General features: G+C 40.6%; 15 protein-coding genes across 29 annotated transcripts in view; 7 read left to right on the top strand and 8 right to left on the bottom strand.

Moving 5' to 3' along the window:
- Positions 1-1,293: 1,293 nt before the first annotated feature.
- trpm4a (transient receptor potential cation channel, subfamily M, member 4a) lies at positions 1,294-51,204 on the bottom strand. The gene is made up of 28 exons (XM_026325359.1): positions 50,868-51,204; positions 39,335-39,396; positions 34,528-34,705; positions 30,583-30,760; positions 23,965-24,134; positions 23,524-23,701; positions 22,882-22,946; positions 22,431-22,664; positions 20,422-20,524; positions 19,609-19,727; positions 18,674-18,979; positions 17,142-17,243; positions 16,792-16,920; positions 16,372-16,501; positions 14,283-14,428; positions 13,639-13,751; positions 12,894-12,980; positions 12,752-12,795; positions 12,201-12,433; positions 11,606-11,718; positions 11,240-11,372; positions 7,689-7,863; positions 5,326-5,491; positions 4,979-5,160; positions 3,563-3,695; positions 3,072-3,144; positions 2,574-2,662; positions 1,294-2,305 (listed from the first exon to the last, which is right to left on the bottom strand). Exons 1-28 carry the CDS (start codon positions 50,943-50,945, stop codon positions 2,272-2,274), a joined length of 3,753 nt encoding a protein of 1,250 aa, XP_026181144.1. The 5' UTR covers positions 50,946-51,204; the 3' UTR covers positions 1,294-2,271.
- Positions 51,205-58,628: 7,424 nt separating this feature from the next.
- On the bottom strand, positions 58,629-65,293 carry prmt1 (protein arginine methyltransferase 1). Its single transcript, XM_026326000.1, has 10 exons — positions 65,222-65,293; positions 63,259-63,354; positions 63,010-63,165; positions 62,773-62,836; positions 62,541-62,683; positions 61,970-62,057; positions 61,674-61,789; positions 61,414-61,564; positions 60,241-60,362; positions 58,629-60,100 (listed from the first exon to the last, which is right to left on the bottom strand). The coding sequence occupies exons 1-10, from the start codon at positions 65,246-65,248 to the stop codon at positions 60,017-60,019; spliced, it is 1,047 nt and encodes a 348-aa protein (XP_026181785.1). The 5' UTR covers positions 65,249-65,293; the 3' UTR covers positions 58,629-60,016.
- A 16,790-nt stretch (positions 65,294-82,083) lies between these two features.
- On the top strand, positions 82,084-141,637 carry ap2a1 (adaptor related protein complex 2 subunit alpha 1). 5 transcript variants are annotated; one of them, XM_026326102.1, is made up of 23 exons: positions 82,084-82,831; positions 92,689-92,774; positions 95,411-95,622; positions 103,729-103,922; positions 104,088-104,217; positions 105,351-105,452; positions 106,591-106,850; positions 106,996-107,164; positions 107,294-107,431; positions 107,695-107,877; positions 108,939-109,036; positions 109,122-109,353; positions 115,899-116,087; positions 116,205-116,359; positions 117,783-117,845; positions 120,069-120,131; positions 124,380-124,462; positions 132,933-133,022; positions 133,135-133,258; positions 133,556-133,672; positions 134,311-134,380; positions 138,150-138,284; positions 139,490-141,637. In XM_026326102.1, exons 2-23 carry the CDS (start codon positions 92,741-92,743, stop codon positions 139,565-139,567), a joined length of 2,919 nt encoding a protein of 972 aa, XP_026181887.1. In that variant the 5' UTR covers positions 82,084-82,831; positions 92,689-92,740; the 3' UTR covers positions 139,568-141,637. The 5 variants fall into 5 exon arrangements, with proteins under 5 accessions (XP_026181887.1, XP_026181886.1, XP_026181888.1 ...); XM_026326101.1 differs by lacking the exon at positions 92,689-92,774; XM_026326103.1 differs by lacking the exons at positions 92,689-92,774; positions 117,783-117,845.
- Positions 141,638-141,821: 184 nt separating this feature from the next.
- LOC113141593 (probable dual specificity protein phosphatase DDB_G0281963) lies at positions 141,822-145,250 on the top strand. 3 transcript variants are annotated; one of them, XM_026326109.2, is made up of 5 exons: positions 141,822-142,413; positions 142,638-142,732; positions 143,294-143,453; positions 143,688-143,811; positions 144,129-145,250. In XM_026326109.2, the coding sequence occupies exons 2-5, from the start codon at positions 142,640-142,642 to the stop codon at positions 144,958-144,960; spliced, it is 1,209 nt and encodes a 402-aa protein (XP_026181894.1). In that variant the 5' UTR covers positions 141,822-142,413; positions 142,638-142,639; the 3' UTR covers positions 144,961-145,250. The 3 variants fall into 3 exon arrangements, with proteins under 3 accessions (XP_026181894.1, XP_026181893.1, XP_026181891.1); XM_026326108.2 differs by having other exon boundaries at positions 142,524-142,732; XM_026326106.2 differs by having other exon boundaries at positions 142,502-142,732.
- A 1,586-nt stretch (positions 145,251-146,836) lies between these two features.
- On the top strand, positions 146,837-158,425 carry rras (RAS related). Its single transcript, XM_026325113.2, has 6 exons — positions 146,837-147,725; positions 149,150-149,237; positions 153,869-153,971; positions 154,769-154,877; positions 156,064-156,182; positions 156,720-158,425. The coding sequence occupies exons 1-6, from the start codon at positions 147,639-147,641 to the stop codon at positions 156,805-156,807; spliced, it is 594 nt and encodes a 197-aa protein (XP_026180898.1). The 5' UTR covers positions 146,837-147,638; the 3' UTR covers positions 156,808-158,425.
- A 4,249-nt stretch (positions 158,426-162,674) lies between these two features.
- On the top strand, positions 162,675-167,189 carry prrg2 (proline rich Gla (G-carboxyglutamic acid) 2). Its single transcript, XM_026325522.1, has 6 exons — positions 162,675-163,040; positions 163,971-164,143; positions 164,395-164,428; positions 164,818-164,950; positions 165,508-165,651; positions 166,821-167,189. Exons 1-6 carry the CDS (start codon positions 162,959-162,961, stop codon positions 166,861-166,863), a joined length of 609 nt encoding a protein of 202 aa, XP_026181307.1. The 5' UTR covers positions 162,675-162,958; the 3' UTR covers positions 166,864-167,189.
- A 308-nt stretch (positions 167,190-167,497) lies between these two features.
- On the top strand, positions 167,498-267,143 carry prr12b (proline rich 12b). Its single transcript, XM_026326087.1, has 16 exons — positions 167,498-167,911; positions 183,737-183,894; positions 188,894-189,055; positions 189,286-193,661; positions 194,289-194,507; positions 196,967-197,756; positions 199,160-199,743; positions 199,828-199,944; positions 201,197-201,330; positions 201,427-202,155; positions 202,285-202,421; positions 202,535-202,654; positions 206,166-206,263; positions 206,495-206,626; positions 209,143-209,238; positions 266,345-267,143. Exons 1-16 carry the CDS (start codon positions 167,829-167,831, stop codon positions 266,477-266,479), a joined length of 8,070 nt encoding a protein of 2,689 aa, XP_026181872.1. The 5' UTR covers positions 167,498-167,828; the 3' UTR covers positions 266,480-267,143.
- A 1,711-nt stretch (positions 267,144-268,854) lies between these two features.
- Positions 268,855-290,346, top strand: tspan4b (tetraspanin 4b). Of its 2 annotated transcripts, none has more exons than XM_026324592.2 (8): positions 268,855-269,131; positions 270,947-271,016; positions 271,415-271,606; positions 271,850-271,924; positions 272,654-272,749; positions 273,061-273,174; positions 287,639-287,722; positions 288,397-290,346. In XM_026324592.2, the coding sequence occupies exons 2-8, from the start codon at positions 270,948-270,950 to the stop codon at positions 288,463-288,465; spliced, it is 699 nt and encodes a 232-aa protein (XP_026180377.1). In that variant the 5' UTR covers positions 268,855-269,131; position 270,947; the 3' UTR covers positions 288,466-290,346. The 2 variants fall into 2 exon arrangements, with proteins under 2 accessions (XP_026180377.1, XP_026180378.1); XM_026324593.1 differs by having other exon boundaries at positions 273,061-273,187; positions 288,397-288,434.
- Positions 284,388-311,403, bottom strand: bcl2l12 (BCL2 like 12). Of its 4 annotated transcripts, none has more exons than XM_026324590.2 (10): positions 308,435-308,532; positions 308,125-308,249; positions 303,656-303,836; positions 297,654-297,858; positions 296,906-297,113; positions 296,450-296,557; positions 294,134-294,210; positions 293,583-293,846; positions 292,251-292,308; positions 284,388-284,450 (listed from the first exon to the last, which is right to left on the bottom strand). In XM_026324590.2, exons 3-9 carry the CDS (start codon positions 303,832-303,834, stop codon positions 292,267-292,269), a joined length of 1,083 nt encoding a protein of 360 aa, XP_026180375.1. In that variant the 5' UTR covers positions 303,835-303,836; positions 308,125-308,249; positions 308,435-308,532; the 3' UTR covers positions 284,388-284,450; positions 292,251-292,266. The 4 variants fall into 4 exon arrangements, with proteins under 4 accessions (XP_026180375.1, XP_026180373.1, XP_026180372.1 ...); XM_026324588.2 differs by lacking the exon at positions 284,388-284,450 and adding an exon at positions 288,944-290,684; XM_026324587.2 differs by lacking the exon at positions 284,388-284,450 and having other exon boundaries at positions 288,944-292,308.
- A 4,733-nt stretch (positions 311,404-316,136) lies between these two features.
- On the top strand, positions 316,137-324,520 carry nosip (nitric oxide synthase interacting protein). 2 transcript variants are annotated; one of them, XM_026324802.2, is made up of 10 exons: positions 316,137-316,277; positions 316,487-316,597; positions 320,250-320,355; positions 320,470-320,551; positions 322,378-322,513; positions 322,641-322,789; positions 323,087-323,203; positions 323,693-323,763; positions 323,887-323,995; positions 324,142-324,520. In XM_026324802.2, exons 2-10 carry the CDS (start codon positions 316,528-316,530, stop codon positions 324,211-324,213), a joined length of 912 nt encoding a protein of 303 aa, XP_026180587.1. In that variant the 5' UTR covers positions 316,137-316,277; positions 316,487-316,527; the 3' UTR covers positions 324,214-324,520. The 2 variants fall into 2 exon arrangements, with proteins under 2 accessions (XP_026180587.1, XP_026180588.1); XM_026324803.2 differs by having other exon boundaries at positions 316,233-316,272.
- On the bottom strand, positions 324,514-333,028 carry rcn3 (reticulocalbin 3, EF-hand calcium binding domain). Of its 2 annotated transcripts, none has more exons than XM_026324801.1 (8): positions 332,925-333,028; positions 332,118-332,341; positions 331,694-331,887; positions 331,415-331,587; positions 328,975-329,035; positions 328,796-328,887; positions 328,105-328,212; positions 324,514-324,850 (listed from the first exon to the last, which is right to left on the bottom strand). In XM_026324801.1, exons 2-8 carry the CDS (start codon positions 332,333-332,335, stop codon positions 324,743-324,745), a joined length of 954 nt encoding a protein of 317 aa, XP_026180586.1. In that variant the 5' UTR covers positions 332,336-332,341; positions 332,925-333,028; the 3' UTR covers positions 324,514-324,742. The 2 variants fall into 2 exon arrangements, with proteins under 2 accessions (XP_026180586.1, XP_026180585.1); XM_026324800.1 differs by lacking the exon at positions 324,514-324,850 and adding an exon at positions 325,984-326,705 and having other exon boundaries at positions 332,925-333,027.
- A 14,245-nt stretch (positions 333,029-347,273) lies between these two features.
- On the bottom strand, positions 347,274-410,783 carry abat (4-aminobutyrate aminotransferase). The gene is made up of 16 exons (XM_026324619.2): positions 410,687-410,783; positions 377,564-377,700; positions 371,909-372,006; positions 371,773-371,802; positions 371,095-371,212; positions 365,727-365,776; positions 363,477-363,557; positions 363,169-363,261; positions 362,800-362,862; positions 362,591-362,654; positions 362,230-362,378; positions 361,849-361,986; positions 352,274-352,441; positions 351,615-351,761; positions 351,175-351,286; positions 347,274-348,238 (listed from the first exon to the last, which is right to left on the bottom strand). Exons 2-16 carry the CDS (start codon positions 377,631-377,633, stop codon positions 348,117-348,119), a joined length of 1,503 nt encoding a protein of 500 aa, XP_026180404.1. The 5' UTR covers positions 377,634-377,700; positions 410,687-410,783; the 3' UTR covers positions 347,274-348,116.
- Positions 410,784-424,329: 13,546 nt separating this feature from the next.
- Positions 424,330-445,738, bottom strand: mettl22 (methyltransferase 22, Kin17 lysine). 2 transcript variants are annotated; one of them, XM_026325625.1, is made up of 12 exons: positions 445,500-445,736; positions 444,918-445,053; positions 444,444-444,627; positions 439,437-439,576; positions 438,930-438,970; positions 438,093-438,237; positions 437,805-437,876; positions 435,777-435,830; positions 435,008-435,088; positions 433,764-433,866; positions 432,801-432,969; positions 424,330-424,912 (listed from the first exon to the last, which is right to left on the bottom strand). In XM_026325625.1, exons 2-12 carry the CDS (start codon positions 445,021-445,023, stop codon positions 424,844-424,846), a joined length of 1,164 nt encoding a protein of 387 aa, XP_026181410.1. In that variant the 5' UTR covers positions 445,024-445,053; positions 445,500-445,736; the 3' UTR covers positions 424,330-424,843. The 2 variants fall into 2 exon arrangements, with proteins under 2 accessions (XP_026181410.1, XP_026181411.1); XM_026325626.1 differs by lacking the exon at positions 424,330-424,912 and adding an exon at positions 428,847-430,367 and having other exon boundaries at positions 445,500-445,738.
- A 2,751-nt stretch (positions 445,739-448,489) lies between these two features.
- On the bottom strand, positions 448,490-473,781 carry hao1 (hydroxyacid oxidase (glycolate oxidase) 1). Its single transcript, XM_026326022.2, has 8 exons — positions 473,563-473,781; positions 460,879-461,030; positions 453,901-454,171; positions 453,586-453,758; positions 453,262-453,353; positions 449,411-449,569; positions 448,936-449,005; positions 448,490-448,778 (listed from the first exon to the last, which is right to left on the bottom strand). The coding sequence occupies exons 1-8, from the start codon at positions 473,694-473,696 to the stop codon at positions 448,711-448,713; spliced, it is 1,119 nt and encodes a 372-aa protein (XP_026181807.1). The 5' UTR covers positions 473,697-473,781; the 3' UTR covers positions 448,490-448,710.
- Positions 473,782-474,145: 364 nt separating this feature from the next.
- Positions 474,146-543,822, bottom strand: part of smg1 (SMG1 nonsense mediated mRNA decay associated PI3K related kinase) — a 104,930-nt gene continuing 35,253 nt past the window's right edge. The window contains exons 19-64 of one of the 2 annotated variants that reach the window (XM_026325610.1): positions 543,305-543,445; positions 542,475-542,692; positions 539,552-539,751; positions 539,209-539,370; positions 537,902-538,056; positions 537,474-537,607; positions 536,982-537,293; positions 536,643-536,784; positions 534,699-534,849; positions 529,593-529,713; positions 518,466-518,708; positions 518,187-518,338; positions 513,338-513,470; positions 510,426-510,570; positions 510,117-510,255; positions 509,270-509,488; positions 508,989-509,169; positions 507,635-507,796; positions 507,169-507,383; positions 505,335-505,489; positions 503,855-504,077; positions 503,043-503,292; positions 501,869-502,098; positions 496,713-496,958; positions 495,331-495,469; positions 495,062-495,171; positions 494,620-494,838; positions 492,592-492,785; positions 490,418-490,590; positions 490,034-490,313; positions 489,330-489,602; positions 488,779-489,013; positions 488,389-488,600; positions 488,144-488,300; positions 485,352-485,541; positions 484,830-485,110; positions 483,579-483,788; positions 483,224-483,361; positions 481,475-481,627; positions 481,168-481,347; positions 480,463-480,690; positions 479,678-479,889; positions 477,862-477,962; positions 477,413-477,589; positions 476,481-476,587; positions 474,146-475,424 (exon numbers count right to left, since the gene is read on the bottom strand). In XM_026325610.1, the coding sequence (XP_026181395.1) occupies positions 475,347-475,424; positions 476,481-476,587; positions 477,413-477,589; positions 477,862-477,962; positions 479,678-479,889; positions 480,463-480,690; positions 481,168-481,347; positions 481,475-481,627; positions 483,224-483,361; positions 483,579-483,788; positions 484,830-485,110; positions 485,352-485,541; positions 488,144-488,300; positions 488,389-488,600; positions 488,779-489,013; positions 489,330-489,602; positions 490,034-490,313; positions 490,418-490,590; positions 492,592-492,785; positions 494,620-494,838; positions 495,062-495,171; positions 495,331-495,469; positions 496,713-496,958; positions 501,869-502,098; positions 503,043-503,292; positions 503,855-504,077; positions 505,335-505,489; positions 507,169-507,383; positions 507,635-507,796; positions 508,989-509,169; positions 509,270-509,488; positions 510,117-510,255; positions 510,426-510,570; positions 513,338-513,470; positions 518,187-518,338; positions 518,466-518,708; positions 529,593-529,713; positions 534,699-534,849; positions 536,643-536,784; positions 536,982-537,293; positions 537,474-537,607; positions 537,902-538,056; positions 539,209-539,370; positions 539,552-539,751; positions 542,475-542,692; positions 543,305-543,445 (8,476 nt within the window). In that variant the 3' untranslated portion in view covers positions 474,146-475,346. The remainder of the gene's footprint in view (positions 475,425-476,480; positions 476,588-477,412; positions 477,590-477,861; positions 477,963-479,677; positions 479,890-480,462; positions 480,691-481,167; positions 481,348-481,474; positions 481,628-483,223; positions 483,362-483,578; positions 483,789-484,829; positions 485,111-485,351; positions 485,542-488,143; positions 488,301-488,388; positions 488,601-488,778; positions 489,014-489,329; positions 489,603-490,033; positions 490,314-490,417; positions 490,591-492,591; positions 492,786-494,619; positions 494,839-495,061; positions 495,172-495,330; positions 495,470-496,712; positions 496,959-501,868; positions 502,099-503,042; positions 503,293-503,854; positions 504,078-505,334; positions 505,490-507,168; positions 507,384-507,634; positions 507,797-508,988; positions 509,170-509,269; positions 509,489-510,116; positions 510,256-510,425; positions 510,571-513,337; positions 513,471-518,186; positions 518,339-518,465; positions 518,709-529,592; positions 529,714-534,698; positions 534,850-536,642; positions 536,785-536,981; positions 537,294-537,473; positions 537,608-537,901; positions 538,057-539,208; positions 539,371-539,551; positions 539,752-542,474; positions 542,693-543,304; positions 543,446-543,822) is intronic. The other variant, XM_026325613.1, reaches the window with a different exon arrangement.

Raw genomic sequence — 543,822 nt, 5'->3', positions numbered from 1 at the left:
TGAGCAACGCTAACACAGGACCTTATTTAACTCAGACTTATTTGGGCAAAAAGAAAAAATAAATTTAAAAGAATGAAGGTTATTTAAGCTCTTAAGGTGTTGTGGGGTGAAGAGATGACAGCAAGGGTACTGCAATGGCCCATTCATCAACCACATCTGACATTCCTTAGCAGATTTTGTTTGCCTGCCTGAATCTAATCCAGTGCCACATACAACCCAAGCTCATTCCATATATGGACTGTCTAAAGTGGGAAATCACTTTCCATGATAAAGTTACCTAAGTAGAGTAGGGTGTGTGTGCATGTGTGCGCATGCGTGAAGGGGAGTGAAAAGATGAGTCAAGTTAAATAAAACCACTGCAGCTCTAGATTTTGGGAGAATAATACTATTGTTATACTTCCGTTCAATATTGGCATATCATGACAGTGTACACTTCACTGCCTGAAAGGTGTACAACACAAAACACTGAAACTACTTGATGCATCTAGAGATCAGATCCAGGCACACCAAGGCAATGTAACACCAATTTGCTGACATGACTCTATTTTCTACTGATGTGAATAAACTACATAGGAATGTATAGTATTTATATGGTGATGAATACTTTAATTACTTAGGCAATCTGCACAAATATGAAAAATGAGAAAGAAATAAAATGTTTAAATGAAAACATTTCAAAAGCTGAGGTATCTCAAAAGTTTATAACAGCAAATGTGTTTTGTAATGTTAAAGTGGTTGAGCTATAAGCTAAAGTGGATTAAGAGGTGGTTGCAAAAGAATGAATTTAAAAAGTAAACTCTTAGCACAAAATCAAGTTGTGCTGTATGCAATATGCAATAAGTTTAGGCTTAGAGGACTTGCAAAATTATGGTGGCTGACAAGGGCAAATGCACCGTAACAGCCAAAACACATGCAAGAGAGTGTCACTGCAATGGAAGAGCGCCAGGCCTGTAGAGGGACCCTGAACTGAGGAATGCTGTGAACAAAGTTTGGCTAAGTTTTAGAGACACATGTAGTGATATAAGCCGAGTCTCATTTCGGAGGCTGTGCAATAGTAAGTTTTGAATTGCAACAGAGTGAGCATCCTGGTTAATATTTTGATTTGTACTGATACTGGTACAAATGATGATTACACAAATGAACATATGTGTGATGTTCTTATGATTACGTTTAAAGGACTACTAATTAAAAAAAAAAGTTAAAAATGCTATTTTAATTAAACTGACATAAATTTCTAAAATCAAACAAATACCTAAGTATAACAAATTTAAATAAGCCCAACTGTGACAGGAGTTTACACATCATGGAATATTTAATGAAGATAATATTTGGTTGTTTCATTTTAAGACACTCCACATATTTTACAGTGTATCTTTCTAGATTGAGTCATGATAAAATAAAAACAGAGGTACAAATTAGTTTACAAAGAAAAAGCTAAAATATACAAACCACAACACCCATTGGAAAAATCTCACACTGTTAAACAATTAACAGATGTTTACTATAAAAGGTGTCAGTGCATGTCACTTTTCCATGAGATTCCCACTTCCCCTGAGGATTTTTCCACATGACTACACAGATGGCAGAATCCGAGTGATGTTTCTAGACATTTAATTCACTGACTGTTGCAACCTTTTTCTAAAGTTACATCCTGTGTTTTCCTTATGAACTGCTGTTAACACAGACCATTAGCCGATTATCTAACAATGAGCGGCACGGACATTACAGACACTGATCTTTAAGATGGTAAATGTTCTGTAAAGCTGAGGAAAACCGAAGAGTTGGTCATTCTTTGTCACCATGTGTCCCATTCACAATGTAGTTATAATAATACATAATACATAAAGTACACTTCCCTAAACAGATTTTAAATAGCATTTTATCTCATAAACAGGAATAATTGTCTTAATCAGTTAACTAACATTTTAACAAGGCAGTCTCTGAATATCAAAGGTGTATAGGTCTGTTTAATGCCCAGACCTTTAAAGTACCTATAAAGTTTGAGCATTTCTTTGGTGTCTTCTGTTCATAGGATAATCAAGGCACTATAGCAGAGAACAGTGCATCACAGCACTACTATAAAATGTATAGATGTACTTCGATCATGACATATTACTTCTCCTTGATAAAATATAAAATACACTTCAAATAGCACACGAAGTAAAACTACTTAAATGATTTACAGAATAGTCAGCAAGGTGCTCTTAGATTTAGTAACCCAGAGTAAACTGTCTGTGTACACTTATGTGTGTGTGTGTGTAATCCTGAATTTCAAGGAGTCATCTTGGAGACTGTGCAGTCCGATCTACAACACACACACACAAAACAAAAGGAATATTAAATATGTCCTTCAAGAATATTCTCTATCATTGTATCACAGCAGTGAACACTAAAATGAAACACTTCACCTCTGGAAGATTAACATATGTCTACATCTAATTATTAATATTATTGTCATTATGACTTCATTAGTAATATTATATTTTTATTTCATTAGGATGCAAATAATTAGTCATCCAAAAACAACAAAATTTTGCTTTAAATGGTGGAGGTTAGGTGTCTGCTAACTTCACCTGTTAGGAGGGGGGCAGTCAGCCTTTATCAGATCACTCTGAGATAGAGCATCTGTCATCCAGCTAAGTGCTTTGCAGCAGTACTCCAGCTGGGAGAGACATACAGACATGAAAGATTAGTGAGTGCTAAATTGGCATAGCTGACAGCTGCAGAGAAACTGGACACACTTTCTGCATACACACAACTGGACATAGCAAAACTAAGCATACCTAATTTGTTAAACTACCTAGACTTCTTATTTGAGCTGGAGGAAACCAGATGGAAAATTTGTCAAATATTCATTCAGGCTAAAGAAGCACCACAAGGTTTTCATAGAGATAGATTTGCTTCAAAGACAATGGACAGTATAAAAAATAATTGATAAAACACCACCTGCTTCACCATCTATGGTTCTTTAAAAAAAGCATGGATTATGAAACTAGGGTGCAACATAACTTATGATGACTGGTACAGTTCAGGCTCACTATGCCTTTCATATTCATTAAGCAATTGCTGACCTCTGTCTCCAGCAGCCGCAGCCGTCGATCATGGCCACGGATCTCTGTCATTTGCTTAAGAAGACTGTCTACCCTGAAGAAAAAGAACACACACACACGGTAAACTTGTCAGTGTATCTAAGCTTATTAGTAATTAGTTTACATATATACCAATACCATCATCCATCCATCCATCCATCCATCCATCATCTATACCCGCTTATTCCTAACCAGGGTCACAGGGATCTGTTGGAGCCTATCCCAGCTCTCTTTGGGTGAAAGGCAGGGGTACACCCTGGACAGGTCACCAGTCCATCACAGGGCCATACCAAAACCAAATATATGTAAACATTTAATCTTGATGTACTGCCTCTCGTTTATAATTCACATTTGTTGTTTCTAGTGTACATTTGTTTTTGCCAGTCAGATTTAATACTATATAAAATGAATAGTCAGCTCTAACCTTGAGAATAAAATGGCTCTTACACATACAGTATAGAAAAGCAACTTACTTGATAGATGCATGTTTAAGTCGAGCTGTGTCAGTGTCCCTCTGATACTTATTCTGAGCTGACAGGAGTGTTTCTTTCTGGATAGCTTCCCATGCATTGAGGCCACTGGCTTTTTTTGCTGGCAGCTCCAGAACTGAAGACAGTGGACATTATTAAAAGAACAGCATCGAAGGCAAAAATTGAAAAGTGCACATACAATGCCACCCATGTTTAGGAAAACATGGACAGAAATATAGAGACTAGCCTGAATGGAACCCTGTGGTAAGCCACAAAACAGAGCATGAAGTATATAAACAAGCAACCAGAGTTCTTTAAAAAAGCACAGATGACTACTTCAGAATGATAGCAAAAGAAAAGTATGGAGGAGAGATCGAACTGCCCAAGAGTCATGGTGGTGGGCATGCTATAACTTGGGCATGTATAGCTGGCAGACCTCAAGCTGTATGCATGGGATATACCACAAAGCACTAAAAACTAAAAACTACTTTAATTTTACATAATATGCCCCAAACATTATATTCTCCTTAAATGGGGGAGACTGCTTTAATTTCCATCTAACCAATTTCTATACCCACTTATTCCTAACCAGGGTCCCAGGGATCTGCTGGAGCCTATCCCAGCTCTCTTTGGGTGAAAGGCAGGGGTACACCCTGGACAGGTCACCAGTCCATCAAAGGGCCACATAGAGACAAACAACCTCACACACTCACACTCAGTCCTATGGGCAATTTAGAGTCACCAATCAACCTGACATACATGTTTTTGGACTGTGGGAGGAAACCAGAGTACCTGGAAAAAACCCACGCAATCTGCCCTGTGCTTTTATTTCTATAAAAAAACTTACAAAAACTTACTCTTCCTTACCTATGTCATAACATTTTTTTAAAAATTTATAAACTCAAATGCTGGGTCTTTGTCAAAAACATTGCATAGGTCACTATAGAAGCATGTGTACATGGTTATCTGGAAATCCTCCACCAGTTGGCATCCAGAAAAAGAACACAGATGCTATCCTTGGAGGTACCATAAATATGCATCGGTCATATGCCCACACCATCTAATCTGGATCCTTTCAGCATAAAGAGGTTAATGCTGCAGTTCCTCCTAGTTCCTGACTCAGTAAGCTCACTAAGTTGTTGGGTTATGTTAAAGTGTACCTATTGTCGAACATCAGAATAAATAAAGTCAGAAATTTGTGTCAAGTGTCGTCCAACAAAACTGAGCTAGTGGAACTGAGCAAATGCAGACATTGTGTAAATTAAACACATTTCCAATTTCTGTCTTTCTATTTTGTAGTCCATGCTTCCTTTTAGCGTTTCCCTTTGTTTTGTTTGCTGCTCCTTCCTTCTCCTGCTAACTGCTAGTCTTCCTCTCACTAATATCACCAGTCTTCATGCTCTACTCGCTACTTCTCACCAAAGTGTTTGCTCTTGACTGAGGGGATGCGGCGGATACATCTCTTGATGAAAAGATGAAGATGTGAGATGATGATGAAAGGTGGTGCTAGGCTGGGCCTTGAGTGGTACTCCACTATCAGGTTGTAACGCTGAAACTTCCAGTAGATGTCACTGTGCCCCTGTACTTTAGAGAAGGTGTAACTGTAGACAGTAGATAAATATTTCATTATTCATATAGAGAGATGATATTCCTTCTATTACTGGGTTTCTATGTTTAGGAACAGAGTAGAATTTAACCACTTTGAAGTCAATATTATAATCAACCGAACACCATTAGAACTTAAACAATTCATTCTGCCAGTGTACCTGAACATAGCGATGAGAAGGTTGAGCAGTACTATGTTGGTAAACAGCAGGTAGATGACAAGAAGAATGATAACTAGCCAGTTGGCGTTGGTGTTCACACAGGGCTCCTCCCCAGCTTCAATTCGTGTGATATTGTCTGTACAGCTTATCGCCGCCAATTTATCAGCTAGATGGAAGATGAAAGACAAAAGCCTGAAGAAGCATGTGAGGATCTACAGTGGGTACGGAAAGTATTCAGACCCCTTTAAATTTTTCACTCTTTGTGTCATTGCAGCCATTTGCCAAAATCAAAAAAGTTCATTTTATTTCTCATTAATGTACACTCAGCACCCCATCTTGACAGAAAAAAACAGAAATGTAGAAATTTTTGCAAATTTATTAAAAAAGAAAAACTGAAATATCACATGGTCATAAGTATTCAGACCCTTTGCAGTGACACTCATATTTAACTCACATGCTGTCCATTTCTTCTGATCCTCCTTGAGATGGTTCTGCCCCTTCATTGGAGTCCTGCTGTGTTTAATTACACTGATTGGACTTGATTAGGAAAGGCACACACCTGTCTATATAAGACCTTACAGCTCACAGTGCATGTCAGAGCAAATGAGAATCATGAGGTCGAAGGAACTGCCCAAGGAGCTCAGAGACAGAATTGTGGCAAGGCACAGATCTGGCCAAGGTTACAAAAGAATTTCTGCAGCACTCAAGGTTCCTAAGAGCACAGTGGCCTCCATAATCCTCAAATGGAAAAAGTTTGGGACGACCAGAACTCTTCCTAGACCTGGCCGTCCAGCCAAACTGAGCAATCGTGGGAGAAGAGCCTTGGTGAGAGAGGTAAAGAAGAACCCAAAGATCACTGTGGCTGAGCTCCAGAGATGCAGTAGGGAGATGGGAGAAAGTTCCACAAAGTCAACTATCACTGCAGCCCTCCACCAGTCGGGGCTTTATGGCAGAGTGGCCCGACGGAAGCCTCTCCTCAGTGCAAGACACATGAAAGCCCGCATAGAGTTTGCCAAAAAACACATGAAGGACTCCCAGACTATGAGAAATAAGATTCTCTGGTCTGATGAGCCCAAGATTGAACTTTTTGGCGTTAATTCTAAGCGGTATGTGTGGAGAAAACCAGGCACTGCTCATCACCTGCCCAATACAATCCCTACAGTGAAACATGGTGGTGGGAGCATCATGTTGTGGGGGTGTTTTTCAGCTGCAGGGACAGGACAACTGGTTGCAATTGAAGGAAAGATGAATGCGGCCAAGTACAGAGATATCCTGGAAGAAAACCTCTTCCAGAGTGCTCAGGACCTCAGACTGGGCCAAAGGTTCACCTTTCAACAGGACAATGACCCTAAGCACACAGCTAAAATAACAAAAGAGTGGCTTCGGAACAACTCTGTGACCGTTCTTGACTGGCCCAGCCAGAGCCCTGACCTAAACCCAATTGAGCATCTCTGGAGAGACCTGAAAATGGCTGTCCACCAACGTTGACCATCCAACCTGACAGAACTGGAGAGGATCTGCAAGGAAGAATGGCAGAGGATTCCCAAATCCAGGTGTGAAAAACTTGTTGCATCATTCCCAAGAAGACTCATGGCTGTACTAGCTCAAAAGGGTGCTTCTACTCAATACTGAGCACAGGGTCTGAATACTTATGACCATGTGATATTTCAGTTTTTCTTTTGTAATAAATTTGCAAAAATTTCTACATTTCTGTTTTTTTCTGTCAAGATGGGGTGCTGAGTGTACATTAATGAGAAATAAAATGAACTTTTTTGATTTTGGCAAATGGCTGCAATGACACAAAGAGTGAAACATTTAAAGGGGTCTGAATACTTTCCGTACCCACTGTATACTACATATTTACAAGCACCTTAAAGAGAAACATCCATTAAACCACCAATTTTTTAGACCTAATTATATTTTATGTGCAGTGATCATGTGATCCATCCATCCCTTATTTAGCACTTTCACAGTTATTTGCAATTTAGAGACATCAATTAGCTTAACCCCAATCTCCACGTCTTGGACTTTGGAAGGAATGAGCCAAAACAACAGCTGTGAACTAAATCCTGTTTGTTAAGCTTACAATATGCTGTTTTAGGTGAGACTATGTGTTCTTTATTGTTTATTGTCATCATTTTGACATAAACAATTAATAATAATAAAAGAAAAGAAATTAAAGCTTTAGAAAATTCTTACAAGTGTGATTTCCGAGCTTTGAGTTTGAGTTAGTCAGCTTTCAGCTGACTAAACTGATTGGCTAAAGTTTCTCTTCTAATTCATACAAATGGGAAACTGAGAAACCAAAATGTCTTCTGCGGGACAGAAATAGAGAAAAGCAAAACTCAGACTGAGCTTCTTACCATCTATTTCATGCATGGCTATTTGCCCAAAAATCTGCATGTATGGTCTGTAGAACACTCGGCGGAATATCCAAAGTGGGCGAGGATCATATGTGTAGAGGAGTGTCTGATTGGCCACTCCATAGGCCACAAGCCACACAGCCAGAAAAAAAAGGAAGAAGAAAACATCTTTCACCTGACGGAGGCAAAGAGAGATCAGACAAGTGATGACGTGGGATCTGGACTGATATGAAGTCAGGATTTTGTCATTTCAATTATATCTTTAATTGTACTACACTGAAGTATACTGCTCAATGACTGTTGTATGTATATCATTATTATTTGGTTTCTGTGTCACAGATGAGTCTGATGATAAATTACTTTATTAAAATTCACATGAAGACTTGGAAAATATAGGCAGCATTGCAGGACTAGCTATGGTTTGGTTGTAAGTTTTATAAGGCTGGGCACACACAATTTGCCCCCTGCAGTGATCATGGAGGCGTGGCCCGATTCCAGGTTTGTCGTGACCGATTATCTGTGTAAAAACCCCTCAAGTGTTTGGTGTCAACACGATTATTATGCGCACACAGTCGTGAGTTTTTGTTTGATGTCAGCAGAACCACATTCACACAGTTAAACTCTGTGAATGTGTGAATGAACTGTACCAGCAGGTCAGTAAACAGCAGACAGCCCACCCTGATGCTTTTCTCATCTTGGTTGGGGATTTACAAAGCAGACCTAAAGAGTGTGTTTCCCAAAATACATCAACACATAGACCTTCCAACACAGAGAAACAACACACTGGACCTAGTTTACATCACCCAGCTTACAAGGCCCTAACCCGCCCCCACCTTGGTGCCCCGGACTACACCACTGTTATGATAATGCCAGCATACAGACCACTGGTTAAAGTCGCAAAACCAGTTCGGAAGCAGGAACAAGTGTGGCCGGAAGGGTCTTCAGAAGCACTTCAGGACTGTTTTAACACCACAGACTAGAGCATGTTTAAACAGGCTGCCACCTACAACACCATAGACCTCCAGGAGTACACAGAGGCTGTCACTGCCTACATCACCAAGTGCATTGATAATATAACGGATACCAAGACCATCACTGTCTGGGCCAACCAGAAGCCATGACTGACAGAGGTCTACAGGTCCCTGAAGGCCTGGAACGCTGCCTTTGTAATTTTAACATTGCACTATTTAGTGTTTAGAGTTTATCTGTACAGTGGGTACGGAAAGTATTCAGACCCCTTTAAATTTTTCACTCTTTGTGTCATTGCAGCCATTTGCCAAAATCAAAAAAGTTCATTTTATTTCTCATTAATGTACACTCAGCACCCCATCTTGACAGAAAAAAACAGAAATGTAGAAATTTTTGCAAATTTATTACAAAAGAAAAACTGAAATATCACATGGTCATAAGTATTCAGACCCTGTGCTCAGTATTGAGTAGAAGCACCCTTTGGAGCTAGTACAGCCATGAGTCTTCTTGGGAATGATGCAACAAGTTTTTCACACCTGGATTTGGGGATCCTCTGCCATTCTTCCTTGCAGATCCTCTCCAGTTCTGTCAGGTTGGATGGTGACCGTTGGTGGACAGTCATTTTTAGGTCTCTCCAGAGATGCTCAATTGGGTTTAGGTCAGGGCTCTGGCTGGGCCAGTCAAGAACGGTCACAGAGTTGTTCCGAAGCCACTCCTTTGTTATTTTAGCTGTGTGCTTAGGGTCATTGTCCTGCTGAAAGGTGAACCTTCGGCCCAGTCTGAGGTCCTGAGCACTCTGGAAGAGGTTTTCTTCCAGGATATCTCTGTACTTGGCCACATTCATCTTTCCTTCAATTGCAACCAGTCGTCCTGTCCCTGCAGCTGAAAAACACCCCGACAACATGATGCTCCCACCACCATGTTTCACTGTAGGGATTGAATTGGACAGGGGATGAGCAGTGCCTGGTTTTCTCCACACATACCGCTTAGAATTAACGCCAAAAAGTTCAATCTTGGTCTCATCAGACCAGAGAATCTTATTTCTCATGGTCTGGGAGTCCTTCATGTGTTTTTTGGCAAACTCTATGCGGGCTTTCATGTGTCTTGCACTGAGGAGAGGCTTCCGTCTGCCCCGACTGGTGGAGGGCTGCAGTGATAGTTGACTTTGTGGAATTTTCTCCCATCTCCCTACTGCATCTCTGGAGCTCAGCCACAGTGATCTTTGGGTTCTTCTTTACCTCTCTCACCAAGGCTCTTCTCCCACAATTGCTCAGTTTGGCTGGACGGCCAGGTCTAGGAAGAGTTCTGGTCGTCCCAAACTTTTTCCATTTGAGGATTATGGAGGCCACTGTGCTCTTAGGAACCTTGAGTGCTGCAGAAATTCTTTTGTAACCTTGGCCAGATCTGTGCCTTGCCACAATTCTGTCTCTGAGCTCCTTGGGCAGTTCCTTCGACCTCATGATTCTCATTTGCTCTGACATGCACTGTGAGCTGTAAGGTCTTATATAGACAGGTGTGTGCCTTTCCTAATCAAGTCCAATCAGTGTAATTAAACACAGCAGGACTCCAATGAAGGGGCAGAACCATCTCAAGGAGGATCAGAAGAAATGGACAGCATGTGAGTTAAATATGAGTGTCACTGCAAAGGGTCTGAATACTTATGACCATGTGATATTTCAGTTTTTCTTTTTTAATAAATTTGCAAAAATTTCTACATTTCTGTTTTTTTCTGTCAAGATGGGGTGCTGAGTGTACATTAATGAGAAATAAAATGAACTTTTTTGATTTTGGCAAATGGCTGCAATGACACAAAGAGTGAAAAATTTAAAGGGGTCTGAATACTTTCCGTACCCACTGTATGTACCAAAGGTCTGAGATTAACGAAATTTTGATTCTCTGTATGTCCTCTGCATGTGGCAGAATAAAACAGACTTTGGCTAATCAAAATACTTTGACTACTGTGATTGCATCATAATTAAAACAGTCTCTTAAAGCACTGGTACAACATTCATTAGGGATGTCCTGATCTTTTTTTTTCTTCCTAATTTTTATCCAGGTCTTTTAATAGTGGATATCTGCTGATACCAAGACTGATACAATATTCATATTCATATTCATCTAATAACAATTGTAGCTACTGAATCTGATACATCTTATTTAATCCAGATAATGAATTACTTACTGGTCCTGATTCAGAACAGTTATGTTTTTCAGTTTAACTTATTCATATACTATGACAAAGTTTATTTGGGAGATATGACTCTTGAAATCCACATAATACAATCCACTGCGCTTTGAAGTTTCTTCAGTAAAATGAGCTTTGACGTGGTACAACTGGACATAAACTAGTCGACTAACAATCAAGTTTGCCTGCTTGAGGCTGCTAAACCCCTCTCACTGAGAAAGGCATGTGGCTGACTATTATTTACTCACTCTAAGTCAATTGTGTGCTCTGGGAAATGCTAAACAAATTTGTGTCCATCTATTTAGAAAGCATTTTGATCTTGGTCCTTGTGAAGAAATATGAATCATATTTCCAAAGATTGAGGTCAAAACAGAGTTTAGAGTTTGTGTGCACTCACCATTTTGCCAACAATGATAATTTTGGGCCCAAGCTGTTTGTGGACAGCAAAAATATGGATCAGACGTAGTGTGAAGACCAGAAAATCTATGGCCATCACTTGTCTGCCAAAATCAAATGACCATGGAAACATTCTGGAAAACAAAACAGTTGTGAATCACGAGTCACATGTCACTCATGGCACTGTGGTGCACATATTCAACATTGTAACTGGACTTCTAATTTTTTGGTTGAAACGTTTCACTCCTCATCCAAGCAGCTTCATCAGTGTAGACTCATGAAGCTGCTTGGATGAGTGCTAAATACTGAGGTTGCGAACTGTGTTGGTACTCTTTGGTGCCACAGTGTAAATACTGAAGAGAATCACCTGCAGCACAGGCCCAAAGTGAAGAGAGAGATGGCTGTGAAGTCACACTTGTTCCAATCATCCTGAATGTAATTCTTGATCCTCTGCACAAAGGTACTACCAACAAAGAAGCTCTGTCAACCAGAGAGAGAAGAGTCAAGCTATTGCATGGATGGATGGTACACAAGTGGCCTATGTTACGGTCAGCATTAATAGATGTTTTCTGATGTCTCTGTACAATTACACTGCCAAAACACTAGTTGTTGGTGAGGTGTCAAATTCAGGTTGAGTTTCTTTGCTACCGTCTTGTTGTGGTCTAGGAATAATGGCAAGTGAAATTGAGCAAATTTGTCACTTCTTGTGGTTTAAACTGAACTGAATGGGATACAGAGAAAATATGCAAAAAGATTGTTGGTAGTGAATTGGGACATGACTATGGTCAAATGAGAACTCCAGCCATTTTGGAATCTAGTAGCTGGTAGCTTCTACAAGCTACTGTGATCCTGCCTAACTGTTGCTGACTGTACACTTGGCTGTGAAGCAAAAAAAAAAAAAAAAGAGCAATAATTGGCTTTGCTATCACAGAAATGTATCTTTGAAAACCATAATGACCAACCTGACGAATCTCTTCACAGACTAAGGTGAAAACCCAAAAGTAAAGCACATACTCCAGAGTGGCAGGACCATCTGGGGGTGGAGGCTTGAAATTCACCAACAGAACATAGGCATAAAGGCAGAGGAAGAGGAAGTACATCATCACATTGCCAAGGAATGCTGTGACAGGGGCAAACCAGAACTTTCTCCACCGTGACACGATAGATGGTCTCTTTGTCTTGGATGGCAAAGAGTCTGAAGCAAAGAGAAGTAACACATAATAGGAATAGGAATCATTCAAATGCATCAACAACTAGTCCCACAAAGTATAGTACAAAATATACTAATGCTATTTATTTCTCCAGAACCATCAGATTAGAAAAAAGTACAAAGAACCATGTTTCTAAACTATGTTACTATATAGTAACATGTATCCAACGTGGAGCTACTCTTGAAAGATTTGAAAATGCAATCAGATTTTTATGGTGCTGAAGGTACAGTAGTTAGGACAAGAAGCACATAAAAGAATATCCAGTGCAATTATCAATAGCAGAGTAGTAATCCAAAACCCACCTTTCACCTTCCCTTTAAGAGCGCTGGACTCTTCAACTTCTTCACTGTGACACCAAACAAAAATCAGGAATTTTTATGTAAACAGAAAAGGGAATACCATCATGCAACCCCAGCCAGATTTTTTTTGTATACTTGTATTTACCTTGGTACAGTGTCAGTAAGAGAGAACTCAGTGACATCATTTCCTTCCGGAATGTCAGTGTCTTTGCTGTACTGCTCTTCGTATTTTCTGTAACATAAACAAACACAACCTGACAACATTTCTCTACGGTTTCAGGTTTCACCTATACTCTAGATTTGAATGTTTTGCATGCTCTGTTATAGACCGAGTATGGACTAGCCAGCCTACTACCTGGTATTTGTATTTGTTGCAAGCATGTATTTTGTATTTGTTGTAACACCATATTATGCAAAAATATCAGTGCAAACTTTCGTTATACACAGTTTTATAAATCAGCTCAGTGGTCTGGTGCATTATGAAAGGCCTGTATTTCAGAAAATCTTTTCATGGTAAAATTCTACCTACTATAGATTAGAAATCAAGAAATCTTAATTAAATTAAAGTACACTCACAGGACACATCTTTGTATGATTTAAAAACTGCTAATTCACCTTTGTAAAGGATAAAAGAAGTAATGCCTTTACATAAACCATGTGACAGCAAGAAGGTAATTTTCTTTGGATCAGGTTTATCCATATATTTCAATTCAATTTTTGAGTGGACTTTATTATCCCATGCACCTAAAACTAGTTGTTTCCTCCTTCCTTTGTACTTTACATTAAGAATAGGAGGTATCATATATTGTAGACCCAAAATGAGGCCTAAAACCTGAATTGAACCACAATTGATCACCATGAGCAAAAATACACAATAGCACAATACTGACCTGAAGCTGATAAGGTCTGTGTAGATGAGGGGGGGCAGAAAGAAGGTAAGAACAAGTTTCCAGGCCTTAGTGTTCCTTTTCATGTCCCCCCACCAGATCTGTGACAGCAGAGACTACAGTCCAGAAGAGAACAGCACTGTTATCACAACATCTCCCAATGAATATGACACCTCCATTCCATTTACAGCATCAGCATCAATGTCATTTGTCATTATCTTACATATTACATTATCTTACATACATAACTCTTGATATGTTAAAAAAATATTTTAAAATAAATTTGGTTAGTGATTGAAAATCTTGAAATGATTATAAATTTACTTTTAACTTTCATTTAAAATGTGGTTTTCCCAATTATTGTAGCTTATAAAAACAATGATTTAAGTGTACTGTATATGACAGCTTTATTTAATAATCAGAGTTCTGTTTTCTTACTTTCCTGTTTGTACTACATTTCTTAATGCAGTCAAATAGGTCATTTTTAAAAATTTGATGGCAATGGTTGGTTTCTCATGGACATTTTTTATGTTACCAAGGTGGGAAGAGCTTTACTGTTTAAAGCCTGGTTTGAACTTGTCATTTTTACCAGAAGTGTTAAATGCTACTGTTATATGATACTCTTGGCAGAAGGACAGCATCTATACCTGAACGCCATCATGGCTGAAGAACCGGCGGGCATCAGCCACACTAGCCATCTGCAGACATGTAGCCCCGCCCCACACTGGAGACTTTGCTATAAGGAGTTTGAAGGCGCGACTCTCGCTGTTCTGGTAACATTCACCGAACACATCTGAACCCACAAACAGCACACAACATAGAGAATGATATAATCATTATTTCTTCTTGATTGCTGAGGCTTTTGAGGTTGAAACATGGCTTTTCCACATTGCAAGCAGAGTTTCAGTTTTTTCAAGTATTTTCTGGGGCATTTTATGTCTTAACCCTCCTGTTGTCTTCAGGTCAATTTGACCCATTTTTAAAAGTTAATATGTGATAACTTTGTTTTCTTCCATATAACTAACTAAAAATGACATGGATGGTTCCCTACTATAAGTGTAAAATATATGTTATGTTATGTAAATATATGTTGGAAACAAGTTCACTAAAAACGTGAAACAAAAAAATTGGTGATCATTTTATATGCCAGTTTATGGGATGGGGTGGGGCAAATGCATCATCTCAATTGTGATGGCATGACTGTTTCATTTATACTATATATATTTACTGTTTACAGTATGTTATATATTTCCAGGCATGCTTTCATTTTGGTGTACTTTTTTCAGTGTACTCATGTGTATGTGTACCCTCTTTACTTCCAGACCCAGTAACACCTCCTTTTGTCCCTGCTCCTGCCAGTGTCTCATCTCCTCCTTCCATACTGTATTTACGCTTATTTTAGTGAGCCTTCTACGAGACATATTTATTCATGGACATTGTTCCGTGTAAGTACTTACAAAAGGATTCTTAACTCTTCTTCTGCCTCCTCCTGGTGTTCAGCATATGTGTTTAGAAGAAACTTGACCCAACTTTCTGACAATATAGGCTAATTCTCACCCTTCCTCTCTATTTTTCTTCTCATTTCTGCTTTTTTTTTTAAACATTCCAATTTTTCTGAAGCCTTTCCCCTCTCTTTGTACTAAAGGGAGGCATACATACATCAAACTCTCATGATACATCGTAACCCATGTTGCCTTAAAGCAAGAACCACATCAGTCATGCAGCAGTATCAGCATCTCATAAAAGGACTGTCTGGTGTCACCAGTAGAATGGATGGATGAATGCAGGTATATATGAGCAAATTAGTGAGTGGATCGACAGCATATAAACATGTATGACACTGTTTTCTTACATATTGGGGATACAAAGAAATGTACATTTGCACAGTGAGGTAAAAAAGGAGGAAAAAAACTACAATAGTCATAATTATTGACAACTGATAAATACGCTAGTCAGCCCAGTGCTAGTCAGCCTATCCATTAGGCAGTCGTGGCCTAATGCACAGACTTGTAACCCCAAAGTTGCGGGTTCGAGTCTCAGGACCGGCAGGAATTGTCAGTGGGGCAGAGTGAATACCCAGAGCTCTCTCCACCTTCAATACCACGACTGAGGTGAAACCCTTGAGCAAGGCACCGAGCCCCCCACAGTGTGTGTGTGTGTTCACTGCTGTGTGTGTGCACTTCGGGTCGGTTAAATGCAGTGCACAATTTCGAGTATGGGTCACCATACTTGAAATATAGTCACTTTTATGCTATACTTATAACTTCAACTTTGCTTGTAACTAATGCACAATGCCAAATTAGAAGAACATATACTGTACAGACCAGTCACAAATGAATGGAAAAAACATCATAAAGTTTAAAAGTTAAGTTAAATTTAAAAGTTAGTAAGGTGTTGAACCACCACATGCCTCCAAAACATCTTCAAAAACCTTGGTATTGATTCTACAAATCTGTGGGGATGGAACACCATTCTTCCAAAATATAATCCCTTATTTCGGATTTTGATGATGACAGTGGAGAACTCCATCTGATACATCAGTCTAAAATCCTCCATAGGTGTTCAGTGAAGTTGAATGTGAAAGGCACAGTATATGATTCACATCATTTTCATATTCATCAAAACATCCAGTGACCCCTTATGTGGGCACATTATTGTCCTTGAAGAGACCAGTCCCACAAGGATAAAACTGTGCCTAGGATAATTGTGTAAACATCAGCTAGATGACTGTCTCACCATGTGCCAGGTTCTCAAACGTCCGTGCCAGTTCCTTCATAGCTAGCTTGGTCTCAGTCTCACTCTCAAGCTTAGAAAGTTCCCTCAGTATTTTACAGCCGCCCAGAGCACTCAGCACTGATTCTCCAGCCTGATAAGCAATAACAGAAAAATAGAGGTTACCTATTAAAGCAAACTCAAATTGAAGCTAATGTTTGAAAAACAGCACATTTGTGACCTGTAAAACTGTACTGTGCAGATGATGATGAGGACAGCCTGTTTCTCACACCACCTTAAATATTATTGCCTAAAATTGGTTTAAACTATGTAACCTAACCTTGACAGTATCATATGAACACAGACAATTCATAACATAACATAACATAAATTGATGGAAAAACGTCATCACTGCGGTTGTACAATGTTATGCATGAGTCTCACCATCTCCCAGAAATAAACGGCCATTTCTTTGCGGTTCTGCAGAATTGACCAGATGAAGAGGGCGACCCAGGGTGAGTCACAGGCCTTGTTCCGGTACGTACACTCTCCTGACAGCATCTTGTTGATATGCTGAAGAGAACATAAGACTCAAGACACCAATAAGGGAGTCAGGGCTCACACACTTCCATTCTTTTATTTTTCACATATGCAGCAGTCATGTTTGGTGCTTTGAACTATTAGTGAAGAACTTTTTAACACTTGTTTTGAAAGCTGTTACATTTTTAAAGCTTTACTTAACTACTCCCCAAGGACCGGTAAATATAATGTGTAGAATTTCCCCATGCACTGACCTTCAGAGTCTTTCTGCTGCTGTTGCTGTGTTTCAGACCCAGAGGTTTATGATAGAAAGGCTGACAGACATCTCCCAACAGGTCAGATAGCAGGTGGGATACCTGCAGCATCAGCACACACTTCACTACAACTGCATATGAAGCAGGGATGCTTTCAAGTAATGACAGCTGACATAAAGCAAAGCTAGTTTAATTAAATAGCACATATTTTATTCCGTTTACCTAAAAATCATACAAGTGATTGAGGGAAGGGAAACAGGTGCAAATTATAGTCAGTCAGGCTTTACTGCAATATTCAGAGTTCTCAAATCACTCTAGTGACTTTGTTTCTCAAAAGTGCAAAGTTCAATATTACCTGCAGATAAAGTTGGGCGGCCGGCAGGTACAGGTTGATATGCGACACCCAAACAAAACACACAACATTTTGATTGTATGTCCATAATGCAGATACAGATGCAATAAAAAACAATATAATTTATTTGTTTTGGGCTGAGTGGATGAAAACATCCACTAAAATAAACTGCTCTAAAATTATATCAGATAAATATTTTTTTCAACTTTTTACCATAAATCTGTTAGTCAACTTCAGTTCTGATCAAAACTACTAAATGTTAATGTCGTTATAATGGCAGACAATGGAGCAAAAACATTCATGAACAGTAAATTAGTCTGAAAAAATTCAAATCTGATGCTGCACAAAAACTAACAATGCATCAAAATCATTGTTGTTACTAATCTTATATCCAAGAAAAGGTAAAAAAAAAATCCAGTCCGCAATCACTTTTTATATTGAAAATAAGTCATTTAGTGTTTTTTTCCCCAAATCCATGACATCACTTATAAAATTAGGATTTAAAGAGTTAAAATCCTGGAATTTGTTTTGGTCAGAACTGAAGTTGATTAACAGATTTATGCAAAAATAGTTTAAAAAAAAAAAAAAATAAATATATATATATATAAAAATATATAAAAATAAATAAAAAGAATATTTATCTGATATGTTTTTACAGCAGTTTATTTTAGTGAATGTTTTCATCTGAACATAATGAAAGGGTAGTGAGTTTGCCCACAGTGTATTATTGACCTATGGAAAGTTTGTCACCAAAAATCATTCCATTTGCTGAAATACAGTGAAAGTTCTGGCCAAATGAAGAGTGAAAAATGACCCTTGGTGGATGAAAACATCCTGAACGGTACATGAGAGTTAAACAACTAATTTTTAATGACGGGATCTCATGCCACAAGATCATCCCATGCGATCTCATCACATCCCTTAAATATGTGACGATATTTATCATCGAGTTGAAATCCTGTCTGGCGACATTAGTAGGCTATAACATTGCTGCGCCAGTTAATTGCTTCAGCAGCTTTTTGAGTGTGTATGCTCTGTAGGACTGGTGTAAAAAAATTTTTTCCTTCAGGAAAATAGTATTAGGTTATTAATGTTATATTATTACTGTAATATTATTATTTAGGAATAATTATATGTGTTTTCCTTCTATATTGGACAGTGTTTGTAAACCTTTTCTCACCTCATAAAGGCTAAGCTCCATTGCAGAGGCAGGTTCAGTTAATGAACTCTTGGAACTCTTCAGAGGTACTAGTGCAGTCCCATCCAGACTGGGCAGGGACCCCACAGGCAAGCCCTGTCTCTCTCTCAGACACCTCTGGAGCAGAATGTAGGCTAGCGAGCTGTCTGACAACGAGCGGTATAAGCTTTCCAAGCGCCGGTATGTCAGGTAGTCCAGAATATTCAGACCATTCTTACAGAAGAGACGCACAAACTGGGACTTGTTATTGATCAGTGCATCTGTCATAGAGTCTTCAAGATCTTCATACTGTATATTTAAATATAAATATAAATAGAACCTTATTAGCAATGTGTGATTGAAGAAGACGGATTAATTTCTTACAGTACCACTTTCTGTAACATAATCTCTAGTATGACACCTAGTAAAGTAAAAACAAAAAAAACAGGGTCCTGTTCACATATACAGTAGCTGACAAGAAAGAAAGCAACTGGCTATAGCTTCCAGTATAATGCCCGCTCTCTCACTCTCACCTTGTCATTGTCTTGTGTTTTGGGACTTCCTGTGGGACTTTTATTTTGGTTTTGGTTTTCCTGTTTTGCCTAGTGAAGTTCTAGGTAGTTTTATGTTTCATTATCTTGATTAGTTTCACCTATGTTCAATTAGCTTTTTGTTATCTGTGTATATATACCTCCCATTGTCCTTTGTTGGAGGATTACATATGTTTGTGAAGGATCGCTCATGTTTGTGTTTTGTTTCCATGCCAAGTGGCGGAGTTGTCTTGAAGGCTGTTACTGTGTATAGTGTTCCTGAGAGTTTTCTCATATGTACCTGAGGCTATGGAGTTTTAGCATTCCTTCTTTAGCCTTTGTGATATCCCCAAATCAGAGGCATGGATTACACTAGAATAGCACTTCTCATTCAGTTTGAAACCTGACCTTCCAATGTATGTTTCCATTGAAGAGTTCAGTTTTTGCAATGTCCACTCGATTCCAGGCCACGGCCAGTTTCAGCTCTTCAGTATATTCACTGGCTTCCCTGGAAACATGTTTACTAGCTTTACACACACACACACACACACACACACACACACACACACACACACACACACACACAGAGAGAGAGAATGCAATATTTCTTGTGCTGAAAACAAGAATGAACACAGTTTTTCAATGAGTACTGCTGTTAACTTATCACTTATATCTAAAAGATCCAACAGGCTGAGGAGTTTTTAAAGGTTACAGCTAAAATAGTCAGATATATTTCAGACTTCAGTCTGCTTTTGGAGGCTAAAACTAATAAGTCACTCACACAAACTCTAAAGTTACATTGAGCACTGAAAAAAACATCAACAAAAACTGCACTGTGAACCTATTGTAATTACCTTTTATATAATTCTCTTTGGGCAGTCACTTAACAGGTTTCTATTGTTTTTCAAATAATATTTTGTTGTATATCTCATTTAACCTCAAAATATAGCAAAATGTCCATAACTGCCTTAACACCATAAAAAGTTGGATGACAGATAATTTGTGTGCTAACAGTGTGCTACACAAAGTCTTAGGGTTAGGAAATATCTTGGTTATGTCAGTTGCTAATGCTAATCATCGTTGATTCTCATTGCCTCCAGTTGGTGTAGTAGGCTCCTACTGACCTATATAAATAGGACTGATGTATGCTGATAATGCTTATTCAATAGTAAGACAACAATTAAATTGGCTGATACGAATAAGATTTTTTTACTTACATACCTCTAACAAGGGCTTTGAGGAGAACTGTATCAAAATCATCACAACCCTCCTGCTCCCTATTGAAAACAGTGATGAGCACTCTGTTGTGATAGATACTCAGGACCTAGACACACAGAAGTTGTGAAACTAAATCAACAAAGCATTGTTTGGAAAAAAAGTGCATTTCACAGGTCACAAAAGTTCACATAAGCACACAGACTCCCCAGAGACTCTTTAATCTCTGGGGAGATTAAAGCAAACAGAGACCCTCTACTAACAATCAAGTGTTGTAAATCAGCAGGAATAAATTTCTTGCCCATCACTCCAGAAACTCAGGGTTTGATCCTGGTAATATAGAACAGTTTATGAAGAGGTCCTCCCAAATACAAACAGCATATTAATTGTCCCACTGCTTGCTTACTGCTATGATCCACGTGCTGCTCTAGGGCTCTTTGATCACTGTCAGCTTCATCTCATCTCAACCTACAGGCAAAGGTTAGTCCTCTAAGCCTGTGGTAAGGACCCGTTAAGGACTGTGAGGAAATGGACAGCCAAGTCAAAGCTAGAGTTACAGGCCCACTTTGACTGCACTGATTGGAGTGTTTTTGAAGCTGCAGCCACAGACCTCAATGAACTCACTGACACTGTGACATCTTACAACAGTTTTTGTAAGGACGTGTGTGTGTGTGCAGACCAAGATCTTCTGTGTATACAACAACAAACCATGGTTCACACCCAACCTCAGGAAACTGCACCAGGCCAAGGAGGAGGCCTGCAGAAATGGGGAGCTAAGATCAGGGTAGCTAAGAAGAGCTATAAAACAGCTTCTCAGCTGGAGACTGTCAGTTAGGAGAGGCCTGCAGCCCATTACCAACTACAGGAGACCATCCCCCCACCCTGAGGAAAACCTTAGACTGGCCGATGAGCTGAACACCTTCTATTGCAGGTTTGAAAAGACACCCATCTTCACACGAATCTTCAACTGATCTCTGGAACTGTGTGAAATACCCTCCTGCTTCAAACATGCCACGATCATTCCAGTCCCTAAGAAGCCATCATCACAGGATTAAATGAATTCAGGCCTGTCTCCCTGATGTCTGTGGTCATTAAATCCTTTGAAAGATTGGTGTAGAGCCACCTGCAGCCATCACAGGTCCCCTGTTGGACCCCCAATGGGCAAACTGCTCGACGGATGATGCTGTCAATATAGGACAGCAACACACATTACATCCTGCATCACCTCCACTCTCCAGTGTCGTATGTGAGGATCCTGTTTGTGGACTTCAGCTTGGCATTCAACACCATCATGACTGAAATCGTCCACCTGAAGCTCACCAAGCACACATGTGCCCAGCTTCACCAATCAGTGGATCACCAGCTTAATGACTGACAGGAGGCAGCAAGTTAGGCTGGAGAGCATCTCTGCAGACCCCTCACACCCTTGACACAAACTGTTCTGACTCCTTCCCTCTGGTAGGTGCCACAGAGCACTGTATGCCAGTTACTCTTTTGTTATTTCTTTTGTTTTCTTTTTTAACCTCCTATCTTCCTTTAAAGAAAAAGTTTAATATTACATGTATTTTAATTCTTGTACATAGAGAGAGCTTATTGAACCCGAGTCAAATTCCTTGTTTGTGTGCACAAACTTTGCCAATAAAGCTCATTCTGATTACTGTATGAGTTAGTATTCCAAACTAGGAGGAAATGGGGGCAAAAATCCTAAAAATAAACAGAATCAGAAATCAGAATCAGAAATCAACTATGACTTCAAAATGAGCATTGTTACAAAACATAAATCTTCAAATGCCATATGCCAGTTTAACATGACTAAATAATGTTATTATAGTATAAGAACAAAGGCCGCGGTCTAAGCCAGATTCCTCTGACTACCTACAGTTGTGATGTAGCCCCTTCTCTCCTATGTGTCTCATTTGTCACAATTCTCCCAACAACCCCCCTCGACCACCCCACCCCCCACACACACACACACCCACATACACGTACACGTACACAAATGCTGTCTGACTTACCCTGTCCACTAGTTTCTCCAGTTCAACTTCAGCTGGGAAATGTTTCTTGACCTTGTCACGGACCCAGTTGCGATGCTCTGTGCTGAGACCCTGAGCAACCTCTAACTGTGGTCCTGGAGAGGGGAGACTAATGGAGCAGAAATTCTCCAGGGTGTCACTGAGAAGGTCTGCAGCTGAACCAGAACCCGCAAGAATCAGCCAGGGTATATTTTTCTTGAGAGACGTATCAATCCTCTGAGCCAGGGTATATGTACATAAAATAAATGACAACATTTACATTTGTCTTGCATTTGAATCTCAGTGAATAGATATCTCTGCGTTGAAAACCATCCAGATAGCTGACAATTTTAATTAAGTCACACATTCAGAAACCTTACTTGCTTTTGTATTCTATGGTAAAACTCTACACAGTGCATGTGTAGAGTAAGAATGTATCTGATTATTTCCTCACCTCCAACATACAGGCATCTCCTGAGATGAGCATGCACAGCACTGGTATTTCAATATTGCCACTACCTGTTGTTGGCCCAAGAAAAAAAGTGAGAAAAAAATACAGCTTCCCTCCAGATGGTCTTTAACCTTCCAGTATTAATTGTATTGTTTTTTATTTATTCTGAGTAATTTTGCTTGATACAGAGGAACACTCTGCCCTGCTTTCACACAGCTGGACACATCACTTAAATACTATCTATTTAACAGTCATTGATTTGGATTGGGTATTGCTACAAATAATTCATGAGAAAATAGACAAGAAATCAAGCAATGAAAAAATAATGCAAAATATATATATATTTTAATTTAATGACTGAGGCTGTCTGTGACACAGTTGAGAGAATGTCTCTTTATTCATTGTTTGTCTCAGGTGCTGCCACTGTGGCAAAGAGAAGAAAATGCACTTAGAATTCCCTATATTGGTGAAGTGTTTGCCAGATGAAAACTATGTAAACACCAATGTTCTGTCTGTAATAGTCTTGTCAACTGCTCGAAAATGAAACCTATACCTTTGTTGATAGGCATTAATAGAAAAACCAGCAAAATAACAAATTCCTTTTTTGAAAGGGGCTGCTTTTTTCATAATGTACATCTGTCTTACCCCGAATGCCAGTGCGCTGATGAGAAATGTAGTCCTCCAGATTACCACAAAAGGCTGCCAATCCCTGCCGGCAGTCAACACTCCCATCATCTACCAGGAGGAAAGCCTGATAATTGTTGTCCAGGCAGGGGGAGTCCTGTGATGGATTCTGAACGTAATAACGAGCAGGGAAGCTCCCCTTCAAACAGACCAATACAAGAGTGAGTATCAGTGAGTTAATTCCTTGAATCTAGTCTAAACTGATCTCATCAACTTTAGTTTACAGGTCATACTGTTTTACTATGGTTCACATGATAATAGGAACAAGTACCTGATTTTTAATTTGTATCTGTTCAAGATGCAGGATTAAGACAGCAGAAGCTCATGACAAGGAAAAAGTGTGAGCTGTGAATTATACGTCCTCAGGACAAGCTCATGGATTGGTTAGTGTATGATGAATACCTGGACATTGACAAGCTGCTGTTTGTTGTGCACTTGTCCCCAGGGTGTCAGTCCCACAGCAATCACTTTGCTATGGGAGAGAACTGGAGCGGCAGCCCCGTGGTCCCTCACTGCCTCACCCACACAGCGAGACACACCCTCCCTGAGACCCCCTGTCAAGATCCAAGCACCTATGCAAGAATATGGAGAAAAGTGCGGTAGGACTCACAAGATGAGCTTTTCAGAAGGTCAGTATCCATGTCCAGTCTTTTACTAACATATTAAATCTGATGAAAGCAATCATTACTTTTATTAAGATCCATTCCAGTCACAGCTCAACAGATATAATCCCCAAGGTTTTTTATTATCAGTAGGAACATCAGTAGGAATTGTCCTGTATCATTATCAGCAGCTTAACACTGATCAAAAATTTGTGCAAGATTTATGCAAACTGGATCAACAACTGCTGCTGTATGTAAGAATCAGTCATCTTTTTATTTTTACAGTGAATATCCATGTGAAAATAAAGGAATTGTTTCCCTCCAATTTCTCTACTTTTGTTTTTCTTTCCCTGTTTCTTTAAGAAACAGTCCAGTTCTCTCTCCAATGCATTCCTTGAAGTTCCACCTCAAAGATGATATGGATTTTTGGCATCTGGACCTGCAATTTCTGGGTGTTCTATATCTTGTGTATATCTACTAACACACTGCTTTCAAAATTCTTGAGCACTTTAATTAATTTGTGTTGCAAATAAAAGATCTCCAACTAATGCTAAAAAAAAACATGATGGAAATCTGGCATTTTTGTTACCTTCATGTTATTTGAGGAATGCTAAAACTTACTCATTGCTCCAGACAGATCTGTTTGGGTGTATTTTCGGGCAATTCAATACGCAATTCACTATGAATTATTTTGGTTAAAATTTTAAATCAAAACTCAATCAATTGCATGTCATATTACCATGGGTCTTTGGTCTCTTTTTTTCAATTTGCAGTTCATTTTACAATTGGCAATTTCATTGGTCATTTTAACATGCAATTTGAAATGCATTTTGCAATTCAGTGTGCAAAGTGGCAATGCTATATTCAATTCACTTTTGAATTATTTTGGTTAAAATTTTAAATGGAAGCAGAATCAATTGCATCTCACATTGCTATCTGTTTTTGGTCACTTTATTCAAGTGTGAAACAGTGACACCCCCCTCCCCCGATTGCATTTCCATTTTATTGTTGCCATGCTCTTTCGGTAATAAAAATTCAGTCTGCTCACTCAGTCATCAAGGCAGATCTATGTCTGCATCTGCTATTATCCGCCTCTGATTGGCTAATTCAAATCGTAAGCTTGACCAATCAAGGCAACAAGCCCTAGGCTGTGAGAAGACAAAGCCTTTCGAGCCTTTGTTTACAAAGAGTAACATTAACACTAGGGCTAAGTCAGCAGCAGCAGCTCTACCCATCAGCTACAAAAGAACAGAAGAGAAGCTGTAACATTACACCACCATCTCGAGACTCACAGGAGTATGTTGGGTACTGGCACAACAACCCATAGCTGTATGACTGTAGCCAACCTCCTTAGACGTGGCTGCAAGAGGAAAATTGATTAAGGAGATGAATAATATGAATGGTAATGAAAGAGCCCTGAACAACTTCCAAGGAGATTAGAGGTGAACTCCAAGGTCAAGGTACATCAGTGTCAGATCGCTGTTTGAGCCAAAGTGGACTTAATGGAAGACGACCGAGGAGGACTCCACTGTTGAAAGCAAATCATAAAAAAGCGAGACTGGAATTTGTCAAAATGAATATTGACAAGATACAAACCTTCTGGGAGAATATCCCTTGGACCGATGAGACACAGCTGGAGCTTTCCAGCAAGGCCCATCAGCTATACAGACGCAAAAATAACCCATACAAAGAAAAGATCACTGTACCTCCTGTGAAACATGGAGGATGTGCTGCCCAGTGTAAGAAAGCTTGGTCTCAGTTGTAGGTCATGGGTCCTCGAACAGGATAATGACCCAAAACACACAGCTAAAAACAAGGTATTGGAAGAGCCAATTCCTTTATTTTTGCTGCAGACTGAAAACATTTGGGTATGACATCAAAAGATGAATATGAGAAAAGAGATAAACATTTCAGCTTTAATTTCCAGGTACTTACATCTGGATCTGATACACCACTTAGAATATTGCACTTTTTATTTGAACCCACCCATTTTTCATGTGAGTAAAAGTATTGGAACATGTGACGGACAAGTGTATCTTTGTCCAGGTGTGTCATATTACATTGACTGTTTAAACAATAGTGCTGAATGTATATGCTCAGTTTCAGATTTGGGTTTTGCCTCTTGTTAGAGGTGTAACCAACATGAAAACCACAGAGCTGTCTATGTGTGAAAAACGAGCAATTGTGAAGCTGAAAGAATATGGAAAATCAATCAGAGCCATTGCACAAACATTGGACTAAGTAACAATCTTTGAATGGGTAGACCAAGGAAAACAGCAGCTGTTGACAACAGAAACTCTGTGAGACCTGTACAGAACGACCTTAAAACAACTGTTAGTGACATCAGCAACAACCGCAGGAGTGAAGATATCACAATCCACTGTTCACAATGGACCAAAAGTACAGAGGCTACACCAGGAGATGCAAACCACTCATCAGCAAGAAAAATAAGGAGGGCAAGCTGTAATTTGAGAAAAATTACAGACGAGCCTAAAAAATTCTGAGCCAAAGTTTTATGGACTGATGAGACAAAGACTAACCTTTATCAAAGTGATGGAAAGGCTAAAGTTTGGAGAAAAAAAAGATTTGCTCACGATCCCAAACATACAAGCTCATCTGTGAAACAGTGGAGGTAATGTCACGGCTTGGGCTTGCATGGCTTCTTCTGGGACAGGCTCATTAACCTTCATTGATGATATAACATGATGGCAGCAGCAAAATGAACCAGACTTAAACCCTATAGAGCAGCATTTTACCTGCTAAAAAGGAGATTAAGGGGAGTAACCCCCAAAACAAACAACTGATAGAGGCTGCGATGAAAGCCTGGGAAAGTATCATAAAAGAAGACTGCAAAAGTTCGGTGATGTTAATGGGTCACAGGATTAATGCAGTTGTTAGCAAAGGATTTTCAACTAAATCTTAAGTTTCACTTTATTCACTTTAATCTATTTTAAGTCTATCTGTTCCAATATTTTTGCTGACACAACAATTTGGTGTTCCATTAAAAATAATGCAGTTGTGTATCAGATCCAGATGTAAGTACCTGGAAATAAAAGCTGAAATGTTGATCTCTTGTCTCATATTCACTTTTTGATGTCAAACCGAAATGTTTTCAGGTTACAGCAAAAATAAAGGAATTGGCCTCACTGTTCTAATACTTTTGGAGGGGAGTGTAACATCAATGTGAACATCAATGGAAAGAGCTGAAACATTCAGTCTGAAGAAGGCACCCTTCAAACCAGTTGGAGCAGTTTGCTCACAAGGAGTAGGCCAAAATACCTTTCAAGAGGTGCACGAGTCTAATTGAGAGTTACAGAAATTGTTTGATTGCCTCAAATAGTTGTGCAACAAAATAGTAAGTTAAGGGTACAATAATTTTTGTCCAGAACAGTTTCATATGTTTTATTTTAATGCTTCTGCTGAATCACAATTCAAAAGCAATGTCTGATTTTCATTAGTAAATTTTCAGTAAATGTTTATTTATTATTTATTATTTTGTCAGTTTCAAGTTATTTGTGTGCCATGAGCTCTCAAGTCTATGGAAAATGATGTGGACAGAGCCAATACCTTCAACCTCTCCAGCTACTCCTTCCACCTGCACCTCCACCTCTGTAGCTCCTCACTACACCTCATCCTCAACATGAACTCCACTCCATATATAATGATATATTTACATGTAATACTGCATATGTACATGACTTAAATGACTAAAATAAAGACATCATTGCTATTTTAACATTGTACCTAACTGATGTATTGCCCATCATTTCAAAGATTTTCTGCTGCTTTATCTGTGTCACCGGGGCTGTGGTCTAAACAGAGATGCCCAGACTTTGCCCTAGACACTTCCTCCAGCTCTTCCAGGGGTAAACTGAAGCGTTCCCAGCCCAGCCGAGAGACATACAGTAGTTCCTCCAGCATGTCTTTGGTCGTTCCCAGGGCCTCCTCTCAGTGGGGTATGCCCAGGAACACCTCCCCAGGGAGGCGTCCATGGGTAAATCAAGAGCTTCGCTTTTCACCTCAGCTCCTTCTTCACCACAACAGACCGGTACATCGACCACATTGCTGCTGCCGCTGCACCAATCCGTCTGTCAATCTCCCGTTCCATTCTTCCCTCACTCGTGAACAAGAACCCGAGATATTTAAACTCCTCCACTTGAGATAGGATCTCTCCTCTGACCCAGAGAGTGCAAGCCACCCCTTTCCGGTTCAGAACTATGGCCTCAGACTTGGAGGTGCTGATTCTCATCCCAGCTGCTTGACACTCGGCTGCAAACTGCCCCAGTGTATGCTACAGGTCTTGGCTCGATGAAGACAACAGGACATCATCATCTGTAAAAAGCAGAGATGAAATTGTGGTCCCCAAACTGGACTCTCTCTGGCCTCTGGCTGCGGCTAAAAATTCCATAAAAACAATGAACAGAACCGGTGACAAAGGCCAGCCCTGCTGGAGTCCAACATGCACTGCGAACAGGTCTGACTTACTGCCGGCAATGCGAACCAAGGTCCTGCTCAGTTCACACAGAGACCGGACAGCCCTGAGTAGAAGGCCCCGGGTCCAATACTCCCAGAGTATCTCCCACAGGATGTCACAAGGGACATTGTCGAATGCCTTCTTCAAGTCCACAAAGCACAGCTTTGACTGGTTGGGCAAACTCCCAGGAACCCTCAAGCACCCTAGAGAAGGTATAGAGCTGGTCCAGCGTTCCACAAACAGGACAAAAACCCTATTGTTCCTCCTGGATCTGAGGTTCTACTATCAGTTGAATTCTACTCTCTAGTACCTCCACCTCTACAGACAATGTAGGGCCATCCTCCTGTGGACCCACCACCCGTCGGAGGAGCTTTAAGGATCCAGTGCATTGTGTATCGCGTGGTGGTCGAAGGCCTTGACGACCCGATCCCTGGATAATGATGCATTGCTGTAGTTTTATGTTTCAGTGCGTCCACTCAGTCTAAAATTCCCTGTCACATTAAACTATGAGGTTTTGTATTATAGTGCTTTAAATATAATTTCTTTTAATCAGTTTACACATTTTGATATATACCTACATAAGGGGATGATTTAGAGGCAGATGTTAGCTGGCTGCTTAATTCTTGTTTTAATTTCATCCTTGTTATTTTAAACCCCTACTGTTTGTCACAAGGTTTTGCTGTGTAACGGAGTTTGAAGAAAAAATATCTATACTACGTTTCAATATACTAGCCAGCATAGTTTGCTAGATTTACCACAAGTTACAATGACTATTGGGTTTAATAAGTCATTCTTAAATCATGATTAACAGTTGGAATGGGACCCACATTTACCCAGAATTCCAAGCAGCATGCTGTCGAAGTCAGAGTGATATCTTTTAACGTAATCAAAGCATCAATATTGATTCCTGCACATTTTTTTTTTTCATGTGGTCAAGCAACAAGTGGTTTTCGTAATGAATCGGCCCAATATTTTCCTTTAGTTTTTGTTCAGACAAAAATGAATGTTTCAGCAGACTGCTTTGCTATATTTGAAAATATAAGGAGAAATGCAGTTGATATAGAGACAGTGTGGTCAGAATGTTTATTTCCTTGTTGTCAACAATGGGTCCTGAAAAGCCACACCCACAAAATGTCTGTCTCACATACGTGAATATCACCGCTTATCCTGACCACACTCTTTGTAAACAAAGGCTCAAAGATTCACTCATCTTCTCTCCAGGGACATGTTGCCTTGATTGATCAGGTTTATTATTTGAGTTAGCCAGAGGCAGGATAGGGACGGCTCATTACAGATGCAGGCAGGGACCTGCCTTGATGAATAATTGACAGTTTGAATTGTGTATTGAATTTTGACACAGAAAGAGTACGGTGGCAATAAAATGAAACTGCAACACATGGGGTGCGCTGTTTCACTGCTGCATTTTAATAAAGAGACCAAAAACCCATGATAATGTCACATGCAATTGATTCTGCTTCCATTAAAAATTTTAATCAAAATAATTCAAAGTGAATTGCATATTGAATTGCCGCTTTGCACATTGAATTACAAATTGAATAAAGAGGCCAGAAAACTTTCATAATCTCGGAGCTACATGTTGTAAAAGCTCAGTCACCTCTTCTTTTGAGTCTAGTGCATAGGATGATCAATAGATGTAAATCCCCTTACTGCTGCTTACTGTATAATTGAATTGAACTGAATTGTAACTTACTGAAAAGTGTGAGTCTGCAAGGGATAAGACATCCTTTCCTTCAATCCATCATCTGAAGTCTCCAATCACTAACTAATTTACAATAAGGGGGTGTGTTGGACCATAACAGACTTCAACAAAAGATGCTCTTTTGTTTTTTTGCTAATGTCTCCTCATTTATCATTTATTAAGGTGGTCCAAGTTGTCTTCTCAATAATTTTTATTCATCTTAGTGATAACTAGGAGTTGTTTACCTGTGCTCTGTGCAGCCTTAACCAGACCATTTCTCAGGACATCTCTGACCCATGTTTTGATCCCATGGCCTTCACCTCCCACCACTGAGACCACCAAGTTTGGTGATGGCAGGCCCCAGTTTAGTGTCATCAGTCGGTAGACGCTCTGAGGCGATGTGTCATATGATAGCCGCAAAAACTAGACAGGACAATAAGAGAAAATAATCTGACACATACACAGAAAAAATGCATTTGTTTATTCAGACAAGTTCAAATTTGCTCTGTCCCCCCTTGAGGTCATGACCAAGCTCCAAGCTCCAAGCTGCATCCCTACTTCCAGGGCCTGAGGGTTTTTTTTTTTGGTTTTTTTTTGGGCATTTCTGCCTTTATTGATAGGATGGTGGAGAGAGAGACAGGAAATCAGGGAGAGAAGACATGCGGGTCATTTGTGACAGCTGGCTTGGGAGTTGAACCAGCGTCCCCTGCGTTTGTGGATGGGCACGCTAGCGCTACACCACAAGCGAATAAGGGCCATGACAAAAACACCAGCGTTTCCTCCTGAGAACTCTTATTTTGTAATTAGTTTCTGTTTTCCCTGTTGTTTTCTTCAGTTGATCAGTTTAATCTTTTCTGCCCCTTTGTCTCTGCAGTCTATGTTAGCTACATAGTTTGTTTTAGCTCTGCCTAGCTAACATACACAAAGCCTACTCAGAACCTAGTTAAATGTAATTCCAATAATGTCATCCAATATTTTATACACAATTTTATAGGTTTTAATATAAAAATAACTCACTTAATTGATATTAATTTATCATAGAAATTACGAAGATAGATGGATAGACAGAATCTGTCATTGCACAAGTGCAGCGAAATTGAAAATGCTATCCTTAAATACTTATAAAAACAATAAAAACACAAATTTAAAAAAAAAAAAAAAACACCCCAAATGAGCAGCATTTAACATAGTATATTGCACACTTTAGTTATTCAGTCCATCTGGCAGCATTCAAGGCAGTAATGGCTCTGTGATAAAAACTGTTTAATTGGTTTGTCCTTGTGTTGAGCATCCTGTATCTCCTGCCCAATGGCAGCAGCTCAAACAGAGGATGGCCAGGGTGTGAAGGATCTTCCAGTATATTCTTGGCTTTCTTGAGGCAGCGGGAACTGTATAGTTCTTCGAATCAGGGGAGAGGACAGCTGATTATCATCTGAGCATTGATGATGACTCCCTGATGCACTTTTCTCTCTGCAGCTGTGCAGCTGGCAAACCAAACACACACAGAGTATGTCAAGATGCTCTCTACGGAGCAGTGGTAGAAGGCTACCAGCAGCTTCTCAGAGAGATGTTGTTTCTTGATGAGTCTGAGGAAATATAGTATCTGCTGGGCCTTCTTTACCAATGCTTTAATGTTTGTGCTCCAGTTAAGGTCCTCCTCAATGGTAACACCCAGAAACTTAAAGTCAGTCAATACCCGCTAATAAACAGAGGCTGTTTTGTTTTTCCTGTAATCCACTATGACCTCTGTGGTCTTGGTGATGTTGAGGACCAGGTTGCTTTCCCCACACCACTCAGCCAGCCTCTCCACCTCGTCCTGGTATGCAGACTCATACAAGGTGAAGAGCAGGGGGCTCAGCCTCAGCCGGTGCTGCTGCTGATGTTTCGCTTTTTGAGCAGAGGAACTATCATGGATTTCAGTCAGGGGGGAACACTTACTAGAGTAGGGACCTATTAAATATGTTGGTGAAGACCCAGGCAAGCTGGTTTGCACAGTTCTAAAGCACCTGTCCCGCAACACCATTGGGTACAGCAGCCTTCTTTGGGTTCACCAACTTCAGTGTGCACCGCACCTCGTGCTCCGCCACCATGATGGAGGGGCGGCCCTGAGCAGACAACTGTAGTGTAGGTGCATTTCGTGGTTCCACCTCGAATCGAGCAAAGAAGTGGTTTAGTTCAGCTCCTCCCTTCATTGGTGACCGCGAAATTAGGTCTATAGTTGGTAATGTCCTGGACCCCCCGCCACACTTGCCTAATGTTGTTACTCCTGAGGTGGTCTTTCGTCTTCCTTTTGTAGTCCAATGCAACAGGCACTGCAACAGGCACCGCAACAGGCACCGCACCTCTCTGGTCATCCAGGGTTTCTGGTTAGGATAAACCTATATGCTTTTGTCCACAGTAACAGTATCTGTGCAGTGTTTGACATAGCCCAGAACCGCTGCCATGTACTCCTCCAGGTCTGGGTGCTCAAAGATATCCCATTTAGTTCTTTCCTACAGCTCTTTATGGGCACCTTTAGGCCAAATTTTAACAGTCCTTGTAGTAATCAAAGCCTGTTTCCTGAGTGGGGTGTATGCTGGTGCGACAAGCAGGAACATGTGGTCTGACTGGCCCAGATGTGGTAGCTGAATTGCCCTGTAACTTATCTGACACCTCCTGCTTAAAACCCAAAACGTCAGAAGGATCATGAGGCCCCACTTTCACGGTCTGTATTTATACTGAAAATCAAGATCAAGCGAGCTTTTGCCCTTCTGCTCCCTTCTTGATGTTGGAATACACCTTGTCCAACGTATTTGCTCCTCTAGCAGCACATTTCACATGCTGATGTAATTTAGGGAGCACAGTTTTTAGGTCAACATGGTTGAAGTCCCCAGCAATAAAATGCAGAACTTCAGGATACCTGCTTGCTACTAATATAATTGCTACTACTACTACTAATAATAATAATGAAGATAACGATGTAAGGGAAATTTTCATATATATAAAGTGCCACCTTTTGTTCCACCAAACAGCCTTTGTGAACTCAACAAGGACCTATGATGTGTAGCTCCTCTCCTGTGGAACCAGCTCCCAGTCTGGATTTAGGAGGCAGAAACTCTCTGTACTTTTAAAGCTCGACTTAAAACCTTCCTTTTTGACAAAGCCTATAGTTAGGGCTGGCTTCAGGTAACCCTGAACCATCCCTTAGTTATGCTGCTACAGGCCTAGACTGCCCGAGGACCATATGTGCACCGAGCTCCCCTAACCCTCCTCTCCCCTCCCTTCCCCTCTCTTCCTCTCCTCCCCCCTCACATGTATATTCCACCATTCAATGTTACTAACCTTGTGCTCTCTCTCTCCCCTAGTTTGTGCTCCCTCCCTCTCTCTCTCTGTTCTCTCTGTACCTTCTGCAGGTGTCCCTGGTCCTGGAGCTGTATATCGCTGATGTGCAGTTACTGGCCCCACCAACCTGCAGTGTCTATTTGTTGTTTATTGTTGTTCGTTTATCTCTCCTCTATCCACTCACCCCACTCGAGGCAGATGGCCGCCCAAACTGAGCCTGGTTCTGCTGGAGGTTTTTTGTTCCATTAAAGGGAGTTTTTCCTCTCCACTGTCACCAAGTGCTTGCTCATAAGGGAATTGTTGGGTTTTTTTTGTTTTTGTAAAGTGCCTTGAGATGATTTGACATCTATTGTGATTGTGATTTGGTGCTATACAAATAAAATTGAATTGAATTGAATTGAATAGTTCTGCAGTGGGCTGCAGGAAGAAGGAAGACGCAGCTAGATACACAGACTTGCTAACTACATTGCTGACCATTCATCTGTATACATGCGTGAGCATATTTTAGATGTTGTGTAACTCAATTGCTCAGTGGTTATAAAGACTTGTAGACTTGGCCCCGTCCTGGGCATTCTGCTCATGTTTCTGCTGCTTGTCTAGTATTCTATCTGTTCTTACATTTTTGCCATGACAAACAATAATGTGATTCACAGTAATAATAAAGAATTGTTGAACCTGAGAAGAACATATCTTGGGGTTGCTTACACAGCAATCGCAACAAATATTCTGAGAATGAAGCCAAAAGACCATGAGAAAAAAATTTTGTTTTGTAATCTGAGGTAATCCATTCATCAATCTTAATGGTTCACAAATTGTATGTTAGTATATGTGTGATTGTATGTGTGAGTTTGTTTAGCAATTCCACTTACATGACTGCGTTTGCGTCCCTGGCCAGCAAACTCCAGCTCGCCAAAGGCATCAGTGGGATACTCTGAAGTGTGCTGCCTGCTGTCCCACTGGGTGATAATAGATGATCCAAAGTAATCCACTGTTGCCACAGATTCATGCATCTCCTGCCCACCACCACACTGGCACAACGTTCCATTACTGACACACAACACACAAGCCAACAAAGATGTTAAAGATGCATCATCCATTTTCAACCCCCTGTCTTGTGCTGTCCTAATGGTGTTTTTTAACCTGAATTAGACAGCCAGCCAAACTCCCTAAGTAACCAACATGAGAGTCAGGATGTAACTTTTTTTTCTGCATTAATTTGTCATAAAATGTGATCTGATCTTCATCTAAGCCAAGAGTATTGACAATATACTGTGCCTAAAAAACACAAAAAATTCATATCTTTCATGTCTTTATTGAGAACAACCATAAAAACCTCAAAAGTAAGTGAATCCTTGAGTGAATCCTCAGAAACACTAATTGGAGTCAGGTTATAGCATACCTGGATCTTGTTAAGAAAATGAGTTTGGAGGTGTGGATTAGAGCTACTTTGACTGATAAAAACCACTCAAGCTTTTTGAGTCTGCTCCACACAATAAGAATAAGCTTCTGTGATTCATGCCTCACCAAAAAGAGCTTTCAGAGGATCTACGATCAAGAATGGTTGATTGACATAAAGCTGGAAAGGGTTACAAATTGATTTCAATGATTTCAAAGACTAGAAATTCACCAGAATACAGTTAGACAAACGGACTACAAACACAGGCACTTTGGGACAGTGGCTACTCTATAATGAAGTGGGCACCCAGTCAAAATGGCTTCAAGAGCACAATGAAGACTCATCAATGAGGTAAATAAACAACCCAACCCAAAGTATCATTGGAACTGGCTGACATCTGTGTTCAGTCTAGAGTATCTAAAACGTTGAACAACCACTCAACATGCTCTTCATAAACTCAATCATAAATGAAAACCCATTTATCACAAGTAAGTTAAAATATTAGCAAATAAAGTTGCTGATTGTTCTAATAAATAATGTCAAACGGGCAAAGACTCCTATAATGATGATTACAACACAGAGATACCCTGCCCGGAGGGACACCAGGGCCCCACCCTGGAGACAGGCCAGGGGGAGGGGCTCACCGGTGAGTGCCTGGTGGCCGGGTCTCTGCCTGCAGGGCCTGGTTGGGCTCAGCCCAAAGGAGGTACATGGGTCCCCCTGCCGTAGACTTTCCACTCGCAGGAGGGGTGATGTGGGGCCAGTGCTTTGTGGTTTGGGTGGCAGTCGAAGGCAGATGCCTCAACATCTCAAACCCCAGACGGTGACACTGGCTATTGGGACATGGAACGTCCACTGGTGGGGAAGGAGCCTGAACTTGTACGGGAGGTTGAGAGATACTCACTAGAAATAGTTGGATTTGTCTCTATGCACAGCTTGGGTTCCAGAACCAAACTCCATGAGACAGGCTGTTGGGGTAGGGGCCCCATGTCAACATGGATAGTCAACATGACGGCTTGGATGACGATCATCTCCAAGTCTGAGGCCATGGTTCCCTCACCTATGGTCATGAGCTTTGGGTCATGACTGAAAGAACAAGATCCCGGATGGATCTTGGAAACAGTCGATCTTGAAATGAGTTTCCTCCACACAGTGGCTGGGTACTCCCTTAGAGATAGGGTGAGGAGCTCTGCTATCTGGGAAGAACCAGGCTTGTCTCACTGGGGTAAGGCCCCAGGGCAGACCCAGGACACGCTGTAGAGATTATATCTCTCGGCTGGCCTGGGAACACCTCGGTATTCCTCCCGAAGAGCTGGTGGAGGTGTCTGGGAAGAGGGAGGTTTGGGCGTCATTGCTTAGATTGCTGCCCCTGTGACCCAACTACAGATAAGCACAAGAGAATGGATGGATAGATGGGTCAAACTGACTTAGAAAACTTCTGCTTGCACACTTACCATGTAGCTTGACAGTTAGTGGTGCACTTCATTAATTTAAAGTGGAGATTAAATAGCAATATATAATGCTCTAGGGGCAGCATGTGGCTGAGTGGTTAGCAAGAAGGTCGTGGGTTCGCATCCCGGCCTTTCTGTGTGGAGTTTGCATGTTCTCCCTGTGCTTGCATGGGTTTACTCCGGGTACTCTGGTTTCCTCCCACAGTCCAAAAACATGTATGTCAGGTTGATTGGTGACTCTAAAATTACCCGTAGGAGTGAGTGTGAGTGTGTGAGGTTGTCTGTCTTTGTGTGTCTATATGTGGCCCTGTGATGGACTGGTGACCTGTCCAGGGTGTACCCCTGCCTTCCACCCGAGAGAGAGCTGGGATAGGCTCCAGCAGATCCCCGTGACCCTGAGCCAGGAAAAGCGGGTATAGAAAATGGATGGATGGATATAATGCTCTAAAGCATTACAATTATGCACATTATTCCTTATTAACAACTTGTTTAATAGTTGTGCTACAGGCCAAAGCTATGCAATCTAAAGTACCTATATTGTTAGATAAGTTATTTCTAAGGTTTTTAGGCCAAAATGCAATAACTTCTGTTTTCTCTAAATTTAAAAGTAGAAGTTACTGTTCATCCAGTCCTTCATATGCTTGAGGTCTAGCTAACCAGTTTGTTTCGTCAGGTTTTCGTGGATAGATTTACCTGAGTGTTATCTGCAAAGCAATGGTAACTAGAATGGGCAGTTCCTGAGGAAAATGTGTGTGATTGTTGAAAGCTGCTTTCAGCTGTTGTAGCAGAAACATTTAACATACTGAACAATATTTAAGGGGAAGCAAGTTCAAGCTTTCCATGTGAGAAATGTATGAATTTTAAAAAACTGTGACCTTTTACATGGCTACATGATGGTGCTGTAGAGATCATATTGCATCATTTGAAGCACTTTATTAAGACATAGCTGTTTACCAAATTTGGTATGGCTATGTTGAATTTCCATGTTGACTCCCCTACCCTAACACTAACACATTCTAAAGTGATAACTTGTGAATTAAACTTTCAGACCTGAAAGATGCATGTGCAAAGAGTAGTGAGCATCAGAGGTGCTACCAAGGATAAAATAGCAAAGATCCATGAGCACATCAAGAAGAAGGCTTTAGGTGGTAATGTGATTAGTGAAAAACTCAGACAGCAGAAACGTGATGAGGTCGAAAAGGAAGACCAAGAACTACTGAGGAAGGACACGTGCATGGTATGTACCACAAGCTGACAGAAAAAGTGTCTGATATCCAGTACATAGAAGCTGGGGTCTCTCAAACAAGGAGCCCAGATGCAGACTGTGCAAAGAGGCCGCTAAGACAATCCAGCATATAACAGCAGATTGTAAGATGCTAGCAGGCAGGGTGTACATGGAATGTGATAAACAAGATTGCCTCCTTCTAGTTGACAGAAAGGAAATGGTACTGGATTTTTGAAGGTCTGTCCCCTCCTTATCCAGTCGACATCTGTGGTGCAGACACTGAAGTGGTGCCAGCCTACAAATAACTGGGTGTAAACCCAGACAATAAGTTGGACTGGTCACTGAACACAGAAGTACCATATAAAAAAGGGCAGTGATGACTTTTCTTTCTGAATCGGTAGAAAGCGGTGCAGAAACCAGGTACAGTGACTGGAACTACACTAACCTACAGGCTGAGTACAATAGTGGTTCAATTAAGTTTTTTAAATCTGTGAAGTGATTAGAGATTAGATCCTCCCATTTTTGCAATTATGTTGCATATGTATACACTTCGTGATAAATCAGTCACCAAGAATAAATACTGTTATTTTTCCAGAGGCAATATCATTTGGATTTTTACTGAAAACAAAAATGTAGTGACATATTCAGCAAATCTGTGTATAGCAGCTGGGTTTGCTATGCAGAAAAGTACAAAGCGTTAATGTAAGCCACAGTAAGATCACACGAGGAGATTTTCATGATCAATGAAGTTAACCACTTCTGTGCCACATAAATTGCACAAAGTTCCTCTTACCGTACAGAGACACAAGTTGTTGTTATGTCATGGTCACAGTGATTTTATAGTCAAAAAAAAGTTACGTTCTATATTCATCTGGTCAGCGCCAAGGTCTAAAAAACTTCAGTAATGTTAGAAAGATATTTACACTCACAGATCATGTTACATTTTGTTTATGGTCCTCTGCCCCTTGTCACACAGCTGCACATCACCACCAGTGTTATTTTTTCTCCTTAGAAATAATGCGTTTTGATGAAACTTAGGCTGTAGCTCATTGTCTACCTTTCTACAGTTGGAAAGCTCCATAGTCTGTGTCATAACAATGCTGCACATGTGACTTATTGAACTCCAAATCTTGACACTCCTTCCAACTACTGTATGTGTCTGAAAGCACTTGTTCCCAACACTATGATCGTGAAGGGGTGGAGCTGATCAGGGTGTTGTTTGAATGTTAGTAAGTGGGCTACATACACCTCAGACAAATTACAAATATATCACAGGCCTGACATATGGTCAAACAATCGAAAGGGACATAGGACAAAGCTTTGAGCTCCATAGCTCAAAGGGGATGTAGATTTATTTATTTACTATCATTTAATTATTAACTATTAATTATTAAGAATAATGTTAAATAGTTTGAGAGGTAGGAGATAAAGAGCAATTTCATAGAGCAATGACAATTATGATACTGTGATCAGCTGTATTACATGCAGCGTTAAAGTTCAGTAAAAAAAGGTTATGATCAGAAAAAACAGCAGTATTGATTCCTTAATTTTACCAACCAAACAACATTTTTGCATTTAATAACAGACTGACGAAGAGAGATTACCTGAGAGAGTCTTCAACAAAAGTGGTGCACACTCTTTTCTTGATCACCTTAGGAATCCAGCTCTATAAGGAAGAAACACTGTTAGTACCTTAAGTACACACACCTGTCTATATTAACCAATTATGTATACAAAGTACAAAATTTTTTTTTTTTTTTGCAGTGTGTGTACACACAGCACAAACATTTTGGCCACAAAAATTCTGAACATCATGTAATCTTACAGGAGTTACATGTCTGTGGAGATTCTCAGTCGTCCAGGTGAAATTATCTAGAGGTTGAGTCATGGCAACTGGACTTCTATGTTTTAGGTTGAAACATTTCACTACTCATCTGAGTAGCTTCATCAGTCTAAGAGTCTAAGTTTCAACTTTATCCTTCAGGTTGGTTTCACTCCACCCTAGCCCTAATAGGCTCATTAGGTGAGCTATGTAAATGGGGTGAGAGTTGTTAGACCCACACTGCTGAGTTGGTTTCACTTCACATCTGGCCTGAATAGGATGGTTAGGTAAACAATAGAAGTTAGCTCAGTTGAGGGTAATTAGGATTTAATGGTAGACTCATGTGGCCCCTCTGATTCACCAACTGGCTGCAGAGTGTGTCTTCTCTTAAAAACATTTGATGTGTTCCTTAATTTCCTGGGAACAGATGTGTGAATGACACCTGGGTGAAAATCAAGACCCAGGAAGTTCAAGCCTTCACAGATCACATCAATGCAATAGACACAAACATCAAATTCACCAGAGGACACCGAAGAAAACAGGCTAGTCTATTTATGCTAGGAGTGGAGTGAAACTAACCTGAAAGATAATTTGGAGTTTCCATACCAGTTTTCTCTTTGACTGATGAAACTATGCGTAGTGAAACGTTTCAAACTAAAGTCCAGGTGCCATAACTCAACCTCTAGATAACAAGAGTTACGTGACCAACTTTGTGCAAGTAACATGTCATACAGCTGCACATCACCACCAATGTCATTTTTCCTCCTTAGGAACAATGTGTTTTGATGAAAGTTAGGCTGTAGCTCATTGTCTACCTTTTTACAGTTGGAAAGCTGTATAGTGAGCTTTCTCTTTGGCTGATGAAACTATGAGTAGTGAAACGTTTTGACCTAAAAGTCCAGTTGCCATGACTCAACCTCTAGATAACGGTTATGTGACCAACTTTGTGCAAGCAACATGTCTTCCTGACTTGTGATCAGTTGAACATTGTGAATTATTCTGACATAATCCACATAAAAAAGGGTATTGGATTATAGATAAATTTCCTTCATTTGTTTTGTGCACTATATATTTCCTGTTAAGTTCTAATTCATGCATTAAAGCATGTTGATTTAAAACTGAAACAGAGAAAGGAGACTATGGATATTAATAACCCCTCCTTCAACCGCCACCTTATCGTGGTGGAGGGGTTTGAGTGCCCGTATGATCCTAGGAGCTATGTTGTCTGGGGTTACATGTCCCTGGCAGGTTCTCCCACGACAAACAGGTCCTAGGTGACGGACCAGACTAAGAGCGGTTCAGTGACCTTTTATGGAACGACAAACGAGGACCGTGACGTCGCCCGGCATGGCGAAGCTGGGGCCCCACCCTGGAGCCAGGCCTGGGGTTCGGGCCCGTAGGCGAGCGCCTGGTGGCTGGGTCTCCCCCCATGGGGCCCTGCCGGGCAAAGCCCAAAAGAGCGATGTGGGGCCGCCCTTCTGTGGACCCACCACCCGCAGGAAGATCCATAAGGGGCCGGTGCATAGTGGATCGGGCAGTGGTCGAGGACGGGGACCTCGGCGACCCGATCCCTGGATGCTGAAACTGGCTCTAGGGACATGGAATGTCACCTCACTGGGGGGGGGAGGAGCCTGAGCTTGTGCGGGAGGTCGAGCGGTACCGACTAGAGATAGTCGGGCTCACCTCCATGCACAGCCTGGGCTCTGGAACCCAGCTTCTCGAGAGGGGCTGGACTCTCTTCTACTCTGGAGTTGCTCGCGGTGAGCGGCGGCGAGCTGGTGTGGGCTTGCTCATAGCTCCCCAGCTCAGCCGCCACGTGTTGGAGTTTTCCCCCCAGAGTGAAAGGGTCGTTTCCCTGAGCCTTCGGGTCGGGGATAGGTTTCTCACTGTTGAGAGGCCTCTATGGACCGAACAGCAGTGCAGAATACCCGGCCTTTTTGGAGTGTCTTCGGGGGGTGCTGAAAGGTGCTCCTACCGGGGACTCCATAATTCTGTTGGGGGACTTCAACGCTCACGTGGGCAGCGACAGTAAAACCTGAAGGGGCGTGATTGGGAGGAACGGCCTCCCTGATACGAACCCGAGTGGTGTTCTGTTGCTGCCCACGTGTTATTGTTGCTACTTCTGTGCTAGTCACAGTTTGTCCATAACAAACACCATGTTCAAGCATAAGGGTGTCCATCAGTGCACATGGCACCAGGACACCCTAGGCCAGAGGTCAATGATCAACTTTGTAGTCGTGTCATCTGACCTTCGGCCGTATGTCTTGGACACTCAGGTGAAGAGAGGGGCAGAGCTGTCAACTGATCACCACCTGGTGGTGAGTTGGATCCGCTGGCGGAGGAGAAAGCGGGACAGACTTGGCAGGCCCAAACGTACTGTGAGGGTCTGTTGGGAATGTTTGGCCGAACCCACTGTCAGAGGGGTCTTTAACTCACACCTCCGAGAGAGCTTCTAACTGATCCTGGGGGAGGCTGGGGACATTGAGTCCGAATGGACCATGTTTTTCCACCTCCATTGTCGACGCGGCGGCTAGGAGCTGTGGCCGTAAGGTTCGGGTGCCTGTCGTGGCGGCAATCCCCGAACCCAGTGGTGGACACCAGAGGTAAGGGATGCCGTCAAGCTGAAGAAGGAGTCCTACCAAGCTTGGTTGGCTTGTGGGACTTCCGAAGCAGCTGACAAGTACTGCAGGGCCAAGCGTGCTGCAGCCCAGGCGGTGATGGAGGCAAAAACTCGGGTATGGGAGGAGTTCGGTGAGGCCATGGAGAAGGACTACCTGTCGGCCCCGAAGAAATTCTGGCCAACCGTCCGGCGCCTCGGGAGGGGGAAGCAGTGCTCTACCAACACTGTTTACAGTGGAAGAGGGGAGCTGCTGACCTCGACTGGAGATATTGTCGGACGGTGGAAGGAATACTTCGAGGATCTCCTCAATCCTGTCAACACGTCTTCCATAAGGGAAGCAGGGGCTGGGGATTTGGAGGCTGATCCATCCATCACCCAAGCCGAAGTCACTGAGGTAGTTCGGCAGCTCCTCAGTGGCAAAGCACCGGGGGTGGATGAGATCCATCCCGAGTACCTCAAGTCTCTGGATGTTGTTGGGCTGTCATGGCTGACACGCCTGTGCAACATCGCGTGGCATTCGGGGACAGTACCCCTGGATTGGCAGACCGGGGTGGTGGTTCCTCTTTTTAAGAAGGGGGACCGGAGGGTGTGTTCCACCTACAGAGGGATCACACTCCTCAGCCTCCCGGGGAAGGTCTATGCCAGGGTGCTGGAGAGGAGGATCCGGCCGGTGGTCAAACCTCGGATCCAGGAGGAACAATGCGGTTTCCGTCCTGGGCGTGGAACACTGCAGCAGCTCTACACACTCTCAAGGGTGCTCGAGGGTTCATGGGAGTTTGCCCAACCAGTCCACATTGGGGCATCGGCAGCAGTAATGCAGTCGATGTACCGGTCCGTTGTGGTGAAGAAGGAGCTGAGCCGGAAGGCGAAGCTCCCGATTTACCGGTCAATCTACGTTCCTACTCTCACCTATGGTCATGAGCTCTGGGTCATGACCGAAAGAACGAGATCGCGGATACAAGCGGCTGAACTTTTCAATACTTTTCAATATTGACACAAAAGCATGAGATAGTGGAAAAAAGTTGGAGGAACAGTTTCTCTGCTGAAAGAATTGCTACTGGCGCTTTCACCGTAATCCTTTCATCATGATTAGTTAATGAGCCTGGTATTTAAACAGTCAGTGATTGGCTTTGTTGCATGACACCAAGTTTAGATAATGTTTTGTCTGAAGCTGTTATGTAACATTTTGCATCCCTATGTCACCAGAATTTAGCCACTGGTTAATATTGTTTGTGTATAGTGTGCATTTTCCCCCTCAAGATCCAGATATTTTGGGATTGGGAATGAAAGTCTTCTGCCACAAGACCTTCAGAGCCTGAGTATTAATGTTATTCTGATATAAATACAATTAATGGATAATACAGTGCTGCTTGAAAGTTTGTGAACCCCTTGAGCTGTTCAGTTTTCTGTTTTACCATGATTTTATTTTATCATCACCTGCTTTTTATAAATTAAATGTCAGATGTATGTTGATCAATTGCATATGTTTGTTTAGAGAGAATTTTGTGAGTAGCCAAAAAACTACATGAAAGATTGAATTACTGTATGTGCATAAGTAAAGAAAAGAAAAGAAACTCAACAGTGAAGCATGGTAGTGTAAATGTGAAGGTATGGGGCTGCTTTTCTGCCTCTGAGCCAGGGCGTCTCCATATCATTCAGAGAAACTTGATTTCTCGACCTACCAACAAATTCTTAAAAAGAATCTCATCAGTCAGAAAGCTGAAGCTGGGCCAGAAATGGGCAACGACCCTAAGCATTCAAGCAAATCCACCAAGGAATGGCTTAACACTCAACGACAAATGCGCCGGCACGTTTTGTGGCATCTTCTCCTGATAATGCTGAAAACAAACTTTAATTACTCTGTCAGTTGTGACAGTTTTTTTTACGATTTTTACCCACTCCTTGCAGAACTCAGTCAGTTGAGAGATGTTGGAAGGACATCTGGCATGTACCACCCGCCATAACATTTCAATTGAATTGAGATCCAGACTTTGACTAGGCCAGTCAAGAATGTGAACCTTCTTTCTTTTAATCCTCTGGGGTCTGAGCGTGTTTTGGGGCCCTGTACAAGTTTTGACATGCCCTGACATTTGTGCTTTTTCAGTTGCTTTTAAACATATTAATGGCTAAAGTCTGATAACACTGTAATAAGCACAAACTGGGCTACATTAATATGTGAGCAGCAAGTTTATACATGATTGTGTTTTTGAGAAAACACTGTTTATGCATGGTTAGTGAAAAACAAAAAAATTAAGTCACCGAAATAAGTCCATAAAACACAAAAAGAACAAAATGATGTGAAAATCATCTTGCTCACTCATTCACAGAAAACAATACACTGATTTATATAGGGAATATATAGGGACACTGATTTTTTTTTAATTTTTTCTAAGACACTTTTTATTTTTAGTAGAAAGACATATGCAAGGTGTGCCTATAGAATGGCACTCTAGAATTACTACTCTAATTATTACTCTAGATTACTTGCCATTCTAGAATGGCGCCTTTTAGATGGCAGCCAGTTACAGCAGCTCCTGTTTGTTTTTTGCAAGTTTTTTCTGAATTATCTGTTAATCCAAGTCAAGTCAAGATCTATGCTTTCTCTCTGATAACAGATGAAAGTGGATGAGTTGGGATCTTCTAATTCCAGTGGAGAGACATATTGAGATTATGGAAACTGCATCAGTTTCATTAATTTTCTATACCCGCTTTTTCCTGAATCAGGGTCACGGGGATCTGCTGGAGCCTATCCCAGCTCTCTCTCGGGTGGAAGGCAGGGGTACACCCTGGACAGGTCACCAGTCCATCGCAGAGATCTCAAGATTCATTCAAGTAATAAGAATCAACTGTTTTCTGTATATTGTGCCATTAAGTATTTCTTTAAGGACCTTTTAAAACTAATTTTACTAATTGAAAGATATATAATATCCGAAGGCAGATCATTCCATATTTTTGAAACAGGAAGTAAAAAACATCCTTTTGATGCATGCCTCTTTCCATGACTGTTACAGTATTTTCTATCTGTTTAGACCACTTCAGCCTGCTGTCTAGTATAACGCCAAGAAGTCTAGTTTCCTCTACTTGTTCAATAGGTACACTCTTTACAGATAGATTTAACTGTGGTTTAAATTTGAGTTTAAAATTTGATCCAAATACAATACTTTTGGCTTTTGTCAAATTTAGAACTAACTTATGGTTCCATGCCCATTTTACAACCAGTTGTAATTCCTCATCCAAGGAAGTAGACAGTTCCTCAATTGACATTGCTGGTAAATATAATGTTAGTTCATCTGCATACATGACTATTTTAGCATGTTTTAATACAAAAGGTGAGGCACACCACACTGTAACTCTTTCACATTTGAATAACTTCCATTATAAAATACACAGTCTCCTATTAGACAGATAACTGTTAAACCAATGTACAGTGTGAGATTTAAGTTTATCCAGCAATAATTTATGATCCAATACATCAAAAGCTGCGCTAAAATCTAACATTACTGCACCTACTAAATTATCATCAATTAGTTTTAAGCAGTCATCTGTCATCTGTGTTAAAGCTGTTCCTGTTGAATATCCCTCTCGGTATGCATGCTGAAAATCAGAAAATAAATTATGTTCTTTAAAAAGGGCTTGTATTTGCTTGCTACCTATCTTTTCTAATACTTTACTAAGAATTGGTAACAAACTTATTGGTCGACTGTTAGCACCACTGAAACCCAGAGCAGCATTTTTCTGTAGAGGAATAACCTTTGCTTCTTTCCATGCTAAAGGAAAAACCCCTTTTTCAATACTGATGTTAAAGATGTGGCAAACTGGTCAAAAGCTTTCCATCTATGTGATCCATCCCCACTGGTTTATCTATGTTTATAGTTGATAACATTTGTTCCACTTGTTTTACATTTATCCTGTTCAATTCAAAACACAGAGCTGGCTTATCACTCATAATTTTTTCAATTAAACTTTCATGTGATATGACGTTATCAACATGTCATGAAAGTGTTTGAGAGACTGGTCCTGCAACACCTAAGGTCTCAAGTGTCTGAATTTCTGGACCCCTGCAGTTTGCATATCAGGAACACATCAGAGTGGAAGATGCCATCATCGTCTTAATGCACAGAGCATACTCCCATATGGAGAGGCAGGGCAACACTGTGAGAGTCATGTTCTTTGACTTTTCAAGTGCTTTCAACACTATTCAGCCCCACCTGCTAAGTGCAAAGATGCAGGACATGGAAGTTCCAGCAGACATGGTGGAATGGATCAAAGACTACCTCACTGGGCAGCCACAGTTTGTTCGCCTAGATGGCTGCATATCTGATGTGGTGATGAGCAGCACCGGTGCACCCCAAGGAACTGTACTGGCACCATTCCTGTTTACACACTACACTTCAGACTTCCGCTACAACTTGTGAACCTGTCACCTCCAGAAGTCCTCTGATGACTCTTCAATCATTGGATGCATCAGTAATGATAACAATGAAGAATACAGACACTGTTGTACCACTGCTGTAACAACAACTGTCTAAAGTTCAATATCATGAAAACCACAGAACTGGTGGTGGACTTTCGGAGGAGCAGGAAGACCCCAGTCCCTGTCTCCATCCTTGGAGACGAAGTAGAGATTGTGGACTCCTACAAATACCTTGGAGTCCACATTAACAACAAAACTGGACTGGTCAAACAATACACATACCACATACACACACACAAACCCCCAAAAATAAATAATTACTTCATTAATTACTATTAATTTATATAATTTAAATAATGCTAAATTTAATATTTTTAAATTAGAGTAACTGCTGTAGCAATTGAATTTCCCCTTGGGGATTAATAAAGTACTTCTTCTTCTTCTAATCATGAATAATCATGTGATTTACCTGAGAAGACAAAGACCCGCACAATGAACCTTTCAGTCAGTAATGTAGCTGGGAGCGAATTATTGCAAGGTGGGATCACATTAACTATAATGAGGTGAGACAGGAGAAACTGTGCTGCTCCTTACTTTCGTATGGATTACATAAAGAGATTATTTGTTTTCGACTTGAATTGTTTCATTTAAAAGAAGATATTTCAAACTTTGTATGTATATATTTCTCATGTCTTTGAGTCAAGTATTCGCTGAGATTCAGGTTGTTTTATTTATATGTCTGTGAAGAGAGGTGACAGAGACAGAAAAGACAGAGAGCGCACTCTGTCTTTATTTTATGAAAGCACAGCATTTTGTTGTTATTATAAGTGTATACAAATAAAACTAGACCCTTTACAGATTCGAATGATATATTGCTCTTATCTGTACAATCAAAATTGACGGAGTAATTTAAGTTTGTTTCTGCATTATCAGGAGAAGATGCCACAAAACACACCGGCGCATTTGTCAACCCCTGACGGTTATTTGGCATGAAGGTGGATAATGACAGGATTTTCATTTAAAGTGAATTATTTCTTTGAGGTTGCTTGATGAAATGGTGAAGAATGAAATGCTACTTTTTAAGGATTTTTCACTAACTTTTTTCTTGGTTTTAATTTTACTGAAGAATACACTGTACAGGTTTGATACAAAATTAAGACAGTAATCCATTTTCACAAATATTGAAACTGTAATGCACAGAGCCCCCAGAGGATAGGAGAATTTTGCATTTACAGTGTAAAACTGAACTGGAAAAGAAAAGCACGCACAATACAATAGCACATTTGTTGCTTTCTCTACCTGTGTCAAAGTTGAACATGATGTCATGATAGTAATGCTAACAAACTAGATGGAGACATGGAAAAAAGGCCATTTTTAGTTTAGTTCTCACTGGGGAGCTCTGTTGTTGACATTGTTAATATACATCTGAATACATTAAATTAAATGATTTTAGAATCAGTAATGGTGTGTCATTTGTGAGTATCAAGTTTTATACTCCACTTTACTTGAAGCAGTCTATTTTGTGTTTTTAACCCTCTGGGGTCTAAAGGTGTTTGGGGTCCTGGACAAATTTTGATATGTCCTGACATTTGTGCTTTTTTCAGTTGCTTTTAAACATATTAATGGATAAAGTCTGATAACACTGTAATCAGCACAAACTGGGCTATATGAGCAGCAAGTTTATACATGATTGTGTTTTTGAGAAAACAGCATTTATGCATGGTTAGTGAAAAACTACAATTTTTAAGTCACTGAAATAAAAATTAAAAATTTCTAAGACACTTTTTGTTAAGAAAGGGCATATGCAGGAAGGTTTGTCTGAGAATAAAATAGTCATGTGATTTACCTGATAAGACAAAGACCTGCATAATGAGACTTTCAGTCAGGAATGTGGCTGAGAGGGAATTACTGCAACGCAATGCAGACGCAAATGTTTGTCATCTGAGTCGCGTTTTTACTCTGAAGACAAAGTGAACTATTTGTCTCTGTCTGGAACATACAAAACGCTTCTTCACCTGTGTAATGTGCCATCATCCAAACGCACAGAAAAAGTGAGTAAATTCTGTGATGAAGTTTGACATTTTGTGTCATTTCCCTGGGGCGTGCACATAATTACCTGGTTCACCTCAGATTATTTCCATATGAACAGTGCGCTCAGTGTGAGATGGAATCAAATTAGCTGTAATGAGATGAGACAGGAGAAAACGTACCACTCCTTACGTTTATACGGATTAAATAAAAAGTGATGATTTGTTTTTTGACTTGAATTGTTTCAAGCTTTCTATACATATATTTCTTATTTTTATGAAGCAAGTATTCATTGAGATTCTGGTTGTTTTACCTCTCAAACTGGTTGGTAAATAATGTGAACACGTGCATGCATTCAATCATATATCATGAATTTGCTGGTATATCATGCAAGCACTATGAACTTCCCATACAGCACATCAAGCATTTCTTTTCTAACATCCTCAAACCTATTATATTTGTTGCTACATGAGGAAGCACATTAAAATGAATGATAATATTTCAGCTCTTTGATCAAGAACTGGTTCAACCTGTCTGCCTCTTTTCAACTATGAGGCTATTTGCTGTCAAGTGGGAGTGGTTATACATGTTGGTTTCTACTTTCCACGTTCATGCACTACATACAATTCTTTGCTGTAAGCTCTGCTGTTACCTCTGCTAACCTGTGACTGCAGAATTTATTTGTGGTGTTTTATTAATGTATTCCTCACCATCTCCAGTGTGCTTCATTGTCCACAATGACCTGTACCCCAGACTTATATAGCTTATATATCTGTGATTCATCTGTTCAAGAAAACATAAAATCACTCATATTCTCATTTGTCCTAATTTGGGCAGAAAATATGTTGGCTAAGCTACAGGTGAAAAACAAAGAATATATCCAAACTATCAAAAGGTACAAATGCATGGTCATGTACAATGGTGGCGATTGAAGAAGAAACTGGTATTTTTGCATCTTCCTCTCCAGTACAGCAATAAACTGTTTAGATCCAAAAAGTAGTTTTTTGCATCTGGTTACCTGTGATGCTATCTTGTTAGCTGCCCAGCACCTGTCTGTCTTAACCTACTTTTGTTATAAGATAAGAAAACCTTTATTTGGCCCACAACGGGGGAATTGCATTGTGGCAACTTCACTGTTGTTCAGGAGAGCAACAAGTTTTGTTCTGTGCACAGTGAAGATTTTATGAATGAGAGTTAATCTGGAATCATTCAGTGGTGAAGGTGGGTTTTGTGCCTTGTCATTCCAGTCTGTCGAGTAAAAATGTCAGAGGTTGATGTCACACCCACAGGTGTGATTCATGTAATGTTTCTAACCTGAAGGTGACATATGGTTTTAACCTTTGATATTAGCTTTTGTTTAGCAATTTTATCATCATGTCATTATAATGCAATTCAAATATACAAGTCGTTTAAAACAAACAAACAAACAAACTAACAAACAAACAAACAAACAAACTAACAAACAAACAAAACAGCAGATTGGGTTACCACTTTGGTGGGAAGGACTTGTCATAACTTGCATGAGAGTTGACGTTCGTTAGAACACCTACGCCCTGTTTTTGTGTTTAAAGTCCACAGAGCAAAAAAAAAAAAAAAAAGTTCAAGTACTGCAGAACAGAGACAGGTACTCTGTTTAAGCTCTTTGTGCACGCTGGAGTGTGGCGCATGCTAGAAGCATTAACTGATACAGTTTCAGTATTTGGTGAAATGATCACTCCCAACGCTTAGACTACTTGGTACTGTGAGTACCTTTAATCACGTTATTTATATGTAGGCCCTACCTAGTTGAGATATTTCGACATCTGGACTTCAGTTAGTTAGAGCCCAAAAATTGCCAAGCCTCTGTCACTGTGATTTGAATGCTGTTCACCCACACACCCGTCACCGTGTTTTGTAGCAACCACCCTTAACTGTTCTCCCACACACCTGAGGCCGGAAGCACATAATTCTGAAGATTCATCGCTAAAACTGTGGGCGCACAAACACAAAAACACTGATATGCAGTACTATCACTGTCATATTTATAAAGCCACTGGAAAGTCTCCAAAACAAACGCGTAACCTACCCAAATAATGTTTAACCGCCTTATTAACCTCCTTTATCATTTCACCTGTATTTATCTTTAGTGTGAAGTCTACGTGAGGTGCATGTCGCCTTCACCTTTAATTTATTTATATTATTTATAATTCATGGTTAATTTGTCTCATCTCATCTGCTCCTGTTATTTACAAAGTCGTTATTGTGCGCACATACCTGATCCTTTTTTTTCTTACTCCCAGCTTTCCTCCCTTCGTCCCTCTCTTTCTCGAGCTCCTTCATCCTGCTCTGCATCCGTGTATTCTGGTCAGAAAGCACTGAGCCAACTGTGCATCGTGCAGCTCCGCCCTCGGCCCCCGTAACTACGTCCACGGAAAAAGGCTGCCCCAGTAGTCAGTGCTAATTCCACAGGTCTAAATAGTAATCCATTACCTAAATACTCCATCACCAAAACCAATGAAGCAATATTACCAGCAAAATATACTTTTGAAGTATGAGAAGTAATTAATATCCAGGGGACTTTAAGAGGGGTCAAGGAATCTGTCTATGTCCAGTGAAGTGAAACAGGGGTGAGGTCTAACGACTCTCACCTAGTGAGCCTATGGGTCTAGGGGTGGAGTGAAACCAACCTATGAGATAAATTGGAGAATCAATTCCAGCTTTTTTCTTAGACTGATGAAGCCACCTAGATGGGTGGCAAAACGTTTCAGCCTTAAAACTGAGAGTCCAGCTGCAATCAGTCAACCTTTATATAATATTACATTAATATATGCATTGATAGAGTATTAGTATACCAGTGTGTATGTAACTATTTTACATACAGACATAGGTCGCCATAAGGCCTCAGGACATGATTCTTGGCAGAGGTAGTTATATACCTGTGAATTGTTAGCAACATCTGAAACATAACAGCCACACCCAACAATAAACAGTTCAGTAACCAAAAATGTTTGGATTGCTAGTGTTGTATTCTATATGCGTATCATAGTTGTTTATATGTAGAATAATCTTAAATGTAATCAGTAATTATTGTAGTGGGAAAATCTACTTTATGAACAATGTACGTTTGGGGTAGCTATTTAATAATTAATAATTTCTGATGTTATTATTTCATTGGTTGGGGCAGTCTACAGCCATCCCTCAAACTTCTTAACACGCAGCCTTAGATCGCCTTTACAAAAGCACAAATCGTTAAAACTAATAGATAAATTCTGTCTTTCACTAAATTCTAATTGGGTTGGCAAGACTGATGTTTGGGTGGGCTAAACCCACCCCTGCCCATGCCTAGATCCGGCCCGGCTGTTCCCTGACAGGGACAAAGACTGGCCCTCAGCAGTTGTACCTATCCTGATACTGTATAAAACTCACTGTGCCTTTTTCTCTGTCAGTCTTTGGCAGACTGCTACAGCAGTCTGTCATGACATGACATAAAGATATTTATGCAGAATGCTAATTGTGTAATGTAACTGAGGTAAGCTACTTCGAATTAGCATAGCATCACATATGGACTGGCGAGAAAATGTGTGAACCTTTTGGAATTTAATGGTTTTCTATAATAATTTGTCATAAAATGTGATGTGATCTTCATCTAGATCAAGAGTATTGACAAATATAATGCGCCTAAAATAACCCAAAAAACATTTGATCTATCATGTCTTTATTGAGAACAACCATAAAAACCTCATAGTGCTAGTAGAAAAAGTAAGTAAATCCTTGAGTTAATGATCTCAGTAAAGCTAATTGTAGTCAGGTGTTAGCAGACCTGGAGTCTTGTTTAGAAAATGAGTTTGGAAGTGTGGACTAGAGCTAATTAGACTGATAAAAACCACTCAAACTTTTTTAGTTTGCTCCGCACAAAAAGAATATGCTTATGTTAGCAGAAAACAGCCAAAAAGAGCTTGTTGATTTACATAAAGCTGGAAAGGGTTACAAAGTGATTTCAAAGACTTTAGAAATTCTTCAGTCCACAGTCTTTCCAACTGGTAAAACCACACGAGGTAAAAACGACATGTGTCTCGTTAGCAACACCAAACTTAGTGTACAGTCAGGCAAATGATCTAGCTACAAATGGAGACACTTTGGGACTGCGGCTCCTGTGGGAAAGCCCAGGAGGATGACATCATCAAGAGGCGACACCCCCTCACGCCACATAATTTTTCCCGTCTTTGCTGGTGAATTCCATTGTCTCTCAGGACTCTTAACTTTTGTGCTGTGCATTAATGTAGAAAGTAAGTTACAATGTTTATCACTGTCATACTGTTTGTGATGGGGTCCTTGTTGTAAGAACTAATTGGCAGAGACCGTAGCTTGGTTTTAGAACTTTGAGATTCTCTCCAGAAACAGTATTCTGGAGAGTAACATAACAGTATTCTCAGAGTGGAGAGCACTGTTGCCTCACAGCAAGAAGGTCGTGGGTTCGCAACCCGGCCTTTCTGTGTGGAGTTTGCATGTTCTCCCTGTGCTTGCGTGGGTTTACTCCGGGTACTTTCCTCCCACAGTCCAAAAACATGTATGTCAGGTTGATTGGTGACTCTAAATTGCCCATAGGAGTGAGTGTGAGTGTGTGTGGTTGTTTGTCTCTATGTGGCCCTGTGATGGACTGGTGACCTGTCCAGGGTGTACCCCTGCCTTTCACCCAGAGAGAGCTGGGATAGGCTCCAGCAGATCCCCGTGACCCTGGCTTTCAGGAAAAAGCAGGTACAGAAAATGGATGGATGGTTCCACAACTATGTACAATATTTCTGTGTGAAAAACAACACACAAAAAAATACAGTCCTTCAATGATCTCTCTTAATTATGTTGTTTGGGTTGGAACCCAGGACTCGTGAATGGAGTGAGGTGAGTGTTGTGAGGAAAATCTTTGTGAATGCTTATCATAATTATGGCTATAATTGTGTAGATAGAGCAGCAAGTGTGCACCCTCAATGCCCTATAATGGATGTTTGTGACCGAGAGGTGAGTTATACTGGCATCGTTTATGTTAAGTTATTTACCCTTATTAGTCCCACTATGCGGAAATTGCATTGTATTGAAGGTGGAGAGAGCACTGCCTATTCACTCCACTCCACCATGGGTCCTGCTGATCATGAGACCCGGGTTACAAACAAGGCCAACTCTCTATCCATTAGGCCATGACTGTATGCTGTTGTAAGTATGTGTGTCAGTTTGCGCGGTGACTACCAGCGCACTTTCTTAATGGCTGGGATATGGGCTATGCGTCTGGTCTATGACTATGCTTGTGGAATTAGTGATAGTCTGCTCCGTCACACTGTTAGAATGTAATTGTTTATCCATGTCATGTTTATATACCTTTAGAGCTTAAAACTATGTTCAGTCCTACCTAATCACAGTGACATTTAACATTTCTAATGTCACTGTGATTAATGTTGCATTTCCAAGGGCCTTGAAAATTGCTGTCATCAAACCTCTCATGAAGAACAGCAATCCTGATGCCACAGTACTGAACAACTATTGGCCCATATTGAACCTGGCGTTTTTAGGCAAAATCCACTGGCTTCCTGTTTCTCAGATAATAGACTTTAAAACAGCCCTGCTTGTGTATAAGTCTCTTCATGGCTCAGAACCACATTACATCTCTGACATGTTGATGCCATATGAACCATCTCGAACTCTGAGAACATCAGGGACAGGCCTTCTGCTTGTGCCCGGAGTCAGGACTAAACAGGGAGAAGCAGTGTTGTAGTTTTATGCAGCTAAAACCTGGAATAGTCTTCCTGATGATGTTAGACAAGCCTCAAATGACAATGTTTCAGTTCAAGCTAAAAACCTTTCTTTTTAGCTCTGCATATGACAACTGAAAGTGTTAATGCTTCTGCACTCATTCTCCTTTAATCTTATGTCAAGTTCATTTTCTACTATTTGCTGTTTCTTATTATTTTGATTTTGCATATGTACTTTTAACTTGTCTTTTATTTCTGTAAAGCACTTTGAATTACTCTGTGTATGAATCGTGCTATATAAATAAACCTGCCTTGCCTAGTTGGTAGGATAGCTACTAAACTTGACTGTTGGCTAATTTCAGTTCTAATAGTTCTCTGATAAGCCTCTGTTAATTGGGTTGGCTATACACTAAACCTGTTATGTTTATAGTCCTAAAGAAGGTAGCAATTATAGTTTAATTATAAGATGATTGTATTGTGATTTGGCGTTATACAAATAAAATTGAATTGAATTATCAAGATTCTAAGCTCACTATTGTACTAGCATCCACTTCATTTGTAATATGTCACCACCATCTAGTGGCCATTAACAGTAATGTCAGAAATGTTCTGTGAATTTATTTTAATGCTGTTGATGGCTGTTCTAGTAATACTTGTTTAGATCTTAAATTCTTTCCAGAACCACAATATTCAGAGATATGCTCTCACATCAGTGAACAACTAGTCTCCAATGTAAAGTCTGTGAAGATTAAAAAGGAAAGCAACTGTTAATCTGTGTCCCTGGATTCTCTGACCGGAACCATTAGCCCATATCTGCCACTCAGTCTGAACCTCTTCACCTGGAGTGCCTCATTCCGCCACAGCTACTCTACCAAGAATTGGGCGCCCAGTCAAAATGACTCCAAGAGCACAATGAAGACTCATCAATGAGGTAAATAAACAACCCAACCCAAAGCGTCATTGGAACTGGCTGACATCTGTGTTCATGAGTCTACAGTACGTAAAACATTGAACACACACAACACAGAGGAAGCTGTTTACTAAAAAGAACATTGCTGTGCACCTGATTGTGAAAGAACACATTGACACGCCACAGCAGTATTTGCAAAATGTTTTGTGGACTGATGACACTATGATTGAACTATTGGAAAGAACATGCAGCACTATCTGGCATAAAGAGGGCACTGCATATCATCATGAAAACATCATCCCAACCGTAAAGTATGGTGGAGGAAACATCATGATTTGGGCCTGGTTTGCTGCTTCAGGGCCTAGCCAGCTTGCACTCATTGAGGGGAAGATGAATTCCCAAGTGTATCAAAAAATTCTTCAGTATAATCTGAGAATGTCTGTATGTCAGTTGAAACTCTTTAGAATTTGGTTGATGCAGCAGGACAATGACCAAAAACACCAGAGCTATGGCTTCAGAAAAACTAAATCCGCCTTTCAGAGCCCAGACCTCAACCTAATAGAGGTGCCATGGAATGACTTGAAGAGAGCCATACACGAGACGTCCAAAGAATATGACGTTTGGTAAAGCAGTTCTGCCAGGATGAATGGGCTAAAATTCCTCCTGAACGATGTGCAGGTCTGATCCACAGCTACAGAAGCGCCTGGTTGAGGTTATTGCTGCCAAGGGGGGGTCAACCAGTTATTAATTCGAAGGGTTCACCTACTTTTTCCACTACCATTTTGAATATGTTCTATAAAGACATGAAAGATCTGAATTTATATTTGTTTTATTATTTTAGGCACATTCTATTTGTCAATACCCTTGACTTAGATGAAGATCAGATCACATTTTATGACAAACTAATGCAGAAAACCATGAAATTCCAAAAGGCTCAAATACTTTTTCTTGCCACTGTAAGTTGTACTGTGGCTGGCTGTTCTGTAATGGCTGTGTGTAACAGGCCACTGAACTTGATTTTATATCTGATTAATGAATAAAATACTCATTTCGGTCACTAACATCTAAGATGTCAATGTTTTGGCTATGGCCATAAGTCATTGGTCATAGTTAAGCAGCTATTTTCACAATTTTTGGCCTTTCTTTAGCCGGTAAATGCAATTTTAAATAGTAGTAGTCTTATTACTTTTGATGGTGGTTGTAATTCCTTAATTTTTTTTTTTTTTTTAAATGGGCTCATTTCAGTTTGACATAGCCAATTGTACTTTTTAATCACATCAACCATTTTCTCTTCAATTTAAGGTTTCTCATCTGGCATTAGTTGGAGGGACCAACTCAGACAACATGATCTGGCAAATGCTATCTGCAACCCTAACAGTCTGGCCTGCATTTTCAACTGGAAGGGAAAGAGACAGAACAGGCCCTTCAAGGACACCTTGGTGCAGGACTGCATGTTTGGTGAGCCTGCATCTAAAGATACTTGGTTTACTTCAGGGTGTGCACCAAGTGATGAAGAAAAATCGCAGAAATCTCACCCTGCATATTCAGTATAAAACCACATACAAACCATGGATGCTTTACATTCAACCTAGATTGTAAGGCCAGCTGAAAATCTAATAGAAGACACAGGAAGGTGGCATAAAAAGGAAAGAAACATCAAAGAACAATTACTTTTTTTTTTTTTTTGGTCACTTTAGTTTGAAAGTTTGAGCCATAGCTTATGAGCAGAGTTATCAAGTAAGGAATGCATTTTTCTGACTTTGTTGTGTGTCTGTTTCCTCCTAAATTGTGTTTAGACCTAGGACTCAAGCACAGAACACAAATTAATTTCAAGATTTCTTTTCCACCACTGCAAACAACTTACTGTTAGACTTATGTTTTATTCATTCATTCAGCTACTTTCTCAGATCAGTTCTCCCTTCATTTACTCCTATGCTAATAGCATGTAGATATATTGTAAATAGCTGAATAAATCTCTAGGTGTTCCGGGCATGGCCCACCGGGAGGATGCCTCGAGGATGGATGGATGGTTCCTGTTGGGGCCTTGTGAAAGCTTTTCATTATTCAGTTTTAGCATTACGACTCAACTCGGCTTTGGTTATTTTCCCTTACGCCCTCAATGTGGGCGGACGGCAGAGCATGGTGGCGCGAAACTGCCATGACGTCTTTTAAACGCGACGCAAACACGTGCATACGCACCTCTTTCTAGGACGACAATGTTGTTTTGCGAGTAACGTCAGCCATTTGCCTCACTAAAGACTATAAAAATGGAAAACAAATGGTCGCTCTTGTTTGTTTTTTTTTTAAAAAATAGCAGGTTTGATTCTTGTGTCGGACGTTGCATTCATGACTGTGAAATCACTCCCTGACCAATCGGTAGCCCACAGTCTGCTGACATCACATCGGCTTGGCTCGCTTGGAACCTCGGCCGAGGAGGTACTACAAAAGTACCTGGTACCAGGTACTGTACCCTAATAGAAAAAAAAAGGTCTAGTAGATCAGAGGACACTGATGGTCTCAGTGTACTGTAACTGATACTGTAGTATCAGCTTTAGCACATCAGTGTCTACAAAGTAGGGTTGAGTCTAAGATCATTTTGGTGCTTATGGGCCAGTATATTTGTCATTTTAACCATGCACATGGTTTTGTTAGTGTCATGGCAAAAATGTAGGAACAAAGCAAAGCTTGACTGGACTTCCTGGTCTAACATCGATTATATCCAAGAGGTTACTACCCCATGAACATTGACTAAACCTGAGAATAAACCTGCTCCTGCACAGGTTTAAAATTGGAGATATGTCAGGACAACAATCTCACCTTGATTTTGAAAGAACCGACAGATCCAGGATAATGTCAAATCAACAAAATTATCCGGCTAACCTGTTGAATACGAAGAGGAGCCGCTGAACTGCAGTGTGTGCTCACTGTATGTCAGAAGTCTTTGCATGTTTGAAATAGAAAATAAGATAGATGGAAATACTAACCTTCATGCCAACCTCATCTTATGAACCCAGGAGCAAGAAAATTAAAATTTGCAGTTAAGACCCTGTGCAGTATTGTCTTGTCCTCTCCTCCAATGGGTTTTTAAGCTTAGGGTTTAGGCAGTTACCCTGTAAAGTATTTAGCACAGGTTAATGTAATTTGTTTATTGATAAATTGAGACAGTCACCATGGTGAGGCTCTGCAAATGGCTTGTTCTATATTGACATCTAGTAGCCATGGTCATCAGGTAGCTACATTGGACTATCTGTCAAAATCTGTTATTAGGTTGGTTAGGCAACCCAGTGAGTTAATGAAAAACTGTGGCGAGCCTTAAAGATATTGGGAAAATACCACACTGGTCTCACTCTCTCACACACACACACACACAAAATGTTAGTTTATTTGTTTATTTTTAAAGACAGCAAAGAAAAACACAAATACAAAACAGCAGTCTCTGCAGTGTCAGCATGGTTACCACTTTTCACAATGACTCAAGCAGCCTCAGACACTGTATCCCAACCACCAGCTGGAATCAGGCCTCAGGATCTGGTCCCATCAGAAAGTTACATCTCAAGATTCACAAGTGTGTATGTGTCCAAAAGGGAATGACCTGATCCAAATCAAATAATAAAAGATACTGGTGCACAACAGATGCTGCAATCCACACGATTTAGGCCTAGTAAGAAAGAGGTTCAGCAGGCCACTTCTGGTTTTGGTTAGGATTGGCAAGAGTGTCTGCTGCATCTCTGGTGCTTATGCCCGAAACCCACATTACGTACTGTTTGTACAGAGGTATTCTGTATATATTTTTTACACTGAGGGGGGGGGGGAGTGACAAAAAAAAAAAAAAGTATATCCAAAACCAGACAGCATGCATGCTCAGTGTAGTCATTTTTAAACTGAGTTGTTGGTGCACACAATGAAATGGAAAAAGATTTAAAAATTAATAAATACACTGTGTGGACAGTGCAATGTATTAAAATTCTAGATACATTTTTTTGCCTAATTATACTAATTTGTTTTCTATTTATGATTAACTGGTTGCAGCTCTGCAAAGCTGATATACTAGACCTTTGAGTGTTAGTTTTTCCAGTTTGGGTTTACTTCCAAAATGATGCAGAATTAACTTTTACTATATTTTTTACCTTAGAAGCACTGAGATGTTGCTGTGGTAACTGTACAGAGTAGGACCTGCTTTAATTTGCCTTGGAGTATTGATTGATGATCCTGGTTTGTAATTCTCCAGTCACTGGAACCTTGAGCACCGAATTCACACACAGACCCTGTGTATTATTTTTAATAGATGGTTATTTTGGGGCTAAACAGGTGCATCATTGTCAGTTTTAATTAACTGCAGGAGGTGGAGTTTCTTGAGTTTACAGGAAAACAAGAAGCTACACACCTACAGCTTCAACAGAATCCAAACAAAGGGGATAGCGGTAGCTGAGTCATGTAATACCTACACAAAGGGCAAAAGTGAATAAGCAGTAATATTATGCCCACATATAGGCATATCAGCAGGGTTCTTGTCATTTGTAGACACAAATGACAAGAACCCTAAAATACCAGGCGCATGTCTCAAACACGTTTTGTGTACTTACTACAGCACAAGGAATCACTACATCTGTGCAGTTTACTCCAAAGATGTGAAAACCTTTTAAATACTGTTAGTTTGAACAAGAAAATGACAAAAAAAAAAAAAATGCAGGGGTGCATCAAACTACTGTACAGACTCCAAGTGAAACCGTATCATCTGTCCTTTACTAAAAACTAACCACAGGTAAAAGAGATTTCTAACGCATCCTGTACTCCGATGTCTTTGACATCTCACACAGTTGACCCTTGAAGTCAATATCTATGGTGAAGTCCAGGTCTCTCTGCAAACAACAACAAAAAAAGTCAGACAAGATGCAAACAACCACATAGAATGATGAAGTGGCATGCAAATCTAATCTTTCAAAGTGCACCAGACAGGAAATGACTTAACTGCTACTCCATATGCTAAAACATTGCTTACATTGTTCTTGACATTTGGCTTCATGCTGATGGTACCAAAGATCTCTTCACCAGTTTTGACAGTCAAGTAATCATCCAGATAGAAGACAGTCTGCTTCCAGTGGGTGTAAGGAGACTCTGGGCCTATGAGGGGGAAAATGCATAGGCTGCTGTTAAAGCAGAATTTATTAAGTACAAGTTTGACACATGCTTATTTCAACCAAGTCAAGGTTCAAAGTAGGGCTGGGCGATAAACCGATTTTATTCGATTAACTCGAATGTGTAGTTTACATCGACTTGTTTGAATGAAAATCGTTTTTCTCTTTAACATCCGCCGACGTTCCCCTCTGGGCTCAGCCCCTCCCCACACACATTAGCCATATTAGAGATACACAAACAACATGGCAGCGAGCAGGGAAGAACTTGTTCCCAAGAAGGGCACATTGTCATCCGTAATTTGGAATTGGTTCAGTTATGCGGCGTCAGACATAGAACAAACAACACCCGCTGCAAAGTGTGTTTGAAGTCCGTTAGCAAAGGTAGCAGTACGACCAATTTACTGCAGCACCTCAAACAGGCATGCTGCCGAGTGGGAGAGATGTTGCGTCCTATGGAATGAATAAGACCGCGGCAGCACAAGCACACTTGCCAGGGCAGGGAGCAACCCCCCCCGGTATTTGTTAAAGCTTTGATTCATGCAGTTATGCAGAGTCAGATAGACATGACTGAATGTTGCTCTTATCTAGTCACTAGAATGACAAATAAACTACACAAAATTAGAAAAGGTTATACTACACTGTGATCAATATGGACAAGTTATTGAAAGCACCTGAGCAGCAAATCTTATAGGTCTTGAATATCTCACTCTTTCAACATATTATTGGAAACTACTGTCCTATTTTGCTTAATCTCATCAATATTGCTGTGGGGAGAAGAATCTATACATGAGATGACCTCTTGGTACTACAATGGAGCAAATCTGGAGTATATCACAAAATTCCAGAAGAAGTCTCTCTCTGGATATTGGGCTAGTGTTAAAGCCATCCATCATTATGGTGAATGTCAACTCTACAATTAGATTTTTTATTTGAATTATTGATTTTTCGATATATATGGGTTAACCTTTAGACCCCTCTATTATAATGTCTGAATCGGTATTACACTAAGTGCACTGTGTGTTACAAAGCAGACTGACTGGTGGAGAAGCCGGTCCTCTTGTGACAACGGGTGAACTCGATGTTGAAGTAGGTGACCAGGGCATGGATGTAGTCATTTCTCTTCACCTGCAGGCAGAACGGTGAGGTGAAGGTCAGGTCCTCTGCCTTCACTGTGTAGATGTCCACCTCCTACATTAACAAACACCCGCAACATATGAAGTTTCACACAGATAAGAAAACAAGAAAACTTCAGTAGAGGACAAATACATTTCTGTCCCAATGCCATGCCAGAACCTACCTTAATGAGACAGGCACTACTGACCAACTGCTTGGGGTCCACCACATCAACCAGGGGTTCTTTAATGGCCACCTCCTTGATGCATGACATATCAAACCCATACACGTTTTCCCACCCTGACAGAGGCACAAATACAGGTCCAAACAGTCAGTTCACTGAAAACAGCCAAACTACCAGAGCCAAACACTACTGGACTACTGCATGTCTCCTGAAACCCCAGTGTCACATATGAACATCTACCTATGGGAACCTCTGTCCTCATAGGCTTAGGCTGGGTGAGCCAAAAGACTACTCACAGTGGATTTTGTAGTCCTTGTACTGCCTGTCCTCAATGGCTGTGACATAAAGGGTTGCCCTGTCTGGGAAAATGAGTCCATCTGGCTTCTGTTGGTGGGGGGAGAGACTTTTAGTCATGTTAGAAAAAAAACCTGACAATACCAATTGCAGAGACCTAAAGAATTATCATATGCACACGAAAAGTATGTTTTAGCAAAAAACATTAAATCACAGATGTTCAAACTTTACCAAGGTCAAATTGAAAGTAACGACAAAATCTTGCAGGAAAGCCACTTGTAGATTTTAGCTGTTTTTGATGAATTTACCAACTATGGTGTAGTATTTTTTTTTTTCTGAAACAATACTGAATTTGTTAAAGCTAATACCACGAGTCATACCACTGACTATTTGTTTCCCCTCATTTTAGTGAAAACTAGAACCATCCTACATACATTGAACTGAATTGGTTCACCTTAGTTTTAACAAGGTTGAATTAATTCCAATTTTTTATGAAATGGAGCAGGTAAAATATCAGTGTAGTTTTGTGTCATTTCAGATGTAAAGCAGGGAATGACACACACACATACATACCAGCCATTTGTCCCTGGCATAGATGACTGTATTGAGCATGGACTCATAGAAGAGGCAGTAGCCCATCCACTCCGATATGATGATGTCTACTCCCTCCACAGGCAGCTCCACCTCCTCTACCTTCCCCTTTATGATGGTCACAACTGGAGATACATGAAGAGATCATGAGGTACATCAACATTTTCATCCCCTCACTCCCATGTGTTACCATGTGAACAGATAATTTTCTCACCATCATCCAGCTTGTTGGCTTTGACGATTTTCACAGCATAGTCAGATATGCTGCTGCACTCTATCTATCAAGACAGAGCCAAAGAACCTTTGAATTTCAGCATTCCCTACTGATGCACCCACTATAAAGAGGCTTAACACTGATTAAACCTTGTTAACTTGGGATGCAATTACATTGTGCAGTCAGTCTAAAAAGAACACACAAACTACATTAGTTCTTATTTAACCTAACACATACCCCTATAACCTTTTTGGCTCCAGCTTTGGCAGCAAACATGCAGAGTATGCCTGTCCCGCTGCCCACATCCAGCACCACTTTGTCCTTAAACAGATGCTTGTTGTGGAACATGGAATTGCGGTAGGTCAGAGTGCGAACCTCATCTTTCAGCATCTCCTACAGCGCCAGAAAAAAAGTCAACCTCTGGCAAAAAATGGTTTGATCATTTGAATCTGAGGGGACAGCATTTTGCTCAACTTTAAGAAGTACCTCATGGATGCCGAAGTGGGCGTATGAGTCAAAGTAGTAGTCCTTTGACGTCATATCTTCAGCTGCAGGCTTGGCTGAACTCTCTCCCTGAGAAACCTTAAAGACAAACATTTACAGTCTGATGTGAAATTTGTTTTATCGGATAAACTTCTTATTAATAAAACAAAGTCAGCTTGCAAGATGTGTAAAAATTTCATTCTCAACTCAGAAATGCAATAAACAACAGTCCACTAATCCACTCTAACACATTGTACCCAATCAAACGTTCTGGGATCAGTTTACATAAACACAACATAATGACCAGTTTAAAAAAACAAAACAATACATTTTGAAAAGCCCATGTGCAACATGTCTGTTCCAACACATAGTATTAAAGGCAAACTCCACTCACCACCTTGAACAAATCAACAAGTCTTAAACAAGATGTCTCCAAGTTTGACCAAAAGTAAAAGAAGACAGAATGGCCATTTCAGGTACTGCATCCCACAGAGATATAAATAATTGAAAGGGGACAATAATCAAACAGGTTTGTAAAGTTCTGTTGAGTTACTAGAGAGAGAAAGTGTGTGTTACATAGTGAGTCATCTATGATAACAGCAGGGCCTTTATCCCTTCATTTACTGCTGAGAACCACTGGCCACAGACGACTTCACAGCACATTCACACATGGGTATGAAGCAGATGGCTATACCTGGTCTCATCAGTTTGTAGTTCTGAGGGCATGTCTTATTGAGCATGTAACTTACATGCCCTTCTCTATATTGTTTAAAATTAATTTACATAGCGGCATGCAGCAGTGAACAACTCTGTTCTTCAGTTTCTGTTGGAATTGTGGAGATTGTGATACAGCAGTTTTCAGGTTAGATGTGAATATATCGGTGAGTGATTTACAAACTAGGAGTAGTACTTTACAAGCTATTCTGTAGGTAGCTAGTAGCCAGTATAAAGATTTAATTACATGAGTCTCAATGCTCTTACAACAAAATCTCTCAAATCTGTCTTCACAATGAGCGCCAACTCGACAAAACCAAGATTTGTTTGAAAAAAAAAAAAAATCAACATATTAAGCAACGGCAAAAAAATAAATAAATCAACTACACAATATAACGTTACATATTATAAACGCAAGGTGTGCGACAGTTTCAACGTTAACAGTTTGCTGTGTGTAGGACCAGCACAAAAAAGGACCATGTGGCCGGCAGTAAGCTAACTACTGTGACTGAGCTTGGCCTTCCTCGAGAATTGTTACGAGCCATTTCTAAACCCACACAGGCAGTAAGTGTCACTTTTGATTTACCATGACATACCATGCCTCTACACCCAGAAGAGCCAACTTATAAGGAACTGTTGGTTTTAATATGGCTAACTTAACGTTACCTACAAGCATGTTAGTTTTTAAGACCATGCTAGTAATTAACATCGACCTTTTGCTTTCGTCGGCTAAGAAGGAGGTAGTAAAATGTATGTGATGCCGATAACGTAACCAAAATACTAAAAGGACACAACTGGTGTGCGGCCAAAACGAGTTAACAGTTTAACAGAACAGATAAAAACAGATGCAGCATCCACACCTGAAGTAGCACTAATGTTAGCTCCGAGGCTAACACGTACCCACGCGGTCCCATTGCCAACTGACTAGACAAACTAAAATAATGTTTTGTCTCACATCTCTTTGCTAGCATTCACCTTCAGCTGAAACAGAAATGTGGAATGATTACAGTACTTCAATGAATTGTGACGCTAAACGAATTAATGATAACGACAGATGTTTCAGCAAAATAACGTTAGCTAACGTTAAGATGGATGCACCACTACTCATGGCGTATATAGTGAAAAAACCTGTGTGCTAAGACTGCATAACAATTTGGAACATATTTCACGAAATACTGGAACCGTGATAAAAGAAGATCAATAGAAAGAAAAGTTAGATGACTTTAGCGCATTTCCCATTGAACGACCTTACCTCCATCCTCTCTGCTAGCGTCGCCATTTTGATCTTCTTTCTAGCTCGTCTTGTTCTGATGTTTATTGGCGGCTGTGGAATAACGGCGCCTACTGGACTGGAGAGCAAAATATACTACGTGCAAACATACTAGAACAAAAAACGCCACGCTTGAAAGAAGGAGATGCTTCCGCCCATAGTCTGTAGATTACAGTAATGCCTGTCCAACTCTTTCTATTAATTTTCTACTTTATTAATTTCGATTTAAAGAATATTTAGGTGCATTTTTAGGTTGTATAATGAATCATGGATGGCCTGTTATCTGATGAGATGTTCCACTCTTATTTTTTCCCTCAATTCTCCATGCACAAACACATCTTTGTGTTATATAAATGTCTAAGGGTTTTATTATTATCCATGCCATACTGTTTGTCCACTTCTTAATATAGAATTTAGCTTCAGCTTGATGGAACTTGAAGATGTCTTGTTAGTTCAAAGAGTTTGTTTAGCAGGAATGTCCAGCTGCTCATTGCTCATTTCCCATGGTTGTTTGTCTCTATGTGGCCCTGTGATGGACTGTTGACCTGTCTAGTGTGTCCCCCTGACTTTCACCCAAAATAGAGCTGGGATAGGCTCCAGCAGACCCCTGTGACCCTGGTTAGGAATAAGGATAATGGATGGATGGATGAATTATTTAAAATGTTTAGCTAACTAAATTAATGTTTTTAAATGCATATTGATCAATGAGTACTCAAAAACATTCAGAACAAATTGTATTTGTTGAACTCTTATTAGATTTACAAGGACATAGTCTCCTTCAGTATAACTTGAGTTTTCCAAATAAACACATTGTTTACTGGCTGCTGTAATGGTCAATATTTTTTATCCTACGACCATCTCTTTGGAGTTGTAGTGAAGTCTATGGAAAAGAGACAATCTGACATTAGGTTGGGCTGTGGCTCAGGAGGTAGAGCAGGTTGAACATGAGCCAGAGGGCTGGAGGTTTGATCCTTGGCTTCCCTGGTCCACAGGCCAAAAGTGTCTCTGGGCAAGACACTGAACCCCAAGTTGCCCCTGGTGCCTGCTCCACCAGTGTATGAATGTATGAATGTTTGTGTGAGCGAGTGGCTGAATGGACAAATAGTGTAAAAGTACTTTGAGTACACTTGAGTGTAAACAAGTGCTATAAGACCATTTACCACTGGTGTGCAGTGTGAATATATCAACCAGTTGATTCTTGTTAAAGATTATTTTAGCCCACAAATGACATCACAAATCGGTAGCAATGCTGATGTCTGTGTACATGAGGCCCCTGGCCAACTGGGCAGGAGGGTACTTAGTCTGTGAATTTTCAGGGACATCTTTGTCCCATCAAGTGCCATCAGGACTTTCTGTACGAACTCAAAAGTGAATCCAGGTTTTTTGGGATATTTGAGGTTGAGTGCATTTGTCAACCTGAAGAACATGGCAAAAGCTGTTCTAACTGAGGGCAACTCATTTAGTACTGTTGTTCCCTCAATGACGATCTTGATGTCTTTGGTTTGATGAACCTGATCCTCTTTGTGATGAAGATAGACATGATTGCCTGTTCCAGTTTGTGATGGTCTGTTTTGGCCATCCTCTAAATGACTTAGGTATTGTTTCATTTGTATTATTTTCACTTAGAGTGCACCCTTAAGAATGAGTTACAGATGAGTTACAAAACATATATATGATTTCTTTTGTTAGCATACACAATTGATCAATAGAGCATGCACATTTGATTAATTTTGTAGTTGCCAAATGTTAAGTGTGTTGGTTAAAAGTTGTGGTAATATAAGTTTCTTTCTTTTGAGTTATTGTACTGCTTATCCCGGGGTGTCAGCAATTTGCAGCAAAAGATTGGACTGAAGCCATGGGGATATTTAATTACTTTCTGCCTCATTTGGACTATATCAATAGCTGCCCCAGGAGCAGGGGGGAATTATGAGGGAGATGTTTAGTTTGATTCATGTAATTACTTTGGAGTATTATCTGTTACATCAACTTTGTTTCTTCATTAATAGGAGTTACATTAGTTTGGAAATTGTTTTAGTGTTTATTTGTAGATTATTTAGTAGTTGTCTTGTGTCTGTTCCCTTGTGTGTCTTACACTGGTTTGGCCACCCGGTATATATGTTCCCCAGTGTGTCAGTTTAAGTTAGGAGATTTTTGGTTTGTGCTAGTTTGCTCTCTGTTAAGATTGTTTGGGTTATATTTTTTCTGAGTTCCCCCCTAGGGGGCAAATAAAGTTTTTAATTGATCGATTGATTGATTGATCCTTTATTGACCTTATTTAGAATGCTTTAGTTGATAATTGATCATTTTTTGTATTTTTGTAAACATTTTTTCAAGGGTGAATAAACCCTCATTGTTTCAAATTTATTCTTTGTGTCCTGTGTCTAACTGCTCAGTCCCTGACACAGTTCTTTAGCCTCATTTTCATGCATATCCTGCAAAAAAAGTAGAACATTAGGACAACTCAAAGAATGCACATTAAGATTAAGGTTAAGATTAAGAACTACTTTTATTGATCCCAAACCGGGAAATTCCCCTCTGCATTTTAACCCACCCAAGTGCACACACACAGCAGTGAACACACACAACGTGAACACACACCCGGGGCAGTGGGCAGCCATTGCTGTGGCGCCCGGGGAGAAGATGGGGGTTCGGTACCTTCCTCAAGGGAATCACCTCAGTCATGGTATTGAGGGTTATCCAATAGACCACTTTGCTCTCAGAGTGCAGGCCTACTTGTGGTTCCCAGAGTTTCCAAAAGCAGAATGGGAGGCAGAGCCTTTAGCTATCAAGCTGCTGGTTCCTGTGGAACCAGCTCCCAGTCTGGGTTCAGGAGGCAGACACTCTCTGTACTTTTAAGGCTGGACTTAAAACCTTCCTCTTTGACAAGGCATATAGTTAGGGCTGGCTTCAGGTAACCCTGAACCATCCCTCAGTTATGCTGCTCTCCCTCTCTCTCTGTTCTCTCTCTCTCTGTACTTTCTGCAGGTGTCCCTGGTCCTGGAGCTGTATATTGCTGATGTGCAGTTACTGGTCCCACCAACCTGCAGTGTCTATTTGTTGTTTATTGTTGCTGTTCTTTTCTCTCTGCTCTATCCACTCACCCCAACCGGTCGAGGCAGGTGGCCGCCCAAACTGAGCCCGGTTCTGCTGGAGGTTTTTTCTTCTGTTCAAGGGAGTTTTTCCTCTTGCCAAGGAAAAACTTGGCCAAGTCGCCAAGTGCTTGCTCATAAGGGATTTGTTGTTTTTATCTTAATTTATCTCTGGTAACAGGCTATGTACCTCAGATTGTAGTAATCAAACTGTTTCTCAAAAGCCTAGTCTTGATCCAGGAGTCCTAGCTAACTATAGACCATTATCCAACCTATACTTTATTTCTAAAATTGTTGAAAAAGCTGTTGCTATGTGACCACTTACTAGGGCTGTGCAATTAATGAAATTTTGATTTCGATTTTGGGTTGGCTACACCATGTACACTCTGACAAATTTCACCAGAAGAAGAAGAGCGTGGTTTGGCTAGCAGTCAAGATGGAGGAAAAATGCAGAAAAATATCAAAAACGTATAACTTTCATTCTGAATGGGAACATGATTTTTTTGTTCATTTTAGTGAAAGACAAGCCTGTTTTCCTAATTTGTCATCAAGCTGCTGCTCTCGCAAAAAAAGGCAACTTGGAGCACCATCACATCACAAGTCACCCCAAGTTCAGCGAGAACTACCCACCTAAAAGCGCCCTGCAGACCAGCAAAATCAGTGAGCTGAAGTCTGCACTGAAGGCCCAGCAGCTACTTTTTAGCAAGCCACTGGACAAAAACAAGGCAGCAACTGAGGCCTTGTTTCGTTTCAGTCACCTTTTGGCTAAACACAAGCAACCCTTTACCGATGGAGAGCTGTTTAAGGAGGCGATAACTGCACCTTATTCATTTTAAAAACAAAGATTATATCAAGCATGCAATTGCAAGTGTGCCACTTGGTCCAGGGCACACTCATAAGTTAGTGGCTGTAACAACAGATGGGGCACCAGCTATGTTGGGCACACACTCTGGATTTATTGCACTATACTGTAAAGATCCAGATTTTCCGCATTTTTTCAATTACAATTGTGTTATCCAGCAGCAAATGCCTGTTAGTAAAACTGTGGGCTTTTCTCATGTAATGGCACTGGTGACAAGGATTGTGAATTTCATCAGGATGAAGGGACTTCAGCACTGTTTATTTAAGTCATTGCTCAACGAGGTTGAAACTGTTTACGGTGATTTGATTCTGCATGCTGACATGCGCTGGCTACGTCGTGGCAAAGTGCTGCAGCGGTTCATTGACCTGTTGCCTGAGATCTGCTTCTTCCTGGAGTCACGTAATGAGAATCATAAAGAACTGTTGGATAATGTGTGGCTACTTGACCTGGGATTCCTCAGAGACCTGACAGCCAAAATGAGTGAGCTCAGTGCAGTTGTAAGGTAAAGACAGAGATGTGACGCACATGACTGGCGCTGTTTAAGGCCAAACTCCGTCTGTGTATTTCTCAGTTGAAAAACTGAAAACATTTCCCAAACATGAAGAGACTTTCACACAATGTCATGCCATCTGGATAATCTGAGGGCTGAATTTGACAGGTGTTTTCATGAAATGCATAAAATGGAGGACATTGTGTGATTCATCAGAAACCCATTCATGCCATCTGACACAGAGCCAGTCGCTGTTAAGTTTCAGGAGGTGTTTTCCTTGCCAAATGGTGTGGACATGGAAATTATTGAACTGCAAAATAACACTGAATTACAAGCAAGGGCTAACGACAGTCACTTTTGGGGTCTTGTGAACAGAGAGAAGTTTCTTGTTCTCTCCTCCTGTGCTGTAAAGATCAAAGCATATTTTTTGGCTCCACATATCTAGATGAAAATAATAAAATCAAAGCACAGGACCTGTCTGACTGACAAGCACCTTTCTGATTGTATGAGACTCTGTGTCTCTAATTATGAACCTAACTACAGTGCATTATGTGATGCTGCAGGCACAACCATCACACAGTGTGATGGTTGTCAGTGTGATGAAGTGATTCTTCTCTGTATTGTCAATTGGACATGATGCTTTAGTTTTTGTTGATGGCCAATATAAACTGCAGTAAATAATATTTGTATATAGGTTTTCAGTATTGTGTTATATATTTGTACATCAGCTGTCACATTTGTCATCAAAATGTTTTAATAGTAAAAGGTAAACCATTCTTCCACAATTGATCTTCTGTATGGGATTTTATTTTTTAAACTTCTAAAAGATATGGTAGATCTTTGCTTTTGTCTGACATGAAAAGTGATCTTGGCTTTGAAAAGATGACCACTGGCCTACACTGCTGGCGAAACAAGTCACGCATGTGGTATCTGGCGGCATTTAAAAATCAGCGCAAGTGAAGACGGCAGAAAGAGAGCAACCACAGACGTTTTTGGTCAACAAAAGAGGTAGAAACAATTCCGTTATTGGATCAAAAACATATTATGTGCAAGATTTGCTATGTGGTGGTGTCGGCACCGCTTGGTAACACCACAAATCTTTTCAACCATCTAAAATTTAAACACAGACTGACATATGACTAACCAATAAAAAAAGAAACAGAAAGAACAATGAACAACCCCACACCTTCACTATAGGCACATACATGAGCAAGCTTATTTCTGTCTAATTTATTTATTATGATCTGATATTTGTATTTTATTTGCTTGTTTTTAAGAGATTGTGGAAGTGCACTAAACGGTTGATCTTATTTGTCTTTATTTTTTATGCTATTTATACATTTGAATATACTTTATATTATTTAAGTAGAATTTATTTTGTTCAATAAATGCAACATATTTCCAAAGCAAATGAGTAATCATGTAAAATAATCGTGATTTCAAAAATGACCAAAATAATTGTGATTATGATTTTTTTTCCATACTCTAGCATATGTTACATGCAATATTAATATTAAGAGGTATTAATTACCATTGCTATCCAATAATTACCACTGCTATGCAGATGACACTCAGCTGTGTGTATCTGTAAAATGTGATGAAACAAACCTGTTAGCCAGACTTCAAGCATGTCTTGAAGAGGCCTGGATGGCCTTTTGACTTCTAAATTCAGAGAAAACAGAAGTTATTGTATTTGGGTCTACAAACCTCAGAAATAGCTTTTCTAACAATATAGCTACTTTAGATGGCATAGCCCTGCCTCCAGCACTACTGTGAGAAACCTTGGGAGTTATTTTTGACCAAGATATAGCATGTCCTTTAAACAGTTACCTACCCTCCTTTTGCATACCCAAATTAAACTAGCTGTTGCACTTACATTTTAAGGGTTATATTGATAAGCAGGTATCATTGGAAAGGACACCCTTTCTAGTTTATTGTGACTATTCAAATTTGGCCGACGATTTTTGGTAATACATCTGGAAACACAGTTTCTACAGCCTTGGGCAGGACTACTTGTGGTTCCCAGAGTTTCCAAAAGTAGAAAGCTATCAAGCTCCTCTTCTGTGGAACCAGCTCCTGGTCTGGGTTCAGGAGGCAGATACTCCCTGTACTTTTAAGGCTAGACTTAAAACCTTCCTCTTTAACAAAGCGTGTAGTTAGGGCTGGCTTCAGGTAACCCTGAACCATCCCTTAGTTATGCTGCTATAGGCCTAGACTGCCCGAGGACTTTGCATAAGTGTACTGAGATCCCCTACCGTACCGTAACCCCTCCCTCCCCTTCTCTCTTCCCACCTGTCATGGTTCACCTCTGGGACTTCCTGCCGGGGACCCTTACTCTGAAGGCAAGGCAAGGCAAGTTTATTTATATAGCACAATTCATACACAGAGTAATTCAAAGTGCTTTACAGAAATAAAAGACAGGTTAAAAATAAAAAGGCATGCCACCGCTTTGTCACCATATTTGCCCCTTATGATATCGACTATCGGACCACGCTGACCCATATTTGAGGGTCCCCTACTTTCAGTTTGTCCCATCCCTGATGGACTAAAAGTACCTCAACACAGACTATCTGCGGAGACGATCCTGAGTCCCGGACTCTTACGTCTAGGATCGAGTAGACTACAGCTGGAGGTTCCAAACCCCTTATTTAAGTCTACAGCTCTTTAGACCCGTATTCTAAGGATAACACTAAAGCGCCTGGGTTCCTAATCCCTGAGTCCCTGACCCAATTGGCTTTAGATCGAAGGTTCCTAACCTAATCAACTTACGAGTACTGACCGTGAGTCCGATTGTCTCCCCCAACTGGACAAAAGTAGTGACAAGACAGTTTTAAAAAAAGAAAAAATACATAATAATAAAAAGTTAAAAATTAATATTAGAGGAAACTGAGTGCAGATAGATCGGTTTGGATAAAACACTGTCAGGGATAGTCTGGTCATATGTTATATGCCACACTAAAAAGAAAGGTTTTTAGCTTGGACTTAAACATTGCCAGAGATGAGGCTTGTCTAACATCATCAGGAAGACTATTCCAGGTTTTAGCTGAAACGACTTCCTCTTTCCCCTTGCACTGGTCCCAGCAGCGTAACACTCACAGTTAATGGAATTCATCAGTTTCAACCTGTTGTCTGTTATGTTTTGTGTTCTCCCTATATATACTTCCCTGTTCCCTTTGTTTATGCGTAAGCATTGCCTAGTGCGTGTATGAACATAGATTGTGTAAGTGCTACCACTTTATTAACCCTTGCCACCGTTTCATTCGGCTCTTCTTTGTGTTTCTTTTTCTATAGGCCTACCCTGATGATCCCAGGAGGTAAAGATTAAACTTGTTGGGTTCTGCATTTGGGTCCTACTGCCTCTCCTTTTCTCCAACACATATCAGAATGCTTACACCAACAATGGATGCAGCGGACACCGCCAGGCAGGACCGGCTGATCTCCGGTCTCCTGGACATATTGGATAACATTGTCTGGAATGCCCAAGGATACGGAGAGATTTTGGACTTTTGCGGCATGCTGGAAAGGGGGTTTGCAGATCCACCTGGCTTTGTGACTGAGCAAAGGGCAGACCAGATGCTAGCCCCCATTGCTTCGGTCCACTCAGTGTTGGGAGACTGCCAGTATCCTGTCGAGGCAGCTGAGGGGCTGTGCTACCTCTATACGGCTCCCCTGGCTTCACCACCGCTGGTTCTCCTGGTTTCCTCGGACCAAGACGTCGCTCGATTAAACTTCTTGTGTTCTGCATTTGGGTCCTACCGCCTCTCCTCCTCTCCAACACATAACACCACCTCATATTCCACCATTGAATATCACTAACTTTGTGCTCTTTCCCCTAGTTTGTGCTCTCTCCCTCTCTCTCTGTTCTCTCTCTCTCTGTACCTTCTGCAGGTGTCCCTGGTCCTGCAGCTGTATATTACTGATGTTCAGTTACTGGCCCCACCAACCTGTAGTGTCTATTTGTTTCTTCTTTGTTTCTTCCGTTAAAGGGAGTCTTTCCTCTCCACTGTCACCAAGTGCTTACTCATAAGGCATTTGTTTTTGTTTGTTTTTTGTGAAGTGCCTTGAGGTTAATGTATTACAAATAAATGAACTGAACTGAATTGAACATTGGGCACAAGCAGGGGTATAGTCTGCTGGACGAGCTGTGAAGAGTCCACTGACAGGCTCTTTTGAGCCTTCTTTGAGGTCTGAGATGACCTGGTAGCCAGAGGATAAAGTGAAGGATAAAATATACATCATTTCTTCCTTCACATGCAGACAGGAAAAACATTTTCAGCATAGTGTGGCTTTGATGTGTGTGAGTGCATGTTAGTCTATAGTGTGCATAAATGAAAATTTTGTAAGCTCTTGTATACGTCAAATCATATATAAATTATGTAGTGTGTATTTCCTCTGTCAGAAATTCATTTCTGTTTAAAAAGATACAAATATGAACTGCAATTTTATGCAATTTCTTCAACCGTACTCTACTGTCAAAAAGACATCACGGGGTCACAGGCATGTATTAAGAAGAAGACACATTGATTACACTGACTGTTCATGCGTTCAAGGCGCGTTCAACTTCATGGCGCCAAAATGTCAGACGAAGAAAATAACACGAACTTGGAACAAATTGAGGTAGTGTATTTCCATCATATTGTTGTGGTTTTCTTCCTACGTTGGTATTGGGAACCAATGCAAAGTGCATTTCTATTGTGTGTCGGCGAGAGTAACAACTTAGACAATGTGTTTTAGATTAAGCGGGTCGGGGTTTCTTGGTGAGTTTAATCGATGCCAGACTAATCTACCTGGCATACATCTGAGTGTTTACCTTTCTTTGAAACGCATGGAAGGTTACATGGTGACATGAAAAGCTTGAAAGTTTAATGTGAAAGCAGATATCAAACCATTTATTAGGAAAGCTACTTGAATGATAATAGTCTGAGTGATCTGATATTTACAGGAATCACTGCTGACAATTAATGAGACGTGTTGCATCAAGAATAAGTGAGGTTGTAGGTCAGCCACATTTGGATGCGGACAATTTCCAGTATATTGTGAATCAGGAGGTGTTTATTTTGACCTCTTCATTGACTTGTTCTTGTTCCAAGGCAAACTTGACATAGCCCTTTCTTAAGATGGACCCCATTCTCTCATAACAGTAGTGAGCAGTGGCCTCTGAAGATCTGCTGGCCCATCTGATTGACATGCCCTTACCAATTTCTTGTACTGCACACCTGCTGAGAGTCAGCGAATCTACTATATTCAGGCACATGCTTGGGTACATTGTCAGAAGGATATGGTGTGTACAGCATCTTTTGTCCTTAGTAGACGTGGGCACAAATCATCAGGTAAGTGAATATTACTGGAGCTTTAATTGAAAATGAAGGTTTTGTTGAACATTTGTTTTCTTCCTAGGTACAACATTGTCTTATTTGGGGCAATAGGGGAGTTCTCCAGAAAGGTGTATCATTGCTCATTACTAAGATATCTTGTGAGATTTTTTTAATGTTATTTTGAACCTAATGTGTTGCAAACATTAGTGTTTGTCTGTGTGTGCAGATCATGTACCAGATGGAGACTTTCCTCTACTTTAGAGAGTCAGGGGTCATGAAGGGGTTGAAAATGTGGCAATAGCTGAAACCATATTCAGTGTGAAAAGGACTGGAAGAAGCAGCTTCATCACTGGGAAAAGTCTACACAATCAAAGGTTATCATCATTATATGTAAAAAAAAAATGGCAAGAAACTGTCATTTGAGACATCTTTAACAGTCAGAAAGAATCCCAACTCAGGCATGAACTAACCACATTGCAGAATACAAAAGAAATCTTTATAAGCTATCAGCTATTTTGAAATAGACCTAGGAGAAAATATGAACAGTAACTGCATTGTTTAGTAATAAATAGTAAAGCTAACAGGGAAAAATAAATTGGTTATTAATTAAGTAATTAAATGTGTTAATGCTTTCCTGTTGGCATGGGTAAATTTTGTCTGATTTAGGATTGAGCGTCTGGCGAGATGTCTGGACCAGTGTAACCCAGCTTTACTATGAGGTGCTTCACAGCCTTGAGAAAGATGGCCTTCTGGATTTTTATGACACTGTGCGTATGTTTTATACACATTGTGTTCCTCCCTTGGCTGGCAGAAGCAATTCACACCTTTACAGACAATCATCCTTTGAAATCTGAAGGTGGACTCACCCCTAACCAGTTCTGGGTTTTGGGACACATGCAGAATCCTGCTGATGAAACTGAAGAAGACATGCAGGTTTGTTTAATAATCTACACTTAAAACGAACCTTTGTAGAACCCAGAGTTGTTTGGTACTGACTGGGAGACATTTGATGGTGTCACTGAAGAAGTTCAAGTCCCAGAAAATGGGTGTCCTCTGTCTCCAGTTGCAATGGAAACTGTGAAGTCCATCATCAATCCCCCTGCACCATTTGAATCATATGGCAGACTTCTATGTATCAATGGTTCAGTACATTGAAAGTCTCTGGGTAAAGTCACAGTATTTGAGTATTTTACAAAAATATGACAAATTGCTGTATCCCACAATGTTAGCAAATTGAATTTAAAAAATGTTGGATCCACATTTATTTTGAAATGTGACATAGGAAATGATCATTTTTACCATCTATCTGCCTTTTGTAGTGTGTAATGTGCCTGCACAACTATTTATCTGCGCTATGATTGCATAGTATCTGTGTGTCCAACTTCTTCCTATGGTTCATATAGTGAATGCATTATAATTCCAGTTAAATTTAGGGATTTTTACATTGTTAAAATAATAAATTTGAACATGTTGAACATTTAAAAGTAGACAACACACACACAAACCAGTTTAGCTTTAAGAGTATTTGTAACAGCCCATTCATTTTAATACTAAACATGGTAAAACATCAGAAAAATAACCACAAAACAGACATCAAAATAAGTGAACATGAATATCCCCTGAAATTCCATCAAGAATGGTCAAATAGCTCACACCCTATAAAAGGACTGCTCATGAAATATGGCTGTTTCTATAATGTTCTTGAATTCAATGAATGCTATCAGATGATCAACTGGAAACGTAATTGTGCAACTACACGTGCTTACTGTTGGAAAACAAATTGTATGATCAGAAGTCCTGCTTCTCACTTAGCAGAACAGGCTAATGTGCCTGTCCTGTCTGCCACTGCATGATTCTGCCAACTATCAGTTGCTGTGGAACTCATCACTCCGACTATCTTCTTCTAAAATGAGAGATGGGTGTTAGTATGAACTAAAAAAAAAAAAAAAGATTAACAGATCAGTAACTGTGTACCAGCTCAAACATGCTACAATCCTCAATTTCTTGTAGGAAGTCTTAGAAAAAATTCATGATGTTTATTTCTCTACAGTATTTCAGAGAGCCCGTCTCACTGAAATCAGGTTGGGACTTTTCCAGGATGAAGGCCACATCCACCTACAAAAACAATAAACCACAAAGGGTGCAGCTCTACAACACTATTTCTTATACTAAACAAAATTTAATGGGAACAACCAATCAAAGACAAATGTATATACCCTATCATCTTCCCCTGGAACAAACAGTGGCAAAGGTCCAGGTGTGTCTTCATAACCTTGAGCAGGTCATACAGTTGCAGGCCTTTTCTCAGCTGGTCAAGTATGGGGACAACTCTCATGGCTGAGTGCAGTACAATAGCCCTGAAATACAATCACAAGGTTTATAAATAATATTCAGATATTAATTTGTGTAATTCGCACAAGGACACCTGAGCGTTTCTCTCTTATGCGGGGCCTCACTTTGTTACGTGCCTCCTTGATCTAAATAGCCAGTAAATCTGTGGAAGAAGCCAAGTAGCCAGAAAATTCAGAAATAAGTCCTCAGGGGGAGTAGCTCTGATGTTCATGAGCTCTTCTTGGAATCTGAGCTGCCAGAACTGTGGCAGACAACTGCCCCCCCCCCCCCCCCCCCCCCCCCCCTGTTCTCTCTCTCTGTACTTTCTGCAGGTGTCTCCTTGTTGTTTACTGTTGCTGTTCTTTTCTCTCCCCTCCATCCACTAAAATGGAAAGATGAGTTTCAATGATTGATTATTCTTACTGATTATTATTTTTATTGTTTCTTACTATATTCTTGGTTTTTCAGGTTTCACAGTTTTTCATTTACAGGTTGACTCACAGAGTTCACCAAGGAGCTCCTAGGTGTGAGGAAGGGACAAGTATAACAGAGCATGCCTAGGATGGAGGGTTAACTGTCGAATGAGAATATAGAGTTTTAGAATATAGCCTTATTAGGGAATCACTTTGTAAAACAATAGTGAAGTACAGACTTAATTATCTGATTATGTGAATGATTATTTGCATTTACTTTGCATGCCTCAGCGTAATAGGAGCTGAGCAACAACGAAGCACTGGGGAAGACTGTGACTCTGTCTGACTGATTGTGTTCTATTCTGTTTTGCTCCTTTCTTGCAAGAAATACATTCAGAAAAAGACAGTCTGTCTGCACTCTCCTTATTGCTCATCCAATGATTTTGCCACAACACTCACCTTGGCACTATACAAATAAAAACTGAATTAAATTGAATGTTTTCTTTGGTATGTTTGACTGAATATGAAGGGTTATATTTCTTGATTAACCTTTTATTCCTTTTGGCTAAGTTTCACATCCACAAATGCAAATTACAGTAGGTACAAACATTATTTTCTATCTTTATGATTAATTTTAATAACTAGACAAATTCATTTCCTGCAGAAAATGTGTGTGAATGCTGAAAGCTGAAATGAATTGCTGAAAATTGCTGAAATGCATTGCAGAATAATCCTGGAAGCTGACATGTGAAACTGGAGTTGGATGCTTAAGTTGTTTAGCTAAAAAACTATTGAACATTGCTGAAAAGGGTGGAAAGAGAATGATATGATAAAGTAGAAATAAATTGTATTTGAATTGCTAAAGAAGGAAGTGTTACACTAATATACAAGAAGACACTGTAATGTAGGAACTTTGTAGTAGGATAGAAGTGAAGGAAGGAAGAACTGAAGGAATTAAATGTGGGTTAAAAAGTAAAAAGGGAATAGACAGAAAGAATGTGTAGTTTAAAAATTGTTTAAATATTGCTGAAAAATACAGAAGGTTAATGATGTGTAACCAAACCAGAAATATTTGAAGGAAGGTTTTCTTAAAGAAAGTATAGAAGAAAGAAGGAAAGACTGAAAAATGGGAAGAACTTAAGGAATGAAGCAGTATGTATAAAGAATAAACTGATTTGCATTGCTAAAAAGGCTGGAAGGGAAAAAATGTGGTGGAAATGAGCAAATATTACCATTTCTTTGCTTTTATTTTGAAACCATGAAATAAAAAGGCTTTTATTTTGAAAAGGCAATGTGCTGCAGGAGACTCATGTTACCTTGAGTTAAGATCTGAACTTAAATTTTGAATATTTGTTATGCTTTGGAACACTGCAGTAACTTCCTGTAGATACCCGTAGACCTTTATTGTGTGAGTACAAATATTTCTGGCTGGGAGAAGACAACAAGGTTTTCATTTAAAATGGCGTCAGATGGTGCCTAAACCTGTATCTCAATAGACAGTCAATTTTAAGCATATATTAGAGTTTGTTGGCTTTTATTTTGAAATAATGTAATAAAAAGGCTTTTATTTTGAAAGATGGGCATGTTGCAGGAGACTCATGCAACCTTGAGTTAAGATCTTAACATTAATTATTAATATCATAGTTTAGAAAGGTCCATTAACTTCCTGCAAATAACTGTAGACTTTTATTGTGAAAGTCTATGTCTTCCTGAAAAAGACACCATGCCTGACATTTAAAATGGCCACAGTTGGTGCCTGAAGCTGTTTGTCAATTACAAAACGATTTTAAGGTCATGTTGATGTTACAGGACTTTTTGAAATAATGCTATTAAAAAGGCTTTTATTATGAAAGGACAAAGTTCTGCAATGATGTGAAAGTCATCTTGTTCACTCATTCACAGAAAACAATACATTGATTTAAATTTTCTAAGACACTTTTTGTTTAGAAAGGGCATATGCAGGAAGGTGTGTCTGACCATGAATAGTCACGTGATTTACCCGAGACAAAGACCCACACAAAGACCTGCACAAAGACCTGCACAAAGACCCGCATAATGAGCCTTTCAGTCAATGTGGGAAGGGGAATTAGTGCAATACAATACAATACAATGCAGATCCAAACGTTTGCCATTGAGTCGTGTTTTTCCTCTAAGGACAAATTAAACTCTTCGTCTCTGTCTGGAACATATGAAGCGCTTCTTCATCCACGTAGTGCGCCATCATCCAAAAGCACATAAAAAGTGAGATAATTCTATGATGAAGTTTGACGTTTCATGTAATTTCTCGGGTGTGTACATAATTACCTGGTTCACCTCAGATTACTTCCATATGAACAGTGCGCTCAGCACGAGGCGGGATCAAATTAGCTGTAATGAGGTGAGACAGGAGAAAACGTACTTCTCCTTACGTTCATACCGATTAAATAAAAAGTGATGAATTGTTTTCGACTTGAATTGCTTCATTTAAAAGAAGACATTTCATGCTTTCTAGCCATATATTTATTATTTTTATGAGGCAAGTATCTGCTGAGATTCTGGTTGTTTTACTTACGTGTCTGTGAAGAGAGATGACAGAGACAGAGAAGACAGAGAGCGCACCCTGTCTGCACCCTTTACAGATTCGAGTGATATATTGCTTTTATACCTGTCCAGGGTGTACCCCTGCCTTCCACCCGAAAGAGAGCTGGGATAGGCTCCAGCAGATCCCTGTGACCCTAGTTAGGAATAAGCGGGTATAGAAAATGGATGAATGGATATTGCTTTTATCTGTATGATCAAAACTGACGGAGTAATGTTTGTTTTGGCGTTATCAGGAGAAGATGCCACAAAACGTGCCGGCACGTTTGTCGACCCCTGAGGGTTAAGCAAGCACAGTACAGGAGAAGCTGAGAAAACTTCACCTCACAAAATGGAGGACTACAGAAAAACTATAAGACCTATCAAAATAATTCCTGAACTAACAGAGCCAGGAGGCCTCAACGAAGAGACTGATCCATTTTTTATGAATATATATTCCAAAAAAATGAAGGATTGCTGGCACGTTAGAAACAGCCCTGTTTTCACCAGAACTCCTGGACCTCTTTTATAATGGGAGTGAATGAGAGATTGAGCGGTCACTCTCTGTGGGTTTGGCTACCTGGTGTAAAAACCGTAGGTCCTATCAAAATGAGAATAGTATTACCTGAAAGAAGACAAAAATCTCTACTACTTTTGAGAAAATGGTGTATCAAGAGACAAACAATGTAAACTGTGGCCCTTTTTAGTACTTTTGTGACCTCATAAGACTATGGCTGTGTGAGTCCTTTGAAGGACTGTTGTAACCTAATGTGAAGGACTTGCGTATCTTCAAAAGACTACTGCTGAAGGACTTACATGACCTCAAAGATCTAAAGAACAATTTTTACTGTACCCCGATACATTGTTTGTGTGTATTTGTCTTGGGTGTTTTATGTCTAATAAAGGTCTTAAAAAACGAAGAAACCACAACCGTAAAATTGCAGTTCATATTCGTAATTTTTTAAACTTGTAATGCTTTGAATCATATTCTGACAGACAAAATACACACCACATTTTATATATGATTTGACTTATACAAGAGTTTACAAAATGTTCATTTACGCACAACTATAGACTAACATGCACACATGTTTACTCGTACACACACGTCTTATTTGGCAGCTTCCTTACCCCATACTTACAGTCTAGTGATATCCTTTGGAGACGTTCTGGGAAACAGAAGACAGAAGGACTAACTCCATCCCTGATACTGACTGTCTGACCTGACCTGTCCTGTCCAAATCCTCTGGTTTGACATGCTCACTGCAGAGCATGTCTAGCAAAAAACCTTACCCTTCGGAGAGCTGTTTCCGGGCCCTTTATCTTTGGTACACCTACATATTATGTTTATACTAACTAACAACTATCAGAGTAGTTAGTTACTTAGAGGTAATTAAGATTAAAAAAATGACTTCTTCGTTGTTTGGAGGCTGGTTTCACTGCGGGACTTCATAGTACTACGGGAATTCTGTTCTCAAAATGATGTTATAATGACCAAATACAATCAAAGGAAATAGTTCAGTCCTACCTGTGTAAAGTGGCATGGGATGTGGTTTCTGCTGTAAAATGGTTGGAACATCCCCAAGCAGCACATGAATGAGGTATCTTCCCGCTCGTCCGATCTCTCCAGTTTGCCACATCCAATATTGCTGCGACGTACGACTCAGCGCTCAATACGGCTTCTACGTATATATGTCTATGGCTGTCCAACCCTTCCACAGTCACTGGCTAAGACGCGGCAGAAGGAAATGAGCGTACGCGTGCACGGTTGCGTCGTGCGGTCACGAGCTGGTTGTGCGGTCACGAGCCTTATCCGAGTGGAGAAGTGGAAGCTGGAGAAGCGGACATCAATTGTACCGGACATCTTCTTTACCACCTTTAGAGCGTGAAAATAAGAGCGAAGCGAGCATTTCATATCTTTGGTTGGCAGTTAATGCTCTCTGCTGAGTTAATTTGGTCAACCGGTGATGTATTCCAGTATTTGAGCGACATTACTAGCCAGTTAGCTAGCTAGCTTAATAGCTAGCTTACGGTGCGTGACTCGAAGTAACTAACCTTATATTCTCCGACATTATTTTCATTTGCATATCTCACCGCTTTCATCTTAAAAACGTACATATAGGGGGTGGTTTTAACTTTGGTGATTTATTGCTGTCGCTTCTGATCTTAGATAGAGACGGATTGAATGAAATAACGTTAGCACGGCATAGCGAGCGGAAACGAGCCAGTTAACAGGGATAACGTTAACTTGTCCTGCTGCTGGTTGATCCACCATCATCTAGCTAATCTAGCAAATGCTATCAGAGCTAGCCACCCACAAGAATACAGTGAGATTGATAGGTAATAGTAAATCATAAAGTTGTATTAAACGTCTGGACCTGTGAAGAAGCTATCTACTACTAAAGTTGGACTTCAGTGCTGAGTGCACATTTTTACGGATAAGGCCGGAGTGAGGAGAGACCTGCAAAAATGCCGGCTGTGTCTAAAGGAGATGGAATGCGCGGATTAGCTGTTTTCATTTCGGACATTAGAAACTGTAAGTTACATTTACTTTCATTCTATTTTCAAATTCTTGTCATTTAAAGTTAGTATTGCCAGCTCGTGTTGTTTCTGATTGCAGCGGTTTTACATTATATAGTTAAATTACGAGGGGGTAATGAGAGAGTGGTAATCGCCTGTACTCGTCAGTTTTTTTTCTTTACTTGCAGTTAACTACTCCACAATTTCATAAAAAGTACTTGTCAGTATGTTGCTTGTAACATTAACACAACAGAACCCACGGCCGATGCTTGGATGCGGAAAACAAGGCCTTTATTTTTTTATTGTTGGCTGTCGTGTTCTTCAGACTAACATAGATTAACAGATGATCCAAGTGTCTAAAAGGAAAGTGGAAACATTGCTCATTTTATTATTAATTTCATTATTTAAGGATGACAGTGTGAGAAGCTACACAGTACACGTTCTACTAACATTGACTATATGGAGGGCACCTTTCTGTCCAATGAACAGCAGAATTTCAGTTAAAATTTTTGATCCAGGTAATTGGACCTTTTTATGTAAAAAGCATATCCGATACCAATTATTATTTAGAGGAGAGGTTTTTTATATGTCCTCAAACATGCTTTGAGCTGGTCTTTGTTTGAAATTTGATATGTTTGTGTACACATTTACAGTATTGTTTAGATTAATTTTGTGGTTTCGATTTAAACCGTCTTGACCAGACCTATACCTATTTGCTGTAGATGGACCACCTGGTTTACAACTATTACAAACTATTATTCTGGTAAAATAATGTGCATAATGTGTAGCTGAGATATTCTACTTTCCAAAACTGATGTAATTCAATGAGCAGGTATTCAAATAGGGAATATTCTTCACTGTAAGATGTACATAAAATCATTAATCAATCAAAAGTAAACGCTTTCATAGGGAGCCCCCTGCATCAGGAGGCGGCCACCTCCCCCAGCAACCTGAGCCAATGGCATGACAGCAAGAACAATGGCCGCCCCCAGTGCAGAGGGCTTCCACCAAGAAAACATTGGAGCTAGTAAAAGAGGTAAATGGATAAGAAATGAGAAATGTAAGACAAACCTGATACACATTAAAATAAGTTAAAATGAATAAAATGAGCTAAAAAGTAATACCAATAGTAGATTAAATTAGATAAAATTGATAAGTAACTTACTGAATTCATTAACAGAATAACATCAGTAGAGTTAAGAGAATAATTAAAAGGACACGAGGTAAAAGCCAAGTTAAAAAGGTGGGTCTTGAGCCTACTTTTAAGTGTCGACATTCTCTGTGGCCCTGAGGGTCTCTAGCAGGCTGTTCCATGGACCTGGGGCGTTTATGGGGACGATATGTTTAATATGAGGAATAAAACTGACCTCAGAGTCGAAAATAACGTCCAGGCTTTTTAAAAAATTTATTTGATGGTTTTAATAAAAGTGCTTGTAATTTGGACAAGTGTTTCTCTCTCTTGTCTTCAGGATTGATGACTAAAATCTATCACTGTATCCCACACTTCACTACTGTTGCTGGTTGTAAATATCCAGAGGCATAGTCAGCACAAACAAATAAAGGATGGTCACTAACAGTAGACAAAAAGAAAACATGGAGTTAGATGGAGTTAACTGCACCTCTTTTGAGTTTGTATTTCCTGGAGAAATTAGTTACAAATATAAGCAAAATAAAATCCTGTCAGAATGTCATTTCTTCATTAGACCTTAATTGACTTATAAGTACATGTAAGATCAAGAATTTTCATTAGAAATTCTCAGTTGTTTCCAAAGAAAGTCTTGAGTCATGTTCGTCTAGTCTCACAGTCTATATGACCACCAAACCCTGTACAAAACAATGAGGATAATCAAAGATGCTACAAGTGATCATTAACTTAGGAAATCATTTTTTTCCCAATGTTAAATCCTCTTAATTTTTAATCTATAAACAGTTTCTACTACATCAACAGTGGCAGCGGTTCCATAATAATAAGCGGTCATAATTTCTCACTGTTAAATATGTGGTGCCTTGGTGGTGGTGTTGTGACAGGACTGGATTGGTTTTAACCCTCCACCAGGCTCAGTCATCTATTAGCCTGTCTGTGGATGTACAAAACTCATATGTAATGCTGGATGAATATTTAAAATCTGTTGCACCAGAGGCTCATTCTTCATACGTGGATTAACAGATCCAAGATCAAATGAGTTATGCTTAATGTTCTAATTGTGGACCAGGGTATCAGGTTTTGTCGGTTCTTTAAACACACCTGAGAGGCAGATTACAAAAGATGGATTAAATCATCTGCGATAACTGAGCACTCTCTTGATTCTTGACAAATCCATATATATCAAGAATCGAAACCATGATCAGCTGGATACCGAGTGGCTACAATGTCGAAGGAGAAAGCAAATTTTTTCAACGCAGCAGAAGAATTGCTGCCAGATGCTATGAAGAATTTAAAATTCATATGTTAAAACTGCTAAAATGTAGCCAGATTATTTAACTTTTCTTTAGAACTAAAGTAAATAGGAGGAAGGCAGACAGAAATTGACATGTACCTGCTGGTTGTTTTTATAGTGGGTAAAATAAGTATTGAACACGACTCAATAAATATATTTCTAAGGTGCTATTGACATGAAATTTCTAGCAGATCTTGGTAACAACCCATGCAATCCACACATGCAAAAAAATCAAACCTAGATGTCCCGTAAAATGGCTGAAAATATTGAATACATTTACTTAAATTTATTTAATACTTTGTACAAAAACCTTTGTTGGTAATGACAGCTTCAAGACGCCTCCTGTATGGAGACACTAGTCACATGCATTGCTCAGGTGGTGATTTTGGCCCATTCTTGGGAAAACAGTCTTCAAATCTTGAAGGTTCTATGGGCCTTTTCTATGAACTCTGATCTTTAGTTCTTTCTATAGATTTTCAGTTGGATTTAAGTCAGGTGATTGGCTGTGCCATTGTAGCAGCTTTATTTTCTTTCTCTGAAACCAATTGGAAGTTTCCTTGGCTATGTGTTAGCAATGTTTTACTAGTGTGACATACTTATGCAGTAACATCACATTAACACTGTGAATGTGTTTTGCATCTATAAAGACATTTTACTCTAATGCCATTGAACCAAAATCCAACAAGTCAAAAGTTCCTTTTGACAACTGCATTTAAATGTGAATGAAAGCCACCACACTAATTTCTGACACAATCTCATAACAATTATTCCACAGTCAGCAAGTGCCAGTCTTACATTTTGAATTTACTACTTAACTGTTTATTTTTAGTTTGCGTGCTGTTGCAATGCACAAGCACACTGTATATTATGATTTTTAGTGGCATTTAGTGTTACCATAGTGACGTAAATGGCAAAAAATGCAGAACTAATTTTTTTCAGAAATAGCAGGAAAGCATGGAGAATACTGATCCAAAGTCCCAATCACTGCAATTATATATTTTGCTATGAAGCTCATATCAACATCATACCTGAAGGCCATTTGTAAATTGTGACTGCAGCTGTTCCTTCACAGTAGGTATGCAAAAAGCATATCTGCAATTTGTTGAACACTTTTTTTTAAACATGTTGCGGCCATCAATCTCAAAATTATTAGGTCATTGTAAATTAATGTGAAAATTACTTAATACTTAATTACTATTACTTAATAATAGACTACATAGACACGGACATGTTACATGCTAAGACATCGTCTTTTGATAAAGTTTTAGTCTTAACAAAAATTGATAATCCAAACATGTTTTCAGAGAAGTTTTTATTATGGTTTAGTTACTGTCTATTGGAAGGTTGATTGCACATGCTGCAAAAAATTATTTACTCCAGGTTAGGTAATACATTCATTTGTTGATTAAAGTTACACATCTTCTCCCAGACCAATGGCAGACACACACCACACACTTACTCTGACTTGAAGTGTCTTTAAATGGATCTCCATTAGTAGGGGTGTGAGATATTGGCAAAAACGTATATCTCAATATTTTTTTAGGATTTTGATGATAATGATATGTAGACCATATATTGCAATCTACAAAAATGTATTTATAAAAGTCCCTGAATTATCTGTCTTGCCAACAAGATATTAACTGCTACCTAAATACTGGAACGGAAACTACATATTTAAAGGATGCGGGTCCTATTTATGTACTTAAAGTTAAAGCATTCCATGTCCCTAGAGCCAGAAAGATGAAGCTCTCGAGTCAAATCTACATTCCTACCCTCACCCATGGTCACGAGCTCTGGGTCAAGGACAAGATCTCAGATACAAGTGGCTGAAATGAGTTTCTTCCGCAGGGTAGCTGGATGCTCCTTTAGAGATAGGGTCGGGGGCTCAGTCACCCGGGAAGAGCTCGGAGTCGAACCGCTGCTCCTCCACATCGAGAGGATCTAGCTTAGGTGGCTCAGGCATCTGTTCCAAATGCCCCCTGGATGCTTCCAAATCATCCCTGAATCCTAACTTCACCCAGGCAACGGTCAGATGACCACTTTTCACCACTTGGTGACTTAACCCATACAGTATCTGCATTATATTTGCTCAGGTTATACAGTGGCTGGCCCAACTGGCTAGGCATTTTTTATCTGAGAGCATTACCATCATATCATAAACATCAAACACCACTATTTAGATGTCACTGTAACAAGAACACTGAGCTGTATAATCCACTAGCATGTTACTTTGTTTCAGGATTACTACATCCAACACCAAAAGGGACAATAAGCAGCTGACTGCTGGCATGGAAAGACCTGCTTAGTATTTTCACCAGTACATTATGCTAAAATTAAGTTTAGTCTAGAGCAGTAGTCTGGAGGGTGCAGATCCCATTTCCATCCAAAAATCAAAAAAAAGTCCCAAACCAAAAACAAAATCTGACCAGACAACATTATACACAACACACTTTGATTAATGTATAAATTGAAAAATCACACTATTCCCCATAAATCTGGGAGCATGGCACTTCATCCACATACTCAAAGCTGATTTTTTTTTTTTTTTTTATATATATGAGTGCTTCCTTATAACATTGCTCAAGGGAATCAAGCATAAGGTGAAGTGAATCGGTCCTAGCACAGAACCTTGAGGAACTTCATAACAAAATTTTGTGTGAAAGGTTAACCATGAACATGAACAAATTGGTCTCTGTCTGATAAATAAGATTGAAATCAATTTAGCGACGTTCCTTTAATCCCAATCACATGCTCCAGTCTCTATAATAAGATGTGGTGGTCATTGGTGTCATATGCAGCACTAAGGTCTAACAGGAGTACAAGTACAGAGACAAGTCCTTTGTCTGAGGCTAAGACAGTGTTTCTCAAACTGGGGGTGCAGAGGCTTGACAGGGGGAGTGCGACATCACTCCTGGGTGTTTCTTTTCCCTTTCATGTCAGAACATGTAGCAGGTAGAACTGTTGTTTTGGGTCTGAGCACCCTAAGTCCATTTTAGGGACGTACAACAACAAATCCACTGCCATGGTGATTTCTCACCGGTCTCTGTTTCTAACTGAATAGACACGTCTAGGTTTGAACAAAAGACCAGTTACCAGTTGAGTAATTGTTTGAGTACTTCAGTCTTAAAAGCCTGCGGTACGTTGCGTTTTATTAGAGATAAATTGACCAGGCCGGTCACTCTCACGTCTTGCCGATTCCGAGCCCTTTTATTGCCAGTGATGGCAATGATGTCACAGCCACTCTCACAGTTGTGTGTAAACATGTCGTTGGTGTGGAAGTTCTTTTCTGAGTGAAGATGACGCAAAGATCACAGTTTGCAACATTTGTAAGGCCAAAATACAACGTGGGGAAACCATTTTTGTTAGTAAGCCTACTTTGTTAGTTATATTTTACTTCTAACTTTTTCAAGGGGCCGAGCACTTTATTTTGTTGTTAAAGTTATTTTGTTATGAGAAGATCCTGTATCCATTATTAATTCCTTTTGTTATAAAATTTTTCATTGAGGAAAAGATTCTTGTTACTATAACTCTGTTAGTTACAGGAACTCATTTTATACATTACAGGCACAAAGCTCTTTTTGTTGTGAGAAGATCCTGTAATGTTTAATCATTTCTTTTATTTTAAAATAAAACATTTCATTGAAGAAAATATTTCTGTATCTGCTTTCATTACAGTTCTTCAATCACAAGTGGCAAAAATCGGAATCAGCCAAGAAAATTGCAATCGGTGCATCTCTAATAAAGATTAGTGGCAGAATGTCTTTAAGCGCTTTAGTCTGTATGGGGTATAGGAGACATGTTGATGATTGAGATGAAGCAATTGTTGAAGTTACTTCAGAGATCTATGAAAAAAAAACAATGTAAACATAACTGTGGTCTTACAGATGATTCAAGGGCTGCTGTAGTAGATTGATCGGTGGCAGCTGTAGGAGAGATCTGATGAATATTTTCAAATTTATTTGTAAAGATATTATAGTCATTACTGCATAGGGCTAAGGGAATACTTGTGTCAACAGAGCTGTGACTTTTTGTCAGCCTGGCTACAGAGCTGTAACGAAACCTGGGATTGTTATTTTCCTCTATTTGAGCTAAATAGTATGCAGCTCTGGCTTTATGGAGAGCTTTTTGACATGTTATTAGACTTTTTCCAGGCTAGGTATAATTCTTCCAAGGCCAGGGGCACACTACACAATTTTCAAATCTTCACTGATTTTATAAACATGGGAGGTCAACATACATTGAGAGTTTCAATGGATTTTTAATATAATCCCCTGAACACATACATTAGATGATACAACAAGATCGGGAGACCACACACCTGCAGTTTGTAGATTTCATGTCACTTTGTGACCCACAGCCTTTAATTGTTGGCTCTGTTGTGGTATGTCTTGCACATGGACAATACATAAAAAAGATACTTGCGCTGTTGGCATAATTGTACAAGCATGTCTTCTTTATCAATGCTCATTTTGTTTTGATGCATTACCATGTTTGTGAGGAGTAAAAGTATGCAACATCCAATTGGTGACGTTTTCTGGGCTCGCTCTCATTGACCGATGAGTGTGGATAAAACAGTGAGTGGGTTTATTTTCATTTTGAGAGAAACCAACTGAATCTAGTTTGGAGAAATTTAGTCAAAAGAGATCTGATGTTTAATAATTCACAATTAACTGTTCTGTTTTTCTGTTCAGTAAAAGGATTAGTCTTTATTAGCTTGTCTTTTTAATTCGGTCATATTTGTAGAAATGACCTGCACTTTGCAAAGTGGGGTGAATGCCATCCCTCGCTGTCAAGATGGAGTCTGGTCACCCAATCCAAATAAGTAACTAGCTGCATTACTGGAAGTTTGTACAGAACATACTTCATAGCAAATAAAACTCTTTCACAGCTGAAAATGTATGGGTAAAATACAGTGGTGTGAAAAGTGTTGGCCCCCTTCCTGATTTCTTATTTTGTTGCATGTTTGTCACACTTTGTTTCAGATCATCAAACAAATTTAAATATTAGTCAAAGATAAAACAAGTAAACACATCATGCAGTTTTTAAATGAAGGTTTTTGTTATTAAGAGAAAACAAAATCCGAAACTACTTGGCCCTGTGTGAGAAAGTGTTTGCCCTCTAAACCTCATAACTGGTTGGGCCACCCTTAGCAGCAACAACTGCAATCAAGCGTTTGCGATAACTAGCAATGAGTCTGTTACAGCGCTGTGGAGGAATTTTGGCGCACTCATCTTTACAGAAATGTTGTAATTCAGCCACATTGGAGGGTGTTCGAGCATGAACCGCCTTTTTAAGGTCATGCCACAGTGTCTCAATTGGATTCAGGTCAGGACTTTGACTAGGCCACTACAAAGTGTGTTTTAATTCAGCCATTCAGAGGTGGACTTGTGACCCAAAAGTTGCGGGTTCGAGTCTCAGGATCGGCAGGAATTGTCAGTGGGGAGGAGTGAATAGCCAGCGCTCTCTCCACCTTCAATACCATGACTCAGGTGAGACCCTTGAGCAAGGCACCGAACCTCCAACTGCTCCCCAGAAGCCGCAGCAATGGCTGCCCACTGCTTCGGGTGTGTGTGCATGGTGTGTGTTTACTGCTGTGTGTGTGCACTTTGGGTGGGTTAAAATGCAGAGTGGAATTACCCAGTTTGGGATCAATGAAGTAAATTCTTAATCTTAATATCTGTACTCGAAAGTACTCACACTTGCAAGGACACATCAACAGCAGCCCTGGAAACTCCAATGAGCTTTTCAAAACTGTAAGCCATCTTCTTAGTGCCCATACACCATTTATTTATTGATTTCAAAAAATGAGCCGATCTGAATGGCAGCAAGTCTGAGTAGTTCCGTTTTTGTTTTTTAGTTTTTTCATATGTTTTGTCTTACAGTGTGCACTGGCTCAAGTAGAATAGTGTACACTAGGGAGGAACTGTTGGCCTTGTCAAAGATTGGACACAGGGAAAAACACCCAATTTCGACTATGCTGAGGAGACCATTTCATGGATGTAGAGCCGGACCTACGTTAAACAATAAAATGAACAGTAGAAGGTGGTGATACAGGCCATTTCTGCCCTCTGTGCTCATGGGGAACGTCACGAAAGGTGGGGGATTTATCCTATTTTTGAACCAGAATCAGATAGAGGATCTGCTGTCTGGACATTGAATTGGTCTCAGTTGGTTTCCACCCATACTATGTGCCAAGGGAGATTCCATATATAGAATTACCATTGTTGTTTACATTCCACCTAAGGTGACGCCTGCAACGGCGTGTGACATCATCCATGATGCTGTTGCTAGGACCCAGCATACCATTACAGGGGATTTCTATCACGTCTCTCTGTCCTGGCTGACTGACTTTATACAGTATGTAGACTGTCCAACACATAGAGAAAGGACATTAGATCTGTTCTATGCTAACGTGAAAGAAGCTTACAGGGCTGTACCTCTTCCACCACTGGGTAGATCTGATCACAGCATTGTCTATCTTCAGCCCAAATACTGACCCTGTGTGCAGAAGCTTCCTGTTACCACCAGGTCTTTCAGGAAATGGTCACAAGAGGCAAGCACAAACTGGGATGTACTGTTGGAGGAGCAGGAAATGGACACCGACTTGGACAGGAGAGTCATCATCACTGACTACATTTATTTCTGTAGAAACACAGTACTCCCAGTTAGGGCAATACGGTGCTATCCTAACATTAAACCATGGATCACCAGTGACATGAAAGACCTCCTGAACCAGAAGAAGAGGGCATTGCAGGTCAGGGACAAGGAGAAGCTAAGGAGTATACATCGGGAGCGCAAAAAAACACTGAGACAAGTTAAGGTGGAGTACAAGAAAAAGTTGGAAAAACAGCTGGAGAACAATAATACCAGGGAGGTGGGGAGGGGGTTAAGGATCATCACTGGCTACAAACTGAAGAACTCTGTCTTTGTATGGTGATGTGGATAAAGCCAATACCTTCAACCAGTAGTACATCAGGTTTGACAGTGTGGCTACTTCTACCTGTGTCTCTGCAGCTACTCCCTCCACCACCAGCCCAGCGGTTGCTCCCTCCACCTCTGAAGCTCCTCAATACACCTCATTGTCTGACTGCTCCCTCCATCTTTACCTCTGCTGCTGCTCCCCGTACCTCCATCTCTACTACTGCTCTGTCCACCATTATTACCTCTACAGATGTTCCCTCCACCATTATTACATCTTAGGCTGCCCCCTCCACATATTCAGCTGTCTCCTCTACCTCTGCAGCTGCTCCCTCCATCTCCAACATGGCAGATGCTCCCTCTACCACCACATTTGCATCTTCTCCCTCCTCCTCCACTGCTGCAGCTCCTTACAACACCACATCCTCTATGACTGCTACCTTCATCTCCACCTCTGCAGTTGCTCCCTGTGTCCCCACCATCCAATCTGAACAGCTCCTCTTGTCTCTAACAACAGAAGGATTGGAGCTGACTCATGAGACTTCGGCCAGGGAAGACAGTAGGACCAGATGGAGTGTGTCCAAGACATGGTGGCCGGTAGAGGTGAATAACTATAGATTGGTGCTTTGACATCCCACATCATGAAGACCTTGGACCGGCATAGCATGAGGTTGCAGGTTGAGGAGGATCTTGATCCCCTTCAGTTTGCCAATCAGAAACACATGGGAGTGGATGATGCTGTAATGTACGTGCTGCACCGGGCATATGCCTATCTGGATGTGTCTAATTCACATATGAGGATTATGTTCTTTGAAATCTCAGCACTATACGGCCTCCCATGCTGAGAGACAAGCTTCTATGTATGGGGTGGCCCCCTCCACTCCTGAGGTTTTTAGGCCCAAATAAATAATTTGTGTGCGTGAAAGGTTCATCATAAACATGAACAAATTGGAATCTGTCAGATAAATAGGATTGGAACCATTTTAACGCTGTTCGTTTGATTCCAATCACATGCTCCAGTCTGTAATAAGATGCTGTTGTCCTGTATTTGTCTACAGGACAAATAGAGAGATGAGTAGGGCTGTTCAATTAATTGAATTTAGATTTCAATTTGGGTCTCAATGTTCTTAATGACGCGCATGTGCACTTTCACCCCGGAAACCCTCTGACTATAATGTTGGTGAAACAAAAATCAGCGTGAGTGAAGATGGCGGAGAGAGAGCAGCCACAGAAGTCTTTCGTCAACAGAAGAGGTAGAAGCAATTTCGTTGTTTGGATTTGAAGCGGCCGTGGATCAAAAACATTGTGTCTTAGATTTGCTACACACTGGTGTCGGCACCGTTTGCTAACACCACAAATCTTTTCAACCATTTAAAATTTAAACACAGACTGACATATGATAAAATAAAGAATAAAATAAAATAAATACATATAATAAAAAAGAAACAGAAAGAACAGCGAACAACCCCCACAACGTCCTTCACTACACAGTCATCAATTAGTTTAAGGCACATATGTGAACAAGCTTTTTTCTGTCTGCAGTACGTAGCCTGTTACTAGAGATACATTTACCAAGTCCAGTAAAGAAGAGCCAACTAATGGCAGGGTGTCTTTGAGCAGTCTAGTCGGGATGGGGTATAAGAGACATAATGATTTAGATGAAGCAACTGCTGATGTGAATTCAGAGATCTGTAGAAGAGTCTAAACATGACTGAGGTCTTACAGATGATTCAAGAGCTACTGTAGTAGAAGATTCATTTATGGCAGCTATAGGAAGCATCTGATGGATTTTATCTATTAATAGTTATTTCATTTTTAAATAAACTGAAAGTCATCACTGCTGAGAGCTAAGGGAACACTGGGCTCAACAGAGCGGTGACTTTTTGTCAGCCTGGTGCTGAAAAAAATCCTGAGAATGTTCTTATTTTCCTCTATTAGTGATGAATAGTATGCAGTTCTGGCTTTACGGAGAGCTTTTTTTATATGTTAATAGACTGTTTTTCCAGGCTAGATAAAATTCCGCCAAATTTGTGGAACGCCACTTCCTTTCCAGTCATTGTGATGCCGGCTTTAACCCTCGGGGGTCGACGAACACACCGGCACGTTTTGTGGCATGTTCTCCTGACAACGCCGAAGCAAACTTAAATTACTCCGGTACTTTGGTTTTGATCATACAGAGCAATATATCATTCAAATCTGTAAAGGGTCAAGTTTTATTTGTATACCCTCATAATAACAACAAAGAGCTGTGATTTTGTAAAATAAAGAAAGCAAACAGGGTGCACTCCGTCATCTCTCTTCACACATACGTAAATAAAACAACCAGAATCTCAGCGTTATCGGCGTTATCAGGAGGAAATGCCTCAAAATGCACCGGTGCGTTCGTCTACCCCTGATGATTAATCAGGCCCTATTCCTGACGTACTGGCTTACACAGCGACAGCAGCCCAAACATTAGCATGTGAGCTGCTGCTGGCTGCTCTTCCATACTTTGTCCTGTGTGCGTCAATGTAACTGATGTGCTCTAACAATTCGCCATGTGGATGGAATGAGTTGTTAGAGCAAAGTTATGGTGCAAGTGGGTGGTAACCATAAACACGTGCTAACCTTGTGCCTTGCTGCTCTGTTTTTTTTTTTTTTTCTGCTGCGTGATTAGCTGGAAGACCTGTCCTATCGAATAAAAAATGGCTTATAATTGAGATTGACCTTAATCTTATCACCATGCAACATAAAATTTGATATTTGACACAGCCCTACATGCAGTTCATGTGATGTGCAGCAGTTCATGTGATCTGCAGCCAGCTATGTTCAACATTGTATTGGGCTGAAAAGGGAGAGCCGGCAGTCTTGTGTTTTGTACAATGCTCTTTGCTAATAAGGAGTGAGGGAGAGAACAATTCCTTGCTTTTGGTGTTTATGGAATGCAGGTATTTTGCCAACATAGGTGTCAGAACTCACTCATACTGGGGAATCTAACTTATTTTTTTATGTTACTGCACACTATTGGAATTTGAGGAAATTTGGCATTTTATGGAGCTATAATAAAATTGACAAATAAGGTAGATATTGTCCCACAGTATCTGGAAGATGATAAAATAAGAGTCCTATAAGCATCTGTTTTTTTTTTTTCTTTTTTTCATTTGATTCTTAAACTTCTAAAATATGAAGTCTTTTATACTCAGGTCTAACATGTCCATAGTTTCAATGCTGACATTGTATTTCTTCCTTCCCCATGTCAGGTAAGAGCAAGGAAGCTGAGATCAAACGGATCAATAAAGAGTTGGCCAATATCCGCTCTAAGTTCAAGGGGGACAAGGCTCTGGATGGCTATAGCAAGAAGAAATATGTCTGCAAGCTACTCTTCATCTTCCTTCTTGGCCATGACATCGACTTTGGGCACATGGAGGCAGTCAACCTGCTGAGCTCCAACAAGTACACAGAGAAACAGATTGTAAGTCCTCTATCGACAGTGTTGTGCGTGTTTAAAGCATTGATTGATGGTGTTTAACCTGAAACAGAATTTTTGAGTTTTCAGGTTTACATGAAATATTTGACATTTAGAATTTTGCCATGTCTTTAATATTGCTTGTTTTGTATTTATATATTCTTATTCATTATTATAAATACACAATTTCATCGTTATTCGTTATACACCTTTAACATTCATGAAGATTTATTATTCACTCCATTCTATAATTACAGTACAGTCCAGTGAACCTCCAGAACAGCTACCCCAAAGTAACTTTAGAGTCATGTTGTTTAGAGTCAGTTGGAGAGGAGAGCAGAATCTGTCTTCTGGGAGCACTTGTGGGCTGCTTTGTAATGTCACAATTAGTCAGGTGTGTACCCAAATACAGAGAAACCAGAGAAACTATATTGTATGGATTTATTGCAGGGGCATGAAGTGCAAATAGGCAAGGAAGACTTATGCAGGAGTGAAACGCAGACCGAACTATCACCAACCGGGTACATGAATCAGAGTCCATCAGAGTCTGCATTTTAAATGTTTCTGTTTTCTCATATAAGCTTTAGACAGTGTCATGAGAATCATGTCCCAGCAATATGCAGCCCACAGCAGGAGATTGTCTATTGGGGCTTTTCCACTAGCACTACTTTGCTCTACCCGACGAGACTTGACACTGGTTGTTTTTTTCTTTAAGGGGTTGTACTTGGTAGCAGTTACATTTTTAGTACTTCTCCAACCAAGGTCCCAAGCAAGCTGAGCTGATACTAAAATGTGACGTCAACTGACCACTGATTGGCCAGGGAGTGACGTCACTAGAGGAGTCTTGAGCGCACTGTCTGATTGCGTCTGACACAAGCATCAAACCCACCATTTTTAAAAACTGACAAAAAGGATCGTTTGATTTTCCACTTTTATAGTCTTTAAAATATAACTGTTACTCGGAAAGTAACACCGTGGTCTTGTGAGGAGGTGTGAACATTTCTGTATTTGGTTGCATCACGGCAGTTTTGCACCACCGTGTTATGACAGCCCCACCCATGTTGAGGTGGTACTCAATTGTAATGGAAAATGATTAAAACCGGCATCCATGGAGAGACCTCTTTAGAGCAGCTGGAATTAGGGCTGCAGCTATCGATTATTTGAGGAGTCAAGTATTCCACTGAATATTTCAGTGATTACTCAAGTAATCGGATAAAATAGACTTTTGCATTTTTAAACAACAATACTATTGCGTAATGCATGACAGAAATGACAGGTTACATTGAAATGACGTTACTTTGTGTTGGCTCTGCTGGGTGAGCCTGTCTGGCTCACAAATGGATGCTTTCTTGTCAGATGTTGAAGCATTGACGAAGTGCTGTTGTGGTGCGTGAGTTCTACTTTATAATACACACATTGCACCATGTTGTCATCTTCTTTAACCCTCAGGGGTTGATGAACACGCTGGCATGTTTAGTAGCATAACACCGAAAAGAACTTAAATTACTCTGTCAGTTTTGATCGTACAGATAAGAGCAATACATCATTCAAATCTGGGGTCTGCTTTTATTTTTTTTTACACTTATAACCACAACTCTGCTTTTGTAAAACAAAGAAAGCAGACCGAGTGCGCTCTGTGTCTTCTGTGTGTCACCTTTCTTCAGACAAATAACTAAAACAACCTGTATCTCAGTGAATACTTGCCTCAAAGACACTTTTTTCATTGTACCTTAGAGAATGGCAGCAGGACACCAGTAGCTCCTGCGTTTGTCAACACTTTTGTTTCTTAGTGTGTTCTTAGGTTTAGGTTTACCCTAGACTCAGTTTTGCCCACTTTTCATCAGTTTGTTCACTGTACAATCCGGGACAATAAAACTCTGGATCTGCTGTATGCTAGTACAAAGGACGCATACACTGCCACTGCCCTGCCCCCTCCGGGAAAGTCTGATCACAACCTGGTGCTGTTAACACCTAGTATATCCTGCAGTGAAGAGGCAGCCTGTCTCCACCAGGACTGTGAGGAGGTGGAGTAAGGAGGCCACTGAGGCTCTGCAAGACTGCTTTGAGACCACAGACTGGAGTATGCTTTGCCAGCCCCACAGGAATGACATTGACAGACTGCATCACGGATTATATTAACTTCTGTGAGGATACAGCTGTCCCAACAAGGACTGTCCGGTGTTATCCAAATAACAATCCCTGGATCACCAGCCAAGTGAAGGAACTGCTGAACCAGAAGAAGCGGGCCTTCAGATCTGGAGATAAGGACGAGTTGAAGAGCATACAGTGGCAACTCAAGGTGAAATTGGGAGAGTGTAAGGACACCTACAGGAGGAAGCTGGAGGATAGGCTCCAGCAGAACAACACACGGGACGTGTGGAAGTGCATGAAGGAGATCACTGGCTTTAACACCAAATGCCCGGGAGCTGGAGGCTGACCCAGACAGAGCTAACGAGCTGAATGCTTTCTTCAATAGATTCAGCTCTGGACCCCCTGCTGGCCCTTCCCCTACCACTCCAGTCCTTACACCTCCCAAGACAGCCAATCCACAACATTCCAACAACCCCTTCCTGTCGGACACCTCTAAAGCGCCCCCCCCCCCCCCCCCCCCCCCCCCAATCTAGAGAGAGTCTACCAAGGCAAGGCAGCAGGCCCGGACCGTGTCAACCCCCGGGTCCTGAAAACCTGTGCTGCACAGCTGTCTGCGATCCTGCACCTCATTTTCAACCTGAGTCTGAAGCTGGAAAGGATACTGGTGCTATGGAAAACATCCTGCGTAGTGCCAGTGCCCAAGAGGCCCATCCCATCTGGCCTCAACGACTTCAGACCGGTTGCCCTGACATCACACGTGATGAAGGTCCTGGAGAGACTCGTCTTGGCCCAACTCAGACCCCTTGTGGCCTCTGCCTTGGACCCTCTTCATTTTGTGTATCAGCCTCATGTTGGTGTGGATGATGCTGTCATCTACCTGCTGCAGCATCCTCACTTTCACCTGGATGGTGGGAAGGTCACTGTGAGGATCATGTTCATTGATATCTCCAGTGCCTTTAACATGATTACTTGTCTGACAAACCCCACTCTGTGCGGCAGGGGAGCTCCCCGTCTGACACTGTGATCAGTAATGTGGGGGCACCACAGGGGACTGTCCTGTCTCCCTTTCTGTTCACCCTATACATCTCAGACTTCCAGTACAGCTCTGGGTCCTGCCACCTGCAGAAGTTCTCAGATGACTGTGCAGTGGTTGGGTGTATATGGGATGGGCAAGAGGCGGAGTACAGAACACTGATCGGAAACATCTTGGCATGGTCCCAGGCCAACCACTTGCTCCTTAATGTGGACAAGACCAAGGAGCTGGTGGTGGACTTCAGGAGGAAGAGGATTCCAGTGGAGGGCCTGGAGGTGGAAGTTGTGGATCACTACAAATACCTGGGGGTTCACTTGAACAGCAGGCTGGGCTGGAGGGACAATAGTGATGCTGTGTACAAGAGGGGCATAAGTAGACACTGCTTCCTGACGAAGCTTAGGTCCTTTAATGTATGCGGCAGGAGCCTGGAGCTCTTCTACCAGTCTTTGGTTGCAAGTGCTCTCTACTTTGCTGTGGCCAGTTGGGGGAGCAGCACCACCAAGAGGGACATCAATCGGATCTACAAACTGGTCCGGAAAGCAGGACCCATTATTGGCAGGACATGGAGACGTTCGAGTCAGTGAGGTACAGGAGGACACTGGACAAACTGCTCTCCATCATGGACAATCCTTCACACCCACTTCAACAGATCATAGAGGGTCAGAGGAGCTCGTTCTGCAACAGACTCATCCAGCTCCGCTGTTACAGTGAAATGGTACAGGACAGGACTTCATTAATACTGTTCTCCATCCTTCTGTTAAATAACTCCCCCCTTTGCAGCAGATGACTCCACCATCCTCCACCACAGTCTCTTCTGTGGTGTTGACTATTTATTTTTGTATATAGTGTATATTTACTTCTATCTGTGTGTATATTGTAGATATTCAAATGTTGTATTTTCTGCTTGTCTTTTTATGTTGTATTTTTATTTTTATTTAATAGTTTTTTTTTTTTTGTTTTGTTTTTTTTTCAGTGTCTGTATGTAAACTGAACTACTGTGACAAAGGAATTTCCCTGGGAAAAGGCTGGCTGGCTGGCTGGGTGGACATGAGGAATATATGTATAGAAAACTTGAAATGTGTACTTATAAATGAAACAATTCAAATTGAAAATTTGAAACATTTTGAAGAGCGACTGGACCCAGCAGAGGATATAATTCCTGACAAGTAATTTCGTCTCAGCCTATCTACATAATTAGAGTAATCTGCAATTGGTTAATTTAAATAGTATAAACATTCAAAATGTTTTCAGAGTGTAACATTCTTTATTTACACCAAAATGGGGGGAAAAAAAACCCACAAAAAATATATATTTTGTACAGATTTTCTTCATAACTAATTCTGACATGGCTCAGCCACTTGATAAAATATTTAATACTGGATCTGTGTGACTTTTGGAAGACAGGGTTTTGCTGATGCACAAGGCAGCTTTTGCACTACAAGATTAAGAAAACATGTTGTAGGTGTTTACAATGATTACTATTTTTAGACTATTTCCTTGTTTTTTTAATAACAGTAACTTTTTATTTGCATTATTTAAATCCGTAAAAGATAACTTTTGTATTTTCAATTTACAGTTCTGGCATATTTGCATATTTTTTGCACTTTCCTTTTGCCCCTCTGAATATGACAATATTGATGTGTAATCCTCCAAAGTAATAAATGTTGCTATTTTTTAATAATAAATACTTGTTACATTCAGTTTTCACTGGTTTGGCAATTCACTGCCCCTTCCTTGCCTTGGGAAGTGTGGTCTGCTGTCCAATACATCACAGTTCATCTCTGAGATTACTTCCAACCTCTTCATAATTCCTAGGATGAGTTTATAATTATATATAAAGCATTTACCCCCTAAAGAGCAATCTCCTAGCATGACTAATATACATCAAATATGTCATTTTACAATTATTATAATAATAACATGAATTTACTGTCATTGGATGACATTATTAGAATTGCATTCTAACACCTTATTAAGCAAATATCCAGTATTTTGGGCTCCACCTGTGTTCGCACACAATGAAAAACCACTGTCTGCCTGATGGTAAGTCACATCCAAACAGGATTCTGCTTTTACAGTGATAGACTCCTGGTTATATCAGCAAACCAACAAATTGTATAATATGTCCCCTTTAAATTGAATTAAATTGTCCATATAGGAAGTACAAGAGATTATGAATCAGTTTCACCTGCCTTGTTGCAAATGAAAGTGACAATGGGTGCAGTGTGCTCTCCAGCTTCATCCTCTTGGTGCCGGAGCCAGTGTCCAATAATGGCAGACAGCGGAGTTCTGCTGAAATTTTCTGTGGGCGGTGTTCGGGCAGAGCCAGAGGCGGGACTTGCCTCTTGTATACATATACAAGAGAAGGAACAGACAGCCATATAAATGTACCAAATGGGGCCAAAAAGTCAATTTTGCATTATAGGGGACCTTAAATTCAGATCAGTTCAATTTATTTGTATAGCAAGGTACTTTACAAAAATAAAACGAAACACAAACAAAACCCAGTGATTGAATGCACAAGCAAACCTCCTGATTGGCTGAACACACCTGGGGCCTGTTTCAGAAAGCAGGTCCAACAAACTCTGAAGTTAACCCTTAACTCTGGGTTGACTGACCCTGACATGGGAATCTCTGAGTTTCCGGTTTAAGAAAACCAGATTAGAATTAGTTCAGTCAACCTGGAGTTAACTTACCCTGAGTAAAAGCTCGTGCCTGACAACATATAAAAACCCACATCATTAGAACACGAATACAATGATTCACCATGGCAACGGAGAAGAAGGCACGTTCCGCATATTTTGTTTTAATTGTTGCGTATGCTGACGCCGCACCAAATGAATGTGAGCTGGCGTGGCAGAAAATTGCTGACCACGTCAATGCATTTTTTTCTTTTTGTATTGAAAGTATTTTTTTGTTAACTTTTTTTTAACACTTTAAACCCCTCGTGTTACAACATTTATGTGCTCCTCTGAGCGTGTTCAATGTCCATGCAGGTGCAAACGAAAGTGGCAGCAAATTAAAATGAAATATAAAAATCTCCTTCAAAGAGGTAGATATTATTATTGAATTATTTTTCATTACATATCACAGAGCAATGCTGAATGTGGTAATGAAAGGAGCCATCCATCCATCCATCCATCCATCGCCCAACTAGCCACTGCAAGATTCTGTCGTCTGAATAATGACTTGCAATAACACTAAGTGGCTATGGCACTATGAACATCATTCTTTTTGTGTTCTTCTAGCTCCCAGTGAAACAACTGTATGCAGTACACTTGGAACACAAGTTAACGGTGGATAAGGTGATATGGAGCTGGTTGATGATGGTTTTAACAACATAAAATGACCATCTATTGCATCTGTACTTGCAGGAAATAAAGACTTGATACATATATGTTCTCTTTATTTTATTATGCAAAAATTGATCTGCCATCTGGCACATCTAGAGGGTAGTCAAGATGGACTGTTTCACTTTCTGTTGGTGCAGGACATTGCTCTCTTCACATTGTTTCTATGTTGTGGAGAACCGCACATACCACAATGATGTCACAGGCCCTGTCTGGGGTGACCCTGATGCTGCGAAGGCACTGGAATCAGGCCTTGACTATGCCTGTGGTCATTTTGTGGCCTGCTGTGGGCTAAAATGAAATTGTACTGTTGACCAGGAGGTGTTAAAAGATGTGGCTGGCAGGGGTATCCTCTTACCAAGGAGGTAACCATCACATTCTCCTATAAATCGGAGAGCATGCCGTTTAACGTTTTAATATACGTATAGAGATACATGGCTAATGGAACATAGAGAGGTGTATGTTGGTACTAATCACGGGAAAATCTGTGGCTTAGTGCACACACATGAAAAATTTGTGAGTCATGCACAGATCCAGGCAACTTTGCTTCCATGTTCGTTATCATGCGATGACCTTAAGGACACAGGACAAAAAAATCTGCATTAGCTATGATGGAATTATATTTCATAATGAATGCTAAAGGCCTCTATTTAACTGTACATTAACGCTGTGGAAGGACTTCCTATTGACATAATCATCTTCATTCACAGGGATGACAGGGATATGAGTCCCATCTATGCAGCCGATCACACCTGGAAACCCTAAAATATACAAATTGATTTGTGCATAAAGTGTCAAAGCTACAGGCTGAATGTGCTAATTGTTGCTAGTAGTGATGCCTACAGTTTTGTAGAATTCCTCTTTGATGTGACGCAAAATTTTCTGCATCACCAATGTTATAAAGGAAATGTCTACTTGCAAAAAGAGCCACTGAAAGAATTTGTTCTGATTTTACAGCGTGTCCACAAGAAGTCATATGGGATATGGAAGGGCTGAGGATATCATAAGGATAATGAAGTGAACTGGCAGGAAATGGTATCACTTAGGAAAGAAAAAGATGTCCAGACGGGGTTTGATTACCCTCTCGAATTCTGCGAAGCAAAAGGGCACGCCATGTCTCCTCCCTCTTCAGTCTGAATGCCAACTGGCTCAGAAACGACTCAGGGTTTATAAAACCTGCCAGTGAGCAGGTTTGGTTCACAGAGTAAGTTACCGCTGTAACTGACTCAGAGTCTATCTGAAGCCACTTTGTGAAACCGAAAACCCTAAGTATCCCTCATCTCAGGGTTACAAGCTTTGGGTTTTCAGTAAACCTGCTTTCTGAAACAGGCCCCTGATCCAGGTAATCAGCAGTAGGTAGGGTAGGTATTAGAGAACAAGCAGGGCTGTAGCTCTTGAGGACCAGGGTTGCCTACCCCTGGCATAGGCTCATGATGTGGGGATTGTAGTCAGGGGGCCAGGTGTGGTAAGGCTGCTCTATTAATACAGCAAAGTCATTCACCTTTTCCCTATTGTGGGAAAAATAAAGGTTCTTCTCATCTTAAAACAGTTCCAACAAGAACTAAACTGTAGAACCAGTGTTATTAATGCCTCCTCGCTATTAAAATTTCATGGTTTCCTTTCTTCATGTTACTCCAGGGCTACCTGTTCATCTCAGTCCTGGTAAACAGCAACAGTGAGCTGATTCGCCTGATCAACAATGCCATCAAGAATGATCTGTCCAGCCGCAACCCCACCTTCATGTGCCTGGCACTTCACTGTATTGCAAATGTGGGAAGCCGCGAGATGGCTGAAGCCTTTGCCAGTGAGATTCCTCGGATCCTGGTTGCTGGGTGAGGTTGACTTATGTTAAGGAGTGATTTAATAAAAATCATCTTCAGTTGGTTTGTTTTTTTTATTCATATGTGTTGCGGTAGGTAATGAAGCTAAAGACTGTTTTTTTGCATGTTACTGTGGCGTTACTTAACTTCTGATAATGTGACCATAATGCACCACAGTGATACAATGGACAGTGTGAAACAGTCAGCTGCTCTGTGTCTGCTGCGACTCTACAAGACTTCTCCTGACTTGGTGCTGATGGGTGAGTGGACGTCACGCGTGGTGCACCTGCTCAACGACCAACACATGGTGAGAGCACAGTCCAGAACCTTAGACATAAGAAACAGGAATGTTGTTACGTGATCAGGGCTGTTTTTAGGCATAGATTAGGTAGGCAGTCACCTTGGGTGCCAGCAGTTAGAGGTATACCAAAGAGTAAATAATTTCAGCTTCTCTTTCTGATTTTTAGAAATGCTACTCTGCCACCCTAGATGTTCATTAGATACCCAAAGTAAAAACCCCACTTCTTACTTCGCAGTAAATGCAGAGAAATTTGCCAACACACACTCTAGAGTGTGTGTTGGCAAATTACAAAAATACTGTATTGGGGGCACTGGAGCTCACTCACATATTGTTAAGCTGCTGGCTGCCTTTTTTGTGGCCCTGTGGTTCATTCGCTCACAACGGTGTGCAAACATTGCGTATGAGTTACCAGATTCCCTGTTCCATGCAATGTTCTGCACTTCAGAGAAGACTCAGAACCAGGATACATACTATGTGTGCAGGCGCACCATCAACTCTAGTCAGTAAGTGAATCGGTTTAACAAAAACTGGCTTAGAATTGTATACAATTTGTATACCCTGAAATGAAAAAAAAGATGTCCTGAATACAAGATTAAAAATCTTGAGACTAGTGCAGGTATTTTATTAATAGGCTGTGAGACCTACTAATATTAGAATGATGTGAGTTTAAACAACTTAATGTTCCTAATCAATATGGTAAAAACCGGAATAAATCACAACAGGGATGACTATTCATGTTTTTCCAGATATTAATGACATGACATTGCTCTGAAATGTTATATGGAAAACATCAGCCCTCTGAGGAGCACCAATAGATGTGTCTCATAGGGAATTGAAATCTCCAGAAATGGCCCTGTACATGTGGGTTTGTTGTGTCTGTATGTGTATCTTAAGAGGTTTTATGCAAGAGATCGAATAGTTTCTTTTAAAAGACTGACATAGATTAGTCAACATATTAGTAATTACTTTAATTATTTTACATGCACATTATTTTAAGGTTAAAACTTTTGATGTCAAGTCAAAATATGTAGTAACATGATTTTGAATTGATGGTATCAGATCCAGCACTCGTAACCACTGGACTGTCATAAACCTTGGCGATTATTCATTTTTATTGTGGTTGTGGGTCTGGGGTTTAGGGTGTGGTGACAGCAGCCATTTCGCTCATCACATGTCTGAGCCAAAAGAATCCAGATGAGTTCAAGACCTGTGTTTCCCTGGCTGTTTCCCGACTCAGCAGGGTGAGTGTGCATGTGTTTTTGTATTGTGTGTTATGAACAATCAGTTGAAAACAGAATTTTAAATAATTCTTGTAGAAATACTGCAGAATCCAGTAGTTTGTCTAATCATATAATCTCCTCGCCAAATTTTGCTCTGGTCTTCTATATCATTTTTCTAGTCTCACAAAATTGCATTGTGGAGATTGTATGACCCAACTCTGGCATACTATCTTCCTTTAATTTTAAGATACTTTCTAAAGAAATATGACCTTTGGTCTCATTTTTGTCAGAGGTTCATAGAAAACAGTGCTGCTTCTGCTAGGCTTTCCAGGTAGATGTGTAGACAGTTGATAAGCCTAAGTCTTTGCACATCATTGTACATTACTGTGAGGCAAAAAACAGAAAACACCATTTTAACATCTTTCAAGTCAAATGCAGCTAAAGTCTGTGTAGTGGCAACAATCCTTTAATGAAGGGTGAGTAATAAAGAGAGTGGCAGACAGACTGTCTGTTTCTTGCAAGAAAGGAGCAGAACAGAATTGAACAAGAGGCTGCTACTTATACAGACATGCAAAGCAAATGCAAACAATCACTCACATATTCAGATAATTGCCTTTTACTTCCCTATTCTACTACAAAGTCATTCCCTAATAAGGCTATATTCCAAAACCCTATATTTTCAATCGATAGTTAACACTCCATCTTAGATGTGCTTTCTCACGTCCTTCATCTCTGAGGAGCATTTCTCCCAGATGCTCTCCACTAACAACCTTGGGAACACTGTGCCCCTTTGGTTAAACAGTGTCCTGCTTTGCACATACTGTGTGATACAGGGTCAGGGAGAGCATAAAGAATAAGATATGAACGTGAAAAACACAAGACATCTGTTATGTCCTCAGTGAACTCTGTGAATGAACCCGTAAATGTAAACTACAAGTGAAAATAATAAAAATCATAATCTGTGAGAATAATAAAGATCATAATTAGTTGGAATAATAAATCATTAAAAATATTTTGTCCATTACACTCTGCTAAACATTTTAACCATGACTGGACTGATACATATTAAATTGCACTTTCCTGAGACTTTAATAACATTAATGCATTCAGTTTTGACTGACCATAATAAATATAATGAAAAATTCCCTTGGCTTTTCAGATTGTGTCGTCTGCTTCCACTGACCTGCAAGATTACACCTACTACTTTGTGCCAGCACCTTGGCTTTCTTGCAAGCTTTTGCGTCTGCTACAATGCTACCCTCCACCGGAAGATGGTGCTGTCAAAGGCCGTCTGGTTGAGTGTCTGGAGACCATCCTCAATAAGGCTCAGGAGCCACCCAAGTCCAAGAAGGTGCAGCACTCCAATGCCAAGAATGCAATCTTGTTTGAGGCTATCTCACTTATTATCCACTATGACAGGTGGGCATTCTGAGCAACAGTATTTGATATTGTTAATTCAGTATATCAAACATGGACACAATTCCCCTTATTAATTCATTTTCTAAATCTTTTCACCAGTTTATTTAATTATTCTTTTAAGTAAGTTTTGATTTCTGTTTGGTAGTGAGCCAAACCTTCTGGTGCGAGCCTGTAATCAACTGGGTCAGTTCCTGCAGCACAGAGAGACTAACCTGCGCTACCTGGCTCTGGAGAGCATGTGTACTCTGGCCAGCTCTGAGTTTTCCCATGAAGCAGTCAAGACACACATTGAGACAGTCATCAATGCCCTCAAGGTGGTTCCTCACCCCAGTAACTAAAGCCAGTTCCTCGGGAGATATACCTTTGAACAATACTGAATGATGAAATGTGTCAGTTTGGTCACCTTTCAGTAGTACTGTTTCACCCTCTCTGTGTCTCTGTAGACTGAGAGGGATGTAAGTGTTCGACAGAGGGCAGCTGATCTGCTGTATGCCATGTGTGATCGCAGCAATGCCAAGCAGATTGTCGCTGAGATGCTCAGCTATCTTGAGACAGCAGACTACTCCATTAGAGAGGAGATGGTGAGTGTGAAATTGTGTTAAGAAAGATTTTGTGGCATTGACTGAATAGCTATATTCCTCTCTAAATGTAGATCACTTGATTGCATAGGCTGCTTCTTGCATTTATCAACAATAAAAAAATAAAAAATAAAAAAAAAAGCAACTCAGCAGGTTTCAGGAGACAGTGATGTCCAAAATTATTCACATTGGATTTATTTAACTCAGTTTTCCATAATTACATATCAAGTAATTAAATTGTGATTCATTGTACCTTCCTCATTCAGGTGTTGAAAGTGGCCATACTTGCAGAGAAGTATGCTGTGGATTACTCCTGGTACGTGGATACCATTCTTAACCTCATCCGCATTGCTGGCGACTATGTCAGTGAAGAGGTGTGGTATCGTGTCATACAGATTGTCATCAACCGAGACGATGTGCAGGGCTATGCTGCCAAGACAGTCTTTGAGGTATAACAGTGTAAAATATTAAAATGGAGTTTTTGTAGCACACGTAGAATCATTTGTCTTTGAGCGGTAGTTCCTTATTTGAATCAGTCGTTTGCAAATTTCAGGCTATAATTTATATTTACTTCCCAGAACTAGTGTTGTTTTTGTATAGGGTAATTTATAAACTGTTACAAAAGTATAAATAAAATATAAATATAATATAAACAATTTCTTTCTCACATAATGCCTCAATCTTTGAGTTGCTGTTCTGCCACTTTTTGTCTCTTTCAATGACATTGTTGCACTTTTCTTTTGGGTAGTTTGTGTTCACAGGGTAACAGCCCCAAGCGGTCCAAAGTTGTAAACAATTGCAAGCACGAACCAGCTGTTCTCTCATTGGTCACAAATCTTACTTCAGAAGCAGGAAGAGTTTACCTGGGAATCCATTCAGACCATTTCAGAAGGTGGCCGTAATGCACTATACGTTGGTTGCCAACCGCCATATAAATAATAATAATAAGACGCAGTTGTTCACCTGGGAAAAACAAACATGGTGCATCAGCAGCATGTGTGGCTAGTTTGTGTAGTTGTGTTTCTCTGGATAATGTAGAAATACAATCCTGTTTGCTAAACAAACAAAACAACAACAACAAAAAAACTTTCTTCTAGTTCTTCGATTTCTCCTTTTGTTTTGGTTGACGGTTGGCAACTGGGTGCATTACTGCCCCCTCTGTTGGAGTGTGAATCACAGTTATGAGTCTGTTGTCTCGGTTGCTGTGTCAATAACATTCACTCTCCCAAAAAAACGCTACAGGGCTCGAATGGAAGTGGGCTGAGAGCACCCTTTCTTGGCGATCTCGGCCTGCTTCTTTTATTCACAAACAATTGAACAATTGCTGTGTTCACATCTGCCCAAACGAACTGATCTTTGGGGTTAAACACCCTCTGTTTCGGGACAATTTCTCTGGTGTGAATACATCCTAATTCAGACATTACATTTCTTTAAAAAAAAGAGTAGATTAAATGTGTCTTCAGCTCTCTGGCAAATAGAAAACATTAACTTGAGTCAATGTGTTCTCCAGGCACTGCAGGCTCCTGCCTGTCATGAGAACATGGTGAAAGTTGGAGGCTATATTTTGGGAGAGTTTGGTAACCTAATTGCAGGTGACCCACGTTCCAGGTATGTTGGTTTTGTCTGCCAAGACACTAATTTGACAATTGACCACTGAAATTGTTAATAGTAACTTTCCTATTCCATCATCCAGCCCCTTGGTCCAGTTCAATCTTCTCCACTCCAAGTTTCATCTGTGCTCTGTGCCAACTCGTGCCCTTCTACTGTCAGCCTACATCAAATTTATCAACCTGTTCCCAGAGACCAAGGCAACCATCCAAGAGGTTCTGCGTTGCGACAGCCAGATTCGCAACTCAGACGTGGAGCTTCAGCAGCGTGCTGTCGAGTATCTTAAGCTTTCTTCCATCGCTAGCACTGATGTCCTGGTTAGTTATAATTCCTTTTAGATCAAATGAAGCTCAATTGTATGAATCATTGGTACATTTTTTTTTTTTTTAGGATTGCACCAATGCAAGTACCACATTTTCCAGACAGTAAGATGCACAGAGTGTAAGTTACTTTTAGCAAAAACAGCTTTGTTGGACAGAAAAAAAACAAAAAGGGGGTTTTCCACCAGCACTACTCAACTCTCAGGCATAGTACCTGGTACCAGGTACTTTTTAGTACCTCTTTGGCTGAGGTTCCAAGCGAGCCGAGACGGTACTAAAATGACGGCAACAGACTGCAGGCCACTGACTGGCCAGGGGGGTGATGTCACTTGAAGAGTCATGCACAAACAGCAAAAACTGGCAACAATTACTGTTTGTTCAATTTTAAAAGTCTTTAGAGAGGCAAATGGCAAACGCTACTCACAAAACAACACTGTGGTTCTACGAGGAGGTGCGGACATTTCAGTTTCATGCCGCCGTGCTATGATGACCCCACCTCCTCATGACCAGCCTCTAGAAGCTCTTCATGATGGTCAGCGTGCCAATGGACTCCATCAGGATAGGGCCTTTGGTGTTTACTAACAATGCTGTGTAAGTAGCTGAAAGTGCTGATGTTAGTGTTGGGTAGAATGTAAACAGAAATAATAACAGCTGCTGATAGCTCTTGTGACAGATAAAAGATATGTGTGTCACTGTCAGAGTCTCTAATTCTATTCAATTCAATTTTCAATTTTATTTGTATCGCGCCAAATCACAATACAAATCATCTCAAGGCACTTTACAAAAACTAAAAATAAAAACCCAACAATTCCCTTATGAGCAAGCACTTGGCGACAGTGGAGAGGAAAAACTTTCTTTAACGGAAGAAAAAACCTCCAGCAGAATCGGGCTCAGTTTGGGCGGCCATCTGCCTCGACCGGTTGGGGTGAGTGGATAGAGCAGAGAGAAAAGAACAGCAACAATAGGGTAGGGGGGTTAGGGTAAGGGAGCTCAGTGCACCGATGGTCCTCGGGCAGTCTAGGCCTATAGCAGCATAACTAAGGGATGGTTCAGGGTTGCCTGAAGCCAGCTCTAACTATATGCTTTGTCAAAGAGGAAGGTTTTAAGTCTAGCCTTAAAAGTACAGAGAGTGTCTGCCTCCTGAACCCAGACTGGGAGCAGGTTCCACAGGAGAGGAGCTTGATAACTAAAGGCTCTGCCTCCCATTCTACTTTTGGAAACTCTGGGAACCACAAGTAGACCTGCACTCTGAGAGCGAAGTGCTCTATTGGGATAATATGGTACTATGAGGTCTTTAAGGTATGAAGGAGCTTGATTATGAAGGGATTTGTATGTGAGAAGAAGGATTTAAAATTCTATTCTATATTTTACAGGGAGCCAATGAAGAGAAGCCAATATAAGAGAAATATGATCTCTCTTGCTAGTTCCTGTCAGGACTCTGGCTGCGGCATTCTGGATTAATTGAATTGAGGCTTTTTATGGCGATATTGGGACATCCAGATAGTAATGAGTTGGTAATTTAGCCTTGAGGTAACAAATGCATGGACTAGTTTTTCTGCATCATTTTGAGACAGGATGTTCCTAATTTTGGAAATGTTGCGCAGGTGAAAGAATGCAGTTCTAGAGATTTGTTTTATGTGTGAGTTAAAGGACATGTCCTGGTCAAAAATAACTCTTTTTTACAGTAGTGCTGGAGGCCAGGGTTATGCCATCTAGAGTAGCTATAATTTTTGAAATGTTATTTCTGAGATTTTTTGGCCCAAATATAATGACTTCTGTTTTCTCTGAGTTTAAAAGTAAAAAGTTACTGGTCATCCAGGCCTTTATGTCAGTTAGACAGGCTTGAAGTCTGGTTAACTGGTTTGTGTTAACAGGTTTAATAGATAGATTATAACTGAGTGTCATCTGCATAGCAGTGGTAATTAATAGAGTGCTTCCTAATGACATATCCTAAAGGAAGCATGTTCAGGGTGAACAGAATTGGTCCTAGCACAGAGCCTTGTGGAACTCCATAACTAACTTTTGTGCGTGTGGAAGGGTCATCATGGACATGAACAAACTAGAATCTGTATGATAAATAGGATTGGAACCATTTTAACGCTGTTCCTATGATACCAATCACATGCTCCAGTCTCTGTAATAAGATGTTGTGGTCAATGGTGTCGAATGCAGCACTAAGGTCTAGGAGGACAAGTATTGAAACAAGTCCATTACCTGAGGCTAAGAGAAGATCGTTGGTAACTTTTAACAGTGCTGTTTCTGTACTATGATGTGCTCTAAATCCTGATTGAAAATCTTCAAATAGTTCATTCCTGCGTAAGTGGTCTGATAGCTGCTTAGCAACAGCTGTTTCTAGGATTTTAGAAATAAATGGCAGGTTGGATATTGGTCTATAATTAGCCAAGACTCCTGGATCAAGACTAGGCTTTTTGAGTAAAGGTTTGATTACTGCAGTCTTAAAGGCCTGTGGTACGTAGCCTGATACTAGAGATAAATTTACCAAGTCCAATAAAGATGAGTTCATTAATGGCAGGGTGCCTTTAAGCAGTCTAGTCGGGATGGGGTCCAAGAGACACGTTGATGATTTCGATGAAGCAACTACTGATGTAAATTCAGAGAGATCTATGGGAGAGAAGCAGTCTAAACATAACTGAGGTCCTTCAGATGATTCAAGAGCTACTGTAGGAGAAGATTCATTTATTGCGGTATAGGAAGCATCTGCTGAATTTTATCTCTAGTAGTTGTGATTTTATTTGTAAAGAAACTCATAAATTCATCACTGCTGAGAGCTAAGGGAACACTGGGCTCAACAGAGCTGTGACTTTTTGTCAGCCTGGCTACAGTGCTGAAAAGAAACCTGGGATTGTTCTTATTTTCCTCTATTAGTGATGAATAGTATGCAGTTCTGGCTTTACGGAGAGCTTTTTCATATGTTAGTAGACTGTTTTTCCAGGCTAGAAAAATTTCCTCTAAGTTTGTGGAACGCCACTTCCTTTCCAGCCTTCGTGATGCCTGCTTTAAGGTACGAATATGTAAATTATACCATGGGGCTAGTCCTCTCTGATTCACTAACTTCTTTTTCAGAGGGGCTACAGAATCAAGCATTTCACGCAGTGAGGTTACAGCGCTGTCAACAACATGATCAATTTGGTAGGGAGTGGGATTGAAGCAGCTGCCCTCCACTATGTTTATACTTGGCATAGATGTAAATAAAGATGGAATAATTTTCTTAAATTTATTAATAGCGTTGTCGGATAAACATCTGCCGTAGTGGAATTTTCTTCCAAACGCTGCATGATCCATCATTTTAAATTCAAAAGTTATTAAAGAATGATCTGACAAAACAGGATTTGGGTGAAAAACTATTAGATGTTCAATTTCGATGCCATAAGTTTTTATGAATAATCTTCTGTTAACTTCTGATTTATTTGATTTATATGTTCGAGGGGCAGACACAGTCTCTATGTGGTTTGAGGGGGGCGGTGGCTCTAAGGAAACTGCAGAGAGGCGTTTTAGACTGAGTCTCTGCATCCCGGTCCCCACCCTGGATTGTCAGGCTTTAGGTCGGCTAATAAACTCGGCCAAATTTCTAGAGATGAGAGCTGCACCATCCAAAGTGGGATGGATGCCGTCTCTCGCTACCAGACTGGGTTTTCCCCAGAAAGTGGCCCAATTGTCTATGAAGCCCACATCGTTTGCTGGACACCACCTAGACAGCCAGCGACGGAACGACGACATGCGGCTAAACATGTCATCGCTGGTCAGATTGGGGAGGGGTCCAGAGAAAACTACGGAGTCCGACATTAATTTAGCAAAATTACACACCGACTCAACATTAATTTTAGTGACCTCCGATTGGCGTAATCGGGTGTCATTGCTGCCGACGTGAATAGCAATTTTCCCATATTTACGATTAGCCTTAGCCAGCAGCTTCAGATTTGACTCGATGTCGCCCGCTCTGGCCCCAGGAAACATTTGACTATGGTCGCTGGTGTCTCTAATTTCACGTTCCTGACTATGGAATCGCCAATTATCAGAGTCGGTTTCTCAGCGGGTGTGTCGCTTAGCGGGGAAAATCTATTAGAAACGTGAACAGGCAGGTGATGAGCCGTGGGCTTCTGCTTAGGAGTACGTTTCCATCGGACTGTCGCCCAGGCTAATTCTCCGGGCTGCTCCGGAGCTGCCCTTGGACCGCTAACAGACCCTGAGCTCGGTGGCTCCACACCAGCTAACGGGGCTAGGCTAGCTGGCTTTTGTTCGAAGGTGCAGAGCCGCGCTTCCAAATCAGTGATCCTCGCCTCCAAGGCTAACAGAACCTTACACTTATTACAGGTATCATTATCGCTAAAGGAGGCAGAGGAATAACTAAACATGTGGCACACCGAGCAAGAAAGAGAGAGAGGGAGAGGCCATGTTAGCTAAGCTAACTAGCTAGCTAAGCTAACCGGTAGGCTAACAAGCGCTAAGTCAGGAAATAGTAATAAATACCGGTCAAAATAGAAAGGTACTTGACTAGTACCGGAATGTAGCAGTTAATGAATTGTTTAGAGTTTAGTTAGTTTTTAGGTGTGTTAAACTATAGCTAGTCTGTTGCTAGTCTGTAGACGAACTATACAACACACCATCTAATCAGGTGAATATTGGCTCTCTATGATGTGACTTTGTGAGGACCAGTCATTGTGTACATACATGCAAAGTCCTCCACTTCTGCTCTTACAGGACCCTCTGGTCTGATCCCTGCAGTGTAATTTGCGGCCTGCTAGCTGTAGAGCAGCGTTGGAGATCCCTGGGTGTAGCAAGGTCTCTATTGTTAAAAAATACTCGCCATGCATGTTCTTAATCTTAGTTTCAGCTTTTGAAGTAAATAAACTGTTAACTTCACTTGCACTTCTACGTGTCTGTCAGTTATTTCTGTGTTTGGATTCTCTGTCTTTGCTTGTTGTTTTGCAAATACACTTGGTTAATTGCACATGGATGAGGGTTAGGGTTAATGGCCAATGGCAAATAGTTTCCTAAATTCCAATGTCGTTGCTGTATATCCCGGTGGTGTGAACCAGTGAATCGATGTGTCGCTCACTCCTGGCGTACAGCTTGCTGTCATCCATGTACAGGAGGTGACTGATGGTTGCTCTATTTCGTAGTTGGTATCTGAAGCCGGTCTTTGTGATGACCTGGCTGAGGGGGTTCAGGCCTATGCAGAACAAGAGTGGGGACAGAGCATCTCCTTAGTAGATGCTGCACTTGATGGAGACTTGTGCAATTGGCTTGAGTTTGGCCACTAGGGTTGTTTTCCACAGTCCCATTGAGTTCCTTATGAAGGTTCTTAGAGTCCTATTCATGTTGTATAGCTCCAAGCATTCCAGGATCCATGTATGAGGCATTGAGTCGGCTTTCTTGTAGTCAATCCAGGCAATGCACAGGTTGGTCTGTCTGGTCTTACAGTCTGGAGTGACTGCTTTATCTGCCAGTAGTTGATGTTTTGCTGCCCTGGTGTTCTTACCCATTGTTTTCGGCGCCCCGCTCATGTATTAAGGCTTGTGCTCTATGATGCCTGACAGGAGCTTCCATGTCGTGCAGAGACAGGTTAGTGGGCAGTAGTTGAATGGGACTGCTCCCTTTTTGGGGTCCTTCAGTATCAGGAAATATTTTATATATATATTTTATGTATATATATATATATATATATATATATATATATATATATATATATATATACATACACACACATATATATGTGTGTGTCAATCGATTCAAATATTTAATTGTGATTAATCGCATGATTGTCATGAGTTAACTCATGATTAATCGCAACTTCTGTTTGAAATATACCTTAAATTAATACTTTTCAGGTTTTAATAGTCTAATCAACATGGGCATGGACAAACATGGATGCTTTATGAAAATGTAAGGTTATTATTAGTGAAACTATCCTAAACATACAGCATAAAGAACACAGACATGTTTCAAAGACGATAGATATGTTTTTCAAAGAACTTGTTCATGTCTATTAAACACATGGGAAAAAAAGAACAGAGAAAAAACACAAGTTCCCATTATTTCTCTTTCTTTGCACTGAGCCAGTTGCTCAAACAGACAAGCCTGTTTACATTTTCAGATGACAGGACAACTCACCTTTTCTGAACAACATGCCTTGACAGTGAAAACAATCTTTCACAAGGTATGGATGTGGCAGGTGTTGCGAAGTATCTGCAGACATTGTTTTGTAAATGAATTTACCATTTCTGTTTGCTGCTGCAGTCTTTACTGTCTATGGCTGCATTTTTGACTTCTCCTACTACGGGCTAGGCCACGGGTCAAACAGGAAATCGCTGTGTTAATCACGCGTTAATTAAGTTAGTGCTGTGAAAATGAGTTTGTGTTAATGCATTCATTTTAACAGCCCTGATACACACACACAGTAGATATAATTTAATCACCACCTGAAAGTAAACTAAATCTTATGAAAATAAACTGTATCTGTATCTAAAGCTCTTTCAGTTCAACCCCACAGCATAACACCTGTTCCCTCTCTGTTCCCCTAGGCCACTGTCTTGGAGGAGATGCCTCCGTTCCCGGAGAGGGAGTCATCAATCCTGGCTAAATTAAAGAAGAAAAAGGGGCCTGGTGCTGTGTCTGTGACAGAGCTGGAAGACAGCAAAAGGGAGGGAGGGGAATTGAATGGAGGGAGCGACCGAGGGCCAGACACAGCTGCAATGGCTGCCTCAAATGCTGTAAGCAAACTCTCTGTTGAGTTTATTCACAAATAAGCAGAACTGCTAGGTTGTTTACAACTGTCATCATAAATACCAGCAGCTGTAACAAAAATAGTACATTTTCTTGTTTTTCAGTCAACCCCTTCACCATCAGCAGATCTCCTCGGGATCCGTTCTGCTCCTCCCGTAGGTGCTGCTTCAACCAGTGCTGGCAGCTTATTGGTGGATGTGTTCTCTGAGGCAGGACCTACTATCCCTCCTGCTGCTGTGAATGATGACGGTTTCCTAAGGTGAAAGTTCTTCTCTTGATAAGCAGATGTAGAATCCACTGTAAGCCAAAGTCCAGTATGAGTTGCAGCAGCAAAGCTTGCTGATAATGATTTCTAGCTGCCATTGGAAAAGGATAAAGAAATGAATTTGATCAATCTTAGGTGATATCTATCCATTATGATTGGCAAAGGTCAGCCAAGAGACTGATCCTTAAGAATGGCTTGGGATATCACTGATTTCTACTGTATTTCTGCCTTCGTTTGGTGTGTTTACAAGTTTCAGTTGTACTTTGTATGGGCTTATTTTAAATATGCATCCATCAGTCGGCTGTTACTTTGCCTGTCTGCAGTCATTTGTCATACACACGCACGTGTTTAAAAACAAATTACAAACTCAGGAAATCCACTTACTGTAGAATGCAATGTATGTTAGGTAACTATGACCCAGTTACCTAAGTACAAATAAACACCCTGACTATTTAGTGTTTCTCATACTGGACTGGGCCATTCTAGTATTTTTAAGGAGGACCCTGAATTTGTCATGTACTGTTGTTTCCATGTAATGTTACTGTAAATATTTGTGGTGTCTGTGCATTTAGTCTACTGTGCAACTAGTTGTGTCTGTGCTGATTGTTGTTCTGTTGGCTCTGTCATTCTTTGCTCAATCTTTTTTCCAATATGGACCTCTCAACCTGGAGACATTCATAGGCAGATAATATATGCTGATTTTACTTTTCAAAAATACTAACCTTCAGAAATCTCTATCAGCCAATCAGGATTCCTACTCTGCTGCTGCTGTTGGTTGTTTTTTCATACAGAGATATGTGCTGGCAACGGTCAGACTAGTTCTAAACTCATATTTAAGATTGGTATGTACTTTTGTACTTGAAATCTCTGATTTATAATCAGGGAAATGTGGGAGTAGCTTAATGTCGGTTCTTGTGTTAAAGGTAATATCTACACAACCTAATTATTAATGTGCATAAAAGTGTTTCCATTATTCCAAAAATAGTTAGTAACACTTAATTATACAATACCAACCAAGAAGCAGCTGAAACACTAAGGCAGGGTTGGGAAGTAACAAGTCACAGTAATACGATGACTGCTTAGCAGTGTATGAGGACCACTTAAAATTTGGTGATGGTGACAAATTGGTATTATGTTTTGGCTCTTCACTGTCCAGTTCCGCAGCAGTCTGAAGGGTCAACTATGACAGAAGCAGGTGCTGGTGTAGATTTTTCTCGATGATTGGCAGGTCTACTACACATGTCTGTACTCTTTTTATCTTGCTGTGTATGTGACTGTCTTTCGTCTTTTTCTCTCTTTCCCTTCTCTCCATTTCCTTGTGTGTGTGTGTGTGTGTGTGTGTGTGCGTGTGTGCGCGTGTGTGTGCATTGATTTGAATGTGTGTCTCCTGTCCTCTACTGTGATTGGACATTGACAGAGATCTGGAACAGCCCACCGAGACCTCTGATTCCCTATTGGTGGAGGGTTCTGGTGACTCGGAGTAAGGGCCCAGCAGTAAACTGCAGAATTAGCTAGAAACTTACATATATGGCACATTGTCTTTCTAGGAACTTGACATACTATTGCAACTTGAATTGGACATACTATTGCTAATATTCACTATACTGAGTGGAAAGGGTCTTGCACACAAGACATTAAAGGTTCACATAAATGCAAGTGACTTGATCAACGTATGCACTGATGCCTTTTAGAATTTTTAGACCTTAACTAACAACAAAATTGGCTCTTCTGCCTTGCATTATCATCAAAGTAACTGAATTAACTAGAAAAGATCAGATCTACCAACAGTCAGTAGCTCTGTCCTTTATGCCATCTAGCTTAGTGCTGTGGTTATCTGGATTCAGTTCTCGCTCTCATCACTCTCATTTCTAGTAGCAGCATCTCATTTCTAGTAGCAGCATTTCTAGTGTACCTGTTTTCAATGACTAAGTTTTACTGGCCACGGACATTATAGGCACTACCAAATTGCTAACTCAGTGCTAACCAAGAAACTAAACATGAAACCTGTACAAGATGGTCTAAGCTTAGTTATGATTATATTGGTATTCTTTGTTTAGTTACAGTGCCGTCTATCATTACAACATTATCAGTGCATCGTTTGCAGAAGCAGAGACCTGTTTTGAGAAAACAAAAGAGAGAATAAGATTGAGTTTGTCCAATGTAGATCAAAATTGTTTAACAAGAAAAAAAATGTATACCAAATGTACATATAATGACAGTGTTACTTTATATTATCATATTGGTGTGAGTAATAGGTGTGGCATTTAGAAATGGCCATAGTGTGAACATGTTATTTCCTTAAAGAATAGAAAAATAATTTTAAGAAATCTCACAAAAAAACGCTAGTATTGGCGCAACCTACGATTAGTGAGGGATGTAGATCAGTGAGCCCACTCATCAAAGGCTGCCACAATGGGGTTTAGCTGTAGTATAAAAAAAGCTACCATGTGTACCTAATTTTTGTGTCACATGGTGTGTGACACGTAAAATATGTTTCCATCCATTTATGTGGCAGATTTTAAATTATTTTTCAGTGGATCAAAACAAATGTGTGTTTTGATCCACTGTTGTTATGTAAATAAAATAATGGTGCTGATCTTCCTGCCGGTACCATTAAACCTCTGAGGAAGGAAAGGGCACAAAAGATGACTTAATGTAAGAACTATAGAAAACATAATGGGAACATGACATTTTTGTTCAGCCCTCCCTCACTCCACACAGTTCTGATGTGATGGATGAAACTGAAGTACTTCACTGCATTTCACATTTGATTTATTTACTTGGTTTCCAGAACTTTGTTACATTTTGCTTTTTATTGACCCACTAACCTTTACACCTCAGTTAAGCCTTTTTTCTGCATTTACACTTCTACTTTAAATTCAGATGAAAACGGATGGATGGAGACACACCTATTGACTAACAACTCTATTTATAAAACATTATACATATTGTGGTTCTATCTAAGTACTTTGTAGCTGTTCATTAAATTGAATATAAATGACTACAAACATACCTTTTAACAATCTCTGTGCTATACAGCAGCTTTTGTGAAGCAGGGCAAATGCTGTGCACACATATTTTTCAAACTTAAATTTGTGTAGACTCCTTTTTTTTTTTTTTTTTTAATGCAAACAGTGTCTGAAATGAGATGCAGTTTGTATGTGTTTCACAGTGAGTTTTCTGTCTTTTGGTTCTGTTCTTTTCTAGTACACAGGACTGAACCACTAGGGTTAAAGTACTCACTTTCAGCCTAAGGTTTTCTTTAAGGGTAGCATTTCATTAAGTCTCAATATAAATATTGTTGAATCAAGAGTGAAAGCTTGAATGTTCCCCATAGCTATTTATTTATTTTATTTCTATTTTAATCTACTTGAGTATACAAACAAAACAGCAGAATTTATCCAATTACATACAGATTGATCTGTATGACCATTTGTTTTACTGTGTTAACCGCCCAACAGATATTTTCTATTACATAATATTATGTTTATGTAAACTGCTTTAACTAACCACCTCTGCATTTCATTCTTTCTGTTTATTTTAACCAAACTTTGTCACACTGCCATTGTTTGGTGTGTTGAATGTATGACCTTTTAACCTGCCATTCACTCATTCTTCATTTGTCCTGTTGCCTGTCTATATCTATCCCTCCTCTGTCCTGTGGGCTGTTTCTTCATCTCTATGCTGTCCTGTGATCTTTCAGCTCTGCTCCTCCTTCTGAGGATCCTGCTCCTCCTCTGTCTGAGGCAGACGAACTTCTTAACAAGTAAGGGTTTTCTTTGTGTGCAGGTTTTATCATGTGTTATCGTAACTGCAGCTCTGTATAGTTGCTTTATGATGGGTTTCACTTGTCCAAGTGAGATAAGCAGTTAAAATAAAGTTAACTGTGAATAGGCCATAAGCCACTGGTATGAGGTTTGGTGAACTACAGCCACGTGACCAACATAGCTTAATAATGTGAAATAATAGCTTGGTCAGTGGTCAGGTACTGATTGCTGATGTCTAGGTATTTTAAAGAAAACTGACATTAAGAACCCATATGTGTTGTTGTATAACTAGGACATCCCAGTTTGTTGGTTGGTTCCAACAGCTGACTATTTATTTATTTATTTTAAAAAAATAACTATTTGGGCAGTTTTTGCCTTGATTTGATAGGACAGTGGAGAGAGACAGGAAATTAGGGGAGAGAGCAAGGGAAGACATGCAGGTTATGTGACAGCTGGCTTGGGAGTCGAGCCAGCGTCCGCTGTGTATATGGACGGACGCACTACCGCTACACCAGCACTGGTCCCCTGCAATAGCTGACTGTTGATAGTTTTTATTTATTTATTTATATATTTTTTTTGCTAGACTTTTCTTTAGTTAGATCAGGCACAGATCTCCATTGTTTACGGTAGGGATTCGCTGTTAGCATTGCGTAAACAGAAACAGGAATGTCGTGCCGCTGCTCTATGTCATGCCAGGAGGAGATAGTACAGACCTATTCTTCTCTCCCTCATTATGGGGAACGTAAGATCTCTCCCTAATAAGATGGACAGGCTTACGTCAAACCTCAAAACGCATTGCAGAATCCTGGTGTTCACAGAAACATTGCTACACTAACTCCAGACACAGACCTGCACTCACCTCTGAACAGGCTGCCGACACAGTACCCACAGGCCCTCCCACTTATCTCTGGGGAGTTCAAACGTGTCTTTGTCCTCCACTCTCTACATTCACCCTGTATTTGACCTGCCACACCAGGGACTATAAGTTATTGGATCTATCAACACCTATTTTATACCAACTCATCTCCCCTCCCCCCTCTTGGAAGGTCAAATCACAACCTGGTTCATCTCCTGCCTGTTTACAATCCCCTTGTACATGGAAAACCAGCTGTTACCTGTACAGTTCTGTAAAGGAAGAGGGAGGAACAGCTGCAGCAGAATAACATCAATGGAGTGTGGAAATGTCTCAAAACCTCTTGGGCCACAGAAAGTACCACAGGCTGTGGGGGACCAGAGGTGGTTGAATGATCTCAATTTGTTTTTCAACAGATTGGAGCATTCTGTTCCATCCCCCTCCCCCTACCTAGACTGTATGAACAGAGCACAACAATTAAGTAAAACAAACTAACTATAAATATTGCCTAATAAAGCTAACTAGATGAAAAGCTAGAGTGGAAAGTAACAGAAAATAAACCATTTTAAGTTGTGATTTGAATAGGGATAAAGAATAGGTGTTACGAATGTTGTCAGGGAGAGTTCCAGAGATGGGAAGCAGTGCGAAAGCTGCTCGTCCGGATGGCATCAGCTCCAGGCTCCTCAAGTCCTGTACAGACCAGCTATGTGGGATAATTATGCACTTGTTCAACCTGAGCCTGGGAATGGGAAAGGTGTGTGGAAAACATCTTGTGTGGTAGCAGTACCAAAGACATTACCCAAAGAACCTCAACCGCTACAGGCCGGCATTATGAAAACACTGGAGAGTCTGGTCCTTGTCCATCTCTGCCCTCATCTATGGACCCACTTCAGTTTGTCTACTAGCCTGGCACTGGGGTGGATGATGCCATTATCTACCTCCTAGACAGAGCTTTTTGTCACCTGGAGAAGCCTGGGAGCACTGTGAGGATCATGACTACCCTCATGCTTTTAACACCATACGGCTGAAGCTTCTGAGGAACAACCAGGAGCACATGGGGCTGGACTTCTATCTATCAGACTGGATGTTGGATTACCTTATAAACCATCCACCGTACATGAGGGTACGGGACTGTGTGTTTGACATAGTAGCCTGCAGTACCGGGAACAGTCTTGGCACTGTTTCTCTTCACCCTGTATACTGCAGACTTCATGTACAGTTCACTGAACTGTTTCTTGAAAAGGTTTTCTGATGACTTGATGATCATCGGCCTCATCTCAGACGAGGATGATGGGGCATACAGAGGACTGATCCAGGACTTTGTGGACTGGTGTCTGTGGAACCATCTCCAGATCAATGCAGGGAAGACCAAGGAGCTGGTGGTGAACTTCCACAGGCGCAGACACCCCTTGCCAACACTAGGAAATGGACATTGAGAGACCGGACTCTGTTCACATCATCAATAAACTGAACTGGTCAAATAACACAAATGCCCTATAAGAAAGGCAAGAGCAGGCTCTACATGCTGAGGAGACTGAGGTCTTTTCGAGACCTTTTTTGACACAGTGACACAGCTGGGGCAGCAGCATCTTGACTGTGGGCACGAAGAGCCTGGAAGTCCCCTAGACCTAGTACAGGTGGTGGGAGACAGGAGGATGTTGGCTAAGCTAAAATCTCTGCTGGAAAATGATTCTCACCCTGTTTATGAGGCTGGGCAGTTCTGATGTTGCGCTGGGCAGTTCTGTCAGTGACAGACTTTGGTCACACATCAAATTGTGTGATGGACCGCTACAGCAGGTCCTTCCTGCTGCTATCAGACTGTACAACCAGCACTGCTTCTAGTAGCTCCTCCAGCTGATCCCAACACCTATAGACTGTAAAAATTTGTAAATATACCATATACCAGAGTGCAGTGTCATATCTTACTTTTATATTTTTTGTATTTTTCATATATTTTTTGTTGTAAATACCTTGTTTAATTTTTCTATTCTGCTCCTTTTTTTGTTTTACCTTACTTGCTGCGTATGTGAATTTCCCCACTGTTGGAGAAATAAAGGTTCTTATCTTATGAGGGCAGATTTGTATTTACCTGTTAATGCTGTAATAGTTTTAACTGACCATTGAATTAGACAGGATTATTCATATTTGCCTTGTTGTGTGTGTTAACTTATTAAGTGCTTTTGACACTTGAAGTCTCCTGGAGCCCAGGTAGCTGCAGTAATAAATGACCCCTCTTCCCTGACCTACTAGTAGGGGTGGGAATCATTAGGCATTCCATGATTTGATTCAGTTTCGATTTGGAGGCCCACAATTCGATTCAAAAATGATGCATCATTTTTCAATCAATTCAAATGTTTCTATACATGTTTTATTCATATGAAATACTTTTAAAACATCTACAAGAATCGATGATGAGAATCAAATATTTTTTACTATTCGTTTATTAAAGTGGCACTCTGTTTCACAAATACAATCAAGTGCCAGTAACAGCATCCTTGTATCAAACTTTTCAAACTTTGACATGATTCTTTGCAGCAATAACAGCTGCTCTTAGTCACAAAATACATAAATGTGGACCTTTCTCTAAACAAAAACTTTTATGGTCAAAGGAAACCCAAACCAAACTTATTGTCAAAACAAACAGCAAAACAGCTACATATAATTTAGGAGTAGCTCTAAAGTAAACATTCTTGTGCTACAATAAAACAAGAAATAATAGATAATATGCCAAGCCAAGTTGCTTAGCTGGTAGATTGAAATGCAACATGAAGCCGGTGTTGTTTGTTTGTGCAAACGAAACAAAATTTGACTGACATATTTAGTAAGAGATTTGTTTGGCCATGAAGCTTAGCGAATTGTTTTACAAACGTGAAACCAAATCCAAAAAAGAACTGACTGACACATTCAGCACAACTGTCTTCACTTTTGGTCTATATTTGGTGGACTAACAAAAAAACTCTTAAGACTCATTTGTGAGCATACAACTGCGTTACAGACTCATAGCAGAATATGGATTAAGCTATGTACAGGTAATTTGAGGTTATGCAGCCTAACTGAAATGTGTGGGTATAGAAAATCTTTCGCCTAATGGTCTCTATTAATGTGTTTGATGTGATTGTCTTGTTGATAAGATCCTTTATTTCTCAAAGATGAACAACACATTTCCACTTTCTGTGCACACATGCAAAAAGGAATTGAAATAGTTTTTATTCTTATCCTGAGCACTTGGTTTCCAAACTCATGGAGGTATAATGTTTGTGCAAGATTTTGTTGTGTTCCCTACAAGCGTTGTCGTGTTGTATAATCGCTTATATAGTGGAAACACTAAAAATCCTGCTGCTGACAAAGTGACATTACAGTATTTACTAATCCTACAAATGCTTTCATCTTACAGGTTTGTGTGCAAGAACAACGGGGTTCTCTTTGAGAATCAGCTGCTCCAGATTGGCATAAAGTCAGAGTATCGTCAGAATTTGGGTGAGTTACCACAGAAAAGCATTACCATAACCACAATTTATTATTGCAAACACAATGATAAAGGTTATTTTAACTCGAGCCCTGATCTTTGTCTAATCCTAACAATGTTGCTTTGTGCCTACATGTAATAAAGCGGGATGTTGTGGGGATGTGGTAAAAAAAAACAAAAAAAAAGCAATTTCTCATGTCTTCGAGGCAAGTATTCGCTGAGATTCTGGATGTTTTATTTAGGTGTCGGTGAAGAGAGGTGATAGACAGAGAGCGCACCCTGTCTGCTTTCTTTATTTTACAAAAGCACAGTGTTTTGTTGTTATTATGAGTGTATACAAATAAAACTAGACCCTTTACAGATTTGAATGACATATTGCTCTAATCTGTGTGATCAAAATTGATGGAGTAATTTAAGTTCATTTTGCCGTTATCAGAAGAAGATGCCACAAAACGCGCCAGAGCATACGTTGACCCCTGAGGGTTAAGCTACAAATATGTGAACTATACCATGGAGCTAATCTCCCCTGGTTCACTAACTTCTTTTTCAGAGGAGCCACAGTATCAAATGTTTCACGCAGTGAGGCAACAGCACTGTCAACATAATCAATTTGACAGGGAGTAGGATTGAGGCAGCTGCCCTCCACTGTGTTGGCACATGGCATAGATGTAAAGATGAAATCATTTTCTTAAATTTATTAACAGCATTGTCTAAACATCTACTGTAATGGAATTTTCCTCCAAATGCTGCATGATCCATCATCTTAAATTCAAATTCTAGTGTTCAATTTCGATGCCATAGGTCAGAACAAGATCAAGAGTGTGATTGAAACAGTGGGTGGGTTTATTAACATTTTGAGTGAAACTAATTGAATCTAATATTGAATTAAATGCAGTGCTGAGACTATTATTTTTTAACATCTACATGAATGTTAAAATCCCCCACTATAATGACTTTATCTGAACTAAGCACTAAATCAGATAGGAAGTCTGGAAATTCAGTTAAAAACTCTGAGTAAGGGACAGGTGGATGGTACACAATGACAAGTAGAACTGGTTTTTGTGTTTTCTAGTTTGGATGTGAGAGACTAAGAGTGAGGCTCTCAAATGAGTTATAACTGTTCTGAGGATGAAAGTTTAATAATAAGTTTGAGTGGAAGATTGCAGCTACTCCTCCCCCCCGACCTGCGCTTCGAGGAACATGACAATTTTTGTGGCTGAGGGGAGTTGATTCATTTAGACTGACATATTCATCCTGCTGCAGCCAGTTATCAGTTATCAAATCATTTACTAACAGAGATTTAGATGAAAGAGACCTAATATTTAATAATCCACATCTGACTGTTCTGTTTTTCTGTTCAGGAAGAGGAGTGGTCTGATTTAGATGTTCGAGGGGCAGACACAGTCTTTATGTGGTTTGGGGGCGTGGTGGCTTTAAGGAAACTGCAGAGAGGTGTTTTAGACTGAGTTTCTGCATCCCGGTCCCCACCCTGGATTGTCAAACTTTATGTTGGCTAATAAACCCAGTCAGATTTCTTGAAATGAGAGCCGCACCATCCAAAGTGGGATGGATACCGTCCCTCGCTACCAGACCAGGTTTTCCCCAGAAAGTGGCCCAATTGTCTATGAAGCCCACATCATTTGCTGGGCACCACCCAGACAGCCAGCGACAGAACGACGACATGCAGCTAAACATGTCATCGCTGGTCAGATTGGGGAAGGGTCCAGAGAAAATTACAGAATCCGACATTGTTTTGGCAAAGTTACACACCGACTTAACATTAATTTTAGTGACTTGCCAACATGAATAACAATTTTTCCATGTTTACGATTAGCCTTACCCAGCAGCTTCAAATCTGACTCGATGTCGCCTGCTCTGGCCTCAGCAATGCATGTTAGAAACGTGAACAGGCAGGTGGTGAGCTGTGGGCTTCTGCTTTGGAGTGTGTTTCCGTCAGACCGTCACCCAGGCTAATTCGATGGTCTGCTCCGGAGCTGCCCTTGGACCGCTAACAGACCCTGAGTTTGGTGGCTCCACACCTGCTAACGGGGCTAGGCTAGCTGGCTTTTGTTCAAAACTGCAGAGCCGCACTTCCAAATCAGTGGTCCTCGCCTCCAAAGCTAGCAGAACCTTACACTTATTGCAAGTATCATTATCACTAAAGGAGGCAGAGGAATAACTAAACATGTGGCACACCGAGCAGGAGAGAGCGAGAGAAGCCATGCTAACGTTACTAGCTAGCTAAGCTAACTGGTAGGCTAACAAGTGCTAAGTCTGGAAAGCGCAAGAAATACAGGATAAAATATAAAGGTACTTCACTAGTACAGGAATATATAGCAATTATTGATTCAGAGAGTTTAGTTAGTGTTCAGGCGTGTTAGACTAAAGCTAGTTTGTTGCTAATCCGTAGACGAGCTATACAGCACAACACAATTGCAACAGGAAGTGAATTCTCTAACCAGGAGAAAGCCAGAAAATTTTATTAACAATAATAATAATTATTAATTAATTAATAATAGACGCCGTCACCCTGTCTAATTTTATTATTTCATCTGATATTATGTTGTTTGTTTTTAAGAGATTGTGGAAGTGCATTATTTTTTTGTGCTATTTATCCATATGAATATATATTATTTGTTTCATGGAGAATTTATTGTTTTGTTCAATAAATGCAACATATTTCCAAAGTCAACGAGTAATCGTAAAATAATGCTGATTTTAATAATGACCAAAATAATCGTATACACTTCAACTGTATACAGTGTTGGCAGAGCACTGCTTCCCCCTCCTGGGGCTGCCCGATGGTTTGACAGAAATTCCTCGAGGCCGACCGATAGTCCTCCATGGCCTCACCAAACTCCTCCCAAACCCGAGTTTTTGTCTCCGCCATTGCCTGGGTCGCAGCACGCTTGGCCTGCTGGTACCTGTCAGCTGCCTCAAGAATCCCACAAGCCAGCCAGACTCGATAGGACTCCTTCTTTAGCTTGACAGCATCCCTTATGTCCACTGTCCACCACCGGGTTCGGGGATTGTTGCCATGACAGGCAACAGAGACCTTGTGACCACAGCTCCGGGCCACTTCGTCGATGATGGAGGTGGAGATCATGGTCCATTCAGACTCGATGTCCCCAACCTCCCTTGGGATCTGGTTGAAGTTCTCTCGGAGGTGGGAGTTGAAGACCTCTCTGACAGAGGGTTAGGCCAAACATTCCTAGCAGACCCTCACAATACATTTATGTCTGTCGAGTCTGATCTTCCTCCGTCAGTGGAGGTGGTGATCAGTTGACAGCTCTGCCCCTCTCTTCACCTGAGTGTCCAAGGCATACAGCTGAAGGTCAGATGACATGACCACAAAGTCGATAATCGATCTACGGCCTAGGGTGTTCTAGTGCCATGTGCACTGGTGGACACACTTATGCTTGAACATGGTGTTTGTTATGGACAAACTGTGACTAGCACAGAAGTCTAACAAGAGAATACCACTCGGGTTCTGATTGGGGAGGCCATTCCTCCCAATCACGCCCCTCCAGGTTACACTGGCGCTGCCCACGTGAAGTCTCCGAGCAGAATGATGGAGTCCCCAGTTGGAGCACCTTTCAGCACCCTTCCTAGGGACTCCAAAAAGGCTGGGTACTCTGTACTGCTGCTTGGCCCATAGGCCGAATCAACATTAAGAAACCTGTCCCCGATCCGAAGGCACAGGGAAGCGACCCTCTCATTCTACAAAACTCCAACACCTGGCGGCTGGGAAGCAAGCCCACACCAGCCCGCCACCTCTCCCCTCTGTCAACTCCAGAATACAAGAGTCCAATCCCTCGTAAGGAGTTGGGTTCCAGAGCCCAGGCTGTGCATGGAGGTGGGTGCGACTATCTCTAATCAGTATCGCTCAACCTCCTTCACAAGCTCAGGCTACTTCCCACTCAGCGAGGTGACATTCCATGTCCCTAGAGCCAGTTTCAGAGTCGGGATCGGGTCATCGAGGCCCCCGCCTTCGAATACTGCCCAATCCACATTTCACCAGCCCCTTATGGATACTCATGCGGGTGTGAGCCCACAGGAGTGCGGCCCCATGTCCTTGTTTTGTGCTTTGCCTGGCTGGGCCCCATGGGGGGATACCTGGCCGCCAGGTGCTCACCTTCTGCACCTGTCGACAAGTGTTTTGGCCCTCTCCTCCTGAGCACACAGATTTGAAGGGTGCCTTCTCCAGAATGCATGTTTCAGCTCTTTCCACAGATGTTCAATAGGATTTAGATCAGGGCTCATAGTAAGCCACTCTGAATAGTCCTGTGTTTTGTCCTTAGCCATTCTTGAGTGTTTTAGCTGTGTGTTTTGGGCCTTTATCCTGTTAGAGGACCCATGACCTGTGACTGATACCAAGTTTTCTGACACTGGGCAGCACATTTCGCTCCAGAATGCCTTGATAGTCTTGAGATTTCATTGTACCCTGCACAGATTCCAAACACCCTGTGCCAGATGCAGCAAAGTCCAGAACATAACCGAGCCTCCTCCATGTTTCACAGTAGGTACAGGGTAGGTTTTCTTTTCTTTGTATGCCTAATTTTTGTGTCTGTGAACATAGAGCTGATGTGACTTGCCAAAAAGCTCCAGTTTTGTCTCATCTATCCAAAGGACATTCTCCCAGAAGCTTTTGGAAAATTCCAGTGTCACGTTTTTGTGATTTGCTTTCAACAGTGGAATCCTCCTCTGTCGTCGACGATGACATCTGTATCTTTGTATCTGTATAAGTCTACTTTAGCCCAAACAGCGACGGATGGTGCAATCCGACATTGATGTAACTTGATCTTGGAATTCATCTCTAATCTCTTTGGAAGTTGTTCTGGGCTCTTACCATTCATATTATATGTCTCTTCAATTTGGCATCAATTTTCCTCTTGCGATCACGTCCAGGGAGGTTGGCTACAGTCGCCTGGATCTTAAACTTCTGAGTATGTGCAACTGTAGTCACAGGAACATCAAGCTGCTTGGAGATGGTCTTATAGCCTTTACCTTTAACATGCTTGTCTATGTATTTCTTTTTCTAATCTCCTGAGACAACTCTCTCCATAGCTTTCTGTGGTCCATGTTCAGTGTGGTACACACAATGATACCAAAGAGCACAGCGACTCTTTTTCATCATTTAAATAGGCTGACTGAATGATTACAAGTTTGAAAACACCTGTAATACTAATTCAGGGTGTCCGCGGATCTTAAAAAGTCTTAAATTCCATATTATAAAACTAAGGCCTTAATTAGCATTAAAATGTCTTAAATTCGCGTTTCAAAGGTCTTAAAATGAAATCTAACCGACCCCATAAAGAAGATTTTATTTTCATCTTGAAATCAATTTGAAAGCCTTTCGCGTATTTGTTGTTACGCAGAACGAAATAGGCGGAACCAACTAAAATACACGTTTGAGGGGAGTTTATTTAACACATGCTTTCCGGCAGCTGCGTGAACTGCGGGAAAGTTTCAGCATTAGTCTTTTGCCATGGGTAAATGTAAATTTAATGACAATTGGTTACAAAACCCTAATTTTGTGCCGTGGTTAAGTCCAGTTAGTGGCAACGTGTTCGAGGTCCGGTGCAGGCTGTGCAAAAAAATGTAAAACTCGGAACAATGGGTATGAAAGCTTTGGAGACCCACATGCGGTGTGAATAAGACAAAGCGGCTGCGGAAACCTGTCGGAAAACACCTGGCATTTTATTTTTGTTTTACTCAATAAATCAAACGGTGTGTAAACAGTTTATATCAATAAACAGTGTGTTATATGGTAATTGGTTGTATTGTGGGTTGTTTTATTTTATTTCTACAAAAGTGGTCTTAAATTTCATTCAGCGTGGTATTAAAAAGGTCTTAAAAAGTCTTAAATCTAGCTCTTAGAAACCTGCAGATACCCTGTAATTACAGGACACACTTTGAAATCATCTCAAACTTTGTGAAATAATTTGTTCAATGTAATGTATAATTTCTTTAATGTACACAATTGATAAAATTGAAACTACAAGACATCACAGTCAGTTCAGTTCTGAACTGTGTTTCTATACAAAAACAATGTGTATGTACTTAATATTCATGACATCACGGCATTGTGTTTTGATACTACATGATTTGCCCATGGATCAACATCGCTGTCGCCACTAATAGGAAGGTAGTGGTAAGCTATTTATTGCCAGAGCAGCATGGGAGATTATGAAGGAAGGATGGTAACTCACGTTAATAACTCACATCATATCTACCACATGTTTACAGGTGTAGAGCAAAAGGTCTGACTGTCGTTCTCTTAGCCATCTTACACACACCAACTGCACCAATGCCCAATTAAAGAGACGCTGTCTCACCTTCCTCTCCATGACTTGAACAGATGTCATGAAAACTGGCTGGGGTCTGAACTGAATTGAATTGAATTTTTGTTTATTGTTAAATGGCCACAATGGTCTGGTGATTTTTAAAGCATAAATGGCTGTGCTCTGGGAAGATTTGCTGACTGAGGGGCTTAGCATTTCCACCTGTTGTGATTATCAGCGTTGAGGTTCTGTGTGGACATCTCAGTTTAATTAATTGTACCCTCACTGGCTTTTCCTTCTGCCTTCCCATGCAAGATTGGTTTGGCATCTCCTTACCTTGCAGACTTTCTTAACACACGCCTACTAGATCTCCTAGATCATCTGATCAGCTGCTTCTGATTGTTCCTAGGTTTAGTTTAAAACTTAGGGGAGACCGGGCTTTTTCAGTAGTTGCACCTAGACTGTGGAATCTTTTACCCCTGTATGTTAATGCAGCTCCAACTATATTCACATTTAAAACTGAGAGGTGTCATTGAATCTTTTGTGTTTACCTTGAATTTATCTCTGTAATTGTTTTACATTGGTTTTTTTAAAAATTTATTTTACTTATTTGTACAGCATCTTGGGCAACAGTAGTTGTATTAGTGTGCGCTTTATAAGTGAAATAAAACAAAACAAGATGCAGGAAAAAAGAGGCAACTAAAAAAAGTGAACTGATAGCTCTGCTAGTTGTGTTGGTATATAGAAGACTTACATGGACAATGGCCTTGTGTCCTCCCTCCGTCATGTCTCCGCCAAGCAACCTCTTCGCTTTGCTTTCCTCCAGACAACAAGACATCCTTAATGATGGTGGAACAGAAACAATATATAGGTGTAATGCATTGAACAGAACAGTGGGTTCAGAGGATTGCGATGTACTCAACAGATGGGTGACAAATGTAATGAAAAACCTGAATACTTGACTAGGGCTGCGACGAACCCTTGAGGAAATTGAGGAATTCGATTACAACAATTCCTCAAAGCAAATTCTTTAGCCTGAGGATTTGTTTAATTACTAACACTTATGCGTTATGCAACCTGCTCTGCCTAGGGATCATTGTTCCACATGGACCGTAATCACTGTCACACAACGCATTTCAGTATCAGTAGTTGTTGCTATGGCAGAGAGGGAAACCATCCGTAAAAGGCAGAAAATGTCCAAAGTTTGGGATGATTTCAAATTTACAAAAGATGACAACACAGTGCATTGCTTGTATTGTAAAGTAGAACTGGCGTACCATAACAGCACTTCATCAGTGCTTCAACATCTGAAAAGAAAGAATCCAGACTGGCTCACCCAGTGAAGCCGACACAAGATTTCAAGGTAACCTGTCATTTCTGTCATGCATCTCACAATAGTATTATTGTTTAAAAATGCAAAAGTATGTTTTATCCGACTACTCGAGTAATCGCTGAAATATTCAGTAGAATACTCGACTCCAAAAATAATTAATAGCTGCAGCCCTATACTTGACCCTTGCAGAGAGATAACCTGGTGATTCTGTACTGTGGGCGGTATTTTACTGAGGCTTGGTTTGGGTCCACTTGTCCCCTTAGAGGATCACTGCATGTCAATACAAAGCTTGTTCTGAATGATCACCTTTATTGTATGATGAAACATTTTCTAGCCTAATGGGAATGGTCTCTTCCAGGGTAACAATACCCCCATCCATAGGGCACAAGGTGTTTCTGAAAGTGTAAAAGTGTTGTGAATCATATGCAATGCCCTTTGCAGTCATCGGATTGCAAGCAAACTGTACACCTATGACACGTTGGTTGGTATTGGCTGTCATGTTAATGTTCACCACCATCATCAAAATGCCAAATGAGGGAATATCTTTTGAGAATGGTATTCCATCCTGTAGTACAGAGTACAGAGGCTTGTAAAATCAATACCATTGTGCACTGAAGCCGTTAAGGTGGTTCAGCAGGTAGCTAAGACCATTTATCTTTTTTTTTTTTTCTTAAATTTGTCACCTGTCCTTGTATCATATATGCCCACACACACCACTGCACTATATTTAACCCGATTTTCCTGAGTTACTGCTATACAACAAAGAGCATACTGACTTTAGTAAAATGAGCTTAAACTGGTTTGCCTCAGTTTGTTGCCAAGTAGTTGTGATCTTGCATTTTAACAACTCTGTCTCTCTCTCAGGGAGAATGTACTTATTCTATGGAAACAAGACATCAGTGCAGTTTGCCAACTTCACCACCACAGTCAGCTGTCCTGGGGACCTACAATCCCATATCTTTTTTATGCACTTAAGTTACAGTATGTTTTGAGACGCATAATATGGTATTCAGCAATTTTAGAGCAGTCTCTTAGGATGTCTTGATGGTCCTTGACAACTGCCTACAGCTCAATGTTCAGACCAAACCAGTAGAACCACTGGTAGAGGGTGGAGCCCAGATCCAGCAGGTCCTCAACATTGAGTGTCTGACTGATTTCTCTGATGCACCTCTGCTCAACATCAAGTTCAGGTAAGCTTATACCAACAAACCCAAGCTTTTTTTTTTTTTTTTTTTTTTACCAGTGACCAACTAGTGATTGAGGAACTGTAAGAATTGGTTTTATAAACTTACTTGAAAAACTCAGCTATTCATGTGCAATAACTCATTTGAAAGCCAACCAGTGTACTAAAATACAGTAGGTAATTGGTCTGCAGTTACCACTGGAGTAAGGGAATGAGAAGTTGGTCCTGTTTAATTGGAACTACACAAGAACATGTAGTCAGATTTGTAGAACTTCAGTTTCCCTGTGTGTGTGATTATGTTCAGATATGGAGGAGCTCTGCAGAACCTCACCCTCAAGCTGCCTGTCACCATCAACAAGTTCTTCCAGCCCACAGAGATGTCCTCACATGACTTCTTCCAACGTTGGAAACAGCTTAGCCAGTGAGTGTGTTTTGTTATTTTTTGTTATTGAGTGTATACAAATAAAACTAGACCCTTTACAGATTCGAATGATGATCTGTAGGATCAAAACTGACAGAGTAATTTAAGTTCGTTTCGGCGTTATCAGGAGAAGATGCCACAAAACGTGGTGGCATGTTCGTCGGCCCCTGAGGATTAATATTAAAGCTGACAACAACCAATCTGTGACAGCCTTTTTTCTCTCTGTATAGCAGAGAAGTCTCCTTAAAAGAGAAACATCTCTGCTCTCAGTACCTCCATGGCTCCTAATTGAATGTTTGTGGTTTGGTTTAATTTCATTGAACTTTTTATTTGAGATTTCACATTTAAATTTTAAGTTTCTGTTTACTGACACATTTCACCTGTAGCATAGTTTTAAATTACTGCTGATGCAGCTTCACACTAAAAGCTTCCCACAGGATATAGAAAATGCAGGGTGTAAGTGGAGCTTCATTAGCTCTGCATGATTAATCGACCAGGTATGGACACATTCAGTGTGGTCAGTGGGATCAGTTATAAATATCACAGGGAAGAAAAAACCAGGTAAGGCCACAATGAACTTTCTAAAAGAAAGAACTGTCAGCTGGCAAAGCTAAAGTTCTTTTGCGACCTCTCCTCAGGCCTCAGCAAGAAGCACAGAAGATCTTCAAGGCCAACCACGGCATGGACACTGAAGTACTTAAGGCTAAGGTACATCCTAACTGCTCCGTCTTACAATACTATGTTTTTTTTTTTAGGTTAACATATAAGGTATTTGATCTCTATTGTATAACTAAAAACCAATTCGCTCTTTGCACATAACACCATGGTGTCATATCCGTTGTGAGTAATACGGCTTACCTTTTTCCGGTTTTGCATAATATACTAGAGACATACTAAATAGTGGAGAATGAGCCTTAAAAAAACTAGAGTTTTTTTCCTCAAGCAAGAAAGACAATACCATGAACATTGTTGTGTTCCGATGTGCACGTCGTCGTCCAAATTTAACGGCGTTTTAAGCTTCCACGGATTTCCCCGCGATGTTCAACTCAGAAAGCGGTGGCTGGTAAATATTCGTCTGATGTAACTCTATGCAGTGTGTTAGAAGTTTAGGCTGCTGATAGGAGATTACGCTTCCTCTCTGTACAAGTCCAAATTCAGAGTCCACAAGTGGCTTGTCCATACTCATCCCCATGGTTGTCACAAGGGGCATATCTAGTGGATCTAAGCCGCTGTACACCTCAGCCACACGAAGAAGGGCCGGTCATTCCTCTGTAAAGGGTACTCCTTTAATTAACACATATACAGATGTATTTAACTTGACATTACAATGGAGGCAGCACATCATGAAAGTAATTAAGTTATTATTTACCGTAATCCTCCTCTGCCAATCCGAACCTGCACAGGCTTAACAACGTGCATCTCACTAACTGGACCTGGTTTTATTCCCTGTGAAATTGTGATAAAATACATGTTGCTAGAGCGTCTTAGCTATGAAAAGGTTGTATGTGTAAGGTTTAGGTGTGGCAGGTTCTAGGTGAAGTTTGGGGAAAACCTGTCTGAAAATACTATACTGATATTTTGGAGTATTTCTAAACAGAGGTCTTAGTTTGCAGTTGCAGGTAAAACATACTAACATACAAACATGCTATTGCATAGCAATACATCTATATGAACAATCCTGTATGAACCATGCATTGCTGTGATACTTACTGCTGTCCGGGGTTTGTGCCATTGTTGCTCGGATTCAGTACAGCTGTGAACAGGGGAAACCACTGGCACACCTAGCTGGGAGAAGTGAGCCGTCTGGAAGTTGTCCCTGCCACACATGAGCATCTGCACTGCACCATAATTACAGGAACTGTGTCCCTGAGGACCATATGTTGATCATAATCGGTCATTATTATGGTCATGTTGGACTTGTGAGTTGTTGGCATGAATGTATTCATCTTAACACATAATTTGATGTCTTCAAATGGAATCGTGAGAAGTGGTGTACACCAAGGAAGGAATAAATTTGATATTTGGCATCCAAAGTAAATACTGCAAAAGGGGGGTTATCATGTGAACACTGTAACAAATGCAAAACAGTAACAAAGGCCAGAGGGAACATGGCCTACAGAGCCTCTAAGTGGCCATGGGGAAAAAATAAATGAAAGCTTGAACGGCTTTTGGAAAACTTGAGCATATGCAAAGTGATAACAAAGGCCAAATGTAGGAGCAATAACCTAACTGTACTGTACTGCTGCTGGTGGCTCACATCACTGTCACGTGACAGTTGCACTGTGGCACTTATCAACTGTCCTGTGCCACCTGCCTACTGTCCTGTGCACTATCCTGCACCACTGTCCTGTGACACTTGCCAACTCTCACATGGCACTCACCCAGTGTATAATGTGATGTACCTACAGTAAATATTTTGTTGCTGGTGGCTCAAGCCACTCACTCGCTGTTCTGTGCACTGTCCCATGCCACTGGTATAACTGTCTCGGGCACTGTCCCGCGCTACTGCCTCGTGCCACTCACCCATTTGATGTGCTTACTGTCCCTTGTCATTTGCCAGTGTCCCGTGGGTTAGGTTAGGACAGTAGGTAGGTGGCACAAGCCACCAGCAACAATAAAGTAAAGTTTTTGCTCTTACTACTGTTAAACACAACAAAAATAGAGTGAACACAGTCTGAACTCGAACCTTTAGGAACTGATGAACTCGGAACTCTGACACAAATTACCAGTGCAGCCCTACATTCACACTATGAGCACATTCGGTCACAGACCAGAATTGTTTATTAGTGAACCTTTTGCTAACGTAAGTCACAAAGTTTGAAAGAATATAGACTTACCTTTATAGCCGTGGATGTATGAGGAGGCATACATCTTAAAGCCCTTCTCTAATTTGCTGCTTGGTGCTTTGGAGAAGGACTTACAAATGTGATGTACGTCAGTTATTGTTAGTTTGGGCAAGTCCTGCAAACATCTCGTGTAGAACAGCGCCATGTTTCCAAAACCGGAAAAGACCAAGCCGCATTTCCGGCGCGGCAGTATATTATGTGCAAAGAGCCTATAGGATGGATAGATAATGTTAAAAATCCAGTGCCCAAAGCACCATACGTTGCTTGCCAACCGCTATATAAATAATAATAATAAATTGTTCAACTGGGAAAAACAAACATGGAGCATCAGCAGAGTGTGTGGCTAGTTTGTTTGGTTTTGTTTCTCTGGCTAATGTACCAGTGTTTGCCAAACGAACAAGCAGAAAAGAAAAGAAAACCTTTCTTCTAGTTCTTCTATTTCTTCTTCTTCTTTTGATTGATTGACGGTTGCCCCCTCTGTTTGAGTGTGAACCTCAGTTATTATTATTGTGTTGTCCCGGTTGCTATGTCGAAAACGTTCGCACGGCAAACAAACCGCTACAGAGCTCGAATGGAAGTGAGCCGAGACCAGCCGAGTCTTGGCAGTCTTATCCTGCTTGTTTTATTCCACATCTGAGCACGGATGCTGTGTTCACGTATGCTCAAACAAATCAGTCTTTGGGGTTAAACGTGCCCTGTTGCGGAACAACTGCTTAGGTGTGAATACACCCTAAGGTAAAATGGCTCCAAATGGTAAAGAATTTCCCAAACAAGTAAAAAAAAAAAAAAAAAAACTAGATTGGGAAACTTCATAAAGCCAAGAGAGGGCACAGGAAAATCATCAGTTTTCTCAACATAAGCTGAAAAACAGTTCCAATAGTGTTTAGAGGTATAGGAAGAACATAATAGAGAGTCCAGTGATGATACATATAAAATGATGCAGCAAGGTCCTTCATCCCCACTGCCATCAGGCTCAACAGCAGATGACAACTGATGACAGACTACTCTCACTACTGACTGACTAATTAACTACAAAACGATCTGAATTTGAAGCATATCGTGTCTGCGCCCTAACATGAGCCACCTCAGGACAGTAGCACACAAAACGTAGCATTTTCACAATTTTACCTGTTGTCGGTAAAGCATATAACATGAGTGATCAGGCCACGTGCACTGTATTTTTAAGGTATCATGGTTCATGAGCTGCTTTTATATTTGTGTTTTATTTATGTTTTGTTCCTGTGTGTAATTATTACACATGGATTTAATGTCACATCAATTCACAGTGGATGGCTGACCACACCCCCCTCACCTCAGCAGCTTTTACTCTCATCAAAACTGTTTGTTTAATTAGCTTTGGCATCTCTCTAAGGGTCAGTTGAATTTAAATTCACTAATGCAGTTATTTTCAGAAACTTATAGATTCTATGTTATTTTATTTATTGAAGTCTTTGTAACCTTTGAAAACATGACACTGAGACCAAATAGTCTTACCATTTATGCTTTGAAATTGCTGGTACCAACACCTTTATCCACATTTCCCTGGTACACACAGGATTACTCCTTTGCTATTTGATTATGTCTGATTTCTTGTTATTGTCATCTTTGTTCTGTGATGTGTTTGTGTATAGCTTCTGGGACTAGGAACGGCCCTGCTGGACAACGTCGATCCAAACCCAGAGAACTATGTGTGTGCTGGAGTGATCCAGACCAAGAGTCAGCAGGTTGGCTGTCTGCTAAGACTGGAGCCAAATGCCCAGGCACAGGTAGCACACACAGCTCACTCAAAAGTCACTGCTAAATGTTTGGAAAAGATTAGTCATTCTGGCTCAGAATACAACCGGTCATTAAATGCTGAAGATGAATAAATTTGAAAGCCTCATGTGCAGCAAATACAAGAGCTTGTTTTTGCCGAATTCCAAACTAAATGTACTTTTTAGTCAGACATCTGTCCAGTAACTAGAAACGTGTGTTTTCTGTGTAGTTACCACATATTTAGATGAAAAATGTTCTTTCTACCTCACTTGTTTATTACTACCATGTATTGCTTAGTATGACCTGAGGATGAAGAAATTAATGTAATAGCGCCATTATTATCCAATTCAATTCAATGTTATTATTACAATCATCTCAAGGCACTTTACAAAAAAACAGAAACAAAACCCAACAAATCCTTTAGATGCAAGTACTTAGTGACAGTTGAGAGGAAAATCTCCCTTTAGTGGAAGTAACCTTCAGGTTTTAACACTTATTCTGAGTCAAAGGAATGGTGTTGCCTCCAGTTAGCAGGGATTTATGAATTACAGTTTGTTTTTAGCTATTACTCTATATTTTTAACCAAATATTTTAACCAGTTACCTCTCCTTTTATACTCAATTCACACCTTCATAAAACTCTCAATAAGACACTGTACTTTAAATGCAAAATATGAATTTAGTAACTTAAATTTTCAAATGCAGAAAAAAATTTATACACAACTCCTCTGCACTCTTGCATAATTTAATTTTAATCCATAAAATTTAATTATGCAAAAACTATTACAAATGGGGCTCAATATTGTCTTAAAACACCAGAGTAAGGCTTCACATTATATTTATTCCCAACAAGAATATGATTCTGTACTAGATTTATTTCCAGCATCTTGGACCTCAGTGCAGAACACTAGTCGGTATTTGTGCATTATTATCATTGAGCAAAGTATATTTCTGTTTCAGGCACACAAAAATGCACTTTCTTTGACAGCTTTATTGTTTTTACATCATGTTTGACATTTATAATTGAGTATATGGTTTAATAAACTCAGATAAAAAAAAAAACTTCTTAGGTTTTCAGGGCTTCACGCTTACCCCTCATGAATCTGAATAATTGCACATCTGTGTGTGTGTGTGTGTGTGTGTGTGTGTGTGTGTGTGCGTGCGTGCGTGCGTGCGTGCGTGTGCGTGCACACTTTTGTGCATACATGTGTACACAGATGTACCGCCTGACATTGCGCTGCAGCAAGGACTCTGTGTCTAGGCGCCTCTGTGAGCTGCTGGCCCAACAGTTTTAGGATCCAAACCTGAACCATCACCAGTACTCCCACCATCCCCACCAGCGTGCCCTCCTGCCGCACCTCTCCTCCATCCTCCAGTAAAGGATCTTTGAGTAAAAAAAAAAAAAAAAAAAAAATGGTGTAACCTACATAAGGGAAAAGGAAGGCAGCTGCTGCTAGCAGCGGCAATATTATTGTCATTATTCTTGCCCCAGAATCTGATTCCAGTTCAACTTCTACTTGTTTATTAACATGATGCTACATTCTTCTTTTTGTGGGTGTTTACCTGTGTAGCCGGTGTGCATGTGTGTGCGTGTTGTGCTCCAGTCTCATTCTGCTCCATCTTGACTGCTCTGTAGTATTGGGGGGTGTGTGTGTGTGTGTGTGTGTATGTATGTATGTATGTATGTATGTGTCACAGAGATTTCGTTTGAATTGGTAAAACATTCCTTGATGATGATTGGGAGAAGCTGTTCATTGCACGCCCACACATGCACACTGTTATAAGGTCTATGATTGCTTATGGTTGTGGTTGGACTTGAAGGGAGACTTGAAGGTCCTTCACTCTGATCTTGGTCGCTACTGCCCACGTGCACTTAAGTTGTTGGGATCCTCTTTGAGAGTGTCCAGCATGAGTGCCCTTACTTTTCCTCTGAATGACCTACTTCCTATCCAGAAACATCTTTAATGAGTATCCCTTCATTTCAATGAACTATTCTATTTGTTTGTTATTGATGTAAATATGAGCCAGTGAGTTTCTTTATAGCTTTAGGAGATGTTCCCATGATGCTTGTTAGAAGGCCTGTGATTATCTAACTCATGCTGCCCAGGGAGAAGGATGGGACAGAATTGGGACACAATGTGAGTGACAGAAAAAAGACCTGCAGTGTTTAAACCACCTGTACACCAGATCTGAGCTTGCCTCAAAGGCTGCCAGGGAGGTAGTTCCAATAGCTTGCCACTGGAAAGCTTAGGATGCATCTGTGAGGTACTCTAATTGGAATATACACAACATATACGCATCATCACTAACATCTTCTCTCTTGTAAAACTGGAACATTCTTTTTTAAAACATGTCTGATAAAACATAAATCTCAACTTTGTGCAGCTTGTCCAAGCAAGTCATTTAAGGCCATTATTTCCTTGAGGACAAACCACACAAAGGTGAGATATGTAAGCAGCATTCCCTTGTTTTGTAAGAGACAACTTCAGAGATTATCGGAGGTTATACGACAAATGTATATCCAGTTAAGTTCGAAGTCTCTGTTAAAAAGCAGTACACAATTGCCTAGTAAATCTTTTGAATGAGAACGCTCTAGCATTCTGGATAAGACAGACCCAAATAGGAATGACTACATCTTAGTGCCTCCATGGCTTCCGAGGATGCTGCATCTGGCTTGGGTTGCTGCATCAATAATTATTTCAGGTCTGAAATAGAAGGTCTTTTCTTTGTGATGAATTGCACTGCCATAGCTATGAATAAAACCAATGCACCATAATCAACTAAAGGACAAAACCCTTTTGTGGTTATTTAGTGACGCTCTGTACAAATGCTGCTACAGTAGCTAAATCCAGCACCTATATATGCATGAGCTAGTTCCATCCCAGGCTAGACAGGGATCGCTTAAATTCATGTTCCTGCTTCTCCATGAATTCTGAGATGTTCTGCAATCTCAGAAGGTTCAGAGTATACAGCTCTTTAACACTTCCTATCAATGAGTACTGATGTGGGAGAGGACAGGATGTAAGACACTCAGATGTCTGTGACAACTACAGAGGACTTGGTTTATGTGTTTGAATGGAAGCATGACTAAGTAAAAAAAAAAAAGCCTAAAGACATTTCTAATACATGGTCACATTACATTATGTGGCTGCTTAGCAATCACAGGACATTGAACTTTATTGTGGAAAGTAGTCACTGTCATTCTGTGAGTGTGTGTATTTGAGTTTGTGTGCGTGTCTGTGCAGTATCCACTAGCTAATGCAGCCTCATGTATCGGTGTTAAGTACCTGTCCAATACCTGTGTTAGTTCAAAATTACTCTGTAATTAAAAAATGTGAAAGTAAAAATATGTCATATACCTTAAAGGACGCCTCGTGTCGTTCATCAATTCAGATTTTATACGTGAAATGTCTTGGAATGCAAAGGGTGTTGAAACTTTGTAGATGTAATGCGATTGTATAAAATGTAAGAAGGATTAGAAGACAAAAAAAGCACTGGATCGATACGATCATATGCACCAAGCAGATTTTCCATGAAGTGGCTTAGGCTGGCTACAGACTAGACAATTTTATACCCAATTTTGCCGCCTCCAGTGATCGTGGCGGTGTGGTCGGATTCAAGACTTATTTGTCTAATCAATCCTCAAGTGTCTGGTTGTCAACACGATTATTTTATTGCTCCTGATCCGGTCGGAGCCTCGAACGTAAATATCAGAATTCCTGGTCGAAGAGGAACGTCTACAATAGCCAATAAGAGCCACGCGTTCCGGAAAACGTCACCAACCCGATGGTGCGTACTTTTACGCCTCACAAACATGGTAGCAAAACAAAACAAAACCAACACTAAAAGGATAAAGAAGACATGCTTGTTGAATAGTGCTAGCACCGTCCTAAAGCCTGCTTCTACTCCATCATTGCTGCTGAGGGGCGGGGATATGTCTGCGTGGGTGGAAATCCGACACGTCGCCTATTGGCTGGAGATGACATCATCCAGTCAGTATCTATTGTTGGACAGAGGATGAGCTCATCGTTTAGCAGCCACTCTGACTGAGCACAGGGCAGAAGACACAACTGCAGCAGGCGACAGAAGGAGACTGTAAACCCGCGCTGGGTTCCAACGACAACAGGGACACTAACTTACGGTGGGTAACCGTGCAGCATCACCAGTTTGTGTTAGGAAAAACAAAACAGGCAAACAGCATGTTTTCATATTTGTTGGTTGTTCTTCAGAAATCTGTCCGCCAATTGTTAGGAAAGTTGCAAGAAAGTAAAGATCCTGACGTTGCTGCGTCCTGGTAGAGCATGGAGACAGCCTAGTCTTATGTCATCAAGGTTCGGGGAAAAGAATACCTCTGCGTATTTGCAGATATGGTCTGGTCCCGGGAAGTAGAGGCGGAGCGGCCTCCGTTGTCCGTCATCCTGCCGAGGCTCTACCTGGGAGCAGAGAGCGACGTGACGCAGGTAAGACTGGGTGGTGCTAGTGGTTCCTAAATAAATTACTTTGGGTTACTATTACTCTGTTTTAATTAAACCATCAACAGTCCAAATTTTACATAGCCTAAGTAAAATCATTTTGCATGAAAATCTTATTTTAGGCCTATTAAAAATGACAACAATGCATTCATGTGTAAGGAGCATTTCCTGTTTTATTTGCTTGAGGTGGAACTAGTTATAAACTACATGTGCAGCTTAATCTACTTTGTAGACACTGCTTACCTGTTGTGTAGCATGTGGACACACGTGGACCTGGTTGTTGGTATCCTTCCATTAAATAAAAAAACCCACAATGGTCACTGAAATAACTTGAAGCTGACAAAAGTAATAAATAAAAATGTACTGAAAACGAACCAATGAAAATCAGACACTGCTTTTGAATGTGGTTCAACAGAAGCATTTAAAAAAAACAAAAAAAAATGAAACTGGCCTGGGCAAAAATGATGGTACTCTTAATATTTTGTTGCACAACCTTTTGAGGCAATCACTGCAATCAAGCGATAAATTGCCCTCTGTGTGTTTGTGTAGGACCAGCTGGCCTCTCTAGGTATCCAGTATGTGCTTAGTGTGAGCCGCTGCAGCCCCCAGCCCTCCTTTTTGCCCTGCTCCAGGTATCTTCGCATCCCCATTGACGATTCCCTGCGGGAGGACCTGCTGCCCTGGATCCCACAGGCTCTGCACTTCATCGGTAAGGACTTTCCGTCACCATTCTACTGCATCACTGAGAGTCACCAACATAACAAGCCATTTTACAAGCTTATTACCACCAATGTCAAATGGAAAGAACAGTATAGTTTTCCCACAAAATTTGTAAAAATGCCCAAATATTGTTCATATAGATGCCAATAGTTAATAATAGTTTACTGCTGCTTGTCTCACAATGTGCAGTGTGGCTAACTTTCAGTGTGTGCTGTGTGTTCAGATACAGCCATGTCCTCTGGTGCCTCGGTGTTGGTTCACTGTGCGGCCGGAATTTCCCGCTCTCCTGCTCTAGCTGTAGCCTACATCATGTACAGTCTGGGGATGGACTTGGACCATGCCTACAGGTATGGTTGGTCAAAGCTGGGGCCGAAATTGTGTTTTCCCTGATAATTGAGTTGTAGGCAAAGACAAATATAAGACACAAATATAACAGATGAAAGATAAATAAAATAAAATATTAGTCTAACCATGTACATATAAACACTCATATAGTGTATCTGCTGTAGTTTTCATGTTTATGTTGTTATTGGGCATTAATTATAAGGAAGACAAGAAAGCCAGATCACTGTCCTCATATTGTTGATTGCACCATACTGTAGATCAGTGTCAGCTCTAGAACACAAATAGCCCTACTAACCTACATCCTGTGTGTTTTGTGAAGATTTGTGAAAGAGCGTCGGCCTTCCATTTCCCCAAACTTCAACTTCCTGGGTCAGCTGCAGCACTTCCAGGGTACTCTAAGCCAGAAGGCCTCTCATGGCAACCTCCTCATCCAACAGTCCAACAGTCACCTTCCATCCATCAATGGCAGTGCTAACCAGTTTCACACCAGTCACAAGACCAATCATCAGTGTGACACTTCCAACAGTGATTCAGTAGACATCAAGCAGGACTACAGTGAGAATTTTTACAAAACACAGCAGAGACACTCACATTCAGATGGAAATGGAAACCAGCAGCTTTCCCTGTCAGGGAAACTTCAGACTTTTCATTTGACTCTCAATGAAAACCAGCAGAATATGCAGATTGCATGTAAGGTTCATGCTCCAAACCCTTATGAGCCAGTCATATCAGTACCAAAGGCTACACAACTACAGCTCTCATCAGACTCTGCTTCTCTGCTAGAGAAACGCAAAAGCCTCACCCTCTCTTTGACCCCTTTGGGGATCTGTCCACCCTCCACAGCAAGCAGCAGCTGGCAAGAAAGTGGCACCAGCACACCAGAAAATGTGCACATTAAGGAGATAGGCAGAACACCTGAGGCAAAGACACAAAGAGACACTGGTTCCTACAGGCAGGACAGAGACACCCACAGAGAGTGGAGTCCACCCCACAGCAAGTGCAGCATGGCCCAGGTGAAAGAACAGGGCCTGCTGTCACTGTTCAGCTTCACACTCAACAGGCTGCTGGGCTGGGGGGAGAGGGTGCTTCTGGGAGGGTTCTTTGTCCAGCCTGTAAGGACAGGACACCCTGCAGTGCCATACAGATGCTGAGGATGCAGCGTGTGAGGTGCATGAAAGAGCCAAACTATACACATACTATAAACTATATACATGTGATGTGCACATGCACAGAAGGTCCAAAAGACCTTTGGTCTTCTATTTATTTATTGCAGAGCTGAATCTAGGAACAGTACTTGACAGTAAACCTCCTCACAGCTGTGTTATGTTTATTACACATTAACACTGGTCAGCTTAGTTTGTCATTTGAAAGATGTGGCTGTTTCAAAAGATACAATGACTAGAAAAGCATTTACTGCTTATTAAAAATTATATTTCAACTATGCCTTATCAAATTTTTCAATTTACTGCAATTTTTTTCTGTATAGCACCAAATCATCCACCCATCCATGATCTATACTCACTTATTCCTTTTTAGGGTCACAGGGATCTGCTGGAGCCTATCCCAGCTCTCTTTGGGTGAAAGGCAGGGGTACACCCTGTACAGGTCACCAGTCCATCACAGGGCCACATAGAGACAAACAACCTCACACACTCACACTCACTCCTATGGGCAATTTAGAGTCACCAATCAACCTAACATACATGTTTTTGGACTGTGGGAGGAAACCAGAGTACCTGGAGAAAACCCACACAAGCACAGGGAGAACATGCAAACTCCACACAGAAAGGCCGGGACCTTCTTGCTGTGAGGCAACAGTGCTAACCACTAATCCACTGTGGTGCACAGCACCAGATCATCAATAAAAATATTTGCTCAAGGGATAAGGGATTTGGGGTTTTTTTATTTTGCAAAATATACCAAATAAAAAACCCAACAAATCCCTTATGAGCAAGCACTTGGCGACAGTGGAGAGGAAAAACTCCCTTTAACGGAAGAAAAAACCTCCAGCAGAACCAGGCTCAGTTTGGGCGGCCATCTGCCTCGACCGGTTGGGGTGAGTGGATAGAGGAGAGAGAAAAGAACAGCAACAATAAACAACAAATAGACACTGCAGGTTGGTGGGGCCAGTAACTGCACATCAGCAATATACAGCTCCAGGACCAGGGACACCTGCAGAAGGTACAGAGAGAGAGAGAGGGAGAGGGAGAGAGCACAAACTAGGGGAGAGAGAGAGCACAAGGTTAGTGACATTCAATGGCATATAAATCTGGGAGGAGATGAGAGGCCTGCACTCTGAGAGTGAAGTGGTCTATTGGGATAATATGGTACTAAGAGATCTTTAAGGTATGAAGGAGCTTGATCATGAAGAGGAGAAGGATTTTAAATTCTACTCTGGATTTTACAGGGAGCCAATGAAGAGAATAAATATGACTATTGTTTGTTTTTTTTAGTGTGAGGCTTCTCAACACTGGTATCTGGTTTTTAGGTCAAAATACTCCATAATTCAGTGACTCCATAACCTGTTATAATCAACATGTCATCAACAAGTGTTTTTCTGGAAAGGCAGAACACTAGTGTCAGACAGCCTTATGTGAAGTTGCATTTCATCTGATAATAATCCTTAATCCCCAACATCCTCAACAATGTACACAGGTGCATCTAAGTTTGTCACAACTAAGAGGACACATATGGGCTATAAAATGGGTATATATTTCTGAAGTTAGTATAAAACTGTGTCGCCTGTAATTAAAAGTCCAACCCCATGACTGAACTATTGGTTATACTAATAGATTATGGACAGTTCGTGTGTCTATATTATTTTTGATTTTTCTATACTTAGTTTTTGTATAGTTTTGATTTTCTGCGACCGCTTTGCACTGTTTCCAGTGATAACTATCACTCGTTATGATATGTTGCCTGATGATCTACAGTGTACGTGCTCTTTACTGACTGTTTAGGATCAAACGCTGTGCAAAGTGTAATTATTAGAGCCCTGGGGGCGCAGATTTCCAAAGTAGGCTATGCTATTCACCATTTGCACTCAGATACAGCGCAGCTGTAGAAGGAGTGGTGAGAACACAAGAAGGAAATTAGATCAACTTCACTGGGAAGACGAACAGATCACCGAGCAATGAGTACGGATAGGACTCGTTCGGACTTGCTGCTACGTTTACATCCTGTGCCAGCGTCTACTACGCTAAAATGATGTCATGGGCACGACAGATGACTAAATAAGGATCGTGACACTATAAAGTCGAATGAGATCTGGTCATTTTCATTTTTAATTGAGAAAGGAATAGAAGTAACGCCACGTGTAGTTAGCGCTTTTGGAAATCACGTTTTTCTAGGTGTTTGTGTGTATGTGTGTGTCTGGTGCTTTAGGTTGGTTCAGGAAAAGAGAAGAGGAAGCAGTTCCGCCCTCAGAAGCAACTCCGGAGGCCTCGGAGAAGAGACGCCAGAGCCAACGACCCGCACAACCCGCTTCAGATCCCGAAACGAGCGCAGAATACTGGGCTAGTTTTGGACCGCGGATCTCCGGCGTGACTTTGTTTTCCGGCTGTCGTGCTGAACTCCAAACCAAAAATCCAGACTGTGGAGCATGAACTTCATGTGAAGAAGTTTCACTTTGAATCTGTTCCGATGAAGCGCCCATGCTGATCTAGTTCGCTAAGATTAACGTTAACGTTAAGGTCAACAGGCGGGGTTACTGTGCGGATCTTTGTCTCAGTTTGGTTTGGCTTCAGCTTGGCTTCCTGGAGAGCCGCGAGACCCCAAGATTTTTTTTATTTGTTTTTTTTTTGTTGTTGTTTTTTTTTCCAAAACCAGTATGAGTGGAGAAGAGGAAAGATTCAAACTGGTGGTTGTGGGAGGAGGAGGGGTGGGGAAGAGTGCTCTGACCATCCAGTTCATCCAGGTACGGACTCAGTATCCGCTTCATTACACCCCCGGGACACACTTCTGCATGTCTGTCTTAGCTTCAGGTGTACTCACTGTTCAGAATACTGCTATAAAAGGCTGTAAGCGTTAACGAATATACCACTCAATAATGCTCTTAATAAGATAAAACATAATACTTGCCAGGTGGTAAAAAAAAAAAGCCTTTAATACTGTATAAGCTGTTATAAAATCAAGGCATCAATAAAGAGCAGCTTTGCACAGCTCTGTCACTTTCCTGTGAGCTAAGGTGATACCACCTCATTGGAACTGAGAACAATAAATAAGTAACATGGACAATTATACTGTACATCATTTTTCTTCCAGAAGGTAAGTGCTCATACGGTCCATTGGAGGGACTAAAGAGCTCAAAGATGTGTGGGGAGTATTTTTTTTTTTTTTTACGACCTGGCAACCCAAACTATTTTTTCTTTTTCTGTGAATAATGTCTTTTTGCTGTTACATATAGCTTAAGTTACAATCTCTGCACCTTATATAGGCTAAATCTCTGCACCTTAGTGAGTTATCTCTGTGAACGCCTTTTCCGTAACTGGACATTCTGCTGTTTTTATTTCCTCAACGTTATGTTCCATGTTTTCACAGTAATAGTGGGCAAAAATAAGCATGCACACTTCATTTTCATTGTGATTCATTGCTGAAATTGACCTCTAAATAGATGCACTGCAGAGAAACCCTGGAATCAGTAAAACACATTGAAAATTGAGTAACAATTCATGTACGGCGTAGAAAATGTTGTCAGTACAGTGAAGTACATGGGCAGCACATTTGTATTTGTGACATGCAGAAACCCTGCTGTGGTGTTTTAGTCGGTGTTTGTCACTGGAATGTTGCAGTGGTTCACATGCATATATACTGGAACATAATATAAAATGGACATAGATATAGGAAAAGCCGCTAAGTAGTTAAGTCAAATATTTAAGCAACTGTATTCATTTGTCTGCTACAGTTAGAGAAATATGTTACATGAATTATTCCTCTAATACATTCCCATATTACAGGAATATATGGAAGCAAATCTAGCTCACTGGAGAATCTACATTCGTATCACTGCTGGCTCATTTTCTAGCCTGGTCAGATGATGTAAGAAATGGCCTCTCTATAGCAGAATTTTTTTTTTTGTATCAGAATCAGTTTTACTGCCAGGTATTTTGGACACAGAAGAAATCTGACTCCAGTATAGTGGTTCTAAATGTGCTTGTTGTATGTCGCAATATATACAAAAATAGAAAAATTAAACATATGTATAACTAGAAAAAAGCAAATAGAACTAGGTTATGTGTAGGTATTTTTTGAAAAAACAGAGATTTTAACAATAGGTATCAGCTGCAATATAAACTGTGCCTGGAGCAGTATGTTGTTTCTAACACTGAGTGTGCACCACAGTCCTATTTTGTGTCGGACTATGACCCCACCATCGAAGATTCATACACCAAGATCTGCACGGTAGATGGGAAGGAGACTCGGCTGGACAGTAAGTCTCTGACACACTGGACACAAACTCATGCCATACTGTTAGGGTGATTGCAGGGTGTGTGAAGAGCTTTTTTTGAAAACAGAGGGTGTGTTGCACTCTGATGAGATATGACACAGGCAGTGTGTGTTTGCTCTCTGGATATTTCTTTCCCTTGTTAGGACTTGTACTTGGCCAGTGTTGCTGTGTGAAGCCAGGCTGTAGTGTATTGGGTCACACTGCTGTTTCACCACACAGTAATATGTGAATCATCTGTATACAGATTAACTTCAGAGCTGCTGTTTGTATAGCTTAGTCTGGCTGCTCAGATTTTACATTGGTTTGGAGAGATTTGAACTTCTTTGCTGAAGTTAGTATTTCTAAATCCACTTAAAATTGATTTGATTTTGCTACTCAGGAGACTTGTGTGTTACATGGTGTGTGCACAGAGATGTTGTATGGACTTTGGGAATTATGAAGGGTGGGAACATTGAAAGGTGATGCAAAAAAAAGACAGACATACAAAATTGTTGGTAGGCTTTCATTACTGAAAATGAACTAATGAAAATCAGACTGTTTTTGAATTGTGGTTCAACAGAAGCATTTAAAAAAACAAACTAATGAAATTGGCCTGGACAAAAATGATGGGACCCCTAGAAAATTGATTGAAAATAATTTGACCATATGTTAAACTAAAGTGTGTCCTGTAATTAGCATCACAGGTGTCTTCAAACTTGTAAACAGGCAGTCGGTCTATTTAAAGGGTGAAAAGTAGTCACCGGTTATAAGACCATCTCCAAGCAGCTTGATGTTCCTGTGATTACAGTTGCACATATTGCATAAAAATGCATACTAACAAGCCACAAAGCCTATGTTCACTGACGCAAAAATGAAGCATACAAAGAAAAGAAAACTGTACCTACTGTGAAACATGTCGGAGGCTTGGTTATGTTCTGTGGCTGCTTTGCTGCATGTGGCACAGGCTTTATTATATGTGCAGGTACAATGAAATTTCAAGACTATCAAGACATTCTGGAGCGAAATGTGCTGCCCAGTGTTAGAAAACTTGGTCTCAGTTGCAGGTCATGGGTTCTTCAACGGGATAATAGAGTCAAAGAAAGATGGAGAGAGGTTCACCAATCTGTGAAAAGTTGCGCCTACAAATTGTCAAACAATTTCAGAATAATGTTCCTCAATGTATAATTGCAAAGTTTTTAAATATATTATATTTCTAAATCCACTTAAAATTAAAGCTCTGACTCGTCTAAAAATATATCCTATGGCTTACAGTCAGTTAAAATATATTCATCATTCAGCACCATGTACATCTAGTCTTGTTTCAATTGTTGTATTGATTCTTGATCACGGCCACCATCAGGCAGTCTTCATCTATAACCCTGTCCCATGGTGTCCCTGAGAGGTTAATGCAAGAAAACACAACCAAATACAAAAACACTGATACACAATGATGTTTCTTCCTCTTTAAACCTGGACCGTGTACTTGTATCTTCCCAAACATGCACAGAATTACTCTCTTGGTTTAACTCTACATGTACCAGTATTAGAGATTCTATTACTCCCTTGAAGACCAAGCTTGCAAAACAGAATCAGAAACCATGGCTAAATGAATCTACCCGGGCCCTACGACAGATTTGTAGAAGAGCAGAGCATAAATGGAAAAAGGACAAACTTCGTCTTGTATGAGAGCTTCATGGACTCCTTACTTAAATATCATAGTCCATAGATTGTTAAACATCTGAAGCCTACAGCCTGCCCTCAGGACATTATTCCCACTTGTATTTTCAAACAGGCTTTTAATGTTATTGGACCGACTATCACGGCCATAATAAATTGTTCCTTCCTCTTATTAAAAAACCCAATTTAGATTCCTCAATGGAGCATCTGCAATCCTGGTTTTACTTGACCTCAGTGTGGCTTTCAATACCGTCGACCACACTATCCTGATATGTCAGCACCTCTGATATATGGTGTCCCTCAAGGGTCCATTCTTGCCCTGTTGTTATTTTCTTTGAACATGCTTCCTCTGGGGTCTATTCTTAAAAAGCATAATGTTTTGTTCCACTGTTACGCAGGTGACACACAGGTTTATCTACCGTTAAAATCGAACATCAAAAATGCTTTAACCCCAATCTTACCTTGTTTAAATGATATAAAAGACTGGATGTCTCTTAACTTTTTAAAACTTAATGAAAATAAAGGTCCAAATGAGTTGGTGAATCCTGGCCCCTTGGCCTGTATAGTAAGATGCTGGTGAAAAGTTTGGGTGTCATTTTTGATAAAGATTTCAAATTCAATAAGCAAATTAAAGCTGTTGTAAAATCCTTTTATTTTCCTTTGAGACTCTTGGCTAAAGTAAAGACTTTTCTCCTGTAAAAATCTGGCAATTGTCATTCATGCTCTTGTTTTTTTCAAAGCTCAACTACTCTAATTCTTTATACAGACTTAGCCAGAAAGTGTTATCACGGCTACAAGCAGTTTCAAAATGCAGCAACTAGGATGTTGACAGATACTCGTAAATGAGACCATATAACACCAATCTTACTCATTCATTGGTTGCCAATGCGTTGTCAGATTGAATTCAAATTACCATTTGTTTTTAAATCACTCAATGGCTTGGCGCCTCCTTAAATTGTAGATCTTCTACATTCACTGACTAGAAATGTACAGTGGGTACAGAAAGTATTCAGACCCCTTTACATGTTTCACTCTTTGTGTCATTGCAGCCATTTGCCAAAATCAAAAAAGTTCATTTTATTTCTCATTAATGTACACTCAGCACCCCATCTTGACAGAAAAAAACAGAAATGTAGACATTTTTGCAATGTATTAAAAAAGAAAAACGAAAGAAAGTTTGAATGATTTTTCACATATACATTCACGTATTTGATCAGAGAATAACACATTTTCACTTTTTTGACTGTAATGAAGTTTATGAAAGAAGAATTTTTTATCCATCCATTCTCTATAGTGCTTAGTCCAGTCTTATCACAAGGCTGACACACACACACAGATGAACAGTCATATTGGCACCTATGGGCAATTTAGAGTCACCAACCAACCTAACCTGCCAGTGTTTGGACTGTGGGTGGAGAAAACCCATGGAGACACTGGGACAGCATGCAGACTTGACACAGACAGGATCCAGGGTTGAACAGGATTTGAACTCAGAACCTTCTTCCTATGAGGCTGCAGTGCTAACCACTGCATCCACCCACCATGTTTTTTCCTGTGCTTGCATATAAACATTTAGTCCCTTCTCTCTCCTGCATTTGGCCTTGGAAAGTATCTTCTGGAATGTCTAAACAAACCAAGGCAGTCTTCAGGAGAAATGTCACCATATCCTGTATTTAATGTGTCCAGTAAAGACATCTGGTAATGGGAACAATGATCATAAACCTTCCACCTCCTCACAGAGCAAAAGTCCTGCCTTTCTTGATTCATTCAAACAAATTCATTCTGAAGCTGTCCCAATTTCCAGTTGATAAGACTAAGCACAGCACTCCTTTTGTAATCTTCCATCTGAAAATACAGATAGATGTGTTTGGAATTACTTTCACTTCATTGTATATATGCTGCTTTCTACATGGCCCGATATGTTACTGCCGAGAGGCATGAAATTTACCTGCATGAATGTTTTTAAGTTTGCAACGTGGTTACATTTGGCAAATGTGCTGTAAGTCTTTTATTTATTTATTTTTCCAGTTGGTCAGTACAGTATGAATGAGAAAAACATCTGTGAATTTTGGAAGATGAATTCTGAATGCATTTGCATGCATGTTTATCATCACACTTTCATTGTCATTGCAATTGAGAGATGTATATTCTTTATCTTTATTTTAACTATTACCGACAAATTAAAGTTAACAGGCCTGTCACCGGGTGCAGGTTGTGACAGTAACTAACAAAGTTATAGTCAGCTAACATCAACTGCTTTACAGTCAGTGTGTGGATTTCAGTAGCATCAGCAGGCTAATAATTAGCAAAATGTTAACACTAACTTAGGTTAACAGCAAATATCAGCAATGGAAAGTTAAAATAAATAATCATAAACTTAAGCTAATTCATTTGACACCCGAAATGATTGGCTCATTCCAGCAACCTTCTGCATCAAAAACTACCACTGCCGTTGTCTGCGATGTTTCCAGGCGACACTAAAAAGTGATGGACATGGTGTCAAAATTAAGTTGCTACTGAAAACATTTTCATTGTCGTCGTTGCTACTTTCAGCGTGTTTCTGTATTTGATTGTGTTTTTTGTTTTTGCATTGTGTTTTGCCTTTTGGTTGTGTTTTCTGTTTTCGCAGCACACTGAGTTCTCAGGGCCACCATACTGTTCACACCAACGCAACTTCCACAAATAAGCTACTCTAATAACTATTTCTGTGTTTTATGTTCTGCCTGTCTATAACACATACTATATGTAAACATACAGTAACTGTGAATAACAAATTGAAACTTGTCAAGAAAATACTTTTTTAGTTGTTTTCGTGCATTACTACCTGCTAATAAAAAATATATATATATATAAAATACTACCTGCAGGATTGTCAGGATGATTACAGCAGGAAAGAGAACCTAAGTGAATATGTGTATATTAATGTATATGTGCGTGTTTGTGTGTGTACATTTCAGTCTTGGATACAGCAGGTCAGGAGGAGTTTGGGGCTATGAGGGAGCAGTACATGCGCTCAGGAGAAGGCTTTTTGCTGGTGTTTGCACTCAACGACCGGGGCAGGTAATGCAATACATGAGGACTTGTTGCTCAGCCTATCATGGGTACCTGTACAATATGTGCACAGTCTGAAATTAAACTACATTGTAATTGCTGCAGAAGATTTGCTGTATTAGATATCATTAGATTGAAAGGTGTTGAAGATTATTCTACTGTTCCTTGCGTCAGGTTTCATGTGGGCTGTAGCAGAGCTGAACATACACCAGCCCATTCAGGCTGTATTAGCAGGCATGTCAGTTATTAGATAAAGGGCCTATGCTGAAACACTCCAAGGCTGTATGCATAACACTTTAACTCAGAAAGTCATATAAACCCAGAAAAAGCATTTCTCTGTATTGTACAGTCTGTACTGAAGCTGCAGGAAAGAAATCTAATGCATTAAAACTATAGGACAAATTATTTATGATCAATGTCCATTTCATGAAAATTGAAATCAGTGCTCACAATAATTTATCTCTCTCTCTCTCTCTCTCTCTCTCTCTCTCTCTCTCTCTCTCTCTCTCTCTCTCTCTCTCTCTCTCTCTCTCTCTCTCTGTATGTTTGATATTAAGTTGTATGTAGATAGTCTGTGGTTATGGGTTCATTAAAATAAACATATCTTCCATCCTGAATTAGATGTGATGGTTTTCACACAGCTTTCTTGCTGTAGTCACTATACATTACAAATGACCTGTCATTGTGAACATTTTAAGGACCATAAAACAAATGACAGGAACAGATTGGTCATTGTTATTGTGTCCATCTCCATTTCCTGTAAATCAAACTGTATTTGAATCATTGTTTGTTGTTGCTGATAACAGTTACCATGAGGTTCAGAAATTCCACACCCAGATCCTGAGAGTGAAGGACCGAGATGACTTCCCCATGGTGCTGGTGGGAAACAAGGCTGATTTGCAACAGCAAAGAGTGGTACGTAACACTGAACTCAGTTATTACACAAACTAGTATGATTTTCTGGATGGGCCATCTCATTTAAAGGAAAACAGCAAATCATGGGAAGGCAAAGTTCAAATACAGCTGTGGCCTGAAAGGGCTGGAAAACTGCAGCACAACAACAACTTTTACAATATACTAGTGTAAATTAACATCAGGTGCAGCTTCTAATTTACCTACACAATGAAAATGTCTTTCTTACACCAGTTTATCTACTTGTAAAATGCAAAAATGATGGACATAAACCTTTTTAAAACAACTGTTACTTTTGATTCACTAAGCTATTTTTCTTTACATGGCTTTTTGCAAAGGGAAATAAACCTAGTCCTATAAAGATATCCTTCTACATTTATAATGAAGCCTCTTTTAGGTGGGCTCATTTCCTCACAGGACACTAATGTGTAGGGTGACTCAGTAATACAGTAATTACTATCTGGACTCATTACTATCTGGATGTCCCAGTATCTCCATAAAAAGCCTCCAGTTAATCCAGAATGCTGCAGCCAGAGTCCTGACAGGAACTAGCAAGAGAGATCATATTTCTCCTATATTGGCTTCTCTTCATTGGCTCCCTGTAAAATACAGAATAGAATTTAAAATCCTTCTCCTCACATACAAATCCCTTCATGATCAAGCTCCTTCATACCTTAAAGACCTCATAGTACCATATTATCCCAATAGACCACTTCGCTCTCAGAGTGCAGGTCTACTTGTGGTTCCCAGAGTTTCCAAAAGCAGAATGGGAGGCAGAGCCTTTAGCTATCAAGCTCCTCTCCTGTGGAACCAGCTCCCAGTCTGGGTTCAGGAGGCAGACACTCTCTGTACTTTTAAGGCTCTCTCCCCTAGTTTGTGCTCTCTCCCTCTCTCTCTGTTCTCTCTGTACCTTCTGCAGGTGTCCCTGGTCCTGGAGCTGTATATTACTGATGTGCAGTTACTGGCTCCACCATCTATTTGTTGTTTATTGTTGTTGTTCTTTTCTCTCTCCTCCATCCACTCACCCCAACCGGTCAAGGCAGATGGCCGCCGCCTTGAGATGATTATATTGTGATTTAGCGCTATACAAATAAATTGAATTGAATTGAAAATTAAATGGAGAACTGTTAAGTGACCATGGAGGCCCTTACTGGAGGCTGAGCCTGGATATTGTTTGCTTTGTCTGCAGATCTCTAAGGAGGATGCTCAGTCGTTTGCTAGAGAGAATAGGATCCACTATATGGAGGCTTCGGCCAAGAATCGATATAATGTGGATGAAGCCTTCTTGGAGCTGGTGCAAATGATCAGGTGCAATTCTTATTTATTTTGAAATGTCAGATCTCAGCTGGGGATGGCAAAAGCTGCTTGGCCTAAATAGCATTCTTTTGGAGCATTTGACTCCACAGCACACATAGTGATTATTTTTTTATATTCTTATTTTACACTTTTCAATATTTCAACAAGTGTTTTACCCTAAAGGTCTACTGTGGATCTGAACATGGCCTAATACTGGTAAGGGTGGGGACATGCTGGTTTGTGCTGTTCAATACATATGTAATAATAAATAGTTTTTCTTATTGCATCAGTGCTGCCGTCCCCTGCCAAATTCACTGTACTTGGAACTTGGATTTAGTATCAGGTCCTAAGAGGAGTTCTGGTACAGTGCCAGGTTAAGAATAAAAGAAAAACAAAACCTAGGACTGTGAATACCTGAGTCAGTACTTGGGATGTCAACAGTGATTCTTGAGGCTGTGTAGTGCGTACAACTGCACAGTACACTTTCTGTGGTCAGGGATAAACCGCCTCTCCTGATTGCTCTCAATTTCTTCTCTTGTTCATTCACAGAATGTTTCAGGAGATGGAGAGTCCTCCTCCCCCAACTCATCACACAAGGAAACAGAAGAGTGGTGGCTGTCCCTGTGTCCTCCTCTAAGCACTGTTACTATGGACACCAAAGCCTCATCCCCCTCAGTTTGTCCAGAGTGGGGTGTGTAAGAGTGTAAGAGGGAAAAAGTGAAAAGTGTGACTGAAAGGTCCATCATTATCTTTCTAAATTGTTTTATTACCATTTTTGTCAAAAAACAACTTTTACATGAGTGTAAACATATATTTTAATGAGAGGATGCAAAGGGAGAAGTGTGAGTAGGAGCTAGTGTCAGTTTGGTGAAGAAAACAGGAAATCATTACTGTAGCTGTTACTGTACTGGTGACATTCAGTAATAATGCTGTTACTGTACATATAGTTAGTGCCCACAAATCGACATATAATATCATGTGTTGAGAGAGTGACCAAAGTGCTGTTAGGCAGACTGTTGTGTCTTCCAGGTACACATCAGCAGTGACATCATCACCGCATGGCTCCTGTGCTACAGACATCACCCACACCACTTACTTCCAATACTATGTGATTATTGTAAAAACACTGATGTTTTGAAAAGAATACATATAACATTTAAAGTTGCTTATGAATGTGGCATGCCCATAGATGAGGCGGGACATCACTTTGCTGTCATGTTCAATGTCTTCCTGCAGGGTGCAGTAGAGCCCTACAGCAGAACTAGAATCAGAAAAGCATGCAGTAGCTGTAGTTGTTTCCAGGTACTGCCTCCTTGCACTTATACACTTGTATTCCTACAGAGACAAAATATTGAAAACTTCCAGAAATTCCAGATGTTTATTCAAGGTGCATTGATTATACGATATGTTGATGCTGTCACTTTTGAAACTTCTAGTCTGTTGGCGATGCACTGCCTACATTAGCTGAATGCAGAATTGTCTAATTCAAGTTTTGGATTTGTATACAATTACATGACAATACACATGACATGCAGCATGTTCAGTTTACATAAATACTTTGTGGAAGATAGGTGGCCTTCCTTCTGGTACTAGCACCCCTCTACATGCCAGCATCATTAGTATTTGTCAAAGATTCAATATTTAACAATGTCCTTCATACGACAGTAATATGGTGTGTTTTTTGTTTGTTTGCCATTGTTTTATCATCATTGAGAATGTGAATACCAGGTGAATACCACAGATGTACCACATCAGTGAGATCCATAACCCAGCCCCACACTCCCAACTGTACAGTAGCTCCACTCAGCCAGTTGAGGCCGCTATTGCAGAAGCAGGGATGAGAAGCCAGCTGTTCTCATCAGCTTGCCTCTCTCTCTCTCTCACACAACGCACATCCAGACCAGCAGTGTCTGATCTGCCAGTGCTGAGATATGTATTCTTTCACTGACACAGAGATAATAAAAAACCACAATTTCAAGCAGCTTCATCAAACTTTTTTCATCGAGCTGTTATCCAGCCAATCCCAGCAGAGGAGAGTACACTAAACAAATAACCAGTCACTGCTTTTTTTTATTTGCAAGAACGGATTCACTCACATGCACACCACGAAAAAGTCTTTATCATGTTCACTTAAAAGAATTCTTGCTCAGTACTTTCTCAAATATACAGATAAAAATTGCCATTTGCAATGCTTGAGGTTTTATATTGAAATTAGAGTCATTCACTTTAATAAATCAATGTATCTTAAAAGTCAATTCTGTTGTACTTTGTATGACTTTTCAACATTAGTTTTAACTGATTTTTATGTTTCATCTTAGTTGTACCAGATGGGTTGTTTCTTTTATCTGATAACATTTTGTCAGAAAAATGACACATTTTTCAAGTTTATATTGTTCTATCATAATAGTGACATGTTTAACTATTAGGAATGCATATTCTTCAAGCTCAAGGACTTAAAGGCTGTGAAAAACATTCCACTCTGTTAGGGATATATAAATCACACAATGTCACAGTATCAACATAGTTATTGATGAATAGATTATGTATTTATTATGCATTAAGAACTGGTACTTTGTAGACCCATCTTTGTTGAGAGGACAGCAAATAATACCAAAATCCTGCACTAAAACATGCTGGAAATGCTCTTTGCCTTCAAAAATAACACAAGAAATACCCCTAATAAGAAGAAGAGTACTTTATTAATCTCCAAGAGGAAATAGAATTGTTACAGCACTTTTTTGGGGGGCATTCTGTGCATTATTGCTTATATTGTGGAATTATGTGTCTTATGGCTGTGAACACAAAAGACTTCCCGAATCTCAGTCTTGGCTTTAGGAGGAATTAGTCTGTGGCTGAATGAACTTCCCATTCGCCACAGTTCCTCATGAAGTGCGTGGGCAGGATTATCCAGTATGGAGTTGATTTTGTCCACCATCCTCCTCTCTGCCACAGCCTCCAGACTGTCCAGTTCCAGTCCAACAACAGATTTTGCCTTCCTGGTCAACTTGTTAAGTCTGTTGGCCTCACCAGCCTTGATGCCACCTCCCCAGCACACAACTGGAAAGAACAGTGCACTCGCTACTACAGACTGATGGAACATCTTCAGTAGCTTGTTGCACATGCCAAAGGAACAGAGTCTCCTGAGAACAGTCTGCTCTGTCCTTTAGGAGTCCACAATCTCTATTTTCTCTCCAAGGATGGAGACAGGGACTGGGGTCTTCCTGCTCCTCCTAAGGTCCACCACCAGTTCTCTGGTTTTCTTGATATTGAGCTTTAGCTGTTGTTACACCAATCAACAAAGCTTTTTATCAAGTGTCTGTATTCCTCATTGTTATCATTACTGATGCATCGAATTATTGAAGAATCATCAGAGAACTTCTGGAGGTGACAGGTTCACGAGTTGTAGCTGAAGTCTGAAGTGTAGTGTGTAAACAGGAATGGTGCCAGTACAGTTCCTTGGGGTGCACCGGTGCTGCTCATCACCACATCAGATATGCAGCCATCTAGGCAAACAAACTGTGGCTGCCCAGTGAGGTAGTCTGTGATCCACTCCACCATGTCTGCAGGAACTTCCATATCCTGCACCTTTGCACTGAGCAGGTGGGACTGAATAGTGTTGAAAGCACTTGAAAAGTCAAAGAACATGACTGTCACGGTGTTGCCCTGCCTCTCCATATGGGAGTATGCTCTGTGCATTAAGAACATCATGGCATCTTCCACTCCGATGTGTTGCTGATATGCAAACTGCAGGGGGTCCAGAAATTTAGACACTTGAGACCTCAGGTGTTGCAGGACCAGTCTCTCAAACAATTTCATGACATGTGATGTTAGCACTACTGGTCTGAAGTCACTAAGGGAACTTGGATGGCTTCTTTTTGGTAATGGGAACAGTACAGGAAGTTTTCCATAACGTAGGCACCTTTTTGAGCCTCAGAGAGAGGTTGAAGAGTTGCGGAAAAACCTCTACAAGCTGTCCAGCACACACCTTAAGTACTCTGGGACTGATCTCATCTGGTCCTTTTGCTTTGTTGGTCTTTAGTTTAGCTAGTTCCTTCCTCACCTGTTCTGTGGCAAAGGCTGGGGCTGTGTATTGTGTTGATGAGGAGTCAGGGCAGGGGAGGAGATATTGGAGGTGAGGTATATTTCAATGTTGTATGGCTGCTAATAGAGGAGATGGCATCAGTGGGCAATGGGGAGGCAGCATTGGCAGAGATGTTGGGTGGAGGGATGTGAAGAGACCCCAAGCTGCTAAGGTATTGGAGGGAGGAGGGATGGTGTGTGAGGACACTGGGTCAGAGTAAAAAGCAGAGGTGGTGTCAAATCTATTAAAGAACAGGTTAAGTTCATTAGCAAACTTTGAGTCTCCTTCCACAGCAGTGTGTGACTTCTTATAGCCAGTCATTATTTTCATCCCATTCCACACCTCTTTGATATTATTCTGTCTCAACTTGTGCTCTACTCTGTCTCTATAGAGCTGCTTTGCCTCCCTCAGCTTCCTCTTGAGTTCCTTCTGCACAGCTCAGAGTTCCTCCTTTGCCATGAACGCCCTCTTCTTCTTGTTGAAGAGGCCTTTAATGTCCTTATTTATCCATGGCTTATTATTGGGGAATCCGCTTTTTTGGATGGAACAACATTGTCCTCACAGAAGCGGATGCAATCTGTGATACAGTGAGAGATGCCTTCGATGTCCTCACCATGAGCGTCCATGAAAAAGTCCCAGTTTGTAATCCTGAAGCACTCCTGCAGGGCCTCCTCAGCATCCTTTGACCAAACCTTCACATACCTCTTGGTAGCAGACTGTTGTCTTACTGCGGGCTTGTTTGTTGGTATTAGATATGTTAAGTTGTGGTCTGATCCACCAACCGGAGGGGGGGCTGAAGAGCTGTATGCCTCCTTCACACTGGCATAAAAGAGATCAAAAATATTATTTGGTATTTGGTTTCTCTCCCTCATGTGTGCATATGTTTCCCATAGGTGACTAAGTGATCAGCATGCTGATTAGGCATTAGGTGCAAGGCAGTATTTATACCAGTTTTAAATTCACCCTGTTGCTGGATTGTACTGTGACCTGTCTGTTTTTTTGTTTTTTGTAAAGTGCCTTGAGATGTTTGTGTTGTGTTGTGCTATACAAATAAAACTGAATGGAATTGAATTAAGTTGGTTTCACTTCATTCCACTTCACTTCATTTCAGTTCAGCTCACAGCAAGACACAGGCCAGAATTGAAATGAGCACAGGCATAGTCAAGGCCTGGTTCCAGTGCCTTTGCAGCCCCAGGGTCACCCCAGACAGGGCCTGTGACATCATTGTGGCATGTGTGGTTCTCCACAACATAGAAACAGTGCGAAGAGAGCAATGTCCTGCACCAACAGAAAGTGAAACAGTCCATCTTGACTACCCTCTAGATGTGCCAGATGGCAGAATGATTAGGGACACAATTTGTTTTAATCATTTTGCATATTAAAATAAAGAGAACATATATGTATCAAGTCTTTATTTCCTGCAAGTACAGATGCAATAGATGGTCATTGAATGTTGTTAAAACCATCATCAACCAGCACCATATCACCTTATCCACCGTTAACTTGTGTTCCAAGTGTACTGCATACAGTTGTTTCACTGGGAGCTAGAAGAACACAAAAAGAATGATGTTCATAGTGCCATAGCCACTTAGTGTTATTGCAAGTCATTATTCAACAGGCGACAGAATCTTGCAGTGGCTAGTTGGGCGATGGATGGATGGATGGATGGCTCCTTTCATTACCACACTCAGCATTGCTCTGTGATATGTAATGAAAAATCATTCAATAACATTTACCTGTTTGAAGGAGGTTTTTATATTTCATTTTAATTTGCTGCCACGTTCGTTTGGCACCTGTGTGGACATTGAACAAGTTCAGAGGAGGAAAAAAAATTGTTTAAAAAAAGTTTTAATAAAAAAGACTTTCAACAGGTACAGAAAGAAAGAACCCGCATTGATGTGGTCAGCAGTTTTCTATCACGCCAGCTCACATTCGTTTGCTGCAGCGTTGGTATTGCTTTTTTTTTTTTTTTTTTTTTGTTATATATATATGCTCATGTTCATCAAACCAGGTGATCAAAACTCCCAGTTCCACTGGGAAAAATATGCGGAACGCGCCTTCTTCTCCGTTGCCATGGTGAATCATCGTATCTGCGTTCACTGCTGTGGGCTTTTATATGACAGGCACGCGCTTTACTCAGGTGGAAATTAACTCCGGGTTGACTGAACTAATTCTGATCTGGTTTTCTGAAACCGGAGTCAACCTAGAGTTCAGGTTAACTTCGGAGTTTGTTCAACCTGTTTCCTGAAAAAGCCCCCCCCCCCCCCCCCCCCCGTCCCTGTACTGTGTGTGTAAACAAGTTTCTTCTATGCGCACACACTATGGTGTACTGATAAACAGTAGCCCAATGCAGCGAGACAGGTTTGTGGCGGGTCCTCCTTCCATCTGGTATGCTGTCCAACAGGTTTGTGATGTGACGTTGCTGTTGGGAAACAGCCTAGCCTAACACTCGCTCCTGACGGTGTCACCACAACATTCAGCATAAAGAAGCTCAGTCAGAAGTTTCCGTGGTCTAGAAGAAGAAGTAACGCGTTCATAACACAAAGGGAGAAAACTAAATTAAGTAAGCAGGCGGCAGCGTTGGGCAGGTGCGTGTTAGGGGCTCCTCCTTCACAGAAGCTATTCGATCAGGCTTCTCGTTACAACTACCGGGAATCGTGCCCGCACAAAGGCTTCCGTGTCATTTTCCGTACAGTTGTTTGCATCAATGGCAACCTGGTCATCGTGGATCCCCGTGTTGTCTCTGCTGCACCTGGCTCACTGCTCTGTCATATTCAGAGAAGCTCCAGGTAAGCCACACCTCTCCTCAATTTATACTAAGTCTTAATGGAGAAAATAAGCGTCTACTCTTTACATGACCCGTGTCTCTCCCTATTAGCTATAACGTAGTATCATAGTAGTATTCTCTGCTCTGATTATCAGATATGAGACGAAAATGTGACCAATAGAACTGTAACAAAAATATTAACATCACAATCACTAGTTTTTGCATATTGAACAGCAACAGACAGTCGATGTACACTGGTTTAAATTAATTACGGAACTTTTAAAGTATTTAAATATTGGGATTCAGTGTATTAAAACAATATTTTAAAACTATTGTATATTTAAATTACATTCATTGTACATTTAAAAAAAAAAAAAATATCTGATAGTATCTGACCCTGCTATCACCCTGAGCTCGTATCTCCACTCTGTTACACTCATCAGTTAATTGTTTTTCAAGATGCACCCATAAGCTTTCTTAAAAAACGCTAAATGTAAAGTTTCAAAGAAACCACAACTTGAAGAATGGTGACAAATCCATCCATCCATCCATTTTCTAGGGATCAGGGTCACGGGGATCTGCTGGAGTCTATCCCAGCTCTCTCTCAGGTGGAAGGCAGGGGTACACCCTGGACAGGTCACCAGTCCATTACAGGACCACAAATAGACACACAACCTCACACACTCACTCCTATGGGCAATTTAGATTCACCAATCAACCTAACATGCATGTTTTTGGTCTGTGGGAGGAAACCGGAGTAAACCCACGCAAGCACAGGGAGAACATGCAAACTCCACACAGAAAGGCCGGGTTACGAACCCACAACCTTCTTGCTGTGAGGCAACAGTGCTAACCACTCAGCCACCATGCTGCCCTGGTGACAAATCATTTACCCCAAACAGTATTTCTTGTTCCATATTGTTTCTGAGTATATAAGTCCTGTGTCCTGCAGAAGACCCCGTGGTACTGGACAAGTTGTCAGCGACCTCCTTCTTGTCTCGCTCACTGCTCTATAACAGCTGGGACTTTGAGTTGGTGGTGCCTGGAAATCTGGAGAGGGAGTGTTATGAAGAGAAGTGCAACTATGAGGAGGCAAGAGAAGTGTTTGAGGATAACACTAAGACGGTACGGCTTATGGCAACAACTGTCTCATTATTGTGCACTCATTTAGATATACAATTCTGCAGTATTCATGATTGTCTAATAGTTATGACTGCAGTGCTGCATTGCAGTCTTGAAGTGGGGGAAAAAACAACTGTACGATCCATGTATTTGTATAGAATCTTACAGAACTATCACCTAAACATACATTAGAAAACCTTATTGTTTTGCATTTGAGGATATGTCGTTAAATTTGTATTTGCTTCCATTTCTAGGAATTATTTTGGAAAGACTATGTCAACAGCCAAGGTAATGATTTAAGAGATAAATATTACCCAGGATTGTAGTCTACAAGGCTTAATGCAGTGTTTTCAGACTTAAACTGTTTCGGTAAACACATCATTATTATAATGCACAATTTTAATAATTTCTTTATTGCTAACATCTTTATAAAATTGTATTTCTTTAAATTTGGGGTGCTACTGAATGCTACAAAACAATTGTAGGGCTGGTTTAGAAGTGGACAAAGTAAAGCAGTACTTGATAACGCACAAGACTTCAGGTGCACTCAGTCAATAGTGATGAAAATAGTGACAGAAATCTTGACTGTAGAGATTAGTGATCTGCTATCGGATTGATTGGTATGAAAACTGTAGTAAGAAGCCATAGTGTGGTGTTAATGATGTTTGTCTTGGAAGCTTCAACACCCAGAGTGGATGTGTCGGGGCTGGTGGCAGGGATACTGGCTGTTATAGTGTCTGCAATCATTGTCACTGTGTTGGGAATCTACTGCTACCGAGCCAAGAAGAAGGGTGGGCAGAGGTCACCTCCGTAAGTTCACTCTCATGTCAAGCATTTGCAGAGAAACTTTTTTGCTCAGCTAACCTAATCATGTAGAATAAAATGGTGATCTATCCTATGTACCACACTAAGGATGAATTACAGACATTTGCTAGACAAATACATGTCCTACAGAGGTATCTGAAAGCTTTGGTGGGTTATTTATGTCTTTAAAGCTGGTACTGCACCCATTGACAGTGCAGTAGGACCCACGTGTTTCGCAGTCTTGTGGTCTTTTATGGCACACCAGAAAGGCCAAGTAGGAAACAGAGTTTATTAGTCCAGCCTGTGATATTTCCAAACTTGCTTGAGAGTATCGCAAACCTTGAGGTCTGACCCTGCAACCTTTATTGTAGCACCACTTTCTGGTGAAAATATCTATTTGTACTTAACACAGTTTATAAAAACATGAAATTAAACATATTTAATTTTAAATTTACTGGACATATACATGCTTGCTTTAGACTTTAGCATTGGAGTTTATAGTAACTGGCTTGTTAGATTCTTCAGAAGTTCATTTATCTATTGTGCTGTGTGCACTGGCACAGAGCTCCAGTGAGGATGGCAACAGATGGACGTCCAGCCCCAGAGACGGTGCCCCTGGCTGGGATTATTGCCCCAGGTCTACCGAGTTACAATGAGGCTCTCAACCGCAGTGGGCAGCATGATGCCCCACCACCACCTTATTCAGGGTAAGTGGGTGCTCCAGTATGCACATGCACTTTACATTGATCCAGACCAGTGTTTATGGCAGTTCAAGATCCAACCAAACTACTACTACAAAAGAAAGAAAAATACACTTGTGGACCTTAAAAAAAGCAGTAGACAACACAGCTGCAACAACTTAAATTTCAGTTTCAATTTAGATTTTAGTTGGTGCTAAATCAGAATAAAAAATTATCTGGAGGGACTTTGCATATACACCCACCAAATCCTTCAGATTTGAACTGGACTCAGTTTGGATGGCCATCTACCTTGAATGAATAAATAAAAATAAAATAAATACATCAATAAAAACACTGTCAGGATGCCCGAGCGGTCTAAGGATAGGCTCCAGCAGATCCCTGTGACGCTGGTTAAGGAATAAGCGGGTATAGAGAATGGATGGATGGAAAACACTATGCAGCTTGGTAGGACAAGTAACTACATATCAGCAATATACAGCTGACCAGGAATACCTATAGAATCTATATGTAAATATACCTTTTAAAAGCTCTTTTTGACACCTTTCATAGGAGGTTGGTTTCTGCAACAATATTAGTGGCACTGGGAAATTCAAAATCTTATCCATTTGAATGTCTGTGACAATGTATCTTTGCAAAATAATTTTTTTACAAATAAAATATGCATTTTATTGATGTAGAAATGCAGTCCTTTGAAAACAACTCATTTTCTAACAAAATTTATAATCTTAAAGAGAAATGTCAATATGTTTAGACGACTTTTTGTTTGATAAGACTGACAAGTCTTGTGGCTTAGTTTAAAAATGTGGAACTGGTTGCACACCCCCAGTTTCATAATCAAACTAAAGAGGAGAAGTTGGCTCCTTGTCCATTTATTGATGGCAATGATAATTTGCGCTCTCCAAGATTTTCTATTTTCAGGTGTCTGATAAAGTCTGGATTTTAAAAACAACACCTGCTTCATTTATGTGTGCATTTGATCAAAGAGTAATCATGTAAAAGGGAATTTTTGATTAGACTCCTTTTTGGTTGATGTTGCAGTTTGGAGGAGGTGGCTGCTTTGACAGTTACTGCTGCAGTCCTTTCTTTGCTAGAACCTCAAACAGACTGTTGGACCTTAATTTACAATGCTGCCATGTATGACAATGCTTAGAGATTCTTCTTGTCTTCAACCACAGGGGTGCGCCATCAGAGCCCGCTAATCCAGGAGAGAACGAATGACAGGGCCCACGTGGGTGATGGGTACTGGTGGTTTGAATTTTTAAATGTTGCATGTATTTTTTTATGTACTTTATTTATGTGTGAATTTATGACACAGTGCCAGAATACATTGGCTGTCAGTCTTTCCAATGTGTAGGTGTAATGCAGCTGATGGTAAGATTCACTTTTGTCATTGCATTGCACACCCAACACCAGTGGTATGGTTTGTAAAGTTTTTACTTTTGAGCAAAGACACTACATAAAATTGATTTCATTTTATTAAGAATCTTACTTCTTCATGGTCACCCAGAAATGTTTTAGATAATAAATTCCATAACAAATTCAAACACCTCAAGTCATTTTTGTCTATTATAACTTGTCAAACCAGTAGAGACAAGCAATGTTTATACACTTGAACTCAGAAAACGCCTGCAAATCATTCAGTGCGTGCTGTAACTTGTCTTTATCGCAGCAGTTTATCATAGAATAGAAATAACGCTGCAAGAAGCTACAAAGGCTGTATCTACTGTTTTCCACAATGCTACACACTGTGCTGCTGTGTGTCTGTGCGCACGCGTGTAGCGCGCGCGTGTGTGCAAGCGGGAAGGAGTGGATGAACGCCGGCTCAGTCCTCTTAAAAATGGCGTCCTGTGAACAAAATGAGCGAAATAGCTTTCTTGTAGAGTGAGCGAGCAGCTAGCAGCTCTGGATCAATGTGAATATCGCTTGACTTATGAAACCTGCTGAAGAACGCACAGCATCTGTTTTACGGTCCATCAGCTTAACACAGGAGACAATAGACAGTGAAATATATGGGGAGAGGAGAAAAGGGAGGAGGTGCTCCTGGCTGCTGTGACACCCCCGTTCCTCCCAGTCTACAGGCTCGTCAAGCGGAGAAATAAACAGAAGTGAGAGCAGGGAAAGAAAAGACATTCCTCCCTCCCCTCCCCTATCTATCTGTCCATCTTCATCCAGCCCTTTCTTTCATGGAGAGGAATTATCCCGCTGCAGGATTAGGAGACCTAGGGGCTGAAACGGGATGGTATTACGACAGATCGGCCAAAGCAAGGTAAGCTTCGGGAGCATGAGCATGGGCACTCATATGCTGATGCAGGTAACCAATGTGTTTATAATTGGCTCTAACAATGTCATGGCACGAGCGCCGCCTCTACCTCTGCATCGGCCCGGCTGCATGGTGCCGCTACATGGACACCAGTTTCAGGTACAGCCAGCCGTATTGTCATTCGGGGAAGGGGAGGGGGCATGGGGGCTGTCTCTAAAATGCATGGAATGTGATGGAAGGTTAATAGTGATACGTAGACAGAGGAGAGGGGAGAAACGGGGGTGTGTTTGGGGTGCGGTACCTGAGTCTGGTATTTCACAAATGAAAGATTACACCTATGTTCCAGCAATGCATTGTGTCCGCCGATGCTTTGTCTTGATTTGGACTCAACAAATGCATGACATGGGGACACTCACAGGGCGGGTGGCAAGCTTAATTGGTACAGTACTAAATGGCTGTACCCTGCAAATTAAAAGCGGTTCGCTTCACAGCGGGAATTAAACCCAAACCTCTGCATTCGGTGACATAAAAAACAATTTGTGTGCGAATGAATTAATGTGGAAGCTAGAGGGTAATTAACGACGTCCATTTGTTTTATGTGAAGTTTGTAAAACCAAACGAACTGCATGAATGTGTCGGGTGAATAATAGTGCTCTGAATCAACACACTCTGCCTTATTAGTAAACAGTACAATGATGTCACGTGACTGACCAACTGCCTGATCCCCTCGTGAAACGGGAGCTAATACAGAGAACCTTTGGAACACAGCGTAAATATGAAGTTAACATTAGCTACCCGCTAACATGTCCGGCTACATAAGACTCATCCTGCACATGATCGAGTATCTGGCATCGACAGCATGAGTGCAGCTTCTAGCATTCTTGTCCATGAGTCTCCTGCGAGAAATGTTTCCAAACAGGCTAGTTCATCACTAAGGCGTGGGATGCTAGCAAACCCTAAAACCCCGGCTATGTCACACAACTACTTATTTTAATGAACGAAAGACGAAGGGCTGGATGAGATGAACACGTAGCTATGTGTTCTGCTCTGGAATGAAACGCGCCCTTCGTGCTAACATTAACTATAGCTCCTATTAGCTTTGGTAGACGTTAGCGGTCGCCATGACAACCACATCAGCCTTCTCCCTGGATGGATGGATAATGAGGGCAGATGCACAAATCCTGATTTTTGGTTGTGAATTTATTGTCTAAATGTGATGCTGTAGTTAAATGTCTTTATTCCTATCCAGATAAGATAAACGTGGAGTGGTTAGTAGATTAGCTATAGGGGCCATTTGGTCATAAAATATAGACTAATCTGGAACAGATTGATCTGGATTTGTTAATGTTTTGAGACAGGATCAAGTAAACCAAATCAAAGTAAATCAAAGTAACATTATATTGGATCAACCTTATCCACATAGAGATGACCAAATTCAGATAGGAAGCACTATGAATTCAACTACATCTCAACAGAGACAACTATGTAAAGAAAGCTGGAAAAACAGCCAACATGGGCTCAAAAAAGTTTTTTTTTTTAAACACAAAACAGACTCATCATCTGACCCACAACAAACACTTCACAAATTTGTGGATTTTTATAGAATTTGTCTTAATTGACAAAAAGGGTTCATGTCCAATAGTTAAAACAAAATAAACAAATCAAAAAAGGTATTCATTTGTGGAGAGAACCACCCTTTGAAGTTCAGCTTTTAGGAGGAAGCACTCATCTCCTGTGGTTTGTTGTAGGTGGGTAGCTTAAGAGTGATTTGTTCCTCTGTCAGATATAGGCACTGTCATTAGCCTTAGCTACCACTGGGAGTAGTAACATAATACCTACCTGTCTTGTCCTGCATAATATTGCGACCAGAAGCATTGCCCCTCTCTGTGGCCATGTGTACATGTGTATTATACGCCTGTGCTGCTTGAACATCAAAAATAACCTGCAGCATTCTCAAATTATTTAATCATTTTCAGAAATAAATTTTCAAGATTTTAATCAATCTGATGACTCATATTCACTTCCGTTTGACCAACTGGCCCCTAGGTCCACCCTCAGTCAGCATTTCAAGTTTTCATTAGCATTTAATGTAAGTAACATTACCAGCGTTGAAGTCTTAACATTTAATTGCTTATACCTGACAACTATCATAATATATTTACTGTAATTGCCACCAATAAGAAAAAAGTTCAGCAAATTTCCCTATGTAAAGTTTTTAACCAACATTATAGATTTTTAAGGGATGTATGGATTATTAGATTTTTAAATGTTGTTTTCTGTCAGTATGGATATATTATTTTCCTTATGTGTTTCTGAAGTTAGCCTTGTGTAGATCGTTACTCATTCCAGATGACAGAGCCAACAAGTTATATTGTTTGCAAAACTTTTATGAGTGTGAAAGGCCTTATCTTTGGACAGAGTATTGGCCTAAATGTCATTACAGTTCTTAAGGGCAACACTTGACAGAAGAAAATCAGTAAATTGTAATATACTGTCCTCTGTACGTTTAACCATCAAAAAATTGATTTTTAAGAAAAGATCAAATACCACCCTGTCAACCCATATTAGCCATATCATCACTTTGCAAACACAAAAATACATGTCGGTATCATGTTGACGATTGTCAATAATAATAATGTACTGATAAGAGAAATGAACGAAGGGAAATTCATGTTCTTCCCTACTCAGTAGGATCACATCTTCTATAAAAATATTTTGAGAAGGTCAGTCATGCACGAAGCCACTCTCTCTCTCTCACAATACAATTTATTGTCCACAACAGTTCTCTCCTATGCTCCCATGGAGCTCTTGTGTCTCTCTCTCTTCGTTTGGGATTTGTCTCTACCACCATCCCCTTCCCACTCTGTATGTCCATACTAGATAAGCACAGATTAGTAATCGGTGAATCAGATCCAGCTGTGTCAATCACACTCACATCCAACCCCCACACACACCTGCATCATCCACCTGCTCTCCCTCTCTCCCCTTCACCCATAGACAGCCACACTACCACACTGAGCTTTACACATCCAGGGATGCAGCAGTCAGGGCCAGCTTTGTGATTTCCCACAAAGATGCAAAACACAGTACGCCTGTGTTCTTTGATGGGGAATTTATCAAAGAGTGTTTGGTTGACTCTGCTGTGCTTATATGTCCTGAAAAAAAAAGAAACAATGCAGAATATGCCCCTCTCCAGATGAACTGTAACTAGAAGGTTTGAGGACATTGCAGAAAATCTGGAGCTTCAGCTGCAGAACAAAGCAAACAATTTCAACTTTTTCTTCTTGGATTTGTAGAGCTGTGATGTCCATGATTCAATTCAATTCAATTCAATTTTATTTGTATAGCGCCAAATCACAATACAAATCATCTCAAGGCACTTTACAAAAACTAAAACTAAAAACCCATCAAATCCCTTACGCGCAGCACTTGGCGACAGTGGAGAGGAAAAACTCCCTTTAACGGAAGAAAAAACCTCCAGCAGAACCGGGCTCAGTTTGGGCGGCCATCTGCCTCGGCCGGTTGGGGTGAGTGGATAGAGCAGAGAGAAAAGAACAGCAACAATAAACAACAAATAGACACTGCAGGTTGGTGGGACCAGTAACTGCACATCAGCAATATACAGCTCCAGGACCAGGGACACCTGCAGAAGGTACAGAGAGAGAAAAGAGAGAGAGGGAGAGAGCACAAACTAGGGGAGAGAGAGGGGAGTGATTTGTTCATGCAGGTAAAAGAGTGCACCAACAAGCTCACATAAACATACAGTGGGTACGGAAAGTATTCAGACCCCTTTAAATTTTTCACTCTTTGTGTCATTGCAGCCATTTGCCAAAATCAAAAAAGTTCATTTTATTTCTCATTAATGTACACTCAGCACCCCATCTTGACAGAAACAAACAGAAATGTAGAAATTTTTGCAAATTTATTAAAAAAGAAAAACTGAAATATCACATGGTCATAAGTATTCAGACCCTTTGCAGTGACACTCATATTTAACTCACATGCTGTCCATTTCTTCTGATCCTCCTTGAGATGGTTCTGCTCCTTCATTGGAGTCCAGCTGTGTTTAATTAAACTGATTGGACTTGATTAGGAAAGGCACACACCTGTCTATATAAGACCTTACAGCTCACAGTGCATGTCAGAGCAAATGAGAATCATGAGGTCGAAGGAACTGCCCAAGGAGCTCAGAGACAGAATTGTGGCAAGGCACAGATCTGGCCAAGGTTACAAAAGAATTTCTGCAGCACTCAAGGTTCCTAAGAGCCCAGTGGCCTCCATAATCCTCAAATGGAAAAAGTTTGGGACGACCAGAACTCTTCCTAGACCTGGCCGTCCAGCCAAACTGAGCAATCGTGGGAGAAGAGCCTTGGTGAGAGAGGTAGAGAAGAACCCAAAGATCACTGTGGCTGAGCTCCAGAGATGCAGTAGGGAGATGGGAGAAAGTTCCACAAAGTCAGCTATCACTGCAGCCCTCCACCAGTCGGGGCTTTATGGCAGAGTGGCCCGACAGAAGCCTCTCCTCAGTGCAAGACACATGAAAGCCTGCATAGAGTTTGCCAAAAAACACATGAAGGACTCCCAGACTATGAGAAATAAGATTCTCTGGTCTGATGAGACCAAGATTGAACTTTTTGGCTTTAATTCTAAGCGGTATGTGTGGAGAAAACCAGGCACTGCTCATCACCTACCCAATACAATCCCTACAGTGAAACATGGTGGTGGGAGCATCATGTTGTGGGGGTGTTTTTCAGCTGCAGGGACAGGACGACTGGTTGCAACTGAAGGAAAGATGAATGTGGCCAAGTACAGAGATATCCTGGAAGAAAACCTCTTCCAGAGTGCTCAGGACCTCAGACTGGGCCGAAGGTTCACCTTTCAACAGGACAATGACCCTAAGCACACAGCTAAAATAACAAAGGAGGGGCTTCGGAACAACTCTGTGACCGTTCTTGACTGGCCCAGCCAGAGCCCTGACCTAAACCCAATTGAGCATCTCTGGAGAGACCTGAAAATGGCTGTCCACCAACGTTCACCACCCAACCTGACAGAACTGGAGAGGATCTGCAAGGAAGAATGGCAGAGGATCCCCAAATCCAGGTGTGAAACACTTGTTGCATCATTCCCAAGAAGACTCATGGCTGTACTAGCTCAAAAAGGTGCTTCTACTCAATACTGAGCCCAGGGTCTGAATACTTATGACCATGTGATATTTCAGTTTTTCTTTTTTAATAAATTTGCAAAAATTTCTACATTTCTGTTTTTTTCTGTCAAGATGGGGTGCTGAGTGTACATTAATGAGAAATAAAATGAACTTTTTTGATTTTGGCAAATGGCTGCAATGACACAAAGAGTGAAAAATTTAAAGGGGTCTGAATACTTTCCGTACCCACTGTAGGTGTTACAACCGATGGATGTCTGACTTTGACAGGTAAAAATGTTGGACTTTTGAAGCGGATGCAAGATCATTTGAATGATATGAACTCTGAACTTAAACTAATATTTATACAGTGTTCAACATTAACTGTGTCGTTGATTTTGTAACTAAATTAGTTAACTTCATCAGGGCAAGACCATTAAATCACAGTTTGCACTTTTGGAGGAGTGTGCAAGCGAACATGATGACACAAGTTACCACAGGGCTGTCACATGGTTCAGGCTGGGCACTCTGCTTAAAAGACCTGAAAGCAGTGATTCGAGAGTTTTGCAGCAGGGCCAGGCTCATGTTGTGGCAGTGGCAGCGAGTAGTTTTTTTGTTTTTCTTTTTTTTTTCAAACTTTATTTCCATTAAACAAACAAAGGAAACAACATGCAGAACAGACACAAAGCATATATGGGGGAAAAGATAATTTAGCACTAAGGTAGACAAATGGCAAAAAAAAAAGAGTAGCACTTAAAATATTAAAATAAGAGAGTCTTAGAACTAGAAACCTGTAGTTTCTTGGATTTTTTGTTCAATTTAACCATAAATCTCAGCGATTTAAAGTAATTAGTAAAATGATTTAAAAAATAAGAGAAAGAGAACAACAATTCCACTTACATGTGTGTATGTGAAACTCACACAAAAGTAACACACGATTGACAGTATCAGAGACATCATCATCCAGGTCATCCATAAAATAGATTACATTTATATAAGAAAAAACAGGAATGTGTGTCTATTTTTAAAGACGGCCAATTGTGGCTATAAGACCAGAAACTTTTAACAAAGGAACAATTAAAAAAAAAAAGTGTTAGATAGTTTCAGGCTCTTTAGAGCAGAAGGTACATGGGTTGACTTCAAATTTAAAGCGCTTCTGTAAAAAATTATTCACAGGGTAAATTGCTGTGACTAATTTAAAATGGGTTTCTTTAACTTTAGGAGCAATAGGAAAGGAGAGATAAAAAGAAAAGGATTTTTTACGCAAAGAAATATCTTAACAATCCCTTGAATAACACGAATTAAAGTCTCCAAAAGTTTTTTGTTTGAAAACCAAATTAAAAACTTTATTACATTTCTTAGCCAACAAATTAATGCCACCCACTTTTAGGGAAGGCAAGGCAGGGGTTACCAAGTATTGTAAAGAGCCCTGAATCAACTGGAGTAAGGGCATTGGAATAGCTTTGCATAATATGTCATAATCCTTCTTGGAAAAGGATCTTAAAAATTCTTCTAAAGAAAGTATTTGGCCGTTGGAATTTAAGATATCAATAACAAATTTAATGTCTTTATTGTACCAATCGATTTAAAAACTGACTTCCTCTTTATAGTAATAGCCCTATTATTCCATAGCAGTGCATTATGGGGTGAAAAATTGTGGGAAAATAACATTTTGCCAAAATTAAGGGCTTGTTTGTGGAAATTAGACAATTTGACAGGAATTTTTGTGATCTCAAAATCACATTTAAGCAGAAAATTAATCCCTCTAACCTTATTAAACAAACTATTGGGAATGTGGTACCATATTGATTGAGGCTGGGAAATACAATCTTTAAGCCATTTGTCTCTAAGAGCTGCAATAAAAGATTCAAAATCTGTAGCTTTTAAACCCCCATTTTCATAATCTTTAATAAATTGTGTTTTATGAAGATAGTGGGTTTTGTTCTTCCAAATAAAATTAAAAATTTTGGAGTTATATGATCTGATAAATTTAGATGGAATATACAAAGAGTGGCAAGGGTATACAAGTCTAGATAATCCTTCTGTTTTAGATAAGAGAATACGGTCTAGAAGCGACAAATCACGTTAGAGCCAATGATTTAAAGATTTCTGAGTGTCTTCGATGTGAGGGTTGAAATTTATTTCCTCCCTATTCAGCAAATTTTTAGTTAAAACTAGACCATATGCTTATTTTTTTAGTAGCAGAGCTGTGTCATCAGCAAACTGACTTATTATTTCTTTACCCAATATTTCAATACTTTTAATAGCAGAGTTTTTAAAAAATAATGCCATTAATTCTGCTGCCAAAATAAATAGAACCTAAATGTGAACCTATTAGAAGATCCGTGGCTAAGGGACACACTGCTAGTTATTTCAGTGGTCTAAAGCCTTGAATAAAAAGGGGTGTTCTAGGGTGTCAAAGGCTTTTAAAATATCTAAAAATAAGATAAAGCTATTATCTGAGATCAAATAATTATAATCCAAAATGTCTAAAATTAAGCGGGTATGATTATGGATATGTCTCCCTTTAATGAAAGCAGATTGTGTTTCCTCTATTATCATATTTAATCCCTTCTTGAGCCTATTAGCATATACACGAGCTAATAATTTATAATCTACACATCGGAGTGTGATTGGCCTCCATTTGTCTAAGGAAACTTTCTTTGTTTGGTTTTGGTATAAGTGTGATAATACCATGTTTCATTGAGGGAGACAAGGTAGAATTGTATATACATTCTTTAAATGCTTCATATATCGTTTCTCTAATTTCAACCCAAATGTGTCAATAAAATTCAATTGTAAGCCTGTCACACCCTGGCGACTTTCCACTTGACATTTGTAGTATGGCATTGTCCAGCTCCGTTAAAGTAATTTCTGCTTCTGTTAAAGATCTGAATTGTTCATCTATTTTTGGGATAGCAAATTTTGCACATATGTTTTTGATCCACGGCTGCTTCTTCGAGTCCAAACTGTTTCCAAACTACAGAACTGCTTCTACCTCTTTTGTTGACCAAAAATCTCTGTGGCTGCTCTCTTTCTGCCATCTTCACTTGCGCTGATTTTTAAATACCACCAGATACCACATACGTGACTTGTTTCACCAACAGTACAGACTGAGAGAGAGTTTGGGTGAAAAGTACATGCGCGTCATTAAGAACGCAGGCCAAAATAATAATCGTTTTTTCTCAATTACATAGTTTTTGTGATCGTTGAGACCTGAAATCAAAATCAAAATTCGATTAATTGCCCAGCCCTAGCTGCTGGTATAAGACGATGTCACCATGGGTGAGAGAACTGGGTTTGGCATGTCGGTGTGTCTGCGTGTGCTTAATTTTTGCCTTCGCTGTCCAGTCTTGTTCTCTGATAACATGGTCAGTGTTGCTTTCTGCAGCATTAGAGAGAATTGGAATCTTAGTGTAGATTTTACGCTGGAACATTAGCTCTGCTGGAGATGCTTCCTGAGCGCTGTTTAGGGAGTGGATGCCAGAACATGTAGTTCGCCGGGTTTGTCTGCCCCTTTCATGTGCACCACTTTGAAGTCATTGGGCTGGAGTCTTATACCATATCTGTCAATCCTCACAGGTATTTATGAACGAGGGTTGTTCCATATTCCCTCTAGCACCTTGTGGTCTGTAACTAGAGTGAAGGGATTTCCATAGAGGTATAGATGAAAATGTTCACAGCCCCATACTATAGCTAGTGCTTCTCATTCTGTCTGTGAATACGGTCTCTCTATGTCACTGAGAGCATCATTGGTGTATGCTATAGTGTGTCACTCCTTGTCTTTCCCGAGCTGATAAAGAATGGCTCCCAAACCAACCGAGCTGTCGTCCACAACAGGCTCAGTTGATTTGGTGGGATCGAAGTATGACATGACAGTCCCTCTGGTCAGGCCATCTTTGAGCATCTGAAATGCCTCAGCTTGCTCCAGGCCCCAGTGCCATGGTGTGCCCTTATTGGTTAGCTCATGCAGTGGTGCTGAAATGGTGGCAAAGCCTTTGATTCAGTTGAGAGTGAGGTCTTTCTCTTTGAGCCTCTGAAAGACTAAAAAAAAAAAAAAAAAAAAGATTCCGCCTTAGCATCCTGTCTTTGCTCTGGGTCAGGCCAGAGATTCTCGTCCACATCACAGGCTCTATTGGCCCTAGCCAGGCAGCAGGGGTAAAATCCTCTTGCATCTATTTATATGTCTAGGCAGGCTTCTTCCATGGCCTGGAGGAACTGAACACGGATATAAGGTTGTTGGTCATATACTTTCCACCGCCATGTCGAAAAAAACTCAGGTTTAGAAAGGGAGAGTATGCAGGCAGAAAGATGTTAGAAAATCTTGGGTTATTGGTAAACCAATCACGAACCAGAGCAGCGCGATGGAATTTGACATTATCCCAAACAACAACATAGTGAGGCTGCTCTGGCTGTGCTGGTTCCCTGTAGTCCAGCTGGAACATATGCTCTCTTAGACTGTGAAGAAAAGCAAGGAGGAGCACAGTGTTATAGGGTCCTAGAATGGCATGGCAGTAAGTACACCTACCTGATGGTTCTGATCATAGAGGCGATGGTGAAGCGAGTCAAATTTGACTGTACTCGTTGCCCAGCCTCCCTCATAGTCATACCATGAACAAGGACATGATCAACTAAAGTGGCTCAAATTTCATCCAAGACTGCTTTTCTCCTTGCCCTTCCCTTTCCTTGCTCTCATCTTCCTCCTCCTCTCCCTCGTCCTTTAACTCGTCCTCTTCCTGCTCGACCTGTTCCTTCATTTCTCTGTGGATCCATTGTTCACAAATTCAATGAACTGCTTTGGGCTCGTTTATCTATCTCCTGAAGGATAATTGCTAATTGAAATTAAGAGATTTGTGTGTGGAGTTCAACAAATCAGCTCAACAAATCTGACTCGTGTCAAAACAGGGGAGTAGTGTTTAGAGTTTAGGGAATTGGGTGTGTTTTTTGATAAAGGGCGTTATGGTTTTGAAATTTTAGTTCAGGGAAATGTGCTGGTGTCCGCTGGAACTATGTGGCCATGGTGATAGCACGTTGAGGGCAGACACACTGATGACGTTCACTGTGGTGCCTGAATCAAGTATCAGTGGAATCTTAACGCCACTAAGCTTAATGTGTTACATTGGTTTGTTCCTTCTGTCTGCACTAATGGCCACGAACACATATTCACACACGGACAATTCCGTAAGCATGTGATGCAACTGTGCTGCGGTCACGAGAATATATATCGTTTCCTCTGCTTATAACAATAAGCACATAATTATCACATAATAATTGTGATAATCGTGAAACCACGATTATTCCACAGACTATAATCGTACCCACAAAATCTGTAATCGTTGCATCCCTAATGCAGAACAGCAGCAGGGACAGTGCATCTCCTTGGAAGATACCACACTTGTTTGTGTCTGGCGATTGGTTTGAAGTTGGTCTCCAGGCCTGTGATAAGCTCCTCTGGTGTTCCTACCAATTCCTTTCTGAGCACCACCCATGAATTGATCCATCTGCCTACTCATTCACTATGATAGAACCTGGCAAAGCTTCTGGTACTTAGCAGGAGGCACACGATGGTAAGGTAGATGGAATGGCCTCTCATCCAGGAGTTCAGTCTTGTGCACAAATCTCTTTAGATGTCCCTCATGAATCTGTTTGTATTTGAATACAGAAGCGAGCTCTGAGACAGGACAATGCTTCACGAACATCTTGGCAATCTCATCACCCATATCAATGTGTCTCCCCTGGCGCTTCAGACCCTCTTTGGCCATGTCTTCTGCTTCATTGAGGAGTATTCAGTAGTGAACTGCATTTTCTCTAGGCTGTCGCAGAGTCGAGTAAAAGTGCATGTGGCGTTCAGCGCCCGGTTACTCCTAAGGCCAATCCTAATCGCATCCCTGGCCTTACCCCATTAGCTTCCCCATTACTTCCTCTCTCACAACAGGTTCCTTATCAGTCTTGACAATAACATTAAATCGCTGGCTCTCATTAATGTACTGGTATTGACACTGAAACGATTAGCCTGATTGTGAGAATGGTTACAATATTGATCATTGTTACCAACAACACCAGATGACATCAGTTTAGTCTCAATAGACTCTCCAATCTGTGAGCCTAACTGATAAATCATGTCACCAAACTGGTGTGATGCACCATCTCCACCGCTAGGCATCGAATGACTTGGCCCACCAAATGGTCTTTGCTCCGTAGGTGGATCAACTGGATCCTGAACTTTTCCTGATCCCCATAGCTAATCCCTACCAACAGCATTATTGGGCTGAGAATGAACCCACATTACACCTCTACTTCTATGCACATGTTCTCCAGCTAAATGCAGCAGTAGAGCTTTCAATCTTACATCCCCTGTGATATTGAATGCAGCTGTATAGTGCACCTGTATCCATTTGGATACAGGTGCACTATACAGCTGCATCTGGACGCTGACTACACTGCACTTGCTAAAACCCAACATAGACTAGACTTATAGTAATAACTTAATAAGAAAAAAACCCCCAGAAAAACAGCAAATGAGATATGTTAATGCTGTTCTTGTAAATACTGCAAAATGAAATACTGCAAAACATGCATATTTTGTTCAAAATGTTTTTTTGAATGTCGATTTAAATAATGTTGATGTTTGCACTATTTCTGCTTCACATTTTCATTACCAAATTACTCTTTACAGTTTCTCTTACCAGTAGAGGATAATCAAGCCATACAATTTACTGCTTTTTATAAAGCAATACAATCAATATTTGGCTGTATTGATGTCAGCTTATTGTCTTGGCCCTCAAAAACCATCAGTTTCTCACGTAGGCCTTGAGAAAAATAATTAGCTACCAGATGTGTTGACAGTATTGCGTTAATATGTATAACTTTTGCACTTGCAGACCTCTGCCAAACCAGTATAACATTATGAAGCTAGTCTAGTTAGTTAAAAGCTTTGACAAAAATGTTAAACTGAAAAAAAAGTTTGGCACTGAAAATCATAAGATTAAACTTTATTGAACCCAGTGTGGAAATTCACTAGTTAAAGCAGCTCACAAAACCAGTATACAGGTAAAGTGCAAAAAGCAGTATCAGAAAAACAAAGCTTAAAGTGTACATGCAAGCAGAAAGTGTGCAATTTTGAAGTATTTACAAAAATGGAAATTAACATGTAGTATTTACAAAAGTACAAGTACAAAAAAATATAACAAGCAAAGATAAGACCAGCATACAACTAAACTGTTGAGTTGTACAGTTTTAGAGCACTGGGAATGAAACATCTGCACTATCGCTCTTCCCTACGCTGAGGGTGTAACAGTCTGCTGCTGAAGGGGTATTGTCTATAATAGATGTCAGCTTAGCTAACATCCTCCTCTCAAACACCGTCTCCACAGAGTCCAGTGGACAGCCCAGGACAGAGCTGGCCCTCCTGACCAGTTTGTTTAGTCTCTTCCTGTCCCGGTCAGTGCTGCACACTCCCCAGCAGATGACAGTGTAATGGATAGCTGAGGCTACCACAGACTCATAGAATGTCCTTAGCAGAGGCAAAGGACCTCAGTCTCCTCAGAAGGTGGAGGCGAAGTTGGAGGCGACTTTGGCCCTTCTTGTACAGGGCATCGGTGTTGTGGGGACAGTCCAGTTTATAGTTAAGGTGAACCAGGCCCTGGATGTTCACTGATGTATGTGGTAGTGTCCTTCTCTGGAAGTCAATCACCCTCTCCTTCATCTTACTGCTGTTTAACCATAGGTGGTTGTGCTCACACCAGTCCACAAAGTCCATGATGACTGACCTGTACTCCAGCTTATTTCCCTGACACACAGCCAACAATGGCTGAGTCATCAGAAAACTGTCAGATAAAACATCTATGGCATTGAAAAAAACAATAAAAACTGAAACGATTGTAATTGTAATACTTTTTTCAATGGTAATGTTTTATTTTTCAAAATAACATTGCTTGCTCTGATAATCAAGCTTTCGAGAGGGTCAGTTTGCTTGCACCAGCCGCACTGCCAATCATCTAGCTGCTGTCTTTTTTTCTGAGTGTTGTGACCTACTCACAGAAAGAAGTATAAGTTGAGTAACTCACTATTATGGGATCCTCTTTTCTGTGTCTATATTTTATATATTTTGTCAAGAACATAAAACATTAACTAGGAACATTACATTGGAGGTTTATGTAGTGTTTTATAGCCTGACAATTTTTATCATAAGAGTGTCCACTGTGAAAACACACCCTCACACAGACCACCACATCTGGAATTCAGAGGAATTTGCCTCCAGAGTCAGACATCTAAACCTGGATAGAGATGAAACTATGGTGTTCTTTGATGTTACATCCCTCTTCACCAGCATCCCCACCACCGATACTTTAACATCTGCTAGGAGAAGACCAAAAGAGGACAGCACACCTCTGCCAGGAGCAGCCTCAACCCAGACCAAATCTGCCTGCTACTGGACCTGTGTCTGAACACCACATACTTCTCATACAGAGGTGGATTAGTGATTAGCACTGTTGCCTCACAGCAAGAAATTTAGTTTTGGTTTGAAACCTAGAGAGCCCTTTCTGTGTGGAGTTTACATGTTCTCCCCGTTCCTGCGTGGGTTTTCTCTGGATACTCCAGTTTTCTCCCACAGTCCAAAAACATGTATGTCAGGTTGATTGGTGACTCTAAATTGTGTGACTGAGTGTGAGTGTGTGTGGTTGTTTGTCTCTATGTGGCCCTGTGATCGGCTGGTGACCTGACCAGGGTGTACCCCTGCCTTTCACCCAAAGGGAGCTGGGATAGGCTCCAGCAGATCCCTAATTAGGAATAAGCAGGTATAGATGATGGATGGATGGCATGCATAGTGGAAGTGACATAGACATACAGGTGCATCTCAATAAATTAATATATCATCAAAAGGTTGATTTATTTCAGTAATTCAGTTCAAAAAGCGAAACTCAATCATATAATATAGATTCATTCCACACAGACTGATATATTTTAAGTGTTTATTTCTTCTAATTTTGATTATTAGAACTAGAGCTAATGAAAACCCAAAATTCAGTATCTCAAAAAATTAGAATATTGTGATAAGTTCAATTTTGGAGCCTCACAGTGTCACACTCTAATCAGCTAATTAACTCAAAACACCTTCAAAGGTTTCCTGGGCCTTTAAATGGTCTCTGTGTGGATCAGTAGGCCACACGATCATGGGGAAGACTGCTGACTTGACAGTTGTCCAGAAGACGATCATTGACACCCTCCACAAGGAGGATAAGACATAAGGTCATTGCTAAAGAAGCTGGCTGTTCAGAGTGCTGTATACAAACACATTAATAGAAAGTTGACTGGAAGGAAAAAATGTGGTAGAAAAAGGTGCACAAGCAACAGGATAACTGCAGCCTTGAGACTTGTGACTCTTTTAATTTGGGTACCATAACATTTTTCAAGATTCATAAAACAACATTAAACTAATTTCAGTAAAGTCACATTTCCATGTGTCAGGGCCTTTGCCTCGACCACCACTGTGTGAGAACCTAAGCTACCAGCAGCAACTGAATTAATTTGGTAATGTTTCACTCACCCTTGCTTTTAGTTTCTTTGCTCATACAGCTAAATTTATGTTACTGGTAGAATTTCCAGAACTACATAATACATTTAATTTCATATTATTTTGTTTATTGGCATACATTGGTAATCATTAAAGCATGCACATTTTTAAATTTTGTCTGTTTTACTGGTTTGGCTAGGCAGCCAATATGTTCCCTGTTTGTGTCATTTGTCGGGTCAGTTTGTCTTTGATTCAGGTATTTGATAATGATCTTGCTTTGTTTTTTTATTTCTATTTCTTGGGTAAATAGAAGCCCATCTTTTTTTCTTTTTTTAAACACTGTGTCCTTTGCCTAATCATCACATAATCATGACATCATGACAGCAGAGAATTCCTAAATTGAACCAGATGAATATGTTTTACAACGTAGAGGTACAGGAAGGACATTTATGTAATGTGAATGCACATAGATTTCTCACAAATGTAGTGTAAAAGGGAGGGCTAGAAGAGATTGGGGGTTACCTGTTTTTGTCATTCATACAGGTGCAGATGTACTTTGGGTAGTTCAAGGTACACATGTAGTTTGGTTAGTTCAGGGCATACATGTAGTTTAAAGCATTTATGTAAGAATTAAATCTTGCCAAAAGGTACATAATTTGTTTGTAACATCAGCCGCTTCATCTTTTAAAGAGAGAAATTCCTATGTACTCACCTGATGTCTTAGTTTAACATCTGGTCGTACCTGCAGGATTTTGTGACATCACAACTAGACACCATGATGATCCAGTTGGAACTTGCACAGGCCACATACCCTTGAACCTCTCGTTGATATAGGAGACATCTTTTGTACAGTATATTGTTTAACTATACCATGTATTCTGAAACAACAAATCTTTGCATAATCATACATTCTGGATTTCACAATGATGCTGTAAATTTAATTCAGTTATATGACACAAAACATATCAGCTTTTCAGAAAGGATGGGCAAATCTTACAAAATGCTACAAGTAAGGAGAAAAGAATTATTATTCAATAGACAGAGTGGACTGTGGATGATCTAAATGGCTAAATGGACTACATACCAGTGGTATGTGGTATGTCCAGTATAAGACAGTCACCTTGTTGTAAATCAAGGCCTTTATAAAAGTCAAACCTAATAACCATGTGTTCTTCAGCCTTGTATATGGGAGCTCCAAGTCATCCCATCCAGACACGGAGCTTCTCCACCGACAAGCCTACAGCAACTCTCACAACCTCCAGGGCTTTGTAACCAATCACCACCCAGGAAGCTCCAGACAGGGTGGGGTCTGGGGTGCTGCCGGACACACACTTGGTAAGGATTAATTGTATCTGTGGAAATACATATTTAGAAATACTGTATTAAATTTTATATATAGTGCAGTCTAAATTTGGACAGTGCTGACTGAGTTACTGACTCAGCTTTGATGTTTAACCTATTTACATTCACATCATATGTACCCATATCCATAGTCTGGCTGTCAGATATTTACTGTTCATGGTTTTCAACTCTTTCAACTTTTAACACTAATGCTTATATTGTATAATGTGATGTAATATTTTGTGGGTGATATTACCACTTGGATTTGGTAGAGTAGGAATTTTTGACTGTTAGTATTAGTATGTTGACATGTAACATTTTTACTAATTGTTTCTGTAACAACAAATGGTCCAGTTTCATAATATGTGTCCAGACCATAGTCAGATACTACCCAAGCTGAGTAATAAATTCCATGGACAAATATACCAATGTATGTGAACCAATTCACCCATAAGTCAAAACCATATAAGCAGAAATCCAAGTTTTAAATGCATAGAAAGGGGGAGAGGATGGCTTCCAAACAGAAAAATAAAAGTATAGTCAAAGAAACCAAATGGGTGGAGGAAAGTGTCAGGTGTGATGTGTGACAAAAGAATGTCAGCAAGAATGAAAGGAAAGGTGTACAAGACAGTGGTGAGACCAGCAATGTTGTCTGGTTTAGAGACAGTGGCACTGAGAAAAAGACAGAAGGCAGAGCTGGAGGTAGCAGAGCTGAAGATGTTGAGGTTCTTTCTGGGAGTGATGAGGATGGATAGGAACAGGAGTGAGTACATCAGAGGGACAGCTCATGTTAGATGTTTTGGAGAAACAGCCAGGGAAGCCAGATTGAAATGGTTTGGACATGTTCAGAGGAGGGACAGTGAATACATTGGTAAAAGGATGCTGAGGTTAGAGCTGCCAGGAAGGAGGCCTAGAGGAAGACCAAAGACGAGGTTCTTGGATGTAGTGAAGAAGGACATGAGGATCGTTGGTGTGGGTGTGGAGGAACGTAGAGGAGGTACTAGCAGAAATGCTAAAAATACAAGAGCAACTCCAGTCGAAACTAAAAGAACAAGAGAGCCACTCCAGGAGAGAGAACATGAGAATATATGGTACTCCCGAGGGAGCAGAAGGAGGGCCCAAGATAATAACTCCTTACTTTGAGAAGCTGCTCAGAGAAAACCTCGATATCCCCAACATGAAATATATGCCCACTGGGCGCTTCCACCATCTGGGACACAACCTAGATCCATCCTAGTCAGATTCCTCAGTTTCAGAATGAAGGATAAAGTACTTGGCATGGCAAAAGAAAGGCTTTACTTTGGACAATAAAAAGATCAGCTTTGACCACGACTATGCACTGGGAATTCTAATCACATATAAATTGTATTTCGAGGCATGGAGAGTTTTGAAAGAAAACAAAATACGGTTCCAGACCCTCTACCCAGCTGAGGGTTTAATATGCAGACGGGACAACAAACTGCGAGATGGTGGTAAAGGTGAAGGCGGACATTGCAGGGTAGGGCTACCGGTGAAACTAATCACGCATCCGACTTCACTCCTGTGGAGGACTCAGCAGTGAGCATGGCAGCTAGTGCGGACCAGGTGAACAGCCAGGGCAGGAGAATAAGAAGCTACAAGGACAAGTTGCAAGCATTCTGACATCCACACCAGAACACAGGTTGACATAGATTTTGAAGGGAAAGAGTCATAGAGGTAGGAAGTTGGACGTTGGAAAAGAGAGAAATTGTTCATAAATAATTCATAATGCTCTTTTGTGGTTTTCTTCTTTTGTTCTATTACTATGTTGCAAACAATCTGCTTACAGGCTACTTGGGGAGGAAAAGGAGTGATTGGAACTCAATTAAAATCACATGCAAGGAGAACCAGCGGAAATTTTTCATTTAATGTGAATGAGATCTTGAGCCCCATCAAGAGAAGTAAGATCCAGTCTAAGTTAAAAAAAGGAAAAGGCCCAAATTGCTCTTCTCCAGAAAACCCACCTGAGTGAACTTGAACATGTGAAATTAAAAAAGGTGGGCTTCAAGCATGTATTCTCCTCCTCATATAAATTTAGTCAGAGAAAGGTCCTGCCATTCTTATATCAAAAGGCAAAGACGAATTTATTTGTATAGCACCATTCATACACTACGCAATTCAAAGTTCAAGCACACTCAATCACGAGCATATATCAGAGGTACAAGATGAAGAGGGAAGGTTCATCAAGATAACAGGGAAAATAGAAAGGATTGAAATAAAACATATAAGTGTATACATTCCTCCAGGAAGTAATTGGATGTTATACAGGCGTATATTTGACTTGATGGTGAATTCCCAAGGTGTGGTAATCTGTAGAGTGGATTTCAACATCAGACTAAATCCTCAGATAGATGCATCAGGAGTATCCCTTCAGAAAACCTCATTGCTCAAAAAAGTTAAATCCTTAATGGAAGAACTGGGCATAATAGATTTTGGAGTAGTTTGGAGTGAATTATACACTAAAAGCAGAGATTGCGCACATTATTCTTTTCCACATTGTGTCTATTCAATAATTGATTACTTCTTTATGTTTAGTACTGACAGATTCAAAATAAAGGACTGCAGTATAAAGACACGAGTTGTCGGACCATAGCCCGATTTCAATCGCATAATTTTAGAAAAGAAAATTAGGAAAGTGATATGGAAATTAAATATACTGAACGATCCAAAATTAAGAGAGAAAATAAAGGAAGATATTAAAGATTATCTAGGGCTGAATGACAGTGGAGAAGTGTCCCAGACAATTCTGTGGGACACACTGAAAGCAATAGTGAAGGGGAGCATTATTTCCTAAGCCTCACACTTGAAGAAACTAAAAGGGCAAAAATTGACCTTCAGGGAAAATTAAAACAACTACAAATCAATGAGAGTAATAAAGCAAACTCTAGGGTGAAAACAAAAATTAATAAAATACGGGGTGAAATTCATGACATATATACTCAAGGAGTTAAAAAACAATGGTTTCCCTGAAACAGAAATACTAAGAATCAGCTAAATTATTAGTATATAAAGTATGTAAACACAAAGTAGAAAAATCTATGGAATTTGTTACCACAGGGTGTGCGAAATAGGAAAGTCTTACTGTTTTTAAATCTCGCCTTAAGGCACATTTTTTTAGGCAGGCTTTTATGTGATTCTTTAACTCAGGTATATACACAGGTGATTCTAGGGAGAGAGAAGTTGGACTCTGAAACATGGGACTGGACGAAGACAGGAGAAACCAGGACACTTACAGGAGCTAGGAGAGGCAGCAGAACTGAACAAGGAAAAAGCACAGAGAGACAAAGAACCAGGACAACAAGAAGGGAATGTGGTCACGCACATAGAAACAGAATCAGCTGCCACCAAACACAGAAATCAGGATGAAGCAGAGGAGGTTGAGTACATCACATACAGGGAATAGTGAGCACACAGTGATCTGGCAGTACAAACCAGCAGTGAACAAAAGAACAGGGCTGGTACACACACACACACACAGAAGACAAGTGAACACAGGTGTAAGCAATCAGGATAATTAAACATAAAGCTACTGAGGGGTAACACAGGAAATAAACACAAAATAAGAATCCCTAGGAGGAAGCCAGAACAAGGGCTATGACAGAGAATATTGCTGGAAAAATGTAATAAGATACTTTAAGACTCTTCACCAGGGGAAATACGGAAATAAAAAAAACCCTCCCTTAACCTTCATGGGTTGACGAACGCGCTGGTGTTTTACGTGGCATCTTCTCCTGATAATGCCAAAAAAGGAACCTAAATTACTCTGTCAGTTTTGATCGTACAGATAAGAACAATATGTCATTCAAATCTGTAAAGGATCTACTTTTATTTGTATACACTCATAATAACATCAAAACGCTGTACTTTTGTAAAATAAAGAAAGCAGTGCGCTCTCTGTCTTCTCTGTCTCTGTTATCTCTCTTCACAGACACGTAAATAAAACAACCTGAATCTCAGCGAATACTTGACTCATAAAAATAAGAAGTATATGACTAGAAAGCTTGAAATGTCTTTTAAATGTCTTTTAAATGACCCAAATGAATGCAGTTTGCATCTGCATTGTATTGCACTAATTCCCTCTCAGCCACATTCCTAACTGAAAGGCTTATTATGCAGGTCTTTGTCTTCTCAAAGAAGACTCTTTGGTGTGTCTGATCATGAATAGTCTTAGACTATTCATGATCAGACACACCTTCCTGCATACGCCTTTTCAAAACCAAAAGTGTCTTACAAAATTAAATCAGTGTATTGTTTTCTGTGAATGAGTGAACAACATGACTTTCACATCATTGTGAAGCAAACACTTTATACTACAACATCCAGTTCTCAGAAGTCTTGTGAACCAAGTCTTGTGGGTTTTATGGCCTTACTTCAGTGACTTAAAAATTGTAGTTTTTCACTAACCATGCATAAGCGCCGTTTTCTCAAAAACACAATCATGTATAAACTTGCTGCTCACATATTATTGAAGCCCAGTTTGTGCTGATTACAGTGTTATCAGACTTTAGCCATTAGTATGTTTAAAAGCAACTGAAAAAAGCACAAATGTCAGGACATGTTAAAAGTTGTCCAGGGCCCCAAAACACCCTTAGATCCCAGAGGGTTAAACCAACCTAAAAGATAGCTTTGAGATTCCTACCAGGTTACCTTAGAGGCTTCCTTTGATTACTGGTAGAATGTTTTGATCTAAAAACCAGAAACCCAGTTGCCCCGATTCAGCTTCTAGATCTCATTATGATAACACTGGTAAACATGTAAGTTCATAATTATTAAATTTGTAGGTAATGAGAGTTGAGGCTCAAAGTTGGCAACATGATACTCCATATTGTAACAGATTTTCTGATTATTTACCTAAATAGAAGTAGTACAATAAAATTAGAAATCGAAATTTGAAAAGACAAACTATTTATATGATGATGATATCATCTATGGTATGACTTACATGAATTCAGTGATTATTGTGGCTTGCTGCTAGGTCTGTCGAGGCTGTTTGAGGCCAGCCTCCACCATACCAGCCCCTCCATTCCTGACCCCTCAGTCATGAATCTGATTTCAGCTCTGGAGTCCCGGGCTTCAGAGCCCCCACCCTCTGCTTCCGCACTCCTCTCCCAGTTTCGCACTCCCTCTTGGCAGAATGGTAAGTGTCTGCCTGTTAGGGAAATACCTAACAAATGTATTTTCATTTGTTCTTGTTACTATTGTTACTCAATAATGTTATTTTAAAATAATAGTTTTTACCCAATTGATTTGCTAAAAAATTTAAGAGGTAAAACATCTGTAGTTTCAAAACAAAAGTTTGGCAATTTGTTCAGTCTGATAAGTGACCTGCATTGATCAACACTGTCGTTGTCATGTTGTCTCCATTAGGAATGCATACATCAGCTCCACCAGACCTCTATATTTCGGGGGCACTTCCGGTCTCCAGCTCTTTCTCCTCCTCCTCAACCCTTTCTGCATACCAGCATCCTGGTTCATTCTCTGTACGCTCTTTAACTCCCTCACTATCCCTGCAGGACATGTCTACACTTAGCCCAACTTCCAATGGCTTGCTATCACCCCATGATCCTTTGCTACACATCAAACCACCTTCGCAATCTAGCTTGGGCTTTGATCGTTGCTGTCCCAGTAGATCGCTGAGTGTGACCTACCAGGGCTCCCAGGATTCTCCAGCCCTTCCTCAGACTCAAGCCCCTTCCAACTCCTCCAGTTGCCACCTGCCTCCTCCCCAGTTTAACCTGTTGTCCTCCCAGCTCTATAATGGCTCCATGTTTTCTTCCACACCAGCCCTACCACCTGTACCTCCAGCTTCTCCAGAGAGGATGGTTTCTCGACAGGACAGTGTTATCAAGCATTATCAACGTTCACCCCCAGCCCAGTCCACATCATTCACTATACAGCAATATGTCAGCTGTAGTGGGGCATCAAGCTACCAGCAGATAGCCAGCTACCACCGGCATTCTGGGGTGTCTTCCAGTCCTCTAGGGGAGCAGAGCCCATCTTCTGACCCTAAGACCTCACCACAGATGGAATCCCAGATATATCGATCTATCATGCAAACTCCCTATACATCCATGTCCTCAGGTTCATCAGCCTCCTCATCTCACACTAAAGGACCTAAGAGTTCCAGCTCCAGCAGTGGCTACTCCTCCTCAGGTTCAGCATCATCATGTACCCCACATACTCCACCATCAGCCTCCTCTACCTCCTCTTCATCTTCTTCTAGCTCCAAGACAAGCACTGGCTCTTTATCTAGTTCCTCTCATCAGCAGCCCCCAACTCAATCGGCACCGGTACCATCTTCTCTACAAGTTGTGTCATCCAACCTTGTTCAACAGCCAACACCCAAACAATGCCTTGCCACCTATAGCCCTCTATCTGTGACCAATTCTAGCACAGGCCTGCCAGACCAGACTCCTCCCCAGCAACATGCCCAGTCCTACTCTCCCAGCCAGCCTCCATCTACACATATGTCCCAGTCTTATGGAGACTTCAACTCACCACATGCCCAGGATTTGAGCTCTAGAGCAGAAGGCAACAGAGGCAAGGCCTTCATTGGTATAGGCCCAGGAGGTCACTCATTGGCTGCAGAAATACACTTTGGTGACTCAGCCTTTGGTTCAGCTCCCTTGAGAAGAGTAGGCAGTCCTTCCTTAGGGTGTGGTAGTGCTGGGGGATCAGCAGGACCTGTATCAGGACCTGCTGCACTTAGTAGTGGCGTTGGATCTGTAGGATCTGGGAGTGGGGCTGCCAGTGCTGGTAACAGAGGCAGCAGCTCTTACCACCTTCCCAAATCTAGTCCCTCACCCTCCCTGAATTCTATTATCACTTGCCCTGGATTGCACTCACCTGCTGCTGCTCACCCTGCACTATCCCCTGGAGGCTCAGCGCCCACAAAATATTTGTCCTCTATCCTCTCTCCTGCTTGTATGTCCTCACAACAAGGCTTCCCTGATACAGGACAAGCACAGAGCAAGCTCTATCACTCAACACCCCCAAAGCCAAAAACAGAGACCAACATTCTAGGAGTCAAGCCACCCCAAAATGAGGAAGAGGATGATGATGATTTTCTTATCCATCACTTACTTCATACCCAGAGCACAACTCACTATTCTTCTCAGCATCACCCACCTCCTCAGCAACTACCCCAGTCACTCCCAGAGGTTAGGGAAGAGGAAGGCAAGGGAGTGGCCTATGACATTAGCAAGTTCTCTGAAGAGCGCTACCACCTTCAGAGTGTCATTCGCATTAATAACACTACCAGCAGTGCAGGTCCTGGAACAGCGATTGCTGACACAACAAATGGTTTAACCACTCAATTTGAAACATCACAGAAGAAACAACAGCAAACCAAGTCTGAGTTGACCAGATCGAAGTCCACTACTGGAGAAGCAGGAGTCGCCACTGACTGTCTTTCTCTCTCCCATCAGCAACAGCAAGATTCTCTAGACTCTGTGGTCCATTATGGAAGAGGGAATCCATACATTCATCATCCACAATCCGAACATTCTCTCCACACTACACATATGCCCCCATGTACTCAGTACACCCAAATCTCTCAACACACTCAGCACCCTCAACATTCTCAGCATAGCTTTTCCCATTCCCACTTGCACAACCATTCTCACATTGAGATGAAGAAGACTTCAGATGTAAATGCATACTTGGTTAACACAACAGATGTGCAGCAGGCTCGACAAAATCAGGTACCCCTCTCTCTGATGGATTCACCACCAGATCCTTCCCATCAAACTCACATGCTTCAATCTGTCCTTTCCCATACTACTCACAGCAAGATGGACCCTCCACAAGCCCATCCACAGCAACAGCAGCATTGTTTGGACCAGCAGGTCATAATGGGGTCAGCTGGAGGAGCAGCCGGGTCAGAATCCCACTCACAGAACCATTCGTCACAGCTGCGACTCCAGCTCCAGACCCAGGGTATAGATACCAAATATAGCCTTGGAGCCAAGCCAAGAGATCAAACCCAGGTCACTCAGAGCTCAGTGTCTCCTCTAGACTTGCTGGACAAATCTCTTTCCCAGAGAAACAGAGACAGTGAAGGAGTTTTGGAAAGAACTGGGGTACGGGTAGCTGTTACTGGAGGGGAGGGAGGTAACGCAGATAGACAGAGACAGCAGCATAGACTTACATCCCATCACCTTCTCCATCAATCAGCGTCAGAGCTCCATGACTTCCTCTCTGAACCAGATTTAGGCTTGTCCACCCCCTCCCATATGCATCACCTCAACCAGTCTCAGGCCCATGCTCACCCCCATACCCATCAGCCACAGCAAGCACACGTTCACCATCAGCTGTCACACTCTCACCCACACTCCCAAAGTCCACATCAACAGCCCCGAACAAGAGAGCCTGAAAACCGGCTGTCATATTCTCAATTAGACCTACTTAAACAGTACCAGCTTGACACAGCAAACCCAGTAGCTAAAGCAGGACAGAATCAAGCTCAACAGCACCGGTTTGCATCACTAACATCCATCTGCTTCCCGGACTATCTCTTAAACAATGAAGACCACGCTTTCTTTCCTGAGATGGAAGACATGCTTTGTTCAGTTGGTTACAAGTCAAGCTGTGCTGGAGATTCTAGGGGGGGAGAAGCTGCTCAAGAAAGCCTTGCCCAGGGAAATGGGCAGGGGCAAGATGGTTTGGATTCCTTAAAAACAGGAGGTGCTGGAGGGTGCTATGATATGGGTGGCCATCACAGTGGTCAAGGCTATGGACAGTACTGCCACACCATTCCAGGAATAGGAAATGGCAATCTGCATTTAAACCTTGACTCTACAAAGACCCATGAGCTTCCTTCCACTGTGAACACTGATCAGCTTGGCCTCATCCAGTCCCAAACACCCACTATTTGTTTGAATTCAGCAGTTCAAGGGGATGGCTCAGTCGAAAAGATGATTAGAGTTGTGGGAATGGGTGAAAGTTCAAGCACTACTGGCCTGAACCCACCTATCTTTTGCGCCTCTCGACCCAAGAAACTGCTGAAGACTAGCACATTTCACTTGCTCAAACAACGGTGCGAGCCACAACCTCAAACAAAGAAAAACTATGCTCAGGAGTATGAATTTATGGATGATGAGGATAAAGCTGATGTTCCAGCTGATATTCGCCTAAACAGTCGGCGCCTTCCCGACCTGTTGCCTGACTTGGTATCCAGCTGTAGGAAAGCTGGTGGAGCATCAGGAATAAATGGGCTTAGTCCACTAATGGGTGACATGGACTTCTGCCACCCCACCAGCTACACTTCCCTTGATCACTCTCCGCAATTCATTCTTCAGGATGGCCCTAAGAAAAGAGGCAGGAAACCAACTAAACCAAAACGTGAAGGACCTCCTCGTCCAAGAGGTAGACCCCGTATACGTCCTCTTCCAGAGCCTTCTTACAGCAGAGGGCTGATAAGCTCACTGCCTGGAGAAAGTAGGAGGGGTCGTGGGAGGGGTCGAGGTCGAGGCAGGAGGGAGGAAGGGCATGTGGAAATGCATCGAGATATGAACAAAGCACAAAGCCTCCCATATCACAATCAGCAGCATCAACAGCAACAGTTCAGTCAGCAGCAACATCTTCAACATCAGGGACACCAGGTAGACCAAGCACCCCAACAGCATTACTTGCATAATCAGCAGCAGCATGACTCCTGTTCTCAACACCAATCGCATCATCATGAGCAGCAACATCAACACCAATTGTCCCAACCGCAACAAGATCCAATCAGACCTATCAAGGTAACAGGGAAAAAGAGGGGGTAATCTATATTTGCATTATATCTGTCTATATCTGAATTATAGCCTGTCCTAGAGAGTTTGGTGTTAGTTTAGAGTAAACTGCTTCTGAAATTTAGAAAAGTAAAAAAGAAAATACCAAATTACATACGTTGTGTATTGTATGTAGAGGCAAGTTTTGTATGTACAACTTCATATTTAATATCTAAAAGTTAAATATATAATAACTGACTAATTATAATGACTAATTTGGTATCAGTTCTGGATATATTTGTGCTTCACTGATACAAGCAGATTCAAGTGAAGCTACAGCAGATAAAGTGATTATGCTGTCTTTGGCAGGTTTTAATTGGTTGTTACAATGGGAGTGACTCTTAAGCTTATTGGTTGTGTGTTGATATTTCCATTCCATTCCACTAGTCATTGTCTGACCACAAATTAAATTAGTTTAAGAGCAAAATTTAACAAAATAAGTTATGCTTACCATTTTATGAAATACCTCTGTGAAACCAGTGCTAAGAAAATAATTTAATCACCATCACTGACTTAATTATCAAAGGTAGTAAAAAAAATGCTGCTTTATGGTGAAAGTCATGCTTTCTTAGTCCATTAAACTTGTGTGTCTCACAGATCAAACTGCCCGCTTCCACCATGCTGCCATCAGAATCCTTGTTCAGTACAGACTCACCTTCCAGCACTGAGCCAGTTCTATCTGATGAATCAGTGGGGTCAGCACCGTCTCTGGGCTTGAGTCCTGGACCAAGCACGGGTATGGACATCAGCAGAAATGAGCTGAACGAGCTGAATGAGCAGGACAAGACAATGAATCACCTGGAGAAAGCTGCAGAGGTAAAGAGCACATATGAGACACTTCACAAAATGTTGGTGCAATTTTTGTTATTATCCTAGGTGATTCAACGCTTAGCTCACTGTCGAACACTTTGAAAGCAGTTTTTTCACGTCAACACAGATGACATGGAAAAAAGAAAGCGGTGATCAGCTATTTATTAAAGATAAACATTAGAAATTATTTGCTGGTGGAGTCTCCAGTGCATCAGAAACACAATGGTTTAATTTTCAGTAACACATTGTCATTTGAGGATTGGAGAGAAGGAGGTTATATAGGTGACTGACAGTCAGCGCTTTCTAACTGATAAAAAAGAGAGGAGAGCAATGCTGTTGCCAGGGCAGCTGTTGCCATGGTTACTACAATTTTCAGTGCAGGACCCTTGCTGCCACCCGCTGCTGGTTCAGTTGTATTACCTATAGCCCACTGTCCAATGCTAAGGTTTGTATTTACTGAACGGTTTCACAGGAAAATTTAAAGTTGATTTAAAGTAGAATCCTCTCATTTTTGCTTCTACCTACAAACCCCAAATTAGTAAACAAATTTACTTTAATTTAGGACTAGCCAACACATATCAACAGAAAGGAAATGTCTTTTCACTTCTCAGCAGCAGTGAATGTCAGTCAACAGGTGTGCCGTGTTATTGCCAACAGGTGTGCCCTGTACATCAGCTACAATCATGGTTGTCCTTGGGCAATCAGATCACACAATTAAACAAAATTGTCACATTACAAAATTAAATAATACTATAGGCTGCATCACAAGTCACCACAGTGTACATCAAAACTTGATTATAAGTGAGTTAAGAAAAGTGCAAGTTGTCACAGGAAAAAAGTCAAATTCATTATTTCAGTTAACAGGAGACAAGGTATTTGAAGTGAGGAAACAATAGGTTTCAAGTTGTAGTGACAGTCTTCCTAGATTACATCAGCATGATTTAATCACTTTCCCTGTACAAGGAAATGGAATTGTTGCTTTGTTTAAAATGGTGAGCAACAGTCAAGGTAACATCTGCATGTCTAACGACTAATTATGTTTTAAAATTGTTCTCTTAATTGGTGAGTTGTTATTCAGGGGCACTGTATCCAGAGTTTTCATAAAGTGCATCAATACATAGCAATATGGTAAACGGATCCAAATTTGTCTGCAAATTAACTACTAAATGACTTCAGCAATATATATGTAGAACGTCTTGATTTTATAGTAGCTACAAAAACCAGGAGAGTTAAACCAACAAATAGCACACGCACAAATAAAGAGGAAATGCAGACAACAGAACATAAATGGAAAAGGACAGACTGGTAGTGGAGTTTGAAAGTCAAACACCATTAAATGTGTAAATGCCATCAATAAAATAATTAATAATCTTTTACCTTACCGAGAGACGGTATTGCTGGTATGGTTATCCTTATCAGGTCATGGCTCCAGGTCTTTACCGCTACTATGTGACAGAACTTGCTTTCTACTGGTCACTCATGAACTCATGATGTGAATTGTCAACCTCAGCTCAGCTTTCCACATTACTGATTATTCTGTTTTATTTTATTGTCTTGAAAAGTGGGTTGCATCAGAGATACTTAAGGGATAAGTCATTCTGTTCTATAATTTTGGTTAGATTCCTTTATTCTGTAGTATTCAGGGTAGAGCCCAAAAAATCTCATGCATTCATCTGGTACTAAATGCCAGTGCAACTCCTGCCTGAGGATCTCAAATATGAAGAATCAGTAACATATTTCACAAGTCAATTTTTAATAATTTTGTTTTAAAATGGGTCCTTTTTTTACTATTTGTATTTCCAATCCTACAAGTTAATATCTGGAATATTTTACTCAGTTTTACTTTTATCTCATTTTATTAAGTAATTTAATTTCCTAATTCTTGGTCTTTTTTATAATGCTCTTAAAGAAGATGTAAGGTACTTTGTATGTTTGTTTTGTGAAGTGCTGTATTATTAAAATTAATTCAATAAGAAATATTATCTCTATATTCAAATTATGAAAGGGGTCTCTCTGTAATGATGACAAGTCTGCAGTTCCCCATAGCTCTGTGGAATGTTGTGCAATAGCACCTTTGTTTTATTATTATTTTATTATTTTCCATTTGCAATTTCACTGCTTTGGTTCACTGTCACTGCCTTGCTTCCTGCAGTAGCAGGCAGCTGCCTTAAATAATAAAACTCAGACAAACCTACTGTCCAGCATCAAACAGGACACAGACAAATTCAGAAATCATAAATTAGCTGAGACCAAACCAGAGCTAAAAGAAGCAGGAATGTTGAAATTACTCATCATTCATTATTGTCTGGTCTATGCTGTCTGCTGTGTAAACAGGCAACATCTTCACTATAACTTTATATGTTGAACTTGCTGTGGTCAAAAATCAGTTAATGCTACTTAAAAGTTGAAACCCTGTGACAACATCATAAAACAGTCATCAGTGATGAGATTCTGTTCTCTTGTAGGCTGATGAGAAGGCTTTCGACTTCAAACCTGGATTCATGGCCTCTTTTTTGGATTTCCTGAAGACAGGCAAAAAACAGTCAGGTATTGAACCAGAACACAGTGGAGGCCAGCACGAACCTCTAAACCCCTGTTCCTCTCTGAATGGAGGGATCAGGCCTTTAACCCCATCTCCTCCCACACTACCACCAACACTTCCACAGCATCCTCCAGGAACATGTACTGAGGGAGAGCAGGGTGTAGGGACGCACCTAGCTCTCAGCAGCTGTCCAAGTCCCTGCAAGCCTCTTGATGAAGAGCTAAAAAGGAACCTGGAGACCTTGCCCTCCTTCTCCTCTGATGAGGAGGATTCTATGAGCAAGAACCAGGACCTGCAAAAAAGTATCTCCTCTGCCATCTCGGCCCTCTATGACACTCCCCAATCTCTGGTTACTGCAATGGCTTCTGCTATGGTCAAGGCCCCACCCACTCTATCACCAGTCAACCCCCCTCTCCCTGCTATGCTTCCCCTTATCCCCAATACGGAGAACGGAAAAGAGGATGTGCTCACACACACTCAGCATCACGCAAAGGATGAAGAAGAACAAAAATTGGTCTCCCCACATTCAAATAAAAGTAGCCCAAAAAAAACTGAGGAGAGGGAATTTGTACAAGGAGAAGAGGAAGAAGAGGAGGAGGGGCGAGCTACAGACAATGAACAAGTGATGAGAGATTCACAGAATGTGCAGCAGGGAGCCCTTGAAGACGAGAAAATATCTGAAATGCAGATTTGTGAGGTTCCTAAGGTTGAAGGTAATGTGCAGTCTAAACAGTCAAAGGTTTGGACACACCTTGTTATTCAATGTTATTTTCTTCTATTATTTTCTATGTTGTAAATTTAGTTATCAAAAACTGAAGACATCACAACTATGAATTAAGACATTTAATTATGTTATAAGCAAATGAAGAGTGAATAAAGAAAAGTATGGTTTAAATCTTTAATTTTTGAAAGTAACCAGGACTGCTGGGTCTTTCAATTTTGTTTAGTAGTTCTTTTCATAATATGGATTACTCTACTTAATGAATAGAGCTATTTACTGTACACCAACACCACCTGGCCATAACAATTAGTTTCAAAAGAATTAAGGTAACGAGATTCCACCAATTAACTTTTGACAAGGTACACCGTAAACTGAAAAAACATTTCAAGTGACTGCCTCATCAAGCTTGTTAAGATGTTGCCAACCTCAATAGTAGCTACTTTGAAAAATCAAAATATGAAATATATTAAGTTTTTATACTTTTTGGTTGTCTGCATAATTGCAGCCATAAATGGGATAAGCAATGTAGATAATGGATGGGTAGACATAATTTCATATGTTATTTGATTGTTTTGATGTCCTAAGTATTAATCTACAATATAGAAAATAGGATAAAAAAGGGAAATGAGAAGATGTGTCCAAATGTTTAACTGCTGTTTGTTAATCTGTTTATGCTAACTGTCTGCCAGTTATCTTTATTATAATTCCTCTTAGACTTCTCTGCTATCCAGAAAACTAATATCATGTCTTGAATGTTCATTCTTGACATAGGAAGTAGTAGTTTGACAAAATACTATTTACTCAAGGTCCACTTAATAGTTTTTGTCATCTCGTGGCCTTCATCAGAAAATAAAGACACTGTCATGGAGGTGGGTCACCTGTCATACTCTGATCTAACTATGGAAATTTAGTCATGTAATAGCAGGTAGTAGTTGTATATGGGTGGAGATGCTCAGAGATGGTCTCTGATGTTAGTTATGTTAGTTATCATCTGTCTTTCTTTGATTGTCCACTGACTGCTGCTCATTTGAAACCATCATCACTGCTTCTGTAATGCTTTATATCCATACACTTTTAGAGACTGTCAGAATACCAGCTGAACATACCATAAGACAAATTTGTTCTTCAGGCTCTGTGCCTCAGTACATTAACTTTCAAATAAAATGATGGGTACTATATTATAAAGCCAGATCACAGTTTATAGATTATAGCAATATAAAATATTAAAAACAATGTGTTAACTATCCAACACTTACAGACTGGACTGTAGATTTGAACAGCAGTGCCGGGGACTTGGGGAATTGCAGTTTCATGAAAAAGGGTTAAAAAATATGTTTCATGTGACCTTAAAAAGCATGAAAATTTATTGTTTTCTTCCCCCACCCTGTTTTTCAGATTCTTCATTGGAACCTTTGCTTCCTCCTGCATCATCCATCTCCCCCTCACCACCCACCCACTCTTCACCCTTGCCTCTTCCTCCACTATGTCTCTCTGTACCCTCCCCACTATCCATCCAGCAGGATGACAAAGAGGCATGTCTACCCTATCCACCATCTAAGCAGCAGCAGCAGCCCTCCTACCAACCAGCTCTAACCACAGGAACCTTGCCATCCCACCCCACCTCCCCTCCATCCTCGCCCCTCTCCAACTTTCTGATGGGCCAGTCAATCCTGCATCCATCCACCACACCTCCCCCATCTTCCTCTGATGAAGACCAAAAACCAAAAGCTGGGCAGCCTTCCCCCTCTTCACCATCCTCTACCTCACCCTCTTCATCGTTCTCTCTGCCACCATCACCTCCAACCCCAGAGGAGGGCCCAGCGTCCCAGCGTCTTACTTCCCTCCACCTGGCAATGAAGCAGGCTGATGCTGCTATTGCTGGAGAGAGTGAAGAGGAAGACAGTGAAAGTGGAGGTGAGGGAATCTTCCGTGAACGAGACGAGTTTGTAGTTCGGGCGGAGGACATCGGGACTCTTAAGGTGAATCTTCTCACAGCCCAGGAATTATATACAGTAGATAAATAACTTATAATTAATTTACACTATTTTTGTTTGTGTCACTAGATGGCCTTGCAGACTGGCCGGGAACCCCCGCCCATCTGGAGGGTACAGAAAGCCTTGCTCCAGAAATTCAGCCCAGAGATCAAAGATGGTCAAAGGCAGTTCTGTGCAACTAGCAATGTGAGTTTCATATTAGGACAATGTTACACTGGGCAGAAAACTGAACCCCTGGAATCTGACTCTTAATTTCATGCTGCTTTGTTTAATTTAACTGGATCTCAATACCCTGTGAAATTCCTGATGAAATTTAAGAGAAACATTTTACTTATGAGCTTTCTCTAATTTGAAACAAGTAAATTTGACCGCAAGAGCAGTATGCCAGATTTTCCTAATAAGACTTCTTTAAAAAGGTCAGAATGTCCATCAAAGAGAAGTTTTAAATATTTAATTCAATTAAATGCTATTCTTGCTTTTAGATAACAAAACTTCACTCAAGGTTTTATATAGATCCTTTGTCAATTGGGTTTAGACCAACAACCTTCAAGTTAACATTTATGCATACTAACAACTGAGTCATTACTGCAGCAAGCTGCTGGAGCTGTGGCTCTTGACATTTATAGTCAAATACCTGTAAAAAATAATGACTGGGCCATCAACATTAATTGTACATTGTGTTTAGTAGTAATTAAAAGATATTAGCAATTTAGGCATGCTAACATCAGTATTTAGCTCAAAGCAACACTGTACCTAAAACTTCACAGTCCACTAACATGGGGTTAAGTTTAGAATATACTGTCATTCAACCAAAACTAAGACTAAGATGTTTTTGTCTTAAAACTTTAGACCTTAATTAATTTTCCTAATATAGTCCACTGAAAATTCTATAACAGATTATGTAATTTGTTAATTTGATAAAAAATAACCCTGAATCTACCTACAGAACATCTACATCTAAAAATAGGATAATTTACTTCTTAGAAACAGATTTTTTTTCAGTGTACTTTTATTATGTCCTACACTCTGATCTTTGATGTAATAAGGTCTGATGTACAGATCTTTAAAATATACTCTAGCAATTTGCTACAAAGAACCCATGCTGCTTTAACAGCATCCTCTTCAGCACCATAGTTTAGTTAATTGCAGATTTGGCCACCATTCCTATCAGTGTGCCATATCACCTGACAAAAAAATTCCAGACATTTTTGTTCTGAAATTTGACACACCACAAATGAGAGCACCCCCTTGAGTTTATATAGTAAAAAACAAAATATGACACTACTATAGTTCTTTTATAGAAAGGTCTATAAGGTCTGACTGATCCAGCAGTTCCTTGTTATTGGACTTGAAACAAACCACATTGATGATTTTCTTTTAAGTAATTTGTTAATCATTTCAGGTTGTACAGTCTTTGTCTTAATATCTCTTCCCACAGTATCTGGGTTACTTTGGTGACGCCAAAATGCGTTATCAGCGCTTGTATGTGAAGTTCTTGGAGAATGTCAACAAAAAAGATTATGTCAGAGTGTGCTCCCGAAAGCCTTGGCACAGAGCCGGCTTGACTCTGAGGTAAGACTATGTGATTTCTCAGATAGCTTCCTAGCTTTCTAGGCCTCAAGACGTGAAGCTTAATTTGTCTTTTTTATTTAACTTACTGAATGACAGGCGGCAGTCACTACCTAAACACCTGTCCAGCATTCACAATCAAATCCCACCTCTGGCAGAGAGAGACAAGGAGAACCAGAAACAAAGAGAGCTAAAGGAGCAGAGAGAAAAAGAAAAAGAGCAAAGAGACAAAGAGTGCAGGGAGAAAGTAGAGAAGGAGTCTAACAGGAGAGAGAGGAGAGAGAAAGAGGAGAGAGAGCACAAGGAGAAACAGGAAAGGGAGCAAAGAGAGAGGGACAGAAAAGAAAAAATGAAGGTGGAGAGAGATAAAAAGGCTAGAGAGTGGAAAGAGTGTAGAGAAAATGAGAAAGAACTGGAAATTGAGATGAGGGCGAATGAAAGATGGGACACAGAGCAAAAAGAGAGGGAGAAAGAGAAAGAGCAAAAAGACAGAGAGAGATGCGAATATGAAAAAGAGCTGAAAGAGAGGGAAAGAAAGACCAGGGAGCAGAGAGAGAAGCAGAAACAGGATAGGGAGCAGAAAGAAAGGGAGAGACAGGAAAGAGAACAAAAAGAGAGGAAAATATGGGAGATGCAGTGGAAAGAAAGGGATAAACAGGAAAGAGAGAAACATAGGAGAGATCAGAAAGAGAATGGCGAAAAGGAGAGGAAGCAGAGTGAGAGGGAGGAGAAAGATCAAAAAAAGAAGGTGAAACAAGAGAGGGAGACAAAGGATAGAGAGGGAGAGAAGAGAGAGGGGGAATGCAAAGATAAGGAAAGACAGGAGAGGGAATGGAGAGAGATGCAGAGAGAGAAGAACAGGGAGAACAAAGAAAAAGAAGGACGAGAGAGGGAGAAGGAAAAAGAAAAATGGAAGCAAGATGAGTGGGAGAGAAGAGATGCTACAATGGAGTTTGCAAAATTGAAGGGTCATTTCAGAGCCAAGACTTCAAAAGAAAAGATGGAGCCTCCACTCAAGAAGAGGAAGAAGTGGCTGAAGGAGGTGCCATCCTCTTACTCTGAGTCTGATTCCTCCCTTCCCAGTGATGATGAAGGTCAGCTGCTCTGTGTGTGTGCTTGCTACACATGTATTTATTAATATGCTACATAAATAAATCTATAGTCTGTGCTGCGTCCAGGCTCCCAGAGCAGCTTCTTTATGTTTCAGGGCCTGTGTGGGGTGGAGTTAACAACCGAGCTATGAGGGAGATGTTCAGGAGCTATGTGGAAATGCTGGTTAGCACAGCACTTGATCCTGATATGATCCAAGCATTAGAGGACACTGATGGTGAGAAATCAGCTGAAACACAATGAAAGGCTTCTGGAAGTATAGAACAAGTATAAATGAGTTGGGAATACAACTGATGTGAAGGACTTTTCACCTGCCTCCCAACTCAGCCACAGCTTCTTTGCTTCTTTGGGGTGGCGAACTGTGGTCCTTGTGGCCCTTCCAGGTTCTGATTGGTTGAACACACCTGATTTAGGTAATTAAAAGTGTGCACGGATAGTTGGTAAAAACAAAGAGAGCAGTGGTCCTCAAGGACCAGAGTTTGCCACCCCTGTTCTATAGCCATAATTACCTCAATGGAGTATCAAATAGAGATATCCCAAGTCAATCCTAAGGATATGTACAATATTTGGGTAAATCCAAGCTATTCAATTCAATTCAGTTTTATTTGTATAGCACCAAATCACAATACAATCATCTCCAGACACTTTACAAAAAACAAAAAACCCAACAAATCCCTTATGAGCAAGCACTTGGTGACAGTGGAGAGAAAAAAAACCCTACAAAACAAAAAAAAAAAAAAAAGACTCCAGCAGAACCGGGCTCAGATTGGGCTGCCCATCTGCCTCGACCGGTTGGGGTGAGTGGATAGAGCAGAGAGAAAAGAACAACAACAACAAACAACAAATAGACACTGCAGGTTGGTGGGGCCAGTAACTGCACATCAGCAATATACAGCTCCAGGAGCAGGGACACCTGCAGAAGGTACAGAGAGAGAGAACAGACAGAGAGGGAGAGAGCACAAGGTTAGTGACCTTCAATGGTGGAATATACATGTGAGGTGGGAGGAGAGGAAAAGAGTGGAAAGGAAGGGAGTGTTAAGGTTAGGGTAGGGGAGCTCAGTGCACCGATGGTCCTCGAGCAGTCTAGGCCTATAGCAGCATAACTAAGGGATGGTTCAGGGTTACCTGAAGCCAGCCATAACTATATGCTTTGTCAAAGAGGAAGGTTTTAAGTCTAGCCTTAAAATTACAGAGAGTGTCTGCCTCCTGAACCCAGACTGGGAGCTGGTTCCACACGAGAGGAGCTTGATAGCTAAAGGCTCTGCCTCCCATTCTGGCTTTGGAAACTCTGGGAACCACAAGTAGAACTGCACTCTGAGAGCGAACAGTGCTGTCTCTGTACTATGATGTGCTTTAAATCCTGATTTGAAAATCTTCAAATAGCTCATTCCTGTGTAAGTGGTCTGATAGCTGCTTAGCAACAGCTTTTTCAAGGATTTTAGAAATAAATGGTAGGTTGGATATTGGTCTATAATTAGCCAAGACTCCTGGATCAAGATTAGGCTTTTTGAGTAAGGGTTTGATTACTGCAGTCTTAAAGGCCTGTGTTACGTAGCCTGATACTAGAGATAAATTTACCAAGTCTAATAAATATGAGTTAATTAATGGCAGGGTGTCTTTAAGCAGTCTAGTCAGGATGGGGTCGAAGAGACATGTTGATGATTTCGATGAAGCAACTACTGATGTAAATTCAGAGAGATCTATGGGAGAGAAGCAGTCTAAACATAACTGAGGTCTTGCAGATGATTCAAGAGCTACTGTAGTAGAAGATTCATTTATTGCAGGTATAGGAAGCATCTGATGAATTTTATCTCTAATAGTGATTTTATTTGTAAAAAAACTCATAAAGTCATCACTGCTGAGAGCTAAGGGAACACTGGGCTCAACAGAGCTGTGATGTTTTGTCAGCCTGGCTACAGTGCTGAAAAGAAACCTGGGATTGTTCTTATTTTCCTCTATTAGTGGTGAATAATATAATAATATGCAGTTCTGGCTTTACGGAGAGCTTTTTTATATGTTAATAGACTGTTTTTCCAGGCTAGAAAAAATTCTTCTAAATTTATGGAACGCCACTTCCTTTCCAGCCTTCGTGATGCCTGCTTTAAGGTACGAATATGTGAACTGTACCATGGAGCTAATCTCCTCTGATTCACTAACATCTACTGTAGTGGAATTTTCTTCCAAACGCTGCATGATCCATCATCTTAAATTCAAAAGTTATTAAAGAATGATCTGACAAAACAGGATTTGGGGGAAAGACTATTAAATGTTCAATTTCGATGCCATAGGTCAGAACAAGATCAAGGGTGTGATTGAAGCAGTGGGTGGGTTTATTAACATTTTGAGTGTGCTTCGAGGAACATGACAGTTTTTGTGACTGAGGGGGGTTGATTCATTCAGACTGACATATTCATCCTGCTGTAGCCAGGTTTCAGTTAGACAAAGTCAATTGGTGATCAGTTATCAAATCATTTAGTAACAGAGATTTAGATCAAAGAGACCTGATATTTAATAATCCACATCTGACTGTTCTGTTTTTCTGTTCAATAAGAGGAGTGGTCTTAATTTTTATTAAGTTTTTATGAATAACTCCTCTTCTGTTAACTTCTGATTTAGTTGATTTATATGTTCGAGGGGCAGACACAATCTCAATTTTTTTGGGGGGGGGTTACGGCTCTAGGGAAATTGTGTTTTAGATTGACTCTTTGCATCCCGGTCCCCTCTCTGGATTGTCAAACTTTAGGCTGGCTAATAAACTAGAGATGAGAGCTGCACCATCCAAAGTGGGATGGATGCCGTCCCTCGCTACCAGGTTTCCCTGGTTTTCCCCAGAAAGTGGCCCAATTGTCTATGAAGCTCACATCATTTGCTGGACACCACCTAGACAGCCAGCGACGGAACGACGACATGCGATATTTCCGATTAGCCTTAGCCAGCAGCTTCAAATGTGACTCGATGTCGCCCGCTCTGGCCCCAGGAAACATTTGACTATGGTCGCTGGTGTCTCTATTTCCACGTTTCTGACTATGGAATCGCCAATTATCAGAGTCGGTTTCTCAGCGGGTGTGTCGCTGAGTGGGGAAAATCTATTAGAAACATGAACAGGCAGGTGATGAGCCGTGGGCTTCTGCTTAGGAGTACGTTTCCGTCGGACCGTCACCCAGGCTAATTCTCCGGGCTGCTCCGGAGCTGCCCTATTCTTAGAGGTAGAATAAGGTCTGTGTTGATGCAGGGAGAAAGAGAAAATGCGCACCTCAAATCATGCACAAGGATCCTGAAACCATTAAACCTGCTTACACTGGTTTTACTATATACAGCTCACTCACATTCAGCTTAAAGCTCATTAAAACCAATTTTAGGAAAACTAAACACAATTCAAAAATCGAGCAGTTAAATGCCTACATATCAAAAACAAGCTGAAGGTGTATGACCTAAAACGTGAAAAATTCCATGCACTGTTTGAAAGCTAACACTAAGCAGATTCCAATAATAAAAATCCTATTTCTCTACCACTAAAACTCACAGAAAGACCAGCCAAGAATTGCAGAAATAAATGTCAAATTATGAAGCACTGATCATGTATTTTGTCTTACCTTTGCTGTTTTCTAATCATGAGTTGTTGTTATATAAACAAAGATTTTGGTTGTGTCATTTTTGAGCAGTAGTTTGAAGTGGCAGTAGCCCATGGCCTAAATGTGAATAAGTATTTTATTATTTTAACTCCTCAGATGAGTTATACCTCCCACCAATGAGGAAAATTGATAACCTGCTCAGTGAACAGAAGAAGAGGTTATTGAGGAGAGTCAATATAAGCGGTCAGCACCAGGTAAGGACACACTGTCCTAGTTTGTCTTATACCAGCTTGTCAAATTGCACTCTGTTGATGATATTTTGCTAAAAATCCATTGGTGTAGGGTTTTAAAACAAATGGCAACTGCAGTTAAATTTAAAGAATGAGTTCCTTTGCATCAAATCTTTTTGAGCACTTGTGAATTTAAATAGAATCTAAGCAGTAGGGCCCAGTGTTTTTGACTTAATTCTGCTTTTCTCCTTCCAGGAGGCTTTACATATATTCCCCAAAATGACAGCAGACCCACTGGAGTCTGGAGTTGTCAGAGTTCACCTTGGTGGGGAGAGTTACAACCGCAAAACTCTCAATCGGGTCAAGAAAAGCATACCTACGCAACAGGTCAGAAATAGTATGGCTGTAACTGCACACTTTCTATTTAACTGACTTAGTGTGTCTAAGTTCAGAATGGGACCCAGACTTGCACATGACATTCATTCACCTCCTCTACATCTCAGAGAAACATGGAGCTAAAAGTTCATGTCCTTTCCTTGTTTCAATCAATTATCTGCTTCCTGGGGATGTCCACAGATGATCCAGTTCCATCACAAATAGATGATAGTTCTTGAAACTACACTTGACCCTTCATGTCTGGAAAAGTAATAAGAATAATCATAATAATTTCTCTCCACCTCATGTTGTTTTATTACATTGTTGCCAGTACTGTGCAATACAAATACTGGCTACTGTGAAAGCTGAATTCTTAAATATTAATCTGTAATGTAGAAACTCATAAAAACAAAAGCCATCCATCTATCCATCTTCTTCCACTTATCCCGGGCCGGGTCGTGGGGGAAGCAGCCTTAGCAGGAATGCCGAGACTATCCGGGGCCTCCTCCCGTTGGGACATGCCCAGAACACCTCCCCAGGGAGGAGCCCAGGAGGCATCCAGAACAGATGCCTGAGCTACCTCAGCTGGTTCTTCTTGATGTGGAGGAGCAGTGGCTCTACTCCGAGCTCCCCCCAGGCAACCGAGCTCCTCACTCTATCTCTAAGGGAGAGCCCGGCCACCCTGCGAAGGAAGCTCATTTCAGCCGCTTGTATCCGAGATCTTGAACTTTTGGTCATGACCCAAATCTCATGACCATATGTGAGCGTAGGAATGTAGTTTGACTGGTAAATCCTTCTTCACCACAATGGACTGGTACATCGACCGCATTGCTGCTGCCAATGCACCAGCCTGTCTGTCAATCTCACGTTCTGTCCTTCTCTCACTTATGAACAAGATCCCAAGACACTTAAACTCGTATAGCTGAGGCAGGATCTCTCCCTTGACCTGGAGATGGCAAGCCAACTTTTTCCGGTTGAGAACCATGGCCTTGGACTTGGAGGTGCTGATTCTCATCCCAGGCACCAGAGACCTTTTGGCCACAGCTCCGAGCCGCTGTGTCGATAATGGAGGTGGAAAGCATGATCCATTTGTACTCAATGCCCTCAACTTCCCTCAGGATCTGGTTGAAGCTCTCTCAGAGGGGGGAGTTGAAGACCTGTCTGACAAAGGGTTCAGCCAAACATTCCCAACAGACTCTCACAATATGTTCCTCCTCCACCAGGTGGATCCAACTCACCACCAGGTGGAGATCAGTTGACCCCTCACCTGAGTGTCCAAGACAAGACAAAGTTGATCATCGACCTCTGGCCTAGGGTCCTGGTGCCATGTGTACTGATAGACACCCTTATGCTTGAATATGGTGTTCATTATGGACAAGCCATGACTTGCACAGAAGCCAAACAACAGAACACCACTCAGATCAGGGAGGTCGTTCCTCTCAATCTCTCCATGTTTCACTGTCACTGCCCACGTGAGTGTTAAAGTTCCCCAGCAGAATAATGGAGTCACCAGTTGGAGCACCTTTCAGCACACTTCCCAGAGACTCCAAAAAGGCCAGGTACTCTGTAGTACTGCTTGGCCCATAAGCCAAAACAACAGTGAGAGACCTGTCCCCGACCAGAAGGCCCAGGGAAGCAACCTCTTATTCAACAGGGAAAACTACAACACCTCGCATAAGCAAGCCCACACCAGCCTGCCACCTCTCACCGCGGGTACCACTCAACCTCCCGCACAAGCTCAGGCTCCTTCCTCCCCAGCGAGGTGACTATTCCATGTCCCTAGAGCCAGGGAAGGGCGGCCCAGTTTTAGCATCCAGGGATCAACTTCCCACAGAAGGGCAGCCCTACATCGCTGTTTCGGGTTTTGCCCAGCTGGGCCCCCACTGGGTGATGTCACAGTCCTTGTTTTCGTCTTCTTCATAAGGGACCATTGAACCGCTCTTGGTCTGGTCAGTCACCTAGGACCTGTTTGCCTTGGTAGTACTAGGGGTATATAGCCCCCGACAACATAGCTCCTTAGATCATTCAAACCCCTCCATCATAAGGTGGCGGTTCATGGAGGGGAAAAACAAAACAAAAGCCATTTAATGAAAAAGTGTTTCCAAGAATAACATGCACAAAAGATTTCAATAGATAAAGTTGTGGGATTAATATCTGAACATGTTTTTTGATACAGACAGAATTTGTGCAGAAAAGGAGGAAAACCAAGCAATGACAGACTATAAATGATTGCAGGCTTGTGTTTGCTGTTGGGTGTTCTTTCACACTCCAGCATCCTGTGGGTCACTGTCAAGTGTATGATGAGAGTGGCAGAGGTAAAGAGGTTATAGCTCTGGTTCGGCAAGAATAACATTACAGGATGCTCTGTAATTCATCTAGATTAGTTTTCTCCTGTCTTGTTTTGGCTATCAGTAATACCTTCTTTCAGATAGTAGGGGAGTTGCTCAGGAGGAAAAAAATTGAGCTTATGTAGCTTCTGCTACATAATAGAAAAAAATCTAAATTTTTTTTATTCTCTCCCCTTTCAGGATTTAAAGCTTTCAATTGAAACCTGCAGAATCTACAGTCTGTATCATTCCCTCCACCACTACAAGTATCACACCTTTCTGCATTGCAAGAAGGAGGTAAGCATGGCTGCATTAATACTAAAATGTACAGTCCTTTAGTTAATATTTTAGTCCAATGTTCCATCTGCATTATTGAGTACCATTTTCCAGACTACAACTCTGGCTTGTGGTGCAACTTATAGAGTGAAATGTCTTATATGTGTTGATTTACAGTCAGTCATAGTCACTACCATTAGATAGCACTATTGACTTAATTGAAGATAATATTATACCGCCAAAAAATTAAAAACACTTATGTTCATATTATCTCCTAATGTAACACAAGTAAAATTCTGCTCAAAATAAGCACTATCCTCCAGAATTCAAGCTGTAATTTGTTGTGATTGTCTGCTCAACCTGAGACAGAAGGAGGACAATGCCACTTTACGTTCTCCCTGATGTTGGTGGAGTTGTTTAACGTTACTTAACATGGATGAATGAATTCCATAATGCACTTCTGCTTGTTTATGTTCTTCATAGGCTAATTTAGACAATAACTAGTATAATTAGAAATGGGACTTATACACCAAAGCGATTTTATAGTTTTTTTTCTGTTCAACAAGGCTGCTTTTGCTAAAAGAAATTTCCAGTGCAACTTATAGTCCAGAAAATATGATAATTAAGATCCTGGGTGAATATGGCCTTGTGACCTGTGACAGGCTAGCAATTTTCCAAGGAGCAAAGAGTGGTGTACAGTACAATACAGTAGAAAAAATAAAGAATGTAATGGCCTTACCAAGCTTACCTGTGCCTGTTTGGATCTATCCCACCTCCCTTTTGTTGCACAACTAGCCTAGCCAGATGCAGCAAGATGCAGCAAGCAGTTTTGACTCGTTTATTTTACTGTATCTAATGGTTTAGTATGTACCTTGGTTTTAAAGTCACAGACTAATTTTCAGTATAGTAATGGAAAATACATATACATTTTTAAATAAAATTATAAATGAAACAAAAAGATATTGTGCTGGTATGACTTTCTGGTTAAAATGAGGACAAGAAAGCATTTTAGTCACTGTATATTTAAAACCTGCATTCTCAACAACTTCAGTTATTCAATGTTTTTATTTTTTATTATTATTAATAATATGTCATTTGGTATTGGTGTGGTCTGATACATTCCTGAAGTGGGAAACTGATTTGCAGTTTTCAATCTTACGGGTACGGGAAGGTTTTGCTGTGATGCAGAGCGACATTTTCTCTATTTCTTGAACATTTCACTGCTGTGAATGTATATTAGACATTCTGGAGGAAGACCTATTACTGTTTTAAATTATCAAGGAGAACATAAACTCTATAAATGCAATTTCAAAATTGTGAACCTTTTTTTTTTTCTATTTGTGAAAACTTTAAAAAGGGTGCTTTTACAATTTTTTGTACACTACCTTAAAACAGTGCCCTGTTTTTCATCTGTGGCTTAACAAGTTTAAGATGAAATGAGTAATACTGGATATTCGAATCAGGGATAAGGATATGCAGTTATGTCAGTTCTTCAAACACAATTGAGAGGTGGATTACAAAAACTAGATTCGATCATCTGAGATAATTGCATGCTCTTGTGCTTGTTGACAAGCGTATACATACCATGATTAGCTGGATTCCCATTGGCTACAATGTTTAAGGGGTTGGAGCACATTTTTTCACCACAGCAGAAGAAGAACTGCTGCTGGAAGACCATGTAGTGAATTTAAAGAAAAAATCAATATGCAAGGTAAAACTGCAGAAAGATGGATGGAAAATAAAGGGATAAACAGCAAAAAGAAAGAGAGCAACTATTCATTATAATCTTTAGCTGTTTAGCTGTACAAATGTTATGCTAATAGTATTAGACAAATTCATTACATTAATTTAGCTTTTCTTTTATAGCAGACAGAAATTGACATATTCCAAATCGTGTGGCCCACATCCTGCCTCATTTTCCACCTGCATGCAGTCCAATGCTCAATATCACATTAAGAAAACCTTAACAAGCGGGAGAAGTCTGGTGCTGATTTGCATACCTGTAATGAATGCCTGCACAATGACATAAAAAGCTTCCACAGACTGCACACGTAGTTGCCAGGTAAAACAATGAAAAATGGGGAAAACATTTAAGAGCCATGTACAGATTTCTTAGTACACTGAACAGCACTTTGCCCTTAACATTCTGCATTGCTGATTGTATAAAGGACACTGCCACTTGTTAAGAACTGGACTTCCTCATCCAACATCAATTATATTGAGAGGTTACTCTGTTTGACTAAACTTGAGAATGAAATTGCTACGAGCAGGTTTGATATTGTGGCTATGTTGCCAGGACAGGAATCTTACTATGACTTACCATGAAAAACCAATAGATGCAGGAAGGAGTATTTACAATATCTCATAAGTCATTTATTTTTTGTGTGTGATTTGTAAGCATACGTGAGGTGAAAATAGGCCCACAATTTGTTGTCAGTTGGCTGCAGCTGGAAACTTGCTGTGCATCTTTAGTACCTACAGCTGAAACTGTGAACAGACTATTTAAACTCTTAGAACTGAGAAGCTCATGAAATTACAATGATGTAATTAGTTGAACCTGAGTTAGTTCACATTTTCAAGGTAGCAGGGACCTCATGTTTCAGTTGAATCAGCCTGAAATGAATTAGCGAGTGAAATTGTAAATTCAATTCAATTCAGTTCAATTCAATTCAATTCAATTCAGTTTGAATAGTACCACAATCATCTCAAGGAACTTTACAAAAAAAACAACAAATCCCTTATGAGCAGCACTTGGCAACAGTGGAGAGGAAAAACTCCCTTTAACAGACCTCCAGCAGAACCAGGCTCAGTGTGCGCGGCCATCTGCCTCGACTGGTTGGGATGATTAGATAGAGGAGAGAGAAAAGAACAACAATAAACAACAAATAGACACAGCAGGTTGGTGGGAGCAGTTACTGCATATCAGCAATATACAGTTCCAGGACCAGGGACACCTGCAGAAGGGGGGAAAGGAAAGGGAGGGGAGGGTTTGGGTTGGGTTGGGTAGGGTAAGGTAGGGTAGGGTAGGGATGCTCAGTGCGCCGACGGAGAGTCCTCAGGCACTCTAGGTTTGTAGCAGCATAACTAAGGGATGGTTCAGGGTTACCTGAACCAACGCTAACTATAAGCTTTGTCAAAAAGGAAGGTTTTAAGTCTAGCCTTAAAGTACACTGAGTGTCTTCCTCCTGAACCCTGACTAGGAGCTGGTTCCACAGGACAGGAGATTGATAGCTAAAGGCTCTGCCTCCCAGTCTACTTTTGGAAACTCTGGGACCACAAGTAGACCTGCACTCTGAGAGCAAAGTGCTCTATTGGGGTGATATGGTACTATGAGGTCTTTAAAGTATGAAGGAGCTTGATCATGAAGGGATTTGTATCGAAGGGAAGGATTTTGAATTCTATTCTGGATTTTACAGGGAGCCAATGAAGAGAAGTTAGTATAGGAGAAATATGATCTCTCTTGTTAGTTCCTGTCAGGACTCTGGCTGCAGCATTCTGGATTAACTGGAGGCTTTTAATGGAGTTACAGTAATCTAGCCTTGAAATAGCAAATGCAAGAACTAGTTTTTCTGCATCATTTTGAGACAAAATGTTCCTAATTTTTTCAACATTGCACAAGTGAAGGAAGGCAGTTCTAGAGATTTGTTTCTTTCTTTGTTTCTCATCTCAAGCTGTTTCTGAGGCTTTTAGGCCCAAATACAATAACTTGTGTTTTCTTTGACTTTAAAAGTCAAAAGTTACTGGTCATCCAGGCCTTTATGTCCTTTAGACATAAAGCTGAGTTTAGATAGATAAATCTGAGTGTCATTTGCATAGTGGTAATTAGTAGAGTGTTTCCTAATGACATTCCCTGAGGAAAGCATACAGTGGGTACTGAAAGTATTCAGACCCCTTTAAATTTTTCACTCTTTGTGTCATTGCAGCCATTTGCCAAAATCAAAAAAGTTCATTTTATTTCTCATTAATGTACACTCAGCACCCCATCTTGACAGAAAAAAACAGAAATGTAGAAATTTTTGCAAATTTATTAAAAAAGAAAAACTGAAATATCACATGGTCATAAGTATTCAGACCCTGTGCTCAGTATTGAGTAGAAGCACCCTTTTGAGCTAGTACAGCCATGAGTCTTCTTGGGAATGATGCAACAAGTTTTTCACACCTGGATTTGGGGATCCTCTGCCATTCTTCCTTGCAGATCCTCTCCAGTTCTGTCAGGTTGGATGGTGAACGTTGGTGGACAGCCATTTTCAGGTCTCTCCAGAGATGCTCAATTGGATTTAGGTCAGGGCTCTGGCTGGGCCAGTTAAGAAGGGTCACAGAGTTGTTCCGAAGCCACTCCTTTGTTATTTTAGCTGTGTACTTAGGGTCATTGTCCTGTTGAAAGGTGAACCTTCGGCCCAGTCTGAGCTCCTGAGCACTCTGGAAGAGGTTTTCTTCCAGGATATCTCTGTACTTGGCCGCATTCATCTTTCCTTCAATTGCAACCAGTCGTCCTGTCCCTGCAGCTGAAAAACACCCCCACAACATGATGCTCCCACCACCATGTTTCACTGTAGGGATTGTATTGGGCAGGTGATGAGCAGTGGCTTGTTTTCTCCACACATACCGCTTAGAATTAACACCAAAAAGTTCAGTCTTGGTCTCATCAGACCAGAGAATCTTATTTCTCATAGTCTGGGAGTCCTTCATGTGTTTTTTGGCAAACTCTATGCAGGCTTTCATGTGTCTTACACTGAGGAGAGGCTTCCGTCAGGCCACTCTGCCATAAAGCCCCGACTGGTGGAGGGCTGCAGTGATAGTTGACTTTGTGGAACTTTCTCCCATCTCCCTACTGCATCTCTGGAGCTCAGCCACAGTGATCTTTGGGTTCTTCTTTACCTCTCTCACCAAGGCTCTTCGCCCACGATTGCTCAGTTTGGCTGGACGGCCAGGTCTAGGAAGAGTTCTGGTCGTCCCAAACTTTTCCATTTGAGGATTATGGAGGCCACTGTGCTCTTAGGAACCTTGAGTGCTGCAGTATTTCTTTTGTAACCTTGGCCAGATCTGTGCCTTGCCACAATTCTGTCTCTGAGCTCCTTGGGCAGTTCCTTCGACCTCATGATTCTCATTTGCACTGAGATGCACTGTGAGCTGTAAGGTCTTATATAGACAGGTGTGTGCCTTTCCTAATCAAGTCCAATCAGTTTAATTAAACACAGCTGGACTCTAATGAAGGAGCAGAACCATCTCAAGGAGGATCAGAAGAAATGGACAGCATGTGAGTTAAATATGAGTGTCACTGCAAAGGGTCTGAATACTTATGACCATGTGATATTTCAGTTTTTCTTTTTTAATAAATTTGCAAAAAATTCTACATTTCTGTTTTTTTCTGTCAAGATGGGGTGCTGAGTGTACATTAATGAGAAATAAAATGAACTTTTTTGATTTTGGCAAATGGCTGCAATGACACAAAGAGTGAAAAATTTAAAGGGGTCTGAATACTTTCCGTACCCACTGTATATAAGGTCCTAGCACAGAACCTTGGGGAACTCCATAACTAACTTTTGTGCGCATGGAAGGTTCATCATGATTCTGATTGAAATCCTGATTGAAAATCTGCAAATAGTTCATTTATGTGTAAGTGGTCTGATAGCTGCTTAGCAACAGCTTTTTCAAGGATTTTAGAAATAAATGGTAGGTTGGATATTGGGCTATAATTATCCAAGACTCCTGGATCAAGACTAAGTTTTTTGAGTAAGGGTTTGATTACTGCAGTCTAAATAGCCTGTGGTACATAGCCTGATACCAGAGGTAAGTTTACCAAGTCTAATAAAGATGAGTTAATTAATGGCAGGGTGTCTTTAAGCAGTCTAGTCAGGATGGGGTCTAAGAGACACATTGATGATTTAGATGAAGCAACTGCTGAGATGAATGCAGAGAGAAGCAGTCTAAACATAACTGAGGTCTTATAGATGATTCACGTGCTATTGTAGTGTAATATTCATTTATGGCAGCTATAGGAAGCATCTGATGAATTTTATTTCTAATTTATTTGTAAAGAAACTCAAACTCATCACTGCTGAGAGCTAAGGGAACACTGGGCTCAACAGAGCTGTGACTTTTTGTCAGCCTGGCTACAGTGCTGAAAAGAAACCTGGGATTGTTGTTATTTTCCTCTATTAGTAATGAATAGTATGCAGTTCTGGCTTTACGGAAAGCTTTTTTTATGTCTTAATAGACTGTTTTTCCAGGCTAGATAAAATTCCTCTAAATTTGTGGAACGCCACTTCCTTTCCAGCATAAGTGATGCCTGCTTTGAGGTACGAATATGTGAACTGTACCATGGAACTTCTTTTTCAGAGGGGCCACAGTATCAAGCGTTTCACGCAGTGAGGCTACAGCACTGTCAACAACATAATCAATTTACTAGGGAGTAGGATTAAGGCAGCTGCACTCCCCTGTGTTCGCATAAAGTGCATAATTCCCCTAAATAAAGTTTAAAAAAAAACCCCAAATGTATAAATGTAATTTTAAGAATTGTAAATTCTGTCACAAATGTAGGCTGTGAGTAATTTAACTTTAGTGTTGGAATTATGTACAGTATTATTCATTCTTTATTTGAAAAATTATATAGGCTAAAAAATGTAAATATTAAACAAACAATGATTATTTACAACTAAAGATCAATATTAAAAATATTAAAGCAGCGTTTTGTAATAATAATAGCAAAGTACAAAAATTACCCTTTAAATAATTACCAAGAGTAAGTTAATCTTAAATATTATAGAAATGTTATGTGTCAATCTACAAAATTGTTCTTCAACTTCTCCAGTGCCTTCAACACTATACGGCCTCCCATACTGAGAGGCAAGCTTCTATGTATGGGGTGGCCCCCTCCCTGACGTCATGGATTATGGAGTATTTAACATCCAGACTGCAGTATGTCAGGCTGGGGAGATGTGTTTCTGGGACACTGTAATGCAGCACTGGGGCTCCACAGGAGGCTGTTCTTGCTCCTTTTCTGTTCATGGTCTACACATCGGACTTTAGGTTTAACTCAGAGTCCTGCCACATACAGAAATATTCTGATGATATGGCTGTTGCAGCATGTGTGCGTGGTGGACAGGAGGGGGAGTACAGGGACCTAGTGGAGGCCTTCACTGACTGGAGCAAAAAGAATTATCTTCTCCTAAACACCACCAAGACTAAGGAGCTGGTGGTTGATTTTAGGAGATCAAAAGCACCAGCATGTCAAAAGTCTGCATTGATAGACAGGAGATAGAGACTGTGCAGACCTTCAAGTACCTGGCTGGATGAAAAACTGGAGTGGTCTGCCAATGAGCCGCCTCTTCTTCTTAAGTTGGTTCGGTTCCTACAACATTTGCAGTGATATGCTGTGCATGTTCTACCACACTGTCATGGCAAGTACACTGTTCTATGCTGCTGTCTGTTTGGGGAGTGGCATTGTGAACAGGAACTGTAAGCAACTGGACAAACTGGTGAAAAAGGCCAGTTCTGTGCTAGGCAGGGGGCTGGATCATCTAAGAACTGCAGTGGAGCAGCAGATGTAGAGGAAGCTGCTTACTATAATGGACAATAATATACACCCCCTCTACGATATACTGACTAAACAGAATAGCAGCTGCAGTGGGAGGCTCATCTCATTTTCTGTGTGGAGTTTGCATGTTTCCTCCTACAGTATGAATGTCAGGTTGACTGGTGATTCTAAATTGCCCATACGAGTGAGTGTGTGTGGTTGTTTGTCAGTATGCGGCACTTTGATTGACCGGCGATCTTTCTAGGGTGTAGCTCTGCCTTTCACCCGAAGAGAGCTGGGATTGGCTCCAGCAGATCACTGTGACCCTAAATAGGAATAATAATTGATAATGAATGGAGGGATGATTGTCCCACCTCTCCACATGCCTGTAGCAATTGACTTGTTTTTGGAGCTTTGGTCCATGCTAACCACCTCCAATACCCCCTACTCCCCCTGTTCACCCATCATCTAGCGGGGGTGTGTGACTGCTATGCTAAAAGCTAACCTAAAAGCTGCAGTGAAAGCACAACATTGCAACCGACAATAATTGACCCATAGTCTGACCCAGAGGCCGCCTGAACATTGGGCCATCTCGGCTTCAACAGGATGTTTCTGCAAGGTTAGTTCTTAACATTGTCACTTACATTTATTTTGTGTTTTGTATGTAGCTAACAGTTATGTTAGCCAGTGATCGTGCTATTTTATGCTGTTAAAATATGGACAGCTGCGTCTTTACATGTAAGTGACTGCTTAAAGGTAATATCATATCATCCACTAAATTAGGTTCATTACAGACAGTCATTTTGTCATCATGGCCCTGTAGCCTTCTTTTAGCTATACAGACGTCATGCTAATAGTATGAGATAAATTAATTAAACGAATAAATAAATACAGCTTTTCTTTAAAGCAATAGAAAGACTGATGAAGCCATTTGGATGGGTGGTGAAACATTTCGGCCTTAAAAAACTGAAAGTCCAGTTGCCACTTAACCTTTAAGATAACTTCCCCTGGACGACTGAGAATCTTCACAGTCAACTGAAAGAATGCAGACAGAAATGTACATAGCACCCCTCTCTTGGCTATGCTGTGTGCAGTCCAATGCTTCAATCACATTAAGAAAACCTTAAAAAGAGGAGATGTCTGGTGCTGATTTGCATACATAAAATGAATACCTGCACATCTATATTACAGCATAAAAAGCCTCCTTCAGCGAAAACGTTGAAAAACGTTGAAGTGTTTGAGGCAAGTACACTGTTCTTATTACATTGTAAACAGAACTTTTCCCTTAACATTGTGCATTTCCAGTTGTCTAAAGGACACTGCCACTTGCTAACAAGCTCAGTGTAATGCACAGTGATGGTGTATATTAGTCAGTGCACAACTCTGTTTCATTCAGCATTTAATATGAGGTGCTGATGAGCCACTGAAGTAGATGATGCTCTCCTGACTGCATCTTTCTATTAGGAACGGGACGGATGAGTCAAAGGTTCCTGCTGATCAGGCAGTACTCTGTATTCTAAATGCTTATCTTAATGTAATCTTTACACTGTCATTATGCATGGTGGACCATCTTGACATCAAACTTGTGTGTTTAAATGTCTTCTCTCTATAGTATGCATTCAGTATCTATAGAGCTGACTATGGGCTTTTGTGTCTTTGGGGAATAGAGCAGTAAGTATTTCATTATTAGTTTTATTTACAAAAACTCAGTAGAAAAACTCATAGTTTATGTCATACCAATTAATAGGAAATGTAGAATGTAACCAAACGGCGACGGGGATCTTCATCACTGTCTTTGTATATGGGGCTGGGTCCGGAAACACCTTCTCAAATATCAGCTCTATAAGGTCATCCACATACTCTACAATAAAAAGATTTTTAGCTTTTAAAATAGTCAAATATCAGTGTTAGAACAGACTATTGTTAGACCTTTGTAATGTTTACGTTTACTTGATTGTATGTGCATAATCTTTTATAAATGTTCATCCACTGTTATTATTTACAGTACTGTGCAGAAGTTTTAGGCACTTTAGATTCTTTTCCCACAACGCCATCAGATGTCTCATAGATCCCAGCTTCATCGTGCAGCCCATTGTGCAGGACAAGCCTATAAGGAACCCACTAAGCTCATGAAGAACAATTTACAGAGGCAAGAAGAACCAGGAATCCTGCAGCAGGTGCTCTGACCCACAGAGCCCTGATCTCAGCAGTATGGAGTCTGTCTGGGATGACTTGAGCAGGCAGAAGACATTGGAACAGCCTGAACATACAAAAGAACTGCAGCAACTTCTCCAAGGTGCTGCAAAGAGAAACTGTGTTCAGATCAAACCAAAGAGAGCTGCTTCTGGTTTAAGCGCAAAGGGTAGTGCTGTAAATGTTGATTAGATTTAGGTTTTGTTCCCTTTACTGAAGGTAACTGATGCCCTGTGTATTTTTAATGCCTAAAACATTTGCACAGTGCTGTATTGATTTATTGTAACTAGCATTGTGTTTATTACAATAAATTTCTCATTTTTTCCATTTTTATACACTGTACATTTGATGTTTCCTTTAAGCCTAGTAGAAATTTCAATACAAGCTGGTAAAACTTGATGGTTTATGACCTTCTATGTAAAGAAGGAATTATGAGAATATATAATTTAGCAGTTGTTAACAAGAGTTTAATCCAAACATGGTAAAGATCCTCTGTAGAAAAGTATTCTCCAAGTGATAATTTATGTAAAATTGCTATATGGGCTATATGTGTTAATAAGACATGTTGGTTTTACTACAGACCCAAATGCTTTTCAAAATATTCACTCAGCAAAACTACTTAAATAGCAGATACCCAAAATGTCTCTATTGTTTTAGTAGTATGAAGGGCAAGAGTGACTTGTACTGACTTATGTTATGCGGCAGACAACATTATAATGCCTGGGCTGCTTCCCCTTTAGTAGCCATTGTGCTAATGACTCCAAGAATATGTTGAAGGAGATTACTACATTAGGAAGCTAAGTTAGCTAGCGTTAGCTCATTCTGTGAACAGGGCAAGGCCATGGGGAAGAGACACACTGAGGGGGCCCGACTATGTTAATGAGTCCTGTTCTTACGCAAAACCGGGGCCAAATCAGAAATCAGGCATTCTCACCACCAGTTTCTAACTAAACTTGCCTATAGGAACAATACTGGGTGGTCAGCTGACACACTTTGGGGATTCATAGGCACAGGAAACCAAATATATATGAAAAACACATTAATCCTGCCCACATACACTACATGAAGCTCAAGTTGACATATTGTAATAGAAGTGGCTCATCTATTCAATTCAATTCAATTCAATTCAGTTTTATTTATATAGCGCCAAATCACAATACAAATCATGTCGACTGGTTGGGGTGACTGGATAGAGGAGAGAGAAAAGAACAGCAACAATAAACAACAAATAGACACTGCAGGTTGGTGGGGCCAGTAACTGCACATCAGCAATATACAGCTCCAGGACCAGGGACACCTGCAGAAGGTACAGAGAGAGAGAACAGACAGAGAGGGAGAGAGCACAAGGTTAGTGACCTTCAATGGTGGAATATACATGTGAGGTGGGAGGAGAGGAAAAGAGTGGAAAGGAAGGGAGTGTTAAGGTTAGGGTAGGGGAGCTCAGTGCACCGATGGTCCTCGAGCAGTCTAGGCCTATAGCAGCATAACTAAGGGATGGTTCAGGGTTACCTGAAGCCAGCCATAACTATATGCTTTGTCAAAGAGGAAGGTTTTAAGTCTAGCCTTAAAAGTACAGAGAGTGTCTGCCTCCTGAACCCAGGCTGGGAGCTGGTTCCACAGGAGAGGAGCTTGATAGCTAAAGGCTCTGCCTCCCATTCTGCGTTTGGAAACTCTGGAAACCACAAGTAGACCTGCACTCTGAGAGCGAAGTGATCTATTGGGATAATATGGTACTATGAGGTCTTTGAGGTATGAAAGAGCTTGATCATGAAGGGATATACATCTTACTGTATATGTCTGGAGCTGCAGGAAAAGCCACATGAGTGGAAACAAGGTTTGCACAGTTTGGTTGACTGGGCTGTTGTGTCCAAATCTTTGAGCCTACATGGACAAATTCTATCAGTAAAGTAGGAAAACCTGTTCTCTATCTATCTCTGGTGTTATTATTCCCATTGCAATATGACAGCTTTTTTCAGAAACGGCAAGAAAGCACAGAGTGCTGATTCACTGCCATTATAAATTTTGCTCTCAAGCTCTCATGAAAGTCAGAGAAGAGGGCCATATGTAAATTGCAAATATGGCTGTTCCTTAAACAGGTACAAAATATAGGTACATTTTTCAAAATGAAAGCAAAAAAAAAAAAGTATTTTTTAGGGTTTAACTACTTGCACACAGCATTAGGCACCAACAGAGACAATTTATACTTGCAGCTGACAATTTATACTCGCAGCTGTCTTGTCTTTTAACAGTAGGACATGTTCAGACTTTCAAAATAAAAGTCATTGTTATTTAGGAGAAGTTACTGCACATTTATAAAGTATAACTCATATTCACTTACTTTTACGTGTTCAAAGTATAATGATGATTCACAATTAAAGATCATATTATAGATCAATGTCATGAGTGCCCTGCAGCGCACTTCACTTTCAAAATAAAGGCCTTTTATGACATTCTTTCAAATTAAATGCAAAGAAACCATAACATGACCATTTTAAAGGTTTTAGCTTCTTGCACACTATTTTAAGCACAAATGCAAGCCATTTTTAATGTCAGGCATTTTATCCCCTGCCAAAAAGACATGTTCAGACTTTCACAATAAAATCTCTACTATTACTTAGTGAAGGTTATGTCACCTCTCCAAAGTACAATGAGTACAACTAAAGATCATATTGTAGTTCAAGGTCATGAGTGCCCTGCACCTCACTGCACTTTCAAAATAATAGCATATAAAAATAAAAGCAAATGAACCGTAATATGGGTGTTTTATTACCTTTTATCAAATTAAAGTGACATAATCAGTAATCTCAAAAGTACCTATAAAGTCATTATAGTGGGAGATTTTAACATTCATGTAGATGTTGAAAATAACAGCCTGAGCATTGCATTTAATTCTATATTAGATTCAATTGGTTTCATTCAAAACGTTAATAAACCCACCCACTGTTTTAATCACACCCTTGATCTTGTTCTGACCTATGGCATCGAAATTGAACATCTAATAATTTTTCCCCCAAATCCTGTTTTGTCAGATCATTCTTTAATAACTTTCGAATTTAAAATGATGGATCATGCAGCGTCTGGAAGAAAATTCCACTACAGCAGATGTTTATCCGACAACGCTGTTAATAAATTTAAGAAAATGATTCCATCTCTATTTGCATCTATGCCAAGTATAAACATAGTGGAGGGCAGCTGCCTTAATCCTACTCCCTACCAAATTGATCATGTTGTTGACAGCGCTGTAACCTCACTGCGTGAAACGCTTGATTCTGTAGCCCCTCTGAAAAAGAAGTTAGTGATTCAGAGAAGACTAGCCCCATGGTATAATTTACATGTTCGTACCTTAAAGCAGGCATCACGAAGGCTGGAAAGGAAGTGGCGTTCCACAAACTTAGAGGAAATTTTTCTAGCCTGGAAAAACAGTCTACTAACATATAAAAAAGCTCTCCGTAAAGCCAGAACTGCATACTATTCATCACTAATAGAGGAAAATAAGAACAATCCCAGGTTTCTTTTCAGCACTGTAGCCAGGCTGACAAAAAGTCACAGCTCCGTTGAGCCCAGTGTTCCCTTAGCTCTCAGCAGTGATGAATTTATGAGTTTCTTTACAAATAAAATCACAACTATTAGAGATAAAATTCAGCAGATGCTTCCTATACCTGCAATAAATGAATCTTTTACTACAGTAGCTCTTGAATCATCTGTAGGACCTCAGTTATGTTTAGACTGCTTCTCTCCTATAGATCTCTTTGAATTTACATCAGTAGTTGCTTCATCGAAATCATCAACGTGTCTCTTGGACCCCATCCCGACTAGACTGCTTAAAGGCACCCTGCCATTAATGAACTCATCTTTATTGGACTTGGTAAATTTATCTCTAGTATCAGGCTACGTACCACAGGCCTTTAAGACTGCAGTAATCAAACCTTTACTCAAAAAGCCTAGTCTTGATCCAGGAGTCTTGGCTAATTATAGACCAATATCCAACCTGCCATTTATTTCTAAAATCCTAGAAAAAGCTGTTGCTAAGCAGCTATCAGACCACTTACACAGGAATGAACTATTTGAAGATTTCCAATCAGGATTTAGAGCACATCATAGTACAGAAACAGCACTGTTGAAAGTTACCAACGATCTTCTCTTGGCCTCAGATAATGGACTTGTTTCGATACTTGTCCTCCTAGACCTTAGTGCAGCATTCGACACCATTGACCACAACATCTTATTACAGAGACTGGAGCATGTGATTGGTATCAGAGGAACAGCGTTAAAGTGGTTCCAATCCTATTTATCGGACAGATTCCAGTTTGTTCATGTCCATGATGAACCTTCCACACGAACAAAAGTTAGTTATGGAGTTCCACAAGGTTCTGTGCTAGGACCGATTCTGTTCACCCTGTACATGCTTCCTTTAGGATATGTCATTAGGAAGCACTCTATTAATTACCACTGCTATGCGGATGACACTCAGTTATATCTATCTATTAAACCTGTTAACACAAACCAGTTAACCAGACTTCAAGCCTGTCTAACTGACATAAAGGCCTGGATGACCAGTAACTTTTTACTTTTAAACTCGGAGAAAACAGAAGTCATTATATTTGGGCCTAAAAATCTCAGAAATAACTTTTCTAAAATTATAGCTACTCTAGATGGCATAGCCCTGGCCTCCAGCACTACTGTAAAAAACCTTGGAGTTATTTTTGACCAGGACATGTCCTTTAACTCACACATAAAACAAATTTCTAGAACTGCATTCTTTCACTAGATTACTGTAACTCATTACTATCTGGATGTCCTAATATCTTAATAAAAAGCCTCCAATTAATCCAGAATGCCGCAGCCAGAGTCCTGACAGGAACTAGCAAGAGAGATCATATTTCTCCTATATTGGTTTCTCTTCATTGGCTCCCTGTAAAATATAGAATAGAATTTAAAATCCTTCTTCTCACATACATACAAATCCCTTCATAATCAAGCTCCTTCATACCTTAAAGACCTCATAGTACCATATTATCCCAATAGACCACTTCGCTCTCAGAGTGCAGGCCTACTTGTGGTTCCCAGAGTTCTCAAAAGCAGAATGGGAGGCAGAGCCTTTAGCTATCAAGCTCCTCTCCTGTGGAACCAGCTCTCAGCCTGGGTTCAGGAGGCAGACACTCTCTGTACTTTTAAGGCTAGACTTAAAACCTTCCTCTTTGACAAAGCATATAGTTATGGCTGGCTTCAGGCAACCCTGAACCATCCCTTAGTTAGTTATGCTGCTATAGGCCTAGACTGCCCGAGGACCATCGGTGCACTGAGCTCCCCTACCCTAACCCCCCTCTTCTCTCCCACCTCATGTATATTCCACCATTGAATGTTACTAACCTTGTGCTCTCTCTCTCCCCTAGTTTGTGCTCTCTCCCTCCCTCTCTCTCTCTCTCTCTCTCTCTGTACCTTCTGCAGGTGTCCCTGGTCCTGGAGCTGTTTATCGCTGATGTGCAGTTACTGGCCCCACCAACTTGCAGTGTCTATTTGTTGTTTATTGTTGCTGTTCTTTTCTCTCTGCTCTATCCACTCACCCCAACCGGTCGAGGCAGATGGCCGCCCAAACTGAGCCCGGTTCTGCTGGAGGTTTTTTTCTTCCGTTAAAGGGAGTTTTTTCCTCTCCACTGTTGCCAAGTGCTTGCTCATAAGGGAATTGTTGGGTTTTTAGTTTTAGTTTTTGTAAAGTGCCTTGAGATGATTTGTATTGTGATTTGGCGCTATACAAATAAAATTGAATTGAATTACCATATGCTTTGGCTCGTGGAATACTGCTTTAGGTACAATTTTAGTCATCAGCTTTCAGCAAGATTTCTACAATAAAATTCTAAATTCATTCAGCATAACATATTCATACTTTCTGATCACCTTTTCTTGAATTTCAGGAAACAAGTTACCATGCAGTGCTGTTTCATGTCAACTAAAGCTAATTGGGCTGCAAGCAACATGCACACTCAAAATTTAAAGCCACTATTTCTTCATCATCCTTGTGTATACAAACATATATACAGACATACATACATATGAATGTATGTATGTAACACAAGTGTCATGGCAAGGGGGAGCCAGGACAACAGGTCAGAGGGGGGATGTCATCATCACCCCTACACCCTGAGATTGGGTACAAGGCCCATTAACCTGCAAACTCATTACAAGAGCTGCTGACCTGAAAGTGAAGATCATGGCTAGAATGACTGCTCTGGAAGCTCTGGTGCCAATTACAAAGACTAAGTGAAGTACCTTCCCGAGGTCTGCTACACGATGTGATTGCTGCATTACAAACAATCCCTATGGCTACCATCACTGAGACCAATTATCTGACAGCAACAGTGATCCTTGAGATGTTTGGGTATGATATGAATATATAAGCACCATTACCCTCCATAGAGGAAGAGGTTGGAAAACAAGATCAAAGTAGCAAGGAGAGAAGTTAGCTAACTGAATTGCAGAAAGGTGTGTTGAAGAGAGGCTTACCTAAGAATTACAACAAGCTGTCCATACCTGAGCACTTGGAAACTGCCAAGCAGAGACTCATAGCTGCCTTAAGTGGTACACCAGAGAAATAGAAACAAGGTGAATAATAACCAAATGTTCTCCACTGAGCCATCTAAAGTGTACTATCACTGGCAGGGTAATAACCTGAAAACCACCAAGGCCAGAGACTGAGCAATACTGGAAGAACATGGGAGAAGGAAGCATCACATAACAGTACTCAGTGGCTAGTGGACCTAAGAACAGACCACAGCAACCTCCCTGAACAGGATCCAGTAGCCATCACAGTGGCAGAAATCAAAGATAGAGTCTCAAGCATGACGCACTAGACAGCACCAGGCCTGTACATGATCCATGCCTACTGGCTAAAGAAGCTAACCTCACTCCATGAACACCTAGCTACACAAATGAACCAACTGCTAGTGGATTGGACCCACACTGAATGGTTAAGGTCAAACAATCCTAATCCTGAAGGACCCCCTGAAGTTAGCAGTGCCATCCAACTATTGCCCATTAACCCATTAGATCGACCCCGGAGCGAAAGTTGCATGTCCAGATATTTCACCAAAGATTGTCACACAAATTTGAATACAGTCTAACAAATTTTATATCTAATAAAAGCTTAAAGTCTCATGATTCAAATGGTATAAAGCAATTTAGGATTGAATAATCACAGCGACTACAGTTTCTTAATATTTAACAACAGTACAAATACAGTACAGTACACTGGTTCTTACCTTCCTGTCGTGTTACTTCATACATGTACTCAAACATGGAGTGTCGCATATTGTTTTGTTCGTTAGAATCCATAGAACAAAGTGCACCCATGTTTTAGTCCAAAAGACGTATTATTATACAGTAAATCAATAAAACCATCGTCCTCCTCATGAAAAGCTGTAATCCGGTTCGTTTTACCATTATTTCGCTGTTTATTCAATAGAGTTTGACAAAGAAGGCTTCTGTGAATCACATGAGGCCTCAATCAAACTTGTTTGTTACGTTTCACAGCGTAACTAACCCTAAAACCATTAGAATTCACACCCTCAGAGCAAATCCCAGTCAGGGAGCATAGACAAACTTCTATTGACAGTAGAATCAGCCAGTCGCATTGTTTGGCAATAATGACTGACGCATCTTGTAGCCAATGATGAGCCCTTTAAAACGTTATACGACTTGTTATGTTTGATGACGCATCAGTGGGCTTTAAAATGGCCCCCACTGCTACTGTAAGTTGCCTTGACAACGTTGGGAAAGAAGCGCTCGAAGCAAGAGGTGGGAGGGGAGTCATATTTCACATTTTACAGCGCGCCGATAGTAAACTGTAAACTGCTTTTCCTTCAAACGACACCAAGGTCATCAATATAACTCTTAAAATGTAAGAACAACAGCTAGTTTAATTTGGGTATGTGTTTTTCAGCCGTGTGCCGAAAAAGGGGCGGGGTACCTAAAAGGTTTTTAACCTGCCTCTGTATAACATGGAATCTCCTTTCAGGCACTGTAGCAGATGAGTAGGTACACGAATCAGTTCATGAGCGGGACCCAGAAAGTAATTGGTAGGAACACCAGAGGAGCTAAGCACCAGCTACTGGTAGACAAAGCAGGCACCCAAGACTGCAAGACCAGACAGACCAACCTGTGTACCACCTGGATTGACTACAAGAAACCTATGATTTATGCAAATAAGTTTGGAAAACAAACCCTGTGGTGACTTCAAGCCAATCACACAAGTCACTTTGAAGTGTGATATCTACTAGGGCAGAGGTGTCCAATCCTGGTCCTCAAGGGCCACTGTCCTGCTTGTTTTCCAACTATCCCTGCCCTACCCACTTCTCATTACCTGGCTCAGGTGTGTTCAGCCAATCAGAAGCTGGGGGATACCACTTCACTTTGTCTTCCCTCACTTCCACCCTCATCTGAGATGGTATGTTCCAGCTTGTGATTGGCTGAACACACCTGATTCAGGTAATAAGCGGTAGGTAGGGATGGTTCGAAAACAAACAGGACAGTGGCCCTCGAGGACCAGGATTGGACACCACTGTACTAAGGAGATGCACTGCCCCCACTGCTGTTCTGCTTATGCCTGACATCCCTCAACAAAAGTGGTTATAGATAGACAACTACAGAATGGAGCAACCATCAGTCACCTCCTTTACATGGATGACATCAAGCGGTATGCCAGCAGTTAACGAGACATCAACTCACTAATCCATATCACTAGGATCTACAACAGTAACATTGGAATGTCATTGCAATGTTATTTTCTCTCTTTGCTGTTCTTTTCTCTCTCATCTATCCACTCATTTGGACGAGTCGAGGTAGATGGCTGTTTTTCCTCTACAATGTTGCCAAGTGTTGCTTATAGGGAATTTGCTGGGTTTGATGTAAAGTGGGATGATTTTATTGTGATTTGGCACTATACAAATAAATTGAATTGAATTGAATTTGAATTAAATTGAATTTGGATTGTATAAGGGTGGTCAGATGGTAACAAGCAGGGGGACAGTAGTCAGAACCAAGGGAATTGTACTACCATGAGCAGATGTTGAGGGCAGCTACAACTACCATGGTATCCCACAGGCAAATGGAAACCATGAAAAGGCTGCAAGGACAACTGCAGAAGGTAGAGAGAGAGAGAGAGGGAGAGAGCACAAACGAGGGGAGAGAGAGAGCACAAGGTTAGTGACATTCAATGGTGGAATATACATGTGAGGGGGGAGGAGAGGAAGAGAGGGGAAGGGAAGGGAGTGTTAGGGTTAGGGTAGGGGAGCTCAGTGCACCAATGGTCCTCGGGCAGTCTATGCCTATAGCAGCATAACTAAGGGATGGTTCAGGGTTCCCTGAAGCCAGCCCTAACTATATGCTTTGTCAAAGAGGAAGGTTTTAAGTCTAGCCTTAAAAGTACAGAGAGTGTCTGCCTCGTGAACCCAGACTGGGAGCCAGGAGAGGAGCTTGATCGCTAAAGGCTCTGCCTCCCATTCTGCTTTTGGAAACTCTGGGAACCACAAATAGACCTAAATTCTGAGAGCGAAGTGGTCTATTGGGATAATATGATACTATGAGGTCTTTAAGGTATGAAGGAGCTTGATCATGAAGGGATTTGTATGTGAGAAGAAAAATTTTAAATTCTATTCTGGATTTTACAGGGAGCCAATGAAGAGAAGCTAATATAGGAGAAATATGATCTCTCTTGCTAGTTCCTGTCAGGACTCTGGCTGCAGCATTCTGGATTAACTGGAGGCTTTTCATGGAGGTACTGGGACATCTAGATAGTAATGAGTTACAGTAATCTAGCTTTGAGGTACCAAATGCATGGACTAGTTTTTCTGCATCATTTTGAGACAGGATGTTCCTAATTTTGGCAATGTTGCACAGGTGAAAGAAGGCACTTCTAGAGATTTGTTTTATGTGTGAGTTAAAGGACATGTCCTGGTCAAAAATAACTTGAAGTCTGGTTAACTGGTTTGTGTTATCAGGTTTAATAGATAGATACAACTGAGTGTCATCTGCATAGCAGTGGTAATTAATAGAGTGCATCCTAATGACCTAGCCTAAAGGAAGCATGTACAGGGTGAACAGAATCGGTCCTAGCACAGAGCCTTGTGGAACTCCATAACTAACTTTTGTGCGTGTGGAAGGGTCATCATGGACATGAACAAACTGGAATCTGTATGATAAATAGGATTGGAACCATTTTAACGCTGTTCCTCTGATACCAGTCACATGCTCCAGTCTCTGTAATAAGATGTTGTGGTCAATAGTGTCGAACGCAGCACTAAGGTCTAGGAGGACAATTATAGAAACAAGTCTGTGATTGAAAATCTTCAAATAGTTCTTTCCTGTGTAAGTGGTCTGATAGCTGCTTAGCAACAGCTTATTCTAGGATTTTAGAAATAAATGGTAGGTTGGATATTGGTCTATAATTAGCCAAGACTCCTGGATCAAGACTAGGCTTTTTGAGTAAGGGTTTGATTACTGCAGTCTTAAAGGCCTGTGGTACGTAGCCTGATACTAGAGATAAAATTACTAAGTCTAATAAAGATGCGTTAATTAATGGCAGGGTGTCTTTAAGCAGTCTAGTCGGGATGGGGTCTAAGAGACACGATGATGATTTAGATGAAGCAATTACTGATATAAATTCAGAGAGATCTATGGGAGAGAAGCAGTCTAAACATAACTGAGGTCGTACAGATGATTCAAGAGCTACTGTAGTAGAACATTCATTTATTGCAGGTATAGGAACCATCTGCTGAATTTTATCTCTAATAGTTGTGATTTTATTTGTAAAGAAACTCATAAAGTCATCACTGCTGAGAGCTAAAGGAACACTGGGCTCAACAGAGCTGTGACTTTTTGTCAGCCTGGCTACAGTGCTGAAAAGAAACCTGGGATTGTTGTTATTTTCCTCTATTAGTAATGAATAGTATGCAGTTCTGGCTTTACGGAAAGCTTTTTTTATATCTTAATAGACTGTTTTTCCAGGCTAGATAAAATTCCTCTATATTTATGGAACACCACTTCCTTTCCAGCCTTTGTGATGCCTGCTTTAAGGTACGAATATGTAAATTATACCATGGCGCTAATCTCCTCTGATTCACGAACTTCTTTTTCAGAGGGGCCACAGTATCAAGCGTTTTACGCAGTGAGGCTACAGCGCTGTCAACAATATGATCAATTTGGTAGGGAGTAGGATTGAGGCAGCTGCCCTCCACTGTGTTGGCACATGGCATAGATGTAAATAAAGATGGAATCATATTTCTTAAATTTATTAACAGCATAGTCAGATAAACATCTGCTGTAGTGGGATTTTCTTCCAAACGCTGCATGATCCATCATCTTAAATTCAAAAGTTATTAAAGAATGATCTGACAAAATAGGATTTTGGGGAGAAACTATTAGATGCTCAATTTCGATGCCATAGGTCAGAACAAGATTAAGGGTGTGATTGAAACAGTGGGTGGGCTTGTTAACATTTTGAGTGAAACCAATTGAATCTAATATAGAAGTAAATGCAGTGCTGATACTATTATTTTCAACATCTACATGAATGTTAAAATCTCCCACTATAATGACTTTATCTGACCTAAGCACTAAATCAGATAGGAAGTCTGGAAATTCAGTTAAAAACTCTGAGTAAGGGACAGGTGGACGGTACACCAGTTTGGATGTGAGAGGCTCAGAGTGAGGCTCTCAAATGAGTTACAATTATTCTGAGGATGAAAGTTTAATAATAGGTTTGAGTGGAAGATTGCAGCCACTCCTCCATCTCGATCTCTTCTTCGAAGAACAGGAAGTTTATGCTGAAAGTATTGAAGATGATGAGAGATAGCCTTGCTCTTCTGCTCTTCCTCTTCAAGAAAAACATGAATACTATCTCTCTCTACCAAGCATTCCTATTTCTTTCTCTCAACCAAACCAACCTTCTCATTCTCAAAGGCTTCCTGTCACTCAAAGTTCATGTATCTCAGTCAGATGCATTAGCTGCTTCCAATGAACCCTCTAATGACCTTGTTAAGGCACTTGCTGAAGCTCTCACAGCCAACAGGATTCCAAATCCAGAACCTGCTGTTTTCTCAGGAGAACCTCTGAAGTGTAATGATTGGAAACTGTCCTTCCAGACATTAATTGACCACAAGAACTTTCCAGCCCAAGAAAAGCTCTTCTTTCTACGTAAGTATGTAAGTGTCCAGCCAAGAAAGCTATTGAAGGACACTTCCTGGTTGGAACAGAAGCGGCTTACATGGCTGCCTGGAACACAGTTGAAGACAGGTGTGGCCATCCATTTATAGTTTGCAAGGCATACCATGACAAAATACAGTTATGGCACAAGATTGCAAAGATAGCAAAGACCTCTGGGAGCAGTGTTGAATTGGCCGTGAGTTATGTTTAAGGTTTGCAAGCTATGAATGACTGTGTTGAAAATCAAAGGATATCAGCTAAATTGCTGGAGTGGCTGAGATCAATTTTGGAATAGAGCAGTTACTAAATTCCAAGATGAATTCAAAGGATTCCCTGACTTCCTATACTTTGTTGAGTTTCTCAACAAGGAAACTAGAATTGCGTGCAATCCTATCACCTCACTGCAAGCAATAAAGCCAGTTGAGCAAGATAGATTCAAACAACCAGATCAAGATCACTCCAAGTTTTAAGTGGAGTAGTTCTGAAGTTGCAACTCAAGCGCTAAGACATTTACTACTAGCTCCAGTGAAAAGACTGGTATCATGTATTTCTTTTGTAAGAGACATGGCCACGCTCTTCATAAGTGTTGCAAGATTATTGAAAGACAGTTGAAGAAAGATTGAAGTTTGTACAGTCTGAGAAATTGTGCTTTGGCTGTCTTAAGCCTGCTAATATCTCTAGGGGATGCACCTTTAGGAGTATGTGTAAAAAATGTGAAAAGTATCACCCAATGTGACAAAAAGCTAGAAACAATCAGATCAGAAAAGATCAGCCAAGGGTTAATCGAGACAGACCAACTGAATCACAGAGGATACAAGAGTCTATGCCTGTGACTTCAAACAGAGTAGTTCAAGAAAAGAATGGCACTTATACTTCATCCATCGTTCCAGTATATGTTTCAACTACAGCTGAACCAAGGAAGGAGATTTTAGTGTACACCTTGCTTGATACCCAAAGCAACACCACTTTCATTTTAAAGGACACAGCTGAGACACTTGACACTAACAAGGAACTAGTCAAACTCAAGATTTCTACGATAAATTCCAAGACAAAGGTTGTGTCCAGTTATAAATTGAATGGATCGCAAGTAAGAGACATTAAGTCTGAGGCGAAAATTCAACTTCCAATGACTTACACTTCTTCTTCTACTTTCGGCTGCTCCCTTCAGGGATCGGCACAGCGAATCATCTGCCTCCATTTAACCCTATCCTCTGTATCCTCCTCCCCCACACCAAGGGCCTCCTTCACTACATCCAAGAACCTCCTCTTTGGTCTTCCTCTAGGCCTCCTTCCTGGCAGCTCTAACCTCAGCATCCTTTTACCAATGTATTCACTGTCCCTCCTCTGAACATGTCCAAACCATCTCAATCTGGCTTCCCTGGCTTTTTCTCCAAAACATCTAACATGAGCTGTCCCTCTGATGTACTCATTCCTGATCCTATCCATCCTTGTCACTCCCAGAGAGAACCTCAACATCTTCAGCTCTGCTACCTCCAGCTCTGCCTTCTTTCTTTTTCTCAGTGCTACTGTCTCTAAACCATACAACATTGCTGGTCTCATCACTGTCTTGTACACCTTTCCTTTCATTCTTGCTGACACACTTTTGTCACACATCACACCTGACACTTTCCAACACCCGTTCCAACCTGCTTGCACACGTCTCTTCACTTCTTTTCCACACTCCTCGTTGCTCTGGACTGTTGACCCTAGGTACTTAAAATCCTCCACCTTCTTCACCTCTACTCCCTGTAACCTCACCGTTCCCTCTCATTTACACACATGTACTCTGTTTTACTGCGGCTCAGCTTCATTCCTCTCCTTTCCAGAGCAAACCTCCACCTCTCTAGATTTTCCTCCACCTGCTCCCTGCTCTCACTACAGATGACAATGTCATCTGCAAACATCATGGTCCACGGAGATTCCAGCCTAACCTCATCTGTCAGCCTGTCCATCACCACAGCAAACAAGAAGGGGCTCAAAGCCGATCCTTGGTGCAGCCCCACCTCCACCTTGAACTCCTCTGTCACCCCTACAGCACACCTCACCACTGTCTTACAGCTCTCATACATGTCCTGCACCACTCGAACATAATTCTCTGCCACTCCAGACTTCCTCATACAAAACCACAGCTCCTCTCTCGGCACCCTGTCATATGCTTTTTCCAAATCTACAAAGACAATGCAGCTCCTTCTGGCCTTCTCTGTACATCTCCATCAGCATTCTCAAAGCAAATATTGCATCTGAGGTACTCTTTCTTGGCATGAAACCATACTGCTGCTCACAAATGCTCACTTCTGACCTCAGCCTAGCCTCCACTACTCTTTCCCATAACTGCATTGTGTCTCATCAGCTTTATTCCCCTGTAGTTTCCACTACTCTTTCCCATAACTGCATTGTGTCTCATCAGCTTTATTCCCCTGTAGTTTCCACAACTCTGCACATCTCCCTTGTTCTTAAAGATGGACACCAGTACACTTCTGCTCCATTCCTCAGGCATCCTCTCACTCTCCAAGATCGTGTTAAGTAGCTCAGTCAAAAACTCTACTGCCACCTCTCCTAAACACTTCCATACCTCCACAGGTATGTTGTCAGGACCAACTGCCTTTCCACTCTTCATCCTCTTCAACGCCTTCCTCACTTCATCCTTACTGATCTTTGCTACTTCCTGCTCCACAACACTCACCTCTTCTACTCTGTGCTCTCTAACATTTTCCTCATTCATTAACTCTTCAAAGTGTTCCTTCCATCTTTCCATCACACTTGTGGCACCTGTCACCACATTTCCATTCCTGTCCTTGATCACCCTAACCTGTTGCACATCCTTCCCATCTCTGTCTCTCTGCCTCGCCAACCTGTACAAATCCACCTCTCCCTCCTTAGTGTCCAACCTATCATACAAATCCTTATATGCCCTTTGTTTGGCCTTTGCCACCTCTACCTTCACCTTATGCTGCATCTCCCTGTACTCCTGTCGGTTCTCTTCTGTCCTCTCAGTGTCCCACTTCTTCTTAGCTAACCTTTTCCTCTTAACACACTCCTGAACATCCTCATTCCACCCCCAAGTCTCCTTATGTGCTTTCCTCTTTCCAGATGACACACCAAGTGCCCTCCTACCTATCTCCCTGATCACTTTAGCTGTAGCTGTCCAGTCATCTGGAAGAACCTCCTGACCTCCCAGAGCCTCTTTCAGCTCCTCCCTGAAAGCCACACAACACTCTTCCTTTTTCAACTTCCACCACTTGATCCTCTCCTCTGCCCTTGTCCTCTTCATCTTCCTCACCACCAGAGTCATCCTACACACCACCATCCTATGCTGTCTGGCTACACTCCCCAGCCACTACTTTGCAGTCACTGATCTCTTTCAGGTTGGAACGTCTGCACAAGATGTAATCAACTTGTGTGCTCCTGCCTCCACTCTTATATGTCACCCCATGCTCCTCCCTTTTCTGGAAAAATGTGTTCACTACAGTCATTTCCATCCTTTTTGCGAAGTCTACCACCATCTGTCCTTCTGCATTCCTGTCCAGCATACCAAACTTACCCATCACTTCCTCGTCACCTCTGTTTCCCTCACCAACATGTCCGTTGAAGTCTACCCCAATCACCCCTCTCCCACCACTAGGGATACCCTGAATCACCTCATCCATTTCCCTCCAGAATTTCTCCTTCTCTTCTAACGCACATCCTACCTGTAGGGCATAACCACTGACAACATTCAACATCACACCTTCAACTTCCAGCTTCAGACTCATCACCCTATCTGACACTCTCTTCACCTGCAGAACATTCCTAGCAAAATCCTCTTTCAGGATAACTCCTACTCCATTCCTCTTTCCATCCACACCATGATAAAACAGCGTGAACCCTCGTTGTTAACCCGGGCCACGACCGATCCGGTATGGAACTTCCAACGACTTACACTAGAGACTATATACAGTGGGTACGGAAAGTATTCAGACCCCTTTAAATTTTTCACTCTTTGTGTCATTGCAGCCATTTGCCAAAATCAAAAAACTTCATTTTATTTCTCATTAATGTACACTCAGCATCCCATCTTGACAGAAAAAACCAGAAATGTAGAAATTTTTGCAAATTTATTAAAAAAGAAAAACTGAAATATCACATGGTCATAAGTATTCAGACCCTGTGCACAGTATTGAGTAGAAGCACCCTTTTGAGCTAGTACAGCCATGAGTCGTCTTGGGAATGATGCAACAAGTTTTTCACACCTGGATTTGGGGATCCTTTGACCATTCTTCCTTGCAGATCCTCTCCAGTTCTGTCAGGTTGGATGGTCAACGTTGGTGGACAGCCATTTTCAGGTCTCTCCAGAGATGCTCAATTGGGTTTAGGTCAGGGCTCTGGCTGGGCCAGTCAAGAACGGTCACAGAGTTGTTCCAAAGCCACTCCTTTGTTATTTTAGCTGTGTGCTTAGGGTCATTGTCCTGTTGAAAGGTGAACCTTCGGCCCAGTCTGAGGTCCTGAGCACTCTTGGAAGAGGTTTTCTTCCAGGATCTCTCTGTACTTGGCCGCATTCATCTTTCCTTCAATTGCAACCAGTCGTCCTGTCCCTGCAGCTGAAAAACACCCCCACAACATGATGCTCCCACCACCATGTTTCACTGTAGGGATTGTATTGGGCAGGTGATGAGCAGTGCCTGGTTTTCTCCACACATGCCGCTAAGAATTAACGCCAAAAAGTTCAATCTTGGTCTCATCAGACCAGAGAATCTTATTTCTCATAGTCTGGGAGTCCTTCATGTGTTTTTTGGCAAACTCTATGCGGGCTTTCATGTGTCTTGCACTGAGGAGAGGCTTCCGTCGGGCCACTCTGCCATAAAGCCCCGACTGGTGGAGGGCTGCAGTGATAGTTGACTTTGTGGAACTTTCTCCCATCTCCCTACTGCATCTCTGGAGCTCAGCCACAGTGATCTTTGGGTTCTTCTTTACCTCTCTCACCAAGGCTCTTCTCCCACGATTGCTCAGTTTGGCTGGACGGCCAGGTCTAGGAAGAGTTCTGGTCGTCCCAAACTTTTTCCATTTGAGGATTATGGAGGCCACTGTGCTCTTAGGAACCTTGAGTGCTGCAGAAATTCTTTTGTAACCTTGGCCAGATCTGTGCCTTGCCACAATTCTGTCTCTGAGCTCCTTGGGCAGTTCCTTCAACCTCATGATTCTCATTTGCTCTGAGATGCACTGTGAGCTGTAAGGTCCTATATAGACAGGTGTGTGCCTTTCCTAATCAAGTCCAATCAGTTTAATTAAACACAGCTGGACTCCAATGAAGGAGCAGAACCATCTCAAGGAGGATCAGAAGAAATGGACAGCATGTGAGTTAAATATGAGTGTCACTGCAAAGGGTCTGAATACTTATGACCATGTGATATTTCAGTTTTTCTTTTTTAATAAATTTGCAAAAAATTCTACATTTCTGTTTTTTTCTGTCAAGATGGGGTGCTGAGTGTACATTAATGAGAAATAAAATGAACTTTTTTGATTTTGGCAAATGGCTGCAATGACACAAAGAGTGAAAAATTTAAAGGGGTCTGAATACTTTCCGTACCCACTGTATATAAGGTCCTAGCACAGAACCTTGGGGAACTCCATAACTAACTTTTGTGCGCATGGAAGGTTCATCATGATTCTGATTGAAATCCTGATTGAAAATCTGCAAATAGTTCATTTATGTGTAAGTGGTCTGATAGCTGCTTAGCAACAGCTTTTTCAAGGATTTTAGAAATAAATGGTAGGTTGGATATTGGGCTATAATTATCCAAGACTCCTGGATCAAGACTAAGTTTTTTGAGTAAGGGTTTGATTACTGCAGTCTAAATAGCCTGTGGTACATAGCCTGATACCAGAGGTAAGTTTACCAAGTCTAATAAAGATGAGTTAATTAATGGCAGGGTGTCTTTAAGCAGTCTAGTCAGGATGGATTTCTGTTTTTTTCTGTCAAGATGGGGTGCTGAGTGTACATTAATGAGAAATAAAATGAACTTTTTTGATTTTGGCAAATGGCTGCAATGACACAAAGAGTGAAAAATTTAAAGGGGTCTGAATACTTTCCGTACCCACTGTACCTGCAAATAGATCTCATATACCCACTTGTGAAACAGCAAAGAACTGGCCTCATCTAGAACATATGGCAGATGAAATGGCTCCTGCGCTTGATTGTGAAATGGGTTTGTTAATAGGGTATAACTGTCCTCAAGCTTACTTCCCAGAGATGTTCTTAGAGGTAACGAAGATCAGCCCTTTGCACAAAGATCTGTGTTAGGCTGGAGTATAATCGGACGCAAGCACTACGATGGTGACTACGAAGATGAAATTGGCGTGAGTCATAGAATTATTATGATTATCTCTCAAGCTCAAGTCTGAAGTCTGCTTTGTACACAGAAACAAGGATAAGGAGATGATACCGGCGGGGATATTGAAGGTTTTTGAGTCAGATTCTGTTGAAAGGATCAATGAGGAAGCTTCTACATCCCAAGAAGTCCTAAAGTTTCTGGAAAGGTTAAATGAAGGCAAAGGCAAAAGGCAAAGGCAAATTTATTTGTATAGCACCTTTCATACACTACGCAATTCAAAGTGCTTTACATGGCATACAATTACATTAAAAGCATTAAAAGCATTGAAAAGAGCATTTAAAAATAAAGACATTTAACATAAAATAAATTTAAATCAAGTAAAATAAATTAATATAAAACATAAAAGCACATTAAGAAAACAAAGATAACAATTATTCGAAGGCAGCAGTAAACAACAGAGTTTTCAATCCAGATTTGAATGAGCTGACAGTTTGAGCAGACCTCAGGTGTTCAGGAAATGAAGGCATTAAGCATCTGCAAGATGGACATTATTAGATGCCATTGCCTTTTAAAGGTGAGAGACTGGACTTGCCGAACAATAAGGCATGTGCAGAGCAAATCCTTAGAGAAGCATCTGAGGAGGGATGAACAATACTTAAAGGACTAACTGGTTTTCATGAATGACATAATAGGAAGAGGTGATGCTGAAAAGGTCCCAGAGATGGAGTTAAGCAATCAACCCACATGGTATATCCCTCACCATGGGGTTTATTATCCACAGAAGCCAGGCAAGATTCGCATCGACTTTGATTGCTCCACAAGATTTCAGGATGCCTTTCTGAATGAATCTGTTGACAGGGCCCGACCTCACAAATACCCTTGTGGGAGTCTTGTGTCATTTCAGGAAAGGGCAAGTAGCTATCATGTGTGATGTGGAGTGTATGTTCCATCAGTTATATATCCTTCTACAAAGGATGTGACAAGATAGGCTGGGACGAACCACTTCCTGATGACCTCAGGCCACACTGGGAAGCTTGGCTATGAGTCCTCCATAATCTGTCCTCAGTAAAGATACTGTGTTGTCATGTGCCATCAACGTTCATGTCCAGCAATATGAGTTAGACCATTTTGCTTGCTCATATCTCAGAACTGTGACCAAGTTTGGTGAAGTTCACTGTACTCTCGTTATGGGTAAAGCAAGAGTTACCCCAACAACAGTAACAACAATTCCAAGATTGGAGCTCTCAGCTGCAGTTGTAGCCACAAGGATTGCTGATCTGCTTAAAAGAGAACTAGAATTGCCTGATGTCTGCAAATACTACTGGACCGATTCCAAGGTTGTCCTTGGTTATGTTAACAATGATGCAAGAAGATTCCATGTATTTGTAGCCAACCGAATTCAGCAGATCAGGACAAGTACTGAATCTAGTCAGTGGAAATATGTTGTTTCAGATCAGAACCCAGCTGACCATGCTTTTCGTGGGCTCACTGTGAAGGACCTCATGGGATCTAACTGGCTTACTGGTCCAAGTTTCCTCTGGCTAAGGGAGCTCCCTAAGGGAGACATTAAGGTGGGAGAGGTTGATGAAGGAGATCCAGAACTCAAAAGGGTGCAGGTTCTTACAATCAAAGTAGCGGAAGAGATGTCTGTTGGATCGCTTGCGGAGATTTTTCTGATTGGAAGAGAGCAGTGACTACCATAGCTAGACTCAAATGCTGTGCAAAGAGTGTGAAGGGTTTAGCAGAAAGGTTCGATGAAGCCAGAACACTAGACTACACCTCCTTTTCCCTATAGTGGCATGGACTGCTTCGGACCATTCTATGTTAAAGAAGGTAGGAGAGAGCTGAAGAGATATGGACTCCTGTTCACCTGTATGTGTTCACAAGTTATTCATCTTGAGGTGCTGGATGAACTGAGCATTGATGCTTTTTTTAATGCACTGCGTTGTTTCATTGTAATACGTGGCAATGTAAGTCAGCTGCACAGTGATCAAGGTACCAACTTTGTCGGTGCAAAGGGAGAGTCTCTAGAGTTGATGAAGGGAATGGACCGAGAACTTGTGAAAGAATTAGGTTGTACCTTCGTCATGAACCCTCCTGCTTCCAGTGATATGGCTGGTGTCTGGGAGAGACAGATCCGGACTGTAAGGAGTGTAATGATGTCCATCCTAGTATCCAGTCTGCAGCGAGACTGGATACTTCTTCTTTAAGAACATTCATGTATGAAGTGATGGTGATTGTGAATAATCGACCATTGTCCTTAGAACACATCAATGATCCTGTGGGACCAGAACCATTGACACTGAATCATATACTAACAATGAAGTCAACCGTTATTGCACCACCTCCTGGAGAGTTTGTAAGCAAGGATCTCTATCTTCAGAAGAGATGGAAGAGAGTTCAGTTTCTGGTGAATGAGTTTTGGACCAGGTGGAGAAAAGAGTATCTGTTGAGCTTGCAGCAGAGAAATAAGTGGAATTAGAGCAGGAGAAATGCTAAGATAAATGATATTGTTTTGCTCCAAGATGACTTAGCACCACGAAATCAGTGGAAGCTGGCCAAAGTGGTAGTCTTTCCAGGGTCTGATGGAAGGGTGAGAAGACTTAAACTTCTTGTTAGTGATGCAACACTGAATAGCAAGGGTGCACGCACAAGCAAGTCAGTCTATCTAGAAATGCCCACACACAAAATAGTATTATTACTTGAAGCTGATTAAGGGGTTAGGTTTGATGAGAGTGATTTCATTGTGTATGCTTAACATGTACAAAATAACCTTTGAATGCTAAGTTCATGATCAGTTACTTGAGTATTCATAATTTCTATTAAGAATCACACATAGTGTGATGGTGGGAGTGTATATGCCGTCTCAAGGTTTTCTATTTTCTGTTACAAAGGGTGTCTGAGTTGATATCTATATCCACTAGATGGCGCTTGTGTACTTAAGCATTCACTCATTTCACTAATGTTTGATTAGTTTAATTTGTACAATTTTATATTTTGGTTATTTTATAATGCTTATTGTGATTTCTACACTCAACTGTTGTTCATTTGAGAAAATTTACTCTTTCTAAGCGTTTTAGTTGTTTTATTTTATTCCCATCTTGCTTTGTACGTCACATCCTTTTTTGCCATCCACATGCAACGATGCAATGATGTTGGCACAAGGATTAAGTTGTTTCTCTTCATGAGTGTTTCCTAGAAAGAAACTTCAAGATGTAAACTCCTCTCTTAGTTCACAAGCAGGCAAAAGTGGTATGTGAATGTATTTTGTTCATTCACGAGTTTTAAGTCGTATGCGTGTTACATGTAACTCAGTGTGTGTCTGATGTTTGTTATATTTGTCCTGTTTATTTAGTTCTACGGTGTTGGTGTTGACATCAGCCTGTCTGAACAGGCAGACACTGAGGGAGAGGGTGCTGCGCTAGTACTCCAGGGTGCCCAAGGTCAAAAGAAGAGGAGAAATTACATGGTGTTAGAGGAGTATTTGAAGAGGAAGGAAGTCAGTGAGGTAGAGAGAGACAGGGAGAGAGCAGAGAGGGATGACATCACATTCTTCGTCCTGAGTTTAGCTCCACCTACACCTGGACAAAGCTGGTCTGAAGGACAGCACAGAGGCACTTATCAGGGCAGCACAGGAACAAGCTTTTACTACAAGATTAATAGAGGCTGAGATCTACAACACCAGACAGGACCCCAGATGCTGTGCAAAGATACCCATGGGACAATCTAACACATAACAGCGATGCAAGATGCTAGCAATCAAGGCATACATGGAAGGTCACAATCAAGTGGCTGGCATAAGGTACAGAAACATCTGTGCTGAGTATGGGCTGAAAGTCTTAAGATTACAATGGGAAATGCCTACGAAGGTGTTTGGGAACAACAAGGGCTAAGATCTTGTGGGGCTTCAGCATACAAACTGGTAATGGCTAACCAACTGGATGGACATAGTAGTGGTGAACAAAGAGGAAAACAAGGCCTTGGTGATATATGTTGATAGCAGGAGAAGGAACATGAGAAATCCAAGAAACACCAAGGACTGAAAGAAGAGCTGTGTGGTTCAACGTGTGAAAAAAGAAACAACAAAAACAAACAAAAAGGTGAGCATGGCATTTATTTGGAAGCCTAGGGTGGAAAGGACCCTGGGTGGTGGGGGCCTTGGCACCTCTCCATGACTTCTCATTTTGATGTGACATGGGCAGTGTCCGAATTAAGCCCCACCCATAGAGAGATCAAAGACAGGCTTAGATAATGATTTATTATTCTTTTTATTATTATCATTATTATTATTGCTTGCACAAACAATCAGATTTTTCTTGAGACTTACCTTGGTCGTTACCATACCACAACATCCATAATCCTAAACCCTACCCTAACCTTAATTTAATCCTAACCTAACCCTGATTTAGCACACCCTCATGCACACACGCACATCTGACAGCTCTCGCATGACCATAGACCTCCGGCAAATGGGCTATTCAGGCTAGGGGTGGAGTGAAACCAACTGAAAGATAAATTGGAGTTCCACCTGGACGACTGAGAATCTCCACAGACGTACAAGGACATTGTATAGAAAAGGATAGCTAAAGAGCTTTGTTATGACAGCAGTGTTCATATCCTCTAGCTCACAAAGACATAAAGTGCAAAGGCAGAAATATCAAACAGCGTGCAAGTTTAAAGTATTTACCAATGTGTATAGCTGAAGCAAAAGTGTCTAATGTGGCAAAGTTAAAATTAGCAGTATAATACAGGCTATAGTATATACATATTTACAAAGTAGTGGCAGGAATGATTATCTCAAAATATTGCACAGTCCTGTTGATGCACAGAAGGATGAATGGAGTACAACAAAAATGTTGAGTTGTATAGTCTTATGGCTGTTGGGATGAATTACCTGCGTTAGCGCTCCTTCCTGTAGTGTGGGTGTATCAGTCTGCCGCTGAATGAGCTGCTCAGCACCTCCACAGTCTGGTGCAGTGGGTGAGAGGTGTTGTTCATGATGGACGTTAGCTTGGCTAACATTCTCCTCTCACCCACCTCCTCCACAGAGGCCAGCGGACATCCCTGGACAGAACTCGCCCTCCTGACCAGCTTGTTCAGTCTCTTCCTGTCCCGGTCAGTGCTTCCCGCTCCCCAGCAGACAATAGAGTAGTGGATAGCAGAGGCTACCACAGAGTCATAAAAAGTCCTTAAGAAAGGCCTGCTCATTCAAAAGGACCTCAGTCTTCTCAGCAGGTGGAGACGACTTTGACCCTTCTTGTAGAAGACATCCGTGTTGTGGGAACAGTCCAGTTTATTGTTGAGGTGAACACCCAGGTACTTAAAGCAGTCCACCAGCTCAATGTCCGAGCCCTGGATGTTCACCGGTGTGTGGGGTAGTGTCCTTCTCGGGAAGTCAATCACCATCTCCTTTGTCTTACTGGTGTTTAAGCACAAGTGGTTGTGCTCACATCAGTCAACAATTCTATGATGACAGCCATGTACTACAGCTCATTCCCCAACAATGGCTGTGTCATCGGAGAACTTCTGGAGATGACAGCTGCTAGAGTTGTATATGAAGTCTGAAGTGTAGAGGGTGAAGAGGAACGGTGAGAGCACTGTTCTCTGAGGGGCCCCAGTGCTGCAGACCCCCAATGTGGGGGTTGAATCTGTTGAAAAACTGTTTCAACTCATCAGCCCAGCAGTGATCTCCATCAGCTGTCCCTCTAGCACCACTCTGTCCATGTCCTGCTCCAGCCGCTCCTCCAGCTTCCTCTTGTAGCTGTCCTTGGCCCACCTGGTCTTGTGCCTGAGTTCACGTTCAACTCTTCTCATCTCCTCTCTGTTCCCTGAAATTAAAGCCCTGTTATTCTCGTTCAGCAGGGCCTTGAGTTCAGGAGTTACCCAGGGCTTGGTGTTGGAGAAACAATGTACCCTCCTAGTTGGCACAGTGTTCTCCACACAGAAGCTGATGTAGTCTGTGATGCAGTGAGTTAGGCTATTGATGTCATCTCCATGAGAGCTGCAGTGTTTCCCAGTTAGTGGTCTGGAAACAGTCCAGTCCCTCAGTCTCTCACTGGCCTTATCACTCCACACTTTCACAGACCTCTTCTGTGCAAGTCCTCTTCTAACCCTGGGTGTGTATTCAAGGAGCAGATGAGGAGGGGCAGTGGGGCAGAGGTGTATGCATGCTTTTCCTGGTGTGGCACTTCACATATTGGGTGAAAGTAGAGAGAGTGGAGGAGAGCAAGGCGTGATTGAAGTCCCTGCTGATGAGCAGGAGGGACTGTGAGTGTTGAGTCTGTATCTGGGACACTGTACTGTGCAGGAGCTCGCACGCCGCTGTTGTGTCAGCCAAGGGAGGAATGTACACATTAACATTTTTATTACAATGAAAGGTTATACCTTACATGCCTTATTTTATTTTAGAAATAGCATACCATAACGAGCTATGTAATACATAATGTTACAGTACTGTTTATCTGATAATCAGGACAGAATATGGACAGCACATTTTTTGTCACTATTATGCTAAAATGGAGAGATACTATATTTATTGGCATTATAAGGGTCATTCCAGAATTGGAGGACATTTGGGCTTCAAATTTCTTGAAAAATAAACCTTCACTTTTCCGATTTTCTGCTACATATTCATGAATAATAGATAATAAACTATCAAAAGGCTTGATTAGTTCAGCTTACAGATCAATTTTACAATTTTTTAAAATAATTTTTTACATGATTTATCTGGTGTTTACAATACTTGGTGCAACAGGGTTGCAGGTAACAGGGTTGCAAATCCTTACAAATGTTAGCTTTCTCTCAGGAGTAGAAGCTAGCTGTTTATCTAGCTGTTACAACTGACCAAGAGGACAAACTTGCTTATGTAAATCAGTGAAGAAAAAATGCAAAATAATCCTCCTTATTCTGATAATATGGGTTGCATGAGGTAGATTGAGACATTCAGTCAAGGCTAAATATGTTATGAAAATATGAAAAATAGAAGAGAGGACATACCTTTGCTCTCCCCATTCTTTTGGAAAACTGTTTGATGATGTCAGTCCAACATCTCATGTAATTCACTGCTTTCTTCTTCTTCTACCATGCTAAAAAGGTTATGGTAACAGGGTTGCGTGCATGTTGTGGGACACACGTTCCATGAATAATTATTATTATTGGAAATATTATGTTTATTAAAACAAATGATTCCACAGTTACAAGAGACAGGCATGAAACAAATACCAAAAAAATGAAATTAAAATTTGATTTTTTGAGATTAAATTTGGTCATTAAGGGGGTGGGACAAGAGAAAATTAGCATTTTAGGGGGTACTCCAGACATATTTGTTATTTTTAAAACTATTTTCAAGCATTCTTTTCTCTTAGATTTTTTAGATTTGATCTCAGGACAAGTAAATTTACCCGGAAACTACATTTTTTATTATTTTGTATGTGGATTATTTAAAATTTGATGGGTGGGACGTAAAATGTCCTCCAATTCTGGAATGACCCATAAACTGAATATTTAATGTGTTTGGATGTAACATTGTGACTGTTCTTGAAAAAGCTGTGGAAAAGCTCTGGATATACCTATGTGAGGATGAAGAGAGAAGGGGTCGGTGAGGAGTGGCCAGACAGGTTGAAAGAAAAGGAAAAAGATAGAAATAAATGGACACAATGTCTTTTCTAGATTTGCCAACTTCATTCAGAAAGCCTATGAATAACTACAACTGCCTGATTTGGAGTAAAACATGCTTTTACTATGACTATCTTGTTAGGCAAATCATTAAGCACACTAGTTTCTTCTCAATAGTACCCACAGCAATCTAGATGGTCACAGTGAGGAAGACAAGGAGGCAGAAGCAGAGGCAGGGCCAGCAGAGGACCTGTCTGAACAGGCAGACACTGAGGGAGAGGGTGCTGCAGTGGTACTCCAGGGTGCCCAAGGTCAAAAGAAGAGGAGAACTTACATGGTGTTAGAGGAGTATTTAAAGAGGAAGGAAGTCAGTGAGGTAGAGAGAGAGAGCAGAGAGGGATGACATCACATTTTTTGTCTTGAGTATAGCTCCAGCTGTCTACAGGCAGGCAGTGCTGGATTAAAATTAAAAATGCAGGAGTTCCTTGATGAGACAGAGTTTGGGACTGTGTATATTTAGCAGTCACACAGCTTCAATTTTCTGTTTTGCTGTTTTTGAATGCTTTTCCTTTAGTTAATAAATTGTAATTGTAAATTGATATTCTTTATATAATTTTCACTTAATCAGTGTTCTCAATATATTGCATCACAATGCAATCTCTTGCAGAGATGCAATGGGATGAATTTTATGGTAACTGGTACATAAGGTACAGAGCAAAATCATTTTCAGGTATACAAACAATAATCACCTTTAAGCTTATGCTAAATGCCTTGTATAAGCCTTTTTTACTTGGAACTTTATTTACCACCCACATCTGGAAGCCAACTTAGTTTATTATTAGACACTTATTGAGGTATGTTTAGTTTGTTTTGATGATTTCAATGTTATTAAATAAAATATCACTGTACCAATACATTGTTGTTGTATATGTGAATTGAACGTCAAGAGAAAATGCAAGAAATATGGATTTATGTCACTATGTACAAGAAAAAAATTAACAGTTCATTTGGTGTATTGATAAACTATGGGTCTTGATGAAAATTAATGTTCAGTAATGAAATATGGTGATTTTAAACAGACTTTGGACTTAAGTGTTCTAAATTTCAGATTGAAAACTAAATATTAGAAATAAATATTTTACACAGACAAAATCGTGATGGGTGCCCAGGGCTCTTGTTCAGCAGGTGAGCTGAGGATGCTCACTCTTCTGCGCTTGGGAGGAAGTTAGAGAGTAGTTGAAGACTCGTGGGTGCCCTTGAAGCTGACAGCCTGGATAGGGCTGAAGAAGGTAAGGCTTAATTGGGGAAGGCCTCATCAGCCACAACCACGTAAGGTACTAGTCCTAGGCCAGGTGCAGAAGGGAGAGGAGAGGCTGATGGACATGAAGGTCATTTGACTTAAGGGTTTTACCAAGTTGGGAGTTGGCAAAATTCTTCTATCACTGTTGCTGCCAAACCCAACAACATCAAGAGAAAGAAAGCTGTAATCTGTCTGTGGAGATTCTCAGTCGTCAGGTGAAGTTATCTAGAGGTTGAGGCAGTAGTTTTTAGGTCGAAACATTTTACTACTTATCTGAGTAGGTGCTCATTAGGTGAGCTATGTAAATTGGGTGACAGTCGTTAGACTCACACTACTGAGTTGGTTTCACTTCACACCTGGCCTGTTAGGCTTGTTAGTGAACAGAAGTGAGCTCAGGTGAGGGTCAGATGACAGATGAAAGGGCAGCCTGGTAAATTGAAGACAAGTTATGTCTGAGCCCTCCACCCCTGTTAAAGGAGTGGTTTTCCACTTGAACATATATAGCTTCTCTGACTCCTCTCTCAAACCACCTATCTTCTCTGTCCAAAATATGTAAATCACTGTCTTCAAATGAGTGTCCTGTCTCTTTTAAATGGACATGCACATCTGGTCCTGAGTGGCTGCTCCTCCTGTGCTGGGCCATCATCCTGTTAACCAAGTGGTTGTTTGGTTTCTGCAATGTAGAGTTCTGAGCATTCTTCCTTACACTGGACAGCATATACTGCATTGCTCCTATTTTTGATGTCCAGTCTTTAGGGTGAGCCAGACAAAATGCCCAAAAATCCATTTAAGCCTTTTGGGAAACATGAGATACCTGTTCACTTCAAACCCACCAACACACTGAGACAGACACTGCTTCACCCTAAAGACCAGAATGTGGGTCTAACGACTCTTACCCGATTTACATAGCTCACCTAATGAGCCTATTTGGGCTAGGGTGGAGTGAAACCCACCTGAAAGATAAATTGGAGGTTCCATACCAGCTTTCTCTCAGACTGATGAAGCAGCTCGGATGGCTAGTTAAACATTTCAACCTAAAAACTAGAAGGCTAGTTGCCATGACTAGAAAATCTGTAAACTGCATCCACAAGGGCTAGGAGTACTAGAAAAGCTGCCCTTAAAACACTGTGACATGGGGTTGGGCGAGGCCAACTGGAAGGAAAGCATTGTGCTTTCCTCTATGTATGTGCTTGTATATAGCATGGGAAATTCCAACATTTACACTGCTTCTGTTGGACAGAGCATGTGTGATCCCTTCATACTGTCCCAGATAGCCAGATCTGTAGGCCGCTCTGACTATCAGTGCCACAGTTGAAATTCCAAGGTGAATACTGGCTGCAGTTGTTGTGAAAGAATAACAAGTGCTAAGAAATTTGCAAAACAATTCACAACCAAAGTTGAAAAACAGAAGGGTTTTTACCTTTGTTTCATACCATATCTGTTAACACTCTGGGGTCTAAGGGTGTTTTGGGGTCCTGGACAAGTTTTGACATGCCCTGACATTTGTGCTTTTTTCAGTTGCTTTTAAACATATTAATGGCTGAAGTCTGATAACACTGTAATCAGCACAAACTGGGCTACAATAAATATGTGAGTAGCAAGTTTATACATAATTGTGTTTTTGAGAAAATCATCTTGTTCACTCATTCACAGAAAACAATACCCTTATTTAAATTTTCTAAGACACATTTTTTTAGTAGAAAAGACATGCAAGGAGGCGTTCCTGATCATGAATAATCATGTGATTTATCTGAGAAGACGAACACATAAAAAGAGATTATTTGTTTTCGAATTGAATTTTTTCATTTAAAAGAAGACATTTCAAGCTTTTATGTATATATTTCTCATGTCTTTGAGGCAAGTATTCACTGAGATTCAGCATGTTTTATGTCTGTGAAGAGAGATGACAGAGACACAGAAGTGCACCCTGTCTGTTTTCTTTATTTTACAAAAACACAGTTTGTTGTTATTATAAGTGTACACAAATAAAATTAGACCCTTTACAGATTCGAATGATATATTGCTCTTATCTGTACGATCAAAACTGACAGTAATTTAAGTTCGTTTTGGCGATGCCACAAAACGCACCGGCGCGTTTGTCGACCCCGAGGGTTAATTAGCACTGCTATGCAGATGACACTCAGCTTTATCTATCTATGAAACCTGATAACACAAACCAGTTAGTCAGACTTCAGGCATGTCTAAAGGACATAAAGGCCTGGATGACCAGTAACTTTCAACTTTTAAACTCATATTTAAAACTCATAACTCATAACTCTGTATTTGGGACTAAAAATCTCAGAAACAATTTTTCTAAACATACAGCTTGGAGTTAAGGTTAGAGGAGAGAGAAAAGAACAGCAACAATAAACAACAAATAGACACTGCAGGTTGGTGGGGCCAGTAACTGCACATCAGCAATATACAGCTCCAGGACCAGGGACACCTACAGAAGGTACAGAGAGAGAGAACAGAGAGAGAGAGGGAGAGAGCATGAAGTTAGACATTCAATGGTGGAATATACATGTGAGGGGGAGGAAAGGAGAGGAGGGGAAGGGAGGGGAGGAGAGGGTTAGGGTGGGGGAGCTCAGTGTGTAGGGGAGCTCAGTATCCTGGAAGACCCCACCCATCCAGGTCACAAACTGTTCTCCCTCTTGCCTTCAGGCAGGACGTACAGCAGCCTGCAGCGCAGCACTGTCAGGTTCAAATTCTGTTCTGTATTGCAGCTGTGATGTGTCTGTTGAATGACAAAGGAAATCTTGAATCTTAAATGTATAGGCTATAGCTAATTTTAAGTAGCACTCTTTCACCCAAAGAAAAACAATGAGGCAAATAGGAAAATGTAAATGTCTAATCTTCTGGAGAAACCTGCTTACAAGTGAACTGGTACATACAGTGGTAGCAGGTTCTCCGCTGTGGTAGGCTGCTACAGTGCTTCAGACCCTACTACTATACTGAGCACAGGGTCTGAATACTTATGACCATGTGATATTTCAGTTTTTCTTTTTTAATAAATTTGCAAAAATTTCTACATTTCTGTTTTTTTTCTGTCAAGATGGGGTGCTGAGTGTACATTAATGAGAAATAAAAAAAAAACTTTTTTGATTTTGGCAAATAGCTGCAATGACACAAAGAGTGAAAAATGTAAAGGGGTCTGAATACTTTCCGTACCCACTGTACTTTTACCGTGACTGTTTGTCATTGTACCGGGGCACGGCATGTGTTATACTATAATGTATGTAGGTGGCGCTCAGTTTACGCTTGCATGTACTGCGGCCTCCGCATGCACAGACCATACTGTAGTCCACACTATAATTAATGTGATTATTGTTTGTGGATCGTGGGTTACTTTAATATTTTGAAAATTTTCACTTGACTTAATGAGGACATTCTAAACAGCAACATTAGTTGTTGCAGTAGTTCCAAATACATTTTGTGACAAAAGTATTTGATTGTTTTATTTTTTTCCAATATAATGTACTTTTTAAATGAATGACGTTCTATCTTTCCTACAGCAACAGTAACACTCAGACACTACAGGAAAGGTTTGGTGGTAAACAATGTTATGCCTTCATGCATGAGACACAAGTACACAAGTATACACAGCAAAATTGCCAATGTTAAATTAACACTCAGAGTTTATTGTTTATTTAACACTGATGATTTTGCTGTGTAGGCATGTAATGTTTAAGAGATTCCCTGAAGTATATTGCAGTCCCTGACTGAAACAAAGCAAGGCTGGAGGTTTTCACACCTTTTCAGGTGGAAAATCCTCTCCATGGCAACCAATCCCCACCCCCACCCTGTACCTCTCTGTTGAACAGTTCGTTTTGGGGAAATTATTACGATTTACCATGAGGGAAAAGGACTTTTATTTTACACAGCCAAAGGATGTACACAAAAGCTAAAATTTAAGATAGAAAATAAAAACAGATAAACCCCTCCTTGAACCGCCACCTTATTGTGGTGGAGGGGTTTGAGTGCCCTTATGATCCTAGGAGCTATGTTGTCCGGGGCTATATGCCCCTGGTAGGGTCTCCCAAGGCAAACAGGTCCTACGTGACGGACCAGACTAAGAGCGGTTCATTGACCTCTTATGAAGCGACAATGGAGGACTGTGACGCTGCCCGGCATGGCGAAGCCGGGGCCCCACTCTGGAGCCAGGCCTGGGGTTGGGGCCCGTTGGCGAGCGCCTGGTGGCTGGGTCTCCCCCCAAAGCCCGAAAGAGCGACGTGGGGCCGCCCTTCTGTGGACCCACCACTCGCAGGAGGATCCATAAGGGGCTAGTGCATAGTGGATCGGGCAGTGGTCGAGGATGGGGACTTCGGCGACCCGATCCCTGGATGCTGAAACTGACTCTAGGGACATGAAATGCCACCTCACTGGGGGGGAAGGAGCCTGAGCTTGTGCGGGAGGTCAAGCGGTACCGACTAGAGATAGCCTAGGCTCTGGAACCCAGCTCCTTGAGAAGGGCTGGACTCTCTTCTACTCTGGAGTTGCTCGCGGTGAGAGGCAGCGAGCTGGTGTGGGCTTGCTCATAGCTCCCCAGCTCAGCCGTCCATCACCCAAGCCGAAGTCACTGAGGTAGTTTGGCAGCTCCTCGGTGGCAAAGCACCGGGGGTGGATGAGATCCGCCCCGAGTACCTCAAGTCTCTGGATGTTGTTGAGACAGTACCCCTGGATTGGCAGACCGGGGTGGTGGTTCCTCTTTTTAAGAAGGGGGACCGGGGGGTGTGTTCCAACTACAGAGGGATCACACTCCTCAGCCTCCCAGGGAAGGTCTATGCCAGGGTGGTGGAGAGGAGGATTCGGCCGGTGGTCAAACCGGATCCAGAAGGAACATTGCGGTTTCCGTCCCGGCTGTGGAACACTGATCCAGCTCTACACCCTCTCGAGGGTGCTCGAGGGTTCATGGGAGTTTGACCAAGCAATCCACATGTGTTTTGTGGACTTGGAGAAGGCATTCGACTGGGTCCCTCGTGACATCCTGTGGGAGGTGTTCCAGGAGTATGGGGTCCGGGGCCCTTTACTGAGGGCTATCTGGTCTCTGTACAAACGGAGCAGGAGCTTGGTTCACATTGCCAGTAGTAAGTCAGACCTGTTCCCAGTGCACGTTGGACTCTGGCAGGGCTGCCCTTTTTCACTATTTCTGTTCATTACTTTTATGGACAGAATTTCTAGGCGCAGCCAGGGGCCGGAGGGAGTCCAGTTCGGGGACCACAGGATTTCATCTCTGCTTTTTGCAGATGATGTTGTCCTGTTGGCTCCATCGAGCCAGGATCTCCAGCATGCACTGGGGTGGTTTGCAAACGAGTGTGAAGCGGCTAGGATGAGAGCCATGGTACTCAACCGGAAAAAGGTTGCCATCTCCAGGCCAGGGGAGAGATCCTGCCTCAGGTGGAGGAGTTTAAGTATTTCGGGGTCTTGTTCATGAGTGAGGGAAGGACGGAACGTGAGATTGACAGACGGATCGGGGCATCGGCAGCAGTAATGCGGTCGGTGTACTGGTCCGTTGTGGTGAAGAAGGAGCTGAGCCGGAAGGCGAAGCTCTCGATTTACCCGTCAATCTACGTTCCTACTCTCACCTATGGTCATGAGCTTTGGGTCATGACAGAAAGGACAAGATTGCGAATACAAGCGGCTGAAATGAGCTTCCTCCGTGAGGAGCTCGGTCACCCGGGAGGAGCTCGGTGTAGAGCCGCTGTTCCTCCACATCGAGAGGAGTCAGTTGAGGTGGCTCGGGATGCCTCCTGGGTGCCTCCCTGGGGAGGTGTTCCGGGCATGTCCCACCGGGAGGAGGCTCCGGGGAAGACCCAGGACACGCTGGATGGACTATGTCTCCCGGCTGGCCTGGGAACACTTCGGTTCCCCCCGGAAGAGCTGGAGAGAGTGTCCAGCGATGGATGGATAAACCTTGCGAACCTACTTTACAGCATAGTGCAGCAAAATCTCCTGTGTTAAATAAACATGCTCAAAGTTGATTTAACCTCCTATGACCTGGCGTCCACATACGTGGACATCATATTTTTTGTTATCTGCACTGTAAAACTTCATTTTGTGTCATTTTCTCTCTTTCACAAAGGTTAAGTGTGATCCAACTGTTCCCACAGACAAAAAGGACATACGTATTTTGGAGTAGTAGCTTTGGAGCATTACAAAAAAACAAAAGCAATAACAAAACATAAGCACATTATTTACTGGGTACATCTAACCCCAAATAGCTAGAAGAAATCTAAAATGCAAGCCAAACCAAAGCTCGGGTCTTAGGAGGTTATGGTATGAAGGAGCCCATGAAGGGATTTGTATGTGAGGAGAAGGATTTTAAATTCTATTCTGTATTTTACAGGGAGCCAATTAGGAGAAGCTAATATAGGAGAAATATGATCTCTCTTGCTAGTTCCTGTCAGGACTCTGGCTGCGGCATTCTGGATTAACTGGAGGCTTTTTATGGAGATACTGGGACATCCAGATAGTAATAAGTTACAGTAATCTAGCCTTGAGGTAACAAATGCATGGACTAGTTTTTCTGAATCATTTTGAGACAGGATGTTCCTAATTTTGGCAATGTTATGCAGGTAAAAGAAGGAAGTTCTAGAGATTTGTTTTATGTGTGAGTTAAAAGACATGTCCTGGTCAAAAATAACTCCAAGGTTTTTCACAGTAGTGCTGGAGGCCAGGGCTATGCAATCTAAAGTAGCTATATTGTTAGAAAAGCTGTTTCTGAGGCTTTTAGGCCCAAATACAATAACCTCTGTTTTCTCTTTGAATTTAAAACTAGAAAGTTACTGGTCATCCAGGCCTTTATGTCAGTTAGACACGCCTGAAGAATGGTTAACTGGTTTGTGTTAACAGGTTTGATAGATAGATACAACTGTGTGTCATCTGCATAGCGGATTAATAGAGTGCTTCCTAATGACATAGCCTAAAGGAAGCATGTACAGGGTGAACAGAATCGGTCCTAGCACAGAGCCTTGTGGAACTCCATAACTAAGTTTTGTTCGTGTGGAAGGTTCATCATGGACATGGACGAACTGGAATCTGTCCGATAAATAGGATTGGAACCATTTTAATGCTGTTCCTCTGATACCAGTTACATGCTCCAGTCTCTGTAATAAGATGTTGTGGTCAATGGTGTCGAATGCAGCAATAAGGTCTAGGAGGACAAGTATAGAAACAAGTCCATTAACTGAGGCTAAGAAAAGATCATTGGTAACTTTTAACAGTGCTGTTTCTGTACTATGATGTGCTCTAAATCCTGATTGAAAATCTTCAAATAGTTCATTCCTGTGTAAGTGGTCTGATAGCTGCTTAGCAACAGCTTTTTCTAGGATTTTAGAAATAAATGGCAGGTTGGATGTTGGTCTATAATTAGCCAAGACTCCTGGATCAAGACTAGGCTTTTTGAGTAAAGGTTTGATTACTGCAGTCTTAAAGGCCTGTGGTACGTAGCCTGATACTAGAGATAAACAAGTCTAATAAAGATAAGTTCATTAATGGCAGGGTGTCTTTAAGCAGTCTAGTCGGGATGGGGTCTAAGAGACACGTTGATGATTTCGATGAAGCAACTACTGAGGTAAATTCAGAGAGATCTATGGGAGAGAAGCAGTCTAAACATAACTGAGCTCCTACAGATGATTCAAGAGCTACTGTAGTAGAAGATTCATTTATTGCAGGTATAGGAAGCATCTGCTGAATTTTATCTCTAATAGTTGTGATTTTATTTGTAAAGAAACTCATAAATTCATCACTGCTGAGAGCTAAGGGAACACTGGGCTGAACAGAGCTGTGATGTTTTGTCAGCCTGGCTACAGTGCTGAAAAGGAACCTGGGATTGTTGTTATTTTCCTCTATTAGTGATGAATAGTATGCAGTTCTGGCTTTACGGAGAGCTTTTTATATGTTAATAGACTGTTTTTCCAGGCTAGAAAAATTTCCTCTAAGTTTGTGGAACGCCACTTCCTTTCCAGCCTTCGTGATGCCTGCTTTAAGGTACAAATATGTAAATTATACCATGGGGTAAGTGTTCTCTGATTCACTAACTTCTTTTTCAGAGGGGCTACAGAATCAAGCGTTTCACGCAGTGAGGTTACAGCGCTGTCAACAACATGATCAATTTGGTAGGGAGTAGGATTGAGGCAGCTGCCCTCCACTATGTTTATACTTGGCATAGATGCAAATAAAGATGGAATCATTTTCTTAAATTAATTAACAGCGTTGTCGGATAAACATCTGCTGTAGTGGAATTTTCTTCCAGACGCTGCATGATCCATCATTTTAAATTCGAAAGTTGGGTTTTTAGTTTTAGTTTTTGTAAAGTGCCTTGAGATGATTTGTATTGTGATTTGGCGCTATACAAATAAAATTGAATTGAATTGAATTGAAAGTTATTAAAGAATGATCTGACAAAACAGGATTTGGGGGAAAAATTATTAGATGTTCAATTTCGATGCCATAGGTCAGAACAAGATCAAGGGTGTGATTAAAACAGTGGGTGGGTTTATTAACGTTTTGAATGAAACCAATTGAATCTAATATAGAATTAAATGCAATGCTGAGGCTGTTATTTTCAACATCTACATGAATGTTAAAATCTCTCACTATAATGACTTTATCTGATCTAAGCACTAAATCAGACAGGAAGTCAGGGAATTCAGTTAAAAACTCTGAGTAAGGAACAGGTGGACGGTACAAAATGACAAGTAGAACTGGTTTTTGTGTTTTCCAGTTTGTATGTGAGAGACTAAGAGTGAGGCTCTCAAATGAGTTATAATTGTTCTGAGGATGAAAGTTTAATAATAAGTTTGACTGGAAGATTGCAGCTACTCCTCCACCTCGACCTGTGCTTCGAGGAACATGATAATTTTTATGACTGAGGGGGGTTGATTCATTCAGACTGACATATTCATCCTGCTGTAACCAGGTTTCAGTAAGATAAAGTAGGTCAATTTGGTGATCAGTTATCAAATCATTTACTAACAGAGATTTAGAAGAAAGGGACCTAATATTTAATAATCCACATTTGACAGTTCTGTTTTTCTGTTCAATAAGAGTAGTGGTCTTAATTTTTATTAAGTTTTTATGAATAACTCCTCTTCTGTTAACTTCTGATTTGATTTATATGTTCGAGGGGCAGACACAGTCTCTATGTGGTTTGAAGGGGGCGGCGGCTCTAAGGAAACTGCAGAGAAGCGTTTTAGACTGAGTCTCTGCATCCCGGTCCCCACCCTGGATTGTCAGGCTTTAGGTCGGCTAAGAAACTCGGCCAAATTTCTAGAGATGAGAGCTGCACCATTCAAAGTGGGATGGATGCCATCTCTCGCTATCAGACCGGGTTTTCCCCAGAAAGTGGCCCAATTGTCTATGAAGCCCACATCGTTTGCTGGACACCACCTAGACAGCCAGCGACGGAACGACGACATGCGGCTAAACATGTCATCGCTGGTCAGATTGGGGAGGGGTCCAGAGAAAACTACGGAGTCCGACATTAATTTAGCAAAGTTACACACCGACTCAACATTAATTTTAGTGACCTCCGATTGGCGTAATCGGGTGTCATTGCTGCCGACGTGAATAACAATTTTCCCATATTTACGATTAGCCTTAGCCAGCAGCTTCAGATTTGACTCGATGTCGCCCGCTCTGGCCCCAGGAAACATTTGACTATGGTCGCTGGTGTCTCTAGCTTCACGTTCCTGACTATGGAATCGCCAATTATCAGAGTCGGTTTCTCAGCGGGTGTGTCGCTGAGCGGGGAAAATCTATTAGAAACATGAACAGGCAGGTGATGAGCCGTGGGCTTCTGCTTAGGAGTATGTTTCCTTCGGACCGTCACCCAGGCTAATTCTCCGGGCTGCTCCGGAGCTGCCCTTGGACCGCTAACAGACCCTGAGCTCGGTGGCTCCACACCAGCTAACGGGGCTAGGCTAGCTGGCTTTTGTTCGAAGGTGCGGAGCCGCGCTTCCAAATCAGTGATCCTCGCCTCCAAGGCTAACAGAACCTTACACTTAATACAGGTATCATTATCGCTAAAGGAGGCAGAGGAATAACTAAACATGTGGCACACCGAGCAAGAAAGAGAGAGAGGGAGAGGCCATGTTAGCAAGCTAACTAGCTAGCTAAGCTAACCGGTAGGCCAACGAGCGCTAAGTCAGGAAATAGCAACAAACACCGGTCAAAACAGAAAGGTACCCGACCAGCACCGGAATGCAGCAGCCAGTGAACCGTTCAAAGTCTAGCCGGTTCCCAGGTGTGCCAAACTACAGCTAGTCTGCCGCCAGTCTGCAGACGAACCACACAACACATACAACACGACACGCCTGCAAGACAAAAGTGATTCGCTTACCCGGATGTTCAGCTACTCACCTCAGAACTCAGCCACTACCAACATCAAGTGCAATTTTGAGTGCAACAGTCAAGGCTGCAGTGTTCATATCATAGATGTGCACAAAAGCTTGAAGGTTAAATAACAGTTTGGGCAAGAGGTTGGTGTGTCAAAATATTTTGTAACTTCATTCATAAATTAAAAGATATTTTTAACTTATTGACCAAAGAAGCATCAAATAGCTAAAATATCACACACCCATGCAGTAGATCAAAATCTGCTTCATTTAAGAAAATTTGTAAACGATCCAACTCTTCAGGTTATGTAGACTGAAGAATGAAAGGTTCTGGTGATGGGCAGGTGAAGCCTCATATAGAGCTGAGGCTTTCCTTCTAATTGTTTTGAAAAATATTCAAAGCTTCAAGGCTTCAGTCTAAGAACAGTGACATCTGGTGGCCAAGTGAAGCCATAGCAACCTCTCAAGTGCATGACTGAAGCACTGACAATCGTTTCAATCCCATGTCAGCAATAAAAGTTTCAATAAAAACTGTGTGGTCGTTTTAATCTGCTAATGATTTTGTTAAAAAGTCTATACAAACAATAAGACCATAGTTGTTTCCTGCTGCAGCTTTGCAACTGATTATGGTGTTTGGATGAACACAGAAACATCTTTATTTTTATTTAGTGTTTTAGTCAGAAAACCTTTGAAGATAATGGTTTATCAGTCATTCAGGGACTTGTATTGTATTGTAGTTGCCATCAAAATAGGCACAAATCATCAAACTTACCAATGCTCTCCAAATCTCTCTCTCCTCACAACCCAGCATTTTTGAGTAATATTGATACATCTTATGTAGAAAGAAGCTGTCAAGCCAAGGAAATGCACTGAAATGCTCTGACCCAATAAAACATATTGAAACACTGAGCTAATAAAAAGTTTCACAACATTTTGAACCAATGAAGCACAAAGTGAAACAGCAATGACTTTCAAGCTTCAGACATCAACAGTCACTTGACAGTTGTGTTTTGATACAAGCTCTGACACAGTGTTTGTTTCAAATCACTCTTCTTGAGGAAGAGTGACACAAGCTCAGAAGATTCGATACCATTTACCCATCATTACCATGATCGAAACCTGAACCCAGAATTGGATCATTTGACCTGAATCTAACCTTGAACCAGCCTCCCCTTGTCAGTATCGTAAGTCTTTCCGTTAATTTCCCTGACCTTGTTGCCTGTACAGTTGGACCCTCCATACTGGATATTGGATAAAGGATACTGGACATCGGACATTGGATATTATTACTGTGATTCACTGTTTGATCACTGCCATTAAACTACTCTGCTTCACTCCTCTGTCTGCTCCGATCTCTTCAGATGTCTCACCACATCAACTGCACATCAAGGACTACAACTCTTCCGTCATCTTGCCAACTCACCTGCATATCCAGGATTACAACTCAGTGTCCATATTGCCTACTCACCTGCACACCTGCTTCTCTCTAGCCCAGGGGTCACCAACCCCAGTCCTTGAGGGCCACAGTCCTGCTTGTTTTCCAAATATCCTGCCCTACCCACTGCTGATTACCTGGAGCAGATGTGTTCACCCAATCAGAAACTGAAAGGGCAGGGATAGTTGGAAAACCAGCAGGATCATGCCCCCCTGCTCTAGCTCTCCTGCACTGACACACCCATTTAAACCAAAACATTCCAATCACCAGATCTTATTGCTGCTCCAGTCTCCTGCTCTCCCTCAGCCCACCTTCAGCTTTCTCAGAATAAACAGACTGAACCAATCTTGCCTGTTCGTATCTTTTGAGCTCAAATCTTTAAAAAGCTAAACTCTCACAGTACTTTCTGGCTAACAACATGAACTCACAGTACAGGTGAGATTGGGAGGCTTAAGTCAAGGGAGCCCTGGTGCCTTCTGAGAATAAATTCATTTCCCTTCATACCACAGTAGATAAGTTAACTAATTCGTTTACTTGTTTTACCTCCTCTCAATCCAGTTCACCTACTTCAACTCCTGATCTAGTTCCTACTCTGTCAGCCCTCACCCCAGTCCATTCTCATGAAGCATCAGTCTGCCTCCCAGAACGTTATTCAGCCAATCCAGTTCACTGCAAGTCATTTTTACTTCAATGTTTACAAGCTCCAGTTGTCCAGCTTCCCAGATGAACTCTCCAAAGTTGCCTTTATGTCCCTCCTCATGGACCATCTAGAGACAGAGGACAGCTGCAGAATGGGCCTGCGAATCACCAACGTGTATGCCTTTTGACAAGTTTTCTGAAGAATTAACTAGAACATTTGATCCATGTAAGCCTAAAAAGGAGGCAGCATTAAAGATCACCCAGCTAACTCAAGGCAGGTCAGTGGCAGAATACGCTATCAAATTCTGAACTCTTGCAGCATGATGTGATCGGAATTGGTATGCATTTTTTGATATGTTTTATGCTGGTCTCTTTGGAAAACTTAAGGATGAGTTTACCACTCTGGAACAGCCTAAGACTTTCAATGAGCTTATTGACAGCTAACAGCATAGATCATTGCATCAGAGAAGAATAAGTGAGATTGTTAACAACCAGACCTATTCCCTCACACTCCACCACCACCAGAAAACTTCAACTCAGCCATCTGCTCTTCAATGCATCAGTCTAGACCAACCGTCATGCCCCAATCCATATCACCTGAACGACTGCAGATAGGAAGAATGCATCTTACAACTGAGGAAAAGAGCCGTCGATTCTGGGAAAATGTGTGTCTATATTGTGGAACCCCAGGATACTGTGCTGCAACATGTCCAAAAAAAGGAAAAGCTCAGCAACAACCCACGTCCAGCTATGATAAAATCTGTCAATCCCTGACCATTAACCTCTGTTGTGTTTCATCTCCCTAACCAGAACCATTCTCTTCCTGCCTTCATTGATTCCGGAGCACAGAATTCATTAATGAACAGCTGGCAAAGAATCTTGGACTCCACCTGGCACCCCTGCAGTCGCCCATCCAGGTAACCGCTCTCAACAACCACATAATTCACCCCTGTTCTAGATGCACTAAACCAATTAAAATGACCATAGATAACCACCAAGAAATCATCACTTCATGTCATTTATTCCCCTCAGCTACAGTTCTTTGCGCCACCTGGCTTCAGAAACACAATCCTCATCTGGACTGAAAAACCGGAAAAATAATTGGCTGGACCCAATCATGTCACAATTCATGTCTCCGTGCCTCTACCTCTGTCTTCTCTGGACCCCTGATCAACATGAGAGTGGATCTGTCATGTGTTCCAGAGGAATACTTGACAGGAGGTTTTTAACAAGATGAGGGCTACTTCCACATCAGCCATATGATTGTGCCATTGATCTTCTCCTGAGTACAACTCCCCCTCGTGGTATTCACTTTCTGCCTCCAAGAGAGAGGCCACGCAAAAATTCCCTCTACGAGGCATTGGCTGCATTGGCTGCAGGGCTCATCCATTCTTTATCTGGACGACAATCTGATATTCTTCAAATCTGAGACCACGTGAGTAAGGTATTGATAGACTACTCCAGAATCAGCTCTACGTCAAGGCCAAAAAATGTGAATTCCACTACTCAACAGTTTTGTTCCTCAGGTCCTGTCTGCTGGGCAGACAACAATGGACCCCTCCAAGGTTGAAGCAGTAAGGGAAGGGCCAACCGCAGATAATCGAAAAGTCTCAAACACTTTCTCGGTTTGCAGTTTTATCTGGCATTATAGCACCATCGCCAGTGCCCTCCACCAATGCACCTCTTCCAGAATCTGGTTTCAATGGTCACCAGAAGCTCAGAAGGCCTTTGATCAACTGAAGAACAGGTTCACCTCAGCCCCGATTCTAACCCTGCCGACCCATCTTGACAGTTTATAGTAGAGGTAAATGCTTCGAGTTTGGGAGTGGGTGTGGTGCTCTCTCAACGAGGCGAGATCGACAATAAGGCCCTTGTGCCTTCTCTCGTCGACTGTCCTCTGTGGAACACATTTATGACATTGGGGACAGAGAGCTATGGTGAAGTTGGCACTGGAGGAGTGGCACCATTGGCTGGAGGGAGTGGTTAACAGATCACAAGAACCTTGAAAACCTAAAATCTGCTAAAAGACTAAACTCCACACAAGACCTGTGGGCATTTTTCTTCACCAGACTCTACTTCACTCTTTCATACAGACCCGGAACCCGCAACTACCAGGCTGACGCCTTGTCCTGCCAGTTTGAGCCACCTGAATAAGACTCAGAAGCCAACTTTCATCCTGCCAACCTCAATCTCTGCAACATAGAAAATTAGGTTTTATCTGCTCATGCTTCTGCTCCCTCTGCTTGTCCACCTGACCACTTATATGTGACTAACCTTCTACAATCTAAGGTTCTTCAGTGGTGCCACTCCTCCCATCTCTCGTGCCACGTGAGAGTAGCTCAAGTGGCACATGCTTCAAAGCCACCACCATCATTACGGTCCCAAAGTAGTCTTCTCCTTCCTGCTTCAATGACTACCGTCCAGTTCCACTTACTCCCATCCTCATGAAGTGCTTCGAACCGCTAGTCATGCATCACATCAAATCTGTCCTCCCCCGGACCCCTTCCAGTTTGTGTATTGGTGCAACCACCGATGATCCCATTTCCACCACTATCCACACAGCTCTCACTCATGTGGACACTCATATTGGAGAATACTGTCGCTGTTGCTGTGGAATTGGCTGTTGGACTTCCTGACTGAAAGAGACCACAGGCAGTACAGGTTGGCAGTAACACATCCAGCATGATCACACCAAACACAGGGGCCCCCCAGGATGTGTGCTTAGCTCCCTCCTCTTCACTCTGCTGACCCATGACTGCAAACTGGCGCACAGCTCCAACCTCTTCATTAAGTTTGTGGATGACACAACTGAGGTGAGTCTCATCAGCAACAGAGATGGAACAAACTACAGGAGTAAGGTGAGCTAACTGGCTGTGTAGTGCAGAGACAACAATCTAACAATCTATCACTGGCCAAGAAGGCATAGCAGTATCTCTACTTCCAACGCAAACTGAGAAGAGTCACAGAGCCCCGACCCCCATCATGTGCACCTTCTACAGAGGCACCATCGAGAGTATCCTGACCAGCTCCATCACTGTGTGGTACGGCGCCTGCACCGCATCCTACTGCATGACCCTCCAACGTATAGTGAGAACAGCAGACATGATTGTCTCCTCTTCCTCCAGGACAATTACAGCACCCATCTCACCCATAAAGCCCTCAGCATTGCGGGCGAACCCCCCCCCCACACACACACAAACTCTGACCTCATCTGTCATCATCAATGGGAAGAAGATTAATAGTGATGACTGACTGATGAAGGTTGAAACCCGTCAGTATTAGCTCTTCCAACAAAGGGTAAAGAAAGTGCTCAACAGAAATTTCAGTATGGGTTTATCTTAATGTTTAGCTACTACCTATTATAAAAGTAAATTACAGTCAACACTTTCTTCAGTGTTGTTCATATGCTTCTGTTCCTTATTGACTCATTTGTTTATAGTGCTTTGTTATGCTGCCATTTGGTTCCTTAAGTATTGTATCTTCTTTTACTTAAATTTAATGGCAGTGTGTTAGAGCATGAAGTGTCAGTTGATGCTTGATGGCTAATTGTAGTGGGTAAGCAGGATAATTGTACCTTCATTATAAGCCATGTTTATGGTTTAATTAATATGTGGCAAACAGAGACTTATTTGCTTTTATTTTCTTTAAGGTCAAAACACTACAAACTATATATCAGAGATCATTTTCTTTTTAGGTTGCTATTTTAACATGTCCTAAGATCTAGGACTGTTTTATTTTTTTAGTTCTTCTAGAGCTTTGTTACTGATGCATAATCAATGCCATTTCTCTGACCACAAATTGAGTTTAAACTTAAAATGTTCTCAAGGATATAACAGTGTAAACTCCTACTTTGTATCAACAGCTTTTTAGGAAACGTTAACCTGACTCCAAGCTTCAGCTAGGCCTTTTTGAGATTCTAAAGTGGGATTTTTAACCTTTAAGAATTGCATGAAACCCTGGTGAACTAGCTAAATCAACTTATTTTGATTGAATTAGGTCTTCGTTTAACTCTAGCTTAATTCGCTGTAAGTTATTCTGGGCTCTTTTGCCTTTATTTCCCTGTCAATCCGCATTTAATTCAAAAGTAAACTTAAATTCTATTACCTTCTTCGTTTTCCACCCTAATCATAACTTTATTTAAGGAATTAAGTCTATTTATTATAGTCCTTCTTTCAGGAGATTATTCTCCCCCTAGATCAGGACCTCACTCTTCCTTGGCAGACCACCAGACCACCACCACAACCTTGGAAGAAAAGACAAGATAAAAGCAGTATTCCAAATCCACTTTTTTTCCCAAGATAACAACAGAAAACGCTGAAATCTACAAAGTTTTCCAAAATCTAATGATTTCTAGCCAATTCTGCAAATTGTCCCTTTAAGTCTTGCAGATCAATCTTTCTTCTGGGTGAATCTTAGCAGGAGATGGACACCTGCATGGCCTGCAGCAGGGCTGAAGAAAAAGACCTCAAGCTCTAAAAGACCAAAGTTTTTATAGGGTTTTTGTTCCTGCTTTACTGGGCCCTTTCTGAAGAAGTATGTGCTGTGCTCCACTATTCCTCGTATTTTAAAAGTGCACAGCACGTATTTAAAATAACAAGCGAGTAACTAACGCTTTGGCAGGTACTGACCCTCAGTGTCATACCTAAGCTAACCAACAGGTCTGAAAGGTCAGACCACAACCCCATCTTGGTTATAATTGTTAAATGTCAGCGCTTGTTCTATAGCAACCGTTAGGCTATGCAAGCTTGGAGATGAGGCCCACCTGCCTGTTGACAGGATGAGGCTGGGGTGGCTAGTATCACCTTGCACAAAGATATCATATTATTTCCATGGTTTGTGCTTTGGGCCAGGTGCTTTGATGTTTCGTGCCATCTTGCACAACTGTTGTGGCTACACTTGAGGCAGGGGTTTCCTGTTTGCACGAACAGCCATAAGTTCAAAAGTTTATTAGATTTTAGCACTAACTGTTGTTTGTATTAAGCTGTGCCTCATAGTTACTATTTTTTTAAGTTCTAAGTTTTTCACTAAAATATATATTTTTTCTTAAACATGAACACCAGGGCAAGCCTGGGATCATGAACAGTGGCACTAATTTGACAGGCCAGAGAAATCTTAATCTTAATTCCACCTATTTCAACACCTTAGTCCCTTTAATGAATTCAATTTAGTAATTAAATTATTCCAGATGCTTTACTGGGGCAGCACAGGGGCTTAGTGGTTAGCACTGTTGCCTCACAGCAAGAAGGGCCAGGGTTCGCAACTTGCCAGAAACCTTTCTGTGTGGAGTTTGCATGTTCTCCCCGTGCTTGTATGGGTCTACTCCCACAGTTCAAAAACATGTATGTTAGGTTGATTGGTGATTCTAAATTGCCCATAGGAGTGAGTGTGAGTGTGTGAGGTTGTTTGTCTCTATGTGGCCCTGTGATGGACTGGTGACCTGTCCCCCCTGCCTTTCACCCAAAGAGAGCTGGGATAGGCTCCAGCAGATCCCGTGTCCCTAATTAGGAATAAGCGGGTATAGATAATGGATGGATGGTTTACTACAGCTATTAGAATTTTAATTTTAGCACCAGCAAGATATATATGGTGAGCTAATAAGGAGGTGTATATCTTATTGATCAGAAATGCAGCAATAAAAAATTATATATCAAACCATTCACAATGAAAAAACATGATTTCTCCAAAAGGTAAATTTTACTAGGACTCTTTTATTAATGGTGTTTTTTTGGGGAAAAAAAGATAATTTCTTACAAATATCATGTATCTCATACAGTTAAAGAAATTTAGTTTAAAATATTATACATTATTTACCCTACTATTACTACTGTAATTCCTTTATTGCAAAATATGTGCACAGTATGAGAGAATACCTGGGTTTAATACAGCATTACAGATTTGTCTGTAACATACCTTCACAGCAGTAAAAGCCGCGAGAAACGTTGTTCTTATTAAATTTTATTTAAGGTTATTAAAGGTTAAAATGTGTAATATTTAGAGTAAGCAATTAGCCAAAAGGGAATATAGTATTCAGAAATATGTTGTCATTGGTGTATAATCGCTGGAAAATACTAACCATTGCATTTTCTTAATCTTAGGATGAAACTCTGAAATCTACACATTCCCTGTGTAGATTTCAGAGTTTCATCCTAAGAAACCAACCTTTTCATGGAAGCCGCCATGTTACAACACCATGTTTTCAGTTTATTTTCTACAGCGATTCCTAGCTAATGCCTTAATTTAGAGGTGTTATTAAAATGTAGAGTCCCTTGATGACTCCACTTAGTCATGGCAGTAGCTCATTTTGATTAGCTGCCATCTCCTTCCAACTGGTAAAACATTTACAAAGGTAGTATTGTAAGGTTAAAACATCAGTCTGGTCAATTTAAAATATAATTTTATGAACTGTTCATGACAACTTCATGACTACACAAATAACCATGCTGTGACTGGATTCATTGAAGTCTATTTATGCACAGAAATTTAATGTGTGAAATTTACATTTATTAATGTATTTAAAGAGAGTAAAAAACATTATGATGAAATATACAACTGCAGAATAATCTGCAACTCATTGTGTGTTATGTTAGAAAAACTGAAAAGTGGCTGTGATATAGCTTCTATGAATTAAACAGTTTTTTTGTTTTTCTGTAAATAGGGGGCAGATATTATAATCAGGGCCGATGCTAGTGGGGTGAAAGGTGGTGACAATTATAGGGGCCCTCAGTGCCCAGGGGGCCCCACAAACTCTGGCAGTTATACTCTATAGGCCCCTGTTCTGTGAATAATTCTAATATTTATATTAGTTGTATGCCGGAGATTTTAATGAAAACCACAGAAACATGCACTTTGATGAAAGAAGTTTTCCAAATATCTGCTCTTCACTGCTCCCTAAAAATGGTTTATTTATTAATTATTCAGTCAGTGACAAACATCTGACGCATCCAATAAATCGTAAGTCCCACCCTAGCTTGTGAATAGGACCAATCAGTGTTCGAGTTAGAGATGAACTTGGTGGAAGAGTTGGAAACTGACTGACTGATTGAAAATGAAATGAAAACATAAATCAGGGTACCAGAAACGCCATGACAAGAAGGAGAGGGAGGCCAGAAGAGATGCTGTATCCCAGTATCCCAGTCAATCAAGACATTCCTTACAACAGTTTAATGTAGCCTATTGTCATTTTGCTGCTCGATTTATTTTCGTGGGAAAAGTACCATCTACTGCTGTTGGGCGGGTACTGTCATTTTTTTTCGTTGCCGGGTGGGGGCCCACATCAATATTTTTTCAGGGGGCCCCGAATCTTCTAGCTACAGCATTATAAATTGATATTTCTTTCTGCTCCTTTTCATTCATAACTTTTTTTTCTCTCTATTTGTTAATTTGTATTGTATTGCATATTAAATTAATTAAATAAATTATAGAATGGAAAACATAATTTCAGGGGAGAGTTTAAAACTGAAGGTGTGCACCTCACACACCTACAGACATTTAAAGCCAGTTGTTACAGATTTGCGTTGATCAAACTTGTTTAGCTTTTGCTAGGGTTGCATTGTAACCATGTATGTAAGTGACCTGATGTTTTCTGAACAGACGGACAGTATTGGACAGGCAGCAGAGGACCCTGGCCAGGAGGAGGTGGTGCAGCAGTGCATGGCTAACCAGGATTGGCTGGAGAACCTCTTCAACTCCTTCATGGATCTGCTTAGTCTCAGTGCCAACGTCTGATGGAGGACCCTGCCTTTAACCTCACTCATTCACTTGCAGTGTTAAGTAGATGGAGGCATCCAGAGTTTGTGAAACAAAAGAATCACATTACAGAAGCTGCATGTCTGCTATGAGTGAGATCACACTCTTCTGTTTTATCATTAAATCTATGTCAAAATATCTTGGTTTCAAGAAACGTATTGAAAGATGGAAGATATAGATATGGATAAAAACTGGGGTAAAACTAATGTGGTCAGCACTACAGAAAAGATTTCTGCCAAGAAACAGACTATTGACACACACCCAAGCTTTCTATAAGTATGTATTGATAACTATGGTTTGTATCATTTATACAAAAACATTTTTAAAAGTTATTGTCCTAGAAGGGATTATTATTTTTGAAAAAAAAAGTTTTAGGGGTATGCATAAAATACCTGCAATTTTTTCTTCTATCAGAGCGACAGAGGTAAAACTTTGGTTGAATGTGACAAAGGAGAGGATTACAGGACTATGTGATAGTCTGTTGTTTCTACCTGCCTCAGCAAATGACTGAGCAGAAATGTATTTAAAACTAAGTTGCATTATGTTTGTTCCTCAAAAGACAACGAGAAAGAAGATTTAATGCTTGTTAAGATGAGGAGCAAAAAATAAAGTAGGACTTTCTTAAGGAAAGTCTGAGATAAAATGGTCCAAAAGCATAAATGTAACTTTAATGTGAGTCATTTTAATCTGTTTGTTGTTGATTGATATTTCCTATTATTCAACTTTGCTGAGGATATTCCTGCACAGCCTGTTGTTTTGATGTGTAAATATTGTATAGCTACTTAATTCTCTAGTTCCTGGTTGCTGTTCTGTACATGAAATTCCTGTATTTAACATAATGAAATAAATGTGATGATAAATAAACAAGCCTTTGCTATAGTCATTCACTTCACATTTCACTTTAGAGTATGACAAATGCAAGTGGATATGAGCTGATACAGAGGCACTGCATAAATGATCCACAAAATCCAGTGACCTTTCAGTTTCTGCTTTATGAGAGGTGTGATCAATATTAAGAGGCATAAAAACAGAATAGTTTACATATATGAAAAAAGGCAATAGAGGGATTTGAAACCTTTTTTTCTCTGTTCAGTATTTTTTTTACATTCACAAATCATAAGATGCATCTTGTTTTTTTAACATGCTTGCAGTGATGTAGCATACTGCATCCTATTCCTTGCAACTGTGATTTTTTTCTTCAAGGCATGAATGGGAAGGAAAATCAACTGCTTAATAGTCAACAGTATAATTTTCTGTTTTCTGTCTATAGCTTTAAATGCAGAGAGAAAAATCCATATATACCATGAAATTTGATGATTTTTTTCCCAATTTGGTCAATGTAACAGGACAAATTAAGGGGCCATGCACCTGTTAATACAGATAATGAGGGAAAACCTGACTTTAACTTAAATTTCAAGAATATGGAACCCAGGTCTCTGGAAAGAAGGGTCTTAGGTTGGCCTCCACGAATATGTATTTGATGTGATAGTGTGAAATTTACAATTGTTATAAAGGATTTTAGGCTGTGGAATGCAATTAAAAGGTTCCAAAGAGGCCAACCTCCGTTGGGACTTCAAAATGTATGACAAGGGATATGTGGACCAAAAAAGTAATAGGGGGAATAGGCTTAGAATGAAGGACCACAACAGGAAGAAACTATGTAAGGTATGTAAGGTTGGGAACAAAGAACTATAGTCAGTGTATGCCTGGGCATCACTCAGGCTTATTTGTAACTGTTACAAGTGCATAATAAACCTTTGGATCAGACTTTGTGAACTTGAGAGTTTGATTTCAAACACTGGAAGAAGAAGGTCCACAGTGTCTGTGGAGGGTTCAGCGGCTGCATGTGTGAAAAAGGTATGTTCTTTTAGTTTTTCAGACTGATTCTACTGTTGCACATTACTTTTCTGCCGATTTTTCTTAAACCTTTCCTTATTTGTGCAATGCTAGCCAATGAAAGCAGATACAATATTCAGTATGAAAGTTTTAATCCCTGAAATTTGTTCATGTTGCAATGAAATGAATACAAAGTAGTGGCCACCTTGAAACATTTAAAATTCTAAAGCACAACAATGTGCTTTGGAAAAGTAAAGCCATCCCTTGATCAGGAAAGGAAGAGTGTGTGCTTGTGCATGCAGCTCTGTGACTATGTGCGTGTACAGCTATTTAGGAAAACATTGCAAAAGACACAGGAAAAGGGCATAAAATTTCTGGGTCCAAGAAGAAAAAAGTGGAATAAGTAAGACAGGCTAGAAGGTTTACAGGCTAGAAGAACGATGGACTAACAGGAAGAAAATGGAAAGGGGAGGAACACAAAGAGGGGCGGGCAACAACACACATCTGGAAATAATTCCAGCAGGGGAGAGCTAGATAGAAAGAGAGAGAGAGTTAACAAAAGAGAACAACACAAAGGGTAAGACCTTCCAGATGGAAAATTACGCAGGATAAAGCTCAGAATCAGGGAAGAAGACGAGTTTTGGGCAAATACCATCTAACAGTGCAGAACAACATAACGGAACAAGAAAGAAAATCCTGGCTTCGAGCAATCCAAAGGAGTTCTGAAAAGGAAAAGTTCAAATCAGGTGAAGAAGCCTGAGTGACTGATTTGGGAGAATTGAAACTAATCTTCAGGTAAAAATCAAATTGAATTGCATTTGTAACTACACTGATACACACCATAAACTCCACTTTAATGAAGTACCATGGTTAAAAGTCAGCATGTTTTAAATTATACAGATTTCATGAAAATAATCACAGTGTTGGTATTTAGTTATATAAGCTAAGCTAGGTTTTTGTTAAACAGAAAGACTGAAATTTGTCACACAATGCTTGTCCAACTTTGGCATCATGTAATCTCTTTTCAGTTAATTAGTTATATATTATAATCTATCTTTTTGTGTAGGTTATTGATATTCCTTGTTAAACATGTACACAGCAGGTTGACTTCTAGAGTTTAGTACTACATCTTACTAAAATGTTCCCATCATTTGTTATCACAGCAGCTTTTGTTTCTAGAAACTCAGTTCTGCTGCAACTTCCCATTTTGTTCTAGCATGGTTCTTTATAAACCTTGAAAAACACCGCACCTCATCACCAGGATATTTCTAGTGCGTTTCTAAGTTCTACCTATAAAAAACAGTTTTCTTTATAACAGCTGCACTGCAAACAGGAAGTCACTAGTTAAGTCTTTTTACAAGAAAAATGAGAACACGTTGTTTGGTCGAGATAGTTTTCTCAATGCATATGGCAGATAATTCATTTTGACCTTTAGTTTGAAGGAATTGTTCATTCCAAATATTCTTATGTCTATTTTCAATTCACATATAAAGCAATGAGGAAACATCTGAAATGTAAAAACAATATTCATTACAAAAATTATTAAATTATGGACAGGCTAGCATCACTCATAAAGACAGTAAAAACAGGATAGAAGCAGTTAAATTCTAGTGTAACTCAAGGAGCAGTCGGGCGTTTACCTGTAAGTCACCCATTCAAAAATGTCAATAAACTGTTTCTATAAACAAACCAGTGATGGACCAAATATGTTTCTGCTTAAGTGATTACAGTTTTCACACTTGTTCTGCCAATCTGGAAAACTTTGGTGTTGTGACACAAAAATATAATTTCCATTGTCACTAACAGTTAACCAGAACACCTCTTTGCTATACCTTGAAGCATGGTTCCCTCAGAACTGTTATGTTGGTAAAATGTGTTCTCTGAGCTCTCCTGGTAATCACAGGTTTGCTCTAGTCATGGGAAATGCCTCCAGCAGTATAATTAGGATTACTGAGAAGGGGAGGGTGCTTCCTTCCTGTCAGCAGCTTGACTTCCTGTGTGGGTCAGTAGTCGGTGTGATGAACACTCAGTCAGACATCCACTGTGAACATGCTCACGTATACACAAACACACAGATAGCAATAAGATAAACTTTAGCATGATGTGTAATTAATCAAGACATTGAAAGTCATTAAAAATATATGCATATAATTCAGATTTTATTCAGTTTATTTGTGTATCACCAAATCACAATATCTCTCTCACAATCATCTCTGGAAAAAAAGTCACTGTAAACATTTCTGCTAGCCATAGTGGCTGTAACCACTGATTCTAGTGGAAGTAGGGCACAAAATCCACCACCTACAAAGTGTTGTATGCTGTTACTGTGAAGGAAGAGTAATTTGTCATTTTGGGCTGTACAAGTAAAACTTTTTCTTGATCAGACTTCATCTTCTTTTGATTTGCTCTTTCCTCACACACACCAGTCCTCTCACCACAGAAACCCAAACAACAAAAAATACTGTACACTCATATGCCCAGTCTGTCATTTAAGCAGTAATCCACTTGGAAGTACAGTGGATAAAAAAAATAAGACTAAATCAAGTTACTTAGTGACATGAAGCATTTAAACAGTCTCTTTGCCCTTGTGTTTCCCTGTTTCTCTTGCAGGATGTCAGTGTCTCGGAGGTGTATGTGTTGTGTCAAGTATTTGATGTTTGTTTTTAACCTCATCTTCTGGGTTAGTATTTGCACTAGAAGACATCTTATCAGTTTATTCAGCTACAAAAACAATTCAATTTAGACTTTCTTTTATGGAGCCCCAAAGTGTTCAAAATAAAATGAATAAACAAGGCATTAGGATTTGAATAAATACACAAATAATTATAGACAATTTTATAATATGACCATGAAAAAAGTGCTTGTTGAAAAGAAGCATAATGAAATAATATTTCAGAATAATAAACATATATATTTTTAAAAATTATACAGTTTCATAACAATGCAATAGACATGCCAAGTCCTTATGTTGCATTGGTTTACCTATACTCTGGCATGCTAAACACACACTTTTAAGGACAATATATTTTGTCTAATATTGTATTTTGACACTGGTTTGACATTGCATTTCATGAAAAGCTTGGAGGATGTGGCTTATTTGGTGTTGGAGTATGGCTGTCCTTCACGCAGGCAGAGTTTTCCTCTCTCCCCCTGTCATTTCCCTCCCTCTCTGCTGCCAATCTGCTACTAGTCGCCGGTGGCATTACCATGGTGACTGGTTTCCTGGGCTGTCTTGGAGCCCTTAAGGAGCAGCGCTGCCTGTTGTTCATGGTGAGAGGTCTACATGAATATTACTAAATATTTTTGGGGTATTTTATTATAAGATGATCAACTGTACAGACATAGTGGCAATTGAGAAGAGTAACATGCAACAAACTATCTTAGACACAAACTACCACAGCTCATGTTCACATACTCTAATCTGAATACAATTACATCTCAGTGGGAATAATCTACATAAACCCTGATCTTGTTTATGCTCTAACGTCAATGTCCAATTACTCTTCTCTGCAGTTCTTTGTGATCCTTTTACTCTTGGTCCTGACAGAGGTGACACTCGTGTTGGTTATTCATGTCTTCCATGACAAGGTGAGCTTATCATATAGCAATTTCAGATGAATTTGCCTTAAAATATGGTTAGAGAGTTTTTGTCAATTACAGGTTTGAATGAGCACTCTCTAAATTAACTAAAAATAGACATAACTTATTCTTGTCTTATTGACTTGACTTATTCAAACATTCACAGTGTAGGTTGGCTGCTTTGCTGCCTCTTGGCCTGCACAGATGCCATCACTGAGGGAAAAATTAATTCCCAGATTGATTGAGACTATCTTGCAGGATGATGAAATAGTTGTCAACCAGCTAAAGCTCAGTAGAAGTTGAATCATGCAGCAGGGGAAAATGTGTTATGTTTATTGAAATAGGATGATATATCTGCAAATACAATAACCAAGTCCACATAGGCAGTAATGTCCATCACAACAGGGTCTATTTATTGTCTTCAGCTTTAGCTTACTTTGTCTTACCTTCAGACAGTGTGGAAGCAACAAATATCAATGCTTAGATCAAATTTTTTCTTCCGGAATGTGTTATGTTCCAAAATGCTACAAGCAGCAGACGTAGTTCTAAAATGCCAAAGGCCTGGTAAGGATATTGACAGCCTGGTCATCTTGGGAGCTGGACTTCAACCTGTTGAGATGAATGGTCCAGGTTACAGTTTAGATAGGCACCAATCCCATGTGACCCTTTAAAAGCTTATGGGGTAAGATGTATAGATAATGAATAACTGTGTATTTCTATTTTTCTGCTTTCTGCTAGATGGATACCAAAGCCCAAGGTCAGTTAAAGGAAGGTTTGAAGATTTATAAATCAGAGCCTGGACTGAAAACATCATGGGATAATGTCCAAAGAATGGTGAGCATTTGTCATAGTCATTCACCAAAAGATTAGTAGGCTATGCTTCAAACACTGCTGAAATAAGGTGCAGTTATCTACCCCTACCTCCTGTTCACTGGGGGGTTACTTCACCCCCTACCAAGCTACATGTACAGCACACCCACAGAATCTACGTGCTGGATTGATTGGACACTCAGCAGCAGTGAATATACTAGTATTACGAAAAAGTGATGTATCCCTAAGAAACTTCTTTGCAGTACTGATGTCTGGATTGTATTGGTGAGTTATGTTGAGTGGTTTTAATCTACTCTCTTAACCTCTTCTCCCAGTTCAAATGCTGTGGTGTCACTAACAAAACAGACTGGTATGACGTGCTAAATGGAACGCTGCCCTCATCCTGCTGCTCTGTTGGGACAGACCGCTGCATCGACGGATGGAGTGAGGTTGGTTTCAATTGTAAGGACGGGCTAGAGGTTATATAATTTCAGCTACCTCATCGGTGTACATGTCTAAGTACTGGGAATAAATATGATTTCAGCTAAGTCATTTTCACTGTTAGTGTCCGAAGGAAAGCAAACATAAGATATACAGTGGGTACGGAAAGTATTCAGACCCCTTTAAATTTTTCACTCTCTGTGTCATTGCAGCCATTTGCCAAAATCAAAAAAGTTCATTTTATTTCTCATTAATGTACACTCAGCACCCCATCTTGACAGAAAAAAACAGAAATGTAGACATTTTTGCAAATTTATTAAAAAAGAAAAACTGAAATATCACATGGTCATAAGTATTCAGACCCTGTGCTCAGTATTGAGTAGAGCAACCCTTTTGAGCTAGTACAGCCATGAGTCTTCTTGGGAATGATGCAACAAGTTTTTCACACCTGGATTTGGGGATCCTCTGCCATTCTTCCTTGTAGATCCTCTCCAGTTCTGTCAGGTTGGATGGTCAACGTTGGTGGACAGCCATTTTCAGGTCTCTCCAGAGATGCTCAATTGGGTTTAGGTCAGGGCTCTGGCTGGGCCAGTCAAGAACGGTCACAGAGTTGTTCTGAAGCCACTCCTTTGTTATTTTAGCTGTGTGCTTAGGGTCATTGTCCTGCTGAAAGGTGAACCTTCAGCCCAGTCTGAGGTCCTGAGCACTCTGGAAGAGGTTTTCTTCCAGGATATCTCTGTACTTGGCCACATTCATCTTTCCTTCAATTGCAACCAGTCATCCTGTCCCTGCAGCTGAAAAACACCCCCACAACATGATGCTCCCACCACCATGTTTCACTGTAGGGATTGAATTGGACAGGGGATGAGCAGTGCCTGGTTTTCTCCACACATACCGCTTAGAATTAACGCCATAAAGTTCAATCTTGGTCTCATCAGACCAGAGAATCTTATTTCTCATAGTCTGGGAGTCCTTCATGTGTTTTTTTGGCAAACTCTATGCGGGCTTTCATGTGTCTTGCACTGAGGAGAGGCTTCCGTCGGGCCACTCTGCCATAAAGCCCCGACTGGTGGAGGGCTGCAGTGATAGTTGACTTTGTGGAACTTTCTCCCATCTCCCTATGCATCTCTGGAGCTCAGCCACAGTGATCTTTGGGTTCTTCTTTACCTCTCTCACCAAGGCTCTTCTCCCACGATTGCTCAGTTTGGCTGGACGGCCAGGTCTAGGAAGAGTTCTGGTCGTACACACAACACAATTCTGTCTCTGAGCTCCTTGGGCAGTTCCTTCGACCTCATGATTCTCATTTGCTCTGACATGCACTGTGAGCTGTAAGGTCTTATATAGACAGGTGTGTGCCTTTCCTAATCAAGTCCAATCAGTTTAATTAAACACAGCAGGACTCCAATGAAGGAGCAGAACCATCTCAAGGAGGATCAGAAGAAATGGACAGCATGTGAGTTAAATATGAGTGTCACTGCAAAGGGTCTGAATACTTATGACCATGTGATATTTCAGTTTTTCTTTTTTAATAAATTTGCAAAAATGTCTACATTTCTGTTTTTTTCTGTCAAGATGGGGTGCTGAGTGTACATTAATGAGAAATAAAATGAACTTTTTTGATTTTGGCAAATGGCTGCAATGACACAAAGAGTGAAAAATTTAAAGGGATGTCTGAATATTTTCCGTACCCACTGTAGTTCAGTAATGGGGTAACATTACAGCTAACTACAAAGGTGACGTCTGTTCCCCTATCAAGATGCATTTCTGTTTTATTAACACACCATTTCTGATTTAAGCTCACTCTGAACAGCTCAGTGTCAATAAATGAATCACTATGCAATTTTTATATTTTCAGCATTGTGTACATATAATTTGTCTGGTACAGACGTCGACAACTGCTTATCCAGGTCAGCTAAAATGTCAGGTCATTAGCTAATCTACATCTGAGGTGGTGATAACATTATCGTGCACAGAGCGTAAAGCACAGAGCGTATTCAGCCTGTTGCCCGTCGTTTGTCCTGCTCTGCCATCTTGGTCTTCAGGAGAAGTTGTCAATCAATCATTTAATGTCCAGTCAGTCGCAAAAGCAACCATTTACTGGCAGAAGCGTCCATGAGCCACCCCCAAACCATCAAAACCACCACGAATGTCAATCGATCGCAAAGTCAAAGGAAATCTACTTGATACGCGAGGACAACTATCAAGAGAGCAGAATGATCGACACATAATGGCTGCTGCTACAGCAGGAGATGAGAAGTCCTGAGTGCAACAAGACATGTCGGAAAGGTTAGTTAACATTTTTGTTTCACTGTCTGACATTATTTCACTACTGTGTATTTAACTTAAAGCGTGGACTAGGGCATTATTAGATGGTAACCGCTTGTTTGTCTTTCGTCTTTATGAGCAGATTGAATAAACAACGTAACGTAGTAGCGGTTTTTGGTCAAAGATAGCGACAGTATTCACAGAAGATGGATGATTTACCAGTTTGCTATTGCTAGTTACATGTTTTAATGTATTTATTAATCTGTTAGTTGTGAAGAGATACACTGAAACTGGAGGACAAGTGCTAGTTAATGTAAGTAGCTACATTAGCTTTGTTTTTAGTTTAAAAACGCGCTGCTTTGTCTAAGTTGTAGCTCGCTAAATAACAATGGACTGTTCATAATGCACAAGTGCGTAACATAACTTGACACTGTGTACTTTGATTGTCAGTAGCACGTTTTATGCGCTGACGTTAAAGTCAGAGCATGTTAATTATGGTTTATGCCGTATCATAGCATTTCTTCCTGTGTGCCAAGACAGACACTGTTGAACTGTTACTACACAGGTAGACCACAAGTGTGTTTGGCTACTAGTCACAAATGTAATTGTCTGGGTAATAATGCCATTACCTTTTCCTAACCAGGTCACAAGACAGCTGAACATCTTCCAGACCTACCATCATGGTGAGCACCTGGGGCTGGAACATGTGTTTGAATGTGTCACAGAAGACATTCAAAATCATGTAGCATGTATCAGTGATTATGACTCCCTGTGTCTAAGAGGATTAAATCAATAAGTCTGACAGGCTGTTATTACCAATACTTTGGAAACTGCATGATTAAAAATAATGTTTTAGAAATTTAGTTAGCTATATCTAACAAAGCTGAATGAATAAGATGGGCTGCTTCACAAACAAATACATAAAATAATATACTGTATCTTAACTGCATAACTACATAATTAGAGTAATCGGCAATTGGTTAATTTAAATAGTATAAACATTCAAAATGTTTTCAGAGTGTAACATTTTTTATTTACACCAAAATGGGAAAAAACAAATACACAAGATTTTATACAATGTTCTTCATAACAACTAATTCTGACATGGCACTTGATAAAATATCTAATAGTGGATCTGTGTGACTTCATAGTACCATATTATCCCAATAGACCACTTCGCTCTCAGAGTGCAGGCCTACTTGTGGTTCCCAGAGTTCTCAAAAGCAGAATGGGAGGCAGAGCCTTTAGTTATCAAGCTCCTCTCCTGTGGAACCAGCTCTCAGACTGGGTTCAGGAGGCAGACACTCTCTGTACTTTTAAGGCTAGACTTAAAACCTTCCTCTTTGACAAAGCATATAGTTAGGGCTGGCTTCAGGCAACCCTGAACCATCCCTTAGTTAGTTATGCTGCTATAGGCCTAGACTGCCCGAGGACCATCGGTGCACTGAGCTCCCTTACCCTAACCCCCCTCTTCTCTTCCACCTCATGTATATTCCACCATTGAATGTTACTAACCTTATGCTCTCTCTCTACCCTAGTTTGTGCTCTCTCCCTCCCTCTCTCTCTCTCTCTCTCTCTCTCTGTACCTTCTGCAGGTGTCCCTGGTCCTGGAGCTGTTTATCGCTTATGTGCAGTTACTGGCCCCACCAACTTGCAGTGTCTATTTGTTGTTTATTGTTGCTGTTCTTTTCTCTCTGCTCTATCCACTCACCCCAACCGGTCGAGGCAGATGGCCGCCCAAACTGAGCCCGGTTCTGCTGGAGGTTTTTTTTTTCTTCCGTTAAAGGGAGTTTTTTCCTCTCCACTGTCGCCAAGTGCTTGCTCATAAGGGAATTGTTGGGTTTTTAGTTTTAGTTTTTGTAAAGTGCCTTGAGATGATTTGTATTGTGATTTGGCGCTATACAAATAAAATTGAATTGAATTGAATTGAATTGAATTGAACTTCTGAATGATGTTACAGGCCTACAAGAAGACTTGTAAGCTGGTCCTGGGGATTCACCAAGGATTCCAGTGGGCATTTCTGCCTATGTGGTTCTGCACATACAGTCGGGGTTTGCTGATACACAAGGCAGCTTTTGCCCTACAAGATTAAGAAAACATGTTGTAGGTGTTTACAGTGACTACTATTTTTAGACTATTTCCTTGTTTTTTTTTTAATAACTTTTTATTTACATTATTTAGATCTGTTAAAGTTTTGTATTTTCAATTTACAGTTCTGGCATGTTTGCTCAAGTAATGGGTTGTTTTTGCACTTTCCTTTTGCCCCTCTGAATATGACAATATTGACGTGTAATACCTCCAAAGTAATAAATGTTGCTATTTTTTAACAATAAATGCCTAATATTTATTCTTCTTTTCCTTTCGGCTGCTCCCTTCAGGTATCGCCACCGCGAATCATCTGCCTCCATTTAACCCTATCCTCTGTATCCTCCTCACCCACACCAACTATCCTCATATCCTCCTTCACTACATCCAAGAACCTCCTCTTTGGTCTTCCTCTAGGCCTCCTTCCTGGCAGCTCTTACCTCAGCATCCTTTTACCAATGTATTCACTGTCCCTCCTCTGAACATGTCCAAACCATCTCAATCTGGCTTCCCTGGCTTTTTCTCCAAAACATCTAACATGAGCTGTCCCTCTGATGTCCTCATTCCTGATCCTATCCATCCTCGTCACTCCCTGAGAGAACCTCAACATCTTCAGCTCTGCTACCTCCAGCTCTGCCTCCTGTCTTTTTCTCAGTGCCACTGTCTCTAAACCAGACAACATTGCTGGTCTCACCACCGTCTTGTCCACCTTTCCTTTCATTCTTGCTGACACTCTTTTGTCACACATCACACCTGACACTTTCCTCCACCTGTTCCAACCTGCTTGCACACGTCTCTTCACTTTTTTTCACACTCTCCATTGCTCTGGACTGTTGACCCTAGGTACTTCTACTCCTCCACCTTCTTCACCTCTACTCCCTGTAACCTCACCGTTCTACTTGAGTCCCTCTCATTTACACACATGTACTCTGCTTTACTGCAGCTAACCTTCATTCCTCTCCTTTCCAGAGCAAACCTCCACCTCTCTAGATTTTCCTCCACCTGCTCCCTGCTCTCACTACAGATGACAATGTCATCTGCAAACATCATGGTCCACGGAGATTCCTGTCTAACCTCATCTGTCAGCCTGTCCATCACCACAGCAAACAAGAAGGGGCTCAAAGCCGATCCTTGGTGCAGTCCCACCTCCACCTTGAACTCCTCTGTCACCCCTACAGCACACCTCACCACTGTCTTACAGCTCTCATACATGTCCTGCACCACTCAAACATACTTCTCTGCCACTCCATACTTCCTCATACAAACCACAGCTCCTCTTTCGGCGCCCTGTCATACGCTTTTTCCAAATCTACAAACACAATGCAGCTCCAACTGCCTTTCCACTCTTCATCCTCTTCAGCGTCTTCCTCACTTCATCCCTACTGATCTTTGCTACTTCCTGCTCCACAACACTCACCTCTTCTACTCTGTGCTCTCTAACATTTTCCTCATTCATCAACTCTTCAAAGTATTCCTTCCATCTTTCCATCACACTTGTGGCACCTGTCAACACATTTCCATCCCTGTCCTTAACCCTCTGGGGTCGACACACGCGCCGGCGCGTTTTGACGCATCTTTTCCTGATAAGGCCGAAACAAACTTAAATTACTCCGTCAATTCTGATCGTACAGATAAAAGAAGTATATCATTCAAATCTGTAAAGGGTCTACTTTTAGTGGTATACCATCATAATAACAACAAAACGTTGTGCTTTTTTTAAATAAAGAAAGCCGACAGGGTGCGCTCTTGGACTTTTCTGTCTCTGCCATTTCTCTTCACAGACGCGTAAATAAAACAACCACAATCTCAGCGAATACTTGCCTCATAAAAATAAGAATTATATGGCTAGAAAGCTTGAAATGTTTTCTTTTAAGTGAAACAATTCAAGTCAAAAACAAGTCATCACTTTTTATTTAATCCGTATGAACGTAAGGAGAAGTCCGTTTTTTCCTGTCTCACCTCATTACAGGTAATGCGGTCCCGCCTTGTACACTGTCCACTGTTCACATGTAAATAATCTCAGATGAACCAGGTAAATATGTGCACACCCCTGAGAAATGACACAAAATATCAAACTTCATCATAGAATATACTCACTTTTTCTGCGCGTTTGGATGATGGCGCATTACGCCATTCTTGTATTCCACACAGAAACAAATAGTTTAGCTTGTCCTCAGAGTAAAAACACTGATTTTAACTCAAATGAGGATCGTTTGGCTCCTCATTGTTTTGTATTGTGCTGCACTAATCCGTCCCATCTACATTGACTGAAAGGCTCATTATGCGCGCCTTTGTCTGGTCGTTCAGTGCGTCTTTTGTGTTCTCAGGTAAATCACATGACTATTCATCCTCAGACACACCCTCTTGCATATGGCCTTTCTGGACAAAAAGTGTCTTAGAAAATTTAAATCAGTGTATTGTTTACTGTGAATGTGTGAACAAGATGACATTCACAGCACTCTGAAGTAAACACTTTAGCCTACAACATGCAGGTCTCCAAAGTCTTGTGAACCAATGTTCAGTTTGTGTTTTATGGTCTTATTTCAGTGAGTAAAAAAGTGTTTATGCATGGTTAGTGCAAAACTAAAATAGTTTTTCACTAACCATGCATAAACACTTTTTTCTCAAAAACACAATCATGTATAAACTTGCCGCTCACATATTATTGTAGCCAATTTTGTGCTGATTACAGTGTTATCAGACTTTAGACATTAAAATGTTTAAAAGACACTGAAAAAAGCACAAATGTCTGGACATGTCAAAATTTGTCCAGGTCCCCAAAACCCCCTCAGACCCCAGAGGGTTAATCACCCTAACCTGCTGCACATCCTTCCTATCTCTGTCTCTCTGCCTCGCCAACCTGTACAAATCCACTTCTCCCTCCTTAGTGTCCAACCTATCATACAAATCCTCATACACCCTTTGTTTGGCATTTGCCACCTCTACCTTCACTTTACGCTGCATCTCCCTTTACTCTTGTCGCTTCTCTTCTGTCCTCTCAGTGTCCCACTTCTTCTTAGCTAACCTTTTCCTCTTAACACACTCCTGAACTTCCTCATTCCACCACCAAGTCTCCTTATCTGCTTTCCTCTTTCCAGATGACACACCAAGTACCCTCCTACCTGTCTCCCTGATCACTTTAGCTGTACCTGTCCATTCATCTGGAAGAACCTCCTGACCTCCCAGAGCCTGGTTCAGATCCTCCCTGAAAACACTCTTCCTTTTTCAACTTCCACCACTTGGTCCTCTGCTCTGCCCTTGTCCTCTTCATCTTCCTCACCACCAGAGTCATCCTACACACCACCATCCTATGCTGTCTGGCTACACTCCCCAACCACTACTTTTCAGTCACTGATCTTTTTCAGGTTGGAACGTCTGCACAAGATGTAATCAGCTTGTGTGCTCCTGCCTCCACTCTTATGTCACCTTATGCTTCTTCTGGAAAAATGTGTTCAATACAGCCTTTTCCATACTGTATTATATTAAAATGATAGTAAAATCATCAAATTATTTGAATCATAGCATTGGTGGTGACTGTTATTGTTATAGTAATTTTAGCAGTGACATAATTGTTTCCTATTATTGATATTATTTTAAATTAATAATATAAAAATTATAATGATTAGTTATTATGATGTAGGTGGTGCAATGGTGAAGGAGAGGTGTAGGACCCAAGTGTAGGAGACAGCAACTCTATATTATGCCTGGATCGACCAGGCTCAGGCAAACACACAAAAACGAAACGCCGCTTAGGTGAGGACAGACAGGCAACAAAAATCCATCCCATAACATTAGTGATGATGGTTTTAATAATGATAATAATTATATAATGATGAGGACAATAATAACAATTATTATAATAGTTGTCATTATTATTATTTTTATATTAGGATATTGTCATTATCGCGGTCTTGGATGCACCTACTGCCTTGTAAAGAGTGTTTTATTGTGTTAGTGTTTCTACATTAGTTCCTGTATTATTTTTAATTGGTTTCTTTTTCCCTGTTTCCTGTGCCCTCGTTCCACACGTGTCTTACCTAATTGTTTCCACCTGGGTCTTGTTATCTCATCCCTTTTCTGTATATGTACTCCTTGTGTTCCTTTGTCTAGTTGCCAGTTTGTCTGTTACCGTTGTGTGCAGCTAACCAGCGTATTTCCTAGTGTTCCGTTCAGTGTTTTCCGTGTATTGATCTGCAGCACGTGTTTGACCTGCCAACTGTCTTACCTGTTTTTGGATGCCTCTGCCTGCCTCTACTCCACATTGCCCATGATTGATGCTCTGCTTATTTCTACCTTAATTCCGCTGTGCGCATTTGGGTCCTGCTACACACCAAACCTGACAGTATAAACAGGCCAACATGAACCCAGCAGACAGAGTCACAAGGACGCCGGAGGAAAGACTCACCTTGGGTCTCCTTAGCGAACTTGTAACCATGATTGAGGATTCCCATGATTATCAGGAGATAATCAGCTTCTGTGTTGCATTGGATCGAGTATTCTTCCCTCCTCCACACTGTTTCAATAAAGACAGCAGCACGAATGACCTCCTTCGTCTCCAATATGCGTTCTATCTTTATGCAGTGTGAGGCCACCGGATTCCCATTGTGATTGCCAAACTCGCAGCCCAGATTAAGCCAGCTTCCTCGTCTTCCAACTGTTCCAGCCGGCATCTACTGCGTCCCAGCGGTGTCTCCAGTGTTCCAGTCGGGGTCTCCATCTAGGTGGTCGGCATTTCCTGTTTCCTATTATTGATATTATATTGATATCGGCATCACCGGTTTCCTGGCCTGTGCCTCCTGCGCTCCAGCCGGCATCTCCTGTGTCCTAGCCAGCATTTCCAGTGACTCAGTCGGCGTCTCCCGTGTTCCATCCCGCGTCTCATGTGCTTCAGCCGGCATTCCAGTGTCCGTGCCAGAGATTCCAGTGTCCACGCCAGAGACTCCAGCCTGTCTGTCAGAGTCTCCAGCCAGCCTACCGGAATCACCAGTACCTCAGCACGAACCTCCAAATCCTCAGCCTGAGTCTCCAGTCCCTCAGCCTTGACGCAGGCGATGACATCGCCATAAGAGGCCATCTTTGTCTCTTGTTCTTCTATCTCTCTGTGTTTGTGGCCTGCCCCAGCCCCGCCTGAGTCCCAAGTCCCCAGACCTCAGTGTGCCGGCTCGGCCATCACCGCTCAGGTTTCATTTCAGGTTCCCGAACTTCAGCGTGTCGACCAAGGCATCACTGCTGAGGCTTTGCTCCAGTTTCCTCAAATCTCAGTGGGCTTATAAGGACATCACCATTGAGGCTATGTTCCTGTTTCCAGAACCTTAGTGCTTCAATGAGGACGTCACCGCTGAGGTTGTGCTGCTGCTTCCCGGACCTCAGCTCACCGTCGAGATAGTCACCGCTTGGGCTGTGTTCCTGTTCCCTGGACAATGAGGGCATCTCCACCTCTGCTCCCTGGGTCCCAGAGTACTGTAAGGTGGCTTTCTCCCAGGGATTCCTCCTCCAGGTGCTGCCAACACCAACGCTTCTCCAGAGCCTGGACTTCGCTCCAGTGGGTCAGCTGGATCTCCCGATGCCACTATTACTCCGGACTTTGAACTTTATACCAGTGGTATGGCTGGTACTGTCGACAAGCTTCCTCAAGACCGGAGCTTCACCCTGGTGTGTCGGCCGGGCAGGTCAACACCACTACCCCAGTTCCATTGTTTCCTTCCAGTGGGTCAGTTGGGTCTGCCGACACCAATGCTCCGCTTGATCCTGCTGACACCACTGCAGTTCCTGTCGTGAGTAGTCCCAGTGGGTTGGCTGGTCCTGCTGACACCACTGCCATCTATGTTCCAGCACTCCCCAGTGGGTCAGCTGGTCCTGCTGATGCCACTACATACCCGGGTCCAGGTTTTCTCAATGGGTTGGCTGGTCCTGCCCACACCATGGTATCTTTGGTTCCTGATCCTGGTCCTAGTGGGTCGGCCGATCCTGCTGAGGACACTGCACCACCTGTTCCTGAGTTTCGTCCCAGTGGGTCTGCCGGAGCTGCCGACGCCACCACATCTGGATTTGGATCTCTGCTTGCTTGAGGAGCCGTCCTCCGGAACGGCCTCAGACTTCTGCTCTCCAGTGGGGCCATAATCCAAAACAGCCCCAGCTCCTTGTGCATCTGAAGGGTTGTTCTCCGGTGCTGCCCCATGTTCCGGATTGCCTAAGTGGTCATTCTCCTGAGATTTGCCACGATTCTGTTCACCTGAGAGGTCAGCCTCCTGAGCAGCCCTGGACTCCTAGTCACCCCAGGGAACGTTCCATGGAAGGCTCCTGGTTCCCTGTCCGCCAGAGAGGTCGTCCACCCAAATTACCTTGGGTTCCTCGCCTCTGGAGCTGTACTCCTGAGTCGCCCCAGCTCCTGAATTATCATCAGGACAGACCTCCAGAGACTTTGTCCTGCCCTGCCCACCCGCACTCTCATGTTTTGGACACTTTTTTTCTTTTGGCCATCTGGAAGCCGGCCTTTATGGGGGGGGGGGTACTGTTGTGATGCGTGATCCTGGTCTTGGACTCATCTACTGCTGTGTAGTGCTTTATTGTGTTAGTGTTTCTCTGTTAGATCCTGTATTATTTTGTAGTTGGTTTCTTTTTCTCTGTTTCCTGTGCCCTTGTTCCACACGTGTGTCTTACCTAATTGTTTCCACCTGGGTCTTGTTATCTTATCCCTTGTCTGTACATATACTCCTCATGTTCTTTTGTCTGTTACCGTTGAGTGCAGCTAACCAGTGTATTTCTTAGTGTTCCGTATAGTGTTTTCCGTGTATTGATCTGCAGCACGTGTTTGTATGCATCCAAAAACTGTCTTACCTGTTTTTGGATGCCTCTGCCTGCCTCTACTCCACATTGGCCATGATTGATGCTCTTACCTCCGTTGTGTGCATTTGGGTCCTGCTACACACCAAACCTGACAGATATAACAATATAATAGAACATTATTTTAAATACCATGACATATTAGAATGTTAATCAATGAGGATTATTATAGTCTTGTGACTATTGAGATTGACCTAATGCACTTCTTCCCACTCCCTTTTCAAGCAAATTTTATATATATATATATATATATATATATACGTTTTTTATCTGTGTAATATTCAGAGATATTTATGTACATATGTATATTACTTATATGCTGTATACATATCTATACTTGTATTTAGCATTTTCCACTGTTAATATTGTACACGTTTCTTCATAAGTTGGAAATGTATGTAGACATAGGCGCAGCTCTTCTTTCTGTGCACATGAATTTCACATTTACCCTCGCAAGTGGGATACCAGCAGCTACAAGTTGGCTATTCAGTAAAAGACAATACGAAGGAAGTGTTTCCCACAGGTCTTAAATCCACTTTAGGGCTGGACAATATGAAAAAAATCACAATAATTTTTTTCATATCAGTCAATAGTGATATATATCACAATATAAATCAAAGCACTATTTCAAGCCAAGGTGCTTGTTAAAGGACGTAAAAATATAAGGTTGATTTTTGTTTAAATATTCTTTATTTTCTTTTAAAATAAGAACATGGCAAACACATGTACATTATACAACTATGTTTCAAAGCTAATGAAAACCTGAATTCAGTATCTCAAAAAATTTGAATATTGTGAAAAAGTTCAATATTGGAGACACAGTGTCACACTCTAATCAGCTTATTAACTCAAAACACCTACAAAGGTTTCCTGGGCCTTTAAATGGTCTCTGTGTGGATCAGTAGGCCACACGATCATGGGGAAGACTGCTGACTTGACAGTTGTCCAGAAGATGATCATTGACACCCTCCACAAGGAGGATAAGACACATAAGGTCATTGCTAAAGAAGCTGGCTGTTCAGAGTGCTGTATACAAACACATTAATGGAAAGTTGACTGGAAGGAAAAATGTGGTAGAAAAAGGTGCACAAGCAACAAGGATAACTGCAGCCTTGAGAGGATTGTGAAACGAAGCCCATTCAACAATTTGTGGAAGATTCACAAGGAGTGGACTGCAGCTGGAGTTAGTGCTTCAAGAGCCACCACGCACAGACGTATCCAGGACATGGGCTACAACTGTCTCATTCCTTGTGTCAAGCCACTCTTGAACCAGAGGCATCTTACCTGGACTAAGGACAAAAAGGACTGGACTGTTGCTCAGCAGTCCAAAGTCCTCTTTTCAGATGAAAGTAAACTTTGCATTTCACTTGAATTTCAAGGTCCCAGAGTCTGGAGGAAAGGCACAGAGGCCAAATTGCTTGAGGTCCAGTATAAAGTTTCCATAGTGCTGGTTTGGGAAGCCATGTCATCTGCTGGTGTTGGTCCACTGTGTTTTATCAGGTCCAAGGTCAGCGCAGCTCTCTAGCAGGAAGTTTTAGAACACTTCATGCTGACCAGCTTTGGAGCTGTTAAGCATGATAGATGGAGATGCTGATTTCATTTTCCATTCATTTACCTAGTTTAAGGGCCATGATATCCCTGTGCTTGACTGGTGGCAAACTTGCCTGACCTAAACTCCATAGAGAGTCTGTGGGGTATTGTGAAGAGGAAGATGCGAGACATCAGACCCAACAACGCAGAAGAGCTGAAGGCTCAGAGCAACATGGGCTTCTATAACACCTCAGCAGTGCCACAGACTGATCACCTCCATGCGCCGCTGCATTGCTGCAATAATTCATGCAAAAGGATTCCTGACCAAGTATTGAGTGTTGTATGTTCATACTTTTCAGTAGTCCAACATTTCTGTGTTAATCATTTTTTTATTGCTCTTAAGGAGTATTCTAAATTTCTGAGATACTGAATTTTGGGTTTTCATTAACTGTAAGTTATAATAATCAAAATTTAAAGTAAATTCTTGAAATATATCAGTCTGTGTGTAATGAATCCATATATGAGTTACAGTTTTACACAACTGAATTACTGAAATAAATCAAGTTTTTGATGATATTCTAATTTATTGAGATGCACCTGTAGTTATATAGAATAAACTAAAATCTTTATTCCAAACAGTCAAAAGCCTTAAATGTTACAGGAGAACACACTAAATTTGGTTAACTCCAAATAAATAAAACAAAATCCTAATTATTAAATCTTGAATCTACAACTAAATAATGAAGCTTTAATATTTTACAGGAGAACAGAAACAAAATTGTTTGGTCACTTGCAAATAAATAAACTGTTGTTGTAGAGCAAGTGTCACACTTGTGTTAAGTGTTAAGACAACCAACATTTGTTTGGGCCTGGGACTGTAAGGTCTTGCATTTTATGTGCTCTAGAGGATGGCACTGCTTTCGGTGGTAAAAAAGGTTAGCACTATTACATGTTTTAGTTGTCAAATCTATGTTATTGCAGTACATGCTACCCTGCTTCTTGTTGGACTTTACCTGAAATATCTCCACACTACTGAAGACCTCAGTCTCCTCTCAACGATACACATCTTTTGAACTCTGGGCTGTGTCACTTTGGGTGTTTACATCATTAATGCTGACACTCGACATTTTCTGTTCTGTGCTGGCTTGCACAGTGGCAGTAGACCAAAAATTAGCACACCCTGCTACTCCACCCTCTGTGCTGTATGTCAACCTAATTGATGTACTCTTGACTCTCTTTAACTGCTTAACTATTGTTCATGTCTTAAATGTGTATTAAAATATAAAATGAAAGGACAAGGAGCAACTAAGACAGAGACAATGAGCACTCTGGATTCATTAGTACCTTGCAAATGTGTGAATTTGTTCATGGAGACACTGTAGTTACTGCACTGTTGCAAACCCAGTTTTTAAAAACTGAGTGAGTGAATCTACACTTAGCAGCCACAGCTATTCACAGCTTTATATTTATTGCTTGTGTTTGATGCAGGGATTTAACACACTTGTGTAGATGTGAATGATCAACCTGTGTAGATCAGAGATGCATGAACCCTACAAACTGCCACGTTCTTACAGCTGTTTGACATTCACCAACATGAAACAGAGGATTTTAATGAGCCTTATACATCCAGAACTTTGATTATTGAGAAGAACAAATGAGCTTTCAGCATGAACTATATGCATCTGTTTCAATATGTTTGAGCTTTCTAGCTTAGTGCCTCCCATCACACTCTGTCTCTGCCCTTTGCAGCCCTGTTATCAGAAAGCCAGGCAGTGGTTGCTAGATAACATCTCCTCAGTCCTGGTGTTTGGAGCCTGCATTGGTGTTGTACAGGTAGGTATAATATTATTGTATAACTTATTTAATATCACCTTTCTATACATTTATATTGTCAGTTGAAAACTTTGTACCCTTGCCCTTAGTGATTGTTTCCTTATATCTTGAGCTCATAAAACCTCAAACCCAGCAAACTGTGATAAAAACACATAAAGCTTTACACACAAGGTTTTTACAGAAAAGTGGACATTTTGCTGTTTGGAATCTGTTAAACAGAAGAGTTATGTTTTGCACATCTTAAATGTGAATGTATTTTGTATATATGAATGTATGTGAGGCTTCATGTAATTAATAAGGCAATCTGCTACCTAATGTTTTCAGGTAATGCTTAGAGTTGTAATGGAGGTGTCCCCCTCACTTTTCAAAGTGTTTTTGTAGCCCTTCCTTTTACAGTTCATTAAATAAAAGCCATTACACAGTGCCTTCGGACTGTCCAAATACCACAATCTAGCTGTGAGAACCCCTATACCCTCACTTCTGAAACCAAAGCTTGACTGACTGTATTTATGTACGATAAACCTACTTTCCTCTTGCACAAAGCATGAGGCATTATGTTTAACATTTAACTTAAATCCTCAAAATTGAGGAATAAGATTCTACATACTTATTAATATGTTTTAGGTTATATATATTATTTTCTTTTACCTGTATCCCACCTTTTCTCTTGTCAGATTTTGGCTCTGGTGTTCTCCATGCTGATGTACTGTCAAATTCTATATGCTGAGAAACACTTGGACTGACAGCAGACCAGCTGTTTTTTGACCCTGTGATATTACATACTCCTGGGGATTTCAACACACTGCACCTCCAACTTCATCCAATTTTTTAAAGCTCCATTGCCATGGGGTCAGATATAAAATGAATGCCTGAGACACTGGGTTATACTTTCTCCAAGACTCATAAAAACCAACACCAAATAAAACCATGAGTGGGCACAGTGGACATTGGTGGTACAGATGAAATCTGTGGTAACAGGTTGCAGAAGTGGAGCTAACGAAAATGGTGAGCACTGCTGTTTTCCTTTGTACCATCCATATAAATTTAATGTCATGGACCTCATTATAGGGTAACATTGTACAATTAATAGCAGATCAGTAAGAATTCAATGCATAACTAAAATAATAATAATAAACAAAAACGGTGATCGCCGGTCTGGTGGACCTGCTGCATTTTGGGGTTTTTAATTCAACACAATCAAACAATTTTATGTTAAAATGCTCAACAGATGTTTACTTTATTCCAATTACAAGCAATATAAACAGTATATATAAAGACACCTCTGTTCTAGTCACTCATTCTGTTTCTTGAGTTGCTTATTTTGCTAATCCCTTAAGTATTGCTGTAATTTCACAGGAAGAAAAATGTAGCTTGACTTATAATTTTAGTATGTGGCTGTCAATTATCCAGCATGGCAGGTAGAGGAAATCGGGCACCTAACTTTATAACATACTGGTTCACTCAAGAATTAAAATGGAAGGGGGCTGGATGTGTTTGATAAGTAGCCCAGTCCAAGAAATACAACAAAACAAAACAGATCACTTAGTATGTGGTATGTATCGCTTAGTTCAGTTTAGTTTAACTTGGGGATAGTGTTCTTAATTTTTCTGTTGTCCTTTATTGTTATTTACTTCATGTTGTTATCCCCATATTTTAATAGAGCATATACTGCATATAACACTTGCTCAAAGTCTTAAGATGCCAACAACAAGAAAAGAAACAACCCACTTTCTTGACATCCAATCAAAATGTCAAATGAGAATCTGTGGATGTGCAATGGTAATTACTCAACAAGGAATATAGTCACAGCAGGATAAAACTTACTTCTGCAAGAGCCATATTGTGCCAGTGGCATGGCATGCTTGACATGTTACTTCTCTGTGGTAAGCACAGGCCATGCAATGCATGCTTTATGTGATTCAAGTAAGAGATGTGTCAGCTTCTTTGTAAGATGAGCAGCTAAATCTCCAATTAATGATGTTCCATTCTCTAGTTTAGCACAGTCATCTAAAAACAGTCACACTGAAAGCAACATGAAGGCTACTCATTATTATGGGCAAAAAAAATCTTTTCTTGTCCTTTTCAATACTGTCCTCAATGGTAAACTTTCCTAGGCCGTTTTCTTTTGGCATTAAATCTGACAGATATACATAGATTGGATGTATCCAATGAATAAACTAAGGTAGCACTTATTGAACTCTGACAGAAAATTTTCTAAACACTCCTAAACTACCAAAATGAAATTCTCAATACATTGGAGATAGGCATGCAACTGGATAAATTATGTGAGCAATCAGTTCAAGCTGATGTTCCGGGATAAAGTTTGTATATGAAAATAGAGTTCCCAGGATGGAGTCTGGCTGCTTCACCAAATAAATGTCTGGCCCTAAATCACCACCACCTAATTCATGAGGAGTATCTTTAGACAAAAGACCTTTTTGGCAGATGTTTAGCATATAAAAAGAAAAACACATACACATATTTTCAAGACATTGTACTTGTAACTGAAATACAATAAAACCTTATGTCGTAGAACTCAATGTTACATGGCTATTGTATGTACAACACCTTTGTAATAAATAACATGAGAAAATACACAATAAAATGTTTGTATAGACACTCAATTCCTGACTGTACAGCTTCATGTCAGTGTTAAACGGCTTAAAAACTCATAGTCAAGAGTTCAGTTAATTTATCATGGAAGGAGTATTCAATACAACACTTGGCCTTGCCATTGTTCTGAGACACTAGAAAAGGTATCAGTTTACATGAACAACCATGTATTTCTATAAAAATGTAGCATAAATTCATTAAAAGCAGAAGTGTTCAGATTGAGTTTAGATGATTTGCAGTTGTTTCTGCGTTTCCACAAAGTTGATTTGGCCCCAACTGTTGTTCTCACTTCTGTTCTTATGTCCCACCCCAGGCCCATTCATTCTTAGAGGTTATTTTGTCCTATGTGCTGTAAATAAACAGCCATTGCATTGATGAGATGACATGCAAAGTGAAACTGTAAAAAAATAAATAAATAAAAATACAGGTAATATGTTTAAATACCAAACTTCACAGTCTCCCATTTACACTTAGTGGAATGTAGCTTTGCAGAGAGTTTCAGTGTTATCCGGGGTAAGATTATTATCTAATAATCAGCATTGCTTATCAGCCATCGGCTGAACTGGATTTTGAAAATCAGCATTGGCCATAGAAAAACAAGTCAGTGTGTATGTGCAAGGCTTGCTTATTAAATCTGGTTGTACGACGAGCGTAAAGCCCACCCCATTGCTGATAAACGGCTGTGACTGGCCTGGCTCATTTGAGGCCGGAGGAAAAAAACTCCCTAGGGCAGGGGGTCCAGACTCACATTCTTTCGCTAAGAAAGCAGTGGATCTGGCTGGCCAGGATACTTTTTTCCACGACTGCAAAATCATCTACTGTTTACTCCAGTATCTCCAATATATTTTAACCCATCTATTCAATTTCTGTTTCATTTTCCTTCTGTTCTCTGCCTTTGTAAATAGCTAAATAAATATTTAAATCATATGTGGATAGCAATGTAATGGAAAATTTATTTTATTCTTATTTTATTTATATTATTCACAGATATTATTTTTACTTAACTATATAAGTAGAGATTGCTGTCATGAACATGTTCCTGTTCTTAACATGTACGTGTACTTAGCATGAGGAATGTGGTTGAAGACACAGAGTTATGCTTTATAAAATGTGTTGAAGTGCTTAACCAAGTAACCTTATAAGGAGAAGATGTATGTACCGTGGAGAAAGTTTTAATATCTGTTTTGTTGTAGCTTAGTGTCTGTTTCTCTGTACTGCTCCTTTTTCTTGCAAGAGAAATAAAATACGAAGACAACTTTGTCTATTTCTCCTCATTGCTCAGACAAAGGTTTTGCCTCAACAGCATCATTATTGTTTCTTTCGCACAATAAACTTGTCACTGACTCAGAGAACTTCTATTCAGATTAAAGACTTTATATTATTAATCGCTAATCAACTGGTCACTCGCCAAAGATCTTGGTGCCCTGGACTTAATAAAACTGCTTATGATAATGCAATGTAATGTAATAATGCAAAACGTTATTTTCACAACAAAGGTGTGGACCATTTAAAAATGTAATTGTTCAGATACATTTTGTATCTATCTCCCTAAACAGAGTATAAGAATAACATGCCTGTTTGAAAGGCCTAATTCTAAATCCAAGTGTAAACCACGCACTTGCAAAATTCAAACCAAGATTGCAACTTCTTATCACTCTCAGATTGATATCTATTAATTAAATAATCTACATTAGTCACTAACAACAATTAGTTTCTTCTTCTTGCCATGAAAAAACTGTAACCTTGGCTGCTAACAGACTGTCTGAAATTAATAAGGCTTCTAGAAACTGCTCTTATTGCAGTCAAAATAAAGCTCTGTGGAGATATGTGTCCCTGAGGAATAGCAAACGCCAGCAAACATTCCATCCATCTCTTCACTTTGATTGCATGTTGGTTAGATGGAATAAACAGATACCTGGAGCTTTGACAACTCAGTCGTACTCGGCAGGGTCCTCAAAATCTGCCACATTCTCCTGAAAATGAAACAAACAGATAAGAAGTATCACCAGAGAAAATAAAAGGTCTGAATATAAATTTTGCCCATCTGAGGCACAAATGACCAAGCTTGTTGAGCATGGAATGTAAAAATGTGTAGAAATTGATCCCAGGATGGCTTAACCCCTGCTTCATAGACTAACGGGGGGCGAAGCTGTGCTTCAAGGGAGACTTTTGAAGGCCCACTGCCGTAACAGTGATAGAAGCCAAAATAGGTGATCAGCTATTGCTTATTAGTTTAGCCCAGCTAACGACAGCTCCTGAGCTTTGGAACTGCAGTAAAAAGATGAGATCAACTGACAGAAAAGTGAAATCAAAGCCATTATATGCTGGTAAAAAAAAAAAGCAAACAAATGTAATTACTGTATTTTCCAGACTATAAGTTGCATAGAAATATTAGTTGCTTTTAGCAAGAACAGGCTTGTTGAGCAGAAAAAAAACATACAGAAGTCGCTAGTCACATTAGTGACATTTCTAATTACACTAATTATAGTCTAAACTAGCCTATGAAGAATGTAGGCAACAAGCAGAAGTGTGAAATTCATTCATCTGTGGCGGGTAACATTAAAAAACTGTGCCAATGTCAGGGAGGGTGGAGGGTGGGAGATGAAGGGGCGTGTCTCCTCTCTCGAGTTGTCTGAATGCTGACACTTACTCCAAACAAAGTACCTTCTTACCTTATTCCAAACAAAGTTTACCTAAGAAGGGACTTTATTACCTGCAGTTTGAAGTCCGCACTATAGCTCTTTCTTTTCGGTAACATTTTTATTGTGTTAGGTGTTATAGTTTTCCTTTAACATAAACGTTTTTACTTTTTCGGCGGTACAGTATTCAGTTTTAGCAAGAGTGTCATCGAACGCTAGTGACTATTCAAAATAATGACAGTACACTAACACATATAAGTCGTTTCACTATACAAGTCGCAGGACAAGCCAGAGCAATAAAAAAAAAAAGTACAACTTATAGTCCGGAAAACACAGTAATTAGTAAATGAAACTATTGTTTCTGTTAATGGTATAATTCTAACCTGTAATTATTGCCATGGGAATGCACATTTTGCAGTATTTTTACAACTTCATGGTGCAGACAATCTGCCCAGTCCACCCCTAACTCCCTCAGTGTTTCTAGTTGGCCTACATTTATTCAAGCTGAGGCAATTCTTTGACTTTTGGTCATTATTTGATACTGGTATACATAAGAGATGTGTCTTTAATAGAATAATGGAAGTTAAAAACATTTTCAACTAACTCACCCATCCTCCATGGCTCTTGACCCAGGGGACAAAAGTCTCCATGTAGCATTCTGCATAGCCTTGCATGCGCTGAGCTCCTGTGGCCGTCACTATCCGTCGTGATACCTCCATGGTGACAGCCATGCGTCGCAGTGTTGGACTAGCCATCGGTTGTAGAGCTGGGACATTAGATACCTGACTGCTGCTAAAAGTATCCAGAAGCTTGGCAAATGATGCATAAGAAAGACGTGCCAGATTGGACCGCAGGAAGGGGTCTGACTGGATCTGTACAAAGATGTGCATTTATATATCTTCTAGATAAAGCCAGTTCATTCAGATAAACATATGTGAAGAAAAATTACAATGCATCTTAAATTATATGTTCACGTCTTTGTGTCTTGTCTTTCTACTTAATTTTCTGGCATACAGATTGTATAAAACATACAATGTCATTTCAAGTTATCTTTTTACAGAATTTGTAGGTGAAAAATCTACTGTAACAAGTCTCCTCTCAAGATAACAGATAACTGACAAATGAAGCTTTACACACCTTATGATAAACTACTGCCTACCTTAGTGTTGATAGAATCTCCCTCCAAAGACAGCACCTGAACAAGCTGCTCTACCACTGATTCTTTATCACACACTGCTAAAAGAAATAAGCAACAATGGTACAGTCAATGAGTCAATGGTTTTAGTTCTTCAGTAGGCTAAAGACCAGGTGTCACAAAACCTATTAGCCTGTTTGTGGAAACAACATACAGACACAGTGCCAGATAATTATCATCTGTTAAACCAGGTTTCATGTATCTAATCAAAAATCTAATAATCTTGTAATACAACACCGTAAAATGGTAAAAACTATGTACAGTGTTGTCATCTGTAGTGAGAGCAGGGAGCAGGTGGAGGAAAATCTAGATCTTAATCTTAATCTTAATAAACTGTTTGTATTTAGGCAGTTCAGGGGGAAAGATTCCTTTTGTTAAAGTCTCCTAGGACAATAACCAAGGCATCCGGGTTTGTCTGTATCACAGAGTATCCCGTCAGCTAGCCTGTGCTTCAGCAGCAGGGTCAGCTCGTCTATATTGTTGCAAAGTGAACGCAAAGTGAGGAATATCCCGGGGAGCTTGGTGCGTAATCTGTGCTGGCAGAAACACACTAGCACACTTGAGCGTTTCCCTGTTCTGCACAGCCTCACTTTGTTATGTGCCTCCTTCATCAAAATAGCCAGTAAAGTCGTAGCAGAAGTCAGAAAACTCGTAAATAAGTCCATAGGGGTAGTAGCTTTGATGTTCATGAGCTCTTCCCTGGAATAGGAGTCACCAGAACTGTGGCAAAAAACTAAGTAAAAACAAAAAACAAGGGAAAGTAGAGCACACTGAAATACCTTGTGTTGATTTTTGCTCTTGCGCTATTTCTTTTCAGCTCGAGTTTTATCATGCTAGTCACTAGGTTGTGATCACTTCCTATGTCTGCCGCAACCCTGTGTGCCCATGGCTCTGGGGTGAATTGTATTGTCTTTCCCCCCTTGGCATTCATGTCTCCCATGATGAGAATGTCATGACTGTGTAGATTCTACATCTACTTGGAGCTGCTGGTAGAACTGATATTTTTCCTCTTTGTCATTTGTAGGAGCATAACATTGAATGATTGTTGTATTAAGTTGCTTTCCTTTAAGTCCATTGGCTTCCATTCTAACAAGCTTTTCACTATTCCTTTCTTTAGAATGATGGATACACCTTCATAATGTAAGTTGTGCTCTCTACCAGAATACAAGACTGCCCCCGCCCCCCCATTTTTATCTTTCCAGATCCTGTCCATCTGCTTTCACTAATGCCAAGAACACGTAGCTTATATCTTTTCATCTCAGAGATGACTTGCGCTAGCTTTCCGGTGTTGTACATGGTCTTCACATTCCAGAATCCTAATCTGACTCTGGTTTGGGCCATGTTCAAGGATTTCTTAATCATGATAGCAGCTTCCATGTGGCTTTCACTGTTATCAGTCATAGAGGTTCCTTCTGGAGTCCCAGGAAACCCATCACACGCATTGGTAGATGTTCTTTGTTGCTGTTTCTGTAACATTTGGGGTTTCCCAGTCAGAGTTGTCAACCTTGAGATGAACCCCCTATCATGGAGGACCAGGGATCAATTTTAGTCTGGTCTCTATCCTTTGACCTGTCTGGTTTGGGTGGCCCTACCAGGAGCACAAAACTCTCGCCAGTATAGCTCTCAGGGTCATCAAGACACTCAAGCCCCACAACTGCGACAAGGTATGTGATCCATTGCAGGGCATCATTCCCAACAAAAAAATAGTCCAGTCTTGACTGGTAATCTGTGTGTTACAGTCCAACATTATGGGTTGTTTTTGTTATTTTTAGGAGAACAGAAATAAGAATAGAATTTACATTGCTTACATTTCTCATATGTAGACTAGAGTTAACATTCTTGAGGATGTGATCAGCTGCTGAAATGTAAAAAAACAAAAAAAAAAACAAATGCTGGACTTAACAGTATTTTTACTCTGCGGTAATTTGCTGTCTAGCCCCAAATTTCTGAACAAGAGTTTTAATGATGCTGTCACAATTTCAATTTATAAGTGCACCCATAAAAACCCACTGGCTAGTATTATTCAAACTGAGGGCTGAAATCTGTTTATAGACTCCCATTGTGGGAACTTCCTTTCCTTAGAAGGATCAAATACTGGTCCCTCCTGACCATGTATATAAGTGGTTTAAAGGGTTTAAAGTTAAGAGTTAGGTTAAGGTTAGGATTAGGTTTAGGGAATTATTGGTTAAGATTGCTGTAATTATTGAAATTAATGTAAGTCAGGTAAACTCTACAATTAATACAATTTATGTGTGTAAATGTGTGCATGTGTGTGTTTACCTAGTGAAGACTGGGTGGACTCAGCAGTAGGACTCCTTATTTTAGTTGACTTCTGGGCAATCTTTTCCAGCTTCTCTGCTACCTCATCATAAAACTCAGGAGGATGATCTGTATCAACATGTACCACAAAACCATAGATAAACAAATAAATAAATAAATACATAAATAAATGAATAAACTTCTATTATACATTAAATATTTAACTTTCACCACTCTCTCCTGTAGTCATTTAGTAGGTTCACATATGCACAAGAACAGAGGTTAAAACCAGGAGCATTGTATTTGTCAGCTTCAACATACTCCCTCCATTGGTTTGGAAGTATAAATTGTTACAGTGTGCAAGGCAATAACAAATTGCATATTTGCAATTTCCTTTGCCAGACCTGGAAGCAAACAAATCAATGACTACAACTAATGCTAAATCTGGCTTATGTAGTTTTATAGAGGAAAGCTTACTGGGAGAGATGATGGCTGGCGTAGGTTCTGCTTCTTTGCTTATTGAGATTGTGGGAAGCCTTGAAGAAGATGATCCACGCCCCTCTTTCTCTAACTTCAACTTAAAGAACTTGGAGATCCTTTTTTTAATTTTCCTTTGGGTCAGCTTCTTTTGCTTGTTCTTTTCACTATCATCTTCTGATGCAGAGGAGGGAGAAATGAAATCATCCTGTGGAAGAAGTTTCTTCTGCTATTAAGGCAGTGGTGGTTGTGACATGGTGTGTGATGAATAGTTTGTCTGTGGTGATCCACTATTACATTATCAATTCTTTTACCAAATGGCAAACTAATCTCTTCTGGTAATTCTGGGAATTCTGAAAATCTGGGGAGGAAAAAAAAAAAAAAAAAAAAAAAAAAAAATCGATGGTCCTTTTGATATCACACAAGAAATATACTCTATATCCTACATTAGAGTTAGAGTTTGCTCCACATTCACCATTTCACACAGACACTACTACACTGGTGGTAGCAGAACTACAGTGGTGGTCCCTCACCTGACCCACTGAGGGCACTTTGGGTTTTGGTGACATGGACTGGAAGAGTCACTTTTAATAAATCTGTTTGTGCCATGTCCCAAATGACCTTTGTGCTCCTAAATTCTGGTGCTGTTTGCATATGCAAAATGCAAATGTAACATTGCTCAGTCACTATATAAATAATAAGTCATGCATGTGGGGCATATTGCCTAACAAAAATAATATTTCCTTACTTCTGTATGGTCTCTGACGTGAGACGGTTTTGCCTTGCCATCCCTGTCCAATGAGTTTTTCGGGTCTCTGGTAGAGTGTCGTGCAGTTGTACGACGAGGCAGTTTCTTTATGAAGTCCTTGAATCCAGTCCTCTTCTCATCTGCTGAACTGACATCTTCAGTCTGAGAATCCCACCCATTCTTTGCTTTTTGTTGTGAATTGGAACTAGTGGGGGAAAGCATCAAAGTATGGTGAACAGCAGGACCAGGATCAATAGAGATTCCATAATTTACCACATCTTGATTACAGAATTAAGTCTTCCTTTGGGAACCCATATGGTTTATAAGGAAACTATCCCGTACGAGCATGAAAACTAATACAGTACTATAGAAGTAAGCTATTATTAAAGAACAATGAGAACCGTCTTAGAATGTGTCCCACATAATGAATTGGGCATATGAATGAGGTGATAATTCCATAAGCTTTGCGGTGACTCCTTCAGTGTCTTGTATGCACAACGTGTGTACAACAAGGGTACGTTGCTCAGAATGAAAGTGTCATACATACTACCTGGCTGAAGAAAGTTATCCAATGTTAGTGTGTGTGTAATAAGATCTGACCATACAATGAGATGAAAGAGCAGTGTGAGTGAGAACTTACTGTGTGTATATTATAAGCCCAGTGAAAGTGTAAACACCAGTCCCAGTGAGTTTAGAAACATGGAGAATAAACCAGGGAAATCAGAAGTCTTATCTGACTCTCACAGGCCCTGCTAAAATAATGGCAGAGAAATGGGGTAACTGTGTGATTGAGGATATGCCACTATGGCACGCCATCACTGAGGGAGTGTTTCCATTGCAAGGCACACTTAGCACAGATTGTTTGAATCATTGTAGAATACTGTTACAAGAAAGAGAAGAGGAAGTGAAAAAGAAAAGGAAAGCAAAGGGAAAAAAATAAATTGGCACTCTTTCCAAAAGTGGGAAAGGAAGGCAGAAGTAAAAGGGAAAAAAAATCTGCTGCAGGATTAATGGTAAAGCTAGAAAAGTCTAATCTTGAGGAAAATAAGAAGGACAAACAGAAATGTAGGGCAAGAAATAGAATCCTGCCTCCTCCATATGCTGTTTCTATGCCCATGGCTGGTCCACCACCAGCACAGCCTCTCCAGGCCCAGGTGGCTGCATCAGCAAGTACCCAGTCTCATGGGAGTTCAGAAGAAGAACAAGAAGGTGAAGCTGAGCAACTATATCCTGACCTATCATCTCTTTACATGACCCCTAGATGGTAGTTGGAGACCAGTTCAGGACCTCAGAGCCATGAATGCAGCTGTTCAACAAGTGGCTCCTACAATACCAATGTAATGTAACACTGGTGTCTCAAATTCCAGGAGATGCTGGATATTCTGTTATTGACTTAGCAAATGCATATTTTAGCATTCCTGTTCTTCCTGACTCACAGTTCTGGTTTGCATTCACTCTCACTGGTAAACACTACACATGAACTCGTATGTCACAGTCCTACTCTATTTGCAGTGGCAGTGGCTGAAAACCTCTCACATTGGGAGAGTCCATGTGGTAGCACACTAGTTCAGTATGTTGATGACTTATTAATATGTTCCCCAACAAAGCTAGCATGTCAAACAGACACAGTGTCTCTACTAAGCTTTCTAGCAGAAAACGGCCACAAGGTTTCAAAAGACAAATTACAACTTGTCTCACAATCTGTGCGCTATCTTGGCCATATTCTAACTCCAGAGGGTTGGAAATTGGGTCCTGAACACATCCAAGCAATTCTGGATGTACCGAAACTGCAAAATAAAACACAAATTATGTAATCTTTAGGATTAGCAGGCTATTGCCGTCCATGGATTCGTAACTATGCGGAAATCTCCCAACCCCTTAATGACATCACACATGGGGGAAAACATCTGACCATGACTGACAGTTTGACTTGGACTTCAACTGCAGAGACTGCTTTCACTGAACTAAAACACACTTTGTCAAGCACACCCTGTTTAGGACTTCCATATCACACAAAACCATTTAATTTATTTGTATCTGAACGAAATGGATTCATGTCTGTTGTCCTTACCCAATGACATGGTGACAAACAATGACCCATAGGTTATTATTCAAAACATCTTTCTATAACAGAGAGAGGTATGGTGCCATGTTTAAGAGCAGTAGCAGCTACTACTGAAGCTGTCTTTGTTACGATTGATATTGTCGCCATGAGCCCTCTTACAGTACATGTCCCCCATGCAGTCCACTCTCTCATTCTGCAAGCAAAAACAGCTCATCTTATGTCAGCTAGACAGATGCACTGGCAGAATGTTTTATTAACAATGTTACATGTTACTCTCAAACACTGCACTGTTCTTAACCCTTCAACCTTGCTCCCTACAGCTGAAGATGGAGAGCCACATTCATGTCTAGAGCTCGTGGAAGCCAAAGCAAACCCATGTGATAATTTATTTAACACACCTTTGGTAAATGCTGAAGCTGTATTTTTTGTAGATGGGTCTTCAATGAGGAACCCATTAAATGGGTCACCATGTGTTGCTTATGCAGTTTGTACTGAATACGATATAATTGAAAGTGCCAGTCTACTGTCTCACTTATCGGCCCAGGCAGCAGACTTGTTTCCCCTAACCCGAGCTTTCATCTTAGGAACGGGAAAAATCATCACAGGTGACTGACACTGACTCTCAATATGCATTTAATGTTTGTCACCACGTCCATGCTTTGTGGAAAAACCAAGGTTTTCTCACCTCAACGGGCAAACCTATTGCTCACAGAATTCTTATTTGAATGCATTATTACTACCTGCTTCAGTGGCAGTGTGCAAATGCCAGGCTCACACTGGTGCTACTGATCATATCTCACAGGGAAATGCAAATGCAGATGGGGAAGCAAAAGCAGCTGCAAGCTCACCTGTCTCCCCAATTCTACAAATGCCCGTCTATTCAGGAAAATGTTTTCTCCCTTGATGATGTCTCCTTGTTGCAAATGGGAGCTGATGTTGGTGAGTGCCTGGATGAAAAAGGGGTGCACAAAACGTCCCTCGGGTATCTGGGTAAACCCAAATGGGCTCCCAGTACTCTCAAAATTCATATTTCCCTTCCTGGCAAAATTGACTCATGGGCCTGACCATGTTTCAAAAGGGGGGATGTTGGATATTGTAAATAGATTTTGATATGCACCAAGGTTTTGAGTGTGTGCTGAAAATTTTTGTGCTACTAACAATATAGGCAAAAGATCAAAAATGCAGCACATCCAAAATCAGAAGGTCCCTTTGAACATTTAATGATGGATTTTATTTAATTCACTCCATGTAATGGCAACAAATATTGCCTAGTAATATTGGATATGTTTTCAAAATGGATTGAGTGTTTTCCATGCAGAAATGTTACTGTTGTTTCACTGGCAAAGGCATTACTAAAAGAAATAATTCCACGATGGGGACTCCCTTCCAAACTAAGTAGCGATAATGGATCACATTTTGTAAATAATGTGATAAAAAGTCTATCAGAAAGTCTTCAGATTAATCTAAAAACACACTGTGCATACCATCCAGCCAGTGGTGGTGCAGTTGAAAGAGCTAATTAGACACTGAAAACAAAACTTAAATTTTAATCTTAAAAATTAATGGCTGAAACACAACTGTCATGGGTCAAAGTCTTACCTTTAGCGCTTATTTTCCCTAAGCTAAAAGCTGCCCTTCCTGAGCCTGTGATAGGACAACTCCCTACCATCCAGGCAGGAGACTGGATAGTGGTTAAAGACCTTAGGAGAAAGCACTGGCACCAGCCCCGTTGGACAGGACCATACCAGTTTAGTTAGTTATCAAGCTCCTCTCCTGTGGAACCAGTTCCCAATCTGGGTTCAGGAGGCAGACACTCTCTGTACTTTTAAGGCTAGACTTAAAACCTTCCTCTTTGACAAAGCATATAGTTAGGGCTGGCTTCAGGCAACCCTGAACCATCCCTTAGTTATGCTGCTATAGGCCTAGACTGCCCGAGGACCATCGGTGCACTGAGCTCCCTTACCCTAACCCCCTCCCTTCCCCTCCCCTCTCTTCTCTCCTCCCACCTCATGTATATTCCACCATTGAATGTCACTAACCTTGTGCTCTCTCTCTCCCCTAGTTTGTGCTCTCTCCCTCTCTCTCTGTTCTCTCTGTTCTCTCTGTACCTTCTGCAGGTGTCCCTGGTCCTGGAGCTGTATATTGCTGATGTGCAGTTACTGGTCCCACCAACCTGCAGTGTCTATTTGTTGTTTATTGTTGCTGTTCTTTTCTCTCTCCTCTATCCACTCACCCCAACCAGTCGAGGCAGATGGCCGCCCAAACTGAGCCCGGTTCTGCTGGAGGTTTTTTCTTCCGTTAAAGGGAGTTTTTCCTCTCCACTGTCGCCAAGTGCTTGCTCATAAGGGAATTGTTGGGTTTTTAGTTTTAGTTTTTGTAAAGTGCCTTGAGATGATTTGTATTGTGATTTGGCGCTATACAAATAAAATTGAATTGAATTGAATTGAATACCAGGTGCTACTAACAACCCCAACTGCCGCTCCGGATTGCAGAGAAGGATACGTGGATTCATGCATCCCACTGTAATACCTTCCCACATGGTTCCACCCAAGAGACAACAATGAGGAGCTCAGAAGATGCACAGTTGGTGCATTTAGCAATTTAGCAGTTTTTATCATTGGAATAATCACCACTGCAGCCATCATTCAACAAGCTCAAAGAAATGAGGGTGGCCTTTTACTTTTGACATCTAAGACTACATTAAGAACAAACAAAACCACAAAAGGAAGAATAAACAATGACGTGTCACCCAGAAAAGATCATGAGCCTCCAGAAGATGAAAGCTTGGTCCTTTGCGTGCAGGAATTGTACAAATTTTATTTCCTGTAGTTATTATGTTTGGTATTATCATGTGTTTTTGTACATGTGCACTCACTTGCATGCAAGTCTTGATGTATAAATGGATAGGAGGAGTAATTGGAGGAGAATACACTTCACTTTATGTTAAATTACCAACTGAATCAACAAATACTGCTGAAATACAGTTGAATGATTGGGCCCCAGGAAACCCATATAGTGACAGTGATCTAGATATGGAAATACCCTGACTAATAATGTAACATTTTTTTTCTCTAATTTGTGACGTCTTATGATTGATAACTTGTGGTGATACTTTGTGTCAAAAGGGTGTGTGTGTGTGTGAGGGGGGTTGTTTTACACATAACGAGTTATAAAGTAAAGTTTTGGTCTTTTCAAGATGAGTCCACCCCTTTCCTCGGCTATATAGTCCTGAAATTTAGGGGAGAAGACAGAGAGCCTTCTCTCCATGCTGCATGAATTAAACTAAGATGATTCATCACACTTGTGTTTGTTCTTGAGAATTAGCAACTCTCACAACCTAAAAGAAATTTCCTAATTTCCTAAATCACTTTTAGTCTAGCACTCAACAGCTAGGACTTTTTAGGGCAAGATAGGACCTCTCTGAGAGGATTCTAAGAAGCTTTGTGAATACAGGCCCTGGTCAATGTTCGTCTTTTCAGTAGGCTTCAACAGCCTACTTGGTGCAGGTGTAACTAAAAACTATTTTAGCGTCTCACCATCCGGCCAAATTAATGTTAATGTTCTACTACTCGGCCATATGCGTTAGTAAATATGTTGGCTCTGTTAACCGAACGTTCGGTCGATCAATCAGCGACCTCATCGGCTGATTTGAATATTAGAAACGCTATCGGAATCAAAAGACATAATTATCTTTGATAATCATTAGTAACTTGCTAATAACTAAACTTGTCCCTACCTGTGCACAAAACCAGATTAATGACACCAACTGTTCAGTTAGATCAGCTGGTGTTTACAGTGAGAAACTGAGTTGCTGAGGCTAGAAAATACATGTGATATTATTTTGGATATTACCAGCAGGTCTAAAACAAACAGAGATGAATGTGCTGTTGACACCAAAAGTTCAGTGTTATAGCCAAAGAAGGCTCAGTTCCAATACCTGTACTCGTTGTGATCTCGATAGGCACCTCCCACTCTACCAGGCCTATCTTTAGGGGGGATGGAAAGGGTCCGTTGAAGGAAAGCTTGGAGGACTAGATGAGTTTCAGCCTTGATCTCAACCAGAGAAATGGAAGAGATCGAGGAGACAGAGGGACAGCGGCCTGCAGACTGTGACATTCCTAAAATGAGGTGAGAGACAAATGCACAAAAATGTATTACTCTTGATTATTCAAGCAAGAAACAATTATTCTTCAAAAGTCATTTAGTATAGAGGGGCTGTTGTGCAATTAGCTTTTTAACTGTTTAGAGATGAAGGACAAAAGGTCATCTATTGTAAATCAACTATATTATGTTCTTTCTTACCAACAACTAAAATGCTGTTTTTCATTTAGCACACAAGAAATCTGTGTACTTGCCCACTTGTGCGTAACAGGAAAGAAACTGCCAATTAAACTTACGAGCAAACAGAAAACAGGTTTTCCAAAGCTTAAAAATTGTAATGCCTCTTACACCCCCAGCCAGCAGACAACTCGTTATCTTTTAACTCTTTTTTTTTAGGAGGGGCTGCAGAGCAGGAGTGAAGCATAAGAAAAACGTAGGAGATTTAAACCATTTCTACCAGCAATTATTATGGGGAATGTGAGGTCACTCTGCAACAAAATGGATGAACTTACTGCTTCAGCTAATAGCCAGTTAGAGTACAGAGAGTGTAGCTTGCTTTGCTTCACTGAGACCTGGCTGAATGAAAATATACCAGACAGCTCACTTGAACTGCCTTGAACTCAGAAGCCTCCAGAAGTTCTCTTATGACTCTTCAATCATTGGATGCATCAATAATGATAACAAAGAGGAATACAGACACTTGATAAAAAGCTTTGTTGATTGGTGTAACAACAACTGTCTAAAGCCCAATATCAAGAAAACCAGAAAACTGGTGGTGGATTTTAGGAGGAGCAGAAAGACCCCAGTCCCTGTCTCCATCCTTGGAGAGGAAGTAGAGATTGTGGACTCCTACAAATATCTTGGAGTCCACATTAACCACAAACTGGTCTGGTCAAACAATACAGATGCACTCTTCAAGAAAGGACAGAGCAGACTGTAATTCCTCAGGAGACTCTGTTCCTTTGGCGTGGGCAACAAGCTACTTAAGATGTTCTATCAGTCTGTAGTAGCCCAGTGCATTGTTCTTTGCAGTTGTGTGCTGGGGAGGTGGCATCAAGGCTGGTGAGGCCAACGGATCAAGTTGGTCAGGAAGGCAAAATCTGTTGTTGGACTGGAACTGGACAGTCTGGAGGCTGTGGCAGAGAGGAGGATGGTTGACAAAATCAACTCCATACTGGACATACTGGGAACCCCCCCCCCCCCCCCAAAAATGAAGAATAACTGCTGTAACAATTTAATTTCCCCTTGGGGATTGATAAAGTACTCTTCTTTTTCTTTATTGAAGTCTTGAATAGGAACAGAGCTACTGTCTCAGCTGTGGCCCATGCTGAACAATAATACTTGCTAGCTCTTGCTCGCCGCCAACTCTCTCTCCCTTTGTCTCACCGTCTACACACACACACTGTATGTCTCTTCTTCTACCTTGCAGCATGCATCTTTCTAGCTCCCCCTCCCAGCCCCCAAAAGAACAACCCAGGCAACAGACCAAAACACCATAGCCATTACGGTGCCACCCCCTTTATGAGGCCCTTTGCCCTCAAGGGGTCATATAAAACTCCAGCAGGGTCTCCGAGGCTGAAGATTATCAGTCCGCTGTCCGCTTCTCGGTTCATCCGCCGGCCGAGAAGAGGCGACAGGCATTCCAGCTCATCCCGTGCAGAATCTCCTTGGCCGGGGCAGCCCTCCCTTTATGAGGTGCCAACTGTCTCATCCTGAGGTGGAAATACCTCATACTATATAACTATATGAAGTTTTATTAATTTTCATTTATGTCGATGAACTATTAACTCTGATTAGTTGCTAAGTGTGTCATGTGTTTGAACTTTGCTGGGTGCAAAAGGAAATGATTGTTCCCATCTTAGAAGAACATTCTTAAAGCTTACAACACTTAAAAGAAAACATCAGTGTCTTGATTCACAGGGACCAGTGAGATTTAACCAATCACCAGCAAGGACGCAGCGCCTCTTGGATCAATCACCTTGTGTCAAGCACAATGACGGACTAATTAGATGGATTCCTCGCCTACTGCGGCAAGACATAAAAGACAGTATACAGACAGACACACCCTGAACAGGATTCCCTGATCAAAATTACGAAGAGTTCCAGACAGATTCAGAGAGAGTTCTGCAGATTTCTAGAGAACTGCATTTCAAGACTCCCTCTCTCTCACTCTCTCTGAGGAGAAAAACACCTCAGAAAGAGAGCACAAAACAATAAAGTAGAAACTGCTTTTACTGCCCACGCTGAGTAGAGACCGAAAGACAACCTCAATGCGTTTAGCTGTCCTGCAGCTCACATCAACCAAACTCTGTGTGACAACCCTGCAGCGGCCAGACAGAGAGGCAGAAACGAGGTGTATAACATATCATATACAGTAAGCACTTTTTGTTTTAGAAAAACACTAATGTAGGACTGAGAAAAAGAGAGATGCCAAGGGAGAGAAAAGGGTAAGTTCTCTAACAAAAGGCTGGTCTATCATTGATTTTTAAAGACAGAAATGTTCTACAAAGAGTTTGGATTGACATTTCTTTCTTTCTTTTTAGGACTAGTTGATACACATGCAAATCGCAGAGAATGAGGGTTCTGGTTATGGGCCTGAATGAAGAAACTGATAATTGGTTGCTGTGCTAGTGACTACTCTGTCAGGAATTTTTAATGACCGAAACTTATTGCAAGCCCTTACAGGAACAAGGGGAGATTAAGTGGAGTGATGTAAGTGTATTTTAGTTGGTTGAAGATCAGACATGCTAATGGATTTTGGCCCATTTGTAATTGTGGATACCTGAAAAGGACATGAAATGTATCAAAGCAGATTAACACTATCTGTACCAGGAGCTGAGCAGCATACAGCATACTAGAGAAATGGCGTGGAATGACCAGTTTTGCAACCACACTGGTTTGGATCAAATAGCTTACTTAGAAAGAGAGAGCATGTCAATTCAATTCAATTCAATTTTATTTGTATAGCGCCAAATCACAATACAAATCATCTCAAGGCACTTTACAAAAACTAAAACTAAAAACCCAACAATTCCCTTATGAGCAAGCACTTGGCGACAGTGGAGAGGAAAAACTCCCTTTAACGGAAGAAAAAACCTCCAGCAGAACCGGTCTCAGTTTGGGCGGCCATCTGCCTCGACCAGTTGGGGTGAGTGAAACCAGCGTTGCCTAGAACACTAGTGTGGCAAGGGTACTGGCAAGAGTGACCTTTAGTTTTCAATTTGGGTTGTTTTTCTTTTTTTCACATTAACATTTAACATTGGAATGTACCCAAAGATAGAGATGCTCTCATCATGTGCATGACTGCAGGCATGACTGTGGGTGAGATGGTTTGAACCTATTAACTGAAAAATGGCAGGCATACAAGTCCAAAAAACTGGTTGTTGTGGTCCTTTAAATCTTTCTCCAAAAAAAAAAAAAAGTAAATAAACCAGATTAAGTGAAATAACAGAGGTTTACATAATAATAAAGCTATGTCAAATACTGTGCAGTCAAAGTGAAAGCAAAAGAAACATCTCCATTTTCTATACCCGCTTATTCCCTAACCAGGGACACAGGGATCTATCCCAGCTCTCTTTGGGTGAAAGGCAGGGGTACACCCTGGACAGGTCACCAGTCCATCACAGGGTCACACAGAGACAAACAACCTCACACACTCACACTCACTCCTATGGGCAATTTAGAGTCACCAATCAACCTGACATACATGTTTTTGGACTGTGGGAGGAAACCAGAGTACCTGGAGAAAACCCACACAAGCACAGGGAGAACATAAACTCCACACAGAAAGGCCGGGTTGCAAACCCAGGACCTTCTTGCTGTGAGGCAACAGTGCTAACCACTCATCCATCATGCCGCCTGGCAAAACAAATACCACATTACAATCCAGTCAGTTAGCATTCTTGCTTAATAGTTCCAGTTTCAGTGATCTCACACATACACATTAGCACTTTCTTCCAACAAAATTTTGAGTTATCTCCAAATCTAACATTTGCTATACTCATGAATGAGCAGCAATTTAAATAATTTTGTATTAAATATTGTGTAAAGAACTGTTTTGGGGTCAAAGAACACAACATCTTCTCCACACATTAAATGAAGTACTAGTATGGTTCTGGGTTTACTCCTAAATATGCAAGTGATAATAGGATGTGTGTTGGTTTATTAACAACTACCGTTGAATGAAAAGCTTTCTCTATATAGACTAAGGTTATATCAGACATATAGTCTTGTCAGTCTTCTACTATTGTCAGGTATTATGAAACTGAACAGGTACAAAATATTTTCTGCAATTCTGTTACTTACTTTCCTTTAATGTTTTCGCACACTGTCACAGTCCGTGTAGCTCTGGAAGAATGAACTGAGCTGATGTCATCGGGAACGGGACGGGTCACCAGGAAATACTATGAACGTTCAAAACACGCCGCCATCTGTAACATTCAAACACCTTTCACCAACTTTCCTTTTAGTAGCAAGACACTACAGTCAAGGCTTAATGAATCTCCTGGGCGACTTCGGCTGTTTAACACAAAACCTTTCACACGTACTGAGTTAGCAAAATTACCGAGCTCACTAAAGTCTGAGTCATTTTTCAGGGTTAGAAAAGTGTTCGTACCTTTGTGTGCGGTAGGGTTATCTAGTCCGGCTGAGATTGACCCAATCCGTATTCTTCCCTATGTGTGCGCAGCTGCACTACAACCCGGAGTACGGGACGAGACGAGCAGGGAGGAGCGACGAACCTAGAAAGCCTTATCGGTATGTCATTAGTAAACATTAGATCCCAAAGCTCGGGAGTAGGCAGCAGAAACTGGTGAGGCGGTCTAATGCTACTGCTACTCACGGAGCATTAGTTTCATCGTAGGCACGGAAACAATTTAAGATTTGTATCAATATCAAGAGAAGTTCATTTATTAAATGTAATGTTTTTATATTGGCAGACCTTAAATATTTGTTTGTTTCTTTCTTTCTTTTATTCTGCTGTAGGCCTTTTCCAAAAGAAAATTGTTTTCTGGAAGCTCCAGATCTTGAAGAGCACATCCTCAGGCATGTGAAATGATAAATACTATAATAACCACCCATACTCTGTAGTTATGGTAAATGTAGGCCTACTGCTAGGAATTGGAAGATGGTTTAGTGTAGTTTGTAATATACTTCACTAGATGTCCCTCAAGGCTCATTTGACATTTCTTTTGGCCTTGTTACCCATGGCCCTCTGTGAGGCAGTCTTACGTAAGAAATGAGTACTAGCTGCTATATGTAGGTGCATCACAGGTTTGACCTTGGATTGCAGGACCCAGATTTTCCTAACCTCTGTCTGGGGATTTGTTTATTAAGACAATTAAACAAGATTCTGACTACTTATTGATTTTTCCTAGAAAATCTACCACTTCCTATTATCTACCGCTTAGCACATGGTTTGCATGCACATAGATGTGCCAGTGAATGACATTTATAGAACAGTTCCATAGCTGTTCAGGGCATAAGTGTTACTCAGAGAGTGCATGAGCTTGTGGTTTCAGCCCACAGAAAAATGGCACCAGAATAATGGGAGATTCCAACTTTATTGTTATCATGAAGGCTTGTTACTGTCACAAAATGACATCAACAAACTTTTTAAAAAATGCAGTAAATGCATTTATGTACAATATTACACTCTGTGCGTAGTTTCAGGAACATACCAAGTATATGTTTTGTAATTTAAAATGCTTAATAGATGAAACACAGACCATATAGAGTGAGTTTTAACTTTACTACAGCTTTGTTGGTCATCACTAGAATCATGACACTGTGAAATCATATTAGCTGTGAATTGAGTTTGCATTAAAATGTTTTCTAAACTGTTTGCCATGAATAAAAAACAATTTGGATAAAAGTTGTTAAATTGAGTAAAAAAATATTTATATTCAGTACAGTTAGTAGCATCAATATATTGTCTGTTTGAGTTTTTTAATCAGCTGGTAAAAATGAGAAAAACACTTATCACTTAAGGCAGTTTCCCATCTAAATACTAACCAGGCCCAGCCCTGCTTAGCTTCCAAAATCATGATCGCAGAATACTCCATTTTGCCACTCAGATTAATAGAAATAATTGGATCCTACATGAAAACATCATTTTGCCATACTGAAGACAGTTTTGGACATCAAGCTGAAGAGACTGTTATATTTGTGTTCTTGCCATTGGTTTGAATTTGAGAAAGCATGACATCATATGATGCCATGTACCAATCAGTGAAAGAAACATTTGAAAGAAACAGAGTCTGATTATGGTAGTTGGGGTGTTTACTTATGCTGTCAGACCACTGTTGATGAAATGTTATCAAAACAGATAAACCCTCTAATTAAAGCACCCAAATTTTTTTTTCCTAACTTTGAATGTGATTGCTCTTTACCTAGTCATGGTTATGTTATAGAAAAATACTTCTTGAGATAAGAAGGTGGCAAAGAAAGAAATACTTAGAAAGGAGGGACACTTTACCACGCCTTGTGTTTTTCCTAAACTATCAGAGAAATGTACACATCTGACACATTTTGTAAGGTAGTGTTTTATATGGACTGCATCCACACACACACACAGACACACACACAACTGACACAATACACACAAATCTGTATTGCCTATTCTACCACGGTGACCATGATTGATGGCAACCCAAACACTTTTTCTTCATTATTAGTTGCATATTCACACTTTTACATTACGGTAATAGTAAAACAATAAGAGAGGCACTCATTATAACAGTGGGACTCTGGAGTTTAGTAAAATGTCACGTTGAAGTGAGAATTTACCAGCTTCTATTCTTGCTAATGTTCCATTATTATAGCTTAAACTGCAACCATGTAAATTTGTTAACAGAAAACAAAAATATTCTCATGTAATGTTGATTTATCATTTTATTTAGAAATGAGTAAAAGTTGTTAACCAGGAGATATGTGCTAATATCAATGTGATGAAAATGGGAATAGATATGAAAACACAGTCAAAAACTGATAACTGAGCACATAACACCAGCAGTCCTTAGCAAAGCCCCCCCCAAACCTGTCCAGCGTCACTGTAGAATCAAGACACTGGTACAAGGATTGGGAGTAACCAGACCAAGACAACAAAAAGCAGGACTGGCAGCCCACTTACGTGTTAGGTATTGAAAAAAATCCCCATGAATCCTAAAAATGTCTTCTTTTGTTAAAACATTAAAAATAATCCAGAATAAGGTAGATCAATGGATCAATGGACTACACCCAAAACAAATAAAACTAGATTCTAAAAAATTCTTGCAGCAGGTTACTTTTTAAATATTTGGAAGAACATTTAAAAGACAAAAATGACTGCACTTTAACATTTAACGAGATAAACATGAAATACATGGAGTTCCAATCCAAACCAATGAATTTACTCAAGTATAAAGTTGGTGTAGTTGTCCTTGTGCATACTTACCTCCTGCAACACAACGCTATTTCCTCCCAAGCAGTGAAGCGTCTACTCTCTCTCCAGCTCTCATTCATCTATATTTGGAGCATTCTCTACAGTGATCCTCCTGTCTTCTGCTCTCAGGCCCATCTTGTGTCTTTGTCTCTCTGTCTATATTGCGATCCATCTATCAATCCTCTTACGCTACCCCCATCCCCTACCAGTCTACACCCCCTCCCCCCTCCTTCCCACCCCCAAAAAAATCACCGTTCATCAAAGCTGGGGCCAATAGGGAGCCAGGCGGCAGGGTGAGGCACTTCCTCTGTGACAGGAAACTAACAACAAACACCAAGAGACCACAAGTGGGGGGAGGGGGTAAATGAGAAAAAGAGATAAAGAAATGTAGATGGTTCAAAATACAGTTGTAGAGTTCAGCAAAAGGTCAATACAAAATACTTGTGTTGATTTTATGTATGTAACATGTATCTGTATTATCTCACTACATAATTATTGTCAAATCTTACTGCTCTATCATTTTGTTGCGCAGTCAATATGTATTTCTTATTACTTGTAGCGTGACTCACATCTGATAAAAATCCTATTATCCTCAGGTAAATGTTAATCCTAAAGGTTATTACTGTAGATAACCTAAGAATGGCAAACTCCCTCCTAGTTAGACTATTAAAATGCACAACACTTACATGCATATTTATACATAAAAAGAGTTGCTGGTCACTGTAATTATGTTAGAACTTGACAACTCAAGGGGATATCTTCTACAGGTGTACCGTTTTCACAGACATAAATTTTTTGCTGAAATACAGTGAAGAGAAAGATCGAATGTTGCAGATTGAAAATTTGGAAAATATTAATTCAGATCAACTCAGACTGTTGGTGAAATTGATGGTGAACCAGTGTAACTTCACATAAGAATATATAAGTAACAAAAAAGTAAAATGATAAATGAATTTGAAGATCTTAAAGCCATGGTAGCAGACTATGGGCAGTGTCCATAGCTTATTTATTTAAGTTATGGCATCATTGAGTTTATAGAATATATTGGATCCTTTTCAGAAAGAGATAACTGTTTTTAATGCAAGTCCAAATGCTCTAAAGTACTTATAAGATATGGCAGTTTCTCTATGTTGGGCATGGTGGGGTAGTGGTGTCACACTGCCAACTGGGTTTGTGCCTGGCCAACCTGGGCCTTTCTGTGTGGAGTCTGCATGTCCACCCTGTGTCTGCTTGGGATTGCTCTGGTTACTGCAGCTTCCTCCCACAGTCCAAACACATCTGGGTTAGATGAATTGGTGACTTTAAATTGTCTTTTCAGATCAAGAACTCTTTTACTGACAATGGCCCACAAATACATTATAGAGTACAAACAACATATACAAAGCAGTGCATAACATCAGAAACTAGCAGAAATTGAGTGCAGCCTGAATTACTTGTAGGGAGCCAAAACATTTTTGAAGAAGAAGGCACCTAATTTGAAATGGCCACCCTGTGTCAAACCAAGTTAAACCTTCTTGTAAATTATTTTTTATTATTTTCACACAACTGTTTAATTCCTAAATGCTAAACCATTTCACAAGCTAATACGTAACTACTCTTTACTGCTGAGCAGGTAGTGGACAGTGGCTTTTTAGAGCTTTTTCAAAGGGTCAGATTTTAAAAATCTCCATTACAAGCTGTTTATACAAGAAAGAACATTGTCAAGTTGTCAATCCCTGATGTGTTCTTCACTAGCTAATGCCAATAAATGTAAATAGTACTGAACACACAAAGAATGTACAGTTGGTGTGGGAAATGATGGTGAGCCAGAGGGCAGGGCACTGATGAAATGATGGGCTCATGTTCAAAAAGTGCAGATAAAGGAAAATGCCCCTGATAACTCCTGGGTGGAGTGTCTATTGAGAATAGTTGTTTATGAAAGAAGTCTAATCCCCCCTATTATCTGCTACAGCATCCTTTACCACTCTCACCACATCATTAACTCCAGACTTCATTAACTGCGTGACCATAGCACACCCAATATGAATGTATCTGGCCTTATATGGTTTGGACCTGGTTCGTCCCAAGATGCTATGTGCATAGTCAACAGGGTGTTTATACCAGTACTAGAGATGTGGATTTTCTGTAATTATCCTTATCATGATTAATTTTGTCTGTTTATTCTTTATTATTTATTTAGTTTTTTATCTTACAGACCAAACACCCACCATCCTGAAAGAAAATCATGCTACAGAAATATTTTTTTTTTTCTAAATGCATCTTGACTCTTCCGTTAAGATACTACAAAAGCAAGGAAGTTAATTCAAAAGAAAATTTACTAGTCTATATGTCAAAAAAAATATATATAAACAACTGCCACTCCCCACTGTCAGCCCTGAATGATGTTTTTCTCTTCTTACAGCAGTAGACATGTGTCACCTTGCCACTGATTGTTATTTCTTGTAAACCAGCCAAAAGTCAGTCTGTGCATCTGTTAGCTGTGGCCTTATTTGCACCGGGTGTAGGGATCTGTTAACAGGAAATCCACAGTCACATAGGCAGGAAATGCTGCTGTTAAAACAGAAATATACAAGATGTGTGGGAAACAATCATAGTGTTAACATCACTGTTGGTTGGTCAGGACATGCTAGTTTTATCAGCAGGTATTTAACAGGCAGACAGTCAGAAAAAAAATAAATCAGGTGAGGAACAGTCAGACAAAAATGAGATACAAGCAAAGGTAAGGATTAAGTAGGCAAAAATCTAGTAAGCATTAATGTGCCTCCTCCTCTGTGTGGGTTTATGAGAGCAAGCTGAACTACATCAAGCCACTCTGAGTGTTAAGATGTTGGTGGTGTGATGATGATGAAGGAGGAGAGGAGAGGACCCAACACTTTATTAAGCCTGGATCGACCAGGCTCAGGCAAAATACATTTAATTTCGCCACCACTCAGCAGGCAGGAAACAATATCTCTGCCACTCAGCATAAAACAAAACCTTCTTCACGAACATACACAAATAGATCATCAACAAAAAATAATGCTCCAACACTGAACAAAGGAAAATGGGAGATATAAATAGACTCAGAACAAAAGACTAATTAAACACAGGTGAAAGTAATTTACCTAATGAAACACAAAGCTACCTATAACTAACCTAAGAAACACAGGAAACTAACCAAAATAAAAGTCCACAACCAGAACTGAAGAATCCATCCCATAACACTGAGATGGAGGATGAGGTGAGGATATGGATGTGGCTGACTTCTTCAATTACACCGATGTTATAGATATTGTATTATGATGGTGTAGGACGTTGTGTATACAATGTGTTTTGTTTTTCTTTGATGGAAGTATTGCTGTGTCAGTTGCAATCTTGAAATCAGGAAAAGATCTATCTAGTCCATCATCTTACAAACCTGTAGATTTAACATAAATTATGTGCAAGGTAATGGAATGATTGGGAACGACTAGGTTAGTATACTGAATGCAGAATATTTCATTGGACTAAAGATTTCCAGAGATTAGGTGATCAGGTGAGAGTGTTTGGTGAAAGTGTCAATATTAAAAATTGTATCCCCAAGGCTTAGTCATGATTAATGGCATCTTTTAAAAAGTGCCCCAGGTTTGGACTGGCTCTACTTGCAGATGATAGTGCCATCTGGAGGAGAGAAAAATACTGAAAAACTTGCTTTCTCAAATTCAGAGGGTATCAACTCAAGTTGTTCAGTTGGCAGGTAAGTGTGGATTTAGTACTTGTCAGAGAGACCTGAGGGCTTCACACTCTGTGTGTATGATGAATGAAAGTTAACATGGAGCACCCATATAGATAAAAGGGTCTGTAACTGTGAAAAAGCTAAATATTATCCTCCATTGTTTAGGTAGCAGTGACAAGCAGAGATATGAAGGGCTCCTTGCAAACGATTCATCAAGCAATGATGATCCTTTATATTATAAATAAGTTGTGTTTGGGTCAACTGCTAACTGGATTGGACTCACCCAATGACCAGTGAATCAGCTGTGGAGCAACAAAGTACAACTTTTGCAGCATGCAGGGTCAATGACTGAGATGGCAGCGAAAAGTTAAATATAACAATCTGTAAAAGAATCACTAATAACCTGTCAGTATTCACAGCAGAAATAGTTGCCATCATGCTGGCACTATAGTGGGTAGAGGAGGTTCAGCCACAGAGTTGTTATCTGCTCAGACTCAGCTGCAGCTATAAGCAGAATAAATGCAAAGGAAACCTGTAGAGGTGACATAATAATAGAAATTCACCTAACCCTAGGGAGAACACAAAGAGCTGGAATTATTGTAGATTTTTGTTGGATACCTGCACATGTGGGAATAGAGAGGAATGAAAAGGCCGATCACATAGCAAAAATGGCACTTAAACTAGCAAATGAAGAAATTATTAAAGTACCATTTGGAAGAGATGAAGTGAAAGCCTTAATAACAGCCGCGGTGAAAGGGTCATGGCAAAGCAGGTGGGATACAGACAATAGAGGGAGACACTTGTACAATATACAGCAGTCAGTCAGTATGATGGCATTTCAAGGGAGGTGTAGGAGAGAGGAAGTGGTGTGTTCCCCGCTTAGGCTAGGGCACATGGACTTGAGGAAAACACTTTATTTAATGGGTAAAGAGAACAGACAAATGTGAGGTGTATGGTGTTATTGAGAATGTACAGCACATTTTAATAGAATGCAGGAAATATGCACCACAGAGGACTGTGCTAAAGGATAAAATATGCAAGTTAGGAAGAGGTTGGAATCTACAAGGAATACTAGGAAAGAGTGACAACACCAAAGAGTGTAGCAAGGCCATTATGGGGTACCTCAAGGACACAGGGTTAATACATGGAGTGTAATTTTTTTTGTTGTTGTTTTTTTAGACTGTAACCTGAAGTACTCACCCTAAAGAATTCACACTCCGGTACAGTAGGTGGCGGTATGCACCTCCAAAAGCCGGTTGCGACCCGCGAATGAAAAAAGGAAGAAGAAGAAAGCGGAAGAAGACGCAGTTGTAAGAAAGCGGAAGAAGAAGCAAAAATTGTAAGGTTGGTTTTGCGTGTTAAACGAGCACGTCTTCTCAAGTTAAAGTGTTTCCGATAGCACTGCTGACGAATTCAGCTTTAACTTGTTTTTTCTAATATAACGTTTTTTTGAATACATAGATCTGTTTATAGGTGTTGTATATATATATATTTAGCAGTGGATGTTAGCATCAGTGCTCACAGCAAACAGCTAACTCGTTTTTCCCTTCCAGCACTTCTAGATTAACGTTAGCTCAAGAAAAAACAAAGCACAATGACTCGCCATGGAAAGAACTGTACGGCGGGAGCTGTCTACACGTATCACGAGAAAAAGAAAGATACAGGTGAGTATCCACATTACAGCCTGCCCCTAGGGGTGCTGGGCGACAACAACAGATAACCTATTGCTGAGGTATTGGCGAAGTTTGAAAGATACCGAGTTCTTGGATCAATAAGTCATCAGCAAAACACTGGTAAAACACATGCGATACCTTTTATCCCTTATCTTACACACGGCCACACAAAACGTCATATCAAGGCAGCTTATGAGTCATGATAAATAAGACCTAACCTGCACATGCTGGAGAGCAGATCATGTCAGGGTAGTCAGTCTATGAGCTGCTGTCATGAGGTAGTTTTTGTTCCAATGGAGGGGGTCTGTGTTTTTGTATTTGGTGCTTCTTAAGGCTATAATATGGTGGCCGACAAAGGCAAGCACGCTGCAACTACCAAAACACCTGAAAAAGAGAAATGCTGCAACAACGAAAACACCTGCAAAAGAGAAAACACAACGGAAGTGCGCCAGGCCTGTGGGGGGACCCCGAACTGTTGCAGCGTTTCTCTTTTGCAGGCATTTTCGTTGCATCAGCGTCTTACTGGAAATATTTCTGTGATTTTACTTTCATTTTTAAAGAGCAGAAATGTGAAAGGGGCCCTGTAGGGAAAATTTGGTGGAAACCTAATGTTCTGTATTTTCACAATCCCTCAGGTCTGGCATACATCCAGAAACACAGCTTTGGCTGGCAACAACTCTCAAAATTTCTTTAAATTATCATATCAGTTACACCTTTTGTACAAAAAAAACTCTTGTCATTTGTCATTTCAGTTTCCATCTCTGTGTGACCAGCTGAGTCACAGTAGAGGGGACCTGTTTCTTTTTGACAAACACATTATGGCTTCAGTTTTAGCTGCACAGGTGTAAAAAAATGCCTTAAACTGTAGCTGGGCAAGGCAAGTTTATATAGCACAATTCATACACAGAGTATGTACTTTTGTCTTTTATTCTTACTCTTACTTTTTTTTCTTTAATGGATGGGTACCAACAATTTTGTCCACGCATGTACATGCTACCCTTCTCTTGTGTGTGAGATTTTATGGATATTTTAGAATCTTTTCGCATCACTTAGGGAGTATAGAAACCCACACATTGTAAAGGTAAAACTCTTGATCTGGTTTTGCAAAACAAACCGCATAACCCTCACTACATGAACCAACCTAAGTTTTAAAAAGTGACTTTCAGAAAATAGAAGGCAAATGCAAGAAAACAGGTCTACATGTATTTTATGAGAGCTGAAGGGACAAAATGAAATTATAATAGGAAGCAGTTAAAGAGGCCAGAGTTTCTATTCTCACATAATTTTAACAGATCCCTGGGTTTTATTTAATGTAGTGTCAAAATTAAGAAAAAAATTAGAAAAAAAAAATTTGGACCTCTCAGATATTGTTTTAGGAGGCCTCTGATGTAGAAATGAAAGGTTTTTCAATTTTTTACATTTTAGTAAGTTTTTAGGGACACGTTGTCCTGTTGCAACGTTGGGCCTAGTTTGAAGCAGAACATTTACAAGCATTCATTTGCAGGGTTGATTGTTTACTTAGCCCCGCAACAGTAAATATCATGAGTAATAATCTTGGGTCTTATATTGTAGTAGATAAACTGAAAAAATAGACAGGGTGGTAGGTCAGAGTATTATCATTTCAATGAAAATGCAAAATTCCACTACATTCAAACAATACTGTCTGGCTGGCCTATTATGCTCTCCATTTATAAGCTAAACTACGAAAAATTTAACAGAAAAGCACCTTTAGGACTTAGTTACAATGAACCATCTAACACTTTAAATTGCTACTACAATTATTTTCAATGCAGTGTCCTTATGTAATGTGTAAGGTGCACAGGCTATTTTGACTACCACTCTGGCCCAACGTTGTAGAATTACAACATAGACCATAAGGTGCACAAGATGACCGGATCTATAAACACTTCTTCTATCCAATAGCATTGTGAGGACAAACAATAGGACCCATTAACTATGTAAATGTGGTCTTGAGAAAAAAGAAACATTTGCAGGCCATTTTTTAGAATTGTTAAAAGTGATGTTGAAATATTTCAACACTGGGAATTGCAGGGTTAAGGTGACAGATTCTGTAGTCACCACTTCACCTTGTCTTTTCTCTCTGAACTGTGTGACATTTTGACTCTTATATCAGAAAAATACTGGACATAAGACAGCCGATAACACTTCAGGCTATGTTTTACATACTAGTAAGAATGTTCATTGCCCTTTTAATAATTTTAATAACCCCATTTCATTATCATTATCAATTTTAGCTGAGGTTATTACTCACATAAAACCTACCAGTGCATAATATCTCTTGGTCCTTCAGCTTTTAACAATTTTAGGCCAACTTCCAAGCCATCCTGTAGTTCTAAGGAAAAGTGGTTTCCACCCAGCTTTTAGCTTTCATGTGTCAAAGCAACCTCTTTGGGAAATTTAAAGTCTTGTTTTAGGGCTTTACATAGCACAGAAACTGCACTCCTCAAGGTGACCAATGACCTTCTTTTATCAGTCGACAGATGAAAGAACCCTATTTTAATAAGAGATGGGCCAGATCCAACCCATTATCAGTATTGAGTCCGATATTGCTCATCAGATATTGTTTGGCCATGGCCTGTCCACTTGCGGAACTATACATATTGCAGTCCGCAGCTTGCGCTGAACAATGAATCCACCGTAACCTAATGATAGATATGGAGTGATCAATGTTCCAGTGTGGCCCAAAGAACTGGCAATTATATATCATATCATACACCCCCAGAGTGCATCACATCCTTTCTACTCCTTTAGGCAGTGGTTCCCAACGGGTGTAGAGCTATTACTGTGGGGGTGCAAGACATGGTTGTATGGAAGGTTTTTTTTTTTTTTTTTTTTGCTTATTTATTCGATTTTCAGTTCATTTTCACAACAGGCTGTTCAATATGCAATTTTAGCATTCAATTTGGAAATGCATTTTGCAAGTGACAGTTAAGTATTCACAAGGGCAATTCAGTACTCAATTCACTTTGAATTATTTTGGTTAAAATAATAAAAAAGAATGTTTAATCAATTGCAAGTCATATTGCTGTGAGATTATGGTCTCTTTGGGCAGCATGATGACTTGCTGTGAGGCAACAGTGCTAACCACTAAGAAGGTCCTGGGTTCGTAATCTGGCAGGGACCTTTCTGTGGGGAGTTTGCATGTTCTCCCCGTGCTTTCATGGATTTTCTCCGGGTACGCTGGTTTCCACCCATATTCCAGAAATATGCATGTTAGGTTGATTGGTGACTCTTTGTGGCCCTGTGATGGACTGGTGACCTGTCCAGGGTGTACTCTTGCCTTTCTCCCAAAGAGAGCTGGGACAGGCTCCAGCAGATCCCCAAGATGCTAATTAGGAATAATATAGTATAGTGGATGGATGGATGGATTATGGTCTCTTTTAATTTGCAATTCATTTTGCATTTGGCAATTCAATGTGCAATGTGGTCATTTAATTTGAAAATGGATTTTGTGATTGGCAATTTGATGCTCAAAAGTGGCAATTCTGACATTTCAATTTTAGGCATTTCCTCATCCAGTTCAATCAGCACTTTTTGAGATGCTGTGTCATATGTCATTTAATCTGTACATATGTATCTATATGCATATGTAACTGTCATATGTTGCTTTCATCCTGGTCAGCTGCATCTGGTTATGGGACACAAAGCATTCGACTGGGCAAAAATGCTATCAAAGACTTTGACTGCTGCTGCCTGACACTGCAGCCTTGTCAGGATCCTGTGGTGACGTACGTACAGTAGTTCTTTCAAACACACACACTCAAAAACACAGGCATGCTCTAACCTGAAAATGTGACCACATAAATAAACGTTGTGTGTTTTTCTTCTGATGCTGTCCTCAGCCCAGATGGATACTTGTATGAAAAACAGGCCATTCTTGAATACATTCTGCATCAGAAGACAGAAATTGCCAAAAAAATGAAGGTAAGACTTAAATCTATCAGACAATTGAAAAAGCAAGTCATTTTAAACACATCTTATAAATACTTTCTGTTCACCAGCAGTTCTTCCTGAGCTGATATGCTGAGGTGATAAAATAACTATTCACTATAAGTCTAGATTCATGACAGAAGCTCTGCTATGTATTCACCTACATTGACATTTAATCTAAATGATTACAGATAAGGTTTTAGGCCACAGAAATCTTCCCGCACTTTATTGACATGCAGCCACATCATAATTTTTTCAAAGTTCTCTTCATTTTCTTCGTTTACATGGACAACAATAATCCGACTTTATTCCAAGTAAGATAATATTCTGATTAAGGTGTTCACGAGTTGCTTTGAGAATATTCCTTTCATGTTCCAGTTTTACATGTTATTTAGCATAGACCGATTAATAACACACATCTGTCGGCCTACGTCACGCCATCTGACCTTTTCCCCCTCTATAATTTCACATCTGCCCTTCCTATTATCATACAGTTCGTTATGGTACCATGTACCATTCTGGGTATTTCATTTTTATATGATGGAGGCTTCAAGTGCATTTAGGCTTATTTACTTGTCATGCAATACATGCACATAGATGATGGCATCTTCTCCAACAACGGGCATATTCTGTACTTTCATATGTCAACATTATGCCAACAAGACTAACACAGAGGTACTGGATTAGAGTATGAAGTAAGGACTGGTGGGAAATAGTCATTCTAATGGAATTTGATGACAGCGAATGAAAGGAAAATTTTCGCATGTGCTGTGTGTGTAGGTATCCTGTCGCAAAGTGCAGCAAAAACTCTCACAGAATGTTCATATTGCAATTAAGGTGTTTACATGCGTTTCATAATGTGACTACAATAGGAATACTCCACGTTTACTCCGATTACCTTAATCCGGTTAACGTCATAGTCGAAGTAAGCGATAATCGGATTAAGACGTGGAGTATTCCTGTTTTAGTCGTATTATGAAATGCATGTAAACACCTTAATCACAACATGAACGTTCTGTGAGCATTTTCGCTGCATTTTGCAACAGGATACCATTTGGCATCATTAAATTCCAACAGAACGACTCTTTCCCACCAGCCCTTACTTCCTACTCTCATCCAGTAGCTCCGTGTTTGTCATGGTGGCATAACGTTGCCGAATGAAGTACAGAATATGCCCATTGTTTTGGAGAACGCGTGCACGTATTGCATGACAAGTAAATAAGCCTAACTGCACTTCAAGCCTCTGTAAAATTAAAAATGTAATACCCAGTATATGGCATCATAACAAACTGTATGATGATAGCCAAAGCAAAATTATAGAGGGAAGAAGGTTAGATGGCATGACGTAGGCCGACAGATGTGTCATTAATCAATCTATGCTCTATAACATGGAACAGGAACATGAAAGGAATATTCTCGTGCAACTCATGTAAACACCTTAATCAGAAAATTGTTTTACTCAGAATAACGTCCATAGTTGGATTATTGCTGTGCATGTAGAAAAATCTGTTTCCAGTCTATACCAGTTTAGTCTAACCATCAGTTTTTGCTTTTATTGGTTTACTGACATTTGTCAACTACAGTCGTCTTCCACATGTTGGTAATGTGGTCTTAGCTATGGTGCTCCTCTTTCTTAAACACAAAAAATGTGCGATTTGCCAACACACATACACACACACACACACACACACACATATATTCAGGCTATTTCATAAAGAGAAATTCTTTGTCTTTTGTTGGTGTTAAATTTAAAGGCAATTGTCTGTTCTTTCTTGAAATTCTTAGTACTCAGCTGTATTTTCCTCCTCCTAATTCTTTAGGCATATGAAAAGCAGAAGCAAGCACAGAAGAGCAACAGCCAATTTGAGTCCAAATCAGAAGAAAGAGAGAGGGTGGAGCGGTTTAAAATCAGGGAGAACAGCATTGTGTCCAAACCCATCAACCCATTCACATCTGGTAAATGTCTGTGGTGTTTGTCTACTGCATGCCCACATCCACACTGAGCTGTCTGATTTAGATTATTATTATAATTTCAAGTAGTTTGAATATTAAAAAAAGAAGTACAACTGTTTTTTCTGTTTAGGGCAAAGCAAAGAAACTGAGAAGAGCAGGACAGACAGCAGCTCAGAGACATCCCTTGCTAGTTCAGCTGCATCTTCCAGCCAAAGTCTGCCTAGTTTCTGGATTCCCTCTCTGACACCAGAGGCCAAACCCACTCTTCTCAAGAAACCAGTGAGTGGCATCTCTTGCCATGTCAGGTCGGGGCATGAGTTTGATGAACACTGTTCTGGGATTGAATAAAAAATACTTTTATGGTAAAAGAGACACAGAACCACTGTCTGTTTTCTTATTTAGTGTATCTTTTTATTAATGTTGGCACTGTGTTAAATGCAGAAATCAAAAGATGTAAATCTGCCTTTGGCTATCAACTGCTGCTTTCTCCTGCTGAAGAGCAGAATGTGTAATGTAACATACAGACACCAGCCTTTTCATCAAATCTCTTCTGTGTCCTTTTGTGATGTCTCTCAGAGTAAGGCTGTGTTGTGTCCCATGTCAGGACGACCCATTAAAATGAATGACCTTATCACAGTGCGCTTCACCCCGCTGGATCCAAGCCTGGACCGAGTGGCCCTACTCACCCGCCAGGTCAGTTTATGTAAACACCATCAGACAGAGTGGGCAATGGTAACAGTAGGCGCCAATAGTACACAGGCATGACACCTTGGTAATAACTTGTTAAAACGACTTAACCCACATTTAGCAAGGTGCAACCCACTTGATGAGGATTATGCAAAACTAAAATATAGCGATGCCTACCTCAAAACTTGAAATGAAAAGCAGAGTTAAAGTTCAAAGGTGAACTGTAAGAAACCAAGAAAGTGATTTATTGGATTGTTACTTTTATCAACAAATACCTCTAAAAGACCCAAATCACAATATTTTGGGGCTATATTATGACTAATATTTTCTTTTGTTTTTTTATATACCCAGATTCAGATTAACTAATCTTTTGTTTCTGAAGTGAAAATTGTGAAATTGCCCATGGGTTACCAAAAATGTAATTTATTGCTTGACAAATAAAGCTGATATATTCAAGTGATGTTTTTATGATAAAACCCTGGCCATTGTCTTCAGGACAGGTATGTATGTTCAGTAACCAGAGACGTTTTGGGCAACAGTGTTCCCTGTGCTGTTCTGCGACCCTCGTGAGTGCCACAATGTCTACCTCTGCTCTAACATGTTAATACAATTTAATTCAATTTATTTATTGATATTAAGTGTTGTCTGTTAAGACTGTGGTAGTAACATGCTCTATATCCTGTATTCAGGGGTAATGTCGTGACTCTAGAATGTGTGGAGAGGTTGATCAAGAAGGACATGATTGATCCTGTAACTGGAGACAAACTAACTGACAAAGACATCGTAACGCTGCAGAGGGTATGTGTATTTGTAAGTGTAGAGCTGGAGGAACATGCAGGAAGACGATATATCAATTACCAGTTTCATCAGATTTCTACAAACTGTTCCTGGACTCAAGACATGAACTTGTGGTGCTGACTGTCTGTCATGGTCTGTTTCTACAGGGTGGAACCGGCTTCGCTGCATCTGGGGTTGACCTCTGTGCCAAAGAGGCTCGTCCTGTGATGCAGGTGTGACTGACCAGTTCTGTCATAGTAATTGCATATACACTCTCATTGTAGTTCTGTGGCGTGTAAAAGGATGGTATATTTTTCTAACAGATTCCTTCTCTGTATTGACAGTTTACTTTTTAGGCTGGTACCTGTCTCCATGTATGGATATTAACTATAGTTATTGTGTGTATAATGTAGCCTTTAGCCTGCAGCTTTAAATACATTTGACACATTAATGTGACAGTGTTTTGAACATAGATGAAGCAGATATGTTGGAACTGACTTTAAGTAAGTTTCAAGTAGTTTACAATAAAATAAACTAACCAATGGATGGCTGTTTTTATTGTATTTTGTTTCAGAGTTTAAATTCATCTATACACAAGAGCAGACAAAAGTACAGTTGGTGCATCTCTGAACATGTAACTTAGAATTGGAAATCAGGTCTGCACTGCTTCACTTCACCTTTACAGGACATAGTCATATCCTTATAAGCTAGATGCATTTCCAAAACACCACGGGAAACATTATTCCTTTTAATGCTGCTATAAAGTTTTCACAATTCATCATGGCCATCCATTATCATGCCTCCATAGTCTGTGATGGTGCTGGTTTTGATGTAGTCTATCTTGTCAAACAATTCAGAAAGCGTCAGTCGACCATCCTGGCAAACAGAGCAGAAAATAGAAAGGAATGGTATATTTTTATTCTGCACATCAAATGGTAACAAAAGCCCCAAAAAGCGAGAGGGAAAAAATACTTCAGTATTAATATATCAGTGGGGCTAGATAACTAAAGATGACAAGTGTGTGAACATTGAGGAACACTCTGCAGTTCCCAAGAGGCCACTGCAGTAGTGGTTTCAAACCAAATTTTTGACAGAATTTTTAATATAAAAGTTAATCCTCTCAGGACACTTAAAAGACTTTTAGTACATGTTGACTTTAAAGTTAGCTTTAGAGTAACACTAAAAAAATCTCGTCAAGGTCTGTTTACTTCCTTGTTCCAGGAAGTTTAAACATCTATGGTACCATGACCACTGTGCAAACTCAGGTTAAAGCTGTAAAATTAGCTTGAATTTGACTTTCAGTATTCCAGCTGAATAACTTATAAACCTTCTATAGACTACAGCTCTGCATAGTAGCTATTTACTACCAGCAGGCTGTCAAAGACTTTGCTGTTAACAAAAGATATTTGGGTCAGATAACAGCAGATCATGAGTTCAATTCACAGTTCTACTGTGTAATGATTCTCCTGGTGCCTTCAGATGGGAAGGTTAACTAAAACCTACTGTGGTTCAGTAGGTGTTGTGGCTGAAACTGAGACAACCTGCTCCGCTCATTCATTTTTGGTAACCCCACCTTTCTCCTGTGCCAGAATGCCACTTCTTAGGGCAGAGCATGAACACTGAAATAAGTATCACAATATTATAAGGATATTTTACAGTGTCGATATACTGTATGCTTGTACATAGAGTACATCGCATGTATGTGAAAATGGCATAGAAAATAAAATGATCTTCAAAGTGACATTTGTCTGACCAAAGTTGTGTAAAACAAAAATGTAAAATATTAAATTGAATTTGAAATAATCACACTACAGAAATGTGACAACATAATGTTGTATCATCAGAATACACTTCAGCTTGAATTTACTCACTTCTGCTTAAGCAGGTTTAACACCAAGATCTTTAAACTACGTTAGGTCTCATTGTACGCAGAAAATTGTAAGAAATCTGCCACACCAGCAGAATACACAAATGTAGAGCTATACTATTGATATTTATAATTACAATCACACTGTATAAAAAAAAGACTTTATTTAAGCTGCAAAAAAGTCAGTAACAGCCTTTGAGTCACCAAATCACCTCTTTTCTTAATTACATTTGCAAAAGTACATGTTTTCAGACATATGTAACCAAGTCCAAAATTCCCTAATGGTCTCTTTTTAAATATAAGAACAATTGTGTCTCCATGTGTTGGGACCACTTCTGAACCTCTGTGGCTCCTGGAAAAGTGTTTAGACTGGATGCTAGTGCATGTTGGGCATTATCCACAGAATGTGATATTTAGAATATGCAGTTTCACTGGGTAACAGCGATATTCTATCTCTATAGTCTGTAAATAACTGAGAGACAAGTGTGTGTGTGTGTGTGTGTGTGTGTAGGATTACCTTTACTCACATACACAGTATGTGACTGCTTGCTGAAGTAAGTGTACATGAATGTGAAGTTGTGTATGTGCATGTTTGAACAAGGGTACCTCATTATACCCTTGACTACAGCATACGTTAGAGTCAGACCCATGCTTTACTGAATCTAGGTCCCCACCCCACCCCACCCATAACCACTGTTAACCCCATAGTAGTAAAGTATAAATGCAGATGAGCTTCTTTTGGAACATAACTGCTCATCAAAGTTCATCATGCCTCTTCGTTAAATCTTCCCCATAATTGGTCGCCTGGCTGCCCACAAACATGTTCCAGTTTGCCAGAATCTCCTCCTTCGTTATTTTTTCGTCCTGTTGTTTGATCAGCAGATTCCATTGGTTCGTGATTTACAGAAAGAGGAGGAGGGAATATATGAGATGATGGAAAACAGGAATTAAGAGAAAGCAAGACACAGAAAAAAGCTTGTTAATAATTAACTCACAATAAACCCAATTAGTTTCATCAAATTAACTTATGTAATCAACAGCACAGACAAGGAATAAATTAATCTTATACCATTCTGTAGTTATAGTATGGTTCTAGCCCTTTACCTCAGTCTCCAATCACAGTTTGTTTTATTTGAGTTAATGGTTCCTACTTGGTTTTTTTATTCTTCATTTTGTTTTTGTTTTTTTATACCATTTGGTCTGTGATTTATGTGACTTGATTTGTGTAATTTTGAGATGATTAAAGGCATTCATATTTTTCAGCTACATTGTGCTGCCATTACAAACGACACATTAAATTAAACATCTCTATGACAAGGTTAATGGAGGTACAAATTGCAGGTCTGTTGTTTCAGACTACAAATTTAGCTAGGTGTACATAAACTGTAGACCTACATTACTACTGCCTATCAAGAGAAGGGCTCATAGGGTTGCAGAAATTCAGTAAATATAAATTATTAATTAAATTCAAATACATATTGTATTAGAAATGTTACATTCATTATATTGTCAAAAAATACTGCAGTTACTTCTATTACTTTTGCTACTGAGTAATTACTTATTAAAAAAGCAACCTATTTTACTGACTGAAAGTTGCAACCAGGTATTTTCTGTCGTCGTCCAACATATACAAGTTGCTTCGCATTTCTAATGATACAAATTATAGTCTAAAGCAGAAGTGCATTACCGAAATCATTCATCTCATGTCAAGTAATCTTAAACCACTCCGCCAACATGGGTGGTGGGATGGGGTGGGGGTTATATGTACAGTTTTTCATTCCTCCTATTTCCAGATGTCGACTTGATCTGTGACGTAACTCGGTGTCACACGATGTATCCTGAACTGTGATTTACTCTATAAGGCATGTTTTAAGCCTGAGTTTGATGGAAGTAGAAATGGCCTAAGCCATACAGGGTATGACTGTATACCTAGACCAAGAAGTTGGTCTCTTTCACTATGAGACTTGGCTAGCAGATGCAACAAACCTCTGACCTTTGTCAGTTGCAGTATTAGTGTATGATATTAGTGCTGAAATGGACAGGGTCGTAAAAAGTGCTGTGTTGGTACATTAAATACGCTTCAACCTATCTGACATTTCAAACTCATCTGAAACCTTTTAACATAGATGACTATCACCCAGATTAAATCAATCAGCTGATAGCTGTTTTACATGTTAGAGCAAAATACACCCAAAAACAGTTTCTATGGTGTGTCAATGGCACAGTGTCTGTGACAGAGGTGTTTGTGCAGTGACAAGTGTACCTTGTCAGTGTCTGTCTCATGAATCAAGTGTTTGGCTTCGTTGTCGGCATGGTCAACCTCTCCTGGCAAAATCCATTGGGCGACCTCATCGGCATCCAGGTAGCCGTTCTACACAACACACAAATACATTACTGGGGACCTGACCAACGATAAGAGCAGCTCTGTCAGACATTAGAAAAACAAATCCCCTTGGCATGTCAAAACAGAAAAATAACCACAAAATGATTTTTCTTCCTGGTTTAATTCACAGTACAACTGAGGCTACAGGTGGAGTTTGTTTTTAGAGCTTTACAGATGATTTCCTTTGTTCTGGCAGAAGAATGGAAATATGTTTGCATTTCTGGTTAACTGGGTTAAATAAACATAATTAATTAGTCACACTATGCTACCCTTAAGCTACTAAATATTAACCAAAATTCTAGTTGTGCTTTAAGCAGCTAAACAATAACCTGAAACTAACTATGAATTTCTATAAATCTGAGAGAAACTGCAGCTTCAGCTGTTAATTCCATGTAGGTTTACTGCCAGAGACCCCTTTTACTGTTATCTGTTCTTGATACATTGTTGTCATTTATTTTTGGTATTTGCATTTATTCCAGACTGCATAGGTTACTGCACTGCTAGTAACTACAATTTCTTCACACACATAGTAGTTAAGCAGTCCAGTTTTGAATAGTTTGGCAGTTTTTACCTTGTTGGTATCTCTGAACTCTGAGAAATGTTTCCTCTCTGTCTGGACCCAGTCAGGCTCATGCTCCCCATTCTCTGGTGTGTACATGTCCCCTGTGGGGCAGATGTACACATGGATTTAAGACAAATCACTTCCAGATTAGGAGGAGAAGTGTAGAAGAGAAAAGCGAAAGCACCCACCAATGTATTCCTCTAAGTTGATCTTGCCATCTCCATTCTTATCAATGTCTTCCACAGTTTCCTAAATGAGAAAAATATTTACTTCCCACAAACAAGGCTGCATATTTTAAATACCTAAAACGATAAGATTTTTTATGTAAATTTCACTGTAATTATATGTGCTGGTTAGATTCTAACCACAATGTAGAGGCCCCAGGTGTGAGAGGGCAATAAATAATACTGATGTGGAAAACCATGTAAACAGGTTCTTAGTGGCTAGACATCTATATGCATGAATTCACACTTGTCAGACATGAAAAATATCCACAGGAACACTCCAATGCTACATAAATACACATTTGCAGTTTAGATGTGTGATAAAGTATGATTTATACTCATTTTATATGTCAATATAGCCAACCTCACAGTAAAGCTGCTGTCATTAACCTGGATTTTACCCATTTTGTCTGATGGCGTGGTGGTCATTCAACAGTGACTCTGCAGCTCAGAAACTTGATGACTGCTGGTCAACATGAACTGCAGTCAGACAAAACAGGTGGCAGGGTATAACAAGTTACCAGTCTGTTCCTTAGATCAATATGTTTGTATGAATTTCCACATCAATATTTTCATTTGACCCCTGGGAGGCACCAAACCAAGATGTAAATCAGACTATTTTGGTGCTTTCAGACAGTGTGTAATGCTGCTGCAGCACCAGGCTAATTCTGATACCACTAGGCTATACAGGTACATCTCAATGAAAAATATCAAAAAGTTGATTTATTTCACTAATTCAATTCAAAAAGTGAAACTCATATATATTCATTATACACATACTAATATATATTTCAGGTGTTTGATTATTATAACATACAGCTAATGAAAACCCCAAATTCAGTATCTCAGAAACATTAAAATATTACTTATTCTGTCTAATAAAAAAATGATTAACACAGAAATGTTGGACTACTGAAAAGTATGAACATACAACACTCAATACTTGGTCAGGAATCCTTTTGCATGAATTATTGCAGCAATGCAGCGGCGCATGGAGGCGATCAGTCTGTGGCACTGCTGTGGTGTTATAGAAGCCCATGTTGCTCTGAGCCTTCAGCTCTTCTGCATTGTTGGGTCTGATGTCTCGCATCTTCCTCTTCACAATACCCCACAGACTCTCTATGGAGTTTAGGTCAGGCAAGTTTACTGACCAACACCAGCGGATGACATGGCTTCCCAAACCACTACTTTATACTGGAAACCTTACACTGGACCTCAAACAACTTGGAATCTGTGCTTCTCCTCTCTTCCTCCAGACTGTGGGACCTTGACTTCCAAATGAAATGCAAAATTGACTTTAATCTGAAAAGAGAACTTTGGACCACTGAGCAACAGTCCAGTCCTTTTTGTTCTCAGCCCAGGTAAGATGCCTCTGGTTCAAGAGTGGCTTGACACAAGGAATGAGACAGTTGTAGCCCATGTCCTGGATACGTCTGTGCGTGGTGGCTCTTGAAGCACTGACTCCAGCTGCAGTCCACTCCTTGTGAATCTCCCCCAAATTGTTGAATGGACTTCGTTTCACAATCCTCTCAAGGCTGCAGTTATCCTTGTTGCTTGTGCACCTTTTTCTACCACATTTTTCCTTCCAGTCAACTTTCCATTAATGTGCTTGGATACAGCACTCTGAACAGTCAGCTTCTGTAACAATGACCTTATGTGTCTTATCCTCCTTGTGGAGGGTGTCAATGATCGTCTTCTGGACAACTGTCAAGTCAGCAGTCTTCCCCATGATCGTGTGGCCTACTGATCCACACAGAGACCATTTAAAGGCCCAGGAAACCTTTGTAGGTGTAATGACTGAGTTTCACTTTTTGAATTTAATTACTGAAATAAATAATTGTTTTAATGCTATTCTAATTTATTGAGATGCACCTGTACACCACAGGATGTTGCTGTGCATCTCGTAATTCCATCATCCAGATGAGCTAGAGAAAATGGTTTCTAGTTAGCTGATGTTTATGTAATAGCATTTCTTGTCACTGATATGTCTGCTCTCTGCTGGCGAAGAAGTGAATTGTTCAGTGAACTCAGGTACAATAAAAAAAGTTCCTGCATACTTTTCCTCATTGTAATTTCTGCAGTTGCCATGGTCTTACAGCAAGCTGCAGTGGAAGCAGCCAACCTCTTATGTGAAAAAACAAGAGGCAGCAACCACTCACTGTCTGAAGCTTTAAATTCAAATTCAGACGTAATAATGGTAGTAAATAAAAGCCACCAGTCCTCAAAATGATTACAACTCATTCTCTGTATAAAAGGTGGTGCCAGTCCATCTACTAGAAGTCAAAATATTTGAATTAGGAACAAAGTGGTGGAGTGCCATCTAACATTGCCATCCATGAAGCCCATCACTAAAAACATGGCTAAAAATACCCATCAAGGTTTCTGGAAGTAGAATAAATTCTACCTGCACTATGACATCTTTCATGTAATCAAACTCCTCAGGGTGAAGGAAGGCAGTGAACTCCTCACGTGTTGCAATACCATCACCATCTCTGTCAGCTATCTTGAAGCGCCTTTCGTCCCGGGTGAGCATGGATTTATAGGTGGCTTTATCCTCAACATCATCAAACTCCTCATCTGAAAAAAAGCTTCCGTTTTCAGTACTACAGGCATTCATGTACTAAAGCAGTAAGAATGAGTTAGACTATTAGAATGGAGGTGCATCTTTTACACAAAGAATTACCAAGATAGTAGCCATAAGTGGTGTTTTTGTACTCCTCCCAGCCTATCTTGCCGTCTTGGTTCTTGTCATAGTCCTTCCAATGTTTGTTTACATTCTCCTCAATGTACCTCCTTTGCCGGTGTTTGATCCAATAGTGCAGCTCTGCATGGCTGATGTACCCATCCTTGTCAGTGTCAATGCGGTCCACAATCTTCCTGCAGGTAGAAATGGGATCAGGGTTGTGGATAATGTTTAAGGTTGAAATACTGTGTGTTTCAATCACAGCACTCTTTAGGAGTAGCTATCTAAACTGAAATAATCTGATCTCTCCATGCAATAATGGGATAAATAAATACAAACATAAATAACGAATCTGAAGTGCTAAAAGCTGCGACTTCTTAGACGTGGCAGTGTGGGATGTGTGCTGAAAGTCAGCTAAGCCTACCCTAATCTGTCTTTGCTCTCTTCTGGTGTTAGCTGGTCAAAGGTCTTGGCCTCCTCCTTGCCCAGAAAGGCCTCATGGTCGTACTGGAAGCCATGAGCATCATCATGGACGTGGTCACTAAGATCAGCATGGTGATGGATGCGCTTTTCCTGAGCTGGGACTGCAAAGGCAACAGCAGCCAGGATCCAGAGGGATGCCAGTGGCTTTAGCAGCACCATTATTGACTGGTGGGGGACAAGGTGGAGTCAAAAATGATAAAATGTGTGTATTTTTTTATTATTAGCTTAAATAACTATTGTTTTTCACAGACACACTGGTCAGTGCTGTAGCAAGATATTTGAGCTTTTGTTTAACTAACATGTTCTGGCACAGCACGTACAGGTTATGGAATCCTACAGTCATTTTTGTAGTCTTAATCACCTTCATCACCCAGTTGCTAATTTTACAACAAACCAATATGTAAAATGCCAAAGAACTATATCATACACACAGTAACACAAATCCTGCTCTTTAACTAATAAAATGTTTACACAAGCAGAATACAACAGGAGCAAGAACAAGAGCACATCTTCGAGGAATACCTAGACATACAGTAGACTAAATTAACATTTAGGAATTCATAAAATAAAAATAAATATGACTACAGGGATATCAATGAGCATGTAGTATGCGCTATTTCCCTCCAGGCTTGCAGTCTACAGGAATCTCATCATGTTGGGATTTTACCAGCTGCAGGACAAACACCTCCACTGCAGTTCAGTATTTAGTTAATAAGCCTTTTTTAAAGGCAAGCACAAATGAACTCACCAGCTTCTTGCAGCAACACCTCCCTTTGTAGTCTGTAGACAGAAACTCAGTCCGCGTTGGCACTCTGTACCGTTAAATATCCCCGTTGAAGGCGGGCCTTATTTTTCAGATGCCCAATCACCAACGCGTGTAGTAGCGTTCTGACCAATAAATAGTGGGACATAGACGTGAAACACTCTATGGCGCATTTTTATTGGCTATTAATCGCCACGTTGACGGCTCTTTCTGGCAGAAACGATATCACTTCCGTTTTTCCGAATGTCCCGTTTTCCCGCATTCATTTCTATATAAGGAGTAGGTTTCTGTGTATTTTGGGAATCAAAATTCTGTATATTCTTCATTTATTACTTACAAGTGGAACTTTCCTCTCTAGCTTAAAACTGCTGCGGTGAAACATCTAGTGTAACCACACCTTGATCCAGAGTCTGCATGACGAAACGACCTATCATTTCTGACAATTTTTAAATCACTGTATTACTTAAAATGTAAACAATAACACATTTTTGGTAATAATAACAAAAACGTAACGTTTTGGCAAAATAGTGATTATTCATACATACAATAGCCTATAGTACAATACTTTTTGAGCCATTGCCCACAGCCCAAGTGGCCTATATAAACAATTACAAATTAGAACAAAGTAAGAGACAAATCTGTGAAGAACACAAATCAAGCAAGTCTAGCACTATATGACAATATGTAAGTGTGTGTACATGTGCCTTTGATGATGTATTTCTCACGTGCAGCACACAGCAGGCTCTTTTGTTTCACAGTTCTTTTGGGAGACAGTTCTTTTGCATCCTCTCCTCTTCCCTGCCCCACACTCAGGTAGAATGGGTAGAATATTTACAAATAAGAACTCAGGACAAGATTCAGTCCCCTGAATAGCTTTCACAAGCATAGCAGAGGCTGCTATGGGGGAGGTACTCCCTTCTTCAAATGTATGGACTTACAAGTGTCTTTCCCAATTGCTCCAGGAACACCCTCATCCAAGTAGGCTTGATCTTGTGCCATTAAAGTATTGTATGAAGGCAATACTTTAATGGCCAGTGGGCAGTCTTCCTCATGCAGCTGTAGTTACAGTCATCAGAATCAGAATCATCTTATCCAGGTTGCATGATACACAAGTTCTTTTCAATCAGTAGCACACATAATCTCAATTTCTGTGTATGTGTGTGTGTTGTTATTGTGGTGTTTTTATAAGCAAGGTATCACAGTGTCATTTTCTGGCTCAAGATACCTTGCTTTTGTACCCTGGTGTTGTATAGATATGAACAAAGGCAAAATTTCAGGGTGATTCCTGGAGAGGTCAAGTTGAAAAAAACATTGTTTTTTGAGAGGGGAGTTTCAATGTGTAATATTTATTGCAATTATTCATTTATTATCTATACCTGCTTATTCCTAATTAGGGTCAAAGGGTGAAAGGCAGGGGTCCACCCTGGACAGGTCACCAGTCCATCACAGGGCCACATAGAGACAAACAACCTCACACACTCACACTCACTCCTATGGACAATTTAGAGTCACCAATCAACCTGACATACATGTTTTGGAACTGTGGGAGGAAACCAGAGTACCTGGAGAAAACCCACACAAGCACAGGGAGAACATGCAAACTCCACACAGAAACCCAGGACCTTCTTGCTGTGAGACAGCAGTGCTAACCACTTGCCCACTGTGCTGCCCTATTTAGTGCAATCAATTATCAGAAATATTGTATCCATAAATGTGTTGTTATTAGTGTGTAATCACTAGAAAATACCAGGCATTGCATTTTCCTAATCTTAGAATGAACCTGAAATGAGAAGCAGCTGCTGTTGACGACTCACCTGACTGTGTTGCAGGACAGAACAATACAAGAGATCCTTCATCCCCACTTCCAACAGGCTCTTCAACACCTTAGACAACGGCAGATGATTAGTCAGCGTTAACTGGACTGTTACTGACTACTTTACTTACTTACTACTTATTAGTTTCACAACAAAAATACTTGAATTTCCCTTCACTGATTAAAGATGATCTTATCTTATCTTCTCTTATCACATCTAATCTTATCTTGTCCTGTCCTAACTTGTCTTCAAATGGCTGCACCTACAATTTTCACTAAATTTAGAAAGTTTTACCACATTACACTAATTTTAGCTTCCCTTCACTGGTTCCCTTGCCATGTCATATCTTTCATTGTAACAATCAATATGACAATAATTTAGCTGCAAAGATGGCATAACGGAGGTAATAACAATTACAGTGCAGGTACCTGTATTACCTGCACATGTATTTGTTTAGTTTGAAATCTTTAGGTTCTTGGCTCATGTAAAGCTCCAGGAGTGTGTTTGAATTTAAATAAAATCACAGACCTAACATCAGCATTAGGGTGATTAGATGACTGGATTATCATTTACAGTGAACTATATTTAATAGAAACTTCATTTAAATTTCTTGTATAAGACATTCTGTGTTACTGTCAGTTTTTAGAGTGCTAGTTTGTTTAAACATGCAACCTTAGCATGTCTTAGCACTGCCATCAGAAAAATGTGGAAAGATCATGTTTCACCAATGTATTATTGCAAAGTAATCAAAGTTACCTGTAGAATATCGTCTGCAGGGTGAGCACACAGCTGGGGCTTGGTGGGGAGTTTGTATGTTCGTTCATGTTTACATGGGTCGCCTCCCACCAAAGGGTTATTGTGAGTTCTTAGGAAAACAAATAACATTTGAACATGCTGACAAACTGGCAGAATTATGACCAACAATGTGCAACTGTGCATATTATCCATTTATTGTATTTATATCAGGATAACATTAATACTCACAGGCGCTGAAGATCTTGTGGCAGAAGACTTTCATTCCTAATCCCAAAATGTCTGGATCATAAAGGGCAAAATGCACAATATACACAAACAATATTAAACAGTGGCTTAATTCTAGTGACATAGGCATGCAAAATGTTACTCAACAACTTCACATGAGACATTACCATTACAATGGATCTAAACTTGGTTTCATGCAATAAACCCAATCTCTAACTGTTTACCTACCTGTGCCTGGATATAACTCTGCACCCCACCAAGCGGTGATATCTTGCCAGTCTTCTCATGATCCCACATGATGTTGATGAACAGCTGTGGGTCCAAAGTCAAGAATATTATTTATATAATGTAAAACTTTATATTCAGTTTACAGGCAGTGGCTGTCTACTTAGCATAACAATCACTGAACATGGTAGCACTGGTTACCAGGTATGTGAATTTAATTTATTGTTGTGGCTTATGTAATCTTCCATCTACCCTACACACACCAATGCTTACATTAACTTCAGATCAAGCTGAAAATATTTCATATTTTTGAGTAAATAATCAATTTATGTGTCAATAGGCTATGTGTATTTGGGTGTTGTGAAAATAGGAAACACGTGCTACCTGCAGGCAAAATGAAGGCCTGAAGTGAAGTTGTTGAACAAAACATAACTCCATAGCACAACTCCCCAGGCAGTTCTGAATCTCAGCAGATGGTGTATTTGCCCTTTTGGAAGGTTGATGGACAACGATACACTGGGTCATGGTTATGAAATGGTCTTTGGTCTACTAACTCCACAAATACCTTGGATGGTGAAACAAGGTTTTAAAGTGAAATGGGTCATATCTGACCATATATGTATTTACCATTTCTATTTTTAGTTATATAATTTTTACCTTTTCACTATTTTTATTTTCATGCTATGTTACACAAATTTCTATTTTATTTTTTATATTCTCTGTGTCAACTTTCTTGTGCACAATTTTCTATTCTTGCATGGAGAACCTGGAATCTAAGCAACTTCCCCCGGGGGATACATTTCAGAATCTTATATAAAGCTGACAAGGATGGTTTAGTCAGTGTGCAGGAAAAAAAAAACATTCAAACTCAGCCAACAACTTTTCAATGAATGTCACCGAAATTGCTGCTGTTTTATTACACAACCAAGCAAATTAAACATTAATCCTCCTCCACATTTGAACGATAACTAAGCTAATTCATAAGTATACATTTTCTGATATCGTTATACACGCGCTACGGACCGACTGTTAGCGTTTAGCGTTTGCAACATGCATATAAGCTGGTCAACAGACTTCATACGCGGCGGTGAAGCACAGACCGGGGTAGAGCTTGTTATGTCGAGTTCTGCCTGCCGCGATTTGCCTGCACCTCGCGGGAGCGCGCTTGACCAAAGTGAAAACTCCCAACCAATAAATTCTGAGGCAAAGGACTGTTTAAAGGCATCATTTGCTTTTTTCGGGTTTATCAGCAATGATAACAGATCCCAACCTAATTGTAGTTTCTGAATGTTTAATGTCATCTGTGTTTTATAAGGCTAAACTCTGTTTTAAGTCGTGTTTCCGCGTTAAGAACTCAGGATTTGCCTGAAATCTGCTCGCTTTCCAAAGGCTGCTTGTTGTTAAGAAAAGCGTTATAGACTGATCGTTATGGTAGGATGAGGCTTTTAGGGATGGTCACTGAATGTTTTGTGTTTAATTCGCATGTAAATATCTGCTCATGAAACACATGTGACTTGTTCAGTTTAAGTGCGAGAGGTGGATGCAGGACAGATTGTTGATATGAGGCTGGATATTATCAAATGTATGAAATGAAGTCATGACCAAATAGTCCCAATTATTATTAAAACCATAAGATTCATTAGTGTCTGTGCATTTATATATTTAGATATTTAGCTTCATCTGAAGAAAAAACTAAGAACTAACTAATTAAAGCAAAGCTAAAAGAAATAAAATCAAATAACTACACGTTAACATGGTCTGGTCCCACTGTGTTATATAGCTGACTTACCAGGGGCGTGTATTATGTGGCAGACCTGCTCTGCCAGGATATAGCTACTTTACATACGTACTTGTTGCGTGAAAAGGTGAATGTGAGTTGGCAACTTCTCTAATTAGCTGAAATTGTATTGCAAACATGGACCCAGAATTGTGCGCCGAGATTTTGTTTTACAAAACTCATTTCAAATACAGAAGTGAAATGGCAAGAGGGCAGAAGACGGAAACTTCGACGAAAAGCGTCAAAGTATCTTTTAGAAGGTTGGTATCATTTAGGGCAGCGCCAGCATCCTAACATAAGTGATGCATCGAAGGACTTTGACTAACTGTAGTCCATAAATAAGTCCATACTATTGAAAACAGTTCGTCATCTTATTAAACTGCTAGTCATTTAAGTGTCATGTCAAACTACCAGTATAGGTTAACTTTACTGCTAACACATATAGCTAGGGAGGCATGCCACTTATCAGAACATTATATCACTAAACATTAAGATAACATCAACTTTATCAATCCCTGAAGGAACATTCAGGTTAGGTGTCAAATTAATTAACATGTATATAACTGTTACAATTAAAAAGAATCTGTTAATTAGCTACCCCTCTACTAAAATTTGTAAAAGGGCATGTTTTTTCCTTGGCCAATAATTTCACAGGTTCAATTTTTTCCAACACATCTTCTAGAAGGATGCCTTTACTATATTAAGGGACCGGGCAGGGACATAAAAGCAAAAATGGTTTGTGGTGTTGTTTTAAAACGTTTTTTCTTGACAAATGGGTAAGAATGCACTTTGTTATTTCCAAATCAGTTATTTCACCCACTATTTCATGTATCATTTAACGAGTTCTAATGTATTTGAACACATAACCATATTGAATGACATTTTGTGTTTGTTTGTGACATTGCAGTCAAATGGAGTCATTCATTAAATATTCACCAGTACATTATCTTTAAGTGATTGCATCATAGTGTCAACTGAGACAAAATTAGTTGCCAACCATTGGCAATGAGGGTTGGCAAACTGTAACAAACATAATATGTTACATTCAGAATTTGCTGCTGTTCTGACCTTATCATGCATCTATGTTTTATACAGGTGTCAGAATGTATGGTGTGCCAGTCAGCCCAGCGCATGATAAAGCAGGAGGTTCAGTAGACTCCTATTAAGTTATTAATTTTTCTATCAGATATATTGTGACTGTTAGACGTGGTCAGATGGTACTGATAGCCCAATACTTGTGCACAGCTTAAACACATCGTGTTAGACAGTTTTGGATCTAAACTATGAGATTTCATTTATATTTCAGTTTATTTCAGCATGTCTGAAAGTGACTGAGTGAGGTAGCAATTGAGACAAGCCACCTCAGTGTAAAAATTATATTGTGTATGAGCTGTTATGAATAGCTAATTAAAGAATTTCCACAATTTAAATTTTGTGCTTTTTTTTTTCCAGGGCTCTCTGCAAGCTTGTTGGAACAAAGCCAAATACGTGGGATCAGTATCTTGATGCGATCATGTTTGGTCTGAGGACCAAGAAACAAATGACCACCAAATTTTCACCGTATTTTTTGATATTTGCTCAGGAGGCACGATATGCTGCAGAGGTTCCAGAGGACTACCAGGTATGTGAAAAATGAAAATTATATCTAGTTACACTGAGGATTGACTGCAAATTTATCTAAAGATGCAGTGTAATGATGTTATATGTAATGTAATGTAATGTGCAAACAAAAAGTGTTTTGCTATTATATTTTGGGCCAAATAGCAGCAGTGGTGCAGTTTGAAGAATTCAAACTTATTTTTATAGGTGGACAAAAGTGTTGAGGACGTTATTAATGAGGAGACGGTGTCCAAAGACATAGAGCGCCTGGATGACATCAGGAACACTGTTCTTGATAATGTGGCAAAGGTACAAGAAAAGAGACAGTGGAGATTCAAAGCAAAGACAGACCTGAATTTGTGGTTGGTGATAAGGTCTGACGGCAAAATATACAGAGCCAGCAACGTAAGGGTGGAAAGCTGGAGGCAAACCTTCTGGGCCCTTTCACAGTAACCTATGTGGAAGGCAAAAGTGCTGATCTTGTGGGGGAAAATGGTGCTGTTTTTAAAAAGATAAACACTGACCACCTGAAACACCACAAGGTTCAAAAGCCACGAATCCCTCACAGGATTGCCACAGTTTCCCCATCACCACTGGCTTCAGAACCAGTTGTTTCTTCAGTTACAGACACTGTCCCACCTGCCGCTGCTACTGTATATGCTACTGTCAGATCCCAAAAGAAGGCTAGCTAGAAGCAGCACATACTGTCCAAAAGGTGAAATCAGAAATGTATGATTTGTAATGAGTTCATTCTTGCCTGACATTAAACATTTTTGTATACTGTCAACAGTATCAAAGAGCATTCAGCTAAGAATATGTAGCTATGGATTTATTTTCAGTTTTTCTTTTTTAATAAATTTGCAAAAATTTCTACATTTCTGTTTTTTTCTGTCAAGATGGGGTGCTGAGTGTACATTAATGAGAAATAAAATGAACTTTTTTGATTTTGGCAAATGGCTGCAATGACACAAAGAGTGAAAAATTTAAAGGGGTCTGAATACTTTCCGTACCCACTGTAGATTGCTATGTTAACCATGTCTCAGGCAAGTTTTTGTTTTGTGTTGTCTTGTCTTCACTTGCAGATGGATCCAATGAAATATAAAATGGTAGTGGGTATTTTTAATGAGCACCATCACTGGATGTTGATAGTAAGTTATTATTATTATTATTCAGATTTTGATCTATTGTTAAATAGAGTCCACATCAAGTGAACTACTGCCTTAGCTTGACATAAAAGTGCAGAAGGTACTGCATATATCCTCACAAATGAATATTCAAGATATCAGTGATGTTTAGCTGTGCTACTGTAAGCACTTTGAATTGCGTAGTGTATGAATGGTGCTATACAAATAAATTTGCCTTGCCTTACTGTAAATTGCAGTTATGGAACTATACAAAGTTTAAGCAAGGAATCACACATGTATGTACCAGCCTATTTGCTTTAGATTCAGTGTTTGAAGTGTTTGGGCAACTTCAAAAACCTAAAAAAATGTTTTCCTTCAAAAATGAAGGTGATGTATCCTCACGAAAGGAGGTGTCTGACACAAATATGAAAAGATGCAAGGAAGTAACAAGGTGAAAAACAATAGTAGAATAAGAATAAAACTAAAATATTACATGTTTTCAGTGGTTTAGATTATAGAGGTTACTTAGTAAAAGGTGTATTGTTACTTAAAGGGCATTCATGAGGAAGAGAGGCTGTAATGTGTCAAGGTGGGCATGTACCACTCTTCCACATGGACATCAGAATGACAGCACGTCCTGTGGTGTCTTTGCCTTGAAGGTGAGTTTACAATGTGGATTGTGTAAAAGAATTTGTCATCCTGTGGCCCAATGCACATGGTGTTCCCAATTTACCAGTTTTAATACCTAATATATTTTCTCTCAGAAATAACGTTATTTCTTCTTGGTGTAACACGCAGCTTATGCACTGTAGTAGAAAATACTTGGCATCCATTATTACAACAAAAAAATTATGCTGAAAAGAGTTTAATCTTGGATTAAACAAGTATACTGGACTCTTAAACATTTTAACAAATCTTCTATTTTTTAAAGATATTTTTTATTGGGTGTGGTGTGGTTAGTTTTTTAATTTGTAATTAATACAAACAAAGCTGTCCTCTTTGATCTGTTCATCAGTTTGCCAATTGTCTACCATGGAGACAAATACCAAGGCTGTAAACCAAATGAGAGCTGACATTGCCACCACTCTCCTCCATGACACTGGTCTCTTTATTCTCCGGCTTAATATTTTCTTCACATTAATATACAGTGGGTACGGAAAGTATTCAGACCCCTTTAAATTTTTCACTCTTTGTGTCATTGCAGCTATTTGCCAAAATCAAAAAAGTTCATTTTATTTCTCATTAATGTACACTCAGCACCCCATCTTGACAGAAAAAAACAGAAATGTAGAAATTTTTGCAAATTTATTAAAAAGGAAAAACTGAAATATCACATGGTCATAAGTATTCAGACCCTTTGCAGTGACACTCATATTTAACTCACATGCTGTCCATTTCTTCTGATCCTCCTTGAGATGGTTCTGCTCCTTCATTGGAGTCCTGCTGTGTTTAATTAAACTGATTGGACTTGATTAGGAAAGGCACACACCTGTCTATATAAGACCTTACAGCTCACAGTGCATGTCAGAGCAAATGAGAATCATGAGGTCGAAGGAACTGCCCAAGGAGCTCAGAGACAGAATTGTGGCAAGGCACAGATCTGGCCAAGGTTATAAAAGAATTTCTGCAGCACTCAAGGTTCCTAAGAGCACAGTGGCCTCCATAATCCTCAAATGGAAAAAGTTTGGGACGACCAGAACTCTTCCTAGACCTGGCCGTCCAGCCAAACTGAGCGATCGTGGGAGAAGAGCCTTGGTGAGAGAGGTAAAGAAGAACCCAAAGATCACTGTGGCTGAGCTCCAGAGATGCAGTAGGGAGATGGGAGAAAGTTCCACAAAGTCAACTATCACTGCAGCCCTCCACCAGTCGGGGCTTTATGGCAGAGTGGCCTGACGGAAGCCTCTCCTCAGTGCAAGACACATGAAAGCCCGCATAGAGTTTGCCAAAAAACACATGAAGGACTCCCAGACTATGAGAAATAAGATTCTCTGGTCTGATGAGACCAAGATTGAACTTTTTGGCGTTAATTCTAAGCGGTATGTGTGGAGAAAACCAGGCACTGCTCATCACCTGCCCAATACAATCCCTACAGTGAAACATGGTGGTGGGAGCATCATGTTGAGGGGGTGTTTTTCAGCTGCAGGGACAGGACGACTGGTTGCAATTGAAGGAAAGATGAATGTGGCCAAGTACAGAGATATCCTGGAAGAAAACCTCTTCCAGAGTGCTCAGGACCTCAGACTGGGCCGAAGGTTCACCTTTCAACAGGACAATGACCCTAAGCACACAGCTAAAATAACAAAGGAGTGGCTTCGGAACAACTCTGTGACCGTTCTTGACTGGCCCAGCCAGAGCCCTGACCTAAACCCAATTGAGCATCTCTGGAGAGACCTGAAAATGGCTGTCCACCAACGTTCACCATCCAACCTGACAGAACTGGAGAGGATCTGCAAGGAAGAATGGCAGAGGATCCCCAAATCCAGGTGTGAAAAACTTGTTGCATCATTCCCAAGAAGACTCATGGCTGTACTAGCTCAAAAGGGTGCTTCTACTCAATACTGAGCACAGGGTCTGAATACTTATGACCATGTGATATTTCAGGTTTTCTTTTTTAATAAATTTGCAAAAATTTCTACATTTCTGTTTTTTTCTGTCAAGATGGGGTGCTGAGTGTACATTAATGAGAAATAAAATGAACTTTTTTGATTTTGGCAAATGGCTGCAATGACACAAAGAGTGAAAAATTTAAAGGGGTCTGAATACTTTCCGTACCCACTGTATCTTTAAATTGCGTTCAACAAATTGTGAACTCAGCAGTGCCAGTTTTCCTTTGCATAGATTTGTTAGTGAAAGTGTGTTAATATGTCAGCACTGCTCATTTTGTTTTCACAGATCCACTTGAGAACCTCTTCCATCAATGCGGATTGGAAAGGCGAATGACCAAACTTGGGTAAAGATGGAAAAAGTGGAATAGAATAGGAATTTGAGAGACACATCAAAGCTTGGAGAACTAATTGATAGTAATGCTGGGTATATTTGACTTTCCAGTACAAACTTTCAAGTAATCTAATAATATAGTACAGTAATGCACTCACAACAATTCTTTCATATTACAAGAAATGATGATATGAAACTTTAATGTGCTATGAAATTTGTAGGTTGGCTGTGATGAGTGTCATTGGAGGTACCACCATGACTGTGTGAGCAGTCCAGCACTGGATAATGACTACCTCTCCCTTTATGTATATAGAAATTCATTTTTTGCACCTGCCGGTAATATATATATGTATAGTTATGTGTATGTATATAATTCATACACATGGGGTTATTACAGACTGACTATAAGAGTTTCATGCATGTAGTGTCTTTCCTGTCTGAAATAGGGGTGCATGCAGATACTGGCAGAGCAGGTCTGCCACATAATGCACTGTCCCTGGTAAATCAGCTGTATAACACAGTGGGACCAGACCATGTTAACGTGTAGTTATTTGATTTTATTTCTTTTAGCTTTGCTTTAATTAGTTAGTTCTTAGTTTTTTCTTCAGATGAAGCTAAATATCTAAATATATAAATGCACAGACACTAATGAATCTTATGGTTTTAATAATAATTGGGACTATTTGGTCATGACTTCATTTCATATATTTGATAATATCCAGCCTCATATCAACAATCTGTCCTGCATCCACCTCTCGCACTTAAACTGAACAAGTCACATGTGTTTTATGAGCAGATATTTACATGCGAATTAAACACAAAACATTCAGTGACCATCCCTAAAAGCCTCATCCTACCATAACGATCAGTCTATAACGCTTTTCTTAACAACAAGCAGCCTTTGGAAAGCGAGCAGATTTCAGGCAAATCCTGAGTTCTTAACGCGGAAACACGACTTAAAACAGAGTTTAGCCTTATAAAACACAGATGACATTAAACATTCAGAAACTACAATTAGGCTGGGATCTGTTATCATTGCTGATAAACCCGAAAAAAGCAAATGATGCCTTTAAACAGTCCTTTGCCTCAGAATTTATTGGTTGGGAGTTTTCACTTTGGTCAAGCGCGCTCCCGCAAATCGCACCGGTTGAGGCAGGTGGCCAGGTGGAGGTTTTTTCTTCCGTTAAAGGGAGTATTTCCTCTCCACTGTCACCAGATTTGTTGGGTTTTTTTGTTTTTTGTTAAGTGCCTTGAGAGGGTTGAATTGTGATTTGCTATACAAATAAAATTGAATTGAATTGAATTATGTCTGAGCCCTCCACCTCTGTTAAGAGAGGGTTTTTCCACCAGAACGTATATAGCTTCTCTGATTCCTCTCTCAAACCATCTCTCTCTGTTTTGACAAAATTCATAAAAAATATTCTATTATAGAATCTTCTGAAGGAATTATTAGCAGAGCAATACCAAAACAATAAAAATACTCCAGATCAGTTACTTTAGAAATGTAATATCTAATTTGTCATATTCTTAGATTATGAGATTAAAGCTCCTGAAATAGCGAATAATAGTAAGTGGAACTTAAGACTGCCGATTCATTTTTTGGTACTAGTGTTTCTAGGTCAAAAATGAACATTCATGCCCAAGAAATAAAAACTCTTGTTAAGTTACTCAAAACTTTATTTATTTATCAGAGTACAGGGACAAAATGAATAGAGGCAACAACAGTAATTACATTACATTAATAATATTCTATTTCAAATCACAAGTTAATGTCAGAAATGTTTAAAGAAGGTCATCACAGATAATCTATGTAAAACTGACTGACAACAAGGAGACAGGCACTGTTGTAATCATCATCACTATTGTATTGCTCAGTAGCCTCCAGACCTAACAACTCACCCTACTTATGTCATTAAATCTTCATTAAAATGCAAAGTTAGGACTAAGTGTGATTCATAAGAGATATACATAAAAGACAAATACTTTACATTAGGCTTAATGTCTGCAACATAAATGTAAAGAGATATAAATATATTCATATATTGTATATACTTGAATTAGATTGTAGACAGTTCAGAATCTGAAGGAAATTAGTAGTAGTAACACAGTTACAAAATCCATATTCCTTCCTAAGAGCTAATGAACACTGATGAAGGTCTGACGTGTTCTACAGAATCAGCAGCACATCAACTGGATTTAAATAATATGAATGCCAATTCAACAAGTATATGGTTTGTGCTATTATTTAAGACTGTATTACTCATGAGCTTATGTGTTCACAGACTTCCCTGTTTCATGGACCGGTGCTTAAAGTTCAAGTTCAGCAAGTTAGCTACAGTTTCTTAAGTTTACATTTCTCATATTTCCAGAACAAAGATAAGGGTAACAGCTATGTGCTGGACTATATGGAAAGTGGGAAAGATGCATTTGCCAAATCGAGTTTATCTTCATACTTTAAGTTTGTTTTTCTGCTGAATGAAAAAGCTTTGTACATTTCATTAATCTTACCTCTGTCACATCACAAGTTTGTTTGCAATCTACAGTGGGCTCATTGCTACCCCTTGTGTGTATTTTTTCCAGAAAATTTGACTGTTAATTTACCAAAGTAAATGTAATGCTGAAGATTTTACATGTAGGCCATAACTGGACATGCTGATTGTAATTTAATTATTATTATTATTACTATTAACAATACAAATAATATAACTGAGCCCTGCAGTGTACTGGTGACCAGTCCAGGGTGTACCCCTGCCTTTCACCCAAAGAGAGCTGGGATAGGCTCCAGCAGATCCCTGGGACTCTAAATAGGAATAAGTGGATATAGATAATGGATGGATGGATGGAAAAATAACTGAACAGTGAAAACAGTAGCAGTTAGCTGCTTGAAGTACTACCCCAAACTGTTTGTTTTCATTTTTGCATGTGTTTTACATTTAGTAATACTTTTGGATTTAGAATAATTTTCTTCCGTCTACTTTTGCTTATGTATATATTTCATCCTTAGGTGCCTCCATAGTATTTGACAAACAGATCTAACATCTCAGAACAGCTTAATGCAAACTGAAAATGATCAGTTACACTGGCATTATTTGTCACAAATAAGAAGTGTTGAATATGATATCATAATCAACTCAGACTTGAAAATATAAAAACTAATATAAAACTAATATAAAACTGTTCAAGAGTGAAGTGAATGTGTTCTGTTAAGGTTGCCACTATCTACAGTAGAAAAGCAAAAAAAGTACATTTAAGTAACATGCAGGCACTAAATCTATGACATTTTTGCAGCCCATTTAAGATTCACATTTTTCAGGGCTACAACATTTCAAGCTGAAGAGACATTCCTAATAAGAGCAACACAACAGTCAGAATCTTAACAAGGGTATTTCTAATGGACAGCATTAAACAACATGCAAGCTGGCATTTTAGCTGTATGTTCCAAAATAGAGTTATCATTGACACAGAGCTGTGTGTCCAGTATGAGTGCCTTTTCAAACAAATATACTGGCTAATTATAATCACTCCAGTGACTGTGAGCTATTGGGTGGGATAAAGAGCACTATAAAAGGCTTTATGCAAGACTTTGTTTTGAGCCATCAAGTGAGGTTCATTAGAAGCGGATGTTTGATATTTTTTTTACATTTGTCTAATGCTGTGGTATCATCTAAAAGAAACACACACATATTTTTTGTCTGGCTCTAGACCTCTGAATCTCAAACATTTCAGATTTATCCAGTGATTCATACAGGCCTGGTCCTGTGCGTATTGACGGCTCCCTTCCTGGATGGACAAAGCTATTAAGAGCATTGTAGACTAGATGTTGAATGTGCACATCTTTCTGTGCAAGAACCAGTCAAAAATGGAGACGACCCATGGATGAGATGATCACCGTTTTAATGTTTTTTTATAAGTTTGACTCTTAAATCAATGTATTTCTTTAATAGATTGGAAAAATATTAACTGCTTCAAGCTCCTGTGCCAACTGATAGAAAGGAAGGATGGGTCCAACAGCTGACTGGTTATGTACAATAACAATTCCTCACAAAAGGAACTCTAGTATTCATATGAACAAAATGACATCATAGTCAGAATTTCACTGCTACATTTTAGGAACATTTTAGGTGGTTGTGTGATGTCTCAGAATCACACGTTAATATCAATATTGTTCTTGACTGTGCATCCACTACAGACTTTGGGTAAACTAGTCAAACTAACCTGCGTTCCAAAAATGTTACAGTTTTCTTTATTAAGTTGGTAGGGAACAATAATATGTGCAGTAAAGAGTGTGAAACATATGGTGTTAGATTTTATGACATTTTGGACAGTCTGTCATGACTTATCTAGGCTATTACTACTAGGCTAGTCAGTATGCATAAAAGAACATAAATGCAGATCAGAAAGATTCTAGAATTTGGAGTAATTTCTATAGGTTTACTTTAGAGAAACATACATTCTGTGAAATTCTCAGTTTCTGCCACATTACCCACCGGAGCCTACTCTGAGTGGTTATCTGGGTACATTCTTTGTGGCAGTAGAAGGAAGAGGACAAATTCATTATAATTTATGTCTAAGGAGATGAAGACTAGCCCTGGATCAAGAAACAGAGATTATATGAGATATCTTTGTGAGTAATTGTGTGCACTGTGCTTATCATGGTATGGGCTATCTAATTTTCCCTTCCTCAAATCTGGATGAACTCAGGCTCATGTAGGGTCAGGGTTTATTTGTGCTGGGCCAGGACATCATTGAAGATGTTAAGGAAGATGTGAACATGGTACTCTTTGAAAACCAGTGCAGGCCGGAAACGGATTGTTCGATCTCCACACCCTCCCAGGATGACACCTGTCAATAACAAATACTATTAGTACAGTACTATATACAGCATTCATGCAGTTCCATTTTTCAAAGTCATTTACCTGTCATCCACTTTCAAAGGCATGTTAGTGGTTAAAACAACAAATTTTCAGTTTCACACCATGCCAATCACACACATATTAGCAATAAACAGGTAGCACCTGTACAATCAATTCAATTCAATTCAATTCAGTTTTATTTGTATAGCGCCAAATCACAATACAAATCATCTCAAGGCACTTTACAAAAACTAAAACTAAAAACCCAACAATTCCCTTATGAGCAAGCACTTGGCGACAGTGGAGAGGAAAAAACTCCCTTTAACGGAAGAAAAAACCTCCAGCGGGGGGGGGGGGGGGGGGGGGGGGGTTAGGGTAGGGGAGCTCAGTGCACCAATGGTCCTCAGGCAGTCTAGGCCTATAGCAGCATAACTAAGGGATGGTTCAGGGTTGCCTGAAGCCAGCCCTAACTATACGCTTTGTCAAAGAGGAAGGTTTTAAGTCTAGCCTTAAAAGTATAGAGAGTGTCTGCCTCCTGAACCCAGGCTGAGAGCTGGTTCCACAGGAGAGGAGCTTGATAGCTAAAGGCTCTTCCTCCCATTCTGCTTTTGGAAACTCTGGGAACCACAAGTAGACCTGCACTCTGAGAGCGAAGTGCTCTATTGGGATAATATGGTACTATGAGGTCTTTAAGGTATGAAGGAGCTTGATTATGAAGGGATTTGTATGTGAGAAGAAGGATTTTAAATTCTACTCTGTATTTTACAGGGAGCCAATGAAGAGAAGCCATGTTGTTATATTGTATTGCAATCAGTACTCAACTTCTTTAAAACAAAAGGTCTAATGAAAAAATAGAGGCTACAGTGCCTGCTGTGAGAGCAACAAATAGGAAAACACTCAGAAGGTGGTTCATAGGTCACAGCTTTGTTTCAAATATAAGATATAATTTCTAAGGGAAAATAAATATTTAGGGATAGGATAATGTGATACAATTCAATACACTCTATGGTGTTCACGATTCAATTCAGTCACGATAGAGTTAAAAGTTCAATGAAAATATGTGACTGCAGAAAACTTTTATTTATTATGCTTTATTTCACTTTTCCACATTTTTTGCACTGGTTTGAAAAAAAAAATACAAAGTTCAAATAATATTTCTCAAAAACATAACATCTTCCAATGAAACATTAAATAAATTAAATTAAATAATAATTAAATAAAGAATATTTTAATCAAATATTGTAATCTCTAATTAAAACAGAAACCTAAAATACTGTCTTCAAAATAAAGCTTCCAGTTACTTATCTATACTTAAACTGAACTAGTGCGGGACCAACAAAACTACTATGCTGAACAACCAAATGGTAAAAGAGCTTACCACTGACAGTACTTTCTACACTCAAAGCACCTTTTACACTTTACACTTACATTTGTCCATTCACATATACACACTGATAAACCAATGGAAAGGCCACCAGGAGTAACTTGGAGTTCAGTGTCTTGGCCAAGGAAACTTTATAATTGAACTACCAACCCTCTGGTTCATAGTCAACCTGCTCTACCTCCTGCTCTACCTCCTCTACAAAGACCTTTGAGAGTTGTTGGAAATGTCACATTCTCTAGAAAATGAAGTATTAGTGTGTTAGTGATGTCACCTCCATCTGCAGTTGCTACTCCTGTCGTCTTTAGAATAGGCAATGGAAAATGATGATGGCTAGTGACTTGGGTTATGTTATGTTATTTACAAAAAATAGAAATTTGTGTGTGTGTGTGAGAGAAACACAGAATACATATTGCTAGACCATGCGATACATTTCATGATGTTATTGTATTGCAATATATCATATTAAAGTGGATGTTGTTATAGGTGGATTTCCAGTGACATCATAATCTTTGGAGTGCTGAGCTGTAGGGTTGAAAACAAACCAGAATGGCTGAGAGTCATGCAGAGATCAATATAACAGCTTTTCCTTGTCAAACTATCCTGTAGTGATATAGTTTCTCATGAGTAAGTCATTGCTTGAATAGAGTGCAGCCATGAGTTTTTGCAAGTAAGAAATGGCAGTGTCTGGTTTATATTTTAGAGGAAACAGCAGGATTTTCATATATGTCACAGTTACACATACAATATTTGAACTGAGTGAGGTTCTTTGCTCCTCACTCGTGCATTGGCCAAACAGGATGTTTTACATTATTTGTGCTTGGAGCCTTCTGTTCTTTTAGTTCTGGCTCTCCATTGATGTTTTGGGACATGCACTGTTCATGTCTCATTACCTGTATAGCTAATGTAGTGTAATTTTTGGTACTATTATTAGCTGTTTCTTCTCTTGTTGGACCAGTTTGTGCTGGGTTGCAGTGAATTGCTGTTCTTTTCTCTCTGCTCTATCCACTCACCCCAACCGGTCGAGGCAGATGGCCGCCCAAACTGAGCCTGGTTCTGCTGGAGGTTTTTTTCTTCCGTTAAAGGGAGTTTTTCCTCTCCACTGTCGCCAAGTGCTGCTCATAAGGGATTTGTTGGGTGTTTTTTTTGTTTGTTTTTTGTAAAGTACCTTGAGATGATTTGTATTGTGATTTGGCGCTATACAAATAAAAGGAGTTGGGTTCCAGGGCCCAGGCAGGTTGTAGAGGTGAGCCCCAGTGATAATTACATTGCCTGCATTTGCCTCTTTAGAAAAATCATAAAGTTTAAAAATTGGATATGGCTAAGGCTAGAAAACAACTGGTCCTGTTCCACCAGAGTTTACCAGATGGATTAAGACCACCTCATTTTGGCGTGTCTTGGTAGTGGAAGCAGCCTCAGGTGCATGTTGATTATTTTGTCAGTGCATCCTCACATCTAGGTTAACTTGCAAGATCAAGCCATGTCCACACCCTAAACTCCACCCCACAGATAACCTAAAAGAAAGAATGTGACATATTTCATACCTTTTTCTCTGGCCTTAAACAGGATGCTGTTGCGTGTTGCATCATCACAGACATCAACGGCACAGAAGGTTCCCTGTCCTCGAGCTCGGCTTAGTATGCCAGGGTATTGAGCCTGGGGAACACATGCATCTAGGTCATGTTCACACACATTTAGATTCACAGCAAGCATAACCCAGAGACATTTAAGAGATAGAGGTATGAATAGTGTGGCAAATCACTACAGGTTAGACATTTTATAATTACACCATTCAGAACATAATTTTAATTAATTTATATAACAAAATACTGTATTAAGAGTGACAACAGCAATGATTAAAACAGAAAAACTGTTGTTTGAATGCCACATAATCCCCCAACAAATAATATACTAAAATTAAACTTTTCATAACTTCCAACCAAATGAAACTGTGTGCTTATATATGCACATCTGCGCATATTACCTGTAGCTCATAAAGACCATTTAGCAAGGCTTTCCCAGATCGGGTCACTTCCTCAAGAAGATTTTCTCTACGAATCACATTGAGAACCTCAGCCAAGAACAAGTTCTTTGATGGGTCTCCCATCCATGTGTTAAAGATACGATATGGCTGAAAAAAGACAATACATACAAGCAAACAGTCTTCAGTCCACATGGTTTGAAGACAGTATGTGTGTGCGTGTATTTTCTTACGTGTTAATCACACTGAAAACCCAAAGTGTTCCATACATCTATAATGTGAAACAGTCATTGGCAACACATTATCTACTGCTTATCCTTCTGGGGCTGTGAGGGTGCTCGAGACAATCTCAGCTGACATTGGGCAAGATACAGGGCACACCATGGACAGTTTGCCAGTCCATCATGGGGCCACCACAAGTAACAGACAAACACTTACATACAGCACCTACAGGCAATTTAGAGTCACCAATTAGCATAAAGCCACAGGCAGAACACACGTCACACAGAAAGGCCCTGGGGCTGAATGGGATTTGAATTCAGAACCTTTCTGCTGTGAGGCAACAGTGCTCACTACCACACTACCAATCACTGCAGCATAGTTGAATAAAGAATGTCAGAATGCCACAAGATACAAGAAAATATTTTTAAAAATGTACAAACTTTATCAGCCTGTAATTCATCCTTCTGGAAGTAGCCACCAGTTAGAAGCTTCTTGCTGAAGGAGACAATGTCAGCAGGGTCATCCATGCCCCAGTGTTCATGGGCCCAAAACTTCCCTGTGGTCCCCCCACCAGTCTGGACTTCATCCACATGGAAAGCACAGCCATGCTGGGGAGATATAAGTTTAACAGACTAAGACATGGGAAAATTACTAAGGTAGACAGATGATGAATGCAAGTAGGTGTTTCACTCTGATAGGGTAGGCAAGCCTTCATAGGGAGTACTGACTTATGACTAGACCACACTCATATCATCCCAACCTAACCCACTATTATTAGTTTTTGTCTGGTAAGCTAAAGCTATTTCACTATACAAATATAACATTTATTAAGAAATCCAAAGTCATATATTAACAGTGTGTTCATATGTTGTAACCTATTTAGTGTTCTGACCCTTGTTGTTGCAGTAGTGACCCCCACTGGCTGGTCAAGGGAACAGTGGGGAACCTCATACAGATTTGAATCCACTCATAGTACTCTAGTAGTGCTGTCTGGAGTACAGACAGGTCTTTCACAGTGACATGGGAAAGAAAAGTGTAACTTTCTTCATACTGCAAGAACCTATTCTCAGTCCCCTAATTTTGTCACTATACACCATTGCCCTTGGTTTTATTTTCCACTCACATGGTTTTTCATACCACTACTATGCTGATAATACATGGCTCTATTTGTTCTTCTCTCCAGATGACCCAACTGGCTCAGTTCAGATTCAGATTGGATGAGTAATATCTCAAAATAAATCCTTGGACAAGAGTAGTGCTGCCTCACTCACTCACCACCCAAATATATTTTTATTTATATATATTTTTTTATATATTTATATTTTTATTTCATGGTCACGTAAGTGCCCCGCCGCATGCCACACTTTCATAATTAAAGCCCTTCTGTTACATTGTTTCAAATCAAAATTGAATATACAATAATTATGTTAATTACATTATTTTCTCCCCTCCCTGAACTGCCTGGAGGGGTTTGAGTGCCCGAATGATCCTAGGAGCTATGTTGTCGGGGCGACATTAGGGTCTCCCAAGGCAAACAGGTCCTAGGTGACAGGCCAGACTAAGAGTGGTTCAAAAAGTCTTATGAATAAAGAAAAATCGAGGACTGTGACATCGCCCGTTACAATGATGCTGGGGCCCCACCCTGGAGCCAGGCCTGGGGTTGGGACTCAAAGCTGAGCGCCTGGTGGTGGGGTCTCTTCCCATGGCCGGGCAAAGCCCAAAATGACGACATGGGGCCATCCTTCTATGGACCTACCCCCTGGAGGAGGAGCCAGAAGGGGCTGGTACATTGTGGAACGAGCAGTGTTTGAAGGCGGGGGGGTTGACGAGCCCTAGATGCTGAAACTGGCTTAAGGGACATGGAATGTCAGCTCACTGAGGGGGAAGGAGCCTGAGCTTGTGCAGGTGGTTAAGTGATATTGACTAGAGATAGTCGGGCTCACCTCTACAACCTGCCTGGGCCCTGGAACCCAACTCCTTTTATTTGTATAGCGCCAAATCACAATACAAATCATCTCAAGGTACTTTACAAAAAACAAAAAAAAAACACCCAACAAATCCCTTATGAGCAGCACTTGGCGACAGTGGAGAGGAAAAACTCCCTTTAACCGAAGAAAAGACCTCCAGCAGAACCAGGCTCAGTTTGGGCGGCCATCTGCCTCGACCGGTTGGGGTGAGTGGATAGAGGAGAGAGAAAAGAACAGCAACAATAAACAACAAAAAACACTCCCATCTAAACGTATTGGAACAGTGAGGCCAGTTCCTTTATTTTTGCTGAAGACTGAAAACATTTGGGTTTGACATCAAAGATGAATATGAGAAAAGAGATCAACATTTCAGCTTTAATTTTGAGGTACTTACATCTGGATCTAATACACAACTTAAATTGCACCTTTTGTTTGAACCCACCCATTTTTCATGTGACTATTCAAACAATAAATAGTGCTGAATGATTCTGAGACAAAGTTTTATGGACTGATGAGACAAAGATAAACCTTTACCAAAGTGTTGGAAAGACTAAAGTTTGGAGAAAGAAAAGATCTGCACATGAGCTCAAACATACAAACTCATCTAGGAAACAGTGGAAATAATGTCATGGCTTCAGTCATGGTGAGTAGGCAATTCATTTAGGGGAGTACTGATATTTTTACTAGTGCAATTCTACCCATGATCGATAGTGGGAGGTTCATCTAATGGAGGAGGTTATCGGGGGGGGGACTCTGACAGCCTGGGGGAAATGTTAATGCCCAGATATGTAATGTGACTTGTTATGTGGCTACCACATCACCATATGTCATTTTGCAATGGGAGTATGGAGGATTTATGTCAGTTAATTCAGTAATCTGAGATATTTGAGTTTGCTGTATAAGATGAATTGTTTCCAACAATGAAAAATATGTTTTTTGTAGAAATAATAATATATCATCTGCGTATAAGCAGATTTTATGGTGCATGCTGGGTGCTTGAATTCCTTGAATATGTAGATTTTGACAGATAGCTGCAGCTAGTGGTTCAATGTAAATATTGAAGAGAGAAGGGGAGAGTGGACATCCTTGCCTAGTCCCCCTTTTCAGAGTAAACAGTTGTGAAGTTAGTCCATTGGTGATTACAGTGGCTTGTGGGTGAAGTGTGGAGAAATGATTCCCCAAAGTCATATTTGGAAAGACTGGAAAGAGAGTTGGAAGAGTTTCAACCTTTGAAAAAAACAGTTTGACCTGGATGTGTTATTGACAGGATTATTCTTTCTAGTCTGTGGGCCAATGTTTTTGTAATAATTTTTAAATCAACATTTATCAGAGAGATGGGGTGATAACTTCAGGGTAGAGTGGGGTCTTTATTGGTTGTGGCAGTGTTCATATTGGAGGGCAACGTAGAGTTTTCTTTTACTTCAGATGTTCGTTTAATAAAAAATGGGGCAAGAAGAGTCCAAAAATGTTTATAGAACTCAGCAGCCATCAGGACCAGGTGTTTTATTATTAGGCATGTGTTTGAAAACGAAGAGAAGTTCCTTATCCCTTATAGGTGAATCAAGTGTGTTAATTTGATCTACTGTGAGATCTGGCAAGTCCAAGTTATTGAGAAAGCGGTTACTGTTTGCATCATCTATGTCTTTTCCTGAAATATATAAATTTTCAAAAAATTCTCTGAAGGTGTGTTATTTCCGGTGGGGAGTATGTTGGCTTCCCTGCTGGATTCATAATTATGAGGATAGTGGATTTTTCCTTGTTTTGATTTGCTAGATATTTTCTGTGTTCTGGTCTCAATCTTTTAATTAAAAATGTAGTTTTTTTGTTTAAGATTAAATTGAAAATAACATTGTCTTAATTTATTCTGTAATTGTTTTTCAGGGTTAGCTGTAACACTTATTTCCAGTTGTTTGATTTTTTGTTCTAAATCAATTTGTTGTTCCTCCCTTTTTTTAAATAAGTGGAATTTGAGATGATTATACTTCTTCGAGTACTAATAATACCTCTTAAAACAGCCTTTCCAGTTTCCCATAGGAGTGACAGGGATGACTTTGGGGAATCATTTATCTCTAGGAAGTATGTCCACTATCAAGACTGTCAAATTCTGGATCATTCAAGAGGGAAGTGTTGAAGCACCATCTAGAGTTTGGTTTTTGCAGGCCGGTTCTATTCCATGTGAATGTGACTGGGGCATGATCACTTATGGTAATAGGATGGATTTTGTGATTGCTAGTGCTGGGTATGATGGAGTTCCTGCAAAGAAAGAAGTTGATGTGCGAATATGATTGATGGAAGGGGGAGTAAAATGAGTATTCTCTTATTGATAGGTTTTGTAACTGCCAAGCATCGCCAAGACCAAAATCACTCCTGAACTGTTTTATGGTTTTGGTGGATTGTGATGTTTGTTTATTAGTTGATGTACTGTTTCTATCTAGTGATGAATTGATTACTGTATTAAAATCGCCTCCTATAATCATTGGACGGTTGGAATGGCTAGTGAGAGTGGTAAAATATTTATGGAAAAAGGATGGCTTATCTGTGTTTTGGGACCTACATACTTCTGATTGTAATTGGGTAATTAGTTATTGAGATATTAATGATAATATAGCACCTCTCTGGATCTGCAATTGTGCTGTTTTGAGTGAAGGTAATTCTTCTGTTAAGTAAAATGGAAATCCCCTTGTTTTATATTGTAATTGGCAAAGAATATTTGATTAAATTGTGACAAGATTAATTTATTATGGTCTGATTTAGATAGGTAAGTTTCTTGTAAGAGGCATATATCTGCTTGAAGTTGGGAGATGTAATTGAATACTTTATTGCTTGTGAGCTAAATCCTCTTATGTTCCATGTTAAGAACTTAATTGACATGTTGAGTCAGAATGGAATCAATGTAATATCAGTTGAAATCTATATGTATGTATTTACAGTATATGTATGAGGCATTGAGATGTGAAAAGTGATGTGGTTAGTTACAGTAAATGATGACTTGGATGAGGAGTGGTGGGTTGTGGAGTTAGAAGAGCCATGGGGTTTTGTCCTTATCACAGAAAAGCTGTCCATCTATGTCAACGATTAGCACTGCCTTTTTACCTTTTTGGATCATTTTTTTGTGTGCTGGGTGAATTTGTTTACGTTGCTCCATTATTTCTCTGGGAAACTGATCGTTTAGTCTTTTAGTTGTTTTCCATGGCTCTGTACTACTTCTTTTTGCTTACAGTGCTCGAATTTTGCTACTATAGGTCGTGGTTATTTAGGGGTTTGTTTTACCTTGTTTTGATGTGGTGTTATGCATGGTGCACAGTCTGTTGTGGTACCGTCAATGTAGTTTTCCAAGTAATCCAATGTATGATCCAGGTTAACAGAAGAATAATAGTACTGTAACTGTGGTTGTATAGAGAAAAGAATTTAGAGAAAAAATTTAGCAACCAGTGTCCGCCATGACATGCTCTACAGTGGAATAATACCGCACTGTTTCCAGCTTTTGCACTCTTGTCCTCAGCTCCATTCGCACTCTCCTCCAGCTCCTTCCACCTCCCAAAGCTTGTTATTGCTAATGCAGCCTCCGGGATGGGCTCATTAATCTTCATTGATGATGTAACACATGATGGCAGCAACAAAATAAACTCAACAGTCTGGAGAAACATTTTGTCTGCCAATTTAAAGAAAGATGCAACCAAACTGATTGGGAGATCCTTCATGATGCAGCAGGATTATGACCCAAAACACACTGCCAAAACAATAAAGGAATTCATCAGGGGCAAGAAGTGGAAGGTTTTAGACTGGCCAAGTCAATCTCCAGACTTAAACGCCATAGAGCATGCACTTTACCTGCTAAAGTGGAGACAGAAGGGAGTAACCCCAGAAAACAAACTACTGAAAGAGGCGGCGGCTGGAAAAGGGTCATAAAAGAAGACTGCAAAAGTTTGGTGATGTCAATGAGTCACAGGCTTGATGCAGGATTTGCAACTAAATATCAAGTCTTATTCACTTTAATCTATTCTAAGTTCTGTTCCAATACTTTTGCTCAACTAAAAATTTGCTGCTTCATTATAAATAATGCAATCTTCTAAGTTGTGTATTAGATCCAGATGTAAGTACCTGGAAATAAAAGCTGAAATGTTGATCTCGTCTCATATTCATCTGTTGATGTTAAACCCAAATGTTTTCAGTCTACAGCAAAAATAGGTGTTAGAATTCTCCCCAGTGAATGAGAGGCTCGCTTGCCTGTGCTTTCAGATCGGGGACAGGTCTCTTACTGTTGTTTCGGCTTATGGGCTGAGCAACAGTACAAAGTACCTGGCCTTCTAGGAGTTCCTGGGAAGGGTGCTCCAACTGGGGACTCCATCATTCTTCTGGAGGACTTGAACACTCATGTGGGCAATGACAGTGAAACATGGAGGGGTGTGATAGGGAAGAATGGCCTCCCTGATCTGAACCCGATTGACGTTCTGTTGTTGGATTTTTGTGGTAGTCCAAAATGAACATCATAGGGGTGTCCATCAGTGCACATGGCACCAGGACTCCATAGGCCGTAGGTTGATGATTGACTTTGTGGTCATGTCATCTGACCTTCAGCCGTATGTCTTGGACACCCGGGTGAAGGGAGGGGGTGAGATGTCAACTGATCACCATCTGGTGGTGAGTTCGATCTACTGGTGAGTTCGATCTACTGGTGGACAGGTTCAGCAGACCTAGACAGGGTCTGTTGGCTGAACCCTCTGTCAGAAAGGTCTTAACCTCCCACCTCCGGGAGAGCTTCAACCAGATCCCCAACAGAGGTTGTGTCATGATCCGCATTTTGGACTTCCTGTTGGACTTTTATTTTTGCGGGTCATGACCGGATCTAGTTTTGTTTGATTTTGTTCCACTTCACTTTGACCTGATGATTTTGATTTGACTTACCTGTGTCTTGTTTTCTCCCTCTTAGTTAAATACCCCTTTGTCTCCCTCAGTCTTTGCCAGGTTGTTTGTCAATTGTCGTTTGTGGTTTCGTTCCCGTCATAGAGTTCATAATTTGTTTAGACAACAACCAGCTTTGTTTCCAGCCCTGCCTGATTTTTCCCGTCTGGATTTTGTTTATGGAGCCCTTGTGTGTTAAGTAACCTTTTTTCATGTCTCTTTGAGTTTTCCCTCCGAGTCTGTGTCTGTATGTCTGTGTTAGCCTGATGCGTCCCCGTTTGTGTGTGTGACCCAGGCTGTGTTCCGAGTCCTGTGTGTGTATTGTTCTGTCTGCCTGTGGTATCCCCAGTTTGTGCGTGAACCAGGCTGTGTTCCGTGTCCTGTGTGTGTATGTTTCTGTCTGCCTGTGGTGTACCCCGTGTGTGTATTTGGTCCAGGCTGTCCTGAGTTTTGTGTTTTTTGTTAGCGTCCCCTGCTGTGTCCCCGAATGAGTGCGTGACCCAGGTTGGATGCCCCGCATTCTGTGTTACGAGTCTGTATCCCCGAGAGAGTGAGTGACTAGACCGTAGCTCTGTGTTCGTGCTTCGGCACCTCTGAGTTCGGTGTTCGTGCTTTGGCACCTCCGAGTTCTGTGTTCGTGCTTCGGCACCTCTGTGTTCTGTGTTTGTCTTGTCTAGTTATTGCTTCTGTTTGCCCCTAAGCCTTTTTTCCCTAGGTTTTGAGTTCATTAATAAAATCATCCTTGCACTGAGTACCAGTCTCTGGAGCGTATTTTTGGTCTTTTAAAATAAACCCCCAAAACGTGACAGGTTGGCAAACCATGGTGGCGGTCCTTCTTTTTAAGATGGGGGACCAGAGTGTGTGTTCCAATTACAGGGGGGATCACACTCCTCAGCCCCCCTGGGAAAGTCTATGCCAGAGTACTAGAGAGGATAATCTGGCCAGTAGTAGAACCTTGGATCCAGGAGGAACAATGCAGTTTTCGTCCCAGCCATGGAACACTGGACCAGCTCTAAAACCTCTCCAGGGTGCTTTGTGGACTAGGAGAAGGCATTCAACCATGTCCCTTGTGGTATCCTGTGGCAGGGTTCTGGGTCCACTGCTAAGGGCTGTCTGGTCTCTATACAAATGGAGCAGGAGCCTGGTTTGCAGTAAGTCAGACCTGTTCCCAGTGCATGTTGGACTCCAGCAGGGCTGCCCTTTGTCACCAGTACTGTTCCTTATTTTTAATGGACAGAATTTTCTATTTCCTATCATAGCTGCACTTTTGCCTCTTGTTAAAACCATTTTCTCATACATACATACATACACATTCACAAATATAGTCCCAGATACAAACTCACAACTGCACACATGAATACACATACACACAGATGCACACAAACATTCATACATACAGATACACACAAAGACACAGACTTACACATACAGATGTACTCACACAAACACAAAGAAATTCACAAATATACTTGCAGACACACAATCACAAACATGCAGTCACATGAATATACATACAGATACACAAACATTCATACATACAGACATAGATTCACAGACACATACACAAACACACATGTACAGACACACACACACACACACACACAAACACATTCACAAATATACTTGAAGACACAATCAAATATTCACTCATGTATGTACACACAGATGCACATAAATATGCACGGACACGTACACACAGCTAGATATACACACCTCAATTTTTTTCACTTTTTTTGTCTGTTTTGTTGTGTTCTTTTGCCAACTTTCATCCATCCATCCATTATCTGTCTGGGTAACCTGTCCGGATAATCTGTGCCTGTTGAAGTTGTTATGTTGTGTTATGTAACCAATAAAGGAGTGTATGGGGTTGTGTGGTGTGTGGTGCATGTGAACTCATAAAAAGACACTGAGGTAGTGTTCGTCTCTCAGTGCCTAGTTAGCTGCCTCAGTTCAGTTAGTCAACCTGCCGATCATTACGTTTTGAACATTTCAGAGAGTGACTCAGTGACTCTTAATTTCAGGAAACCAGCTATCATGCAGTGCTCACATGAACTGGATTATTCACAATTGGCTCCAAGCAGCACGCTCCAAAAATCTGCAGAATCTTTAGTCATCTAATCATCTAGTTACATGTTGTTATTTTTCCAAAGGCCCGTCAATTATAATCTATTATTCAGATATCTTAACCTTATCTTAAACAGTATAACTGTTAGAAAGTCTCCTACATGGGTCTAAGAGAATGCATAGATCAGAACCCACCACATGTTTCTGTACTGTGTCAGTATTGTACAGTGGTTTATAAGAGCTGCATTTTAGTTGTATATTAGTTATCTTATTCCAGCTTTCAGCACTATGCACCCCTAGAGGTAGGCCAGAAAAATCAAGCATTTCTGACAAAGAGAGCATTTAGGATGACAGTTGAAGCATGGCAGCATTAGAGGACAACCAGCAGTAGTGTGTGTTAACAGTAATTTCCTGTTTATTCTTTGCTAGAGTATGTAACCATCTGGCACAACTGTAGAATTCTGTTTATTCTACATTCATTAGATGTCTTGCTACATAAGTTTGCTAGTTAACTGTTGGTTTTATTAAGGTTGCTTGTTTCTGTTTGTATATTAATATTTGTCTTTACATGAAATATGATTAAGCTCTATTACTCTTCATGCTCTAGTAGAGGAGAAAGGCTCATATTACTGGTGTAATTGAGTTCCTGCTGAATATATTGGCAAACGAAGCATAAGTGCTATGTCACTGTAAATCAGCTGCATTTCTGGCAAAAACCCTAGAGGTGTCAGTGTTGCTTTATGTTAATTCACTGTGTTATCAGCTGTTGTCAGTTTTGTTGATGTTAATATTTGTTTACATTCAATTCCATTTGGTTTAGTACAACAATAGCTGATGTAGATGGTAATCCCATTGCAAGTTGATTTTATATTGGCTATTTCTTTGTGTTTGACAGGACCACATACACACATATACACTAAAACTCTCAACCACATCATCAATAAAGTGGATAGAAATATTCAATGTGTCCTAGTCCTGTGTCCTACAAATACTAGATCTCGCTCACCTACAATAGTTCAACTTAGAATAACGACAACAAGCTACAGCCCTTTAAAGCATCTGCTGTCAATGATAACTGTTACCTTGCGTGCAATGTTGCGGAGGCCTCTGAAAAAATCTGGGGAGGCATGGTTATCTCCGCCTTCAGCCTGGATTGGCTCAGTTACAATGCCTGCAACAGGTTTCCCCTTCTGTCTCCACTTAACAATCAGATCTTCCACCTGGAGATGCACAAATATCTACATCAGTTTGAAAAATATAACAGATTTAAAGTAATTTATATGGGGTGAGCAAAGAAGCACCACGGATTGCTTCAGATCAGTTATTTACTGTACAGTGTAAATTGCTGCCTGTATTGATACAGATTGAGATGCTTAATTGAATCCTACTTTATTTACTTTGCAGCTGTAATTCATGACTGTGCACATACAGTACACATGCCCCGTGTGCGCAACATAGCCTACCTCCTCCAGACAGCGAGACTCTTCCTGTGCATTTTCTCTGGAAAACTCCTCCAATGGGTATTGCAGTCTGGGGAATGGTGCAATTGGCCAATCAAATGATGGCACATCAAGCTTGTGAATTGCTTTTGAGTGTGTCGTTGCCAAGCAACCTTAATAAGGCAAAAGCATTTGGTTATAATCATATAATCCATCCCTTTCCTGTCAGGCTTTTAAATATAATATAAATATAATTAAATATAATTTTGCTGACAACCTCTCTTGGTGGTTAAAACCAGTAAAATAAAATGCCAAAAAGGTATGATCAAACCAGTGAATAAAAAACATTTGAGAGAAGCAGGAAAATGTCAGGCATCTAACATACCCATGGTTCTTCCATGGAAAGACCCCATGAAAGATAAAATACTGACATCTGGGCAACCTGGGGCCTGAGACAGAAAAGCAAGTTGAAGAGAAAAAATAAAAGAGAAACATATACTGGAAAAAAACATGGAAGATTTGGGTAATTTGGTCAAATACTGTATAACTGGAAATCCCAGGTTTTTTATATGTAGTGAGATTTCTTTCACCTACCTGGTTTATCATGCAGGTACTGAGGTCTTCATCAGATGGTGTGTTGTGGCCTCGCTCCTTGTTCTACAGCAAAAGCAAATACACTGTTGGCAACTCACACAGACACAGTATCTTTATAAATAAAAGAAGCTCAAGACAGTTCAGTTGAGCACTCCCTTATAATAAATACTGCCAAAACCGTATATAATGGGTAAATCTGCAATGTCACCACACCTTAAGTATGTATAGCAGCGGTTTGCACTGTTGCCTTCTGGTTCTCGGTTTGAATCCCGTTCAACCCTTCTGTGTAGAGTCTTCCTCCTACAGGTTAGGTTAACTGGTGACTCTAAATTTCCCTTGTAAGAGTAAATAGTTTGAAAGTGTACTCACCCTGTACCAGATGAAAATTGATTTGAAAGCATTCTCATTGGAACAAGAGCCACAGGCCATTGTCTGAACACGACTCATTCCACTGGGAGCCACCTGACACGAGAAAGGAGTGGGACAGGGAAGAAAAACAGAGGTTTCATTAGCACCAGCTAAACAAATCAGATCAAGGAAAGACAGGTGCAATTAAACACAGTTTTATCAACAATAATAACAGTATTATCCAAATTGTTCCGGATTTTAAATTATACCTAGTTAACTTATGTTCGTGTGTGTGTGTGTGTGTGTGTGTGTGTGTGTGTGTTACTAACTGAGAGAAGGCTTTCAGTGAGTTTGTCTGGAAAGTTCTCAGGCGGCAGGATTCCCAGGGCAGGTCGATTCACAAATGTACTCTGAAAGACAGAAAGCACATAGGTCTATATATATATATCTTTGTGAGGACACTTTTACTCAAATTTTAACCATCACAACCAAATGCATAATACCAACCCTAAGCTAACCTCTTCCTAATTCTAATCAATTTGTAGTCTTTGTCATGCATTATTTTCCCTTGTGTTACAGTGGATTTATTCCTTTACACAACAGCAAATTACTTGTTATTATACCATGGGCACTAAAAAAATGTGGGTTTTGACTGATTGAAAGATGTAGATTAGCTTTTCGAAACCGAACAGTATAACTGGACACCAGATGTTTGTTTGCTAACTGAATGCTGTAGTATTAACTGAGAGTGAGAACCACATATAATTTTAAATGAGAATCTATTTGTGTGACTCCGGGTAGGAGAGACAGGGAGAGAAGACTGGAGGGGAAATGTAACTACAATGTCACCAAAAATGTAAAGATGTTAAGGTACAGGCAAATCGTGACTAAGGCTTGTGTGTTGTGTTAAATGCTGAGAAATAAATCCCTTCTTCTCTTTTGCATAATATGTGTTCTCCTTCTTATTCTACAGGATGCTATTGTACAGTCTGGATATAATGTTTTTGTATGATACTAGTCTAATCAATGATATATATGTTTGTAGGAAGCCCAGGTTACTCATGGACACTTTTTAGTTCTGATTAGAATAATGTTTGGAATGAATTCAGTCAATGCACGCCATCTAAGAATTTTGGAGTACTCCAAACAACAAATTTTCATGGTTTCGTTACGTGGTGACAGGGTAATATATGATATGGGCTCATTTGATAAATTGATTTTGTTCTGTAGTTTAATATCAGCTAACAGAGCTGTAACTGGCATTCCTTTTATTGCTGTCCCAGCAGGGTAAGCCAGTGAACACATACTGTACATACCAGTGGTCTCAACTGGGCAGTATATTCGTATCCCTGTAAGCATGGAAAGCCCCAACCACCTTTATCCTTTTTTAATTATAGAGTTTTGTATTTTACCCTGTCGTTTTTCACGTTGCATATACTGTATATCTCAGCAGTAATCTGTCCCAATCTATGAATTGTTTTGGGGGTTTAAGAATTGGCAAGGAATAGAAGGATTCAGTGGAGAATATTGATTCTAATTGAATCAATCCTAGAACGTAAGTCCATGTAAGAATGTAGAATGTAGAATGTAAGTATGCTGTTCCACCTTTGTATGTCAGAGTTTATTTTCATTTTTAGGGGGCCACAATTAGTATCAAACATCTTTGTGAGGTCCCAGTGTAGTACAGCCCCTAAGTATTTGGTACTTTCTGCATCCCATTTCCATTTAGAACAGTCTCTCATTTCTTTTGGTGGGTTATTATTCAATGCTAATACCTGGTTTTTGCTTACATTAATTTTATACCCTGAGAAAGTTCCATAGTCTTTATATTATATATATATATATATATATATATATATATATATATATATATATATGCCTATGAGGAAGCCTGTTAGTGGCTCCAGCAGCTGTAATGCTGCTACTGTTATTTCACAAACTCCATCTTCTCCACCTCCCCAGCACAGAGACCAAAGGTAACCCTCAAGGAGCTGCAGAGTTCCATAGCAGAGACTGGTGTATCTCTGCATGGGATCACAATAAGCCGTATACGCCATAGAGCTGGGCTCTATGGAAGAGTGGCCAGAAAAAAGCCATTACTTAGTGTTAAAAATAATGTTTTGAGTTTAACTTTTCACCCACCAAGGAAAATGCTATGTCTGGCGCAAACCCAACACATCCCATCACCCCAAGAACACCTCCCCCACAGTGAAACATGGTGGTGGCAGCATCATGCTGTGGGGATGTTTTTCAGCAGCAGGGACTTATATAGAGACTTATCCAAAGCGACTTGCAGCTGTAATTGCTGCAAAAGGTGGCTCTACAAAGTACTGACTTTAGGGTGAATACTTATGCATGCTGAAGTTTTCTGTTATTTTGTCCTATTTGTTGTTTGCTTCAGAATAAAAAAAAAAAAAAAATCACATCTTCAAAGTTGTAGGCATGTTCTGTAAATGAAATGATGCAAACCTTCAAACAATCCATTTTATTTCCAGGTTGTGAGGCAACAAAACATGAAAAATGCCAAGGGGGGTGAATACTTTTGCAAGGCACTGTAAATAATTGTGAAGCGGACCTACCAGATTGTTGGGATTGGTCACCAGTTTGACGAGAGCAGGGTGGTTGTAGCCTGAGGGAGGACAGAATGGATGTTGTTAGAAAAAGACAACAAAATATTTTACTAAACAACTCAATGAATCATCAGTTTTACACGTTACCATTTCCAAATAAATATCATAATAAATCTAACATATACAACCTATTACTGTATTATAAGCCCCATATTATAAGACAATTTCCAATACAACAGTTACAAAAATGCTTTCATAGCACAAATTATAAAGAATACAATACAAAGCAAAACATCACGTCTTTTACAAAAAACAATACAACAAGAATAACTACAGTAAAATATGATAAAGTTAAGACAGATTTTATTGTTGGGTAAAAACATTTCGGGTGAAAGATTTTCCTGTTCCAAATATAACACCCCTGATAATCTTCCTGATAATTTTTCATTCTGTAATCAGATCATATAAAATGTTTGAAAACTTGTTTATACCCTCTGGAGACTAGTGACTTCTCTTAAAAACTTGTAAAAATGGTTTTTGTTCATTATTAATTTATTATTATTATTAAAATATGCTTTGGAAGAGAGCTGGTTTGTGCCTAGCCTACATTCTTCATTGGCTAATTTGAACTATAATTGGTATAATTAGAAATTCAGCGACTTACATATGTCTTTTTTCTCTTCAACAAGGCTGTTTTTGCTAAAAGCAACTTATACTCCGGTACGACTTATAGTCTGGAAAATATGATTTTTCTACATTGTTGGCACTGAAACGTCTTTGCACACTGACTAAATCAACTTCCTTGTGGTGACCAAAGCCAGCTTCCTAAGATGTAAATCATAGATTTTTAAAGAGACGACCTGGTTGGGTTACAAAGTTTAAGAATATCCGAACTACTACTAAACTTTCAAATGGGAAGGGCAAAACTGCCTGCCCGGAACAGTTGGTCTTTGGAATGTTATCATCCACAGTCTTATGTTTGAAATGCTGAGTCAGTTTGTCAAGATATCAGATATAGATCAACAAAAAAGAATATTATAAACATAAATGTTATATTTGTAGAAGAGCCAAAGGCAGGAGAATTATGTTCACATTCCAGAACTGTGAAAGGAGTATTATCTTTAGGAATTTATTGCAGAAAACGCTTAGTGAACCACTAAGCAGCACTGATATAGCAGTACTCCTCCCCCAGGTCATCGCAAAACACTAAGGAGTCAATCAGCTGATCCTGCATGTGGGTGCAGTGGACACCAGAAAGTGAGAATCAGAAATTTTAAAACAGAATTTCTCTAAATTATTAGAGAAACTTGACAAACTGAAAATCCAGTCATTTATCAGTGGACCTGTCCCAAACATTGACAGGATTAATAAATTCTGTCGGCTGCTTGCATTGAACACATGGCTGTCCAAGACCTGTGAGATAAGAGGAGTGCAGTTCATTGATAATTTCAATGTTTGTTTTGGCAACGTGACAACATGTTCAAGGGAAAGGGTCCATATCTGAGCAGGAGTGGAGTGAGACAGCTAACGGATAACCATGCCCACTCTCTGAGGTACCAGACTGGGTCTGGACAGCCGTCTGAACAGCCAAGGGCTCCTCTGAGAGAAGGGAGTTATGTCCTAATTGTATATTCTGACTGAATTCCCTACCAAGGGAATTCATTGCTGTTTTTGGCTGCGTTTACAACCCTTGTGATCCAACTCTACGGCACACTCACACGATGTCGCACGACATCATCAGCATGTTAGAGACGGCCCATCCTGTGGTTCTTTTTATTATTTCTGGTGATTTTAACCAGTGCAACCTATGGACAGTAGTAAGTATTTCCAACATGTAGGCATGCCAACCCTTGATAAGAACATGCTGCAATATATATGGTGCATACAGGGCTGCATCCCACCACCATTTTGAACTATTGGACTACATTTCTTTGTTCCTGTACCCAGCCTACAGGAAAAAACTAAAAACAACAACAACAAAAAAATCACCAAAGAGGTTCTTCTCTGGACCACAGAGACTGAGATCTTGCAGGATTGCTTTGCACAGACAGACTGCAATGTGTTTGAAGCTGCAGCTACTCTGGAGGACTCATCTGTTAGCATAAGCCCACCATACGAGTCAGGAAGTTTCTTAACCAAAAACTCTGGGTCAGCAGTCATGTACGCCAAATGCTGCGCACGCAATCTCTTGCATTTAGATCAGGCAACGAGACCGTGTACAAGGCAGCAAAGTACTGACTGAGACAAGCCATAACAGAGGCTAAAAGGTGTTACAGAACAAGGCTGGATAGTTTCTACTCTACTGCAGATGCCAGATGGATGTGGCAAAGCCTGCAGCAAATAATGGACCACAAGACAACCTCCAGCTACATTTGTAGCTTATCAGACACTTTGCTGAATGACCTCAACAAATTCTATGCCCGTTTTGAGACCTCCATTAACAGCAGAGAGAGGAGGCACACACACACCTCCCAATCAACCCCCCTGCTCCTGCCAATCATCTCATCCACCGAGGTACACAAAGCCCTGAGGTGGATCAATCCTTGCAAAGCAGTAGGCCCAGATAACATCCCTGGGAAACTCACCCACAAACTGTCAGTACTTGGACTGCACCCCACACACTGTGACTGACTCCTAGATTTCCTGACTGGCAGGTCGCAATCTGTCAGGATTGGAAAGAGGACCTCAGCCAGCACCATAACTAACATTGGTACCCCAGAGAGATGTGTCCTCAGCTCTATTCTTTATGCACTGTTCACACATGACATGTGTCGTGTGGCCTCCCACAAGAACAGCACCATCTTGAAGATGACACTGCAGTGACAGGATGCATCACTGGCAGAGACAAAGCAGACTACAAGAGGGAGCTGGCCAGTCTAGTAACGTGGTGTGAGAAGAACAACCTCACCCTCAGCACAGACAAGACAAAGGAGATGATAATTGACATGAGAAAGGAGAGGAGAACTCATTGGCCAATGTTCATCCAGGAGCTTGAAGTGGAGAGAGTGAGCAGCTTTAACCCTCAGGGGTCGACACACACACTGGCACGTTTTGTGGCATCTTCTCCTGATAACGCCGAAACAAACTTAAATTACTCAGTCAGTTTTGATCGTACCGATAAAAGCAATATATCAATATAAATCTGTAAAGGGTCTAGTTTTAGTTGTATACCCTCATAATAACAACAAAACGCTGGGCTTTTGTAAAATAAAGAACGCAGACAGGGTGCGCTCTCTGTCTTCTGTCTCTGTCATCTCTTTTCAGACACGTAAATAAAACAACCTGAATCTCAGCGAATACTCATAAAAATAAGAAATATATGGCTAGAAAGCTTGAAATGTCTTTGTTTAAATGAAACAATACAAGTCAAAAACAAATCATCACTTTTTACTTAATCCGTATGAACGTAAGGAGAAGTACGTTTTCTCCTGTCTCACCTCATTATAGCTAATGGGATCCTGCCTCGCACTGAGCGCACTGTTCATATGGAAATAATCTGAGGTGAGTCAGGTGCACGCCCCCGAGAAATGACATAAAACGTCAAACTTCATCATAGAATTTACCCACTTTTTCTGCATGTTTGGATGATGGCACATTACGCAGGTGAAGAAGCGCTTCTTATGTTCCACACAGAGATGAATAGTTTGCTTTGTCCTCAGAGTAAAAACACGACTCAAATGACGAACGTTTGGATCTGCATTGTATTGTACTAACTCCCTCTCAGCTGTGAAAGGCTCATTATGCAGGTCTTTGAGGGGGTTTTTATCTTCTCAGGTAAATCACATAACTATTCATGATCACACACACCTTCCTGCATATGCCCTTTCTAAACAAAAAGTGTCTTAGAAAATTTAAATCAGTGTATTGTTTACTGTGAATGAGTGAACAAGATGACTTTCACATCATTGTGAAGCAAACACTTTACACTACAACATCCAGTTCTCAAAAGTCTACCAATGTTCTGTTTGTGTTTTATGGTCGTATTTCAGTGACTTAAAAATTGTAGTTTTTCACTAACCATGCATAAACACTGTTTTCTCAAAAACACAATCATGTATAAACTTGCTGCTCACATACTATTGTAGCCCAGTTTGTGCTGATTACAGTGTTATCAGACTTTAGCCATTAATATGTTTAAAAGACACTGAAAAAAGCAAAATGTCAGGGCATGTTAAAACTTGTCCAGGGCCCCAAAACACCCTCAGACCCCAGAGGGTTAAATACTTGAGGGTACATCAGCGAGGACCTCACCTGGACACACTACAACACCAGGCTGGTCAAGAAGGCACAGCAGTGGCTGTATTTCCTGTATTTTCCTGTTGCTAAGCAGCTATCAGACCACTTACACAGGAATGAACTATTTGAAGATTTTCAATCAGGATTTAGAGCACATCATAGTACAGAAACAGCACTGTTGAAAGTTACCAACGATCTTCTCTTAGCCTCAGATAATGGACTTGTTTCTATACTTGTCCTCCTAGACCTTAGTGCTGCATTCGACACCATTGACCACAGCATCTAATAAAATTGAATTGAATTGAATTGAACACATTGTAGTCATGTGGATTTGAAACCCCACTGACTCATTTAGTCACCACATTCACCAATGTACTGTACCACTGCTGCACATCTAAACTGTTTTGCATTTCTATCTGTTCTTGCACCATAACAGATAATATTACACAATTCTTTTGCACATAAATGTACGTAGTTACAGTACAACACAGACTATATATTGCTTTTATAGTTTTATAGTTCTATTTACCATAGCATGGGGATGCTGCTTCATCTCCCCGCTACCTCCTCACCCCTCCTTCTCATCTCTTGGTTTGCTTTAATGCCAACACTCACTCCAAAATTATTTTCAGCTGTAGACTTCATTATCTGCAGCTTGAAATATGCAGTATAGACCAGCTCTCTCTTTTTGGCGGCATTTTCACTTGTGTTACACTAGGAGTTGTAGTTTACAACAACAAGCATTTTTACTTTTTCAGTGGTACAATATTATCTTCAACTGAGCCAAGAGTGTCATCTAACACTACTGACTACTTGGCGAAAATACTGTAAATATACACATAAGTCGATTTGCAGGACAAGCCAGAGGTGTAATAAAAGTCTGACTTATAGTCCGGAAAATATGGTAGGTTATTTATTTCCTTTTTTCTGGCATTCAGTGTGGACAGCAAAGAAAGAAAATTTGTCATTGTACAAGGAAACAAGTTTTTCTTACTGTGCATATGACAATAAAGCTTGATTGCATAAGTGTATAAAGTTCTGACAAAAGTTCTAAAGACATACTGTATACAGTGTCAGAGGACTGTATTTACTGCCCATTGCTACAGTGCATGTAACTGTGTTTGAATGTTTTGCTACTAACCAATAGGGATGGAGGATATCTGAGTGTAGAGATCCAGCATGCGGTTGCCATCCACATCCACCAGGTAGTTCCCCCTGCTTTCCTCATAGTTACAGAAGAAGTTAACTGCACCAACATTCTGTGAAGATACATGTTCTGCATTAAGATAAGCATACAGTAGAATTTAATCATCGTGTACTAACTCAGCAGCAGACACACCAAAAACAATATCACCTGTGTAACATATGATACAAATATAATCATCAATCAAATTTTCAGCAGCTCCAAAGAAATATGTTCATTTGTCTTTAGAAGCAGATATGGTTCTGACGTTTACTGCTGGGTGCAGATTCTCTCCACAGCATCTCTGAAATACTCTCTTAACCGGGGCTAGGCCACTACTGATTAATGGGTTTGAATTAATTTGATTATTATAAATACAGACAACATTAATTACAATCAGGCATCAAAACACAACAAAGCCTGTTGTATGGTCTTACAACGAACAGCAACATTTTAAAGCCATAACACTAAAGCCGTAACACTGAAAATTGACAATTCACATCCTGGTACCACTGTCACTGCAATACTCACATTAAAGTATTATCATGTGCAAATGTATTTTTTGCATATGGAAAAACTTGTGAAACAGACTGTAACTCTGCAGCGTGCAGAAACACACACACACACCACGCTCACCTGGATGTCTCCCAGCTGTTTCATTAGCTCCTACAGATGGGGAAAAAAAACAGCTAGTCATGATGGATACTACATGAATAATAATATGACTGTGGAATGGCAGTGATTTGTGTGTGTGTATGTGTATGTGTGTTACTTGTGATCGTGGCCCAGGGACTGTAGTTTTCATGGAGGGGCCATTGTAGTCAAACTCCACCTGAGTCTTTGTTGCTGGTTTGCTAACATACCTGCACCCTAGGAGAAAAAAGATACAACAAAAATAGGGGATTATTTATATGAACACAAACACATGCAAAAGGAGACTTACTCATTTCTGTTATAAATGTATTTAGTAATGTTTTTATGTGTATAATAACTCAGGTTATGTAGTTGTCCATTTGTCCATTATTTATACTGTTTATCCATACCTAGAGGCAATCTGTAAAAAAATCAATTGAACCTGCATGTGTTTGGATTGTGGGAGAAAGCCAGCGCACCCAGATAAAACCTCTGCAGACATGAGACCACTGTGACCACCACTGTGTTTTAACTTCACACACTCTATGGTGCTTGGTGTGAAGAAATCAACTGTGGGAGCAATTATTAGAAAATGGAAGACATACAAGACCACTGATAATCTCCCTCGATCTGGGGCTCCACACAAGATCTCACCCCGTGGGGTCAAAATGATCACAAGAACGGTGAGCAAAAATCCCAGAACCACACGGGGGGACCTAGTGAATGACCTGCAGAGAGCTGGGACACTGGTCTACTCAACCAGATCTGAGGCACACTTTCAGGTGAGAACAGTGAAGGGACCAGTCAGGGCAGTCACGGCAGTTTGGAATAAATTTCCCGCTATAGATGTGGTCTGATCCACCTGTGGTGGCACCTGCGCACAGCCCAAGTGGTACCCCAGATACTGTACCTCCCTGACCTACACACTTCACAAGGTTGGTGGTGAGACCAACCTGCCTTAGGGATTATGCAGCATGTGGACATAGCCATGAGACAATGGAAAGTGGTTGGGGTGACAAACAAGCCGAACAAAAGTAGGACATGATTTCCACATTTTTTCTGTGGAATCTGGTAGCAGGAATCTTCCAGTAGCCGTTGGCCAAATCGAGTGCCCAACCATGCCTGGAGCTCACTGACCTGGGGGATATCTATGTAATATTAATATGTAATATTTCAGTTTTTCTTTTTTTAATAATTTTGCAAAAAATTCTACATTTCTGTTTTTTTTCTGTCAAGATGGGGTGCTGAGTGTACATTAATGAGAACTAAAATTACCTTTTTTGATTTTGGCATATGGCTGCAATGACACAAAGAGTGAAAAATTTAAAGGGATCTGAATACTTTCCGTACCCACTGTAGGTTTTAATCAGCTTGAGCTTTGATTAAAAGCTTCCAGCTACCACAGTCACTGGAATAGTGACACTTATCCTCAGTGCAACCCACATGTTTGGAAAGATTTCTTGCAATTAGTCCAATCCAGTATAATGGAAAATATTTGCAGTTTGATGCCACTTACAATTGCATCCATGGTCTTTCCACTGAGAGCACTTATCAGTTCGTTTTGTATTTCTTTTTCCCAGGTAGGTTGTCATGCTCACTGTTCTGCTCTCTGTCCTATCTTTATGCTGCTTTAAGACAGGATTGATTTTGGCCATAAGCTACACTTCCTTCACAAAGTTGCCATTATTGGGCAACTTCTCAGAGCCATGTTTTCTCTTTGTAAGTGCCAATGCCTGGTTGTCAATTGTCTGGAACTTTTCATGGCAAGTTCTTTCCATGCCTTCATGTTTTTCTTAAAGTTCTTCTTTGAGAAGAGTTTGCAACAGAAGCAATATACAGTGGGTACTGAAAGTATTCAGACCCCTTTATATTTTTCACTCTTTGTGTCATTGCAGCCATTTGCCAAAATCAAAAAAGTTCATTTTATTTCTCATTAATGTACACTCAGCACCCCATCTTGACAGAAAAAAACAGAAATGTAGAAATTTTTGCAAATTTATTAAAAAAGAAAAACTGAAATATCACATGGTCATAAGTATTCAGACCCTGTGCTCAGTATTGAGTAGAAGCACCCTTTTGAGCTAGTACAGCCATGAGTCTTCTTGGGAATGATGCAACAAGTTTTTCACACCTGGATTTGGGGATCCTCTGCCATTCTTCCTTGCAGATCCTCTCCAGTTCTGTCAAGTTGGATGGTGAACGTTGGTGGACAGCCATTTTCAGGTCTCTTCAGAGATGCTCAATTGGGTTTAGGTCAGGGATCTGGCTGGGCCAGTCAAGAACGGTCACAGAGTTGTTCCGAAGCCACTCCTTTGTTATTTTAGCTGTGTGCTTAGGGTCATTGTCCTGTTGAAAGGTGAACCTTTGGCCCAGTCTGAGGTCCTGAGCACTCTGGAAGAGGTTTTCTTGCAGGATATCTCTGTACTTGGCCTCATTCATCTTTCCTTGAATTGCAACCAGTCGTCCTGTCCCTGCAGCTGAAAAACACCCCCACAACATGATGCTCCCACCACCATGTTTCACTGTAGGGATTGTATTGGGCAGGTGATGAGCAGTGCCTGGTTTTCTCCACACATACCGCTTAGAATTAACGCCAAAAAGTTCAATCTTGGTCTCATCAGACCAGAGAATCTTATTTCTCATAGTCTGGGAGTCCTTCATGTGTTTTTTGGCAAACTCTGTGTGGGCTTTCATGTGTCTTGCACTGAAGAGAGGCTTCCGTCGGGCCACTCTGCCATAAAGCCCTGACTGGTGGAGGGCTGCAGTGATAGTTGACTTTATGGAACTTTCTCCCATCTCCCTACTGCATCTCTGGAGCTCAGCCACAGTGATCTTTGGATTCTTCTTTACCTCTCTCACCAAGGCTCTTCTCCCACGATTATTCAGTTTGGCTGGACGGCCAGGTCTAGGAAGAGTTCTGGTCGTCCCAAACTTTTTCCATTTGAGGAATATGGAGGCCACTGTGCTCTTAGGAACCTTGAGTGCTGCAGAAATTCTTTTGTAACCTTGGCCAGATCTGTGCCTTGCCACAATTCTGTCTTTGAGCTCCTTGGGCAGTTCCTTTGACCTCATGATTCTCATTTGCTCTGACATGCACTGTGAGCTGTAAGGTCTTATATAGACAGGTGTGTGCCTTTCCTAATCAAGTCCAATCAGTTTAATTAAACACAGCTGGACTCCAATGAAGGAGCAGAACCATCTCAAGGAGGATCAGAAGAAATGGACAGCATGTGAGTTAAATATGAGTGTCACTGAAAAGGGTCTGAATACTTATGACCATGTGATATTTCAGTTTTTCTTTTTTAATAAATTTGCAAAAATTTCTACATTTCTGTTTTTTTCTGTCAAGATGGGGTGCTGAGTGTACATTAATGAGAAATAAAATGAACTTTTTTGATTTTGGCAAATGGCTGCAATGACACAAAGAGTGAAAAATTTAAAGGGGTCTGAATACTTTCTGTACCCACTGTATTTCCTAGAATAGGCAAGCCAGCTCCTTTTTATCTTATTACCATTAATTAAATCAGAATAAAAGCAATGATGGTGGCAACTTTGTCCATTCTCTCTTTTAGGAAAATGAAATCCCTCTCGACCTGATAAGGTCTTCAGGTGACTAATTCAGCCCTTACTTCAGTCAGGGCAGGCCAGTCTGCATGATCCAGAGGTGGTGGGTTATTGGACTAAGCAACAGAACATGGGGACCTCTCAACAGCAGTTAGTGGCTCAGTGGTGGTAGGTGAGCTGCTGAGGTTTTCTTCAGTAGCAGTCAAGGCTGAAGTAGACAAAGTGTGAAGTTGAGATGCCTTTTTGCGTTGCTTCCTGCCTTTTGCCCCTGATAGTTTTCTTTTTCACTCATTTTTTGAAGATAGTTTCAGTGCACATAAATGACAAAACTAATATATATGGTAACTGCCTGCACTATGCATAATTAAAGTGTGATGGTGATGTATTAAATCACATCATGGTTCAGAAAAATTAGGTCAACATGACATGTCAAAAGTTACAATTTTTCTTGATGTTCATTTTATTTTACTCTAATAATATTTTAATCAGTTTGACGATCGATCAATACCAAAATTATGATAACTGGCAGAAATAATTTTGCCTAATGTGTAGTTGTAGGAGCACACAATGATCACGGGAGGGTGCAATTCTGACAAAAAAAAAACTCTTGTGCAGCGTCCCACCAGTCATGTGCCCTAAGCAACTGCCTATGTTGCCTATGCCATGGGCTGGCCCTGGTTTTTATGTTGTTATTTGTGAGCATACCTACTAAGTCTTTATTGGAAATGAGCAAAAAAGACACTTTGTTTGCTTTGGCTTGGAGTTTAGTCTTTTGTCTGTTTGTGCAAGCACTTACTCAAGAGCTGAACCTAGTGTCACGTCTGCAAACCACCACATGAAAGGCAGACAGCAAACTAATTCCATTTGGTGGAATATGGTTAATAGCTTCCTCTATGAGATTTTACGACATGATTGATGTTGCAGTAGGGTGGGCATTTGAGTGGAAGCAAAAGGTAACTTAAAGTCATTGGTACAACCTGAGTTAAAAATTAACTATAACAATGATGGCAGGTAAATGATCATTGTCTGTATTCCTTTGACTGTTAAGAAGATCATTTTTCACTTTATTATTTAAAAAAACAGTTATGGTCTTGTTGAAGACCCATGTTTTTGGAGTCTTGTTAATATAGCACTAAAATCCTGGGCCTTACTTACATGCTTTACATTTCAAATCTATCCAGATTTCAGGTTTAACTGCTATAGGTGAAGGAGAGTAGGACTGTCTTTTATGAAGCTTCCTATAGTAACTTACAGCAAGAGAAAGAAAACTGCCTAGAGAGAGTGATGCCATTGTACCAAACTCTCAGCTGCAAAGTACAAATGGTCATTACATGTTGTATTCTGATAATCTTCAAAATGATGTAGCAGCACATTTTATGTGCAAGTTAAACAAAAATATAAGCTGAAATTAATATATAGCTTAAATCACATAGTGACATTCACTGACATGAACCTATCCATATATTATTCTGCCTAGTAAATGGTTAAACTGCAGTAGTATATCTGACATAAAAAGAGACCAACCTACTGATGATTGACAGGCAAGAGGACCTTTGAAACATGTCAGCTGCCAACCTCTGAGGAGCAGGACCCCATATAATGATAACCATATACTGCATCTTTCACTGAAGCCTGTCAAACATTTACACTGATTACATAATGCTGCTCTATTTTCACTGCAAACAGGTTTCCTTGTTTCTATCCCTGAGGACATCAGAAGTACAACAATTTTTTAGTTGATATTGAAGTGAAATTTGGATCAAAAATAAACTTGCAAGGAAATAAAGTTTGACATCAGTTACAACACAATACAGTATTTCTGATCTAGACAGCCAGGAACGATATTAAATTGATATGCAGGCTCAAATTTTAAGCATTTTTTCAAAATGTGGTGTGCTAAACTTTACTGATGAGCTTCTCTCACTGACCTGTTACTTGATTACCTTGCACAAACAGAGTTTAAGACCAATGCAACAATTAAACATTTAAAAAGTAAATGCTGTTACTAACATGACAGCTATTTAAAGTTGTAGAGCAGCCAAAGGAGCAAAAATACCCAAAGGCACTTCATTGCAATGGTAAACAAAGCAATATTTAAATGATTAGGCTACACCCTGTTCTACTAACATTTCTAGGTTAATCTACAAGTGGTGTAAAGTTGTCTATTACCTGATGAAACAGTACGTACTGAATGGACTTAAAATGATTTAATTTGAAGACTTGGATTTACCTGGAGTACTGAGCCACAACTTTTTCTGTAGAGAGAGAGTAAGTTGACGGCTGATCAACGAGGATGCCATGACAAAACTGTTAACAGGAAGTGGTTTGAGCAACAACTGCCCTCAGAGTCCAACTTTAACAAGTCACCTATGAAGAGCCAGCAGGGGGAGAGAGAGAAAAAGAGCAACAAGGATTAGGAAGTACTGACATTTTCCAAAAATTGGAGAAACCAGTGAGCTATCCAATAGTTTAAGTATTTATTCACATTATGCCTTTGTTTAAAAAAATTGCCTGACTGCTTTGCACTGTAATCAGCTCTGCCTTTTTAGGATCATTGTTGGGCAAGGTACTTGAAAACTGTAATCTAACCCTAACCCTTATTTATTGATAAAGTATTTACTTTAAAAATTACTAAGCAGCAAAAGTTATGTTTATTGCTTTACTTTTTCTAAATAATTCTCAAGTGTGAGGTGTTTATATGATTATTTTACTGCTCCTGAACCTGTCCAAGCCTCGACCATAGATATCAAACATGTTTGATATTTTCTGATTGGGGAAGCTTTGATGAAATGCCCACAATAGCCAATGAGAGAGCTGCCAGATGTCATCAACTTGATGTGTACTTTTACAGTTCAAATATGGCAGCACATCATAACACAACCTGAGTCATATGGATCACTGAAAAAGAAGGCAAGCTTGATGAATTATTCCAACAACAAGCATTTCTTTTTAATGTAATGTGCGAAACACACCACAATAGGGCAGTTAATTAAAAAGTGTGGGTCACAAAGTTGCATTTGATCATGTGATAGTCTGAAATCTCATGTTGCTGGAATCACCAGTGTGGAAATTGAAACAGCAGGTGTGTGGTCCCCTGGTCTGATCAAATCATCTAGTGTGTGCATTCTGAGAATTATAATGTTAGAAACTGGTTGAAACTATCCATATGTCTGTGGTCTCCCATGTTTGTATTTATTTATTATCAATGAAGATTTGAAAATCAGCTGTATAGCCAGCCTACGCACACCTAACATAAGGAGTGGTTAGACACCTTCCCAATCTAACTTAGAGTCTTGTCTAACTTGTCATACCTGTTACATCGGCTAGTCAACAACACACAAAATTTAAATATGGCAACAATTTGAACCTTCTGGAATTGTAGCTCTCTTCTTTTGGCCAATGCTACTACCCGTTCCTGTCATGATCCGCAGTCTGGACTCCCTGTTTGTTTTATTTTGGAGGATCATGACAGGAACTGGTTGGGTTGTTTTCGGTTCTCCTGATTTAATAATTGTTTTCACCTGTGCCTCGTTTTCCCGGCAGGGCTTCTTATACACCTGGTGGTGCCATTGGCATTCGCCAGGTTGTCTGTTATCATACTCTCCAGCGAGGGAGTACACCAGAGACTGGACTCTGTTCTTCCTAGTCGTCTAGGAGCTACGTCTAGGATTTTCATTTACCGGCATAGACACTACAGGAGACCAGGGAAGTACTAGCTGTGCCTAAATGTTCTCCTGTTGTTAATACAGACTGGTTTTGTGTTCCACTGAGCGAAGCTGCTCAGTTCCCTGTGTTTTGCTTCCCTGTTATCCCGACTGGAGTCGGGCTCATGGGGCGTGTTGGAGTGGAACGACGGAGATCCCGTTCGCAGAAGTGGTTGTGAAGTATAGCTTCAGATCTGCATGTTGCTGGATGTTGTTCACTCGACTGACCTAGCTCTTCATGGACCTCTACTGGTTGTATGTAGTCATTTGTCTGTGTGAAATAAAAACCCTTTTCCCCTCAGTTGTCTGTGTGTAGTTGGAAGTCTCCTCCGTTACCTAACCGTGATAGTTCCACATCCCAGACCACTCTGCCCACTAAACAGTGATTCCAGACTTATAGCAACTCCCAAATTCAAATTGCCAGTAATACAGTGAAAAAGTAAGTTCTCTCGCACAGATGTTAAGTCAGTTAGTAACTGTAATGTAATGACTTAATCTTTACTGAACAAGGATACACACTACTGTCCAACACTGTTTGGGATTTATTTATTTAATCACTGTGAGAGAACAATCACAGAAACAAAACTCCAAAAAGGGACTAATAAAGAATTTATATTATGGTATACTGGGTGGACTAGGGATGAAAGTATAGTGACAACAGTTGTACCACAAACCCATTATTGCTTACCATACAGGTTGGGATTACGAAATTAATTTCGTATTTCCCCATCCAGAGTGGCAATGCACGTTATGTTAACGCATAGGCTGCTGGGAGAATAACAGGAAGTACAACAGGACATGCATCAACGGGGTTAATATTTATATTGCTCTCTGTGAAAAAATTAATTCATCCTAATGTGGAGTTAATTGATGAAATATCCACATTTTCTGTTCAGTTATCATGATTTCTGAATTAGTTTTTGTTTGAAATTCAATAAATTGAGATTGGTAACAAGTGAACACTTTGTTTATATGGAAAGTGCTGTCTGACAAGAATGATAATTGTGTGCCAAACTATGTACTGGTATTCGGTAATTTTGTGAATGTCTTCTGTTCACTTTTTCATCCCTACTGAAGTGCCACTGCCGCATAGTCAGTCATGTGTGTATTTGTAGGCATTTGTAAATTATTGCTGTGGCATTGATACAGTGTTAACCCACTTCAAAGTTTTTTTTTTTTTTTTTGGGTCCACTTTTTCTGGAAATAATGACCTATTATACCTATTATATTATAGATGTGTTCGTGTGTGTACTTTTCCACCATCCACACAGACGGTATATAGGGATGGACTTATACAGTGTGATGTCACCCATAGCGTTACACACCGCGAGAATGAAACCAAGGCCGTGTCCACCCTAGTCCCTAACCCCTCAGTCACTATATAGTGCACTCAATTACCTAACGGTTTTGGACACTCACCCACTACTTTTCTTCTGTTGCCGATTATGATGTAGCATAGGCTGCGGGCACATGTAGATGTCACTTCTTAATTCAAACAAATTTGAAGTAATGAGTTTTTATTTTTATAATTTGGTGGTTGAAATTTATTTATCAAATTTTCTTAAAAGGTATAACTTAACCATCTGTTTATAATTTTCAGCTACAATGTTGAATCTACATTTATAACTTTTGGGTGTTTCCGGCATTTTTTCATTCACGCAATGCCTGACGGTCTATTCTGCCTGTCTAGTGACTATCACTGCTCACTACTTTTTACAACACATTGGAAATTTTAAGGGCACTACTACTAATATGATATGGGTATTGGTAAAGTAACCTCTCAATCATCCCCACGTAGCGGTGGAACAAGGCCCCATGGATGAAAGGAGGAACCTGATTGGTCAGTTATTCATCTATGTATCTTGTGTTACTGAGCAAAATCAACATAAAATATTAAGAGTGTGTTCAAACAAAGACGACAACGCCATAATCAATTCTGTTACGATTACTGTACCAACGTAAAATGTTATTTTTTCTGATAGCTATAATTCTGCTTGCATTCCAGTTAAGGTACACCCTAGGACAGACCCAGAAAAAACTCAAGTGACTAAGGTGTTAGTGTGGCTTTTGGTTAGAAAACAGTAATAATAGCTGTTCTCGACAGCCACACCCAAATGTGCAGTATAAGGCTGCTACGTCACAAGGACAGGAGAAGCATTGATATTGTTTAGATATGGAGATACATTTATTACAATATTATTTCAGAGGAGTGGTAGTGGGCAAAGAAAATGACAGATGCCTGGTCTGTGTCATCTTCCAGGCTGTTATGTAATACAGGCAGTAAGAACAGGAAAATTCCAGCTATCTGCTTCCACACAGCAAATGCCAGCCCCCATTTCTCTGTCTCTCTCTCTCCCTTTCTCTCCGTCTCTCATACACACACACACACACACACACACACACACAAAACGCACACACAGACGGTTTCTTGGCAACACCTCATGAACTGGATGAAACTGGTTTAGAGTGTGAGTGTTACACAAGACTGCATCTTCATATGACCAAAAGGGGTGGGATGGGGAGGGTTATGTGAGGGGATGTATAATAAAGTTCTTCAGGATGGCTAAAGGGACACAGTGAGCTTTAACTGGGGTTGGCTGGAATCTGACCACAAAAGAATTAAAGAATTTGTAGTTAGACAAAGGATATTATTTGATTATCAAAGCACCTCTTACTTTAAAATATGATGTACATTTTATTCAGTAGGCTATTTATTCATCAGTGAATTTTGTACAGTTACATTGGTAAAAGGATGCTGAGGTTAGAGCTGCCAGGAAGGAGGCCTACAGGAAGACCAAAAAGGAGGTTCTTGGATGTAGTGAAGGAGGACATGAGGATAGTTGGTGTGGGTGAGGAGGATACAGAGGATAGGGTTGAATGGAGGCAGATGATTCGCTGTGGCGACCCCTGAAGGGAGCAGCCGAGAGGAAAAGGTTGAATTGATTTACTGATTGATTTTGTCCATAAACTTGCCATGATTGATTGAATTTTGAACAGTGACCATGGTTTGCCTTGCTTGGATTATGCCAGAAAGAACTAGTTCATATTTGTTGTTACATTGAATGGTATAAAGCACAAAAATCTGAGAGTTGTTACCAAGCCAACAACTCACAAAAAAACAAAACTCACTAAAAACACATTTTTGATCCAGCACTTTCTCAAACACTTTTAAAACAATTGTAAGTAATACTTTAAACCAATTGAAACGATAGAATCAGTAGGTAAGAGGACACGATCAATGGATGAACTGGATGAAGTGTAGAGAGAAAGAAATTAAGCTGCGGAAATGTTTGGGACAAGGAAGAAAGTAGGATTAGATTTATGTTAGGTGCAATCTATGATATGATTTCCTCAAAATCTAAATAAATGGGTGGGTGAGGACCCAAACTGTGTTTAGGGGTAACTTCACTGTGACACATCTTCTGAGGTTGTAAAATTAACCTGACTCAGGGTAACTTGAATCAGAGGAGATTAGCCCCACGGTACAGTTCACATATTCGTACCTTAAATCAGGCATCACGAAGGCTGGAAAGGAAGTGGCGTTCCACAAATTGGGAGGAATTTTATCTAGCCTGGAAAAACAGTCTATTAACATATAAAAAAGCTCTCCGTAAAGCCAGAACTGCATACTATTCATCACTAATAGAGGAAAATAAGAACAATCCCAGGTTACTTTTCACCACTGTAGTCAGGCTGACAAAAAGTCACAGCTCTGTTGAGCCCAGTGTTCCCTTAGCTCTCAGCAGTGATGAATTTATGAGTTTCTTTACAAATAAAATCACAACTATTAGAGATAAATTCAGCAAATGGTTCCTATACCTGCAATAAAGGAATCTTCTACTACAGTAGCTCTTGAATCATCTGTAGGACCTCAGTTATGTTTAGACTGCTTCTCTCCCATAGATCTCTCTGAATTCACATTAGTAGTTGCTTCATCTAAATCATCAACGTGTCTCTTAGACCCCATCCCGACTAGGCTGCTTAAAGACACCCTGCCATTAATTAACTCATCTTTATTAGACTTGGTAAATTTATCTCTAGTATCAGGATACATACCACAGGCCTTTAAGACTGCAGTAATCAAACCCTTACTCAAGTGCTAGGAAGCGATTCTGACTCTTAATTACCACTGCTATGCAGATAGGTACAGCACTCAGCTGTCAGGTTTCTCAGATAGGTACAGCACTCAGCTGTACCTATCTAAGAAACCTGATAACAGAAACCAGTTAACCAGACTTCAAGCGTGCCTAACTGACATAAAGGCCTGGATGACCAGTAACTTTCTACTTTTAAATTCAGAGAAAACAGAAGTTATTGTATTTGGGCCCAAAAACCTCAGAAATAGCTTTTCTAAAATTATAGCTACTTTTGATAGCATAGTCCTGGCCTCCAGCACTACTGTGAAAAACCTTAAAGTTATTTTTGAAGAGGACATGTCCTTTAACTCACACATAAAACAAATCTCTAGAACTGCCTTCTTTCACTAGCACAACATTGCCAAAATTAGGAACATCCTGTCTCAAAATGATGCAGAAAAACTAGTCCATGCATTTGTTACATGCATTAGGTGAATTTTAGTTCTAGCAAATGTGTGGTGTTTGGTGCAGAACACAGGCCTTAGGCCTGTTAGGCTAGTTTCTTCTTCTAGATTAGTTTGTTCTCCTGCCCAGTGGGCTGTCCAAGCTGCCAGTATTTAATATTATTTATTTGTGTACTGCGTGAGCTGGGTCCTTGGCATTCTGGGCAGTTTGATACTATCAAACTAGCTCTGTGGGGCTTGTGCATTTTGAAGTAATGAATGCAATAGCATTAGTAGGTTATTGAAGAGAGGGCGGAAGGAAACATAGGATATACCATGTGACCAGGTTGGGGTGGGGAAGAGTTGGAGCTTGATCTTGTCATGGGATCTTGAAGACAGTATGGCCTGATGACCCCCTCTTCAGGACCACATGAAAGAGCAATCCAGACAGGGAGCTTCCATATGAAGGCTCATCCATTTCGTGGCACATTCCATTGTGTATTTTGGTAACTACCACAGGGAACACCTGCTGCACTCAAACACCCACAGTCATGTCTCATTTCACTCATTGATAAAAATCACACAATTTTAAGTGTAGTGGCTTAATATACTGATGTTAAATATTTGCCAAAGACATTTGGCTATTAATGCTTTCTAAATTACTACTACTGTAAGACCAAGCTGCTGATTTTGAACTTAAGCCTCAGGGTTCGACGAACACGCCGGTGCGTTTTGTGGCATCTTCTCCTGATAACGCGGAAAAAAACTTAAATTACTCCGTCAGTTTTGATCGTACAGATAAAAGTAACGTATCATTTGAATTTATAAAGAGTCTAGTTTTAGTTGTATACACTAATAATAACAAAACGCTGTGCTTTTGTTAAATAAAGACAGTAGACAGGGTGCGCTCCCTGTCTTCTCGGTCATCTCTCTCCACAGACGCGTAAATAAAACAACCTGAATCTCAGCGAATACTTGCCTCATAAAAATAAGACAAGAAAAATAAGATAAAAAAAAATAAGACCAGAAAGTTTGAAATGTTTTCTTTGAAATGAAACAATTCAAGTCGAAAACAAATCATAACTTTTTATTTAATCCGTATGAACGTAAGAAGTACATTTTCTCCTGTCTCATTACAGCTAATTTGATCCCGGCTCGCACTGAGCACACTGTTCACATGTAAGTAATCTGAGATGAACCAGGTTTTGCGCACGCCCCCGAGAAATGACATAGAACGTCAAACTTCATCATAGAATTTACTGAGCATTTGGATGACAGCACATTACGCGGGTGAAGAAGCGTTTCATATGTTCCAGACAGATGAACAGTTTACTTTGTCCTCAGAGTAAAAACATGACTCAAACGAACGTTTGGATCCGCATTGTATTGTATTGTGTTGCGCTAATCCCCTCTCAACCACACTGACTGAAAGGCTCATTATGCTGGTCTTTGTGCGGGTCTTTGAGTGCGTCTTTGTCTTTTCAGGTAAATCATGACTATTCATGCTCAGACACACCTTCCTGCATATGCCCTTTCTAAACAAAAACTGTCTTAGAAAATTTAAATTAGTGTATTGGTTTTGACTATGTCTCCCGGCTGGCCTGGGAACGCCTCGGTGTCCCCCCGGAAGAGCTGGAGGAAGTGTCCAGGGAGAAGGAAGTCTGGGTATCCCTGATTAGGCTGCTGCCCCCACAACCCGGCGCCGGATAAGTGGAAGAAGATGGATGGTTTCTGTGAATGACTGAACAAGATGACTTTCACAACACTGTGAAGCAAACACTTTACACTACAAGATGCATTTCTCAAAAGTCTTGTGAACCAATGTTCTGAATGCAACCACAGGGGGGCACAATCTAGTGTCTTCATGTGCTGCTCCCAAGTCCAGGTAAATGCAGAGGGTTGTGTCAGGAAGGGCATCCGACGTAAAATTTCAGGGTGCCAGTGGAAATTGGACTACTGTTAGTCGAAGAAGGAGAGGAGGAAGGCGTGTTCGTCGGCAAAGAGAGAAGAGGAAGGGCAGGAGTGTAGGACTTAGAGTAGAGTAGTAAACTCGAGACTTGGCTGATATGCTGGAGAGAAGAAAGGTGGATACCTTGTGTGTTCAGGAGAACAGATGGAAAGTTAGCAAGGCTTATAGATTAGGAGTAGGGTTCAAGCTGTTTTGTCATGTTGTGGATGGAAAGAGGAATGGAGTAGGAGTTATTCTGAAGGAGGATTTTGCTAGGAATGTTCTGGAGGTGAAGAGAGTGTCAGATAGGGTGATGAGTCTGAAGTTAGAAGTTGAAGGTGTGATGTTGAATGTTGTCAGTGGTTATGCCCCACAGGTAGGATGTGAGTTGGAAGGAGAAATTCTGGAGGGAGATGGATGAGGTGATTCAGGGTATCCCTAGTGGTGAGAGAGTGGTGATTGGGGTAGACTTCAACAGACATGCTGGTGAGGGCATATAAGAGGGGAGGCAGGAGCACACAAGTTGATCTTGTGCAGACGTTCCAACCTGAAAGAGATCAGTGACCGCAAAGTAGTGGCTGGGGAGAGTGTAGAGTGTAGTGTTAGGGTGATCGAGGATAGAGATGGAAATGTGTTGACAGGTGCCACAAGTGTGATGGAAAGATGGAAGGAATACTTTGAAGAGTTGATGAATGAGAGTAATGTCAGAGAACACAGAGTAACAGAGGTGACTGTTGTGGAGCAGGAAGTAGCAAAGATCAGTAAGGATGAAGTGAGGCGGGCGTTGAAGAAGATGAAGAGTGGAAAGGCAGTTGGTCCCAATGACATACCTGTGGAGGTATGGAAGTGTTTAGGAGAGGTGGCAGTAGACTTTTTTACTGGGCTACTTAACAAGATCTTGGAGAGTGAGAGGATGACTGAGGGATGGAGAAGTGTACTGGTGCCCATCTTTAAGAACAAGGGAGACGTGCAGAGTTATGGAAACTACAGAGGAATAAAGCTGATGAGTCACACAATGAAGTTATGGGAAAGAGTAGTGGAGGCTAGGCTGAGGTCAGAAATGAGCATTTGTGAGCAGCAGTATGGTTTCATGCCAAGAAAGAGAACCACAGATGCAATATTTGCTTTGAGAATGCTGATGGAGAAGTACAGAGAAGGTCAGAAGGAGCTGCATTGTCTTTGTAGATTTGGAAAAAGCGTATGACAGGGTGCCGAGAGAGGAGCTGTGGTTTTGTATGAGGAAGTCTGGAGTGGCAGAGAAGTATGTTCGAGTGGTGCAGGACATATATGAGAGCTGTAAGACAGTGGTGAGGTGTTCAAGGTGGAGGTGGGACTGCACCAAGGATCGGCATTGAGCCCCTTCTTGTTTGCTGTGGTGATGGACAGGCTGACAGATGAGGTTAGACAGGAATCTCCGTGGACCATGATGTTTGCAGTAGACATTGTCATCTGTAGTGAGAGCAGGGAGCAGGTGGAGGGCAATCTAGGGAGGTGGAGGTTTGCTCTGGAAAGGAGAGGAATGAAGGTTAGCCGCAGTAAAACAGAGTACATGTGTGTAAACGAGAGGGACTCAAGTAGAATGGTGTGGTTACAGGGAGTAGAGGTGAAGAAGGTGGAGAATTTTAAGTACCTAGTTTCAACGGTCCAGAACAACGGAGAGTGTGGAAAAGAAGTGAAGAGACGTGTGCAAGCAGGATGGAATGGGTGGAGGAAAGTGTCAGGTGTGTCACTGAAATAAAAGCATAAAACACATACCGAACATGCGTTCACACGACTTTTGAGAACTGCATCTTGTAGCCTACAGAGTTCACTCATTCACAGAAAACAATACACTAATTAGACTTTTCTAAGGCCCTTTTTGTTTAGAAAAGACATGCAGTAAGGTGTGCCTGATCATGAATAATGTGATTTGCCTAAGAAGACAAAGACCCACATAATAAGCTGTATAATGAGCCTTTAAGTCAGCATCTAAAGGTTGAGTCATGGCAACTGGACTTTCAGTTTTTAAGTCGAAACTTTTCACCACCTATCCAGGTGGCTTTGTCAGTCTAAGAAAAAGCTGGACTGGAACCTCCAATTTATCTCACAGGCTGGTTTCACTCCTCTCCTAGTCCCATAGGCTCATTAGGTGAGCTATGTAAATCAGGTGAGTGTCGTTAGACCCACGCCCCTGAGTTGATTTCACTTCACACCTGGTCTGAATAGTCTCGTCAGGTAAACAATAGAAGTTAGCTCAGATGAGGGTCGTTAGGATTTAATGGTGGACTCGTGACCCCTCTGATTCACTAACTGTCTGCAGGGTGTGTCCTCCCTGGGAAACATTTGTTGTGTTCCTTAATTTCCTGTGAACAGATGAAAGGGCAGCCTGGTGGATTGAAGACAGATTATGTCTGAGCCCTCCACCCCTGTTAAGGGAGGGTTTTTCCACTTGGACATAGATAACTTCCCTGACCCCTCTCTCAAACCATCTATCTTTTCTGTCCAAAATGTGTACATCACTGTCTTCAAAAGAGTGTCCCGTTTCCTTCAAATGGAGGTGGACTGTGTCCTGAGGAGCTACTCCTCCTGTCCTGGGCCATCCTCCTGTTGAGTGGTTGTTTGGTTTCTCAAATGTAGAGTTCTGAGCATTCTTCCTTACACTGGACGGAATATACCACATTGCTCCTCTTTTGTTTTGGTGTCTGGTCTTTAGGGTGAACCAGTCTCTGTCTCAGTGTGTTGGTGGGTTTGAAGTGAACTGGTATCTGATGTTTCCCAGAAATCCATTTAAGCCTCTCTGAAACACCTGCTACATAGGGAATGACCAGGTTTTTCCTCTGTGGATCTTGAGACTCAGCCGTGTCTCTTGTTTTTCTGCCTGATGTGGCTGTTGCCTTGTTGAAGGCCCACTTGGGGTAGCCACAGGTTTTCAGGGCTGTCTTCAAGTGTGTGTCCTCCTTTCTCTTGGCCTCCATAAAGGTACGGATGTTGTTTGCTCTGTGGCATAAAGTCCTGATGACTCCTCAGACAGACCCGATGATGACATCACAGTCCAAAAAGGCCAGCCTGTTCTCTTTAGTGTTCTCTCTGGTGAATTTGATGTTTGCGTTTACTGCATTGGTGCCATCCCTGTGAAGGAGCTGAGTTCTTTTACACTTCTTCCATGTACAGATTGGCAACAATGGGTGACACAAGGGAGCCCATGGCACATCCATGGTTCTGTCTGTAAAATTCACCTCTGTATGAGAAGTATGTGGTATTCAGACAAAGGTCCAGTAGAAGGCGGATTTGGTCTGGGTTGAGGCTGCTCCTGGCAGAGAGGGTGGTGTCCTCTTTTAGTCTTCTCCTAACAGATGTTAAAGCATCGGTGGTGGGGATGCTGGTGACAAGGGATGTAACATCAAAAGACACCATAGTTTCATCTCTATCCAGTTTTAGATGTCTGACTCCAGAGGCAAATTCCTCTGATTTCCAGATGTGGGGGTCTGTGTGACCTACCAGTGGCGCTAAGATGGTGGCAAGGTGTGAAGATGTTATATGTGACTGAGTTTATGCTGCTGACAATGGGCCTGAGGGGGGCTCCTTCTTTGTGTATCTTAGGGAGCCCATACAGACAGGGGGTGGCCTCCCCTGGATACGACCCTGTAGCAGGTGGTCCTGTCAATGGCATTGTTCTTTTCCAGGTGTTTTAAATAGTCAATCACCTTTTTCTTGCAGATGCTGGTGGGGTCCTTTCTTAACTTTTCCTATGTCTGTTGGTCCGCCAAGAGAGGTTACTTTTTCATGATAGTCTGTTGTGTTTAAAACCACTGTGCATCTCCTTTGTCTGCCGGCAGGATGGTAATAGTCTCATCCTTAGACATGGATGACAGGGGAGTGGTATAGTGAGTGGTGAGGTTGGGTGGTGGTGGCTTAGAACAAGAGAGTGCTGCAGTGACTTTTAACTGGAGTTTTCTCTGTTTCACAACAGGAATATGTTTTGCTGTGACTGCAAAGTTAAGTCCCTTGGCTAGAACATCTCTCTCTGCTTGTGAGAGTTCCCTGTCTGATGTTCTCCAAGAACTTTCCTTGACCCTGCCCAAACCTGCCTGGGATGCAGTCATGTTACCAGTCAACTGACGTTTATCGTTAGGTTCCGCCTTCTGGACACTCTTCATGCTAACATTGGTCCGACTCCATTTCAGTCATTACACTCAGCACCAATAATTACCCATAGATTCACTGTTGATAGTTTATTGTAATCATTGCAAAAACTGCTGCTGTATTTGCATCATTATGCTTCATTCCGGTGTGCAGTTCAATGCTACTCTGTTTCCCATGCACCTTTCATACAGTGGTGTGAAAAGGTGTTGGCCCCCTTCCTGATTTCATATTTTTTTCTTATTCTTTGTTTCAGACCATCAAACCAATTTAAATATTAGTCAAAGATAACACAAGTAAACACATCATGCAGTTTTTAAATGAGGGTTTTTATTAAGGGAAATCAAAATCCATAGGACCTGCCTGACAAAGTGAAGTAGACCAAAAGATCCTCAAAAGCTAGATATCATCCAAAGATCCAAAGAAACTCAAAAACAAATGAGAAAGAAAGTAATTGAGATCTATCAGTCTGGAAAAGGATATAAAGCCATTTCTAAAGCTTTGGGACTGCAGCGAACCCCAGTGAGAGCCATTATCTACAAATGTCGAAAACATGGAACAGTGCAGAACCTTCTCAGGAGTGGCTGGCCGACCAAAAGAGCACCAAGAGCACAGCGACGACTCATCCAAGAGGTCACAAAAGACCCCACAACAACATCCAACGAACTGCAAGCCTTACTTGCCTCAGTTAAGGTCACTGTTCGTGACTCCACCATAAGAAAGAGTCTGGGCAAAAATGGTCTGCATGGCAGAGTTCCAAGACGAAAACCGCTGCTGAGCAAAAAGAACATAAAGGCTCCTATCAGTGGCGCCAGAAAACATCGTGATGATCCCCAAGCCTTTTGGGAAAATACTCTGTGGAGTGACGAGACAAAAGTTGAACTTTTTGGAAGGTGTGTGTCCCATTACGTCTGGCGTAAAAGTAACACCGCATTTCAGAAAAAGAACATCATACCAACAGTATAATATGGTGGTGGTAGTGTGATGATCTGGGGCTGTTTTGCAGCTTCAGGACCTGGAAGACTTGTTGTGATAAATGGAATCATGAATTCTGCTATCTACCAAAAAGTCCTAAAGGAGAATGTCCGGCCATCTGTTCATGACCTCAAGCTGAAGCGAACTTGGGTTCTACAGCAGGACAATGATCCAAAACACACCAGCAAGTTCTCTGAATGGCTGAAGAAAAACAAAATGAAGACTTTGAGGTGGCCTAGTCAAAGTCCTGACCTGAATCCGATTAAAATGCTGTGGCACAACCTTCAAAAGGCGGTTCATGCTCGAAAACCCTCCAATGTGGCTGAATTACAACAATTCTGCAAAGATGAGTGGGCCAAAATTCCTCCATGTCACTATAACAGACTCATTGCAATTTATTACAAACGCTTGATTGCAGTTGTTGCTACTAAGGGTGGCCCAACCAGTTATTAGGTTTAGGGGGCAAACACTTTTTCGCACAGGGCAATGTAGTTTTGGATTCTGTTTTCCCTTAATAATAAAAGCCTTCATTTAAAAACTGCATGATGTGATTACTTGTGTTATCTTTGACTAATATTTAACTTTGTTTGATGATCTGAAACAAAGTGTGAAAGGAGGCACTTTTTCACACCACTGTATTTTGCACATTGCTGCTGTCTCTGCGACACAGTACCAGGGTTTTGCACATAGACTGTCTTATTGTACTTAACTTATAATGTATTTTGCAACTTATTGTATTTAGTATAGTTTAGTGTATACGGTGCCATTGGTATCTTTAATACACCAATTTCTATTTTTTTCTACGACTTATTTTATCTCTATGTGGTAGCGGGGTGTGATTCCGTGAGGCTTTGGGTGGGAGGGGAGTTGTGGAGCAGCGGCCCGGGGAACGATTGCCAAACGAGGTGGCCTTCATATATATATATAGGAGGAGGCGTGGCGGAGAACAGCGGCCATCAACGAGACACGACAACAAGCCATAACAGAGAGGCCGAGAGGGGCTGCTGGAAAAAAGTACAAGGTAATTCAATAAAGAATTGTGAAAAGGAACGAGCAGTGTCAGTGTGTGTGTGACATCAGGGATGGTAGTCAGGAAGGCTACACTGGCATTGTCGGCAGGGTACAAACCTGGAAGCGTCACAACCACAACAACCACTAGCTGCTCTAGGGAAACCTCTAGCGGAGATTGCCTCAACCAACTGTGAACTGACAGAACGCACACTACGGCAGATGGAACTGTTGCAGCATCAAGTGGAGAAGCAGGCAGATACTACGGGAGCTCATGGCTCGCCCAAAGGCTCATGGCCCTAACCCCACCGTCGGTCACTCTACAAAGAATGATGCCAGAAGACGACCCACTAAGTTTTTTGGAAATTTTTGAGGCAACAGCCTCAGCCTGTCAGTGGCTGGCGATGGGGTGGGAGGTTTGCCTACTCCTGCTTCTAACTGGAGAAGCTCAGGCGGCAGCCCTTGCAAATTTCCAGCCGGGGCATGGAGCAACTTTGCCACCCTCCGCTGAGCCATACTGGATAGAATGGGGTTTGCACCGGAAGATTATTGACGCTGGTTCAGAGAGAATGTCATGGGGGCACAGGACAGGCCCTTCTTGTATGTCTAGTGCCTGAGGTATGCGGGGGCCCAATGCCTGTGTCTGGGAGAGCATCAGGGAGAACAGGCCATCTTGGAAAAGGTGGTCATGGAACAGTTCATCGCCAGTTTGCCACCAGAGGCATCCGAGTGGGTGAACTGCCATTGAGTGAAAACATTGGAGGTGGCGATCACACTATCCAAGGACTTCATAGCTGTCCACCCCATCTGGAGATCGGTATCGTGTCAACAGGGTACTGGCAGCAGACACCACCCGCTCCGGTGTCTCCACAGCCGAGAGTCGTGGTGGATCCGGCGGTCGCAAACACTACCCCTCTGCTTTCTCCCCAGCCTCGTACTCTGACATTGACCGTTCCTCTCTCACAGATAGCTCCTCCTTGTTGGCGGTGCGGACAACCTGGCCACCTATGGAAAGATTTCCCGCTAATGGAGGTGGGACAGGTGGTCGGCATGGCCACCTCCTCCCCCAATCTGGCAGAGACGTACAGCATTCCAGTAAGGATGCAAGGGGGTACATACAAAGCGATGCTGGATTCTGGCTGCTCGCAGCCCCTGATCCACCAGAACCTGGTTCGATCCAGGGCACTAGTGGAGGCGCAGTAGGTGAAACATCACACCTCCCACCTTGGCATCCTTTTAGGCCATATTGTGGGATGAGACTAACACTAAGTATATTGACTGTTATAGTGTTGTAATAGTACTTCCATTCCTATTGTTAGAGAAACAGCAGAAGAAAGATGAAGCTACTCAATGTCCAAATGTCACCATTGCAAATCAAAGTTTGAAGTGTAAAACCAAAAGAACCACTTCTACATCCATCAGGGTCCTGGCGCATAGGATTAATTAAAATAACAGTAACAAAGCCTGAATCAAAGCCCACTCCAGGGCCTATGGGAACAGCCTTCCCCAGGCCAGTAGAACAACCAATAGAGCAATTTCCTCTTGTCCAGGTGTGAGATTTTACTAAGGTTCAAGAGACATAGGAAATTGAGACCGCAAAAAAAGACAGGGATGAATGGCTTGAATAAATATTATTTACGGCCCAACAAACTGCGCTACTGCTAGCTCCCATTGGCTACGTTACCATTTCACTTAGACCCTTACTCAGACCCTTGTTACAATGTACACTTGGCCGATGGTGGAGGAATTCTGGTCTTAACTCTCCTCCTTCTGACCAGACCTTTAAAATTGTTCACTATCTACCTCCCCCCTGTCAAATCAGCTACACCTCCTGGATATACCGTCTATGCAGGTAATTATATCTGCTTCCATAGAAACAGCTCTGCAAAACATTTGGGTGACCTCCACTGGTGCAATTCGACAGTCAGTATTACCTCTGACCATGATGGCTATCATTCTACGTGATTTCTCAATCATTCAATTCGTACTTTCTGTGCTGTGTGACCTGCCCCCCTTGCAAGGATTAAAAGAAAAATATTTGCCTGAATGGATCGCTCTCCTGGTCATCTCTGATTAATCTCAACAACAGTCTGTATGTTACCTGCTTGCACAGACCCCTGAACTGTGACCACATGGACTGTTTGCACTGTGTGTGCATTAAATGCACATGAACCAGAAAAGTAAACTGGAAGCTAGTTTTATCTTACTGTCTTCTTTTTGTCAGGAGAAGAACTTGTAAACAGCACACAGAAAAGCCTCAGGTGATAGTGCTCCGCTCACAAATGTATTGCAGAAAAAGGTCACATTTAAGGTCACAGAGATCTGCTGGAGCCTATCCCAGCTCTCTTTGGGTGAAAGGCACACGCTCACACTCTCCAATGGGCTATTTAGAACAATCACTCATCAACCTGATATACATGTTTTTGGACTGTAGGATATTCGAACCAGGAACCTTCCTGCTGTGATACCACCAAGGCACCATGCTGCCTCCAACAATACTGTTTATTTTTCCTGTATCAATTTATGTATCCATTATTTCCCATTATTCTTTGATATATAAATACCACCACATATTGATTAGAAATGAAATGTAACACTATGTCAAGAGCCTAACACCTTTTCTGTCTTTTATCAAACAAGTCAGAAGTCTTTGAAACTCAATATCAGAACCAGAATACAGAGATAAGAAACACTTTAAAATAATTCAATTCATTTCAATCCAATTCAATTTTATTTGTATAGCACCAAATCACAATACAATCATCTCAAGTTGTTTGTATGAAAGTCACAAAACATACTGTCAGTATGTTGGACGATCAGTCATTCCTGTTGCCCAGTAAGAACCAATTTAAGAGCAGAGTTCAAATGCAGATGATGTTGCCAACCCGTCACTGTGGCAACAGCACAGGCACAAAAGGAAAAGAAGCAGAGTTTGTGTGTGCCTTCATTTATAAAGAAAATCAGTGTCCTATACAGAGCTTACAGTGTACATTCAATCTAAGAAAGTAACACTCATGCCAGAGTTGAATGGAATTTATTTTACATTTAACTTATATTTACTTCATATTGGCTGAAACAAGGGGCTCCACAAACACGCTTTTAAAATTCCACTTTTATTGTACAGAAAAAGCAAATTCAATACTAACAGTTGGCCCATTGTGATTGATTTTTAAAACAAGCTGGAAAGGGGAACAACAGGGTGAGGGAAATGCACGTACAGTGTGTCCACCTTTCCCATAGCCTGTGACATAACTTAGTGCTGGCAAGAGCAAAGTCTTGTTTTACTATTTTTTACTAGTTGTAATTCAACTTTCATTCAATGTCCTGGACTCATTGCATAAGTCCTCCACAAAGACGTGTATACTGCATAGCCTACCAGCTGTTGTGTCACACTATTATTATCTGCTTAGCTGGCCATGCTGTGTACAGTATTAGAGACTCTAAATATGATACTTTTTCATCTTTGCAGTCCCGTGCCGGTGATGTTGCATCAGGAATACAGTAGTTTTAACTTTAATAAGCCTTAAAAAATTCAACATGCAGTTCTCCTTTCTTCCACCAGGAGTCGCAAAACCTATTAGCCTGTTTTGTGGATGTGCAAACATAAAGGTACAGCACCAGATAAATAATTCTAATTTGTCACTCCAAGTTTCACATATGTAGTAAAGGATCGATCAAACATGGAGCGCAACTGCATAAGTTACTAGAATAGCAAACACCATGTACAGTTTGGTAGAATTAATAGATCTTTGTGAACACTCATTTCAAATCTATCTGTCACATCAGCTGCTGTCACAACTGTTGTTTTCAATTTTATCAGCAAAAATACTACCAAATGGGCTTCCATAAAACACAAAATAGCTGACCACAGAGAGGGATGACCGGAGGTTTAATATTGTACCACTGCATTATTTTAAATAAACTCTCCCAAATTACTATTTTACTCTACTTTTTCAGTATCCTGTCATTCACCAGCATACTGCTCATTGTCGGTAAGGATGGCGAAGGTACAAAGCTTAGCGCTGTCACAACAAAGACTCAAGTTGAATTCTAGCCCAGAGTTCTGATTTGGCAGTTAGGCAAGAGTCAGTTTTTAAGTTTTACTCTCTTAAGTTCATTAATTATTTTTACACAAAACAACAGAACAGAAACAGTCACACAGACTGACAAATGGCAGCAGTGCGCATATCACACATAATACACAGAGGATTTACTATGTTATACAGAATCTTCATTTGAAGGAGACTAACAAATAATGAATAAAATAAAAAGTAACAGCCAAGATTATCACAATAATAAAATAATATAATAAATAAAATTTTAAAAATTAAATAAACACTGTATAATAAGTGTATAAACTGATAAAACACCATATTTTCCATGCTATAAGTCCTACTGAAGTATAAGTCACTTTTAGCAAAAAACAACCTTGTTGAAGAGAAAACAACATATATAAGTCGCTTTGGTGTAGCCAACTAAATGATGACAGCAACAAAACAAAAACAAGACAGTGCATAGCAAGCCCATTTCATTTGGAGTTCCCTTCCTCTCTGCCTGTCCTTTAATTTTTTTGTCTGACATAACAATTTTGCCCTATGTACGTGGTCAGAGTTTGGGAAGCATGTTTTGATACTCTTATTATTAATGTTAATCAGGGGTAGCAAATTTCAGTATCTCCTATTATGCTCCCAGTACAGAATCACTACATTACACCACTTCTCAATCCATGTACATTGTCGAGTGACTGTAAAATAAGCAACAGAACGAGAAAAGTTTGAGCTTAATGGGATATTAAAATGTTGATAAAGACTAAGACTTATTATATAAATTGGCACCTGTTGACTTGCTTACCATGCACGGCTGCCATGCACTATGGTTGCTATGTGTGTTGCCACGTGACTGTGTGAGGCAAAAAACCCATGCTTGATATGAAGATTCCAAGAATCCGTCCAACTTATCCTACTTGTTATATTATTGATAGTCAAGTTGACTGTCCATGCCAGGCAATGCGACACTCAGGCCACAGGGAAATGTCCCAGTGCTCGCGATGGGCTAATTGCTGCTGAGTGCAGCCAATTTTGCAGTGAGTTTGGCATAATGTTGCACTAAAATTTAGTAATAAATACTTAACACAGGAGAAGCTAGAGGAGTAAAAAAGGTGCGACATATAGACCAGAAAATATGGTACTATGTGAAATATGCTCTATCCCTGTGGTCTGAAACTCGCGCTGTTGCAGCTCGATTATGTAATCAGAGCATCGTCACCATGGACACTGAAAACTCTGCTCATACTCGGCCATGGACCAGGCGAGTGGGAAATCCTAGAGTGGACTTCAGTGCTCCTATCTCACAATAGGGCTGAGCATGTGGCCTTGGGGGAGGCTAAATCAAGGTCCCACAATAAAATCATTATTGGTGTTTTTAGACCACCAAACCAAGTACAGCACTCTGATCTGACCATCAGCTAAAGGGCACTGTAACATTACTGTTAATTAAAATAATAGGAAGCACCACAAATGGTCATTCTACAAGTTCTACACCCAGCACCACTGCACTGCCTGGTGTTCAGAAGTACAATATTGCAACAGGTCCATCATTAGCCAATACACAAGCAGCAAATGCAACAGCTGATCTTAACTCCTGAACCTTTCAGAAATGCAACTTCACAAACATTTACCTCACCAGTCAGTGAATTCTTTTCCTACTTTTCTTGGAAGAAATACCCTTGATAATATCTGCAAAATCGAACTGATGAACCAAGTCATACTCCAGAAACATAATGGTTAAGTGGTTTAGACATTGTTGTCCTTAGTGTAATTATGATTATTCCAATTTTTGCAACATGCAGGTTGATCTGTGTGTTTCAGTTATTGGAGTTTTCCAAGTTGACCAAAAAACCCAAAGTAATGGCACATATTCTGGTAAATTTCCCCTCTGTTGTAAAGCACTGGTCAGTCTGTCTATGATCTGTAAGAATTCCCTGATGGTCTTCTTGTCCTCCCTCCTGCTGTTTATGCTGACTGTTAAACTCCTATTGTTCATTTGGCACGACCTCTTGATTTCCCAGTTTCCAGATCCTCATCTGTAATACAGGGGCCGCTAATGCTAGCTGACCTTGTTTTAACCATAGTTTCAACAGGCGAAGCAGTGCTGCTGTCAGAGAGGAGGTAGGTCTGCTAGCTGTAACCAGAGGTGTTGCTTCATGAGCAGATTTTTTTTGTTTTCATCATCATCAGATGTTTTCTTGAAAAAAACTGTAAGCTTTGTGATTTCAGTACATTTTTTCTCACTAGTGATCTGTGTCCCACTTTTGTGCATTTGTCTGTGGTGCTGCGTCACAGACAAATGGCAGCTTGGGCCTGCTTAATTTTTAATAAATCTGAACTATTTAATGCTATTAGTCATGGGATGATTACAAAAATAATGGCATAGGAAACATCTTTAGAAATAGTAATTAAAATAATTTAAAAATGGAAAGCAAAATTATACTACTATACTACACATTGAGGCCCCCTGCTGGGTCTGTGGGTCTAAGACGGCCCTGATTGTGAGGCTATATTTGACGAAAAAAAAGCTATTATGTAATGTTGTTTATTCAAGACATACTCAAAGATGAAAGACAAACTATTAGTTGCTGTCTAATAATGCCCTAATGTTAGTCCCACACAACCATGAAATAATATGAAACGGTAAAACAACTAACCACTCAGATATTCTTGATGCATTCAGGGCTTCAAATCCCCTGCTCTTGAAGCTGCAGCCATCACGTGTTGTTGACTCTGTTTCCACCATTCTTAGAGAATCCCTGCCACCCCCACTCCACACACCCCTCCCTCACCATGGAAACAAAAAGGAGGCTGAACCTATATAGCAGACACTTGTGGGGGGCCACAAGCTGATTCATTCAACGCAACAGGCACCCAAAACTGGCTGTTTTCAAGTGCTATGTTAGGGACACATGCTAGAAGCTATGATCTGAAAATGTATGTACTTTTGGGACATCAGGGACCTATTTTTTATTACCAAAAAGGGGTATAAGATCACACCTTTAAATTCTAAATGAAAAGGAGTCCTGTACTAGTACAGTCAGTGTGCATTACACTGAGCTTCTTAGCAAGTGACAGTTCCCTTTATACAATCATCAATGCAGAATGTTAAGGGAAATGTTTTGTTTATAATGTAATAAAAGTGTACATAAAAATTTTCCCCATTTTTCATCATTTTCCCTGGCCATCTGCGTGTGCAGTCCAGGAAGAAGTCTTTTTATGCTGTTGCAGGTAATATAAATGTGCAGGCATTAATTTTATTTATGCAAATGAGCACCACACTTAAAATTTTCTCTACCCTTTTAAGGTTTTCCTAATGTGCACACAGGTGAAAATAAAAGCACATGTCAATTTGTCTGCCTTTTTCCATTTCCTTTCACAAGAAGTTGAATTTATTTATTAATTAAATATATTTATCTCATACCTCATACTCTAATAGTGCACACCAATTTGTAAAATTTGAGTACACAATCTGACCAGCGATGACATGTTTAGCCGCATGTTGTCGTTTCGTCGCTGGCTGTCTAGGTGGTGCCCAGCAAACGATGTGGGCTTCATAGACAATTGGGCCACTTTCTGGGGAAAACCCGGTCTGGTAGCGAGAGACGGCATCCATCCCACTTTGAATGGTGCAGCTCTCATCTCTAGAAATTTGGCCGAGTTTATTAGCCGACCTAAAGCCTGACAATCCAGGGTGGGGACCGGGACGCAGAGACTCAGTCTAAAATGCCTCTCTGCAGAGCTATTACCCCCCTCAAACCACATAGAGACTGTGTCTGCACCTCGAACATATACATCAAATAAATCAGAAGTTAACAAAAGAGGAGTTATTCATAAAAACCTAATAAAAATTAAGACCACTCCTCTTATTGAACAGAAAAACAGAACTGTCAGATCTGGATTATTAAATATCAGGTCTCTTTCATCTAAATCTCTGTTAGTAAATAATTTGATAACTGATCACCAATTGACTTACACTGTCTTACTGAAACCTGGTTACAGCAGGATGAATATGTCAGTCTGAATGAATCAACCCCCCTCAGTCATAAACATTATCATGTTCCTCGAAGCACAGGTCGAGGTGGAGGAGTAGCTGCAGTCTTCCACTCAAACTTATTAAACCAGTTCTACTTGTCATTGTATAACGTTCACCTGTCGCTTACTCAGAGTTTTTAACTGAATTTCCAGACTTCCTGTCTGATTTAGTGCTTAGGTCAGATAAAGTCATTATAGTGGGAGATTTTAACATTCATGTACATGTTGAAAATAATAGTCTCAGGACTGCATTTAATTCTATATTAGATTCAATTGGTTTCACTCAAAATATTAATAAACCCATCCACTGTTTCAATCACACCCTTGACCTTGTTCTGATCTATGGCATCGAAATTGAACATTTAGTTTTTCCCCATAATCCTATTTTGTCAGATCATTCTTTAATAACTTTTGAATTTAAAATGATGGATCATGCAGCGTTTGGAAGAAAATTCCACTACAGCAGATGTTTATCCGACAACGCTGTTAATAAATTTAAGAAAATGATTCCATCTTTAGGCAGCATGGTGGCTGAGTGGTTAGCACTGTTGCCTCACAGCAAGAAGGTCGTGGGTTCGCATCCCGGCCTTTCTGTGTGGAGTTTGCATGTTCTCCCTGTGCTTGCGTGGGTTTACTCCGGGTACTCCGGTTTCCTCCCACAGTCCAAAAACATGCATGTCAGGTTGATTGGTGACTCTAAAATTGCCCGTAGGAGTGAGTGTGAGTGTGTGAGGTTGTCTGTCTTTGTGTGTCTATATGTGGCCCTGCGACAGACTGGTGACCTGTCTAGGGTGTACCCCTGCCTTCCACCCGAGAGAGAGCTGGGATAGGCTCCAGCGGATCCCCGTGACCCTGAACAGGAAAAGCGGGTATAGAAGATGGATGGATGGATGGATTCCATCTTTATTTACATCTACGCCAAGTACCAACACAGTGGAGGGCAGCTGCCTCAATCCCACTCCCTACCAAACTGATCATGTTGTTGACAGCGCTGTAACCTCACTGCGTGATACTCTTGATACTGTGGCCCCTCTGAAAAAGAAGTTAGTGAATCAGAGGAGATTAGCCCCATGGTATAATTTACATATTCGTACCTTAAAGCAGGCATCAACAAGGCTGGAAAGGAAGTGGCGTTCCACAAATTCAGAGAAATTCACAGTTTATTAACATATAAAAAAGCTCTCCGTAAAGCCAGAACTGCATACTATTCATCACTAATAGAGGAAAATAAGAACAATCCCAGGTGTCTTTTCAGCACTGTAGCCAGGCTGACAAAAAGTCACAGCTCTGTTGAGCCCAGTGTTCCCTTAGCTCTCAGCAGTGATGAATTTATGAGTTTCTTTACAAATAAAATCACAACTATTAGAGACAAAATTCATCAGATGTTTCCTATACCTGCAATAAATGAATCTTCTACTACTACTACTCTTGAATCATCTGTAAGACCTCAGTTATATTTAGACTGCTTCTCTCCCATAGATCTCTCTCAATTTACATCAGTAGTTGCTTCATCTAAATCATCAATGTGTCTCTTGGACCCTATTCCGACTAGACTGCTTAAAGACACCCTGCCTAGTCTTGATCCAGGAGTCTTGGATAATTATAGACCAATATCCAACCTATCATTTATTTCTAAAATCCTAGAAAAAGCTGTTGCTAAGCAGCTATCAGACCACTTACACAGGAATGAACTATTTGAAGATTTTCAATCAGGATTTAGTGCATATCATAGTACAGAAACAGCACTGTTGAAAGTTACCAACGATCTTCTCTTAGCCTCAGATAATGGACTTGTTTCTATACTTGTCCTCCTAGACCTTGGTGCTGCATTTGACACTATTGACCACAACATCTTATTACATGACTGGAGCATGTGACTGGTATCAGAGGAACAGCATTACAATGGTTCCAATCCTATTTATCGAACAGACTCCAGTTCGTTCATGTCCATGATGAACCTTCCACACGCACAAAAGTTAGTTATGGAGTTCCACAAGGCTCTGTGCTAGAAGCGATTCTGACTCTTAATTACCACTGCTATGCAGATAGGTACAGCACTCAGCTGTCAGGTTTCTTAGATAGGTACAGCACTCAGCTGTACCTATCTAAGAAACCTGATAACAGAAACCAGTTAACCAGACTTCAAGCGTGCATAACTGACATAAAGGCCTGGATCACCAGTAACTTTTTACTTTTAAATTCAGAGAAAACAGAAGTTATTGTATTTGGGCCTAAAAACCTCAGAAATTGCTTTTCTAAAATTATCACTACTTTAGATGGCATAACCCTGGCCTCCAGCACTACTGTAAAAAACCTTGGAGTTATTTTTGACCAGGACATGTCCTTTAACTCACACATAAAACAAATCTCTAGAACTGCCTTCTTTCACTTGCGCAACATTGCCAAAATTAGGAACATCCTGTCTCAAAATGATGCAGAAAAACTAGTCCATGCATTTGTTAGTTCAAGGGTAGATTACTGTAACTGATTACTACCTGGATGTCCCAGTATCTCCATAAAAAGCCTCACCTTCACCTTCACCTTCATCTTCACCTTCAACATCTTTTCTAGCTCTTTTAGCCATTGGCATTTCTCAAGCTTCTCGTGTTGCTAAACCCTCTAAGCATTTTAAGGAGTTTCCTTGTCTTGATGCCAATGGTCTCTGCCTCCTCCTTTGGACAGGGTATTCTGCCAGCAGGGTATCTGATGGCCGCAGGGCATAGGTGTTGATAGCCTGTACTACTTCTTGCCTTTTGTAGTTATTTGGCAGTTGCTGCTATTCTTGTGGTCTCTTCGTGGTTCCCATTTGCTTGTGGTTCTTGTAACCGTCCTCAACATCTGGTAATAAAATTCATTTAGTTCTGACTAACATCCCTCTTATATTTAGCATCCAACCACACTTATCCAATCTAAATGACATTCCAATTTTGTTGCTGTAGATCCTATGCATCAGTGAGTTAATGTTTTGTTTGCTCCTGACATACTGTTTGATGTCGCCCATATAGAGGAGGTGGCTGGTGATTGCTCTATTCTGTAATGACTATCCATAACCACTCCTGGTGACCTCTTCAGGCCATGACAGAACGGCAGGGGGACAGTACATCTCCTTGGTAGACACCGCACTTGATAGTGACTTGTCGCTTGAGGTTGGCCTCTAGGTTTTTTTCCACATTCCCATTGATATCTTATTGGAGACTCTTAGTCCTGTTGATGTTGTACAGATTTAAGTATTCCAGGATCCATATATGTGGCACTGAATCGTAGGCTTTCTTGTAGTCAATCCAGGTTGGTCTGTCTGCTTTGTCTACCAGTAGCTTCTCTGGTATTCCAATTCCTTTCTGGGCCCCGTTCATATATTTAAGGAAGGACTTGGCACTGCAAGAAATGGCAGCAACAGTACTTTGCTCTCTAGTATTTCGTGTGTTTTTTTTTTCTGATAAATTTGTAGCACCATAGTCAGAAACGTGAAACTACAGACTATAATCAAATGGCATCAAATCCTATTAGAAACTGCTGACTGAGGTTCCACCTGCATTTTATTAGAGACTGGAGCATGAGATTGAGATTAAAGGAACAGTGTTAAAGTGGTTCCAATCTTATTTATCAGACAGATACCAATTTGTTCGTGGACATGACGAACCTTTCACGCCCACAAACGTTAGTTATGGAGTTCCACAAGATTCTGCTAGGAACGATTCTCTTCACCTTATACATGCTTCCTTTAGGTAATGTCATTACCATTGTTATGCAGATGACACTGACCTGCATCTATCTGTGAAATGTGATGAAACAAACCAGTTAGCCAGACTGCAAGCGTGTCTAAAGGACACAAAGCCCTGGATGACCAGTAACTTTCTACTTCTAAATTCAGAGAAAACTTATAGGCCTAAAAACCTGGATGTGATAGCTTATCAAACATTATAGCTACTTTAGATGGCATAGCTTTGGACTCCAGCACTACTTTGGAGTAATTTTGACCAAGATATGTCCTTTAGTTCACATATTAAACAAAACTCTAAAAATGCCTTCTTCCTTGTGCAATATAGCCAAAATTAGGAACATCTTGCAGAAAAACTAGTAATTTGTTACTTCAAGGCTAGATTACTGTAAGTCATTATTATGACAATGTCCCAGTATCTCCATAAAAAGCCTCCAGTTAATCCAGAATGCTGCAGCCAGAGTCCTGACAGGAACTAGCAAGACAGATCATATTTCTCCTATATTAGCTTCTCTTCATTGGCTCCCTGTAAAATACAGAATAGAATTTAAAATCCTTCTCCTCACATACAAATCCCTTCATGATCAAGCTCCTTCATACCTTAAAGACCTCATAGTACCATTTTATCCCAATAGAAGACTTCGCTCTCAGAGTGCAGGTCTACTTGTGGTTCCCAGAGTTTCCAAAAGAAGAATGGGAGGCAGAGCCTTTAGCTATCAAGCTCCTCTCCTGTGGAACCAGCTCCCAGTCTGGGTTCAGGAGGCAGACACTCTCTGTACTTTTAAGGCTAGACTTACAACCTTCCTTTTTGATAAAGCGTATGGTTAGGGCTGGCTTCAGGTAACCCTGAACCATCCATTAGTTATGCTGCTATAGGTCTAGACTGCCCGAGGACCATCGGTGCACTGAGCTCCCCTACCCCTCCCCTCCCTTCCCCTCTCTTCCTCTCCTCCCCCCTCACATGTATATTCCACCATTGAATGTCACTAACCTTGTGCTCTCTCCCTCTCTATCTGTCCTCTCTCTGTACCTTCTGCAGGTGTCCCCGGTCCTGGAGCTGTATATCGCTGATGTGCAGTTACTGGTCCCACCAACCTGCAGTGTCTGTTTGTTTATTTTTGCTGTTCTTTTCTCTCTCCTCTATCCACTCACCCCAACCGGTTGAGGCAGATGGCCGCCCAAACTGAGCCTGATTCTGCTGGAGGTTTTTTCTTCTGTTAAAAGGAGTTTTTCCTCTCCACTGTCGCCAAGTGCTTGTTCATAAGGGATTTGTTGGGTTTTTTGTTTTTGTGAAGTGCCTTGAGATGATTTGTATTGTGATTTGACGCTATACAAATAAAATTGAATTGAATTGAATTAAAATACTCTCATATTTTACTTTCACATTCCTAGCTGTGTGTGTAGTAGGATATTCTTATCCACGATTAGAACAGCATTAGTCATTTGATCTTATATGTGTTAAGCCACAAATGAAGAATGTGTAACTACCTCAGCCGCCGAGTCTGGAGTTGTGGTTTTAATACATGCAGCATGTAGTGGGAGACACAGCAGAGCTCACACAAGGGGTGGACTAAAACATTGATTCAGGCCAGGGATTATGACTCCATCCCACGTCACTCTAAATGCAAGCGATATTGATATTGCAATATGGTTTCTATGTGCATTGCTGGGAGACACTATGACTCTTTATTGGCACCACGGCGAAAGTCAAAGTCACACTTGATGCGAAGATTCTGAGACTCCATCAACTTATCCTGCTGCTAATTGTTGTTGCCTGCAGGCCACTGTTAAATGTTGCGGCATTCCTGACAGTCTGTCTGCCACTGGCTCCCACAATGAAATGTATTCCTTGGACAATTGTATTTTACATGCAGCTCACCAAGATATGAGTCAGAATCTGAAAATTAAGTAACAGAAGCCTTTTGAGGATTAAAATAAATAAAACAAATTGGCACTCTCTTTCTGGTCAGACACATGACAGCACTTCAGCTCATATTTTTAATTAAATTAAAAATGGAGATAGGTATTCATCTTAGTTTTGGACTGTTAGTGCAGTGTGCCTTACAAATGACTTTCACTGAACTAAGACAGGCAATCCCTCGATACATTTGTGCTTTCTGCTCATATGTTTTCTATACAATTTTAAACAGTGCAAATGTTTTTTTTTCTTAAATGCTGAGCAACTTTCTTTAACTTTGAAATGACCTGACAATTGAACCTGAACACATGTACTTTATCACTTGCTAGACACCTGTACTAGTAACCTCTGCTTATATAAATAAATTATGAAAAAAAAGGTATATATTTGGCAGCACAGTGGCTTTGTGTTTAGCACTGTTACCTCACAGCAAGAAGGGTCTGGGTTCGCCACCCATCAGGGGCCTTTCTGTGCAGAGTTTGCATGTTCTCCCTGTGCTTGCGTGACTTTAGTCTGGGTACTCTAGTTTCCACCCACAGTCCAAAAACATGTGTATCAGGTTGATTGGTGACTCTTAATTGCCCATAGGAGTGAGTTGATCATCTCTATGTGGCCCACTTACTCCTAACCAGGATGACAGGGATCTGCTGGAGCCTATCCAAGCTCTCTTTTGGTGAAAGGCAGGGGTACACCCTGGACAGGTCACCAGTGATTCTCCTTACATATTTTCACTGAACTCAACTAAAAAAATATTGCAATGTCCAACGTTCTTGAAACTATCTGTGCTTGTCATCTTTTTGAAAGTGGCATACTTTCCTTCTTCTACTATTACTACTACTACTACCACAGCAACTTTTTCACCTTCATCTCCTGCTTACTGTTCCTGTCGTCTGCTCTGGAGCGCCATACCATGCGGCTCCGGACCCGCGCACTTCCAGCTCTCTTCAAAAACTGTACTGTGTTTTCTGGGCAATAAGTCACACTGGAGTACAAGTTGCTTTTAGAAAAATCAGCCTTGTTGAACAGAAAAAAAACATATTAGTCGCTTTGGCGTATGATTTGCACTTCTAATCACACTGAGTATAAACTAGCCTATGAAGAGCGTAGGCTAGGCATAACAACAATCAGTAGTGCCTTATGAAATTCATTCATCCATGTCAAGTAATGTTAAACAACTGCAAAATGTACTGGGTGGGGGGGGGGGGGGACAGCGTCTCCTCTCTCAGGTTGTCTGAATGCTAACACTCACTCACTCATTTTATTACCTGCAGTGTTAAATATGCAGAAAAGCTCCTTCTTTTGGGCAACATTTTCACTTATGGATTTTCACTAGGAGTTATAGTTTAGCGTGAACATAAAAGTTTTCACATCCTCGGCAGTACAATATTATCTCCTGTCAAGAGTGCCATCTAACGATAGAGGCTACTTGACAAACTGACAAAATATAAGTCTATATTTTATATATAAATATAAATATAAGTCGCTTTGCTGTATAAGTTGCAGGACAAGCCAGAGGAGTAAAAAAAGTGCAACTTATAGTTCAGAAAATACTTCCTTTGCAATTATTTTGCATTTACGAAATGTGTTTTGTTTTTTTTATGAAATTGCTCAGGCTGGAAGTGGCCCCCTGTCTGGGAGTTTGACACGCTGTTTTATACCAACAGTCCATCATTGTATGCTGTGTTTCACCATTAAGTGTCTCTCATATGTTAATTCAGCCATGCCTACTAAGCTCACCTACAATATCAATAATCCTACCATTAGGGCCTACATCCAGGGCAAGAGGTTACTTCTAATACCGAAAAACCTATACATGCATCTCTCTCTGCAATTGGACTATTTCAGTGCAACTGCAAATACAGCCAATGAAAAAGAGTTATTAACAAGAAACCAATCTGGTCATATTTTTCAGTATTTGATTACATTTTTTAGTCAGGCCCAATCTCCTGGAATACCATGTCCAGATTTTATTATGATCTAACATTAAGAATGTTCAAAAGCAGACTGAAAACAGTCTGTGTATCTCTCATTGTTGTGTTGTATGCTACATATACAACATGTGTTTGCTTTTTTTTTTTTGCTTTTAACTGGTCTAGAAAAGTCAAATCAGCTATCCTGTCCTCTAGTGACCTGTAATTGCATTGATAAAAAGACTGTTGGGCAACCACAACTGTAGTGTGCTATCGAACACTGGAGCTGATAGCCTCCACAGCCTGGCTACTTGGTCTGCAGGCATTTGATCAAAATAATACTGTAACAGACGGAAGGTCTGATATACACTGATAGAGATATGAAAGTGGAGATACAGATCTGGTGGAAATGTTGAAGTGAATCGAAAATAAGACTCCACTGACTACACCACAGAATGTTGTGTCATATATATCGCCAGTAGTACAGTAGTATGCATCAAACGTACTGCACAGAGAAAAGTAGCAGTCACGTAAGAATAGTGGATATGAGGCAAGATGAGAGAACAAATGGGACAAGTGGACACATTTCACTGCATTAACCCAGAGCAAAGATTCACTCCGCAACAAAAAAATATACACCAGCAATTTCCCCCCATCTGTGACACTGCGAACTGCCTCCACTGTACCCTTCCCTCTCTACCAGTATCCTCCCTGCTTTCGAGTTTTATCATTCCACCCACCACGGTTATCTCTTCCCTGATCCTCAAATCCAAACCCTCAACCTGCAAACTTGACCCCCTACCAACCAACCTCGTCAAGCTCTGTCTCCCCTCTCTCCTTCCTCATCTTACCCACATTATTCACACTTCCCTCAGTTCTGGCATCGTACCCCCATCACTCAAGACAGCCATCATCTCACCAATTCTAAAAAAACCTGGTCTCGATCCTGCCGACCTTAACAACTTCCGCCCTATCTCCAATCTCCCGTTCCTCTCCAAAATCCTGGAAAAAGTTATTCACCACCAGGTCCATACCCACCTTTCCGCCAATAGCCTATACGAACACTTTCAATCTGGTTTCCGCCAACTTCACAGCACTGAAACTGCCCTGGTCAAAATCACCAACGACCTCCTAGTAGCCGCAGACTCTGGCCTTGTCTCCATCCTCATCCTCCTTGACCTAACTGCAGCTTTTGACACCATCTCACACAATATTCTCCTCCATCGCCTTGCTTCCATCGGCATAGCCGGCTCGGTCCTCTCATGGTTCACCTCCTACCTATCTGACCGCACCCAGTCCGTCCATCTCCAGAACTTCCACTCCCAGCCCTCTACTGTCAGTTGTGGCGTGCCTCAGGGCTCTGTCCTGGGGCCCCTCCTCTTTATTATTTATCTCCTTCCTCTCGGAAATATCCTTAGGCAACATAACATCAATTTCCACTGTTATGCAGACGACACCCAGCTCTACCTCTCTGCTGCTCCATCTTCTACCCTCCCCCCTCCCTCCCTCCTTACCTGCTTACATAATATCAAATCCTGGTTCACCCATAACTTTTTGAAACTCAACCCTGACAAAACTGAAATTCTCCTCGTGGGCACCAGATCCACCCTTTCTAAAACCAGCACCTTCTCCATTCAAATTGACAACAATACTGTCCCCCCCTCCCCCCAAGTTAAAAGCCTGGGTGTCATCCTAGACGGTACTCTCTCCTTCACTCAGCATATCAATACCACTACCCGGTCGGCCTACTCCCATCTCCGTAACATAAACCGCATCCGTTCCTCACTCACCACCGATAGCACGGCAATACTCATTAACGCCTTTGTCACCTCTCGTTTGGATTACTGTAACTCACTCCTCACTGGTCTACCTCTCAAATCACTTCGCAAACTTCAACTTGTCCAGAACTCTGCTGCCCGAATCATCACCAGAACTCCATCCTCACATCATATCACCCCTGTCCTTAAACAACTTCACTGGCTCCCTGTGTCCTTCCGTATAAACTATAAAATCCTCCTTCTCACCTACAAAGCCCTCCACTCTATTGCCCCACCATACATCACTGAACTACTTCATATCTATTCTCCGCCTCGTCCTCTCCGCTCCTCCAGTTCCACTCTCCTCTGCACCCCTACAGCGCGCCTGGCCACCATGGGCGCTAGATCCTTCAGCCACACTGCGCCCCGCCTTTGGAACATTCTCCCTCATCGCATCCGGTCGTCTCCGGACTTATCAACTTTTAAATCATCACTCAAAACGTATCTGTTCCGTATAGCGTTTTCCACCTAACTCTCTTAACTTCTCAAAGCAGCCCGTGATGTCCTACCACCCTCTGCCTATTTCATATTGTCTCATACTGTTTCATATTTGTTGTTCTGTCATCTGGGTTTCTGTATTTCAATTTACTTGTACTGTACTTCGCCCACTTCCTAGATAATCCACGCTTTTGCCTTTACATTCTCTCCCGCCGTTTATGTATTCTTGTTACTGTTGTTTTAATGCACTCTATGTATATCATGCTGTATGCTTCCTTTTCTATCTGTAAGGTGACCTTGAGACTTTGAAAGGCGCCATGAAATAAAATGTATTATTATTATTATTATTATTAAAAGTAGGCTACTTTCTCACCTCTTATTTGCTTTGAAATACCCATAGTCATTCAGTTTTGCTGTTGTGCATAATAGCAGTGTAAAATTAACACTAGTGTATAGTGTGCAGCAGTTTTAGTGACTCATCTAAAATTGAAAAGATTATTGTTCTATTCAGGTGTTAGCTTTAAAGGAAGCCATTCTTAATTTGGGTAAATACGTTTCCCCATTCAGGCCTTTGGGACAATGTTTGGAAAATGATATAAAGCCAGTGCAAAAAAATCTAAATCCGTTTATCATTTACTGACAACGTATAAACAAGTATTTTTGTATGCATGTGTCCTGCTGCATTTCTGTCCCTATGCTGAATGTTAAGTCCTTAAATCACCTTTAAAACTTATCTTAAAGTAAATCTGAAATATGCTGGAGTAACGTTTACTGGTTTGAAAGCATGTATAGCGAAAAGCAAGGACTCCTCGTTCATTCTGCTCCTTTGCTCTTGTAGCAACAAAAAGCAGTGAGTCTAAATTCATATGAAAAAGACACTGCACAGACACTTGTTTAGCTGGATGCCGTCAAGTGTGACTAGTCGTCTTCTGACAAATCTGGTTCCCACTGGATCTAGCAGGCTGGCTTACACGCTACACACTTTCACTATGTTACGTTAGCTGAGACAGATGCTTCGTCTACTGTTTTTCTGACATGGACGCTGCAGACTGCTGCGCATCCCGATGCTTTGACGGTTTAACAGCACAAAAGAAAAGTGTGTGAGTGAATGCGATATGACAGCGGGCTGATCTAAGCGGCTCTCGCTGCAGAGCCGTTTGACTACGAGCTGTGTGTCCATGATAAAAGGAACACTTACTGAAGATCCAGAAATAGCAGCAGGATCGGCGCCTAGACCCCAGCAACAGAGGATGATATTTGCATGGAGTCTGTCTCCGGTTTCCAGTCCGTAGCAGCCAGGCCTGCTCTCCACAAGAGGAGGAGCTTATTCTCTCTTTTTAATCTTTATTTAAATGCACGCTCCTATGTGGAGCGAGAACGATGACTTTAAACTTTCGCACTGAAAAATAATAACGGAAAAAAGGAAAACAAAACTAAAACTGTATAATGACCCATACAGAAATGTAATATATTGAAATATAATTTTTTTTAACGCTGAATATATTTAAATATTACATGTAACTATGTGTCACAATATATTTTAAAATAATGTCACAATAACTATAAAAAATATAGTTACCTATGTGCAATTGCTTTAACATATGCATTTTTAAAGGGTGCCCTTGCAGCTTGCATTAAGAATGAGGAGTTGGACAATTGTATGGGTCCCAAATCTTTAATATCATGGGGACAGTGAGACTGGGATGAGAATCAGCATCTCCAAGTCCGAGGCCATGCTTCTCATCTGGAAAAATGTGGCTTGCGATCTCAAGGTCAGGGGAGAGATCCTGCCTCACGTGGAGGAGTTTCAGTATCTTGGGATCTTGTCCACGAGTGAGGGAAGGACGAAATGTGATCAAACGTGGTCCAAGTTCTCCAAGCTTCCTCTCAGTTCCTTCGGAATCTCCCCCCTGGTTGCTGCATTCCTGCTGGCTCAGACAGGCGGAACAAGGTGGGACTGAGAAATTGAAAATGTCTTACGCTCCTGTGACCTAATCCACCTTACTGTAGTCTGAAAAGGCCTATTGTTGAAACATAACTTTTGCTTTTAGTGAGAAGTTTGCTCTCACCTTGACTTTTTTGATAAGAACTCTTAGTATCAAAACCCAGATGGGAAATTGCCTCCCCTTTCTGTTCACATGACATTATTTGTATCATACCATTAAAATTGATGTGCTGGGCTGCTATCAGCCAGTGACTGTCATGCTGTATCAATGTGCTTGTATGACTGTCATTCTTTGCAAGTAAAATTTCCATATAACCTGCCGGAGTTTGTCCTCTGAGTCTATTTGTTAAAAGAATTTACCTAACAAACTTGGGGGCTTGTCCGGGATCGCAATATCTTCTCTTTCTTCCAGGCTTACATCCGATACCGTGCACAGGGGAGTATGAGACTCCTGATTTAAAGACCTCTGCCCCGCTGTCTTAAGGGAACAGTTTGGTGAACTGAGAGGCCGGTAATCTGCTGAGAGGAAGAGTAGTGATGTGATTGAATTTTTAGAAAGAAAGTCCGGAGACGGATTCTGGTAAGGTAAGAGAAATCTTATGAGTGAACTGAGTAGGGACTTAAAACAAAACAGTGAAATTAGAGGTTTTTGCCTGAACGGAGTCTCAGGGAGTTTCTGATTCAAATAAGACCGTAAACCTGAGTGGAGTCCCAAAAGAGTCTCTGGTTCAAATTAAGGCCATGAAAGACTGAGTGGAGGAGAAACATTAGCTCACACCAAGACCATGCAACGCTGACTGAGTTACTGCTTTCAAACAAAACTGTAGAATTGTGTGGCCTGACGATCTGAATCACTGACGTAAATATATTCAGGTAAAACCAATAGGACTCTCAGAATCAGAAACTCTAATGAAACCGTAACCGGTCTGTCGGAGACCCAAAATAAAATAACAACACGGTCTGTGGGAGACCCGAAACAAAAAAGAACCCCGGTGCAGCGTCGAAACTGCTTTTGAGCATAACGGCCAAGAGCATAGGTACCAAACTCAGTTCAATTTAATTCAATTTCTTTGTATAGCACCAAATCACAATACAATTATCTCAAGGCACTTTACAAAAAACAAAAAAACCCAATGAATCCCTTATGAGCAAGCACATGGTGACAGTGGAGAGGAAAAACAAAGGAAACCAAAGAATTACATAATAATAAAGAGATGATAGCTATATGATAAGATACAAATAAATAAATAATAGTGATTATAAACCAATAAGTTATTAAATAAAGAAATAAAACGGGAAATAAGAATACAAAATGCCTGACTAGAAGAACTAGTCACTGGTGACACACAATTGCATCATCAGATGATCCTAAAAACAAAAAAATTTGGAAAATAAATATGGTTTTTCAGGGAAATTAAACTGATGACTGCAGAAACTTTGTAGAGGACATAAACAGACATAAGACATAAAACTAAGGGAAATCAGAAGGATCAGAGAAAAGAAGGGCTATTTGAAGCACAAGAATGCTTAAAGGAGGCAGAGAGTAGACAGAGAGGGAGAGGAGGCACATAAAGCGAGGCCCCGCAGAAGAGGGAAACGCTCTGGTGTTCTTCTGCGTCTCCGCCGGCGCGGATTATGCACCGCGCTCCTTAGGATATTCCCCTCTAACGTGCGCTCACTTTGCAACAAAATGGACGAGCTTGTTCATTGTTAAAAGCGGGCATTACCAGAGAGTTTCCAGATTCACCTTGTAACACACCATTGTTTCCTGTTATAAAGGCTGCCCCATCCACTGGCTAGAGCAGGGGTATTCAACTAAAATTTAAAGAGGTCCAGTTGGAGAAAATTTCTTGAAGCAAAGGTCCGGAAGATCATAATGTCTAACTAGTTAGTGTGATATGTATTTAAGTAGCCTAGTAGTTTTATCAACAGCTGCATGTAATCAATACCTGACTGTCAAATCAAATGAATTCAGGAAAATTCAAAAACTTTCTGACAATATTTATTGTCATGTAACATACAACTGAACATATCTGTATGGCTGTAGATATGTATAATGTTCTCTCATTAACTAAGTTCTCTCTCTTTCTCCGTCTCACTCGCCTGTTTCTCTCCCTTTGTTTTCTACATGTATCACTATCTTTGTTTTTCTTTGTAACCGTCTTTTCATGTGTAACTTGCCTCTAGCTTTGTTTACACTGTAGAGTTGTAATGTTTACCGCCTGGGATGCACAGACTTGATTGGCTGAGTGGTATCACGTGGGATGGCTCAACTCGCATGCAATTGGTCTGTGCGTTTCCACTACCGTAAAAAAGCTGCGCCGGTGGAAATAGAAGCGCCCCATTAGGTTTTAAATCACAATCTTCTGTTTTGGCTGTAGGTCCTGGTCCGTATGGGGCGGCCTCTGGGTCCGCACCCGGACCGCGGCCCGCCTGTTAGTGACCTATGGGCTAGAGGATGGTACAGGACCTACAAACTCTAAATTGAACAATGATACCTAGGGCTCCACTGGTACCAGACCCACACACCCTGCTGAATGACGACAAGCCCATTTCAAAGTGGTTTATGGTCACTGATGTGGCAAGTTGGCAAACAATGCCAATTTTGGTTTGCATTTGAGTTTTTGGGCAAAAAATGGACTTGGACATGGCTCCCACAGGGTTATTGTGAGTCTCCTACCATCTTTTCCCAAGTAAGGTCTGCTAACTTAGCTAAGTTTTCACCTCCTTCAGGGAGTCAAATACTTTTGTATGTAGATGATATTTTGATATGCTCTGAAACACAAGAGCGATGTAAAACAGAAAACATAGCTCTGTTTAAGTTTCTAGAACAGGGACACAAAGTGAGTAAGAACAAACTGCAGCTGTGGAAAACGGAAGTTAAATATCTAGGTTACAACCTTTCACAACAAGGAAGAGCTCTAGACTCACACAGAAAGGAAGCTATACTTAAAGCACCAAAACCACAAAAGACAGATGATGTCTTTCTTAGGTATGACAAACTTCTGCAGAGCATGGATCCCAAACTATTCAGAGTTGTCTAGTCCATTGTTGAAACTGATTTATGACACACCTATGGCAACTTATGATAAAATACAATGACTGAAATTGCAGAAAAAGCCTTTAATGAGCTTAAAAAGACCCTGACCAGCACCTCTGTTTTAGGACTGCCTAACTATGAAAAACCTTTTAAGCAAACTGTGATTGTAAAAATGGTCACATGACTTCAGTGCTGACTCAGTCTTATGGGGACAAAAGCAGGCCTATTACTTATTATTCTACTCAGTTGGATCTAATAGCAAGAGCAATGCCATCCAAGCTGTTATTGCAGCCTCCATGGCAGTCCAGGCTTCAGCAAGCATTGTGTTGGTCCACCCTGACATTAAAGGTTCCACATGCAGTCTCTGTCCTGTTGTTGCAAAACAAGATAGCATATATGTCACCAGCTAGACATTTATCCTGCATGACTACATTACTTTCACAACCATATCTCACTATCTCACATAGTAGACTTGTTACGTGTTGAGGTGCTGGAAGTAGGAAGGAGTGAGAGGACCCAAATGCAGGACAGAAGATTTAATAATTTACCTGGAAACGCCAGGGATCAGGAAATGAACAGAAAACATAATCAGCTACCATCTACACATGGGTTAACACAAGTTACGCGAGTTAATCAGGATTAACGGGCTGAACAGGTTAACACAAGTCAACTTAGGTTAATGTTTCTGCACTGAACAAAGGAATACTGGCAGTACATATAGCCGGCAGAGAAACAGTAATTGGACACAGGTGCGAACAATCAGTGACCAATGTAAAGCTGCCGGGGACCGATGCAGGGGGAAAACAGGAATCCGTTTCAGCATAAAGGTCCCCGGCAGGAAGTCCCAAAAGGGGACTCATAACAAGACTATGCACAACTTTTAATCCTGCTATGTTAAGCACAGCGTTTTGTTATTATGAATGCATACAAATAAAACTAGACCCTTTGCAGATTGGAATGTTATATTGCTCCTATCTGTACGATCAAAACTGACAGAGTAATTTAAGTTCTTTTCGGCGTTTCCAGGAGAAGATGCTGGTGCGTTAGTCGATCCCTGAGGGTTAAAGCTTTGGATAATCATTATTCATGCTTGCTCCAAGAGAACATGTACATTGCAAATGACTATAGGTAATAACTCTGAAAACATTTTGTTTAGAATGATACACTCGCCATAACTTCCTCTGGTATTAGGAGGATTTTGGGGTGGTCTGAACTGTCTTACTTACCTCTGCTTTGTGCCTCGCTGTTCTCACAGACAGAGTTGGAGAGATTCAGGAGGAATTTCCAGACTTGTCAGGGGTACCAATGGAGTATCTTGATCTGAAGATGGTATTCAGCAAGACCCGGGCAGATGACAGGATTATTATCTGTATAGACCACACTCTTGTGGCCCAACAGATACTCTCTAAACTTCTCAGTCATGGCCTATTTCAGGGCCAATAGCTCTAACTTCATTGAGCTGTAGTTCGACATATTACGCTCCGTCGGTCGCAAACCACGACTGGCATACGCAATAGGTCTCAACTTGCCTTTCTGCTCCTGAGAAAGCACTGCACCCAACCCGGCATGGCTTGCATCAATCACCAGGATAAAGGGGAGGGAGAAGTCAGCATAGGCAAGCACAGGGGCAGTCGTGAGCTTGGCTTTAAGAGCCTCAAAGCTCTGCTGACACTCCTCTGTCCAATCCCCGACTGTACTCTGGCCCACCTTTTTCCCTGACCGCTTCCTAGTAAGCTCCACTACTCTGCGGTGTGAAAGAGCTGCCAACTTAGCGAACCCTTCGACAAAACATCGGTAGTAGCTTGCAAAACCTAAAAAGGAGTGCAACTCTGAAGCCATAGCTGGTATAGGCCAATTAGCTACTACCTCAATCTTGCCGGCATCAGTGGCCACTCCCTGGTCAGATATCACATGACTGAAGTAGTGTACTTCCTGTTGAAAGAAACAGCAATTGCTCAACTTTGCCTTAAGCCCTTCCTTCTGCAACTGCCCTAACACCCCATCCAATCTCTCCAGATGCTGCTGAACTGTGAATGAAAAGATAACGATTTCGTCCAGGTAAAGGAGGAGAGACTGGCACTGTTGGTCACCAAAGATGCGTTGCATCAGGCGCTGGAAAGTGCCAGGAGCATTGCAGAGCCCAAAATGCATGCGATTCCACTCAAACTGTACAAAGTGCTGTTTTGTGCCTGTCGCCCTCCTCGACAGGAACCTGGTTATACCCACTGGCCAAGTTCATAGTAGAGAACCAGCGGGCACCTGTCAATGCATCGAGGGGAATTGTAAAAGCATCCTTCTGGGTCCTAAGGTTAAGTTGGAGGTTATCAACACAAAGTCGGATGCCACCGTCCTCCTTCCGGACCAGGACAATGGGTGACACACAGGGCTGGAGCTCTCCCTAATGATCTGTGCCCCCAAGAGCTGATTAATATGCTCTTTTACCAGCTTGTATTCCGATGGGGGAATACGGCGGTACCGCTGTCGGACTGGAGCATCATCCAATAGGGGGATGTCTTGAGTGATCTGGTTGGTACACCCCAAATCCCGATCATGCGCAGCAAATACAGTGGCATATTTCCTCAATAATGTCCGCACCTTATCCTGTTCCTCGCCAGATAGAGGAGATAAGTCAAGTGCTGCAAAAGGATCTGCAGCTGAGGCAGCAGTCTGAGAGGAGATACTTGCAGTAACTGGCAGAACCTCTATTACGTCAGCTGGGAGACTCACCACGCTAATGTCATCCAAGGTACCCATCAGGGTACGGGGGTAGAGCAGCACATCATTGTCCCCAACATTGACAACAGGGACATAAGCAGTGCCTCGGACAACTGGAACCAGGGCTGAGGATGCCAGCAGGCCGTCATGCTACATTATATGACACATTACAAATATTTTGAGTGTCCCTTATTCTGTCCCTTATTTCTTATAAAGAATCACAATTGTCTCTTACTTTCCATTTCTGAAGTTGGCAAAAGCGTCCATCACAATTACAGCATGTGCCATGGACATTATGCAAATTACGCGATGACGTCATTCAGTGACTTCTAGCGACTTTTAGGACACCCAATCGCTACTTTTCTTACGGACGAGTTGGCAACACTGCATGAAAAGACAGTACAAAGAAAAAGAAATAGAGCGATACATGTAGAAAACAAAGGGAGAGAAACTGTAAAGTGAGACGGAGAAAGAGAGAGAACTTAGTTAATGAGAGAACATTATACATATCTACAGCCATACAGATATGTTCAGTTGTATGTTACATGACAATAAATATTGTCAGAAAGTTTTTGAATTGTACTGAATTCATTTGATTTGACAGTCAGGTATTGATTACATGCAGATGTTGATAAAACTACTAGGCAACTTAAATACATATCACACTAACTAGTAAGACATTATGATCTTCCGGACCTTTGCTTCAAGAAATTTTCTCTAACTGGACCTCTTTAAATTTTAGTTGAATACCCCTGTCCTCCTAGACCTTAGTGCTGCATTCAATACTATTGACCACAACATCTTATTACAGAGACTGGAGCATATGACTGCTATCAGAGGAACAGCATTAAAATGGTTCCAATCCTATTTATCGGACAGATTCCAGTTCATTCATGTCCATGATGAACCTTCCACATGCACAAAAGTTAGGTATGGAGTTCCACAAGGCTCTGTGCTAGGACTGATTCTGTTCACCCTGTACATGCTTCCTTCCTTTTCTAAAATTATAGCTACTTTAGATGGCATATCCCTGGCCTCCAGCACTACTGTGAAAAACCCTGGAGTTATTTTTGACCAGGACATGTCCTTTTACTCACACATAAAACAAATCTCTAGAACTGCCTTCTTTCACCTACACAACATTGCCAAAATTAGGAACATCCTGTCTCAAAATGATGCAGAAAAACTAGTCCATATATTTGTTAGTTCAAGGGTAGATTACTGTAACTCATTACTATCTGGATGTTCCAGTATCTCCATAAAAAGCCTCCAGTTAATCCAGAATGCTGCAACCAGAGTCCTGACAGGAACTAGCAAGAGAGATCATATTTCTCCTATTAGCTTCTCTTCATTGGCTCCCTGTAAAATCCAGAACAGAATTTAAAATCCATCTTCTCACATACAAATCCCTTCATGATCAAGCTCCTTCATGCCTTAAAGACCTCATAGTACCATATTATCCCAATAGAGCACTTTGCTCTCAGAGTGCAGGTCTACTTGTGGTTCCCAGAGTTTCCAAAAATAGAATGGGAGGCAGAGCCTTTAGCTATCAAGCTCCTCTCCTGTGGAACCAGCTCCCAGTCTGGGTTCAGGAGGCATACACTCTCTGTAGGCTAGACTTAAAACCTTCCTCTTTGACAAAGTGTATAGTCAGGGCTGGCTTCAGGTAACCCTGAACCATCCATTAGTTATGCTGCTATAGGCCTAGATTGCCCAAGGACCATCAGTGCACTGAGCTCCCCTACCTTAACTCTAACACTCCCTTCCCTACCCCTCTCTTCCTCTCCTCCCCCCTCATGTATATTCCACCATTGAATGTCACTAACCTTGTGCTCTCTCTCTCCCCTAGTTTGTGCTCTCTCCCTCTCTCTCTGTTCTCTCTCTGTACCTTCTGCAGGTGTCCCTGATCCTGGAGCTGTATATCGCTGATGTGCAGTTACTGGCCCCACCAACCTGCAGTGTCTATTTTTGTAAAGTGCCTTGAGATGATTTGTATTGTGATTTGGTGCTATACAAATAAATTGAATTGAACTGAATTGTGTTACATATTTTTAGAAAAGCATTCCAATTACCACTACCACAATTTTAAACTTCTTTCACATCTCTTTTTCTTTTTATTATGTTTAATTTATGAACAATAAACCTCTATTACAATTATACTATATTTTTGAATAAAATAAGCAGAAATAATTAGTTAGTTTGGATAACCACTGACTGGTATATCTCAACCATTAGCCAGGATAGCCAGGTCAGCAAGGTCAAAATTGACTGATGCAATTGTATTCATAAATACAGAGCAAACATATGATTTGCAAAGCACAACATTTATTTCAAAACTGTTTTCAGCTTCTTTAGAATACAATCAACAGAAAAACTATGTGTGTAGCCCCATTAAGGTATATCAGAAGTTGTGAGCAAATCAGGTTTACACATTGGTAGCTTTGAAGTTCATTGTGCTGTAAAGCGCAATAGTATACAGTGGTGTGAAAGTGTTGGCCCCCTTCCTGATTTCTTATTTTTTGCATGTTTGTCACACTTTAATGTTTCAGATCATTAAACAAATTTAAATATTAGTCAAAGATAACACAAGTAAACACATCATGCAGTTTTTAAATGAAGGTTTTTATTATTAAGGGAAAACAAAATCCCAAACTACATGGCCCTGTATGAAAAAGTGTTTGCCCCCCTGTTAAAAACACAACATAACTGTGGTTTATCACACCTGAGTTCAATTCCTCTAGCCACACCCAGGCCTGATTACTGCCACACATGTTCGCAATCAAGAAATCACTTAAATAGGACCCACCTGACAAAGTGACGTAGACCAAAAGATCCTCAAAAGCTAGACATCATGCTGAGAGCCAAAGAAATTCAAAAACAAATGAGAAAGAAAGTAATTGAGGTTGGGCTACTTCTGAATTTGTAACTACTTCAATAATGAGGTCCAAGTTTAATTTGCGAATCATTTGCAGTTGGGACCCTGAGGCGTGAACATCTGCTGTGACTGCAGCTGGGAGGGACTGCTGCGAGAGGACTGGGCCGCCTGTGAGTGCTTTGGGACGGGGGAGGGGCCGGCGGATGTAGCTGATGCGGCAAGTTGAGAAGTGTAAGAACGGTGCAGTACAGACAAATCAGAGTCTCCCAAAGTCTCCAGCAACACCAGAATACTCGCTAAATATAGCGACAAAGTCGCTAAGTTGGCAACACTGCATGGGTGTGGGTGGTAGGGTGCCCTGTTTGTATGAGTGATTGAACATTTTGAGTAAAATAAAGCTAACTGATCTGAGAACTCAACAGGGTATCTGTCAGGGCCAGGGGATTTGCTATTATTCATTGACTGCATTGCTTCTTTAATTTTTGAGACTCGGTCTAGCCTGAAGTTGTTTCCAGGTGAAACCTCCAATCTTTCGAAAAAGTTATTTGTGATTTTCATCACCACCAATGGTTTTGGTGGTACATAGATGCGAGAAAAACTATTTAAAGGTACTATTTATTTTGTCTGGGTTAGAGGTTATGGAGCCTGTTTCGTCTGTTATTTGAATGATTTGGTTCAATGCTCCTCTTGCCTTCAGATGATGGATTAAAAGGCATCCAGCTTTCTAAACATGTTCATATACCAATCCTTGAGAATGAAGAAAAAATTGTTCTGCCTAAGTAGTGAGGAGATCAAGTTCTGTTTGGAGTCTTATTCTTTCTTTATACAAATCGGGTGTATTCACGGAGGAGACTGAGTTATCTAAGTCTGCAATAGCTTCCTTTAACAAGATCTTCACAGTTAATTTGTGTGAGATGTGAGATAATCCTACCCCTTATGTAAGCGTCGAGGGTATTTCATATAGACAGGGAAGTTTTATTGTTTTAATTAGTCACAGAAAAAAATAATCAATTCAGAAATGTGCTTAGAAAAACTGGCATCTGCAAGTAGTAAAAGATTTAGCCTCCAGTATCTGAATTCCTTTGACTTCATACTAAAGTGAAGGTCTAAAATTACTGTGGTGTGATCTGCCACTGTAATGGGTAAGTACTGTGATGAGACAATTGCTTGAATAAGTTTTTTATCTAACAGGAAATAATCTATGCCATGAACGGTGTACATGAGAAAAGTGTATTATTTTAAGGAGCGACATGAAAATCTCAAGGGGTCAACAAATCCATATTGATCCATAAATGAAGAGATTCTAAGACATTTTCATAAGTGGAGTGAATCATGGGTTAGACCTACACAGTTCATGTTCCCTCCCATTATCAGTAGATGCAATCTAATTTTGGAATGGATGCCAATAAGCTCATGAAGTTATGGTCATCCCAGTTGGGAGCATAGACAGATACCAGTATTACAGACTTGTCGTATAATGTACCAGTGACAATAATGTAGCGACTGTTTAAATCTGTCAATGTCTTATATGGAGTGAAATGTACATTTTTCCAGATTAGTATAGCCATGCCCCTTGTTTTTATATTAGCTTGAGAATGGAAAGTTTGGTCAATCCATGGTCTCCTTAGTTTTAACGTAATCAAGTAAAGAGGTACCCCCCCTTCCCCACTCCAGTTGTATTTATGAAAACCAAATGTTCATAATTCCCTTTCTGTATCATCTCTCCTCTTCCTCATCTGTCTTGGCTCTTGGCAGCTTGTTTATCCCAGTTAGAACCCCCATTCTAGTGAATGTGAACCCTGAACACATTTCTTATGAGTGTTGTGTAATATGACCACTCAAGAATGGTCTGAATACCAAAGATGATAATTGTTCAGGTTTAGATATTTGAACTGCAGAATCAGTCCCTCTATCATCGTAACACTAATTTTTAACCATGTGTAAGCTGTTTAACTTAAATAAGACAATATAAAATGAAAATCATACTATTTTCAATCAGCTCTCAATTAAAACTTAGTGAGGTGCAGTATTCAGCACCAACTTCTGAACTTGTATAAGCTTGACCCTTGTTTGGCTTAGAGACTGTACCAGCACTGGCACGCTATAATTGAAGTGATGTTTGAAATAGGGCCTATTGTAAAGATTGTCCAACTAGAATGTTGAATTTTGTTTACGGTGACTGAGTGTCAATGAGTGACACAGACTATCAAGCCAAGCTGCAAAAGCATGACAGCTAGCTCAGAATAGCATTGTAGTAGCAAACAACAGGCCTGGGCCTTCAAGTGCTTATTGATTCTTTGTGTCGCAGGCCTCTGGGCTTGTTTATAGTTGGCTGCGAAGGTGGTGGCTTCCTCGGGATATGAGAATCTCTTCTTCGGCCCGTTCTCCAGAGTAATCTGTAGACTGGCCAGGAAAAGAAGCGCAGGTTTTTCCAATTCCAGGGGAGACTGAAGTGTCTGATCTCCAAGTACTTCAGCCAGGAGTTCAGCAAAGAAGTCTGTAGGTCTGGGTACTACGATTGCTTCTGGGAGGCTGATTATTCTTATGTTGCTTCTACGGATGTGGCTTTCAAGATCGACAGTCTTCGCTATTAGCTTGGTGCTACACACTTTTACTCCAGTGTTTGAATTCACTGGTCTTGCAGTTTGGCATTGGATTCTAGTGAGTCCATTCACTGACTGAGTTCTGTCACAGTTGTTTGTATTTTGTCAAGTCTCAATTCCAAAGCAGCACATGTTGTTTTAAAGTCGGCTGAGATGCTAGCTTTGTGGTCCTCTAGCAGGCTAGCTATGCTAGCCAGGTGTTATGTTGTCTGCCAGAGAGGAGTCAGGTTCAGTCTTAGGTTCAGACATTTTGCCAAGGTATTTAGGTATTCAAGATTCTAATTGTAGTTATTCCACTTTCAATTGGTTGGGGTTTTGAAGAGAAAATAAAATTTCAAATACAGTGGGTACGGAAAGTATTCAGACCCCTTTAAATTTTTCACTCTTTGTGTCATTGCAGCCATTTGCCAAAATCAAAAAAGTTCCTTTTATTTCTCATTAATGTACACTCAGCACCCCATCTTGACAGAAAAAAACAGAAATGTAGAATTTTTTGCAAATTTATTAAAAAAGAAAAACTGAAATATCACATGGTCATAAGTATTCAGACCCTGTGCTCAGTATTGAGTAGAAGCACCCTTTTGAGCTAGTACAGCCATGAGTCTTCTTGGGAATGATGAAACAAGTTTTTCACACCTGGATTTGGGAATCCTCTGCCATTCTTCCTTGCAGATCCTCTCCAGTTCTGTCAGGCTGGATGGTGAATGTTGGTGGACAGCCATTTTCAGGTCTCTCCAGAGATGCTCAATTGGGTTTAGGTCAGGGCTCTGGCTGGGCCAGTCAAGAACGGTCACAGAGTTGTTCCGAAGCCACTCCTTTGTTATTTTAGCTGTGTGCTTAGGGTCGTTGTCCTGTTGAAAGGTGAACCTTCGGCCCAGTCTGAGGTCCTGAGCACTCTGGAAGAGGTTTTCTTCCAGGATATCTCTGTACTTGGCCACATTCATCTTTCCTTCAATTGCAACCAGTCGTCCTGTCCCTGCAGCTGAAAAACACCCCCACAACATGATGCTCCCACCACCATGTTTCACTGTAGGGATTGTATTGGGCAGGTGATGAGCAGTGCCTGGTTTTCTCCACACATACCGCTTAGAATTAACGCCAAAAAGTTCAATCTTGGTCCCATCAGGCCAGAGAATCTTATTTCTCATGGTCTGGGAGTCCTTCATGTGTTTTTTGGCAAACTCTATGCGGGCTTTCATGTGTCTTGCACTGAGGAGAGGCTTCCGTCGGGCCACTCTGCCATAACGCCCCGACTGGTGGAGGGCTGCAGTGATAGTTGACTTTGTGGAACTTTCTCCCATCTCCCTACTGCATCTCTGGAGCTCAGCCACAGTGATCTTTGGGTTCTTCTTTACCTCTCTCACCAAGGCTCTTCTCCCACAATTGCTCAGTTTGGCTGGACGGCCAGGTCTAGGAAGAGTTCTGGTCGTCCCAAACTTTTTCCATTTGAGGATTATGGAGGCCACTGTGCTCTTAGGAACCTTGAGTGCCTTGAACCTTGAGATTTGCTATGAGAGACGGAGACAACGCTGCCGGGTTGCCAGACCCATATGCCCCCCTTGATAGTAACACTTTAAGTTACATACTTGGTTTTATTCAAAGCAAAAGCACTCTTGGACACCTTAGTTCCCCAGATCTACTACATTGACAAATTCGTTCAACATTAACACCATGTAAACTGAGTTTTATTCCAGTTTATTGATCAAATATTACAATAATTTATGAAGTACAAAGTTCACATCATCTACTTCAATATATTTGAGGCATATTTTTATATATCACTGATAACTTGTGGGATTCCACATTCAGTCTTCATATATATTTGTCTGCAAAACCAAATGATCTGTTTAAATGCTTTAAATAGCATGCAGAATACAGATTATAAAAAACGCTGGTGTACTTAGAATGTGAAAAAAAGTTATTTGATATTGTTATTAACAAACCCTCATGGGAGACATGCAGCTCAAGGTCACTTCCAATATACAGTAATGTAAGAGTACTACAATTTCCTCAAAATGGTTTACTTCTAGTGTTGAAATAAATTATGCTGGCAATTCATGCAATAAAACAGTAAGCCATTTTCAGAAGTGAAAATGCATGTTTCTCTCTTAGATTTACTGACGTATGTAATTTTACATAGGAGGGAAGTGTTCACTGATTTCAGAGTTGAGTCCAGGTCAAGATGAAAACGGCTCAGAATGACTGTGGTCAAATGGAAGAGGAGTGGCAGTCACTTTCCACAGCTCCTGTAGATATAGACAATGTATTTTAATAAAAACCATACCTTCCTCTCTTGAAAAAAATGCATCTGATCAATCCATCATATAAAAGAATTGCTGTCCACAGAATGTAAAATCCATTTTCAGAGCAGTAACCTGACATTTATTGATCTTCAGGGTCTTTGCTTCAACACATTTATTTTGAAATAAAACAATGGATATTACATTAAAAGGGAAGGTCTCAGAAAGAAGAGTAGTCTTCAGAGTAGTCTGTCTTGGACTCAGACATCAGTATGCTCACCCAGGCCTCACTGAAGTGACCTTCAGCATTTACAATACTTGTTGAGGCGATTCTCTGACTTTAGTCTGGTTTTCAGCAAGTGGAATGCAACATTGAGATAGCAATCGGGTGACTGAATTGGCCAACTGATATTAGTTTATATAACAGATATATGTTTAACCTCTTTACCCTGAAAAGCTGTTTGGCTGATTTGGCCATTAGTTTTAGGTTTTGCTGAATGATGAAATGTCATTTTGATGCTGAATTTGTGTATGAATCTGAGCACATATACACAGAGCATGCTTCCATATACTTCTGTTTATCCTGCTGCTTCATTCCAAAGTAAGGATGTCCCAATCAAGCCTTTTTCCTCCCAATTCAAGTAATTTAGTATTGGGTATCAGCAGATTGTATTTTCCTAGATAATACATTTGCACAGTGCACACTACAAGTTCAAAGTTAAAATCAATTTAGTGTATATGCTAGAGAATAGATTAGCTCTGCAGTACATCTATGCTTTCCCTTAATGTTTTCATTTTTTAAAAATATTTTTGTCTCTTATGACAATTCAATTTAGTGCACTATTGTTTTTGTTTAACAAAATAACCAAGTAGACATACAAAAATATATCTTAAATAGCTCACTTCCCCTTCAGCAGTCCAGTATTGTAACAGTAAAACAAGAACATTCATGAATAATGCAATCACAATCCCACTTCAAATTGGTGTTAACAGTTTAAAATTCACAGTAGCAACAAATACAAATCCAATTCCGCAAAGTGCCACGTTTTAGTAAAATGTGAAGAATGAACTCACTTTATTTTGTACAGTGTTTATTTTTTGGATATTTTTTCTGTTAGCACTACCTCATGAAATTCTCACAATGCAGGCATCATAACTGGCTACTGGTAAGTTTTAATTTCAAATATTTTCACAGTGTAGAGATTTTAGCTATGTGATGCTATACTTACCGTTCACGACACCTGTCTGATAGCAGACATAAAGGATTGGATTTAGGAAGTACTCAGTAAAGGCAAGACAGTCATAGGCTTATGCCTATTCTACTTCTGTCAAACTTAAATGCCATGCATTATAGAGTAAATCACAGTTCAGTATACATCAAGTGATGCAAATTTACATCACAGATCAAGTTGACATATGGAAATGAAAGGAATAAAATTACTGTACATATACACCGCATCCAAGTTTTGTTTGCATACACCGTTTCTCCATTTAGTGGTGCTAGCGTTTGGTGTCACTCAGAGCAGATGCTGCATCACATTCATTCATTCATTTGGTCCACCTTGTGTCACAAAATTGATGTACGTCATGCCTTCTGGATGTAGTTAATCATGTAAGTTTTTGTGCACACTGTTTATGTTTAAGGACTAGAATCTCAACAAAGTGAAATGTGCTAATTTTAATCTGACAATGCTTGTGCTACAGAATCGTACACAGTGGAAAATATACTGGGTTCAACAATATGGCTGAAAATAGGGAACTGTTGAAATTCTATAAACGAGAGGTGTGACATGCAGATGATGTGAGACCTGTGTATACTTCAGAACCTAACAAAGAACTAGTAGCTCCGTGCTCCAACAGCTGCAAGAAACACCTGCTATCACAACTAAAGATTAACAAGGTACAGCAGAAATGCTATGGCAAGGGGGAGCCAAGACGACAGGTTGGTGGGAGATAACAATCAGTCCCATACTCTGAGATTGGACAAGATGGACACCTGGAAACTCCATGGCTGATTACCAAGAACAAGTGAAGTAGCTTCTAAAAATTTATTAGAAGATGTGAAACAAGCCCTATAGCCACCATCACTGAGACCAACAAGGTAATATACACAACAGCAACAGAGATCCTTGTGATGTTTGGCTATGATATGAACAAGATGAACAATCATAAGGAGGGTTGGATGCCAAGATCAAGGCAGCACTGACATACAACTGCAGAAAGGCACCATGAAGAAAGGGTTACCTAAGAAGTACACGAATCAGTCCATACCTGAGGCCAAGCCAAGCCAAGCAAAGGCACTCAATTCTGGCTACCCACCTGAAGAGGCACACCATTGAAATAGAAGCCAGGAGAATAAAGCAGCCAATAACCTGTCTGATCAGCATAGAAGCTTAATATTTTTATATACACAATATATACAGTCTGTGAACTAGTGCAATAGGAGTGCAAATATTTAACTATAACTGAAAAAACTGTGTGTGTCTCACTTTACATGAGGTAGGTACAGATGTGCAAATATGCATACAGCTTTAAAATTTAAAATACACCACTATGACAATAAGAGTTCATTAGAGCGACAGCAGTGTAGTGCTCTGCAGAGCCTACCAGGGGGAGGAGTCTGAACAGTTTATCAGGGCATCTGCAGATTTCTAAAAATTAATTTTAAGACCTTTTTCATACCATGCAGAATTACATTTAATCTTGTGGTAATGACTTTCCAAACAGCATACGATACCACCAATGTTTTTCACACTGCATGTGGATCTCCAGAGCTTTAGTCCTCATTGTTCCAAGTTTTAAAACTTTCTTGCACAGTATACAGTGCCTATAGAAAATCATCATAACCCTTTGAAATAGTTACTTTATTTGTCATACCACTTGAAATCAAATCCCATTCCAAATAAGTTTTCCAGGTTTATTTACAACTTTGATCTTACAACATCAGACCAATGAAAGAAAACTATGAATAATTACAATGAACAATGAACAATTTAGTATTTACAGTGAACTAGAATAACAGGGCTGGATCAAATCAGTCCCTTGATTTAATAATTCATAGAGCCACCTTTTGCTTTAATTACAGACATCAGTCTGTTTGGATATGTCTGTACTAGCTTTGCACACCTTGACTGGAGAATATTTGCCCATTCTTCCTTACAGAATTGCTGAAGTCCAGTTAAATTCTGTGGTCAGCAATGGACTGCTCTCTACAAATCCATCCATATATTATTGATAGTACTTAAGTCAGGGTTCTGACTTGGCCACTCAAGGACTTCATATCCTTAAGCCATTTTGTTGTTGTTTTGGCAGTATGTTTAGAGTCATTGTCGTGTTGGAAGGTGAATGACCTGCCCATCTTCAGTTGTCTAGCAGAAGGATGCAGGTTTTCCTCAAGAATTTGGATGTATATGGCAGCATCCATTTTTCCTTCAATCCTGACCAATTGGCCAGTCCCAGCTGAAGAGAAACACTCCCACAACATGCTGCCACCACCATGCTTCACAGTAGGTATGGTGTGTTTTGAGTGGTGTGCTGTGTTTGCTTTTTGCTAAACATAGCGCTTGGCATTCAGACCATAGGTCTCATCAGACCATAGCACCTTTTGCCAGAAGGTATCAGGCTCTTCCAAATGTGTTTTTGCATAGTGCAAACGAGACTGAGTGTGACACTTTTTTAGGAAAGGCTTCTTTCGTTCCAGCTCTGTGTAAAGCTTGGGAGATAGTTGTCACATGCACAGACTGATCAGACCTAGCCATAAAGCCTTGTAAGTCCTTCAAAGTTGCCTTTGGCCTCCCGGTAGCTTCTCTAATCAACGTCCTCCTGGCTCTGACAGCCTGATCTAGGCAATGTGCTGGTGATGCCATATGCTTTCCACTTCTTAATGATGCTTTGAACAGTACTGCGAGGGATAGCTAAAGGCTTTGAAATGATTTTGTACCCTTCTCCTAACTTGTGCCTTTCTACAACTTTATCTCGGAGGTCTTTTGAAAGCACTTTCCCAACCATGGTGAATTCTTTGCCATACCATGCATTACTAACAGTGGAGAAAGAAGTTGAAGAAACAGCTTGTTTTATTCTTAAGTAATCAACACCACTACTATTGGGGAAATTGGCCTGGTGTTTATTCTGGAAGTTGATTACTTACACTTGAGCAAGTTTTTTAATGGTATACTCTAAGGAGTTGATCACTTTACCAAACTAGGCATTTCACTGATTAATTTTTAATAATCCTCCAGAATTTTTTTAAATGGGGGTTTTAGTGTTTTAGATGCCTGTAAATAACTGCCAACATTGTTTTAGTGCAGTTAGATGCCTGAAGATAGAGGACACCTGAAAAAACATTTGGGGTCTTTTCAAGATGAGTCCACCCCTTTCCTCAGCTATATAGTCCTGAATTTTAGGGGAGAACACAGAGAACGCTGTAGATGCCTTCTCTCCATGCTGCATGAATTAAACTGAGATGATTCATCACACTTGAGTTTGTTCTAACTGGTCTAACTATGTTGCAAAATTCGAGTTATGTAACCAGTTTTCATTAAACCTGCACTTCACCATGGTTAAAGATCCAATCCTGCGCAGCTAGAGCATAAGCGAACTCCCTGAGAATGTGTAATCTGAACATTGGTTCTGCCTATCTCATTCTGCGTGACAAATCGACGAACAGATTTCAAAATAAAAATAAAATCTTCTCTACGGAGGTCGGTTCAATTGCATTTTTAAGACCTTTGATACGTGGATTTAAGACATTTTAATGCTAATTAAGACCTTATTTTTATAGTATGGAATTTAAGACTTTTTAAAGTTCTGCAGACACTCTGGTTTGTGTCCAGCGTGTGAGGGGTCTACAGAGATACTCCTTCCGAGTTTCCTGACCGTGGACCAGTACAGGTCTTGCAGGGATGATCGGCCCTGATAATCCTGTCTTCAGACCAGATTGTCCGTTGCAGGCCAGATTGTCCATTGCTGTCTGTTCTCTGTATAGTTTGGTGGCCAATTCACACCAGGACGACACCGTCAGGACCTGGAGCCTGCCTGATCTTTTGTCTCTGGAAGAGCTGTTGTACATCCTCTTCACAGACCTTTAATGCAGGCACGGGCTCTGGGTGGATGGGGTTGGCGGTGGTCCTTTGTCAGCTTGCTCTGACAAACCTGAGCAGGGCCTAGTCCCTATTCCTGTAGTCCTCTTCCTTGGCCTGGCACAGTTTCCTGAGGTTGGGTGTGGACCATGGTTTATTGTTGCTGTATGCACAGAAGGTCTTGGTCTGCACACACGTCCTCACAAAAACTGTTGTAAGATGTCAGTGTCAGTGAGTTCATTGAGGCCTGTGGCTGCAGCTTCAAAGACACTCCAATCAGTGCAGTCAAAGCAGGCCTGTAACTCCAGCTTTGACTCTGCCGTCCATTTCTTCACAATCGTTAGGGGATCCTTACCACAGGCTTAGCGGATTTTAACTTCTGCCTGTAGATTTGGATGAGATGAAGCAGACAGTGTTCAGAGAGTCCTAATGCAGCATGGGGAACAATAATAAGCGTCCTTTAAAACAGTGATCCAGCGTGTTAGTGTAGAGGCTCTGCCTCCCATTCTAATTTTGGAAACTCTGGGAACCACAAGTAGACCTGCACTCTGAGAGTGAAGTCCTCTTTTTGGATGATATAGTATTATGAGGTCTTTAAAGTATGAAGAAGCTTGATCATGAAGTGATTTGTATGTGAGAAGAAGGATTTTAAATTCTATTCTGGATTTTACAGGGAGCCAATGAAGAGAAGCTAATAGGAGAAATATGATCTCTCTTGCTAGTTCCTGTCAGGACTCTGGCTGCAGCATTCTGGGTTAACTGGAGGCTTTTTATGGAGATACTGGGACATTGTCATAATAATGACTTACAGTAATCTAGCCTTGAAGTAACAAATTACTAGTTTTTCTGCAAGATGTTCCTAATTCTGGCAATATTGTACAAGGAAGAAGGCATTTATAGAGTTTTGTTTAATATGTGAACTAAAGGACGTATCTTGGTCAAAATTACTCCACAGTAGTGCTGGAATCCAAAGCTATGCCATCTAAAGTAGCTATAATGTTTGATAAGCTATCACATCCAGGTTTTTAGGCCTATCAGTTTTCTCTGAATTTAGGAGTAGAAAGTTACTGGTCATCCAGGGCTTTGTGTCCTTTAGACACGCTTGCAGTCTTGCATTTCACAGATAGATGCAGGTCAGTGTCATCTGCATAACAATTGTAATGACATTGCCTAAAGGAAGCATGTATAAGGTGAAGAGAATCGTCCCTAGCAGAATCTTGTGGAACTCCATAACTAACGTTTGTGTGCGTGAAAGGTTCGTCACGTCCATGAACAAATTGGAATCTGTCTGATAAATAAGATTGAAACCACTTTAACACTGTTCCTTTAATCTCAATCGCATGCTCCAGTCTCTAATAAAACGCAGGTGGAACCTCAGCCAGCAGTTTCTAATAGGATTTGATGCCATTTGATTATAGTCGCTGGAGTCTGTAGTTTCACGTTTCTGACTATGGTGCTACAAATTTATTTAGAAATTTATTTTGAAAAAAAAAAACACGAAATACTAGAGAGCAAAGTACTGTTGCTGCCATTTCTTGCAGTGCCAAGTTCTTCCTTAAATATATGAACGGGGCCCAGAAAGGAATTGGAACACCAGAGGAGCTACTGGTAGACAAAGCAGTCAGATTGCAAGACCAGACAGACCAACCTGGATTGACTACAAGAAAGCCTACAACTCAGTGCCACATATATGGCAACCTGGAATACTTAAATCTGTACAACATCAACAGGACTCTAAGAGTCTCCAATAAGATATCAATGGGAATGTGGAAAAAAACCTAGAGCCAACCTCAAGCGACAAGTCACTATCAAGTGCGGTGTCTACCAAGGAGATGTACTGTCCCCTTGCTGTTCTGTCATGGCCTGAAGTGGTCACCAGGAGTGGTTATGGATAGTCACTACAGAATAGAGCAATCACCAGCCACCTCCTCTATATGGGCGACATCAAACAGTATGCCAGGAGCAAACAAAACATTAACTCACTGATGCATAGGATCTACAGCAACAAAATTGGAATGTCATTTAGATTGGATAAGTGTAGTTGGATGCTAAATATAAGAGGGATGATGTTAGTCAGAACTAAGTGAATTTTATTACCAGATTTTGAGGACGGTTACAAGAACCACAAGCAAATATTAACCACGAAGAGACCACAAGAATAGCAGCAACTGCCAAATAACTACAAAGGGCAAGAAGTAGTACAGGCTATCAACACCTATGCCCTGCGGCCATCAGATACCCTGCTGGCAGAATACCCTGTCCAAAGGAGGAGGCAGAGACCATTGGCATCAAGACAAGGAAACTCCTTAAAATGCTTAGAGGGTTTAGCAACACGAGAAGCTTGAGAAATACCAATGGCTAAAGATGTTGAAGGTGAAGACGACAGTGGTCCCCATGAACACTTGGGGTTGTGATCACCAAACTGGGAGAGTGGCTCTGTTGGATTCTAGGAACATCTGAGATCTCTGTCCAGAAGAGCGCAGTTCTATGGAACACCTAAGAGCTCCCAGGCCTCTGACAGATATATAGGAAGTGGGTCTCCTTTCATAGAGGCAGCCCTCTTACACTGCCATGTGTCTACAGTATCCCAGAACGGACAAACCAAAGGCCGACTCTAGAATGGAAATCTTTGATGGCCACCATACCCCCCCTCACGTTGTGAAAAGGCTTTGGGGCAGTGGGGTGCTCAGAAAGTCCGACACATTCTACAATCTCACTCCTAGATGCAGCTAAATCTGTCACATTTTACATATTGTATTGTAATTTTAGTTTAGAGGAGGATGTAGGTTAATAATTTGCACAAGTGTTCCCCTTACCAGTTGCTCTATACGTTCATATAGAAGAAACTGTGCAAAATTAGAAGGGAGCTGTTCCACTTTGAAGCTGCATCGTCCATCCACCAGGTCCTGTAGTTGTGATAGACAATGGATGAAATGGTCGTAAGCCTCGCAGGAAACATCCATGTTTCGTAGGGTGAAGTTCATCCTTGTAAGATATGGCACAGCAGGAAACCTGATTATTGCTTGAGTTTGTAACTGAGAATACAACAGAACAATAGAACAGAATAGAACAGCTCCACTCAACAGTATACATCAAACAATGGACTCTGTACCACTTTACTACATATTTGATGGATTCTGCTTGTAACAGCTTTACTGTGTAATATTACTTTTATTCTTTTCAAAACTAGTTTGTCATTTTCCACAGGAGGTTGTCTGAGAATTTGCACTATGTCAATAGTTAAAGCTACTCTAAACCCTTCTCTACAACAAGCATGTTTAGCATTCTATCTTCCATTTTGATCATTCAGATTGGGCATAAACACTTTTGATTTTTGACATGTCATGTGGGTTATACATTAATGCTGCTTTTTACTTATTAATTTTTACTGATTAATTTTTTCTATTACCCCAGTCTGCTGCTGTAACAGGTGAAATTCCCTGCTGTGGGATTAATAAAGTTTATCTTATGTTAATGGACCTTCCACATGTAAACTTAGTGCTTCTCTCACTGCAAGTGAAACCTAATCTTATTTCTTGCTGAGGAATGATGACAATAGGAATATTTACATTAAATAAAATAAAATGTATTGTTATCACTGTAATGTATATCTGTATTTGTTTTTAAAATGTTCAATAAAAGGATTTGGGGGAAAATAAATTAAATTTGTGCAATATTTTAAAACATATACAGTTTACATTACATGCCATACTCTCTTAAATTGTACCATAACAGAATAACAGCTATCTCTCTTGCTTTAAACAATGTTTTCACCTTACCTTTTCTCTATGGAAATAAAGATTGTGCAGGTGTGAGTGAAGTTACTGCAGAGCTGGTACAGTGTTCGGAAAAAGCCATCTGTCAGATGGTCATCATAGCAAACTGGTGACAGAAAAAACAAATCTAAATACTGTATTGATTCTGCTTGTTTGTCAGTCTGTGTGTGTCCTAGGAGTCATATTGATATATTCAATAACTAAAATTATTTTGTTAATTTGAATAAAACTGTTTCCTTCAATTACAACAGGGTGAAAAAAAACATTCGTCTAGCCGATGAATCACCTGAACAATGTGAATGTGAGTAAGTAGTGTGTTTCTCATTTTTGAAATGTATGAATGAGGCGTACTTGAAATGTCATACTTTTATGCAATCCAGAATTACCCTGCCTAGTTGCAATTCTAAAAAACTATTCACATAAACCATCTCAGATTTAATTCTTTAGTTTAAAATAAATTACAAAATTAAAAGTGCTTTCAGCTGTAAAAATAATATTTTGATGAGTATTACTGCTGTACATTTAGTAGGTGGCTGTTTTTGTTTATTTATGACACGTTGGACAGTCATTGTCCCAGAATTAGCTTGTGAGCTAAATTACATCTGTAGTCCCTGTGCAGAAAAACAAAACACAACAAGATATAAATAATCAAAAATTAAATATACACCATGTACAATCATCAATTAAAATTCCAATATTACAAAAACAGCAAAGAGATATAACAAAAACATAGATAAGTCTTACAGGTTCATAAAATCTGACTGAAATTATAAAGTACAATAGCCAAAATCTTTCAATTAATGTGCAAATTCAAGCATAGTACATTTTAAGATGGAGTAAAATAATGGCTTAGAATCTATTAAGACAGTAGAAATAATTAAAACATAATTAGAAAATATAATTAGAAAAATTAGTATTTTAATTGTAGCAATGGTTGTAGATTTAACTTGAAGGAATGATTTGCTAACATATGGTTGGTATTCAAATTTTTACATACAGCTGTAAGGAAGCATTACTGTATGTCAAGGCTGTTAGGAAATTTTATAAAATATACTCCAATACATGTGAAATTAAGTATGTGAGACAGAAAGGCCACTTCAAGCTGCTGTGAGTCAAAGTGCCATTTTTTTGCATTTTTTATTTCACATTGTCATGATTATGTTTTAGCTTAACCAACTAAACCTTTAAAATAAAGCATGGTATACCAGAGAATAATTGTGTTTTTAATTTTCATCTAAATAACCTACCATCAGCGGCAATTATGATGCCAGTGTTATTATGCATATCTGCTACTTCCTCCTCTGTCCAGCTAAATTCCACATCAGCATCTATGAAGATCAGACACATTGAAAGACAAACATTTTCTATTGTCAGAAAGCAGTTGGTTCTTTTTATAGCAAGAAGTCCCACATTTCCATAAAACTTGGGACGCTGCATAAAATGTAGGAAAAACAGAATGGAATGATTTGATTTGATTAATTTAAAACATGTTATAAATACTACAAAGACAGCATATCGTAAGTGGAAACTAAGAAATGTGTCATGTCTGTAATAAGATTAATGGGCAAATATAACTGAACGATAACTTAATATTTTAACACGTCATCAACTGGAGAAACAGCTTTTAAAAATGTAATGAAGTCACAATGTCATGACTGGAGTGTGTTTACCCACACAAGTACATTTTGTATATTGCATCATTGAGTTCAGGTTAAAATAGCTCTAAAATATTTTTGACAAGACAAGCATTGAATAATCAACTATGGGAGAATATAGGCAATTATTATGCTATTTATCAGCGTTATCATGGGACCATGTTTATTTCCTAGGGACTCACGGAAACACAAAAAACAGACAAACAAAAAAAAAAAAACAAAAACAGAATTATAACACAGTATGATTCAAAAGCTGTCAGTCTCCAAAAGATCATACTGATAAATCAAAATCTCTCTTAAATAGATTAAACAAAAAAGGAAAATGCTTTTGTGTGAAAATAAGTGTTTGTGTGTGTGTTACCTGTACATAGGTCATGTTGGAACCAATCTAATTGTCTCACTTTCACCTCACTGCCTGATGGTAAAAAATGATTAAGTCAAATAAACTCATAAGGTTATTTTGGGATTTTATTGTATTCATCAGTTAAAGTCACAATGTAAAAAATTGTTCCTGCTTCATAAAACCAATAAATTATAAATTAGTCACACAAAAAAATTATATTCAATTAAATTAAACATTGAAATAGCATAACATAGCAAATAGAATAAATGGATGACTAAATATGTTATTCATATTAATATTTTAGCAGCATGTCATAGGTACAGTGCATCCAGAAAGAATCCCCCTTCACTTCTTTTACTTTGCAGCTTGATATTGCGATTGTTTAAACTACTTTTTTCTTATTAATCTGAGTATTGAGTATTAACTGAGTATTAATCTACACTCAGTACCACATAATGACAAAGTGAAAACAGAATTTTAGGAATGTTTGTAAATTTATTAAAAAGGAATAACAAATATCACATAAGTTATAAGTATTAAGACACTTTGCAACAACCTGAAAATTAGCTCAGGTGCCTCCCATTTCTCTTGATTATTGCTGTAATGTTTCTATACCTTGATTGGAGTCCACCTGTGGTAAATTAATTTGATTGGACGTGATTTGGAAAGACACAACTTTATAGAAGGTCTCACGGCTGGCAATGCATATCAAAGCAAAAACCAAGTCATGAGGTCAAAGAAACTGTCTGCAGAGCTCAGAGACAGGATTGTTGATAGCACAGAGCTGCTGCACTGAATGTTCTCAGGAGCACAGTGGCCTCCATAATACTCAAATGGAAGAAGTTTGGCACAACCAGGACTCTTCCCAGAGCTAGTTGCCTGGCCAAATTGAGCAATCGTGGAAGGAGGGCCTTAGTAAGAGAGGTGACCAAGAAGAGAGACCTGAAAATGGCTGTCCTCCCCATTCAACCTGACCGAGCTTGAGAGGATTTGCAAAGAAGAATGGCAGAAAATCTTCCAGTCCAGGTGTGCAAAGCTTGTGTAATACCCAAAAAGACCAGAGGCTGTAATTGCTGCCAAACGGTCTGAATACTTATCAGGGTATCTGCAGGTTTCTAAGAGCTAGATTTAAGACTTTTTAAGACCTTTTTAATACCACGCAGAATGAAATTTAAGACCAATTTTGTAGAAATAAAATAAAACAACCCACAATACAACCAATTACCATATAACACACTGTTTATTGATATAAACTGTTTACACACCGTTTGATTTATTGAGTAAAACAAAAATAAAATGCCAGGTGTTTTCCGACAGGTTTCCGCAGCCACTTTGTCTTATTCACACCGCATGTGGGTCTCCAAAGCTTTCATACCCATTGTTCCGAGTTTTACATTTTTTTGCACAGCCTGCACCGGACCTCAAACACGTTGCCACTAACTGGACTTAACCACGGCGCAAAATTAGGGTTTTGTAACCAATTGTCATTAAATTTACATTTACCCATGGCAAAAGACTAATGCTGAAACTTTCCCGCAGTTCACGCAGCTGCCGGAAAGCATGTGTTAAATAAACTCCCCTCAAACGTGTATTTTAGTTGGTTCCGCCTATTTCGTCCTGCGTAACAACAAATACGCGAAAGGCTTTCAAATTGATTTCAAGATGAAAATAAAATCTTCTTTATGGGGTCGGTTAGATTTCATTTTAAGACCTTTGAAATGCGAATTTAAGACATTTTAATGCTAATTAAGACCTTAGTTTTATAATATGGAATTTAAGACTTTTTAAGGATCCGCAGACACCCTGCTTATGTAAATGTAATATTTCAGTTTTTTCTTTTTAATAAATTTACAAATGTTCCTAAAATTCTGTTTTCACTTTGTCATTATGTGGTACTGAGTGTAGATGAATGAGAAAAATATGAAAGTGAAAAAAGTGAAGAGGGTCTGAATACTTTCCGAATGCACTGCACACAATACCAAATAAAATTATACACCAATTGTGCCAGTAGGAATTAGAAGTAAATGAGGTAAAATGTTCTTTCACCTGCAGGCTCCATAATGTGTCTGTTTAACATTACATTGCTCTTGCACATACTTAGAAGATCGTCTCCCACATCTGTAAAAGCAAATTATTATTAAAAAAACAAACAAACAAAAAAAAACATTTAACTTCAAAGTCAAGCTTCAGCAAAAATAAATGCTTAACCAGAATTTAAATTGTTATAGAAGTGTTATTTTCTTTATACCTGTTGTGGTAAAAATGTGATGGTTGTAAAAACATATACAGTATCCAATCAGCAAAGGTCAGGATATTTGTTTGATGGCATTATACCTGTACAGTACACCGTTTTGGCTATGGTTGCCACTATGATACTAGTTAAGCCTGTTCCTGCTCCCAGTTCTAGGACCGCAGCTCCTCTGAACATGACAGGCTTCGAGAGGATGAAGTCAGCCAAGAAGAACGCCCCTCTCCACACCTAATATTAATCAGAACAATGTTGTTCTTTAATGTTTTCATATAAAAATTCACAATTCAATGCCTTTGCATCAAAATAATTAATATTTACACATTTTCATATGCATCTACTCAACATAACATAAATAAACACAAAAATGTTTCATGATAAAGATAAAACATAGCTTGTTTCTGACCTATAGCTATAGATCACATACATACACAGTAGTGTAAGTATGTGATTGGGTGCTGTGGCTCAGGAGGTAGAGCAGGTTGAACATGAGCCAGAGGGCTGGTGGTTTGATCCTTGGCTTCCCTGGTCCACAGGCCAAAAGCGTCTCTGGGCAAGACACTGAACCCCAAGTTGCCCCTGGTGCCTGCTCCACCAGTGTATGAATGTATGAATGTTTGTGTGAGCGAGTGGCTGAATGGACAAATAGTGTAAAAGCGCTTTGAGTACACTTGAGTGTAAACAAGTGCTATACAAGTATAAGACCATTTACCACTTTAGTGCTAAAAATCTTTAGGTTATAACATAATTTGAAGAACGCTTTTCTCATAACAACTGTGAGCTATACAGTTAACGGTTCTAAATGAGTAAGGCTTTGTTTAAGGAAATCACCTAGATGTCGTGACTAACGAAGCAAGACTGGGCAGGCTACGTGTGAGGCAAGGAGCAACGAAAAGAAAGAAAAAAATCAACACTTTACTGACCTGTTTGCCAACATCCTCTAGTGGTGTGGACATAGTGTGCTCTGTAAATAGGCAGACATACAGTACCAGTCAAAAGTTTAGACACACTTTACCATTGAAATGAGAAAGTGTGTCTAAACTTTTGACTGGTACTGTATGTAAAACATTAAAAAAAATACAAGCTAAAGATCTTAAACACTGATCCAACAAATGAAAAAATTCATCTTTTGAAATATTTGCTCAATTTTCCAATTTTAAATCTTATTTGGAAAGTAAGCATTTTTCCTAACATAAAACAAGAGATAAGTTTAAAAAAAACAAACAAACATGTTTCTAAACTTTAATAGCAAGACCACCAACAGCGTTAAGCTAATACCTACATGCATTTATTTACAAATACTGCACCTAAGTGGGTATTCAATCTTATGTTGAAAGTTTGTCTAAGTCACACAGATTTACTTCTGAATAACACTTTTGACAACCAAGCTGATAAAATACTCAAAAACATGATAAAATCTAGGTTCTTACCAATCTTTATGCCTTTGTAGCATTTATTAACTTCTTCACCTCTGTCCTCCTCCTCTTGTTCCAGTATAAGTTTGGATTGTTTGAGAATGATGGGACAGACTAACTCTCGGCTGCTACCCTCCATTGGGTTTTTTCTCTGTCTGTCAAATCATAAAAAAGATAATTAAATGCATCTATGGAACACAGGCATATCAACTACAACTGTAATTAACATTTAATGAATGTAAATAACACTTTCCTAAAACTGTGCAAAGATTAAAGTTCCTTTTTACTCCTAAATGACATGTAGATCCACATCTGCTCCAAAATAAATGAAACTAAATCTTAATTTGTAAATCTTGAATCTACAACTAAAATATTAAAGCTTTCATATTTTACAGGAGAACTAAATTGTTTGGTCACCTTCAACTAAATTAATTAGGTCTGTTGTGTAGCAAGTGTCACACTTTACACGTGTTAAGTGTTAAGGCACCACCAACATTTGTTTGGGTCTGGGACTATAAAGTCCTGCATTTTTTTTATGTGCGCTAGAGGATGGCACTGCTTTAGGTAATAAATGTTAATGGTATTAGCTGTTTTTAGGTTCTCCTCAACAATGCTCTTGCCTTCACCCGTTAAAGCTGACTTGACATTTTCTGTTCCGTTCATCTTCTCTTTAATCTGGCCTCCACTCCCGATGTACTAGCTTACACAGCAGCAGTAGACCAAAAATTAGTACATGTACTGTTGCTGGCTAGGGGCGGGTGGATCGATCCTAATATCTATAATATCGATACCAATGTTGGTATTGGTATCAGATCAATACTAGAGTGATGGGATTGATACTATACTTTCTGTTTTACATTCAGTACGTTGCTCCTGTTTCATCAAAGACTACACGACTGTGCAAACACCAAAGCTCCCTTCATATCTTGTATGCAGACTTTGCTAGGTCCCCTGAACCCACTGAGTTTTGTGGTTGGACCATTATGAGCTTGTTGACTGCAGGGAGTGAGTGAAAACATGATAGCATTATGAAGGGAGAGAGGAAGAGGAGTGTTTAGTGGCATTAATTCAGTAAAGGAACTGTGCTGTGTGTAACAAGACTGTTCACTATTGTGGAGACACCACCAATCCTCATAAATGTATGAAATACCACAGAAAAAGAGAACTTCAAACTGCAAAAGAAACAAAGGCATATTGCATTCTGACAGGTAAAGAATAACCAGGTAGCTGACATACAGTGGTGAAATTTTTTTTAAAAATTATATTAGATGTTCTTTAGCAGCATATTGCTGCCACTGGAAGAAAAAAATAAATCTTGTCTGTCTCATTTAAATGAAAAAAAAAAAAAAGTTTAACATGCGCATCATGCAATTATTTAGTGGTCATGAAAATCTATTCAGATGATGATGCACCAAATAAATCATAACACAATACTATATCCCCTATGTTAAAGTACATACACCAGTTTTGTAAGGCTAGAAATCAAGATACTGTCACAGAAAAAGTAAAGAGACTCAAAGGTCTTCAATTGCAGTTTAAGTGACACAGGTCTCCCTAGCCGATTCAAGGCATGGGTCTACCAGCATGGGATCCTCCCAAGAATCCTCTTGCCCTTGTTCATATACGGGGTGCCCATGACTGTAGTGGACGGATTTAAGTGCAAGGTGACCAACTATCTCCATAGGTGGCTGGGATTACTATGCAGCCTGTGCGGTATCGCTGTGTATGGGAGTTCATCATGGCTTGAACAAGAAAATGTCAGCAGTACACCAAACAGCAAAGTGTTTGGGGCAGGGATCGTTGTGAAGACAGGGAGGAAGTGGAAGGCAGGAGAAACAGTGCAACAGGCAGAAGTTCGCCTACAGCACAAGGCCCTTCTAGGGAGAGTGGAATGGAGCAGAACTAGGCTCTGGAGTTTTCGAGCGACTCGCATCAACACCGTCAGCGGAAAGGAAAGGCGTAAGCTGGTTCAGAAGGAGGTGCGCTCCAGAGTGGAGGAAGAACGATTGACCAGGACAGCAGCCAAGGCACAGACCCTAGAACTGCCTGGAATGTCTCCTGTCCATGGCACGAGAGAGTGATGTCAGTTGACCTAGAGGGGCAGGTGAAGATTCCACCTACAGTGGGTACGGAAAGTATTCAGACCCCTTTAAATTTTTCACTCTTTGTGTCATTGCAGCCATTTGCCAAAATCAAAAAAGTTCATTTTATTTCTCATTAATGTACACTCAGCACCCCATCTTGACAGAAAAAAACAGAAATGTAGAAATTTTTGCAAATTTATTAAAAAAGAAAAACTGAAATATCACATGGTCATAAGTATTCAGACCCTTTGCAGTGACACTCATATTTAACTCACATGCTGTCCATTTCTTCTGATCCTCCTTGAGATGGTTCTGCTCCTTCATTGGAGTCCAGCTGTGTTTTATTAAACTGATTGGACTTGATTAGGAAAGGCACACACCTGTCTATATAAGACCTTACAGCTCACAGTGCATGTCAGAGCAAATGAGAATCATGAGGTCGAAGGAACTGCCCAAGGAGCTCAGAGACAGAATTGTGGCAAGGCACAGATCTGGCCAAGGTTACAAAATCATTTCTGCAGCACTCAAGGTTCCTAAGAGCACAGTGGCCTCCATAATCCTCAAATGGAAAAAGTTTGGGATGACCAGAACTCTTCCTAGACCTGGCCGTCCAGCCAAACTGAGCAATCGTGGGAGAAGAGCCTTGGTGAGAGAGGTAAAGAAGAACCCAAAGATCACTGTGGCTGAGCTCCAGAGATGCAGTAGGGAGATGGGAGAAAGTTCCACAAAGTCAACTATCACTGCAGCCCTCCACCAGTTGGGGCTTTATGGCAGAGGGGCCCGACAGAAGCCTCTCCTCAGTGCAAGACACATGAAAGCCCGCATAGAGTTTGCCAAAAAACACATGAAGGACTCCCAGACTATGAGAAATAAATTTCTCTGGTCTGATGAGACCAAGATTTAACTTTTCTAAGCGGTATGTGTGGAGAAAACCAGGCACTGCTCATCACCTGCCCAATACAATCCCTACAGTGAAACATGGTGGTGGGAGCATCATGTTGTGGGGGTTTTTTTCAGCTGCAGGGACAGGACAACTGGTTGCAATTGAAGGAAAGATGAATGCGGCCAAGTACAGAGATATCCTGGAAGAAAACCACTTCCAGAGTGCTCAGGACCTCAGACTGGGCCGAAGGTTCACCTTTCAGCAGGACAATGACCCTAAGCACACAGCTAAAATAACAAAGGAGTGGCTTCGGAACAACTCCGTGACCGTTCTTGACTGGTCCAGCCAGAGCCCTGACCTAAACTTTCTTTAAATTGAGCATCTCTGGAGAGACCTGAAAATGGCTGTCCACCAACGTTCACCATCCAACCTGACAGAACTGGAGAGGATCTGCAAGGAAGAATGGCAGAGGATCCCCAAATCCAGGTGTGAAAAACTTGTTGCATCATTCCCAAGAAGACTCATGGCTGTACTAGCTCAAAAGGGTGCTTCTACTCAATACTGAGCACAGGGTCTGAATACTTATGACCATGTGATATTTCAGTTTTTCTTTTGTAATAAATTTGCAAAAATTTCTACATTTCTGTTTTTTTCTGTCAAGATGGGGTGCTGAGTGTACATTAATGAGAAATAAAATGAACTTTCTTGATTTTGGCAAATGGCTGCAATGACACAAAGAGTGAAAAATTTAAAGGGGTCTGAATACTTTCCGTACCCACTGTATATCACTCAGTCTGCCTTGGACATCTTAGTCTCAAGCACCATAAAACAGCTGATCCTATGGGAACTGACCGTGCCCTGGAAAGAGAGGATGGAGGAGGCAAAAGAGAAAAAAAGTGAAATATCAGCAGGACTGCCACAGGAATGGGTGGAGGACAAAGTGTATGCCAGCAATGTGCGGGCTCTTAGGAATTTGCAGGCCAGTCCCTCAATAAGGCCAATGGAACACTGGGCATCACAGATCAACGTAGGAGAAGAGCCATCAAGACCAACATGGAGGCAGCAGAGAAGGCTCTGGCTAAAGAGGGGAGGCAAGTGGGGACCATAATAAACCACTTGGACACTGGCCGGGGTTGACCAACTTGACCAACAACCCTGGCTGAGGGTGTAAGATCACGCCAGGATACAACAATGATGATGTGTCCAAGTTTGTGCATCAGAAGACATATGATGAAAAGTATTGGTGATATTAGTCCTTTATTTACTTGTTACCAGATCGATACCAAATTTTCCAGTATTGCACACCCCTACTGTTGGCTGCTACTTCATGCTGTGTCAAACTGACTGATGTTCTCTAACACTCTTCGAGCCATGATTGGTTCAGAGCAGCACTATTTTAATTATCATTGGCTTTTCACGTTTTCTATAAAAACATGGATGGAATTAGTTCTATCGTATCAACCGTGTAGTATAAAGTCATCCATCCATTATCTATACCTGCTTATTCCAAACAAGGGTCCCAGGGATCTGCTGGAGCCTATCCCAGCTCTCTTTGGGTGAAAGGCAGGGGTACACCCTGGACAGGTCACCAGTCCATCACAGGGCAGTATAAAGTCATATTACAATAATCATTTTTATTGTGTTGTCATGCAGTCCTAGTTACTGTAGGAATAATCAACTCAATATTATTGAGACTATTCAAACATATTTGATAGAAATGTTTTGTCTGATAGATAAGAACTCATAAATTATTTAGGCAAATATAAGTGCTGTATCAATAGATAACCTGAGAACCCTAAAATGCACATCTGAGAAGTAAAAAAAAAAAAAAAAAAAAGTTAAAATTTGCACTTTTACGACAGTCAAAGTATTTTGTGTGCAATGATGCACCCTTGTACATACAGTAAAGATGGGTACAGACATGAATACATATGCCCATATACGAACACATGTAGGCTGTGAAAACAGTAATGCAACAATGGTCAAATCCGGGGCCTCACAGCACAGCGACACATTTATTAAGGTATACCACATTTATTAACAGTCTTTCCATACCGATGTGTGACCTTAAGGTCGCCATCCTCATCCAAGAATGGTTCCATGCTATTTCCTTGGGTGGCATTTGTATCTTTTTCACTGTCCTCCCTCGGGTTATTGTGTTCTTCCTCGTCCTGTAAACTTTTCCTTGTGTCATTAAGTCTTTCGCTATCTGACAAGATCTTGAAATTGGAGATGAAGACTGGATGGATGAATACAGCAGTTAGTAAAGGAGTGGAAACATGCAAAAAGCAACATTAAACATTGTTTCCACACACTGATTTTGACATTCTTAATATAAGCAGTTTTAATGAATCATTAAGTGTGTGTGTGTGGGGGGGTGTTGATGCCTGACTAAGATTCCACACTGAAAAGTGAAAAGTAACTAATAAACTTAAAGTTCAGTGCTCTTTTCTTTCATGTGATTTAATTTCCTATACATCTCTACCATGAAGAAGAAAGAACGTTAGAAGAAAATAGAAGCATACACACCAGGCTGTCCAACACGGTTGAGGCGTGTCATTAAATGGCGCACATAGGGCAAATGCATGTGAACATCTGACAGCACAGTGTCATGATGAAACGTAATCTGATTCATGCCTGACCACTCATGGTAGTTTGCCAGTACCTGGGGAGACAGGGCACACACGCGTTAGCAGCGACCACCCATTTTTTTTATTGTGTATCTATACAGTGCAGGCTAATAACCGAAACTGCCAGGCAGTCTCCGCATTCTAGTACGGAAACTGAGACGTCCTTCATGACGGCGGACCAAGAAAATATTTCCGGGTCAACCGAAAAGTACCAGTGGGTTCCGTCGAGGGTTTCATCTTGAGTTAGAAATAGATTCACGTGCAACCTCAATCAAGACTTATCGTACATGGCAACAGATCATCTGAATATTACTTCGCTTGAATATTGGTCTCAAACCTCACTGTTACACCTCTACGACAGTATGACACAGTGCTCGCAACGCTATGAGGTGGTAACTGTTAACCACTGGACTGGTTTCATTAGGTTTAGAACTGAAAACGCATTGCAGCTACCAGATGTTTTAATGATTAGACAACTTACCGTCTCATAAGTAACGTTATTACATACAGTACAAATCCCCCCACTGAACTGTTGAAGATCAAACTAGTGCACCTTCGCAACTTGTCCGGACTGGAAATGAAAATGAGTCTTCAGTTCCGCCAGAAAAAGCCTGTGGCTGCATCTCAGTTCCCCATTAGCTGGGCAGTAGATCTCAAAATAAAACTAGAATTTGATGTTAGAATGCAGCCATTTGGCACACCTGCTTGGAAGAGGAAGTCTTCTCAGACTCCTGACACAGGCGGCAATAGAACAGGATGTTTGAAATTATACACAGTGGGACAATTGCCTCACAGCTGGTGTAGATTCCACTCATTCAGCTTGACATGTAACAATTAGCTATAAACGTCTCCTGGATTTTGGATTTTGACACATATCTGGTTGAGTGTTTGTAATCCAGATTGAGGCAAATATATGTGCGCTCAAGTCCATAAACAGCCACAGCTGGTGAATGTGTCCGGTCCTATAATAGTGTTCATCAGTGCCGGCTGGTGACAAATTCACTTAGTTCAATAACTATCCCAATACAATTAAAGAAGAACTGCAGGGCAATATTAGAACTCATGGTCTTGGAAATGTTCAGCAGAATATACATATATATTATATATATATATATATATATTATATATAAGAATACAGGTCAATTTAATCTGTTGGGTGGCAATGTTAACTCTTGCCGATTTAGGGGCGTGTACATAATTACAGGGCTCACCTCAGATTGTTTCCAAATGAAAAGTGCGCTCAATGTGAGGCAGGATCACATTACCTGTAATGAGGTGAGACAGGAGAGTGCCGCTCCTTACTTTGGAAAATTTGGAAAATTATTGGGTGCGGCACTAACTGAGACACCAGCTGATTCAGAGAACAGAGAGAGGCAAGTATAGCCTACTTTTGATGCAGTTAGCCCAGGTGTACGATACATACGACGATACACCACGATGCCATGCAGTCTGGGTATTCCAGAGACGGCTTTGGGTTTGATGATGCCTTGACTGCCTGGCAATGTTGGCTACTGGACTCAGCTGAGCTTGTGGTTGCTGTCGTGTCTCTTCAATTAATGATTTGAAAAATGCAAAAAACTACTATCACAAATCGACTGGTGACTTGAGCATTAAAGAAAAATGAACTATTTTAAAGATTTAAAGATTGTGCGCAAAGTTATTAAATAGGTGGGGCAAAAATGTCAAAAACGGGCAAAAATAAGGAGAGTGGAGGAAGAAGGAAAAACGAGTAGAGCGGGAAGAGAGTGAACAAAGGTTGGTCTCAACTATTATCTGCTCTTGCCGGAGGCGGGGAATTCAAAGCCAGAAACTAACTTGGAGGTTGGACTCCAGAGAGGAAAAATATTAACCTCCTAAGACCCGAGCTTTGGTTTGGCTTGCATTTTAGATTTCTTCTAACTATTTGGGGTGAGATGTACCCAATAAATAATGTGCTTATGTTTTGTTATTGCTTTTGTTTTTGTTTTTTTTGTAATGCTCCAAAACTACTACTCCAAAATAGGAATCTCCTTTTTGTCTGTGGGAACAGTTGGATCAGACTTAACCTTTGTGAAAGACAGAAAATGACACAAAATGAAGTTTTACAGTGCAGATAACAAAAGAGGTTAATCCTTTTTTCAAAATTGTGATTTTCAGAGGATCTCATTGAATGGAGTGGTTACTTCACTGCCCCCTTGACTTTTTTACTTTTCTATTACTCATGACTAATTTAACGACGATGGTTATTTAAAATAAAGCAAATATTCATAACAGAAATTTTATCATAATACTGATTCAATAACAGTTGCAAATTAATCACCTGGTGACAGTTGATTATTTAGCTACCTCTCAACTTGAATGACAAAACAAAAACACTGATACGATTACAATATTAAAATACATTAATACTTTGACTAATATATCTAGCTGGTTTACATTGGGATAATCTCTCCAATAGCGGTCATTGTGGCTCTATCAGTCCTTTAAGGTGATTCCTGTTACAAAACAGTAATGAATTATGACCGATATATGACTTAGCTCTGAGGCCCGTTGAGTTTCATAGGTCAGGATGACCCGTCCGTGTATTTCCTGCATGTAGTCACTGATCCTATTGTTGTGTCTTGAGTAGAGTGTCCTGTTCAGGGTTAGCTGGTGTTCAAAGATAAGATATGTCTTTAGAATGTTTGTTTTAAGACAGTTTTCTTGAACATTACTGTCTCTTGATGTTTTTATGGTGAAGATCTGGGTTCTGGAATGTTGAACCCCCACCTCTTGGAATGTTTGATGTGCAAATCAAAGTGGAGTTTTCCTTTTGCTACACATTTTAGCCACGGCAGACATTATTATTATTCAGCCATTAGCCAATACAGAAATGGCTTATATGGAAACCGGAGATCGCAGTTAGCCTGCCAGTGAGTCAGTTTTATAGGGGGCAGCTAATAAGTGCCTAGCCACTACAAAGCTACCTGGAGGGGTGTGATTGAAAGAAGACAGCTACGGAGACTGTGGGAGGACAAACTTAGAACACAGTAACTTGCTGCTTACATCAGCAGCACAGAATCCACAATGTCGGGAGCTCCAGAACCAGCCAATTATTTTTGAAAGAATTAATAAGTCAGTAGTTACAGTAGTCAGTCACTGTCTGCCATTGGCTAAGGTGTTGTAGAGCCTGATGGCAGTGGGGATGAAGGATCTCCTGTATCATTCAGTCCTGCAGCTCAGTGAGGTAAGTCGTCCACTGCAGCTGCTTCTCTGCTCCATCAGGATGTTGTGAAGGGGATGGTCAGTGTATTCCAGGATGGTCTCTACCTTTATCTGTGTGCATCTCTCCACCACAGCCTCAACTGAGTCCAGCCTCACTCCAGTCACTGAACCACTTTGTCCATAACAATAATACTGTATTTTACTGGTTATACTGGGTGTTTACAGGTACTTAGACTGGTACAAAGGTACTGGATGGTTTATAGTCTACAGAGAGAAGAGCCAGTAGAATGATTTCAAAAACTTTCTTTTTAATTAATTTTCTATGTAGCCCACATCATAGTGTAATGTCAACGCACACACTATTTACTTCATTACAGTTTGATTCCAACAAACAAGAAAAACTGGGTCAGCATCACATTTAACAGGCTGTGAGTGCTCCCACTGGCCGTAATCATTTTCTGGCAGAGGGTCACTTTTTGGCACAGCACCCCTGGGAAAAGTAGCTGTTGTTACATCCTGGAGGTGAACGTCAGTCTTCTGACCATGGACCTTCTTATCTCAGATACAGAACGACAACCTACACACACACACACACACACACACACACACACACACAGGGCCTTGTGAGAAAATAAATGACTGATATTTTGGTAGCTTATTTCTGCAATGTAAAAAGGTAGATGCTATCAAATACATGGCACTGCTTCACGATGCCCTGCATGAATCTATATTACCTGACAGAGCCATAGCAAGTCTCAGCTCCTCTTTCAGAAGTTCCAAAAGCTCAGTAACTCCTTGTTCCCCCTGGACACACACCCACCCACACGCACACGCACACACACACACACACACACATAATAAATAATGTCTGTGCTGCCAACAATAATGTTAGCGTCACTTCCTTAATTACACTTAGATATTCTGAAGTTTTGTTTTTTAAACAAAATTGATATTTGGTTATTACATTAATGACTCTGAAGACCAAAATCTGACATCCTAAACCAAAAAATTCAGTCAAAAAATGCTAATTATTATTATTTTTTTCAAGAGGGATTCAATTTCACTTCTACACATACAAATACAGAAAAAAATTCAAATATTTTGTGCAAGTGATACTCAACAAATTTAAATATTTCTGTAATCAGAATCACTGAGGCTGGGGCTCTTAGCCCCTCCCCAATGAAACTGTAGATAAGTATTGTTCTTCACCTGACAAGCGAGACCCCACAGCACTGGTCGGCCAATAAAAACAGCCTTGGCTCCCAGAGCTAAGGCTTTCAGGACGTCAGTACCTCGCCGTACTCCTCCATCCATGTACACATCACAGCGACCCTGCACTGCTCTCACCACCTCCTCCAACACATCAAGCTTAACACACAAACACTTTATATTGTCACATAAAGTATGTTTTAAAATGATCTGGATATATTGTTTGTTCATTTTTAACAAATCTGATGAAAAACCATAGAACTAGAAAGTATAGTCTCATAGAAAGTATTTCTCTGTGCCAAAAAGCCATGCAAATGTATATATGTAGATTGTGAAAACAGTCTAAAAATCAGAAGGTTCTCTAATATCCAACCAGTGTGTGAGAGGGGTTAGAATCAAACACTATCAAGGCATTTAGAATATGCTGTGACTGGTTAGTAGTTGGTGATATTTCAATGGGATGTTTGGTCAGAAGATGGACTAGCAATATTAAATGTGAGTTAATGGGGTTTTTACTAATTTAGTTCTAGTACTGTTTCCAGTTTACTATTCATAAATATATCAATAAAATAAGCTGTATTGCAATTCCAAAATAATAAAGCCCGCAGGAAATGGGAGACTTGGCAGTATAGTTTCAAAAACTGCACTAATAAATTTGAGAATTACACTGAATTAAACTCCTCATAAAATTAAGGGAACACACTAACCAGTCAGTCAAACCTCAGGGATATCAGAATGCCTATGATTGTGAATCAGTTTCACCTCTTTTGTGCAAAGTGACAAATGTTACAACAGTGGAAAGGCATAAGCACGGCAGCCCACAAAAAGGAATGATTTTATATGTGGGGGTCACAGGCAAATGCTGTCTCCTTGTCCTTCCCAACTGATTCTTCTGAGGTTTTGTATTTTGTCATTTTGTTCTGAACAAATTATACAATGTATATTAATAAACACTTTCAAGCTAAATAATCATCAAGCTCAACATGTGATTTAAGTGTCTGCTCTTTTTTTATATATATGAAAAAGTGCATGAATGATTTACCAGATAACCGATATCCATTTCACACCTCTCTTTCTCTCTGTTATTGGGTTAGTTAAATTGTTTTTTCATCCATTTCTATTCCTGGTAGCAGTACTAATTCATCAAAGCTTGGCAGCATTTGACACACCCTGGCTGGGAGAAGGGTCATCAAGGAAGTTCAGCTGATGCAGGCTGACCCATGCAAATGAATCACTGGGTTTAATCTACACCATTATGTTAGTCTGAATAGGGGTTTTGGAATTTTCTGTGAATGCCAGTCAACAGTAGTGAAGACTAGGTGTAAGGTTGTTTTATCAATAATACCTATGCTAAGACACAGAACCAATGGACTTTGGGGATGAGCACAATAGAATGCTAGAAAGAACAGGGAAGTCAAAAAGTACTAAGATATGCACTAATATAAATTTTTTTCAGTTTTCATGCGATTTCTTGACAAAAAGAAAGATATAAAATATTTTTCTCTTAAAGAGTGAGATTACAGTGCAGCTGTGTGGAAATGCAGGCCAGTTTAGATTTTACGTGTACTGTATGTATGTATGTATACTATAGCATGACATCATTTTGAAAAAGTCCAAAAGATTCCAGTTGTGTTACAGGTACTGTGCAGTACGGTGGCCGACAAGGGCAAACGCGCTGCAAAACAAAAACGCTGCAAAAGAGAAACGCTGCAAAACAAAAACGCTGCAAAAGAGAAACGCTGCAAAACAGAAACGCTGCAAAAGAGAAACGCTGCAAAACAGAAACGCTGCAAAACAGAAACGCTGCAAAACAGAAACGCTGCAAAACAGAAACGCTGCAAAAGAGAAACGCTGCAAAACAGAAACGCTGCAAAACAGAAACGCTGCAAAAGAGAGAACACAACGGAAGTGCGCCAGGCCGATAGGGGGACCCCGAACTGAGGGGTGCAATGAACAAAGAACTTTTACAGAGGCGAGAGAGACACATGTAGTGACATAAGTCACGTCTCATTTTGGAGGTTGCGTAATGACGCAGGTTATAGTGTTGAATTGCAAAAGAATTGAATGAGCGACCTCTGATGATTGTTCTCATGTGCTAATATGTGCTAACAATGTTCTGTTACATTTGTTTACTTGATCAAAATGTCATACAACGTGGGGGGGTTGGGAGATCTGAAGGTGCGTTTTCCATTTGTTACTTAACACTTGGCCGTCATCTTTTACAACATTGTACTTTTATAATACTGTAAAACATGACGGCCAAGTGTTTAAAAAATAATAAATGTAAAACGTACTCTAATGCCCGCCATTCACAGCCAGCAGACGTTCTTTTGTCACTTTGCTTTATTAAGTTTTTAGTCAGAACAGGTAACAGGCTACTGTTTCAGCCGTAGCCACGCTAAGTAGGGATGGGAATATCAACTCTCTGGAATCGATACTTCCATACTTTGGAGTTGATACTTTATTAAGTATCGCTCGATACCACTCCTAATAAAAAACGTGCAATTAGTTTTCACTTCTGAGAGTTTTGGATGTGTGAAAACCAGCCCAAGCGTATTTTAAATGGTCTTCCGTATCACATGATTATGGCAGCCAATCAGATGTCAGAGCTTTCCAGAGCCAGTCATGCACTGCAGAAGGAAGTATTACTCTCTCCACTCTGCAGCGTGGAGGGACCTCCTCCGTCTCAGTGCTGAGAGGCACGGCAGCATGGAGAGAGATAGAAAAAGAAGCATTGTGTGGTGCTATTTTTCACCCACTATGAGGGGAAATGCTATTTATTTATTATCATTTTATTATTAGCATTTAAACAAGTATTTATGTTCATGAGCATTATTCATGTTGCCATTGCAATAAAGATATTAATCAACACTGTGCAATAATGATTTTCCTTTAAGGTGCAGAAGGTATCGGTATCGTCAATACTGACCCTGTAGTTACTTGGTATCGGATCGATACCAAATTCTGTGGTATCGCCCATCAGTAACGCTAACTCCCCTCACCGAACAGCTCTCTCTCACCCTCCCTCTCTTCCCTCCACACACACTTCTTCCCTCCTCCCTGACCCATCTCCCTCTAGCTCACCCTACCGACTCCCCAAAGAACACCCTGAACAAGACAACAACCTATAGTCATTACAGCACCTTCAGATCTCCCACCCTGCAACCCCCCCCGCCACGTCTCCCCACGTTGTATGACATTTTGATCAAGTAAACAAATGTAACAGAACATTGTTAGCACATATTAGCACATGAGAACAATCATCAGAGGTCGCTCATTCAATTCTTTTGCAATTCAACACTATAACCTGCGTCATTACGCAACCTCCAAAATGAGACGTGACTTATGTCACTACATGTGTCTCTCTCGCCTCTGTAAAAGTTCTTTGTTCATTGCACCCCTCAGTTCGGGGTCCCCCTATCGGCCTGGCGCACTTCCGTTGTGTTCTCTCTTTTGCAGCGTTTCTGTTTTGCAGCGTTTCTGTTTTGCAGCGTTTCTGTTTTGCAGCGTTTTTGTTTTGCAGCGTTTCTGTTTTGCAGCGTTTCTCTTTTGCAGCGTTTCTGTTTTGCAGCGTTTCTGTTTTGCAGCGTTTCTGTTTTGCAGCGTTTCTCTTTTGCAGCGTTTCTGTTTCGCAGCGTTTCTCTTTGGCAGCGTTTCTGTTTTGCAGCGTTTCTCTTTTGCAGCGTTTTTGTTTTGCAGCGCGTTTGCCCTTGTCGGCCACCGTAGTGCAGTGTTATTACAAATTATGTTTGATTTTCTGAGCAACATTCCATTATGTCAGAAACAGATGACACTTCTCCTGCCTCCTGATAAGTTTATGAAAAGAAACACACACACACACACACACAGACCGTGGCAGGAACCCCATCCAATTGGCGAGCTCCATGATTGGACACCAAAATACCATCGACACCATAGTTCACAGCCTGGACAGCATCCTCACCTGAACATACATATACACACACACTTTCAAAGCAGTTGATCTCAAACCAGACATTGCCAGTCATGTATTATCAGGGTTGCTGGGATTTCAACAATTTCTTAACATGCTGTTTGAGTAAGCAACTGTATGATATGTGTTTGTGGCTGTGTGTGTAGTTGTATGGCTATGGTTGTGGTTCAGGTCATAATAATCACAACTATATAAAGATAAAACCGTGTATGTGTGTGTGTACCATTCAGTATTCCTTTCACAACCACAGGTAGGTGTGTGTTTTCTTTGAGCCAGATGATGTCATCCCAGCAGAGAGTTGGGTCTATTGCTTTTGCAACATAAACAGCCAAACCACTGTCATTCCCATAGTTTCCCTCAGAAAATGCCAAAGAGGCTGTTGAGAAATTAGACATGCTAAGGATACACACACACACACACACACACACACACACACACACACACACACACACACAATAAAAAATTAAACAGGGATGCCACCATACACTCGTTATGGTGGCATTTGGGTAGTGATTACTTTACTGTGTTTGCTTCCTACCTCAGGTGTTGGGGCAATTTAAAGCGGTTGCGCATGTCATCCCACCTCCTTCCTAGGTATGGTGTATCCACGGTAACAAAGATAGCCTTGTAGCCCACCTCCTCTGCACGCCGTACCAGGGATAGCGTAAGCTCTCGATCTTTATAAATGTATAGCTGCAGCCACAAGACACCCCCACCACCTGATGAGCCTGTCATTGCTGACTTGACTTCCTCTATGGTAGAGGTGGCCCAGGAACTCAGCATCATCCCTGTTCCCACTGTTCCACATGCTGGGTACAAACAAAATACTATTATAGTTTATAGACAGTTTCGGAACAGATTTGACTCTGAAACTTGGCAAAATCCTGAACATGGCTTTGTCTAGTGATGCTGTGTGCTGACCCACTGTCTCTCTCAGCACAGTCTGAAGATAATGGAGGAGATACCAGGAGACTGGCTGTTACACCAGGAGAACTTGAAAGGGCCACAGAGGGGCAACAGCTAAGCAGCAAAACCGCTACCTGTTCCTTTGTGCAACGTGAAACAGGAGGAGCACTGTGGAGAGCCCTAAAAAATGACCATCAGCAGGCTACTGGTGTGCATGATTTCTGACCAGACTGTCAGTAACAGACTCCATGAGGGTGGCATGATGGCCCGACTTCTAGTATGACCTGTGAACATTCACCAGAGAACAACACAAATGGCAGGTCTGCCAGTGGTGCTCTGTTCTATTGAGAGATGACAGTAGGTTCACACTGAGCACATGTGACAGGCATGAAAGAGTCCGGAGATGCTGTGGTGAGTGTTGTACTGCCTGTCTGGGGAGGCATATGCTTGGAGGGCTGCGATGAAAAACCTCAGAGCAATTGTCAAACCTTACCCTGGTGCAGTGGGCCATGAGGTTCTACTGTTGCAGGACTTAGACTGCATGTGTAGAGAGTTCCTGGATGACAAAGTCATTGATGCCACAGACGGCCCTCATGTTCCCCTGACCTAAATCCAACTGAGCACCTATGGGATATTATGTCTTGATGCTTATGTTTATATTATGTCATGATATGTGAATCAGATGCCACCAAGTACCACCACAGACTGTAGAGGAGTTCAGTGATGACCTTATCCATTTCTAAGAGAAGACCCTCTGACACACCATTTGCCGACTTACCAGGAGAATGCCCAGATGTTGTCAAGAGTGCATGCATAAACACTTCTAAGTTGCTGTGATGAGATTAACGCAACTTTAGTGAGGCTTTGATTTTCAGTGTATTTTAAATACAGTTCTCCAAGGGTTGATGATTTTGGCTGGTTTGTCTGTCGGTGCAGTCTGTTTTATCACAATTTGTTATGTGCAGTGCACATTAGTGAAGAATTTTATAATTTGTTCATTAAGATCAAATGTGTGAGTTAAGTGTGTTTCAGTGTGGGCTTGTGTGGGCTTACTCATAGCTCCCCAGTTCAGCTGCCAGGTGTTGGAGTTTTCCCCATGGAAGGGGAGGGTCGCTTCCCTGCGCCTTCAGGTCGGGGACTGTTGTCTCAGCCTCTGGGAAGGGTGTTGAAAGGTGCTCCGACTGGGGACTCCATGATTCTGATGGGGGACCTCAGCAATCACAGTGAAACCTGGAGGGGCGTGATGGGGAGAAACTACCTCCCCAATCTGAACCCGAGTGGTGTTCTGTTCGAATTCTGTGCTAGTCACAGTTTGTCCTTAACAAACACCATGTTCAAGCACAATGGTGTCCATCAGTGCACATGGCACCAGGACACCCTAGGCCAGAGGTCGATGATTGACTTAGCGGTTGTGTCATCTGACCTTTGGCTGCATGTCTTGGACACTCATGTGAAGATCGGGGCAGAGCTGTCAACTGATAACCAGCTGGTGGTGAGTTTCATTATTTTTATGGACAAAATTTCTAGGCACAGCCAGGGGCCAGAGGATTCCAGTTCATGGACCATAGGATTTCATCACTGCTTTTTGCAGAAGATGTTCTCCTGTTGGCTCCATTGAGCCAGGACCTTCAGCGTGCTCTGGGGCAGTTTGCAACTAAGTGTGAAGCAGCTGGGATGAGAATCAGCACCTCCAAGTCTGAGGCCATGGTTCTCAACTGGAAAAAGGTGGCCTGCCATCTCCAGGTCAGGGAGAGATCCTGCCTCAGGTGGAGGAGTTTAAGTATCTTGGGATCTTGTTTCATAAGTGAGGGAAGGACAGAACGTGAGCTTGACAGACGGATCAGTGCATTGGCAGCAGCAATGCGGTCGATGTACCCGTCAATTGTGGTTGGTGTGTGTTATTAGGAAGCACTCTATTGATTACCACTGCTATGTAGATGACACTCAGCTATATCTATCTATGAGACCTGATAACACAAACCAGTTAACCAGACTTCAAATGTATCTAACTGACATAAAAGCCTGGATGACCAGTAACTTTCTACTTTTAAATTCAGAGAAAACAGAAATTATTGTATTTGGGCCTAAAAACCTCAGAAATAGCTTTTCTATAAATTATAACTACTTTAGATGGCATATCCCTGGCCTCCAGCACTACTGTGAAAAACCTTGGAGTTATTTTTGACCAGGACATGTCCTTTAACTCACACATAAAACAAATCTCTACAACTGCCTTCTTTCACTTGCACAACATTGCCAAAATTAGGAACATCCTGTCTCAAAATGATGCAGAAAAACTAGTCCATGCATTTGTTAGCTCAAGGGTGCATTACTATCTGGATGTCCCAGTATCTCCATAAAAAGCCTCCAGTTAATCCAGAATGCTGCAGCCAGAGTCCTGACAGGAACTAGCAAGACAGATCATATTTCTCCTATATTGGCTTCTCTTCATTGGCTCCCTGTAAAATACAGAATAGAATTTAAAATCCTTCTCCTCACATACAAATCCCTTCATGATCAAGCTCCTTCATACCTTAAAGACCTCATAGTACCATATTATCCCAATAGACCACTTCGCTCTCAGAGTGCAGGTCTACTTGTGGTTCCCAGAGTTTCCAAAAGCAGAATGGGAGGTAGAGCCTTTTGCTATCAAGCTCCTCTCCTGTGGAACCAGCTCCCAGTCTGGGTTCAGGAGGCAGACACTCTCTGTACTTTTAAGGCTAGACTTACAACCTTCCCTTATGATAAAGCGTATGGTTAGGGCTGGCTTCAGGTAACCCTGAACCATCCCTTAGTTATGCTGCTATAGGCCTAGACTGCCGAAGGACAAGCAGTGCACTGAGCTCCCCAAATTGAAGAAGGAGCTGAGCCAAAAGCCCAAGCTCTCTATTTACCAGTCAATCTACGTTCCTACTCTCACCTACAGTCATGAGCTTTGGGTCATGACCAAAAGGACAAGATCTCGGATATAAGCGGGCAAAATTTGCTTCCTCCGCAGGGTGGTCGGGCGCTCCCTTAGAGATAGGGTCAGGAGCTCGGTCACCCAGGTGGACCTACTCTGAAGCTCAGAGTAGAGCCGCTGCTCCTCCACATCGAGAGAAGCCAGCTGAGGTGACTCGGGCATCTGTTCCGGATGCCTCCTGGGCACCTCCCTGGGGAGGTGTTCTGAGCATGTCCCACCAGGAGGAGGCCCCAGGGACGACCTAGGACATGCTGGAAGGACTATGTTTCCTGACTGGCCTGGGAACGCCCTGTGAGAGCAAGAGGAAGTGTCCAGGTAAATGTCTGGGCATCCCTGCTTAGGCTACTGCCCCCATGACCCAGTCCCAGATAAGTGGAAGAAGATGGATGGTTGGATGGAACATGGATTGCTGTGTGCACACTGCGGTGTGGTTGTATGGGCACGAGCACCATGCACAAAGTACACCTGAGCTCGTATTTCAGGTTAAATTTTGCTCTTTGACATAGATTATCAATTGCAAATAATACACTACCCATAGGACTGATTTCCTCAAAATAAAGGAAAATGCTTTTTCCTTACTATTGTTGGGTTTTTACAACTTGGGGGAGGGAATCCCTGGACAGGATTTTTCTCTAAAATGGCCTGGCTTTTTCTTCATTGACTGTTTCACCTCTCAAGGTACTACTCCCTCAACCCATGGCACAAGAAAGGTAAAGATGAACTGTGCAACCTCGCTGTTGTTATTTTCCGCACTCTGTTTGTTGACATCTTTTAAAACTGGCGCCGGATCCTAGAGGAATGAAAACTTCTGTCCGGTGTTTCCTAATTTGGATGTGGCTCGCAAGGGAACAAGTGCATATGACTTGGATCAGAGAGTTAGATCAAATCTCTTGCATTTGTTTTTCTCTAACACTGTGGATTTGAGTAGTATGTACAGTGTCATGGGTCTTTATGATAACTACACCTTTCCCTCAAATGTTGTACATAGCTGTGAAAAAGAAATGGAAATAAAATATTTAAAGGTTACTCTTATGAGTAAATACATAAAACAGGAGGTGGCTTATTGCATTAGTGTTGTTGATTTCTTGGAATGTGCAGCCAAATCCAAATCGTGATACACTTATTTGAAATCTTAACACACCAGCTGATTTTAAAACAAGGTCTGGTTTTATACATCTGAATATTCGCAGTTGGCTGGGCAAAATGGATATGATTCGTATATGGCTGCAGACAACAAATGCAGATGTTATGGTTCTTTTGGAAACTTGGTTAACAAAGTCTGCATTAGATAATGCTATTCATATTAATGGGTGCAATGTATGCCGGACCTGTCTTAGAAGGGGTATTGGTGTTGCAATCTTTGTAAAAAATATGTTTTATGTGAACATATTGCTCTCTAACATGGAGAGTAAGCAGTTTGATTTTCTGGCATTGGATCTTGAGGTTTCACAATCTTTACATTTAACAGTTGCTGGTGTTTATAGGATACCTTCAGCTGAAAGTGTGAGTGCCTCTTTAACACAGCTGATATCAGAGCACACTTTGACTCTTTAAATTTGTTTCAGATTGTGGATGGGCCCGCTAGAAATATGAAGGTTCCTGAAAATCATCCTTAATTGATTTAGTTATAACCAATGTTCCACATAAATATTCTGCACCTTTCAAATTTGCAAATGCTATTAGTATGTCATTGCAACAGTTTGAAATACTAAAATTCCTAAAACCATACCTTCCATTATAATCAGATAAGGTGATATGAAGCATTTCTCTGAACAAGGTCTTTTACATGATCTTTATATCTTTGAATGGGAGAAAATTTGCTTTACAGCTGATGTTGAGAATGCTTGGAAATTCTTTTATGATGGTTTGATTGGATAGATAAATAAACATGCTCCACTCAGGCATTACAGAGTTAAAGGCCAAAAAAATCCTTGGTTCTCTTCCCAATTATCATATATGCTTCATGATCATAATCTAGTTTGGGCAAAAGCCAGGCAAACCAAAGATGAGTCTGACTGGCTGCATTTCAGGCAATTGCAAAATTCTTGCACTGGTGCGATCAGAAAAGCTAAGGTTGATCATTTTCTCATTCAAGATTCAAAGAATTTACATAACCTTTCAAAATTCTGGAAAACTATTTAATCTTTGACTGAAAATGATATAAGTACAGAAATGCCACCTCGCATTATGAAGGATACACAGCAACAACTACCCTACCATCACATTTCCAAACTATCTGTCCTGGCCAAGGTTCTGGAATAACTTGTCAGTCAGCAGCTCAAGGAATTCCTTGAAAATAATATTTTATCTGTTTTTCAATCTGGTTTTAGGAAATCACATAGCACAACCACTGCAGCTTTAAAAGTTCTAAATGAGACAAAAATCAACACTGTGTAGACCTTTTCATCTTTCCAAAGTCTTTGACACTGTTGATCATACACTTTTGAAACAGAGACTTTGCAGTATTGGACATTCAAACCAATCTGTCAGCTGTTATGAAAATGACCTCTCACAAAGAACTCAGTGTGTACAAAAAAGGGTCTCATTTCCAATTCACTGGTACTTGGACCACTCCTATTCATTCTTTATATCAATAACATCACTCAAACCATTTCCAATGCCAGCTTTCATTTTTATGCAGATGATACCGTCATATATATTTCATAACTTGTTAATTGTAAATTCTGGCTGTAGATGTATTAACTACTGGATGCTTTAGGAACACTGCAGACTACAGTTGTTGGTACCTTGTATTGTATGTATGTTTTATTGTGATATTTATGTTTTGCACATATTGCAAAACATATTTTATTGTATGGATGAATGGTTAAAATGTCTATTTGTAACTAATCTCTGTAATGCTGCTGTGTTGCAAAGGAGATTTTTAATCTCATTGAGTTATTTCCTGGTTATATAATGGTTTTTAAAAAAACTACCAAAAATAGTTAAAATTGTTAAAATTTTAATTTTACTGGGGCAGAGGAGATCAGTACTGGGGCATGTGCCAAAAACATTTCAACAAAGAATGCATATATTCCTTTGTTTGTATGTATGTATGTATGTATGTATGCATGTGCTTACTGAGAAAAGTTCGTCCTATAGATTTTACATGAGATACATAAAGTTGAAAAACATCGTCACCTGGGCAATTGCTTTGCTGAAATGGAAATCAGTTGTTTGTTTTCTTTATTGTAATTTGTTTTGTTAGTGTAACTATGTAGTAGTTTTACATTTTTAACATTAATCTAAATCTAATCTCATTTTACAGCCCATCAAGTTCCATTCTTTATACTCATTTTTATTCGGGCCCAATGGACAGAGAGTTGGACTTGTAACCCAAAAGTTGTGGGTTTGAGTCTTAGGACCGGCAGAAATTGTCGGTGGGGAGAGTAGCGCTCTCTCCACCCTCAATACCACGACTGAGGTGAGACCCTTGAGCATGGCACCGAACCCCCAACTGCTCACCGGGCGCCACAGCGTTGGCTGTTCACAGTGTGTGTGTGTTGTCACTGCTGTGTGTGTGTGCACTTTGGATGGGTTAAATGCAGAGCAAAAATTCCGAGTATGGATCACCATACTTGGCCACAAGTCACTTCACATTCACATTCTGCATTCCCACGTTCACACCTTCTGTGTATGAGTGTTTACCTTTCGCTGTAGCTGTCTCTCCTTCAGGATGAGCCATCCTCTGCATTGCTGTGGCTGCAACACAGATGGGCATGCTGAGCTGCTGGCCCAGCACAGAAACAGACAGATCCACAGTGGACACATCTCTCAACACCCGAGGAACAAGATACCATCTGCACAGACACAGACACAGACACACAGACACAGACACAGACACACACACACACACACACACATAAAACATAGAGTACATGGCAATTAAATTTATATAAACAAAAATAAAACAATAAAATAGATTGAAAATAAAAAAGAAAATGAGATAAGGCCGATAAAAGGCAAAGAAAAAAAATAAAAGATGTAATATTTATTTTGAACTTGAATTTAATTAAATAAAAGAATAAACATAATAAATAATGCTTGTAAAATATTACAATCTGCACTGCAGCTAGGCTGAATAGACTTAACACTTCTAAAAGATCTTCAGACTGTTCCAATGGCCAACAAATTGTTTAATTGCACTATAAACTCAAATGACTCAAAGTGTCAGAGGACCTGAGAACCAAGCTGGTTCATATACTGGAAGCATGTTCTAGAATGGCAGCAAAGTCTTGTAGCTCCTGCAATTTGTGACACATTTGACAACTACTGTCCTGTATTTTATTAATGGATATTGCTGGGGGGAGAAGAATCTACACAAAAAAATGACCTCATTTTACTACAGCAGAGCAAATCTAGAATATATCACCCTATTCCAGCTAAGCTGAAGATGTCTCTTCTTGGATGCCAAGCTGGTGATAAAGTAAGGGTGTATTCACACGAGAAAAGTCCTTTGGCTCATTTGCTTTCATCTGGACCAAAAGTGGACTTAATTTTTTTAGTTTGGTTTACTTTCAGATTGCACTTTTTGAAAGTGAACCATAAGTTGTAAACAAAGCCACGCATGTGACGAGGCACTGGACAGAAAAGATATGAAAAGTTATGGGTGTGGCAAAACAAAGATGTGGATGTCTTGTCGGCATATTTATGTTGTTCTTACAGCTGCAAATGTGGGAAAACTATTTCTGTCCAAGTATCAAGGAGGCACTGTGTTTCCTCGCAACTCCAGGTTTGTCCACGGTTCATTTGTAGCATTAGCAATAGTAAATGCAGTGTGTGAGGGATTCTGCAGCTGATTATTTCCCACAATGCTAAGTGGCTATGGTAGCCCGTAGGCATCTGCCTTTTGGCTCAAGGCTGGTTCATATTCACAGCATAAATGAACCAAAGCAGAGTCGATTTCGAAACTGTCCAAGACCACCTCATCATGTGGGTCTTTTTCCACTTGTTTGGTCTGGACCAGAGTTTGCATGTTTGTATTCATACCTGCACAAAAGGACCAAGGGGGGAAACAAACTCTGTTCCACTTTAACCAGACCCAACAAAGCAGGTGTGAACACACCATATAGGCAGGAGATGGAGATGCAAACCTTTTCTGCCATCCATCATCATCAGGAATGCCAACTTTGAACAACAGTGATAGATTGATTCAGTGATTCATTGACTCAAGCCTAACTTACAGTGTTATACAGTACTACACCAATACTGCATACTACCTGATCAACCTTATCCAAGCTAGCTGCTGAAACATACAGCTATTGAAAGTCACAGTCTGCTGTTTTTCTGTGTTCCATAAGGATTTTATGAACCAGCAGACAAGGATTTGATAAAATCAAAAGTGTCTCACTGAATGAAGTTCGGAGACCATAGTTAGCAATTAGCAGGCCCTGTTCGATAGCGTTAGCTAATGCTAGCTAACATTGGAGAGCGACTCTTATCGAAGAAAAGTTAAAAAGGGACACCTGTGACAATGATGTGCCCCGAAAATGACAATCTGCTTCTTCAGAAAGCCTACAAGAAGATTGTTGACTTGAAGGAAGACATCCGCTGCTTGTCCGACGATCTTCAACAACAGGACTCCTTGTTGACCAGCGTCCTCGATGTGGCCTCAGAGCAGTCCAAACGGATTGCCTTTATGGAGATACTGGGACATCCAGATAGTAATGAGTTACAGTAATCTAGCCTTGAGGTAACAAATGCATGGACTAGTTTTTCTGCGTCATTTTGAGACAGGATGTTCCTAATTTTGGAAATGTTGCGCAGGTGAAAGAATGTAGTTCTAGAGATTTGTTTTATGTGTGAGTTAAAGGACATGTCCTGGTCAAAAATAACTCTCAAACTTTTTCACAGTAGTGCTGGAGGCCAGGGCTATGCCAAAGTAGCTATTATTTTAGAAAAGTTATTTCTGAGGTTTTTAGGCCCAAATACAATAACTTCTGTTTTCTCTTCTGTCATCTGCATAGCTGTGGTAATTAATAGAGTGCTTCCTAATGACATAGCCTAAAAGACGCATGTACAGGGTGGTCCTAGCACAGAGCCTTGTGGAACTCCATAACTAACTTTTGTGTAGGTGGAAGGTTCATCATGGATATGAACGAACTGGAATCTGTCCGATAAATAGGATTGGAACCATTTTAACGCTGTTCCTCTGATACCAGTCACACGCTCCAGTCTCCGTAATAAGCAGAAATAACCTCAGGCTTTATTTATTTTAACATCACCAGATTAAGTGGCTGGGGCGGTGGTGTTGCTGCGGTCTTTAAAAACCACTTCAAATGCTCCCTTCTCACACTAAAGCAGGTAAATAGCTTTTAAGCTCTTTCGTTTCTCTGTTCCTGTTTGCTGTACTGTTATCTACCGCCCACCGAAAGTAAACAGTAATTTCTTATTGGAGTTCTCTGACTATGTTGCTGACATTGTTGTTAGATATAAAGTAATTATTGCCAGAGACTTTAACTTTCATATTGATAATGTTACAAATACTAAAAATAGGTTTCTTTTTCAGATTGTTGATCAACTGGTTACCCCAACCCCTCCTGGCATTCCGGCCGATGCGGAGTGTGAGACATTTTTAATTTATTTTAATGATAAAATTGAATCTATTAGAGCTTCTATTACCCACAACACCTCACCAATCAAAGTTTCCCATACCCCTAGAGAAAGCACTTTAAGTTGGTTTTCTCCTATGTCCTTACCGGAGTTACTACAAATTATCTCAGACATGAAACCCTCTTCTAGCCCAGTGGACATTATCCCAACGAGGTTTTTAATTTCTATTATTGATTTGCTTGCTCCTTCTCTTCTTAACATTTTTAATACTTCTCTGTCAACTGGGTCTGTCCCGAAATATTTTTAAATGGCATGCATGCAACTGCATTTGAAAAAACCAGGCCTTGACCCCTCTTGCCTTGAAAATTACAGACCAATTTCGAAATTGCCCTTCATATCGAAGATTTTAGAAAAATATGTGTCTATTCTCCTACTCCAAGCCACAGATAGCTGTAACATTTTTGATGAATTTCAATCTGGCTTTCGCAAACATCATAGCACTGAGACCACTCTTTTAAAGGTGACTAATGACATTCTGCTGGCGTCCGATGCTGGTCTGTGTCACGGATCGGCTGGACCCTCACATCAATCACACACGCCGATCCAGTTCCCCTTAGTTCTGATTAATGTTTTCACTCACCTGTGCGGTGGCTCTCCACCGCGCTATAAAGACTCCCTCATCTCACTCTGGATTGTCCGTTCTCGTTAGAGACATCAGAGACTCAACCCAGTGTTACCCGTTGCGAATTGCTACTTACCTGTTATCCTTTCCTACTCCAGCGCTTGACCTGATCTTCGAGTTGACCACTTACTATACCCGAATAAAACTCCTTCCAAGCTTCAGCTGCGTTTTTGCTTTTGTGAGATCGTAACAGAAAAACGGACCGCATACCGACAGCATGAGTGAGCCTAGCTCAAACGAAGAGTTGGTGGAAGCCTTTTCAGAGGCGTTACGACGCATCTTCCCAACATTACCTTCCGGTACTGCGTCGTCGTCAAGCCTTGCCGTCGCACCCGAACCTCCTACTCCTGTGGTAGTCGCCAGTACTATAGCTCGGCCAACACCATTTTCGGGCACCGGAGATGACTGTAGCGGCTTCATCCTGCAATGCTCGCTCATTCTGGACCAACACCCACACATCTATTCTTCAGACAAATCCAAAATCTCCTTCCTGGTCACCTCGCTCACAGGACCAGCCTTACAGTGGGCTGAGACCATAATCACCCAGGCCGGTCCAGCGGCTCAGTCCTTTGAGGCCTTCCTCGGTGACTTCCGGGAAGTGTTTGGAACTACAAACACTTTGGCGAGCAACTTTTCAACCTGAAACAAGGATCCATGACCATTCAACAATACGCCTTGAAATTCCGGACATTGGCAATCGGGAATTACTAGCCATCAAGTTAGCCCTTGAAGAGTGGAGACACTAGCTCAAGGGAGCCGCACACCCCTTCCTAGTTTTGACTGACTGTAAAAACCTGCAATACTTAAGGGAAGCCAAAAGAATAAAAACCCACGACAGGCCCGATGGGCTCTTTTCTTTACTCGATTCCACTTCCAGATTAAGTACCGGCCCGGCACAAGGAACATTAAGGCCGATACACAATCTCGCCTTTATGATGATGACAACGACACGGAAGTTCCCGAAAGCATTCTTCCTTCAGACATTTTCGCAGCTCCGATACAATGGACTTCACTGACACTTCCCAATCCCGCTAACCAACGACCCCCTCCTGGATGTCCACCTGATTTGCAATATGTTCCCCTTCACTTACGTAACTCCCTCATCCACTCCGCACACACCTCCTTGGGTACGGGGCACCCTGGAGTTTCTGCAACCCTCAGACTGCTAAAGGGATGTTACTGGTGGCCTAATATGGGAGCAGAGGTCAACCGCTATATTCGGGGCTGCGCAGATTGCGCGATATCTAAGATCCCCAGACACCTGCCAGTTGGAAAGCTATGCCCACTACCGACACCCAACCGCCCATGGTCTCATATCGGTCGGGGTGGACTTCATCACTGACCTACCCAATTCCAACGGAAATACCTGTGTCTTAGTCATAGTCGACTGGTTTTCCAAATTTCTGTCGGCTGATCCCCCTCGTGGCACTACCAACAGCTCTCCAGACAGCGGAACTTCTGTTCAACCAGGTGTTCCGGATCTTCTGTCTCCCTGAGGACAGAGGCCCTCAGTTCATATCACGGGTTTCCTCCCTAATACGCGGTTCCACTCGACTCACACCCTTCCAATGTGTGTGGTCAGGAAAAGTGTCTGATGTTCCGGCAGTTGACTTTTGGTTCCGAGAGAGTGAGAGGGTCTGGGAGGCAGCCCACCTACAATTACAGCGGGGCCGTCGTCTGCATCTGCATCTGCCGTCCGCGTCGTCAACAGCGGACGGCAGATGCTCGACGACGAGACTCCCCCTCTTATCGAGTTGGGCAGAAGGTGTGGCGTCCCGGGACATCAATCTTCACCTTCCCTGTCGAAAGCTAAGTCCAAAGTTTCTGGGACCCTTTCCAATTATTGATCAGATAAATCCGGTTACATTTAAGCTACTTTTACCAGCTCAATATCGCATCCATCCGGTTTTTCATGTCTCACGCCTCAAACCATTCTCTCCCTCTGTCTCCCCAGGGTCCAGCCGGTTCGACGAACCCCTCCTCCGCTTTTACTGGAGGACGGAGAGGCTTATACCATTAAGGAGATCCTGAATTCCCGATGTCGTGGCGGTCACTTGCAGTACCTGGTTGATTGGGAGGGGTATGGGCCGGAGGAACGCTCCTGGGTGTTCCGGGATGACGTCCTTGACCCGACCCTCCTCACTGATTTTCATCGGGCCCACCCGTCCCGCACCGCGTGGACGAGGTAGACCACCGCGACGCCGGGGTGGGTCATCGGGAGCTGACCATGGTGGGGGGGGGGTACTGTCACGGATCGGCTGGACCCTCACATCAATCACACAAGCCGATCCAATTCCCCTGAGTTCTGATTAATGTTTTCACTCACTCACTATAAAGACTCCCTCATCTCACTCTGGATCGTCCGTTCTCGTTAGAGACATCAGAGACTCAACCCAGTGTTACCCGTTACGAATTGCTACTTACCTGTTATCCTTTCCTACTCCAGCGAGAACTGGACTGGTTCTCTTCTTATCTGTCCAATAGATCGTTTTGTGTCTCCGTTAATAATTACAAGTCTTCTTTCTCTCCAGTAAAGTACGGAGTCCCATAAGGTTCAGTGCTGGGACCGATCCTGTTCTCCTTTAATATGCTCTCTCTCGGACATATCATTTGTAAATATGGTGTCTCCTTCCATTGTTATGCTGATGACACTCAACTGTACTGTCTGTTTAATGTCTTAGACCATGGAAGGTTGAACCGTTTACATGAATGTCTCACTGAGATAAAAAGTTGGATGGCTCAAAACTACTTGCAGCTGAATTCTAATAAAACAGAAATAGTTGTTATTGGCCCACAACATATAACCATACTGCCCTGTACAGACCCTGTCTTACATAACCCAACATCCAACGCAAGAAATCTTGGTGTTTGGTTTGATTCTAAACTAAACTTTGAGCGCCATGTCACAAAGACTGTCCAGACATGTTTTTATCACCTCAGAAATATCTCCAAAATACGCTCAATTTGGATGCGGAGGTGATTTTACATGCTTTTATTTCTTCATGCCTTGACTATTGCAATAGTCTATTCACCTGCCTGTGCCATGAATCAATTAACTGGCTCCAGGTTGTCCAGAACTCAGCTGCAAGACTCTTGACTGGAAAAAGTAGAATTGACCATATCACTTCTGTTTTAGCTTCCATGCACTGGCTCCCGATACATTTTAGGATTGATTTTAAGATTTTATTAATAACTTTTAAAGCACCGCACAGCCTTTCTCCAAATTATATATCCCAGCTGCTACAGCCCGCTTGTAGCCTAAGATCTTCTATGTATCCCCGATGTTAGAATGAAAACTAGAGGTGATAAAGCCTTTGCAGTTAGAGCTCCCAAACTCTGGAATGACTTACTTAATGTTCTTTTATGTCTTTTATTGTAAAGCACTTTGTAACATATGTTTAGAAAAGTGCTCTATAAATGAATGCTATTATTATTATTATTATAAGCTGAAGGCACTGATTAAGACCGAGAGAACATTTCATGAGTGTAGCCTGATGTGTTTTACTGAGACCTGGTTGAATCAAAACACTGAAGACTCCTGTGTGGATGTGCCTGACTTCACCCTGGTATGTGCAGACAGAGATGCTGAGGCAAGTGGCAAGACAAAAGGTGGAGGACTGGCTTTATTTGTGAACATGAGATGGTGTAACCCTGGTCATACTACTGTCAAGGAAAGGACATTGAGCTTTTGGCAGTTGGTCTCAGATCTTATTATTATCTGTTATAAACCCTGTGTACTGAAGCAACCTGCAACACACAGTCAGGAAATGGACACCTGAGGCAATTGAGTCTCTAAGGGACTGCTTTGACTGCACAGATTGGAACATATTGCTGGGAGCAGAAGGGAACAGCGTGGACATTGACATACAGGTTGACTGTTTCACAGATTACATCAACTTCTGTAGAGAGACTGTTATACCTAAAAAGTCTGTTTGCTGTTTCCCTAATAACAAATCCTGGATCACTAGTGACATCAAAGCAATCCTTAACCAGAAAAAGGAGGCATTATTATAAGCTGAAGGCACTGATTAAGACCGAGAGAACATTTCATGAGTGTAGCCTGATGTGTTTTACTGAGACCTGGTTGAAGCAAAACACTGAAGACTCCTGTGTGGATGTGCCTGACTTGACCCTGGTATGTGCAGACAGAGATGCTGAGGCAAGTGGCAAGACAAAAGGTGGAGGACTGGCTTTATTTGTGAACATGAGATGGTGTAACCCGGGTCATATTACTGTCAAGGAAAGGACATTGAGCTTTTGGCAGCTCAACCCCCACAAGGCAGCAGGTCCACACAACATCCCTGGGCAGGCCCTCAGAGCCTGTGCTACAGCTGGCTGATGTATTCACTTCCATCTTCAACCTCTCCATCAGTCAGAGCACCATCCCCACCTTCAAGACCACACCGCACCCCCTTCCCAAGAAGGGCCCCTGAATGACTACAGGCCAGTAGCACTCACTCCAATTATCATGAAGTGATTTGAGAGAGTGATACTGGCCCATATTCAGAGCAGCATGCCAGACACATCGGAACCCTTGCAGTAAGCATACTGGCCCAACAGGTCCACCTCAGATGCTATTGCTGATGGCCTCCATATTTCCCTCTCCCACCTGGAAGATAAGGACACCTACATCAGGATGCTCTTTATCGACTACAGCTCCGCCTTCAACACAGTCATTCCACACAAAGTCTCTACACTGGCACTACACCCCACACTCTGTGACTGGCGCCTAGATTTCCTGATTGACTGGCCGCAGTCTGTCAGGATTGGAAAGAGGACCTCGGCCATCACTACAACAAACGTTGGCACCCTACAGGGCTGTGTTCTCAGCCCCTACCTCTACACACTGACTGTGTTGCCTCCGACAAAGACAACACCCTCCTGAAGTTTGCTGGTGCCACTGCAGTGATAGGACGGATCACTGGTGGGTTTGAATCAGCCTGCAGGAGGGAGCTGGCCAATGTGGTGACATTGTGTGAGGACCACAATCTCACCATCAACACAGACAAGATGAAGGATGATAATAGTAGACATGAGGAAGGAGAGGAGAACTCATCAGCCACTGTTTATCCAGGAGCTTGAAGTGGAGAGGGTGAGCAGCTTTAAATACCTGGGGGTACCCTCTCTCACCTGTCTCACCTGAACACTCAACACTACCCAACTGGTTAAGAATGCACAGCAGCAGCTGTACTTTCTGAGGAGGCTGAAGAAGTTTACCATGTCAACTAAGATCCTCAACTTCCATAGCTGTACTGTTGAGAGCATCTTGACCAGCTGCATCACTGTGTGGTATGGCAGCACCAGGGTAAGAGCAATAGACCGCAAACGTCTGCAGAGAGTGGTGAAGACTGCTGTAAAGATCACCAGGACTCTGCAGGCTACCTACCACCACAGAAACTACAGCAGAGCTGCCTCCATCCTTAAGGACCCCACCCATGCCCAACACGGACTGGTCACACTCCTACTCTCAGGCTGGAGGTACAGGAGTGTAAAATGCAGGGCTTCTAGGTTAAGGAACTCTTTCTTTCCTTCAGCCATCACAGTTTTAAACAGGTAGCCAGTGGACACAGACTGGCTGAATTAAACACAAACAATTTGCACATTTAATAATGTTACTGCTGCTATTATTGTCATTATGGTTCAATTTGCACATCTGTTACTACTGTTAATTTATCATTGCCATATGGTTCTCCTCAGATTGTTCCCGTTGCTATTTTTTTTAATCACCTGTGGTTTCTAGTCAACCTGCACATTGGTTACTTTACACATAAGCCAATATTGCACACTACAATTGTACATAGCCTACATTTTTATTTCTTTATTTCCTCTGTACATAGTGCCTATAAATAGAATTTATCTAGTTTATACCTTGTTACTTGTACTTGGCATTCACTGTGGGCAGCAAAGAAAGAATTTCATTCTACAGAAAAACATGCTTTCCTTACTGTGCACATGACAATAAATGCTTTGAATCTTGATTATGTTCTTTGAAGTGCATTCAGTACCATCCAACCAATCTTCCTCGGAGACAAGCTTAAAGGGATGGGGATGGACCCCTCCTTTGATTCCTGGATCGCAGATTACCTGACAGAAAGGCCACAGTTCATCAGGCTGGGAAACTTCATCTATAGTAGAGTTTTGAGCAGTACAGGGGCTCCACAGGGAACTGTTTTGGCTCCATTCCTGCACACAGCAGACTTCACGTACTAATCTGAGTGTTACAACCTACTCTAGGGGAAGAGGAAGTAACACATGAGTCAGATGTAAAATGACCAACGGGATACATTTATTTTAACATTACACACTAAACTAACAAGGACTGGGTTTTGAACACAACATAAATGGGTACCAAACAACAGGCAGTTACACACTTAAAAGATGTCAAACTCAAAGCGTTCCCCAAAAGGGGGAAGTTCCTTAAGTAAACCAAAAGAAAAGATATTTAAAGCCAGCCTACAAAACTAAAACAGAACTCAAGGAGATCTATCTGGATAAACAAAGAACAAGGTGGGCCAAAACAAACAATCACGAGCCAAGCTGAGTCCCACAGCACTCTGAAGTTTACACAGTACACAATAAGGTTTTCCTTGTGTCCACCAAACAACTTAAGGTTTACACAAACCTAATACAAAAGCACAAGGATGACTACCAGTAGTTAAATAGTTAAGTCACTGTGTGTATTTAACAAGTGCAAACAAAGCAAAGCATGGCAACATGTGATGGATCATGTGGATAAAGGGACCGGAAAAAGGAACTCCAAGGTTGAAGGTTGAAGGTTGTGAAATACCAATCAGCTTCAGTTCAGGGTGGGATACTGAAGGAACACGCAGGGCCAATCATAAACGAGCATCTGGTGCAGTTGATTTGGATTTTCACATACAAGGTAGCAGGTGAAAGAGAACGAGAGGAAGAACAGAAACAAAACAAGGCCAGGGGCCGTTAACACTGCCACATTAAGTATTCTGATGATACTGCTATTGTTGCATGTGTCAGGAAAGAACAGGAAGAGGAGTACAGAGGCCGGATAAAATCCTTCATTGGCTGGAGTCACAAAAACTGCCTCCTATTGAACCTCTAAAACCAAGGAAAAGGTAATGGATTTTCAAAGGTCTAAACCTCTCATTATCCAGTCTGTAGTATGGGCATAGAAGTGGTGTAAGTCTACAAATATTCAGGCATGCAGCTGGACAACAAGTTGGACTGGTCGCTTAACACAGATTTTCTATATAAAACAGGGCAGAGATGACTTTTCCTCCGAAGGCGGCTTGGGTCCTTAGACGTCTGCAGGAAGATGCTGCACATGTTTTACCAAACTAGGTTAGTCACTGTGCTATTTTAGGCTGCAGTCTGCTGGGGAGGCTGCAAGGTGGCTGGACAAACTGGTGCAAAAAGCTGGTTCAGTGACTGGAGTGAGGCTGGACTCAGTTGAGGCTGTGGTGGAGAGATGCACACAGATAAAGGTAGAGACCATCCTGGAATACACTGACCATCCCCTTCACAACATCCTGATGGAGCAGAGAAGCAGCTGCAGTGGACGACTCACCTCACTGAGCTGCAGGACTGAATGATACAGGAGATCCTTCATCCCCACTGCCATCAGGCTCTACAACACCTTAGCCAATGGCAGAAAACTACTGGACTACTTTAAGAACTACTACTTGGATTTATTTCATTACAAGACTCTCTGAATTCCCCTTCATGAAATAAGTTTATTTCATCTCATGTCAAACAAGCAGAAGGTTGCAACTCTATGAAGTGCTGTAAAAACAGCAAAATAATTTGCTGTCAGGCCAATGTCATGACTTTAAAATGTCACCCTGAGAGAGAAATGGATGTATTTCAGAGATATTTTTAATATGTGGTGATGTGACCCCATGAGGTGTTCAGTTTTAAGTGGAAGATAACACAAAGGTTTCTATCCTGTTGGCTCAGGGTCTGTCCTAGAGAATCTAATTTTGTATCCAGTTTCTCTCTTTGAGTCTTTGAACCTTAAACTAAAATTCCAGTTTTATTCTGGCTGAACTGACTAAAATGTTTTGTGACATTTGGCATTTTTATCTAAAATACATCACCTTTCCACCAATCAGTCTGGTGGTTTGCAGACCCACTGCAAAATCTATTCCAGACAGTGAGGAGTGCTCTGCTAGAGGGTCCCATCTGTTGGAAATGTTGGTGCTTGTAAATGAGGTCCAAATTAGCAATGGAGGAGCTGGAAAGTTTTCAGCAGCATGTAACGACACCCATTTTCTCCTCTAGGGTTGGCACGAGTGCCATGATTATTGGCCTAGGCAACAAGGCATCCCACTTTGGCTCCTGCTCCTCTAACTTGCCCTATTCTGCAAGGTCCATCCATCACAGTGTGTTCCTGGTTTATACCTGCTCCTGAGCTTCCACAGAAGCAGAGGAAGTTCAGATATGGTAGTGTGGGGGATGTGTTCATGCACACACATACACCAATGGAAGAGCCACTTAGTCTCTTGCCCAAGGATGCTACGAATTACCTTCGGTTAGATCTAAATGACACATATTCTCATATTCCCATCATGGGAAGATTCTTTTCCTACTGGGGGATAAGCTACCAGTACAAGCAGCTGTCATTTGGTTATTCACCCACCCATTACATGTTTTCTAAGCATGTGGAGATTGCTCCAGGTTTTATGGAGGCAGGGACGAAGAGTGCTTTTTTTTTTTTTTTTTTTTTAAATTTGGACAATCTGGTGTTGCTGGTTTGACATGCAATAACATGTAGTTGATTCAGCATTAATTTAAAATGTTACAGAAATTATTTATAGTGTTTGAGTATTGAATTGCCACTTTGCATATTGAATTGTCTATTGCAAAATGAAAAAAACTTCCATACCTGACAGCCTTGTCACAAAATGGTAAAAGCATTTGTTCAGCTCGTCACTCTCTTGCAGAGCATTTTGCTGGCTTTTATGAATCAGATAGGCTGTGACTGGTGCTTAGAGCTTTGTAGATAACACAAATTACACTGGAAATATTGCAGTTATAGTTTATAGTGTTCAATGCACAATTTTATTCGTAACTTTAGTGGAATTTTGGCTCCAGCAAAGTGACTGTGTGTGCAAATGTTGTACCTGTTAAAAGCAGCAATATTGTCAGCCAGGGTATTTTGTTCCTCAGCTCCGGAGCGGTAGTAGTCATACACAGCTTTAGGAAGAACCTTTCTGGCTTCCTCCTCAAAGTCAGACAAACACACTCGCATTGACATTGCTGTCCACTGAAACACCAAAACTCTTAAGCTTAAGCTTATTGTCACTCCAACACAAAGCACAGGTATAAATAGAGCTGCTGTAATCATTAACCTGCTGGAGGTTGAGACTGATGACAGGTTACAAAATAGGGCTGGCTGCCTCTGAACTTTGAATCCTCATGTTAAAGTGTATATTGATTTAAAAAAAATAAAAAAACATCTAAGGTAAGCAGAAAGACCTGTTTAATGTGTCAGCTGTAACAAAGATGACTAAATCTGCACCAGGTATTGATCAGCCCCCCCTTGTTTTTTGGAAAAAAAAAAAAAACAAAAACAAAAAAAAAAAAAACAGCATTACAAAGAAAAACTTCAAAATGCACATGAGCAATAAGATGTTGCTTCCTTTCAAATTACAGCAATTATTCTTTTTTACATCTGGTAATGATATTGATAAACTGACACCAAAATAATTTCACTGTGTTTATTTGGCATCCAACAAAAACCAATAAAAGCCTTAAGAATGAACATTTTGCACCATCACCAAAACATAACTTCTCCCACTAAAAATGTAAAACTAGAAAGTCAAGATTAATAAAATGTACGCATTAGCACTGGGGAGTGACTACATATGAGGCAAGCAAAAGCTTTTGACAAGTCAAAAAAGCCAGAAACCTACACCTATAGTTCTTTCAAAAGAGGGGCCGAAGATACACAGTAAAATGCAGACAAAAAAATACACACTGAAGATAAAGAATCAAAAGGAGATTTCTACATTGTCTGAGTGACTTGACCCTTACATGTCTGTTGTAAGCTCACAAATGAGCCATCCATATTTCAGATAATAGGACGTTGCAGTTTTACACAAAAGTACCAAGTACCCTCCCAAGAAAACTATTTCACATCATCTTTTATTCTGTGAAACCTTCAGAAATGTGTCAAAGTCTTCATACTTTTTCAAAGCGCAGTTTGATTGCACTAATTTTTTTTTTTTTTTAAATTTTAGGTATCAGGTGTGTTCATGTAGCCTTCAGAATGTTGAACCTATGTTCTCATTCACTGCCCAACCATGTCACCCACTGGCCAACCAGAATCAAAATGCCAGGGATGAAAAGATTAGGGAAAAAAGTGTGGCCATATAAGTGCCCCATCCACCTGAGCCTTATCCCTGGTGAAGTCCTACCCACAGCATGTCGGCTGTGTGCTTCAGAGAGAAACAACTCCCTTCCTGCTTCATCCTGCCCCCAGGTGGAGTCTGACTGGCCCAACAGGATGCAGTGATGTTTATGGGTACAACTTGATAGTGAGCTATGCAGGTGAGGGGGGAAGGCATCTCCAAGACGAGGGTGAGGAGGTCTTTGCCCTCCTTCCCCCCTCCCCCATTTGGTGCTGCTTTGCCCAGTCAAACCCCAGAAAGGATAGTGGGACACAGGCCCACTAAGTGTTGTGTTAGCCCAAACGCTGTTGGTTGGGGAGTGTGGTTGTAGCAGTGCTACGAGGTCGCTGCCCCAGTTTGGGTACCCAGGGGTATGGGAGGGCAGGACTAAGCATCCGCTTTTCCTTTCCTCTCCCCAGTGTGGCCCGGTGCTGCTGTTCCGACACCCCAGACTTGCTGGACTCTGGTGGATCTGCTAGCCTTCGCTGGACCAAAGACATGAAGCAGCGTTGCGTTCACACCCAGGCAGTCCAGCCCTCATACAGCTGGGCCAGGTTGTCCATGTTTGTGGCCTCCTTGATGACAAAGTCCACCTGCAACAAGAGCACCCGCTCAGGAAATGTGTTTTACAATCTGTTATTTTTAACTTGTTCACAAGGCCACATTTAGATCAGGGCTCAGTATTTACAGTAATGGCTACAATAAAGCTGATCAAAATTTACTTTGACTACACAGTGTTTTGCCAGCAGCAAAACAGACTGTAGTGTTGCATTCTGCTGTATATATAAAATCATCATTGTGAAAATAATCTGGGGTCCCTGGAGTGTGAGTGAATCAGAGACTTTGGCAGTTTAGTCACAAAAAAGATACCGTTTAGCTAACAGCTCTCCATTAACTAACAGACAGTGAATTACAGGTGACAGAAAGGTTTTATGGCTTGCTGCTGCTTTCTCATTCCCACAGATCACAGTTGAACTGATTTGGGATCAGAAAAACACTGCAGCTGCTCTGTGAGCCTTGCATGTGATTATATGTGGAGAAACTGCAGGAGCCGTTTCTTTAATGATTGATTGATTTCAGAGAGATTGTAGTTATCACAATAACAAGAGTAACACCTTGAATGGTTAGGGGTGTAATAATTCTAAATCCAATGCTTGGTTCAGATCTTGACTTTTGAGACATGGTTTGGTTCATATTTTGGCTTTCATTTTGCTTTTTGGTGGTAGTGTGGCTTAAAAAAAAAAAAAAAAAAAAAAAAAAAATTCTGGATTTCATTCCATTAAATTGAAGTATTGAAATATTTCCACACAATGCTTAATGAGCACTATTAGACAAAGACCACAATTTTGTTTTGGAAAAGATTCATTCTACAGAGGGTCTGGTATTAAGATTCCCAAGTTTAGTACATACGTAGGCAGTAATATGTACCGTTAAATGTGTGTGTGGTTAAGTGCTAAAAGGCTACTGTACAACAATATTAGTAAAGAAAGACAAAAAAATACAAAGACAAAATAGAAATATATGTAATATAAGGCAAATACTATTATAGATGCTACATTTAAAGGCTTACACAGATGGGCTAGTTAAGCTTACATGAAAAGGTAAAAGGAATAAATATGCCACAAAAGCCAGCCTGTCTTGAGTGTTACCTGCTCCGTGGCACTCATCCTCCTGTTGGGATCAATGTCTCTGCCCTCCAGCTTGGCTTTGACCCTCTTCCACACACTCACTGCATACGAGTTCCTCTCCTGAACAGCTGCGGTGAAATTTCATCATGATCAGTATTAAACATTTATTCACATTGCCCCTGTCACTTTCAAGTTTTGACTCCAGTCAAGCAATGTCAAATAGATAAGCAGAAACCACCAAACCACTGCCTCATCCCAACACCCCAATTTACCTTTCTGCTAAGTCTAGGCCAAGCCACTGACATTATGGATCAGTTTGAGAATAACTTAGGGGAATAGCTCAATTATCTATGTTTTTATTATTTTCATGTCACCCACGGTTAGTTTTCACTAACTGGTGTGTTTTAAACACAGCACAGATAACTAGGCTAAACTAGGTTTTTAACAGAGACACTATGGTGATTACACCATGTTTTCTTATTTTTGCTCTCCATATGGGCCTAAAAATGCCTCCTCATTTAACTAATAACCTATTAGCCTGTTCACTGAAACATAATATCTAACAATAGAAGTGCCAGATTACTTTCAAAATGTATATGTTTAACATTTTACTCTACAGGTGTGTTTTGTTTTTGAATCTCATTTTTAAAGTCACATTTGGACATATCTTAAGCATGATACACATGTATAGGGGAGAGCTAGAGTACCCTGGTGGTCAAATGCTTAAAATGCATGCCACATAACCACAATGCCCATGGTCTTATTGAGGTGGTAAATCTTGGTTGCATATTACGCACCTTCCTTCTCATGTTTCCTGTGTTCATCTTCACTATGAACTCACAAATACTACTACTTTGTTGTAACTTGTTCTTTTTAATGTGTTTAGTAAAAGAGGTGAAGAATTAAATTAACAACCTCAATGAGCTTTTCTCATCAAGAGTGAAAAACAGTACCTCGTCCTGTTTTGGGGTCTCGTACAGCCCTCTTGGGACTGGGGTTGAGGCCTTTGCTGTTCATTAGCAGAGTGCTCGGTGGGGTATCAGTAGGGGTTCCCAGGTTACGTGGCAGAGCCTTTCGTGCATTTTGGGACATAGAGTCTTGCTGGATCTTTACTCCGCTGCATCTAACAGCTGAAATCAAATCACATTCTTAGAGAAAACAGTTAAGACACACTGTAATAGTCAATAGCTAGATAAACTGCATCTCCATATTTTCTGGACTATAAAGTTGCACCAGAGTATTAGTCGCTTTTAGTGAAAACATCCTTGAAGAGGGGGTTGGGGGAAGAAGCAGCATGCCCACCTCCTCTCTCATGTTGTCTGAATGCAGCTGCAATGTCTTTACAACCACATATGAAGATGATAAAGAGAAGGAAATTGTATATATTCCTGTAAGTTCATACCTGCTGCAAAGCTTGCCTGAGCTGCAGAAACAGGACTGGCACATTCAGTGTTTCGGTCTGTCACCAGGGGGGAGGCAAAGCCCACCAGGCCATTATATACACTACAGTGATACACACAGAGGATTAATACAGGGAAACGAAAAGTGTGTATGAGAATATACAGTGGGTACAGAAAGTATTCAGACCCCTTTAAATTTTTCACTCTTTGTGTCATTGCAGCCATTTGCCAAAATCAAAAAAGTTCATTTTATTTCTCATTAATGTACACTCAGCACCCCATCTTGACAGAAAAAAACAGAAATGTAGACATTTTTGCAAATTTATTAAAAAAGAAAAACTGAAATATCACATGGTCATAAGTATTCAGACCCTTTGCAGTGACACTCATATTTAACTCACATGCTGTCCATTTCTTCTGATCCTCCTTGAGATGGTTCTGCTCCTTCATTGGAGTCCAGCTGTGTTTAATTAAACTGATTGGACTTGATTAGGAAAGGCACACACCTGTCTATATAAGACCTTACAGCTCACAGTGCATGTCAGAGCAAATGAGAATCATGAGGTCGAAGGAACTGCCCAAGGAGCTCAGAGACAGAATTGTGGCAAGGCACAGATCTGGCCAAGGTTACAAAAGAATTTCTGCAGCACTCAAGGTTCCTAAGAGCACAGTGGCCTCCATAATCCTCAAATGGAAAAAGTTTGGGATGACCAGAACTCTTCCTAGACCTGGCCGTCCAGCCAAACTGAGCAATCGTGGGAGAAGAGCCTTGGTGAGAGAGGTAAAGAAGAACCCAAAGATCACTGTGGCTGAGCTCCAGAGATGCAGTAGGGAGATGGGAGAAAGTTCCACAAAGTCAACTATCACTGCAGCCCTCCACCAGTCGGGGCTTTATGGCAGAGTGGCCCGACGGAAGCCTCTCCTCAGTGCAAGACACATGAAAGCCCGCATAGAGTTTGCCAAAAGACACATGAAGGACTCCCAGACTATGAGAAATAAGATTCTCTGGTCTGATGAGACCAAGATTGAACTTTTTGGCGTTAATTCTAAGCGGTATGTGTGGAGAAAACCAGGCACTGCTCATCACCTGCCCAATACAATCCCTACAGTGAAACATGGTGGTGGGAGCATCATGTTGTGGGGGTGTTTTTCAGCTGCAGGGACAGGATGACTGGTTGCAATTGAAAGAAAGATGAATGCTGCCAAGTACAGAGATATCCTGGAAGAAAACCTCTTCCAGAGTGGTCAGGACCTCAGACTGGGCCGAAGATTCACCTTTCAACAGGACAATGACCCTAAGCACACAGCTAAAATAACAAAGGAGTGGCTTCGGAACAACTCTGTGACCGTTCTTGACTGGCCCAGCCAGAGCCCTGACCTAAACCCAATTGAGCATCTCTGGAGAGACCTGAAAATGGCTGTCCACCAACGTTCACCATCCAACCTGACAGAACTGGAGAGGATCTGCAAGGAATAATGGCAGAGGATCCCCAAATCCAGGTGTGAAAAACTTGTTGCATCATTCCCAAGAAGACTCATGGCTGTACTAGCTCAAAAGGGTGCTTCTACTCAATACTGAGCACAGGGTCTGAATACTTATGACCATGTGATATTTCAGTTTTTCTTTTTTAATAAATTTGCAAAAATGTCTACATTTCTGTTTTTTTCTGTCAAGATGGGGTGCTGAGTGTACATTAATGAGAAATAAAATGAACTTTTTTGATTTTGGCAAATGGCTGCAATGACACAAAGAGTGAAAAATTTAAAGGGGTCTGAAAACTTTCCGTACCCACTGTATATGTTTGCAGTTGAGCGTACCTCTGGCTCTGGGAGTGCAGTTCCTTCAGGGTAGCTGTAATCTCTTCCAGCAGTTCAAGCTGCTCCTGGTTGTGAGGCTGGCCACTGGCCTGGATCACAGTGAATAAGACCAGCTGGATGTTGTCCTGCCATGCTTTGTATTCCAACAGGAAATGACGCACGCTGCCCTCATATGGCACCTCTTCACCATCTGCCAATGCTGCCTCCTCATCCTGATAGAATTAAATTCCAGATGAAAACTAGGTAACCACAGCTGTAATAGACTCACAGGTGAGGCTAGAACTCACCTGCATACAAAAAGAAGGCATGTATCATATATGTAATAACTATTTGAACTGACTGAACTAAAAGGGGATGGGGATTATAAATGTAATGTAGATGTTTATCCATTTTTTGTGTACATAAAAACTTCTTCCACTCTAGTTTCTCTCACTCAGCCTGTCTCCTCTACTTTGCTCTGAGTATGTGAAGCATGGACAAGCCATGACCTTGGCAGAGACAGCAGAGCAGAGTTGTCGTGCAGAGTGTTGAAACACATACAAGAAGCCCATGCACCACTGAAATGGAACAAGTGCGCATATACTGTAAATTAAATTAATTCTATTGCTTTGTGCCTTTCTTTTTTGGGGGACCGGAGGTTGTGTTGGCACAGTGGCCAGCCTTGCCAAATGAACACTGAATTTAATTCTAAATGTGTTTTTCTGCACTATACAGACATACACAAAGACAAAACACATTTTACATTTTTTAGAAAATGTATGAAACATCTTGTATGTGTGAAATACTTTAGCCATAGCTCTCAGCAGGTGCTTGACATCAGCCAGTTGGCGGTTGTGGTTGGACAGAATAGTTTTAATGGAGTCGATTAGGAGCTGCAGTGTCTCTCCACAGGACTCCAGCTGCTGCTCTCGCTCTTCCTGTGTCCTCCGCTCAACAGTCAGCTCCTCCTCCAGTTGTCTCTTGGCACAGCTCAGCCAATCAGAACTGCCTATTGGCAAGTCCAGCATTGGACTCTGTAATGATCAACAAAAAGCTTAGATACACTGCATTTTTTGTTTACCTGTACCAGAGTTATGGGGCATTCTTCTTTAAAGTGAGTCAATGTTTTGCTTGTCTTTGTCTTGTGCATGTGCACAAGGATGGACATATTTAATGCGTTTCCAAGAGCCTATGGATATTTTAGAGCTCAAGCATATATAATGTGTTTGTCGAGTAGCCCAAAATGTAACATATCTGCTGGGCCCCTTAAAAAACCTGATTTGGAAAACTGATGAAATATGACAAAAAGACGATTTTAAGCTATGCTAAAAGATAATTAAGAGTTTTTGCTTTATCTGTGTAAAATTTAGCAAAGCACAAAGTTCACACTTTTAAGTTCGGACCCGCAACTTTCGGGTTACAAGTCCGACTCTCTATATATTAGGCCATGACTGCCCCCCTTATGAACAGGATTAAAAACTTCAGAGTTAGGAGGCCGAAGTCAACCCTACCAGTCTGTGCAGTAGCTGGAGTTCCAGTGGAGACACTGTGCTGCTAAACTGTGCAGCATAGGAACACGTTTGCTGGCAGCGCTTCAGCAGTTCAAATAGTGCTGTATCCATGTTGTGAGCCTCAGGGGATCGGGTCCGAAGGCCTTCAAAGTTCAGGATGGTAGAGCACAAAAAGGTGACCTGGACAAAGAAAGCTTGTCATTTCCTTTAACAGTGGTCATCTATCAAGTACTGTTGCTGCTAAGATAATCTTCAGTCACTGAAGTTTTACAAATGGACCGTGATCATTAACATGGCAGCGTGGTACCTGGCTGGTAAGCTGGTTCTCTCTGGCCACCACAGCACGTCTCTCCCTGATGGTCATCTCAAAGTCCTGCAGGACGGGGGCCAATGCAGGGTTGGCTCCACCAGCCCACTTCAGACGTTGTTCGATGCTAGCCTCAAGTGCTGATAGCTTCTCCTAAGAACACAGCAGTCAAACAACAGAAGATACAGATATCTGAATATTTTATTTGAAATGTGTAAATTAAATCTTACAGATTCACAAAAGTTTTATATATTTAGGAAAGGTCACTGAGATCAAGATCTCTTGAAAGCGAGACATGAGAACAAATTTCAAAAACAAAACATCACATACACAATTGTGGTAGTGTTTTTGGTCAAATGTGAGCCTCATCAGTGTGCACATATTTAAAAATGGAAATTTGTATAGAAGAGTGTCTGTGGGTTAAATCAATGAGCAGATTTTCTGGGCTATAAGTTACACGAGTATAAGTTGCTTTTAACAAAAAAAGCCCCGTTCAAGAAAAAAAAAAAAAAAAAAAAAAAAGTCACTTCGGGGTGTAAGTTGCATTTTTAATTATACTAATTATAATCTAAATTAGCCTATGAAGAACGTAGGCTAGGCATAACAACAAGCAAGTGCATCACGAAATTTATGCATCCGTGTCAGCTAACAAACAACTGCACCAATATCAGGGTGAGGGGAGATATAAAAGCATCTCCTCCTGCTCTCTCAGATTGCCTAAATGGTGACTACCACTCCACAGTATGTTTTAGTTGCAGACTTTAACTGCAATTTGAAGTCTGCAGTATAGTTCTTTCTTTTGGGCAGCATGTTCACTTGTGTTACACTAGGAGTTAGAGTTTAGCACAAATACAAACGTTTTTACTTTTTCAGCGATACAATTTTAACTTCAATTGTGTCAAGACCGTCATCTAATACTAGTGACAACTTGACAAATTTACTGTAAATATATACATAAGTTGTTTCGCTGTATAAGTCAAAGGACAAGTGACTTATAGTCAGTATATACTATAGTCAGTATATACAAGTGAATTTTTACTGTGACTTATAGTTTTGAAAATAGAATAAGTCTCTTGTTTTTTTTTATGCTTGTGAGTTTATAAACTTTGACATGGATTTTGAAGTGCTTTATAAACAAGGCACCTGGTCTAATTTCTTCAAAGCTCCATCTATACTAAGAACAGCAGCATTTCGGTGAGTGAAAACTATTTTACATAGATAGAAGCTAGAGAAGCACTGTTTCATGGTAAAAAGGCTCCTGGTTTGAAACCTGGCAGGGGCCTTTCTGTGCGGAGTCTGCATGTTCTCCCTGTGCTTGTGTGGGTTTTCTCCAGGTACTCTGGTTTCCTCCCACAGTCCAAAAACAGGTTAGGTTGATTGGTGACTAAATTTCTCATAAGAGTGAGGGTGTGAGGTTGTTTGTCTCAAAGGATATCACCATAGTCCAATGTAGACAATTAGGTGGGCTACATAATCTTTCTGTTTTGAAAGAAGAAACCAGTTGTGATTGGACAGAGGTGGAGCTGAATAGAGAGTTCAGATTTTGTCCGAAGAGAAATGGTTTGAATGCAAGGTAATGCTAATGTAAGGAATAATGTAATTTGACAATAAAAGCAAAATTCCCCAGCAAACCATATGATCAAAAATGGTATTTTCCTGAAAATTCTAGTATGACACCATATCTTGATGAGAACATTTGGATTCATCACTGTGGATTAAACACTATGGTATCTGTAGTACGATACTGACCTGAGTGGCGATAATGGCTCCCTCATCCTGACTCAACTTGTATAGCTTTTTCTTCATGTTGCTGAGAATGATGGAGCGAGGAGGAATGCTGACACTTAGGGGCTGATTATTAGGATTCAGAACATCCTCATGCTGCCACTGGAAGTGAACAAAAAACAAAAAGCAAAAACAAAAATAAATAAAAAATACACAGGGCTAAACTGAGCTTTCAACTCAAATACAATTTTGCACCTAGACTGATAACTAAAAAGAAATTAACCTTATAATCAATACAAATAGTGCAAGCGATCAATATTGTCCATGATGGTAAATTGTAACATTATGCATTTAAAGTTATTTCAGTCTTTCAGTCTACCTGGAACATGGCAATGTGCAGCTGGTTCCTCTGCAGGCTTGCCTTGGTGGCCTCCAGGTTGGCGTCCAACCTTCTCAACAAGTCCACTTTTTTCCAGGCCGTGTCATAGGACGATGCCAGCACTGTAGCTCTGTTCAACAGCAACTGAGATACCCGGCCTGATGCCACATTCTGATCCATTGCCTTCTTACAAAGCTCATCCAGAGACACCTTCAGTCAGAACAGACATAGGTCATAGGTCAGATGTCGACTGTTATGTGGTGCAGTACGTATATATTCATGAGTACAGCTTGTTTATGGATTAGCTCTAGCCTAACTCATCTAAAAACTTACTAGATTCTTTGCACAACGTAACTTCTAAATCATAACAAACTCTTGTACTAGCCAGGTACCATTTTTTTGTTCAGTACTTGCTAATTCCAGACTTATTACTTTATGTTCGCTAGGCTACCAGTTAGCTTAGCTAGTTGCTAGTAATGGCCTATCCTTCCCCCTCGCCCTCTCGGTGTGACATGTTTAGTTATTCCTCTGCCTCCTTTAAAGCAGAATGGGAGGCAGAGCCTTTAGCTATCAAGCTACTTTCCTGTGGAACCATCTCCCAGTCTGGGTTCAGGAGGCAGACACTCTATACTTTTAAAGCTACACTTCAAACTTTTCTTTATGACAAAGCTTATAGTCGGGGTTGGCTCAGGAACCATCCCTTAGTTATGCTGCTATAGGCCTAGACTGCTTGAAGACTTCCATTCATGCACCAGTGTCCTTTCCTTTCCCCTCCCCTCCCGAAGAGGTTCATGTAAATAGGAAGAGGTACCACAGCATTAATCATGTCTTCATTGCAGACAATAAGACAATAAACAACAGGGGCATTTCCACCTAGTTACTTTTAAATAGGGTGATTAGGGTAAAATATACAAAAAAGAGTCCTGTTTTTTTCAAAGTGAAGGCTATAATATATCATGCGCTTTTGTTTCTGTGTGTGAAAGTGTGTTTATTTTTGTTGACAACCAGTCTTTAAAAGGATGCGTCTCACATAACGGGGTAAGCCCCACCTGCACAGTGAGATAAGTGGTTTTGTCTTTTCCTTGTTCAGAGTTGCTCCAAGATTGGTCCTAAATCACCCTTAAGTTAGAACCTAAAAGTTTTTAGGCTAAGTTATGACTCTTTACCAACATCTTATTAATCTTTATTAACATGGCGCCTGGTCCCCACAGTGTGAGCAATAATAGGCAAACACACCCACACTGGTTGTACCTTGCTTTCTGCACCAAAGTCTTTTGCCTCCACCTGGATGACAACATCTAGACCAAGAGCAGACAGGGTGCTGCATATGGCCAGACCAAGAGCTTGGCTAGGGAGACCCATGAGCATCTGCCTAACAAACTCCGCTGTGAAGGCCTTGATGGGGCGGGTCATCTGTTCTTCACTGACCACCACCACGCTAGAGCTTGCTGCACTTGGCCGTCGGTACAGTGGCTTCCCCAAACCAACTGGTCCATTTGTAGGCAACAGGTCCTCAGCTGGGGGACAAGTACCTGGACACATTTGTCACACAGTCAGATAGCAAGCTGAGAAGCTTAATTTTCTCTACCTGGTAAACACTTCTAGACACTCCTGTACACATTTAATACCATTTGAAAAGATTAACAATATTAATATATTGTTGAAGTCCTGCCTGACTGCGCTGCACTTACAAGTGGCTGGTGATCGGTCAGTCACTGTGAATGGGTGGTTGAAAAAAACCTACATTTTTATGCAGCAGTGATGAGCACTTACCAGACAGCGTCTGAGCAAAGGAGCAACACAGCTTGAAGAAATCCCTGATAGTCTGCAGTCTTTTGAGGAAGAATATGTCTTCCATCAGTTGTCGCTGATTCAGGTTATCAAAGAAGTGGAGCTGTGTGGTCCGAGCCTCCCTAAGAACATCCACCTTCCTCCATGCAGATGGTACCTCCAAAGAACTTAGCTAAGGATAATAAGGAGCAGAGGTATACTAGGTAAGAAGAGAGTTTTCTTTTTAACACTGGCAGCCATACCCATAACCTTTACTCAGCCAGAATATAACACTGTCAAAGGATGCTGACCAATGGCTCAAGAAAAAGTGCATCTATGTACATAGGCCAGTTTTAGATCACCCTGGATTTGCAATAGTGTCACGAAAGAATTTCAATATGACAAAGACACTGGCTTTAAATGTACTTTACTATATTTCCTTTCAGTCAGGCTCAAACCAAACACACTATAAATCACTGCTTTCTGCTCTTCACTTCTCCTATTCCATCCTGTTTCCAAAAGCAAACTGTACAAAGCCAGAAGGGTAAAATCAACATCATGCTAGGTTAATGTTATCAGAACAAACATTAGCTTAAATGTTAACACATCAAAAAGTCCTCAAGTCCTTTCACTGTGTTTAATACTCTCCATCTGAAAAAGCCAAACTGATGTTAACCCTGTTTTTTTGTCCTGCCTTGGTCCCCACTCTGTGCAAAGGAACACAACATTTCAGTCCGGCAGCCACTATTTCAGATGCAGTCTGACTTGGAGCTGAGGAGAGTTAAATGGTAAATGAATTTGCAGCTATACAGTGTTTCTGTATACAGTTAAGTGCGCACAAAGCACTTCGCAATCAATGCCAATTCACACCACTTTCCATTTCTGAAAAGGACATGATATTAACTTATATTCATTTCCTGTCCTGACCTCAACTATAAACACTACCTGTTTAAACCTAGCCATAACCTCCACTTTAAAACATGTCACCTCTTTAAAGTTGATTGTTGTAGATGTGAATACCTGGGTCCATATTTACAAAGCTTCTCTCAGAGAGCTCCTATCTTAAGTCCTAGACTAAAAGTCCTAGACTAAAAGTGATTTAGGAACCTTCTCAGAGCAGCTCTGAGTAAGGAAAGTACAAAAACCTTTATCTCAGTGAGGAGGTGTGGTTGACCCTGTTGCTAGGGATGACGCAGTATTTCAAAGACTGTGATTGGCTGATAAAAAACCTATCTGTAAAGGTCTTAAAATGCGCTCTTTGTGAAAATAGAATATATGATAATAGAATGGACAGTGAAATCATAAAATGTTTGTATTAAGAAATTGATTAATCATGAATACAGGCTACTTTATGCAAAGTTTCTGTAGGCTAAATATCTTCAAGTTAATTCAAATTAAAACAGCCAAATGTTGAAAATGTGTCTACCAATTTCCACGCAGTAGTTACTATATTTAAGTGTTTACATTTATTTACCATACTGATGTTATTACTTGTAATCCATTTGAGATTGATGGGAGCCAAATGGCTAACCTTTTACCAATTTAAATGATTGCAGGACAGTCTGTTTAAGTTGCACTTATGGATGGCATGTAGCCAACAATCCAAGAGAGATGGAAGGAAGTAAAAGAACAAGAAAACTAAACTGGACAGAAGAGACTGGGAAACCAGAAGATTTCTATGTCACTATATGAGGCTGCGAAAGCATTTCAGTAGTTTGTGTGATCACTCTGCTGATGGAAGGTTGTGACAAACACAAGTCATCACTACTGCACTGCTGCATTTATCTAGTTGCCAAATACCTCAGTGTTGTAATCACTTTCATTTGTGGCATTATGACATTACTACGTTGTGTGGGAGATGTGAGCGCATCTCTAATAAGTTCAACCACAAACATTATCCCATCGCGGTCCAACCTGTAGCATTTAATTAATTAACTCACGATTGCTCAGTGTTTGGAGAATATTTCTTCTTTCGGCCATTTTGTCCTTAAGCCTCTTAAATGTCCTCTCTTAATTTTTACCTTTTTAGGGCTAAGATGTTCCATGAATCATATTTATCTTTACTAAGATTTAGTCCTAAATTTAAGGGAAAATTATTTTTATATACTAATTCTAAGAATTGTCTTAGAATTTCGTAACTAAGAGCAACTTTTAGGGTTATAAAGCTTTGTGAATATGGGCCCTGGAATCCTAACATGGTTTCAGTCCCCACAATGTAGCAAAAACATGGTACATACACGGCATGGCAATTGGGATTAATTTACACACTGTCAGTAGAGGGTAGATAGTAGTGTGCAGGGCTTAAAATTGTAAATAGTACAAAACTTTTTTCACCTAAATAGTGCTGGTTATTGGTACTCAATACCTTTAAGGAATGGGTTGAAACATCTCCTGTCAAACACTACCTGTAATCAATATTTTTGCACGTAAATATTACTAATGTTACTTCGTAGTTGGCATGTTGATTAGAAAGTTTTAAGGTATTTTTGTCTTCAGCTAACTTTTTTTTTTTTTTTTTTTTTTTTTTTTTTTTACAGAGGTTGAGAAGTCGTGAAGTTCAGCGATGAATGCACACAACTTATTTTTTGATTGCAGACAGTGTGAGTCATTGGTGAGTAAATATCAGCCGACTGTCGCTCCCAGCAACATACTTATGTGTTGGAGTGTGTTAACTCAACCATGAATAACCGCAGCCACAAAAAAACAAAAACACCATTAAACACAGGGAAGAACTTATTGTGGTATGCCATTTACAGCCTATTATAAGAAAACAAACAAAAAAATTCCCATGATACCTTCTCTGTGAGGTGCCCAAAGGCTGTCTCTAGCTGCGCAAACATGCCATCAAAGGCCACGAGTAACATTTGACCAGAAGACATCTTTGGTGTCTCCTGATCCGGTCCATCCAAGCTCCGAGGTTGGATCAATTCAGAGTACTGAGCACGAAGCACCCTGAGAACAGGGAGAATGTTTTTCATACGTCAGACCAACATCTAAGCCAATGCTGCATTCACACAACTCAATTCACATCCATAGCAACCTGGTAATGTGGAGACAATGGTTGTGCCCATCATGGTCCAGGCCCGTGTTGGCCTGTAGACTGTCTACCAAGCCCTGTAGGCCAAGACCATCAGAGCTCTGTTCCACCAGCTGCTCCAGCTCTGCTAACATGGACTCCAGGGTGGGCTCTCCTTTCACCATACAGCGCAGTGCCTCTGGAAAGATGATCTGCCGAAAGTTGGTGTTCAGCTCCTAAAGAGAACAAAGAAACACATCAACATCTGAATTTTTTTTTTTTTTTAGCATTTTTCCAGTGGAGTGTACTGGCACATTACAGTCCCATATAAGTAAAAATAGAAGAAACCTTTCAATTTCATCCACAGAATAGTAAATAGCCATAAGTGGTTGATTTCACAGTGTCTGCACCTACCTGCAAGCAGGTATATACAGCGTTGGCCAAGTACACAGTCTGAGTAGTAGCTGAAGGTGCAGGCAGCTCCAGGTCATGGGGCAGCAATGGGCAGCGCTGCAGCAGCGTTGTCAGGGTACTGACATTTCCAATCATACTACAAAGTTCTTCTAAAAACCATGCCCCATCACGAGATGTTAAGTCTACTAGCTGCTCTCCTGCACTAGCTGCTGCCCCTTCCATCACCAAGTTCCGCCTGGGGGGAAAATAGAAATCTAGCTCTGTATTTACTTGCACTTTACTTTGTACCATATTTACTTGCACTTTACTCTGTACCATTCCCCATTTGTTGAGTTTTTCTTTGGGGATTAATAACGTTTATCTTCTAATTTTCTCAGATCTCCCACTTTTGAGAAACAGCACATTTAAAAAAAAAAAGCAGAATTATATGTACTTATGGTATATACAGGTTTCAGACATAAATATGAATCAAAACAGTTGCACACTATTATTTACTATTAGTCTCACTGGACAAACATTTCATTGAAAAAAACAAAAAAGATGTGTTAAACCTGCAGAGTGTGCAGAGGGCAGAGGTGATGATTCCTGCCAGGCTGAGAGATCCTGGCTCTCCATTTTCCTGAAGGAAGACTGTAATGCAGTGCTCAATCTCTTGCAGCTGCTCCTCGCAGGCTGTTGCAGTTGTGCCCTCAGACTTCAGTCTCTCTGCTTGGTGCATCACACGCTCATTGATGTCAGCTGCTTGATGTTGCATAGTCAACTCCACACTGGACAAGAACTGGCTGGAAGCTGCAGGTGGCTGCGGGGCAAAAAGCACCTCATATCTGTAAAGAAAGTGGCAAACAGTTTAACTGTGGGCATAATAAGTTCCAGGACAGTGCAACAACAACAACATAAACATGACAAAATGTTGCTAACAAAAATGGCCTAATATATTAGGTCTGCAGTTTATCCTCAGTAACCAGGACAACACTATTTTGAAGAATGCCATGTCGGAGCATAGTTGATACCAGACTGGGCTTACGGGTGAAGGCCCAAATGTTTTCAGCAGTTCACTATTTTTAAACAGAATGCAAAGCTCTGATGGAACAAAACCAAATACCTCCACTTCTCCATTTGGTGTTTTGTCAACAGCTCATGTCATAGGAGCATTGCCAGGGAGAGTTTTAGGTGGACAGATTTCATGACTTAACAATAAGCCTGCTAAAATATGTATTACGTAAACACCCAGAAAAAACACAATGTAGGCCCTTACTGTCTATAGATGTGTTGGCATCGCTCTGCTGTCATATCTTGTAGTAGCTCCTCCAACCAGGCCTTCCACTGGTGTGCCCTATGGAGTAGCAGGGTAGCACGTGGGTAAAGCAAAGCAACAGTAGCATAGCTGTGCAGCTGCTCCAGGCATCCACGAAGTGCTGCACGTCGCTGCTGCAACAAGGAGTTCATCTCCGCCTCCAGGCTCTCACACTGGCTGATCAGGTGGGCCTGGCCTGCATTCTGCAGAAAGGCTGTAGCTGGTACATAGCTAGGAGGACCTGGAAGACCGGACAACCAGTAACAAGATGTAAGACTTTTTTTTTTCTTTTTTTTTTTTACCAGGTAATTTATATATCCTTGCATCATTTCCAGTAGGCCCAACCAAGATCTATGGGGTTGCTGATGTCCTGCAGCAGGCTGGCCAGCTGGGTGGCCTCCAGGTTGGAGAACGCTGTCTGGTACTGCGAGATCCACTGGTCCAAGTCAGCCATCTTGTTTTGAATGGCTTCCTGTGCAGTCCGCTGCCGCGACTGCAGCTGGGTATGTTCAGAGTACCTGTGACAAGGAGGTCTGGGTAAAGAAACTTTCAAAATGTGCTGCTATAAGGCCTATTGGGGAATAAAATTTCTTTTTTGTGATACATAATGCGATATGAAAAAATGCAGAAAACATGAACCAGGGTTTGCTCAACATCTTTTTCTGAAGCTGAAATAATTACATACAACTGATGTTTCTTTTTTAAATTGCAACAAAACCTTATTGTTCTGCAATTTTTTTTCCTGTGCTTTCATTAGCAAAGGTGATTTGGTTGTCTAATAAACTGATTGGTTTCTTGTGCGAACCAAGCCTGGATGTCAACTAACTATCTGAGAACCGGAGTAAATTAAGTTACACCAGGGATACTTTTACTGTAGATTGCTCAATGAAAATGAGAACCATGCGAGTTTTTGTTTTGTATTAAACTAGTAAATGAAGCAATGAAACAACATTCATGCTAATGCAGTACATAAATGCAGATGCGTCAGCTATGTGAGACTGGTTTCCTGTGTTGTCACATTCTTGAAATCCTAAAAATCCTACACAACGCAAGCAAAAGCTGTACCTGGGGGTTTAGTAGCATCAAACGACAAATTAACCTGGCCCCTTCTGTTTGGGTTAACTTTCTCTCAAAACAACCTGGAAATGTTCTGTGCTTCACGGGACTTATATCGACCCCTGTGAACTGAGCTTGAGCCCTTGCAATGGCCCACAAGACTGGCTGTTGACTTTTACCAGGAAGGAGCATTGTACCAGCTGTTGTAATTTGCTTCTGAGTATACTTGTGTGAACTATGTTTCGGGCTTTAATTTGCCTACTTGACTTCACAATATAACAACCGTTGGTCAATAAAAAAATGAGCTACTCTTTCAATTGTGTCGTTAGAGTAGACAGCAGAACTTTGCTTGCATCATCAGAGGAGAGGGGGAATGTAAATGCATAATGAAAATGCATAATGAGGAGAAAAACAATCAACTCTGATGTTTTTCATAGACAAAGTATATTCTTAGCCATGCATATTAAGGAAACAGGGTTGGCAGATTGTCCCCACAAAGTCAAGCAAAAATTTCCAAATTATTAATGTAACAAGACATTCACAAATAAATCAGTTTACAGCAAACCTTTAGCTTCAGTTTCTAAGCATTATATTCATTCTAGTATGGGCTACAGTATGGTCTGTGCATGTGCTGTACATGGAAGTGTAAGTTGAACTCCACCTATAGATATTATAGTGTAACACATGCTGTGCTGCAGTACAAATGTCAGTCGTGGAGAAAGTGGCAACTTAGGTCGTTGAGAGAGAGGGGGACATTTTGAACTGCTACTACTGCACATATAGTTAACATAGTAAATATAGTAAACATAGTAAACCTCAGTTTACTACCTTAAAATGTAATAAACCTGAATGATAACAGAAATCTAAACAGAAACTACAACAGTTCATTAATATTTTTAGTGAACATTTAAACTAATTTAATATTAAATAAAAAAAAAAAAAATTATGCAGTGGTCTGCTGAGGGAGTGGTATCACAGCAGAAAGAAACTGGTGAAAAAAAAAAAAAGCAGCTAGCTCTGTTCTGGGCTGCTCTCTGGACTCATTTATTTTCCAAACTATTTTACCATTTTTATTGTAATTTTCTTTTCTTATTGTTGTAACACCTGAATTTCCTAATATTAGTGTTAGAATTATCTGATCTAATATAAAATATTTAAATTATATTTTAGATTATATTTTTCAATTAAAATGACTGTAAAACTAGTGTGTCCCTGGCAGTATCATCTACCTCAAGCTGAACTGGAATCTACATTCTAAAGGCATGACTGCTGCAATGTTGGGATCAAGATCTTAGGAGTACCTAAAAGTCTTCAGTATTTAAAAATTAGGTAAAATCATTAAGACTAATTGATTTTAATAAACTCATTATTGTAGACAACTTCTTTGTGTAACATTACTTCTCAATGCCAGATGTTCATTTTAACATGGATTCGGGATAAATGAGCTCTGTGCTGTCTCATACCTTTGCTCCAGGGTGAGGATAAGATGGTCAGGATGGTTCTCTGCTCCCTCCAGGAAGGCCATCTCCTCCTGCAATTTTGTTTGTATTTTCTCCCCCCGGCAAAGCATCTCCTGGAGAACCAAGTATTCCTCCACGGCCTCTTCCACCTGTGGCAGTACTGCCAACATCTCGTCACGATTCTTAAACCAGTTCACCTGTACATAATCCATACAATACACAAATCAGAACATAGTTATGTAAAGCACGTACTTCCTGACTCTCATGTGTAGCTATGTTGCCTGCCTGAAGAAAAGCAACAGGAGTTTATCTATAATATAATATCTTCCAATTAGAAATGGGTGCTGTAACATTTATCCGTTTGTGATATCGCTATGCTGTTCACATGGTGGTGGTATACAGTGGGTACGGAAAGTATTCAGACCCCTTTAAATTTTTCACTCTTTGTGTCATTGCAGCCATTTGCCAAAGTCAAAAAAAGTTCATTTTATTTCTCAATGTACACTCAGCACCCCATCTTGACAGAAAAAAACAGAAATGTAGACATTTTTGCAAATTTATTAAAAAAGAAAAACTGAAATATCACATGGTCATAAGTATTCAGACCTTGTGCTCAGTATTGGGTAGAGCAACCCTTTTGAGCTAGTACAGCCATGAGTCTTCTTGGGAATGATGAAACAAGTTTTGTCACACCTGGATTTGGGGATCCTCTGCCATTCTTCCTTGCAGATCCTCTCCAGTTCTGTTAGGTTGGATGGTGAACGTTGGTGGACAGCCATTTTCAGGTCTCTCCAGAGATGCTCAATTGGGTTTAGGTCAGGGCTCTGGCTGGGCCAGTCAAGAATGGTCACAGAGTTGTTCCAAAGCCACTCCTTTGTTATTTTCGATGTGTGCTTAGGGTCATTGTCCTGTTGAAAGGTGAACCTTCGGCCCAGTCTGAGGTCCTGACCACTCTGGAAGAGGTTTTCTTCCAGGATATCTCTGTACTTGGCCGCATTCATCTTTCCTTCAATTGCAACCAGTTGTCCTGTCCCTGCAGCTGAAAAACACCCCCACAACATGATGCTCCCACCACCATGTTTCACTGTAGGGATTGAATTGGACAGGGGATGAGCAGTGCCTGCTTTTCTCCACACATACCGCTTAGAATTAACGCCAAAAAGTTCAATCTTGGTCTCATCAGACCAGAGAATCATATTTCTCATAGTCTGGGAGTCGTCCGTGTGTTTTTTGGCAAACTCTATGCAGGCTTTCATGTGTCTTGCACTGAGGAGAGGCTTCCGTCGGGCCCCTCTGCCATAAAGCCCCGACTGGTGGAGGGCTGCAGTGATAGTTGACTTTGTGGAACTTTCTCCCTTCTCCCTACTGCATCTCTGGAGCTCAGCCACAGTGATCTTTGGGTTCTTCTTTACCTCTCTCACCAAGGCTCTTCTCCCACAATTGCTCAGTTTGGCTGGATGGCCAGGTCTAGGAAGAGTTCTGGTCATCACAAACTTTTTCCATTTGAGGATTATGGAGGCCACTGTGCTCTTAGGAACCTTGAGTGCTGCAGAAATTATTTTGTAACCTTGGCCAGATCTGTGCCTTGCCACAATTCTGTCTCTGAGCTCCTTGGGCAGTTCCTTCGACCTCATGATTCTCATTTGCTCTGACATGCACTGTGAGCTGTAAGGTCTTATATAGACAGGTGTGTGCCTTTCCTAATCAAGTCCAATCAGTTTAATTAAACACAGCTGGACTCCAATGAAGGAGCAGAACCATCTCAAGGAGGATCAGAAGAAATGGACAGCATGTGAGTTAAATATGAGTGTCACTGCAAAGGGTCTGAATACTTATGACCATGTGATATTTCAGTTTTTCTTTTTAATAAATTTGCTAAAATTTATACATTTCTGTTTTGCTAAAATTTATACATTGAACCTGTGGACTTGGACTCCAAGCTCATCATTAAAGCTTAACATAAAAATCTTCCACTTTCTACCTCATCTAATTATCTAATATAAGAAAAATACTTCCCTTGCATGATCTCACCTTAATCTCAGCCACCCTGGAGGAGAACAGAGAGCGTGTGATGTCTCTCTCCATCTCCCTTTTACTCTGCTTGCTGTCAGCCTGTTGGCCTCCTCCTCCATACACTGCACCAGCGAAGCCCACCTCCCCACCAGCGGTCCAGTCCACCAGGGGATCGTAGACAAAGGCCTCCAGCAGGGTGAGTAAGGTCTCTCTGCCCCGACGCATCATCTGAACTACCTGAAAGTACACATTAACTACAGAAGTAATTCAGCAGAAAAGCAACTATCTGAAGATAGTATAAAAAAACATTTTGATTACACTATTTAGGTGCCTTAAACAAGTGCCCAAATGGGTTTACATCAAAGCCATAAACTGTATATATAGAAACTCAGTTTAGTGTGCATGTGATGGGGTCCGTGAGAGTGAGATGGGGATGAGCAGTTTGTAACGTAAGAGTAACCTGTTCACAGGACAGCCTAAAGATGCCCTCCACCCCAGTAACTCCCAGAGCAGTCTCAATGTTGTGAGTCATCCTAAATGGAACTTTCTCCGGCACCCGCAAGCTCTTCCCTAGTGACACACACAAACACACACAGCTATAAAAGCAGAAAAAAACAGGACAGCACAACAGATGAATGAAATTACACACTATAAATTTCTCATGAAGTGGTTTGTGTCATTCTCATTAAACTGACTCAAAACATAGTCAATTAAACAGTTGAAACTGACCCTTTTCAAAGCATACATTGTAGTCTATATGCACCACCTCTCCAGTGGTCATGTCAATCAACACATTGTCAAGGTGACGATCACCAAGGCCAATGATGTATCCCACCATCGACATAACAGCAGTGGATCTGGCATAGGACTGGAGCATGAAAGAAAAGAAAAGAAAAAAAAAAAAAATCATAAACCACACAGAACACTTATAATGGACGAAGACTGGTCATTGAGATTTCTGAACATACTATAACTATAGAAGCTTATTTCCACCATTGAGATGCTAAATAATATGATCTCCTGATGAGTTGCTCAATATTTGGACTAGGGCTGCAGCTGTCGATAATTGTTTTTTTAAAACAGTAATACAATAGTGTAATACCTGACAGAAAAGACAGGCTACCTTGAAATGACATTACCTTGTGTCAACTCCGCAGAGTGAGCCAGTCTGGTTCACAACTGGATCCTTTTAGGAGTCAGCTTATTCCGTGCTTTGCTTACTTGCAGTTTAACACGACTTATTAATTTAGTTCATTACTTCGTTTCCAACAATATACTTTCTGTTCAGATGTTGAAGCATTGATAAAGTGCTGTTGTGTTATGCCAGTTCTACTTTACAATACACACACTTCTGTCAAGTTTGAAATGATACCAGACTATTGCATTTTTGAACAACAATACTATTGTGTAATGCATGACAGAGACGACAGGGTACCTTGAAATTATGTTACCTTGTGTCGGCTCCGCTGGGTGAGCCAGTCTGGTTCACAACCGGATGCTTTCTGTTCAGATGTTGAAGCATTGACTAAGTGCTGTTGTGATTCGCCGATTCTACTTTACAATACACGCATTGCACTGTGTTGTCATCTTTTGTAAGTTTGAAATGATCCGAAACTTTGAACATTTTCTGCCTTTTACGGATGGTTTCGCTGTGATTATGGTCCGTGTGGAACAATGATCCTTAGGGCAGGGCCGGTCTGATAATGCCAGTGATAGTAATTAAACGAATACTTGGGGCAAAGAATTTGTTTTGAGGATTTTTTGTAATTGAGTTTTTTGATTTACTTGAGTAATTGTTGCAGCCCTAATTAGGACTTGGTATCTCAAAATAATATTTATTATGAGATACAGGAGTGTTTTATTTTTCATCCCAGTGGCAGAAACAGGGTTCCTTATATAACTTTAAAAAATAATAAATTATAAAATATTCCAAAAGTAAAAAAAACAACAAAAAAAAAACATCAGTTAACCCTCTGGGGTTGACGAACGCACCGACGCGTTTTGTGGCATCTAATCCCTATAATGCCAAAAAGAACTTACTCTATCAGTTTTGATTGTACAGAATTAAATTAAAAATTTTAATGACTGATTTTCAGAACAGCTATTGTTACCTGGGTGACCCTCCACCACTCGCTGGGTGTGGTGCAGGAGCACCACAGCTCCTTAGCCAGCAGGTTGGAGGGTGTAGCCTCCATTAATTCTTTCAACACTTCCTTCATGACACTGAGAGGCCAGTCTCGTCGTGTCACATCTAGACTGAGCCCCACTGCCTTTAGAGCTGGACCAATATGGCTGTAGTAGAGCTCACTGGGACGGGGTACTTGAGGTACTGGCTGCTGCTGGAATGAGTCTTGGGCCTGGTTAGGGAAAAAAAAACAACAAACAAACAGTAATTTTAGCTCTTATCTAACATATGAGACACAATGGATAGGATCATGGGGCCGCAATAGATAAGGTGCTCAGAAAATGGCCTGGTGGAATTTCCAGAATCAAGTTCTTGCTATTCAACTGATCCAGCATAGAGTTGGAGCGATTCAAAATGCCACACTTTTTTACTGCACAAAGTTTGTGGCTCTATGTAATGGACGCAGTGGGTTTCAATCCTTCACCAAGCTATAAACAAATCTAGTGCGTAGTTGTCATTTCTGCCACCAGGTATCGCAAAACCTAGTAGCCTGTTTGTGGATACACAAATATATAGGTACAGTGCCATAATAAATAATAAACTGTTACACCAGGTTTCATGTATCTCTTCAAAGATCTATTAAACATGGAGCATAAGACCATAAGTTACTAAAATAGTAAACACCATTGACAGTGCTAGAATTAAAGCATCTTTGTCAACAGTCATTTCAAATATACCACACAGTTTTGTGTAAGGCCTGAATACCTTTTAAAGATTGCATTTGAATTTGAATGTAAAGCTCCAGCCTTGTCAGAGACTACACTAACTCCTAAAAGTCTCCTAAAACGTACATCGCTACAATGCAAAATCACCAGTGTTTAATACACTCAGGGTTGATTTCAAATCAAATCAAATTTATTTAAAGTACTGTTGACAGAATAAGATAATTAAATATCTAAAGAACAGTTAAAAATAAGTATAGTTAAAACAAAAAATAATAAATCATATAAATAATATATAGTCATTAGATTAAAAACAATGTATCAGACTTTACAATGTGTTAAAAGCCAAGGAAACTAAAAACGTTTTAATCAAAGATTTAAAACGAGCCATATATGTAGCTGCTCTAATATTGAGAGGTAGAGTATTCCAAAGTTTGGGGGCTACAAGGGCAAAAGCATGGTCAGAAGGTAGAGCAGACCATGAACCAAAGGGTTGGATTCTTGGCTTCACTAGTCCACATGTCGAAGTGTCCTTGGGCAGGACACTAAACCCCTAGTTCATTGGTGTTTAAATGTGTGAATGATTGTGTGTGTAAATGCGGGAATGGACATTAATCAAACCCCTACTGAAAAAGCTGAGTCTTGATCCAGGATTCTTGGCTACTTATAGACCAATATCCAACCTATCTTTTATGTCTAAAAACCTTGAAAAAGCTGTTGCTAAGCAGATATCTGACCACTTGCGTAGAAATGAACTATGTGAAGATTTTAAATCACAATTTAGAGCACATCATAATATAGAAACATCACTATTGAAAGTCAACAATGATCCTCAGAAAATGGACTCATCACTGTACTTTGCATCTTATTAGAGACTGAAACGTGTGTGGGATCAAAGGAACAGCATTATTTATCAGACAGATTCCAATTTGTTTATGTTCATGATGAATCTTCCACACACACACACACACGCACACACAAGTTAGTTATGGAGTTTACCATGTTTTGTGCTAGGACAGATTCTCTTCACTTTATACAAGCTTCCTTTAGGCAATGTTATTAGGAAGCACTCTATTAACTACCACTGCTATGCAGATGACACCAGGATTTGTACCTATCTATGAAACCTGATGACACAAACCAGTTAACCAGACTTCAAGCATGTCTAACTGACAAAGGGCCTGGATGACCTGTAACTTTCTATTTTTAAATTCAGAGAAAACAAAAGTTATTGTATTTGGGCCTAAAATAGCTTTTCTAACAATATAGCTACTTTAGATGGCACAGCTCTGGCCTCCAGCACTACTGTGAAAAACTTATTTTTGAGATATGTTCTTTAACCCTTGTGTACTGTTTGAAAACACTACCCTTTTGTTATATTCGGGGTGAAAACTACTAAACGTAGAAAAAAAAAAAATCCAAGATTTTAACTCTTTAAATGCCAATTTCATAAGCGACGTCACAGATTTGTGTACCATGATCTAAGAGATCTAGTTGGTTGGTTGTCATCAATGCACAAGATCAATGAGGTAGGAGGGACCCAAGCCATTTAAGGCCATAAAAACAAAAATCAATAACTTAAAATCAATTCGAAAACAAACTGGCACCAGTGAAAAGAAGCCAATACCGTGAATATATGCTCAAATTTATGTTTTTTGTTAAAACTCAGAACCATCTGGAGATGACATAGGGACAACTAATTGACACGCATTGCAGTCATCACGTCTGGACGTAATGAATGCATGAATCACTATTCCAAAATCTTTAAAAGAGAGAAATGACTTGACTTTGATTAGCAACCTCAGATGGAAGAAGCTAAATTTCACAACTGAATTATTTGGCGTGTAAAATTTCAAGTCACTATTGAATATCACTCCCATTTTAAAAAATGGTTGCCTTTAGGTGAGAGGTGGAACATGTGACAGAGGTGCGTTTTTGTTGCCCAGGTGTGTCCCATTACATTGACTATTCAAACAGTAGTGCTGAATGTCTATGCTCAGTTTCAGATTTGGGTTTTTCCTGTGCAGACTGCATTTATGGTTAGAGGTGTAACCAACATGAAAACCACAGAGCTGTCTACGTGTGAAAAACGAGCAATTGTGAAGCTGAAAGAATATGGAAAATCAATCAGAGCCATTGCACAAACATTGGACTAAGTAACAATCTTTGAATGGGTAGACCAAGGAAAACAGCAGCTGTTGACAACAGACACTCTGTGAGACCTGTACAGAACGACCTTAAAACAACTGTTAGTGACATCAGCAACAACCGCAGGAGTGAAGATATCACAATCCACTGTTCACAATGGACCAAAAGTACAGAGGCTACACCAGGAGATGCAAACCACTCATCAGCAAGAAAAATAAGGAGGGCATGCTGTAATTTGAGAAAAATTACAGACGAGCCTAAAAAATTCTGAGACAAAGTTTTATGGACTGATGAGACAAAGACTAACCTTTATCAAAGTGATGGAAAGGCTAAAGTTTGTTATTTTGTTTTGGCTATTTGTTCAAAACTCTTCATACAATCTACATTACCAACATGCATCTTGGCCAAATGGTTAATCTCACTTCCAAGACTCACTCAGACCACTAAAAGACTTCATACATGTCCCCAAATACACTTGGCTATTTTAAGCTAAACACTGGCAACAGTTCTCATTTAGAAGGCATACACTATCAGACATAACACACAGAACTAAAACACATTAACAACGAATACATCAATTGAACTTTGAATGATTTTTCAAATACATGATCAGTATTTGATCAGAGAACAACTTTTTCCACTTTAGTAACTGCAATGAAGTTCATGTAAGAAGAATGAATATCCTTTTTTTTTTTCTATCCTACCATGCAGTGGGTGAGAGGCAGGTCCATCCTAGACAGATTAGCAGTCTATCACAGGGCTGACACACAGTCAGTCACTCACATTTGCACCTACCGGCAATACATGCCTCTTTTCCATTATACAGTTTTAGTACTACTCGGCCCTCCTCTGCTTGACTTGGTTTACATCATTTTCCATTGTTTATCGTTGCTGTTCTTTTCTCTCTGCTCTATCCACTCACCCCAACCAGTCGAGGCAGATAGCCGCCCAAACTGAGCCTGGTTCTGCTGGAGGTTTTTTCTTCTGTTAAAAGGAGTTTTTCCTCTCCACTGTCACCAAGTGCTTGCTCATAAGGGATTTGTTGGGTTTTTTGTTTTTGTAAAGTGCCTTGAGATGATTTGTATTGTGATTTGGTGCTATACAAATAGAATTGAATCGAATTAAATTATCAGAGTTTCAGTTTATTTCCTGATGAAGTATCAAATAGCTACAACATCCTATAAGTTGGAAAAACATTCATATTCCAGCTGTAGTAAGACAGACAAGCTACAAGTTAAACTCGATCAAACTAAGCTGTCCTCAGTGCAGGACAAACTGGTCTATGCACTCGTCTCACAGCGGTTGCTGAGGGACCATCTCTAGTGTGGAGGATAGCTTGTTCTGATAAAATTTGGCTGTAGCTTGTCTGTCTTACGCCGTTGTAAAAGGCAACATATGTGTTTTTACAATGTTTTGCTATTGACTTATTGATCCAAGAACCAAAATCTCAGCAGTAGGCTATTTGTCGTCATTGCCCCTGCACCCCTTGGGGCATGCTGTAAATCCCAGCCTGGGTAGTAGACTAACGTTAGGCTCTCATATGGGAAAAAAAGTACACATGGACATTCTTCAAAAATGTGCAAGATGTCATTTATGATAAATTCTAAACGTTCTCACCTGTAAAAAAAAAAAAAAAAATATATATATATATATATATATAAATAAATATATATAAATAAATAAATAAATATATATATATATATATATATATATATATGATATGTTTATAGGTTTTCACTAAAGACATTTTAGGGTTGATTTAACACTGATGATTTTGCACGTATACATGTGTATACAAACTGCTAAAATATGTGATCATCCAGCACAAAAGTCAGTTTTCTGACTATAACTTCAATTTATAACAAAGTTTTATGCGCAGAGTCTCACAGCTAAAAATTAAAAGGAATTCCTATCTTGATCTCAGAGTGCAGCTTCAAACGGGATTGAACAGTCATCTGCTAAGACCTTTCCTATTGTACCTAGGTTATCTTTGTTCACAGTTTAGTAAGATTTACACACAATCTGTTTACAGCAAAAGCTGACTACACGGCTTTTTCTTTACTTCAGTTTCTGAGTAAAAATTCATTACAGTATGGTCTGTGCATGCACAGGGTGATGTACGTGTGAGTGTAAGCTGAGCTCCACCTACAGTGCAATGCATGCAATGCTGAGGTAAAAATTACAGTCAAAGTAAAAGTGGCAACTCACTGCGGCACCGTTTGAACAGCTACTACTGTATATCTACTTTCTACTTAACAGTTAAGGACATTACCTTCTGAGCCTGCAATACTGCCTCTCTCTGCTGCCAACGCTTGTAAAGCCCAAAGAGTGGTGTAGCTCCATCAACCCACTGGATTAGTCCTGAACGGGTTCCAAGGGGGGTGACAGAGTAGTGGCGGGCATGGAAGTGTGGCTGCTCCTGCTGGTTGATCTTGGTAAACATGGTGTTGACAATTGATAAGAACTGCATGATGCGCTCATCCAAATGCAAATCCTCTAGACCTGAGAGAAACAAAACTGTATTCACTATTTATGACAAATCAGCTATGGTGCCAAACCTTGAGGTTTGCATACAGTATGTCAACTACATATAGTTTATACAGTAGCTTCAGAGCTCATGTCATAGTTGCTGTACACACAGCGTAACCCCAGAAGCTATCCTTGTGTATCCCAAAATTTGGGACTGCATGAAATGTTCATACAAGTGCTAACTGCAGATAAAATAGAAATGTAAATTGGAGACTTGTTTTGTTTAATGCATGCTTGTCCTGTTTTCATATCCTTGGTCCTGATTTTTATTCTTTTCTTGAGAGGCCTTATACAACAAACAAAGCAGCATATTTTTCATATCTGAAGGTTCTAGTGCATGTGTGGAACATCCCTGCATATTCATACCTCCAATTATAGGTATAAAAACAAGACGTGGATAACCAAGACTTTAAGAACTGCATTATACTAGAAGGCACACTCAAAGGTGGAATGAAGTGGCATGATGAAATGTTTAAAAATGAGCATTGCAGTCCACATGATCAAGGTCTGTCCAGGAAGAAATTCATATTGCTGCAATTCTTTGTACACATGAAAGGCAACAAAATAGACGTGCACAGCTAGTCAATCGCGGCACAAAGTGGGTGAGAATGTGGGATTGTTTTGTTTTATAGTATTACAGAAATTAGTGGAAACAGCTCCCCACGCCCATTGTTACAAATTGGAACCAATTCCAGCTACGAACCATAAATTAAGCTTTAGTTAAAAAAAAAAAAAAAAAAAAAAAAAAAACTCTTTAAAACGTCTCTAAAATTTCTCTATATTGAGCAAATGTTTAGAGTTTAGACAAACATATTTCCTTTTCTTTGCAGTACTGTTTGATTAATATATAGACTCTGCAGAAGAGAATGAATTTAATAACCCCAACCCAGATTCACAGCTTCAAGCTCATCTCCTACCTTTAAAAAGGTACGGGTAGTTCCGCCCATCTGAGCCTAGAAAGAAGAGCTTCTTTGGCTTGGTCTTGGTGGGCAGGATTGTGATAGTGTTGCCTACGCTCTGAATGGTGATGGTGTCTGATGCAGAAGACACTTCACCTGGCAGGGCCATCTCTGTTGCAGTCATAGACACCAGGCGAGGACTGATCTCATCCAGATGAAGCAGATAGCTGGCTCGCTTCTGAGCACGCTGCTGCAGGCTTATCATGATCTAACCAACAAACACACCACTTGGTTCCAGGTTGCAGTTTTTAATAATCTATGAGAAGGACTGCAACAATGCTGTATATTTTTTCAGTCAACTGTGTCATTCAAAAGAGACAGCAGCGTACGGCTGATTGTCTGGGAGCATGCCAAAGATATAAAGCATAGCGCTTCTATACCAGCAACTCAACTTAGATTTTAGAGTTTTGCAGTAAGGCTGGGTTATATTTTTAGGTTTGGTTCTCTCTTAACTTCATTAATCATTTTTACAGAAGACAACAGAAACAGTCATGTTGGCTGACAAATGCAGTAGTGTCCATATCGCAACTTCATTTATCATTATTAATAAATATCTGCACCCACATTTTCTCTAAGTTTATGCAGTGGTTTTTCCAAGATATACATTAACTTCATTACAAAGAGGAGGCTGACACATAAAGGACAAAAAAAAAAAAAGTAACAGCCAAGGTAATTAGAATAATACAAGTATAAGCCACTGTCTAAAGTTAATAAAAATCTTTGCAAAAAAAGTCTAAAACATATTTGGGTGCACAGAGAGGCAAACAAACCTGTCTGAATGGAAGCCAGCTACTAGCAGGGTTGGCAGGATTTGTGGGGTTTTTCAGGCGCTCAAGTGCAGAGGTGATGGCTTCACCGTAGGTCCGCTGGAACCAGGTCTCATGCGGTGTCTCTGCTTGAGCAGATGTGATGCTGCTGACGTGATCCAGGGCAAAAACCACAGGACGCATCAGAGCAGAGTGTTTCTCACGCATAATGGCAATCTTTTCATCCCTGCAGCACAACACATACTGTAATTAGATTGGCAATCAAGTATACCAGGATCTAAGACCCCCCAAAACACTTTGGATGTAGAGGCTCAGCAATCAATAAGCTGAGAGCATTGCTGAATAGGGCTTTAACTCAAGTATGTATTCTTGGTAGGACAACTCAACTTTCAGTGAACACCTCCAGAATGGTATGAACAGTCCTGCATCACAAGTACTGTGTAGTCTCTGCAGAAAATAATCACTTTCCATTATATTTATGAAAAATGAACTTTTCGAAACCTATCCATCTGTGCCGCTAAGTATCACAAATACACGTACCTGGGAAAAAAAGCCAGGCGCAAACAGGGAGAACATTCAAACTCTGTACAGAAAGCCCCCAGATTGAACAGGATTTAATTCAAAGTGGCTCCAGAAGCCTGTGGGAGGGACTAAGAAGTATAACAGACTAAAAACACCATACACAACAGAGGTGGAGGTGTCTCTAGTAGACAAGTTGACCACATTTAATGCTTGCTTTGAGGCTGCAGCTTGCCATTCTAATAAGCCTTCGGGAGAGTGTATACCCTGAAGACAGCAGAACCACAGCATTCCAAGTCTGGTCCTTAAAGCCTGCACTGACCAGACATGTGGTCACAGATATTTAATATCTCCCTTAAACAAATGGTAATCCCCAACATGCCATCAGTCACAACACCCACTCAAGACTGCCCGAGAATTCCACAATACACACCAACGTACAAGTTGAAGAATGACTCCCCCAAAAAAAGCTTAAAATGTAAACTGCCAGAAATCAAATAGGATAAAAGGCATTAAGGCATTTGACCTACAACCTAAAAATTTAAAGACCTGTTTGGTGAAATGGGAAGCTGAAAAAAAAAAGAGCAGATATGGTGCTGAAAAGATGCTGTGTATAACTGTAGAGGATAAAAAAAAAGTTATGTTTAAAAAAAAAAAAAAAAAAAAAAAAGTAAGTAAAAAAGGTAAGTAGTAAGCGTGAAGATAGACGAGAAAGAAAAGGACAAGGGGAAGACAAAAGTATAGGAGAACCAAAGGAAAGACGGATGAAAGTGCAGAAACAAAGGAAGAAACAAGTAAGGAAACAAAGGAAGAAGAATGGATACTGAGGAAAAAAGAAGAAAGGAAAAAAGTAAGGTTGTATTGAATATTATATTGTAATCACTTGTTAAGTATAATTATATTTCAACTGTCAAGATCAAGGAAAAAGGCTCATCTTTTAAAGGCCTAAATAGTTAAAACTCACCTGCGCAGAGTGTTGTTGTTCTGTACCCTCTTGACCTCATCCTCCAGCTGTTGAATCCTACGCAGGACATGCATGTGCTGCTGTTGTAACACTCCAAGCCACAGTTCGTCCCACAGTAAGGTCACTCTGCGCAGCTCACCCACCAGCTGCTGAACCTGCTCAGCACATAGCATTGGTTATAACTATGTGATCCAAAACACTTCTACAGCCACAGTTTTGTAGAAATTTGTTTCTTTCTTTGCCAAAATCTTCCACACTCATTTTTAAAGCGTTCATCTCTCAAAGCTCATTTTTCAAAAATAAATGATCTATTATTAGGTGAGTGATTAGGTTAGTATTATTTTGTTTTGAAGATTGGCAGTGGAGATTAGAGTGGTGGAGATGAAAACCAAGTGGAAATGTTGACATAAGTAAATACAGTCGCTGACTATTCTGTGAACTTAGAAAGTGCGTGGTGTGAACATTATACAATGTTAGCTGACCTAGCCGCATACTTGCCAAGTAATGAGCTAACGTAACTAAGGTGCTTTATTATTTTTGTGTGCTGAGAAATAGCAATAACATGCAATATATTAAGCATTGCAATTATTCATTAATAAATGAAAGAAAACTCTGCTTCATATTTACATTAAAGAGAATGGCAACTTCACTCCACATGGCTAATTTGCATACATCAACATGAACACAAAGCTAATTACAAAACCACTAAGTAGCATATTGTTTTTATGATGAGTGCCTATTTCCTAGGCAATTACGCAAGAAAGCATATTTAAAGTACATTCATGGAAAATAAATTGAAACACTGGGCTAAGCCTCACTAACTGGAAATCTGGTCTTTTCAAAGAAAACAACCAGGTTCAGCTGAGAAAGTAATGACATTATCTGACAGCACTGTTCATAGCGACTGATTATTCAATTAGGATAATTTCATAAATCAAAATGGACCAATTTATACCTCTTATTAAATTATAGATTCTGTAATTAAATGTTAAGTTTGCTATTCGGTTGAAAACACAGACGAGATGAGGACAGCGAGGGAGAGAAGTGGAGAGAGCAGAATGGAGTCAGCAGAAAGAACACTGGGGAAAAACTACCATATAAATGTCACATTCTCCTTAGGAGCTGAGCACCCCTAAAAGTCTGATCCTAGAATAGCCCCTGACTTTTAGTAGAAAAATGTGAATACCCAATGAAAACAAAACCAGCACATCATATTGTCCAAAAATAATCTGCATCATAAATCGACCATCGGCTGCCCTGCTTTCTAAAAGTTGGCACTGTCCATAGAAAAACTCATATCGCTCGACCTCTATCATATATAATATATGTATTTTTTTTGTTAAACGGTTTCACAATTGTAGAAGGTTACATGGAAAAAGTAAAAAAAAAAAAAAAAAAAAAGACACTTCAGTCTGGTTAGGCAGTAGTATGTTCCTTACAGTTACTGCTAAAAACACTCCTTTCCTACATTGTAAACCCTTGCTCATGGTTTCTGCTCACCCTCAGATGGATGTAGACATGTTTTTATTTATATTATAATCAGTGGAATGTGTATGCAGACCCTTTCCACACATGCACACTAGGAAACAATCAACACTAACATTAATTTTGACTACAAAAAGGGATGAATAAATTATTTTTCATTGACCCTGAACTTTCCTTCTCATAGGAAAGCGTATGGTTATTTTTTAGACAACGTTAAGGGAGTTAAGGCTTTTTATTATCAGTACTCTTTTCAACTGCTGCCTGCCAAAGTCTGTAAGAGTAGAAATGTTGCCAGCATAATAGATAGTAATCTATGAAACAGTGCAGAAGTCCAACTGCAGCCTCCTACCTGAAGCACCATAGTAGGGTTGGCTAAGGACAGCTTCTCCACAATTTTGCTGTAACAATCCTGCATCATGGCTTGGTCTTGACTGGAGCAGAAGGTTGCCAGCTCTGCTGGAGCTCCTTGTCCACCATTCTCTGGCTGCTCCTCCTCCTCTCCAACTATGCCATCTCCCTGCATGCTGCCCAAAAACGTGGGCAAAGCTGATGGCAACTTGCTCCCTGTCAATACATAGTTGATGTATTTACATTTTATTAGTATACATAATTTCCTGTTATGGCTACTAAATTGTTATTTTCACTTTAACACAGTTTTGTGTCTAGTTTTCACCAGGTGCTCATCCAAATTAAATGGGGTGTTTAGATGTGAAGACAAGAATTAATTACTTATAATCCTGATAAATGAGACATGTTTTAATCAATGTCTCACTTTAAGAACCTGCAAGTAGCCAGTCAACAGAATTAAAGAATACCTGGATTCTGAGCCTCCCCTCCCAGGGAGAGAGAACCCACAATGGCTGGGTAAAGGATAAGATGTGGAGAGTCCTGGGCCACTCGACATAGCAGGCTGCATATGCTTTGTCGGATGTACGCCTCTGGGTGGTTGAGACGGGAAAAGAGCTGAGGGATGATACCTGGGGACAACATACATTATCAGGATAAAACTATACTATATCACATATTCAAATAGTCTCTCCAGAAAAGAGATTCATTGTGCTGACAAAACGTTGTGCAATAAATAGAAAAATAGTGCATGTCAAATGTAAAATCCTGCTGTTCACTCCGAGTCAAGTGAAGCAGCTTTTATTTGTCATTTCGTACATAGTGAAGTGAAACTATATTCCTCCTGGAGCGATAGTACTACATAAAGACAAAACAATATACAAGAATACACACATCTAATTAGCTATGAATAATTAACTAAGAACCATAAGCTACAGAAAGGGGTCGAGTGCATGCAGTGCAGACAGTATATTAAACAATGTTCATTGACAATATATGAGACAAAGGCACAATTAAGGACATCACTGGGACAAGTGGTACAAATAAGGTATGACACAAAGTACTGATTTAGAGAGTAATAATCTATTACTGATTAGTACAGGTAGCTGCTGCTAACCTGTTTCTGCACAACATGGAAGCTCCTGTCAGGCATCAAAGCAGCTAAGGATTGACTACAAGAAAGCTGACTCAGTGCCTCAAAAATGGATCCTGGGATGCTTGGAGCTATACAACATGAATAGGACTCTAAGAACCTTCATAAGGAACTCAATGGGACTGTGGAAAACAACTCTAGAGGCCAACTTCAAGCTGATTGCACAAGTCTCCATTAAGTGCAGCATCCACCAAGGAGATGCTCTGTCCCAGCTACTCTTCAGCATAGGCCTGAACCCCCTCAGCCAGATCATCACTAAGACTGGCTTCAGATATCGACTATGAAATGGAGCAACCATCAGTCACCTCCAGTACATGGAGGACATCAAGCTGTATGCCAGGAGTGAGCGAGATTTCGACTCACTGATCAACAACAGAAGGATCTATAGCAATGACATCGGAACGTCATTCAGACTGGTCATATCTGTGCATTGCCATACAATCGTGAGTCAGCAGAGTGAAGAGCAGTGGACTGAGCACACAGCCTTGGAGGGCATAGGTTCTCAGTATAGTGCTGTTAGAAAGACTGCTCCCAATTCCGCCTTCCACTATTTTTCTTGTCATCTGAACATACATAACTTTAACACCTAATGCATTTAAATTAAAATAGTTAAATAATGTCATACCTGTGCACAGAGTACATATGAATGCTGATTTTGCAGTATGACATACCTCTCCAAGGGGCTGTGGGGGTTGAGGCTAATCCCAGCTCAAGCCCCTCCCTCAGTTCACTAGCATGCTTCACCAGCAGACGGAGAAGACGAAGGGTTGCCATCACAATCACATCATCATTGCTCTGTTTGCTGTTTTGACAGGACAGCAGGAGTTTAGGGTCATCCTCATCTATAGGAACCTAAAACAAATGGACACTCAGAATGAAGGAACATGTTATGGGCTTTAATAGCAACACACACACCTTCATCAGGTTCATTCAGTGCAGGCCCAAAACTCACCTGTCCAGCATTGAGCCTGAGAAAGGTGAAGTAGGCATGGCAAGAGACCCGATACAGGCTGAAGATGCGTTCCACAACTCGTCTCCAAACCTGGATCAGACCATCTGTGACATTTTGACCAGCCTCCCCCAGCCATGGACATGAACCAATGAGCTGCCGCCAGATCACATCTTCCATGTCATCCTCATCATCTTCCTGCTGTAGAGCCATGTCCTCATCCTTGTACATAACAGAAAAGCAGAATTAGCAAGATGTCCATTGTGCCAGAATGACATACATAATCACTTGAAAAAGTAAAACACCAAAGAGCTGCATGCAGAATGTTTCAACGCCCAGCATTTGCTGCTTTACTGGCAGCAATCTTTTTAGAAATACTAGAGGCCAGCATGACTTTTTTCCCCCCAATCACACTGATTAATGACTAAAATGCTGCTCTGCCTGGTAAAGGGTTGGTTTTCAGACCTTCCAAGCAAAGGGTTTTTTGTATTTCCCAATATGTATACTCTAGTGGCATTTCACTAGTGTGTTCATCCTTTGTCTGTTTTGAGTCTTTTACATTAAATAGTCCCAGAAACTACAAAGATGCAGGTGACAGAAACTTACCTCAGGGTCCTTTAAACTGTGAGCCCATGTCTTCAATGGGATTACATCAGGCTCATTACCCACAATTTTTGGCATTATCTACTCTGACAAATTCAAAACTCTCAAAGAACAGCAATATTTGGAGTAGTTAAAGTCATAAATATAAGTATGATATTTTAAATGTGACAGACAAGCAGACACTGATGATAAAGATGTGTTGTGACAGCACAAGTATATATATATTAAAAAAAAATTAAAAATCTACCTGTATGCCAGTAGGTCTACACATGGCCTGTCCAAGAATGCTGAAAATGAAGTTCTTGTCTTCTTCACTGGTAGCTGCTGGCAGCAACTCCTCTATCTCCTTCTTTTCCCCAGGAAGAAGAGGTAATCCCTCACCTTGGCTGAAAAGAAATGGAAAAACTAAGTGTAGGAGTCCAATACAACATCATCAACTACAGCATCAAAAATGAACCAAAACCTCTGACAAACCAACAAAAAGATTATCAACTTTAGAATGGTAGAATTATATCATACAGGTGAAGTCCCACATCGGTACATTCAATCCACTAACCTGGCATTATCCACCACCTTCCTTCCCCAGCGATAAGCCCAACTGGCCAGAGCTGCCCAGGACTTGGCCACCTCTGGAGCCAAGCTGGTGGAGAGCTGGTACAGTTGGCCTAAAACAAACTCTGGCTCCCCAACACCCACACTCACTGCAGGAAAGACCACCAGGATAAAAATGTAACTATCATGCAACTATACCTTTAGAGAGAAAAATCCACAAGTCTTACATGTCTTAGAAATGGTATATGATATTGGGAGTTAAAATGTCTATGAATGTGCCATATTTCCTGGATTATAAGTCGCACTGAAATATTAGTCACTTTTAGTGAAAACAGCCTAATTAAATAGAAAGAAAAAAAACAAAAAAACAAAAGTCGCTTTGGTGTATAAGTCGCTATTCTAATTAGTCTATCTTAGCTTATGAAGAATGTAGGCTAGGCATAACAAGTGCATAACGAAATTCATTCATCTGCTGTAAAGCACTTTGCAGCATTTTCACTTGTATTATATTGGTAGCTCTGTTCTTGCGCCTGAGAGAGTGGCAGCAGGTCACCAGTAGCTCCCGGGTTTTTCAACACTTATAATTTTGTCTTAGTGTGTTCTCTTAGGTTTTTTCTACTTTAACGTTAATAACTTGGCTCAATAAACCTAACGTCTTGGTTTGTGGGCATTTCTACATGCTTTTTCTCTTTCTTTCTGGCCTTTTTGTGTTTGGCGCTCAGCATGTTTGATATTCACGATCAAGGCTCTGACCCAAGCAATAAAATAATCGTGTTGACACCACACACTGGAGGATTGTTTAGACAAATAATCGGTTGAGACAAGCCTCCACGATCACTGGAGGGGGCAAATCAGACATCAGCCTAAATTGCACAACAAGCCAGAGGATTTAAAAAGAAAAAAAAAAAAAAAAGAAAAATTCTGTATATGGACTGGGATGGGGATATTTGGTACTCATTTTTCAATTCTAAATCTTGGTGTCAGAACTCAGTTCAATAACCACTGATGATGGTTAATGTGTAAAAAGTAGAGTAAGGAGTGAGTGTAAACAGCTTTTCTACATAGCTGGCAATGGTATTTAAGTTAGTTGCATTAAACTGAAAACATTGTACACTCTTCTCCCTATATATAATAATGCTGATTTATACAAAAAAGGAGAAAATCAATGAATACATAACTGGAAAAAAGTATAGACTTCCTACTCCACTTCTATCTTTATTCAATTTTTATTAAAAAAAAAAAAAAAAATACAATGAGCACAGCAGTCACCTGACAACTATAAAAACCTTTCTTCATCCTTAAACTTTCTCCTTCACCCTCATACCTCAGACAAATATTTCTATACCTTTTAAATTAATATCTCAACATTGATTAAACATCTTTAAACTATTACATAATTTGACACTATAAAATGATACACAGAAAATTCATAGTTGTCTTCGAAAATTTTATTCTTTGACTATAGGTTTTTATAGAACAATTTATCATATGTTTGAAATATTCTTAAAATGCCTCATATGCTTTGTTAACCTGAATTTCATTATAAATTTCATCCCAATTGTGTGCAAATAATTTATATTTAAAAGGAGTTTATGGACTCATCTGTATATCCTCTAACACCTTAAAAATCTGTTTTCATCCACATACAGTGGGTACGGAATGTATTCAGACCCCTTTTACATTTTTCACTGTGTCATTGCAGCCATTTGCCAAAATCAAAAAAGTAAATTTTATTTCTCATTAATGTACACTCAGCACCCCATCTTGACAGAAAAAAACAAATGTAGAAATTGGCTGGATGGCCAGGTCTAGGAAGAGTTCTGGTCATCCCAAACTTTTTCCATTTGAGGATTATGGAGGCCACTGGGCTCTTAGGAACCTTGAGTGCTGCAGAAATTCTTTTGTAACCTTGGCCAGATCTGTGCCTTGCCACAATTCTGTCTCTGAGCTCCTTGGGCAGTTCCTTCGACCTCATGATTCTCATTTGCTCTGACATGCACTGTGAGCTGTAAGGTCTTATATAGACAGGTGTGTGCCTTAGCTAATCAAGTCCAATCAGTTTAATTAAACACAGCTGGACTCCAATGAAGGAGCAGAACCATCTCAAGGAGGATCAGAAGAAATGGACAGCATGTGAGTTAAATATGAGTGTCACTGCAAAGGGTCTGAATACTTATGACCATGTGATATTTCAGTTTTTCTTTTTTAATAAATTTGCTAAAATTTATACATTTCTGTTTTTTTCTGTCAAGATGGGGTGCTGAGTGTACATTAATGAGAAATAAAATGAACTTTTTTGATTTTGACAAATGGCTGCAATGACACAAAGAGTGAAAAATGTAAAGGGGTCTGAATACTTTCCATACCCACTGTATATGGCTACTCATTCTCCATCAATGTTCTGTTTGTTTATACCTCTGAATTCATACCCATCCATAGTAAATACACCTTGATATTAATTAACTTTGCATAGACTCCTACTGTTAAAGTGGATTAATACATACTCTGTGTGTAAGTTCTTAGATGTTAGTTCTTCATTTGACAATATAGATCACAGCTTTCTTATTACAGAAAATGGAACGTGTGATGGGATTAAAGGAACATGGCTAAAGTGTATTTTTTAGACAGATTCCAATTTACTCATGTTCATGATTATCCTTTCACTCATAAAAGTTAGTTTGCTGAACAGTCAGCAACTGTATTTTCTAATGCTAACTTTTAAACTTACCTGTGGTTTTGACCACCACCATGAAATCAACAGCTACCTACTTCTACAACACTGAGCTGCCCACAGATGCGCAATCAGTCAATGAGTCCAAATTTCTCTGGCAGTATGAAGACTTTGATGTGTCGAGCGTGGATACTTAAATCTAAACACTTAATATTTATTTGATGTGCTTATACTGTAACTCTTACCTGAAGTCTCAGCAGTAATGTGAGGAATGCCTTGGTCATCAAGTGGAAGCTCCAGCAATGCAGCAATACTCCGGCTCAGAGGTGACATGCTGCCCACAGAATTAGATAAGTTCACAGCACCTGACTTTATCACCTAGACCAAAACATAAGACAGGATAAGAAAAGAAAAGATGAGATAAAACAAAATAAGATAAAGTTTATTCATCCTGAAGGGAAATTCAGGTAGTCTTAATTAGTCAGTTGAGTGATCAGTAGTCATCTGCCATTGGCTATGGTGTTGTAGAGCCTGATGGCAGACGGGATGAAGGATCTCTTGTATTGTTCACACCCGCAGTGCAGTAAGGTGAGTCGTCCACTGCAGCTGCTTCCCTGCATCTTTTAAACCACAGGCTCCAGTGAGACCAGCTTCATTCATTTCACTGAACCACCTTTTTGCAACAGTTAACATGACTGAACTAATTCTTTGACAGTAATATGACCAGCGATACACCATAAAGCCAGTCCTCCACCTTTTGTCTTACCACTTGCCTCAGCATATCTACCTGCATGTACCAGGGTGAAGTCAAGCACATCCACATGAGTCTTTAATGTTTTGATTAAACCAGGTCTCAGTAACACACACCAGGCTACACTCAGAACAGTTATAACTCACTTGAGAGCCTCACTCTTAATCTCTCACATGCAAACTGGAAAACACAAAAACCAGTTCTATTGGTCATTGTGTACCGTCCACCTGTCCCTTACTCAGAGCTTTTAACTGAATTTCCAGACTTCCTATCTGATTTAGTGCTTAGGTCAGATAAAGTCATTATAGTGGGAGATTTTAACATTCATGTAGATGTTGAAAATAATAGTCTCAGCACTGCATTTAATTCAATATTAGATTCAATTGGTTTCACTCAAAATGTTAATAAACCCACCCACTGTTTCAATCACACCCTTGATCTTGTTCTGACCTATGGCATCGAAATTGAACATTTAATAGTTTTTCCCCAAAATCCTACTTTGTCAGATCATTCTTTAATAACTTTTGAATTTAAGATGATGGATCATGCAGCGTTTAGAAGAAAATTCCACTACAGCAGATGTGTATCTGCTGTTAATAAATTTAAAATTTTATTTGCCTAAATCCCACTCCCTACCAAATTGATCATAATGTTAACAGTGCTGTAGCCTCACGGCGTGAAACGCTTGATACTGTGCCCCCTCTGAAAAAGAAGTTAGTGAATCAGAGGAGATTAGCCCCATGGTATAATTTACATATTCGTACATTAAAGCAGGCATCAACAAGGCTGGAAAGGAAGTGGCGTTCCACAAATTTAGGGGAATTTTATCTAGCCTGGAAAAACAGTCTATTAACATATAAAAAAGCTCTCCGTAAAGCCAGAACTGCATACTATTCATCACTAATAGAGGAAAATAAGAACAATCCCAGGTTTCTTTTCAGCACTGTAGCCAGGCTGACAAAAAGTCACAGCTCCGTTGAGCCCAGTGTTCCCTTAGCTCTCAGCAGTGATGAATTTATGAGTTTCTTTACAAATAAAATCACAACTATTAGAGATAAAATTCAGCAGATACTTCCTATATCTGTAATAAATGAATCTTCTACTACAGTAGCTCTTGAATCATCTGTAGGACCTCAGTTATGTTTAGACTGCTTCTCTCCCATAGATCTCTCTGAATTCACATCAGTAGTTGCTTCATCGAAATCATCAACGTGTCTCTTAGACCCTATTCCGACTAGACTGCTTAAAGACACCCTGCCTAGTCTTGATCCTGGAGTCTTGGCTAATTATAGACCAATATCCAACCTGCCATTTATTTCTAAAATCCTAGAAAAAGCTGTTGCTAAGCAGCTATCAGACCACTTACACAGGAATGAACTATTTGAAGATTTTCAATCAGGATTTAGAGCACATCATAGTACAGAAACAGCACTGTTGAAAGTTACCAACGATCTTCTCTTAGCCTCAGATAATGGACTTGTTTCAATACTTGTCCTCCTAGACCTTAGTGCAGCATTCGACACCATTGACCACAACATCTTATTACAGAGACTGGAGCATGTGATTGGTATCAGAGGAACAGCGTTAAAGTGGTTCCAATCCTATTTATCAGACAGATTCCAGTTTGTTCATGTCCATGATGAACCTTCCACACGAACAAAAGTTAGTTATGGAGTTCCACAAGGCTCCGTGCTAGGACCGATTCTGTTCACCCTGTACATGCTTCCTCTAGGCTATGTCATTAGGAAGCACTCTATTAATTACCACTGCTATGCAGATGACACTCAGTTATATCTATCTATTAAACCTGTTAACACAAACCAGTTAAGCAGACTTCAAGCCTGTCTAACTGACATAAAGGCCTGGATGACCAGTAACTTTTTACTTTTAAACTCGGAGAAAACAGAAGTCATTATATTTGGGCCAAAAAATCTCAGAAATAACTTTTCTCAAATTATAGCTACTCTAGATGGCATAACCCTGGCCTCCAGCACTACTGTAAAAAACCTTGGAGTTATTTTTGACCAGTTTTGACATGTTCTTTAACTCACACATAAAACAAATCTCTAGAACTGCATTCTTTCACCTGCGCAACATTTCCAAAATTAGGAACATCCTGTCTCAAAATGATGCAGAAAAACTAGTCCATGCATTTGTTACCTCAAGGCTAGATTACTGTAACTCATTACTATCTGGATGTCCCAATATCTCCATAAAAAGCCTCCAATTAATCCAGAATGCCGCAGCCAGAGTCCTGACAGGAGCTAGCAAGAGAGATCATATTTCTCCTATATTGGCTTCTCTTCATTGGCTCCCTGTAAAATATATAATAGAATTTAAAATCCTTCTTCTCACATACATACATCTCCCTTCATAATCAAGCTCCTTCATACCTTAAAGACCTCATAGTACCATATTATCCCAATAGACCACTTCGCTCTCAGAGTGCAGGTTTACTTGTGGTTCCCAGAGTTTCCAAAAGCAGACTGGGAGGCAGAGCCTTTAGTTATCAAGCTCCTCTCCTATGGAACCAGCTCCCAGACTGGGTTCAGGAGGCAGACACTCTCTATACTCTTAAGACTTAAAACCTTCCTCTTTGACAAAGCATATAGTTAGGGCTGGCTTCAGGCAACCCTGAACCATCCCTTAGTTATGCTGCTATAGGCCTAGACTGCCCGAGGACCATCGGTGCACTGAGCTCCCCTACCCCTCCCCTCCCTTCCCCCCTCTTCCTCTCCTCCCCCCTCACATGTATATTCCACCACTGAATGTCACTAACTTCTCTCTCTCCTAGTTTGTGCTCTCTCCCTCTCTCTCTGTACCTTCTGCAGGTGTCCCTGGTCCTGGAGCTGTATTTCGCTGATGTGCAGTTACTGGCCCCACCGACCTGCAGTGTCTTTGTTGTTTGTTGTTGCTGTTCTCTTCTCTCTGCTCTATCCACTCACCCCAACCGGTCGAGGCAGATGGCCGCCCAAAACTGAGCCCAGTTCTGCTGGAGGGTTTTTCTTCCGTTAAAGGGAATTTTTCCTCTCCACTGTCTCCAAGTGCTTGCTCGTAAGGGATTTGTTGGGTTTTTAGTTTTAGTTTTTGTAAAGTGCCTTGAGATGATTTGTGTTGTGATTTGGCGCTATACAAACAAAATTAAATTGAATTGAATTGATTGTTCTCTGAGTCTTAACCAGCGCCCCCAGCTCATCATTGTTCAGCAGAGCTAACATTCTACATAATGATGGATGGCAGGAAGGGTTTGTACTTCCATCTCCTGCCTTTAGCTTAGCAGCAACTCGACATCCACGGAAGAACCTCTTCAGTTCAGATGGAATAGGGTAATACACTCCAGATTTGCTTGATTGTAGCAAATCAAGCAAATCTTTGTGTAGATTCTTTTCCCCACAGTAATATCCATAAGTAATTAAGCAAAGTACCACAAGTAGTTGTCAAAAATATTTTTAAAAAAGTGAAAATTTCAGGAGCAACAAGACTTTGCTGCCATCTGTTCAGGCACAAATTCTGAATGATCAGTTCTTTAGTCATTTTAACTGTTTTATTGTGCATACTGGAAGAATGAGTTCAAGGCAGTGATTCCTAAACTTTTTTTGAGGGCCCCCCTTTCAATATAAGATTAATTTGCTATATAAATTTTTACATTTTGCTTTGATCCAACAAGATCGCTTCAAAAAGTCTGTTACACTGTCAAAACTGTTTACTTTTGACTACAAAAATTACCTTTGGCTTAGTACTCCAGCATGCTTAATGCCTCCCCACAATAGTGCTCAAACACAGGGGCGTGTCTAGAGGGGCCAATGGTGACCATGGCCACCCTAGTGGCCACCCGTACAACAGACCTTGCTAAACTGATTTCATGAGAACTGATCTCTGGTCAGCATAGTTTTGACTGTGAAGCAGTGCAAGTTTTTTTCCTCTGTGGAAGTTGAGGGTAATTTGATACCACTTGCAATGCTGCAGCAGTGGAGAGATTTCAGTCAGACAGTGAATTGATTCAGGTTGTATTATCAGCTTTAGCTTTTGTGGTGGTGGTGAGCATGACACTGATTGTTTATTGCTGTAGATTGCAATGCACAATTGAACATCCGTACACATTTTGATCACCTGCCATTCCTTAAGGCCACTCCCCCACCAGCCCCCCCTCACCCAATAATTTTTGGGAAGCACCGCAATATGCAAAGCAATGTTTGACAGCTATTGCTTTGAAGATATATGGAGTGTGTAGCACAATAAGACCTTTGCACCAAGGAAACATTTCATTTTAGGTTTACACACTAAAATTATGAAATTCAGTCCAAGATAAAGACAGTTGAGCTATACTGAAAGGTAAGGCCTGCCTGTTTAAGCTGAGGTGTCATGTCCTTCCAGTCAGCCAACAGCCATTTGCAGAGAGTGAGCAGTGAGCGGCAGGCGGCACCTTCATTCTTCCCTACATGACAATAGGCCAGAGCGGCCCTGCTCAGCATCTCCATGGCGGTCATGGACTGGCCTGTGGAGAGAGACACTGCTTACAGAAAACGGAAGACTATACCTTGAGCAACATCAACACCTTACAAAAGTACAGCAATTTCTGACAACTGAGAAAGAGCACTACAAATATCTCCCCTGTTTCTCACCTGCAGTCCTCAGGACTTTGGCTTTTTCTATTTGCAGCTCTGGTCCCCATTTTTCCCCTAGAGTGCCTTCCAGAGTGAGATGCCTGAAGGCCTTGCTGAGGTCATCCTGCTGCTTCTCTTCTGTCCCATCACTGCACTGGCTGAGCAAGTGGGACGCTAGTGTAATGTTGCCTTTTTTTCGAGCAAATTTCACAGCAGTTAGGCAAAGCTCTATGAGGTGATCATCTATGGAGGCGGAGTAACCTGGAAAAAGTAACAGATTAATATATATGATACATAGATGCATTAAATGCATGCAAATTATAGCAAATGCAATGTTTGACCAAGGGCTTCCCACCCAGAGCATACTTTGGCGAGCTGCCCAAATATACAGTGGGGCAAAAAAGTATTTAGTCAGCCACTAATTGTGCAGGTTCTCACACTTAAAAAGATGAGAGGCCTGTAATTTTCATCATAGGTATACCTCAACTATGAGAGACACAATGAGAAAAAAAATCCAGAAAATCACATTGTCTGATTTTTAAAAGAATTTATTTGCAAATTATGGTGGAAAATAAGTATTTGGTCAATAACAAAAGTTCATCTCAGTACTTTGTTATATACCTTTTTGTTGGCAATGACAGAGATCAAACATTTTCTGTAAGTCTTCACAAGGTTTTCACACACTGTTGCTGGTATTTTGGCCCATTCCTCCATGCAGATCTCCTCTAGAGCAGTGATGTTTTGGGGCTCGCTGGGCAACACGGACTTTCAACTCACTCCAAAGATTTTCTATGGGGTTGAGATGTGGAGACTGGCTAGGCCACTCCAGGACCTTGAAATGCTTCTTACGAAGCCACTCCTTCGTTACCCGGGCGGTGTGTTTGGGATCATTGTCATGCTGAAAGACCCAGCCACGTTTCATCTTCAGGACGTTTTCACTCAAAATCTGACGATACATGGCCCCATTCATTCTTTCCTTTACATGGATCAATCGTCCTGGTCCCTTTGCAGAAAAACAGCCCCAAAGCATGATGTTTCCACCCCCATGCTTCACAGTAGGTATGGTGTTCTTTGGATGCAACTCAGCATTCTTTCTCCTCCAAACACGACGAGTAGAGTTTTTACCAAAAAGTTCTATTTTGGTTTCATCTGACCATATGACATTCTCCCAATCCTCTTCTGGATCATCCAAATGCTCTCTAGAAAACTTCAGACGGGCCTGGACATGTACTGGCTAAAGCAGGGGGACACGTCTGGCACTGCAGGATTTGAGTCCCTGACGGCGTAGTGTGTTACTGATGGTAGCCTTTGTTACTTTGGTCCCAGCTCTCTGGCAAGTCATTCACTAGGTCCCCTCGTGTGGTTCTGGGATTTTTGCTCACCGTTCTTGTGATCATTTTGACCCCACGGGGTGAGATCTTGTGTGGAGCCCCAGATCGAGGGAGATTATCAGTGGTCTTGTTTGTCTTCCATTTTCTAAAAATTGCTCCCACAGTTGATTTCTTCACACCAAGCTGCTTACCTATTGCAGATTCAGTCTTCCCAGCCTGGTGCAGGTCTACAATTTTGTTTCTGGTGTCCTTTGACAGCTCTCTGGTTTTGGCCATAGTGGAGTTTGGAGTGTGACTGTTTGAGGTGGTTGTGGACAGGTGTCTTTTATACTGATAACGAGTTCAAACAGGTGCCATTAATGCAGGTAATGAGTGGAGGACAGAGGAGCCTCTTACAGAAGAAGGTGACCAAATACTTATTTTCCACCATAACTTGCAAAAAAATTCTTTAAAAATCAGACTGATTTTCTGGATTTTTTTTTCTCATTTTGTCTCTCATAGTTGAGGTATACCTGTGATGAAAATTACAGGCCTCTCTCATCTTTTTAAGTGGGAGAACTTGCACAATTGGTGGCTGACTAAATACTTTTTTGCCCCACTGTACTTGGTCAGCCAAGGACATTTGCCCACCCTTCTTAACAATCTGTCCCAGAGAATAATAAATAGAAAAATTCACTAGTTAAGGAAAATTCCCTCTTGCACTACCGCTCCTGAACCTCTTTTGGGGCCGTTGACGTCGCACGTTTGTTATTTTTAAATGAAGACCCTCTTTTTTTGTCCTCAGATAACTATACTAGCAGAGCTACTGTAGGGGATTTTCGTTTCTGGAAATCCATTAACATAAAAAAACAAAAAACTCATACTCACGGCTGTACATGAAAGACGCAATAGGGAGTGAGAAACAGTGGAGACGTGGCACAGTCGACATTACCATTTTCCCCATTGTTTCATTTTTTTGTTTGTAGTAGCTTTTAATTCTGCTAAAGAAAGCAGCAACTATGTTGTGTTGTTAACTAATGTTAGAATTCATGTAGCTAGCGTTAATGTGTCTTCGGGATAGCAAGACAGACTACCTTCAGCTAATGTTAGACTATTTTCATGCATTTAACTCAGCAGTCATCGATATTCAAATACAAGAGAATATGGTTGTGAAAAAGAGGAAGCTAACAGCGTGAAATATCGACAATTAAATCCATAATGTTATGCCTCAGTAACTGTAGTTAGTTAATTGGAGGTGATAATATAGTGGCAGTCGGTCAGTAAAGTTACTAACGCCAATAAATTAGTGACAGAGACTGTATCAAGTTGTATCAAGTTCCAGTGTGGCACAGTCAGGTGACAAGCCGTTTGACAAGACACACATTTAAGATATCTTGAGGTTATGGCTATAACCCTGGTTCTCTGCTTAGCATGAGTGAGTGTCTCACCATGGGAACGCCTCCAGCGTGACCTTATCAGAAGCTTCAATACCACTACGCCACCCTGGGGGATGGCACTAGTGACGACTATGTTAGCAGGGGCGGGGACCCTCCCCCTATGTAACAGGCTGACATAGCATCAGTTGTCATTCAAACAAGCTCACCTCTTCCTCGCTTCCATCGCAAGGAGGGTGGTCTGGTGAGACACTCACTCATACTAATCAGAGAACTGGGGTTATAGCCATAACCTCAAGTTCTCTTTAATAGCATTTGTTTTGTGTCTCACTATGGGAGATATACCAACTCCCGGATTGCCAGATGCCTGTAAGAAAGACAACTGTCCCTAGTGGTGCATCACATGGCGGGGGCTGTACTCTGAAGTCCCCACACCAAGGACAGAATGTGCTAGGTTTGGAGCTGTAACATTCAATTTATAAAACCGCGCAAAGGCCGAAGCCCATCATTCAGCGGCACACAGTTCCTGAATAGAGACTACTTTAAAAAGAGCCCAGGGGGTCGTCAGACCCCCGGTGGAGTGAACCCGTAGACCAGGGGGAGGCTGAAGACCTTTGCTAGAGCTAAAGCTAGAGCTATAGCATCCACAATCCAGGAGGAAAGACACTATTTCGAGACAGGCTTCCCCACATGTGGCTTTGCCCAGGACACAAACAAACTGATCACTCCACCTGAATCCCTGAGTCCTGTCCATATAGATCCACAGGGCACTGACTGGACACACAGAATGCTGACGCCGGTGCTCCTCCGAGGAGAAAGACGGTGGATGGAAAGCCACCAGATCTATTGGAGAGCATGACCCTACAGCCTTTGGGACAAAACCTGGGTTAGGTCGCACGCTGACCCTTAATATTTAATTGGATACACTCCTGATGCACAGACAACACATGAATTTCACTCATGCGCTTGGCTGAAACCAGAGTCAATAGCAGGGCTGTCTTTAAAGACAGCACCTTGAGTTCCACCTGACCCAAGAGTTCAAAAGGTGGACATGAAAGAGCTTCTAATACAGTGGGAAGGTCCCAAAACGGGGTTAGAGGTCTAGATACTGGCAACTTACGACGTGCACCCTTAACCCTCTGGGGTCTGAGGGGGTTTTTGGGGCCTGGACAAATTTTGACATGTCCTTACATTTGTGCTTTTTTCAGTGTTTTTTAAACATATTAATGTCTAAAGTCTGATAACACTGTAATCAGCACAAAATTGGCTACAATAATATGTGAGCAGCAAGTTTATACATGATTGTGTTTTTGAGAAAAAAGTGTTTATGCAGGGTTAGTGAAAAACTACAATTTTTTACTCACTGAAATAAGACCATAAAACACAAACAGAACATTGGTTCACAAGACTTTGGAGACCAGCATGTTGTAGGCTAAAGTGTTTACTTCAGAGTGCTGTGAATGTCATCTTGTTCACACATTCACAATAAACAATACACTGATTTAAATTTTCTAAGACACTTTTTGTCCAGAAAGGCCATATGCAAGAGGGTGTGTCTGAGGATGAATAGTCATGTGATTTACCTGAGAACACAAAAGACGCACTGAACGACCAGACAAAGGCGCGCATAATGAGCCTTTCAGTCAATGTAGATGGGACGGATTAGTGCAGCACAATACAACACAATGAGGAGCCAAACGATCCTCATTTGAGTTAAAATCAGTGTTTTTACTCTGAGGACAAGCTAAACTATTTGTCTCTGTGAGGAATGTAAGGAGCGCCGGTTCACGTGCGTAACGCGCCATCATCCAAACGCGCAGAAAAAGTGAGTAAATTCAATGATGAAGTTTGATATTTTGTGTCATTTCTCGGGGGTGTGCACATATTTACCTAGTTCACCTGAGATTATTTACATGTGAACAGTGTACAAGGCGGGGTCACATTACCTGTAATGAGGTGAGACAGGAAAAAACGGACTTCTCCTTACGTTCATACGGATGAAATAAAAAGTGATGATTTGTTTTTGACTTGAATTGTTTCACTCAAAAGAAAACATTTCAAGATTTCTAGCCATATAATTCTTATTTTTATGAGCCAAGTATTCGCTGAGATTCTGGTTGTTTTATTTACGCGTCTGTGAAGAGAAATGACAGAGACAGAAAAGTCCGAGAGCGCACCCTGTCGGCTTTCCTTATTTAAAAAAAGCACAACGTTTTGTTGTTATTATGATGGTATACCACTAAAACTAGACCCTTTACAGATTTGAATGATATACTTTTATCTGTACGATCAGAATTGACAGAGCAATTTAAGTTTGTTTCGGCCTTATCAGAAAAAGATGCGTCAAAACGCGCCGGTGTGTGCGTCGACCCCAGAGGGTTAAAGAATTGGCACACTAGAGGATGTTGGCCTCCTGTCTTCCCAGCAAACCCATCATGGCAGGCAGAAATAGCCACCAGGTACACCTTAATGGTTGAGAAGGATTTTCCTCTCTCAATCAGATTCTGCAGAAATGATAGGTCAATTGCCACAGAACACTGAAAAGGAATGGCCTGTGATTCCGAGCACCAGCTCTCAAACACCTGCCATTTAAGCCCGTATAACGTTCTAGTTGAAGAGGACGCACATTGCATAGTTTCAATTACACTGCTAGGGAGTCCCACCGTGTCCAGGTTGAACCGCTCACGGGCCAGGCCCGCAGAGCTAGCCTTCCTGCATGGGGGTGAAACACTTCCCCCCCGCATAAAGGGATAAAAGGTTCCTGCGTAATGGCAGTCGCCAAGAAGGGCCCACCAACAGCTGAAAAATCTCTGCCATCCAGTGTTTCTCTGGCCAATACAGTGCCACTAGGATCATGGATAGACCCTTTTACCCATCACTTTGGCCAGAGTTCGAGGGATGCGAGCTATTGGGAGTATTGCATAGAGGAGGGTGAACGGCTACTCGGGAGCCAGTGCATCCACCCCCAGTGGGGCCCTCTGATCATGCAGTGAGAAGAACTGGGGCATTCTCCATTGACGCACAGACGTCCACTGTTGCCCGTCTGCCAAATTTGCTCCACCACTCCTGGATGGAGCTTCCAGTCTGCATAGAGTGGGTTTCCCCTGGACAGCAGATCCCCATAGCTCAGTACACCTGGTACATGAGTAGCTCTCAGTGACTTGAAATGTACATTGCTCCAGACTATCAGTCTGTGTGCTAGTGTGTGCAATCTTGGGGATCTCAGCCCCCCTTGTCTGTTGATATAGGTCACCACAGTGGAGTTGTCTGTTCTCACTAAATTGTGATGTCCTCGCAGCCAGGGAAGGAAATGTCTCAGAGCTAGGTGGACAGCCATCAGCTGCAGACAGTATTTGCCATCAACATCCAGACAGTATTTGGATGTGGCTCATGTGAGGGCCCCACCTCCCATTCACTGTCCTCCCTTTGTGTGTGGCCCTCCAGCCCACAAGGGAGGCATCTGTGGAGATCACTTTCCTGGTTGAGATGCATGGTCTCTAGTCTTTCTGATGACAGGAAAGCTTTGGCTTGGAGGGAGTCCAACGTTAGCCCTATGAAGGTGATGTGCTGAGTAGGTGACATCACATACTTTTCTATATTCACCTGGAAACCCAGGCTCACCAGATGTTTTATGAGAACATTTATGTGACGGGCCACTTTTTCGCAGGTGGGGGCTGCGACTAGCCAGTCGTCAATGTACGTGGATACTCAAATATCAGCACCACAAATTCGTATGCTGTCTCTTGGAAAGCGAACAGAAGATATTTCCAGTGAGGGGGATACACCGGAATGTGGAAATAGGCATCCTTCAAATCTATTGAAGTGAACCAGTCACCTGCTCGAACAAATCGTAGCAGAGAGGCATGAATCAGCATCCTGAAACTGTATTTCCTTACATGGTGGTTCAGGGCACGGAGATCCAGAAAGGCTCTCATCTCCCTCTCCCTGTCTCAAAGAGGAAATTTCTTCCAAGAGAATGTTTGGAGACTCACCCTGAGCATGGGAATAGCACCCAGGAGTGCAGGCAGTCCAGTTCTCCATTTGCAGGGAGAGCGGAATGACCGGCCACCCTGCCAGTGTTGGTGTGACAGCGCCCTCTGGCTGAGGTTTAGTTCAATCGCCCATGCACCTTTGCATCTCCAGCACATGGCGCAGAGGCACTCTGGCTGTCTGTGCCACTCCCGCAGGGATAGTGACCTCTGCGGGGTGTGTTATAACTTGATAGTTTTCCAACATCTTTTTCCTGCATATGCCCTCAGCATTCTGCCTGATTGCGCATGTGGGGACCATTTTATTATAGAGTGCATGACATGAAAAGTGTTTGTGCAACACTGGGAACATTGTGAGTCCCTCTGGCGGGCATCTGAACATGAATGCTGGTTCGGGGAGTGCACTCTGTATGGAACCGGTCCCGCCAAACTCGCTCTGGAACGGAGCCATAGGCAGAGCGGCCCGCGGGGGGGGGGGGTGGAGCAGAGTGAGACTGCTTCCTTGCCCACGGGTTAGCTGCATCTCTGGGGGCTTGTGGGGCTCCCTGTGTTTTGGACACTTTGGCGATCCGGAAAGCAGGGACTGGATGAGAGACTGCCTGTGCATATGACTGGCGTGACATGCTGGGAACGACAGGAGCCTTTTCCTCTCCACTGTCGCCAAGTGCTTGCTCATAAGGGATTTGTTGTTTTTTTTTTGTTTGTTTTTGGTAAAGTGCCTTGAGATGATTGTGTTGTGATTTAGTACTATACAAATAAATTGAATTGAATCTTTAATGGAATTTGACCTGTAGTAATTCCAATTTCATATATCTGTAATTTAAAAGATATTTATACTACTAGTCAAACGTCTGCATTCAGTCTGCAGCTGTGCTGGTGATCCCCATCTCCAGTGTTAACAGAGAGATTTTACAACCAAGAACAGGTGAACAAGTGAAATTGAACTTTCGGCACTACTGAGTATAGAGTATTTTGGATCAAAATTTCAATCGAAGATCAAGTATATTTAGCTTAAAATAGTTTTTCATCTGTTTGTCAGGTCAAAACTGAGCTGAAGAACAGAAAAAGGGGAGCACCTGGTGACATCAGCAAAAAAAAAAAAAAATCAATAAATGGACCAACACCAGATTCCCATATGCACAGGTCTTGAGCGCTAGTTTAAAAACCCAGGAAGATTAACTGTAACCAGTGCCATCTTTGTACACCAAATGTTTAGTTCTCAATTTTTTACTTCCTCTTAGTCAATATATATGGGTAGATGGAGGGAATGGTAAGTAGGATGGTTCTGTGAAATATGAAATTAATGAAAACAGCAAATAAAATATTAAGGTGACATATTTATTATTTGTTTAATGTAGGAAACCACTTTTGTGCCGGGAGATAATGGCCACCTCTTCCGCTGGCTACCACCTAAAGTACAGTGGGTACGGAAAGTATTCAGACCCCTTTACATTTTTCACTCTTTGTGTCATTGCAGCCATTTGCCAAAATCAAAAAAGTTCATTTTATTTCTCAATGTACACTCAGCACCCCATCTTGACAGAAAAAAACAGAAATGTATAAATTTTTGCAAATTTATTAAAAAAGAAAAAACAAATATCACATGGTCATAAGTATTCAGACCCTGTGCTCAGTGCTACTCAGTATTGAGTAGAAGCACCCAATTGAGCTAGTACAACCATGAGTCTTCTTGGGAATGATGCAACAAGTTTTGTCACACCTGGATTTGGGGGTCCTCTGCCATTCTTCCTTGCAGATCCTCTCCAGTTCTGTCAGGTGGGATGGTGAACGTTGGTGGACAGCCATTTTCAGGTCTCTCCAGAGATGCTCAATTGGCTTTAGGTCAGGACTCTGGCTGGGCCAGTCAAGAACGGTCACAGAGTTGTTCCGAAGCCACTCCTTTGTTATTTTCGATGTGTGCTTAGGGTCATTGTCCTGTTGAAAGGTGAACCTTCGGCCCAGTCTGAGGTCCTGAGCACTCTGGAAGAGGTTTTCTTCCAGGATATCTCTGTACTTGGCCACATTCATCTTTCCTTCAATTGCAACTAGTTGTCCTGTCCCTGCAGCTGATAAACACCCCCACAACATGATGCTCCCACCACCATGTTTCACTGTAGGGATTGTATTGGGCAGGTGATGAGCAGTGCCTGCTTTTCTCCACACATACCGCTTAGAATTAACGCCAAAAAGTTCAATCTTGGTCTCATCAGACCAGAGAACCTTATTTCTCATAGTCTGGGAGTCCTTCATGTGTTTTTTGGCAAACTCTATGCAGGCTTTCATGTGTCTTGCACTGAGGAGAGGCTTCCGTCGGGCCACTCTGCCATAAAGCCCTGACTGGTGGAGGGCTGCATGGATAGTTGACTTTATGGAACTTTCTCCCATCTCCCTACTGCATCTCTGGAGCTCAGCCACAGTGATCTTTGGGTTCTTCTTTACTTCTCTCACCAAGGCTCTCCTCCCACAATTGCTCAGTTTGGCTGGACGGCCAGGTCTAGGAAGAGTTCTGGTCATCACAAACTTTTTCCATTTGAGGATTATGGAGGCCACTGTGCTCTTAGGAACCTTGAGTGCTGCAGAAATTCTTTTGTAACCTTGGCCAGATCTGTGCCTTGCCACAATTCTGTCTCTGAGCTCCTTGGGCAGTTCCTTCGACCTCATGATTCTCATTTGCTCTGACATGCACTGTGAGCTGTAAGGTCTTATATAGACAGATGTGTGCCTTTCCTAATCAAGTCCAATCAGTTTAACCCTTTGGGGTCGACGCACGCGCCGGCGTGTTTTGACGCATCTTTTCCTGATAAGGCCGAAACAAACTTAAATTACTCCATCAATTCTGATCGTACAGATAAAAGAAGTATATCATTCAAATCTGTAAAGGGTCTAGTTTTAGTGGTATACCATCATAATAACAACAAAACGTTGTGCTTTTTTTAAATAAAGAAAGCCGACAGGGTGCGCTCTCGGACTTTTCTGTCTCTGCCATTTCTCTTCACAGACGCGTAAATAAAACAACCACAATCTCAGCGAATACTTGGCTTATAAAAATAAGAATTATATGGCTAGAAAGCTTGAAATGTTTTCTTTTAAGTGAAACAATTCAAGTCGAAAACAAATCATCACTTTTTATTTAATCCGTATGAACATAAGAAGAAGTCCGTTTTTTCCTGTCTCACCTCATTACAGGTAATGCGGTCCCGCCTTGTACACTGTCCACTGTTCACATGTAAATAATCTCAGGTGAACCAGGTAAATATGTGCACGCCCCCGAGAAATTACATAAAACATCAAACTTCATCGTTGAATTTACCCACTTTTTCTGCGCGTTTGGTTGATGGTGCGTTATGGGTGTGAAGAAGCGCTTCTTGTATTCCACACAGAGAAATAGTTTAGCTTGTCCTCAGAGTAAAAACACTGATTTTAACTCAAATGAGGATCGTTTGGCTCCTCATTGTTTTGTATTATGCTGCACTAATCCGTCCCATCTACATTGACTGAAAGGCTCATTATGCGCGCCTTTGTCTGGTCGTTCAGTGCGTCTTTTGTGTTCTCAGGTAAATCACATGACTATTCATCCTCAGACACACCCTCTTGCATATGGCCTTTCTGGACAAAAAGTGTCTTAGAAAATTTAAATCAGTGTATTGTTTACTGTGAATGTGTGAACAAGATGACATTCACAGCACTCTGAAGTAAACACTTTAGCCTACAACATGCAGGTCTCCAAAGTCTTGTGAACCAATGTTCTGTTTGTTTTATGGTCTTATTTCAGTGAGTAAAAAATTGTAGTTTTTCACTAGCCATGCATAAACACTTTTTCCTCAAAAACACAATCATGTATAAACTTGCTGCTCACATATTATTGTAGCCAATTTTGTGCTGATTACAGTGTTATTAGACTTTAGACATTAATATGTTTAAAAGACACTGAAAAAAGCACAAATGTAAGGACATGTCAAAATTTGTCCAGGCCCCAAAAACCCCCTCAGACCCCAGAGGGTTAATTAAACACAGCTGGACTCCAATGAAGGAGCAGAACCATCTCAAGGAGGATCAGAAGAAATGGACAGCATGTGACTTAAATATGAGTGTCACTGCAAAGGGTCTGAATACTTATGACCATGTGATATTTATATGTGTGATATGTGGGAGACATTTAAGTGTGTCTTAAAGCAACAATCGGGCACCCATGTGAACACCTGAACAGGAAGTTGTGCAGTTAACACAACTTCCTAATGCATTTCCAGTATAAGTGATGAGTGACAAAACTATTTCATTGTCTTCATAAATAATACATTTGAGAATATTTTCAGCCAATCATCAGTACACATTATTAAAAAGTAAACTATGGCCAACTAGGAAAACAGTAGGAGCAAAACAAATTTGATTAACAACTCTTGACTGCAGGCCATCAATACTGCCACTGTACATATTCTAGTCATTGACAATTACCTTTGAGCTTGTGGAGGAGTTGTCTCTGGAACATGGTGTATCTGATGGCCTGAAGGAAAGGTTGAATGTCCTGTTGCTTACAAGAGCTCAGAGCCTCACTGCCTAGAGGAATCACACAGTCCTAAAAAGGATACAAGCAACACAGAGTAGAATTAAATATCTAGAGGAGTAAAATTTCCTCTGAAATGAAAAGCATGAAGTACCAGAAAATGGAAGTACTTAAGTACAGAAAGCAAAAAACTGTAGTCAAGTACAGTATGTGAGTAAATGTAATTAGCGGCCTAGTTACTTTCCACTGTCGTTATGTTATAAACATATACATCCTATATATACATCATTCAGCACACCAGATGATATATCCTCACTAATGGTGTTATCTGTTTTGACGTGTCCTTATCTCACACAAACAGGTAACCAACCATGGTGTGGTTACGGGAAGAGGCTAGACTCAAGTCATAATCAATTTGTGTTTAAAAAAAAAAAATGTAATGCATTAAAACATTAGATTAAATGCATGCATTATCGTATAAACATTGATAGACTTAGGGTTAACATTAACAGTCTTAATATAGTATACCAAAAGGATATGGTTGCTGTTCATTTTTAGACAGTGAAATGAAGCATTGGATAAATCCTCACTAAAGGGAAGTCTGTTCTTCCATAAATGGATATATAATGCCCCCCCCAAAGAAAACAACTAGGTACAGCAGAGAAAGTAAGTCAAAATGGCATTACGCGATGCACTGTCAATAACAACCCAATTACAATAATGTTAGAGATCAATATGGATCAATTATACCTATTATTAAATTAAAATTCTGTAATTGAATGTGAAGTTTGCGATTTGGTTGACAGCACAGAGAAGAGACAAGGAGAGAGTGGGAGAGAGGAGGAGAGATCAAGATATAGTCGGCAGAAAGATCACTGGGGAAGGTACCGTATAAATAATATTAATTTTATTTATAGGCGCCTTTCAAGACACTCAAGGACACCGTGCAATATAGAGCAAAACAATAAAATACAAGACAGAGAAAAGACCAACATTATAACAACACATGAAGCAAGCAAATATTAAAGCTTTTCTAAACAAATAATTTTAATCTGAACTTTAAAATGGGAATTTGAATCCAGTTGGCGAATGCAAAGGTAAAAAATTATATATAACTTCTGCGCTGCATAACTGAAAAGCCCTACCACCAAAAGGAACCCATCTTAAAGTTTGGAACAGACAATAAGTCTGTAGAGGATGATCTCAAAGAGTGCAAAGGAGTATACAAATGAAGATCTGAAAGATAATGAGGTGCCAAATTATGAAGAGCTTTATACTGTTCTTTCAAGTATTTTTGAAATAAAAGGGAGATTAGAAATAGGGCTAAAATTACTTTAATCATTAGGATCAACACCAGTCTTTTTAAGAATTGGAGTGATAGAAGCCATTTTTAGTGATGAAGGCACAGTAGCAGTTGATAATGAAGAGCACACTATAGCTGTAATAATAGGAGAGAAAGTATAGATGGAACTAAAACAGCAGACTTAGTAATACTACCAAGCTTAGAATTTGAAAAGTTAGAATAAGACACACATTGAGCCTTTAAAGTGAAGCAGTATCATAAGGTTTCAACAGTTTAACAGTACTGAACAAAGTCCTTATATTAGACTGTCCATTAGCTGCCTTGTAGGAAACCAAACATGTTTATGAACTTCAAGACCAGTTTTTTTGCATAGTGTCTCCAATCGACAGCCTAAGGCCTTTTTATGGCAAAGTTCAGGAGTATACCAGAGAAGAGTTAGATACAAAGCGAGAGGCAATCAGTATTTTTGATATTACGAAATGAGACAGAGCGTTGAGGTTTTACCCTTGCTAAATGAAGTGAAATAAAGGATATAGGCTTGTGATCCGAAATAGAAAATTCAGTTGAAGTAAAATTATAAGGCGTAACACCAGAACAGCATACAAGATCTAAAATATGTCCCTTATGTGCTGGAACAAACTGCACAAAGAAGGCACTGTCCAGAACAATTCAAAATCATTATTGAGAGCTAGCTGTATTATCAAAGTGAATGATAAAATCTCCCATCAGCATGATATCCAGAGATAGGGTACACAAATATGTTAAAATAGAAACTTCACAAAAAAAAACTATTCATAGCAGATGCCTTTGGTGATTTACAAAATCATGACAACAATAGGAGGTATTGAGCCTTTAAGATGTACCGCTAGAATGTCAAAAGTTGATAGGTGTGATATAGAAATCAGACAGATTTTATATCTGTCACGATAAATAAGTGCAAGGCCACCCCCCTTACCAGAGCAACATGGTTTACAAACATTCATATCCTGGTGGAACGGTTTGATTTAAATGAAAATAGTCATTAAGCTTCTGCCAAATCGTAGTCACACACATAAAATCAGTATTTTGGTCCTCAATAACGTCATGAATGAGAGACATCTTGTTGAGTGACCGAACATTAAAAAAGGCAAAATGGAGTACAGAAGGCTCGTAGTGGACAACGAAGTAAGCACTTCATGATCATCAGACCTCCCAGCATTTATAGGCAGTCTTGGGTTAGTAGACCAAAACGACCGAATTTGTCCACTGCAATCACGGTTAACAGAAGTGGTTCGGATATTCCGATGAGACCCACAATGAATGTATTTCGGTTGGCGTATGAGATCCAGATGATTGAGCAGTGACAGCAGAGGTTTAGTTATGGTTTGCACAGGTCTGCCGCTGAGTACATCAATCAAGGAGCCGCACTGATCACAGCAGAGTAGAAAATGATCCATTGCAGCAGCTTAAGCAACCACATAATGAATCTTGTAGGACTAGGACCAGCAAACCCATGGAGCCCGGGAAGTCACCAGCGAAGTCTGGCTACAAACACCAATCCCCCGCTGCAAAATCAGGACACCAAGCAGCAGTCGCAGAATTCAAAAGTCCAAGGTTAAAATGAGGTCAATAGAGACTAGAAAAATTTCCCAACTTAAAAATATCCAAATATAAAAGAGAAAAACTGGTGAGTAGAGGCAGCCAAAAAGCGCTGGCGTTCACTCAAGCGGAACCGGTATAAATGTCACAGTCTCCTTAGGAGCCCCTAAACTTATTGACCAAAAAAATTAAAAATAAAACAATTGCGATTTGGCCATAGAAAAACCCTTATTTGTCAATCTAGTGATAGTATTCCATGTTTGAAATATACAGTGGGTACGGAAAGTATTCAGACCCCTTTAAATTTTTCACTCTTTGTGTCATTGCAACCATTTGCCAAAATCAAAAAAGTTCATTTTATTTCTCATTAATGTACACTCAGCACCCCATCTTGACAGAAAAAAACAGAAATGTAGACATTTTTGCAAATTTATTAAAAAAGAAAAACTGAAATATCACATGGTCATAAGTATTCAGACCCTTTGCAGTGACACTCATATTTAACTCACATGCTGTCCATTTCTTCTGATCCTCCTTGAGATGGTTCTGCTCCTTCATTGGAGTCCAGCTGTGTTTAATTAAACTGATTGGCCTTCATTAGGAAAGGCACACACCTGTCTATATAAGACCTTACAGCTCACAGTGCATGTCAGAGCAAATGAGAATCATGAGGTCGAAGGAACTGCCCAAGGAGCTCAGAGACAGAATTGTGGCAAGGCACAGATCTGGCCAAGGTTACAAAAGAATTTCTGCAGCACTCAAGGTTCCTAACAGCACAGTGGCCTCCATAATCCTCAAATGGAAAAAGTTTGGGACGACCAGAACTCTTCCTAGACCTGGCCGTCCAGCCAAACTGAGCAATCGTGGGAGAAGAGCCTTGGTGAGAGAGGTAAAGAAGAATCCAAAGATCACTGTGGCTGAGCTCCAGAGATGCATAGGGAGATGGGAGAAAGTTCCACAAAGTCAACTATCACTGCAGCCCTCCACCAGTCAGGGCTTTATGGCAGAGTGGCCCGACGGAAGCCTCTCCTCAGTGCAAGACACATGAAAACCTGTATAGAGTTTGCCAAAAAACACATGAAGGACTCCCAGACTATGAGAAATAAGGTTCTCTGGTCTGATGAGACCAAGATTGAACTTTTTGGCGTTAATTCTAAGCGGTATGTGTGGAGAAAACCAGGCACTGCTCATCACCTGCCCAATACAATCCCTACAGTGAAACATGGTGGTGGGAGCATCATGTTGTGGGGGTGTTTTTCAGCTGCAGGGACAGGACGACTGGTTGCAATTGAAGGAAAGATGAATGTGGCCAAGTACAGAGATATCCTGGAAGAAAACCTCTTCCAGAGTGCTCAGGACCTCAGACTGGGCCGAAGGTTCACCTTTCAACAGGACAATGACCCTAAGCACACATCGAAAATAACAAAGGAGTGGCTTCGGAACAACTCTGTGACCGTTCTTGACTGGCCCAGCCAGAGCCCTGACCTAAACCCAATTGAGCATCTCTGGAGAGACCTGAAAATGGCTGTCCACCAACGTTCACCATCCAACCTAACAGAACTGGAGAGGATCTGCAAGGAAGAATGGCAGAGGATCCCCAAATCCAGGTGTGACAAAACTTGTTGCATCATTCCCAAGAAGACTCATGGCTGTACTAGCTCAAAAGGGTTGCTCTACTCAATACTGAGCACAGGGTCTGAATACTTATGACCATGTGATATTTCAGTTTTTCTTTTTTAATAAATTTGCAAAAATTTCTACATTTCTGTTTTTTTCTGTCAAGATGGGGTGCTGAGTGTACATTAATGAGAAATAAAATGAACTTTTTTGATTTTGGCAAATGGCTGCAATGACACAGTGAAAAATTTAAAAGGGGTCTGAATACTTTCCGTACCCACTGTAGGTGAGAGCCAATATGGTTGAAAATGAACAAAGTCTCATTCTTGTAATGCTGCCTCTGTCAAATTAACCAAGGCTGCAGAAGGAATGCATTAACTTTATTTGCCAGCAGCTCTGTCATTCAACAGTGTTAGTATTTTGGCATTTAACAAAGAATGCAGGATATTTGGCTGAGCTTTTTTTCTTTCTTTTTTTTTTAACAATTTATGTTTATACTCTGTCCAAACTAGTAAGTACTTTAGGAAAATGGTCAAATAGAAAATGTGGATGTTCGTACTTCTTGTCCAGAGATTGTGTTCTCCAGGGTGGCAGTGCAGTGGAGCTGCAAGGTAGGTAGGGTGGGCAGGGCGTCAGACAAGGTGAGGGTGGACAGCCGAAGAGGACCCAAGCAGATCCTTCCAGTCTGTTTCAGGCAGCGCCGTAATGTACTGCAATGTTACACATTAAGACAAAGTTTTGGCATGTAAGCAATGAGAAAAGTAATCATCTTGGTTTTGTTAAAAAGTGCTTCTGAGTCATGACAGCCAGTTTAAAAGCAGTGGGATCAATAAGTCAAAATAACAACTACACACGTGAACAAAATTATGGCTACCCTACTATTAAATAAAAGAACAACCCACAATGGTCACTTAAATAACTTGAAACTGACAAAGTAATAATAAATATTTTTGCTGAAAATAACTAATGCAGCATGGTGGCTGAGTGGTTAGCACTGTTGCCTCACAGCAAGAAGGTCGTGGGTTTGCAACCCGGCCTTTCTTGTGTTGAGTTTGCATGTTCTCCCTGTGCTTGCGATGGTTTGCTCTGGGTACTCCGGTTTCCTCCCACAGACCAAAAACATGCATCTTAGGTTGATTGGTGAATCTAAATTGGCCGTAGGAGTGAGTGCGAGTGTGTAAGTTGTCTGCCTTTGTGTGTCTATATGTGGCCCTGCGATGAACTGGTGACCTCACCTTCCACCCGAGAGACAGCTGCGATAGGCTCCCAGCAGGTATGGAAAATGGATGGATGGATGGAATAACTAATGAAAATCAGATACTGCTTTTGAATGCTTCTGCATGTTTCAGCTCTTTCCAAAGATGTTCAATAGGATTTAGATCAGTGCTCATAGAAGGCCACTGAGAATAGTCCAGTGTTTTGTTCTTAGCCATTCTAGAGTGTTTTAGCTGTGTGTTTTGGGTTATTATCCCGTTGAAGAACCCATGACCTGCAACTGAGACCAAGTTTTCTAACACTGGGCAGCACATTTCGTTCCAGAATGTCTTGATAGTCTTGAAATTTCATTGTACCTGCACATATAATAAAGCCTGTGCCACATGCAGCAAAGCAGCCACAGAACATAACCAAGCCTCCGACATGTTTCACAGTAGGTACCAGTGATCTTTTTGTATGCTTCATTTTTGCATCTGAACAGCTGATGCGACTTGCCAAAAAACTCCAGTTCTCATCTGTCCAAAGGGCATTTTCCCAGAAGCTTTCTGGCTTCTCAAACTCCAGTCTCTCTTTTATATAATTTATTTTCAACATTGGAGTCCTCCTCAGTCATCTTCCATTAAGTCCACTTAGGCTCAAACAGTGATGGTTGGTGAGATCTGATGTACCCTGACCTTGGAGTTCACTCTTCGATTAGACATCAATAACATGCTTGTCTATAATTTTCTTTCTAATCTCCTGAGACAGCTCTTTCAGCTTTCTGTGGTCCATGTTCAGTGTGGTACACACCATGACACCAATCAGCACAGTCACTACTTTTCACCCTTTAAATAGGCTGACTGACTGATTACAAGTTTGAAGACACCTGTGATGCTAATTACAGCTACAATTACAACTGTAGTTTAACACATCCCTATGGTCAAATTCTTTTCAATCTTTTCTAGGCGTACCATTATTTTTGTCCAGGCCAATTTAATTTGTTTTAAATACTTCTCCTGAACCACAATTCAAAAGCAATGTCTCATTTTCATTAGTTAATTTTCACTAAATTTATTTATTATTACTTCTGTCAGTTTAAAGTTATTTCAGTGACTACTGTGGGTTTTTTTTCTTTAATGGAAGAATACCAACAATTTTGACCATGTCTGTAGGATGGTTGAACACATTGTGGTCTAACAGCAAACTAGTTCTGTTCAATCATAACCAAACAATAGTAACATAACTCGCTGAACCCTTCAGGACCTGATTGTGGTTTCCATTTCCAATATACCTTATTGACTATACTCACTCTGTATGGACTGTGGTTCTCTGCTCCTGCTGTTGATTGGCTTTTGTCATGGCACTAACAGCACTCCGAAGGAGCTGCACCTCAATGGCTCTCTGCAGTTCAGTAGGATCTGGACTCGTGGTGGGAAGAAGCCTCTTCAGATCTGAAAGAGACAAACCAAAACCAGAATGTGAAATTTCTAAGGGCTAAATAATGTCTATGAATCATTGTTACTTTAGTGGCTTTACTGACCAAGTATTTTGGACACACAAGTAATCTGACTCAAGTCAGTGTTACAAGTGTTTCTCACAATATGAGATTGAAAACTACCTTATTTTTACTCCCATATAATATACTTACCCAGCTTGTCCTTGCCATTATAAAGCAAGCTGTAGTCCTCTCCAGGCAGCAGCTCCAGCTGAGCCCCACATTCTGCCAAATCTCCCTCCTCAAAGCGGCTCAGAGCCTGGATGTAGTTGAAATCTGTCCTCAAGCCGATGCTAACTGGATTGGTGGAGTTCTGTTTGAGGGCATGGACTGTGGCCTGCCACTCCTTAACAGAGGCCCAATCACAGAGTGCCACATAACACTGACATGCTTTGCCAGCCAGGAAATTGATCACCTCAGAAGAGAACTCACTGGACTTCAACAGCAGAGTCTTCCTGTTGTCACCTTCTCCGAGGAATGCGAAAAGAAAAAAAAGAAAAAGAAAAAAAGACATCACTTTGAGCAGGAGTCCTAAGATTCTGAATCCTGTAGTGATTAGTTTCAATTTTGACTTAAGTGCAAACAAGAGGAACCAGAATGCTTTTATTTAATGATAGTTGGACTGTATTGATAGTTGATGTTTACCATTGCTGGTGTGCTTGGGGCTGCTTGTATTGTTGGAGAGTTTGAGCAGACAGCATTCAGAGCTTTTGATGCTGCAGTCCATCCCTGTGACTGCAGAGAGCTGATCTTGATATTCTAGTGCTGCCTTCTCAAACCTACACACGTAAACACTTTAATATTAGAGGATAAACTTCTAACAAAATTAATTATACACAGATTTGTGGATGTGAAACATGTCACTGAGTTGAACCCCTGTGGAGATTCACATTCATTCAGACCATGATACATTTAAAGTGCTTCAAACTAGTGCTTTCAAACTAGAATTGACTGAGGTTCATGAAGACAGTTAACTTCTCATTCAAGTAGCTTATTCAGTTCTGACTGACTAGTAAGTCCCAGCTGCCAATTTCAGCACTTCAGACACGTTGAGTTTAGGTGACGTTGCTTACCGCCCCTCAGCTTGCAAGGCAACTGATGACAGCCAGCCCAGACTCCTGCCAGTAGTTAAAAAGCTCCAGGCTGCCAGGCCCTGAATGGCCTCAGGACAACGTAGCTCACAAAGAGCCTCCACCAGCAACATTAGAGGAATCTCCAGCTCTGTACCCTGACAAGCACACCAAAACAAATTATTCTTTTAAGCAGATGATACTATGAAATAACCAAATACATATATAGTGCATTGTCATGTGCAGTTTCGGGCATCTGATTAGGATGGCTCCTGGATGACTTCCAATGGAGAGTTTCTGGGAAGGTCCAACTTGTAGGAGGTTCCAGAGCAGACCAAGACGACACTGGTGAGATTATCGTATTTTCTGGACTATAAATTGCAATTGTATTTTTTACTCTTCTGGCTTGTCCTGCAACTTATACAGCAAAGCGACTTATATGTGTATATTTATAGTAAGGAGTCACTAGCATTAGATGGCACTCTTGACTCAAATGAAGATAATATTGTACCACCAAAGAAGTAAAAACGTTTGTTAATGCTAAACTGTAACTCCTAGTGTAACAACTGAAAATGCTGCCCAAAAGTAATCATTATACAGCAGATTTGACAGTGCAGGTAAAGTCTGCAGCTGAAACAAAATTTGGAGTGAGGGTTGGCATTCAGCCAACCTGAGATGCGTTGCTTCATCTCCCCCTACCCTGGCGTTGGCACAGTTGTTTAATGTTACTTGACACGGATGAATAAAACGTTTTTTTCTGTTCAACAAGGTTGTTTCTGCTAAACATATACTCCGGTTTGACTTATAGTCTCCAAAATACAGTATATATCTCATCTGGCCTGGGAATGACTCAGGATTCCCTAGGAAGAGTTGGACATTGTGGCTGGGGAACTTATGGCCACCATATCCTGATCCTGGTGAAAAGGTGGAAATGGATGGGTAGACAGTACATTGCAGATGCTGTCATTTCAATTGTAGAGTAGGGCAGCCAATAGAGACCATTTTTCTAATGACTAATTGAATTAAAATATTTTATCGATTATCTGACTGATCAAATGACAAATTTTCCTGCAAGAAAATACATTTGACCATTTATGTCATTTTATTTTGACCAATTAACTTACATGCTTACAGATATAATTGTTCAAACTACTCACATACTTTCAAAGCTGTAATTATTTGAAAACTTTTACAATTACATAACATCTTTTGAAAGTGAGTTTGACTCTTAAGACTTTGCTGCAACTGCTATGATTTTCTGGAACTGTAACAATGTAGTGTTGTACATATGACTGTGTTTCTGAACTGACCTGGATGCTGCTGCTCTTAATCTCTGTAAGCAGGTCAAAACCGTGTCGAATGGTTACTGCTGGTTGGCCAGAGAGAAGTCCAACCCTCATCAGTGCCAGGCGGATTCTTGTCAGCCAGTCTTGGCATGTCTGGCGGTTGGTGTAAAAGAATGTTCTGATGCCCTAAGACAGATGAGCACAGGGCAGATAATATTACGAAAGAGATACTTTACAATTGGTTGCTTCTCTGAACCTGCTTTAATGAGTGCTTGAGTGCTACTCAAATTACGTTATCCACTTCTCCTTGACCATAATAATTTTAAACACTTGGGGTAATGGGGTTTGGAGCTTTTTATAGGCACACCTTAGGTGGGGCAGTGAGAGCATTGGCACATCCCTCATAAGCATTGTACATTAGCTTCTCCAGGTTCTCGAGGTACTGCAGCAGCAGAGAGAGACGGAGCTGATTGGAGTGATGGCCATCCCCATCACCTCCAGCACCAGCCCATGCTCCGAGGTCCTGCTCTGGGTTGAGGCTGTGGGCAGCCAGACTCCGAATCATACCTGAAACACAAGGATAAAAGAGAATAATAAGGAAATGCTGAGTGGCACCAGGTTTATGTCCATCTTGGGATTTGCATTGCATGTGTACACTAGATAGCATTATTTCTTATCTTTCTACTGTCAACTATCTGATGAATAAATTACACAAAATATTTAAATATTTGAAATTATAAGTGAAGGCCTTTGTAGGTTGAAAACTGTATATAAGTGGTTAATGCACATTTAAAAAAAAACCCAGGCCTACTTTTTAAAACTCTTCTAAAAAAATTGCATACCCATATTGAAATGAGTATATCTCTGCAACGACAAGGTCTATTTGAATACTTTTGGTCTCATATTGAAGAGAACACTTGTGAGATTTGTTCAGATGTGTAAGTATCACTATATGTGTTACTGGTGAGGAGTAAATGAAGATGGCACAGAGCAAAAACAAAAAATGTATCCTCGCCAAGAAAAAAAAAAAAAAAGCAGTATTATAATATCTCTTTAGAATAATGCTGCAATAGCCCTAAAGCTTTATGAAATTATAATAAAACATAACATTGTCTATGCAATAGTTTAATATGATAAACTGAAGCAGAATAAAATTAGAGAGGTTTTAGTACGGTAAAATCCAGGATCTCCACAACGGATTGGCCGATTTCTGTGATTAACACCTCGTTTGAATTGTTAGAGCTATAGTCGCCAAAATGAGATTGGCAGCATCATCAGCCAATCAGAATCTGTCAAACGCTGTGAGGGAGGGAGGCCAGGCTGTTGCACTGGGAGGTGTTACATTTCTCTCTAGGTCCTAGACTGCGCAGAAATGCCCGGAATGATTTTAATGTAACACAGGCATCAGCAAAACGACCAAGGTAAGATCAACTTTTACAGTTTGGCAAAGGAATTTCTGCTGTTGCTGTGTTTTGGCTTCTATCTTTTGAATGCTTTATTATACTGTGTTTTTACGCACATCTTCAGAATCTGTGGAGTCTCCACTTTCATTTGTGCATATTGTACATATTGCATAAAGTACAGTAGCAGTAGACCCGGAATTGTGGTGAGTGGGTTGATACGGTGGTGGTGTATGGACTTTAATATTTAATGATTCATTTAGTTGTGTTTGGAGCCTGTAAAGAAGGTTTATATAGTCTTCTTGCCCAGGCTCTCTTGTTTGATTTGAAGTGGAACATCACTATATTCTGTCGGTGTTACTGCATTGTTTCACGTCCTATTTATTAACCCTCTGGGCTCTGAGGGTGTTTTGGGGCCCTGGACAAGTTTTGACATGTCCTGACATTTGTGCTTTAAGTTGCTTTTAAACATATTAATGGCTAAAGTCTGATAACACTAATCAGCACAAACTTACCTACAATAATTTGTGAGCAGCAACTTTATACAAGATTGTGTTTTTGAGAAAACAGTGTTTATGCATGGTTAGTGCAAAAAAAATAAATAAATAAAATAAAAATTTTTTAGTCACTGAAATAAGGCCTTGAAACACAAACAGAACATTGGTTCACAAGACTTTTGAAAACTGCATCTTGTAGGTTAAAGTGTTTGCAGTGATGTAAAAGTCATCTTGTTCACTCATTCACAGTAAACAATACACACTGATTTAAATTTTCTAAGACACTTTTTGTTTAGAAAGGGCATATGCAGGAAGGTGTGTCTGAGAATGAATAGTCATGTGATTTACCTGAGAAGACAAAAGACGCACTCAACGACCAGACAAAGACGCGCATAATGAGCCTTTCAGTCAATGTAGCTAAGAGGGGATTAGGGCAGCACAATACAAAACAATGAGGAGCCAAATGTTCGTCATTTGAGTCGCGTTTTTACTCTGAGGACAAAGTAAACTATTTGTCTCTGTGTGGAATATAAGAAACGCTTCTTCACCTGCGTAACGCGCCATCATCCAAACATGCACAAAAAGTGAGTAAATTCTATGATGAAGTTTGACGTTTTGTTATGTAATTTCTCGGGGGTGTGCTCCATATTACCTGGTTCACCTGAGATTATTCACATGTGAACAGTGAGAGTACAAGGCGGGACCGCATTACCTGCAATGAGGTGAGACAGGAAAAAACAGACTTCCTACGTTCATACGGATGAAATAAAAAGTGATGATTTGTTTTCGACTTGAATTGTTTCACTTAAAAGAAAACATTTCAAGCCTTCTAGCCATATAATTCTTATTTTTATAAGCCAAGTATTCACTGAGATTGTGGTTGTTTTATTTACGCGTCTGTGAAGAGAAATGGCAGAGACAGAAAAGTCCAAGAGCGCACCCTGTCGGCTTTCTTTATTTAAAAAAAGCACAATGTTTTGTTGTTATTATGATGGTATACCACTAAAACTAGACCCTTTACAGATTTGAATGATATATTTCTTTTATCTGTACGATCAGAATTGACGGAGTAATTTAAGTTTGTTTCGGCCTTATCAGGAAAAGACGCGTCAAAACGCGCCGGCGCGTGCGTCGACCCCAGAGGGTTAAGTTTGTTTCGGCGTTATCAGGAGAAGATGCATCAAAACGCGCCGGCGCGTTCCCAGAGGGTTAATCGGTCCACAAAATCCCCCCAAATTTTGGGACTTTTATATTATCAATACCAAATGTATACTGAGGTGTTCTTCTCACAAAATGCTGCTATCATGCAATATTAATACACAAAAAAGCCTTGAAAAAAATAAATGTTCCAGTCACAGTGGAAAAAGAAAAAAAACTGATCTTATTCTTGTACCTTCAATGGTTTGGAATGTGTCTTGAGCTCGGCCCAGGGGTGTCCGGAGTTTGGACAGTACAGTGAACTGTGCGGCCTCCCACACTGCCCATTGCCACAGGACAACCTCACTTTTCAGCAGTGCACGTGGCACTACACCTGGCTTGCTGCCATCTATACCTCCTCGTTTCTCAAGCCGCTGGCAGCTGTAGTACAGTCGTTCCAGCCAGGGATCCTTCCTGTAGATACAGGGATATCAAAGGTGGAAAATTTCCATTACACTTTCTGGTAAGCAGTCATTATGACATTCACAGAGTGGCACAAATTGGCACCATGTTACAGTGCACAAACATTAACAAGATTCAGAGAACAGGACAACTGCAGAAGGACAAGCTGAAATCCATTACCATGGCTGACATAATCATACACCCTTTGATGCATCGTGCCATAACTCATAACTAAAAAAAGTTTTACACTATAATATATTCTGTATATTTAAAAGGCATCCACCTACTATGAACCATGTGTGAAACAAGATGAAAGTCAACTAAGATTTAAAAAAAAAAAAAAAAAAAAGTAGTAGAGTTCCCATTTTGAGAGGCAGCCATCTCAAAATGAGTAATGTTATTAATTAACAAAAATAAAAATTTAAGAAAGTCTTCACTACTATCTGCTAGAAGATTCAGTGAGAGGTTGTTTGGGGTTTAATACAGCAACTATATTTGTATAGCTACTATACAAAGATGGTCTGATTTGCAATTTTTATCCCCGGGACTGTAAAACGAAAGAGGTTGATAACAGCTTTGATCTAAATTCTACACATCTTATCCCTCTCTTACTGTGATGCATACCCTCCACGGTGCAGGACTCCATATAAAATAAAGCTGATTAGGTCACTAAAGTCCTGGGGATGGAAGGTGCTGCTTGATGCTTGGCTCATGTGGTGACGGATGGCCAGAGAAATCTCCCTCATCTCAGGATGGCTGTGGTTACTGTGGAAAGATACAATGTACACACAAGCACACAATCATTACTAAAGGCATACACACAACCATGTGACTGACTAAAATTATGTTATGTTTTTAATTTGCAGTAAATCTTAAGATTATTATAATAAAAATTGAAAAATTTGGAAAGAAATTACTTCTATCAGAACACGTTTTCTTTCAGTTTGAACTTATTATATATGCCCTGATCAGGCACAGCATTAAAAACTCGTGCTGAATATTGTTATTCACAGTGCCCCCTGTTGGCTTGCTTTCTTCCGTTTGTGCTTCCTGGTGTCATACTCTCCCCAAGTAGATGACACATATGCACCCTGCTTTTTCAGCTATTTCTGCTTGTCTGTGTAATAGGACCATTGCCCTGT

This window comes from Mastacembelus armatus, chromosome 8 (assembly GCF_900324485.2).
Source record: "Mastacembelus armatus chromosome 8, fMasArm1.2, whole genome shotgun sequence".
NCBI lineage: Eukaryota > Metazoa > Chordata > Actinopteri > Synbranchiformes > Mastacembelidae > Mastacembelus > Mastacembelus armatus.
Note: the sequence above shows the minus strand (reverse complement) of the source record. Positions and strands in the feature narration are given on the sequence as shown.

Excerpts from the sequence above, each read along its gene's own strand:
- trpm4a (XM_026325359.1), bottom strand. The coding sequence starts at position 50,945 with ATGCAGAGCAGGATGAAGGAGCTCGAGAAAGAGAGGGACGAAGGGAGG. Across the intron at positions 16,502-16,791 it reads CCGTTTATTTCTGGGAGATG|GCTGGAGAATCAGTGCTGAG; the intron begins GTGAGACTCATG and ends ATTGCTTATCAG. Across the intron at positions 11,373-11,605 it reads ACTTTGGGCCTGTGCTGCAG|AATGTTTCCATGGTCATTTG; the intron begins GTGATTCTCTTC and ends TTTGTTTTCCAG.
- prmt1 (XM_026326000.1), bottom strand. The coding sequence starts at position 65,248 with ATGGCGACGCTAGCAGAGAGGATGGAG. Across the intron at positions 62,837-63,009 it reads GAGCCAAAAAGGTTATAGGG|ATAGAGTGCAGCAGCATATC; the intron begins GTATGTGTTAGG and ends CTGTCTTGATAG. Across the intron at positions 61,790-61,969 it reads CAAGGACTACAAAATCCACT|GGTGGGAAAACGTGTATGGG; the intron begins GTGAGTAGTCTT and ends TGCCTCTGTCAG.
- ap2a1 (XM_026326101.1), top strand. The coding sequence starts at position 82,765 with ATGCCGGCTGTGTCTAAAGGAGATGGAATGCGCGGATTAGCTGTTTTC. Across the intron at positions 133,023-133,134 it reads TCCTGGGGACCTACAATCCC|AGCTCAATGTTCAGACCAAA; the intron begins ATATCTTTTTTA and ends ACAACTGCCTAC. Across the intron at positions 133,673-134,310 it reads CGTTGGAAACAGCTTAGCCA|GCCTCAGCAAGAAGCACAGA; the intron begins GTGAGTGTGTTT and ends ACCTCTCCTCAG.
- LOC113141593 (XM_026326109.2), top strand. The coding sequence starts at position 142,640 with ATGGTCTGGTCCCGGGAAGTAGAGGCGGAGCGGCCTCCGTTGTCCGTC. Across the intron at positions 142,733-143,293 it reads CAGAGAGCGACGTGACGCAG|GACCAGCTGGCCTCTCTAGG; the intron begins GTAAGACTGGGT and ends GTGTTTGTGTAG. Across the intron at positions 143,812-144,128 it reads GACTTGGACCATGCCTACAG|ATTTGTGAAAGAGCGTCGGC; the intron begins GTATGGTTGGTC and ends TGTTTTGTGAAG.
- rras (XM_026325113.2), top strand. The coding sequence starts at position 147,639 with ATGAGTGGAGAAGAGGAAAGATTCAAACTGGTGGTTGTGGGAGGAGGA. Across the intron at positions 147,726-149,149 it reads TGACCATCCAGTTCATCCAG|TCCTATTTTGTGTCGGACTA; the intron begins GTACGGACTCAG and ends TGTGCACCACAG. Across the intron at positions 153,972-154,768 it reads GCACTCAACGACCGGGGCAG|TTACCATGAGGTTCAGAAAT; the intron begins GTAATGCAATAC and ends TGCTGATAACAG.
- prrg2 (XM_026325522.1), top strand. The coding sequence starts at position 162,959 with ATGGCAACCTGGTCATCGTGGATCCCCGTGTTGTCTCTGCTGCACCTG. Across the intron at positions 163,041-163,970 it reads CATATTCAGAGAAGCTCCAG|AAGACCCCGTGGTACTGGAC; the intron begins GTAAGCCACACC and ends TGTGTCCTGCAG. Across the intron at positions 164,429-164,817 it reads AGACTATGTCAACAGCCAAG|CTTCAACACCCAGAGTGGAT; the intron begins GTAATGATTTAA and ends TTGTCTTGGAAG.
- prr12b (XM_026326087.1), top strand. The coding sequence starts at position 167,829 with ATGGAGAGGAATTATCCCGCTGCAGGATTAGGAGACCTAGGGGCTGAA. Across the intron at positions 202,156-202,284 it reads GATAAGGAAAGACAGGAGAG|AAAATTGAAGGGTCATTTCA; the intron begins GGAATGGAGAGA and ends AATGGAGTTTGC. Across the intron at positions 202,422-202,534 it reads CCTTCCCAGTGATGATGAAG|GGCCTGTGTGGGGTGGAGTT; the intron begins GTCAGCTGCTCT and ends TTTATGTTTCAG.
- tspan4b (XM_026324592.2), top strand. The coding sequence starts at position 270,948 with ATGTCAGTGTCTCGGAGGTGTATGTGTTGTGTCAAGTATTTGATGTTT. Across the intron at positions 273,175-287,638 it reads GCATCGACGGATGGAGTGAG|CCCTGTTATCAGAAAGCCAG; the intron begins GTTGGTTTCAAT and ends TGCCCTTTGCAG. Across the intron at positions 287,723-288,396 it reads CCTGCATTGGTGTTGTACAG|ATTTTGGCTCTGGTGTTCTC; the intron begins GTAGGTATAATA and ends TTCTCTTGTCAG.
- bcl2l12 (XM_026324589.1), bottom strand. The coding sequence starts at position 303,834 with ATGTCACAGTCTGCAGGCCGCTGTCCCTCTGTCTCCTCGATCTCTTCC. Across the intron at positions 294,211-296,449 it reads GTCCACCCAGTCTTCACTAG|CAGTGTGTGATAAAGAATCA; the intron begins GTAAACACACAC and ends TATTTCTTTTAG. Across the intron at positions 292,309-293,582 it reads TCAAGAGCCATGGAGGATGG|GAGAATGTGGCAGATTTTGA; the intron begins GTGAGTTAGTTG and ends TTTCATTTTCAG.
- nosip (XM_026324802.2), top strand. The coding sequence starts at position 316,528 with ATGACTCGCCATGGAAAGAACTGTACGGCGGGAGCTGTCTACACGTAT. Across the intron at positions 320,356-320,469 it reads TGTCAGGATCCTGTGGTGAC|CCCAGATGGATACTTGTATG; the intron begins GTACGTACAGTA and ends TGCTGTCCTCAG. Across the intron at positions 322,514-322,640 it reads CATCAACCCATTCACATCTG|GGCAAAGCAAAGAAACTGAG; the intron begins GTAAATGTCTGT and ends TTTTCTGTTTAG.
- rcn3 (XM_026324801.1), bottom strand. The coding sequence starts at position 332,335 with ATGGTGCTGCTAAAGCCACTGGCATCCCTCTGGATCCTGGCTGCTGTT. Across the intron at positions 328,888-328,974 it reads CAACTTAGAGGAATACATTG|GGGACATGTACACACCAGAG; the intron begins GTGGGTGCTTTC and ends TCTGCCCCACAG. Across the intron at positions 324,851-328,104 it reads ATGAGACAGACACTGACAAG|GATGGTCGACTGACGCTTTC; the intron begins GTACACTTGTCA and ends TCTGTTTGCCAG.
- abat (XM_026324619.2), bottom strand. The coding sequence starts at position 377,633 with ATGGCATCCTCGTTGATCAGCCGTCAACTTACTCTCTCTCTACAGAAA. Across the intron at positions 361,987-362,229 it reads AGTCTCGCTGTCTGGAGGAG|GTGGAAGATCTGATTGTTAA; the intron begins GTAGGCTATGTT and ends GTGCATCTCCAG. Across the intron at positions 352,442-361,848 it reads TCCGCAACATTGCACGCAAG|CATGGCTGTGCTTTCCATGT; the intron begins GTAACAGTTATC and ends ATATCTCCCCAG.
- mettl22 (XM_026325625.1), bottom strand. The coding sequence starts at position 445,023 with ATGAATCAGATTACGTTTCATCATGACACTGTGCTGTCAGATGTTCAC. Across the intron at positions 438,971-439,436 it reads CTACAAAGGCATAAAGATTG|AGCACACTATGTCCACACCA; the intron begins GTAAGAACCTAG and ends GCCTATTTACAG. Across the intron at positions 435,089-435,776 it reads CCAACATGACCTATGTACAG|ATGCTGATGTGGAATTTAGC; the intron begins GTAACACACACA and ends TGATCTTCATAG.
- hao1 (XM_026326022.2), bottom strand. The coding sequence starts at position 473,696 with ATGTCAATGCGAGTGTGTTTGTCTGACTTTGAGGAGGAAGCCAGAAAG. Across the intron at positions 453,759-453,900 it reads AAATTGCCCCAACACCTGAG|CATGTCTAATTTCTCAACAG; the intron begins GTAGGAAGCAAA and ends GTGTATCCTTAG. Across the intron at positions 449,570-453,261 it reads TGGATGGGGTTCCTGCCACG|CTTGATGTGTTGGAGGAGGT; the intron begins GTCTGTGTGTGT and ends TTGTGTGTTAAG.